Source organism: Gymnogyps californianus, chromosome 20, assembly GCF_018139145.2.
Source record: "Gymnogyps californianus isolate 813 chromosome 20, ASM1813914v2, whole genome shotgun sequence".
NCBI classification, from domain to species: Eukaryota; Metazoa; Chordata; class Aves; order Accipitriformes; family Cathartidae; genus Gymnogyps; species Gymnogyps californianus.
The window spans coordinates 11,120,767-11,697,482 of NC_059490.1; the positions used below are offsets into that span (position 1 = coordinate 11,120,767).

A 576,716-nucleotide genomic window follows, 5' to 3' on the forward strand; every position below is an offset into this window, starting at 1 on the left:
AACAGCAGCAGTAAAGCACCTTCTCTTATTAATTCACCTCCTTGCTCTCCCGTGTGTCCGGGGGGTGTGGGCACAGCAGTGACACCCAGGCACCCCCGGAGCAGGGCTGCTGCTCCACACGAAGGGAGATTTGGCCACTTCATTGTATCAACACAAACCCTCCCCGTCAGGCACTGTCTGCTGCAGCCGGAGCGCGAACATCGCAGCCGGGGCGGCTGCGGGTACTCTTCCTCGTCTAGTGACATTGCAATCGCCGATAATCATCCTCCTGTGGCTGATGCATCGAGCGAAGAGCCGGCAGCTCCCGATCTCCCTGCAGAGACACACTGCAAAGCGATCGCACAGAAACGAGATGCTGGCATGAGATGCGTTCAGCTTCTGCCGGGGGGAAAGCCTTGCGGAGTCTGACTCCTTGCAAAACGCATTGTTCTCCCCGGCAAGTGACAGCCCGTCTGTGAAGCACCCATGGGGTGGCAAACGCTGCCTGGGGAGACGGGTCCGCATGCGGCCAGGCACCCTAATGACCTGCCGTCCTGGCACCCACATCATCCTGGGGCAGGATCCGGCCAGCGGCTCCTCCCGGACGCTCACACCTCAATACCAAAGCCTGGCGCCTGCCTCGGGCGAGGGGGAGCCGGATCTGGCCATTGCTCATCGCTGCAGTCCCCAGCCATCAGCTTTCCGGCTGCTGGAGCCGGGTCCCTCACCGGCCGCAGCCCCCCGAGGCTGCCCAACGAGTTATTTTTTACCAGGAGTCAATTGTTTTGGCAAGTGTTTTGCAAACTGCATTATGGAGGGTTTGCTGTCAGTCCCGGGCTGCTTTGATCAATCTTGTTTGCGAAGCAGTTTTCAGCACCCTGGTTAATGTACGTTATTATCTCCCTGAATCCCTGCTATAGAACCTGAATAAATCCCGTGGAAAAAGAAAATGCCCTATAAAAGGAAATGCTCTATAAAACTCCAGCGGGGAGCTGCCACCGCTGATGCTGAGGGTTTGATCACTGTAACCAGTCCGTTAACATCAGTATCAGACCCCAAGTCCCCCAGTTTATTGTTCATAAATTTGAGGCGATAAAGCATTTTCACTACCTGCCACCCTCTTCACTGCACAGATCCAGTCTGGGCGCATTTGTCTCCCACGGGTTACTCTCACATCCCCCGGGGAATGGGAACCAGGTTCTCCCTGTGCCTGGCGCTCTGAGCACCCCATCGCCACACCTGATCTGCAAAGGCTTTCACTCCAGACTAGGACTGGAGTGCACAAATACCGGACCTGGGACTGTCCCCCAGGTTCCCCAGCCAGGACAGGGATCATCGCTACCCTGTTATTGCTGCCGGAGAGCAGCGGGGTAGCAGGCGCAGGGGGTCGAGGTGTTCCAAGAACCTCCCAGGACTGGGTCAAACACTTCCCATCGGCGTCACGCACCGGGGCTCTGGAACCCCCAAACACAGCCTCTGGCCATGCAATGCCCTGTCCCCAAAGCCAGCACGGCCCTTTTGTGGCTCTGGTGTGCACGGAGCTATCACTCCTTGTCTCCCGGGGTCTGTCCCGGAGCAGAGGCAGCTGCAGCGTGGCACCACGGCAGGGCAGCCTGGGCTTATCTCCAAGGCAAACGGGCTTAAAAATGTGACGAGCTATAGACGGCTTTTTGTCTAAACATTGCTTTCCACGAGGTAGTGCGTTCCTTGCCATCCCGCAAGCGTGATAGAAAAAACTAATACTAAACGACTTGTGAGCCTTATTAATATGTATTCAGGTCATCTGCTCTCTGCAAGTTTTTGCAAGTGACTTGCGATGTGCAGTTCATGCAGGATCCATAAATAAAAATATCTCTCTGAAATCTCGGCGGGGTCATATTAGCACAGGAACATAACATCTGCCTTTGTGCATGCGGAGCGACGAGGGGTGATGCAGCCCAGCTGGGCTGAGCCATCCAGCCCGCTGCTCGCAGCTCCCAGCACCCCAGCCCAGGCTCGCAGACCAGCTGGATGCACTGAAAGCTGGGAACTCCCTTTAATCTGATCTCTCCCAAAGTGAAAGACGGGTTTAGAGACAACATAAACACCAAAGGAAAAGTCACTTCAAAGCCACATGCTGTATGACCGTGCCTTGTGGCTTCGCTCCCGCAGCGGGCTTTGCAGGGGTCCCAGTCTGACTGCAAGGCAGAGGGCTTTCAGGACACAGACTCGGTGTGTTTGCAGGGCCAGGTCAAGCATGAGTGTTAATTTTACTTCTTCCCTTGAGTTTCTCCATTTTTTCTTTTCTGTCTTCCCTCCCATTATAGCATTTGAGCTGGGTGCTCCGGCACAAGCCCTAAACCCAACGTGGTTTATCTGCAAAGGGCCCTGCCTGCACATCAAAGGCTTCCTAAATTTTTAAGGCTGGAAGGGCTGTTGTGATCATCTACTCCACCCTCCTGTGAGCCACCGCACTCGCCAGGGTTGGTTTTTTGTGGTGGAGCAGAGCACTGCGCTGCCCTCAGATGAGCTCGGGGCTGCCAAGGCATGCGAGGTTGCTTTGGGCTGGCTGCAGGGTGGGGGTTTCCCCCTGCACCGCTGCAGCAATCCACAGCAGCCGTGTCCCCACACCGCTGTCTGCGTTTCCTCCGCCCCACCGTGCTCCTTCCTTCCTTACAGGCTGCAGTCCCCAGGGGTGTCCCAGTTCCGGGAACACACTGGACGCTCATGGGTGAACCAACTGGGAAAGCTCATGTAAATCACTTGGTGCTCATGCATGAAATAATTGAGCAGTCATGCACACGCTAATTGGGCATTCATATGCAAAATAACTGGGCGCTCATGCGTGAACTACTTGGGTGCTCATGCATGCACTAATTGGGGGCTCATGTGTACAGTAATTAGGCATTCATGCATGCACTAACTGGGCATTCATGCGCGGACTAATCCTGCACTCGTGCGTGAACTTATTGTGAATCTGTGTGCAGGTTCACTGCGTGCTCATGCAGGATCTTTTTGGTTGCTCATGCGTGCCCTGGTCGGACACTCATGCACCTCCTGGGCACTCATGCGGGAACTAACTGGGTGCTGATGCATGCACTAATTGGGTGCTCATGCATGAACTCGTTGGGTGCTCAAATATAAATTAACTGGGCACTTGTGCATTCACTGATTAGGCACTTATGCATGAATTAATCAGGCACTCATGCATGACCCGACTGGGTGCTCATGCAGGGACAAGCAGAGCCCGGCAGAGCAACAGCCCGGCACCGGGCAAGGAAACCTGCCGGCACCAAGCACGGGATGGTGCAGCACCAAAAATACCCGCTGGTTCCCCTGGCATGCGTGAGCTGGCGGTTTTGTCTCCCCAGCAGCCTTGCTGCCACACGCGAGCAGATCTCACACCTTCCCCCGAGCTCCCCGGGGCGTAGGAAGCAGCTACTGCCACACAGACAACTTAAACTCTGTTCTGGCACAGCGTAAATACGAGAAGCTCCAAAAGCAGGAGACAAGGTCTCCACTGTGTAAAATGATTTAGGTCAGTCTCACTTCTGCAGTGATTTATTTAAGCTCTAGCAGTTCCTGGCCTGAGTGAGGGAAAAAATGAGGGGAAAAAATAGAATCCCCCATATTTACACTATTTTTCTGTAATGTTTACGTTGTGGAAGTTACAGCATCATCTGCCAGCGCCGTTTTAATCCAGGCCTGCAGACAATTCCACTACACACTCACATTTCTTGGGGTTCAGATTGTGGTGGAACAACTTGCTAAGCACAAAATCTCAGCCTGCAAAAGCTTTCGAGTGGTTGTTTCCCCCTGAAAAGCACGTCCCGCGAACACCACCGAGCCTTTACCAGAAATGATCTTGCATTCCCGCAATCGAAAAAAACGGCCATTGCAAGCGGACGCAGAAGCAAAGCGGCCAGAAACAACCCACTGTGGGTGCAACTCCGCAAACCCACAGCCAGCGAACGGGCGGTGGTGGGAGCCCAGCGCCGGGCAGCATGTCCCGCACCACGGCCAGCACCAGCCCGGCAAAGCAGGACCCGAAACAAGGGGCTCCCAGGGCGAGCGCTGGAGGTGATGCCTAGCTAAGTAGCTATGTATATAAATGTATATATATGTATACCAGGCAGGTATTCACGGGGTCACCGTGACACAGGTGCCTGGGCCAGGAGCCCAGGGAGCTGGCATCAGTGAAAGCACCGGCCAAACCCCGCTTCCCTGCCCTCCTCGCCAGCCCGGTCAGTCGTCTATTAATGCTCTCACTGAACTCCATGGAAGGAGCTGCAACAGTTGATCCAATCAATAAATATACATTTTATACATCCCTTAAGTCTGTAATATCTCTCTGTATATAAGAGGCCACGAGGGATTTTGTTTTAATTAGAGGAATGCTTAAGGCTGCTCTGCCTACCGCTTAATCTGCCTTGGAAATATAGCGGGGGAAAGGTTGTCCTCACGCAGAGCGCTGCTCACAGCCCAGCTTCTCGCCAGCAGCAACCCAAAGGCTCAGCGAGAGCACGAGGGCAGGACCAGGGAGACAGAGCGGAGCACAGCCCGTATCCACCTCCCTCTGGCACCTCCAGCATGAGCTGGGAAAATAAGCGATGCTAAACCGGAACGGCTCTGACCCCACCACCCTTTGGACTCGGCTCATCTCCTGCCACAAGCCTGACAGTACGGAAAGTGGCAGTGCCTTCTCCAGGCACAAGGGACTTACTCATAAACAGTTGGCTGAGACCCTGCTTGCATCTCCGGCGTGAGTGCAAGGCGGCTCTTCTGTTGGGATGCAGGGAATAATCTCGTTTTCCTGCCAGTGATGGGGCTCTTCCTCCTGGCAGTGATGTCCTGCATAAGAAGGGTTGAGTATCTGAACATCACCCACCGCAATAGATCCACGTTGGGGAGATATCCTGAAACAGCCACAGCACCTACCCAAAAAGCGCAGAGCTCCAGTGCTGGCTGCGTGTTGTGCAGAGGCAGGAAGAAAAGTCAGCTTTTGGTATTTTACTGCTTATAAAATCTCGTGGTGTCCTTCCAGCACACAACCCGGGCCCCGGAGAAGCCCCTCGCAGCGGGACAGCCCCCCCAAGCAGCCTGGTGCAGGCTGGCCTCGGGGCCGGGGGTGCGTGGCCAGGCATTGCTGCGCTGGGGTTTTCCTCTCAATTCCTTTCCTGCACGCAGCGAAACATGCCCAGACTTGATTTATTGGGGTGTAACTCATGCCTGGGGCTGTGAACAAACCCTGTCCCCTGCCCGGCACCCCCCGGGGTGGGAATTACTGAGCAGGGTCCAGCCACATCCCCGGTCTGAGGGGTGCGAGTTATTCATGGCGATACGGGGAGGAGGTGTCAGGAACGTATTTCATGGCAAGGAAAGAGTAGAGGTTTCTAGCGAACAAAATACACATTGCCAAAGTTTGCAAAGGTGGTGGGCTTTTTAAGGGAATGTAACAGCTGCTTTGGTCCCACGGCAAGGAAATATCCATGGGAGGAGAGCAAACCTCTGCACAGATGGCACGTGGCCTCGGAAACAGCCCTCGGTGGCCTCAGACAGCTCTGCCTCTGTGCTGGACTCCACGCGAGCCCGTGTGTCAGTCGCCGTCGACATGTCTGTCTCTGCCTTGTCGTGTTTAACCCCAGCCGCAGCTAACACCACGCACCGCTCGCTCACTCCCCCCCCCCTGGGATGGGGAGAGAATCAGGAAAAAAAACTCGTGAGTGAGATAAAGACAGTTAATAACAGAAAGAATGAAAACAATGATAAATAAAATAAAAATACAATAGCAATAAAAAAAAAACTATACAAAGCAAGTGGTGCACAATGCAATGCTCACCACTCGTTGACGATGCCCAGTAGTTCCGAGCGCGATCGCGCCGCTCGGCAACTCCACCTGTTTATACTGGCATGACGTTCCATGTATGGAATACCCTTTGGCTATTCAAGTCAGCTGCCCCGCTCTGCTGCCTCCCACTTCTTGCACACCTGCTTACTGCAGAGCACGGGAACTGGTCCTTGGCTGAAGATAAGCGCTACTTAGCAACAACTAAAAATCGAGTGTTATCAACATCATTCCACACTAAATCCAAAACACAGCACTGTAGCAGCTAAAGAAAAAATAACTGTCCCAGCAAACAGACAGCCATGGAGCACCAAGAAGCCAGCGGATTTCCCCGGGCTCCCGTGCTGCTGCCAGAGCTGCACTCAACCTGTGCCCTTGGTGTAAACCACCAGCGCGGGTGTCTGGAAGGTGCATTTCCAGTTCAGCCCAGTCCCACCAGTGTTCAGGGGGCACTTCAGCCCCAGTCCATCACAGCGCTCAGCTCGTGTTTAACTCCAAACAGGCAAGCAATCGGTTAGGGAGCAAAGCTGCCCTCTGCCTGGGAGGATGAGGAGGAATAAAAAGGGGAACAATAAACAAAAAAAAAGCCCTAGAGGAAAAAAAATGCTCGCTGATGTCTTTGGTGCTCTCGGAGCAAACAAAACTATGCGGAGGCACCGCTTTATGTTCGCCCCTAGCAGCACACATTTATTGTTCTCTCCTCCTCTGCTGTTAACAGCAAAAAAGCCTCGCAGGGGATGGCCCTGGGCAGAGCGAGCTGCGGCCACGTGGGCCGTAATGGAAATCTGACAGACCTTGAAGCAGCGTGCGTGTGTGTGTGTGTGCGTGTGTGTGTGTGCGTGTGCGTGTGCGTGCACAGCCCGGCGACGTGTCACCGCCGCTTCCAACAGCACGCAGATTCCAGCTGCAGCCCCGTGCACGGGGACGAGGGGAGGCAGTGCCGGGAGACCGCGGCCGGTGCCTCGTGCGTGGGATCATGTCGGTGGAGAACACCCGTGCAAGGTGGTGGCAGCGCCGGGGGCCAGCCAAGCCCCCCCGAAAGGCAACGCGAACGCGTGCTGGGCTTGAAACCGGCCTGCCGTATGGGGAGAAAGGAGGGCTGGCGCGGGAAGGAGCTCAGCACGGCGTGTCTCACTGGTTTGCTCCGGAAAGGCTTCGCCCCGTTCTGTCCCACCTTGCCACCGGCTTCTGTCTCAGTTCACAGCAGCGCTGCAGAGGATAAACTCGGCAAATCCAGTTCCCATTGCAAAACACCCACTGCGTCTCTTTAAACACCAAGTGGTGCACGTCTAATGGAAGCCTCTGTTACGGAAAGGCAAATGAAGGAAGCAGTACAGTCCTCTGATACGCCACAGCACTATCCAAAGCGTTGCGTTTACAGTTAACTGGTTCCCATGGAGGAAACGCGGCTTTTACTGGTGCTGCGGCTCCCCGCCCTCACCAGCCCAGCTCTCCCAGGCCTCCTCATCCCAGGAAGCTCGCTGCTCCTTTGATCCTTTCTTTCTCATGTGTGGTATTTCAGAGGATAAAAATGTTAATATGCTTCCTGGGAAACTATCAAAATAATACCTGACGTTCATGCTCGGGTGCTGCCTCTAAATTACAATGATCTGCTATTCTTATTTACTATCCTCAAGCAACAGCACCCAAAAGGCGTATTAGGAAAAAGAAAAACATCAGGTTTCTTCTATTTCACATTTTAGTTGGGCTGTCGTGGTACCAGTGAGTTCGATACCATACAAGAAATGAAAATTGTCTCATTTTTGCTTTGCCCCGCACAGCAGAGTGAAGGACAGCCGCTGCCGGTAGAAGATAGCCGGGGTGTTTCCACTCCTCATTTCTGACTACGTATTTTAACTTGCTAATTCAGACGCAGTTGATTTTGCATCTTTCACCTTCTTTAAGAATGATTGGGATATGAACTGTGAGGTTTCCTAACCGGGGAACTTCTGGATAATAAAATGCTGTGAAACAGGATTTCCAGTGGGAACAGCACCAGGCCTTTCAGCAGCACCTCTCAGCCGGGGCGCTGGGCTCGGCAAACTGCTCAGGAACTTGGCAACTGCTCCCACCCCGCGCCTTTTGTAAAGGTCCAGTTTATTTTTCCTCGTTTGTTTGCCTTTCATTGAGCTCGGACAGTAATAATACACGGCTCGGTGTCACTCCTACCTTGGTCTGCGTAACTTTTCATATTCAAGCGGTTATCGCAATCCCTCGCCTTTCTCAAGTGTTTACATAAACACTTACACATGTCAACAAAACAGTTCCTAAAACTTTATTTGTATTTAAAAATATTCTGCTTGAAACAAATTTTAATGCATTTCTCGCTCATTCTATTTCCTTGTACTAAAAAAAATCAGCAAACCCACATTGATGCCACGGGGGCCGCTTCCCGTCGTCTCTTTTCAGAGGGAGCGGGGATGTCGGCAGCGCTGCCAGCGGCTCTCTGATGGAAAGCTAATGGAAAATCTCCTTTTAAAAACCACCGAGGCCTAGCAAATCAGGGTTATTTCTGGAGAACAAAAGGATTCAGCTCTACCCACGCTCCTGAGGCTCGGCGGCACGGCCACCACGCCGCCTAAACGCAGAGCTCTCGCTGCCCGTAGCGGGGCAGCTGACGGCGGTGCCACGGCACCGCGGTTTCCTGGTGGGGAAGGTGACGGATGCCACGCGCCCGATAAGAAGCTATCGATACCTCTGACGGACACGGACAAAATGCCGCCTGTTTAATAAGCCCCGCAGCACGGGGCTCTTGCTGCAAGGGCTGCCTCGCTCGGTGTTGCCTCCCCGGTGTTTTGTCACCGCTGTTTCAGTTCCCTGTATCAGGACGGCATCGTTCGCTCCGAGCCGAAGCCCAAGTGGCGGGGAAGGAGGCGCCGAGCAGGGTCGGCGCTGGTGCCGTGCCACCGGCGCGCGCTACGGCAGCGGCTCCTCGGCAGATCCCGGCGCAGACGGCTCAGCCGGCCGTACGCCGCAGGCCTGGGGCGTGGGAAGGCGTTGGGGGGAAAGGAGGCAATTCCGGGAAACGCAGAGAGAAATAAAAATAGCAAAAGAAAAAGGAGCGAAGGAGCGGTTGCAAGGGAAACCCTCGCCGGCCAGTCTCCGCCTAACCACAAGGTCCTTTCTGAAATGAGCAACCCCAACGGATACGGTCCTTTTCGTTTATTTATCCCTTAGCAGGAAGAAGCCTTAGCAGGTTTATCTTCGTTAACAGTTTGCATTCATTCTCCTCCGTCCATGTCAGGCTCTGGAGGCTGCCACAGGCAGGGAGAGGGAAGAGCACGAGAGCGGCTGCTGCGATGTTCAGTGACAGCGGGAGGCAGGGAGCAAGGGAGAGCGGGCAGAAGGAGCCCGCACAGCCCTGTGTGAGCAGAAACGTTTTCCCAGGGAAAGAAATCAATTAAAACAGGTTTGGGGGGCTCATTTAAACTTTTCAGTCTGCGCTAACCGCTGCCTCTTCCCCTCCCCGCCCCCAGACGCCATGCGCTGGCACGTGGGAATCAAAGGTGAAACCAGGCGCTGAAAATCAGAGTAACACAAAAACAAGACAGCAGAAATCACACGGAAACCCCGATTATTTTTTTTTTTTTTTAATTAACCTTTAACTGCTACTAGCAAGACAAATAACCACACACGATTTAACTTGATTCTGCTTCCCTGCGCCCCTGCAGCCGGCCCAGCCCCGGGGGGAGACGCGGCCGCTCGTGGTCCTGCGCTGCCGCGGCTGCAGGAGCAGGCTGCGCCCGGGGGTCCCGTGAAGACGTCAGCAGTCTGCTCCGGGGACCTGGCGATCACGGCTCTGCCGAGCACATCGCGCTCAGCAGCTGGAACGGTGTAGCTGTTCTAATGAAGAAAAGAGAGCCGTGTTTCAGAATTTCTAAGAATGAGCATTTTCACAATGCCTTCCAGGCGTGATGCAAATTCAGGTGGTGTTATGTATGGAAAACGCCCGTTGACGCAGCCTGCTCTTCTGGGTGGTTTTTCTTCCTTAAATCTCTACCTCTGTGTGTGTCCTTTCAGGAAAAATTCCAACTGTCAAAGTGTGTTGTGTTTTTCGTTTCCATCAAGACATGCTACACCATGTGCATATGAAATCTTGTTGCTTACATATACATCTACATAAATAAAACGAGCTCTGCCACCATCCACTTTTATGGGAAAGATTTTCAAACTTACACTCCCCTTGTCTTATCAATGTACTCCGAGTTTCTCTGAAAAAAAATCACAGACTGTATTTTTGCATCTTTTTTCTACATGCAAATTAATAACTTTGATAACATTGATGCACGATTTAAAATCGAGGGCCCCCAAAATATCAGCTTTATATTTCAGGCTCCAAAGAACACGGTCTGTGCAGTTTCATGTTACTGTTGAAATGCCAAAAGGAACCACCCAAGCAGCATATGCAGAACAACTCTTCTGGGCGGGAAACAGCAAGTTTGGACAATTCAAAGCTTAGTTCTCCAAAAAAACGTTACAACTTAGGACGCCGTTTTAAAAACGACCCTTTTCTTCCACACAATCTGAGCTTTCACGAATTGTTATTTTGCAACCAAGTAAGATTAGTCAAGGCTAATCCCAGCCGGATCGTACCGTACTAAGGATTAGGAAAACCAGGTTCTCGCTGACAGAGCCAGGCGAGCGGTAAAGGTGATGAAAGCCAGCACGCAGAACTGCGACCCAACCCACCCAGCTCCCGGCTCTGCCCCCGACCCCGCCAGCTCGCCTTGGGAAAACCTCTTGCTTCCAATGCCTCCGTTTCGTCATAAATAAAAACGAGCAGTGACCCCCCATGAGAAAGCATTTTAGTCTCTTTTGTCTAAAAAAGACCCGCCTGCGGCATCGGGACGGTTATTTGCAAAGAGCGAGAGTGGATTTTAACACCGTGGGAAGAGGTCTGGGAAGGACGGGGAGAGGAAGGCAGGCTGTGCAAATGCCAGAAAGGGCCAAACCCAAGGCGCTGGTTTTCTTTCTGTGCGCGAGGAGGCCTACAGCAGACGGAGGAGCGGCTGTAACAAAGTGTTCGCCGGCATATCCCCACCTGGGTAAGTTCAGCACGCTCAGACACCTCCCGTACTGGCTCACACGGTTAACATTTCCCTTATTCTCAGTTGGAAAGCCCTGTTTTTCATTACTCTCATTTTGAGCACGAAAACTTGTCATTTTACAGTAGTTGTCTTCTTTTTTTGAGCAAGATTATTTGCCATTTCCTTCCCAGTAATTTATTTTCTACATAATTAATGTTTAATGATTCTCCACCTATACATTTTGCCAGAAAGCCAAAAGCGACTTTGACAAAGCAAATAAATGTTCTGCAGCTTATCGAACTGTTTTAAGCGCTCCGCTGATAACACAGAGCTAAAAAAGGTAATGAGGAAGAAAACATTCAATATTTCTGTAAAAAGACACTTCATTAAGGTAATTAAGGCAATCATTTAAAGCAGTTATGAGGATTATTAACACACAAAAGAAATTATGCAATAGGGTTTTCGCAAACCGGGCAGACTTATTTTATGATAACCAGGCCCATTATTTTATGATGTCTTTAAGAATAACTTTCAGCAGTTTAATAAGCTTTTGAAAATAAAGACTCATTTCTTGGCAAAGGATGGAGCCTTCCCTACACCTGGGAAGAGCATATTCGGGGTCTGCAAGATCTGTTTTTTTGTGGGGAGGGGAAGTTGTTCTTTTTTTTAATATACAACAAGTATTTCTACTGAGCTGGCAAATGACTGAATTAGCTTGTTAAATTGTGCTGGTTCAAAAAAAATGTATTTACCCAAAAGCACCCACTGAAGTCATGTCGATCAACGCTGGAACCACAGCGGCACAGCAGTCACCGTCTCGCCAGTTCGTATTCCGCTGCAAACAGAATTGTGAAACCATAATACTCTTTTAAAGATGTAGAAAATCCCTAGATACTCGGTAGTTTATACTTTGCCAACCACCACTTCTGAAGATGGGCTTTCTCATAACATCTTTCAGTGATTAATAGCAGTCTTTATTTAAACCACTAGCAATCTAACATAGATATTACCAATGTTCAAAATCACTAGAGCAGAGCACATTACTGTACTTTAACCTACACGAGAGAAAAATGAAAGGCATTTATAACAGTCAAACATGTTATGACGTTATACTGAAAATATTTTTCTAACTGTAAGTCATCAGGATTGCCGTTTTTCTAGAGGAATATGCATTTTTAATTAACACATGAAAAATGAAAGTATGCATGACAGACTCTACTAAAGAGGCATGACACATTTTTCAAAATCCCTTAATTAACTTAGGAGCCTAAAGGGTTTTTCTACATACTCACGATACTGCTTTAACCCCATCACGGTGGTTACAGTCAACCTTTTCCGGCACCGCGTGGACTTGCTTGTGCCGATACGAAAGATACCAAGCGATAAATGAGAGACAAGCCAGATTGCAAAAGTACAACTATTTAAAACATTTTTAGAAGTATCGCTCCCACATCTGTTGTATCTTGTGGATCATGCAAAAAAAGTCTCACTTCAAAAGCTATTTGCGACCTGAACTCCAAGCAGTGAAGGGTTTGGGGCACACTAAAGCAGTTTGTCTATCTAAAGCTACATTTACTGCCTTAACGCATCTTTTAGGGCTTTGTGACAAACCACGCTACTACAGTGGCGTTCTAAAGTGACTTCATTTCAGTTATAATCTCGTGAATGTAACATAGTTACATTCGCTTGGTTCTTCCCCAGGAAATCCTTTTCTGCCCACTTTTGCACGCATTTCTCCTGCAACTCTACGTTAGACCTCCAAAGATGCACCCTACAGCGTGCACTTCTCCAGGAGCACATAGCCCTCAGGAAACGACGTTTTCATAAACTCGCCCACTTGAGATGTGACTTTGCCTCAATCTCAAATGCTTTTTTGTTCCTCCACTTTTATTAACTTACGTAGACACAAAACAAAGTCAAGTACGTTCTTAAGGTTTGTTCTGTCCACAGACATTGTGCTCAGACTGCAAAGTAGATTTGAGGGTCCTTCCAGAGCAGACCATGAGATCAATCTGATATAAGAGCCCTTAGGAACCACGATAGAGCATTCAGGAAGAGCACAGTGTTAGGAGGGGGAAAAAAAAAAAACCAACAAAAATCAACAGCCCTAAAACTTAACTTTAATGCTCTGCTGAAAGGAATACACAAGCAGGATGCTCGCACGGCCGAGCAGTGGACCCAGGCCTGGATTCAGCTCCCTATGCCCTCAGGGCAGCCATTTTACCTCAGCGTGGCCGAGCCGGTCCCAGCTCGCCTCCGTCCTACCCTCGCCCCTCCCGCCCGCCTGGGGAAACGGGCAGAGCCCTTTCTCCCCACGCCCCCTGGGCACGCCACAACGTGACGGAGCCGTGACTGCGGCCCGGGTGCGGCCGTAGCCCTTCTGCCCACAGCACAGAGCAGCCCGCTCCACGCCACCATCCCCGTACCCCCCCGCCGCCGCCACCACCTCTCCACAGCCGCTGCACACGGCCCAACCGCCTCCCCCCGCAGTGCATTGTGGGACACGCCCCGCGCCTTGGCGCCAAGCGCCCCCGCCGCCGCGATGCATTGTGGGATACACCCTCCCCCCTGCCCCGGCCGGGCCTTCTTGGCGCGGACGCCGCACAGGACGTGACGCCGTACGGCCTGCCGCCGTAAAAACCGCGGCCGGGGATTGCGTTCTTCCCCCACGGCGGGCAGCGGGGGTTTTCCGAGGGAGAACGGAGCTCGCTGCACCCTGGCACGCCGGAGCCGCACCGCTAGCACGGGTTCGGCTTCTTAGGTGGAGCTGCCACGGGGTGAGAAAGGAGGAACTACTTTCCTCCGAAGCCGCGCATGCGCAGGACGGAGCAGTGAGGGCGCGGCGGGAGACGCGGGCGCCGCCTCGTTCTCCCGTTAGCGCGGGCGGTGCTGCGTCCCGGGGTGAAATCGCTGCGCGCAGTAGGACCGCGAGGGGAGCCGCGGTCGCCATTTTGAAGCGGTTGTTGGGGGAGGCGGCGTGTGCGCTCCCGTGTGCCCGGCCCGGCCCCGCGCCCGCTCGCCCGCCCGCTCTCCGCGCTCCGGCCCTCCACCGCCGCAGCCATTGCTGACCTTGCCATGTCCGGAGGGGGCGTGATCCGCGGCCCAGCCGGCAACAACGACTGCCGCATCTACGTGGGGAACCTGCCCCCCGACATCCGCACCAAGGACATCGAGGACGTCTTCTACAAGTACGGGGCCATCCGCGACATCGACCTCAAGAACCGCCGCGGGGGCCCGCCCTTCGCCTTTGTCGAGTTTGAGGACCCCAGGTGAGACCCCCCACCACCACCACCCCCCCTGGGAGAGGGGGGGACTCGGGCCCCGCCGCGGCCTGTGCCGCGTCCGTGTCCCCCCCCCAGCCCCGGGCCTGAGGCGGGAGCAGCCGCCCCGCCGCTGCTTCTCCCCGCCCGTGCAGCATCGGCCCCCTCCTTCCTCGGGCCGCCCTAACGGGTCCCCCGCAGCCTTGCGGGTGGCGGCCCCGCTGCCGGGGGCCCGGGGAGGGGGGCGGCGGGCGGGCGGCGCGGGGTGGGGCCGGCGGGAAGCGGGAACAAAGGCGGGGGGGCGGTGCGTGGGCAGGGCGCGGCGCGGGGGGCGGGCGGCCGCGCTCACCGCCCCGTCCCGTCCCGCAGGGACGCGGAGGACGCCGTCTACGGGCGGGACGGCTACGATTACGATGGGTATCGCCTCCGCGTGGAGTTCCCTCGGAGCGGCCGGGGCACCGGCAGAGGCGGCGGCGGTGGCGGAGGGGGAGGAGCCCCCCGGGGCAGGTACGGCCCCCCGTCCCGGCGCTCGGAGTACAGAGTGATCGTCTCGGGTGAGTCAGTCCTCTCTCTTTCTTAGCCCAAGTGCTCCCCCGGGGTCCTGCAGGCAAGCTTCCCAGCGAGGGGTGATGCAGCTCCAAGTTGTTTCTTAAAAAGCATCGCCTCGCGTAGCCTGGGAGGAATGCTGTCCGTACGATGCTAACAGCTCCTCGAGGCAGCCCGTCTGCTTGCCGAATAGTCTCTCTCGTTTGCTGCGAGCTGACGCTGTAACTACAGGAGGTGAGAATATAATCCGGTTTTAAAGTAACGTCTTGCTTTTTATATAGGGCTGCCTCCGAGTGGGAGTTGGCAGGATTTAAAGGATCACATGCGTGAAGCAGGTGATGTATGTTATGCTGATGTTTTCCGAGATGGCACTGGTGTCGTGGAGTTTGTACGGAAGGAAGATATGACCTACGCTGTGCGAAAACTGGATAACACTAAATTTAGATCTCATGAGGTAGGTTTCATACTTACTTTCTTTGGCCAGAATTGGATACAAGGGGCTTAACAGTAGGATTTGAAGGTAAGGAACGTGTGGTGTTCATTGTTCATATACAAAGCAGCTAAATAAGTCTGTGGTCAGTTTGTCAGGAGATAGACTTTAAAGCTTTGATGTCTATTTCCGTGTTGTAGTAAACGGTATCTTCAGTCTGTCAGCATGCCTAAAAAGATGGCCCTAAAGCCTAGACTTTTCAATCGAAAGTTCTGTCTATTCAATAGGGAGAAACTGCCTACATCCGTGTTAAAGTTGATGGCCCAAGAAGTCCAAGCTATGGAAGATCTCGGTCACGCAGCCGTAGTCGTAGCAGAAGCCGTAGTCGAAGCAACAGCAGAAGCCGCAGTTATTCCCCAAGAAGAAGCAGAGGATCTCCACGCTACTCTCCCCGCCACAGCAGATCCCGATCTCGTACATAAATGATCACTAGCTCTGATCTTTTTGTAGAACCCATGTTGTACACAGTTTTCCTTTACTTAGTACAGTCTTTCATTTTTTTTTAATTCAAACTGTTTTATTCAAATTGGCTGAAGTGTTGAATTGCATTCTTGTGTAAAATCCCTAGTGAGTATTTGCTCCTTAACATCAACATTCCCCTCATGTCTTTGATAAATTGTATTTTAATTGATGTCAGTCAGGATTGTTTCAATTTAGTTCTAGTTAAATACCAACATTCTTCGAACTGTGGTATTGCTGTGTAAATGTCTCAGTGTTCAGCTATGGTTTATACGAGCTGGGGATGTTGGGATGTTTGTGGCTAACTTGTCTCTTCTGGGGGATCTTATATTTTATCTTGCCTTTTCGTGTGTCTTTCTGTAGACATATCTGAAGAGATGGATTAAGAATGCTTTGGATTAAAGGATTGTGGAGCACATGTCAATCATTTTAGGATTGTCAAAAGGAGGATTGAGGAGGATCAGATCAATAATGGAGGCAATGGTATGACTCCAAGTGCTATTGTCACAGATGAACTTGGCAGTATTGACCTTATACTGAGAGACAGGTTAATTGAGTACGTGCACCTACGTGTCACTTCAGGCATGTTCTAGTTACCGCAGACTACAATTGCTCTTTTCTTTAAAACTTTTTTTTGGGGGGCAATTGTGGCTAAATACTTGCTTTTGTAATTCTCTCTTCCATTCTAGTTTTTTAAAGGAATAAACTGGGACGGGGGCGGGAGTATTGGTTTACTTTGTCACGCAGCATTTGGTTACAAGTGTTAATGTTATGTGGTATTCGTACACTTGTAGTAGATCAAGGGTATCTTTAAATCAGAGTATAATATCAATACTGCTAAAATCTGCATGTCCTCTGTGTGACTGATACAGCGTTGCTATTTCATTTTTTTAAGTATCAGAATGAGAGCAAAAATAGAAAACCTAGTTGGGAATAATTTCTTAAGTCTCAGCCCTGCCCCCTCAGACTAATTGACTCACCGATATGTTTGAAAACTCCAGTTAGTTAATTTTGTTACCTTCCAGCTGGGAGTGCTAGCTATAGTTTAGACATACAGTAGGTGGATAGCTTTAGCCGTAAGCTTTTCCAGTTTCATAAACATTTTTTGCAACCACAAAACCTGTAGCACACCACCGTACGAGCAATGAGTATGTTGGCATTTTCAGTTGACATATTGTAAATATGACAATGTTTCCTCCGAATAGTAATTAACATTTCTAAAAATTATCTGAGCATCACCATTCAAAAGTTTGTTTTGGGGAATTGATAGTTATTAATGTACATCTGTATTAATTGATGGCAAACATAACTGATCATTCCCCAGAATCCTATTTTTTCATTACAGTATCTAACTTTTTGCCTCCTCTTTTTTGGTTTTGCTGGTTATAAAGGTTTGGATTGGAGAGGGCTCACTGGATCCCAATCCTTGGAGCTGGATCATTGGATTCAAATCATAATGTGGATAGGATAGGGAGGCTGAATTACAAGGATTCATGGAGCGGGATCAAATTACCAGGAACATAGGAGTGGATTCCTGCCCCAACCAAACCGCATTCGTGTGGATTTTTTTATTCAACTCAATTGGCTATTCCAAAGATATTTTTTTTCCTATTTTTGACGATTGGAGCCCTTAAGATGCACGATGGAGTTTTTCATTTTTTTGGTAAAAGGAGCAAAGCGAGGACCTGGAGAGGTACGCTGGAGCAATCTCCTTGGAAGGATTCAGCACGAGTAGATGGTAAACGTTAAAGGGGAAAAAGGGGGGTTTGTTTAAAAAAAAAAAAGTAAATAAGTCATTTCTCTAAATTTAAAGACAAAAATTGGAGTTAAAGATTAAGTAGGTTTTCAATTGGCTATTGCCTTTTTTCTTTGACAAATAAAATTTTTAAAAAAAAACATGCACGGTTGTCATCATTTGTTGCTAAGAGTCTTAGTCTTTGCTTGCCACTGTAGCATTGTTAAATCGCAGAGTTTTCAGACAAAAGGCTTTTGTGTTCAACAGAGATGTAGTGTTTCACAGGAAGCGGTGATGTTTGAGCTTCTCCTAAATAAAGGATCAGTTCCCTGGGAAATGGGTGGAATTTAGTATACGAGTAGGTGAAAAGGGGGAAAGAAAGGATGCTTTAATATTAATGTTGTTACTAACGATTCTCTTCTGAAGAGATCACAGAGGGAAAACGTGAGATTAATTGGGCTCGGCACTCCCCCCGCAATCCTCTGGAAAATAAAATAGGGGCAGAACCAGTGTGTCTAAACCTTCCCGGTGCCTGCGGTCTGAAGTGTTGGGGGGCTGGAGGCAGCGCGGAGGCGGCGAGTAGCGATGCCGGGTTGTGGAGGAGCCGGGTTATTAGCGGCAGGTCACCGAGCGTGATCGCTGAGCCGTTGCCACAGGCGCGGGGTAATCGCACCCTTGCGGTGCGTGCAGCTTGCGGCCAGGCTGGAAACGCGGCACCTTCCCTAGGTTGAATATTCTTGTCACTTAATAGGAAGTACGTGAATGTTCCTTTGGTTGTCTGACGAAATGACGTTGCTTACGTTTGGATATGTCTGCTTTACAGTGAATTAAAGAGCGAAGTGTTGGCGCGGAGCAGAAAGGCATTTCTTTCTGCGCAGTGTAACTGCCAGCTTGTAGGACTGTCCTGGGGAGTGCAGAGCGGGTGGTGATCAGGTTAACGTTTAAGTAGGTGTCTTGGGTTTGCGTGGCAGGGTTTTGGTAGCGGGGGGGCTACAGGGGCGGCTTCTGTGAGTCGCTGCCAGAAGCTTCCCCTATGTCTGACAGAGCCGATGCCAGCCGGCTCCGAGACGGACCTGCCGCTTGACAAACTGCCCATCAGCAATGGTGGTGGCGCGTCTGGCATAACAGATTTAAGAAGGGGGAAAAACCCTGCAGTCAGAAGAGAGGAGTGTGAATACGTGAGAGAGAACTCTGCAGACACCAAGGTCAGGGAAGAAGGAGGGGGAGGAGGTGCTCCAGGCGCCGGAGCAGAGATTCCCCTGCAGCCCGAGGTGAAGACCATGGTGAGGCAGGCTGTCCCCCGGCAGCCCGTGGAGGTCCATGGGGAGCAGATATCCACCTGCAGCCCGTGGAGGACCCCACGCTGGAGCAGATGGATGCCCAAAGGAGGCTGTGACCCTGTGGGAAGCCTGCGCTGGAGCAGGCTCCTGGCAGGACCTGCGGACCCGTGGAGAGAGGAGCCCAGGCTGGAGCAGGTTTGCTGGCAGGGCTTGTGACCCCGCGGGGGATCCATGCTGGAGCAGTCTGTTCCTGAAGGACTGCACCCCGTGGAAGGGACCCATGTTGGAGCAGTTCGTGAAGAGCTGCAGCCCGTGGGAAGGACTCACGTTGGAGAATTCCGTGGAGGACTGTCTCCCGTGGGAGGGACCCCACGCTGGAGCAGGGGCAGAGTGTGAGGAGCCCTCCCCCTGAGGAGGAAGGAGCGGCAGGGACAACGTGTGATGAACTGACCCAAACCCCCATTCCCCGTTCCCCTGTGCCGCTGGAGGGGAGGAGGTAGAGAAAATCGGGAGTAAAGTTAAGCCCGGGAAGAAGGGAGGGGTGGGGGGAAGGTGTTTGTAAGATTCAGTTTTATTTCTCATTACCGGTCTCTGATTTGATTGGTAATAAATTAAATTAATTTTCCCCAAGTCGAGTCTGTTTTGCCCGTGACGGTAATTGGTGAGTGATCTCCCTGTCCTTATCTCGACCCACGAGCCTTTCGTTATGTTTTCTTTCCCCTGTCCGGCTGAGGAGGGGAGCGATAGAGCGGCTTTGGTGGGCACCCGGCCTCCAGCCAGCGTCACCCCACCACAGCAGGATACTTGAGTAAATAATGTAAACTTGGATTTTCAGAAATGGATGACTGCAGGTTGCTGCTGTATGGTAGGGAAATGTAGCATCCTGTATGGAGCAGGGCAGGAAGATCGTGGTGTTGTAAGATGGGATTTGCGTTTGGGGCAGGATTAGCAGATTTGGGTTTTAAGCGTGGCGCGCGGGCAGGCATAAAACCGTGAAGGACGCCGTGTGTGGTGACAGAGGTGGTGGTTTCTTACAGAACGTTGTTTCCCTGCAGAATACTGTATTGCCAAAGGTGTGTGTATGAGATGTACTTTTTTTTGCAAAAAACGATGAAATCCTGATGGCAAAGCGCTGTATTTAGAGGGGAGGTAAAAGCCATGTTATGCACAGAACAGACTTAGGTGCTCGAGTGGCTGTGGGACGATGCCGGGTGGGAAGAAAAGGGGAAGAGCTGTAGGGATGAGCGGGGTGAGTCGGGGGAGTGCGAAGGCTGGAGAAGTTTGCCGGAGAAGTTTGTTCGTCAGGGCGTGGGAAACAAGGGAGTGGAGCGGGCAGCACGTACTTGACGGCACGTAGGTATGTGCTGTTGAAGCAAGGGGAAGTTTGGCCCGAAAACCCCCAAACCCTTCCAGGCATCGATGAGTTCCGTCACCTGTGTTCGAGAGAGGTGAAATGGGAGCAGTTCTAAAGCGAAGGTTAGGAGTGTGCGCAGGGAAGCAAAACATTTTCTGTCACAAAAGGAAACCTGAGGAGTTTGGTTTGACTGAAGTGGTATTTGGAGAGGCTCTCTGGCTGCGTAGGGTTTGGAAGGAAAGTGAACTTCACGGGGGAGGAAGAGCGAAGGAGGCCGGGACCCCGGTAGACGAAGGGGTCACAGTCCCCTCTTTGAAATACGAGAGTCTGGGTTCTGACCCAGGGAGTCCAGGCAGAGCCAGTGGTTCTAAGCGAGTTCGTAAGGAGCTAATTAATGTGCCAGAGCACTAATTTAAGGGGTGGTTCAGCTGACTGATACAGAAGTACCTGTACAAGCTGTACTGTTAGAGGTGCAGGAAGGCTTTAAAAATGTCGAGCTCGGTCCTGGTGCTGGAGAGCTGGCAGGCGAGGGGTGTGTGCGGGGGGGGGTCGATGCTTGAGCTCTCCGTTCTGTTGTGTGCAGCTGAACTATGCGAGCGGGAAATACTTGACGATTGTTTGCTTCAGAGATTATCTCGAAGTGGTTTGCGGCGTAGTAAACATCACCCCGCGGAAAGGCCGTTCCTCCCCGGGGGGGAGCGCAGGAGGGCGCTGAACTCTGCCGGGGAGGAGGCGGCAACGCCAGCATTTCTCCGCGTCGGGATCTGCGGACCGTGTCACCTTCGTGCAAAGCTCCTGACATTGAGTTCTTAAAGACCTGGTGGGCATCGTACCTCTGCCAGGAGGCTGCTCATCCTCCCTGTTAAGTGGAAACCTGGCGTTTTCGTTTCGCTTGGAAAATGGAAGGGAATGGAGCAGTCCTGAAGTTCTTTCTCTCATTTTGGCTTTCCACGCCGAGGGGAGAGAGGTCGGGTCGCTATGGCAGTCGACCTGCTGGTCCGCGTTCCTGCTGCTGTGCATCTGCCCCAGCATCGCCCGTGCTGCAACCAGCCCGTTCCCTTTGTTCTCCCGTGTGTACCGGCCGGTGTGTACCTCATGACGCTGCTCAGCGCTGGTGTTTGTAAAGCGCTTTGAGATCCTGTAATAAAACTGTTCACAGTGCGGAGCCCTGGTGCATTTCATGCCTCTAGACCTTTTTTGCCGTAAAATCTCTTCTGTTGTCGTACTGTTAACAGCCAGACGTGCAGTTGATGGAGCAGGAAAGCCTGCTTCACTGGGTGAACCAAGGCTTTCCCCATGTGCCTTTTTTAATTTCTGGTTCTGATCCGCAGCAGCCAGCATGGCTCACTGTCTTCAAGGGGAGTATCATGTTCTCTGATTGACATAATGGGCTTTACAAATAGGGGAATTCATTTAATATCTCAGAAACGTGCTACAAACCCGTTTTGATAGTACTAGGAAAAGTGAAGTGGAGGAGTCTGTGCTTTCTGACGCACTCTCAGTTTTTAATTCCACCACGTCCCTGTAAGTTCATTAACTTTATTACTGAGATGGTTAGGAGTCAGCTGGGTGTCGGGAGCAGTCGCTCCTGCCAGGCACGGCCCGGGGAGCCCTGCGCCGCCTCTTCCCCCCCTTCGGCTTCTCGGGCTGAGGATGAAAATGAACCTGAGCCAGCGTCGGCTGAACGTCCCTCGGAGGGAATGCTGGCTTCCAGGCACGGACCGTGCGAGTCGTCCGCTCGCCCAGCTGTGGCTGTTGGGTAAAACTTACTTCAATTTATTTTAATGTCTTGCATACATTAGTGGAAACAGGTTCCGCTGGCAGGCGGGCAGGCAGACCACGTTAGCTGTTCTGCCGGCGCTTGTTCCGGGAATGTATTTTCTAGGATTTTAACAGATCAAAACCAAGGCACCAAGGGTCTTTTTTTTATGAACGTGTTCTTCCCACACCTCGCTGTTTTCAAGAGTCCATTGGCTCCGAAGAAGATGGAAAGGGGTAGTAATGGGAAGATGGAAATGCCTTTGTCAAAGTGGAGGGGGCAACCAAACTTAACCCCTTCTCCTAAATCATTTAGTTCTCCATCGCAAGGACAGAAGCAGGTGGGTTCTCGGCAGGTTGCACATCCCCGGTGGAAGCGGGCAGGTAGCCGCCCTCGGCTGCCGCAGCATTACCTCCCCGGTGCCACCCCGGTGCCACCGGCGCTTTGAACCCGGCAGCGCTGGAGCAGCTCTCCGCCGTTCGTGCACGGGGAATCTGCCTTTTCAGATGGTCCTGCGCTTCCGATAGTGCCGCTTTGTTGGTACAACTGAGGGCAATTGTCTGCCCCGGGGCTGTGTGGCCCCTCTGTCCTGCCCTCGGCCGGCGCAGCTGCCCGTTGGCAGCGGAGCGTGATACTGCCTTCATTGTGCAAACTGTTTGGGAAGTGCAGCGGGGAGGGAGGGAATCTGTCCTCCTTAATTGCACATCGTACTGATAGCGGAGTACTTAATAAACCTAACATTAGCGCTGCAATAGAAATGGTTAGAAAACTTGTGGTTTCTCCTCGAAACCACAGTTTGGGGTGGGTTTTTTTTTTGTTGTTGTTTGTTTTGGTTTTTTTGAACAGAAACTTCTGCTTTAAAACAGCAGACTCATTCATTGATCTGTTCGTGTTAGTCGTGGCTCGAGTTTCTTACTCCTGATAACAGCAGATAGTTTTTAGCTGTACAGCAAAATTACAGTAATTTCTAGATTGGCTAAAAATAGCTACAGCTTTGGTACAAGTCCACTACGCCGAGTGCAAAATAATCCTCGCTGCACCTGCACGGTGAAGAGCGGTTTATCTTGAATGGCAGCTATTTCAAAGAGAAAGCTGAATTTTTAGGAAAAGAAAAAAAAATCAAGATTCCAGGAAGTTCCCTGTGTAACCAACGTTCCCTAAAATCCCTCTCCCGCACGCCTGAAGAAGGCGAGCGTGTCAGACTGCAGAGCCTGACGTGCCCACCCGCGCCGTGTGCTCCTCGCGGCGCTTTGTCTCGCCCCGGCAGAGCCGCGGGACGGGCACGGAGCCCGGCAGAGCCGCGGGAGGGGCTGCAGCCTCGCCTGGCCCTCCCTCACCTCGGTCCCGGGCGGTGAGAGGGTCCTGGCTCGGTGTGCTGCTCATCCCCTCCCAACTGGAGGCCTGCGTGTATATGCAACAGTTGTAGGGCTATTAACATAATTTTATGCACTAATTTGTGTAATCATTAAAGAGTTGAGAAGGGCATTGTTCGCATGAGTAATTACCTCTGTATTCTAATAGCTTTAATTCATCCCTTAAGTGAGTTTCATATTTCTATGAGTCAGCTAACGATTCACGCTTCGGGTATAATATTTATTTTTTTTTAAATACCCGTTTCTCGCATGACTCGGTTGCACTCTGCGTAGCTGGTGACGTGACGGATCCTGACGAGCTTCGACCACGCGGATGTCTACCTGGGAAGATTTGCCAGCGTGGACCTGGGGCTCCGGTGCTGGGCTGGCTCCTGCGGCGGGGATGGTGCAGAGTGTTTTAGTCGCTGGGATGCCGAGAGGCTGCAGAAAGCAGCTGCCTCCAGCACGCCAGCGGAAATTTAAAAATGAAAAAACTTGGCAGTTTGCTGAACTCTGGGTATTTTCCTTCCGACAAAGGGCAGGTCTGTATTTTTCTAGTGATTTTTGATACCGTTTTAAACTTGGGGAAAAACTTCCTCTGCGCAGCTCTGGCTTGGATTTAACTCTGCCTCCTTTGAACGCGTTGCCTCTCCATCCCCGCACACGTACGTATCTTTAAAGTGCACGTTGAGAAGCTGCAGGCGGGAAGGGGAAGGCACAGGGAGCATCATCCCCTGCCTGACTTGTGGGATGATGCGGGACCTTTTCCCGAAATTCATTTGAGCCGGAGCTGCCCGGGTGCCTGCGTCCTAGCTCGGCAACGGTCGGTGGGTATCGCCGAAGATTTTGTTCGCTCCTTGGAAACGTGGTACAGTGTTGATTCCTTGGCTGGCGGGAGCCTCGGGCAGAGCATCCTCGCTCCGGCGAGGCGGTGAGAAAGCGGGCGGCCGCCCGCTTTCTCACCGCCTCGCCGGAGCGAGGATGCTCTGCCCGAGGCTCCCGCCGATGCTGGATACTCATCCCCACGGGATCAGCTGAGCGATGCAGACGAACGCACGAACATTGATTATTTTGGAGACGATCCATAGCTGCCAAACGAGATTAAACAACACCCAGGTCCCGGAAAAAAGTAAATAGCAAAGAATAAAGAAAATGGAGCACGGTGTTGGCGGAGGCACGAGTGGGTCCTGGGGGACCACGGCCATCTAGCCGGGTATTAATCCCTGCCATCTCCATTCCCTTCCCTGAAGGATTTCCGAGCTCTTTGCCGCTATTAATCGCAGCAGCCCTGTGGGGAAGGTAATGCAGCATTATCCGCATTTTCCAGCTGTGACTGGGGAGGAGGGAGGCAGCCGGCTCGCCCGAGCTTTGCCGTGTGTCAGTGAAAGATCAAGGATTAGCGCTAGGATTTCCTCCCCGGCTCGGCTGCTCTAATTCAGTGGCCGTGTTTTTTCCCTAAATGCACTGACCTTATGTGCCTGCTGCCGTACATCCCGCGCCCAGGAGGAGCCGGGGCAGATGGTGGGAAGGGGAGCAAGGCAGGAGCGGATGTTTCCCTGCAGTTCTTGGCCCCGCAGGAATTATTACTAAAAATGGTCACTGGTGATTAACCGGAGGAGCGCGCCGCTAAGTAATTCGTACACGCTCTGTCTCATGAAGTTTTCAAATCAAACTGTGGCTGCTTTTCTGGAGAGCAGCGGTTGCTCGAAGGCAAAGTGCCAAGGGCGGCGCGGGGCGGACGGTGCGCTCGGGCAGGGCTCGGTGAGCGCCCGCCAGCAGGTCTCTGAAACGTCCTCGTACGAAACGGAAAGCGCTGTGTATCTGCATGTCTTTGTGTAAATCAGATGTAAATCATATATGTATATGCGTAGAACCGAGTATTTGACGTTAAGCGTGAGCAATCCACACTGCATGGCATCGGTGCCCTGGCACTGTGCACCCCTCCGGGTGCCGGCTGCCCCGGGGCATCCCCCACGCGTGCACCCACAGCGGGGAGCAGCAGAGACAGGCAGCCCCGCTTTTGGGGCACGGGCAGTAATTTTGCACGTGCCTGAGGACGGTGGCAAAGCCAGCAGCCTGCCGACCGTCCCCAGGGCCAGCATGGCGAGCGGCAGGGAGGGCAGCTCTTCTGCTCTTCCGCAGCTGCTTTGTGGGAAAAAGTTGTGACGGAGATAACCAAAATAATAACAAAAGGACACCGGGTGCTCGCAGCGCGGGGCAGCTCCACCGCTCAAGGTGCCAAGCAGAGATTAGCTCCGGCACAGCTGAGGACAAGGAGGTGGGAAGAGATAACGCCACTTTCCCGGCGCGCTGCCCGCCGGCGGCAGGGCTAAAGATAGCCGCGCTTGCTCCTCCTCGGCCGTGGCTCGCTGGCTGCCGTCCCGTGGGCCGCGCTGGCCGGAAGCACCGAGCATCTCCCGTGCCGCCGTGGCCTGCGCCGGGCTGAGAGGGAAGCGGCGGAGCCGTGGAGAAAGGGAGCCGGCCCCCGGCTGTGCTGCATGCCCGGGGAAAGCAAAGCTCAGGCTGCGGGAAAGCGGGAATCCGCCTGCCACGGCACCGCGGGGAGAGGGGACGGTGCCAGATTCACGGGGACGGCAAAGATGAGGGAGGATGATGAAAGCCGCGGGAAGGCAGGGAGGGTTTCCCATAGCAGGTGCGGCAGCGTGGCCGAGGGGGGACAGTGGGTGCACCAGACGCAGCGGGGAGGGAAGAGTTCAGGAGAACTGCACGGAGGGGAGCGACCATTGCAGGGCTGTTTGGCGTGGGAACGCTTTCACCAGTGAATGCTTGAAAGCACAGAGTAGCCGTATCGCTTTTCCTGCCTGGCAGGCGGCATGGGCATCACTCGGCTCTCAGGGAGCCCTGGGCCGGCGAGTGCGCGGTGGGAGCTGGCACCCGGCTCTGTACAGACCCAGAGGTGTCCCTGCTGCTGGGACAGCGTGCGGCTCTTGTGGCACCACGACTCCACCGCCACGGGCATCGCGCTGGCTTTTCCAGTTTCTCTCCCTACCTCCTTATATATTGCTGCTTTGACGCACCTCGAAGTTTGGTGCTAAAAACATGAAAATGGAGAGTCGAGCAGCGTGCCGCCATCCCTGTTGAGTCCTGCTAACGAGGCTCCCTCCCTTTGAGTAGCTTCTCGCTGCTTCCCCATTGATTGTCGTAGTGCCTTTCTGCGGTGATTCAGCCAAGCTGGCTGGTCGTTTCCCGCATCCTATTTTCCTCTTTTGAGAAGTGGAGCGATCTTTCAGGTGCGCTAATGATGAGAAGGCAACGGTGCTCTCTGCAGCAGCAGTGCTCCCACCGAGCCCGCGGGGCAGGCGTGCGTGGTGGCCCCGGCACGGTGCGGGCCGGGCATCGCTGCCACCGCTGCCCGAGGGCGCGGGATGCAGGGAGGGATGGATGGCAGCAGGCTCGCGTGGTAGCAGAGACGACGACTGCGGGCAGCCGTCTGGCAAGAGCTTTCCCTTTCCCTCTGCCTAGCAAACGGGTCGTCTGCCCCCGCAGCACCTTCCACCCGCGTTTTGCTGCAGGTCAGGGACGCGCTTGTCCGGCGGGCACTGGGCAGAGGGATGCGGTGGGATGCTCTTCGGAGGATGCTGAATCATCCCACGGCGTGAGCCGGCACGGGATGGCCGTGCTGCCGGGGAGGCTGTCCTGCCGGCGGCTGAGCCTTCGCAGCGGGTGCATGCTCTGCTTCAACCTGTGCTTCCCGCTGATGTATTTTACTGTCTCTTTTTAGCTTCCCTGATCAGTTTGAGAGGGAAGTCAAGGCTGCGAAGAGAGAAACCAGAGAAGACACGAAGTTGGGAAGCAGCTGAAGGGAAACTGCCCGCGGGGAGCGCATTCTCAGTAACGTCGTTGCAGCTTATTTACACACTCGAGGGCTCTTCAGCCCCACGGAGCTGTGAAATTCAAAGCCCGCCACGTCGCTTGGGGAGCAGAGCACAAACAGAAAGGGGCTCCTCTAAAGCTGAAATATTTGACAGCATTTTCTATTCTTAGCGATGCAAGCCATGCTCGCCAAGCGAAACCAGAGCACGGCGTGTCAGCAGGCAGGCAGGGGCTGGGGGAAAGCGCTGCGGCTCTGAAGGTCCCGGGTGAGGAGGGTGCATGGGTGCACACCCAGCCCAGCTCGCCCGCTCTATAACCCTGGGAGATGCGCAGACAGCGCAGAAAAGCAAACTGTGATTTTTATCGCTCATGTCCCACTACGGGTCCTAACGCACAGGGGGCTTCTGCAAGGATAATGGGATAAAATGGGTAGAGTTTAGATGGTCCTTCCAGGGCTCCCGGGTTCACGGAGGGGGACTGCATCCCCCTGCCCTGCCTGAGCACACAGGACAGCTAATGGTGCCGGTGCCAACAGGCATTTTATTAACTATTTCGTGGCTGAGCACGGTGGAGGAAACAGCTCCTCTCTGAACCGGTTGTGCCGCGAGGTGGGTTTGACAAATTAACCACGGGTATTGCTTCTTCTGGAGGCGAACATCCCCAGGGAGCTGCGTGCTGGGTGGCAGGAGGGCACACGAGTGGCCAAGGGCTGCGCGGGGCGTTTTGGCAGTGCCGGCATCGGGCAGAGCACGGCTGTGGCACCGAGGGGCAGCCCCGGTGCTGCCCTGGTCCTTGGGAGGGTCCCCAAAACTGGCCTCGGCACGGGTGCTGGAGGCGGGGGACACCCCGGCAGCCCTGGCAGCATTCCCATCCTCCCCAACAACATGGGAAGTGCTGAGGAAGAAAGGAGGGAAGATTTTCATTTGAAAAGGCAGAAAAGAGCAGCCTCGGGACAGCGGTAAATAGGCCACACGGTTCCCGGTGCCCTCGAAATTCCCTTTGCACGCTCGCCACGGGTACCAGAGCGGCAGCAGGGTGGCTGCTGATGCTATCGCTGTCCCAGCTCGATGACTAAGGGAGCTGGAAGGTATAAATTAAATAACACAACACTTCAAGCCACCTGTTATGTGGGTTTGTCCAAAGCAGTGCTGCTTTAATTAAGATGGAGAGTTTACAAATCTAACCTTTGTTTATTCTGCTTTGGGGCATATATAATGTAAATATGTGTTTTCAAACACTGTGGCTTTTTATATTTCCAGTTATAATTCTGGGTAAAGGAAAGTTCGTCAGGTTTGGCATAGACTTGCCCTTTATAAATACAGCTCCTGCGAACTCTTTCTCCCCCCGGGGATTCTCTGCAGCGCCTCGGCTTGCTTTGCTCCCAACGCAGCTTTTCTCTCGGCGATCGCTGCCCCGCTGCGGGATGTGTCAGGGGTGCGAGGGGCTGGGAGGGCTCGGCCGGAGGCCGTCGAGAGGAAAGTGGGCTCCGGCTCTGTTTCCCTCTCCTCCGACTTAGTAAGAAGGCTTTGAGTCTTCTAGGTTTTGTTCCTGTATCCCCTCTTGGTTCTTTACTTGTAAAAACAAGAAGAACGTGGAGTTTAGCCTCCTACGTGCTCATCGGGATTTCTTCGATGACTCAGTGATACGCTTGGGTAGTTTTCTTAGCCTTTAATTGAAGTGAGTGTGAGCCGTTAACAAAGAGAGCTCTCCCAAGTCTTCATTAATAAGCGTTAACAAAAATAACTGACCGACCGGGAGAAAAAAAAAACCAGGAGCGGCAGCGGTGTCCCCCTCTCTACACACGCGGGTTTCCTCTCTTGGCTCTCCTGCAGCCCCTGCTCTGCCGGTGGCAGTGCCGGGGACGGAATAAAGGGCAGGAGAGGGAAACCCTGCGGCGGTGGCATGCGGGGCGGAGGGGGGGGCGATGCTGCGGCTGCCCCTGTGCCACGGCTGGGCAGAGCATCTCTGCTGAGCAGAACAAACCCTCTACAGGAGAGCTGGGCCGGCGCGATGCCGGCAGGGCTGAGAGCGCATGTTGCACGTGCACTAGCAAACCCCTTTGACTCCTTTTTTTGGTTTGTTTTTCTTAATTCAGAGCTTCTGCAGAGCAAGGGCGCTATTTTGCACGTTTCCAGCGCTGCCCGCCGGATGCATCAGCACAGAGGTCTACCGTGGTGCAGACGGGGGTGGTCAAAAACAAGCGGGCTCCAAATTCCCCAAGGCAGACGGACTCTCAGAGCCACGGGTGCCCTCGAGCGGGTCAGGCCACTCCAGGCAGCCGAGCCCCCCCGGGGCACATATCCACAAACTTTCCTCTGGGGTCACAAGGCCGAGAAACATTATTTTTTTTTTAATGCAAGCAGATTTTGCCGTCATCACTCGACTCCGGCGCTGGGGTTTCAAGGAAAAAAAGCTAGCAGATCGCCTGAGAGGCGTGAAACAACCGCCAAGCGTCACTCTGAACAGAACGACTTCTGTTTTGCAACGCTCTTGGAAAGTGAAGAAACGCTCGGGGAGGGCCGAGGACCAGCGGTGCAGGAGCCAGGTGACTCACCCAAGATTGCACAAAGCGACGGCCAAGCCGGTGAGCTGGGACCCCCGACACGTCCTCTGCCAACAGGCTGCTCGGTCCCCACCGTCCCTCCTCCCCGCCGCAGCAGCGCGGCACCGGCGTTAGGCTGAGCTGGGACTTCAGGACCGGCCTTTGCATTATCTGTAACAGGAGACAAGAAAAACCACCCTGCTCTCCCGTGAGGGAGGAAGTAGTATGGGAAACTTCATTGACGTGAGCCATATTTAGCCCTGCTTACTGAGGTCAAGCTGCGCGGAAGCCAGCGGCGACACGGCTGTATTTCTTCACACGCCCGACCTGCCGGGTGTTTTTGGTGAAGCGGGTGCCGCAGCGGCCGAGGCCTCAGATGCGCAGCATGGCTCAGCGCGGATCTGAGCCTGAGCAAAGGGGATTGAACGGAGCCGGGGGGAAAAAGAAATAATAAAGTCCTTATAAGCCTGCTCTCATCTCCCCCAGCCCCAGGGAAGACGGCCCTTGTCTGTGAGCAGAGGCCTGGTTTTAAAACACCCATCCTGTCACAGCGTTTAACCCGCCGCACTCGTGTTTTTCCTGTGCTTGCCGAAGAAATGCCAGACACCCCTAAGGTGCCACCCGAGGCGGAGGCGCGGGTGCCCCCTGCACCCACCCTGTGCCCCCACATCCTTCCCTGTCCCCCGAGATCGCTGGGGCAGCAGGGAGGCGCGAGGAGCCCTCCCTGCGCGGGGAGCTCGGGGCCCCATCCCGCCGCCTGTCAGGGATGTGCGTGATGTGTGTAAACACGTAATTAACGGTAAGTATATACTTAATTGCTTGTGGCTTTGATTTGCATTCAGGTGCTGCGCTGAAGATGCCTTAGATACAAGCAAACCCGGTCAGTTTTGCAACTTTGCCGTGTGTAGGGAAAGCCTGCGGGGAGGGGGGGGGGGGGGGGGGGAGCCGTGGAAGCCCCCCGGGGTCGCCAGAACCAGGCCAGAGGCCACGCAGGCAGCGGCAGCGGGGCTGCACAGCCCCGGGTGGGAGCACGTCCCTGCCCGCGGGAAAGCTGGCGTGAGCACCGGGCTGCAGGGATGGCGTTGCCCCCACGGTGTGTGCTGATGAAGGGCTTTGCACCCCAGGAACCCCGGACCGCGGTCCGGTTGGGTGGGAGGCCCGGACCAGCCCGGTAAAGGGGACAGCGGCCCGCTCGGGCCGCGGCAACCCGGGTGGGCTGAGGTCGATCCCCGGGTGGGCCGGGAACGGCGCGGCGCCGGGCGACCCCGGGGCGGCCCCGCGCTCCCCCCCCCCCCCCGCCCCGCGGGTCCCGGCGCTGCCGCCGGCGGGCGGGGCGGCACGTGCGGGGCCTCCGCCCGCCGCCGGCCCGCACCCGCGGGCGAAGCCGCCCCCGCCGCCGCCGCCGCCCCCGCGGCTCCCTCCCCGCGCGGCGGGCGGGGGCGGCGGGCGGGGAGGGGAGAAGGGGAGGGCGGGCGGCGCGGGCGGCCCCCGCGGAGCCGGGCCGGGCCGGGGCGCGGCGAGGCGGGCGGCGGCGGCCCTGGACACCTCGCCCGCTCCTCCATCTTCTCTCGCCACAGCTCGCCTCGGCTTCCCCAGCCCGGGACCGGCCCATTGCCAGCCCCGCGGGGGGGGCGGCCGGCCCGCCGCGCCGCCCCGGCCCCGCCGCCCGCCCGTCGCCCCGCCGCGCCGCCCCGGGTCCGCCGCCCGCCCCGAGGCGAGGGGAGCGGCGGGGGCGGCGCCGCGGCGGCCCGGGCCCGCGCCGCCCCGCCGGGCCGCCGCGCCGCCGCCTCCCCCCTCTGGGCCGCAGTGGTGCAGCCCGGAGGTTAGCGGAAGCGGCCGCTCGGCGCTGCCATGTTGAGCCGCCGCCGCCGCCGCCGCTTTGTTGTCGGCTCCATGTAGCTGGGGCCCGGGGAGGGAGGGGGGGACCGCGCCGCCGGAGCCGCCGCCGCCGCCCGCCGAGGGCCGGGACGCCCCCGCCATGGAGGCCAACTGGACCGCGTTCCTCTTTCAGGTGAGGCCCCGCGGCGGCCGGCGCTGCCCGCGCCCCCCCTCCCCTCAGCGGCCGCGGGCGGGCGGCCGCCCGCCGGGCTCCCCGCTAGGCCGGGGCTGTCAGTCAGCGCCGCCGCCCGGCCTCCCGCCCGCCTCCCCCGGCCCGGCCCGCGGCGGCGGCGGCGGCGGCGGGGCCCGGCTCGGCCCGGACCGCCCGGGCAGCGGCTGACCCGGCCCCGCGCCCGCCGGCAGCTCTTTTCCCTCCTTTCCCTCCTGCACTTTCTCCCCGCCCGCCTCCCCCGAGCTGATCGCGCACGGCGCTCCGCCGCCGCCGCCCCGGAACGTTTTTCCTTTATTTTTTTTTTTAAGAAAAAAAGAAGGGCAATGTTTCTATTTTAATTTTTTTTTTCCTCTCTCCCCCCCCCCCCCCCCAACCCGAGATAGCTTCTTTTTTTGTTTGTTTGTTTTTCTCTCCCCCCGCCAAAAAGAAAAACAACAACAACAAAAAAACCCCCAACCTTCCACCGGGCTCTAACAAAACCCCGATGCAACAAACACCGTGTCTGGGAGAATAAATTAATCCCTCTTTAAACAGCCTGACTCAGGGGCCGGGTGACGAGGGAGCTTGTTTTCTTTTAAAATAGGACGCGAGCGGGCCGGATTTCTGTAAAAACTGGCGAAATGCTAACGGTAATAGGGAGGAATAGGGACGGTGGAGCGTGCAACCCCTCCCTTTGCCAACTGAGTCACAATTTTCCCCCCTTCTGTCTGCGAAGGACTGACTTAAAAACACCGCTGTTTATGTAATTCTGAAGAAAATCCAGTGTACCAAAAAAAAAAATTAAAAAAAAAAAATCCTCCCCTGGCTTTTGTGAGCCGAGCCCTTTCACGCCGGATTGTTTTCTGATGCCTCCTGCTCTTTTTGAGCTTGAAAACATAAAATGTGTAATTGCAGCGGCAGCAAAAGAAAAAAAGCAAGCCCCACACATCACCTTTCTCAAGGTAAAATAATCCTCTTTGCACATTCCCAGCGGTGGTCACTCGCTTACTCACTGTCCTCCTCAGAATTAAACCCAAACCCAACCCGTGACACGAGTTTGAAAACCTGAGTTGAATGAATAAATCCGCCAAGAGCGAGCACCATTCCTTTAGAGAGGAAAAATTATTCCCTTGCAAGTATCGAGGGATGAGTCACTCGCTCGGGTGCTCTGCCTCCAAAAACATGCTGGGAATGTTCCGGGGAGCTGGTACCGGGAGCTGGGCGCTGGGTTTTCCGCCTTTTTGTGATGAATGCGAGTGATGCCATCGAGTTTGGCTGAGGTCTTGTGAATTATTTCTCACTCTAGTGGGCAGTTGTGATTCGCACATAGGAAACTTCATGCTAAGAAGTTAATCTCCTTACTTTAGGGCCATCTCCATCTGAGTTGGGGCTGTTTTATCACTTTTCTGCCTCCCAGGCTCACAGATGAGAGCTTTCGAGGGGAAATTATTCGTAGACTGGCAATATGGTATTGCAGCAACCTCTGTAAGAAATGCCAAGTAATACTTTCAAGTACGTGTCTAGCTTCTTGCTGCTTGTCTTTATTTTTTTGAAGGGTACTGTATTTTGAAATAGCAATGCCACACTTTGATTTAGGAGTAGACTTTGCTGCTTTTAGTTAAGGAGTCAGCGGTTCACTTTCCTAATGTACTTAGCTATGTGCGACTTGGAAGCATCTTCATAAAACCGTGACGTGGAAGTTTTCCTCTGATTTTTTTTTTTGCCCCAAATAATAAAGCTTAAAGACCTCATAATAAATGCTGAATATTGTTTCTTGAGTCATTTTGTTAAAACCAACGATTTAGGGTGCAAGCATCCTAATGCACCCAGCAGAAAGCACTGTTAAGATACTCCTGATGTGACTTTAGTTCTTCTTCTTCCCATTCTCACCAACAGCCTGTCAGCCGAGATCCAACTGATTAGTTAAAACTAGTAACAAAAAGTGGATTTAAAAGCCCCTCCCGGCCCCCCTGCCCAGTATCACTTAAATAACAAATGCAAGTGACTGAATATACATGCTTATTCTTCATGGGGAGAGTTTTACCAAGTGTCTGTTTCAGCTGTGGCAGGATTTCAAAGGGACAGTTTAATACGCGGTGTGTAAAGTTGTAATTTTTAGCGAAATGTTTTTGGAGGAGGTTTAAATGTCTTAATTTTAGTCTTGCTAGCAATGGGATATGTGACTGTAAATTGCTCGTTCCAAATAAAGTTCTTTGATTGTGTTTAGGTGGCATTTTGATGAATTGTATCTCTTTTTAAAGAAACAATTGTGATACTGAATAAGCAGTTCTTGGTTGGATCTTATTAGTCCCTGAAATGCGTATTTTGAAAACCACTTTTAGTATCTGCTCGGGAAGTGAAAGTTGTATCTGTTAATGTGAGGAGGAATCATCCATCAAACAGAGCGTTCAAGATATGACTCATGCTAATTTGTTGCTCTCACATTAAGGCTGGAGCGCAAAAATATTTTAGCCTCTGGCATTGGAAGTTCACAATGCCACATCCAACCACTCCGGGTCACGAATTAGGGTTTTTTTTGTTTTGTTTACTGCCCCCCAGGAAAGAAAAAATTAGTGATAGAACGAGGGTATTTTGCACGAGAGCCTGTCCCAGGCGATCAAAATACCGCAAAAATGTTGACTTGACATTAATGCTAGGTCAAGTAAAACTGTGGTCTGTGCCTGAATAAAAATGACTTGCGAGAGGCGTGCAGCAGGTGCTGTCTTCCCTTCTCGAACAGCGAGTTAAAAAAAAATACTGCCTGATCCTTTTTTAAAAGGCTTTAATGCAGGCAGCCCTTGGAAACTGAGGAATACTGCTTGTTGCAAAGAGGGGTTGTTAGAAAGACAGTGCTGCTAATAACACTGGCTATCTGGGAACCAAGATAAGCAGACTTACATAAGCAGTGGCTTCATAGCCTGTAGCCTTATGAATATACATTGTTTTATGTCCACCGTCTCTGTCGGTTTCGTAGAAATAAGTGCATCATTACCTTGAAGTGCTGACAATTCTTTAAGGCTTAAAAATATCCATAAACTGCATAAGTTTGAACCTTGTCCAAAGGATTTGGGCTCTCTATTATCCGATCTGCTAGCTCTGCCTTTGAAACTGTATCTCTGGAGCTATCCTTAGGTGCTCTTAAGTGTCTTCTGATGCAGTTTAACAACATTGTTTAATGCTTATTTAAAGTTGGCTGTAAAACATTTCAGAATTTTTTAAAAATTAAAATTGTATTTAAGTACACAACTTGCTTAATATTGTACTTTCAATGTGTATTGTACATACTCTATTCTTTTTATGCAATGTAGATGTCTCAATTGCTTTTTAAAAACACGGAAAATAAATGGTTGAAAATCCACAATTGTCACTGAAGTCAGGCAAAAGTTTAATGGAGAAGCTGGAACTTGTGCCGTGCCCTGATTTAGCAGCGTAGCCTCCAGGAAAGTTCTGCATTCGACTCTTCAGCAATCGCTTCTGCAAACCAGCCCCTTAGGCTGTTGTTTGAGGTGGCTGCTGTGGCGAGGTGTGGTGTGGTAACGTTCAGCTTACCTGTTGCATCCCAAACTTTGGCACAGATGGGACGTAAAATGCGGATAAAAACGGACAGGTTGGCCTGGCTCCTAATGATTCCCGCAAGATTTGTCTCCTGTTACCATACCGAATCCGGGCTTTCTCCTGTGAACTGTTTTCCTGTCAGATAGGCTTGCAGTGTTAGGGAGCACGTATTCGTACCCACGTGGGTTAGTGTTTGTGTCCACCGGTGGCTTTTATCCAAAGATCACCGGCATCACGCTCCTGAAAAACTAGTGGCTGAAGTGATGCAGGGCTTGTGCGGTCGCAGGAGGAGGCGGGAGCCCCCCTGCAGCCGAGTGAGAGTTGCACCGAGGTGGCTGTAGTCGCTTCTGCGATCGGGAGAGTCAAAGCGGCCGGAGCTTGGATGCGACTAAGAGAAAGTGCCAAAGTGAGCTTCTAGAAATACTGACTTCTCCAAAGGATGTGATGAAATGGATTCACGTAGGAAGAGTATTAGCCTGAGCGCGCTTCGTAACGCAGTCCATCCTCAACCGACGTAAAAGTAGACAGTTGGGGGTCGTGAGCCAGCACAGCGTTTTATTCAGCTCTCGCAGCCTTGAGTCATGTTATTTTGTGAAGGAAACCGTAGGGAAGAAGTCCTGGAAGGCTGCAGTGCTGATCTAATGGGAATGCAAGTTTCCCCAAACTCAGCTTCAGACCTGGCGTGCTGCGTTAATAACAAGACTGATTTAAAACTGGTCTGATGAGACTGAGGCACATCTTGAATACAGATGCACTTAAACTGGCTTACGGTGCTACAGTGATTTATTTTAATGCTCCATTAGGCTGAATTGGTCTGTGTGGTTTCTAAACCACTTGAAAATTGTATCTGCTAGGGTTTTGTCCCAGTCTGACTGGATGAGTTTTAATAACGGTGTTTTCTGCCTTAGAATAAACAGCGCCTAATACAAGCATGGTGTAGAACAGCCCGTGGCAGCGCAGGCTGCAGCTCGGCTGAGCGGTGCTTGCTGCGGCACGCTCGTGGGGGGTCCCCCTCTGTCTCTTCCCTTTAGCTTCTTCCACTGACTCTGTAGTTCAGAGTCAGTTGGTATTGGCTGTTTTGAAACAGCTTTCAGGTCTTTTTTTCAACCCCCCACCCCAAACTGTGTTCTCCAGCATCTCTAGATGTCTGCCAGTGCTTATCGATTAGCTTCTCTTCCTATCACAAAGTAGCTGCTGCTGAAGAGAAAAAGAACATGTCGCTATTATTAGTAGTTTCCAGACGCAAAGAGCACAGTGGTCAGTGTATAAATGCGGCGGGAACCTGCTAAATGTAGAAATGTGGCTTTAGACAGCTCTCGATTCAAGTTGCTTTGGTTTCAGTGCTAACACACTGGTATGAACACGTTGTTTAAACAAGCTGCCTTATCGCATCCTGGCTCTCTCTGGCTGCAGTTTAATTCTCAATGTGCGCTAAGCTTGGCTTAAAGGTGGGGCGTTACTTTGCAGCTCCCATCAGTACATACATATGCTCCAAAGATAGTCCCAAGGTGGCATCCGATATGATCGTTAGCAAAACAAGTTATCTGTTATGTAAAGATCAAACGCTGTGTTAGTAAAAGATCTGACAAGCACCTAGTTGTTTTCCATAAGAAGCGTTGCCCTCCGGAAACTTAATAATTATTTGATTGTTTTGATGTGTACCTTCCTACACTTACCACAGAATGTGCACAGCGAATGCATTTAAAGCGCGAGCGGTTTATCCTGTCCAAAACAATATTATGTAACCTTTTCCAGTTGTTACTTCAATGGCTTTTGGTCTAGAATGTGCTTTCCTATACTTTGTGAATGTTCTCACCGTGTCAGAGTGAGCACCCATCAATAGAATTTAAGTGTGAATGTTTGGTTTTAGGCACACGAAGCCTCACATCACCAACAGCAGGCAGCACAGAACAGTTTGTTGCCTCTCCTGAGCTCTGCTGTTGAGCCACCCGATCAGAAGCCGATTCTGCCCTTACCAATAACGCAGAAACCTCAGCCTGCACCAGAAACATTAAAGGATGCTATTGTTGGGATTAAAAAGGAAAAACCTAAAACCTCCTTTGTGTGCACTTACTGCAGCAAAGCTTTCAGGGACAGCTACCATTTGAGGCGTCACGAGTCCTGCCACACAGGGATAAAGTTAGTGTCACGGCCAAAGAAAACTCCCACCACAATGGTGCCCCTTATCTCGACCATCGCTGGTGACAACAGCCGAAGTTCATTGGTTTCGACTATCGCGGGCATCCTGTCCACAGTCACTACGTCTTCCTCTGCTACCAACCCCAGCAGTAGTGCCGGCGCAACGGCTATGGCAGTGACTCAGACGGTGAAGAAGCCCAGCAAGCCCGTTAAGAAGAACCATGCTTGTGAGATGTGCGGAAAGGCCTTCAGGGATGTCTACCACCTCAACAGGCACAAGCTGTCCCACTCAGATGAAAAACCCTTTGAATGTCCAATTTGCAATCAGCGCTTCAAGAGAAAGGATCGCATGACCTACCACGTGAGGTCTCACGAAGGTGGCATCACGAAACCATACACCTGTGGTGTTTGTGGAAAAGGCTTCTCGAGGTACCATGTAGAAAACCCCAGGCGAGCTCAAGTATTGGCTTTTCATAACCAAGAAGGGTTAAGCTATCATAGCGAGGGGCTAGGAGAACCAGACATCTTAGAAGATTGGTGAGGGGATAAAGAGCCTTGTTTACCTCTAGGGCGTGGGTCTCGGTCTGAGCCAGATTGGCAGTGGCCAAAAGCGGTCGCTTTTTTATAAGGGTGTTGTGAAATGATTTCGTGACCTCATCCGGGTCCTGTAGGACACGTGTCTGTGTCGCTGGTGGTGACCACGGAGCCCCGTTACCAGCCTTTGCAAAGGTCAATGACCGAATGGGGCACGGCAGGCAAACTGTCTCCTTGTCTCGTAGCAAGGCTGGGGCGTACTGACAGAGCATTGTGGGGGAGCTTGCATTGCTGCTGGCTGTATTTATATCTGTGCTTGCAACAGAGAAACTTCAACCTTTAGAGCTGTTGATTTGTCACCTTTACACAAGGTACGACCAAACGTACCATTTTGAGGTGTGTAAGAGGAACGCGGTTAAGTTTTAAACTGCAGTTGGGTCTCAGCGTAACTATGTGTTACTCTAGCTGAAAGCCACTGCGTAGTTAAGGGGAATGTATTTATTCTTGCCGTGCAGAGGGATGTGGGCTGCAAGGGGTCATCAGTGCAGTGTTCAGCACCGCTAGCCAAGGTGTTGTTACTATGTATTTGTAACAGTATGCATTTTCTTTTCTCTTCCTCTCTTTTTTGCAGGCCTGATCATTTAAGCTGTCATGTTAAACATGTTCACTCAACAGAGAGACCCTTCAAATGCCAAGTAAGGGCTAAAATGATTTATTAAGAACAATACATAATTGTATCATTAGAATCTCAGATGAATAATCTTTCCAGAACTGTATTTGCTCCTGGACTTTTCTTTGAAAAGGAAGTTTAGGAATAAAGTCGCATCTGCCTTACCAGCAGCACTGTAGTTCTGATATAAGTGTAGAGGCAGTTTAAAAGGATGCTGTGGCTACTTTTTTAGGAAGATTAGAGGCTTTTTGCTTTCTTGGAGAACAATGTGGGTGCCCTGTTTTACGATATGCTTAACTTAGTAGCAGGATTGTAACAGCGTCCTCAGCTCAGTGCTGATTACCGGAGTAATGTGTGCAATGTGTTTCTCAGCATGTTTAAATTAAATGTGTTTCTCAGTATATTCATTTAAAATGGATTGGAATAGTTGACTCTGGATCCATTATTTTGCTGGAGGGTGAAAGCAAGTTGTCGTAAGTTGATGACTGACTGTAAGAGAAATAACTTGACTGCCCTTGAACAATTAACTGTTTTGCTTGGAATATCCATGCTTATTCCAACCTGTGTTTTAGTGACTCATCATATTAAATAAAAGTCTTGTGTAAAAAGAGTAGCGTTAGAAAAAGGTTTTGTTTCCTTGTTCTGATTTGGATGGGAACAGAAGTAATTGAGCAATTTAAGATATCAGGTTCATATTTGTACAGTAAAATTGTATCAAAAAACAACTTTGCCTGTTCTAGGCTTTTTTTATAAGCTACCTCTTGCTTTGGTAGGTAAGGCAACCAGCTATTTTAAGAAAGTTCGAGTAGTATAGAGTATGATTTTTGTCCTAATTGTCTGAGAAGCCAACTTCCATTTTCAGTCTCTGTTTAGTAGTTTGATTTTGGTTTCTCTATAAATACAGGTAAAACTTAAGGTTGTCAATATACTTAGGATACTGTTTGCACCTACAAGGTAAAATAGGCTTACAGTGGGCATGTAATTCATACTGTAATGATGCTGTCTGCACTTCAAGTGTAACTGTTGTCCTTCATATAGACGTGCACTGCTGCCTTTGCCACCAAAGACAGACTGCGGACACACATGGTGCGCCATGAAGGAAAGGTATCGTGTAATATCTGTGGTAAACTTCTGAGTGCAGCATATATCACCAGCCACTTAAAGACACACGGGCAGAGCCAAAGTATCAACTGTAATACCTGTAAACAAGGCATCAATAAAAGTAGGTGAACGTTTTAAAAACATTTCTAATACCAATGTGTTTGCAAAGGGAATTGCCTTTGATTACGTTAAAATGCAAAAACATACCCATCAGTCTGGGTAGTCACACCTATTAAAAATAGGTATTTGATAACAGAATCTCCTTCAGCTCAAGAATTGGCATATGTGGAATTGGTTTGCTGCTAGACTGTGCTCTTATCCCTTAGGAATGCCCTGCAGTTTGTGAGAATAACCCATCTCTTGAAGAAAAGAGTTCCCAAGTTTTCTCATCTTCTCAGTACAATGCTACTTCCTGAACTGTACAGGCCTAAAAGTCCAACAGATAATTGTGGAGATTTTAGAATATTTAAGAGCTGCTAAGATCTGCCAAGTTTCAGGTTTGAAGCCTCATCTAAAGCTCATCAAAATTAGGAAAAAGATTTCTCCACTTTCTCTGAGCTTTGACCCTGGGGCTCAGTGATTCTTCCCTCTGGCAGTAGCTGACAAGAAAAGCATTTAAATCCAGCCCTGATGTGTTTTGGGCATTAATGGCATTTGACTGGTGTTGTGCAGGAGTTCAAATGAGATGTTTGTAATAGTTCCTTCTAGTCTTAAACTCTGTGGAAGTGCTGAAGCCTGAACCTGGGAGTGCCTAGTAAGACTTGCCTTTAAAATATTCCCTATTAAAATACTTGTAACTTAAGTTAACCCACATGGTTAGTGATATAAAAGGGGTTTTCAGAGGAATCAAGAGGGAGAAGTAAGGAATGTCTTTGGAAACTTTGTCCTTGAAGCCTTTTAAACAGTATTAATTTACAAAATCTTTTCAGTTCCTGTTACTCCTGGATAATTTGAAGGTGCCGGGAATGTCTAAAATGCCTGATTGTTGAGCTTAATACGAAATTTGGATGCGAAGTATTTTTCAAGGTATAGGGTTACAGCTCTGGCTTCCCCAGCCAGTTTGGCGGTGCTAAGCCAGTTCACATGAGGCATTTACAGCAGTTGTTAGAGGTGGAAATGATGAGCTGTAATGTGGCCAGAGAGTAGTAACATGCTGTTCTGTGATGTAAAGGTAAACTGAAAATTTTAAGTCATACTTGCAATAAAAAGTAAAAAGGCTTTTTTTTTTTTTTTTAAACTGGAGCTCAGGTTTAGAAAAAGTGGAATCAGCTAACCAGCTTGAATTCTAGAGACTTATTGTAGTCTTTTATTTCATTCTTCCTAAAACACAAACAAAATAATCAGAAAGGAAGTTCATTTTTGGCAGTGAAAGCAGATGTTCCTGACTTACATTTTGTTTTTTAGCTCTTGGAAAAGTAGTTTTATAAAGCACAGAATTAATTATATGGTTTTAAACACCTCTGTGATTTTTGCTCATGGAATCCTGTGAGATTCCACACGCTCTTTATGGAAGAAGCCTTTGTGATCTCGGCAGAAAACAGAGTAACTTTTCAAGGTGAATTTGTGTTCTTACTTAATTGGCATAGCATGCATGAGTGAAGAGACCAGCAACCAGAAGCAGCAACAGCAGCAGCAGCAACAGCAGCAGCAGCAACAGCAACAACAACAACAGCAACAACAACAGCAGCAGCAACAACAACAGCAGCAGCAACAGCAGCAGCAGCAGCAACATGTAACAAGTTGGCCTGGAAAGCAGGTAGAGACCTTGAGATTATGGGAAGAGGCCGTCAAAGCAAGGAAGAAAGGTAAAACAAAACAATACTTACCGTCTTGGTTTTATAAGATACTGGTGTATACAGTTATATAGGGAATTTAAGATGTCAGAAAAGGATGTCTTACATGAAATTTCATTCTTGATGTTAGAAGTAATAGCTAAAAACTAGCTGGAGAATAACATGACCAAAATTACGCTGTTGTAAATGAACTCTTATTACTTGCTTCCCTTTGGTCTCTGTGCTTGAATGTGTACGTAGCAGTCATCAATTATAAAGGGATGTTTGTGTCTGCTCCAAGGCAAGAGTGTGTTTTGTTGACTTGCATGTGGTTTTTAGCTGTGTTTATGCATATTTACCAGTTGTTAACTTGTGTGCATATATATATGTATATATACACACACATACAACACCCTCTGTCATTGCATCATCAGTTTGCATGTGGGTGCTTTCTGTGTCCCTTTCATCTTTTCTCTCCCAATTTATTCCATTCGCTTTATCATCACGTAACTGTCTTTGCATAAAGTTTTCTAGAACTCATAGAACTTACTCTTCTCTGTTGGTTTTTTTTTCATTACAAAATTAACTAATAAGTGATCGTGTTTTTCATTATTGCTAGCTCACAGCTTACATATACCTATGCTACTGTAATTGAAGTTGAATAGCTTCCTATTGTTGGTCAGTGTATCAGTTTTGTAAAGAACAGATTGCTTCAATTTAGTGTCGTTAGGAGTATAGTAGTTTAAAGTCTCCCGTTACTGCTAGCTTATTCTTTTACAACAGTTTGATTTCTAATGCCTATCATGTGACTCTCATGGATTACATGTTTTAGAAGATATTCTTAGTGACCGCTTGCTGTTTTTCACTAGCTGTTTTTAGTAATAAATGTTTTTGACTGACCTTATTTTTTTTCTTTTCTCCTAAACTTCCTTTCAGTTTCTTCAATCTTTTTTTCTTTTCTAGGTCTTGTTTGTGTATTAGGCTGCTAGCTCCTTTCGCCTTGCTTGTTATTCCAGTTGAATTCTGTGATCAGACAGTACAGAAACAGCTTATTCATGTTAAAATGTAGTGATAACAGAAACATTAAATACCATCAGGCCACTAAATAGATAAAGCAAATGGGTGTCAGATTTAGAAAATCTCTGAGAATTTTTTTTCTGCTTGTTCCTTCCTATGTCTTGTTCCCTCTTCCCTTCCTTTCTTATTGAGATTATTGAATATGCTTTAACAGAAACAGTGGTTTTGGAGAGAATGGTGGGCAAGGGAGGTGGGCGGGTAGAAGTGTTGTCAGATTGATGATATTAGCTTAACTTAATTGGGGAAGGGGCATGGGGTGGGATGTGTCTTTGCGTATTACTGTGCTTGGAAGGTGAAGCTAGACCAGTCAGTGCCATGCCTACGTGCTGCTCTTTCCATGCTGGTTCTCCTGTGCTAGTGCCACCTGTTGTGTTGGCTTTACAACACTATATGGGATTTTTTTAGTCTAATACGATTTATTTTCACAATTTTGTGGTTTTTTTTTTTTTTTTTTACTCTTTCCCTTCCTTTCCATCCCTCCTAGATATGGACTTTGAAGAACCAACAGTAACCCTTGAATGGGGCTAATGTTGCTTTCAAAGTTAACTCTGTCTTGGTACATTTGTATTGCCCGAGTGGCAAGAGTGGACTCTTTGCTCCTGGCTTACCTCCTGAAACGTGGGTGTAGACTGAGCTTGGTGTCCTACCCTACAAATGTGGAATAAGACACGACTTAGAAGTGCCGTAACGTTGATCTAGAATATATTTTTGTCGGTTTCTCTAGCAGTCGTCCCTTCCCTTTACCCGCGTCCACCGACCCGCTTCTGTTTTTGGAGCCTTCTAGTATGGGTAGCCGGCAGGTGGTGCTGATGGATGCCTAGTGATCCCTCCGCCGTCCCGGACCGCCGGTGCCCGCTCCCCCAGTGCCCAGCCCTGCTAGAGCCCACCGGCAGCAGGGCCGGGCACTGGCCTCCTGGGTCTTCCTTGTTCGGCACTTAATTCCCGCTTACTGCAAAACAAAGTAAAAAAAAAAGAAAAAAAAAGAAAAAAAAAGAGAAAAAAACCAACCCAAAAACCCACAAAACAAACCAACTTGGTGTGGAGCTGTAGCTTATGTGAAAGCTGAGGAGATAATGGGGGTTGAAAGATGTACTGACTGGGTAGCCTTGAAAATTGCTAAGTAGAAGTACTGTGATCAGTGGAACAATTTAGTAGCAATAATTAAGACTGAAATAAGCAGGTAAATATTGAAACGAGCTTTGCTTATCAGTCCCTAATAATGACTTTTTAAAACCTTCACAGAATGTCAGTTCACCTTTGAGAAGGCTATAGAGTACGTACCATTCGGTATGTACACTCTCTCCTCTATTTATAATGTTCCTCTTGGGAGGATTTTTTTGATTGTACGATACTGTTTTTATGAACATCGAAACCCTCTTTATAAGACAACCTCGCTTGACTTCTCAGGAAAAAAATATTGAATTGAAATGAACTGCATGAGAGTTTGTATTTCTTGTAGGCTATAGAATGTTAACAGTTTTAACTTACTAATAATTCCTAAAGAAAATTATTCCAGAATTTGTACCTGTTCTTGTTTGGGTTTTGTTTCTGTTTTTTTTTTTTTTTTTTAAATCTTGTCCATGGTTTTTTATGTGTTAAAAACTTTTTGTCTTTTTATGTCTCATTTTTAGAAGCTGCTAACTTGTGCCAAACCTCCACTGCTGCTACTACGCCTGTGACTCTTACTACTCCATTCAATATAACGTCCTCTGTGGCTTCTGGGACTATCACAAACCCAGTCACAGTGGCAGCTGCAATGAGCATGAGAAGTCCAGTAAATGTATCAAGTGCAGTTAATATATCCAGTCCGATGAACCTAGGGCATCCTGTAACTATAACAAGTCCATTATCCATGACATCTCCATTAACGCTCACCACACCAGTCAATTTACCTACCCCAGTAACCGCTCCAGTGAATATAGCGCATCCAGTCACTATAACATCTCCCATGAACCTCCCCACACCAATGACGTTAGCTGGTCCGTTAAATATAGCAATGAGACCAGTAGAGAGCATGCCTTTCCTGCCCCAGGCCTTGCCCACGTCTCCTCCCTGGTAAAGAATTTCTAAACAGTATTAAAAAGGATTAAAATGGAATCCTTACCAGCAGTTCTTTTTTGGGTTTTGTTTGGTTGGGGTTTTTTTTTTGTTGGTTTTTTTTTTGTTTTGTTTTTTTGTTTTGTTTTAGTTAATAATAAATTCAGACTGAGACACTGGGGCAACATGCACCATCAGAGACCATAGTAGCATCTTCCCCTGTTCATTTGGCTCATAGGGTTCAAACTTGAGTTTCACTGGAGCACTTCATTTAAAGTTTTACCTTTTAGCTGACTGATGCTGAATTAGAGCAGATACTTATTTGCCAGAGTTTTTAAAAAAAAAAAAAAAAGTCATTAAAAAACAGTTTTATGTTTTATCCCCCAAATTATAACTTAGAAAATTATTTTAATCCAAACACTAGCAAAGACTCCTCTGTATCTTTAACAGGGTGGATGGCTAATTTTAACTTGCCAGTCGTGAAGTCCACTGTTTCTGAGCTAGTGTAGAATCTTTGTCTGTGTTGATGTTTTTTTTTTTTTTTTAATGAGTAAATGCATTACAATGTTGTCATTTTAAAAAAAAAAATGCATTTTGGAGAAAATATGCATTTTACCTTTGGGAATATGATAATTTCAGGCAGCATTCCCTATGGGAAGGGTGATACCAGCTCTGATATGCAAAGCATATGATAACTTATCATTCTAACTTCAACATATAATAGGGATTGTGACCTGATATTTGGAGATGTAAATATTACCCAACATATTACCCTAAGGGAATATAGCATTGTAGTCAACATTTTTTTTAAAAAAACTGTTATTGTTTGGTGAGAAACAGCCATGGCTGACAGAAGAGGAGTCGAAATGTATGTAAACATGGTCTCTGAACAGTCAGACCCCTATGGGACTCTTATCTAGGAGCAAAAGGAGTGCTTTGAAACTTAAGAAATATTGCTTTAAGCTGGAAGATTCTGGAGGCACTGGGTATGATTTTTATGCCCTCTGCCTCCCAATCAGAGCCTGCTGGTGTTACAGCAGGGGACAGACGTGTTAGTTGTTCACTAGAAGTTTTGTCTTATATTAAATTGTATACAGTTTTTATTCTAACCACTAACTAGGTAGGATGCCCCTCCAGGACAAGCAGAGAGCGTCTTTTAATTTTTCCCCTATTTCTTAATCAAGTGTTGTGCAAATCTGTTCAACTTTGTAAATATTTGCAAACATCATCATTTTTACGTTATTCTTCTATTGTGTTAACACATTTCTATCAATTTGTGGGAGTTCTGGGGTGATGGTTTGAACTATCCAGCCCAGAACTTCTCCATAAATGGTCACACATGTTTAAGCTACATGTGCTTTTTATTTCTTAACCTGTTTATCTGTACATAAAGTAGAAAGCAAAATCTAGGGAAACAGATATACTTTTTAGACTATCATGTCACATATTCACGTTTTTAAAACTTTGTTTAAAAAAAAAAACACCCTAAACCCAAGACTCTACATTAAAAAAAAAAAAAAATAAAATTACAGTTGAGATGTTTTTATCTTAATGAAGTTGAAAGCTATGGAGATTAGCGTGTGCGCATTTTCACAGAGTGCTAGCAGGACTGACTAGTCAAAATGGACTGCTTCCGTTTCTACCCTGCCGTGTCAGTACAAGCAGAGATTGCCAGGCTGCTGGCTCAGGTGACAGGTATCTGTGTCATTACGTGAAACTGTTCTAGGGGCTTGGACTACATAGTAAAACAAAAACAAAAACAAAAAAAAATAGAGCTTAGTGTAAAATAATTTTATAAATGATCTTTTGTACTTTAGGACATCAAATTGTACAACTTTTGTATATATAAAAGCTTAGGAACTTTCTGTTTAGCAGAAAGGAAACACATTCCTACACTTTTAATGTATATGTTTGTTATAATGTCCATGTAAACATATGCCCTATGTTTGTGCCTTTTAATTAGTTTGTCTCAATAAACAAAAATGTAGAGAAGAATATGTAGCTATGACTTTGTTACCACTGTTCTTACTCCAGATGTGTAGAGGTCTTCGTTTTTGCACTGTGTAGAGCATTGCGTGCAGACAGCTGCATGACTTAGGCCGATACGGCCGAAACGAGGCACGTGAGGCGAATGCACCCCAGCAAAACTCCTTCCTCCCGTAGCATAGAGCAGCCCGCGCTGGTGGGGCCTTGCATGTTGGGATGTGTAGTTTCCAAGCCATCTCTGTTACCCGTGGCAATGACACCACCTTGCACCAGTGTTACATAGTAGGTGTAGCGTTCTGGATCTGGGTAAATTGCAGAGATGACCCTTAGATGAAGTGTGGGCGTCCCTGAGCTTAAAAAAACCAAAAGCATTAAAAGCCGATATGAAAATGTGTACTAGAAGTGGTTATCTATGAATTACTTACAATAAACAGGTGTGAGACTTAATTGTATGTTGTCAATTACTGTAGTATTGACAGTGGGTCCTCCGTACAGCTAGCGTGCCCTGCTGACGTTATTTTTATCCCAGCAGTGTAGCAGTAGAATAAACACATTAAACACCGGCAAGGAAATTTTTCAACGTGACAGAGGCTTCCCAAACCACTAACCATGGTGCTCTTAGCACGGGATAGGAAAAGGGCTGTTTCCTTTTTATTTTATGTTGGTTCTGCTCAAATGTACCTGGTTTATGTCCACAAAGCTACATTAGCTAATTGTCAACCTGTTTCATTTGTACTTGGGTAAACATTTGCTTTGTACTGTGTATAAATGGTTCCGAGGTGTGCTCCTCAGCTGTCTCAATACAGACATTAATTTCACTTTGTAATGCCATCATACGAAATACATTAAGCTGTTTTTTGACAAAGGAAAGCTACCTGGTGAAGTAGTTTATACGGCATGCATGCTACCTTATAATCGATGGTTCATCCGCAGTATGAGGGGGCAGTAAGGCCAGCTGCTGTCGGGAGCCGACGTATAGTTGCACGACAGCGATGAGTGATTTGTACGGCAACTCGTGTCACTGCAGCACTGGGGAGTTAAGACTATAAGAAAATGGTGGATGTGAAGAACAGATGCTCCTGTTACACCGAGTTAGTTTCTATGCAGCTGATGCGCTTAGCCTAGTTTATTTCATGGAAACTTTTAAGCTGGATCTAGTCCAACATCCAGGGAAGCCTATTGCTGCCGCTGATTTGAGTGGGTTTTATATCGAGCCCATTCAGGTCTCCGATTGCAAGTAGTTCAATAGGGGTTTTATTTTTTTCTTCTTAAGTTTCCATAAGCATTCAGCGTGAGGTTAATGGCTTAGCACCGACTGAAAGTTTTAAAGCTGAATTTTGCCTTGGAAGGATTTCTGCCGTGGAAAGTCAGAACAGTCAGATCAATGGCACGAAAACTCGTCCTCCGGGCAAGGAGAGCCTCCGGGTGCCTGGCTCTGTGCTGGCGAGGCACTGCGGGGAAGCGGGCCGCAGGGAAGTAAGTATGATGGCACAGCCACCCACGCTGCCAGGAAATTGTATAAAGGGTTTACCTTGGGCACGTGTTTTTCTTTATTTGGAACACTCCGCCACTTCCAGAGCGTGTTTGGGGTGAGGAGAAATTTGGGATTCGACCTTTTATGTCGTACCACTGGAGAGTTATACCCGAGTGTTGTAAATTGGGAAGATTTCTGTTCAGTCAAGATCACGGATGAGAGAGAGAAACACGTGTTATTCCCAGCACACGAGTTAAATTCTATTTGCCGTTGTTCACGAATAAAAGATTTTTTCCCCCTCTTACAATAACTTTTTCTTTAGAATGGCCGAAGAAGAAAGTATTTAATGTGTTTGCATTTGTCCACGAGAGGTTTAAAGAAAAACACCAAAAGCCCAATAAGCTGTTTGAGCTGCAGCAATCCCAGGTTACATAAAGGGGCCGGGGTTGCCGAGGGATTAGTCGGTGGCATTACTGGTGGTGATAAGCCCTCCCAGTTCTGCTCGCTCTTCGCTCACTTTTATTTTAGAAACAGTCACTTGGAGCCGTATTTTGAAAAGTGCTTGGGCTTAATTTTCAAGGCTGTCAGGGTTAGATTCCCACCAAAGAAAGAAGGAAGGAAAATTTGGATTTAAAGAACGCTCGGGTCTTTAAAAGCATCCAATACTCTGATTTTTTTTTCCCTCTTGGGGTCCCTGTATGGGAGCTGAGTTGCTGAGAAGTGGACTACAGTTTTTCACTGCTGGGTCCTTCTGAAAACTCCTGCCTTGGTTTATTGGTGGCTTAGTTTATCCATCTCAAAAATAGATTTAACAGTATTTTCAAAAGGCAGCTATTAAAAGCACTTCAAGTTTTTAAATGCCATTGAGGTCTGTCTCGGTGCTTAAGTGGACCTTTTGACCGGCGCTTTTTAGGATAAATAGTAAGTGTAAAAATAAATCTTTTCCTCTCCTAATTGTCAGGCAGAATAAAACTTAAAACTTGATCCCCTTCTACCTATTTGTTTAATTCAGCATGTTTATACTTATCTTTGGATCATTCACTCACAGCTTCCAGAGCAGCAATTGAAGGATGACAGAGGAACTACGTGCTAATTTTTATGTCAAAAATAGCTTTCACCTTTAAACACGCAAGGCTCAATGACTGTTTTCTAATGAGAAAAAGAACGCCTGAGCTTCTATTGCGAATCCATTTTACAGCTGTGTTCAGATTTGACTGTCAGCCCCTGGTTAAAATTTAGTACCGAGGTCTTGACCTAGAAACAAACCTTTTTTGGTATTGGTTTGGAAAAAGTATTTCAGTGCTAAGAGAAACTGAGCCAGGCTGTCCAGCTAGCTCCCTCATCACGGGCTGGCGAGAGCGTTAACGTCACACCATTTCGTTGTACGTTGCATCTCCCTGAAGCCCAAGTAAAGGGAAAGCCGGGCTTACAATTTTTTAAAAATAATAATGGATTTTTTTGGTTCTTCAGGTTTCTGGGCTAATTTGAATCATTTTTAAAAGTCCTGGGTTTTCCTTTAAGGAAGCATAAACGCTTTTTGAAAACCAGACATTTGTAAAACCTTTCAACGTGGGCATCTGAAATTACTGCTTGTATCAGAGTATAGATCTCTGCTTTCCTTGCAAAGCCTTCCCAGTAGCTACCTCCAAAATCAACCCATTTAGTAAAAAAACAAGGGGCATTTTCAGAATGTATGGCACCTTTTGTTTTTCAGAGAAGGCAGAAATCCTCCATTCACCTTTTCACTTAGTTGTTCTCGCCAGCTGTCAAGACAAAAACATTTGTGTTCTGTGTTTTCTGTGCAAGGTTTGTTTTTCAGGGAATTACCAATTTAGTTGGAACTGGCTGAATTAAATTCACTGTTTTAATTCTTCATAGTTGTGTATTTCTATTCCCATTTCTTTTTACTTCCTAGCGTCATTAGCAGCTAAGACCCATATCAAAGGACAGTAAAGAAATGTGATAAAATCGCCCGTTTCCCCCGAAACAAGCCTGGATTAGGAAAAGAAATTGCAGTCAACAAAGCTCACTGCAAGGCGCTGTGTCACAGAAGAGATGCTGATCTGCGTTTAACTTCGGGAAAGCAAATGTTGTGGCACATGTATGCACTGAAAGCCGAAGGTTTGCCTCTAATGTTCTCACTCTTACTGATGTCTGTGTTCCTTGTCAAAGCCTTACAGATTTTTACCCAGGCTAAGGATCGCTTAGCTGCCAGACACGGATGAAACGATTGAGCGGGGAAAAACCTCTGCACGGAGGGCCGTCCTGCGAGAGCTCCGGACCATCCCAAACGCGTGCTTGGGGTCCGGCACCCACAGATGTGCTTCCGAGCCGGTCTCGCTGTATGCGGCAGGGTGCTGTGGCAGGCCGGCCGTGGGGTGCCCGGAGGTGCGGTATTCCTCCCGCAGCGTGTCCGGAAGGGTTTGGAGAGCTACGAGGGAAGCGGAGGCCCTGACCCGCTGCTGTTTGCGGTCTCGCTCTGGTTTCTGCAAAATGGGAAGCGTTTGCCCTGTGTAAATTGGCTCCTGTAATTTGTAAGAGGAGATCACTTCCCGTCCTGAGCTGTTACGTGGTACGGCTGCAAGCTGTCAGACGCTGTAGCGCTGGATACCGGAGACGGCTGCTTTCTATCTGTGGTCGAAGTGATGCTTTGTTATAATCCGTCTCTCGTGTTCAGCCCTTGGGGCAGGAGTGGTGCGTCCTCTTCCTTACCCCAGGCGTGCACGGGGCTGGTGGTCCGAAATCCAGGAGCCTGGGATGCTCAAAAGGTGCGGAGGAGACCGAAAACCAGCTCCAGAAAGCAGCTCTCCTCGGGACGCTGCTCCGCACGTTGGCACTGGGGCCGGCCAGGGCCCGAGGTGCCCGACCCCGCAGCCGCAGCCGGGGGTGCTGGGGAAGCCTGGGGGCAGCGTGGGGGCTCCTGAGCCCCCCCAGGCCCCAGTCAGGGGCTGTCTCACCCCCAGGGCCGGGCAGACCCTGGGTGGCAGCGGCTCAGGCCTCCACGGGGGGCAGAGGGGACCGGGCGGTGCCGGCCTCTCGACGCCTCCGGCCGGATCGTAACGGGCGGCCACGCTCCCCCGAGGGGGGGGACGCCCCGGCCCGGGTGGGACCCGTCCAGACCCGGGGGATCGGTGTCACCCAGGCCCCGGGGCGGGGGGGGGGAGCCCCAAGCGACCCCCGTTCACGTTGCATTTCGGTCCGGCCGCCGCTAGGCCCCGCTCCCAGCGCGCCCCCCCCCCCCGCCCCGGGCCGCCCCGGCCCCGGCCCCGCCGCGCCGCCCCCAGCTGCCGGGCACGGCAGCCGCCCCCGCCCCCGCCCGCCCGCCACGTACGTCTCCCGTCCCGGCTCCTTTCCATGGTTCCCGGCGTGACTGGTGCCTGCCGCCGCCGCCCCCGCAGCGCGGCGCCGACCGCCGGTAAGGGGGGGGCGGGACGGGGCTCTTTGTGCGCGGCGCCGGGCCGGGCCGGGCCGGGCCGGGGAGGGGAGGGCGGGCGGCGCCTCTCGGCCTGCGCGGAGCCGCGGCCCGGAGCCTCGCGGGCCCCGCCGGGGCCGGGCGGGTAAACGGGGGGGGGAGACGGCCCGGGGGCTGCGTTACCGAGCCGGGGGGCTGCGCCCGGCCGAGCCCGGGGCTGCGCGGCGCGGCGGGGCCGGCGGCCGCTCCCGAGCTCCGGCGGGGCGGGGGGTGCCGCCGGTTTGGCTTCCGCCGGGGCCCGGGCAGAACGGCCCCCCCGGCGGCTGCGGCCGGGCCCGGTGCCCGGCGCGGGGCCGCGCCTGTTGCGGCTGCCCGGCCGCCCTCCTCCGGAGCCGGGCTGTGTGGGAGCCCGGCGGTCGGGGCCGCAGCCGAGCGGCCTGGCCCTGCCGTTTCTCCCGGCTCCTCAACTTCCCGGTGGATCCCTTCAGCCGTGCCTGGAGCCCCGCTCTCGCCGGGCACCGGGAGGGTCCCGCGGGGGCCGTCCCGCGTGGGGACAGCCCTTAGGGAGGCATGGGTGTGCCTGTGCCCACCGCCACGGCGTGGATAGGGGGCACAGGGTGAAGCGTCTCCATCCCCGGCGTGGGGCCGGGAGCGGGATGGCAGAGCCCGGCGGTGGGGCAGGACCGGGCTGCCAACAGCACCCGCATCCCCCTCTGCCCCTGGAGCATCGCCGCTCCCCGAGCGTAACCCCTCCGGAGCACAGGGTGCGCGGGCAGGGTTTGGGGTTTGGTGGCTTCCCGCTGCGGGATGTCACCCCCTTCCTCTGCGCCTGGTTCGTGGAGTGATGCGCTTTACACCCCTGACACCTCTGCCGGGGTGGGTCACAGCTCAGCGTAGGAACCGCAGCAGGGACCTGGCGTGCCAAGGCGTAGGTGGTCACCTCCTGGGCTCGGGGTTATTTGTGGACCCCCGGCCAGGTGCCCAGCCACATCTCCCAGTAAGGATGGAGGACACCGTCCTGCCGGGCTGCTCCTCGCCCGGGGTTCCCGGCCAGCGCTGAAATTGCCACTGATGGGTTGTGGGCAAATGGCGATGGAGAAGGGTTTGAGAGCTGCCTTGCCTGTGGAAGTCACCGTTCAAAGCAGCGCTCTCGTGCACTGTCTGTCTTGTCAGGCTGGTTGGAAAGGCTCCTTTTTATTATTTTTTTTAAAAAGCAGCAGAGTCGCACCTCCTCCTCACGCCTCCTCCTGCTGCTACCACTGACAACAGACGTGGGGGACGGAGCGGTAAGGATATCCGCGCGGGAAAGCTGCCATCCCGGGCTGACCTCTGAGGCTGCCACTGGGGCTTTGCTGGCAGGGCTGCCCTGTGGCCGGGGAAGCTGTGGCTCTCCTCGGCTCTTCCTCCTCCTCGTTCGTCTCTTAACGACACCGGCTGAAGCGGCATCTGCTCCGCTGCGAAGCTTTTTGTGATTTTCACGAAGATTTTCCCATGGAAGCGCCTGGCTGGAGCCTGGCACCGGGGCATTGAGACCGCAGGGGAGCCATGCACCTCTGGGAGGGGAGATCGGCCGGTGCCGGCGGTGAGGCTAGAAGAAAGCTTTCGGCAGTCCTCGCAGCAGAGGAGACCCAGCCCGTCATCTGCTCGCTGTGCCTTTCTTGTCGCTCCCTGTTGTTGTGCACCCCGCTCCTGTGGCCTTCCCCGCCATGACGTCTGACCATCCCGGCAGTGCCTGTCTCCGCCGCGGTGAGGATGTGCCTGATGCCGGCAGAGCCTTACACGCCAATCCCCGCGTGCCCGCAGCCCCTTCCCGATGCTGGAGCCTCTGATTGCCAGAAGTGTTTCCTTCAAAGACGAGTCAAAGGTGCCCGTCCTCTTCCCAGCCGCAAAGTTCCCAGGAAAGTTTTGACTTTTTCAGCATTTTATTAAAAAAGAGCGTTCAAATTAAAAAACCCTAACAAAATAGCGTCTAACCTGCACACCGACACCTAACCTTTTCCCCCGACCGGATCCGCGGCATGGCTGAGCAGGCTTTGCCGTCGCAGCGGCGTGGGTGCTGTGGTCCCCTTCCGCCCGGGGCTGATAAGAGCGCGCGGGGAGCGAGCAGGGTTTCCCAGCGCGATAGCGAGCGCTCGGTACTTATCTGCCTGCACAAACACCCTCTGCGGGGGCGAAGATAACGGGGGATGCTGCGTGGTGCGGATGGTGGCATTCGGAGGGGAACAGCCGGGAGAGGAGCCGAAGGGTCATTCGTGCCCGGTGTCTGTGCCGTCAGGGTAAAATCCCGGGGTAGGACCCGCGGGGAGGGGGCTGCTGCCGTAACCCTCTGGGTGCGCTCGCCGGCCAGCATCGCAGGGTGCTCGTGGTCAGAGCTGGGAAGCTTTTGGGCGGCACGAGTTAATGATGGTGATGATAATTGTATACTGTAAAATAAGAAGAATGCTTGAAGTAATAACACGGAGCCCCTCGCAGGTGTGTGAGGCGGTAGTGGGTCCCGCTCTTGTGGCATGGCCGGGGCGGCAGCATCTCCATCACCGTGGCCGGGGTGCAGAGGGACGTTGGCCGGAGCCTCGCCTCTGCTGGGTGGCACTGGGCTTGCAGCAACGGTTCAGGGACCAGCTTTTCCCAGGCCTCGGTCCCGGTTTTGGCTGGTCTGCCGGTTCCCTGGGGTCAGCGCAGGAGCCGAGCGGGCACAGCAGTGTGCGAGGTGAGCCGGGGCAGGGAGCCTTGCCGGCAAGACAGTCCCTAAATGGAATAGGGAAGTTGGAAGGGGAAAGAAACCCACCCCAGCTGGATAGAAAGCCGGCTGAAAATAACGGGAAACGAGAACAGGGGGAACATCTGGGTCCGGCTCTTGCACCACTTCCGACGGGCACGGGGCGGCTGCCACCTCCAGGCGATGGCGGTTGAGACTTGGCTCCTCCGTCGAGCAGCCCCACCAGCATCGTGTCCCCACCGCTGCTCCAGCAGTGCCGAAACCACCAGTGTCCTGAGAGTGTCGGCCACCGACCAGCCTCTTCCCCTGCCTGGGGGGCTCCCTGCGTCCGCCCCGGTGTTGGTGGTGCTGGGGGGGGAAGGCTGCGGTGCCCCCGGCTGCGGTGCCCCGTCCCGCCCAGCCGGCCGCCTTTGATGCGGGTGAGTGGCAGGTCCATTGTGGCCCCTTTGTGCCTCCCTCGGTTCTCGGGGTCCGCACAAAACCTGCCATGGAAACCAAAGCCTGCCGCTGCCCCAGGAAACCCGCAGGCGCAATTAGGAAATGCAAATATAAATGCAAATTCCTGCGCCGCTTTCCAGGGCCCGGAAAGTTGTCCCTGGGCCGCCGATGTCCCCGGGCCACTGGTGTCCCCAGCTGCGGGGATGGGGAAGGTGTCAAGGCAGGACCAGGCAGGCAGCAAGAGCCGGGGTGAGCTGCTTTTGGGGTGCCTTGGGCTCTTCCCCGGCTGCCCCGTGCTCGGCGGCGGGAGGAATGGGGCATCTCAGCCCGTGCTGAGCAGTGACTCATAGGTGACAATATGACATTGATATTTTTTTCCATCCTCTCGGTTGCCCAGTGACAAACAAACAAACAAACAAGTGTCTTAAAACCCAGACTAACTGCCTTGCAGGAACTGTCCCCTCCTGCCACGGTTGTGCGTGGCTGGGCTCTGGCATGTCCCCGTCGCTGGCGGTTCTGCCTGTATCTTCTGGGGTTTGGTTTGGGGAGATAACTGTCTTTCTCACATCCTCTGCAGCCGCGGTGTGTGAGCCCGGCAGAGGGAAGGCAGGCTGCCGGCTTGCCGGTAAGGACACTCATCACCAAAGCGCACCAAGAATAGATGGAAAAGGAGATAAGATCCACCCACAAATAGCTCCGGGAAGCACAAACACTTCAGGTCTTCATTTCTAGGTGGCATTTATGAGCAATGGATACTCTGGCCCTTCCTCGGGTCCCCAGAGCAGCGTGTGTGGGTGGAGTGGGGATGATGGGGCTGAAGAGGATGGAGAGGAGAGTGGGGAGGTTAAGGGAGGATGCTGATCTGAGCAATTCCCCTCCCTGGGAGGAAGCAATAACGTTTTCTTTTCCCGTCTGCTGGAGCTGTAGCTAGGAGCCGGGGAGACGAGGTTGGCACGTGGAGGGCATCGTCCACAGCAATAACGCGTGTTGGGAAAGGCAGATCCTTTACGCACCGATCTGAGCCCAATCTAGGGCTATACTGCTTAAAACCAAGCATTTGTTGATGGCTGTTATTTTTCCAAGCTGCAGCCCCTAGGTCCTTTCCTATCAGCAGCTGAAGCGGTGCGGGATGTGCGTCCCCATTAGTGGTGCTTTCCCCCAGCCCCAGTCTGCTTTTATTGCTGGGAAATGAGCTCTGACTCCTGGAAGTGGTGTTTCTTCCTTCTGCCTGACAGCTTGTCGATCCCTGCCCTCGCTCGCTTCCCCGGGGAAGGCGCACGCAGCTGGGCACGCCAGCACGCCGGCGATGGAGCCTTGCCGCTGTCCTTGGCGTAGGAAAGCAGGGCTTGAACAGGGGGAAAATAGGCAGATCGTCTCCAGAAAATGGAGCGTGGCACGCTGCTAGATGGGTTACAGTGACATTCAGGCTCGAAGCTGTTTTTAATACTTGCCTCGGTTACGGAGTCAGTTGTAACGGTGGGTTTTTTCTTTGCCACCACGCTTTCAGGCAGCGGTTGAACGCACACGAGTGCAACCTTTGCAGCAGCCGGGGAGCTCCGGGGAGCACAGGGAGGTACCGCGGGCTGCACCGGCACCGTCCTCCGTCGGGCACAGCCCTGCCTTCGTCTCCAGGTGCCATCTGCGAGGGGACGGGGGGAAGACGGGGGGACCAGGAGCCTGGGCACAGCTCCCTGCCGGTGCTCCCCCTCGCGCCTCTGTGGAGCCGGGCTGGGCATGGCGGGGGGGGGACACGGTGGCCAGAGCCCCGGCCGATGGAGTCGGGTCGCGTGAGAGCACATGCCGGGGCCACAAGGTAGCGGTGGGGACGGGGGACGGCCTTTGGGGAGGATTCCCAGGCTCCTGAAGCCTAAACTGTTGCTTATAAAATCCTTGTGGCTTTTAACTTCCTTGGCTGGCAATTGCCACGGTCAGGCCAGTGCAAAGCAACTGGGACGGGACAGTGACGGGGTTGTACGTGAAGTAATTACGCAAACTTAAAAATAACAAAACAGAAGCAAGATGGGATATTGAAGAAGAACGTGACCTAGTTTGGTGGCCGGGCACAGCAAGTGGCCAGCGGGCGAAGGGGGCAGCGAGCAGAGCCGCTGCTTGGGGGCTCTGGGTTTCCCTCGCCACCGAGAAACAGGGCTGTGCTGGCGTGGGAGCAGACTCTGCTGCTGAGCTTGAAAGGAGACTGAGAGCTTATCCGAGCATTGGTCTGGCTTCAAATCCAGGTTAGCATCCTGTATAATTTCTGTATAAAACTGTGATGTGCTGTGGTGGAGCAGAAGGAACGGAGCAAACTCAATATTTTGGCTTTTGAGGGCTTTTCTCTCCCCCGCGAGCCCCGTCGTGCCAGCGATGGAGGAGCCTGTTCTTGAGGCTAGCAGGAGGGGCCTGAGGTATTGGCGTTAATTAAATATCTGTCCCTGGCGAGGTATAGCATTTCAAGCAGGTTCTCCTCTGCTGAGCAATGTCACCCGGCGCGAGGGAGGACAAAAGACCGGCGCAATTACAGTGTGACGCCGTGTCCCAGGACAACGAGGATACGGCAGCGCCCGAATTGTCGGCTCGGCACTTTTGCGGGATAGCTTGCATCAGCCATATGGCTTAGTGACTCATAAAAAAAAAAAAAAAAGAGAGCTCCTCCATTTGCAACTTAATTAGTCCCTTTCTTCCCCTCGGTCTTGGCTCGCAGTGATCCCGACTTGAAAGTGCGGTGCTGAGAGGCAGTGCTGGCTGAGCGGGGCTGTGGCCGGCTCCTGCCTTCGGCGCGGCGGCAGCGCAGGCTCATCCTGGGTGCCGAGGGACGGGCGACTGCACGGGGTGGCCGGTGTGCGGCCGGCGGGCATCGGGCAGGAGCCTTTTCACTGGGTTTATGCCATGCATCGCTGCCGTGCCACGGAGCAAGGCGCTGGGGAGGAGGGAGAAGCGAGGGGTCCTGCTTAGGAGGGCAGACTGGTGTCCTGCTTTACCTCTGCACCCAAAATACCCGCAGGACGGCCCTGGGGCTCCCTCGGCTTCCCTGGAGAGGCTCTGCTGGGATGTCTGCACCCGCTCGCCTTCCCGGAAGGCAGGGTAGGAGCCGACCGATGAGCAGCCCGGCAGAATCCCTGCACTTGCATGCCTGCTCGTCGGTACGGTCACATTGTCATAAAAAAGCAAAACCACAGGAAGGTGATGGCTTCGGATGCCTGCGACTCTCCTCTTTCATGCCAGCTTATTCCTGTCTGCTCATCACAATCTCCCTGTTGCTGCATCTCCCGGTCATCCCCCGTGCCGCCCTCGTCCCCTCCCCAGGGACACCTGAAGCTGCAGACACGGTGATGGAGGTGCAGGACCTTCCCGTGCGGGTCCCCCAGCATCCCCGGTGGGTTTCACCGCGTACGTGGCGTGGAAACCCAGGGGCTTTCCTCCTCCTCGGCTGTGGTTTAGTGCCCGGAGGGAAGGGGTTGCCAGCAGCCTGCACAGTGATCACCTTTAAATCTTTTTACCAGACCCTGATGGCCAGGGGCCTGTCCTGGTAAATAATTCACCGTGCCGTCAGTGAGAGTTTTACTCGACTAATTTTGTTTCCATAGAAACTCGTGCGGTCTCACTGCTCCACGGAGCCTCGGGCGAATCAATACAGGTTTTTTTTTTTCTTTTCCTTTGCACGTTAAGCGATGGCCCTTAAACCCTGACAGCAGGAGAGCAGCAGCCGGAGATGCTGGTGGCTGGGCGGCACCTCGGTGCTGCCTTCGCCTGCACCGCCTCCTGCGCTGGCCTTGGTCCGCGCTGCCTGTCCCTGCCCGTCCCTGCCCGTCCCTGCCGGGCTGCCTGGCTTCGTGGGATGCCCAGGGCTGGATCCTGCAGAGATGCTCTGCACCACCGGGCTGGGGCAGGGTAAGCCCAGTCTAATCCCAGTCCATTCCAGTCCATTTCCAGTATGTCCCTGCTACACAAAGAGCTGTAGGGGAAGGGGCTGCCTCTGCTCAAGCTCTGTCTCCATTTTTTCCCCTCCCGCCCTTTAATTTCTTTGACCCTTGACCTAAAATGGCAAATTAGCATTTGTGAATCAGCCGCGCTAATTAGCTGGGGAACGGGGCCGGCCCTGCCCCCAGCCTGAGTTCGCTTTGCCCGCTCCCCATTAGGTGCTCGCTGACCAAATCTAACCCGAAAATTGCCCGGACGTGGCTCCTCCGCGTGCCCCGACCTGGGTCCGGCCCTGGGGAGAGCCGCGCACCTTTGTCTCCGCAGGAATTTTTATTTTCTTTCACTCCCCGCTGCTTCCCGGCACTTTTGCGCCGAGCCGGGAGCACAAAGGGAGAAGAAGGGATAAGCAGTTAAAGATGGGTTCGTGTGACATATGGCGCGAGGGCTTTGCATGACAGCTGCAGCCGGCGCCGGGGGGGACGCGGCCGGGCACGGGGGTGCCTGGGCTTCCCTCCTGCGAGGCTTGAGATGGATGGGTAAACTGAGGCAGGGAGTTTGGTGATGGGCACAGGGTTTTCCCGTGGGATGGAGGCAGCGCTGGCACCCGGACCTTGCTGCTGTCCCATGCGGCTTTGCACCGGGCAGCGCTTGCTCCTCGTAGCCATTTCAAACAAGCTCTAAGCTGATTTTTCAGCTGGGACGAGCGCGTTTTGATGTTGGCGGTGAAAGCCGGAGGAGGAAAGGTTGCCGATGTTCAGCCGCCTCACAGAATAATCTTATATCAGCCTCTCTGCTTTAGGCAGCCTCTTGCATCTAATTTATTACACGTTGATACAAGATAGATTTGAATAGAGACGCAGTTAAACCATACAAAGGGATGCTGGGTTACTTTAATCGCTCACACTTGCTTGACCTATTTTTTTTTTTAAATCCCTTCCTGGAAACCTTATTTCATGTTTGAATTCCCTCAACTATTTTAGGAATGTCGTCCTACCAAGATCAAATTACCTTCAATGAAACCAGTGCAAGGCAGCCTCGCAAGGCAGGCGACTTTTTTGATTAAGATCTAGTGCTACCTCATTAATATGGGCTTAGTTTGGGGCAGGGTGGGGCTGTAAATCTGGCATGGCAAATGGGTGAAAGCCGGGGATTGGCGTGGCACACATTTGGGTGGCTCTGCCCTCGCTTGGCAGAGAGGGCTGGGGGCATCCCGGCGTGGCCGGCAGTGCCGGGACCCCCGGTGCTGGGCAGCCCCCTTGCAGGATCACGTTGCATCCCAGCACTGGCTGGGGAAAGGTGGGTGCTGCTCCGGGGGGGCGAGGGGTCCCTGGCAGAGCCCTGCCTGGCTTTCCTGTCCCAGCTGAGTGCAGCCCCCCAAGTTTGAGCTGGGTGCTGTTGGTTTGTGAGCTGGCTGGGTGCTGTGGAGGGCTGACATCTGGTCGGCTCACAAAGGGCCCTCATAAATCTGTCCGGGAGGATGGCATGGCTGGCCGCGGCCGGGCGAGCAATGGGTGCCCCAAGGCAGCAGCAGCCACCGCTTCTTCTCTTGAAATGTGGTTATCGTGCATTTCGGTGTGCAGGTCTGGCCGCAGGCTCCCCGGTAGAACCGTCAGGTGAGAGCGCTGGAGTGGTAACGCTGACGATGCCGGGCGTCGGGACCAGAATCGCTCCATGGCTCTCCCTGGTCCCCTCTCGGCAGCTCCTCTGGCTTTGAACGCTGCTCTCGGAGCCGGGAGGGGAATTTCGTTTTGCAGAGAGGTACGTGCTGTACAGGTTCTCAAACAGGGCTTGCTTCTGCTCTCCTCCCTGATTGCTTTTTACTTTGAAAAGGGCTTAAACCCAGCCGTTTTAATACATGGTAGAACAAGTATTAAAGGGGATCCTCAGGTGCTTATTTGTTTCTATGAAAAAGGATTTGCTTGCAAGCAGTTTTCCCAGGCTGCAGGCCCGGGAGGTGTGCGCGCACATCCCCTGAGGTGGACAGAAAGGTGACGGAGGGGATTTTGGAGAGACTGATAAGGCCCCATCCTGCACAACCTCAGCGTGTGCTCTGCCTTTCAGTTTGCTGGTAGACACTACTGTAATTTTTGTTCCCGAACATTTACTTTTCATCCCAATTTCAATCCTATTATAGTCACACCTGCAGCTGCCAAGCAGTCACGTTCCCGGACTTCTTGTGCCGGTATCGAGCAATCCCTTTGCAGGGGCCTGGCTGCAGGCAGCGCTTGGCAAATCTACTCCGGCCAAAGCCATTATTTCTGGTTTAACATCCCTAATTTTGAGACTTCCTCTGAGAGTCCTCCCTCCAGAAGCCGGGGCGCTGGCAGCCCTTGTCTCTAGATAATCCCGTGCATGGAAATGCCTTCTGCACTTCTGCTTCGCGCCCCGCAGCCGAGTCATTACAGGCCTGGGCTTGCAGCCGCCGCCGAGCAATGGGTGCCCTCGGCGGAGCGCTGGGCTGGGGGGAACAAGCACTCGATGGTGTCACCCCCGTCCTGGCTGCGAACTGGGGGTGGTGGCTCCGGCGTGTTTGCAGGGATGATCTACAAACACAGCGTGGCAATAGCAGGAGAAAAAGGGCTGGGCTGGTTCAGCGGTGTTTGAGCAATCCCATCTGTTGTGTGAGCTGCAGCAAACACTGGGGAAGGGAATATTCGTGTTTGCACTTGGTGCCAAGGCTCTTCCCTGAGCTGCGAGGGCTGCGAGCGATCAGTCCCAGTGCTTTTACAGCTGTTCGCTCCTCCGTTCGGGCTGCGTTCCTCGCAAAGCTGAGCAACTGTTGTTTCCAGCATGACATTAGCAGTTCGACCAACCCCCGGGATTATCCAGCTGCTCGTCTGTGCCGTTCCCGGATAGCTGACGGCTAGCTACAGGCAGCCTCCTCCGTGCCTTGCACCGTGCTTGCTCCTGGCTGGAGCTGACCCGAAGCGCCTGCAGCCTCTCGGGCTGTCCCTCAACGTGAAAAGCCCATTTCTGCGAGGTAGCGAGTGCCCTGCTACTAGGGCTGGGTGAAAACCAGCTTTGTAGAGGCAGGATGCCAGCCGGCACAGGAGGACGTGCTCCCCCAAGCTGTGCGCGCCTTATCTGCTCCCCGATGAGCGTAATTAAGGGTTTCTCCCGCGGCTGCCGAGGTCTTGTTCTTGGCTCTGGTTCAGGATAGGGCAGATCTGAATTGTGCAAGCCGTTAATGGCTCAGGCGGGAGAAAAGGCAGGGTGAACCCATGGGCTCGCAGGGGTGAGCCTCCTCCCCGAGGGCCAGCTTTTGTTTGGTCGTATGTTGTTTAAGTGGTGAGCTAACGGCAGGAGCTGGACCCAAAGGTGTGCCGGTGCCTGAGCGGAGCGTGCAGTGAGAAAGCAGCCATGGAGGTGTGCGGGAGAGCATCCTGTGCCATCCTGGCTAGGCGGTGATGGCAAAACCTGCGTGGGCATTTTCTGTGCTAGCCCCCATCCTGGAGCGTGGAGCCGCTCGGATAAAAGCTGGTGTGGAAGTGGCAACGTGGGAGCTTTTCCTGCGGGTTTGGTGGTACAGCGGCACAGCAGAAGGGCCGGCGCTGGCTCTGCGCCTGGCCCCCAGCCTGGCGTTGCGATGTCACCTGGCACTTTCTCCACTGCACAGGTCAGCACTGGGACAGCCACGACTACTGGGTGCGGAGGCGGCTCAGCCGGGAGCTGCCACCGTGTCCCCAGGGCAAGCCATGACCGGACGCTGCCCGCGCCCTGCGACTGCCGACCCTGCCGGGATGGGAGGTTTTATCCCATGCTGCTGGGGCTGGTGGGGGGCACAGGGGCAGTGCCAGCCCCACCAGGGTCCCTGCTGTCACCTCGCTGCGACCTGCGGGACGGGGACATGCGCACCCAGAGCTTGCAAAGCCTTTAAGCTCCTCCTGTGATGGGCGCAGCAGAAGGGCAAAGGATTACGCCTGTGCCCGGGTTTGGATGAATGAATAACAGCATTCAGGGTCCTTTTTCCATGATAGCAGAGCAAGAACTATTTTAAGGCAGGAAGAAAGTTGATCAGGCAACAGCTAAACGAGTCATCACAGCCTAATTTTGCAAACAGGGAGCATGAGGCAAAGAGAAGCCCAGCCCGCACGCCACCGTGCCCCGAGCGCGCCCATCCTCGCGCCTGGGCTGGCAGTAGGACACCAGCTTTCTTCTTTCCTTTTTGGGAAATCCAAAGGATTTTGCTTTTCCTGGCGTCTTCCCAGCCCCTCACTGACATCACAGAAATAAGGGCCAGAGACGTGCCGAGCCCCGTCCCCACGCTGGCGGCTGGGGGTCCCGCTGCCCTCCCTGCTGCTCACCTGAAGATGCTGATGCAGACAAGCAGGAATTGGGGAGCAGCCTGCAAATACAACTACCGTTTTATGCTTTAAATTAACTCCTGCCGATGTCGTGACTTGCTTTTCTCTGGATTTTAGCTCATGCCGGTGTAGTGGTTTGCATTTCTGTGGATTAGCAGCAGGACTTTTCAAAATGGGTTTAAAAGCCTGCATTTGCAGTGTTTTCACCGCGGTCAGCTCTGCCCGCGGCGCTGTTTGCCCACGGGGCATGCAGAGCAGCCCCGGTCTGTGCCGGGGGAACCGGCTGCACCTCGTTTTGCCGAGCACGCCCTTCACGGCAGCCTCTTGCAAGCCCTGCAGCCTCCAGGCGTATCTTAGAGGCTGGAAAGGTCCCAGCAGCGCGATCCCTCGGCGTTGTTTGAAGCCAGATGTGCAGCAGAGCCTTTTTGGCATATAAATATCTTGTCCCCGTCCCTAATTTAGTTCATCTTCTGACCGGCAGCTTTCAGTTACTCGGCGCGTTGCTGCGCTCAGTCACGCTATCCAGCGTGGGCTGCGATTTCAATGAGTTGTCCCAAACTCTCGTGTCGCGTTGACTAACGCCTTCCCCAGAACAGAGGCGTTTGCAGCAGGAGGAGCCGGTCCCTCCCCGGCAGGGCAGAGGGATTGCAGGGGGATTGCCAGCGCGTGGTGGGCTGGGGGCTTTGGCTCTGGTAAATGGGATTTCCCAGCCTTCGTGGTTACAGAGAAGACGTTAAATAGACACTCAAAGGTCAAACGCTGGGAGACAAAGACCCCCAACCACAGGCGCTTCTTGTTTTAGGATTTTTAACTAGATCTGGGGATTTCCAAGCGCATTTCCTGATTTTGGGGGCTGATTTTACTATTTGAGGTTTATGGGCTAGCATGGCATTGCTGAGCCAGTGGTTCTCTGCAGAAGCTCTCATCTTCACGTTTGGATCATGTGTGTGTTTGCAGTATATCCTATGTAACCTGTTTTTCCCCTTGATGTCCAGGCTCTTTCCCCATCCTCTTGGAGTAGCCAAATCTTTTAGGGAGTGTGTGTACCCTGTGAATGTGTTATAACTCAATTTAATATGTGACTAAACCAGCCATGCAATATTGCAATTAAAGTATAATACCAGAGGTGTGAACAATGCCGGCTTTTTGCTATGAATGAGTCATGATAGCAGAGGAGGCACCAAGAAGCAGTATTTTATTAATTGACTCCAGCAGATTTATTTGTCCTCAGTGAATAGAGCCGGGCAGGGCTGTCGGAATTGTTCCTGCTCCACTCACACAACGCTGCTCCGCGCCTGGCTGCTGGCGAGCAGGAGCCGATCCTGGGAACAGAGAGCGACTGCAGGGATGGAGACAGTTCTCGGCTGAGTGATGTGTTAAATGCTTTTTGTTAGTGAGCGTGGAACGAACTGGGGATTCCCGGTGCTGTTTGGAAATGGCCCCACGTGCCTGGCAGTGAACCTCCTGCTGCTTTTCCACGGGTCCTGTCCCGCGGGCAAAGCGAATGCCATGGGGAAGGTGGGATCCCTGCGGGTCTGTTGGTGCGTGCCTGGGGTCTCCAGCCGCCTTTCCCGCACGGAGAGGTCTGTTTGCAGCATGGGCACCCCGTGTCCCTCAGGAGCATCGGCTGGAAGGCCCCGTGGCACTGTGTTCATTCAGCCTGGGGGCTCCTGCCCTGAGCCGGGGTGCAGGGTCTGGCCAGGCGCCAGTGCCGGTGTTTGCACGGGGCTGCCGTTTGGGCTCGCTCACGGGGCTCAGCGGCATGCTAAGTCCATCTGAATACAAATGCATCCAGGATTACAAAAAAGCCAGGGAGGGAGAGCAGAGCATGCCCGCCAAGCAGGAATCATCCCCCCCCGTCTTCCGGAGGCGTCAGCAATTCCTCTGGGTACTGAGCCAGAGCAGGGCTGTCCCTGGGGATAAAAACAGGGGTTAACCAGCATTGCCAAAATGAACCTTCTTCCAGAGTTCGTGCCAAGTTTCCCAGGTTTTGCAAGTGGGTTTCACTCTCGGCAGCCTGTGGAAGCCCCTTGGAGCAGCTCGGGGCTGCGAGCCAGCATGGCAGCCGAGGCCGGGCGAGCGCTGGGGACGTGGCTGTCATGCACAGCCCCGCTACGGGCAGGGGAGAGCCCGGGTGACCTTCAGAGGTGACTGCTCCACTTAATGGCTTTGAATCTGATTATACCCTGTTTCACTAAGAAATGTACTTGGCACGTTCTTCTGAATTAAATACCATTTTAGGGACAGTTATCTTGAACTCTCTGCCTGCCGCTTAGGAACAAGCCTTTGAAAATGATATTATGGATCAAAAGTGTTCCTGGGGTAATTCTGTTTCAACAGTGGAGTTAATCCAGAACTGAATTTGGCCCTGCATTTCCAAATGAGAAGCAGTAGCTGTATAATCTGTTTATGGTTTTAAAGTGAATGTTAATCTTGGATTTGGTGGCTTTTCCCAAGGGTCGATTTGCCGTGCTGCAGAGTATTTTAGCCCCCTGCTCTGAAACTCTCTGAGCTGACTCCATTTTTTATTTAAAGAGAGATTTTACTGTGTTTATAAATACATGTCAAACCTGGAAGTGTTAAATCTGGGGAGCCCTTGGCAGTGGAAGTAATGCCATTTTTCTTACCTTGCATTTTGTTTGTGCAGCACCTGGCACAGCGCATCCGAGCTCCGGCATGCCGGCCGTGCTGCGGGGATGGGACGGTCCCACGAGGATGCGGTTGGATGGGTCGCATTGAATCAAAAGGGGGATCTCGTGGTGTCTCTGCGTGTTCTGTCCCACAGGTGACTTTCTCCCTTCTCCCCTCCGCAGGTGGGAGGATGCTGCAGCGCGCCGGGGGCTGACGCGTGGTGCCGCCGGCTGCGGGGAGCAGGACCCCCGCCGCCCGCCCATGCTCCCCACCGGCTGCCGGGGCAGTGCCCCGTGACGAGTGGCGGCAGGCGCCCACCTTGCCGCAGACGGGATCGCAGCCGCCGTGCCCCCGCGCCAGCCCGCCCCGCCATGACGAGCCTCTTCCGTCGGAGCAGCAGCAACGGCAGCTCGCGCGGCGGCTCCTCCGCCCAGGAGCTCAACAACAGCCGCCCCGCCAGGCAGGTCCGCCGGCTGGAGTTCAACCAGGCCATGGAGGACTTCAAGACCATGTTCCCCAACATGGACTACGACATCATCGAGTGCGTCTTGAGGGCCAACAACGGCGCCGTGGACGCCACCATCGACCAGCTCCTGCAGATGAACCTGGACAGCAGCGGCTGCGACGACAGCTCGGACTCGGAGGACAGCATCCCCCCCGAGGTAACCCCCGCCGGCGGCCCCCGGCACGTGGCTATGGGTAGGGGTCCCCTGCCTGCACTCCTGGCCGCCACGGCTGGCTCATCACGAGCGAGCAGCTCAGTCTCATCCTGCCTCATTTCTGCCTGGGCACGCTGCTACTTGGCTGCTGCGGGCGGGCAGAGATGTGAGTGCCCGATTCAGCTGATCTGGAGCATGCAGCCTGGCTGGTTTGTCTTGGACAGTGCTTGAGGCTTGAGCCAAAGCGCTCTCCTCCCTCCCTCCCCAAAACCCAAGAGACCCTTTTGCTGCTGTCAGAGGGTCCCCGAGGGCTGTGTGCACCCAGGGACAGGCTCACCCACCCACCTGAAATGCGGTGCCTTGAGAGCAGCACCTCCAAACCCCACCAAAAGCCCTCCCGGTGCAGGGGGACCAGTGCCGGGAGGTTGCCCCCATCCTCTCTGCAGTGGCCTTCAGCCTGTCCCGTCCCTGCTTTGCTGCCGTGCCCAGGCCGGGAGCATTTCCCCGGCTCGCCCTCACCCCGTCCTCTCGCCTTGCAGATCTTGGAGCGGACCCTGGAGCCGGACAGCTCGGATGAGGAGCCCCCTCCCGTCTACTCCCCTCCCGCCTACGAGAGCCAGGAGTTCGGCAGCCGCTACCCCCGCGCGCCGCCTACCCCGCCGCCCAGGTGAGCCCCCAGCCCTGCGCCGCGGCTGCACCGCGCCTTCTGCCCATGGTGGCTGGCAAAGCACCCTGTGCCGGCGCCCGGGGGGTCTTGCTGCGTGTCAGCTAGCCCCGGCAAGGGGCATCTGGCATCAGTTCGTTAGGGTCGGGTGAGACGAAGCCAAGGGAGATGAATGAAGCTCACAGCTGGCTAAAAAATCCCTGCGAGGCCCTAAAAAGTGAACAGCTGAGGGGCCCGGAAAGCCGCTCCGGCAGCGCGTGGAATGGCAAAAATCAGCTACCGGGGGCGGGGAACACTCGCCTCCGCTCGAAAACACCAGGTGCTGGGCGGCTGGGGCCCCGCACATCGTGGCTCTCGGCACCGGAGACCTCGGGTCGGTTTGACTTGCCGGATCGCTGAGCCCCTGGGGGTCTCTGGCCCCGCGCGGTGCGGGCTCTCCCCCGGCAGCACCGCCTCGGCCGTAGGCTTGGGGCTTGCGGGAAAGCAAGCGCCGGTGCCCTGGCCGCCTCTGTGCCAGACCCCGGGACGAAGGCGCTGCTGGCGGCGCAGGCTGGGTGTGACGTCTGGTGAGAGACGTTCATCAGCTTCGTAAGCACAATCCTGCCGTGCTGGGGCTCCCACAGGGCTGTTTGCTGGGGCTCTGAGCAAAACAGGGAGGAGAAGGGAAATCCAGCCTGCGCAGTTGTGGGGCAAGGCTTGCAAAGCAGCTCCCAAAGATTTCAGACTGGCTAGGAAAGCCTTTTGCTCTCCAGAGCTAACGCTAACACCGTGGGTTTGGGAGGCGTGCTGTGGTTTCTCGGTTCCCAGGACCGCCAGTGGAGCGGGGCAGGGGGCTGCCGGGCCGGGCTCTGTGCCCCGCTGCTGCGGCAGACGTCGGGGGGTTTCTCCCTCGCCGAAGGTGCTGTCTGTGCTTGCTCTGCAGGACGGACGTGCCGGGGCCCGGCAGCACCCCGGCACCTGGGCGCTACAGGAACTGGAACCCACCGCTCCTGGGCAACCTCCCCGAGGACTTCCTCCGCATCCTGCCCCAGCAGACCGCCGGCACACAGGTAAGGCTCGCCGCCCCTTCCAGCCTGCACCCTGACTCCACGGTGCAGCATGGAGCAGCAAACCCGGTCCTCAGCCACCCTGAGCTTGCAGCGTCAGCGCTCTGAAAGCATCTGGGTACCGGGTGTGGACTAAACCGAAAGTCGTGGAGCACTTGTTGTTGTTCAGTCTTGGCTGAAGTGAGCAAGGTGTGAAAGAGGAATCTTCCAGCAAGGCTTTGATGTTTTTCCTGCCGTTAGCCTAGCAGTTAGTGCCAGAAATGCCACTTGCAATAAGCACCTAATATTTTCAATTATTTGAAAAATCTTACCTGCTACCCTGGTGAGGAGCAGCAGGACCAGCATACGCTCTCGGGGAGAGCGGCACTGCCAGGGCACTCGGGGGCTGGTGCAGTGGAACTTGGGTGGAAAATCTAGTGCAAACCAGAGGATTTGCCCCTGGGAAATCAGAGTCCCCATGTGCTTCGTGGTGGTTTCAGAGCCACAAGGCTCGGGGTTGCGGGTGCCTTTCTGCCAACAGCGGGGCAGGCAGCGGGCAGCACCCCGTGGGGAACAAGCAGCCCCAGCACAGACAGTGCTGGGCACCCAGCTCGGCTCCGGGCACGCCACATCCCCGGGGTGTCCCTCGGCCCCTTTGCCAACACAGGAGCCAGGCCACAAATGGGGCCAGCGCCCTCCTGGCATGGCGAGGGGCTGGGGGGGTGCTGCAGGCACCCTGCCTTCCCCATGCATCAGCTTCTCCCTCTCTTTTTGGCTCCAAAGGCAGCCTGCCACGTTTTCATAAATGATTGCCCTGGAAGTTGAGCTTCGTGGGCTGTATTACCTTTCTGGGAATAGGAACAGGCCAATTCATTTGGGCTCAGGGGGAGGAGAGGAGCAGCTGCCCTTTTCTTTCCCCGGTAATTGTGTGCTTTTGCTTTTTATGGCTCTCTGAGAGCAGCTACAAATCAGACAAATATTGTAGGCGAGGATGAGGTTGCGGCTGTAGAGCGTGGCTCTGCTGCTCCCCAGGTGCGACCGCACCAGGAGGCGGGGGGAGAGCATGAGGTGCCTCGCGCAAGGACGTTTGTCAGCGGGAAATTGCAGTCTCTGCTTTTTAGAGAGGGGGAAGTAAAAGCAGCGACGCTGGCTGAGACCCTTCTCCCTCGCCTCCACACCAGGTTCTGTCTTGGCTCAACCCCACGGTTTAAAGTTAAAAATCTTTGCAAGTCTGCGCTCTGCAAAGGAGCTCTTCCGGAGGCACCGGTTCCTGCCCGTGCCACGCTGACCCCAGACCGAGAGGTCCCCGTTCCCGCATGGGATGTCCATCCCCTCCTGCCTCCTCCTCGTCCCCCTTCCCGCCGAGCAGAGGCGGTGGTTCCCTGTCCCCCTTTGTCCCCTTTGCAGCAGCACCGGCCGGGGCGCAGCCTGGCCGGGGGGGACGGTGCCCTGGGCTGTTGGGCACTGGGCGTAGGAGGGAAAGACCCCGCTGGGGAGCAGCAGTCGATGGCTGTCAGGGCTGGGGGTGCAGCGGCGTTAATGGAGGAGGAAAAGGCCGAGCTCAGCCTGAGGCGCTGCTGCAGGGAGCCTCCTACACGCGCCGGCGCAGGCACCGAGACCACCGACTGACCTCTGCCGTCTTTGCCTCCTGTCCAGGGCTCCCACGGCTGCCGGCAGGCTGTGCCGCAGGGGCTCGCCCCGCGAGGCCAGGGCTCCCTGGAGCAGGAGCGGCGGTGGAAGCAGTACCTGGAGGACGAGCGGATCGCGCTCTTCCTGCAGAACGAAGAGTTCATGAAGGAGCTCCAGAGGAACCGGGATTTCCTCCTTGCCCTGGAGAGAGGTGAGAAGCGCCTTCAGAAACCTCTGCCTCCGCTTTTCAGGTGCGTGCCCCGCCGTGACACTGGCTGCCGGCAGCATTGCCCTGCCCGTGGCATCGTGGCTCGTGCCAAAGCAGAGCCAGCACAGGATGCAGCCAGGCTGGTGGCAGGTAGTCCGGCCTGCTGACACCGGGCAGTGGGCTGCTCCCCGGGCTCCTGCTCCTGGTGCTCAGCTGCCTGCCACGAGCCTCTCCTCCCCCTGCCCACCTCTCTGCGGTGTCTCTGGCAAAGCCCAGCAAAATCCATAGCAAGGAGCCTTGGAAATGCTCTCTGAGCCCAGCCCGGCCAGTGTGCCCTCCCTGGCTGTGTGCCCTCCCCAGGTGCTGGCAGGGCCTGAACTGGAGAGCAGTTTTGCCATGATTGCTCCTTCCCTGTCACCATGCTCCTTCCCGGCGAGCCGGCAGCCGGCTGCTCACCCGGCGCCATGGGGAGGACTTGAGGGTGTCGAAGGTTTTGCTGCCGCTGAGCAAAGAGCTACCCTTCCCCTCCCTCACGCTGCCGCCGGCTCCGAGCCCCCCAGCCGAGGGGCCATCTCCCTCAGAGGTCTCGCTGGTGATTTGCAGGGTCCTGGCAGCACCTTCACTGCAGGGCTTGCCCCCGGCCGCCGCCGCGGCTGGAAAACCACCGGTGTGCTCACTTGCGTGCTTGCAGCGGGCAGGCGGTTCCTCTGCTGTGGTGAGAGGAGCGCTCCCGCCTGCTGTTGTGGGCTCCCACCGGAGTGCTTGTGGTCACCGTGCTGAAGCGAAGGCTGAGCTCCCTCCCTTGCCATCAGCCCGTCCCTCTGCAGCCGTGGTGGCCGTGAGGGGAGAGCGGAGCAGAGCCGTGTGCGCTGCCTCGAGGGTCTGATCGAGCCGGGCACCGGGCTTTTTGTTTTTCAGATCGATTGAAATACGAATCAAAAAAATCCAAGTCAACCAGTGTTGCTGTCAGCAACGACTTTGGTTTCTCCTCCGTAATATCAGGTAACTTTCAAGATGCACGTGAGCATCGCCTCTCAGCAGTGGGATGTCCCGCAGCTCCGGTGTTCCCAGCCCTCTGCCCAGCTGCCTCCGAAGTGGCTGCGGGGGGAGGAAGCTCCCTGCTGCCCCCCCCCCCAGCACAGGAGAGGAGCTGGTGGGTGATGGGGATGGGTGCTGCTGCCCTCCCTGCCCTCCTCACGTGGAGGATTGTGCCTGGGAGACATAATGACTGTTCCCGGGTAATCCTGATTAACCTCTGGGAGCAGAGCAGCTGCCCAGGGTCAGAATTAGAGCTGGTGTCTGTCGATGGCCCCGTGCGGGGGCAGGCGAGACGCAGCGGCTGGGTGGCATGGCAGAGCTCCGGCTGGGTGCACGGCGCTTCGAAGGCACCCAGACCTGGGGAAGGGGCACGGGTGCAGGCGGGCACGAGGATACGGCTGTTGGGGTCTGTGGTCCACCTGACCGAGTCGCTGCGCTGCCTGAACTTCTGCTCCTGATCTGGTGGCCCTGCCGTCCCGGGTACTGAGCAAGGGCACGATCTAATGCCCAGAGTGCAATTAGTGCCCCGGGGTAATTTGGGGCTGCTGTCCCTGGAGCAGCACAGAGGGAGGCCTCCTGCTCTGCAGCGGTGCTGGTGGTGGGACTGAGCCGCCGCTCACCCCACGTCCGCTCGCAGGCGGCTCAAGGTGAGCAGCCCCGCAGGGCTGAGGGTGTGCTGCAAGCCGACGTCTCTGCACCCACGCTCTCAGGGGTTATATCCGCAGAGAGTCCCCGTCCGGAGCCAGCCTCGGTGTGCCAGTGTCCTCATCCTGCCTGCTCTTGTTCAGCTCTGCTTGTGGCAGGGCTGCGTTTCGCTAGCGCTGGAATTGGGTCATGGAAATGATTTGTCTCGAGCCTCCCCTCGCCGCGCACGCACTCCCGGTGACCAGATGTTTGCCTTCCAGGTGACGTAGCCCCCTCTGTAACCAGCGAGGCCGGCAGTGCCGTGTCTGACGATGCCTTATTCAGAGACAAATTGAAACACATGGGAAAATGTGAGTCGGTTTGCAGGCTCCGTGTTGGCAGTGGGATGCCTGCAAGGGCTGGAGGGGAGGTGGGAGCGGGGCAGGCCGGGGAAGAGCCGGCAGCATTGTGTCCGCTCTGCTCCTGTGCCGCACGCCGGGGCTGGGCACCGGCACAATGGACGGGAGACGGAGACCTGGGTTTTGATGCCCCAGCTCTGCACTGCCCGTCTGTCCCCGGTGCACGTGTGGGTTGTGGCGTGAGTCAAGGATGCAGCTGGTGTTGGGGAGTAGAGGAATTTCTGGGCAGGGTTTGTGTGGATCGTAGAAAAGCAAGCCGAGGGTTTGCTGTAACTCTCCCTTTTCCAATCCTTTCCTCTTAGCAAGTCACAGCCTGCTTCTCCCGTTGCAAAATAGAGCAAGGTCTTTGGGCAGCTTGAGTCGGGCTGCAGCCAGCTGAGACACTGGGGGGAACGTGGGTCAGTCGTGGGTAGGGAAGTTCAGGAAAATCCCAGTGAAAGGGTAAAAACATCAGCACCTCCCGCCAGGGACCAACGTGTCCCTGTTGGTTGCAGGACCCGGCTCTCCGAGCCTGGCAGCCTTGTGTGGCCCTGGTGTTTCCAGGCAAACCCAGGGTATTGCCGTGGGGCATCGGGGCGTGGGTGACTCTCGCACCGCTGGCCCTGGCTGTCTCCTCCCCATCGCCCGTGGAAGCTTTGGGAAGGGTTTTGGGGTGCGACTCTCACCCAGCTGCTTCCTTTCAGCCACGCGCAAGAAGCTGTTTGAACTCGCCAGAGCCTTCTCCGAGAAGACAAAGATGAGGAAATCAAAAAGAAAACACTTGTTGAAGCACCAGGTGTATCCTAAAAGGGGCTGGGGAGCTGCGGGAGGGTGCGGGGCTGTTGGAGCAGCCTTGCTCTGGTGCTCCCAGGGACTCCCCAAGGCTGTGGTCTGGCCGGAGCCTCCCGGCTGCCTCTCGCGGCTGGGCCGTGGGCTGGGAAGGGCGATTGTGGTACCGTGGCCACATCCCGGCCCCACGACTGGTTTTCCTTAGCAGAGGGTGCAGGCTGGGGACGGCGGCTTCCACGGCAAATCTTCTCGATGACGTCGAAGGACATTCATGCGGTAAGAAATGGCGTGCCGTGCCATGCTGTGCTGTGTGCGCTGTGCTCAGCATGGCTAGCTGGGGTCCTGCGGTGCCTGGCCCCGTCCTGCCCCACGCCATCGCTCTGCTGGAGATGGCTCCCATCGGGTCCGTGCCAGGGCATGGCCATCCATGCTACGGGCTCGCCCCTGGTCCCATGCGGCTCTCCTGTGAGCGTGCGCTTGCTGGGGTGACCGGGGATGGGATCTCTTTTGGGGAGCCTCGAGGGTTTGCAGCTGGGCTGTGCAGCCCTGCAGGATGCGTAGCCCGGGGTTGGGGCACAGTCCTGGCAAATCTGTTGTCAGCCGGATTTGCACAGCAGCAGGTCTTGGCAGTGGGTTTTGTGCCAGCCCAGACCACCTCGGGGCTGGCTCAGGCACGACTGCATGGCAGAAATGCCCCTGTGGGCCAAAACCTGCTTCCAGTGTTCTCAGGAGTGTTCTGGCAGAGAGTCCCCGTGTCCCAGTCCCTGGGAATTATCTGTCTGGGCGAGGAAATCCCTGCCCCGGGGCAGGGGCCGGGCTGCCTCCCCACTGGGGCACCTTGGTGGGGCAGGGACCATGGCACGGTGGCCAGCATCCCGGCGCGGAAGTGGCTGCAGCCCCCGACAGCCCCCGCCTGCCTCTGCCTTTCAGATGAAGACTTCCAAGCGCGGAGGCAGCAGCTCCGTGAGGAGGAGGAGACGCTGAAGGAAGGGCAGTAAATGGTGAGAGGCTCCTGGGGATGAACGCTTCCCGGTGAGCACGCGAACGGCCCTGCCCATCCGTCCATCCTGGCTGGAGGAGGGAGCTGGGTGCTCTGGGTCAGGTCCAGAGCGTGTCCGGGTAGGGACAAGCCCTGTCAGCAGCTGTGGGTGCTGCAGCCAGTAACAGCCCTGGGTGCCGCGATGGGCCAGTGCCGGCGACAGCCACGGTGCGGCTCAAGCTGAGCATGCACCGTTCTCTTTCCCTCCCATTCTCCTCCCCTCCAGGTCCCAGCACTGGGGTTTATTGCTGGCACAGAATGTGCACAAGGCTTCATAAGAAGATGGCTGAAAAAGGAAAAAAAAAAAACCACCCAACAAATAACCCAGTTTTTTGGCTGTTCCCCCTCTGCTGTTGTACTCCTCTGAAGTACAAGTGTTGAAGTGAGGCACAATGTTTTCTTACCAGCGGTTTGAAAACAACTTCTCCTATCTAGCAAATCAGCCAAAAAGGAAAAAAAAAAAGGAAAAAAAAGTCGGCAGCTGATGTGAGCTGCTGTGGAGGAGCCAGTGGAGCTCAGACTTGGGAGGAGCAGCATCCCGCCTGCTCTCTCGGTCCAAGTGGCGTCGCAGGAGGAATGAAAATCAGTTGTACTAACGAGGATGCATTCACATGTGGGATCTGCTTGGCTGGAGCACTCCTGAACATATCTCTGTAGCAATCTGATGTAACTTTACTCTGCGCACACAGGAAAAAAAAAAACACCACGTGAGAAAGAACCTAACAGCCGTTGTCTACTACTGCTAGTAGTAATGAGCAGAGATTCAGATCAGGTAATAGTCAAATAATATAAATTGTTTATAAAAGGAAAGGCCTTCTTTTCCTAGGCGTTTCACTTTGAATTAAACCTTTGCCTTCGGCATTGCTAAAACTGCCTTGAAGTATGGACGCTTTGTGCCGCCGCAGGGCAGGACGGCGGGGCAGCACCAAGGGCTGGATTTCGCATCGGTTTAACCCTCACTGCCGAAGCAGGACATGTCCCGCCGGGTGCGGTGTGCCGGTGGTGGTCCCGGCTGCCGAGCAGGGCGCTCGGCGGCTCCAGGGATGCCTCCCGCCGTAGGTAAGGTGCAAAGCCCGAGCCGGGAGGTTTGCAGCTGAGGCTGGCGGAGGTGTTTTTGGCACAGAGAGTTTGCACAAGGGCTTGCGAGCGCTGCCAGGTTTGGTGCGGGGCCGGGGCTGGCCCGGTGGCAGGAGCAGAGCACCCTTCCTTGTGCCCACCCCGGGGGCTCGTTTTGCCGGGGAGCACGGCAGAGGGCTGGGGGGCTGGCAGGCAGCGCTTGAATCATTGCAGCTTTCAGAGATGCTGTCAGGCTAAAAATAATTACGTAAACAAATTCCTTGTCTGTGTAAGTAATGAGTGATGAGCGTAAAGTCAGAAATCGCTCCCGCCAGCACATTTTCTTCTCCTTTATCGGCATAATCTGTTTACTGCTAAATGCAGGAGGTGGCTATAGACATGCCTGTTTCACTTTCTGGCTCCTGCGAACCAGCACAAATGTTGCAAGATTGGAGCTGCGAAGGTGGCAGACGCAGAAACCCCAGCCATCAAACACACACACGCAACTGTTTTCCCTGCCTCTCCGCGGGGTTTGGTAACAAAAGCCCACATTGCAGGCGCTGGCTCCCGACAGGCTCCTTTTCAAACCCGCCCGGAGCCCGCATGCCTTTGAAGTGGACGCCAAGATTTCTTTCCCCGCGAGCGGCGCAGCCGGTGCACCTGTTGAGCGCCGCTGCCGTCACCCTCGCAGCCGCGGTGGGGATCGGTGGGGACCCATGTGCTTCACCCTGGTCCCTGGCCAGGGCCGGGGCTGCTTTGAACTCTGTGGGGCTGCAGGGTCTGGGTAACGTCCCATTAGCACAAACGAAGCGCTCCCAGCAGCACCGGGGCTCGGCCAAAGCCCGGGGTGGCGAGGGAGAGGGCAGGATGCACTGGGCTGGAAGCGTCCCGAGACGCGTGAGCTTTGGGTTCCTAAAATCAAAGCAGCAGAAGATCCACCCCACTGAGCCGATCCCGGTTTTGGTGTCTGCTCCTTTCCTGTTGAAGGAAGGATTGAGGAGCATCGCTTGAGTCGTGGCAGCCCGACCGACGGGTTAGAGCTGTCCCAAGCCACGCTGGCCTTGCCTCGACACGTGCAGGCTCCAAGCTCGCCCTGTTCCCTGCCATGCCTGGCTGTCGGGTGGAGGGAGGTGCTGGAGAGGCACAGCGTGCTTTGCACCGGGCTGCTCTGCACCGCGTGGGGTACGATGGGTGACTGGAGGGGTGTGTGTCGCCGCCTGGCTCGGGGTGCAAGCGTGGCTGCGGGTGCAAGGGGCTAAGTGTGAAGCTGGGGCTTTGTTGTTGGGAACAGAAGGTCCTTTAGTCCCTGGGTGGGACTTTCATTCCCAGCCTGAGACTGGTGGAGAGAGAGGAGGGGCTCCTTTCCTATCCTCTGCTGGCTCTGGGGTCCGTAGGAGGCTGCCGTTACTCCCTCCCAGTCCAAAGCAGCTCTCTGCATATTTGGAAGAAAATCAAGCTTGGAACTGGATCAGCTTGTCAATGTTCCAGCGCCTCTTAGCTACCGAGGGCTTAACTTTCAGTGAAGTTTCCATGAACGCAGGAAGCACCAACAGGCAGTTGGGCAGGAGCTCAAGCTCTTGCAGGAAGGAAATTCTGCTTCTCCCAGCCAAGGAGGTTGTTACAGGAGAGCTGGTCTGGTGCGCGGGGAGGAGAGGCAGCGAAGCACGCAATCGTGCCCAGGCGCTTGCAGCATGTCTTCCCGCTGCTGAGCCCTTGGAGGGTTTGCTGTGCTCCTCGTCCTTGCTGGAGGACGGGCTGCGTTGCGCCGTGGCTGCGGAGGATCGCGTTGAGCTCTCTTTGGCAGTCTAGTGCTGGGCAAGCCACGTTTCGCATCACGTCACAGGTCAGTCCTGCTGGAACCGCTGGCTTTAACAGCAGCAAGTGGCGTAGTGGTAAATGCCGCTGTTCTTCCTCTCCCGTCTGCTCAGCCTGCACATTAGTTGACACGTTGCCTCCGAGTTGTCTTTGTAACCCAGCCGTAGTTTGCTGGTGGAGAGGAGCCCAGAGGCAGCAGGCTGCCTCTGCTTTTGCTTCGGGATGGTCTGGCAGAGCACGTCCCTGAGGCATCTGGCATCCTCGGCTCCCTGAGATGCTAGCCGGGACCCGCTGGAGCCCGCGCAGGGCTACCTGCCAGGGAGCAGGGCTGCAGTCCTGTGAGAAAATGGGGAGAGGAAGGGCAGCTTGGGGGGTGCGAGCTGGAGCGCGGGGACGGCGGGGAGGGGACGGGTGTCACTGTGCAACCTCCGCTCGCTGCACGTGGTGGGTGCGAAGCCCCCGGCCTCGCTGGCTCTACCCTGCCAGCAAAGGTTTTGTGTTGGGTGGGTCCGGCACCATGCGCTAACCACGAAGGGTCCTGCACCGAAAGCGGGCACCGTACCCCTGAGCGCACAGGGTTGGCAGCGGGCTGGCAGCGTACGCTTCGCAGGGGCTTGGGGATGTCTTTGCTAACACGGTCTAACAACTTGCCCTTAAATATCCTAGGCTATCCAAAGCCTCTCTGAATGATGTCACTCTGTAGCCATTTCAAAATATCTTGGAGACACAAAGCATCATTTTAATGGATGATGAAGAGTGATTATTTTTATGTCCTTTAAAAAAAATAAATCAGGTCTAATGAGTAGAAAGGCCACTAAAACTGGCTTGGAAGCCAAAATGCATTTCTTACATAAAAAGGTACAATTCTCAGTGAGGTTTGTATCACTTCTATACAAAATGGTTTAAAAAGAACAAAACAAAAAGATCTGTGACGTTTGTGAGTGTTGCTATTTTAGAATTTATTTCCATAAGTGATTTTTTTTCTTAAAGATGTTTAATAGCAATTCATATAATAAAGTCCTGTTGTACTCTTAACACTCAGGTGTATTTTGCTTTTTTTGCTCCCATTTCTTTGCAGGGGGAAAAAGAAAGAAATCGGGGTGGGGAGGGAAATGCCAGCTCTAGCCCAGCTCTAGCTGTGCCCCTCACGGCTGCAGATGCCCAAAAGCCGCCCTGGCTCATTGCCACTCTGGCTCGTTGCCTCCCTGCTCATGTTGGTGCAGAATTTGCATCCGACAATCTTCTCGAGAAAGCCTGCGCTGTGGGAGACCCATCGCTGGTGAGCTGCTGTCTCCATCCAGGAGCAATTCCTGCTTCCACCCGGCAGGACGTTTGGTTCAGGTGCAGGTCCCCTCCGGTGCTTGTTGTGGGAGAGTGTGAGAAGAGCACTGGGAGCTCACGGCAAGCGAGCGGCAGCGAGAGCCCAGGATTCGGGGAAAGCCCTGGCACAGCTGAGGATGCTCTGGGGATACCCCATCCCCGTTCCTCCCCGCTTCACCTCGGCAGGCGAAGCAACGCCACCCCGAAGCACGGTGGGCGCGTGGGGCACCCACCGCTCCCCTCTGCCGTCCCCACACTGGGGTTTCAGCCGGGGTCCCAACACAAAGGGCTCCACCGGGGTCAGAGGCTGCGAGGGTGGGCTCTGCACCGGGGAAACCGTCCTGGCACCCAGCGTGCTGGGGAGCAGAACTGCCGAGCCCATGCTGGCGGGGGGGCTGTGCCGGCGGGTCCCTATGGAAGCTGCCAGCATGCCCGTGGCCAGCTACGCGTGCGGGGACTTGTCTTTCAGGAAAGAGCGGAAAAAGAAAAATGCTGTGGCTTACCCGCTTCATTCTGAAAATAACAAGTCTCTCGGGGATGGGGCATGTGAGTTTTCTTTAAACTGTTTCATTAGCTATCGCACAGCAACTCCTCCGCGTCTGTCAAGGAGGCAGTCTGGCTCCTTCGCGTTGTCTCCTGGCGGAATGGAAATACGTTATTATAATGAATTATTTCTGAAATACATGTTATTCATCTCCAGCCCTGCACATTTCCGCACCGTGCCGAGCTGGCAGCATCGCCGGGTCTGCAAAGTTGGAGAGCGCGGAGCTGGACGGTGTTGGTCGCATTGCTCCCACATGGGCTGGTCCCAGCATCACTCCCGTAGGGAATTGCCTGCTCAACGCTGGGCTTGGCTTCCCCTTCCTTTCGTGTTCCCTGCAACAGGCTGGAGGAGGAAAACTTTTGGTGAGAAACTCCTCGGAGGCTCAAAAAGCAGCACATGGACCCAAAGACGAGGGGGGTCTATGCCAGGCGTGAGGGAAGGGCAGGTGCCTGTCAAGCCCCACTTACAGGAGCTGGCCTGCTGCGTCCCCAGCCAGCAACCAAAACCTCGGTCTCAAGCCCTTCATTTTGGGGAGGAGTAGGACTTTTGGCCTGTCCAAGCTGTCCTGTCCTTGAGAAATACCCCCCCGGGCAGCCTTAGCAAGGCAGCGTCTCGCCGGAGGGGCCGTGAACCACGGGGACTGCTCCCCTTGCCGTGGGCAGCCCGTGACTCGCAGGAGGAGGGTTATTTCCCGAGGCTGTGGGGCATGGCGCTTTGTGATCAGCCCCGGGTGGCAGCGGCAGGGGCGGGGGGCATGTGGAGCATCCCCCTCGCTTGCAGGGACAGGGCCGTGCGCCTGCAAGGGACGGGGCCGGAGTCTGCTTGCCCTGAGCCAGCTGTCCGGGAGCAGCTTTCAGTTGCTGGCAGGATTAGAGCTTCCCAGCCTCACGTGTGGCTTGGAAACCTTCCCTGTGAAAGAAGATGCTGGAAAAAGTCAAGGCATTCTTGCCTTAAATGTCAAAAGCATCGAAATGCTGGAGAAACCCTGGATGTTGCCTTCCTGCGGCAGCCAAGCAAGCTGTCGCGAGCCCGTGGGGGAGCCAGGGCTTTTTCAAAGAGCTGAAAAGACGGGGGCCTGCCCAGTCCTTTGAGCAGCTCAGATGCAGCCCTGGAGCAGTCCCAGCAACTCCCTTTTGAATTCTTCTGCTCTACGGGGGCAAGGGTTTTTCTTTCAAAACCGTGTTTTAAGAAAACCAGCAGCTGAGAAAAGCCCAGGACTGAAACCCGTGGTCAGATGACGATGAATGCTAGAGGTGTTTTAGACTGGCATCGAGTACCTGCTGGCAGTCAGTCTGTGGTGGAAATTTACTGCCCCCTTCCTTCCCAAGGCTGGAAGATGGAAGGAGGAATGTATTTTTTTTCCCCATCAGCTCATTCCCAAGCTAAGGGCTGCACCTAGTGACCAGGCACCGCTCGCTGCCACGCACTTCTCCCAAGTCGGGCTGGTGGAAACACTGACTGGGGGAAGGCTGTTTACACAGGGCAGAGAGCCTGGGCGTAGCTGCTGGATTTTATAAATCAAGGTAAAAAATACAGACTGGAGCTGTGTGCTGGGCAGCCAGGCACCATCTGCTGCCACCTCCTGGGCCCAGCAAGCAGTGCTGGGGCTGGCCAAGGCAGGATCAGGCCATGGTGCAACCCCTGGACAGGGCTTGTGCAAACCATGGCGGCAAATCCCACCGTTTGCTCTCCATCTGGGTGAGAGACCCAACACCAAAACACAACCGGGGCGAGACCGATCCTCCCTGCATCCTGCTGCCGGTGATGGTTTGCAGCCCAGTGTCACCATCGGTCCCCAAGCTCCTTGGCTGCCATGGGGACATAGCGGTGCTTAGCTTGAGGGACAGCAGACAAGGGAGGTGTAAAGCGTGACGGGTGGAGAAGACAAGCCCCAGCCTCTGGGGACGTCACTCCCGCCGTACGGAGAGAAACGACTTCACTGAGGAGGCGCAGGCGCAGCATGCAACGGCAACCTCCGACATGTCCCCTCCTCGTGGGACCGGCCAGCGTGGGTGACAGCAGCTCCTCCTTTCCTTGGGACCGTGTCCCTCGTCCGGGACAGCTGTCCTCCCCCGTCACCCGCAGCAGCCAGCCGAGGCTGGCAGCGGGGCAGCCCCGACGGCTCCGTCCGAAACCGGAGACAGCAGCCAGGCCGCCCTGCCGGGGTCCGCACGTGTTCGGCGAGCGTAATGGGGTGACAACTGCTGCCTTCGGCGGCTGGGCTTTATCCGCCTTCTTGGTTTGCTGGCGCTCACAGCCCTAAGGCCCGGGGCGGGGGGCTTTAGGGAAGCACAACTGGTGTCATCTTATTCCAGGGCTGGTGCTAAGGAGAACCCTGGTATTTTTGGACGTGGCCTTTCCTTTTGGCCTGTCCACAGCACCTCCTGGAGGGCTGCGACCCCAAACCCTGCTGCTGCACCCCCTCACACCTTCCCCCCTCCACCAGGCCCCCGGAGCTGCGCTCTGGCCCGGAGGAGCGGGTGTTATTTGGCAGCAGAGGATGGATGCTCGGAGCTGCTGGTGGTGCGAGTGTGTCCGAAGGCTGGGCTGGGGGTGAAGGCGAGGGATTTAGTGGTGGGTGCCGGGGTCAGGCCCCGTGCTCCCCGGCCCTTGCTCTCCCCTGGCATTTAATGCGGCAGCGGCGGCTGGTTTTGTGAGGGGAGCTGCTTCTGTCCTAACGCAAGGGCACCGGCTTCCCCAGCTGCTCGGGGACAGACCCGAGCCCTCGGTGGGGGCAAGGCCCGGGCTGGGGGGGGGGTGTCCCCGTGCTGCCGCCGCCTTCATCTCTTCAGGTGCACGACATGGTGGCAGAGGCCTCCTGAGGAGATGTGGCTTTCCACAGGCCTCGGGACTCCTGGTCCTCACCGTGCTGGGGCTGAGGCGGGTGAGGGCGGCCGCCCTGCCCGGACAGACCCGGCCCCGCCGGGAGCCCCGTCCTCGGGCCTGGCACCGTTGTCTCCTGAGGGGAGACCAGCCCCATGGAAAAGGCTCCCATCTCGGTGTCCCTCAGCCTCCCCAGGACACACGGCCGGGCTGCGAGGGAGGCGGGAAGGCTGCGCTGCTCAGCCGGGGCGGCGGGCCACGGCCCCGCGTGTTCGCGTTAGGGCAGGGGGTGGCCGTGGGGGATGGCGGCGCTGGCCCTTTAAATCGAGGCGGGGGGGGACACGCGATCCGACTGAGCCCCTGCTCGGCCATCGGCTGGCACCGCCTGGGCGCCACCTTCCGCCGCCGACCTTCGGCTGTTGGCTGCGTGCCCTGGCAGCGGCCCCGGCGGCGGCGGCGGAGAGGGCGCGCGTTTCCGCTTCCGGGTGGAAGGGCAGGCCGTTGCTAGGGTGGCGGCGTTGCTAGGGGAGGCCTGGCCGGCGGCGGCGGGATGGCGGGCAACCGCATGCAGAAGATAGGGAGCGTGTTCAGCCGGTGCGGAGGGCGGGCGGGCGTGCGCGGGGTTCCCTGCTGCCTGGAGGGCGCTGGGAGGGCGAGCCGGGAGGCCCGGGGTCCCCCGGGGAGGGAGGCACAAGGCCGGGGCGGTGCGGGTGTCCCCTGAGCTCCCCCCGCCGCTTCTCTCCCCCGGCAGGACCCGGAACCTGCTCCGCATCGGGGTGATCGAGAAGCCGCTGTGGTTCGACGTCTACGCTGCCTTCCCCCCGCTGAGGGAGCCCGTCTACCGGCTGCCGCGGCCGCGCTACGGCAAGGTGAAGGATGTCATCCCTCCCATCTTCTACCAGGAGGACGAAGTGCGAGCGTGAGTTACCGCTTCCCCTCCCTGGACGGCCGCCGAGGGGTGCCTGAGCTCCGCCGTTCACCGGAGACATTCCTCTGCCCCTTGTCACTAGTCCTGTGGGGGGAATGCAGGTGCCCTTATTGTCACTGGTCCCCCAAGCAGAGTTTTGTCTCCTTGTTTATAGCATAGAGAAACTGCGTTACGCGTTTCTACCGTGTTATCTCCCCCGTCTTTATAATCTCTGGCGGCGGTGCAAAAGGCATCGCTGCAGGTGGAGGCTCATCGCAATGGAAAAGGCAGACGCCTGTGCGGCGCAGAGCTTCTGTCAGCCGCGTTGGGTGGCCAGGGTGGGCTGACTTAAACCCTCACAGTGCTCCTCTGGCTCACCGGTGGTGGTGGAGGTGAACTAGAATTTATTAAAGCAATTAAAAATGCTGGAAAGAACATCTCTGTATAACGTAATAGCTAATGGGAAAAGGAAAGCTAGTTATGTGAATGCTTTTTGTTGCAGCCTAAATTAACTGACTCTGATGTGGTTTATTTACTCCAAGACGTATCCCTTTTTGATGGTTTGAAAAAACTAAACTGTTTTCTGGTTTGAATAGGAAATTTTACAGCGTTTATGGCAGTGGTCCAAGAGCTTTCGACCTGTCGCAACCAAACTACAAATCTACTTGCCAGAGGTAAGATTGATTTGTAATTAAACTAGAAATATTTCTGAAACTTGTCCCTTTCTCCTCTTAAGTCAGTGAACCAAAACGTTATATGTGAGAGTAAAAATACATGTTTCTATCTAGCTTTGTTGAGAAATTCAATGAACTGAAGGAAGAAGGAAAAATTGAAGAGGAAAAATTGTTTGAAGAAACGGGAAAAGCCCTTTTAGCTAGTGGGATAATTTTACAGAGAAGAGGAACAGATAAAGTAAGTATTAAATATTCACAGAGTTACTTGGCCAGTGGATTCAGAAAACGTCACTTCCAGGCCCTTAACGTTCAGTTAGTCCGAATTAAATGCTCAGCAAAACAGTCACGCACCGGATGGTTGTAATGAAATGTCTTCGCTGTGCAGAGTAAACTTTTCTTAGTTGTGAACGTCACTGGCCAAGGTTAAGGTACTTCTTGTGGGACAGAAAAGAGAAGTACTTGTTCTGGTGATGAGAGATTTAAGTCTTCAGTGCTTTCGAATCATCCATTGATGTGTCTTTATAAAGTATTTGGAAATAAGTATACGTATTACCGTATACATGTTATCTCTATAGGGAAGCAGGAAGTAAATGAGAATCTCTTGTGGTTTGAAGGTAGCTAACACATTTTTCCATCCCTTTTTAATAGTTAAGTAGTCTGATGCACTCTCTCTCTTGTTCCTCAATCTTGATCCTGAACTGGAATTTTTTGCATAAAGCTTGCAGTTTGGGTTGTTGAGTTTTTTTTTTTTTTAAAGTATTGAAAATTTTTTTTAATATTCCCTTATTAATATTACCTATTTTTAAAAGGTATTGAAGGTTTGTAGTCTGGGGGTTGTTTACTTATATTTTAGCAAGAAAGTAATTGTCCAAAGTGTTTTGCTACTGCTTTCTGTTTTCTCTAATGTACAAGAGAGGAAATGGCTCCTGGGAACGTAGAGTCTAGTTCCTCGTTACTTCAGGCAGTTGTCATGTAACTCTTAACATAAAATGGGGTAAAAAACCAAACTGAAGATGCTTCTAGAACAGCACGTCAGGTAGAGTAGAACCTGGCTGCTCTATGATGGTTAGAAATCTTTTACCTTGTTCATGACTACTGGTTACCATTTCTTCTGAGAATGGTCCTTGTAGTTGAACACCCTCAAAAAGAAGGGAGGAGAGCTGTTTATAAAAGCTGCAGTTTTAAACTCTGTTAGCTAAATTCATTTATTATTCTCTTTTGTAATACGCTGTCCGTTCTCTGCATTATCCAATGATCTCTGGGCCGAGTGTCCGTAGTGCTTTCCCCGATAAAAGAGGCTGAAGAGGAACAGAAATTGGTTCTGCCTAAAGTGCACTGTGCAATGAGCATGGGAAAAGATGAAATCACTGACTTACTTTCATCTTTTAGCTTGAGGTCAGCAGTCTCATTTTAAATTTCTTGCCCTGGTGATGCCTTGACGCTGTATTGTACCTTAAAAATAGTCTAAGCATGAATTAGAACTTTTCTCTCAGCTTTTTTTGGACATACAAACTGGGGCTGTTGCTTTCTATTGCTCTCTTCAGTGATGCTTCGACAGAAACTTTTTACGACCCTTGTTTTTATGGTGATCATCTGTCTTTAACTGCAGGTAGCACAACAGGATCATCAGGATGTTGAAAGCAGGGATTCTGTATTGCAGCTGCAGCTTCAAACTGTGTTGGAAGAGATGCAGGAAGAGAAGAAAGATCAGAAGGAGCAGACACCAGAGCTGGCAGAAACGCGGAAGGAAAATCCCTTACCCTCCTAACAGCCGTGCTGTTGTCCTGCGACGCTCAGCTGCAGAATGTGCCCTGGCTGTGGCAGTCACCTGCTCAGGAGCCAGCATTTCTGCCTCCACAACCTGGTGATTATGAGACGTTTTCTTAGGGGGAATATACCTCAGTTATCCGGCTCTAGTGCCTTCCGTGATTGTGTATGTGGCACGCATTCTTGTTCTTCCATCTCCCCATTTGTAAAATTGGAGGTGATAATTTTTCTTTGAGGTTCAAGAATGTTGTCTCAAATTGTGAGTTGGAAAACATGAGCATAAAAGTGGAAAATTAAACATTTTCTTTAAAAATTGGAAGCTCTACCTCTTCAGGTGTCTTATTTGCAGTAGTAAAGATGTTTCTTAACTTTGTGCACTTGACGGTACAGGCCTGGTGATGGTGCTGCTGTTGAAATGGCAGATACCGCTTGCCTGATGCATTGTAACAGCTGTCTGAAGTGCCATCTTTTTATAGCTAATTGAGGAGAGTTGCTATTTATATAAAAGTAATAATATGCTCTTCCTATTCCATCATTTCCTTAAATTCAGAACAGGATAAAGCATAACAGTACCAGATAATTTGGACCTTTGCAGCTTTTTAGTGACTCTTAATGAAGTTGGTCACCTCGGAAGTGTGAGAGATGTGATGTTCCAGCTGTTTGCTGGAGAGAAAGTTGAGCGCTGCTACAGAAATAGGTATGGAAACTTCGGCATAGAACAACGTAAGGAAGTAACAATCAATCTCACTAGGATTCGGAGCCGATTAGAATGTCATTCTTCCCATGCCTGCAAACTCCAGTGCCCGGCTTATCTTTTATTAAAGATTTGGGCTTTGGGCTATGTGAAAAACAATTACTGCTTGTGGTTTTTTTCCTTTTTTGTTTGTTTGGTTTTTTCTTTTTTGTTTGTGTTTTTTTTTTCCTTTTTTGTTTGCTTTTCTTTTTTTGTTTTTTCTTTTAAAAAAGGACAAACTACCACCCACCACCACAAACGAACAGGTGTAAATCATGTAAAACAAATCTCTTCTCTCCCTCCTTGTCCTGCTCTCCCCTATAAGGAAAAGGGGGAGATTGCCTTTTGGTTTCATACCTACCTCTCAGACACGTTCTCCGCGACGCAATTTTGTGACGCTGCTGCCGTACGTGATGCAAAAACCCCTCTCTTACGAATCTGTATTGTATGGCAGTGAAAAGGAGGATTCAAAAATGCCCGTGGTGTGTTTTTGTGTGGCTTGATTCACTTCCTGCTAGCAGTGTAACGACAGTAGAGTTACTCAGTTATCTTTGGAAGGTCAAACTTTTATTCCTAATTCTGTTCTGTAATTCTAGAGGAGCGCAAGGTTTTATTACAAAGAGCAAAGCCCCTCTGTCGTAGCCCTGCTGTAGCTGTAAGCTCGGGAGGATCTGTTTCCAGAGCCGACCTTGGTGGCACGTACGCCTGCCTGAGCAAGGTTCTTCCACGTGGAGCAGGAGTTCCTGCCTGAATCACGAAATCCATACGTAGCAGCCCCTTAGAGGCGAATATAATGGATGCACCCACCTCCGGTATCCAAGTTTCAGAGCCACTGTGCTGGGTCAGGGGGAGGAGAAATTTTAACGTAAACAGATGACAAAAATGCGTTAAAATGGGATTCAGTCTGAAGCAGCGCTGGAGAGGAGACGGGTGCTGAGAGTAAATCGTAGCAAGCCCTTCGCTCCTCGGCAGGCAGCCTTTGGATGGGGGTTTCCCTCAGTTGCAGCAGTCTCCCGTTCGGCTGAGGACCAAGGCGAGCTGCCCTCCCTAGGACATCTTCAGCAGCCGGGATGTGGGTTTCCCTCCTTGTGCCCGGTTTTCTTGCTTGGGCCAAACGATTGTCGCCAGCCCAAGGGAAGAGAGACCAACAGCTCCCTGTCTCCTACGCTGCAGCTTTGTGTCTCTGCCTTTCGTGGATTTTTACAGAGGTAAAAATTTTGAGCATCCTGTTTTGCATTTTTAACTGTTGATGATGCTCTTAGCTTGCCAAAAATCGCAAATGGAAGTACTTTAAAAGGAGAAGTGCTATGAAGTTGAATGCGGTAACACATGAGAGATTTCCCACTCGCTTCATTCACAGCTTGGTGGTCTGTTTGTTGGCACCTCTCTAAAAAATTGCCGACGTTACTTAAAGAGCTTTTCCCTCTATCATCTGCTGTAACTAGCTTCAGCCTTGCATCTTTACTTGAGCTTGGCTGTGTCTTCCTGTAGTCATCTGAAGCGTATTGAGCAATAACAAATTCAGAACACAGACTAGAGCAGCAGCCGTGCGCTGTGCCCTGAGCCAGTTCCTGCACAGAGCAGGCAAGAAGAAAGTTGGAATTAATTTTCTCTTTTATTTTGTGTTGGAAAAAGTCACTGGGGCAGCTCGCGCGGGCAGAGCCCTCCCAGCCGGACCAGCCGTCCTGCGGTGGGCTTGGCTGGGGAGCGGTGGGATTTACCCTCAGCTATGGCCTGAGGGGTGGGAGTAAAAGATGCCTCAGGGCGGTTTCTTCCCCTTCCACATCTGAAACGATGGCGACTGTCCAGCTTCTTAACCATTCGTTCTCAGGACCACGTGTGAGCGGTTTATTGCAACTTTTCTTTCTGCTCGTAGCCCAACCCTGGTATGCCTGGTAAGCCAAACCGTGACTTAGAAACTACAAAGAAACTTGGATTCGGGCAGCAGCGGCGTAACCTGGCTGTCAGATGGGAGGGTGTCGTTGCGCTCCACGCTTTGCCAAACCCCCGTATAAAGCAGTTGCGTACTTCACTGACGTGTGCCTGCTGTTATTCTGAAGCAGGTACGTGGCCAAATTAGCGGGAAAACCTGGGAATATGTAAGGGAGCAGATGCTTTCAGTGGGGCGGTGGGGAGGGTGGGAGTCCTCGCGTGGTGTAAATCAGGAAATTATTTCTTGGAAGCTCGCAGGGCAGAGCCAGCCTTGGGAGCTCGGGCAGGTTGTTGGCTGGCTGCGGCGGTGGGGACGCTTCCAGGCGAGCGGCTCTGGATGGAGAAGCGGTTAGAGATGTTCTTCTGCGCTGCGGGTTTGTTAGGGCTGGTGGGTAACGGGGAACCTGTCGGGTAAAGGACGTGAGCGTAAGTATTTGGTGCCATTGGGAGAAGATGCAATTAAGACCAGAGTTCTGTGGGTTTTTGATAGAGTTTGTTTGATGGATGCGTTTGCTGGGCTGGGACTGAAATGCCAATCGCCGTGACCTTAGAGTAACTCCACTGCTTTAATTAACAAGTTCTGGGCAAGAGCCTGGGGTGAGCGATTTATTATTTATCAAGCATTGACCCTCCAACCGCCAGCAAAAGGTCAGCAGCTTCACGGGAGGAGCTCAGACGAGAAGAACCCGGGACCCGTCAGCCCTCCCTCGGCCCCGGCCGTGGGGCCGCGTCCCCCGGGGCTCCCCCCGCGGCACCGGGCGGCCGTGGCCGGGCTCCCCGCTAGGTGGGAGCCGCGCTCCGCCGCCGGCCCGGCGGGTGGGTGGGAGGGAAGGGCTCCCGGGGCCGGAGGTGGTCGGTCGGTCGGTCCCCTGTCCCGTTCCCCCCCCCCCCCCCCGCCCCCCTCCCCGCCCGGTCCTGCCGCACACCCCGGGATGGAGGGGGGGGACGGGACGAGCGGTGATGGGGACCCTCCCGTGCCGCGGGGGGGGTGTTTGCTCCCACCCTGCGCTGCCTGGCCGGAGGGGGTAGCTGGCACCAAGCAGCATGAAAAATGCATGCGATGGTAATGTCAGCCTTGCCTCGCTCCTGCAGGCTCATTGATGGGAGCGTGGGGAGAAGTCCGAGTTTTCACCAAAAATACGTGAAAAGAAATCTCAGTTTCCCCTGGGAGCAAGCGGGATGTGCGGCTGGTGGGATACAGGACGCACCAAGGGAACTGGGGCGTGGGGAGAAGTCCGAGTTTTCACCAAAAATATGTGAAAAGAAATCTCAGTTTCCCCTGGGAGCAAGCGGGATGCACGGCTGGTGGGATGCGGGATGCGCGGCTGGTGGGATACAGGACGCACCAAGGGAACTGGGGTGCGGGGAGAGCCCCAGGGTACGGTGAAACCCAGCGCCAATCTTCGGTCCTGCCCGCTGCCTGTGCTGGGGAAGGCAAAGGTTGCTCCTGGGGTTTGTAGGCGAAGGACACAGATACGACCTTGTCGCTTGCCCTTTGCCTTCGTGGGGCAGCTCGGGCAGTCAAGTAATTTCCTTATGCCTGGGCAAACCCGTCCTCTGCCATTGCAACACTTGTTAATGACTGGAGCGAAGCTTTCGCTCTCTCGCAATCCTATACCCCATTATGGAGCAGCCGTATGACCTTTTCTGGGCTAAATTGCTGACCTCCTTCCTTCTGCAAGATGAGTGGTGTGTGTAGCGGTTCCTCTCTCTGATTGCCAGGCTATTTTAAGTGACAATAAATGCCAAAGTATCGGTTACAAGGTTCCTTACTCCTTGAGGCATCAAAAAGACAAGACAATCGCAGGCAGTCGGCAACCCCTTCTACAGCTCTGAAAGTCAGGCTGAAGGTTTTCCAAGGTCAATTCCTGAAACTGTGGGCCTCGCCTGAAAATTTTAGGATGAACTCTGCCTGCTCTCTAGCGGGTCCCATCGTAGGATCTAGAAGTCTTGATTGCAAAGTCTGCTGCTTTTGCGATTAGCCCGCTTGCGCGCTGATGCCCAGGTTAGCTTGCCCCAGTAGCGTTAGCCATAAAACCGGCAAGGCAGCTGTGCTGCAGCCGCGGGGTTTGTCCAAAGCGCTGGGAGGGGGAACCCCTGCCCTCTGCCCGGTGGGAAATTCAGGGGGGCTGTCACGCAGGGCTGCTTCTGACCCGGGGCAACGGCATCTCGTGTAGCAGTGTGTTGCAAACAGGTCCTGAACCGATGGTAAATCACTAACGAGGCAGCGAATGATGCAGGTATGTTGGTGCAATGAATGATTGGAAAGAAGGTTCCTAGGGATGCCATAGCATTACTCAGACTGGTGCTTTACCGCACAGTGTCAGTGCTTGTGTGCAGGATGTGTCCCACTGGAGTGAACACCTCTGGTCCCACAGTTCAGGGCTGTAGGACCGGGCCCTGAGCTTGGGCACCGTTTTAATCCGAAGGCAGCTGCCCCCCGCAGCAATGCACAGCCCCTTCGGCAGGTCGCCCGCGCCGCAGAGCCGGGCACGTGTTACTGCGCGGTGACACATCTCTGACCGCACTGTTGGTCACGCGTGGGCAGATTATCCGCTGTTACGTGTTGAGGGCAGGGGAACTAAGGATTTAATAGGATCAGGTCTTACGTCTGGAGCAGCCAAAATAATTCATCAGCTTTGCTGGAAAACCAGGTAATCTCACCTTGCCAATGCCAAGCTTCATCGAGGCAGGTAATAAAGCATTTAGTGTTTTAAGAATGTGGCTCCAAGTAAGATATAAAAATGTTGGCATTGCCGCACTGTGGTGGTATTCTCTGATTTACCTCTGCCCACCCTTGCCTGCACACACACACATGTATTTGGTCTTCAAATCTGCACCATTTTGAGCTTTGGAATATTCCAGAAATCTGTATCTGTTAGGATCTTAGCTTGAATTTATTGTGGTTTTATACTTGCCTTGTTATACAACACCTGATAAAAGATATGCTGCGATCTACCAAGGAGTATGATGGCCTTTGTAACCCAGGGACGAGGCAGTCCCATCGCTTGGCACTTGAATCGAGGCAATAGCCGCCTTTGCATCACCTGAATTTAGAAAGCTTTTACTTGGGTAAATTGCTCGCTCTCCTGAAGGAGCAGGGCTTGGTGCTGCTTTCCGGGGGCAGCCCGCCGCGGTGGGGCTCTGCAGCTGCCGTTCCCTCGGGCTCGTGGGGCGGCCAGACAGATGAGCCAGGCATTTTACACTCATTTGTCAGGAAAATGTACGTCGCATCGGAGCAAGGTGCTGTCTGCTCGGGGAGCGCTGCAGGTTGCGGCGTGTTGAATTTCCACACCGGGAGAGGGGATGGCACACAGGCGGCTTCTGCTTTCGGGGGGGGTGGTATGCAAAACCTCGGCAGCATCGGTTCCTGCCATCTGCCTAGTTTTGTTTTTTAAATTAACGCTTTTTTAACAAATTGGGATTGGTGCTCTTTGCTTCTGCAGCACCAGAAATACCCATGTAATAGTAATTCCCGGCCCAACAGTTCTGGGATGAATAAGATGCAGGACAACAACCCTGGGCAGGGCAGGAGGAAGGAACAGCGGGAGGGTCGGAGCATCCCCACGAGAACAGCAGGTTGAGCTCAGCGGTGGCTCGGGGTGAAGAAGCTGGCTGCTGTTTTACCAGTAAATTTTAAGTACTTGCAGGACCTGACCCACTCCTTGGTCAGTTTTTCGATCAGTTGATGCAAGCCACCGACAGTTTGGCTAACCAGCTTGCTTGTGGCCGGGTCAGCTGGAAGGGCTGAGCCCCAGAGGGACCCCGGCTGCAGGGCGAGTGCGCTGTTGGGCGCTGCAGTACATTTTCTTTTAACGAACGTTTTAATAATCATTCAAGGAAGGACAGGCTGTATCGTGTCCCATGGCTCAGTCCGGGGCACCGCTCGGGAGCACGAGGGCTTTGCTGGCAGAGACCGATGTGCAGTGTTGGTGCAGCCGCAAGAAACCCCTGCAGCCCCGTCCCGGCAAGCTCTCGCCCCGGTGCCGGCAGCGGGCTGCTCCCTTGGGGCCAGTCACTCCCCTGCCTGCTCCCCCAGGCCGGGGATTTGAAATCTTCCCAGGACATGGCAGTGATTCGGGATGTCCCCCGCTGCTTTGAAACCCGGAGCATCCGAGACGCTCGGGAGGGTCCCCCCAGGAGCCCCGGCGGCTCAGCTGTCCTTGGCTCTGTCTGTCTCCCTGTGCTGCTGCTGCCTGTATGCATATTGCAAGCTCATTCTGATGTGCGCTAATGCTATTATCCTCCAGAAATTGAAATCAAGTCTGAACCTATAATGTTTCACTGGGAGGGAATTGGGGTTATATATTCCTGTGTACAGCAGCATTCTATTTCAGTCATAGCATTTAATTATGATTGGTGTGTTAGTGCCCACCAGAGCATAACAAATTGTCATTATGTTATTCTGCTGAGTCTAATTTAATTGGCAAGTTGTCACAAAAGCAATTATCCATCATTTATTTTGTTGCCATAACCACATCTTGGAGAGCACCTGCTGTCTGAAGTGGAAAGGCTCTGCAGTCTCTTGGTCCTGGATTTCTTCCACTTGCCTGACACAAAGACACTGTTTCCTCCTCTTATTTAGAAATATGTTCCTCATTTCCCAGCGTGGGCTCGTGCGCGAGGCTGGAAATGCCGGAGGAAATGCGCTGTGCAGGTAGCCACCCGTTTGAGCATCCCAGGGCTGGTGCGAGTTACGGAGGCTTGTTCCCCCCGGAGACCTCGGAGTCAGCCCGGCGCGGTGGCTGTGAGTTGTGGTCAGATGAATAAGTCATGGACCCTGTCTGCCTCCTCACTTCTGGAAAGTCAGGATGAAATAAGGAGAGAAAGGGAAGTTTCAAGATGGGAAATTCTCTGCCTGCAGTAAATAAAACACTCGGCTTCTTGCAAATCGTTTTTGGGCAAGAAGGGGGGGAAAAGCAGCCCCCAAACTGCTGATGGTTTATTTTGGTGTCTAAATATACGAGGGTGGGTAGGAGTGTGCACAGAGACGTTCAGAGGAGCAGAAGGGACGCGTGGGCTCTGCCCCGGGACCCTGAGCCCAGCTGGACCCTCTCATTCTGGAGCTGCTCAGCCCAGACGCAGCCGAGATAAAGAGCAAACATCCGACGTTTGACGTCTGTGTTGGCCTTCACCAAACTGCTCCCACGCCGGCGGATTTGTTCCCGCCGGCAGCGCCGCTGGCTGGCACGGCACGGGGCACCCTGCGCTGGCTGCGGCACGGCGGCATGGCCGGGTGCCCAAACCCACCTCCGCTCCCCACCTGCCGTTCCCCAGGTCCGAGAGCCGCTGCAAACCATCGCCCAAGCTACTGCCACGCAAGCTGGGGTGCTTTTCAATAAGCAAGTTGCAGATAAGGTATCTGGGTTCCCACACAGATCAGGAGGCTGGCGAGGGAAGATTAGTGTTTTCGTATAATCTAGCAGGCAAAGCAATATCAGACTTCCTGAGACCAACCCGAAACTACAGATTTTCTCCTTCCTGAGATGGTGCGTGGCTGTGACCTATTAACTTTTTAGATTTTGGAGATGGCATCCCCAAATTCTGCAAGGCTAACGCAGACTTGAATGAACTCGAAGCCTGTGACTCACTGTGATAAATGAGTAAATAAATGAAAATCTGTTTTGATGTCTGTATTTCTTTCAGTTACTCCCCTCTCCGCCCTGTCTGTAATCTCTTCCCCTCTGGTAGTTCTGATTAGCTGCTAATGAGGAAAGATGATTTTGTAGTTAAAGCGCAGAGAGAGGGTTTTGTTCCTGGTTCTGCTTTTTTTTCCCTTCCATGCCTTGATTTCCCCATCTGTAAGCCAAGATACTGTTTGTTTAAGATGAATGTTGTGAAGTTAAATTAATCAGTATTTGCAAAGCAATTTGCTTCAAAGGTAGAGTACAGCGACTTGAAAAGGAAGGTTAAATCTGAGGAATCATAACTTTTCCCTCCTGGTGTCCCCGCTGGGACTGAAGCCGAGCGCCAGCCATCTCTCATTTCCCAGCGATGAAAATCTGCCGTTTGCCAAGCTCTTCGCCTCGCGTTCACCGGGAGAAGGAGGTCTGGAGGTTCCTACGGTGTCCGGCTGTAACACATGTGCATCACCGGCCACTTACCAGGTTTTCCTCCAGTGATGGAAGTTATAATCAAAAGCCGAGGCTTGCGGGGGGATGTGCATCCCACCAGCCGGATCCCTGCTCGTGGGGCGTTCGTGCAAACCCCTGCATGCGAGGCTCGCTCTCGTTTAGGGCTGGAGCCAAGCAAGGGGATAATCCACAGCAATGCTGCATGAGCATCGGGGCGGGTATTGGGGCTGGGGTGGGACACGGCTGTTCGGGGGGGCTGGGGCTCCTGCAAAAGGCCGTGCCCGTCTGCGGGGCGAGCAGGGACCCCTGGGGCCAGAGCCCCGGCTTGGGGCTGCTGCTCCATGAGAGCAGGTCGCATCCCTCTCTGCGGGGATCTGTGTGGCGTGGGAAGGCAATGGCTCAAAGAAAAGGTTTCCAAAGTATTTTGAGCATCTTGGGTGGTAAAATGGTGTGAGAATGTATGATTTGAGTTAAAACCTTGGTTTCTTCTTTCTTCCCCTTTTCTGGGTTGCGGGGAGACAGGAGCAGCTTTTGTCTGATGAAAATCCCTGCGCTGCTGCGGGATGCACCGGTGCCGACGGGACAGCCTCGTGCTTCTCCGGTGCTTGTACGTGAGACGTCAGGATGCGAAGGCGAGTGCTCTGGGTTTGCTGGTGCTCTGGGTTTGCTGGTGCTCTGCGGCAGCAGTTTTGAACAGTTTGTGTCCGAGTCCGGTTTGCTCGGCTGTGGAGGGGGCTGGGGGTGCGGTGGGGGCAGAGCCCGGCTGCTGCAGAGGGTAATGTGTCCTGACAGGCCAGTTCCACTGCTGCTGAGCTGGAAAAATTTGATTATAGAAGATGCACTCTCGCCATCCCCAAATTGCATTTCCTTTTTATATCAGAAGAGCTCATAATAATAATAGGTCAAGAATTGCCAGGCGCTGACTAGACAGCGCTTGGTGCAGCAGGGCTGAGCTCTGAACCGGGGCCTGTGCTCATTATTGGAATGTAAATGGTGTTTTAACGGCACCACTTGTCCCGTTACCCAAACGCTGCTGTTGTTGCCCAGGAGCACCAGGAGATATTGGTAAATAAATAAGCGGAGCCTGTGAGAGTTTTCCCCTTTTCCCTGGGCTGGGTGTCAGTTCGGAGGGGGGATTAGGAGCACCCATCTGCTCGCTCCTCTCCTTGCTATAGGTGATATGTGTGTGGGCTCTTACTCATCCTTTGCTGTGTCCTGAGGGCACCTGGGCAGAGGGTCGGTGCCGCATCGCTTTGCAAGGCAAAGGGAGAAAGAAGAGTTCTCCTCTTGTACGAGTTTGGGGGAGGGAGTAACACTAATTTGAATAAACCGATTTCTTTTTCCTCCTGCGTGACTCAGGCTGGAATTCCCCAGCCAGCCACTCTGGAAAACTACCAGCTCCCTGCGTGCCGTGGATCCCTCTGCAACCCTTACACAACCCGCCGCAGGAGCTGAGTGCCGAAAAGCTGTCGAGGTGCCGCCCTCGCCCACCATCCTGCGTTGCTGTGACAGTCACTCGGTGACACCTGCACGCAGGAGGGCAGGTGACAGTACCTGGCTCTGTAAATGGCCACGTTTGCCTGGCCCAGCGTGGCTCTTGGGGCGGCACCGCAGCGATGCTCCGACCGCTTCTGGCCAGCCGGTTCATTTGCAAACACTTCAATTTTCCGGCGTCGGCTCCGCCTCGGCGCCAAGTTCCCATTCCCTGCGTTACTTTTCTCTCTTCCTGGCTCTCTGTCAGGTCTGCATCCCTTCATGTCGTGCCTGCCGTCGTGCCAGCCATCTCCTGGATCCCAGCCGCCTGTCCCGTAGATGGGCAAACCTGCTTGGGCGCTGGCACAGCCCTCGTGCCGGCCGGATCTGCCGCCGCGTGCTCAAATCTTCCATCCTGCGTTCCCTTCACTCGTTCCTGGGACTCCTGCCAGCCGATGGTGCAGGTTCAAAGGTGAATGCTCAAGGAGTTAACGGACGCGATCAGATTCACTGGAACGCGTGGCTGGGAGCTGTTGGAGTCCTGCCCTGCTGCAGGAGAGCTGCAGTCCCGCACCAGCAGAATGCTTCCTCTGGATGCAGCATCCTGGCAAATGCAACTCCTCTTCCTCACGCGCGCGGGTGATGAGCGGCACCAGCAGACACCAGGCTCAGCTGCTGTACCGACTTCGGCCCGGCCCCGCTCGGAGGGCGGCAGGGCCGGGAGGGCCGTGCCAGCAGGAGCCTGAAGCGCAGCCCAAAGCACCCGGATTATTTTTCCCTTGTGGCTTCTCCACCCTGTGAAGTGGGCGCTTCCAAGGTGCTCAGGCTGGAGGTCCTGCAGCTTGAAAATCAAAGAAGAGTAAGCCAGCAGCCCCTTTGCTCCTCCCTCTTTAGGAGCATTTAAAGTATTTACATATTTACAGCTGTCTAGGATTTTTCTCCATTGGTATGTGCCTGGCAAACGAGTGCCAACGCCTGTGAGCTTTGCAGCACTACAACAAAACGATCAGGTCTCAGCCCATTTATCAGCTACCTGGCATGACCAGGAACAATTAGGCTCGTGTCCTACTCACAGCGCTGGCCTCTCCATTCCTATAGTTGCCATCTGCAAAATGAAGCAAAAAGTGAGGCGTAAGGACGGGTGCACATCGGGTCTGGTGGCACGCGGGGTGAGAAGGTCTCTGACGGGACCATTCTGTCTGGGTCACCGGTTCGGATGCGGTGTGGATGGTGCCTGGAGGTCAGCAGAAGTTTTGGCTCGTGCAGAGATGTGCTCGGTGGCCGCCGCGCAGCCCCGCGGTGCAGAGGTCTGTACGGCCAAAGCTGCTGGCGTGAGCTGCCTGCCTGGTTAGTGCAGGGGCGGAGGAGCAGCCCCCGCACGGCACCTTCCCGACGGCTGGTCCCAGAGAGCCGGGACGGAGCGCGTTTTGCGGGACGTGTGTGTATACCAGCATATACGGCTGACAGAGGCGTTACAGCGGCCCTTCCCGAGTTAAACGAGACGAGCGGGTAACTGTGCCGCATTAACCGAGGGCTCAGCTCAGGCTGGTGGCTCCTGGCCATCGGTGCTGCCTTGCCCAGGGCAGCTCTGGTCTTGCCTGGCCTCACTGGGAAAGTGAATCCTCTGAATCCCCGCATATGCTGTGTGATCTCCTGGAGGAGCCCCACACTCGAGGGCCAGAAATATCCAGCCTCCCTCCCAGGGTCCCTTTACATCCCTGGAGCACGCACTTACTTCAATGAATTTCACTCTCGTTTACCTCTTGGTGCCACTTTTGCTTCTCCCACCAATACAGTCCCAACAACAGGAGCGGGAGAAACGGAGCTCCCAGCAAAGCTTCCTCCTCCGCTTTCTTTATCTGCTGGGTTTGTGTCTTTTATTATTTCTGTTCCCCCTTTGCCCTTTGGCTGGTGTCCAGAGGAGGACCACAAGGAGAGGAGCGACAGAGAGAGAGAGAGACGGCCATCCTGGGGCAAAGAAATGCTGTTTAATTCAGGTGACGGCTCTCAGCAGAGCCCGGGAGCCGGCTGGGGCAGGCGCTGGCGCGCGAGGGGAAAAGGCGCTCGGCGCTGCGGCAATGCCAGCGGATATTTGTGCGACTGATTTATGGGCGAAATTCCTCCGGATGGAGGGGGGATCACGAAGCTGCCGAGTGTGATGAATAACTCATTGTAATGTATTATTTAGCAAATTATAATGAAAAGCAGAAAATATATGGAGGGGAGCAGACAAATACATTCCCCAGTTGGCAAGTTATTGACTGTTTAGAGCCAGGAAGCGGATGTTTAAGAGGGTTTGGGAATTTCCATGGCTTCCCCTACAGATAAATCACCCCTCTGCAGATGTATTTATTGGGTGCCCTGCTGCTGCGTTTGATCCCAGGGGACAAAATCACTCCGAGAGCTGGAAAGAGGCTAGCGAGCCCCTCACTTCTAGGCTGCTGGTTTGAGTGTAGCCTGCCTAAAAGTTGCATTTGGTTGCTGGCTGGTGTGCAAGGAGTTTTTGGTCCCGGTCCTGTATTCCTGAGAGTCCATGAGGACTCACTCACGTCACCCCCAAAGCTCGCGCCGGTGGACAGGCTGGGCAGAAGGCTGCCTTTATGAGATGCAAGAGGGTCGAACAAAGTCTAGAGCAGGGGCTGGGATACAGACCTCCTCTCTTTCTCTCAGCTTCTCTTTTATTGTGAGTATTAAAGGTTGTGCATTGCATTGTCTGCAAGATTAGAGGGTTATTTTTCAAAAAGCTTTTTTCTTAGCAAAAGTGAGTATGCAGAAGCACTTGCAGTTCCTTGGGCAAGCGAGGCAGGAACCCTTTCGTTAGCCTTCTCCTGGGGCAGCTTTGGCGTGCTGCAGCCCCGGCTGGCACGAGACCAAACGCTCCTTCTTATGGAGTCCAAAGGCAGAGACTAACAAGCCAGAGAGACAGGAGTTTGGTGGTTACAGCTCCCTACTCGGAGTCAGGGCGGGTTTCTTCCCTTACTAATTCTTAGTTAGCATCAGTTGATTAGGATGAGGTCGGTTTTTCTCTCCACATTTCTGCCGTGCTGGGGCTGGGAAGCCACTAGCAGACTGAAAGTGAAGTCCGCTTGCCTCTTCCCACTGTGACAAACATCTCCTTGAAGTGTGCAGAAACCCTGCACAGCAAACACAGGAACAGTTTCTTTTTCTATAACCACAGTCGGATTCCAGCATGCTCTTTGCAGACTCGCCCCGTGCAGCTCTGTGACACTGTAAGAGGATGTGTGAGCATCCCTTTTTTTTTTTAATCCGGATAAAAGACCCAGTGTTATTGCACGGGTTGCTGATGACCACAGCGGCACAGTGAGGACAGGACCCCAGCTCCTTGTCTTGCTGTAACCAGCAAGGTGGGAGCTGGCACCACTGGAGCTGTAACCCACTCCTTCCCCAGGAAGGAAACCACCTAGATCTCCTGGATCCTGGCCGTCGGGATGGGTACGGTCCCAAACCAGTGTGTTTTGTGCTCGGAGTTGGGCAGGCAAGATTTGCCTGCCTGCCTCATCCCACTCATCAGTTTGCACCTCTCTGAAGCGTTCAGCCGGGCGTACGGCGGTGCGTGAGAAACCAGAAGGTTTCATTCCTCTCCCGGCTCGCTGAGGTTTCGCCGGGCGGTTTGCCGGCTTGCTGTCCCCCACCCCAGCCTGCTCCAGCTCCTCTCCCCGCGGCGTGGGGTGCCCCACGGGCAGAGCCCGGGCGGCGGCGGTGGCAGCAGGGGGTGCTGCCTGATCGCGGCTGGGCGCTGCCGGCGGCACCGCGGGCGCTGCCGGTGCCGAGGTGGGAACAGCGAGAAGGTGACTTTCTTTTGCCTGTTCGTTGGGGTTTTTTTTTTTATTCTTATTCTTATTCTTATTTTTATTTGATTGCTCCCAGCTCCTACCCCGGGGGTGGTGAAGATGCTGGTAGGAGGGGGTTTCCCACGGCACTGCAGGATGCTCTCTCTGCTCCTTGCTGTCGAGATATTTAAACTTCTGCGGTCTTGTGGGGGAAAAATACGTCCTTGTGTTCGTGACCTCTGCCTGCCAGCCCGGGGCCTCGGCAGGGCTGCTGGCTGGCGCATTCCCCTCTGCTGGGAGCAGCCCAGTCGGAGCTGCTCCGTTGAGGGCATCCCAAATGGCCCCAGCTGGGCTTTCCCTTGCGGCTGCTGCCCCGTGGGGCTGCAGGGACGTAGGTGATGCCGAACCCCTCGGGGCATCAGCAGGGAGGGGAAGGCTTAGCGTTGGAGTCCCCAGCACTGTGTCCTCCTTTTTTGGTCCCTTTGCACGGAGCTGCCCGTGGGACCTTCCAGGCCAGGGGAGGGAGGCAAGGGCTGGGCAGAGGGAGCACAAAGAGGCCACATGTCTCGGGATTTTTCTATACTCTCCGATGTCATCTGTGACGTGGGGGCTTCTGCACAGCTGTCCCTGCCGCGCAATGCTCCGTGTTGGCAGGGCTGCCACCGGCACAGCCGCAGAGCTGGCAGCCTGCGCCACGGGAGAAGCTGCCTTAACCCTTTCCCCCGCGTGGGCAGCCCCGGTGCTGTGGTGCTGCTCTTCCAGGGCGTCCCGGCGTTCAGAGCCCTGTGCTTGGACTCCCCTGAGCACACTGAAACCAGACCCTCCTGGTCTGCCCTGCGTGCACAGCCGCTGCGCTGCTCTTGTCAGCCCCGGCGCCGGTTTCTGCAGCCGGTGGCTTGCTGGGGTCTCCCAGGAGCCCCTCCCAGGGCCTGATCCAGTTCTGCCAAGCCCAAGGGAAGCTCTGGTGTTGCTTCTGGTCATACAAATAGACAGTAAAATCAGGAGGTGGTTGTGCAGGTTTATGATACACTTAAAAACTGAGGCCAGTATTTACTTTCGGAATGATTGGGATGAGGAATGAGGCATTGCAGCCGTTCCTGAGCAGAGGTCGGGGAGACTGGGGAGACGGCAGGAGCCGGTGAGCATCAGGAGGAGGACATAGCTCGGCCTCTTCGGCCACGCCTGGGACAGAGACCAGCGTCCCTTGGACTGCAGCCCCAGGGAGCGGCTGCCCTTGCCCCCACCATCCCTCGGGTGTGCGGGCAGCCCCAGGCGCTTCTCCTCCGGCCGAGCAGGAGACGCCTTTCACCTTGGCAGGAGCCGGTGCCAGGTTTGAGCGATGAACTTCCAGCTGGTGACGAGTGCGGGGCTTCCAAGGTCTTCTTTCGGCTGGGCCGCCGCCCGATCGGCGCGATCTGTGGATTGCCACAGCCGGCTTTATCGGCAGCACAGATAATGTAGGTGCTTTCAGTTGTACAGAGGAGGAGAAGATAAGGGGCTTGGAGAGAACTTGACTGGGTGACTAAGATAAATTTACTGTACTACAGGAAATCGAAATGTGAAATAAAGATCTCAAACAACTGAAATATTTAAAAAGATACAGAAGTTGGGCGCGTGAGAGCCATTCTGAGCGAGCCGGCTCCCGCCGGGACCGTCCCTTATCAATCCATCACCCGGCCTGGCTGAATTTTATAAAAGATAATAGGGTGGAGGGAGAATTGAAATAGAAACTATCCATTACAGGAGGCTGAATGACAGGTTCTCTGTGCAAAATAAGATCATAATTAACAGGAGAGAGACAGAAAGTTTTCCGCTTTCTGCTGCTGTTTGTTTTCCTTTCTGGCTCTGCAGGGCAGGGTGGGCGCACGAGGGGGTCCCGGGGGGCTCAGGGCGCGGGCAGGGGCAGACGCCCAGCATCCACCAGCACCCACCAGTCTTCAGGTGTTAGCAAGCGGTGTTGGAAGGAAACCAAACCTACCCAACATGAATACCTTCATCAAACAGCTGTACTGTCTAAGAAATATCTAAGAAAGAGGTGCCTTCACACGTGCATGAATTCCCCTGGGTGAGCTGGAGAAGGCGGAGGTGTTCCTGCCGCTGCGTGCCGCAGTCTGGGTTTCATACTCGGCTGACCATCGGGTGTTCGCAAACTCTTTTGTTCAGCATCTCCTTTTTTTTTTTTTTTTGCTGCCTCACAGTCCCACTCTGTTCACGTGGCTTCCACAGCCTGTGACACCCCTGGAAGTCTGCGGAAAGGAAATCCAGACTCTCGTCTGTCACCTCCTGGGAGCGAAGAAAAGTTTGGTGTCCAGGCTGAGATCCAGTTTGCCCTCCCATGCCTGCGGTGTCCTTCCCACCACGGGTCCAGTGGCATTTTTGCTCCTTATTTTGGGAATGTCTCCTTAGTGCCGCAGGTGCTGCTGGAGGTACTTCATGTGTGGCTTTATGGTGGGGCCCTCCAAAACAGCAGCTTTTGAAAAATGTACGTGCTTTTGCAATTTCTTGGTATAAGCCAGGTTACACGGTCTCCATCTTCTACTGCTGACGGCTCTTTATTTTCTCAACACAGGACCTCCAAAAGTACAGCCAAGACCGCCGGCCTGCCCTGCTCCATGGGACATCTAGGGTGACTGGAAAAGTAAGTTGCATCTTCTTAATGTCGTATCAGACTTCGTCTCCTTTCCTTGCTGCACTCCAACACCCGCTTGTTATTCCTCATTCAAGTAAATGATGAAACCCTCATGAACATCAGCAGGAGCCAGGTTATGTTCTCCGTCTTTAAAATGTCCTTCAAAATATAAACGCCCAAGTGAAAACATTTCAGAATGTTTTTTCTTCTGGCTCATTTAATTTTGAAGCAGCGTTAGGAGCACTGCTACTACTATTAAACCCAGTATTTAGGAATGTGAAATTGTAATACAAGTAAAGGAGTTTGTGAAGCACTTTGAGTTGCAATGAGAAAAGATTGGGTAGATTTAAATGCTGGGAGCTGGGAAACTGTGCTCATACATGGGAAGCCTGACAGGGAAATCGTCTAGGAAGGCTAATGAAACTCCTGAGTGAAAGGGAAGAGCAAACCACAGGCTTGCGATGCTGGGAAGGAAATCATCCTAATTTGCTCGTGTTTAGTAACCCGAGACATATAATTAATAACATGAGTAGGGACATTTGGAAAAATATATATTATGCCTGTTTTGAAACTGCCCATCTCTGCATGTGCTGCACATAATGTTAACCGTACAGCTAGGGACTGCGGTCGGGCTCCTGAATCTGCTGCTGATTTATTCAGTAACCCAGAGCAAATTCAATGCTCCATCTTCCTGGGGCTCTGCCTCCCCTGTTGAAACGCAGGAGTTTGGAGGGCTTCAGGCAGATTAGCTAGAGAAGGCCGGGTCAATCCGTGAATTTAAAATAGAGCAGTCATTGGGGTACCAGCCTGCCTAACGATATAAGAGGTATTGTGTGAATACAAACCCGACCATCTGCCTGTCACTGAGCGAGAGTCCAACAGGTCATCATGCAAAACGCTCAAATTGGTTCATTTCTGAGATGAGACAATCTAAAAATGCCCAAGGTAGAGGAAATGGATACATCATTATTTCGTGTTATCTTCATCACTGCAATCACCCTGTGTGCTGGAATGCGGTTTAGGACTGAAGTATCAGTACAAATGCACGGGAGGAACTGGAGCCTTTCAAGCCATGCTGTTGAGCTGCCCGGTAGCCTTTAGACTTTGGAAATTAGGCAAACAGAGCTAGCGTGCTGATCCAACACGTTAATTGTGTGGTAACCTTTGCATAACCTTTAGAAAATCTTTGGACGTGTGAATCCAAAGCCCAGAGCACGCATACTCCCGGGATGCGCAGCAGCATCACTTGGGGTTAAGGTCCTTGGACCGGGGGAGACGCGGGAGTCCATCCCAACCCGGCCTTTGAGTTATGCCTAAATGGGTGCTTCCCTGTAACGGTTCGGTTCACTTCTCCCTCCCACGCAGAGCCAGGGGCTGGGCAGGGTGGCCCCCAGCTCTCCTGCCGCGCCTGGCTTGGGTCTGAGCTTTCTGGTTTGTAGAGGACTAAGGGGAGTTGGCAAAACTGGGGCTGCCAGCGCTTGCACGCCCTTGAAACGTCGGTGCGGCAGGAGCCTTGCACCCGCACGTCACCCACTCCGGTTGATGGTGCCCCGTGCCGGTGACCGGCTCCGTCCTGCCTCCGCAGCAGGCAGCCCTTGGGAGGGATGGAGCCCACCGCCCGCGCCCCTCCATCGCGCTGGAAGCAATCAAAGCGCCGCGCTGCCGCCAGATTGCCTTGTCCGTTCCAATGATCTTTAACTCCGTTTTTCCCCGAGCAATCAGAAGCACTTTCTCTTCGTCCAGGTGGTCTTTTCCCATTTTGCTCTTTCCAGTCCCAGGACCCAGGGCAGTCACATCTCATCACGCCTCTTCTCAAGCCATTTGTCCGTCCTGCTTTTTCTGTTGCCATCAATTTAGCCGCAGCCTCCCCTCCCTGCTCCGCTCCCTCCCGTGCTAACCACAGCTTATTTGGGAATGAAACTCGGCCTTCAGAGCCCCGGCAGATGCAAATGCAAATCCCCTGCCCCTGCAGCCGGGCTTTCCAAGCCTGTGCCGCCAGCTTTTCATGCAGACAGGAGGGTGGCTCTCCCAGTTTTTTTGGAGGAGGGTCAATCCTGTTAAAAACTTTCCCCTAGAGAGACTGTTACAAAGCAGATACAAATGTGGATTTTTAGGAGTGACCTATTGGCTGCTGAAAAGATGCAGTAACACTGCTTTCCCAGAGGCTGAATAATAATAATAACAATAACAACAATAATAATAATAATAATAACAGGCAGCATCCTTTGGCCATCCGGGCTTTGAACCTTTCCAATTCACCGTGCTCTGTGCCTGCACGTTCCCTCCTGCTCTCCTCTGCGCGAGGTGTCCCTGCTCACCCCCCTGCGCTGAAGGTCGTCTCTGCCCAGGGGGGTCTGTCCTGGTGCTCCCCCGAGCCACGTCCGTCCCCAGGGAGATGCAGCCCAGAGCCCTCCTCGCTCCCGGCCCTCCCCGCGGGCTGTCCTGTTCTGAAGTGCTGAGGTCCATGCTAATTAAAACAACAGCCTTTTTTGTCCTTAGCTTGCCCAGGCTTCAACCTAGAGTAGAAATCGTTCAGCAGCAGATTGCAAAACGCAGGATCATCTGCACTGTGTATCAATAAAAAAGAAAAATACAAGGATATGGAAATAAAAGATCACTTAATAGGAAGTCCATCCCGTCTCCAGTGCACCAAGCATCAACTCAGCAAAACACTTTACTGTGTGATTAAATATAAGCTTGCTCTGAAGTCCTTCGCTGTTCAGCAAAGCAGTTTAGCGAGTGCTGAAGTACTTTGCTGAACAGGGGTTTTGCTATCTTTCTGTTTTTCCTTGGGCAGAAGAATTAAACTCGCGTTGGTATTGCCTATTAATAAGGCAGCAAGTAGCCGAGGCAGTACTTGTGCAGTGCAACAGAGCTCATCATTTTTCTATATATGAGCAATTAAGCTGCACCAGGAGGCCTATGTCTTTATATCATCACCTAATGACAGTGCAAAAGTATTCAGGGGAAGGAGAGGGAAAAAAAAATCACATCCATATTTAATTGGCAAAGTTATCACCTTCACTTCAGAGCCCTAACTTACAGCCCTTCTGGCTGATTTCCAAGTCAGATCTATTTCCCCAGACTGGAAAGCGAGTAAAGTGTCCTTACATTGTAATTCTGCAACAAAATACCATTTGAAAGCTCGCGAACATGCTCCCAACTGCAGTAAGTAACAGATAGTCTCGTTTCTTTGCAGCAAATGAAGATATCTTTGAGCTGTTAGATTCCTTTCTTTTTTTTTAAGGAAATTATTTGTGTTGTTATTATTATCCAGCCCCACACTTGCCTGTCAGATTAAATTTTTTATTGCACTAAAACAAAAAGCCATCTGGAGCTCCTCGCATCCTGCTCTCGGTACTGGAGAGTGGCAGCGATGGCCCTTCTCTAGGCAGCGTTTTGATTCCTCCCAAGGTCTTTTTGTTTTTTAGTAAATTCTCCAGTTCGTTGTTTTCATCCGTGTGTCCCCTAAGTCTCTCTGGTTCTTGATTGTGTTCCTTGGGGCTCAGCATCTTCATGCCCCGGCCCTCGGCTGTGCGTTTCTCGGGGTGGCGGCGTAGCTAGAAAGCAAAGAGCAACAGGGGCTGTCCGCTTTCATTACGCGTGTGAGGAAACCCATCGCTGTTCCAGGGGACTGTATCCGTTCAGCCAAACACCTCATTTACCAGCTTCTTCATTTTGTTTTGCAAGCCCTGAGGTCCTCCTGTCGGTTTGCAATGCTTTGCTCAGGTCCCGGGGTTGAACTGAAGCTATTTATCTTTTTCTCCCCTTCTCTCCTCCCTCCTCAGATGGAGCTGAGCCCTGGCTGGTGATGGAGGCAGCTGGACCCTCAGGTTTCATAACACCCCTCGGGACTCCCCAACTGCCTTTAACTGTCTGTGTCAGCGGGGGCTGATGGCTCCTTGCGAGGGTTGTCCCTGTGGCTGTGGCAGAGGAGAGCTCCGGCACCCGCCGGCAGTGATGGTGACGGACCCGAAACTGCGGTGGGAGAGCAGGTCTGGCCCCCGTTGGCTGACATTGGGAATGACCGCAGAAAAATCTCACCAGGAAAGAGTGGCCCTGACCACCTACCCTTCTTGGCTTGAACACCCAGCCCTTCTTGGCTTGAACACCCAGCCCTTCTTGGCTTGAACACCCAACTCTTCTTGGTTTGAACACCCAACTCTTCTTGGTTTGAACACCCAGCCCTTCTTGGTTTGAACACCCAACTCTTCTTGGCTTGCACACCCAACTCTTCTTGGCTTTGCAGTGCCCCGTCGCAGGGGATATTGCCTTACCATGTTCTGAAGAGACAGAGAAAGAAGCAAAGAGAGAAAAAGGAGAGGAGAAATATCGATAACTTCCATCTCCTCAAGCCCAGTAACTAGCCTTTGACACTTCTCTGCCACTTCAGCTTCACAAAGCCCCAGCTCTCTGAAGATTAATTGATGTAGGCCACTCAACCTATTATCAAATCCCTTTCAGTTACCATTTAAAACCTTCTGATTTATTTTTTTTTTATAAAGTCACCGAGGCTTTTTATGGATTCTCAAATGATTGTCCAGCTTGACAAATTGGATTCTTAAAGCTGGTTCTTTAAAGAAAAGGATGTGGTTTGACAAGACAAGAAACAGCTCATCTTTGAGACAGGGGAATAAATAAAAAAAAAAGAATCCCATTCTTTGAGTCGGGTGTTACTCAATGGGTGTCTCGCTCGTCACTGATAATCTTATCTGTCTGTGATGGGAAGGGACCCGCACAAAGGGGCCCCGACCGGGCTGGAGGGCTGATATGCCTCTGATTAATAGGACTGTCCAGCGTGTGCAGAGCCTCAGGAAAGGTGATTAATGCCGTTTGATATGAACTCCGACCCCCTCCCCTCACCGACACCGCGCTGCGGGCACGTCCTGCTGCCGGTGATGGATTGACTCCTGCCTCCTGGTCCGCACACACGGTGCAGCTGGCAGGGTGGTGGCAGCTGGGTTGTCACCCCGACTTGTGCTGAGGTTTGTAAGGTCATGTCGCTCCCCGGTGCTGCAGTTGATGTTTCTGATGGAGTTTTTATTGTCCGTGCTCAAACTTTGCTTTCCACTGGAGTCCAGGTACCCATCGTGTCACCCCAGGCTTTGCAAACAGCAAAACCGCATTCACATCTAGCATAGGGATGGGGCAGAGTAGCTATGGAGCTTAAGCAATGCATTTCTGATCTTTATGAACCCAAACAGGGATGCTCCCATAAGATCTCCTCCATACCTGCTGGCAATCAATGCAAATGTCTTTTTGGATGTGCCTGAATAAAACCCATGGGTGGAAACGTGGCCAAGGTAGTTGCACCTCCAAGAGCAGTTGTACTAAAGCAAGGACCACCGGGAGAAGAGCCGTCTGAAAGCCCTGTCTGCAAGCGCCTGTCTGCCCTCTGAAGATCAGGCCCTCTGAGATGTGCTCAGGCAGTGCCCGGGGTGAGGCACCTCGGAAAATCAGCATTGCCGGGAGCTCTGTGATGACCCGGGCGATGGGGCTGCTCTGATGTGCTTTGTCAGAGCACCCGTGGGCTGGCATCACTGCTCCCCTGCCTGAAGGTCAAGCTCGGAGCAACCTGAAGCTGCCAGCTCAGGCTGGTACCGAGGAGATGCTCAGCTCTGGCCACGCAGCAGTCGTGAGACGGGTCCTGTGGGGCCACCGTGGGCTTTGGTGGCGGGCTGCACGGCATCACGCTGCTGGCGGTTCGGCTCGGGCTGAGGAAGAGAGGTGAGGAGAAGGGACCTTGGGAGAAGGAGAGAGGTGAGGAGAGGGACCTCTGTGCATTGCAGCCTCAGGGCTGCAGTCCGGCCAGGAGCCAGAGCCTTCGGTCCTCCCAGGCAAGACAAGACATAATCTTTTTCTGTTTAAGTAATATTTTAATTGCAGGCTTTTCATTTTTTAATTGACTACCTTCACTTTGAAAATTTCACACCTAGCAGTTACTCTGAGTAATGGAAATGCATAACTCCTACCTGTTCTCTGTATTGAATGACTCCAGGTGATACTTTATATCTTATTATGATTATTTATTATGATGTCCAGTTTAGTTCTGTAGCAGAGGGAGATCATTAACCTCTCCTGCAGTAAAAAGAACTCTCCGTGTTGTTTTCAAAGCCATTAAAGCTTTGAAAACTCCTCGGATTTTTTTTTTTTTTTTAACTAAAAAACCTACAAGGCTGCAGAATAAAATGCTGACACAGGTCGGCTAATGCAGGAGGAGCACCAACCCTCCTGCTGTGTCTCACTGAATTGCAAACGGAGCTCCAGAGTAAGGAAGAAGTTATTTGCTTGTTAGAAAACACACGTGTGGTGCTGGGAACCCGGAGGCAGATTTCGATGGTGCTGAGAGAAGAGGAGGTGGCTCGGTCTCAGGAGGGCTGGGAGATGCCGCCGGGGGTCTCCCAGGACAAGTGTCCCCGGGCTGTGCGTGGGCAGAGGGAGGTGGGGGTGCGGGCTCCACCGCGTGCCCCTCTGCAGGGCTCAGCGGCTGTTTGGGCTGGTCCATGTGCACCACAGCAGATTCCCTCGCTCCTCCAAGAAAGCCCGTAGAAGCCCCCCATGGTCTAGTGTCATCTCGGGATGCTACTATTAGCTGCGCTGGTTTTGGGTGCTTTTTCCCGCGGGTTTACGTGGCGCTGTGCCTGCCTTGGTGGGAGCGAGGAGGGTCTGCTATAGATTACTGCTTTCAGCAGCTGCATATGGTCACTGAACATCTATGGATGGCCACCTAATGCTGTCCGCAGATGCTGCTTCTGGTTGCTGGGCCTGCATGTAGTGGGAATGGGGAAAAGGTCTCGGTTTTCCATGGCTGGCTGAGGTTTCAGCTCAGATATGGCTAATTGCTGGACACGCAGTTCAGCCCGCTGGGAGGTTTAATTAGTCATATGGGGAATTTATCTGGAGAGAGATGGAAGCAGATGCTGTGTCTCCCACCTGGGCAGCTGGCTCCTGGAGATGTGTATCCACTCTGGAGACTGTGTTTTCTCAGGACCAAGAGGTGATCCCAATTAAAATCCTGTCTGTGGTCAGAGGGATGCTCCTGTCCTACAAAGTCACCTTGCCTCCCGGTCCGTGTTGTGTTCCTTCACACCCAAAAGATCCTGAAATAAGATGTTCCCCATCTCCATATAACCACAGGCTACTTTAACATGATGGCTGATGGTAATAAAGCCTTTGTAGATGTCCCCATTTTTTGGAAGCATATCGTGCTGACCATATGGCTGGGGAATACGGAGGCTACATTCATGATGGGATGCTAATGAATTGGTAGCTTTATCTGGCCTGTCTGTGCCTCTCAAAACCAAGAAAATGCTGTTCATTAAGCTCTTGTTAAAGGGCCATCATGAAGAGAAAAGCATCTCTATATAAAAAAATGCTGTAATTCCTTGTTGTTCTCTTCCCAAGTCTTCCAGATGAAATTTGATCCATTTGAAACCCAGGAAATGATTTTCCTGATGGCTGTGACTACATTTCTCATGTTCTGGCTGCACAAACTTGCTCCTATAGCTGAGGTGCATCTCAGGGGAGGAGAGTATTTGCTTTTCTACTAAGCAAACACCGTGACTTGAGGGAACATTGAGAATTAGATGCTGTTTTCACAAGGCCACCTCCCCCAAGCAGCTGTGGCTCCACATACCTGCTTGCAGCACCTCCATCCCTGCGTCCTGGGGAGCTCTCTCCCATGTCGAATGCTGCCTGAGAATGAGTCTTCATTGCACATGGAAACATTATTAATGCCATTTAAAAGATTGAGATGTTGAGGCCCAAAAGAAGTTGAAGGATGTGGCTACCTGGGAATGGAGCCCCAATCTCCAGACACCTACCTGGGGCTTTAGGCACCAGAGCAGAGCATCCAGCACCCCAAGGCTAAGTGGACAGGGACCCCTTGGCAGTCTGAGCCTGGTGTAGGCAGATGAATAATAATTACAGAATATTAATATTATCCAGAGAGGATCTGTAAGTCTTCCAGCGGATTGTGTGGTGTAACCTTGCTGCCTGACCAGGAATCCCTGCTGGCTCCTGACTCATCACAGGAGCTTTCAGCATCCCATGTCACCCAGGTGAGCTGGATGGAGACGCCTGGGCCTGCGAAACACGAATTGCTGTAAGCAGTGATCTGCTGTGCTGCCAGCCGAGCACTTGTAGAAGTTGTGCTCGATGTATGGAGAGCAGTGTGCATCCCACCGTGGGCAACGATGTACAGAGGGCAGCGTGCATCCCACTGCGGGCAGCAATGTACAGAGGGCAGCGTGCATCCCACTGCGGGCAGCGATGTACGGAGAGCAGCGTGCGTCCCACCGTGGGCAGCGAGCACTCAGGTGCCCCAGAGGCATCCTGCATGCTGCAGTTAAAACGCAGGAGCGTGTTTGTGGCTGATGCACTACATTAATCTGAGTTTGCAAAGATGCCGTGCTGAGCAGTGCAGAAGCTGAGTGACCCCTTACCATTTCCCAAGCGCCTTTAAGCCCTGGGTGCTGGAGGAGCGTCGGAGGTCTGGGGCAGGCTGGGGTGGTGCATGCCGGTGCGGGGGCTCATGGAGGGAAAGAACAGGAGTTGGAGATTGGAAAGGAAACTAGGCCAGAAAATGCGGCAGATAGTTTGCAAAAGGATGATCCAAGCAGCTTTGATATGGATATGTTCCCTTGCAAAGACACAGCACTGGAGAAGCTCTTTATCAGTGTCAGGAGATGACAAACGACAGCGGGGGAAAGTCACGGGGCTGCAGCGCGTTGTCGCAGCTGCAGCACCTTGGAAATGATACAGGTATCGCCGCTGCTCCGCGCCTCGGGGTCCCGCTTCGGCCTTAATTAATCACGGAGAAAAAGGATTGTCTTTTCTTCTGTTCTTTTTATAGCACGATAAATGAGGGAGGGAAGATAAGGAAGAGGAAAATTGCATGTAGGCACATTTGGGGAAGATCATACCCCATCCCTGGCTTGTACACAAAGACATTACTGCCTGGCTGGCAGAAGTCGTTAGGAAACGCAGGACCTGCCCCTGTGTCAGGTAGGGAGGGGGGGGAGGAAGAGGAGGGGAGGCAGCAGCAGTCAAACGGGCACTGAGAGCTGGGACCTTTCCTGCAGGGTGCAGAGGTCCTGGAGGCCAAGGATGGCACAAACCAGCAGGGCTGATTAAACAAGAAATTTAAAAAAGAGGGGAAAAATCAAGCCAGAGTTTCTTACCGTTACCTCCAGCCCTTTTTTTTTTAAGAGTTCCCTTGAAGCCTTGTCTATATAAATGTTGAATTATATGGTTCTTTGACTCTTTACTAGAAATTGCTCTGAATTACTTTTTTTATATGATCTGTTTCATTTCCAGTCCTCTGCCGTATCTCGCAGAGGAATATCTGTAGCTGTCGACTGGCTCATTCTCCTGCTGCCAGGCTGCTGTGCTGTGTCTTCTAATAAAGTTGCCCTCTGTTCCACTACAGGGCAGTAATCTGTAATGAAAATTTTATATGAGTGGTTGGGAAATGGAGTTTGAATCTGGGTTTCAAGTACGATTTTCATAATAGTCCAGGCATATATATATATATACACACACACACGTGATGTTTGGGGATTCAGAAATAAAAGGGATCATTTCCCAACAATCGTGTTTTCCTTAAACTCCTTCTCGATGGGCTCATTGGAAGTGTTTGCGGCTCAGACCTCACCCTTGTGAGCCCCTCGGTTACGGTGTGAATTGGGGAACCTGGTGGGATGGAGCATCTCCAAGACGTGGCATCACCGTCATCCACCCTCACGGAGATGGCAACATCCCCACGTAACCTGCAGGAAAACGGGGCTGTTTGGTGGCCCTGCTGTCCCTCCGGCGCTGTGCTTGGGGCTGCAGCAACCCTCGCCAGAACAACCCAGCCAGCGAGAGACACAGGTCCTGATGGTGGGCTTGGTGATAGGTGGTATCTGAAGAGGTGAAAGGAAAAATGACGCTGTTTCTCTTTCTAGAGGCTTCAGACAAGATGGGGAATTTTATACGGGTGTCATCTCTGTCCTGCTGGGATCAGTGGAAGTCTCTTCATTGCCCTCACTGAATTGGGCTTGTCCTCGGTAAGTCCCACTTCTGGACTAGACAGGCTGTGGGTTCAGTCCAGCACAGCGTTTCTGATGTTCTCATTGCCCATGAAGACAGCCTCGATGGCTGGGCTCACTGACTTACTAATGTTCACACACAGTGTCTGTGTGCACATATATTAATATCTGTATTTCCATTGTGGCGATATTTTCGGTGGCTGTGGGTGCCGGTTACGAAGAAGGTAAGAAAATCCTCAAAAATGTAGGGGAAATGAAGTCTCTTACATTCAGAGGTGGCTGAAACCTTCCCTGGTCTTCTAATGCCGGGCTGACCTTAAGGATGCGGTCTGGGAGAACAGAGCCAGCGTGCTCCTGAACGTGGGAACGATGCGATAGAACCCCAGCGCCCGCGGGGGTTTGGCAGGAGTTCTCCACACTGCCAACACTTCCCGGAGGGTCCTGGGGGTCCCGTGCAGCCCCGACCCCAAGAGGAAAAACCAGGAGCAATGTCAAAGCTGCCGATCCTGTCCTCTGGTTACAGCACCTTGCTCCGGGGTGACGGCTGAGTGCCGAGCAGCGTGGCCTCCCATCGGGACGGGGTCCGTGGGTGCTCCCGGTCGGCAGCCTGAGAGGTTTCTGCTCTTGTCTGGCAGTGTGATGAACACGTCGGTAATTTCTTCTCTGCTTGCCTGTGATGATCCCTGTCTTTTCCACCTCCCATACTGTATTTTTCTTGTTGTTATTGCTATTATTGTAATTATTCTATGAAAACCAATTAAATGCAGAGCTGCTGGGCCAGGACTGGGGTCCCACCTGTGCTGTGAAGCACCGTCGAGACCCCTCTCTGTCCCCACTCACTACCTCCCTGGTGCGGAGCGATTGCTGTGACGGTCACCGTGGCCTGGGATGGGATGCAGGCAAACATTCAGGCTCAGCCACTGCTGTTTGAATTTGGCACATCTATGCTAAACACGCGGTATTAGCCCTCTCTGGGGTTGATCAATATTTAATGTTGAATTTACAAAGATTGACTTGAGGATGCATTTAAAATTGGAGCATTAGCCGTAGGTGGCAATTTCCGAGTCACAGCAGTAGAGTTTGATTATTTAGAGAGATGGCATTTCGTACATTTAAAATAATCCTTAGGACTGCGGGGCCTGCTGCAGCCCTCTCTTCCCCTAAACTGTTGACTTTTCAATTGTTTTGTTTGTTTATGTTCAATATTAATCACCCTGCCTGCTCGTTCAGCGCCGAGCTGGGCTGACGGGGCTCAGGCAGCCGGTGCTGGCAGTGGCGGGGATGCAGCTCAGCTCCCTTTTGGGATTTGTGCTTTTACCGGGTCCAAGAGCCAAAGCCGTTTCGGGAAGCGGAGTCTCGTGGTGTGCCTGGTGCATGCTGGCCGTGCCGGGGTGCTCCGGGCTGGTGGGATGGCACCCTGCGCATACCCCTGCAGCACAGGCATCGATGCACACCTATTTAGGGGGGTTAATATTTGTCTCCAGGTGAGACTCCACGACCTACACCAGGCTCGGGTGCTCTGCAGAACCCCCCGGTGCTGTGCGGCTTGCCTGCTCAGGGATGCTGCCGTCCCAGCCCTTGGGAACCAGGCTGGGTTCTCTCCCTCACCCCCAAATTCTCGCTGTGATCTATTAATCTCCCAACGCAACGAGGCCGGGTGGGACATTATGCATGCGCACAATACGCACGCACATAGAGACTAATGAAATTGCTATTTTATCTTGGTTTGTTCGTGCTGCGAGCTACATTAATAAGAGCTGACAGGTTTCAAATAGCTGATCTGCGTTGATTCAGGTTGCAAATGCAGCAATCACGAGAGCGACTGGGCCATGGGATTGAGTGCGGGGACTTTTCGGTTTATGGGCTGGAGCTGTAGAGGATGGCTCCACCGAAACCAAAGTGTCCAGGGGCGCGTATACAGCCAGAGCTCCCCGTGCACTTGTCTACGTAAAATCGATTCAGGCTTAAATGAGAAAAAGAAACTGCACAGCCTGGATCGTTAAGGGCCAGAAGCAGGACGAGGCGGTGGTTCCCGCCTTGCTGATGTCCCTGGGCTGTACCCGCAGGCACCCGCCGCCTCCTGGCTCCCTCAGGTTTGGTACCAAGTCCCTGGGAGGAGAGCTTGCCCCTGCGCCGGTGCTCGAGGGAAGCCAAGGAGCTGGTGCCGTGCTGCCTGCCTCTCTGCCCCCCTGCCATGGGGTCGGCCCCGAATGCCACGGGGTGGTGCTGGGATTGGGGCTGTTGGGATCCGCCATCGGCAGGGGCCGGCGGGGTCTGTGCTGGTGGGATGCGGGGTCTGATTTGCTGCGGCAGGTCCCTGCTTTCATACCAAATAGCATGTGCAAAAAAATAAGGACTTATTTCCCCTTCTCCTGCCCCCTCAAATTGAAGCACAAATATGACAAGTGTTATGATTAAGGCTGAGCCGCGGCCCCGAACATCTCTCCCCTTGCAGATTACTATGTAAATCAGCCACTTAATATTGCCGCTTCCCTCTGCCGCGCGGTGTGTGCGAGGGTGGGGGGCGCTGGGGATGCTCTGGGTGACAACCCCAGCCCGTGGCAGGTCACACGCCGCCGGGCTGGCAGGCTGGGGGACACGTGTGCCGCGACGGAGCAGTTCACGTGGTGCGTGTAAGACCTGGCTAACGTGAACCTGGACAAACAAGTCACTTCATCGGCCTTTTTAATGGTAACTTGTGTTTTTTTCCCAGCACCTCTTCTCTGAAAAGCTAAGACAGTTTCCAGTGCTGGGTAACGAAAGCGGCGTCCCTGGGATGCTGGGGAGAGGAGCTGTGACATCTCAATAAGCTTACACCACCCCTAAGTGCCGAAGAGCTGCCTTCAGCATGCGCTGCCTGCAATAAGCAGCGCTTGCAACGCGTCGCTGCTGCCCTGGAAGAGGAGGTGCTTTTCCTGCTGCCCTCGCTCTGTAAAATTCAAGTTTCCCCAGTAAGAGGTGGTGGTGACAGCTCTGGGTGGCAGCAGGGGCCGTGCACCGTGCTGGGAAGAGGCTGGGCTTCGTCCCTGCCCAACGGGCACCTATGCTCTCCGTGCACAAATACTTTCCATCCACAGATCTGGAGATGGAAAAGGAGGCAGGGTTTGATGGACGAGCGGAGTGAAACGCAGATTTGTTACGTGTCTGATCTTGTTTCCTCTGGAGCCGGGGCTGGGGCTGCAGCAGAAGCTGCTGGGGCCGGGGGGTGCAGCGCCGTGGGGTTCGGGTTTGGGATGCTCCTGGCAGCCCCTCCCTGCGCTCGGCATGGTCCCATCAGACCGACGGGTCTCCAGCCCCTCCAGCGGGCACCTGCCTCAGGTTGCTCGTGTTATTTAATGTCACGCCTCTAATGACCGCCACACGCAAGGCCATCAGACCTGGCGGGTCCCCGGAGGTGCTGGGGTGCCTGTGGGGCCGGCGGTGCCTCTGCTGCCTTCCCATCGCAGCCTGCTTGCATCCCCTCCTGCCTCCTCTCTGCCTGGGATCTTAGTGTTTAACATGTGCTTTAATAACTCCCCCCCCCAAAAAACTGAAGGCTGTTCATTTCTGTTGGTGTTTAATCGCACTTATTTTGCTGCTTATTCTGTAGGAAGATTGAAATAGCAGCAGGATGCGGTGCGCTGCGTTGTGGCGTATATTGCAAAGCTGCGATGATGGAAATATAGTTTCAGAGTAAAGACATTATTAATGAAGACTATAACCAGGGAAGGTACGCCAAGCTCATGTACCTGATCTCGCCCGGGTTGTACTTGACCAGCACATCCATCTATTGATTGTATTCATCCATTTTTTAAAATGCCTTCACTGTTGATGTCAGCCTGCCTGGGAGTTTTGTGCCATTTAAAAGAATCAAAACAAATTAACTCCAAAAAGTTCACGTCTGAAATGCTGCTGCTTCCCAGCTGCCGGCCTGTGAGCGAGGGGGGGGGCCCCAAGGGGACGGCACCCCTGGACAGCCCCAGACCCTAGGAATCCTTATAGACATATTCCTGATGGCTTAGCTGTGGTAGGACGGAGCTGAGCTCCCGCTGCCATCCCAGGGCGCAGAGCGCAGGAGCGGGGCTCGGGCTGGGGAGCACGGCCCCCTGCCCGCTGGGGGGGGGGCTGGCAGGGTGGGAGCTCGGCGGAGCTGCTTGTCCAAGAGAAATGCAAATACGGGACAATCAGCCTCCGCGGCAGCAAAGTAAGATGTGATGAAACCCAATCAGTTAATAACACTTCAAGGCAGTGGAAGAATTGCAGATGAATGTGTTTTTAAATAACTTTTTTTTTTTTCCTCACCAGAACTATTCCTCTGGATTTTTACTGAACCCCCGCCCCCCCTCATTTTGGTTTTTATTTTGCACAAAGGGCTGCTGGTTTCAAAGCCCAGAGCCAGGGAGTCTTGGCTGAGCTCTACCATTGCATCCTCCTGCACCATTTCGGTTCCTGGAAAGGCACCTCCGTCCTTGCGGGTGGCCCCGGTGAGCCTCCAGCTGCTGGAGGAGGGTCCCACGGGAGCACCGTGGGGACCCCCCGCCTGGGACCCCAGCGGTGGTCCCCCCACGGGATGCTGCACCGAGCTCCAGCTGCCCGGTGCGGGAATAAACACTGCAGGAGCAAAATGGTTCGACAGATACAGCTGACGAGCATGAGAAAAAGAAGGTTTTTGAGACCCGGATAGTAATCAAGGCTAATTTGTTGATTTGCCATCCGGAATCATTTTCTTGCATTATTTTTTTTCCCCCTACACAATTTGCTGCCTGCCCTCGGGGAGGGTGGGGGGAAGCGCGAGCCCTCCATCCTCTGCCGAGCCTCTGAGCAAGCTCCTTCTGCCTGATTAAGGGCTGTCAGGATGATTGATGTGTTCTTGCCGGAGAAGGTGAGTCCCTTTGCCGTGACAGCCGGATTTGACAGCCAGGCAGAGACGGGCCCTCACCGACACCCTCCTCTACAAATACCTGTATTTTCCCAGCCCGGACCATACCGGGCTGTGGCTCTGGCGGCGAGGGCTGTGCTCTCCACCACGTGACAGCACGTGTCCTGCAAAGGTCAAAAGCCTCCGAAGCCCAGGCATCCTCCCCGGCACGGCCCCTTTGATCCCTGGATAAGGACCGGAGGAGGAGGGGGCTGGCGAGGAGGCAGCTGGAGGGTGGGCAGCTCCCCGGTAAGGTCAGGGATTGCCCCTTGCAGCAGGTCGCTGCGGCTCTGCGGGGCGAGGGCTCCATCCATCCTCTGGCTGAGGATGAAGGGGTTTGGTTCAGACACGGAAGACGCGAAGGTGATGTGGTTTTTTCTGAGGCCAAACAGCAAGCCCGTGGCAGGCGGGAGAGCTGCGACTCCTCGCTCTTCCAGCTGCCGCAAAATCAAATTCGTTGACATTTGGTGGGCAGGGTGTGGTGAAACCCATGCTTGGGCATCTTCTGCTTGGGTGGTGAGCTCCTCAGGGCTGGGACAGCTCTGGCATGATGAGATGCCCAGCCCCAAGTGCTGGATCCTCTGTTACTACAATGCAAAACACACGGGATGCTCCGAGACGTGTGTCTTGACACAGGGCTGGTGTGAGTGCAGCCACCGTCCCCGAGGAGCTGGGCAGGTCCCTGGGCTGGGGGTCGACACAACCAACCCCTGTTAGAGGCACTTTGGGAAGGGCACGTGGGGCTGCATCACCTGAGCCCGCTTGAACGAGGGTGTCTGAAGCACCCCCAAAGGCAGGAGCTGATGGAGCCAGACTGCAGCGGATCCAGTGCTCTTAGTAAAGAGAGGACTTCAGATGCCAGAGCTGATATGGAAATAAAATAATTGGTCTTTGACATGCAGTAAATGAATAATTTTTGTTGCTCAGCATGTAGCTCCTGAAGACATTTCCCCCCCTTGTGCAAGAGTGTGCATTGTGCCGCAGGGTTGGGTCTGTGGATCTGATGCTGCCGCTGGACGGGGGTCCTCAACATCGGGAGAGCGCTGGAGCAGCAAGGTCAGCCCTGCACTTGGCCTTCAGAGGGCAGAGCCAAGGTAAAACCCTTCAGTGACGGCTTGTTTGACTTCCCTGCATCTTCCTGGGCAAAGGCTGAGCTTTCCTGCCGCAATATTTATAGTAGATGCTTTTCTTCACTTTACCAGGTAAGCCCTTCCAGCGTCCCCGCGGCTGAGCCCTGGGGCAAGGCGAGCATTTAACACGGCTCTGCATCCCAGTCCCTCTCTCTCTGAAGAACGTAAACCTCTGGCTGCCAAGACGCTGAGCCTTCCTGAGGTGCACTGGAACGTTTCCATTTCAGGTTGAGGGGTGATGAAGCGGAGGGCAGGTCGGGCTGCGGGCCAGCCTCTGCCGGGGCTGGGGGCAGCGGTCTTGCAAATAGACATTGAAACGTCCCGGTGGTATATTTAAGTTCTGGGTGGAAAAGGGTGTCAGTGGGGTCACAAAAGCAAGTGTCAGAGGGAAAGAAATGTGCGACCGGAGGTAGTTTTCATAACAAATTCATGGTTTTTTTTCCAACTGTTGAATGCTCAGCGTTCCCTGCCTGGGAGGTTTCTGAGTGTTGCAGCAACGTGGTAGTGTGCTTGGAGAGGAGGTGACTGTTCAGGCTGCTTTCCATGGGAAGAAAGGAGAGTGCGGGCTGGGTGTGGGCATGCTGGCAGGGAGGAACACCCCGCCTGGGTCTCCCTGGGACCCCAGAGCCACCCGGGTGCCGGCTGTGCAGGGGGGCTCCCGTTGCTCCAATGGGACCTGCTGTGTCGGGGAGGGCAGCAGCCCAGCTGAAGGCTGCCGTGGGTTTTGCGAAGAGGAGCGAAACCTGCATCCAATGTCTGTGGCATCTGGCTGATGAAACCTCCTGACGCGTGGTGGGGCAGGAGGAGGGCACATGGCCCTGGTGCCTCCCCGGCCTCGGCGGCTCTGCAGAAGCTCGTAAGTGTTATTTTTGGGTGGGCAGTGCCCTGCTCCTCGGAGGGGTGGGTGCCGACCCAGGCTTCTGCTGCGGGGAAGCGGGTGGGGAGTGTCGAGCTATGGAGAAGTGCAAAAGGCACGAAGCTCCTCGAGTTGATGCTGGAGACCTTCCCCTGGGTAAGACCGATACTTGGCGGGGAAAGGGGAATTCAGTGCTGCTTGAAACTCATATGGTGTTTGGGAAGGGGCATCTGTCCTGGAGAATGCAATGAACACGTGCTCCAGTGCTTATTATTTTAAAAGCTATGAATTTAAGATGAGTTAATTAGGAGGAGTGAGGAGAAACATCAGCAATTCCAACTGATGATCCACAGGAGCCTTGTACAGGAAAATACACGATAGAGTGCAAAAATATAGCCTGAAATCACTGGGTAGACGATGGGCTTTGCTCCCTGCAGGACCACGGCCAGCTGATCTGGAGGGGATCTTTTCCAAGACCTGAAAAGTAGGGAAATCTGCCTGGAATGCGTATTTATTTCAAACCTGAGGCAATCTATGAACGTGTGGATGGGGCAGGCAAGGTTTGGCGAAGTGGATGTGAGAATTTCGTGTGCTTATTTCATATACCGTCAGACACCGCTTGTCTAGCTGGAGAGTTGTGTAGGAAAGCCAGGACAAGCCCAGTTAGAGCAGCCTCCTCCAAAAACCCAGTACAGCTTACTGGGAAACTGCTGCCCACTAGCATCTCCTCGGCACGTGGTGCTCCTGCGCGGTGCCCGTGGGTTTGTGCAGAGGTGCCGGCTGCTCTGCTGCCGTGCAAGCGTTGGCGAGCCGTGGCACTGCCAGGAGAGAATACCGTATACTGGAAAAAAATCTTACATAAGTCTTTGCAAAGCCACAGATAATGCACTGCGAGAGTGAACAACCAGGATGAAAAATAATTGCACTCCTATTTTTCTCCAGCTTTTCTTATCAACGACTTTATCACCTTTGGTTTTATTTTACACCTTATTTAGACTTTACTGTAATCCCAGCTATTTCAAAATTGACACCTCCTTAATACCTTGTTTAACACCTCTGACACCTCTGGCTAATGCCCAGGCCCTTCTCCAGCACAGAACAGCTTTAGCAGAAATGGAAAAGAGCTAAAATGGAGAGAGAAAAAAATTATTTACTGCCCAGGCACTGTGAATAATAACCTTTGAGGAGAAAAGGTGGGGGCCAACCTTCCCTGTGCAGATGAACTTTGATATCTACCCACATTAGTCTACATCTGCCCATTTCTTATTATTGAAAAATTGTGCAGCGAGTGTTACACAGGAAGAAGAAGCGAGAGGATTTATTGTTTGAGGGAAACTGCAACCTATAAAGGCTCAACTTAGTGAACTGAAGCAAATTAATTCCTCTTACTTAGACACGCTGCGCCAAGTTCAGCCCGATTCAAAACATTCCACGTCCCTGTGTCCTGCTGGCGTTAGCGGGTTTGGTGCCAAGCCAGCACCCGCTGCCGCTCCATCAGGTCTTTGCACGGAGGGTGCTGCGGCCAGGGCTTTGCCCCTCGCTGCCAGCCCCGAGGGTGCCTTTTCGGAGGCTAATTCTCCTTTTGCGGCTGGGGAAGGTACCTGCCTATTTGCAGGGGACCCCTCCTTTGCAATATTGAGAGAGTTGCTAAATAGCTCTCAAATATTCCTGGTTTTCTGGTTGAGAGGAGACTAAACGGGATGCTGGGACGCCCGGCTGGGTTTGCAGCGTCACTGAGCTCCGTTTCTCTGGGGGTCGCTGGTGGGGTCCAGCAGCTTCTTCTGCAGGCGTCCAGGAAGCATCCGGGGATGCGGGCTGGAGCGGTGCTGCCTCCGTGCCAAAGCCAGGAATTCCCACTAGGAAAACTCTCCCCCCTTGTCCCTCCGGTGGTCTCTAACAAGGCTGACTTTTCCTGGCAGCCTGACCTGGAAGAAATCCCATTGCAACCCCAGCACTGGCGATAAGACAGCAATACACGTCTTTTTTCCTTTCCTCTGCTCTCTGAGCCTAAAGACTATTGCTACATTACCTAGATTTAACTACCCATTACACAAACTATATCTCTAAAGCAAGGGGTATGGCAGCTTTATTATAAGTTTATTACATGCTAATTCAAGCAAATAAATTTGCTCCAGCTGTGGAGCAAAGGAGATTAATAACCTCGAAGATCACTTCGCTGCTTTGATGAGTTTCTTGAACAGAGTAGAGTATATTTAGGAAGAGTAACTAGATTAGTCAAAAACCCCCTTTAATTATTAGTGACACTGTGCAAACTGCTTCATATGAGTGGAATACCAACTACTTAACTCTCTGACCTTATTATTCAAATAAACACTTCTTATTATAGCAACATGACTTGCTCGTCAACACATCAAATCAGCTGCCTGGGTGGTGGTTTGGGTGTCCCCGCTGTGTCAGCAGCCGGGCTGCAGGAGGGGTATAAGGGCCTTAAAGGTGCAGGGGCTCCCGCACGGAGAATTTAAAGACCTTTACGTGCCACACAGTGAGCAGAGAAACGCGCTTTGCCGGGATGGTCTCAGTGCTTGCCCCTTCCCCTGCCCAGGGGGTTTGATACTGGTTTTTATTCTGCAGTTAATTTAGATTTTTCGGAAAGCACTTAAGACTGGATGCTCTGAACTGCCTTGGCGTTGCTGAGGTTTTAACGCCTTCTCCAAGACGTGTGCGTGTGTTTTGTACGGGCACAACCTTGGGTAGGGGATGGTGGGGGTTGTTCTTGTCGCTGGAGCTCTCCAAGTGGTCATTGCCATCCCGTTTGCTGGAATCCAGGGCAATTTTGCACTTGCTGGTTGATCTTCATTGTAATCGGGGTGCAGGTGGGATGCTGGAGCAGGACGCGGTTTTTTCTGCCCCTTTTCATTGATAAAAAGCAAGGGAAAGGGGCTTCCAAAAAAGATTTCAGATGCCATGAAAACATATTTGGGTGTTTGCCAAAAAGTAGGTAATTGTCACAGATACTTCCCAGCGCAAAGAGTTTAACTCTGAAAGTTTTTCCAGGGAGCAATGAGTGGCGTGCCATGCTCCCGTGGGGATGCTGCAGGATCCCGGGCAGGACCCATCCCGTCCCTCCTGGGCAGAGAGGTGCTTGCAGCTCCTTCATCTGGGCGTGGGGGCACACGCCTGCTCCTCTTGTGTTAAATGAAGCCTGGTTTGGCCCAGTGTAAGGCTCGTCACTTCTTCACGGCGCTGGGTGATGGCTGCTGCCATCAGGGGAGGTGGTGGTTTGGGAGGGGAGCAGAAAATGGGTGCCGGCGTGGTGCTGCAGCACCCACGGACCTGCCAGGGAGCTGAAGCCCGCACTGAGAATAACAGCATCCTCACCCGTTTGGGTAGGAATCGTGCATTTTTGCTTGTTGCCACTTGATTGTGGAGGAAGGTTTGTGACCCCGTGCCAGGGCCTGCATACGGGAGGCATCAAAAGGCTCCTTCTGCCTTCTCGCAAGGGGAAATGTCCCCGGCGCCGCGTCCTGCGCCCTTAAACCGCAGCGGCTGCCCTTGAGCTGATGGATGGAGGCGGCGGCAGCTCCGGTGAAGCAGAGAGGACATGGAGCACCGATCCGCATCACTAGTTGCTTCCCTTCAATTTTTTCTGGTCCCGTTTTACCCACCGGCCCAGCCGGACTCGGCAGACGCCGGCACCGGGGGATGCTCGGGGGGGCTCGGAGCCCGCGGGTGTCACTGCGTGGGGAGGGTCCCCAGGGTTTGTCAGCAGTCTGCGGGGACGGCGTGGGTTCAGCCACTCTTCGAAAAGCAGCAAATCGAGAACATTCTCCTGCCCTCGTGCTTCCTGCTCTCCCCTGTCTCTCCGCTGCAGAGGGCAGCCCTTCTGCCTTCAAACAGTTTCTATTATATGTAGAGCAAGCAAAAGTGATGTGTCAAATACAGCCCGGGCTGAAGCTCTGAATCAAATCAATTCTTTTTTGATTCCCCGAGCTTTTGAATTTTCAGCCCTGCTGAAGAATTGTTAGCACAAGAATAGGGCTGAAGGAGCAATCCTTTCGTATCACTATTGACTCAATTATTTTGCCTCTTGATTTTCTATGAAGCGGGCCGCGATGCCGCGCCGATATGCTGATTGCTAATGGCAGAGCATTGTTCAGCACCGTCTCCGAAGGCTCGGGGTGGAATACCTTCATCGCCCCACTCGCTGCGGGCTGCATTTGGGACCTAGTTTTATTTTGATTGATGCAAACTGCAATGCACAGGGGGATGTGTAGAGCAAAGCTTTTCACCGTGAGCTGCCAGGAGGACCCTTGGTTGGGCTCCAGGCTGCCGGTGCAGCAAAGGGTTACGGTTCTTGCCGGGGCTGGGCTGTGTCGGTGACTTTCCTCTGTCTGACCTACTAACATCCCCGCTCCTGGGATGTTCCCGACGCTGCCGCACGCGTGGATCGATAGGGCCAGCGCAGCATAAAGCGGAGAGGTTGCATTTACACAGTGTCATGACTATCAATATTGACAGCTCGGACGCGTGTCCTTCGGGCCGGCGTGTGCTGTCAGCACCGGGTTATTAATGCCCTGGGGGTCGCCCATGCTCTGATCCTCGCGGTGCTGCGGGGGGGTCACCGGCGGCTCGAGCCCGGTGCCCAGGCAGTGATGCTGAGCCCGGCCCTGGGTGCTGCATCCCTCCAGGGTGCTCACCTCCCTTTAGCATCTCAGCTCAGGCACCCTTCGAATGGGTGCTGTGTTACCCAGACACCGTTGGGACGGAGAGGGACAGGGGACAGGGATGTGGCCCTGGCTCTGCCGCGGGCGGTTGGGGGAGTTTGGAGCCCGCAGCCCCGATCCAGCTCGCTCTTTCAAGATAAAAGAGAGGAGTTCCCCACCCATCAAAAGGTGGTGAAAGAACGGTAGGAAGTGCTTTGGATCTTTGGATGAAAGGGGCTGAGGAAGAACAAAATACTGCCTTGCTTTGAAGATGCAAAGCCCTGTATAAATCCTAAGCAGTTTTATTAGTGCTTCAAATGCACCGCAGGCTTAAAAAAGCCAGAAGTACTTACTTTCTCGTGCTTATTATTCTTGCTGATGTTTATGTTGCATCAGTGCCCACAAGTGCTAGGTGCTCTTTAGACGCAGGAGGTGACACAGCCCTGCTGGGTCCCAGCAAGCAGACGAGGGCTGTGGGGTCAATGCGGGGCTTTAGGGCTGGGGAAGGGGCACCGGTGCCCCAGCCGGGCCGGGGGGGACAGCCCGTGCCACACTGGAGGGACGGGGGGTGAGGGAAGCCCTGGGGCCGGCCCTGCAACGGGCACCTCTGCAAGATGGGGCTGGGGTCTCCCCTGTACCCTGGCTCTGGAGGGAGGTGGGCGAGCCAGCCTGCGATGCACGCTAAATATTTTTGATTCAAACTTGCTTGCTCCAAGGCACGGTCAAACAGACAGCGGCTTAAACACACGCAAGCAGAAAACTTTTGCTTTTGTGCCAAGTGGGCTTGAAAAAGTTGGGCGCAAAGGAGCAGGGGGAGCCTGGGGAGGAGCATCCCCACGGTGCAGCCCCGGCAAGGCGGGCGGGCAGGCTGGGTTGCTGCGGGAGGAATTAAAGCTGGTGGACCTGAGGTGGTGGGTAAGCCCCCGGTCCCACCGCCACGGCTGCTGGGACACCCAGGAAAGATGGGGAGGAGGGAGCAGCCTGCCGCGGGGCTTTGCAGGGTGAGTGTGGCCTTTCCCTCAGCAGCACTTGGAAACACCCTCGGTGCAAAGCTGCCAGGGCAGGGAAGAAAAACCTCAAATCAATATGAAATTATGAGTTCAATTGGGCCCCTTTTCAAAGCTGTCAGGAGCTGCGAGTGAAGTGCAGTAACCGGGAAGGAAAAACGATTTTAATTCAGACTCTTTTTGGAAAGCAGGACCCGGTAAGGGGCAGCTCCTGGTGCCATTTCCCGAGCAGAACAGAGTTTCACCTCTGAGCGAAGGGACTGGCAGGGGGGCTCTCCCTCCCTTCATCCCCCCGCCACGTTCTCTGTTTGCTGCAGGAACAGCTCTTCCCCACAACTGGTCCCTGCGCCAGGGCGGCTGGCACGGCCGCGGCGCACGAGGTGCTGATGGATGAGCCGGAGAAGAAAGTAGGCTCATTTTGTCCAATTTGCCAAACCACACAGTAGACTTTTTTAAATTACAGCGTAAGAAATAACGGCAACTGCCTCTCTCTTTATTTTCCCATTGAGGGGCAGGCGGCAGCACCCTGCCCACCTTGCTTATCCTCCTGAATCCCCGGCCAATGCCACCTTGGTTTCATGGCAGCCTGGAGCTGGGGATGAAGCTGTTATCACCTGTTGAAGTGCACAGTCGAGTTGGTTTATCACTACAGGGCTTCGCCTCCCTCCCTGCCCTGGGACACGGCCGGGACAGGAGGAGGGAACCCGGGCATCGCTGCCCTGGGCACGGGGATTTCCAGGACCACGTGCGCATCCCATGAAGCGCCAAGGAGGCGGCGAGGACCAGAGCCCTCCTTTGGCCGTGCACCCCCCCAGGTTTATTTAAACTCCATCCGATTGCACGCTTGCCATGTGAGAGCTCTTTAGCTCTTGGTCACTGCTGTGCTTCAAATTAGTGGAAAATAAAAGACTGAACGCTGGTGAGAAGCAAGGCCCCAAGGTGCCCCGAAGCGGCTGTGGGGGTAATCGCCCCGAACCAGCCGGCAGTACCCACACAGGCACCCCAGCCCCCGGCTTGGGGCGGGGGGAGCAGCGGTGAGACCCTGAGCTGTAACAAGCCCCCCCGCCCCGGGTGCAGGCAGCAGGGCGCGCAGCCTGCTCTGGCCCAGGCAAATGATTAATACAGCTCACCGTGGCCTTGCCGGCTTAGAAAAGAAAGAAGTGAAGGGTTTAATGGCACAGGTTAAAAGCAGATGGACTCCCCGGCTCTGCGGCCCCAGTTCCTAGCACGATGCCCCGGCATGGCTGAGCACGGCTGGCAGGATAGCCGCGGTGCGGCCGAGCCTCCCGGCATCACCATAAATCCTGGGGAAATTCAAGCCACTGTTAGTGTTTGGAGATGCTGCAAGTGACGATTTCGTAATCGCTCCCATCTCTCCGCAGCTGGCTCGAGACGGGGGTCATTCGGTTAATGCACATTTCAGTCTTCATTGCCTTTTTAACTAGTTTTTAATCAGTAATTATCAGCGAGCGGGAGCAGTGCACCGGCTCCTCTTGCCCGCTCCCCGGGCGAGTGCCACTCAATATGTCACAGCAATTAGCACCCAGTGGTGGCAGCGGGGCACGGGCTGGACACCGTCACCGCCACCGGCACCGCACCGGGACCTCAGCTGGTCCCCAGGCTCTGTGGCTGCGGGGCCGCACCGGCTGCTCCTGCAGAAAATGCAGCAGTGGGTGGGAACGCGCCCGAGCATCGCCAGCCCCGACCCCGTCGTGGTTTAGTTATTAACGTTGGTAAGGTCAAGCTGGGGTTTGGTGACCTGTGCTCGCTGCCACCCTCGGATAAAGTGGCTTCGAGGACCGGCCTCTTCCACTCATACCAAAAAGAAACTTTAATTTTCTTTGTTTGCCCTGCAGACAAGAAATTACCGAGCAGCGGATGCAAGCGGCAGACGCCAGCCCGGCCCGTGGGAGCCTGCGCTGCCGCTAATTACAGCCGCTGCCATGGAAGTAAATAGCAGGGAAATCAGCCTTCGACTGATTCAGAAATGAAGTCAAGTATCGGTGCCCTTTGCAAACAGCTAATGAATTACAAGTATCTCTCTATACACAGGAGCTGCCATCACCTCGTGACCAACTGAAAACCGCAGCCAGGCACCCTTGAAATATGGAGCCTGCTGTAATTGTTCATGTGTTATGATATTTAAAATAATTGAATGCAGAATGGTATAAAGGGTTTTTTTTGGGGTGGGGTGTCATTATAATCAAGGTTTCAGTGCTCGGTGCTCTCGGGCCGCACGCCGGGTGGCATCCGGGCTCGCACCCACTGCAGGGATCAGTACTCTGCGGAACAAATGAGCTTTAAAAACCCTCTATTTTATTATTCTTTATTAATAATGAGGAGGCTTTTGTAAATAGCCATGAAAGGAAGTGCTTAAGCCCATAATTAATAAACGCTGGCTTGGTTTCTGCTGCCGAACTCCAGCCTCGAGATGCCTGCTGGGGGATATACAGCTCTGCCGAAACGGCGGAGGGTGCTCGTGTCTGCGCCGCAGGTTAATAAACCTGGGAAATATCGCCTGTGTCCCCGGGACAGCCAGGACAGCCTCCTCTGTAGTGGGGTACCGCACAGCCCTGCCCCCGTGGTGCAGGGTTGGGGGGGCCCCGGGGCGGGGGCACAGGATGGGGACGGGGTGCAGGGATGCGGGGGCTCGCCTGTCCCCAGTGGGTGCCGCGGCGTGGGCTCCCCTGGGCTTGGCTTCCCAGCGCCCGCCGCGTGGGTTACACTGCAAAACCCCAAAGAGCCCCGGCTGCCTCCTGAAACCCATCGTTACGGCTCGGTCATAAATGTTTATGACAGGAGGGAAAAGAAGTAAATCACATTTATAGCCCTTGTTTTCTTTATCGGGGCACTAATTTGACAGGGAAGGGAAATTTTTGCTTATTTTACAACTCTGATTTTGGCTGCAATTTGATTTCAGTAGCTGGGAGGCGAACACAAAATCTTATTTTTATTCCGGAGTCGGTATAAAAATTTACATTTTGACACAGACCCCCGCTAACATTTTAGTGCAGATATAGCGGGCCTCCAGGCTTTTCACAAAACACATAACCCAACGTATAATACACTCATAATTCACTAATGTTTGCTGAATGACAGGGTTAAGTGGCTGCTATTCCCGGCCTCCCACCACACTAATGTACTCCAGACCTGCGCTCCTTTTCTTCTGGATTGCAGTCAAATCGTTTCCTGCAGCCCTCGCCGTGGAAGCTCCTTCCACCCCGAATAAACACTACTTCCGAAATTATTTTCATTTGTTTTTCTAATCTAATTTTCCCCTCGGTGCTCCACTAATCATCAATCCCATTAAGGGCTTGATGTGTTGACTGCTTTCCAAAGAGGAGCCCGTCCTGCATCCCGCCATGTGCTGACCTTCACCGGCACGATCCCGGCTGAGCCCCCGCGCTGCCGCCACCCCCCGGGACCCTGCAGCGGGGCCGGACCCGGAGGCGATGCCCGTGGCGGGGGCTGTCAGGGTGGAGAGGTTTGTGGGTGCTTGTAAGGCTGGACCGTCCCCTCCATCCCAGCCCAAACCTGCATCCCGATCTCCCGGCCGTGCCCCAGCCTGCGGGAACTTGTGTCATCCCGGGCGAAATAATGTGAATATTTAAGACATAAAGGAGGAGGGGGGAAAGTTGGCTCCGCTCCACTCCGTGTGCCAAAGGAAAACATCCTCTGGTGAAATATCTGAGCTGCGAAGAGGGTGTGAAGCCAGACAACGCGTGTCGCCCCTAATGAGTAAAATAAACAGCGAGCGTGGGCGCGGGGCTGAGGAATTTATCTAACCGGATTGGGAACACATTGCCACCCGCTGCCCTTCCTGGGAACGGGATTAGTGCCGCCACGGAAAGGACGAGCTCCCATCCCAAATCGGCTGCCTTTTGTCACAGGGTCTGGAGCTCAGCCCGGGACGGGGAGGCTGGGGCTGGTTCTCCTTCTCTCCCGTGTGAGGTTTTTGCTTTCCTCTCTCGGCAGGGCCCCGAGCTGGGCATCCCAGGGGTGGCCGGGTCCAGCCTTCCCGGGCAGTAAGGGTTGCTCAGAAATCTTGAATCTAGGGAGGGACGAGGACGAATCAGCCTGGGAAACCCTCCTGCCCTTCATCGCGGCATCTTGCCAGCCGGCACAGCCTAAAACCAGCTCTGTAGAGCAAACCAATGCAAACCATCTGGACTCATCTTCCTCCTCCTGCAGCCGCCCCCCCCCGAAGGCTGCTCTGGAAGGCACATGGATGGGTTTGCTGCTGTTTACGGGAAATTCGATGGTTTTTTACCCTCCGAAAACATGCTGCTCTGTGTCCCCCAGCCAGCCACCCCTTCCCCTCTGAGGCAAGGTAAGCCGGCCCCCCAAAGGGAAGGGAAGGACAAAGCAGGCATGCTTTCCCCCCCGCCTCAAGTATCTCTGTAAATTGAGATTGAGAAATAGATACACCGATAGATGCCCAGATAGAAATATTTCTAAACCACAGAGTAAAGCTCTTCCCCTCCGTCAGGGCTTGCAGAGCACCACTCGGACACGTGTTAGGAACGTGGGGTTGAGTGAAAGCCATTAAAAATGGTGACACTTGTCACTGATGTCCTTTACCTCATGTTTCCTGTGCCGGGTTATTGTAACGACAATTTGATGCATCTGCGGGGGGGCTGGCAGCATCGGCGGCAGCAGTACAGCAACGCTGCCAAGTCCCCCTTATTCACGCTTTCCCCAGGGAAGGACACGGTCCCTGGGGCAGGGATGCGATGCCAAAAAAGGTGCCTGGTGGTGCACAGCACGAGGGACTAGACTCGGAGCACTGCGCAGGGGGACGGGGACGGGGACGGGGACGGGGACGAGGTCAGGGATGCGCTGGTCCAGCCCCGCCACACGGGAACAAGAAGGGCGATGGGGCTGCACGCTGGCCTCCCGCCCCAGGAATCAACACTTCACCCCCCCCGAATGAAAGGGACTCCACGGATCTGTTCAAAACAGTTTATTGTATTTTTTCATCAGACAAACACATTGATTTCTGGACCACAGTAGAGGATGGAAACCTTTCACAAACTTATTTATTTGAAAATACAAATATAAAATTATACTTTCCACATCTGTGATGTGAGAGACCCCCATCCACATAGTATTTTACAACAGGGCTTTAGAAAGCCATACACAGAGACCTGAAAGATGCTTGATATATATAGATACATATATATATGTATATATATAAAAAAAAAGTCACTACCAAAGTTCTCATCAGTTCATACTAAAGTATAAAAGGAAGGGCTAGGCCTGCCACTGTGCCATAGTTTATTTAGGTACATTTATGACCACCTGAAATGCTTAGACTTGCATCCTAGTACTGATGGAGTTCAGACCTCGTACAACAGAGAATGACGGGGATTTGCTACCTACGACGGTCGACGCGACACACGAGCCCACGCGTGGTGTTACGAGTATGTACAGAACAGAGAGCCGGGCGCACGGGCGAGTCCTGCTTCCCCCCAGGCTGCCGGGGCTTCACCCTGCTCGGACACGGAGCTCTCTCGAGACAACACAGTCGGACTGTTTGGGAACCGAGAACCGATCACGAGGATTTACTTTCTCAAACTAATTTTTTTTTTTTTTTTTGGTAATTTTTATTACAGTATTAAAGTATTGCTTAGCTTACAGAATCTCCTCACGTAGTGTTCGCACACGGCAATGGGTTTGACTTGGATTCTGTACGTATGAAACTCTACAGTGTCTGTGCGCAGACCGGGATCTGCCGGTGTGTCTTCGATGCATCCTGTCTCTTCACCTTACACTAACTTCAGTTTTCTGTTTGAACTATTTCGCTTAAAAAAACAAACCAAACCACTAAAAAAAATAATTCAGAAAATTCCACCCAAGAGACATTTCCATAGCATAAAAGACAGCTATGAGTTAGTGTTGTTTTTTTTTTTTTGTAAACAGTTTCATATGCAATATCATACATAACCATGGCTGGCCTTCAGTAAAAATGTAGTAAACTATATTGCTTTATTATTGATTATGTTGCATTGAGTGAATGGCAGAAACGAAACAGGAAGGTAACTGTGGCTGGAGTCGCTAGCCCTCATTCACACTACAGATGAAAACAGCATCCTAGGCTTCAGAGCAGGGAAGAAAAGAAATCCGAACACCTTTCAGGTCGTTATTACCAACAATTACCCAATGGTTTAACTAGCCTAGCAAGATGTGTAACATTCACCAGCGGTACGCTGCTGTACAATGGAAAAAAAAAACAAACTTACAGCAAAGAGAGCCATGCTACCTTAAAGTCCAAGCTACAAATTCAACTTAAAATGAACATTTATGAAGAAAAAAAAAAACAAAACCAGGACAGATCAGGCTTCGTTTTAATCAAGCCAATCACAAAGGACTTTTTTCTTTTGAAGGGGGGAGGGTACCCGAGCTCTTGTGGCTTGCTACAACTCCTCTCAAGATGTCCCTCGTGTTTGGGATACAGCCCGTCCCACGGCACGGTCGGCGCGGTGCCAGGCGCTCCGGGCAGGGGATGAACCCGCCGGCGGCGCTGCCCGCGCCGGGGAGGCGCTTTGGGTGCCCATTTCACACAACAGGATGGAAATCTCTTCTCTTTTTGGTCACTCCGGGGGTAGCAGGTCCGTATGAGAGATTTGGAAAGAAAAGGGCAATCTCCCTCGTAACGATCCTTCACTCCCTGTGCTTGACTAAAACAAAAGTGGAGCTGCACCTCTGTGCTGAAAAATTTACAAAAAACCCCCAAACAAACGAACAAAGAAGAAAAAAAAACCCTTCGAAATGGACTTCTAGATGAGTGGGGGACTAACGTGAACCTTAGTCTAGGTAGCCACATCAAAACATATCGGATTCCACGACATTTGTGCTATGGGCCACTGGGACTTCTCAAAAGGTATATAAACATCTAAAACATATTCACACAGATTAGCAATTTCTTCTGAGCATTCTTAAAAAAATATTTTTTTTTTCTCTTAGTAAAATCGTTTTAATATACCGTGCCTCCCTCTTTTAAAAAATAAATTAAAAAAATCCAGTTTTGCATATCTAGCATTAGCATTTAAGGTAGTATGGCACATCCCCTTTTCAAAGTCAAGGGTGGGGATCTACAAATGCCTTAGGAGTTTGCCAGCATTTTTAACATTGTGAGACCTTTGGTTAGTTGAAACCGCATCAGATCAGCAAAAGAAAAAAAAAAAACCAAGAGAAGAAAACCAAAGAAAAGAGGAAAGAAAAAAAAAAAGGAAAACCTTCCCAAAATTATTAGCATTTTTTTCTTAAATAAGAGAAAGTTCTATCCTTACTGGTCCTAAATCTGAATAACTACATCTAAATTTTTAACCTTAATTACGATACACCTACCAATATGTACTAGAAGAGGAAGAGAGAAAGAGGGGGGGAAAAATTCACTACACTAGCATCAGGACAGCACTCTTACAAGATAGCCATTTTATACACTATTAACATACAACAATGATCAACAAAGAATATTCTATGAGGTGACAGGGAATGGAGAGGAAAACCAACTGGTAGTACAGTACATCATCAACATTGACAAAATATCAATAAAAAATTCCCCGACGGTACATTGAATTTCAGGGAATTTGGTTTGTTGTTTTTTTTTCATTTTTATTTTTTAAAGAATTGTTTTATTTATTTTATTACTTGATCAAGTCTCAATATTTAAAAAGCGTCCAGCATTTTGCTTAAACCTGGTTGTTCTGAAATAAGAAAAAAACCTAAAATATTACATAAAAAGCATGATTCTTCTTTAAAAACAAGAAAAACAAGGTTTTCTCCTTTCGGTTAGCAGTATGGTGCCTTGTTTTTGTTAAAGATGCCTTGCTCTACCTTGTCTATTGAATGTCTACATTAGTCTACTTGTTAGTAAAATTTACAAAAATAGGAGTGCAGCAGCTCTTTTTAACAAATGTCGCATTCAGTGTCTTATACTGGCTGTACCTAAAGTACCAAATTTATAAACGTAACAATTTAAAAAAATATTAATAAAACTTGTCAATATTACGTTAAAAAAAGAAGAAATATATCCACACTACAGTATGTTCTTAATGCCACCTACCATGTTGTACTTCTAGTTTGCTGTTGCAGGCCTATTTACCAATATTAAAAAAATTAAATTAAAAAATATCCTTCATAAGTTTCCTCCCCCAACAGAGGACCATATATATAACAGCCAAATATTAAACATGTGCAAATAGGAAACTGTCAGTTTTTCCCCTACCAGTCACAGTGCAATGATGTTTTATACTTTATTTTTTTTTTTAAAATTCTGTTTACAACTACAATAAATTAAAATCTTCCGTTGCTTCTAGGGTGAAACTTGTAGCACTGAGGTATTCCCAAAAAAAAAAAAAAACCAAAAACCAAAAACCAAAGTTGCTTTCCTAATTTGTTAATACAGAGAGTAATGGATAAAACAGGTAACCATGCAAGCTTTAAAGCCGCTCTGCCTGCAGCAGGCGAGCGCGGAGGAGCGACCTCGCCTCCGCCCGGGCTGCGCAGGGTGCCCAGAGCAGCTGAAATGACTGGACAGCAAGTTGATCTAGTTTAAAACAACGACTAAAAAAAACACAAAGGTGTGCTTTGAACCGTAAATGCGTTAAATAGGAAAATCGTAGCTTCTTTTTCAGTCGTGGGAAAAGCAGGTTTTAAATTAAAAAAATACCACTAGACTGTTCCTTTGTAAGCTGTGCACGTCTGATAGCGAAGATGCTGGTATGACGCTAGGAGAGCTGGAAGGTCTACCACGCCTACGGAGCAAGCCGAACAGTGTGTGCATCACCTAACTCCCGCGGGCCAGCTCCGGCAGTTGGTCACAAAGTCTAAAACTTTCTTTTTTTTTTTCTTCCGTTTTCATAGAGAAACTGCCTTAGGCTGACTCCATCACAAAAATAGGTTTGTATTTCTCTTTCTTAATAGTTTATATGTAGTTAATGGAATTGTATTTACAGTATTTTTTTTTTTTTTTTTCAGAATTCACAATTTCAAAAAACCTTATATCACCTCTTTCAACAAAAAAAAGCACTTATAGAAAAAGGACGCACAAAAAGTTTGTAGTCCTTGCCTTATTGCCGAAAATAGATAGAATTAGGTTAACGAAGACGCCACAAACGAAAAGAAGGGCTAGAGAACCTGCTGCTCACCCGCGCCCCCCGCGCCCTGCAAGGCCACCCCGAAACCGTGCCCGCCGCCGGCTCTGCTCCCCCCGCCACCCTCGGCGGCTGCAGAGCCGGTACCAGCGGCTGAGACTCCTGTCACCATCTCAGCATCCTTTAAGCAACAACGACTACGTAAAACAGAAGGGAGAAGGAGGGGAGGTGGGAAAGAAAAACGAAAGAAACCCCTTAATATAAACAGTTACACTATGGTTAGGCTCTTGCTAGATACACAAAGAATTAGAACTACGTGGCTACGAGACTATGTCAAAATGCTACGAAAAAATGTGGTTTGGAGAGATTTAAAAAGAGGGGGGGAACCCATCAAGAAAATAAAACGAACAAGAAATGGATTTTATATACATACTTTTAAAAGCTGTTGTTTTTATAGTACAGCAGATTCATGAGATGATGAGAGAGATTTTAAACAACCTAAGTCCGTCGAGTGCCACCTCCAGTTTGTTTGCGTTATCGGTGATGATGTAGTGCTCAAAGTCTGATGAGATCACCCAAACATGGGCCCGTTCAGAAACTTCGCCCCGTCTTGCCCGGACATCCAGAGAGACTCTGCGGGGAGGAGAAGGCAGACACAGGACACGGAGGAGAGGGAGAGTTAACTGAGGTCCACTGGGATTTTTAACAAAAACCCCCAAGTGTTTGCAAACGCTTTGCAAAGCCGCGGCGTGCTCTGATCCACACCAAGGGTGAATCCGGAGCGAGCCGGCTGAAACGCAGAGGCGTTCCTGGGACTGCCGCCGCGGGAGAGTCTATTTAATGTATTTACTGCTCGTACTTTCCAGCTCCATCCCTGTGGAAAGCAGCCTGCCAGCTAAGCCTGAACTTCAGGCAGGCAGCGCCTTCCCAGGCAGGCTGGGGTTTGCTGTGTGCTAGTCTGGTTTAGGAACAATAAAACGCGACTTGATATATCGGAAGGACAAAAACTGTTCCTCGGGCATCTGTTACGCCAGGAATTTACGCGGCTTCGGTAAAATGATTTTTTTCTAAAGGCACGGCTAAAGTACTTGAAAGGTAACAACTTCTACACGGGCACACTGCAGCGGTGATGATTTATTTTACAACGGAGGCTTCAGCTTCTAATGCTCTGTTCCTGCCGGTGCTTAATGTTGAGACAGAAATAAATATTAGGGGACTGGTTCTGCAGGCAGCTGCTCGCAGGGCTGGCTGCGGCGAGGAATGCACCCTGGTCACGCATTTTTGGGAATGACCTCCAAAACCCATCCCCAAACGGCCGTGCCCAGGGTGAGGTCCCACCAGCACCCCGCAGGTCTGCGGGCACGGCCGGTCCCTGCCCCGGGGACCCGCAGCTCCGCCAAATTCATCCTCTGCGGCCGCATCCTGCCCCGGGGAGCGGGGGCAGCCGGGGCGGGCGAGGGACCAGACGCCTCGGGATGCACCGCCGCAATAAAAATTTCAAACTCAGTGGTCCTTGAGGAATTAATAATAAAGCTCATTTCCTCCTCTCAAAATCTATTTTAATTAGTAATGAGCAACATTAAAAGCACTTTCTGTTTTTAAGTCATTAATGGTTTGAGTCTTAATACTGGCCAGTAAATGATGGTTACAGTTTGATGTGTTGTGGTAAGTGTAAAATGATTACAACACATTAATCTGATGAGCACTGTCTTCATTGCAGCGTTATGAGCGTGAATTACGATGTTCTGCTTAGGTCTCCAGCCGGTGCTGTGTACCACCTTGTTATTACAAAGGCTGGCGGCCCAGAAAACGTGAAGGATTCTGACAAAGTGATCCGTGAACATATCCTGATACGTGCAAATAATAACTGGGATTAAAGCAAGAGTGCTGATGCCACGTTTTTCTTTCCCATAAAAAATACTACTTGGTGGAGCAAATTAATTGACGGAACAATTTCAGGTAATCTTGGGTGTTTGTGGGTAGATGAAGAGTAAATAGAAACCCCCTTTATCCACTAGTATTTAGGTATAAATCTATTTTTATATAATTTAAAGCCTCCAAACATTTTCCACAGTTCCCAGCCCCTTGACTAACTGTAATTCTAATTTCATACACTGATTTTGAACGTAAAACATGTGACATTGATCAGGCAGTGCTGGGCAAAAGACAGAGAAATAAAATCTGTCACATCCATTACATTTGTCTGTAGGGACTAAGAGTTCTAGAGGTAAACCTGTGCCATTTAATGGGTAACTTCTGTTTTTCATTGACTGACTTTTCAAATCTATTCTGTTCTCAGTATAAGAATATTTGTTTGCGCAGATGAATATGCCAAAGGCCAAAAAATAAAAAAAATAAATTAAACATTTAATTAACTTGAGCTTAGTTCAAAGGGTAGGAAACTGGCAGCGATCCAAGGATGCATTACTCAGGTAATGTCTTTAATTTAATTTGCTTAGGTTTAATTTTTTTTTAATCTTGATAATTGCTCTATGGTTACTAGTTACAATGTTATCTTTAAGCTGTAATATTTGGTAGAGCACTTAATTAAGAATGATGGTTTCTCTGTAATAAAGCAGTGGGGCTCATCTATTTTTAGACCACTGCATTGGTAGCAGATCTGTAATCCCCATCGGGATGCTGTCAGCTGGCCCTTGGCCGCTTCCCCACAGGTTTCTGGGATCGCTGGTTCTTCTGCAGGGTTTTTGGCTCTCCAAATTATTGCACTAAGTGCCATGAATATGAAAACATGACTTTGGGGGGTTTAGCTCCCGATCTGCCTTCCAGTTTCCGACCCGCGAGATTGATTTGAATAACACAAATCACAGAAAGGAATGATTAAAGGCCAAGGAAAGACGAAATGAAGATAAAAAATTGTTCACTTAAAGTAAATATAGGGGAGATGGTAGTTTAGCACAAAGTACAAATGGTATATACTGTAATACCTCCAAGTGAGATGGCAACCAACCATGTGTAACGTTTCAATGGTATCCATTTGTAAAAGCCGTTGCAATCAAAGGTCCCTAAAATTGTACAATTGTTAAGTTCATCAGTGCTCTATACATGGGAACAGATGATTATTAATTTTGGCAAGAAATTATCAAAGGACTTGAAAGACTGTGTTGCCAGCATGAATAGGTATTTCCGAGAGCTGCTCTGGTCACCGGTGACTCGGTGTGCTGAACCCTACGGTTACCTTTCCAAGACCATAATCTTCTCATTCCCCCAGTTGCAAAAATAAGCTTGGGGTTTTCCCTTCTTTATTTTTAAACCAGGGTTAGTAAATGGAGAGTGTTAAATAAATATATATGTAAAAAAAGCTACGGGATTCTTTGCAGTTATTGGGGGAAATTAAGAGGCTGCCAATCTGCAAGTCAAATACAAAATTGTTCTTTGGAGAAGTGTTAGTGCAGACAAATCCGGATACCCAGGCTTGTACCTCGTATCCTAATACTTGAAAAATCGAGATGTTGCTGAGGCCAAAGTGCCCACGTTTTCAAGAACAAACAGGTCTTTTTCTTTAGGTGAAAAATGGAAATAAGAGGTGTTGTAAGTGGTGAGAGATGGCAGTTTAAATTGATGTAGCTCTTAGCAGAGCAATAATATTCCACGCTTGGTACTAGAATTGATCCGAAGGGATTGTCAAGTCCCTGGCGTGACCACGGGAGGGGCAGGACCGGGACGGGAATTGAGCACAAGGGCACAAACGGAGGCAGCAGGGTTTTTTGTCTTTTTGGGTACTGGTTGCTTCTGCAATAAAAATAACAATTTCAGGAACTTTGTCTGCACTACGCTCCCGCTCCCCCCACTCATCCCATTCGGTCAGAGAGTGAAATTCTCCGCTCAGTTTGAGGGATCCTGGGGGAGCCCTCTGTACTTTGCCATGTTTATCGTACAAGAGGAAAAAAAAATCACATCGTTTTACCACAAAAAGGGAAACAACTTCAGTTGCAGTTTTGCTGTTTGGGAGACTGACAGCCACCAAAGAGGTCCAACCACATTCATGCTAACACACACAGGTAAAACAGTGCGATCTGAAAAACAGCATGCAGCTTTGTTAAGCAAATCTCCGTTGCCCGTCATTAGTGAGATTGCAGACCCACGCGGCATTAAAGAGGTACTGTTCCAACGACTTGACAACAAAACGGAAGCGACTTACTTGTAACCTGCAGATTTTAAGGACTGTTAGCGATGCCGTAACGGGCTGGAAGTGACCCAGGAGGTCAGCAAATGCCAGCATCCACCCCTGGTTCACAGGGATGCTGCAGCTACAGGGACGGGCGAAGGGGAGCGGGACAGCCCCACGGCCAGCGGCAGGACGGCCGTCCCCTCGCCGAGGTGGCTGTGGGCAACCCTGGGGTCCCACCGGCCAAATTAATGAGCCGCTTTTTGCTCGTTTAGGTGGGAGCAGGTACTGGTGCGTTGTCTGCAAATGGGTGCATCAGCTGGGATGGGTGGTTGGGCTGATATAAAGCCCGTATAGATAAGCAGAAACTTTAAAGCCCATAATTATTAAATATTTCCTTTTGAAACGCGTCAAGTCTGGACTGCAGAAGGCGCCAGACGAGCGTTTCCAGCCCAGCTGGTAACTGGAGCGGCGCAGCCCCTTGGCAGCTCCAGCGGGTTGGGGCACAGCTCTAGCAGGCTACGGCAGCAAGGCGCTACGCTCGCCGTCACGTCGTAATTAACAAAAACCCCAGCATAACCCCCCACCCCCAACGTCAATAAACAAGGAACACCCCCCCCGACCGACCGAGAAGCGGGGGCGGCGGCCCTGGCGCCGGCGCGCGCGGTACTTACGGCGATCCCGTGGCCGAAGCCGGAGCCCGGCTGCGGGCTGGCGGCGCTTATGTAGTTACCCACGCCGGAGTCCTGGCTGGCCGTGCCGTAGAGGTCCGCGACGGGCCCTGGGCTGTTGGCCCCGGGGAAGCCTCCGGGTCGGGCTGGGTTGGAGCCTGCCGGGGAAGCGGGTGCGCCAAAATTCGGTTGAGCACTGTAGCTATTCAAGACTGGTGTGCAGAGAATAAAGCTGGGTATGAGGCCAGACGCCGGGCATGCACCGTTATTACAAAGCCAAACACCAGAATAAACAGCCTAGGCCCAACTTCTAACACTTAACCAAGGCCATGCGATAGGAGAGCAAGTACTGGATAAGAGTCAGCCCGTACTACTACGAAGCTTAGAGCTCCAAAAATATATATATGGATATATATAAAAAAAAAAGAACAATCATTCAACACACTACTGCAACCAGAGACTGGAGGTGCTCATTTTCACCAAATTATCACAAAATATAATAGGTATTTTTCAACATCTGACTTGATGCTCATGCAGTAGTAACAAGTTCTCTAGGTCTGGGCACGCCGAGACAGCATTCACATCCCATGCAAACTACAAAGGAACTAGTTTGAGACTACACATTGTGGTAATATTGATATTAAAATGTTGACAGCAAATAACTTCAATCACGTCTAGGAAAATCATTTTTGGATCCATTCGATACTTTTGAAAAAAACCCGCCCTCTTAAATCAGTAAGCTGTAGAAATAGTTCAATAGTTTATTTTTTTTTTTCCTTTAAATGGTATGGAATGGAACAGTTTGGAAATCTTTTTTTTTAGTAAGACCAAGGAGAGTGTTGTTTTATTTAATTTTTTTCCTTTTGATTTGGAGAGCGAAGACCTACCTTCGTCTCCAAAACCATGCTTGGGACATCAACCAAAATTAAACAAATAAATAAAGATCAAAAGCAAAAAAGAATTCCAGAGGGTGTATGACAACTCACCTCCTAACGTGGAAGTAAAAGAAAATTTTATTTTTTTCCTCCCCCTTTTTTTTTTGAGACAGAAAAACAATGTAAATAAGAATGATACTAAAGAATAAATTTAGGTATTAAAGCATGTTAGATGATCAGGCTTCTGGCATTTCTCACAGTTGCTCTTGGATGTAAAATTTATGAGTAAGAAGTTTCAATGCAAAAGAAAAGTTAGCGGACTAGGAGGAGCTGGATGGAAATGGCTTGCGGGAAGCTGGAGCTACACCTGAGTGGTACTTGCAAGGTCCTTCGGGAGCACACGGAGACTTGCCTGCCCGCACCAACTAGTGTCTCACCGCATCCGCGCCACGTGCAGGTACCGGCAGCGCCGAGGCGCACGCTGCAAACGGCTAACGGCTGGCCGTGAGCCTCCCGGTTACTCGGGCTGAGCACGCTGTTGCACACACGCTCGGGGACGGGACAAGTCCAGCGGCGGTGATGAACACCGCAGCCTTCCCTGGGAGCCCCAGCCGGGCGCCGCAGGTATCAGTACAACCAAGCACCCGACCCGCGGCAGATCCCATCACCTTCATGTTTGAGGCTGCGCCAAGATTTCTTCAGCCTTTTTCCTCTGGCTGCAACTTCCCGCGTATCTTCATTAAGCACTAAAAAGGGTTTATAAAATTTGATAGCCCGCAGTAACCCTCGGTCGCTAGCCCGCAGGTCAGAGCTGCGCTGACCGACTGCAGGGTTTTACTGGGGATGGAAACCAGCCTGGGAGAAAGCCCTGCTCACTCGACAAGGGCAGCCCGAGGGAAGGCTTTGGCAGCACCTTAGGTGGGCTGCAGTGGGCTCAGCCTGGATTTGCTGCTGGGCCACCACCTCTCCTGCCCTGGCCCCTTCCCCCTGCACTGCCCTCCCAAGAGGTCCCCATTTTTCAAATGAATGAATGAACTGGTCAAAAAAAGTCAACCCGGCAGCTGTTGGCTCTGCAATGACAGGAGAGTAAATTTTACAAAATAAATGATTTAATGCAGCTCTGAACTGGTAGCAGGGGAAAGTAAGTAGGACATCTAAGCTAGCAAGTTAAAAGAAATAAGGCATGAGAGAGTAAACAGATTTTGGAATTCACTGGCAAACGAAGTGTCTTTTTTTATTATTAAAGATTAAATGTCAAGATAACATTTGGCCTTCTCACTCATAAAGAAAAATATCCAGCTGAGATGTTCAAAAGCCCTTTATTACTATAAGCTAGCACTTCTTTTTTCCTTTTCCTCCTTCTGGTTCAATAAAATGGATGCGAGTTTTACTGCCAAGTCACACAGAAAACCCAGTTGGCCGGTCTGAGCAAAGGCAGGAGAGTGGCAGAGGGACGCGGCAAGGCAAGGGGGGATCCTGTTAGTAAAATACTCCTGCAAACCCCTGCGGCAGCACCAGGAGAGCCCATCGCACCACCACCGCCTCGGGGCCAGGAGCAGGGACCGGCCTCGGCCCCAAGCGACTGCCCACGCGATGCCCGCCGTGGCGATGCCGTGGCTAACAGGACAGACAGACATACACTGTGGCACCCAGAGGGAGAGTTCTGCATCATTAACCTGCAACCACAGAACCGTGCACGGGTGACAAGGGGACACGCTTTGCCGCGTCCTGAAACCTTGCAAAGAGAACAGCAAATGGAGACTGAGGAGCCAGAGAGAGATGCTCTGTCCCCCCAAACATCCCACCCCGGCCACTGTCATTTACATCTCTAAGAAGACTGGGAATACCGGCTTTCATACATGCAGACAGAGCTGGCAACTGGTTATTCAAAAGTCCTTCTGATTGCATGTATGTAATGTAAGAAAAAGGTAATTTTCTGTCTACTGAACATCAGCTGAATATTCCACACTGCTCACAGGAGTGCCTGCGGAAAAATGGGCACGCCAAAAGCACGCCCGCCGCTCCGTCGCCCAGGAACTGCCGCGGGGAGGCTGGGGATGCCCCGGCACCGCTCCACGCCACCGGCTGAACAGCTGCCCGGAAAACTATATAGAAAGGGCTGGAAGCTTTTACAGAGCTGACACTTTGCTCCAGACGCAATAAATGAAACAGTAAAGCTCTCATAATTGCTAGGAGGCTAAGCACTCCGCAGAAAGCCGTATTTTAATGATTCACTCAGCCATGGTGAGTTGCTAAATATTTGTCTTCTTACAATAGCTGCATGTAAGCTCACCTGGAGCCAGAGGCACTTTTACCATCGCTTTGAAACAACAGCAAAGGAACCTTGAACAACTTCCCCAACATGCAAAACGTGACGCGTTCTGGTAAGAAATACCTGGAAACAGATTTGTTTTACACAAACCTAGAATAATCTGAGACTAAAATGAAGAAGAAAAAACCCCCCAAATCCTCCAGACTCCAGCTACTGTTTCAGTCCTCAAAGAAAATTTAAGACTCTTTGGAGACATGCATCTTTATGACAAAGTTCCCGATGTCAGCTCAGTCGCCGGAGGAGGCAGAAGCTGTCCAAGAACCACGGCTGCTGTGAGCAGCGACAATCGCAGAGCATTAAGATTAATGCCTTGCAGGCTGGAAGGAATCTGAGACTTTCCCCCCGGCCACCGACATCCTGCGGTCAGAATGGGAAATAATTAAGGGCAGAAGTTTGGAAGCACGTTGCTGAAAAACCGTCAGGGGATTGCGCTCTCCCAGGAGAGGGGAGGGAACCACTGACCGTGTCTTGATGCCAGTCAATGGAGACCAGGAGCAAAGCCCGACCTGTTGCCTGGACCGGACAGAGGTACTGGCTGAGCTGACCAAGTATCTCCTGACTTTGGTCTGCCGGGAGGACCCATCAGACTGATTCAGCATTCCCTGGGGGTTGGCAGGGCCATCTCCTCCCCTTCCAAGGACTGCCAGCACTCAGGAAGTCCTGGTAGTCAAAGTACCCATTTCCAACATGCTCTGAAAGGTTCAGGTCCAATTTACCAACCAATTGCACAGGAAACCATCCCGCACCGGACGTTTTCACAGCTCCGAGACTGTGGCTAAGTGCCTCCAACTCAGGGGTTTCCTCTACGCATAATTTGCAATCCCAAGTGTCACCAGGAAGCCTGGTGATAGATCGAGGTCAGGAGAGATATGGAAAAGATTAGATATGTCTGTAAGTCACAGCTAACCAAGTTTTATCTTCTTCTGCCCCAATGATCCCCCATCCTCTGGGTTACAGAACCTCCTTCCTATGCCTATGGAGATCAAGAGACAGAAGCCAAGAGATGTGGCAGTGATGGGAACAAGGAAGTTTAATGTGCTGTGGTTATTCTTACAGAAAAGGCTCTGAGTCTGTGAATTTTGATCAGTAAGTGAATGTTTGCCTGCAGGCCAGAGGGACAGGCTCTGGGGAGCCTCGAGCTCTACCCTGCCCAGCACCGTGGTGGCTTGGGGAGCGCTAGGAAAGCGAGATGGGGCATGATACATTGAAGCAAATGTGGGTTCATAAAGCAGCCCCAGAACAGGCTTTTTTTAAATGCAAAGTGTTGGCGATGGTGGAGTTGGGATCTGCTACACACGGCTGGCACAGCAAGAGCCAGACCTTGTCTGAAGGAGCTGGGTGGGAGAGCCATGACAAACATCGGTACTGTCTCCATCTTCCAGAGCCACTGGGAAGAGACAGAGAAATGCTATCGCTGACAAGGCTGGCAACAGATACAAGGACCTTAGACTCGGTGCCTTGCCACAAACCATTGCCAGCGTTTAGTATTTACAGCGGTCAGGTTTTGCTACGGCAAAAGCCAGGGTTTGCTGTACTTCCCCGCTGCAGTACGCGCCCGCACGTGGGTCTCGTCTCGGGGATGTGTTTGGTGCAACAATGCACGTTCACTGCACCCTCTCCTCTGCCCAAGCTGCATCTCCTCAAAGGAGAATAACTGAAAGTCTTTTTGCTAAAATAAATATGAATTTGGAGACAATTTAAAAATGCATCCATAACCTCAAGACAGTGCTTCAGCGAGCAAGGCTATTTTATTACTAACTCATCTTGGCATCCTTTAGCAGAGCCGTCTTTATCCACATTTAACATGCGCGTAAGATGCTTCTCAACGCCATGTTCACACAACAACTGATTTATGTCAAGGAGCGGGGAGCTGGAGCCCGAAACGCACCTGGCAGCCCAGGTTCACGCAGAGGCAGGAGGCTCGGTGCTACGAAATGCTCTGCTGGGAGCAGGGACGGAGCTCGCTGGAGCTCGCTTATCAAGTGCCTTCTCCTGCAAACCGCCATGTTAACACAGACCCTGCTCATACATTAATCCCCGTTCAACAAGAAAGGTCACCCTTGAAAGATAAACTCTCTTTCGATGAACTCTTGAGAAATTTCTAAGTCAGGATTCGTTATGACATTTGCCTTAGCGAACGGCGTATTACACTAACGAGGATCCAAACGCCTCGCTGCGGGGGTGGAGAGGGCAGCTGGGTAAAGCACAACAAGTCGGATGCTGGAATCCCACCCAAATAAACTCAATTCAGCCATGAATGATGAAGGGAAAGAGGGATGGAAAGGGAGAAGAACTGTAAGGATTTTGACATTACTGTCCTACAAGGAGAACTTGCACGGTACCCGGCTGATGGTAAGTCCCTTAGGGCCTAGTAAATTAGACATGATGACAAAGCAATGCTTTTAAGCATCACTGAAGTATGTTGTATTCAAAGGAAACGAACCAGACAAAATACGTACAGAGGTGTAAGACAGGCACGGCACAAGGATCGCTGTCCCCCGCACAGCCCACACGGAGCCTTCGGTGACAACACTTTTCCCTCTCCTAAAGCACCAAAACCCAAACACTTAAACACCATTGCAGGGGGAGGGCTGCCTCCTACAGCAGTCTCTTCACCGTTAACTACTGTGGCTTTGCTTTTTTATTAACACATAACAAATACGAATATTTCAAAAGTAAAAAAAAAGAAAGGTGAAGAACAGTGCAAAACGTGGTTAGAGAAACTCATGGCTGCCTTCCCAGCCACAGTGCACAGGCAAGAAAAACCTCAAGTCTGAAAGAAACCACCACATGATTTACTGGATTTCCTCTTTGAGAAGAGGCAGGATACTTCAGGATGAGATATAGTACCCCGTTATCACAGCCAGAAATACATTTTGCACTTGAGAGAGCAGCTGAGAGCACAATGGAGCCGGCTGGAGCCGCCCCAGCTTCTCCCCACGCGCAGGCACCCACGTCCCCTGCCTGCACCCCGCAGAGACACGTCTGCGGGGAATGCTGGGGCCCCACGGCTGCATGTGCTCGCCCCAAAGTGTGCGTTGGTCAGCACTAAACCAACGTCCCCAGAGACCCGTCGAATGGCACTCCATCGCTGCCTGTGCCTCCCGGAGAGGGCTCCTTATCCCTGGGCAACGATTCACACGGGCGAGCGGCTCCGCAGTTACTTCTGGCACGGCTGGAGGCAGAATCCAGCCACAGACAGCCCACCTTGTGATGGAGATGCTCCCCAGAAAGCAGATCCCATTATCTAACGCCACACGGGGAACACAGCGACATGCATCGACAAAAAGAAAAGAATGAAATATCCCCCTGTAAACATGCATGTTTTATGCATCAGGTTATCGTTTATTTTTTCAAGTGGAACAAATGGAAGAGGCCGCCAGGACAGAGGCAGAGGCAGAGGCAGGGCGCAGGCGGGCAGCAGGGGCTTGCACTGCACGGCCACCAGCACGAGGGCTGGGGAAGAACAGCCGAGTGCTCTGCCTGGGAGGGGACTGCCCTCCCTCTGTACTCCTCAACTTCTTCTAAAGCAGCTCCTTCTCACCAGAAACCCGCTTTTAATCTCACGTCTAGCATTTTCTACACCCAGTGCCGGTCATCTCCAGCACTTCTTTCCCCCAAGGCCCTCCTCGCTCCTGCCTTGTCCCACCGGCCCCGGGGTGGCTTTCTGTACAAACAGGCTTCTCGACAACTTGTTGATCCAGTGCTCTAATTTCTGGATGACTCTCTCATCTACCATAAAGAGCCACGCACAATTTGGCAGGCATTTCTACCATCAATGTTTATGATAATAACTACACGTGCTTGAAAGCAGCAGGAAATTTTCAATATAACTATCATTAAGACAAAATGCTTTAAATCAAAGCCATTACCCACTACCAAGACTCAAAGCTCACAAGATTAGGCTGTTTTTCTGTCTTTATGAAAAATTCATATAACGTGCTGCAAACATCATCTTCCAGCTCGAAGGAGTAAATGATATAATAACACTGAATGCTGCTGACAGGGATGGAAACAGGCAGGGGACGGGGGACATGGGGCAGGGAGGTGCCGTTTGGAGCAGCCTGGTGGGGTGAGCCGACGGAGAGCAGGCACCCCAGTCCCGTCAGCAGCCGCGAGCAGACGGTATTTATCTGCACACACTGCAGCCCGTCCCTCTGCCCACGATGGGTTCAGCAGAGCTGCGAAGCAGGGTCCCAAGCAGCCCAGCTGGGACAGGGAACTACACCACAGTCTGGGGGCATTTAATTTGAGTCACTTGGGATTTACCGCTGGATTTTAAGAGAAGATTTTCACAGAAGGAATATCACCTGTTACCCCAGGATTCCAGCCTGCTGTACTGCCTTCGCAACAACCCAAGCACAAACGCTGCAGAGGACATTACAGTAAAACCATGGTGACTGGCGCAGGGGAGATCTCGCCCTTCCTTGGGGACCCCATGTGTCCTGAAGCATAAGCACTAATGGCCACGTTGCAGCGTGCATGACTAACAGACCAGCAGTCACAGTGTGATGCTGATACTTTAAATAATCAGCCATGGTATGGACTGCGGGAAAACTTCAGCACCGCATGCAAATCTTACATCATTAGTGCTTAGAGCCTTATAAATATCATTAGCTAGCACTGCACCCATGTTACAGATAGCTTGGCCAAAGCTAATTCTTTGTGCATTCACGGCTGAAGCTAATGGGAGCTTGTATCTTGCTTTTCAGAGATGCTAACAACCAAGATGTGATTTACCCCAGACTGGATGTACAAATTAATGCCAGTCTGAAATAAGACATCGGTGCTCCTGGTTCTCGGTTGCCTATTCAGGCTGCAAGAGCGCACAGGCACAGCACTGACAATTAAATGCTCACATTCAGGCTCTTTTTTCCTATACCGATCACCACATACAGCTCCAGCTAGAGGCACAAACACGTTCGTTTGTGGTCAGGCTGAACTATCATCGGAAGCATCGCTTTCTTGTATCTGCGCTTTTACATACAGTGTTGTTTTATGTCTGAGACAGCACGCGGCACACCTCAAATTCAGATCAATGCTCAGACTCAAAAATGTCTCAGAAATAATGAGCTGGAAACACACAGATATTCTGGAGAGCAGCAACGTACAAACAGCTCCCAACTAGCTGAAACAGAAAGTGGGAGACAAACCAGAAAAACAAATAACCCCAGTGTTACAATTAGAGGTGCCATTTAGTACATCTCTCGCAGGGATCTGCAAGGCAAAGCACTTCGCTCCAGGTCTTCCCAAGCAGACTTGAAAAGCAAACACCTCTCTGTAAGAAGCCTGTGGCAGAGAGAGCTCCTCTGCAAGTATTAGGAACTGTAGATATTTTGTTTATGACAGCCGGTTCAGTCCTGACTCTGGAAAATCAAACCGCGAGCTTTGTGCCTTCCCGGTCGCCCCTGACATGGCTCTGTAATGGGGAGCAGCCAGGCAGCCCCGGGTTAGTGGCAGCAGTTGTCCCTCCCCTGCAGCTATATTGGCCCTGCAGGGAAAAAAATAAAATAAAACAACTGTCGGGCTCATCAGTAAAATAAGTGGTGATGAGGCCAAGAGACACTGAAAGCAGCTATCTGCCGTAACAAGGTACTATTTGTACGTTATTTTCTATCTGCAGTCACACTTTAAAAGGTTGTTCTGCCTCTGCAGCCCCTTTGGAAATGGCTTCACACATCAAAATATCGCAGGGATAACGACAGAAAGCAGTGGGTGGTGAGCAGGTTCCCGGCTCAGCAATTACCGCTGGAAGTGAACAGAGCACGGGGAGGGAGTGCTGCCCAGCCCCGTCCTCGCTGCTGCAGGCACCCAGCCCCAGCGCGGGGCTGCTGACAATTATTCACACCCCTCAGACCCGCACCTCGCAGCAGCCCGAGCTGTTAGGAACCGAGCTGGACACGTCGGTGTGATAATGGCAACTGGGATCTTGTGGCAACTGCTCCTGACGCGGCCCCAGCGTCCTCCCTCCGCGGTGCACCACGGGGACTTCTGCTCCGGCACCAGCACGGATGCTGAGCAGGCAGCATGGACACAAAAAGCAACTGCTAAGCTGCCTTAGATGAGCAGAGAGCAAGAGCTGGGCGGTTTCTACAAGCTTGGGTAAGCTAAAAATTCAACCGGTGCAAGTGTTTTAAAAACCCACCGCTGTCCCTCTTGTGCATGCTGCAGGCACGTCAGCAGCACCTGCTTCTGCTAAATACTGCGATTAATGCACCCGAAGCATCAGCCACGGCTGGAAGCTGTTGATGTGCACCAGTTTGCAGAAGACAAGACACAAAATTCAACGTATTCAAGCCCAGCTTTTCTAAGTTCTGCAGTTATGTAGCAGGACAAATAAATGCACTTTCCAGCTTGGCTGTAATTTTTTGCGAACGATCAATATTTACTGCCTAATCACATTTTCCATATTGCAAGTTAGCGGTGTCACTCTCGCGCCGGGGCGAGTGCTACACGGAGGCCACACAAAGCTTTGCTTGTAGAAGCTGCAATCAGGGAGCCAGCTCTTGTCACAGCCTTACAAAAGGATTTCCTCTTGAGCGGCTCATCTTTAATCATTATAAAAGCACAGAAGTTTAATCCATTTTTGATGTAAGCGCTAATAGCTTTGTGTCCTTGAAGTTCAAAGTGGTCTTCGTGCATGTCGCTAATTAGCCGAGCAAGCAGCCATTCAGCTCCCTCTCATGTTTCTAATTAGATCCTTAACAACAAACAAATGTCGACCTTACAAAGGCTGTGCTACGTTTCCCTCCATTAGTTAAACAGTTTGGGAGGGATGCGGTTCCCATTTGTCTGCAACCCGCCCCCCAGCACAGCACTCGAGGGTTTCGGGCCGGGGGCACTCGGGTGCCTCCGCTGCCCGTTGGAGAGGTTCCCCCTTACTGATGGCGTTTTCCAGGGGTGCCGAGCACCCCAGGGCCGTGGGGAGGGGGGTGACCACCCCACAGCCCCCCGCGCTCACCAGGCCGGCCACGGCCCAGCTCTGCGCTGCTCCGCTGTCCCTCCCTGCCAACAAGGGATGCTCACAGACAAGCAAATAAAACAGAGCGGTAAATAAACTCTGTCCCGTTAGTCATCTTTCTAACAGGTTTCTCCATCAATTTAACTGGTTTTACAGTTAATTTAAAATCTGGTGTGCTTTAACGTTTACATACTTCCCATCAAATGCTTGGGACTGTTTTCTTCCACTCTTTTTTGGCACTCGATGTTTGTAACGTGCTGCACCGGAGCCATTTCAGCAGCACCACACCCGTGCTTTCACGTGCTCGGGTTTTCGGGCAAGCTCTTTGCTCAAGCCCTGGCTCTGCAGTGGAGCAGCCCCTTCACCGGGGCATCCCGCAGCCAGTGCTGCTCACCGGAGAGGGCACTGGCAGTGGCACGGCCCTGCGCCCTCCCTCGGGCAACGCTGGGCTGGGGGGGATAAAGGAAGAGATTTCTGCATCAGGGAACTGCTGCCATTGTGCTTCTCCCGCACACAACTCGGAGGGCTGCGGATGCTCGCTGTTTCGCAGGATCTGACCCCAGCGCGCTGTACCTGCTGTCTGTGTCTGCACATTGAGCTTTAACACTTATTACCATCCATCCAACTGGCAAATAAGGGCTAAAGCTCGTGATGCTGTGCTAATGCAGACCTCTCTCTAATAATTTTTCTATTTAAAATGAAGGAAAGAGCTGAGCCAGGCAACGCCGGCGCTTTCACCTCGCGCTGGGTAACACGAAAGCTGTTGCTACTTTTACCGTGGGCAACCACATCTGCATTAATTGTTTACCACAGCCCGGACAGGTCTTTTATTAATATTAATGAGTAACAGGGAACAAAAGGCCCCTTTATTTTTAGCCTACTCTAATTGCGTAGTAATTACTCATCTACAAAACAAATGAGCCGATCTCCATTGCCATAGCAACAGAAACTCCGGCCTCCCACTGTACCACATTAACTGGCTATCACTCCTGTTAATGTTAAATTGAAGCCTTTTGTACAATAACAGACAATACAGGAGGAAAATTAAAACAAAAACGGGTCTTTGTTTCGCTGCATATTTTAAGTCGCCGTAGTGGGTGGGCATTGCCCAGGGGACACCTTCCCTCTGCCAATGGATCCCTGTGGGCTGGATGGATGCTCGGGAGCACAGCGGGGTTATCCAGGTAACAGAAAAGAAATCCAGCCCACAAAACCCCGGTGCTTTCTGTGCAACGATCCTCTCCTGCGGGAGAATCTGCACCAGGCGCCTGCACAGAGAGAGGTGCTGGGCACTTTGAGCCGACCTGCCCGGCCGGACAGGCGCCAAGGCCACGTCCGAGCAAGGCAGAGCGAGGGGTCCTCCACGGCACGCGCGGCCGGTAGTAACACCCCTCCAAAGGAAAACCGGAGCTCATCGATGAGCAAACACTGAGAGAAGCTGCTGCCCACCACGCGGTGTCGGGGGGAGAGCTGGTGGCACCGGCCTCGCTGGCGGCAGCTAACACCCCAGCCCCTCGGCATGGGAGGGTTTGGGCACAGACAGCTGAGAGTCCTCATGGCACAAAGCTCTGGTCTCTGGTCTCTTGTTTTAACTATCAAGAAACACCCTTAAAAAGACCCAGCTGTGTGAGTTTATTATTTTTAAATAGCTCAAGTTTATATACCTGCAGACCAATTTTGCATTCTCTGGCAAGTACTAATCCACCACGCCCCTCAAGCTAATGCAGAGCCAGATGCATGCTAACATCTGCTGCAAGGAAAAGCTCCACGGCTTCTTTTTCAGTTTTCTCTTTCAGAAAGGAGAGAGAGAAAAAAAAATAACTGTAATTATGTATTTACTTTTAAAGCATTTGGGGAGAGAATCAGCATGAAAATACTCACAATAGTATGTCAGTAAAATGTGCGCTGTGTCCCATTTAGTATTTGTTCCACTAATGGGTAACAGCCTGCGACTGCTGCCAGACAGGCAAGTTACCCCTCAGCTCAGTGAGTACTTTACATGTTTAGTGATTAAAATGCATGAGACGAGCTCATGTGCTCAAGTATCTCATTGCACCGGAGAGCTCACGCTGAAGGCCCCATTTCAAACTTTACAATGACTCGTCTGCATCTTGCGTGGAACAAAGTCTAATTACAACGGCCAAGAGCTCTGTCCCTCCGCTTCTGCTGGGACAAAGGAAACCAAACACCGATAATGGGCTGTTGCAGGGCTTTGCAGGGCTGGAGCACGGCTGCCTGGTGAGGGTGGCGTGGTCCTGTGGACCAGCGAGCCGGTCCCTGCACAGGCCATCAGCCTGCCCGTGACACTGGGATGAGCTCTGCCAAGGAGTGTTTTCCCATTGAAAATAATCCTCCTGATTGAAAAGACTATTAAAAGTTAGCTGCTAAATTCATTCAAGATTAACTTCTACTGTACTTAAGTCTGCACTTCAGAGGTGGTCACTAATTGCACTGGAGATGATTTATCAAGTGCACAAGATTTCCTATTACAAAATTGTTGATTAAAGCTGATGTATTTTAACCACAATAGACTTCAGCCAGGAGCCCTGTAAAATGACTGCCGCTGTGGTCAAGGCCCAACAGCAGCAGCACCGAATTGTTTTAGATCTACTGAATTTTCTACTCGGCACTGCAGGAAGCTCAGTCCGTCGCGGCTCAACAAAATCAAAAAGTGGCATCCTACAGTAAAATAAGACAAACCGGTTTTGTGTGTAGCCTGCGTTCTGGAAAGGACCTGCGTGATTCCCACCCTGGACCAGCACAGCACTTCTGAACCGAAACAGAAATGACTCCCTTTTCATTATTATTTTTTTTTTTTAATTTGGGGTAGCAGTCAGAAAAGTAACTGTAGTGCTCACAAAAGAGTAAGAGGATATTGCCGGTACCGAGGCCAAAACCACCCGCAGAAATGCAGAGTGGCCTCCTCTAGAGCCGCGCTACACTAACTAGAGGCGCAGGACACATTCACCACTCAGGCAGGCGCTCCGTGCAGAGCTTGGCTGCCGTTATTTCTCTTTAGCACGTGACATTTGTCTTTGTGTCCACTCCTCACCGAAGCCCCACACGGTCTGGGGTCCCTCCGCCTCACCCTCCCTGCCGGCCCGCCTGCAATGCTCTCCAGCGCAGACTGCCTCTGCTATGAAGATAAGCAAAAGATAAAATCTGATGCAGCCATTAATTTTCCGATGCATCAGCCGCCAGGCTCTGTCACATAATTACCGGCGGTTCCAGCGGAGTGAGAAATTTCAGCCCGCTTGCTGCTCCCAAGTGGTCCACTTGTTAGGTTCTGGCTTTTGAGATTACATAGCTCGGATTAAACTTTATGTACTTTTATATAGTAGAATAAAAGAGGGAGAACAGTTCCATCAGAGCCGCCGTGCCACAAGGGAGTCCTCTCAATGGGCCGTATAAATCCCAAATTGGTTCATCGCTGGATCTTTGAAACGCTCCTCCTTACAACATTTCCGTGAGCCGATGGCGGCTTCTCTCCCTCCGCACACACAGACCAACCGTTGTCCCACTTTTTATGGCCGTAATTTGCTAACACTATGGGTGCCTAATGACAAGATTAAATTTTTAGAGCACCTTCTTTAAGTGTAAGACAAGGCTTCCTAAACCCCATGCAATTTGTCGCTCTGCTGACTTTTAGATACACTCCTCACTTCATCATATGCCTGGCGCATTAAACAGTGGGTCCCCCCCGTCCCTGGCAGATTGAGATCTAAGGGGGAAATTATTCTTCCCCTTGATGTACAAGTGTTTCAGCTCCCCCGTAGCAATAAGGAAAGTAATAGGGGTGGCTCAGATTGCCTTGCGCAGGCTTGCATTGCGTCAGCCCCATCCAAGCGATTGTTTGGTTGATTTACTTTATGTTCTATTAGAGGTAAGGAGCGGATACAAATCCTTAATTACATTTTGAAAGCCCATTCTGGATATTTTATTTCCTTTGAAAGCGCTTGCTGGAATAAGTGCACTAAAGACTGCCTTGGCTATCCCCAGCGGAGCAGGAAGATGCTCCAACTCAGCACATCTGGTTTGTGGGGACGGCTGGGGGGGCGCGGGGAGGAGGGAAGGTGTGACCATGCCATACAGTATCTTTTCTACTCCCAGCAGGATGTTTTCTGACAAGCAACAAACGAAACAAATGAACAAAAGTCTAATTCGGGATCTCAATTACCATCTGTTAAATTTACTGACTGCAGCTTCATCTGTGAAAGCATTTTAAAAGTTTAGCACAGAAACCTGGGCACAAGAAGCAAAGACACTTGCTGCCTCAACGGCAAAGACGATGAACTTGCCTCGAACTCCTCATGTTGATATTTATGAGACGTTAAATCTTCATTTAAAGATGTTCCCTTAAGCTGGGTGACATGGCAATGAGTACGACCCACCACTAGCTCAGAGTCTCTGTTGCATAACAAGATTTAAGGTTTATGTCCTAAAAACAATTGCTTCGTGTCTCAGGACAGTCCGCGGGAAGCTGCTTCACACAGACGGCATTATTTAGATACCCAAATGGAGTGATTTGCATTAGGCACATCTGGTCTACGACTGCCAACGAATGATTCTATGGGCTAATATGGACGAGTAACAGGCTGATGAAGAAACCATGATTGTAAAATGATTTTAAAAATATCTTAAGTTCTTTTTAATACAAAATAAAAATAAGAGAATATAGTTATAGTCAGCATTTTAATTCCTAGGGGGTTTAATTTGAAAAAAAAAAAAGAAAAAAGGCAAATTTACTATCAACATAACAGCATGTGCGGGTTCTTGTACAGAGGGTGTAGGTTGCCTACAGCTGGCTTCAATTTAAACTTCCAGATAATGGGATTTAACAAATACGGTACTATGGATCCAAGCCGTTAGCAGCTCTCTGCTGTATTGATAGCCCTACGCTTTCAATCAGACCAAGGCTATGCTTTTAACTGCCACGCTAGTTCACGTTGATGATACCTATAATATCAACTCAACAATGCATGTTCTACAACTACATCTACTGCTACCAGTACGACTACTACAGTGCATGCATTTAGTTCAGTCCCACAGATACATACACTCTAAGAACAGGCAAGGGGAGATGTGAAATGTTTTACGGGACGACAGGTGTTTTGTTTTTTAAGTAAGGGAAATTAATAAAAACATCAAAAGAAAGAAAGTGTACAAAAAAATAGAGACATTTCTCAAGAGTTGATATGAGTCGTTTCTTGAACCGTTTCGTCCGAACAAGCAAAAAACATGCAACCAGCTGCTACTAACAAGAAGCTGGACACTGAGAGAGGATTAATAGGTGTGGACAAACCTTCCCGCTGAGAGCGCTCAGAAGAGTGTTTGAGAGGAGGTGTGCACGTCCGAGTGTAAGAGAGGCCGGAAAGTATGCCTCAGAGACACCCTCTCTCACAGCAGCCCCAACCAAGCAAGAGAGAAAACAACAAAACATAACTGCTCACACTCACCATCAAGGTCAGTAGCTCACGTTACGAGATTTGTTATAGCTGGCAAGTATAAAGTACAGTAAGGGGTTGTCGGGGCGCAGGGCTCAAAGGCAGCACTGGCAAGCCGGGACTGGCGCCCAAAATCCAGATGTGCCGGGGGTCGGGGCGGGGGGGAGCAGCTCCTGGCGCCGCGGCACCGGGCTCTCCCACCGCGCTGTCCTGCCGCCGGCCGTCTCGGCGGGCAAAGCGTGCCCGTGGGAGCCTGCGCCGCTCACCTGGGACAGGCGCGCACGGCTCCTCCCGGTGCCGAGCAGCGGGAATCGGGCTGGATTACGGATGGCCTTATTGGGTTTTGTCTCCAGTCCTCAGGGAGGAATAGTTGGTGGCAACAGGTTGGGAACTGGAAAAATCTCAGACTTGTCAATGAACCAAAGAGGAAGGAACGAAAACCCTCTCCTGCCAAATTTTCCTTGTCTCGCTCTCCTGCCAAATGAATCCCTCCCATGTCAAATGCAAGATAAAAATGTGCCCCCCCATGACTGTATTTTAAAAAAAGCATTTACACGACAGAAATGTTTTACACGTAAAATATGTCAGGTGAATTCAAAAGAAACGTGACATTGATAGTGAAGTTGTCTAGGAGGAGTCTGCAGCATTCAGACTTTTAAGTTTCCTCGTTTTCTGTGGCTCAGGTCCCAATTCATTAAAAAAAATACAAGAATGGATGAGGTTGTCAAAACCAGCTGAGGGATTCGGCAGCACAGTCCCACCCGGTGTGAATGGATGTGGCCAAACCCCTCTGTCTGCTCGAGGGACCTCAGCTATCGCCTCGCCACTGGGATGTCGATTGGGCACATGATTTATAAAGAGAAGCATCGCTGCGTTCACCCTGCCGGCACGTGACCGGCTAAGCTAGATGTGAATTTATGAGTGGCACTGAGCACGAGCAGGGGGAAATGTCCCTTTCTGCTGTGACAGAGAAGAGAACTTGTTTATCTAGCAAGGTAAACCGGTGACTGCATCCTCACACGCTGCAACAGAAAAAGAAGGGGCGAGGGCAGGGAAGACCAGGCAGTGCAGAACCAGGGCTGGGCGCTGCCCCCGTGCAGGGCTTCTTTCGCTGGCTGTTAAGCAAACATGCAGGTTTACTAAGAGGAGGAAGATCACCCCGGGGAGAAACCGAGGTGGCCAGTGCCCACGCACCGCAGCCCAGGGGGTTGGAGCGAAAGGGCTGCAGCTTCCTTGGAAGACCAAGATGCACGCCCGGAGGCGGACGCTCTCCATCGGCGCTCAGCCCCATCGGCAGGCACCGGCGCCCGGGCCGAGCTCCGGTGCTGCAGAGCCACCGCGCCGGCAGCAACGCCAGGAAGGTGGGGAAGAGCCGGCAGGACGGGGCCAGAGAGCAGAGGAGGTCAATTTGGAGTGAGCTGGTGGGGCCGGAGCACTGCAGAAGGGGCAGCAGCGATGGGGACGTCTCCGGCAGCCTCTGGGCAAAGCACTCCCCAGCGAGCGGAGGGGCGGTGGGACGTGCCCGCCCGGGCGTTTTCCAGCTCTCTTCCATTTACTGGCAGAAAGGGGCCAGTGAGGGCCAACTGTGCTGCGCTCTGTGCTTTTGGATTAGGCACGCGTGAAGGAGGGCTGTGCAAATTTGCAAAGGAAAAAGAAAAACCCAACCGAAAAGAAGAAAAAAAAAAACCCCAACCATTTTTCTTGTAATGAATCGGGCCCATACACTGTAGCGCAAGATCGATCGTACTCTACTGCTCCTGAATACAATTCACTACCATTGCTGGATGGAAGTGGCAAACCCAGGATGTCCTTTCCGAAAACCGTCTTTGGATGGAAATGACTCTACGTAAAACACCACTGTTCCCAGAGCACATTTCGCTGCAAATGTGAGCGGCCGTCGGGCCGGGTGGGTGACAAACCCATCTTCCTCCTTGAGATCTCGGGGCTGGGGAGGGGGGTGTCTCTTTTGATTCAGTTTTGGGGTTTTGCCAGTTTTGTGCACACAGGCAATTTTGAGGCTTGAAAGACATTTCCAAACACCATACTGCTCTTTAAACTTGCCAGAAAGGGTGTTGTTAATTTAGGGTTAGATTTAGTTTCGTATTGCAAGTTCAAATAAAAAACAAAAACGAAAAAACAAAACAAAACAGAAAACCCAACAAAAGAAAAACCAAAAAACACTCAAATTAAAGACGAATGATTTTCAGGCACAGAATTGATCAATGCTCAGTTCAGTTGTAATGGGCACCAAAAGCACTCCGATTAAAAAAAAATAATAATAATCAGGGAAGCAACGTTAATCCAGCCAAACCCTCTGTGCCTTGCTAAGGGGCAACTCACCAGGTCTGTTTGCACGTAAAACAAAACCTGAAGGGCAAAACATGAGGAAGAGGCAGAAACAATGAAGTCTGTTTTCCTGAAATCATATGCAAAATCAATCTCTTTTTTTTTTTTTTTTTCTTTTCTCTTTGGGTTTGTTTTTCCCCCTCCATGAAGGGGCAGCAGGAAAAGCCGGGAGATGGGGAATCCCCACAACCAGTCTGGCAAGTCACCCCTTAGGCGCTCTCTACATGCCACAAGATGAAACTGGTACAGATAATCCTTTGTAGCCTGCAAGCAGTGCCAGTTTGCATGGAACGGAGTTCTCCTGGTGTCTTTCTTTGGCCTCCATGGCATCAGGCTCGCACTCGAGACACACCTGGGCCTGCGCCCTCCTCGTAACCCCTCACGCAGAGGTTTAGTCGGGTCTTTTCGGGAAGAGCCCGGTTAACCCACCGGCACTGCCAGAAAAGCCACCGAGAAACCCCCACTTCAGGACTGCGCCATGAGTGAGCTGGAAAGCCGCTGCCACCGCCACGTCCTCCGCTCCGGCACCTCTGCCGTGCACGCCAGTGAGCCGGGGCCCGGCGAGGGGCTGGCAGCCGGGGGGCCATGCAGGAGGCGCGGGGCCGGCAGCGGCTCCATCCCGGCTTGATGTGGGCAGGCCGGGGAGCCAAGGCGACGGCGGGCGCTGCCGAGCCAACAGCTCACTGATGGCTGTACTGAACGCTTAATTACCTGAGCAGAGCACTAATTCACGTGTTTAGCTAAATTTAAAACCTAAGGTAATAACGGTAATTGGCAGCGATTTATTTATTTCCCTTAAGGGGAAAAAAATAAAAGTTTTCAGAAGGACAGGAAGAAAAGCTTTGACGTTCCTCATGGAAGCAGGCCGGGGTTCGAAGCGGGCAGGGCCGGCGAACCACCAGCCGCGCTTCGGTGCCGACAGCACGAGCGGCGGCGTTCGCCTCGCAGGGGCAGAAGACGCTGTCCCCAAGGGGACGCGGCCCCCTCAGCACGGGGGTGCCCCGCGAAGGCCAACCCTCGCGCTGGCCACGGCGGAGGAGGCGAGAGCGGCTCCGGGCACGGCGGGAGCACCCGGGGCCGCCGCTGCCGCCTCAACCTAACACCAGCTTTCCATGAGAAACGGAAAGCTTTTTTTCAAAAACACAAATTAATTTCTTTGGGGTGTCCTTTATAACCTCGAATTTAAACCAAAGAAACAAAGAAACCAACATAATAAAGGAATAAATAAAGAAACAAATCAGAATATCTACCCTGGTTTTGGCAGTTCTTACGCCAATTTCCTGCAAGGTGCTCCAGGCCCCGTGGCCTCTGCTTGTAGTTTGGGTTTGGTTTGGGATTGATTATTTATTTTTTATATAATTTTTTTTTTTTTTGATCGTTTGTTTTTCAGGTCCCCAGGATAAGTGTGAGGAAAATCAGAGAAATGATGGAGAGCTGCAGCCACACAGAATACCGACAGAGCTTTTACCTGACCCTGCACTCTGAGGGTTTGCTCTTCCACGGGCCCCCCTACCTGATCCTCTTGCTGCCGCCACGGCTGCCGCTGCTACTGGTCCATAAGCCGCTGCCGGAAAACCTGGCCGTGGAGAAAAGGAGAAGGGTAAAGAAAGAAGCCAGCGGGTACCGCGAGTCTCTGCGGGGCGGCCGCCGAGGGCACGGCGTTTCCAGAGGTCGCCGTCCCGGCTCTCCGTGCCATCAACAAGCACCGTTTTTAGAAAGAGCCGAGCCCTCGCCAGGTGCCCACTGCCGGTGGTCTCTGCCGGCACAAAGGTGGCCCAAATCCCCTTGGCAGAAGAGGAACGTGGCGGCGCGTGCCGCTGATGGCGTGCCTGGCCACGGCACGCCGCGAAAGCCAAGGTGCCGGGGCGGATAGACTGGCGGCAGAGCCTGCAGCGCTCAGCTTACGTCTCCATACTCTCAAACGGCTAGGGTCAGACCGCTTCGCAAAACAACGAGGGAATTCTCTTCTTTGCTTATTTGCAAGTGATAATAACGTGCCGATCTACAAACATAGCAGTAATGGAAAATATGAGGAGGTCCTCATGTCAAGATCACAGATTTGCTGGGATCAAGCAAAAAAAATTCACTGGAATGTAATTTAAAAAAGAAAGAAAGAAAGAAAGAAAGAAAAAAAGCTCTTGAAAGCAAAACAGCCGCAGATCAAGGAGCTCTGAGACATACACCCTGCTACAGAGGGATCGAGCCCTTACAGATGAATGAAATGCTGCTAGCAAGATTGCAGATTTACTTTCTTTACTTAATTAATATTCAAAAGATCTGCCAGAGGCTCTGACTTTAAATATATGTATTTTAAGAGGGCAATGGCGAGGTCCAGGTGATCAGCAAGAACCCCAAACCCCCTTGCTGCAAAGTCAACAAAACCCTCGGAGGTTCCTGGTCTCTGGGGAGCTCCGACCGCTCCTGGCGCCCGACAGGACAACCCTGGGGGTAGTCACCACCATGGGACCTGCCCCTCGAGCGGGCTCCACGACTTTGATCACAGCTGCTTTGCAATGCTGAAGAACCACAGAAAAACAACTGAGGCAACAGAAAAAAGAGAACAGCGAGCTAGAGGAACGGAGAGAGCGAGACCCAGCGAAATCAGCAGACTACAAGCCCGCTAACTCTAGCACTATCGTCTCAGCTACAGGTAATCTACCAGGGGGAAAGGAGCAGAGAACAACTAGGCTAGAGTGACTTGAAGCTACTTAAAACATCGATTTAAAAAAAAGACATACTTGCATTTAAATATGGTAATAGGGCTGTTGGGGGAAAAAAAAATAGTATAGGTAAATGTATGCACAGCTACCCCAGGCTGCTGCCTGCTGCTGCTCCCCATGCGCAGAGCTCACGCACCGCACAGCAAATCATGGTTCTTAATGCCGATGTGAATCTGTTTGTTTTTATTATGTTGAAGAACTGCTACAATCTCTGTGGAGTGGGATGCAGGAGGAAGCACATCCAGACTGGGGGATATTATAACCAAATACCCAAGCGCTAAATTCCCTCTTGTTGGTGATGGAGCCATCGACCCTTGTCGGGTCCCCCAACATACGTTTAGGGCTGGAGCTGCGATACGCTGGAGTGAGAAGACCTCGGTGTTAAGAGTCAAATCAACCTTCAAACAGCAGGGAAAGCATCTGCAGGACAACGGCTGAGGCTCTGGGGCTTAGTTTTCATGCAGAGCCATGCCTAGGCCAAGCCCCGAGCCCTCCTGCTGTGGGTTAGGCAGGAGCAGAGCTGGCACCGTCCCCACAGCCTCTCCTCCTCCGCTCCCTGCCCACCACGGCGCACGTCCCAAGAGCAGTGTCCTCAGCGTTCCCATGGCACGTCCAGGACCAGCTGGCCACCAGCAAATCTCTCATTTGGAGGCTCCAGCGGCTCCCTAAGCCATCCGTAAGGGATCAGAGGAGCTATGGATTTTCCACGGAATAAAACGCCTCTGCCAAAACCAATCAAATACCCTTCAAATCACCAAGCACTCCCTGAAAACAGCATAAAAAACAGGGCTGGAAAGTTTGTTTCTCTTGTTCAGCTGCCAGGGACGCTCAGGATCTATTTGAAATGCAGGACAAAAAGTTTTGCCACGCAAAAGAAGAATGAAATAACAAGGGTGGAGAAGGCACTCCACAGAAGGAGCCTGAACAAAGGATCTGTTACTGCATTCCAGTGGACAGATGTGTGAAAAATTAATCCCTCCACCCCCAAAGAAAGCTATTATCCCAATTCTGAGATGAAAGCATCTACGCAACATGGCACTCCAAACAACTCAAGTGTGATCGGCTGCTCATGCTCTGCCCGGGAACGCTGCGGTCGGCCGGCCGGGCGGAGGCGGAGCGGCAGCGGCACGGCTGCATGGCCCTTACGGCTGCAGAAGCAGGAGATGGAAACAGGGATTGATTATCAAGATTGGCAAAAACCCGCTTACCAATACAGACTCGTAGGCTGGCTCCATCACTGGAGGATCCCCAAATCAACCCAACGTACTGAAAGCAATCAGTCCCCCACACTGAAATTACATTTGCCAGGCACTGCATTAACCAGCTCATTCGGCTGAAAGCAAATTTCCCCGTCATCACACTGCTGAGCGCATTAATGCTGTGCGATGTCTCACAACTGGGCTAACTTACTTTTGTACTTATGTGGTTGGTTGCTCCCGAACCTCTCAGCAGTGATCGGCAGCTGACGCTGTCCCCATGTCACAGATGGGATAAAACGAGGCACAATGAAGCAAAATGACTTGAGAAAGTCATTTGCAGACAGCCAAGGGTGCAGCCGCGCTCTCGCAGGTTCTGGTCTCAAGCTCCACCACTAATCTCTGTAATTCCCCTCGCACCAACCCTATAGCATTATTTAAGCACTTTGGTCACACTGTATTATTCCCTCCCATTGTTTATAAACTTCTACACCAATGAAGACTTCAAAGAATAGCACTACAGTGACAGTATAATTAATACTGAACCTATTTGGTGTACTGCAAGAAACTTCTGCCTCTATCACCCTTCTGCCTGTGTTGTCACACCATTTTATTAAAATTTGAGAGCTGAGGTATCTGCAGCTCTGTAGTGAAGAGGAAAGCATTAGCAGGCACTTTTGCTGGTTTCCAGGCCCCCAGAAGGAACCTGCTTGTCCACGGAGCCTCTTGCTGGCCCCCCAGAACACACTGATGCTTTGGTGAGGATGTGTGCCTGCACACATTCCCCTCCCCTGGCATCAGGGTTTAAAACAGGGTGACATGCAGCTGCCGAGTCGCAGCAGCACCTTCCCAGGTGCTGCTCCCCAGGCAGCGCCAGAGGTGGATGCGATCCATCCCGCTCTGACTGATGGCGACGCCGGCACAGGGCACCGGGGACACCTCTGAGGGCTGGAGCAGGAGGCAAGGCGAAGCATTAGCCGGCAAAGCCCAGAGTGTGACGTGCCAGCGCCACCGTTTTCCCTTAGCGATGCCTGGGAAGCGCAGGCTTCTCCGGGAGACAGAGCCGTGGCTTTGGGGATGCAGGACTGCTGGGCATGGAGGGATCCCAGGGCCATGGAAGGCTGTGGGGTATCAGCAGGCTCTTTGCACCCTGTAGCCAGCTGCCGAGGGGCTTGCACGCTCCCGGTTCATTTTTAACAGGCGACTTGGAGGTAGTTCGGTGCCAGGAATGGGCGCCTGGACCAGAGCGCCTTGAAGTCAACGGGAGCATCGACCGCAGCGGGCTCTGGATCCCACCCCCAGCGACGATCCCACCGCCAGCCAGGCAGGGAGCACAGCCGGCGCCAGCCCGGCTCCCTCCGAGCCCTCCGCTCTCTGAAGTCAACTGGAAAATCAAAAGGGGTGGAGGGAGAGATCAACTCATTCATCGTGTTTGTTTAAGGCACTCCGATGCCAGCCGAAACGATCCCTGTCCTTCTTTGTGCATCCGCTGCTTATAACTGCCTAGAGAAAACAAGATACCAAAGCTGTTCAAAAGGACAAAAGTGCCCACTTTAGGCATTGCAATTAGAAGATATTTTACAATAAATGTTTTGCAATGGGCTTGCACACTGTCCAGGAAAGCCCTGAGGATTCACATCAATTTCATGCTCTCTTATTGCTCTGAACGAGCTAAAGCCAGTATTTGGAGTTCAATTTTTCACAGATAAATTTTTCTGCTTCCTGCATCAATAGTTTCACTTTAAATACTGAGGTAGCCTCGTGCGAGGGAAGATGGACACATCTGTTTTTAAATGTTTTGCCCTAAGGTCACAGATTTAGTCAATGGCTGGCTGCAAGCAACTGCCTTCTCCAAGCACAGAAAGTTTGGGAGAAGGAGGGGATCAGGGGGAGCGCAGGCCCAGGAGCAGCAGGGCTGGATGTGGGCAGGCAGCATATGGCCCCACCATCTTGCACTCAGCATTACCGAGCGGAGAACGCCGAGAGCCCAGGATTTAGCGGCTCTTCCAGAGGCTTTGTGAACAAATCTGGCGAGAGCTACGCTGCCTGAGCAGGGCCAGTCCTTACGGGGGACTCGAGGGGCTCAAGGGCTCCCAGCAAAGGGCACGCTCCCTCCACAGGTCTCTGCCCTGCTCCATCTCCCGCTCCAGTGGGATCATTCCCTTCTCAAACCACCGATTTCTCCTTTACCCCAGCCTGAAGCTGGCTACAAGGCAACCAGGAGCAAGTCAAAACCACAAGAACCATTTAACACCCCCTTCCTCCGTGTGTGCTGCCAGGACTCTGTCGCGTGCAGCCCCGGCTTCTCATTGACTTCTTCAGACCTGCTCTGCTCTGTTCAGCCCCTGAAGACCCCAAATATCCTGCATCCCCAAAGGACACAAGACCCTGTCCTCTACAAACAGCCAGACAATAGGAATCAAACCAAAAACAAGTCACAAAGATCATGAAATTAGTTCTCACATCAAAAAATATCATGCAAAGAATTTTCGCTGCTTCTAATGGCTAAAGCACCTGGGGCACACAAGGTCATATGTTTAGACTTTAGCAATAAGCACAGGGATTTAAAACAAGAATAAAAACGGAAGCTGAGATGCTCAAATCATCACCTGACTCCAGCACAGGACTTCAGAAAATAACCAAAATTATGGGACACGTGTGGAGAATAAAATAAAAGCCACCATAAAACTGCACCTAGCAAGCAAAATCCTTCCTCTCTGTTTACGGATTGTTTGGAGCATTTGCACACATCGGCAGAAGAGCTGAACACTGCGGCTCAGTCTTGCAAAGTCACCGCGTCTCTGTGCAGGGCGTTTCGGAGGGCCCTACGGACAGGGGGGATGGAGCTCGGAGGCTATATCCCCCCAAAACACTTTGCCTCTTACGCCGATGGTGCTCCCCAGCGCGCTGATCTGAACACCGCTCATTTAGGAGGTTCACTTGATCTCCCAGGAAAAAAGTGCAAAGTCTGGAATATAAAATCATCTGCAGGTTGAATGGGAAAAGGAGAGGGGGAAACTGATATCCTCTTTTCAAACAACGTTACCAGCAGCTTTGATCAGCACAGAAAAGCTTCGCGAGGCTCGCAGCTGTCATTTCAAATGGGTTCTCGCTTGCATTATTCTTTCCATTAGGCAGTGTTATCCTCTTTGTAGGATCTTTAGGCTTCATTTCAAAAGTATCAGAGACTCAAAACCATGAAGCAGAAGAGCCTGGTAGCTTTTTTTTTTTTTTTTGAAGGCAGGCAGGCGTGGGTCCAATTTACTGGACAAAAATGTAGTCTTTAATGGTGAGCACGCACAAGGGAAAGCTCCATCCCAAAACAATCCCTTTACGTTTTAAAACCTTCATCTTTCAGGCCTCTCTGTCTCAGACTCCCCCTCCCTTTCTATAAGGAAACAAGAATGAGAAAGAAAAAAACCTGCTGCCATTTCAAGCTTTAGATTAACAACTAAATGCTCAATATTTAGAGAAGAATATAAGCCCAGAGAAATCAAATCTTATCTAGAATTCATGAAAGATCGGGATTCTACCAAATCATTCACAACTTGTTATCACAGTTTAGTAGCAATTAACTCTTTGGGATTTGATTGAAGACTCTACCGAAGCTCTCCCAAAGTCCGTAGGAAGCGAACGCGGAGGCAGCTACAAGCCCTGCTTGAAATGTCTCGTGTTTGCCACCAGTGACCCTGGTTTGTCTTTAAAGAAATGGGATAGTGCCGTCCATGCAACAGCGAACAGAAAGGACGGAGCGAGGCGCAGGGCAGACCTCCACGGAAATGGAGAATTCCTTTCCTAAGCCTTTGATCAATTCTATTAACACTTCTAGCATCTCCAAGCCCGCTCAGAGTCCTTTATTGTGACAGCCCCATTAAGTGTTTCCCTTTGTCTTTATATGCTGTGTTACATCAAGCTTATTAAAATCTATTTCACCAGGTCAGAAAATTAGGGAACTTCAGATACAGCACATCGTGCATAACGGCAACCTCATTAAGCAGCCCACTGCGTTATTCAAGGCACAGTCATCTGCGGCTTAAAATGTATGGCGCGTGGCAAGATTTTGTAGAATTCTCAACATCAGACGCCCGTAATGCGCTTCACACCGGATGCGTGTTTGCAGATGGATGTTATTGTGAACAAATATTTCTGCTTTGGAATTTCAACAAAACAATAAAACCCAAATACAGTTAATTTAAAATTTGGCACTTCCACTTTATGTACAGTAAACGACCCGTTTTTCAGCTGTTTACCACTCTTAGGCCACGGTTTTAAAAATGAGAATGATGCACTTTTGGCCAGTAATTACTTTATGCCTCAGTGAGACAGAGCCTTGTTTGTCTCCAAATTATCATTCTGTGTCGTTTCAAGTGTAATAACCTTTTTGCAGTTATTTCACCGTACAGAAAACTGGGAAACTTCTCAAAGGCATAGTTTATTCTAAGAAAACTATTTATTAAAAGAAACGCAAACCAAAAAGCAAAAGCTGGTAGCTGATTTAGTTTATTTACTCTACTTAAAAACTGTTCCTATCCTATAGCAGCTTCAAGGCATCCGCTATACTTCTCAAATGTGTCCTATGAAAACGATACCCTCCCACCATCCAACACTCGAACTCAGTATGTAATTTGGATTCTCCCTAATTTAGTAACTGGTGAAACACAGAGAATTATGAGCTTCAAGTGAACGCAGCTGATGTGGATGAAAGAGAATCTCAACAAAATCGCTTCCTAAAAGCAAGTAATTCTGTTTAATACTAAGTTGATCGCTCCGATGAAAGCGTTTCTCATTTTAAAGCCCAAAGCTAAACATTTACTATCGACTTTTAATAAACAAGGTAAGTATAAATGACACGACCACTGCAGGGGGAGGAATACCTGTGAATTCACTGTACCCAAGCTGTCGCGCAGCACAGAAGCTCTGAATTTCAGTCACCTGCTGCTGAATGAACAAGGGCAGGTTAGATGGAACCGCATTAAGGTGCATATTTCAAGTTCAGCAAAGTGGCACTGATTTGCTTCAAGCCTCATTTCAGTTGCTTCGATGGTATAGAAAATGAGCTATTTGGTTAAACGGCTTGCTTAAATTTTTATGAATGATCTAAACTATCTGGATAAGTATTATTAAAAGACAGATCCTTGATGATGAACAAAGGCATAAAAGGAACTCAAGTCTGGAGGCTGAAGCTGGAAAAATTCAACACAGGCAAGAGGCAACTATGTAAAAGAGAAGATAATTAATCAGAGGACAAGGTTATCAGAGGGTAGGAAATTCTTCACAACCTACGTGTGTCGAAGTCGCGAGTGAATGCCCCTCTCGGAGAGACACTGCAGCTCACCGAGCGCAACAGCCGTCGCTGGCAGAGACGGGGAACTTCCCACCGCCTTGCTGGAGGAACTGCCACTGGGTATTTCATAATCCGCGTTATAAAAAAGGTCAGAGGAGAGGATAGTGATGCTGAGCCCAGAAACCTTTAGGGCATCCCTGCAGCGACTACATATTACCGCTTCTGGGCAAAGGAGAACTTGGAAGCTACTTAATTACCAGCTTGAAATCCTACTACTAAATGTGACTGAAAAACATTCACATTTTAATGTTTTTGTGCTATAAGGAGACTAATCTCCTCAAGTTCTTTGCAGCCCCCAGCTCCCAATTTTTAACAGCTTTACAGTTAAAAATTGTATCTACAGAGGCATAAGGCATAAGCGGGCTAGCCATCGTGCTCCGGCTAACTCGGGCACATAGCATTCCTTCCAGCAGCACCGGCGTTACCAGACCACGGTCTTCTTTCTATAGGGTTATCCATGTTTTCTTCCATACACGTGTGTGTGCGTTATGCCTCTTTACTCTTGTGAATAATTATTCTCATTCCACTTCCCGGTTGCTGCAGCTGTGGCCTGTTCGCAGCAGGAACGATCGCTCAGGAGCTCTGCTGCTGCAGTATCACCCCGAAACACAAAGAGCTCCTGAGAGACCGGGAGGTTTGGGGTTTTCTTCCTTTTCTTTCCTCCCCGTCCCTTTACGATCACTCATTTTCAGGGTAATGACCCTGAAGTTTTAAAGCCCGTCTCAAACTCCATGCATGGATCAGTGAGCAGCTGAGAATAGGACAATCAGCGTTTAAGTTCAATGTTCAAGATGTTCTTATTGCTCAAGCAGTTATTCAAGGTATCAGTAGAGAAAAACCTAATGAAGGATCTGGGCAGTTTTGGTCCTTAGCCAGACACGCTGTTTGGGGAAACCTTACGAGCAGCCTCGCTCGCACAGAGGTGACGGGGCAGGGAAAGGGGAACAGGCAGCATTTTTACTGGCCCCACTCAGCTGCCGTTGAAATTGGTGGAAGCTGGACCACCGACTCAGATCAACAGCTTCTCTCTTGAAAACCTCACCTTAAATTTAACACCCAGGAGATTATTTTAAGGGGTGGGGGAAACGGGAGGTGAAAAAGGCATTTCACGCAATTCTCTGCAACATTAAAAAACCGCAACTCTTCTCAGAAGAAATGCGCCAAAGAGGCAAAGGTGCTTAAGCTCTGCTCAGACTCAGGGCACAGCTCTAGATACCATTTTTTCCTGCGTCAAAACAAAAGCTACTGTCATCTAAGCAGAACTTGAAGGAGTACCTTCTGGCTGGAAATTTATGGGCTTTGCTATATTCTCAGTTTGCTGTCTGCAGTTCCAGCTGCTCCTCACTCCAGGGATGCACCTGCAATGTGAAGGGTCCCTCTTCAGCCTGCCCTCCGCCAGCAAAAGAAACCCAAAATCTTAATTTTAAAACAGGTCCAGTCTATAGTCTTTGTTTTCACTGATGGAGGCTGAAACGGAGAGGTTTGAAGAGTGGTAATTAAGGTGGTTCTAGCAGATTTCAAATGCACTTTGTAAACCATTTTATGCCATGCAGATGCAGTAATGTGTTTTAGGTGAAAAAACGCATGCAGTGCAGGGATGATTAGAGCAGATTTTAAGCAGTTAAGAAAGGGTTAGACAAAGGAGTGAGAAACATTTCCAGCTTCGTTCCGCATCTCTTACTGTTACAAGGCTTAACTAACTGAATAGACAATTTAAAACATTTTGTGTTTCCTCCTCCTGTTTTGCAGCTGCAGCAATTTTTCCTTCTTTCTTAAGTTTGATCATTAAAGTATCATGACCAGCAAACTTTGCCCCCATTACTAAATGTTATACAAGTCTTAGACTTGTGTAACAGTGCTTTAAAAGAGCGTTTTACAGAGTTGACTCTTATTAATACTAATTTCATTACTCCCTACCGGTAAAGAAGCCATGTGTAGGCAGCATCTCCACTTTAAAATCGCTTTACATCACCAGAGTAAATAGTTGGGTGCTCGTGTACACGGGAACGTGGCTCGGGGTCGTTGAAGCACCATGCACATCACGGTGGGAGCCAGACCTTGGCTGATACCAACTGGCAGAATTACGGCTAAGTCCTTTGCGGGGATTTGGTTTCTGCTGAACGTACCAAGTCCCAAACCTTGCCAGACCGCACTCAACACGGTGAAGCTGCACCTCCCGAGTACGGCCGTTGCTTTGCACCAGCACACCTTGCTACAGATGAAACGGTCAGCTTTGCAGCATGTTGAAGCTACAAACACGCTCTTTTCCTCCCATTCCCACTGCACTCCCCTGAAGAGGTTATTAACCACGAGCGAGACCCGCAGGAGCAACGTAACTTGCAGCTTCCTAATATTCCTGGGTGTCCTAAATAACAGATACAGGAACTTCCTTACCTCACCTCCTTCTCTCAGACACTATGAAAAAGAAGCCTTAAGCGTGTCATTATTATAATAATTATCCTTGTCTTTGGTACCAGCTCCTTTTCCTGACCCAGAAAATAACTATTAGACCTACTAGGCAAGCATCACAAATAACTTTTACACAAGAATACCTTCCTGCCCAGCACTGACGGCTCACAAGTGAACAGTTTGTGACTGGTATCAGGAAGGAAACTAAATGAAGCTCTACAGATTAACAGAAAGTTGGTTTTAAATGCTCTCATAATAATGAAAAACATCAGTTTAGACTTTGAACTGATCTTGCGTTGCATTTTCACAGCACCAGGCACTGCAGGAGCGTGACCCAAGGCTGGGCTTCGCAGACTATGGAGTACCATTCTTAGTAAGCAAGTGTATTTCCCTGAGCTCTGAAAAGTTTGTGAAAATATTTGTTCTTCCCACCTCTCCCCATATACAAAGGTTTTAATAAGCTTTAACAAACGTACAAGCAAACAAACCCTTAATTAAAAAAAAAAAAAAATTAAATTCCTGAGCTGAAGGCTTCTAAGTAACTTTGACAATCCCCAAACATCCAGGTGATGATGGAAGGAAGTATAACTGAGATAAACGCGGTGATGGCAACGTCCCCGCCCTGCAGGCAAGGCCGGCGGCACCCGTCCCACCGCGGGGCCTGCGCCAAGAACACCGGCTGCCGTCCCAGCCAGGGACCTCCTCACAGCGACACCAGTTACCTGATTTTCCTCTCAACTTCCAAACGGCAGAAACAGATTGCTGCACGTTAGCGCTGGAGAGTTTGCAACAAGGGTTTCTAATACGCTTATGGGTTTGATGCTTCAACCCACCGCGGTCGCTGGCACGGACTGCACTGACCGCAGTGGTGGAAGATCACACTGCTGGGAACACTGCAATTTTAACATGGAGTCACTCCTCTCCCCTCAATTACAAGCGCAGTGTCGTCTTTTTTGGTTTTAATTTTTGCTGTAAACACACCTCGTATGTAACCGTTCATCTGCAGATTCTTCAAACACTGGGTCACACACTTTGAGTGATGGTTGTTTTATTCTTTTATTAAATTGTCATTGGTACTGGTTATTTGGTGCGTCCAAACCAAAATATTAAAACTGCAAGCTAAGAGAGCAGCAACACAGCATATCCGTTGTAAACAATTTATTATTATTTTCTACCTCAGTTACTTACAGGAAAAAAGTCATAAAAAAGAAAAAAAGAAAAGCACAGATGGACTATTTACAAAAAATGAGAAAATTCACAATAGCCGAAATGTTTGCAAATCATGCACACTAAGACAAGTTCACAAAAGCAAAGCAATTCATAGCAAAAAAACCCAAACAAAATAATAAGAAGCCATACAGATTAAAAAAAGCTATTGCCTGCAGAAAAGTAAAAAGAAAACTAACCAATTATTACATCAAGCATCTTTAATGAAATGAACAGCATAGCCGTGTATTGTAGAGCCTTTGACACTGACATTTTAAACAAGTGGATTAACAAACATTAAAATGCATTACAGTTCTACTGTAAGCATGCAATTTACTTCTCACAAACTTATAAAATGGGTAGAAACACTTAAAGAAAAACAGAATTTAAATACGATGCGTGTTTTCTACCCAGAAGTCCAGAATCTGGTCTTGTTAAAAATAAAGCCAATGGATGGAGGCATTATCACGTAGCTTTGCGATTTGGGTGGAGATTAAGAGGCGCGATACAGCTTAAGCTAGCAGGGGAAAGCTCGTCCCTCTTGCCAAAATTTAAGTAATTTGCCCATGATTTGCAAGCAAAGTCTGGAAGTAGAAGCGACTGCACGGAGTATGCGAGAGCATCGCTGGCTGCAAGACGAGGGGGTGGTTAGTGGCTCGGAGCTGGGGCAGGGATCGCTGCCGGAGGTGCAGTAACTGTCTCAGCCCTTTTTTTGGTGGCTTCTAGCCACGGCCCTTGCACGATTACGGCAGCTCCAGGAAGAGCCACCAACCCAACGGGAACGGAACAGGAGAAAATATGCGTGGGTCTGCTACGCCCGCAGCCGCCAGTGCCACAGGGTCACGCTTGCGGATGCAGGGCACTCGTTTTGCATAATTAAACCCTGCATTGCTCATGATCCTAGTGACAGGAGATGCTAGTCTCACTCCACCCTCATTATGATTTGTGCTCCTGCTGAACGTCTCTGTGTTGAAAAGCGCCAACATCTCTCTTTGGGGCTGCTTGTGAGACCCAATCATCATTTTTGCTTCCTTGACAAAATTATTTCTAAAAAGTTTGTGAGAAGTCATGCCTTCATAACGCCCCTAACCCCAATCCTTGTGAGTTACATTCCAAGGGCATTAAAAACTCATAACAAAGCAGAGGAAAAAAAAAAATAAAAAAAATAAAAAAATAAAAAGCAAACTCAAAGCAGTGAGGATATGGAGCCTTTAAAAAAATAAAAATAAAATAAAAAGTCCAGTCAATCAAACCAGTCAGTAAGAGCAGCAATTTTTCAGTGGACATTGATATTAAACATGGACCACCCAGGCTTTTTCTGTCTCTCTCTCTCTCTCATTAGCACTGTAGTAAACCCCGATTAATTTGTTATGCATCTTTAAGAACTAGTTGATAAAAATTATGTCTTGTGAAATCGGCAAATAGTCTGCAAAGTGAAATAAGAACAGAAATTAATAGATTAAACTGAAAAGATAAGTCCCAGAAATTAAAAAAAAAAAGACACAGAAAGGGAGTGATTGCAATTAAAAAAAAAAAAAGGCTATGTACTGAGTTATAAAGGCCTAGAGGAAAAAAATAACGTGATGGGAGAAGATAGAGCAGTCGCCAAAGTGATTGCGTGTGTCTCGCCCATGGAGCAAGGGGCTGTCCCCGTGCTGACAGCAAACAGCGGAGGATGCGGGAGAGGGCCCGTCCGGGGGACCCTGCCAGCAGCTCCGGCAGCCGGCGCGCCCCGGCACGGAAATGGAAATGCAAACAGGTGGATCGTGACATCTGTAGCCTCGTTTCACTTGGACAACAGTAAATACCAACAGGACAGTTCAATTCGGATGGGCATTCAATTTTTTTTTTTTTTTAATTAAAAAAGTAAATGGGTAGCGTAACCTGAGGAGGAACCGGAATAACGCCCGCTGGCAGGCGACGAGGCACGGCAGCGCAGAGCCCTGTGGGATGGTGACCGCTAACAGCCCAGCTCTGCAATGACACCCTCCGGGGACGGCCCCGGCGCCAGCCCGCCCTGCCAGGCCGATTTACTGCAGCACAGGCACCCGTGCAGGAGAACAGGTTTCACGACACAACTGTACTGTAGTAAAAAGCGCTGCCAGGTCTCCTCTATAACGAACCACAGGCATACAGCTGTATATTTATATGTATTGTATTTATATGTATACTTATACATACACATCGGTGCGGTTGCAACACCACCGCTGTTTAGGTACCGCGGAGCCAGGAGGCAGACGAAGCTCTCAGGCGCACTGCCTGGGATGCTCCTGCAGAAACGGCCAAGTATTTTTTCTTTTCGAATCATGACCCTGAGCATTCGGGCATGACAACTGACTAAAAAAGCACATCTCAGATTTCTCTCCATCAGGTCTGCACGTGCTCCTACCTCACGCTCCAAGCCACAGTCGTGCCATGGGCCTCACGGGCACTTCTGCAAGCGTCAGAACACGCGAAAGGAAGGGTTGGGGGATTCGGGCTCTTTTGAAGAGGAGGACTATGTGCTGGAACCATGCTTATGCTATTCATCCTGTGGCACTAAACACCTTTCCCCACGGCTGGTTGGGCAGGCTGCCTACTCGATTCCTTCCCAGGGGTGTCTGGAGGAGGAGCGAGCGCTGGGCAAGCCCTGTGCCGCAGGACACGGCTCCCTCCGGCAGAGAGGGGCGAAAGGAGAGCGGGGAGAGCCACGTAGGCAGCTGAGACACGGCACGACACAACCGTGTGAGTGGCACTTACTTCCACCGCTGTTCCCGCGGCAGGAGCGAGCAGCGGATGCTGGCACACCCCCGTCCTCAAATCCTGACCTGCTCCCAAAACGCTCCCTCGCACCCTGAGCTTTGCTCCCGTGCTACAGGGCTCTCTGCCCCCAACACTCCTCCCTCCAAACGCCTGGCTCTAGCGAGAGGGACACCCTGTCCTGCTGATGGGCACCAAACCCCTTGTGCCGTGCCTCCCGGCAGGGAGGGTTCCCGTGCCCCACGCCGCTCTGACAGGTTGTGTTTCTGGAGACCAGAGTCCCAAGTCATCTGAGAAAAACTGCCTCCTAACTCTATTAACGGTTCTGATTGCTGTTAAGGAATAAAGTAGCTGAGCGGGAGTGGAGCAAACAACACGGGCAGAGCTTTAGGGCAGGGAAATCCAAGCAAGGCGATGGAGGACTCTGAGCATCTCCCCTTCGCTGCCCTGCTCCCGAAGGCACAACTGGTGCCCGCAGTGAGGTGCACCTGCTTTTTAGTGGTGACAATCCACTTTGATTTTCCTTTGCGTATTCAATCTCTGCAAGAGACTGAAAATAGCTAGCAAATAACCGGAAGGCCTGTTTTGAAAAACCAGGCCCTTAATAAAAATATATGTAATGAGGGCCACAGTCAAACGGTACCTCTGCTGTCAGCTGCAGACACACTCATTTTAGACATGTTTATAATTAAAGTCATCTAAGCTCTGCCAATTTTCATCATTTAACTTATCAAAGGTGTCTCTCATTTAGCTGTCTTCATACGAATCAGCTGGTACAAGGAATCCTGAGGACACGGGAGGAAAGTGTGAGACAACATGCAAATGCTTTCTGAAGCCTCCTCCTCATATTCAACTTCCAGCTGCCATCCTGCCAGCCTGGACCTCTGCCCACCGGCTCCAGCGGCGCAGCCGGGGCCGGCGGCGGTGCCACCCGCAGGGGCAGCTGCCTGGTCACCACCGGCAGCCGTGTCACCCGCCGCTGCCGACCCTCCCTGCCCGGCATGCCGCCCTGGCAGCTCTGCCGTCAGCCCTGACACCCTGGTTGTTTCGGACCTGGCTCGCTTTGGGAGGGCGTAGCACGGGTGGGAAAGAGGCAGATGAGCTTTAAGTAGAGCCCAAGCATTTGTGAATTGAAATTGAAAAACAAACCCCTAACAGCACTGTCTCCCTTGGTGTTATTAGTCCTGCAAAAACCAGCTGCACAGAAACTACTGTCCCAAGGACATTGTTCGTCTTATAGATGTTAATAATACATATGCTTCCCATGCAATGTTTCATCCTAATGACCTAGTGCCGAACACAAGGCTGTATCTTCGCCCCAGCGTGCCGCAGGTAGAGCCGAGCATCCCTCCACATCCTCGCCCATCCTAAAGGACCTTCCCGTGAGGGTGTCTGGTTTTCCTCCCCGCGGAGCTGCTGCCCCTCCCGCACCCGCCGTTGCTCACTACGGGGGGTTCACTCGCTTTCTCAATTACCCCGAGCAGAGCTCTGCTCCCGCCTCTCCCTTTCTGAGCCGCTGCGGAGCGTGGCAGCGGGCGGTGGGACCGCTTGCCCGTGACCCCCGCAACAAGCGCACCCATGAATTTAACGCACAGCACACCGAGGTTTCCTCGCCGCGGTGGCCGGGTGGCCTTCAGCTGTTAGTAAGCCATAAACACAGCAGCGTCGCTTTGCTTGTTAGAGCTGCCCGGGAAACCCCAGGGTGAAAGGAAAGGAAACTCTCTGTCCTGCGTGGTTTCAGCCCCACCTGCGGAACGTGCTGGAATGGGAAAGGGCTCTTCATGATCCCCGCTGTGCCCCGCAGCCAGCCCGCGGCGCGGTGCAGCCGCCCCGACCCGGTCCCACCGCCGCGGCGGTTGGCAGCCACGCCAAGGAAAGGGGGGAAACCAAACCGAAGCCAAACCGAACCATCAACACACGGCTAGAAACTATTTCTGTGAAGGACACCAGAGATATCGATAAAGAGCACAGGAAGGTTGGACTTTTCACTCCAAGACTGCACTTGTAATGAATATACACTTACCGCAGGATAGTGTGGGAACGTGTGTGCGAGTCTCTGTGTGCCTGTGTGTGTCTGTGTATACCTCTATAATATATATGAAAGGAAAAACCCATCAAAGGGAGGATAATAGTTCTTAAATTATCTTTGTTGCCTTATGTTTTAATTTAAGAAGTTTGTTTTCAAATAACCAGTACCAATTTACACGTTAGTAAAAACGTATTTAAAATATGTATATATAATATCTATTTTAAAATAGTAAAAAAATTTGTTGGTGTGTGAGATGCTCCCTGCAGACTTGCCTGTCTCAGCTTGCAGCTATGGATTTAAAAAAAACGGAAAAAAAAAGAAAGAAGGAAAGAGGGGGAAAAAAGTAAATCTGCAAATGAAATGTACGTACCTGGGAACTGATAGCTGTAACTTGGGGCAAATCCAGGATATCCTCGGCCATACGTTGCAACAAAATTCGGGTAACCTTGATCACAGAAACGTTAAAAAAAAAAAAAGAGAGAGAGACAGAGAGAGAAAGAGAAGTTTGAAGATTAATAAAGGCTTTTTGTTTTTAAATACAATGCAAAATGACATGGAGGATGGGTGAGACTTGATTTTACAGGAGGTATTAAAAACCAAGATTTATTCCGCTCATGCAAAACTGCAAAAAGGTTTCATTATTATCTTGAATAGAAGCATCTAGAGCTGGCCGGCTTTCCTGCTCGCTTCCCTGCCTGGCTTTGTGCATAAGACCTGTCACTCAGGTAATTAACATGCACTTTGGTATCTGAAGTCCAAGGACTGTGCATACTTGTTAGCTGGAAGAGTAAATGCCAAATGCTAAGGCTAAACACATAACACAGGTTTGCTCTGACATTTGGAGAGCTTACAATGAATGTACTTTGCTTCAGAGCTATTGACAGTTGGAGATTAAGGTAGTAGTAATTCTTTATCCCGGGAGTGTGAAGGACAACAGTTAACACATCAAAGAGTTAGAGGCAGCCACAGCAATGAGCCACAGAGTCAAAGAGGTTTTAATTTTTCAGGAAAGTAAGACCCAGCTATGAGAACCGCTTCCTAAGGCAATTTCTGAGATATGCGCAGAAACGCATCCACCCTCAGGTAGCTTTTGAAGTTTTATTACGAGAAAAATACCACTCGCGATCATTTTGTTAATAAAGATGCCTAAGTAAATGCATTAAGTGGCAACTCTGCCCACTCCAACACAGCAGCCAGGAGTGAAAGGTAGTGTTGGCAAGAGGGCAGAGCCCTCGGAGGGCGGTGGGTGCGGGAGGTCCACCCGCGGGTGCCTGATGGACGGAGGTACCACCCTCGGCCGTCAGCCCCGTGGGTGCTCGGCCAAGGGTCTCACCATGGGGGCATGCCTTGCCGGCACCACAGGCGGTTAACTCCGACAGCCAGGCCAGGGGAGAGGGCTTTCACCCTCCAGGCAGCAGGAAGGTTTGCGTACGTGCTGGAGGTCACACTCGTCCCTAAACCTGCCTGGGCTGGCAGCAGCCAAGGGGTCGCACGCTGTGACCCCCCCAGGTTTTAACTTCCCAGCCCTGATGCGAAACAGCTCTCTGGTCCCACTGCGGCTGCTTGCTACGACCGGTACGGCCGATGCCACAAGCTGGCCTGTACACTAAGCAGACTTCCTAAAATTGTAACCTCGCTTCTGATTCCCAGTATTTCTTTGCTTGGTTTTCTTAAGAACAGGAATTACCCTTTGCAATTCCAGTGCAATAAATGCTGCGTAACGTTCCCGCTGACTGTCAGTGTCAGCCCAGACTCCTCCAGTCTCCAGGAAAGACCTCTCCAGACCAAGAAACCATCACGAAAAGTTTGCTCTCGCTCCCTCTGAAGTGAGTGAAAATCTCGGCAGTGATGGCAGCAGCAGCTGGGCTGGCCCCGAGAAGATGTTTAGCAGCCGAATGGTTCTTCTGGGGGTCTCCTAGCTCTGCTTTTATTTATTCTTTAATATACTCACACATCGTACAGCTATTTTCCTGCCGCCGCAAGTCCCTCCATTTCTGATTAGATTTATATATACATATAACGTACTATTAATCATAATCTAAAACTGGAAGATAAAAATGCTTGGATGAATTTTGATTATGGGATTAAGCAGTGCCAGGGGAAAGCAGCCCTGCGATCCCCGGACAGCACGCTGTGGCTTTCAGCGATATGTACACACCGCTTAGCCCTTGCATATTTATTTCACAGCTCAACAGCTGGATTCCCTTAGAAATTAATCACCTCTGTCATTAAATCAGATCTTTCAGAGTTAAGCTTTACAAACCTTTTTTTGTTTTTTTTTTTTGAAACAACAATATTGATAAATGGATTGTTTGCTAAGTAAGTAGCGCCATTAACACCACTGCGAGCTCCACCATGAAAAATCACTCTGCGCTGTCCGACCGCAGCCCCTCTCCTCGCCAAGTGGAAAAAATTAAGTTTTATTCTGATTCGAACGACTCCGAAACAGATCCGTCAGCTCCCGACTGTCGGGGCCACGGGGGACCGGTGTGCCGGGCAGCACCTGAGGTCTGCCCTGGGGAGCAGGGGCTGCAGATGCGGTCCCCATGGCCCCGGCCGGACCGGCATGGCGGTGGATGGCAGCTGCCCGCGTGCCCACGGTGGTTTTTGGAGCTGGCAGTGCGGTGCAGGATGCCATCTTTTCCGCTGCCCTGCCCCGGGATGCTCTGAGGGGCCAGGGATGCTCCTGCCCCGGTGCATTTGCCTCCAAACCCAGGGCAGCGTGCAGCACCGCAGCAGCCCCGCTCTCCTCGGCCAAACCCAGCCGTGCCTGACGGCAGCGGCACCGGCGGAGCTGCCTGGGGGGCTCTCGCCTGCATCACCAGTGCTCAACGCTCTCCAGGTCAGGCAGATGAAATCATAAATTTATAATACAACATTACTTCAATTTTCCTCTTCATTTACTGCTGCAGTGCCCAGCTCTGCTCTAACGAGTCAAAGCCCGATCCGTGCAGGGGAAATTGCCTGGCTGAATATCAATAGCGCATTAACACCATGCCCATCATGGCTTCGTGCATGATGCTTCATCAAGCCAAATTATGGCCATGCTGACCTACCCACCATTTCCATTAGATGCCATTCTCATCCTGCATTGGGCACTGAACAGTTTGTTTGCTTCAGTAGTCCTGGGGAATGATCAATCTCTCTAATTATCCCTTGTTGCTAAACCAAAAATCCAAGTTTTGCCTGGATTACCTCCTCTGAAGCGAGACCCTCCTGTCCCAGGAAGCAAAACTCAAACCAACCACCAAAACTGCTTTCGCCCCACCACTTCCCTGCAGCTCCCGTCTCTGACATCAACAGCAGGTCCGATGCACCCACCCTGCAGGTTGGTTGAACTTCCAGCCCATGTGCTGGAGTCTTGCAGAGCCTCATCTCGCAGAGGACCAGATCCTGCCCTGCGCTGGATGCTCTCTGGGCAGTGCTGGCATGCAAGGTGAGGGCGATGGCTGCTGGAAGCACCACGCTGACCACCCGACGGTCACGTTCAACCGGCTGTCACGCTCTTGGTGGAGGCAACACCCAATGCGGTCACGGAGTTCGTTACCACCGCAGCGTGTGAGCAACCGCTCGGTGCAGGGACGGTCTCCCAGGGTAAAGCAAAGGCTCTGCTTTCAGGATGAAAACAAGAGCAAACGGGTAACACTGACCTTTTTCCTTACAGTGTACCTGAGTACACACAGCATTCCTGGTGCTAAAGCCCATCCTGGTGGGCCCATGGTAAAGCCCAAGCATTGCAGGCATTCTACAAAAGCAGAAGGTGGGCAAACTGCCCTACCTTCCATTCTGCACAGGAGAACTGTGGCCCTGGAGACCGAGCAGCTTGCCACGGTGCACGCACAAGGTCACTGGAAAGGCAGGAGACCCAAGGCAGACTCCCGACTCCCCTCCGTCCCACCAGCACCTCCAGAGGGAGAAAGGGCTTCTCTGCTTCAAGCGGGGAGGTGTCCACAACCACTGAACCAGGCTATGGAAATGTCTTTTCTTTTTTAAATTTGGTGATCTGAGATGGACAAAGGTCACGGTTACTACGTGGGAACACTGAGCACATTGGGGCCTGGGGACCTCTGCTTTCAAAATTAATTCAAATGTTCCAGTAAATGCAAGAAAATTATTGTCTCCCAATGCTGCTCAGAGCAAAGAACGCCAGGTCCTTTGCAAAAAAAGGCATGGTCCTTCTGCCAAAGCATAGCCCCATGCTGCAACAAAAACGCTCGGGGTTTTTCTCAAAAGAAACGTGCTGTGACCTGGACGTAAGCACCTGTGGCACCAGGGAATGCAAACCAAAAAGCATCTCCTACAGCCACAGGGGGTGGTCACATACTAGGGAGCAGCTATGGAGAAGAAACACATCTGCTGTAGAAGTTTCTCCCTTGGTCCAACGAAGCTGACCTGTCTCCTACTTCAAGGGAATTAAAGAGCTAAGCTCAAGCCGGCCGCAGCTGCGTTCACCACTGATGGCTACAGCGGGTGCTGCTGCAGGAGCCCGGGGGGTTCCGGGAAGTTGTACCAGCTTCCCGGGAAGCCTGTGCTAATGAAGGGCTCCCCTTCCTCAATCCTGCCTCAAAGGCAGCTGCTACTTTATTAAACAGAGTCTGATGGAAAAAAGGAATGACTTTCTTTGAAGGACACAAGCTTCTTTTATGCATGAGTTCAGCCTACCTAGATTGAACGTGTGCAGTAATGCAGAGCCCCGCTCTGCCTTGTGCAGTGATACACGCAGCCTGTTAGAGACCTTCTGAAACCTGGCGTTCATATCAGACATCATTTCACCAGCCTGGGGGTGTAAGCTTTACGGGCCGAGCGCTCCTGTCTCTGGAGGGGTTTGCAAGTTAAAAAGAGCCCAACTTTAATATTAAACACCAGCAAGTCTAAGATGCCCGTCGCCAGAAGAAATGAGTGCTGCGGGACCCCAGCTCAGACCAAGCAGCGCAGCAGTCACCTCCAGAGCCGGGCGTCACTGCCGGGACCACCGCAACGGCAGCTGCGACGTCCCACACACACAGAGCTGCTTCAGATGGGAGGGCAGACAGAGACGACCTGCTATTAATGCTGCTCCTCAGTTGCTTTCTTCTTTCCTCTCTTTTTTTTCAAGTTTTCAGGTAGAGACCTGAATGGAGGGCAAAAAGCCGTGGGGCAATGCAGTGACGCCGACAGGTCCTCGGGTGACGGGGCTCCTGGTTCGCACACCAGGACCAGGTGACGGAGGTGAGGCTTCTGGGCGCATGGCAAGCTTCTCGGCCATCGAACCGCTCCTGCTCCTGCTAGGGGGGACACGGTGTCTGTTCACAAGCATCCACGGGGCTGGGGAGCAGCTCCTCCTGCCAGGTGGGCTGCCAGGGAGACAGAGATCACTGGAACTGAAACCACTCCAGCCCACTCTTTATGCGAGTTGCTAATTAATGTTCCTGATCTCGCCCAAGATCGCGCGTGTCCCATCAGCAGACCAAGCCCGAGACAGCCCAGAAGCAGTCCTGGCAAAAGGCTCAGCCTGCCCACGCTCTCAGAGTCAAAAAATCCTTTCAGAAGAACACTTTAATTTTGTTCCAATCAACCAAATCAGCACAGAAGCGGCTGCCTACGCACCTTTAGACCCCGGCTGCTGCAGGCTCCTTGGGGAGGCTGTGATTAATGAAAAAGACCAACTTCCTTAATAGCTTTGGAGGGAGTTGCTCCCCACTCTTTCCTTTGGGTTGTCTCATGCGTTCGTTCCTCTGATTCCCTCCTCTGCCCATGAACAGCATCTGGAGAAGGTGACCTTGAACAAGGGCTTCTGGAAACAGGTATAAAAATCCTTCAAGAGCAGCCCCAGTCGCTCTGTTTCAGTCCAGCTAGGCATCTAAAAGGAGGAACGGGGTAGGGCTGACACCGGCCTCCCGGGATCTCAGCAAAACCCTCGGCTACTGCACACGCTGCCTCCGGCAGTACGTTACTTTGTGCGCCTCGTCGTTTGATGGGTTAATTATGCCCCTCTCCCTGCGGGGACGGGGCCCCACTGTGAGCGAGCAGCTGCCGGGGCTTGGGAAGGAGAGATTCAGGCTGCCTGCTGAGCCGCTGCCCATCGGCCCCCTTCCCAGCCTTGAAGCCAATATTTACAGGCAGCCTTTGAAAACAGGGATTTATAATGTCCATCCAGACAGCTTTGCTCTCGTGTGTTGCAATTTCCTTGTTTAGCACTTAATTATTTAACACTGTGCCCCTGTAGCAAGCAGGAACTTGGAAGATGAAAAAACCAGCTAGAGCAGATAATGAAGCATCTGGCCTTCAACATGAATCAATCATTAATTCTGAGCAAGTCACCCTGATTTGAAATCTAATAAGAGCACGTTGCGAGACCGGCCAGAGCAGAGCCGGTCAGGGTGACCCGACCCAGCCCACCGCAGCAGGACGGGGATTTGCCAACGGGCGCCCGCGGCACTCGCTCTGTGCAGAAGCAGATCCGCTGGCTGAGGGCTTCTTCCCTTACTTGTTGCGACTTGAAACGATCTTTTTCCAGAGAAGCAGCCCCAGTGGCAATGACTCACGCCGTACCTGAGGGCTGAACTTTCCCTTCAGGTCACTGGGGTGGACCCCGGCTCCATTCACTCCTTGCCCGGCTGCGAGGAGAAGGGTTGAGGCAACTCTGCCCGTGGTGAGCAGAAGAGGGACGCTGCCCTGGGTCTTTCTGCCTACTCAGGGTGACCCGGGCTCTCTCCTCCAGCAGCCGGGGGGACCGGCCAGCAAGGCGGCACGCACCACCTCCACCACCCCAAACCTCAGGCACCACAAGCGGAAAAGAGAGAGAAACAACAGAAATAACGTACATATGCTCAAGCACGCTGGGAACATACAGGTAACGAAATCACAGGCTGACTAGAAGAAGATAAATATTTTAACCATAAAATGTAATTTCCAAACACCATGGGGCAGGGTGGCGGTGGAGCGTGGGGACAGAAAAATAGATGATCAGCTGAAATAACCGAATTACACATCCCAGAAATGGATTGTTCCAGCCACACGAACAGAAGTACTATTAATTCAGAGATAAAGCAAACATGGCAGGAAAGTTTTCCCTATCAAATCAAGCGGTGCCTGAAGTCAGACATCTCAGCATAACAGCCTGATACTCATAGGAACCGAGTCCTCTGACCTGACGCCCACTCCAGGAGCCTTGGGGTCCTCCAGCATCTCAGACAGCCCGCGGACCTGCTTGGCAGAGCTCAGGACTACCGAGCATCAGCTTTCAAGGCTGGTTTTTGTGCTCAGTTTCTGGGATCATCTAAACCCAGGACAGAAAATTCAAAGCATCCCAGAGAGGCCACGTACCAGGGACGCTAGCCCGGGAAAGGCTCATTTCTGCCTGGGAGCACCTCCAGACGCCCTCTCGTTCATGCACGCTTTATGGACACAGCAGGTGACAACCGAGGGAAAGTCCAGTGATACAAAGGGAGCAGAAAGTTGAAAATATATGGGGTTTTACAAAAATATGTTGGCAATGGATTAGCAGCATTTTGGCTTAGTAAATCTGAGGACAGAGTATCAAGAAATTGTCACGTTGTATAGAAAGAAGAACTATCTAGGCAGAAACAAATGAGAACCAATTATCACTAAATAGACCTCATGCACAAATAGAATTTTGCCATTAAATATCATTTATCCCATTTAATTAGTATTTTCTGGACACAATACTCTGGACTAAAATACCGTTCCATCTCCTTGAAACTTGTAATTATTGTTGTGACCTATACTGTTACACATCTCTCTGCTTTCTCCATCTTGCATGCCATTTAAGAACCGGCAAGATTTTCAATTATCTATGCTGAACTGTCAAAGATACCTTTAAAAGAAGGGGAATAATGTGTGACTCAATTCCTCTAAAAAAGGGGAGAGATCATTTTTAGTCAGAATGAACACACTGCATCTTTCATCATTCTATTTTTGCGAGTAAAAGTAAAACAGGCTATTTAAAACATCCATTTAAATGCAAATTTTTATATTCCAGGAAGGGGGGGGGGAGTTAATCATTTACCACAGACAGGATTAGTTTCCCCACTCCACCCCTGCTGAAGTTTCAGACTCGCACCCACACAGGTGCAGGGATTTGCTCACCCCTACGGCTTAAGCGTTCAGAAATCAGGGAGACAACACGGGAGCCGCTGGCTCCGGGAGACGTGTGGTGGCTACGGCACTTACCCAACATTCCCATCCCTAGCATAAAAGCGTCCATGGTATACGGTAATCCACGTGCCCTTCCTCTCGTCCCTGGTGGAAACATCACTTCTTTAGGTTGTGCTTTCTTACATTCTACCTATTGAGCAGAAACATGTACAAATGAGATGCAAATGAATTCCATGTAAATGTCAAATGCAGAACTGATCTACTTAAGGGGGGAGTTTTATTTTTAGCATTTGCCTCCCCACACCGCCTCCCCCTCAAAGGTGAACTTTAAGAATAGTGTAAACGGATTTAAAAGAGCAAACGTGTACGTCTCTTTAAACACACATAGCAAAACCCCACTGGAAAGATGATAGAAATGCTGATTGAAGAAGTTGCTGTGTTCCTGAAAGGAAAACCTGTGCTGCGTTCCCTCTCAATGGTACTCGCGGGCGTGGAATGAATGGAGGGAGGTCTCCAGCACAGCTCTATTGCAATCGATAACAGAAAATGACTCTCAGTGATCATTACAAAAAGCTCCTTTTAAAATAGGAATAAAGAATCAATATTTCTACCCAGCAGAAAATTTCTGTAAACCCTATTAATAAACGATCTGCATTCTTTCACTTCCAGTTACTCCAGCTGCCTTTTGAAGTTGCTTAATGCCACTTGAACCACATTGCGAGTCTCCACCAACGCCTTGTGAGAGGCGGCGACCCAGCCCAGCCGGCAGCAGGGCATCCAGGACCCCAGGACCCCCAGCCACACTGCCGGGTGCTGGTTCTCAGCCTCTTTTTGCATGGGAAAAGGGAGAAATAAAGCACTTTTCCAGGTACTCCAGCTCCAGCACTGCCGACTTGCCCCCCCAGCAGACTGCCCCCGCGCCCCCCTCAGCACTGGCCCTACAGCCACGCCGGTAAGCCGATTTGGAGCTAACCAGAGTTATCCCAACCCATTTCTATGGCTCTACACCTTAGTCCATGCTCCGAGCAAAAGGAAAATGTGCAGACACGTGGTGCAGCCCTGCACAGGGGAAGCCCTGAGCTGTGCCACCGTCTGCCCCACCTGTACAGTTTGCACGATGAGAATCGCTGGTCTAAGGGTAAAGGTCTCGGGCTGAATCTAGAGGCTTGAGCTTTGTGCCTCTAACTTTGTTCTTCAACCAGTTCCTCATCCTCTTTGCACATTTACATTCCTCCCAGCCCTTGCCCGGCCAGACCAGAGTGGGAGCAGGGGTGCCGCAAGCTGGGGCCGTGCTCAGGGCAGGCGTGGTGGCGTGGCCACATGCAGCCCTAAACCCTCAGCCCTCCCGTCCCGGCCGTGGCACCGCCAGCCTGCGGGCAGGGGCTCGGGAATGGGGCTGCTTGTCGTGGAGGATGAGGAGGGTCGGCTCCAAGCAGGGTCGCGTCTGCCGCGTCACCTCCATCGCTCGCACAAGCAGGTGAAGGTGGGCGTGCGCCCCGCGCGCAAGCAGGCAGCTACCCCAGGCAAACCCGGGGATGTAGGATAATACGGCTAAACGTCTCGATGCCTAATAGCCCGATCAGTGACTGTGTATTCATTGTCTTATGAAAACCAACCGCCTGTTCCTAGGCAACCCGATCAGCGAAAATTTCAGGTTTATACAATTTTCATTTAGGTAACATAAAGGTTAACTGACTGTAATGGGAGTATTTTAAACAAAACCACCTACTCCTCCCCTTTCTGCTGCAAACCTCCACAGACTGTATTTACTTTGCTTGCTTGCAACACTTCCCGAAGCTACAATGCTCAGACACTGCCAGCGCTGTCAAAACACGCACTTCTTGCAAACAAGCTGCCCCAACCCAGTGAAGTTTGGAGCGAAATTCTTCTGGAGTTCATCTTTTGCTACTTTTCTGCCAAGAAGTGTTTGGGTCCTTGCAGGAGGCAGCGGGAGAAGGGCAGAGAGGGACCGGGGATGGCTGGAGCGGGGAGGTGTGTGTGCACAGCCCGGACACCGCTGCGCAAGGGAAACCAGGGAAAACGGGTGAGCAGGAGCAAGAGCAAGAGAGGTGTTGAAGAGACCCACTCTCCCGACATCCCAAAATGCGGGCGCAGCCACAACAGGGCCAGCGACTGATTCCCTCTGTCTCATCTTCAGTGCTGTTAGGGCAGCAAGTCCTCCGGGAGAGAAACATCCCACTGAGAGCTGCGGCGAGGACCGGTGTGTCCTCCAGCCGGGGCCACCAACCTCCACACGCCCTATCCCCTGCACACCCACCCACACACGCTCACACACTCCCATGCACACGCACAGACTCCCGCAGGCACGTGACGGTGCAGACACACTACTGAGTGTGCAATGGTGAGCCCCATGGTGCCCTACAGGGTTCCGGGCCCTGATATTAAGACAAAAAGAGAAAAAAAAGGAAACATAAAACTTTCCAGCAATGAATTCTTTGGGCAGCTGCTCGCACGCTGAGGTGCTGCTGTCAGAGCAGGGCTGGGGACGAGGACAGCGCAGGATATGTGTGCCCGGCGCCCAGCCCCATCACTGCCCCACGGGGACGAAGCCTTCAGAGCTTCCCAGGGAGGTTTAAGCCTGAGCCTTGATGGTGGGTTTCAGTCTAATTGGGCTGTGTGCCCCCCCGAAACCTCGGTGCCCCCAGAAAGCCCCACAGCCCAAAGCCGGCAGCCTGCCGCTACCTCCCCTCTCCATCAGCTGCCCAGGGACACAGCGAGCTCGAAACGCCGAGCACCAGCACCAGCCTCCCTCCCCGCCGCCCCGCACGCTGGCACAACAGCTCCGCAATATCCTCTGAAACTGTCCTTTGCTTATTTTTAATCAGAGGGGCATTTAACAGGAGTATGCCAATCTAATTTCTCCAGCCAAATGACCGGGGCTGAGCACCAGAAGTGTGTCATTTCATTTCGCAACCACATTTTTCGGGTTCGCCTCCACTCCAAATGTCACGGCGGCATTGGTTACACCTCGCGGCCGCTTGCGCTGCAAACAGTCAGGATGATAAAAGCAATCTAGCCTGGCTCGATGGACAATTAACAGGAAAATGAAATTTGGATTAGCACCGTTAGAAACAATAACCCAGTAATTAGCTTTTGCAACCACAAAACAGCCTACTGCTGCTCTCTGAAAGACTAGCGTAATTTATGATTTTCACAGCACACGAGGATATAAAGGGAATGGCAGTGAGCTGCAAAGAAGTTTTAACTGGGATTTAAAGGGGAAGAAAAAGTCACCAGTAGGAAAGAAAAATAATTCCTAAGCCTTTGTAAACAAATATACCCCATATCGGGGGCAAAAATATTCTCCGTTATCCAGCAGAGACTCTTTACCCCTAGGAGGGATGACATGCAAGACACAGGACCAGGAGCCCAGCCCTGCTCTGCCATCCCTCGGGAAGGGGCTGTGTGACCCCGGCCCCAGCAGCACGCCTCGGGTGGATTTTTACACTCCCCGTTCAGCAACGTCAGGCCTTGAGGTGCTCTGCAGAAGCTGCCCACGTACCATCCCCTCGGCAAACGGGGAAAATGCAGCAAGAGGAGGCGAAGCACCATGTTAGCGGACCAGCGGTGGGCTTGGATGGTGCCTCTTCACCAACAGAGGCAGCAGAAGCGGAAAAAAAGGGGTCAGACTGCTTTTCTGCAAGAAGCCAGCCCTCTCCTCCATGGGGAACGGGATGGAGACGGCCGTAACCATCCCGCAGCCATGGTTACTGCGAGGGTAAAACCCTGGAGGCAGCAGAGACGTCACACGCGTGCTGGCAAAGCGGGATGTGCAATGGAGCTTCTCCAAGAGGGAATGTATCTGGATTTACGAGTCAGTGCTCAGCTCTGCACCGAATCACCCCCAAGAGCCCGCGTGATGTGGGTACTTTGTACATAAATCTGGATCTTGCACAAACTTTCAGTTCAGCATTTCTGTACATCTTAATAATTTCCAGATTTTTTCCACCTCCCCTGTATGAGGGATGTGCTTCACTTTCAGCAGCCTAACAAAGAAAGTTTTAACTCTAAGGCAAAAAAAAAAAGAAGGCAGGGAAACTAAAATTCACTATTTTTGTTTAGTCTAGTTTGGAGAATTAACATTACACTGGGGTACTCTTGGGTCAAGCCGAGCAGTCAAAGCCACTAGAACCCAGGACGGCTGAGATGGGGAGTGAAAAGCCTCTTATATCCAACGCAACAAAACAGGCTGTCAGCACCAGGATGTCTCAAAAACCCCATAGCTAACAGCTTTCCAGGGAAACCAGGGTTATTTTGAGGAAAGCAGAATGTGCACATATTCACAATGCACAAAAACCCATTTTACCACCCAAAGACAAGGCAACTTTGTCTTGCCAGCAACGTGCGATTCACAGTTAGTTGAGATTCGATTACCTTGGAGACGCCATGTCGTTCATGCCATGGCAAGCCAAAACTATCGCTCCTCTAACAGAGAAATCTGTATTCACCCCGTCCTGCCGCACAGGCAGGGCTACACCAGGCAACAGAAGAAAGGTTATAAGCATATTTAAAAAAATGCATTAGGTCATTGACAAAGGTGGGGTGGGGACAATGGGGTGTCATGTCCTCAGACTTAAGAGAAGTCAGCAGCTACGGGTGAGCAGAGGAGTCTGCCAGAGTTTCTTGCGGTTCATCAATTCATTTGGTTCCCAAAACCCCTGGTAACACCCAGCGTTGGGCAGCTCCTTCTTGTGCTGTGCGGGCTGGAGAACCCGGCCACCCTTGGAGAACCTGGCAAGGGCGGCATCACTGTACAGCTCACAAGCGACATCATTTAAAGCACACTGAAGATAACACTATAGGAATGCATCCAACCTGCAAGCGGTCTGCAGTGTCCTTCAGCTGACAGATGGGGTTTCCAAAGCTACCGCACCTTCAGCCTCTCCCTAGCACCACAAACGCCAGTGACACCTTGCGTACCTGCCTGCCCAGCACCGTCCTGCACGGAGTCCTATCGCCTTCCCTGCAACGAGCCCCTGCAGAGAACCTGTCACCATGACCACTGGCCTCTTCACACGACATTTCACAGCAGTGCTCATACACGCTCTCCCACAACAACCCGCCACGCGTCAGGCTCCAGCTTTACAAGCTGGCAGCGATCCTACAGTAGGAAACAACGAGCAGCAACACTTTCCTGTGACCTGCTGACAACCAGACCCCCCCAGACAGGCACACTTTTAGCCTCGGTGCCCATATGCCCCATTTACGATGACAACTCACTTTTGGTAGGTCCTACAGATGTGTCAAATGAAGGGACAACCCCAAGTCCAAAGAGTTTCCCAGGGATTGCAGTAGGGTACTTGAACTGGAGCTGCCACATTTAATTTTTGGCCACTGGAGGTTGTTTCTTAACCCTCTGGTTATTTGCTTTGAGTGTAAAACAAGGGTTAATGCCCCCGCGGAGGGCTGGGAGGAGTGAGGGAGTGGCAAGGTATGATGAGCTCGTGTGCTTTGCAGATTTGGGACAAAAGCATCAAAACATGTTGACAGCACTACAACAGTTCGCTCACAAGGGAGAAGGGTGATTTCTGGACTCAGATTAAGCACATGCCCACAAGCAAATCTCTCATGTCCTGTAACTTTCCCCTTTGTCCCTTGACATGCCTTCTGGGCAAGCCAATGCCACATCGCATTTTCAGCCCTACAGCCACTCCCTGACCCAGATGCTCTGTATGCAGAGATGGCAGGGTCATTTGGTCAAGCCTCCCCCAAAGACATCTGCTCCAGAACCAGCTACCTATGACACCCCAAACGCCTGCAGGCCAGGGTCATGCCTGTAAACAGCCGAGCAGCACGACATGCATCACCCCTACACTATGCTCCATGTATCCCCCCCAACACAGCCAGCAAACCCGCTGCCACCACCAGTAAGACACCAACTGGAGAGGCAGCAGGATCATGCACGAGGCCCAACACCACATCTGGGGGTTGACCTCTGCCTTCCATGGCTTCCAGCTGGCAAAGGACCCAGTGGCTTCCCAAAACGCCTGTGCAAGGTTGGAGGTGCTTTGGTGGCTGCACGTCGTGTTTCCACCACTCCCGGTTACTGCAGGGACCTTGGACACCGGTGGGTCTCATGCTCCCTCCTGCCTTCTGCATGTAGTGCACAGTTTAGTCTTTCCAGGGGTGGAGGTGCCTTAGACTACAAAGTATTTGGATGAAAACCCAAAGGCACGTGGCGTGCGATATACACATCTAAAACATAACCACACAGCGAAGGCTGCCAGGCTGGGGAGAAGCCTGAAGAGTGCTGATACATTAAAAAAACCCACAACAAAAAACCCACAAAACCCACAAAATCCCACCATGAGAGAGAGAAAGAGCCACAGGTGCTATGCAGTGTCCAAGCCTATTTTAAAACAGCCTAACATTTTTGTCAGCTGCTCCAGAGTCTGACTTGAGATCCTGACTTCAGCGCAAAGCGCCCGGGCCAGGCTTGGCTCATTGCACTGCTCGCCAGTGCTTGTCCCACCATACCTGTGATGTGCATGACTCTATCACAGTGGGATCTAAAGGAAAATAAATGAATCCCATCACGTTTCTTGTCCAGCTACTTTTGCACCCGCTCAGAAAACCGGGTTTCACTTTGCAAAGCAGCCTGCTCGTGTCAAAAGAAGGATATTCTGGGGATAGCTTGTTTGGGTTTTATTTGTTTGGAGAGCATCTTTGGCCTCCCACGTAAATTCCAAGTTTCATTTATTAAATACCTCCCTGGCATTTTCTTTTCACTTTCACACTGCTCGTTTAATATTACATTTGACATTCTAAGCTTTACGGATGGCAACAGAAGCAGAATGGGTGGGCTAAAAATAGCCTGCCAGGGAGACGGGAGGCTAGAAATAGGCTCGTGAACAACAGCAGCCCCGCTACCCTTTGCTTGCCCTCGCGTTTTGGGAAATGACAGCATTCAGGAGATGAGAAAGAGCGAGCTCAGGGCGAGTCGGTGCCCGCGGAGCCGTGGATGCCCCAGCCGAGCAGCACAGGGATGGGGCCAGGGATGGGGCCGGGGATGGGGCGTCCCTGTCCCAGCTCACCGAGCGGCTGCAAACCCCATTGCCTCGAGGTGAGGCTGCGAGAACCCATCCCCTTCGCAGCTCAACGCTAGAGGGGGACATGTTAAAAACGAAGCAGGAGCGGTCAGTCTCCGAGGGCGCTGCGGAAAATACGTCTGCGCCTAACTCTGACCCCCGGCCAGCTGTGTGTCACCTCCGGCCATCTGCACCAGCTCACTGTCACACACGCGTGCACAAGCTCTCCTGCCCCTGCACGGGTTTGGTAATTAATCTGCAGACACATCAGCAATACGATGAGTCAGTCCCAAGACAGGATCATGTCTCATCTCCTCCCTCGTGGGCTGCTTTTAAAATTAGGGCTGTAGAAGTGGTGACAGGAAGAGAAAGCTCAAAGCATTGTGGCACTTCGATCGTGCACCAAGCAGGCACAGAGAGCCAGGAAGAATATCTTTTAATTATCCGCAACAACACCAACAGCCTACACTGTTTCTTTTGCTCTTTGGGATGTTCCTCAAGTGTTTTCGCCCTGTCCCATCCTCCACGTTCCCTGCACTGCTGTTACGTTCCCGTGCAGCCTTTCAGCTGGGAAGAAACCCTCCCAACAAGTCTCCCCTAGCAGGGGTGTGCCAACAGCTGGGTAAGATTTTTACAGCGCAGGAGTGCAGATCCCGCTACGAAGCGTCAAACAACGCGCTCTGCCCCGCTGCTGGCACCGGTTTTGCCGGGACACACCAGCACCCTGCTGCTCCTTCCAGCCTACATCCAGCACCTCACCAGGGCAATACTTGGCAGCGCTGATCTGCACCAGGCGAAGGCTGAGCCTTGCTCCAGAGAAAAAACTGTTGTGTGAAATAACTAAACCTACAGAGTATGACATGACATGCACCCACCCGCGATGAAGCGGCAGGAAAATCCTGGAGTGTGGCACTGTAGCTCTTCCCTCCCAACCGACAATCTTACCTACATTTACATTCCAAGCGTTTCTAATTTGTTGCTGGGTCTGTCGTCTGGATGCTGGGGTGGGAGTGATGGGGGTTCGTTCTTTTTGTTTCGTTTTAAGGCAGATTAATCAGCATTTAGTAATCATATAGAGGGGAATGAGCCTCCCCCACAACCCACACGTATCTCAGGTGAGGCATCGCTGGTGGCAGGCAGGAGACCCCAGAAGCAGGAGGAGGCTGGGGAAGCAGCGAGATGCTTGGACAGGGCAGAGGCAAAGCCCACGGCACCCATCTGAGATGGAGCGAGAGGCTTCCCGCAGGGCAAGCGGAACTGCCCGAGCCCTGCCCTGCCCTGCCCTCCCACCACTCAGTTTGCCACGGGGACCCTTACTTTTATTTCAGATACATATTGCAGTGAGGAACAATATGAGGAATATTATTTCGGTGCCCTGGGAAAAATTAGCAAGTCAAATATTGAATCAGGCCTCCAGCATATGCCAAGGAGATTGCTTTGATCTTATCCACACTAAAAGCTCTATTATTGAATTTAAAGTCTGTGAACACATATCAGGCCAATATACAATGCATATCTGAATACACATTTGAGAAGCAAAGGATGTTTTGACAAAGGGAAAAATAATATTTTAGCTGAAAATATCAAAGTTACTGCATCAATTGAAATACAAACGCCCTTTTTCATCTGGCTCAGTGGCTTTACTGACAGGGCAACCCGCAACCTGGGACCTGACTGTCATTTAGGAGAAACTTCACCCAGGTCTGGCTCCTGGGTTGGGGCTGGGTGGAAAGCGATTGCGGCTCGATGGCAGAGAGCCATGACCTCCCGGGGGACACGGTCCAGCAGGCAGCAAGCAACGTCAGAGCAGCATCAGGACTCGGGAGCTCAACCAGAACGGCTATTTTGGGAGCACACGGTGTTTAACAGCTACTCCAGTCCACTTCCCTCCTGAAAACCCCTAATGTAGCCATTCAGCGGCTGCCATGGCTCTTCCCAAGAGCAGGGGAGGAGGAGGAGGGCTTCTCCAAGGCTGGTCAAGAAGCTGAGCAGGTTGATTCACACCATCATCAGCCCTTTGGCTTCCCACAGCAAAATCTGCTCCGGGGCGGCTGCCTGAGCCTGCAGACAACGCCTGCGGCTCGTGGGGGGACAGACACCCGTCCTGCTGGCAGGGGGACAGGAGCAGGGTCCAAGCAAGCCGCGGTCAAGGCTCAGCATCCTGTGCCCATGACACCTCCGCCAGGCACGGCGTGCCCAGCACCCAGTTAACCTCACGGAGAAGGTTGTCCCAAAGGGCCACCACCCAGGCACAGCACACGTCCGTGACAAAGGGCGAGAGATCGCTGCCACCGACACGCGCTGCGGAACAAAAACAACTTACCATTTTATTATTGATTTCGTGGAAATGAATTTCACAGACTTTTTCCACCACGTCTTCATTTTCAAAAGTTACAAAGCCAAATCCTATTTAATAAAGAAACACAAAGGGGAGGGGGAAAGGAAAATATTAGTTAAATTAAACAATTTCATTTTAATAAAGCATTACTTAGCCATTGGGACTTTGGAAAACTTTCATAAAAATATGCACGTGTAAATACACCTGCTGTCTGCGGAGCTGTTGCTGAACTTATTACACACTAACGGAGGGAAGAAGCATTGTCTTGGGGAAAATTAATATGGTTCTGTTCCAGCTCTTCCATAGGATTTAATGGAGAATTAAAACCTCCTTATGGATTTTTTGATCCATCCTGCAGAATTTAATGGATAGTTACACCCCAGTTACATGATGGCTCAGAAACTACAGTAAGGCTGTATTTTCTTTTACACCTTATAGGTTTTTAAGAGCAATCTCTACAAAACCCAATTATATTTCTACGGAACCATATTGATTTTATCTCTTGTTTAATTCCACAGGACTTCTCCATTAGAGCTGACTCATTACACGACCCAAAAAAATAAAAATCCGGGAAGACAGAAGATGATTCCTCATTTACCCTGGCGAGGAAAAAAATACCAATGCTTCCCCAAACATGCAGCAACACTTTTTGTTTGCATTCGCTTTGAGCAAACACCAAACGTCCCTGCTGCTGTGTGCCGGGGCCAGCGGCACAGCCACCGCAGCTCCGTCCCACGCGGATGCAGCCGGCCCCACGGGTCAGCCGGGCTCCGGAGGTGGTTATTTGTCCCTTTCTTCCTGAATTACTTCCTCTAATACCTCATCAGGACATCCTGAGGCCTCCAAGAAACCATTACGTTTAAGGCCTCTGATCTAATCATTCCTCTCTTCTCTGCTGCTGCTTCAAAGGAGCCGTGGATTTGGGCTGGTTTAGGGTCGTTTGATGCCTGCTGCCTGCCTGTAGCTGTACACTGTATTTGCTCTGCTGGGGCCACACTAAAGAAATCTGGCAGCCCATCACAGCTATACACAGTCATGTTCCCTGTTCCTTCCTTAAAAAAAAAAAAAAGCTAACAAACAAAAAACAATCTAATGTGCTACATTTCTGGCAAAGGCTTGACGAGTCAACACTGACACCAATTAAGCAAATGAAATCTTAAAAATGTAATGACAGGATGAACTTCATCCCTCAGACTGCACTGAAAACTCCGCTGGACTCAACGCTGGTGAAACGGCATGTGACATCTTCATTGCACCAGGCTCTGAGCCAAACGAGCTGGAGCTGGGGCATCCCCAGCAGCAGCCTTCACCCCCGGCTGGGGCGACGGAGGAAGGAAGAGGGAGGGAAACCAACGCTGCCTGGTGTTATTTTCCGTGAATAGTTTTGCGCAGTGAGCATCCCCCCACTCAGCTACCCGTGGCATTAAAGCAGTTTTGTCTTTGCTGACTCCGAAGGACCTGGCTCCCGTCTGCCACCGGCTGCGTGTCTGTCCATCCCGTGCTGCCCATCCCAACCCCCCGGCTGTTTGGGAATACAACAGTGAAGCCTCATCTCAAGCCTGCTTTGCTACTGACACTTCCCATCTGCAATTAGCACCCTCCAGTACTGGGCCTGCTCCCCCCCAGCAACAGTGAGTGTCAGCCCCGACCTGTTCCCCCTGCCAGACCCGGCGCTCCCAGCAAGCGCCCAGCAGCAGGCAGTTTCTGTGCTGGGGTCCCAAAGCAATACTTCATCATTTTAAACACACACTAGATTTGCTTTGATGGGGCACAGCAGAAAATATTAGAACTATACGGGGGTTTTGGCAACTTACAGGCAGAAGATACATTTTTCAGGCTACAGTATTTGAAGCTGTAAAGTGCATTTCAAGGTGAGGTCCGAGCAGCTCCCAGACGGCTTGTTCAGGAATGCACAGTACGTGTAGCAATGGGGAATGCTCCCATCCCTCTTTGGACCCTCTTATTGGGGGAAAAACCACCAGAAATGGTTTCTAGATCTCCTCCAAGGCATAATACATCATCCAACAGCACATCAGGCTCAAACCCAGCGCTCAGAACACTATTTTACTTTGCACTTAAAGCATGTAGCAGCTTGAAGTATTTTACTTAACTCAAGTCTTTCATTTGCCTTCTAAATTACTCCATTTAAATCTACCTTAAACAGACCTGTAGTTAAAACTAAAATTTTTGTGGTTAACTGGCTGAATACGGCATCCCAGGAATCCTGGAGCACGCTGCGTTGGGCAATTACCGGAGCTGGGAGCAGCGCGCCGCCGGGGACCAGCTTTGCCCAGCGCAATGAGACGGCCAGTCCGGGTCTACAAGTCATTAATTGTTTGAGCACCAGCAACATCTTCATCATTAGTAACTCATTAGCGAGTACTGCAGTTGAGGATTTCTCTTTCAACTTTTGTCAGGTCTCACTGCCAGGATGGAGGAGGGAGAGGGAATTTAGAGGAGATTAGCCTTAATATGCATAACACCGCGAGAAAGCCCACTGCAGTCATTACACATTTGGACTCGGAAACAAGTTTCCCATTCTCATCCCACTCCATATGGCTTAAACACAGGTTTATCAAGAAATTATTTGTCTGATTAAATCAGATAGCCACCCAGCTTTCTGCATTTACAGATTTTATAACAAGAATAAAATAACAATCCATAGGTGTCAACACTCATTTGCAGGTTTTTAAAAGATCTATGCCACTTCGCACAGGCCAGTCTAGCTGGCTTGGCAAGAAAAAACAGACATGATTGGGTCTGTAAGAAAACCCAACACCATCTTTTACTCCTTCCTCTCTGGAGCCGGCAGACGGGCAGGGCAGGCAGCGCCAGTGGGCAGCGGGCTCGCAGGTTCAGGCCCGGAGCCCACGCAGGGCACTCGATCCATACCTGAAGGCTCACAATATTTTACCTTTACGATTACTGACATCTTTACAACCAGGGGATTTTAATCTACACGCATACAGGCACTTAAAATCCATAGGATGCTGCTCAAGAGATGTTATTGCTCCTTAAATGAACAATCCCCAAGAGATCATATGCCCCAGAATTAAAAACTTCATAAAAGTGACGGGTAATGGGTCCTTTTTTTGTTTCACTTTTTGAATATCAGATCCCAACTTTTAATAATTGCACACACACAAAAATATTACTGCATGCATGCCTTATTAGTTAGCATAATGAATACATGCTCATTTTTAAATTACCAAAACTCTCAGGAACCTTCCTGGACTAAATAGACAATTATTTCTTCCGAGAGGTACTAAGAGTCAACAAAAAAACGGTTCTCGGAAAGTGTATGAAACAGATTAACACAAAACAAAGAAGGTTGTTTAAAATGGTGACATAAATAGGATTCCGGTTGTCAAGGAGCACACATTTAAAAATGAAATTATACCACATCCTTCTGAATGAAGCTATTATTGGAAGCTAACAAGCTCTATTTAAGAGATAAGCATTTAACAGAGTCAAACGGTTGGGTTTTTTATTCAAATGAATAAAACTGAATATTCATTTGAATAATCTTTTCTGTAAAAGAAAAGACAAAGAAGAGGGAAAAAATAAAGTAAGAGGCAAACAGATGCCCCCAAACGAGAGGCTCTGAGCCAAGCGCGATCACTAAAGGAAGCTGAGACATGTATTCACGACCTTCAGGTGAAAAACCCCTCCTTTAGCATCTGCTCAGAAAAAAGAGTCATTTCACTCTATTCATCTGCCGGTTAATGGGCGCTGACAGGCACCGAAACGATGTGCGAGGATCTCCCCGAGTCCCGGCGGCTGGGAGCAAGCCTGCGCCTGGAAGGGAGAGGGTTTGCTCTGCTTGTGGGAAGGGCAGGCTTCCGCACGTGCGCGGCGGAGCTCCGGCTAATTACCAGGAACAATCTGGGCAAAGGCAGGAGATGAAGGGGGCTGTCCAGCGGAAAAGCTGCTTTGCAGTTACTGTGTAAGAAGGCCCAGCAATTCAACTTGAACAAGTCCTCGCAGCTGGCGTGCGGGCGGCCCGTCGGCACGGGGCGGCGAGTGCTACCTCTGCTCAGGGTCTCTCTTCCTCCAGATGCCAAACAGTCTCAGGGCGGCAGCTCTGCTCTTTGCCGAGTTCACCCACTCCCCCCCCAGCCCGGCAGCCCTCCTGCATCCGACGAGGGGCTGGGCTTTTCCCTTGGGCCTGCAATTTCAGAAGTGGCTGAAGATTTCTCACCCCATCACCCCCAAATCACCTTCCTTCCTACCTCCCCAAATGCACGTCAACACGGAGACACTCAGGACATCTAGCAAACCCCCCTGTTTTATCTTCTGCTCCCCACGACTGCGCTCACAGCTGCTTTGCAGCTTCCAGTCATCCTGTCCACGAAGACGTGGAGATGCCAAAGCCTCATTGCGGAGGGGTGAGGATGAAGGCTGGGGCTCGCAGGCTCTCAAGGAGGACAGCAGAAGCATCACCCAGGCAGGCGCTGGGGAGGTCCCCTCCGGTCTGTCCTCGCTGCCTCCCGTGGCAGCAGGTTTCGGTGAGAGGACGGCTCACCTCCAGCATCCCGTGCTCCAGCCTGGTCCAGCTGTGTGACTGCTCCTGCCTACAGCAACACGCGGTGGGCACTGAACAGGAGTCCACGTCTTCAGGCAACTTATTTTACTCGCTGGGACTTTCTGCATCTGCTCATTAGAAGCTAAAATGTTTGGGGGTCAATTACCAGAGGATGCAGCTGCCTTCAGCTGAAGTAAAAGAAGTTGACGGTACTCAGTACCCCCGCAGACCAGATCCCTTTCGGGATGGCTGGCTGACAGAACGGTGCTTTTTTAACAGTGACTCACAAAGGGGGATTTTTTCACTAGGAAACAGATACAAGTGTATTATTCACAGACAAGGGAAAATCTGGCGAAATACATTTCTTAGTGCAAGGCAAGATAGTCTCAAGTATCCAAATAACCCTGAGTTCCCCTGGAAACGTTTCCAATGAGCTTGCAGATGCCAGCCCAGATGCTTGACATCCAACGGCACAGGATGCATCCTCCGACGCACCTTTGTTACATCGAAAAGCCTCCTTTGATCCAGAGCCTTGTTCAGCCAAGAAAGCTGCCCAGGCCTGCGGGTGGATGGCTCCGTGCAGCAAAGCAGAGCTCAGTTGCAGCACTTTCTACCACGGTATTCCAGAAATAAGACAAACATTGTTCAGAGAAAGTGACTGAAACCATAAAAAGATTAAAATAATTTAAAAAAAATCAGTAGAAACCGTAAATATTAAGAAGCCATATTGAAGATACCAAATGTCAGTGCTCCTGTGTTCTGCATTTTGTTTTTTTCACACTCAAACCAACTATATTTCACACCTTTGTCGTCACTTGAGAGGTTTTATGTCAACCTCGGTAAAATATAGCTGAGCTGACGACACCATTGCTATGAAATATATCTGCTTTCTCTTGCTAGTTGGCAGCAACTTTTCCACAGCCTGGGTTTTATCTGTGTGTACAGTGATATATATTGCAGCTGCGTTTGCACACACAGAGGACGTCACTCGTCAGCAGAATTACACGAAAGCAGCTTACTGGGTTAAAGGTCTCGCTCTTTCAAGCCCACGCACACATTAAAACAAGGAAAACAAGGTGATCGCATCCCGCGCCAGAAAGGTTAAACCTAGGCTAATGCTGGGATTAGCCCCCGAAGGGCTCTGACAGGCAAACCGGGACCCCCGCCGCAGCGGGGTGCCTACCACCCCCAGCAGCCAGGGCAGCGCCAGAGGTGCCGGCACCTCCATCACCAGCTCGCAGCCCGGCACCTGAGCCAAAACCGCCTTCACCGGAGGCACGCACACCACTGCCTACCGTGCGGGCACCGCTGCTCTGTGAAGAGGCTCTTCAGCCACCAGGAAAGATGCTCTGGTGGATGAAGGCAGTGGAAGGAGAGCTGGGGGAGCCTGTTTCAACTCCCAGGCTGTCTCAGGGCCGCCAGATGATGTGGAGCAAGTCACTTCATCTCATCTGCATCTGCAGCGCTCCTCTTCACCCAAGCTGTGTCTGTATTGTCTGGTTAGACTGTAGGGTCTTTGCAGCTGGCACTGCCTCTTACTGCATTTATAGCACGCCGAAGCACCAGAGAGCTTCTTAAAGGGTTCTGGGAAGTCAGTAATCACCAAGGCTCTTTTGTGCCTGCACAATAATCCCAAAGACCAAGGACAGGAGACAAGAGCACGGAGAAGAGAAGGGAAGAGATTTACATGGTCCACATCATACCAATAAGCGATGCAGGCTCTGCTTAAATCTCACTCCTGCTGCTAGGCAAGAATAACCCGACAGTCGCCTGCTGGTGCTCTCGTTAATGCAGGATCAGTCTCCTCTTACACATGTAATGCGCTCCCGCGGCACCGTCCTGCTCCAGATTCCCAACCCAGCCGGCACAGTGTGAGCGCGGAGCGTGGCCCCGGGTCCCCGGGCGTCTGCGGTCCCACCGGCCCCCGGCGCGGGCGCTGCCTGACGAACGGCTGTGCTGACGGATGGGAATATCCAGCCTGACACCCGCTGCAGCACACAGCATCATAATGAGGAAATATTAGTTCAGGCTGCATTCCCCTTTTGTGTTAGGTCTCAGTACCTGAGCTGCTCATTTGTGTTTGCTTCATGCCTCTTCTCTTCTCCCCATATTTAAGTTACTTAAGCTTTGAAACAGAGAAAGGTCCAGTCCTGCTGTGGCATTATTTATGCACCTGCTTTCTTGTTTATATCAATAGTTTTGGCAGCTGGTTCTGTAAGCTGTAATAAAATGCCTTTCAAAAAGTAAAAAAAATTAAAAATGAAGAAATGTGACCAGACAAGCCAGGCATAATAACATTAAAGTCCGTGTCAATTAATTTTTCCTCTTCTTGATAAACGAGCCCCATTCCATCCATTAATAATGAGGGAAGAAACAAGAAAAGTTGACACTAGTTTAATTTATTTTCTCAACTTGCCTGGTCATATTTCTCCCTGTTGCAAAGCTTTCTGGTGCTGCTGGGAATTGCAAGTGGCTCCCACACAGTCGATGCATAGATTGGTGTGAATCAATACCATTCTACTTTATTCACACATCCCTTGTAATCAGAGGGGAAAAAGTTACTTAGTAAGCTACCACGCATCCCAGACTGCCAAGCCACCTAATAATAATAATAATAATAACAACAACAATAATAATAATAATAACAACAACAACAACCACCACCACCACCACCACCACCTGCAGAGGACGGGCAGAGAGGGAGACATGAAACCAAGTCCTGTAATCACTGTCACCGAATCTCGTCTTTACAGACAAACAGAATGAACCGAGCGGAGGGGCTGGCACATTTTAATTGCTCAGACAGTGAACCACGGATGTTTCTAACTTCTCGCTGTCTGCGAAGGTAATTCAAGTCATTACCCTAAGAGTCTGGGAGCGGGGACCTGTGGGTTTAATCCTGCCTCTGGGAAAACCCATTCATTTGTTAGCACCAGAACCCAGCAGCCAGGACTCGAAAACTCAGCCCCGACTTTGCCGCCTTCTTACGTTGTGTCTTTGGAGAAGTCGCTTAAATCTTCCTTGTGGTCCAGGTCCCACATTTCTCCCCCCCCACTTTCTAGTCCCTTCCTCAAAGTTTTCATCTGGCATACTGCAACTCAGCTCATTAAAGCTCAAGACCATCTAGGATAAAAGCTGTCAATTCTAACTTGTTATTTCCTGTTATTCCAATTTCCTGTGCTGCAAACACACGAAAGGAGAGGTTTCGGTTTCCAGAGAAGTAACTCTCTCCAGATTCACAGAATACGGCCTTAGTCTGAGACGCACACTTCTCAGATTTGACCTCCTTAGCTCTAAGGAGGGGTTTGCCGGGAAGAGCGATGACCATACCTGAAGGTACCGCCTGAAGGTACCTCCTGCTCCACGGAGAACAAAGTCTCACCCCACCCTTGTGATAACCAGACCGGGAGAGGGATACACCAGGAGATGGAAGGGGAAAGAGAAGGTTAACATCTATGGTCTAGGATAGAAAATATCATCCTCATTTAACTGTAAAGTGTGCTCTCTAGCAGTGCTTCTGTGAACGACGCTCATCAAGACAGATGATTAGCCTGCACATCCATTTACTGTTTATGTGCATTTTGGGTGGGTAGGGAAAATAGTCAGGTTCTCCTGGCAGACACAGGCAGGTACTACCGCTGCTTAAAGTGTCAATATATACTCCATGACATGAGAGTAAATTCTCAAAATTAAATCAGCAGACAACTGCCTTAGATCAAAAACCTCTATACAAGGTGCTAGCGTTTCAATACCAGCACGGCAGGAGAGCAAAGAGCTGAGGTCAGCCGCGCAGCTGGATAAAGGGCACCAGCAAGATACTCCTTTGCTTTTGTTCTGGAAAGCTGCAAGGCTCAGGCTCCTTGCTCCGTCCTCCCACGACTGCGTGGCATTTGCAAAGAGAGCATTGCTCAAAAAGAAAAAAAAAAAAAAAAAGGCACCTCAGGATGAGCCGCCGCTGTGCCACGTAGCAGCCTGCCCTTCTGAACAGGCGAAAATCCACCCAAACTGCTTTTGGGGAGCAATTTTCCCTGACGGGAGGATGAAGGGTACAGAGACTCGTCCCTCTCTCAAATAACCCATTTTGACGAAAGATTTCCAGGCTGGGGGGCACGTGTGCCTCCCCTTGCAGGGGCCACACAACCGGAGCCAGGACACCGGTTCTGGCCAAAGCCCTCGCGGTCGCACAGAGCACCGGCTCCGGGCTGCGCGGCTGCGGAAGGGGAACCCCACCGCGTGTCACGGACCGCGCTAATGTAAGTGGTACCTGAACTTTTAGTCATAAATTTTTTGTAACAACAAATCTTCATTAAAATTTTATTCTATTAACGTTCTGAAATCAAACCAAAGCGCTGAGTACATAATGACTGAAACGCACGCTACACAGCAACTTACTAAATGCCAGTTTTATCATATTGTTAATTAACAGAAACCATTAATGCATTCACAGATCATTTAGAAGCATTAGCGGTGACTTAAGAAAAATTGCATGTACGTGTGATACACTTACGTCTGCATTTTTTGCATGTGAATTTTCTACACAGGAGGCCCCAAAGTTTGTTCCCGACTCAGCTTCTCTCCATTGGAGACATCATGTCTCAACGGGCGCATTTTTGTCAGCGGCTCGAGAATTAAAGCATCGGGCTGAAATATGAGATACTGAAGGAGAAAGTTATCTCGGGCAGCGTTTGCTTTGTCGTCAGCATTTAACTCCAGCTGCTCTAGCTGGAGTTTGGGAGCAGAGCCACCCTTGCTCCTCACAGCTTTTCACTGCTCCTTTCAGTTCAGGTACGGATTTCCCAGCTCTCTAACGAGTTGGTGGCGCAAAAACGATGGGAGTGCAGCTGGGTGGGGGAAGCATGGCGTAATCTGACAGATTTCTTTTTGCTATCAAAGAAGAAAACCCCAAATGCTTGTAAAATCCAATTAGAGTCTACAACCAAAATGGGAACCTCGTGCTTCAAGCGAACGCTTCTGTCTGTTCGTTAGCGAGACCTGCGGCACACAGAGCCAGCGACAAACCTGAATGCTGATGTCCATCCCCAAAAGGAGCGCCCTGCAGCCCCTCACCGTGCCACGAGGCAAGCCAAGGAGACCGCCATCACCACTCCGACACCACTCGCCACCTCTCCTGCAGCCAAGGGGTGCAGACCTGCCCGCGGGGAGCCAGCGGTGGACCCCGCTCCCCTGCCCCTGCGAGGCAGAGGACAAGGACAAAGTGGAGCAGCAGCAAGTGGCCGCGAGAAGGCAGGTCTCGGCAGCAAAGGCAGGGACGAAGGCCATCGCTCCCCGGGTGCCAGCTAACCCGGTTATGCTCCCCCGTCAGAAAAGAAAGCTGCTCCTAATGCGACCGCAGTAGCTGCTGCCCGCCGAGCACAAAGTCCTGCCATCTTTATCTGTTTGCCTACAGGCATCAAATACTCTCTGCCTGTCAATTCTTCCACAGTTTATTACCAAATTTCTAAAATATTACATTTTTTTATTATATCCAAATTCAGTTTATTGCATTTGACAATACAGATAATCACATACCATATGCTTTAATGTTTTGAAACCAATGCATGTTGACAGCAGTTTTTATTCATGATGCATAATTCTATCCGGGGCTGACAAAGGCAGCGCGGCACCGAGCCTGGTGTTACGGTTTTGTGGTTGGGGGGATCCTTTTTTCCATTTCCTTTTCTTCATTTTAACAACAGATTTACAATACTGGGAGGAAAGATGCTTTGCTTTCAGTAGCAATAGGAAATTGGCTGAAAAGATGGGCTTATCAAAGAGATGTCTTCAAAATATTAATAACGGGTGGGGGTTGGTTATTGTAATTACTTGCATTTGAAACTTGCTGCTAATGGGGTTAGGGAAGCATGACGGCTCACCCGCGACCGAGCAGAGGCTGGGGCGGCACGGCGGGCGCAAGGCTGGACCCCCCGCTCCTGCACACCTTCCTGCCTGGCTGCGGTCGCTCGTCTCTGAATCCAGCTCCTCTTCCCGAGGAAGACGGTGGGAAGGGAAATGTGTGCACGCCTGGCGCGTCCTGGGATGGCCAGGGGAGGGTCCCCACATGAAGGAGATGCCTGGCCGAGCGCTACCTAAAAGACTTTGAAAGCCACACGTTCTCTGAAACAACACATCAACAGGGCAAAGCCCTACAGCCTTCGTTTAAACCCCATTGATTTGAAAAAGATATGAAATTAAACACATGTTTAAGAGCTTTCCTGAACAGGGTCGTCTGTTCCCATCACTTCTTCCTGCCCTTCCTTCAATCAACGCTCATGAAAGCCACGAGCTGTAAGCAGAGCAGAAGTGATGAGCTGGAGAAGTCCCTCGTCCTCTCCCCTGCCCGTGCGCATCCCCACCTCCACGAGCGGCCGAGCCGAAGGGCCACCAAGACTGAGCAAACGCTCAGTTCCTTGTTAAGCTGCTGGGAGAGGAAAAACCCAAGCAAACCCCAACTCCCAACCACGGCGTTCAGGCAACAGATTCAACAACTTGAAAGATGGCAACGCTGTGCAAACCAAACAGGATGCTATGTCTAAATTAAGTTGTAATGACCTGCTCTGAGGTCTTTATTAGCCAGGTAATGATCATTTAAAAGGAGGTTACTATCTTGAGCCAAGGGCACCTAATACCATTACTGAACTTGTTAAAACCTGCCAAGCAAGTCATTATTTCTAACATTATTTCTTTTTCTCTTAACACAGCTTTCTACCTTTCCCCTTGTGGTGCTCAGCTGTAAATCACAGGAGGTGGCGATCACGCAGACTCGGTTGCCCTTCCCCAGGAGGCTGAATTTAGCTCCCACTCACTGCGAGCAGCCTGAATACAAGACAAATACCCCACAAGCATAAAAAGCATGCTTTGAAAAACTCTGCCCTTAAAAGGCCTGCGGAGACAGGCCACAGGCCAGCAGAAGCAGGTAGCAGGTAGTGGTCTTCACAGCCTGGTGGCCTCAAAGAGCCGGTGGGCCTTTGGAAATCGTTTGCAGCCGGCATCCGATGAGATGCCACTTGGCGCTGCATGCGCTTCACGTGCTGCACGGACCACTGGCATTGTGGCTGTGAAGAGAGGAGCTTAAACAACACCCCAACCCTTACGGATTTTGCGACTGGTGAGAAAAACAGCAACTTCAGAGCCCACGTGGGAGCTTGGGGCGAGCTTACCTGGGGACAACCTGCCCAGTGAGAGGATACTGCTCGGACCTACCGCTTCCCCGAGCCAAGAGCTATCCGGTAGCGAGGCTGCAGTGAGGCCAAGGGCAGATCTACCGCTGACTTTGAGAAGGACAAGACGTTGAGATGTTTTTCTACTTGCCCCAGTTATGCCGCCCAGGAAAATAATACTTAATCCCCTCCATCCCCCTTGCCCATCCTTCAGTCCTACAGAGGCTCACCTAAGGAAGAGAAAAAAAGAAAAAAAAAAGAAAAAACCCAAAGCAAGCACGCAGCTGCTCTACGACTTCGCAAAAAACTTCACCGCGCGCTTACACACATCTCGATCGGCTCGCCAAGCGCAAAGCAAGGTCCTGCGGGCTGATCTCTGCCGCCCGCAGACGTGGTGGATCTGCCCCAGGAATTGTCCCCAGCGCTGCGGTCTCTGCAGGGTGAGGGAGAGGATCCGGCGCCCGGATCCCGGCGACCCTGGCTGGAAAGGAGTTGAGGCGGCTGCATTTTACAGTAACCCAGCGTGGACAATATTATGAATGACACCAGCAAGCTGCCAGCTCAGGAACTCATTACTGTCAAGGTACAACATGGCTGGCTGCCAGGCCCCCAGCTTTCACACTCGCTATGCCAGAACATCCACACACAATTTAATTGCATTATAATTTCAAAAGTGCTTTTCAAACTGGAAAAAGGCATTCACTGATTAACCAGCGAAGAGCAAAATTGTTTATGAAATTGAATACAAAAAGCTACAGAAATGTAATTGGGTTGTTCTAGCACCTAATTTTCAAGCCATTTTCCCACTTATTTAATCACGAGATACAAAAGGAACTAGTGAATTGACTTCATACTAATTAGATTACTCCCCGCGATACTCCAGGCCTATATTCCAACTGGTTGATAGTGCTGCTTTAAAATGAAACAAAAAATGTAGCAACAGCTTGTCTGGGGCCATAACGCATTTGTTTCCCATCAACCCTCTCTTACTGGAGGGCCATAAAATCCAGGCCAAACTCCCCCTAACCTGCCATAGCTAGCCACCCAGAAATTGCTAACTTTCCCAGAAAGGAATGAGAAACGTTTGCCAAACGATCGTGGCTGCTCCCTGGTGCACGACCGAGGCGGGGGTGACAGCCTGGGGCTCCCCGCCACACCGAGCATCACGAGCCGCCCCGGGCGGGCGAGCCAGCATCCCGGGGCTAACCCTGCGAGCAGAGAGTGCTTGCAGGCTGAAATCAGAAGCAAGCGGAGATGCCGCAGATGATGGAGTAGGAAAGGCTGCCCAAGCTGGCTGGGGTGCACTGTCCTCCCCAGGAACAGACACTCAGGTTCCCTGAGCGGGGAAGAGCCGGTGAAGGGTGGCTCTGCTCTCGCTGTTAGGTTGCTCCCGCTGATGGGTGCAGGAAAACCCCAATACGCAGAGCTGAACTCTGGGTCTGGCCAAGGGGGAGAACGTCCCTTCCAAAGCTGCCACAGAATTACTGCCAAGAATATCTAAGCTGTTTTAAAAATGCGGTGCAAGGTCATCTCTTGATAGAAAACATTAGTAAATTTGCCGGCAGCAAACCTAGGGAGCGATGGGGGAAGTTGTGCACGAAGACTTTTTTTTGCACCCTATTTCCTCTCCCCCCCAACCACGCAACAAGCACCCGGCGCAGGAGGAGCCCAGCCCGACGGCACCATGCTGCCCAGCCCTGCCTGCTGCTCTCCAGAAGCCGGGGAGAAACCGGCTCTGGCAAAAGGAGTCAGGGGAGAGGTGGGGGCTGACAGACTCATGCATGAACTGTACTGAGCACCGACTTCACGGTCACCTCTGCAGGGCGGCCACCCCCCGTCCCCCGAGTTTCAGCAAGGCTAGTAGGAGCTGTAGACACTTTATTTTATTTTAAGTCAAGTCACTAAATTAACAGGAACATTTTACTGAGTCTCTGGTTTACTAAATACCAGTATTTTGAAGATACGTACATGTACGTGCACACTCCTTCACAGCGTACGCTTGCAGAAGTTTCTTTAAAGCTGCCCAAGACCCACTCTGCATCTGATACAATCTGCTCACAGCTTTTTCACTAATTTTAAATTTTATTAGGTGCAACGTAATTGATTATATAATCAAATGTAGAATGTACATTATCAAGATATTGTAGCACTTCACAGGCCATTTAATCAGCATATCTGGGACTGTGCCAAAATGAATTAGCTTGCATTAAATTTCAAGTACATATTATTGGTGGTATTTGTCTCCATGTTTAAGCAGGCACTTGCTCTTACAAAAGAAATCTGAAATCCTTCAATTATAGAAATAGATTATTAAAAAAATGGAAGTACGCTTTCCCAGAGTTGTTTCTTCTGCGACAAAGAGCCCAGAAAAGCTCACTCCCTTCCAAAAAATCACTGCGATTGACCACGGGAGCCCAAGTTTTTAGTATTTATCAACTTTGCAAAAGTAGAGCATAAAACTGTGAAGTACCTTTGTATTTTAAGGATGCAGTTAGCAAATACAGAAGAAACAGAGACTGGTAACAGCACGAGGAATGGGATGGTTTCTATGTCAGTACAGCAGTAGCTCTGCTTGTGGTGAAAGAAGAGAAAACCAGAGCATCCACAGTGCTGCACGCTTGCTGTGACCTTGCAAAGGGCTTTGCACCCCTATCCATCCCGCATACCCAGCGAGACACACCGGAGCCCTGCTACCCTCAGCGCGCCTTTGAGCAAGCAAGATGCTGTCATCCCCTTCCTCACCCCTGAGAAACGGAGCTGAAGGCAGAGCTCGCGCAGATGGAGATGTCCCATCCTTGTGTGTCCCCCCGAGACCCTTCGGTCGGGCTCTGCACAGCACCGGGTCCGACCATCCTCAACAGCGTGCACGAGCCACATGCCTCCACGTGTCCCGCAGCACCCGAAAGTGTGCACAGCAGCTCCTCTTCTTCCTCCCAGCCGTGCCGCAGCTGAGTGTGCCGAGGAGATGTACCTGGGGTCCCTGGGATGGCCCCGAGCAAGGAGAGCCCTTCCCACCATGCCTGCCCTTGCTCCAGCTGTGGTGGGAAGGGCCTCTCCTGGGCTCGGGCGGAGGGAGGACGATGGGTGCCCGCCTGCGATGGAGGCATTTGCCGGTGCCTTGTGGGGAGGCCAGGAGGGGCAGACCCCCAGCTTGCCCCCATCGAGGCCCATTTGTGCCCCATGTCAGCAATGGTCTGATTTCAGGGTCTTTCATAAGATAACCTGCCACCAGAAGGCACCGGTAAATTAGTGTCCCCTGGCGTGGATACACCCTGGGTTTGGTGATGGGGCTATGGTTCACCACCGCTCTGGTAAGCCAGTGCCTGCCGAGCCTGGCAGCCCCTGCTCAGTTCCCATGTCCTCGGCGCCGACCAGTCCCTCCAGACAAAAAGGGGGATTTGCAAAGACAGGGATTTCTGCTTGATTTCAGCAAGCGGAGGAGAAGCGTGAGGCAGCTCCGTGGTGGAGGAACGAAGCCAAAACCTGCCACCGCCACTACTCCTCTCCAACGCACCAGCCAAACCCAGAACCTTCTCCTTGTTCCTGCCTCCGAAATTTAATTACCACCGCCGGAGAGTTCAGGGGCGCAGCAGCTGCCAGAGGCGCCCCGAGAGAAATGACGTGTCTACAGAATTGACTTCGCAGGGGGAAAATTTTTCAAGCGGCTGAGAGGCTGCGCTCAAGGTGACTCCTGCCTACCTGGTTACTGCAGCAGCGTCGTGACAGCTCAGGGCTGGGAGGGACAGACCCACCGCGCCGGGCGGGCACCCCCTCCCCAGAACACATGCCGGCCCCGGGCTAACCGGCTGCCCGCGGAGGTTACAAAGTCCTCCCTCCGAAACTACAGAGGATGTAACGCAAAGCAAAGGACACTTTACTGTGAACATGCAGGCGTCTTTCCTCTCATTAACACACAGGCATCAACTAAGATAAATGGGAAGGCGAAAGGCTACGCGTTACCACGGGCAGGCTCCAAAAGCGGGCTACGGCGATGCTGCTGGCAGCTATCGCTGCAATCCCCAGGCAGAGCACCCAGCCAGGGCTGCGCGCCGGCAGAGACGTCCCCCTCCCCACGGGTCCTGCACTGGGGAGGGGACAGGAGAGCCAACGTGAAACTGGTACAGCCCCAGTATTACAGCCTGTAACAGCTCGGCGCTCCTCCAAACCGCCACGGGAACTGCCAACACAAAGCTCACGTGAACGAGCATGCGAGGGCACGTTTCTACAGGCTGTGCCTCCGTGGAGGGACTGCAAAAAGTCCCCAATCTTCATCAATCTGTTTTTCACAGCTGTGGTTTACCTGCTGTATTCACATCTCACCTCCAGGTCAAATGTTGCTGCATGCAAAAACCAATGAAATACTCGACGGCACACTTTCTTACAGGTCTGCAGTCTGCATGGACGTTTTACCCACCCTGGGTTGCATCCCAAAGTGCTGCAAGCCCTGGCTGGGAAGGAGAGCGTGGACTTTCCGTTGCCCTGCTGACTCTATATATCATAATGCGAAGGAATAAAGAATTAGGCACCAAACAACAAAAAACTATTCAAGGAATCGAAATAAATACTGACTGGGGTCAAAGGAAATACCAGCAAAAATGAGCAGCTTAGCCTCAGGTTAAAATAATACCTTTGAGCTGTGTAGTATGACCCCTCCAGGCTATAGCTTCAGGCAGCACACAACATTCTTGGACATTATTAATACCCTTGGCCAGGACTCCATCCCTGCTGCTCATGCACTGTATCAGTATTTGCCTAAGCAACCAACATATACTACTGTGAGAAAGAGTGTCTGGCTACGACAGATGCTTTGAATATATGCACCATTTGTTCCTCTGGATACACATGTAAAGAGCAAAGTATTTGCTGAGCTATTCCTGGAAGCCAGCTCCCACCACCGAGGAGAGGTCAGCACGCTGCAGTCTGGCTGAGGGGTGCAAGATACAGCCTCAAACGTCCCTGCAAATGCTGAAATACCCAAGTTTTTTCCCTGTGTGCATGAGTTAAGAACAATAAAAAAGTTCAAACCCCTCTGGCGTGCCGTTCCCAGGAAAGCTCTGATCAGAAGAAATAGAGGAGAGGGGGGAAATCGCCCTTTTTTAATACAAGCTCAAAGCCTGCTTTTTTGTTCAAGACCACAGGCAAAGAGAGATAACATCAAATCCTTCAGTACATAAATGCTTATCAGAGCGAACAGGTTCAGGTTTAGCATGCACTTCAAGCAAATGATGAATTACATTAAGGTAATCACTTTCTTACATATATATTTAGAGTTGGTATATGGGGGAAAGCCCTCATCAATTACATTAACGCCATTTAGAAATTCATGTCAGCTTTTACTTGACAACTTGAGAATCGCCTGTAGATCTAACCGATAGGGACTTGTCCCAAAGGCACCTTTAATGTATATGAAAGCGCCGGGCAGCTGTGCAGAGGGTGGCTTTCCTCCCCGGCTGTCAGCGAGCACACCGAGTGACGTTTCATTACTCCGCCGCGCCGAAAGCACAGGCATCTCTGTGGGGCGACAATCTGTTGAGAGCCGAGACGCACGTAAATACGATTGAATCGACGGCATTAGCAGTGTCTGCAGAGCAGGCAGGTTGCTCCTCGGGACTCACATGAACAATGCTCACCTGTTTACTCCTCCGAGCACTGGCAACCTTATTTTTCCCTTTTCTTTTCCCCGGCAACGTCTGTATCAAAAGGAGACAGACTTCTCTGAAAGACCCTGCGGTCAATTTGCAGGACCCTTTATTGCAGAAAGCCAGGCTTTGATTTCAATGGCACTACACTTTTTTTTTTTAAGGCACTATATAAAGAAGAAATCTTCAATCACTGTATATAGACTCTTTTCTTTCCCAGTAAGCCAGATGCAACCTGCTGTGGAAATGCACAGTTTAGAAGTGGAAGGCAGGCGAGCAAAGGGTTGTAACAAGCACCTTACATCTGAACGAAAACAAAGGCCACATAATAACACTCTCCAAAAGAACTGACAAATAAATGAAAATATTACATAGCACATACACTCACAGAATTAAAACCCTGTATGCTCCCCGCGGCTGGAAAACGTACTCTTCTGCCAAGTCAATGCAGCCTAAACACAACTTCGCTCTCAAGTTTGGGGGGTTTTGTTGGTTCTGTTTGTTTTTAAGAATGCTACAAACCAAAGGATACTTCTGGAAGCATCTGCTGCCGCACGCTCCTGAGACTCCTCTCGGGCTCCCCTAACCAGAGGCAGAGCACTGCACGAGTCTTTATACTCATCAAAACCTGTGGATGTGATGCCTTCGCCAGCGCCTGCTCCCACCTCCCCGCGGGGCCTCCCCTCCCCAGGCCAGCAGCCCTCCGGGCCCTTCCAGCCCCTCCGGCGGTCCCCCAGCTCCGCAGCCTCTCGGCCTCGCAGGACCCTTCCCGCACACCCCCAAAGGGGTCTGCAGAAGAGCTCACGCTCTCTGCCCCCTCCCGGCTGGCCTGGCAGGTATTTCTGCAAGCTCTCTACGCACCGGACCCACTTCTCAGCCCTTCCTGCTGCTGGAGGAGGGTATATAACGTCTTGCAAGGAGGTTCCCTTAATTAGCGTTATCTAACGCAGCACAGGATCCCAGCCACATAGTGCTGGTGGCCATCGCAGCGTCTCCTCATTAACCCCACGGACACTCTCAGCCCCAGCATCCATCCAAAGCCCCACACTCCTCTTCTGAAACAGGGCAAACAGCTTTGTTTTTACAATAATAGTTCCAGATAGTCAGCAGTCATCAGATTTTACGTATGTCCAGGGGGCAAAGGTTGACAGTGGACATTAAATATATATATATTTACACAAATTTTTAATACGGCATGTATATTTTTTTTATATGGCAGACAGACTTACCCTGACATTTGTTCACGTGGAAAACCCAAAGCCAGTACCAAGACACTAAGGAAAGCCCAGTTCACACACAGAGCAGAACTGGTTTTATGTCTCTGCTCATCCTCTTCTGTCTTCCCCGCTCCCTGTCTCCGCACGGACGGGAAATTGCATCTCGGAGGAACCGAGCGTGAGGCTTCAGGCCACGGCGGGTGCAGTCACCGTATGAGCAGCGACCACGCATGTCTGACCAGCTTGGAATCACACTCCAGTGACCTGACACAAGCCCAATGCCATCATCTTTGCCTAACCCAATCTGCGCTCTATTAAATTGTGGATGCTTTTGCTTTTTCAGCTGTCTGTCTCGCAGAAAGAGCACGGACAGGGCAAGTACACATCGCTTCAGCCTTGCTGGAGAAGAGGAGCTAATCCATTTACTGGAATTGTTTGTTGGTATTACCAATCTCCTGTTGAAGTGACCAGAGTAAACCTAACATATCTTAATCATTTTTTCCACTGTTGGAAGCCAGGCATAAAAAAAAGCCAAGAGTGTATTTTGGGAGCACTGTTGGAAAGCTCCCATTGTTCTTTGCCGCATCAATAAAAGCAGTTTTGCTGTTTGATAGTCTAAAGTGTTCAAGAACCAGATGCAACAAAGGAGCAGAATCACCCTGGGAAAGAAAACTTTTAATAGGGACCACATAGAGCCGAACAGCTCTATAAAACGGATCTGCTGGTAATGAAAAAGGAAAACAAGACTCAGACAGGCACATCGCAGGCACAAAATCCAGAGCTCTTTACTAACAATCACGTCTATAATTTCAGTATGCTTTCTAACGTTCTTCAGATACAGTAGATGCTTTCCTTCCTCTGCAGCTGCTTTTCAAGACCACGCACGGACAGATGAGGCAAAAGAGAGGTACTTTCTTTGCTGAGCATCGGACCTCAAATAACCACGCTTCTGTCATCACTGGGTGCCTTAATGCCATCTTCTAACCTCCCCTGATGGCCCGCTCAGCGTAGCTACAGCCAAGTCATTCCCTGCTGCGGCTGGTTCCCTTGAAGTTTGCTCCCCTCCATCTCCCCCCTGCCCCGATTCAAGCGCAAGCACCTTCCTGAGGATGGCTGCTCTGCTGAGCCCCGGGATGCCGGGGAATCGCACGCCGGAGGACAGGCCAACCGCACACCTACGGACTGATGGGTTTCTGCCAAAGCTCCCCTGAGAAGAGCGGGCCATGCTGCTTTTTCATCTGCCACCTTCAGAGGTGACCTTCTCCAGCAGCCTCCCTCCTGTTCGAATTCATCCAAGCCCAGTTCCCAGGTGCATACACCCAGCAGTGCTTTATTAAAAGCTTTCTTCTCCTCGCATTTTTGGTGACATTGTTTTATGGATTTCCCCACGCGCTCAACCTTTGTTCAAACCATTTGGGAAAACGCTGAAATCTTTATGCTTAAAAACAAAAGCGCCACGAACAGCAGTCACAGGCAAAGGAAAAGGTGAACTAATTATACACACCAGAGCGTTCCTTGAAGTGTTTTCACAGCCTAGGTGCTACCGGCCCAGACCTCAAGCTACCGCCTGCTGCATTTCCCCCCACCTTCGCTCATACCCAGCCCACCAGACTCCATTCTCGCCCGCAGCGGGACCAAACACATGCCGCCTATTAGCAGCCAAAACCCCGCAGATCGAGTGTGCTTCTCCAGCACGGGCAAGGCTCTTGACCTGAAGATGTGCCTGAAACCAGAAAGGTGTGGGGGGAGGCACTCCCGGTACTGTCACACCGGCACAGCAGTTCAAATTAGAATACCCTTTGCTTCCTGGCTTTCAAAACAGACAAAGAAATTGCCTTCGGAGAAGCGGTGTTTATGCGATGACCTTTTCCTATTGTGTCTGCAGGCACTTGAGAACAAAGCTGTGGCAGAATCTCACCGCAACTTCTGGGCGATGGGAAACATGGCCATTTAATCGCTGCTGTGGAAGTTGGGGAGTCGGTTCAGGGTTTGACGTTTTTTTTTGTTGGTGTTATTTTTCTGGGATATTCAACCAGTGCTGAGGACTAGAAACCCACTGCAACAGCTCAGCCTGACATCCCGTCCGAGTCTCACACGCTGCTTCCAGCAACCGGCTCAGAGTGTTTGCGGCACTCAGAGCTTTTAAGTGCTGCTCTCGGACTTCTTGGCTAGTTCAAATCACATTTTGTAAAGGGTAAAGCAATCTACAGGGATCTGTGTGCACTCACAGGGAATACTAACTGCTCATGATGCAGCTCAAGCACAGAGAAACGCACTGGCCAGGTTTCACGCAGACAGTTCTCCTCTGCAGATTTACACTTGCTCAAGGATTTACTGTGTCAGAGCAGGGCACTGCCAGGACAAGGGCTTCTTTGGACCAAGTCCTTGTTGATTCCAACTCTTGGGCTGCAGCTGAAAAGCGCAGCTCTGGCTGCTGTCTCAGCAGTACGCAGCCACCGAGCTCAGAAAGCCCCGTCTCCAAACTCTCCTCCACGAACCTACAATCGTATTTCAACCTGAGAGACAACAAGGAAACTTTTGGGGCACAGCATATACAAAAGCCGCCTGTCTTGCTAGCAAAGTAAGGGCTGGCCGTTCCCAGAAGACTATCCAGAGGCATGGGAGAGGTAGGGAGCCACAGAGGAGCCCGTCCCCATCCCGGTCCCTGGGGGAGAACGAGAGTCGAACGACCAGAGGACGGAGCTGCCAGTCCCCCACCTTGTTCATCCACTAACCCCCCCGACACGACCTTGAGCAAATTCCTGCTCTGCAGGACCTTCACTTCCCGACCCACAAAGGGAGGGGTGCTATTTGTAAAGCAATCGGGATGAAAGGACCTACAGTATCTACGGAGTGAAAAAAAGAAAACCCAACAAACTAAGAAAAGCCTTGCAGCTCTGCGAGGCACAGTACAAAAGCCTTATTGCCAGTCAATGGGAACAGACTATTTATAGCTGAGGATCGTTAACTGTATTAAAAAAGTTTGATGTTCTCTAACAATCTATGTCATTTTAAAACGCTGGCCTTCCCCCTGACGGCCGGCTGATAACTGGAGCGGCAGTGCTGAATAGAGGTAATTATACGCTAGTTCAATAGGCTGAGCCCGCAACTGCGCCGAGCCCCGCTCTGAATGCAAGCGTGTCCTTTCCCCAGGGCTCTTATTTAAATATTATGCCAGCTCCCACAGCCTACCACGGGAAGAATACTGCTATGTATACTCTCACAGAACTGCATAATTATGAATAATGCCTTAGTTTTTAACAAAATAAATCACCACACACCAAAAAAGTGCTTACTCCAACCTAGCGCTGGAAGAGATTAAAATGCCAAGTGAAGTGAAGCATCCCTCTTCCGAAACACCAACGCTCACTGTTATTTATTTATTTATTTATTTCTGTTGGCCACACCAGATACCTGGCTGTGGAGTATGGGCAGGGCTGGCAGGACCACCGAAACGCCTGGAGCCCACCACCGTTAGAGGGAGGACCTGGACCAGAAGTGCTGAGCATCATCCAGAACAGCGGTTCCTGGGCTCCTCTGGTATCAACCCCTAGACATGCTATTCCAGCCCTGATCAAGACATTAACGAGGCACGCTTGATTCTCATCCAGCTCAAAGTTGATCAGCTTGTAAGAAACGTACAAGCGAGAAACCACAGATAATGTGTTGCTGATTGTTATCACCAAGAATATAAAGCTCTTGTGATATGACACATCGAACATATGGTTTTAAAGACTTGATGTTTTGATCCACTACATGATGCCACTGTCATTTCAGCTTGGTAAGACCGACATCCGCCTGACACCATGTTTCATCCATCCTAGGATGCACACTTCATCCTTTGCCAGAAAGCGCAGGACTCAGAAATAACGCAGCCACCATGGAGGTTTCTGCACGGCTACCGCTCCAGCCAGGCGCACTCAAGGCAAGCTGTGAAAATCATCTCCTTCAATGGGCTGCCCGACCGAGGGAACCGCTATGAAAAAAAAAGCAAGCTATTGATTGTTTTGATTATTTCAACATCTACCAAGCCCAGCTGATGCTATCTCCGTTCAGCCAGACCCCACCTAATCCCATGAGCCGTCCCCAGCCTCGTCAATCCAAACGCCCGGCGAGGCTGCAGGAACGCACCGCCCCGGCACAGCTGGCAGCACTGACTCCCTGCCAGCCCTCGCCACGGCGCTCCCTCACTAGAAAAGGGAACGTTTCACCATCGCCAGCCCGAATCTGGCCTGATCCACCGGCAATCGGAAGCAGTTACCATCCGAACGCTGGCTGGCAGCTGGTGCGAAATACAGGCCACGAAGCTGGGTTTTAAAAGGGTGTCACACACATGACACACAGGGAAGTAATTGGCAACCTTGCCAGAAGCTGGAGGAGAGGAGCCGGAGACTGAATGGGCTGGAAGGCTGTCTAATGAAAGCACACGGATTCCTTACAGCCGAGTTACCCTCTCCTCCGCAGGGAGGGCAGGTCATGGCGGAGGCGGGACGTTGCTGGAGGCTCGCTGCCTGGCTGCACTCTGTCTGTGAGGAAGATGAAAAGAGGTCTTTGGTCTTTTGGCTGTCAGTCTAGCATCCTTCACCGGCACTAATTTCACTGCACCATTTTGGAAGATGAAAGGCAGAGGCCAATGGTCCTTTGCTTTCGATGGAAATCACCTCTTCCACCTGAGCATCACATTGCTTCTCCTCATTTAACACAGCCTGGCACCTGCACACTGTTAAAATCCTTTAAGGAGCTCCAGGCAGTTGACAAAAGGCATGTGCCTCGCTACCAGTCACGTAGCACAGATGGGCAAACTGAGGCACGGAGCTGTGAGGAGGTTTGCCACGGGCACCAAGTGAACCAGCAGCAAAGCTGAAGCCAGACCCTCGCACGAGCTCCCTTTTGGCTGGCTGATGCAGGAAAGCAGCTCAGCAGAGATGAGGGCACGAGGGACTGGGCACGAGCCATCACACAGTAACTCCTTAACTGGCTGCATTTTGACTTAAAAATGTCTGACCTTGGCCACCAGGAACTTGCAGCTCGTGTACAGGTGGGCCACAAAAAAATTTGGAAACCACCAGCAATGCTGAGCTCAGAAGCAAACTCCCAGCAAACTAAGCCCAGGACCTGGTACATAATGATGCTCCCTGCCCCAGGGCCCGGGTGCAAGTTTTAGGCTTTGACCTGTACTGCATCTTTGGCCAAGAAAAACTGAGATTTCCCCCTGAGAGCAGCAGAGATGGTGTCTACAGACACACCAGGAGACCAGCTGACGGCAGCAGGCAGACCACTAGCGCAGGGGGCTGATAAAGTCAGAGCTTCACGGCAGAAAACCCACTGGCATCGGCACCATCCCAGCCCGGGGTCTGATGGGCTCTTTGCTGAGTGGTTCTGTATTTTCTTAGCGAGAGGCCAGACGCACCAGTAATGCTCCGTGAAGCCATACATTTACTCTGAGAGCAGTAAGTCTAATTACCCTGCCAAGCCTCTCCGCGTTTTTAAGCACCTTCCCTTTAAACTCTCGATAATAAGGGCTCTCCTTCCAAATGCTCTGTGCAGCTCTTGTTTCTCAAGTTGCCATCGCTACAGAGCACTGTTTACGGGTCCCTCCAGCCTGGTACAGCTTCACTAGTGCCCGGCTCGCCGAGGAGGAGGAGGGAGCAGGGGTCTGGAGAGCTCAGATCCCGGAGGAGAAGGAGCATGCTGGCTTTTGCTGCCCTGCCCGGGTTGTGAAAGCGCCTTCAACACCGGCCGAGGACTTCGCCAAGCCCCACGCCTGCTCTGAGGGGTTTTTCGTAACACGTTTCACGGCAGATCCTCCCATCTTTGCTCCCCGTGCAGAGAAAGTTTCCGATCCATCATCGCGGCTGGCCTGGGGCTCCTGCCTCACCACGCTGCTCTCTCCAGATAAACATGGTGCTTTTTAAAATTATCTTTTGCCCACAAGCGAGACACACACAAAAGCAGCCTTTCTGCTAGTCAATAATGGAAACTTTCAATAGATCAGGAACAGAGATATTTTCAGCATGTTTCGAATCAAGTTCAGACAGGCAGCTGGGGAAAGAGGGGAAAACATTCAGACATTTGGAGGTTTTCTGGCATTTTGGTAATTTTTCCATCTTCAGTGCAAGAATAAAAGGTTTGGGTTATTTTTTTTTAAAATAAATTGCAGCTTTAAGTTCTGTATTTTTTCCCTCCCCAAAAAACTTTCCCCCAAAGGAGAATTAAGTCTGACTAGAAAATGTAGGGAAGTTGCTGTTACCTGTTATTTGGAGGTCAGTACTTTCTTCATTTCCACACACGTACCAAACACATCTACCCTGGCTATCTAAGTCCTCTAACTGGAAAGAACTCAAAACTCTCAGGAAAAAAAAAGAAAAAAATAATGTAAATGAATGCAAAAATGTAAAGTGAATTAAACAAACAGGCAGCCAGGGTGTGCAAATGCTGCTGCCACCTACTCGCAGTGAGCAGAACGGCTCTGTACTGCACAGGCCTCCCGGAATCGGGCACGTGTGCTCCCGCCAGTGCCGAGCAGGGCTGGGACCAGTGGCAGCTCAGGAGACAGGCAGCAAAATAAGAAAATGGAGGGCCTTGCTCTGCCGGGCGGCTCCGTCCTGTCCCCGCAGCCGTATCATCCTCTCCGGGTTCCCGATCCGGCTGTGCAGGGAACACGGGAGTCAGGGAAAACCCTGTCCTCTTGTTCGCTTGCAACAACACCCCGTGCCCCACCAAAGCCTCCCGCTCGGTGCTACAAGTCTAAGACTTTGCAGGAGATAATTTGACGCTCAAGGCCAACATTAGCAATGACTGTCTCTCAACTAATCAGCAGGCAATTAGCTGGAAGAATTCAGCACGAAGCTTCAGACGAAGAGTAAACCTTCAGCCACTAAATTCCATCCTCAAATAATGAGACTTTATTGTAATTTCACAGTGATAATACTGCACAGCATCCCCTCCCCTTATTTACCTCCAGGAAGTAACATTAGCATTAAAAGAATAAAAAAAAAATAGCTAGCAACCAGCTTTCACCTATTCCTATATATCATTCATCATTTAATTTGAGAATTAAGCTCTGTTAATGGACGCAAACTATCATTTTGAGCATGCAGGCAGTGTTAATATTTGAATAAGCTAACAACAACAACAAAACATAGAGGACTAATACATGCATGGTCATTCTTTCTAACAGGAAGGATTCAGTTTTAATTTTCACAGAATATTAAAACAAATTTTAATTAGATTATACTAGTGCCTCCCTAATAAGTGTTTGCAAGGGGAACTCCATTGTGCAGAAATACTCTCCGCAGTAGAAGAGAAAAACTTGCCAAGTAGCTTAATCATTGAAGAGCTTTGAGGTGGCTCCTTTTTTTTTTTTCATTGTAGCCTTCTCACACTTTGCAAAGAGGTTGTCAGAGATGTTTAGTCATAATCATTTCTCTGGAAAATGAAAAGTGAGCTTGACAAACAGGAGTGAGATCAGAAAAGAAAAGAGAAGGAAAAAACCTGTCAATATGTGAAAGACATCCTGTTCCTTCCCAGTGACCCAAAACGCCAAGGTTTGCTACTTTAAAAAATAAAAAAGGGAACAATCTCCAAGGAACAGCTTGTATGCGGCGGAGACCAGCGCTGCCTCCGTTGTGTTTTTCTTTAATAGCTAATGAAACCGCTCGTGCACTTTTGCTACGGAGGAGACTTTAAAAACAAAACAAGAACAGCAAAGAAGGTTAAATATGTAGATATAGGATCACCCTTACGTAAGCCCACATCTGTCATGAAGGTCAGAGCTCCAACAGCAGTGATGCTCAACGCTGCGCAAGACGGATCAGCTCAGCTGCACAGAACATCGCTCCAAGACATCTCCTCCTTGTTTTATCCTGACAAACTTCTGGATATGACTTGCTCATCCCTCTCTCCCAGCGTGTCTTGCAGCTTTTACTAAAGTCAAAGGCAAGCAGGCAACTCAGCACATCCAAAAACCAGAACCCACCATAACCATTTTATTTCTCGCCTTGACAGAGCCTGCAGTCCTGAATTAAGCCCATGCGGGTACTGCCCCGCTGAGCTCTGCCTGCTGCCCTGCAGGGTCTGAACCTCTTCTGATGCAAGGAGAAGCCCATCCGAGAGGCAGGGATGCCTCGAGGGAGTCAGGCCCTGTACCGGGCAGAGCGTTCCTTTCCTGCACCTGGGAAAACTGAGATCCCATCCAACCTTCTTTCTACATCATACAGGAGAATCGGGAAAACATTTTTAAAATATTCTCTATTTTTAAGTGTTCTAATTCTAATTAACAAAATCTCACCAGGACTAGGGGGGAGGAAAGCAATTATACAAAACGCTGTGTTGACACAGTCCTGTGATTACAGGTGTAGTTATCAAACACACGCAGTGACTAGAAATCTCTCCTCTCCTGTGCATCCCCTTCCAAAGCAAGACCTTCAAGCTATATAACAATGGGGAGTTAGGGCAAAAAACCAAACATTATTTTGCCAACTACACTCGCACAGCTGCTCCTCTAATATTGCTTCTGCTGACCGAAGCTGCCGAAGGACAACCCGAGCAGCACGAGGCACTGCCCCCTCCAAACCCAGCCTGCGCAGTTGCCCGTTCCCTTCCCAGGCCTGGGCAGGCAATGGGCGACGTCCCGCACGCTGCAGAGCACAGAGGCGAAGGAAGCGAGAGGCTGGTCCTGTGCTGAACAACGGGATACAGAATATATCGACATGCACCAAGGAGGATGGAAATCCAGGATGCAGAGCTTCAGCTCCAAAGAGCAGTTTTTGAGACACTGCGGTGGGGTGACGCTGGCTGGAGGCCGGGTGCCCACCAAAGCCGCTCTATCGCTCCCCTCCTCAGCCGGACAGGGGAAAGAAAACATAACGAAAGGCTCGTGGGTCGAGATAAGGACAGGGAGATCACTCACCAATTACCGTCACGGGCAAAACAGACTCGACTTGGGGAAAATTAATTTAATTTATTACCAATCAAATCAGAGACTGGTAATGAGAAACAAAACTGAATCTTAAAAACACCCTCCCCCCACCCCTCCCTTCTTCCCGGGCTTAACTTTACTCCCGATTTTCTCTACCTCCTCCCCTCCAGCGGCGCAGGGGGACGGGGAATGGGGGTTTGGGTCAGTTCATCACACGCTGTCTCTGCCGCTCCTTCCTCCTCAGGGGGAGGACTGCTCACACTCTTCCCCTGCTCCAGCGTGGGGTCCCTCCCACGGGAGACAGTCCTCCACGGAATTCTCCAACATGAGTCCTTCCCACGGGCTGCAGCTCTTCACAAACTGCTCCAGCGTGGGTCCCATCCACGGTCTTCACCACGGGCTGCAGGGGAATCTCTGCTCCGGCGCCTGGAGCACCTCCTCCCCCTCCTTCTTCCCTGACCTTGGTGTCTGCAGAGTTGTTTCTCTCACGTATTCGCACTCCTCTCTTCTGACTGCAGGGTTTTTCCCCCTTCTTAAATACGCTATCCCAGAGGCGCTGCCACCATTGCTGGTTGGCTCGGCCTTGGCCAGCGGCGGGTCCAACTTGGAGCCGGCTGGCATCGGCTCTAGGGGAAGCTTCTGGCAGCTTCTCACAGAAGCCACCCCTGTAGCCCCCCCGCTACCAAAACCCTGCCACGCAAACCCAATACAGATACATGGCATAAGAGGGTCTTTTCTCCCCTCTGCAAGCCGGCCACAAGGCACAGCGTTGCACACTCACCCAGGGTAGGAGCAGGGACTTCACTCCTGTCGCTGCTGCACATCTCCATCCTGGTATTGTGCAGGTCTCGGTATGTATCCTAGCCTCTCAGGCTCTGTACAGGATGTAAGATTACTTAATCCTTGCAGTTCTTCTGAGAATGAAGATGTCTTCACACATAAGCGTCCTAAGTTTAACACTTAAGTTTTCAAATGCAATTAAGGAAAGCTACGAAAACTGCCGACCAACTTGGCAAACAGACCGAAGTGATGAGAAGAAGGACCCAGCCCTTGGCCTGCTGAAAAACAGGTCCCTCTCCAGCGCCTCAAGTTGAGCATCCTAAAAATCGCACGCAACTTCTGCAAACCCTTGGCCGCCAGCTGCTCCGAGGCGGGAGCTGCCTGCGCAGCGGCTGCCTGCGTTAGAGAGGGCTGTTCCCCCTGCCTGCAGCCATGCCAGCCGACGTGGCGTGGAGGCGGCAGACCGCCTGCAGCAGAGACAACAGGTCAAAACCACGAGACAGCCCCAAACCTCCGTGTTTAACTCTGGTTAAAATAAAATAACGCTGCGGCCCGCCTGACACGCTGGTCTTTCGGCGGCAGAACCAGCTGTGGCAGCACCGGCCCCAGTGCCGGTTTCTCTCCCTGACGCTGGCACGAGGGAGCTGCGCGCTGGACCACAGGCGACCTGCGCCACGGTCAGAGGGACCCGGCCAGAACCAGGACCCGATTTCGGCATGTGCCGAAGTTGGCCGTGGGTGACACAGCAGAACAGCAGGTCCAGTTCTACGGTCGGGTACAGGCTGCCCTAAATAAATGCATCCCCCGCTCCATCATATGTACTTGTGACCAGTGGCCTTTTTAATATATTTTTCTTGCCCCCTTTTTTTTTTCTTTCCACTTTTTACTCAGTTGGCCCCCGTGTTTACAGCTCACTACACCACAAATCCTTATTTCATGTCACCCACTAGCCCAAGCTGTCCCCACTCACTGTTTCTCCTAGACAAGTTAATAAGATGGAAGGCTCCCCGGAGGCCTCGAGCCAGTGAACATTATCACTTGGAAGCAAGGCAGAAATACTGACACATCGGAAATGACTTCAAGCCTATTAATTACCCTTTCTTCTCTGGCAGATCTTTGAGAGAGCGCTTGACAAATTGAAAGGCAGGAGAGATCATCCTTCCCTGGCCCAGAAAGAACCCCCACCCACATCAACAAAAGCAAACCACCACCATCCCCCTCAAAAAAACCCCCCTTCTTTGTTTTATTATCAATTAATTCATCAAAAATTAGCTGAAACGGAGGCTGCCTGTTAGTGACAGATCTGCCCATTCTCTTTGTGTTCCCATTTCCTAGGGGCCAGAGCAGGCAGGATGCCGTGTGCCGGCACGCAGCCCCACGGAGAGCGGGAGAGGCTCTGATGGGGACGGTGCTGGCCGGGGAGCCCCGCGGGCGCCACGGGAGCATCGGCACGGCTCTCCCATCCATCGGAGGACACGGAAAATCAGCTGCTGCTGCTGCACCGGGAAAGTGGGTCTTAGTTTGGAGCTTCCCATCACTGAATGTCGATAATCTCCATTAATATGATCAAACCTGGTAACCCCACATACGCTTTAAAACCTTAGTGAATACCCCTCAGTCCATTCTTCCCCTCCCTCAAAATGTACTTTAAAATCCTTGCTGGCATAATTGATCCTAATTATTATAAGCATTAGATATTAAATGCATTCCTACATGCAATGTGGCTTCAACTATGGGCTTTCAGCAAAGTCTATTGTATAAATAAATGACTGGATTTCTTATTCGAGAGCTCCAGATTTGACAGTATTAATTTTGATGCAAAGTAGCCACGCAAGTCTAGATAAAGTCACTACCTTCCACTACAGCTTCATTTTTAAGGTGATTTTCATAATTTCTGGTTTAAAAAAAACCCTACAAAATAACTTGAACAAAAATCTTCAAGCCATTAGCTAGAAAACTATCATTAAATCATTTGTTCATTTTTTATTAGTATCATTGTAATTAAAGAGAATCATATTTCAAAAATATATCTTCAACAGCACTTATCAAAACCCATCCCTGCAGCCTATCAATTAGTATTACAATAACCTCGCTCCCTTGTTGCCTTCGCTATTAGCATTTTGATTGAATGTCTGTTGAAAAGTGACTGGTAACAGAAGATTGTGTTCAGAAAGTAATGTTTCTTTATTCGCTTTCATTGAAGCTTGTCTAGTTGTCTCCAGTTCCTACTCAAAAGAGACAAGACAGTTCCAAAAGCAGTAATTTTGATGCAGGATTATTTTTTTTCTTCTCTGCGAGGTGAGATAGATTGGGTTAGGCTGGACACAAATGCTATTAAATCACTTGACAGCAGATTTGGGGTCTGCTATCGGCTCTGACCTAAACACACTCGAACACGCACAAACTACCGGAGAGGTGTCATGGCAATAACAGCCAATAAACGTGCCCCCAATAAGCTGGGAAAACACATACCACAGGTCTCGGCAAATGACCTTTCAAGAGATTCAATAATAATAATAATTAATAATGCATGAACTACTCAGGGAAGTTTTTGGCTACGTTTATTCCTAATAGTATTGAATATAAAAGGCAACAACTTATTAGATAACCCTTTGCACTTTGGGGACGTATCACTGCAACTCGGAGAGAGTTAAGTTCACCAGCCATAATAAAGCCTTTAACGAAGGACAGATCTGTAACTAACGTCATTACGGAGGGGAAATGGATGCATTCCGCAAGTACCATGAATTATAAAGACAAGAGTTCATTAAATCTACTATATTAAAATAAAAATGACCTGCCATGTCAGACAGTTCTATTTACTGATATTCCCACTGCTGATGCCTTCCCCTGATAAATCACATTCAGCAGGCACAACCAACAGTTATCCAAAAACATTTCAATTACTTGGACGCGCTGGAAACTCGCAAGCAACGTTGGGTCGCCCTATAAAACCACCACGATGCCAAGGTTTGCTGTTACAGCTTTGAGGGGAAAACAAACCAACTCCAGCGCCGAGTCACCCTCCCGCCTCTCCCCTGATGCGCTCCCTCCGCTTCCAGCGCGGCGGCGATGACAGTCGGTTAGACTAATAAGCAATTTAGCAGGGAGGAAAGAGAGGGAAGCATTCAGCGACCGTTGGCATTGCTAGGACGGGGCTGGTACCGACCCTTGCTAAAATACCCACCCCTGCAAAAGCACGGCGTTCACCACGCCACGACGAACGCAACGGGGCTGGGGAGGTCTCTGCTGCGGGGGCTGCCGTGGCCAGGGGGGTTCAAAGGCAATGGCCGGGCTGCGGGAGGAGAGGACCTGGCTGCAGAAGGCAGAGGCCGGTCGTGCCGTGCTTCCTCCCCTTCCTCAGCCTCCTCCATCCCACCTGCAACCCAGCCCAGCTCCTGCGCTCTTCACGCTGCTCGGGAAGGCTTGTCAAAGCCTCTCTCCTCGCCTCTCTCCTCCTCAGCAGCTCCCCTCTTCGCTGGCAGTCAGCCAGGAGTGTATAATGGTGTCAGGTAGCAATTTCATTTTTAAAATGCTCTTATCAAAGATTTAAGGTGAAAGATAAGAGGAGCATACTAAATCATCATAAAGGAAACATTGTATAAGGCATAGTATTTTACAAATCAAAACAGTTATCAAAATGAAAAGGTATGAATATAAAAACAAATGGAGCCAGCGCTGAGGAGAGGAGGGGAGGGAGCGCGCCAGATTCGGGAGACATTGATCAGATTTCAGGTTTTCTTGGCAAGTCTCAAAGCCTGCGAAGAACGGGAGCAGCGACACTTTCACTGTCATTTTAATACAGAAATAAAATGCCAGGTACATTTATACGTGAGCATGTACACACACACATCCATACACAAACACGCGCTTATTTATATGCCTTTTCATATAGACAGATCTATAAATATAGATACATATTTTTCATACCATTACCCACGGCTGTTGGGTGCTTTTATCAAAGTCATCTGACCTGGAAAGCATCTGTTGTTAATACCACTGTTTTATTATTTATCAAATCCATTTCTTCATAGAATGACTAATTTCATACCCACAGCTGCTCCCATCTTCCCTCCGCAGCTGCTCCTTCCCCGAGCAGCCAGGCAGGTTATCAGCCCACCTCCATCTCCCACCACCCTCGTGCTGCGTCTGAACCCTCCTGAACCCCAGGGCCGGGTACAGAACCAGCGCTCTGTGCTCCTGCCCTGCGAGGGACAAAGTGAAATCAAGCCAAACGGCCAGGAGAAAACCCGTGCGGCACCGCCGGGAGGGGGGGAATGGGCTGCTGATTTGCGAGAAAAAAAATCCCATACTTCTGTCATCTGATTTTTTTTGTTGTTGTTTTCCTGCAACTGCAGGGAACTTCCAGAGACTGGAGGAAAACAAATGCTTTTACTTCTTTGTGCCCGCAGGACAGAGCTTGCCAACAGCAGGGAAGCAAGCTCTCTGCTCCAGGGACAGGGTGGCATTGAGAGCAGAGATCTAAATGGAGGGAAACGGGCTTGCAGAAACAGAGAAATCGGCAAAAGCCAAACCCACCTCCAGTACCTTTGAGTGATTTTAGCTCATCCAAACCTCCTGAGAGCTGACGGGGGAATATTTGTTGCTACAATGATGCTTAAAGTATATTCTCTTGCCAGGCTTCTCCCTACGGATCCTGCCCTAATTTTGAGTGCGCTGTTGAACGCGTGTGTTCACGTGTGACTCGTGCAATGGATGAAGAGAGTGGTTTCCATCGCCAGAGCCTTGCTGCGACTGAAGCCAACCACATAACTCTCAGATGAGTTACACCGGGGCCAGCGACAGTCCCACTAAGAGTAAATGCGGAGATATTGCTGTGGCCAAAGACCTGGCCCTGTGCTCAGCATCGACAAGGAGCCGCAGGCAAGTCAGTTCAACGCCCCGCACCCCCGATCCCCACACCTTACCAGCTTCACTGGGATGGCAGGGCTTAATTCACTACATGCCTGCAAAGAGCTTTGAAATCACTCACGGGAGGGCTGTGTAAGGGTAGTAGTATTGTATCTGTTCGCTCCTGGTCTTCTTCCAAAGTGGAGGAATGAGGAAGCTGTTAGCACAGATAGGCATTCTAAAATGGAGAACAACCTGCGAATTATTACGCTAGTTGAAGGTACTCTTTCCGGTCCAGAAAACACTCAATAAATTAAAAAGAAAAAAAACCACAACCCAAATCCGCCAACCTGCAGTTTTCTGAAAGAAGCTGTTTTTCAACTTACTTATTCTATCGGATCCAGCGAAAGAAGTGCCAGATGTTCTTACTTCAGCTTATATATACAAAAAACATACAGAATAAGCAAAATCTCTCCTTGCCAGTACATATTAATCAACCTAATTAAAGAAATCTTCAGTCAAAACTGAACGTTTTGGGAAAACCGCTACCGAGCATAGGTAAGAGGGCATTGATGCGAAACAGCGCAGACCCTGTGCGAGCTCTGTGCGACACAGCCTGCCCGGCATCACTCCACACGCCCCGCGTGCCCCGGGAGGCTGTGCCCGCCACCACAAACTCTGGATCTCGAGATATTTGGGGAAGCGAGCTCAAAGGGTTTCATTTGAAGGGAGGAAAGAAGGGGAAGATGAAATAGTGGAAGAATCACTCTTTTTAGAAACGTTTTGTTCTTCCCTGGCTGCTGGTGGGGAGGTTAAGACAGTTACAGCAATCAATCCTTGCCCTTTCAGCCAAGAAGTGGGAAGCAGCCAGTAAAGCAAAGGACAAAGCCAAGCTCAGGTACAGCCCAGCCATCAGCGCTTTGCCTTACTAACAAAGCGGGAGCCGAACACAACACCGTCACCTCGTACCATCAGTGCGAGTTCAGGGCTCTCTGTCCTTCGCTTGCAGCTATTTGCCACGGGCTCATCAAAGCCAACAGATACACGACGATTTACAGCAGCAAACTGTTTGCCCTTGCAGCTCCTATTTGTTCAATTCCCAGGGCAGGAACTTGGCTCTAACTGCGGTTCAGGGCTTCCAATTTTCTCGGTCTCTTTGGTGGAAAAGCCCCTGAAATGCAGGATACACAGACGCAGCCAAGCCTTCAGGTAAGAGCTGCTGACTGCTGCAGGGCTCTGTGCAAGGAGCGGCAGGACCCAAACCCTCCGTGTGTCTCCGGTCACCACCTGTAAACCACCACGGTGACACAGGGCAGGGACACGGTGTTCCCACTGGCCGGAGAGCCGGCAGATATGCTGGGGCTGCAGAGAACTGCAATGACCTGTACCTTCTCCCACTCACAGAAGTCAGCAGGCTCTCCGGGAGCACCGAACACCCGCAGAGCCCCGCTCCGGCACAGCAGAAAACCAGAGCTGTGTCAGAGGAAACCAGAGAAAAGCAATGGGCTTTCTCGGCCTGCTCTCCAAGCATGTTCTCAGCTGTGAAATCCTGGACAGCCTCCCATGCAAAAACACTGCCCGCACCGAGGGCTGCCTCTTCCCACATGCCCCACCAGCCCTGCGAGTGTGAGATGGCTCCCACAGGACGCCGGGCTCATGGGGGCACCGAGACCCCCCCCCCGGGCTGGAGCCGCGATGCTGCCGGCTCTGCGGCCACCGGAATCAGGCAGAAGATGATCATGGGTGTGCAGTGGATCGAGCTGCCAACGCTCCGGGGAGTGAGACAGCAAAGGGGCAGAGGCAACCCGCCTGCCTTTACCTGCCCAGACAAACCAGCCGGCAGGCGAGGGTGTGCAGGAGGGGAAAGGGGTAAAACAGCGGCTGGTGAAAGCTGGAGCAGGAGGCGAGGAAGGCTCTGCGGGACCTGCCCCGAGACCAGACACAGTGTTACTGCAGCGCACATTTTACATATCTAAGCTAGTAATTTTAACAGCTTCTGATTTGCTAATACAAAAGGATTGATTAGGTGGAATGTATCCATGCAAGAGCTGTAAACCGTTAATTGCAGGGTAGCAATGTTTCCATTTACACACCCCATTGCCAAGCCCTCCTTCAGCAGCAGAGTCACTCGAAGCTTTTGCCTCGCAAAAATGACGCCGGGAGCAATTTCTGCTCCCCAGGCGCAGAGCAGGGCCTGGGTCAGCCACACGCTCGCACGCACCCACCCTGGGCAGCAAGGCAGGAGCACGTGTTCACGTACCTGCGCAGATGCACCCTACAGCTCGGACCAGCATCCCCCACCTGAATTACCAACACTTAAAAATAAATGCCCAGAAAAGCAGAATCGCAGCCGGGGAGGCGAGGAGAGCAGAGAGAGATGGCACAGCAGAGCCCGCTCGAACAGGAGGTTCAGGGGTAAAAGCCTTCCCTTGTGCCACCAGCATTATTTGTGTAACCCACATTTCTGCTGAATCTCAAGATTTTTGGGATAGGGGATGTGTTATCTGTTTGTTTAAACAGATCACCAGGAGGCTTTGCATATGGCAACGACCTTGTAAAATTAAAGGCTTCAGCAGCATCCGGGTCCCGGGCACGAGCGAGGTGGCAGCTGCAGGAGGTGATTTACTCCGGGGACTGCACCGGGCACAGGGAGGCAAACCTTTCCCAGGACACCAAACGGCTTCGGCTCACCGTCTCCTCTCAGCCTCTTCAGGCTGCTGGGAACGTCCTGCTCACCTTCAGTAAAAGCTTTATTGTCAAAACCAGCAGATATTAAAAAAAAAAAAAAAAAAAAAAGCAACCCCCCCCCCCCCCCCCTTATTTGAGAGGACTCACCCACTCTGCTTTCAGCCGTCCACTGGGAGAAGAAAACAACACACCAGGGAGCAAAAGCTGCACAGTGTGTCTCAATATTTTCGTATCACATTTTTGGGCACGGGCATGCTGCGAGTAGCTGCCTATTTTCTCAAGGTCACCACGCTGATTCTAATTCTGCTCATTGTATTAAGACTGCCCGTCTATGTAAATGTTGCATTTTGTTCTCCTCCTGTTTCTGGCCTTTCCTCAATTAACATTTTCAAATAGTCCCACAAGACTTGAAGCACTACCTGCTAATAACTTTGCTCCTGCATTCTGGGAAGCAAAAGGGTTTTGGTTTCATCAGCTGAGTAGAATCATAAGCAAGAACTTACTCACGGCATTTAGGGTTTCTTTCCATTCACAGATCATCAGGATTTTTGCTAATTTATCTGTCACTCAAACTGGCTGCTCAGCAGTGACAATAAAGATGGCAAACTGAAGTCGTATTAAAATGACCTCATCGTCTTCTCAACACAGTTTCAGCTGGGCAGATTACGTTGCCTGTTTCTAACACAAGCACTCATCCCGGCAGAGCTCACGCATACCGACTTTCTGCAAGTGCAACTGAGCCATTATCATAATTTAAAAAAAGTTCTTAAATATTTGCACAACTCTTGCTTTACGTTTCCTGAAGAACCTTTCAAAGATGAGGAAGGCTCTACTGATTTACTTTGCACTCTCCAATACGACTGTAGTCTAATTGCATTAAGTTATTGATACTGTTCAGTACTAAGTGAACGGGAAGATTTTTCTTTTTAAGCCAGTGACTGTTAACCGCATGCCCAGTTTTCTGCTCCCGGTCCTGCCTACGTCTAGCCCTGGATGCCACGCAGATACCTTCTGCGAGACCAACACTGCCATCTCCCAACATTTTGCGTCTCTGCTTTCCCATCCGAGGCATTTGGATATCAGCCTCTGGTGATCTGCAAAATCATCGTTTATTGCATCCCAGTAATTTCAGAAAGCTTAACTGATATTTGAAAAGCTACTTAATATCTTCTGTATACAGGTGCCACAGAAAATGCTGAATTTCCTCCTGCACGCCTCTTCCTTCCTGCAGGTTTTACGCTCTGGCTCTGACCTTTTTTCCTGCAGTCGTTGCCATCAGGGGAATGAGAGCAGGACGTTGCCTCCTGCATTTGTTAGCGCCTGACACCCACTTTGCAGAGCTGTCAGGGACCCAGCGCCAGCCATCAGGGACGCCTGCCTTCACCTCGCCTCCCGTGTCAGAGAGGGTGCGGAGGGAGAGCGCCCAGGACTGAGCCTTTCAGTCAACGTCTCCTCTTGTTACTACCTGTATTAGGGCTAATCGAAAGGAGGCTGGATAAATTAAGAAGGTCAAAAAGGTCTGGCTGTGTAGGGCTCTCCCTCTGGGGAGAGGGAGCTAAATAATTTGTTTACATGTTAGCTATGAAGACAAGATACAAATGAGTTTTACAAACCTACTGTCCTTTACAATATACTTTAAAGTTGATATTCACCTTAAAGTCTGCTTATGTAACTGCAGACTTCCAAACTAATTGCTGGCCTGTGTTTGCAACCTTTACTGGAGGCTGGCGGGATTTTTTTTTTTCTTATTATTATTGCATTTGTTTGTTAAACAAGAAAATAAAAATGTCAAGCCATCTCCCGAGTGCTGCTGGCAAGCCGAGTCTCTTCCCTTCTTTAGAGAAAGCATTTGCACACATCTATTCCTTTGGTGCGTCCCGGCCAGTGCAGCTGTTCGCTCTTTCTCCTCCTCTGGATGTAATTTTCATTACTGGTATAAAATTAAGCAATAAGGTATGACAGACAGTACATAGCTGGGCAATTATTCCAAGCCTCAGGTGGCGTTATCCAGCATGAGGCTGGGGGCAGAATGACTGTAACCACCCGAGACGTTCAATAATCGCCTTGAAAAGCGTGGCCAGGAGCCTTATTTGCTATTCTGAAACAGAGTCTACTGGGACGCAGGGCTCATACTGGCTTGAATGCGTTTATTTTTACACTTCACGTAAGGTGCCCTGATGCAGCAGCAATAGGCGCTGGCCAGGAAATTAAAAGACAAGGGAGATGGATCCAAGAATCGGCAGCTTTTCCTTTTTGTTTTGTGTTTAACACCAAAGTAGGGAGCAGCACCAGGCCTGTCGAGCCTGGGGCCACTGGCATGCCACTGTGCGAAAGCCACCACCCCAGCAGTGGCTGTCACCCTGGCCGGGGGAGGGGGATAATGATCACGGTCCCCACCACCCGATGCAGAGGCTAAGGGGGATAAACTGGTGCCAAATGGGAAACTGGTGGGCCATGGCCACCCGGCCCCAAGAGCGGGGCTGAAACAACGAGCCCCTTCCCCGTGCTCCATCTCACCAGCCGCAGTCACCCCAACTCCTACCTTGCTTCCACCCGGGATGCTTCATGACACGAAGCAGGGAGATGTGAATACTGCTCTTCAGCATTGCAGCCGTTAATGTGTTTTATGACATGAATATTTATAAGTGAGGATGTAATATTAAAAACATACACACATAAAATATTAATATGGCACATGTCATAGCTGCAATCTAAACAGATAGGTATGACTGACAGTATTATCGCTCAGCCATCACCACTTTCACTGATAGGTCTGTAAACGGTAAATAATATGAACTAATGAATCTGCACAGCCCTCATGAAGTTTTGAAGCAAATATTTGCTTAAAAATCACTCTAAAAACCCCTGTCTGCAGCTACTCCTCCCTCCGATCCTCTGTGCCTTTGGCAGAAGATGAACACTCTGCATCTCTATGCATTAAGGGTTAAAGTCTCTCCGTGTTGCAAACCCCAGGTCCCTGGGATGAATTTCACCAGCTAGGGAGCGGTGAGGCCCAGCCGAGCGAGCGCTTCCCTCAAAACAACCGCACTCTCTGGAGTCCCATTTATGAAGTGATACAACTGACAAGGGAATAAAAGCCCGTCTCATCTAGGAAAGCAATAACAATAATACTGCCTCCATTTATATCTTATGTCACACTTCTCATCCAAAGCCCTTAAAGCACTTCATGCTCTAAGAAAATACCACCACCGTGTTTGTGGATGCTTTTCCAAAATCCTATGGGTCAAATCTGGCCAAACAGCAGCTCTCCCTTCAGCCCCATCCTTCTAAAAGCAAAACTGTGTGAGCAGATGAAAGGTTCCCTCTGAGCCGTCCTCAAAACGCTCGGTACTATGGCCAGACTGTTGCCAAGAAAAGCTACGCTGAAAATGACCAAATTAGGCAATTATTTCTATATATTTTAAATACTCTCTACTCAAAACTGCCTGGGGATGTATTTTTAAATGCACATGACCTTGCCTTATTTGAGGGAGATGGCGATAAACAAATAATTGCAGTGACTCTTAATTATAGTTATAGCTCATCTATAAAAATGTCAATTATAACTTCAGAGGTCAACTATAAAACTGAGGTTTTGGCAGCCGGACAGAACACAAAAGGCTATTTTTCTCTTAAGAAAAGCATCATCCTTTGCCGAGGCACAGACGATATCTCACTAACAACATCACTCCTGTCTCTTCCAATAAATACAACCATTACGCCAACTGCTTCCACCTGGACAATTACTTTTATGCACTGAAATCTGCTAGATGGGGATAGCGCAAACATGAAGCACGACCCTCACGTTCCTCCTTGAGAGCGGAGACCGTGGGAAGGACGTAGTAGACCCCGCGCTCCTGCGTGCGGTCTCGGTGGTACGAGGTGCTCAAATCTTTCAGTCCGAATTCTGCCATTTTAGATCAAACCCAAACCTTGGCCACATCAGTCTCTGCAGGGCTGCAAACCTCCTGTGTCTCCACGAGAAGGCTGCTCCGATGCCACGCGAGGGTGCCGGGAGTCTCCATGTGCCCCGCTCGAGGGCACGGTGAGCAGCTCCCGGGCACTGCAGGGGCTCGGGAGAGCCTGGTCGGAGAGCACCCCGGGGAGCTGCCGGCTCAGCCCTGCTTCACACGCTGAGCCGAATGGATGCTCACCCACAATCCAGCCCCTCACACACGCACGGAGCTGCCACCCAGCCCCTGCCCGAGGCACCCTCCTCGCACGCACGGAAACAACGGGAGGTTTGCAACAACTGCAAAAATCCAAGTAATTTTAAAGCTCTGCCACAATCAATGCCTGTCTTTTGGAGATGTTTTAACCCCTAACACATAGGATATTGTTTGTATCACGCAGACAGCCTGCCTTTCTTTAATTTTGTTTAGTTTTAAGATTAAAGTCGTCCAAATCACATGCTGTCACTTCGCTCCTCTCTCCCCTGCCATTCCTAACTGTGTGAGAGAGTTAATTGATATGAAAGTAACTCTGGGGGCTGTATGGCTTTGGAAAACATATAGTATTACGTTCAATACCAGCAATTACAGCTTGGGGGATTCAATCACTCAAAATCTTTATTTGTCTTTTTGCAAGTTCAAGACGTGGGGCTGTCGTGATGCACGCCATGGACAGCTTCTGGAGCAGTCGATGGCTACAGGCAAGCACGAAACAAGTACATGCCGGTGGAGAGCATTTAAGGCTGCGATCAAAAGCATCCCATTACAGTAACTAACCAATACGCCACCTTCTCTTGACTCATCTCTACTTCCATGCTTAACAGTCGCAGAAAGAAAGGGGAGAAAGGGGAGTTGCCAAACAGATTTATCAGGAGACGCTCCACTCCACTGCATTTTCCTTTCCACAAAAACGTACACAGCCTGGGAAGGGCTGAGCCTGCGCCCGCACCCCTCGGTTCAGACGCTTTCATCTAACCCTTCCTTCCTCCTCCTCCTCAGCAGCCCGCCGCGTACGGCGTTTTTTCTCAGCTTTGCTGGATACAACAAACAAGCCTCCTGCTGCCGGGGTTTGGGGATCGCCCAGCACGGGCAAAGCACAAGGGCAAGGCAGCCGCCCCGTCCGGCTCCGGCTGTTCGACGTACTCGGCAGCAAATCGGTATGCTTTCTAGAGCTCCCTGCCGTAATGAAGTTAGAAGGACATCATCAGCTTGCCAGGCTCCCTCCAACCCCAAAGATCAATAACTAATGCTGAACTCCAGATTTTATCTGCACTTTGCAAGGGTAACAAAATAACACCACCCTCTCTTTTTTTTTTTTCTTTCCAATTACTAAATCCTTTCAAGATTGACCCAGTAATTTTCAGCTCTATGAAATTTTCGGCAGTGAAGAAAGCGATGGAAGTGATCTTCCAGAGTGTTTGGAGAACTTTTGTGTGTGGTTTTGCTCCCTGGACAGAAGTGCAAAAGTACAGCACAGGGTACAGAAATAGAGGATTACCAACACTTTCTTTCTAAAAAGAAATGGCATCTTAACTAAGCTGACCCAGAGATATTTGCCTTCTAAGTGCTAGTTCATTGCGTGCCCACTATCACAACTAAGTGGCCAAGCTAGAAGGAGAACCCTTGCAAGAAGACACGGCATACCAGTGAAGCTAGGGGTTGTTTTACCTACAATACTCCAAAAATTATCCACATTTTTGGATATTTTTGATTAAATATTCGATTAAATACTCACAGATTTTGTAGCCTGCTATTAATACGGCTAGACAGATACGCATGAAATGCAATAGCTCTGAGTCTTATTTTCCTTAGAGAACATCCAGGAATAGTTGGACATTAAAAAAGAAAAAGACACCAGCAGGGCAACAACATGGTTAGCTTGATGACATTTTTAATGTTATAAAAGTTATGTGCTCCATTGGCAAGGCATTAAGTTTTATTTTGGGTGGGGTTTTCAAGCCTTCCCAAGGTATTAATAAAACCATTCAACGATGAGCAGCTTTGAAAATCCCTCTTACTGTGTCTGGTTAAATCTGTGCATTTCCACTAACTAACTGATGTTGGTCCAGTGCCGGGCGTGCAGGCGAGTTACACGCTACCAGAATACGCACACACGAGCAATGCACACGTGCCAGAATTATGTCAACAAATATTCTCAATTTGCTTGCAAGGAAATTTATCTCGCCTCCTAGCAGTAGGGAGTGAATTTTAATTCTTTTCCTTTCCCTTGCCTACGTTGATTATTCTAGGCATAGACTAACTACAGTAAACCACAACGGATATTTTATCTGCCATTTCTCTTTCCCTTGGCTAATTTGAAGATACAGATTGCAACTCGCAAGTGGCTTTAAGAATTGCCATTAACACTGTTGCTGCACGCTACTGCATTTTAAACATGTTTCCAACACAATCAGAATGTCACAATTTGTAAAATCTGGGGTGATTTTATAAACGATCGATGCAGCAGAACTTGCTTCATCACAACAGCCCTCTAGCCAGTTTATTAGCCTGATTAGTGGTAGCTACCTGTACAGAGAAGGAAAAAACATCAGAAAAGACTGGATAAATTCAAGCATGAAGATGAAGATGACTCTTTACTCTGCCTTTTACACTTGTTTCTTCCTTCCACCTGTACTGGGCAGAGGTAAAGACCCAGAGCTCAGACTTTCATGCCTCCCTGGCAGCTGCTCCAGCCGCAGCAGCACAGCCCCTTGCACCAGCCGGGCTTCACTCGCTCACAGGAATTTTGGCTAATCCTAGCGAATAAGCAGCATTGTCCTTCACCCAGCAAAAGGGTAAGCCTGTTCCCTGGGAAACAGCCTCACAAACAGAGCTGACCCTCCCAGGTGCCAGAGAACTCCCTTATTTGCCAGGAGCGGGGAGGGGGGGCTCCAGCCCACCCTGCCCCCTGGACAGCACAAGCAAGCGGGACAGACCGGGGTCCAGAGCCTGACGCCAATGGAGCATACGGGAGGTGCGGGTAGCATCACTGCCACCCCACGGCATTTGGAGTCTGCTTTTGGTCCTTTTGGACTCTTAGTTCCTTCCCCCTTAGATCTCATCTAGGAGCTTACACAAGGATGCTAACGCGAAGAGAAATGTTACGGCTTGCATGTGGAAGAAACAGGCTATAAAAAATAATTCACCAACAAAATAAATTCACAGAATTCCTGGGGGGAAAAAGGAAGACCTGTTGCCTCTTGTCTTCAACACACATCGTGGGGAAAAAGCCCTTTGTGGAAAAAACAAAAGGTTTCATGGCAGCTAAGGTGTCCCCTACATCTGCAGCCCTCAACTTCAGCAGTTATGGACCATCTCTCCAGACAAGACAGTGGAAAGATGCTTTTGAAAGAGGAATCCATCCTCTGGGGCTTATCGCCCAGGTTCACACCTGATAGCAGGGCTCCCCAGCGCACTATTCCAGCTTCCCCTAAGAGCACAGAAAAGCTGAACCAGAGCTGTTAGAGCAGCGCTCAGCACCAGCAGAGCACAAACACCAATGCTTCACGGTGCCCTCATGCCTTGGAAAGTGCTTACAGCAGCACAGTGCCACCGGCGGGGGACAAAGGAGGGATCACCTTGAGGTACGCGGGGAAGAGATGAGCGTCTTGCTTGCAGGAAGCAAAGGAAGGACTAACACACTCTATTTTTAATGTCCCTGCAGAGTCTCCTGCCCTCCCTGGCAGCAGAGCCCAGTCAGGGCAGGCACAAGCTGTTGAAGAGACCACCAGTGAGTTCGGTGGGCAGGAACAGAGCTCGCTGCAGGCACAGTCAAGAGCCTCAGTGGGAACAAAACTCCAGGATTTGGGACATTGCAGCAAATGGAGACTTTCTCCCCCCGTCTCTGGAGCAGAGCCCTTATCTGGGGACGAGGCAGCTGCTGGGGCCACCCAGCCCTGCCGACGGGCTGCCGTTGTGCTGCAGGACAGGCTGACGTCCCCAGGACAAGCCGACCACGTGAAGCCCCCTGTGCCTCCTGCACCCTTGGAGAGGGATGGCGGAGACCTGCTCTGCGGGGTGACAGGGTCAGAGACAAGAAACCACAGGTCAGGGCCTTGCAAATCGGGCTGCAAAAGCCTCAAAAGGACAGGGCATGGAGATGAACGCCAGGATGCACTGCCAGCCTATCTGATGCACACTGCATAAACTTGCCAGGTTAAGAAACAGTTTAAGAGAAGAAAACAAGGAATACAAACAGAACCAGGCAGAAAACTTGCTGAAACACATTCACAGGGGCCAAATCTGCTGAGTACGTGCCTTGCTGGGACCAGAGCCCCCTGGTACTCCTTAAGCCCAGCTGCCAGCAGACCACTTCAGAGCAGGGATGTGGGGCCCTTGTGCCTAGCACAAAAGCACCACATAACGCAGCTCTTAAATGCAACAAACAACGTGCCAAGATCCTGAATGGAGAAGGGTATTTATGGCCCATTTAAGGGTGGCTGCAAAGAGAAGGGTGGAAAATTCCCTGGATATAACAGGAAGTTGTCAGGGGTTGAACTTTCCAAACTATGTAAGAGTTTTGAACACTTGGTTCCTGTTACAAAACTGATGGGCACTGGTTGTTCACATGCCTTCCCTGGCTCTGAAGAGCTTATCTTTCCAAGCAAGTCTTTTGCTCGCTGCTGCTGAATTTTCCAGGGTACTATGATCCTTGACTTCAGAGAAGGATCAGTGCCTGGGAGGGAACTGCTGGAGGGAGGGAATGCTATCCTGGAGGTTTGCCTGACTCACCCAGCCATCCGCACGCACTAAGTTGCTTGTTAAGGCAAATATCAGAGCACTGAATAATTCAGACAGCGCTGGGAGGTCAGGTCTTCTGACCCTGCCATGGAGATGAAGACGAGGCGAGGCGGCAGCGGCCGGGCACTCTGGGCTGCTCCTCGCTCCCGTTCCCAGGGCTCCCATCGCTGCCCGGCCGGGCGCAGGCTCCTTTACACCTTCTGGCAGCCTCCCTAAACAAACGGGCTACATACACCGCTCCGAGTCGCTGACACATTCGTGGCTGAGACAATAACGGTATCAATCAAGAGAGCCCCCACAAAGAGGCCGGAGTGCGAAGGGCAAACGATGAACCTCGGGGCTACACGTCCACGCCGTCGCACGGGGGCAGAAGCCACAAGCTGCGCTGGCTTCCCGCGCTGCCTCCAAACACGCGCCGTGTTAAAGCTGGGAGACTGGTGGCATAAAATCAATCTCGTACGGAGAAAAGGGAAAAGGGTCTCGGAGCCTGTCCCCAGTGCAGTTTCTGGTGCTACTGTGAGAGCCCAGGTACGTTTACCCCCTCGCAGCTGAACGGAGCGGCTGCCAGGCTGCTCTCTGCCTGGAGCTCGGCGTCTCTGCTGCAGCGATAACGTGAACTGCTCGCCGAGAGACAGAGGAGCATCATTTCTTTCCACTGAAAGGAATGGCCATAACACTGAAAATAATCCCCAGCTCATTTTCACAGAACTGTACAAGCGGTGATGAAACCTCGTCTCTCTTGTGAAATATGTGGAGTGAAATTCCTCTTCTGGAGACCCTGCTTATTCTGAGCTACCATCACTGGAGGACGAGCACTCCTCAGCTTCAAAACTCCAGCACACTTGAGACCTCAGCTGAGGGGTTTAGCACCTTAATTTCCTGGTGTCTCAGCTTAACTGGCCTTATGCCCAGCTTAACCTAATGCTAGCCACCTTGGTACCAACCCTCTGCTTCCCTGCAGCCTCACCACACCCAGCTCCCTGGGCTTTACTGTCTCCAGGGACGCCACGGAGCCTGACAATGGTCCTCCCAAAGGTAAGTCATTAGACTGACCAGAAAAGTCAACTCTAATAAGAAAATCCACATGACATGTAGCATTACATGCCAAACAGCCCTTCCTCTGCAACACCTGCAGGACAGAGGGATTTAGCACCACTGGATTTAGCCACCGGGTCACCATGTTGACACTGATTTTTGGCTGTGCTCACCATGCAGAAGCTGTCACAAAACGTGATGTCTGAGCTCCCGTTCTCTCTTACCTCTATGCCTGTTGGTCGTCTTGTCAAACATAAGCATGGCGTCCTCTACCTGCAAGACAGAAGAGGGGAGATGCATGCTTTAACACATCGGCTGCACGGTTCGCAAAGACACAACAGACAAACTGGGAAGGGGAGACAAAGGCAGGAGCAGCCTCAGCTCGGGTACAAACGATGCATCAGATCTCCTTGGTTTTGCTCAGAGTCAGCTCTTCCTTTTGGAAACCTGCTGCTTTCAACCCCCGTCCTAGCTGGCGTTTGATCCTAAGTGGAAAAGCGAACATTAAAAGTTGTGTTGCCCTCAAAAGCCAAATATCTAAGCAGCTCTTCCACCTCTCGTCGGTCCCTGGCTGTGTCTCATCTCAGCCTTTTTCCCTTTTGTAGGGAGATAAGGAAGGGCCAAGAGAGGAATCGTGGATGCAAATCAAGCCCATGACTTCTCCAAATTAGAGTCACTGTCTTGGCTGAGAATTAGGAGGTTACAAGAAGTATGAGCAGGGTAAAATCTGGTCAGCCAAGAAAGGTATTCAGAGGTTTTCAAAAGGCCTTTTGAGAAGCTAGAGGAAAGAGGGGAGAGGGAGGAGGGAGAAAGTTTAATTCGCATCAGGCTTGGCATTTCCACTTCAGAAGAGAGATGACTGATGAAACGTATTGAAGTGCAACCAAATTGCTTTCAACTTGCATTACTATTTGCATGATTTATTCCACCTCCATTTAATCGGTGCAGCCACACCTAAAATTTTACACTTATTTTAGAAGGATGTTGTGCTGGGGTTTATTTTCCAGCATTATCACATTTTAAACTGTTGCTCAGAGGCTGCAGAAGCTGGGGCAGGTCAGTCCTGCATGCTGCAGGAAACGTCCTGGGCAATCTTTCTGAAAAGAAATTACAGACTTGCTATTCCCCGTTGTAAACTAGGAGCTGATGAAAACCTGTGTCACCGCTAAATTGCAGAAGATGTTGGGGGAAGGGAGAAGATCTTTAAAGAAAAGCTTTTATTCTTTAAAGGACTCCACTGCTTGCCTGTGGGGATGGGTTTTGGGGTGGGTTTTTTTTTTGTTTGTTTGGGGGTTTTTTTAGTTTTTTTCCCCAGTAATTTTTATACTTCCATGTTCTTATATTCTGGCTTCCTATAAATCATTTATTTTAGGAAAAGTGATTTACAATGCAGTTACATGCTCTCTTCACCTTACACAGTGCCACCAAAGGGTCTACCTTTCACCCCAGCTGCCCATGCCCGCTTCTGTGCTGACCTCTTCCTTTCTGCCAACACGTCTGCGTAGCAGATCAAGCCAGGGAACCGCTCCAGGTTAAAATGAACCACACTTTCTCTTCCAGGTTAGTCTTAAGCCAGATCAGCTTCCTGGCATGGCTAAACCAACGCTTGTGCTGACGCAAGGGACAGGCTGCTGCAGAAGGCAGAGAAGCAGCACCTTATGGGAAGGTGGGACCACTTTCGGTAGCTGTGCCAGCTTCTGCTGCCTTAACGTGATCCTGGAATTACAGCAGGATTTCAAAGCTCCCGCCTGGATAAAATTCATGGTTCAGAGAGTACAGTTTGACTGTAGTCCTCTTATGCAGGGGAGCACACATCAAGCCTACTTCTGTACAGAATTACAATCTCAGCCTTGGCTGGGCAGAGACATATTTTGGGAAGCTGGTAAAAACACAGTTTGAACCTCTCTTAACTATGGGACTGAAATATGTTCCAGGGTATAGTAAAAAAATACAATGCAGCAAAACCTTACACTGTGACTGAACTCATCGAAAAACCTGTCTCTGGTTCACTTGTTCTTAACTTTTTCAAAGTGGTTTGCAAAATGTGTTAGCAATGGCCTGAGATGGAGGAGAACAGCATGCCTCCTTGATACCCATCTTCAATGAGACCTAAAGATGCTGATGCACTGAAAAATCCAAACCACATTAAGCACAGAGCCATTTGTCCTGCTGTCCTTCTTCACTCCAAGGAAGAAAATTCACAAGTATGAGTAATATCAGAAGGCAGATAAGGACAGAGCTCCCCTTCACCCTACCACCACCGCTTATCTCTGCTCTGGGGTTACATTTGCACAGCAATCTTTATTTTTCATTCTCACAGGTCTTGGCCTCACTGGAACCAAAAATTACATGTCGCACCCAATGCTGTTTCCTAGAGCATCGCTGCTTCCTCCGCCTCAGTCCATGCGAGCGTGCTGACCACCCTTTTGTCCCCACGCCAATCGCTGTTGCAGAAGTTTTAACGTGCAACTCTTCCAGTGTAACCTTTCTGCCTCAAATCCCATACCAGAGCCCAGGGAGGTCTTGGACGCACTACAGCACAGATCCCACCAGCCCAGGGATCAGGACCAGGGACGTCCTCTGTCCCCTGACCCGGAGGCTGCTGCTGTGTGCAGGCTCTCCCGGCTGGATCTGCACTGAAAGGGCTGTCATTTCAAAATGACACCTCCTCCTGCAAGGACATTGCTGGGGACTTTAAAAAGGCTGCCTGTATTGCTGTTAGGGGGAGAAGAGACAGAAGATGAGGCACAACATGACTCTAACCTCACTTTAGCATGGCCATGTCTCAGCCTGAAGTCTCCCAGCAGGCTCAAGCTTGAGCTGCGGGGTGCAAAACCCTCTCTTGGGCTCAGCTGTGGCCGGCAGCAGCACCACCACGGGTCTGAACCTCTTGTGCAGCCTCATCCTGCTCCTCCAAGCGCTGCCATGGCAGAGGAGGGACAGGTCCTGGCACGGGACCAGGCGCTGGAGGGGGTGAGGGGGCTCTGGGTCTAGTTCCTGGTCACGCTGGGGATCTGCTGTCTTGGTCACCTCTCCCACCTGTACAACGTGACATGTCGTCTCACCCACCAGATACACATCCTCTGGGCAAACAACGTTTTGTGCCATGTGTGCTAAGGCCCCGCTTCGCTGGAATGATGATCTTGGCAGAGGTCTTTTTTATGCAAATAAATCCTTATTAGCAGTAACAAACGCAGCCTGCATGGGCGAATCCAGGAGATTCCCAGCATGCTGGCTGGGACCCCAAAGAGCGCAGATACCCTGGAGGTGGGTGCTTCATCCCTCCAAGCAGCGGTACCTACTTCTGGGATCAGAACCGGGCGTGCAGCTACCTACAAAAGGGTCAGCCCTGCCAGTTCAAATCTGAAAACCTGCAAGCGGGGAAGCGGCTCTGCAGCTGAGTTTCAGATGTGGACCAAGCACGCCTTTAAGAAAAAATAATCAGTGGGGTGTTCTTTAAGCCAGCTGGTGCCCTTTCAACAATGTCTAATTGGTTATCTTTTCTGTTTCCTAAGGTCAGAACATTTTATCTCCGTCTCTGCCCTTTCTGAGTTTACCCCACCCTGCGTTATTTTTTAGGGCAGCCATTGTAACAGAAGAATAGCCTCTTTCCTCCATAGTCCGGTGACACAATGAGACTTCTTGAAACCTCCTGAATAGATAAAGTGCAATAGCAAAAGGAAAATTCTATTAACGCTTTGCAAAATAAAACATCTAAGGCTGGTTAGACAAGCAAGAGAAGAAAATCAGTATGGAGAGGGCAGCGCGCTTAGAAAAACTTTTCACCAGTTGCAAAAAGGTGGCGAGGGTATGGGAGGGAGGGGGAGAAAGAAGCTTATTAATTCAGAAAACCCATCAATGGTATGGAAATCTGGCAGAACAGCAAGAACTGAAACTAGAAGAATTTGAATATACAAAGGGCTGAATAGAATGAGAAAACCACACTGCCTCACACACACAGCCCGTTTCTCACGGTTCTCTGTGAATCAAACACAAGCGGCTTGTTCAAGTTTTCATCAAGGAGAAATAAGGGACACAGTCAAGGTAACCGGCAGTAAACCCTGTAGTAAGCAAATTGATCCCTATTTCAGGGGAAGGAAAAAAAAAAACCAAAAACAAACCAACCCACAGACAAAACTCAAGTACATACAGGAGCTGTGACTGTCCAAAAGTTAACCCCCTCCTCCAACCCAAGGCTCTCTTGCTCGCCCAATATTTTAAAGATGCTTGAACTGCAAGTTTTCCAGGTCTCAACTCAAAACATGCAACTAGCACCTTGCTTACAAAAGAGAAGGAAGTTTTTTCCAGGGTTAGAAACAGGATTGGAAGATGTAGTTGCCACCTGCAAGGCTTGGCTGATCACCCACCACACACTGCCAGCTGAACCCTGCTACCAGCGACGAAAGCGGCCTCCTGTAAGCGTGTCCTCTGGGCGCGGCGAAAAGCAACGCACCAGCAAAGAGCGGGATTTCCCCCCAACAGGCGTGAGCCGCTGAGCCGCCAAGCAGAGAGCCACCTCCCACCCAGCGCACTCAGAAAGCAGCTGGCAACCCCAAAATTTATCTCTCTTTTCAGATGTAGTATGGCTCAATATGGAGGCTTAAAGGAGCTGATTAATCTGAACTAATTCTGGGCATCAAATGAGAGTGTATTACAAAATGAACAGTCTTAGCACTTAAGGTAAATAAAAGAAGAAAAAAAGACTTGCCAGATAATACCAGTTACAAACGGACACTTAAGCCCAACAGACTTCTCTCTGTCCCAGCATACCCCATACATATATCCAATTTAGACCCAGTTTCTTATATAAAGCCTAACTAATGGGCTTTAGTTTATTTAACTTCTTTTTTTTCAATCCGCTTGGGGCTCTGAGAAAAGGAAGGGCTATACCACTTCATTACTCACTGCCTGGAAGGAGGAATAGGGGAGAATAGGAGGAAAGAAAAAAACTGGAGGAGCCAAAGGCTTTAATAATCCTAACAGTTCCCAGGGTTATTTAAAATATGCCCAACCAGTTCACAAAAGGCTCCACAGAGATAAATGTATTTGATTTTCTTCCACTTTAACAGAGGCATACATTTAAAGCAACAAAACCAGGGTGACCTAAATAAAATGACTATTAATTGTACTCAGAAAGGTTCTGAATTTAATGCAACTGATCTAGCCCGGCACAAGAACACACAATATTCTTCTCCATTCATTCCTCCCACCTTCCTCTTCAGGATTTTCAGCTCCTCTCTCTTCCACGAGGCAGGCCCGAGCAGTCAGAGATGATCAAACCTGGTGCCAGCCCATCGCCACTCGCAGCGTAACGAACAGGCTGAGTCCTCTGCAAAGCCCAGCGGCGATTCAGCAAGCTTCTGGAGGACAGTGCTCCAGACATGGGAGCACGGTGCTGCCACCGAAAGCTGAGATGACCAAACCAGGATGTTTTCTGGAAGACATCACATCTGGTCGTGTATTTCTACAACCACACGATGTCTGCACGGATTGGCAAACCCAAGAGGCGCTCCACGTACGCGCAGCTTGTAAAGCTGACGTTTATTTACAGGGTGCCTGCGTGTGCACCCAGCAGTAACAACAGCCACTATTTCACATCTCCAAGTTCTTTTTTTTTTTTTTTTTTTCTATTTGAATCAAGTTTGCTCATTGAGTAAAACCTCCATGGGGAAACTACTGACTTCCATAACTATACCAAATGGACACACAGCAGTCTTTATGCCTCATACTCCTCCTTGTCCAGCTCAGGAAAGTTTTTCCTGATCCAAAACCTGAGTTTCCGACACATCCAGAGCAGGTCGAGATGTTCCTGCATTCCCCCCAAGTGTCCCCCCAGGGATGGAGGGGCTGTTTGCTTCCAACACTCCTGAGCAGACTTGGTGCTACATTCTCCATCCCTTCAAGGTAAAGGAGAATTAGGGCAGACAAATGAAATAATGCACTGTAATCGAACACTGTGGCAATTCAGATTGGGTCCTGGGAGAAAAGAAATTACAGAAGGATGACATTCAGCTACACACAGCTGGGTTGTGTTTCTACCCCCTCTGATACCTGACTCGTAAACTTAACAGGTCTATCACTTCTTCTGCTCTCCCAAGAAAAGTGTGCTGGATATTCTGGTCTAATTCCTCAAATTATTTATACACACTGCACAACTCCTCCAATATTTTGCTTTCTGAAGCAGAAAAACCTCTTAGCTGCTAGTAAACTGTCAGGTGCTATTATTTTAAATGCGCATGTGAAATCTAAGCGCCAGCAACGTGCTTCTGCAGATTTACAACCTCCCCCCACGTAAATTAAGACAAATGCATATCGCACGCCAGACAGTTAGAAAAAATGGTTCCCCCGCACCAGGCCTCTGGGTTTGATTACAATGGAATTAAACAAAGAACCAAATACTTTAACCTTTTCCCCTCTTTCTGTCGAGCACGCTCCCCTCCTCCTGGCGCGGCTCCTTCCCCCGTCCAAAGGCACCCTCAGCACCCTCGCTCATCGCCCAGGCGCCTTCGCTGCGAGGCTGGGTCCCTCCTCGCCCCAGCCAGCCGGACTGTGGCGTTTGCAGCACCGTGTCCCAGCACAGATGAACACATCAGACCACCGGCTCCTGACCCAGAGCGTGGCTGGTCCCCGTTCCACCACCCCACCACGCTCAAGGGCTCCAACTCCTGCGCTCACCCTGATGGCTGCTGTCTTGGCCAATGCACCAAGGAGCAAACCGGAGACCTCCAGGGCTGGAAGCACAAACCGCTACAGCTTCACTAGGTAGCCCCGGCTCCCGGCTGCGTGGCGAGAGATTCATATCCTCTGCGGATCAGGCACAATTTGTGCAGCGCTCCCCGGGGGACTGGAGACACACGGTGAGGTCCCTCGCTGAGCGCTTCCCAGTGTTTCGCAGTTGACGACTTACCAACCGAGGACTGACATATTATGCACCATGATAATAATCAATGCCATACTGTGCAAGAACAAATTCCAGTGCTAGCAATTTTTCCCCCCAGCAGTCAAGTCTTTAAAAAGTCTTCTTCAGCAATTATAGCTAATAAAACTACAATTTTATTCAACACACACATATCATTGTAACTAATTTTGCTCCATCAGGGCTGAAATTAAAACAGTCATTCAATCACGTTAATCTCAGGGCTTGCTCACCAGCCGTGACATGGCAAAGAGCATCCCAAATGCTTGCCAAAAAGCACAGTGGCTACTCTTGGACTTCAAAATGCTCCTGCAAAACACCAACACGTTACTCAACGCTTACTCTACCAAGGGGGATGTAAGAATGACTAATGCTCTCCAGAAAAAACAGCTTTCCACAGCAGGACAAATTAAAGATGACTCCACAGACAACTTCTCATTAATTCCTTCTCTGGCATTAATAATATGAAGTATTGATGAAAGCAAGGCTCTTTGCCACGCTCAGATCAAGTTATAAACTCTACGAGGACTCTTGGAGTTTTCTTTTGACCTGCTGTCTTGGCTGAGAACTTCCCTTGTCCCCATCAGATTTCCAGCACACATTAGCTAACACCACTGACTGGGAAGACAAGGTTCTTGCAAAAAAAAAAAACCAACAAACAAACCCAAAACCAAACCCAACCAACAAACAACTCAGAAACCTAAAGACAGTTCTTTCTTTGGCATCAGGGGCTGCTGTGCCACTACAGGATCAGCAGCAGAGAAGGCAGTGAAAACAGGAAGGAAAAGCAGCAAGGCCAGTGCCCGTAAGATGGTGTAACGTCAGCTTGGGTCGGTAACAACCTCCACCCAGCAGAATGGCTGGCATTGTATAAACTCCCAGGGACACTTCTCCAAAAGGTACGATATAGCTATGCAGCCAGGACCGCCACCAGAGAGAGGCACAGGGGTCCCCGCAAGAAAAAGGGATGCAGAACAAACCACTCTCAGAGGCAGCATTAACAACTCATCGTTCATCCGGGCACTGGCAGCTACTCTCTCCCGACGAGGCGGCCCTCGTCTCCCAGTCACCTGTAACACCAAGTACCTCAGGGATGCCTCTCTCAATGGAAATCAAGCTGAAGACAATAGTGACACAGAGAGCCAAGCAAGACCATCGTAGTGTTACCCTCTCCTTGGCCGCAGGGCACGTATATGTTTGCTGTGCTTTTACGGAGACAGAATAGCCTGCCTCGTCAGAGCAAAGCAAGCCTTGGGCTGGATCCGATCTCCGCAATCAAGTCCTGCAGCCAGGTCTAATTGCCCAGAACAGTTTATGCCCGCCAGCGCACAGGCAGCTGTCCCCTGGGTCTCCTTAGCTTGATGGGAATATAGGTTCCAGCGCTGCATTTCTGAAACGGAATAACAGAGTCAGAGGAGCTGACACCGAGACTGCTTGGAGAGCTCGCAGGAGCCAGCAAGACATCCCTGATCCTCCTGCCCTTCTCCCAGGCCAGCAGCATTGCAGCGAACAGACATCCAGCTGCAGTTCAGTGCTCGAGATCCCTGCAGAAAAGGGTACAGAGGGTACACATGACCACCCTGCAGCAAGAACCCGAGACTCGACTCCACGTGCTCACTAGCAACACACACAAACCCCAAAAGACGGGCTAAGAACAACTTACTAGATGCTGTGCTACTTACAGCCCTGCATCGATGGAGATTTGCACCAACAAACTTAAAATTTCACCGCAGAAGAGGAGTGTCTTTTGCTGAGAATGGGCAGAGACGTGGCACTGCCCAGTGCCCAAACGCTCACGGTCTCGGTGGTCTCTGGGGACAGCCGCAGGTCCGAGAGTGCCACCGTTCAGGAACTGCTACGTGCCTGAAATATCTCTGGATGGCAACAGGGATGACAAATGCCATATAAGTAAAGCAAGAGCTGCCATGATGACCCTTTTTGTATCCACCAGCATAACACACACACTGACCTGGCCACAAATGGCTGTATCTGAGCACCACGGCATTTTTATGTTCGTTATCCTCAGGACAGCCCAGCGAGGCAGGGACACACCACTACCTCCGCTGCTGGACAGGGAGACAAACACATCTTTGCCGCAGCATTAAATCACCTGCAGCCAAGCAGGTCCCGTGGTGGCCGGCACCACCGAGAACGGCTACTCTGCGCCGATAGAGGCCATTGCCCACGTTTGGCCCAGTGGATGCGCCACACCAGCTAAAACCAGTCCTGCACTGGTGGGTTTTTGCCCATGGATGGGATTCCAGGTAAGGGCAACCCAAGTTGCAGTTGCAGCCAGCTCTGCAGCCTGGGGCATCCCTGGAGAGCTGCTGCAGAGGATGGGGATGCGGGGGACAGCAGTGGGAGGACCCCACGCTCCTCGGGGCACGTCTCTTGTGGCAGAACTGCTCCCCTCTTTCCTCTCCAGCGTTTCAGATGTCTGCTGCCACACACACAATCATATCCCCTGTCCTAGACAAGCCGCTTTCTTTAAAAAAAGCACAAGCTAACCTAACAAAGGACAGAAAGCAGACATCCATACTTGTTTCCGGAAGCAGACTGATCTAATGCCGCACGATACACATGTTTACACGAAGCTGTAGCATTTGGTTAACAAAATGTATTTGTGAATTAGAGCAGTGCCTCCATCACTGCTCCAATCTACATTTCTGCCAGAAATCGGTGCCACAGAAATTTCTTCTGTGATCAAAGTTGGTCCATGCTACAGTATGAGACAGGGAACGATTGATAACTTTAAAATATATGTCAACAGCTAAAAGCACTTCAGTATGCGTTAAAAAGCAAGAGAAGGAGCATATTCTGATCTCATTCAATCTGAAGCCAGTGTTAAATCATAGAGCTCCTGCTGCTGCCCTTTGCCGGAGAGGCAAGAACAGAATCTAGTTCAAAACATCTGCTGGAGAGCCTCCAAACTCTCTTACAAACATTTAATTCACCCTGCCTCAAAACATCTTTGTGTTTTACCCTTCTAATAGACAAGGAAGAGGGTGGGACTAGAAGGGAAATTAAGCTCCAGGCATTTTAAGTGACCCGTATGTGGCCCCAAACCAACCACAATCCTGGAAATCTTTGCCTTCGGTTCCCTGCCGGCATCAGGAGATCTCTCCCCCCCACACACATCCTTGTCTATCTATTTATTCAAGACGTCCTGTCTCCCTGTACACGTGCGCATGCATATGCACATATCATGCATTATCTTCTACAAATTTCCCCAACAACTGAGTAACTTTTGATAAGTGTTTCCTTGTGAGATCCACAAACAAATGAAGAACCCGAGCTCCATCTGTCCCGCTCCAGCCCTGTCCCCTCACTAGCTGCCTGAAGGAGTTATCACCAGATAAAAACATAAGACAAACACACACAACCTGTACTTTTTAAATGCACGCACAATAATTCTAAAATATTCTTTTTGGCACTCACACAGGAGCCATTAGTGTTTACAAGTTTAACCTTCTACTGCTGAAACGCAGGAGAACTTTTGCTCTTTTGAAAGCAAATGGTGAGAGCTCCACGTGACCACATCACTCGAACTGAAGCTTAAATATATCAAATATCGCAAGAGTCACGGCACAATCACAAGAGCCAACAACACTAGAGTTCATCTCAGCTCCTTTACTCCACCAGGCGCTCTCAGGCCGAGTCTTCCCATCCAGTTAAATGCCCCAAAAGGTGCTGCAGGGCAGGGAAAGGGCCGCTCTCCTCCACGCTGGCAGCGCAGAGGCAATGCCACCACGGAGGCACTGGAGGAACATTGCTCCTTCAGCATTTCAGCAAACCAGGTGCAAGGCGGTTTGTGATTTTACTTTCACGGAACATTAGCTGCCGTCAGCAGAAATAATTCTTCCTCCCTTCACAGTGCTCGTTTGCATATTAGCACTGCAAAGTTGCAATCTGTTTTCTTTTCCAAACAATACTTAAGAGGTGCTGCCCATTAGCCCTGGCTGGTGCAGATTTTGGAAACCACAAGACTGTTAAAACTCCATCCAGAGGCGAGGTAGCTCCTGGTGAACGCATGTGTCCACACACGGACAGGTGACATGTATCCCCCTTTCTCTCCTGATGGGCTTTAGCCATACAGAGCAATACTACCACCTGAAAAACCAACAAATTTAAACATCTGTCCTCCTTTCTGGGCTGCAGCAAGAGGGACTTTGTCATGTAATGTAATTACAGCATCGGTTCAAACTCTGGCTATCTCTGTTTGCTTTGCTGCAGCCACAGGATGCAGCTCCCAGGCTGGGAGGGCGCACGGCATTTTCCGCACAAGAAACTCAGGTTTTACAGCTATGGAGCCAGTTAAAGCCCAAGCTGGCTTGGACCTGGACCCCTCTGAGAGGGCCACCCTCCTGCTCGAGCCACCCAGCAGCCCCCCTACCCACCCCACCACCTCGCCGTGACGCTCCAGGCAGGCAGGCAGAGGATGTCTGAATTAGTGCTTTTCCTGGGGGCGGGGGGGAAGGTGTCAAAGCGCACAGTGACAACCCACCAAAATTATGCAAGGGACTGTTTTGGGCCACCAACAAACCGTGCAGCAAATACCCCTGGCCAGAAGCCTTCGCCTGCTCCTCCTGAAGCCTGGGAGCTTGAATCCGACTCTCCGGACGTGACACCGGGCATTTAGGCTGTCGGCCACTGCCAGAGCTGCTCTCGCCTGCGGCATGCAACAATAAGCTTACGCTACCGAGAGAGCAGGCTCCAGCAGCCCCAGCCAGGGCTGCTGCCTCCAGCTCCCCCACCAGCCCTCGGGGTTTGGGCAGGGTCCAGCCTCCTCTGGGGCTCCACATGGGAGCTGGACCCAGCAACATCCAGAACAAATAAGGCTACAACCCCTCTCAGCAGAGAAGGAGCTTCAAATATTTGTGGAGCACTTGTAGGTCCTTGGATGAAGTGTGCTACATACAGGGTAAAGTCTTTTCTTTCCAAACGCAGCATTTTCCCTATTGACGCAACACTAAAATACAAGCAGCTGGTTTGTTTACTACAAACAAACATGCCAAATAACGAGATGCAGAGAGACCATTAAAAGCCACATGCCAGAAAGAGCATCAGAAACTATCTCTCTGAACACCAAAGTACAACACATTGGACTCCAAATCACGCATTTACTATTTCAGGAACAACTCCTAATAAATGGAAACTACTATTAAGTGTGGCTCAATTTCAAGCACACGGTTAAGTCCAATTAAGTCCTTCCAAGATGTGGTTTCTGAAGACAACAATGGCATTTGCACATTTTCCTTTTAAGTACTTTCTGGAATCAAGACCTAAGGGACCCACTGGTCAGCACATCATGATTCACTGCATCCCTGCGCTATCACATTACTCTGAGCAGAAAAGAAGTTCCTGTTCACCCAGTGACAAAGCCTACAGACAAATAACCTAATCACACATGTCTCTATCACATCTGAGAGCACAAACACATAGCGTTTAAAGCATAGGTCTTTCTTACCCACTAAACGGACCATAATAACCTATGGGTTTTCATTCAGTGCCCTTAAGACGTACAGTAAAATTTAGCTCAGAGCCTTGCCTGTTACAGAGTATATTGAGAAAAACTCTATTCACAAGAAACCAAGGGGTTTTTTTTTACAGATGCCTTTGCAGTACAATTCCAGTGTAGGACGGACACAGGTAAACAGATCTGATTAAGAGACATCCTGAGCAAAGTAACAGGATCGAGTTTAAAGAGCTTCCTGCTGCCCTTTTGTAAATACCTGCTGAATAAGTGTGAAGATAAGACAAGTATTGCATTACTGTGTTTCCTGATGCATGAAGGGCTTTTTTATTGCCCAGAGTTCAAAAAAAAAAAAAAAAAAAAAAGTATGAACAATTGCCACAGTCAGCTTCAGCAAAAGGCTCAGCTGCAAAATGAAAGAGTGTAGTTTATTAGCAAAGAAAAACTCATCTAAGTTTCCCTTGACTGTAATGAAAAAAAGTTTCATTTTATTTCCTGCTAGATCCTTTTTCCTTTTATTGTTCTTTTCATATACTGACTTGCATATTTCAGAATATTTTTCCAGGGCTATTTCTTCTAAACATAACTCTCTTCTCCCTTGTCCTTCAACCCCAAATCAAACATAGCTTTTATCTCTACATTTAGGGATTTTTAATTTATGGAAAAAAAACACTCGCAACCCAGCCTCTTGCTGTAACAAGTGTTGCATGTTGCTGGACTCAAAAAAGGTGCCGAATTGCTGGCTCAGTGGTCCAAGTCCGCTCTCCACCCCCAGGCTTCGCAGCAGACAGAGGAAGGCAGCTGGGCGAGCTCTGCCAGCGCAGCTCGCTCCCAAGTCCTTGACTCCTGCGCAGGCTGCTGACAAGGTGGGGATTCAGAGAACTGTACTCAGACCACACTCATTACACTGATGATTTATGACTTTTTTTTTTTTTTTAGGCTGTTGGATCAGAGCCCCACCACTCCTCGCACACACACAGAGACACGCTGCCTGCTCCAGCAGCTCACAGCACCGATGCACAGAAAACCAAAGTGATTTTCCCATTGTCACAAATTAGTGATAAAAATGGGAGAAGACAAGTCCCTGGCTTTGCTTTCACAATCCACTTGAAAAGACAAGAGCTCTGCCCTGGCACTGAAACAGCCAGAGCTGGGAGCACAGATTTCCCTGGACTTACAGCCCCGTTCACATCCCTGCATCACTCGCACTACAGCACGTCGCCCACCTTCAAGAGAGGCGAAATAACATAAATGGAGCACAAGCTCTGATTTCTGTTGTTCGTGGGTTTAGACTTTTCCTTTATCTCTTTTAAAATATGCCAGCAAGTCTTGATGAGAAGACAGAAGCCCAAAGCCGTTTGTGGGAATGTGCCTTTTAACTCTGTTCACCGCAGAAAAGCATTGTTACCAGTAACCTTTGGGGGTAATCACTGCCGCCAATCGCCCGTCGATAACCTGCCACCCAGCCTGCTTGCTGTCCTGAGGGTTTTACAAAATGAGGAACGCTGGACATGAAATGCCGTTTTGATCACTCAAGACCTTGGGATGCTCGCTGCAGCCTGGCCCCCTTTAATTTGAGCTCAATCAGGGAGCTCAGACAGGAACATTAGTTTGGGCTGTCGGGATGGATTTTTAAAGTACCACCTTGATTTTATTCCCTTCAGCTCCACCTCTTCCCACTCTCCGGTCAGGCTCCTAAGCATACTGTAATAAATGCTGGGAAAAGCAATCCACCAGGAGAACAGGCTATTAAGGCTGAATACAATATTAAAAAGAAAGCAATTAGCGGCACTGGCTGCGGCTCGGCACAGCTCCTCTCACACCTCAGCCCCTCTCTGAGCCCCTCGAAGGCGAGCGCGTCCCGCTGTGCCCCAGTGTCACGTTGTTTGGAGAGAGATTTAATGCCCACGAACTGCAGTTATTGGTGGGTAAATTGAGTTTTACACGTGTCAACAACGCAAGCTCTCATCAGTTTGACAGAGCCTCACCCAGTCATTTGAAACCAAGGTTCAGCTGCAATTTTTAATTACCCCTGGACAGCACGGGGATTACAGGCATAATCACCAGACCCAGATTTCTGGAACTACGTTACTACTCTTTTAAAACCTAGTGCAGAAAAACCAATGTTTTCTGTTGTGGGTTTTTTTTGTTTGTTTAAAACCACGTTGAAGCCATTCAACCTCCCACAGCTACTTAAATCATCAAAATGATTTCTGTGAAAAAGAAATAAATTTCTTCAGTTTATAAATGAAAATTAAAAAAGGGATCCTCCTCCACCCTTATTATCCGTACAATGGGGATTCAAGGCACAGGCAGAGAGTTAACTTTCAGTACAAATGCAAGATGGTTGAATAATGCCTTACACGTGAAAACGGCCAAAAAGCCACCGAGCAAAGGCTCCCCGGCCGGGCAGGCAGCACGGCGGGGCTGCGGGCAGGGTCAGGAACAGGCAGAGACAGGCACAAGCGGAGCAGGAGCACCCCATCATCAGGGAAAGACAATTTCAGCCATTAAAACAGCATCTGGCCACAGATGCCATCCTCTCTCATCACAAACTGATATAATCGTTACAATAAGGTGCACCTCCGTGGCATGTTTGCCCAGGGGACATCGAGCTGCTCTGCAGTCCCGTCCTTAATGCACCGCATCTTTCCCGGGTATGGGGAGATGGATCACATTCAGGTGAAGCTGCCTCAACCCGTCACGCTGACCAGGGGTAAAACCAGACAGATAACCCAAACACCTTAACTGAAACCCCCTGTTCTACCCACAAAACAAGGCACGCTCTTTACTGAAATAGTATTACACGTGGGTTTAATGCAAAACACACCGCTCACTTTTTACACTTTGGTCTGATTTATTTTTTTTAAAAAGGATGGCTTATTTTTGCTGTTGACCGAAACAATGCATATTTGCAAGAGTTTTCCAAAACGACGCGTATTTGCAAGAGTTTTCCAAAACGACACGTATTTGCAAGAGTTTTCCAAAACGACATGTATTTGCAAGAGTTTTCCAAAACAATGTGTATTTGCAAGAGTTTTCCAAAGCTGCCGTTTCCACCTGCCTCGTACCTGCGCGTGGGCACATGCACACACGCGTGCACACATGTGCACACACGCGTGGGACATCTGCCCTTTCTCCTCGCTTCCCCAGAGCCCCCCCGGCCCTCAGGGCCCCCCCAGCACACCCTTCCCCAGGGAAGGGCCCGGGAGCGGAGGGCGTGCGTCACACCTCGCTGCAGAGACCTGCGTGCGCTCACCCACGGCCGGGAAAACAGGATTCAAAAGGAAGCTCCCACCTTTTCACTCCTTTTTCTCCCCTAAGCCCTGGAGGACAATAAAGCCCTCCCTCCTCTTCCTCTACAGGGCCCAACAGCTGCCTTTGAATGTTTTGTTTGAAACCTCTTGGCTTCAAACACTTTTTATTTCTTGCCCAAAAGCTATTTGAATGGATTATGTCCCAGTGATGAATCTCTCCTAGAAACGTTACAAGAGACTCTTGAATCACGGCAAACAGGCTCGGTAAATCAAACAAATGGCAAAAACGGGCAAAGAGAGGATTTTGGTGTTAAGAATAAGGTGACAGGACCACACATCAATCCTGCATGACTGACAAGATGTCCTTCCAAGATGTGTATATATATATTTTTTTTTTTTAAACTTTGCTTCAGTGACTACACTTTATTATGCCAAAATAACACAAGATACAATAATTAAGCTGCGATCTCAGTGGATTGTTCACAATGATAATTCCACCTTTGTAATTCAGCTTCAAATAAACCCCCTTTGTTCTGTCTTATTACACAGATTTTGGTATCATTCAAGTATATTAACTGTAGCCTATTACTGTCACACAAAAATGCTCCCTGAGCCATAGCAAAAGGCTCCCCAGACAAAACTTTATGTCATGTTAATCCAAGCTTTAATAACTATGAGGATATATAACTGTATTCTAATTGTGCTTTGTGTTTCTGCATACAAAAAACAGAAGATATCAAAAGTGACAGAGGCAGCCTTCTTCAAACCAAGCACCAGCTCCTCGCCCTGGATGTCTCTGGCTGTCTGCAGCACAGAAATGCATTTCCATTCGGAGCAGCGGGGCTAAAAACGGTGGTGGGCAACTCAGGCCAAATCCTGGCTCACGCCAAACCCGAGTCTCAGGAGCAGAGGGAAAACTGGGCTGGTGGTGCTAAGTGCTGCGGCTGTTACTGCAACAGAAATTAATACCCTCTAAAATAGCACTTAAACAGGGATAATCACTATTATGGAAATTGTACATATTTAATTCTTGAGTGTCTGCTGAAAACATTACATGATAAAGGACTGTACTAAGCGCAGCATTCATTTTGTAGCCAACGCTTAAAATAGGCAAAGGAAAAAAAGGAAAAGGAAAAGAAAGAAAAATAACCTGGAAACAAGCAATGACAAGATTCACAAATTTATACTAGTGCATTTTCAAGTGCCGGCTGCAAGCTGGGAGATGTTTTTAAGAAAAAGTAGAAGGATCTGTCCCACCCCCACGAGGTTGAGGCAGAAGTGTTCTCTATCGTGTTTTGCTTGTGCTTTTGCTAACCCATTTTTAAGTGCCTCGAGAAACGAGATTTATACCCCCTCCGTAAGTAAGGTTACAGTGCTGATCTCGCAACTAAATCCACAGCGGGCTAAAAGTGGCCAGATTTTAACCTTTCCAGCTGTAGGACACAGGCCCTTTCAACTTCTCCTTATTCTCATACTCTGCCCATTTTCTACTGCAATCTTCCCCATTTTATTCCTGTAAAATTTGCTTCAATGCAGCAAATTCAAAGCTAACCCAACAAGCGGAAAAAAAAAAAAATGATAGGACCAAAAAAAGTAGGGAGGAGGAAAGTGCGAGCAGTGACTTGTTCCAGGTCAGAAGGCAAATCAGGGCCAGAAGTAAAACTGTCCCTGATGTACAGACCTTGTGCAGGACTGGGTATTTCCTTCTCCCAGAGGTGCCCGTTTGTTTGGCCTTTTCTGTAACACTCAGCAACAGCTCCCCTCGTCACTCCCTTCCTCCAGCCCCATTTAGCAAGAGTTTGGGAGACTCTTCAGAGGAACTTCTATAATGATTAGCCAAAACGCTACCGAAACTCAAGGAAACATGACTGTTTTCCTTCCTGTGCACTCACCGTCACACCCCGAGGGCCTTCCCAGCACTTTAATGCCAGGAGAATATGGGTAACGGAATTAAGTATTTTACATTATTTACTTGTTACTGACTTACAACACTTAACTACCATAAATGGTCATTTTGTAACGTCATAAAAATAGACCCCATATTTTACATTAAGCTTACTGACAACCTGAGTGAGAGATTTTACATTTCTCTGCATAAGGAGCTCTGCAAAACACCGTGTTAAAGTAACCAAAGCTGCTGTCCGTCAGGATACAGCCCTTTCAGCTTCTCCCAACTTTGCATCACCGAAACCTATGGAAACATTATTTTCTATTATTTTTTAAATTATTCTGGATTGAGTTTCTCTCCAGCAAATCGTTGCCAAAAAGCTGATTTCAGGGACCGATGTATAGAGTTATTACGAATGGCTCCATCTTTTCAGGTTTGGTGCTGGCACTCCCCAGTCCTAGACGCAGCAGTTTGTTTTAAAGAGTCAGGCTCGTTTCATCACTCCGAAGGTCAAATTAAACCAGGAGGGTCAGAGTTTAAAATTACTGAATGACTCTGATCATGTCTTTCGGCAGCCGGCTTTCTAAGACCTTTCCTTAGTAAAGCAGAAGTGAAGCTTTCTCATCTGCACCCCTCTCTGCAGGCACCCTCCCACCCCCCGTTTGTCACTGACCTCCTCTTGTTTGATACAGGATTTGCAGACTTTCTAGATCTACACGTTGGGCCCCTAGGGAGATCATAAGGATCAAAACCACAGCTGTCTCGAGTGTCAGAAATGCAAAAACAGCTCCTTCAGCTCCCCAGACTCTAATTAGGTGGCATCTTCCAAATGTTTCCCGGAGTAAGCCCAAAAGGTATAAAATGGTGTATATTTTAGTTATAGGAGGTTCTGTTTATTGGTGTGAATTAACCTTAGACAAACCTGGAACACTTCACTGGACATGTTAAAAAATAAAGATGAGTTCAAACGAGACTAAAGGAAACCATGAGAAAATTTGGGGTTTACTCCTGAAGACACAGCGTCCACCACCACCGAGCAGGGAAGGGTCACGACGGGCTGGGGCTTAGGCAGAGCTGGGCGCGGAAGGGAAATCCGCTCATTTCTCAAACTCTGGCATTTTAATTTGTCCTACCTTAAAAGAAATGAGCGTTGAAGACCGATGGGAAGTACGGAGTTGGGACTGAGGCTCTTTGAGGACAACAGCGAACTTTCATCTGTCCAGAGCACCAACGCAGACACAAAGGGCTGCAGAGATGCAGCAACTTGGTTTTGTTTGGCCAAAAGTAACAGAGAAAACCACCAACTCTCCTCCTGTACTTCCACGGGACCCTCGGGGGAACACCAGTGCACACCTACGCGCACAGCCGTCCCCGTGTGTCCCTGCCCCCAGCACCCGCACAGCTCATTAACTGCTTTTATTGGGAAATCAGAAGCAGCATGTGAAAGCAGTGAAGCTCAAAGAGAACGGGAGAACAAGTCAGACTGATTTACCTTGGAAATGATCAAAATTAAAAAAATATACCTAATACTCCTGAGAAGTTACCCTTCTCCCGGTTCCTGTTTCACATGGACTCTGACGTTCCACAACTCCCCATCTCCAAATCAGGAGATGCGCTTAAAAAGCCACCAGATTTAAAATATAATACAGTTGAGGATTTTATTAACCTGCTGACACTAGAGCTTCCTGGTTCCATATTTTGAGGCTGTTTCCTACAACATATTTTAAAAATGAAAATGAACAGTCTTGTATAAATCACAAGACTCCAGAAACTGGAGTATTCAGAAGAAAAAAAAAATATCACTGAACAGCCTGAAATTCTTGATAAATCGTGAAATTTGGCAGCACCCATCTGACAATGTTTATTTTTTTTCCCCCCAAAGTTGTACTATGCTGAACATTAGATCAAAACAGTTTTCTTTGGCAGACACAGGTTCTGCTCTGCATTCCCCTTCTCCCTGACACACCATATGGACCATTCTTAATGAAATATATTTAAAGAAGGATACTAAACTAGCTCAGCACTGGTGTAAGCACTGCTTCTCTGGAAGTCAGAGACTGAAAAACAAGCATTTTTTGAACTATCACTTTTGATTTGAAAGTCCTTAAAAGTGCAGTCAGTAAACCCAGATTAAAATACCAAATAAAGCTTCAGTGATATAAAACACACATACATATATAAAGTAAAATTACTGCTATTTTTACAAAATGCCTTTAAGTAGCATGCTATAAAAAGAGCCCAGTGAAATGAGAAAAACTGGCTTGGACAGCTTCAATACAGAAGAGATAACAAGACAAGCAGAAATTTATTAAAAAGTGAGAGGTATTTTCTTCTGCAGCAAGATAGGAAGGGTATTTCCAAGATTTCTAATATGCTCAGAATATAGGTACAATGCAAACGTATACCAAGCTTCAAAGGAAAGCTATACAGTCACAGACAGGTTGTTCAGGGAGCTAACGGATGGTTCATTTACTTGTGGATGGTCAATAACCTGTAGGTGCTATAGCTGCCCATGGCAAGCACAGACCCTGGCCGGCTGTGGCACCCATGACAGGGAGCCCCTGCAGCGCTCACGCACCAGCGGCAAAGCCCGACGTGATGGCAGACACAACCTCCCCGCGGGATGCCCCGAGTCCAGCAGGACCCCAGAGCACACCGGGGCTCGCAGGGCTTCCGATGAAAGGATACTGGCCAAGATGCCGCACTCCTCGTCAGCTCTTTAGGCATGATCCGCGGTGGGTGTAAACCAGCACCGCTCCGCAAATGCCAACCAGCCGAGACTCTTAAATCACGGGAGCTCTGAGCCCTAATTCATACCTGCGGGGCCATGCCCAGGCAGCAGTGTGGGGTCTCCAACGGGAACGGGGGCCAAAGCCCAAGGCAGTTCGGCACAGCCTCCCTCCAACCCGTGGGCTGGAGGGGCCGCATCTGTCTCCGGGAAGGCACTGTGCACCCAAACACAAAAGGCTAAAGGAGAGTCTTTTTTTAGAATGACCAAATTATCTACCCACGAGCCCAGCAACTCCCTCGGGATTTCTGCCGACTTAAAGGAAATCTGCCAGTAATCCAATCAGCAGCAACAAGGCAGGAGTCTTTGCAGCAGAACAAATCTTTTAAGGAGCAAAGTGCTTTTATTTTGGGGAAAAGATCTGTGTCAAGTTGCTTTTAGTTCTGCATTTCCTCCCTCCCTCTTCTTTCCTCCTCCTCGAGCAAGAGGCAGGATGGACAGGCATTATCTAAAAAAATCTTGCAGCGTAATGTCAAGATCGATATGTTGACCTAACAAGTAATGCCAGCTTTAGTAGTGTCTTAATGATGTGATCATTATCTTCTTACCTGAAGTGCAGCAGCAGTTAGCACGTGTGCCAGCAGGAAGACTTAAGACCATTCAGTGCAAAAGACGACAAATACTTCCCCATTTGCACACAGATACTCTCTGCTTTTGGTGTCTTGGGGAAAAAAAATTAGCTACCCATGCTCCCGGACATTCACAGTGGGCTCAATTAACCAAGCACAGCGGAAAAGATACCACTGTCGTGCAACAGTTGTTGTTTCCCTCTGGGTAATGCAGCCTTACAGGCTTCTGGTCATTTGTACCAAAGTCTCACAGATTTGCTTCAGCACGCTCAGAGATGGCTGCAAACTTGTACGGTGGGCAGAGGCAGCAGGGAAAGGGAAGATGCCAGTCTGCAGTCCTACCTCTCTGACTGAATATAACTGGATTTTATGACCCTGGTGGATTCGCTCTGTCCTACATCCCATTTGTCTAGAAAACACTCAGTATTTTTGTTAAGACACAATCTCTCTATAAAACTCGTTTTGCCTGGCTGCTGTACCCAAGATAGCTCAAAAGACTCACACTTTCCACAAACATTGGTTTTGCGATGAAACGGAGACTCAGTCACATTTTAAAGTTTTTGACTTTGCCCTCACAAACATTACAGACCAGTTTTGTACCTGCCCTTTCCGCCTACCCGCTCAGGGTGCCAGCCCGCTCCCAGCGTGGCTCAGCTGCCCGAGCACTGCATTACTGCCCACTGGACACGGGCACGATCAGTCTGATCGCCTTGGAAATGCCCTAGCAGTGAAGATGCAAGTGTCCAACAATGCAAGAATTAAACGGAGAACACTGAGAATGGATCCTTGCAAAAAGGATCTGCAAAAAGCAAACAGACAAAAGAGCCCAACCAACATCTGTTAAAGAAAACACTAAGATCCAAGCTATCCCCTGACCACAGGAGCATCTTCCGGTGGCAAATGCCTCCAGTAACAGCTGTCAAACACAAAACAAAAGATACAATCAACATTAGAAGAGATCCCTTCCTATTACCACCCTACAACCCCCCACCAGTCCTGCTGTTTTGCCTGCAAGTTTAATGTGCTTGAAAGGCTAAAATTTGTATCCGACACTTAAGCATCCATCCCACCCTCCGAACAAGCAAGCCATTGCCACCAGCACTGCCGTACACAATGAGGGTAATAAAGCAATGTAGGCAAACATCTACAGATTAGCAGGAACACAGCATTTTTTCTGTCCATTAATAAATTATTCCAAAACACCCCCAAACCCGAGAGAAAACAATGCCCCCTTCTTGAAAATAGTAGCTGGAAGAAAGTCCATTTTCCACAAGTAGCTTTCGCTGGCCACCAGAAATAGCAGAGAGCAGTAACACATAAGCATGAAAGCAGCCCCAAAAGTTAGCTTTCAGACTGTTGTGATTTGTCTATCTCCAGAGACAGACCGAGAAGAGATGCCACTAAGACAATGCATACTTAAACAGATTTCAAGACTGAAATGTGTGATTTTTGGTCTAATTCCAAAAAACGTTAGCTAGTGTGAAACATCTCTTTCAGTTGTCTGCCTTGGATCTCCCCGGACAACGCTAGATAAAGAGGCAATTTATCATTCAGCTGAAGGTTGTGTGCAATGCGTTATCTGTCTTCCACAAAGATCCGCGCGTTTTGTGCGAGCCCTGTGTTTTGCAGACTGACCTCCCTCCTCCATTTTGAGATACCATAGCAACATGAAATTAACACGCACGGAACTGTTAAATGAATAATTTACTGATTTCATAAGAACCTGTCTTGCAATTTATAGTTCTATTATCTTTTATATCCATGTCTTAACTCCTTTTGTAAAAAGGCTGCAATCAAGCTAAATAACATTTGAAAATCTAATAAGCACACACAGACTCCCCGCTCCGGGGCGAGGGACGTGCAGCCCGATTTGCCAGTTCCCGTGTTCACCGTGGGTCGGTCCCCCCAGCTGCCTGGAACAGGGGCACGGGGAGGTGGCCTCCGAGGAGCGGGTGCCGGCACCCCTTCCCCTCCCTTGCAGGGAGATGTTTTTCCCTTCCCGGCTATTCAGGCCCAATCAAGGAAGCACCAAGCAGCATTCAGAAGTATCTCCATCTTCAATCTACCAATTGTCATTTTAAAACCTGCAGCCAGTGAAGGGCAACGCAGGCGGCTAGGGTACGTATGGCTGCAATGACAATTGGGGTATAAAATATATCTGGAAAGGCTTCTCCAACACTATCAGAGATGCTCTTCTAGTGACTCAACCACATCTTGTCACTCATACTCAATTTAAAAGATATTTATAAAGACAGTACGACGAGAGATTTATTTTCAGACTGATTTATTTGGGTGGAATAGGTTAGATTATTTTTGTTATATGCTCTTCAGCAGAACGGATATCTCCATTCGATATACATTACAAGCCACAGATGAGTTTGAGATGCTGCGGGCTGCAACTTCGCAGCCTTTCACACCATGGAGAGGCATCGGTTTAAAGAACTAGATTCAGCATCCCCCTGAGATGCCGCTAACCAAACATGCCCAGAGAGTAGGACAGCTTTCCTTTGATTGCTTTGTTTTTCAGTTTCTATTCCTACCGGAGAGCTACTCTTGGGGTTTAAAAATTAAGAACAGCGCAGCTATTAAAAACAGTGTTTCTGCAGTAGGTGGAGATTTTCAAAGGGAGATTCAGATAACTTCCCATGAGGAGGGGTGGGTATGAAGCCCAGAGGGGGAGGCATACGCACCCGCCTCAGAGCCTGGCCTCACCCGCACCTCCTTAAAACTCGTCCTAAGTGCCCGGTACCCAACAGCACAGCACGGCCAAAGCAGGGCCCTCCCGTACGGCACTGCCGGCGAGGCTCGGTGCTGGCACAGCCCGCCGCGAACCCAGTCATAAACACCATCTCCCACGAGTCCGCGGTCATCTAACAGGCAAATCACTTGGAGATTAAATTTAAAAAAAAAGATGAAAGAAAGGGATAGCACAATATTACTTACTTGGTATTTATGATCCGAAAGAAAAACAGTGAGGAAATTTTCTTTTATTACACAGGAATCTTTTTAATGCAAGATGGAGCAAACGGGGCAAGAACCAGTGGCTGCAATCCCTGGCCTCCCTCGCACCTGGGGATGCTCACGAGTGCTCGGCAGAGCAAAACAAGAGACTAAAGCTTACATGGAGAAGGGTTTCAGTGGGAAAGATTTACCTCAGTGTGCAATATGTAAAAGACTAAAAGCTGGCTCATGTAACAAAACTGGCCAAACAATGCTGCTCTCTGCCACGTTCCTTCATGTTCTGATCAACAGTGTAAATCAGTCACACTGCTACGGGGACAAGAAAGGGGCCGGAGCAGGGACTGAGAAAACAGCCCACAAAAATATGAGAGATCAAATGATAAAAACTAGGGGGAAAAATTCAAAATGGTGGCCTGAGACAGTGAAGTCTTCTTGCAGACATCCTTACAAATAACATTAAACCAACATGCAAACCTTTCACATCAGGGTCTGAACACAGGTTTAACTGGTGGCAAGTAGAAAAAAGTGAAGACTTTGGCATTTGCTGTATGACTTGGAGATAGGATTTTCAAAGAAGCCTCAGACAGGAAGGTGTCCAGCTTCCCACAGAGCTGCAAGCGAACAAAGTGGGTATAAAACAGCCACGAATAAATTTAGGCGATAAATTTGGTGAGCTTCTAGCCATCATAGCAGCAAGGTGTCAAACAAGCTCTCAACAGTACTAGAGAGGGTACGAAAAGCCAACACCTTCTAGGGCAGTACTCCAGCAGTTTTGGAAAGGCCGCACGATGAGGCTGCCTAAGATGGCAAGAAACTTAGCTCTGCAGCCCCTTCCAGCATGGTGCTCCCAAAAGCCCAGGCTAAACCACCGTGGCCCAAGGGACCACAGGGGATTATGTGGTAAATACATCGACATGAGGAGGGTTAGTCATTAAATATAATTACTTCTTTTTCAGCACCTTCAGAACATACAGACACCCCCCATAAACACACATACACATAGATGGAGATATGCATAAAAAAAATTAAGCAACAGCCAAAATCACAACTGCTCTGAGCTGTACTGACTGCACCTTGCCTTGTTATTTTTACTAATATAGTTGGGACTAAAAAGCAAAATGTGTCAGATTCCAGGAACACCGGAATAGGAAGAAAAGAAACAGTTCTGTTTAAAATTTCTACTTCCTTTCACTGTTTATTGTTCCCCATCTCTGTTGCTGTCTCAAGCACAGCTGGACAATAGCAAACAAAGGCCTGTTAAACCCTGCTCCTAGCGTTTTATTCCCCAAATACCCATCACCTACAAGAGAGCAAAGATAAAAGTGAGGAGTTTGACCTGACCACACTCACAATGTAACTGCTTCCCCATCTTCCGAACAACATAAAAAGGATGTCAGGAGAGCAGATGGATTGGAAGGGAATTTGGAAAAAAACAGTAACAACAACAAAATGAAACCCAAGACCTAAAAGCTGTCTGCATCCAAATAAAGCTCCTCGCTCCGTTCCGATCCCCCCGGATTGCGCGGCGGGCATCACAGCGCTCTTGCTGGCATCGGGAACCAGGGCTCAGGCTGTCAGAGACACCCTGCTGCTGGCAAAAAAAACAGTCAAAGGAATTCAGCGGTGTAAGGGGACCAGAGCATTCGCCACAGACACTTCTGAGCACTTCACAAACATTAATCACATTACCCATACTCCTGCAATGTTGGCAGCTTGCCTTGATGTTTTACGGCTGGGAGACTGGCACTAAAATGCTCAGTGCTCCCCTTGCCCCCAGCCCAGCTCTACCAGCCCCTGATCCCCCCGGCATTAACCATTGCCCAGAAAGGTCCATGGTTATTCAGGACAGAAGCAGTTCCTTTAGGAAAGGTTTCACATCTTCCTAAGACCATAAAATAAAATGGATCTTAGCTTAATTATTTTTCTAAGAAAATAACACAGGAATAACAAACATTGCCCACTCCCACTGTTTAGCTCAAATCTGAACTAACGGTTTGCTCTCAGCACAGGACACACTGATGGTCAATCACCCAGAGGAGCCCCACGTCGACAAGCCTGGAGCCCACTGAGCACCGCCATCGTAACACAACCATCGAGAGCTTTCACAAAATCACTTCCCTTCAGGTTTTTCAAGCAAAATTCTCAACCACTGGTATTAAAACACCTGCCTCCTTTAAAGAGGGGTAATTTTTGCTGATGACTTCAGTGAGTGTTTAATACAGCTTTCACCAGGAGACAGCAGAAAGCGCAGAGAGAGGCTCAGTGGTCAGGACTAAGGTGCTGCTCCCCTGCCGAGCCTTCCCCACGACCCTGCCCTGCAGCCCACGGAGCACCCACCCGGCACAGGGATGTCCTGGGAGGACAGCAACGCCTGGGGACACACACTCAAGCCGTGGGCATGGCAGTGGAGAGGGCTTAGGTCGAACCCTTCATTATTCTGCCAGGAAGTTTTAATTCTGTGCTATAAAGCAGCAGAAGCTGAACTCACAGTGGGTGCCCCCTTCCCCCCGAATCAATAAGCGGCGTCAGACACCCGCTCTGGAAGAGTCGCTGCAGCTCCTCTGCTGCTAAAAGGTTGCTGCGCACTTCAATGAAACCAAAAGGACAGATCTCTGCTGTTACCAGCTAACCTAAAGGTTAAGACATGCTGGTGCATTGTTTGCAGTAAATGGCCAACTGTTCAGGTTTTACAGCTTCTTCCAGGAGCTGCTAACTGCCAGCCTTCGCCCTGCTTAGTGCCACACTGGAGGACATAGGTAGGGACACGGGGTGGCTAGCGCCGTACTGCAAATGAAACACGCAACGCTTGCGAAAGGCCAGGCAGGCTGCAGAAGAGACTGCCCGCGAGATCTGCGCGGTGCCAATTACCAAACGCAGACCCGTGCTGACAGCATTGCTCTAATTAGGCTCCCGTAGCCCGGCCTGCAGTACGCCCTGCATTCTACTGACCAAAACGGAAAAGAAATCCCTGGGAAAATGGAGAAGTCTTGGCAATTATTCTGAAACGTACTAGCGTGCACATTCAACGTGGAGGAAAGCAGACCGCCACGGAGTGGCCACTTAACCACAGCCCCTCTTCACCTCCCCAGTGCTCTCCTCCGCAGACATGCCGTGTCCCCACTCGACTCTGCCACCAGCACGCTCTGCCATTCCTCTCCAGCATTCTCGGCTTTTCCCTCCTATGCAACAGTGGCAACGCTGGTCCTGACCTGTAAAGAATAACAGCACTCCCCTCTCTTCTTGGGCTTTTACTAAATCATCAGTGCAACAAAAGGGATTAGAACAAAAGGTTAAATTAACAACTTGGTGGAGAAGACTGCCTCGGTTTCTGATGGGTTTTAGCCAGCATTTACACTGAACACTTCAGGCTGGGCAAGACTTACGCAATCACCCACAGGCCTAGGTTGGTATTTGTACTATCACCCATGACAGTGCTGTTCAGCCTGCAGAGCTTCCCCAGTACACTCTCTTCTCTTTGGGGAGAGGGACAGGACAGCCCATTTCATGGCTCCTTCTGCCCCTCCGAAAGCTTAGTCCATTCGTGGAGGAGAAACCTCCTATTGTCGCAGCACAAGGCTTCTTATTAGCGTTCTTTTCTCTTAACAAATAAATAGAATTTTAAAAAGGGTTTCCAGTTTAATTACTTGTGTATTTGATCACAGCCTATTTTCAAAGCAGAGGCACAAAGCAAACCACACATTAAAAGAAGACCCATTTCTGACGAGCAGTGTCAAGGCCCGCAGAGCAGAGGCTCTCTGCAGAGCATCCACGGACCCTCCAGGCTCTACAGCCACGAGCAGTCACTTGCATCTGGAAGAAGTTACACACCACCAGTAAATCTAGGGCTGCCTGTATGCATCCCTTACCATGCAAACACCACACTTACCCTTCCCGAACATCCACTGAACCATGCAAGTGTCTGCAGCGTGGGATGGTATCAGCTCTCCAACCAGGAGAAAGAACCCCAGAAAACCCTCAAGAAGTAGAAAACAATTTTAATGAAATATACTTCAGTAATAGTCCAAAATACTATGCTATACAAGAGATACACAGAATTTAAAGGAATTACTGTGAATTACTGCATGGATTTAAAAAAAAATAAATTACATAATGGAATTCTTTCATTTAAGAAGCTTCTTTGCAAAAATGAATTTCTTGCTGCTTTGATTCAATTCAAGATGCTCCAGAACATCGACATGCTGATCAAAACAAGATCTGGGGGTTTCTAATCTTCAGAGATGCAGGGGATGGGGAAAGGGAATGACATGCCACAGGCCTGGGCTGTATTTAATATGGAGCACGTTACAGTCTGGCTCATTACGTCCTTGCTCCATGGAGCACCTACCTGCCAAAGTCAGCTGCTTCACCCGGCACCTAAATGCAGACACAACACACGGGGTATTAAATCTGCCATCTCCAGCCCAGGAATCAGATTTCTGTTAAGAACTCTATTTCTTGCAGGGATAGCATCAGAGATGGAAAAGTGTCCTCATTAGATGCTCTTTTCATGCCAATGAAGTAACTTGCTGCACTATGTAATGGCTGAAAAGAAGATGCAAATCACAGCATATAGCTCTGTGTGTTTCTGAGTAGCAAACAATTCCAGCTTGTTTGACAACTCTTCCTTAAGATGAAGCTAAACTGCCCTTTTGTGCCAATTAAAGACTCACCAGAACAGAGTCTGAACCTACACTATTGTTTAATAAAAAAGGGAAGAAACAATTTTGCTTCCCTTTTTAAAAAAAATAAACATCTTGCTGAGGATTCTTCTGACAGCATGTTTTTTAGTTCATTAATACTCTCAAACAATAACCATGACAAAAACAGTTGCTTCTCTAGGCAGTTCAGAAAATGATCCTCCTTTCAAGGGCCCAAAATCCACACTGTAAACATCTCCTAACAAACAAGGTTTTCCAAAAACAGCATTGCTGCCAGGTGAGGTGCTAATATACTGGAAATCAAAGCAAGACGACGCAACCTACGCAGCCCAATTCTTCCAACCATTTAGTGAAGGAAAAAATCTACCAAAAGCAAGGTGGGAGGTTTGTGTGGGGTTTGGGTTTTTAATTATTATTCCTTTTCACACAACTCTGTTTAAGATGCCATATCAAAAGCTCGGCAGATTTGAAACAATCATAAAATCATAACCAGAACAACCCTGGAAGAAAACAAAACAAAACAAAACAAACACACAACCCAAGACCCCGGATCATCCCAGCCTCTTTGTACGACACCAGAAGCGGATGCATTGCAGTGTTGCCTCCACACAGGGGTTCTCAGATGAAGCAAATTTAAGTGTCTTTGACGCACTGAAATAGTGTATGCCTTGTCACAAGCACAGCTGATGATGCTGATAGTGTTTTTTTTCTGCCACTTCATATGAGGTTATTTCCATTCCTTTTATTTTTTTTAAATTGTTTCATTATGTTTGTCTAAAACATGTTCACGGCTTTGGAAAAACAAAAGCAAGAACAAAAACAAATCAAAACTCTCAATATGTTGTTCTGGAATTAAAAAAAAGGAGGGGAGGGAAGAGAGAAGCAGCCGAGAGAAGCTGTCCAGCACTGAGCTTTTTGGGAGATCTGCAATTCACAAACCAGAGGAGATTCTCCTCGGCCTTCCCTTACTTCTTGTCACCCCTCGGACACCCCAGTCCTGCCCGCAGGATCACCTCCTCTCCCTGGAGGCCACCGCTCCGCACCCGGCCGTGGCTGGGAGGCAGCATCCTCTCTCCAGGGCCGTCACACAGCCTGCGGTGCTGCAAGGGGACAGATTTGTCCTGGTCTCTTCCCCTGGAGCGCCTGCTTTGTTCAAGACCAGTGAGAGCAGAAACCAACATCTGGTAGATTAAATAAGGACTTCTTCAGTTCTTCCCCCTTCTCTGGTACAAGGTGCTGTTTAGCAAAAGCAGTGATTGCAGGCACTGCCTGGTTATGCGCAGGGAGGAGTGTGAAAGGGACACTGGAGCGAGCTCTTGCCATGCCCAAAGGGAGGGGAAAAAAAGAGGAAAACAGGTTTGCGAGAGGAGGACACAACTACCCATGAGATTCCAGTTTGATCTGTGCTCCCTTGAGCTAAGACAGTTGAAGAAACAAACAAACAAAAAAAACCCACCAGCCCACATCACCAAAACACTAACAAAAAACGCTTCCCCGAACCGCTCAGCCCCTCAAAGCTTGGCTGGCTCTGCAGCTTCCCTGATCAAACCATACCAGCACCGGCAGAAACGGGACGGGCAGGGCCCTCCGTGCAGTCACAGCAGCTCACAGCCGGCTATCAAAAGAGAGAGGCAGTCCTCCCCTTCCATAACTGCAAACCACAGCTGCCAAAAACCTATTTTCCCATTTCCAAACAAATGCACTTCCCCAGTTCCCTGCAGCCAGCGGGGCTTTACACAACCTCCCCACGGCAGTGCCCTGCCCACGCGGCCACACAGCCACGGCCCTGCGCCTGCAACAGGGGCTCGGCTCGGAGCCTCGGCTGCCCGCCGGCTCAGGGCAAGCCCGGAGGCTGTTTTTGAACATCTATGTGTGCGTGTATACATACATCTATTACATATATATATAAAATATATAAATATTACTTTCCTTTAAAGAAAGTAGTTCCCACTGGCCCACAGACAAAAGCGCCCCATCTCAGGGAATGTTTGTTTTTAATGTTTTTGCTGTCAATGAATTTTGCTCATGGCAATGGTTTAAAGCTGGACACATTCCATACAGAAGCTAACCAGAAGCATTTGTTTCTCAAATGAAAGCCTCAATTGGGAACAGGCTATAGAAAACATATTTTTTTAAAAAGAGGAAAAAAAAGAGAGGAAAAAAAAAAAAGTCCTTTCTTAGTCATGCAAGTCAAACACTGTAAAAGAGGAATGAAATGTAAGTGCGAAAGTCATGGGAACTCAGCACTGGAAGGGACATCCTGTATCCTGCAGTCCTTCACTGTCTTAAGCAACAGTATGTGTTATTCCTTTCACTTACTGATAGTTTGAAGCTTAATTTCAACCTCCAGGCTAAATCTATTAATCTTACTTCCTTTGGTTCTTTTGTTGACTCTGCTCCTCGGTCAAATAATCCTCTGCAGGGTGCGTAACCCCTGATACACCTAGGGAGAGGCATCACCCCCACTCTGTTTTGCTAGACTAAACAACTCTTCTAGCTTCCTCCCTTTTTCTTCAATCATCTTAATAGCCCTTTGCTGTAACTTCCCAATTAGGATTCATTTCTCTTAATGATGGGTGATCAAGTTGAGGTCTTGTGTAAAGGCATCAGCACTTCCCTTTCTTTACCAGAAATACCTGGGCATTTGGCAGAGCTGGTTCCCCTTCATACTCGAAACCTCCTCACATGTTTCTCCTAAAGCTATTTTTTTTAATGAGTCCCTTACGGTGTTTTATTCCATTAATTTATCACACTTTACTATTTCAGTCTTCACTGTCATTTCTAGCTGGTCCTGTGAGATAGTCGGATCCTCCTCTGCAACAAGGATGCTCTACAGCTTCCAGTCACCAGAGCCTCCTGCACCAGTACCCTGCCGGTGGCCCAGCAAGCGCTCCACCGGCACACAGCGAGCGCCACAGACACTGACAGTTACTGCCCGGCCCCGCAGAGCTGCCAAAAATATTGCTTTCATTAAAATGCATTTTAAAAAAATTTTTCATAAAATAAAAATAAGCTTTTGGATTTGGACTGCTCCCCGCCCCCGCTTTAGAAAACTTGCAACGCAAACACTGCTCCCCAGTAGTGAAGCCTGAGCTGGAAAGCAAAATCTAACAGTGAAATGTGAATGAAATGCAAAATGTAAACAAACAGACTCAATGACATAAAATAAAATATCAAGTTTTTGGATATAATCCAAACTTAATAGCACAGAAGGAAGTGAACGTTGAACTTGTGGATTTTTAACCTCAAGTGTCTGTTTAATTTTAAAAAACAGCTGCTGGCTACATATTTGCACGCTACACTTTCACACAACACGCACATCGCCTGCAAGAGTCTCCTGCATTTAAATAAAAGTCAGACATAGCCAACTATCAGGAGAATGAAAAATAATCTTCCTGAGTCCTCACTGCTCCCCAGCCAGCCAGGGAAATCCTCCCAAGGGACGCCTGCACCTTGCGCACCCTGCTCACCCCTGCCTGCATCGCCTCTAGAAAGCGTTTTGACCCCGGACAGTGAAGAGGGTGCAGGCAGCAGCCTCTGCCTGCGGCAGCTCCCACCCGATGGAGACAACGTCGGAAGACAACCAGCCACGGTGACGGCTCCCCGTGGACGTCCAGCTCTTCACCACAAGCCGTCTTCGGGCTCGGGGGGTGTGGGTGCAATTACTGCACCGCTGTTAACTCCCCAAGTTTGCCTTCACAGAAGGGCTCAAAAGGATCTGGACCTGCCGGCTGCAGGCAGCTGCTCCTGCCAGACCGCAGGCAGCAGGAACAGCCCTGCGTGGCCCGTGGAGGATCTGCCACCCCGGCTCCAGGACAGCAGTACCCTGGGGACCACCCTCACCCTCCCTGCAGCCCCTGCCACTGGGCACAAGCCAGGGCGAGTGAGGAGGAGCACGGCCATGCAAAGCCCGGGCAATGCCTTAACCCTTCCTCACCCTCCTCTGGGGACGCGGGCACGCAGAGCGCCGCATGGAGAAAAATATGCTCCAAAACAGGTCATCTATTCTGTACCCTTGTTATTTGCAGCTAAGTATAATGGAAAAAATTGACTGTTTGCTTGGTGCAATAGGGCATGACTCTGTTTACACAGAAATAATAGCTAAACAGTGATGGATTCTAAATCTCCATTACAGTGAAAGATTTGAAGGAGTAAAGCAGTTAGAAAAATAATTGGTTTTCTTGTTTAGCTTTAAAAAGCCTTTACACACTGCCAAATTGAGAAGACTTCTCACTTTATTTTGTTTTTTCCTTTGGGGGGGTGTTATATTAACAAAAGGAATAAAAACAACCCCAAGCTACTTAGGGAAAAAGGAAGGCCTTTGACCTTCACTGTTAATCCAGAAGGTCAAGGGTTGGGAAGCCCAGGAGATGCAGGACCATAGCCCGCAGTCCCATCCCAGACGTGCGAGGCACAAGATGATAAACATGGCTTAGCACTCAGGCTTGGGCTTTTGTTGTTCTGGGGTTTTTTTGGATGAAGCAAGTAATTATTACAGCAAACTGGAAACTTCTTAAGTTTTCAAGGAAAAGAGAAGAGAGAGATTTAACTTAAGCACTCTCAACCAAGCACCAAACCTGGACAGGGAAGCAAGTGTGTCTCTGTCCTGGTGGAAGAGGTACCGTCAGAAACCTTAGGAGACAGAATAGGAAGACTTACACAGTCAGGTCCAACTTAAAAATGAAGCCTTCCCAGCACCTTTCATTTTAAAGCCAGGCTGGAAAACAAGCACCGGCTAACTGGAAATAGCGTAATAACAACAGTAACAAAACGACACAGGACTTCTCTATAATGGAAAAAAGGCAGACACGTAAGAGTTCAGAGCCCTCCAGGATGCTTCTGAATATTTCAAACACTAAAACGAGAGACTTCATGTCTTCTGAAGGCAGAGACCTTTCCCCTGCCCCCAACTCCTCTGAGGCAGCTCTTTCAATTATTTAGCAGCACGGTGATTACGTTTGGTGCTGGAGGAGACGGTGGCACCCACAGAGCAGGATGGGGATACAGCTGCCGGTGACATTTGCGGCATCTCGGTGGAGTGTCTCAGAGACCTGAAGCACGCCGGTCTGAAGCCACGCTATCGGGGTGACAGTGGCCAAGGGGCTCCCCACACCGCTTTAGGTCATATTTACATACAAAAGAGCAGCTGCTGTGCAGCTATTATGCTGCAAACTTTTCAGCGGCAACCCGTGGTGGGTGCAGGAGAGGGGGGAGCCACGGATGCAAAGCACCTATTGAGGCCCCATTAATTTTTCAGGAATTCTCAGGCTTTGGCCTTTACAAAACGCGGCAGGAGGAGGGAAGAGGAGAAAGAGACTCCAGCCAGGAGGAGAGTCTCCCCCCAGCAACTCTCTCCCCATCAAACAGCTTTGTCAAAACAGAGAAATGAATAGAAGCTGATCTGAACTCCTCGCATTCCCTAATTAGAAGGGAAAAATCCCGGGCAGTGATTGAAGCGAGAAGCAGCCCCTCGCAGGGGCGCGGGCTCACCAGCACGCTGCACACACACAGAGAAAAAAGTTTCTCTCCGCGGTCCAATTTCCGGAAATTTATTCCAGTTGTAAACCATTAGGTGCCAATTTTTCAAATCAACCTTACGATTCAATAGCACTGGCTGCCTAATAGACTCTGAAAAAATCTTTTGCCGGCTCGCAGCTGAGCAAACGTTATCTAAAAACATCTTAATAAGGCTCTTGCTATTCTTTCACCTTGCTGCTTACAAAAGGGGAGACAGTTAAAGGCAGCTCAGCGCAGGTGGCGGAGGGGAGCAGTAACGCTGGGCAGAGGTGATGCTCCACACCAGCCAGGTCCGAAGGGATGCGATCACCCCTCAGCATCACCCCGTAGGACCGTAGGCTAACGACAGCCAGACGAGGGAAAGGTCCACAGCCCTCCCCATGCAGCCCTGCCTCCCACGGTCTCCTGCTCTCTAGTCTTTACTACAGGGTTGGGGGAAAAAACCCCACAGTTTCTTTGTGGTGTGGAGAAAGAGGTCTGGAGAGGCACCCACCTCTCATCCCCACTGTCACCCTGTATCGCTCAAAAGCAGGAACGTTTTTCTCTGCAGGTTCCTTGCACTGGGAGGCATCATGATGCTGGTGGGTTATACGTCTTATTTATCAACGAGCCTGAACGCAGAGCACTTATGGACCCTGCAACCTCTCCGGCACTTGTGGCCACGACCCTGGTGTGCGGTGGGACACGTTTTGCAGAGGATGAAGGCTCTGGCCCAGGGGAGCACGGCGGCTCCTCGGGGCTGGCTGCGAGCAGCCTCCTCACCCCCGCCGTCCCCCACATTTGGCTGCCAGCAGACTCACATGGCCGCCGCTCAGCTGCGAGTTACAGCCATAAATTACAGCCTAGTGAATTACAGAAAACGAAAATCAGCATCGGTTCTAATCTTAATATTCCTGGCTGTGGATTTCAGCACTTCGGCAGCTCAAGGTCACGCTGGGAGGGAGCAGACCAGGACCGTGAACCTCAGCCCCCAGCCACGGGACGTCCCTCTCCCCAGCCCTCTCCTCCTCTGAGGGGGAGTTCGGCCAAAAGGTCCCCAAAGTTTTCCCTTGGGCTGTTGTTTAGGGAAATTTAAGAATGGCTATATAAAAAAAAGTCATGTTATGCAGGCTGGAAAGCTGGTCAGCAATGACCTTGGCTAACTCAAAGGCCTGTACTCAGGATGGAGGAAAAAGATCTAATATCCTATCTCCAGCTATCTAAAAATTCAGATTATACATCTAATTCACCTTATGATTTTTCTGGCTATCCTGGCTATCCCTCAGGCAATCTGATAGCATGCATCTTCCCAATACTTTTACGTTTAAATAAAAACAAATATTCTTGCTGGATTCCTTTACAAATTTCTGCACATAACTTAAGGAAATAAACGTCTCATTCGAAAACCCACCCCCAGGCTCAACCTATCCTCCCTACTTTGCATGCCGTTTATATTTAATTGCCTCTGAAAACAATGCCAGGTGGGTCAGAGAAGGGGTTCGCCTTCTTTTGTAGCAAGTTCTCATGGCTTCACAGAACAGCACACACGCACAAAGCTGTAAAATCAGAGCAGCCAGAAGTTCCCAAATTTGTTCTTGAATAAATGCCACGGTTGAATGCTTTTTGAAGAATGCACGGAGAGAAGAAAGCACACCCGCCATGCTTTAAGCTCTGAACCAAGTTTTATAACCAGGATCCAAAGCCCCAAAAGGGGGGTGGGGGGGTGGGGAAATTAGGCTTATAATGTTAATGCCGACAGATTTACCTTTCGTGTTAATAGAACAGCTCTGTACTTAGGAAGAGACAGAGCCGCACACTATAATCAACACTTGCACAATATCCACTTGACTGTGTGAATATCCCAACTCTGCTCGTATGAGCAGCTTATAGGAATTACAAAGGCTGAGCCAGCGAGGAGAGAAAGGATTACTGAGGGCCACAGTTCATTCTACTTCTGCATAAACAAAGTATGACCTTGATTAAATTAATAATCAAACTTAACATTCCCATTAAACTGTTGCTGGAGAGCAGCGCAGGCCAGAGAGATAACCACCCACACTTCTCCAGCCCCAGTGGACAAATGGACATGCTCAGGCTTTCCATCTCCAAAAAGCCTAAACAACCGCTTAGCAGGATTAATTTTTAATAACTCAGCACTTTGTTTTTATGTACTTATTAAAATTTAAGACACCGAGTCATTGACCCCTGTAATTTTTCAATTGTTCAAACCATGAAGTCTGGGTTGGCTAATTACGCCTCAACAGCTGTTGGAGACGACCTTGCGATCAGTGGGGAAAAGTGACGCAATACTATCAGTTTACTAAGCTCCACAATGGTTCCTCTCCTCCTCCCTACCCAGTTATCATTTTAAATAAGTTCATGAGTTAATTACAGAGAATAATTCAGAGGGTTATTTGGGAAAACAAACCCTCTTGATAGTCTAATAAATGACAGCCGCAGCTACACGCATATGGGGTACTTGCAAACTTCACCTTCACCGACACCATGAAAAATTCAGTATTCATGTGCTAGCCCTCCTCTCCAATAAAGCTGGAGCAGAAGCGAGGAGTCAGTGGTACCCAGATCCAAATCTTTCCACAAGGAAACACAGCAGCATCATGGCTATTGCTCCCGGCGCTGGGGGAGAGTCTGGCAGAATTTTGTCAGGGTAAAAATAAAAGCCGGGCCTCTGCAGATGACCCAGCAGAAACTGAAGAACTCTGTACAACAACTGCTGTAGTGACTGAAGTGTCTGGTAAACAGTCACAAGTTCTCTAGAGGTACCGGTCTCCAGCAGTTTCTGGACTGACTTTCATGAAGAGGGAGAAAACAATTCCTAGAAAAACAACTAAGAGGAATTCTCATCTCCAGGCAAAGGGGACAAATCATTGAAACAAAGTAAAAGCCAGAAGACGGAGGGGCAAAAAGAAGGTAATTATCAAATGCATAAATAACATGCTGTGTGTCTATTTACCGTGGTTGCCTGGGGACAAAGGAACAGCGACATGAGAACCCTTGATGGAAACTGCTCTGACCCAGCCCTGGCCAGCCAGGTCAGAAGCCCTTTCTCCGCCTGCCAGCCTAACTCCAGCCACCACCACCAACGCTCGCCTATGCTCAAAAAAGAGATTTAGGCACGTTTTCCTTTTATATCAGAAGACCCTTCTACTGCACGCACTGAGGGCTTAGACACCTTACGGAGGAGTCGCTGGGTTTTAAGATGCCACTTTAAACTGTTCACCTTGCTGCTGAGCCTGACAAAGAGATTCCCTTTCCCAGTGTGTCCTACCATCCTCACCCCCACCAGTCCAACACTCGCAGCCCCGCCAAGGGTTGCTGGGTACCAAGCCAAGTAAAAATTATTTGGTCTAAAAAAAGATCTATTTCATTATCAGGTTTTGGTCAATACAGCTGCAGCGGCTAAGAGCACATCACCCTTGTTCTCCTCCCACAGCTGCACCCACAAAACGTCCCCACCGGCACACATCAGACCTCACTGGCTCACGGTTTAAACTACCGTGACCAGAAAAAGAATGAGATATACATCCTCAGGCCCACAGCAACAACCATTAGGATTCTTCATGCTCCTGGGAGAGGCAAAAATGCCTTTGAATCTGCAAAGACCACTGAGAAAGATGCTGCAAATGCAGGAGGCGATTGAAACAGGCAGCTATAGGCACCTGAGACCAAACAGGAGCACTAAGCAATGCCCAGCACCCGGCACTAAAGCGCTCCAATTGCATGAAAGTTTCTTGCTATCCACAAACAAGCCACATAAAAACCACAAATCCCCCACCAAGAGCTTGAAAGTGATGATTTCTAAAGCAATTAACAGCCAAGTATTAAGCAAGCTAGCGCTGGGGACCAACCACGTGGGAAAGCGTCGGGAGAAGGCAGACAGCTCTTGCTCCGACTTAGGACATGTAACACAAACAGCCTGCCGCATTCCTCACAAACGCTCGCTGCCTGCGCGGCTTCCCAGCAAGGGCAGCAACCGACAAGAAAATAAACTGCATCTGTTGGAAATATGCACAAAACAATTAAAGGTAAATTGGACTTCCTTCTGAAAGACCAAACAAAACACTGTACTTACAAGACTGAGCGCATTCCTGTATACATTCTGAGACCATTATTTCACAGCAAAACTTTTGCTGGAGCAAGCATACAAAAAGCAGGGGGGTTCTCTGTTTAAATTCCTCCCAATCCCCGGTATCTGTGCACTTAGTAGCTAAATGCATTTAAAAGATGAGAAGACCAAAAGGGAACTTAATAGACAACTGCTGCAATCAGTAGTCCAAACAATTGACTTTGAAGTTTTCCATTAAATCAGAGAGAAAAATTACTTACTGCATTGAGATGCTGAAAAACACATTTCCTCTTTTGCAGACAGCAGCGTTTATAAACACACAGAAGCACTGCAAAGGCCTTAGGGTTTGCTTCCACCAAAAATAGCAATTGTCAACAGAGACGCCATATTTCAGTGTCATGAGCTGTTACAGATTTCTATTAAAAATTAATATGCATTTGCTATTATTACATACTATTTATAACTGCAAATAAACCCAAACATGCAGTGCCACAAACACACATCAGGGTGTGACCAAGAGCGCTCTCAAAAGTCTGACCGCAGGGTAGCTCGGATGCCCTTTTGTGAACTTTTCACTGAGTTCAGCTGCAGTGAAGCGAGTGGGCTTTCCTTTGCAGCCTTTTTTTTAAGCTATGCATTAGCAGATGTTCGGGTTTTTTTCTTTTTTTCCTTTTCTTTTTTTTTGGGGGGGGGGGTGGTAGGGGTGGTAATACAGCAGAACTAAGTACTTCCAACATGCGTGCACACAGCAGCTCTGCTCCGTTCATCACGCTGCCCTCGCTGCACACGTGCGTGTTGCTTCAGACCCACAGCCTCCACATCTGCCACTGATGAGCATGTGTGTTTATACTGGAACAAATGTACGCAAATTTTATTGTATTTTTTTCAAATGTGCCTTGTTTAAAAAATGATATCCTTCCAGGAGGGTGGATTCTTCTATTCTTCGTTGTCTTGCATACAAATACACAAGGCAGAAAAACCGCCGCATTCATCTGCTTTGCCTGGGTTTCTCACAACCAGCGCAGAAGCGGGGAGCAGTACACGTGTCTTCAAATCGCCCCACATCTCCTGGGCTGTGGTTTCAGATCCTGCCGCAAGCCGAGAGCTGCTGGCGGTTGGCAGGGGCGGGCAGGCACCGCTCCCCGGGCCAGTGCACGGGTCTCCTCTGTACCTCCATACGCCTCTGAGACAACGGATGAGCCCGTCTGTCAGGTCCCCACTGTGTCCTCACCAGAAGTTAGGTTTGAATCACAGTTCATACGATGCTGAGCACACAACATACATCAGTGCTACTTATGGTCCTGGGGTCCCTCAAGAACTTACAGATATATGGCATGCATTTAGATTTTAGGGTGCTGAACATAAGAGCGAGGTTGTGTGAGGTGCGGGGGGCGGAGGGGAGCTGAGGTGAAGCTACAGTCAGAAAAAATTATTTTGTTGAAACAGAACTGATCAGTTATTTTCAAGCACTTCCAAAAAAATATGGGCTACTTTTCTTTATCTCCCATAGTTATGAGAAATTGCAGGTGTCCTGCAGAAGCCCTTCTGATCACTCTTGGCCACTTTCTCCTCCACTATAATCCCTTTTTTCTATCCAGGTGTGGCAAAGGAGCCTCAGTTATTCCCTCTCTGCTCAGCCCATGACTCCTTTGGGTGCAAGTCTGTGACTGTTGAGAGAAATCGCCAGCTCTTGCCATTCCCCTGAAACAAAACACAAGCTGTCACCTGGATCACTGACCCGTTCGTTGACTTCTTACGGAGATCCCCCTCCTTCCCTGGTATGGAAGCCACCTGGCCACAGAGCAGCTGCTGGGAATACTCTTCCCCTTTTGCAGTCTTCATCACCACAGGACGGTCACTGGTCTGGAAATGTTAACCATTTTCCAGGAACCAACCAAGTGGAGCAATGGTGCTTCTTCTGCACAGGTTGAGCTGATGGGATTGCAGTTGCAGGAGAGAGGGATTTCTCTCAGAGACACTGGGACCACGCACATAAAACACCCCAGGCAAGGAGAGCAGACAGCGGCACACGTACAGCCCTGAGGCACAAGGAGGACCAGCCCAGCAAACCTAACCCGAGGGTCTGCTACAAGTCAAACTGTGAACTCAGATCTTTAGAGACCACCAGCTGCAACCCCAGTGACACCACGTGCTGGAAAAAAGCCTTGGATAAAGACCAAACTACCTGTGCGCAACTTCACATCCCGCACTGGGTCACTGCCCCCGAGACCGTAACTCTTCTGCAGTTTGCAGAGGGACGCGTGTTTAGTGGAGCTGCCCGAGAGGCCAGAAATTGCTGCAGACTCCACAGTCACCAGTAAACATGTACTCAGTGTCACCCACAGCTCAAGTGGCTGTTAAAGAGGAGATGAGAGAGAACAAAGTTATTAGTCTCCTTTTGAAAATGAAGCTGTAAAATCCAAAGCAGACAAGCTGAAGTTTAAACTCCAAGCAAATCAGGCTGATCCCAGAGCAGCAAGGGGAGCACCTCCATCGCACACAGCAACCAACACTGACCCAAGAGCTCCATGTCCTGCTCTCGCCCCGTGCTACAGTGGCCAGAGGAGAGGTCCGGGCAGGGCCAAAGCTCCTCTCCAAAACCTGGGTACATTACAGCAGTGACACCAGAGGAAGTGTGTACGGCCCTGGTCACCTCTGCTGTCTCTCAGTCACGTCAGTGCTGTCAGACAAAGGGCTCAGGCTGCAGCGAAGCTCTGACTGCTGACGAACGAGACAAAATGCAAGCTACAAGATAAGCAAAAAGCACCTAAAGGCACTTAAATCCAGTCTCCAACAACTGGCTGAGTGACAGTGGAGTACAGGGCGGAGACTGAACGACAATCACACTGCTAGATGCAAGGACAGAATCAGGAATTCATTTAAGTACACTAAATAGGCAATTATCATTTCAAATATAGCTCTAATGAGGAGGAAGGTCCATATTTAAGAGGTCTCGCCATGTCCCACCCTGCATCGTGGTTTTCCCACATAAAAATTGATTGAAGGCAGGATACTGTTCGCAACCTTTAGGTTTTTTCTCCCAAGCATCCACCACTTACCTGGCACACATTATTTAAGCTCTTGGCTAGCGCTGCTACCAGGCACAGGTCTGACCACAGCAGCTAGAGCGAAGCAGGGAGCAGACCTGAACACAGCTCTTGGCTCTGCAGCACCAAAAGCAGGAAAGCTTTTCTGTTTGCTTTAGGAAGACTAGACAGATGTGACTCAGAGGAAACAGTAGCCAAATTTTGGCTGGTGGCTCACCCCACACACGCCAGCAAACCTGCAGCCAACAGCAGGAGCAGTGAGCAGCAAACGCAGCCCGCCCAGCCGCTGGCTGCCCTCCAGTGAAATTCATGAAAAGACAGCTTTGCAGAGCTGCGCAGACAGGGGACACTTGAGCACAAGTCCTTGGAACAGGAAAAAAAGGTCCACGCCCTTCACATACCTGCATTACCCAGGCAAGGCAGATCGTTTAGGCTATTATAAGGGCTAATTTGCTGGTCTGCTTCAAGTTGGGCCAAATTGCTAACCGTGCTGTAATGCGAGAGCACTGTGCAAAGGTGTGCTGACCTCACCCAGCCTTCGCACCCCTGCTTGTCTGAGCACAAGCCACCTTTGAAGATACTGCACTTGTTAAAAAAGAGGACAGGAAAGAGCAGGGAAAGCCGGAAAGCATCACTTATCCCCTCTGCCGACTCAAAGCAGTTTAGCACGAGATGAAAAGCCCTCTTCTCAGCAAATACGCAAATAACAAAGGATGCTCAGGTGACAGAGAGAAAAAACACTATCCAGAAAAAGGCCTAGGATGTCATTGCCTGGGAATCCTGAATGCCTATTCCAAGCTTGCAAATCCCAAACCCTTGAGATCCATTTTAAAACAATATTTTACAAGAAAACTGACATTTTTAACAAAAGCAATTTATTTGGGGAGCTTTTCAGACACCTCTAGGCTGAAATTTGTTGGTATATTCAAGATGCTACTTGGAACCCTCTGTAATGGGGCCTGAATGCAGCTGTCGGGAAGAGGAGACATCACTACCTGCCCTCTGGGAATCGGGGCTTCACCAGTGACACTCACTACCTCTAAGTCTCAAAATACATTGCAAGACACTGTCTATCCATAGTTAATATTCAATCCTGCTCGTACCTAAATACTTCATAATCTCTAATGCACGTACCTCCAATACTTTGCTACAACAAAGGCAGTGACGCTTCAACCAGATTTTACAGATGGGAAACCAAGGCAGAGAAGAAATAAGTGACTTGCTCCAAGTCCCAAAGAAAAACTGTAACAGTGCTGAGACTTGAATCCAAATATTTTTTCTAACTCCCAGGCACTTCCAAGCTTTCAGTGAGCCCTCGGGACCATTCCTCTTACCATCTGCACAAGTGAGGACAAACAAGCAAGTACCCTTTTTTTCTTTGAGGCCATCTAACAATGATGCATTACTCCCCAAAGAACGCTTCCCAACCTTGAAATGACCAAAAAGCTCCTTACCAGCTGCCTCACATACTTGTTCTTGCCTCCATTTATTCAGCAAAAAAAGCTGTATTTAAAAGACTTTTTTTTAAAATGCACTTGAAGACGACAGCTTAACTGTCAAAGGGATCAAGAGCAAAAGCTCCTGTACCTCCATTAAACTCTAACTGCTCAACAATTCTGGCAATCTGCTCTGAGGACTCCTGACAAGGGGGCACACATAAAACACTCGATCCCATATGCTTTTAAATCACCCAGAAGAAGCATGGTTCTGTGACACTACTCCTCCTCCTCTACTAACCAGATTTAAGTGGTAATTCCATAGGATGGGGTGATTATCACTAAAGTTTTAATGAGTTGCCATCTGTACCCTGCACTTCATAAATGGAGAGCGTTCCACTACCATGCTGTCCAGGAACATAAAATGTGGCAACAAAGCATTACAAGGTGATCTAAAATAATACTTCCCTTCTCTCAAAATTAATGGCTTTAACTTGGCAAAGAGATACGCAGCAGAGAAGAAAATGAGGACTGCATTTGGAATCCTAGGAAACGTACGAGAAGGCTTTATTTAGCATCATCAAGACTCATGGCTCTTATTTGGCTGGATCTAAACTTCAAAATAAAATTATTAAGCATTAAGAAACATGATAAAGCTCATATGCCATCTGAGATGGAAACTGTGTACTGAGTTACCAAAATATGTTCAGCAAACTGGCTACAGAAAATGTAATAATTACATGGATAAGAGCCTCTCTCGGTTTTACGGCCAACAAAAGCCTACCCTTTTGTCCCTTGAAAGTTCACAAAGTCATACATCACCCAGGCTGGCATGTTTGCTCCTGAAGTATCTAAACTGTTGCAGCTGTCTCAAAGGATTTAGAGAACTAGGAGCCAACAAGGAATTTTTCATTAACAACGTGGAGAGCAGAAATCAATGGTCCCCCGGTGTCATGTCATTTCAATGGGGAAGGGGAGGAGATGGAGGGAGAAGAAATTCTAACAATACACATACTGCAGGCAGGCTGCCAAGCCGCGGCGCACACCATCTTCTCCTGCTCATTTCAGCTCACAAATGATGTGCAGAGTAATCGTTCCCGATAAATTACCTACCTGCATATGGAACATCACAATAGCTTTGTAGGTTTATTTGTACTTTCGCACATGCACGCTGTTAACCGGAGGACGCTAGTGAAAAAAAGACCAGTGGTGACATTATCTTTTCAAGAGACCTGGCCCAGAACTCAGCCTGGAAAGAGCCCAGGAAGCTTTAAACCACCTTGTGTGCATCCCACTGCCCAATCCTTCGAGCTGGAAATCATCTGGACTGTCCTAAGGGCATGTCCATCTGAATGACGGCAGGCTCCCCACCAGCCACCGGGCACCAGCGAGAGGAGCAGGAGAGCACAAGGCAGTGGAGCAGCCAAAGTCAAATCTCTTCACAGGCTTTTAAAGCCCAACTGATACAAAATTGCCAATTAGTATTTGCCATGTAAGTAATTCCTGCTTTCAAGGAAAAGTGAAAAGCAATTTTGATTTTGTTTACTATTTCCATAAAAGAGAACTCCAAGCCAGAGCTGCATCTTTTAGTCGATTTCAAAAATGCAGCAAGAGCAGGAGTTTTGGAAGCTTATCAGTGACGAGGAGCGGAGCTCCAGAGCATTCGGCATTGCACCACACCTGCTATTTAATTTAATGGACTAAACCTTGCATAACATTCAGGTCTCCAAGTCATCCCCATGGCATTGCAATAAACCAGAGACAGGATTGTTTCCACTTCCGTGCCAGGAGGAAAGGCGGAGGACGAGAAGGAGGAGAGCAGAGGACTAAGCTTGTAGAAGAAATACTGGAGCAGCCCAAACTCATCCAAGTGAGCAAGAGTCAATCCTCTGTTAGGATTAGATAAAACTTCTTGAATGTTAATATGTGCTGCCTCCATTCTCCAAACAGTTTATGAACACTATAATTTTCTTTACTAAAACACTGTCTAATAGCACCAATCCCCCCTTCTAATTATAGACATCTCTTATGCATGATAATCTTTATATAATTAAGCCCACTTAAAAGAATAACTGATTAAATAAAAAAAGTGTTTAAATAACACATAAGGTTGTGATAAAAAGATGACAAAAGCTCAAGAGATTGAAACCTAAAGCAGAAAATCTACCTTTAAGTGTATACTAGTGAGTGAAACTGCAGCCCCAACTTTCAAACCTGAATTGGCAATCCAAAGTTGAAACATTAATATAAAATCACTCTTCCATTTAAAAACAAACAAACAAAAAATCCCAAAAAACCACCAACAAAAAGAACCCACAACTGCCCTTATATGAATTGTGTATGGAAAGACATTAATCTCCCCTCAATATGCTCTTTGGAATAAAACCAGTTGGTTTCATTTCAAGTGCAAAAAGCTCCCTCACAAAATATTACTGAAACTTCATGTCTAATTTAGGTAAAGAGTCCTCTAGGTAAAATATATTTAGGCAGAGACTCAACATTTGCTGGAAAGGCTAGAGTGCTACTGCTTTGCAAGCAAACCTGTATTCTGTGACTGCACTGGTCCAAACGCACCAGTCCCACAAAAGCGACAGGAGTTCACCCTCTGATACAGGAGGAACACAGCTTCTCCTGCCCTCTCTGTACACAATCTCCCGTCCTGTCCGCTTTGCAATAGGAAAACTCAAGCTTAGCCCAGGTACTGGATCATCCTCTCTATTCGAATCCCTCCTAAAAACCACTTTTATTCTCATGGGTGCTAGCTTTCATGACTGAAAGTGCCATCCACCAAAATCCTGTACTATTCTGCTGATTACTTCCATTGCAGAAGTACGAGTTATAGGTCAGAACTGAATATGCAAGTGGCTGTACAAATAAAAACCAAAAACATCACCCCTGTCTGACAGGTCCTAGAATTAAACTGATTATAAACATCCAGATAATGAACAGAATATTCCTCAGTGCTGGACAGAATCTCAAAGGAAACAGTCCCTAGACACATTTTTTCCTCCTTTTTCTTTTTTAAATGTATATTAAAAAAATCACAACCTTGTCCTAGGGCCCATATAATTAAGATTTAATTAGATTAAGTTTCAACTAGGAGCAGATATTTTTATAAGCAGGGGTTTGTAATGGAAGCAGTGGCACAGGTTTCCTTTTAGGAATGCAAAAGCTCATGAGAATAAACTCTCCCAAATACCCTCTAATTTGGAGTGGGAAGCTGAAAATAAATCAGAGGAAAAAAACCCTCACAATTAAGAACAGACTGTATGTGAAATGAATTGATGTCTCTGCCCTGGTCTGTATCCATGCTAGCAAAGAGGCGATCTGGCTTCCCTGCCAAAGAAAAGGACAGGAGAACCATAGTTTTATTACGGCAAACGAGCGCAGTTCGCAATCCCCGGCACGTTAACACGGGCGCTCGCACTGACAACCAGATCACCCACGGCGGACAGCTTTTATTTGCTCTCCAAAGCAGGGAGGCTCACCAGAGCACCAGCCTCCTCGCAGGGGCTCTTCTCTCCGTCCCATCGCGCTTGTCTGGGCGATGCGCTGAGCGTGCAACAAAAAGAGCAGCTCCCCAAGGTCCAGCGACTCGCCAGGCCCAGGGAAAGAGCACGGTATCATCCCAGCAGCACCGCAGCAACAGCAGCTGGAGACACCCACGCAGCTTCCCGGCACTGCCAGCCCTCGCACTGAGGGGTCCCCACGCCACTGGGATGGGCAGCAGCAGGAGAGAAAAAACAGACAGCAAAATATGCAAGTCAACACTGCGCTTTAAAGCCAAAGCAAACTCTCCCTCTGATCCCGAGCCGTGGGTTTCCCGCTTCACCTGCCAGCACGAGCCATCTTAAGGGCCTCTCCCCACTCAGCCACCATCTTCGCTCTTCCCAGCTAGGTCAAAAACATCTCAGTTTTCCACTTACATTCAAAAAAACCAAAGTCAGCTCAGAAAATATCAATGACAACAAAAATACCTGTGTAGGAACAAAAGGAAGGAAGGGATGAATTAGGAACACAAACAACACCCGGTTCACAGCACCGGGGCTGGGGGCACGGGGGCAGCGCTGGGGGAGCAGGAGGGCGAGCAGCCTGCCCAGCCTTGGCACACCAAGCCGTTGCATTGGATTTTCGCCCAGTCCTGGCCCGCTGCTAGGCCAAACTCCTCCTGGCCACGAGGAAACAACTGCAGTTCAGGGAGGGACGTGGCTCTGCCCCACTGGAAAGAAAGGCAGCCGTGAGGGCACACATGGTAACTTGCGTGGCCTCCCTGCGTAGCATGTAATCCCCGTTCCTGCTCTCCTTCCTCTCCGGGGCTGGTTAATTGCAACTGAACCAACGCCGGTCTCTGGTGTTGCCTCCGTCTATAAACTGGAAGACTTGCCTGTGATCGACATGTGGCAATTAAACGGGTGTTTACATTACACCTCCTTCCTAGCCGGCAGCAACAGAGCACGAGGCCACCCACACATTAGCTGGGCATTTCACAGCACAGGCATAAAGGAAAAAGACACCCAAACTGCTCGCACTAGGGAGGTAGTGCTGCTAACCTCCATGCCGTCCTCAGGTTCCAGGTGCTCTACAGCGTGCCCCATGCACACAGGCCCTGGAGTGGCCTTGTGCTGGCCCCAGGGCAGGCAGGAGGGTCCCACCGGTACCCAAACGCACGACGCACCGGCTGGTGAGGCGCCTGGATGAGGCAGAAGTCACTGCAAAGAGCTTGTGCTCGAGAGGAACAAGCAAGGGGCTGGGAGAAGAGTGATGGAGCAACAGCCCCCAGCGTCACACCACTCTGGCACCACCATCCCGCAGGGAGTGCTGCCTGCCCTGCAGCAAAGGAGTGTGTTTAAGCACACACATCGTCTTCTCTGCCCAGCCTTCGCCCACAAATGTGTGCATATATATAAGGTGCAATTGCAGACAGGCTGTACCACTCACTGGGGGGGCAGCAGCGTGCTGCCAATGCTATAAATAGATGGGTCTATTTTTAAGCTGACCATCACTTAGCGCAGTCAAACTTCCTCCCCTTCTGCTCCCACTGACATTGCTATGGTTTACGTCCTTGCTCAGCTGTGCACGCAGTACCAGGCTCCAGGACCAGAGCAGACCAGGCAGGCAAACACCTCTGCGTTAACTGTCTGGATATTGAGTTTGCTTTGCCTTTGGTAACTAATGCCGCGTCCTTGTGCAGCTCCCCTCAGCTGCAAGCTTTTCACTGAACACCAGCCTGCAAAAGCCCCAGCACAGGGCAGTGCTGGGCCTGTTTCTGGAGGTACCACAGCCTTGCACAGCGGCAGAGAGGCTGCAACGAACATGACAGCTCCCTCCTCTGTAACAGCGTCTCTGCCCTGCTGTGCATCTACTCAACAAGAGAGAGGTTCAGATTTATTTTTTAAGTAGAACTACTCATAAAAGGGATTCCCCCCTCCATTCCATATTGTAACAAATATTATATAAAACTTGAAAGAAATTCAACTACAGCTTTTATTTACCATTGTGCATATGGGCCGATGGCTGTGGCAGGCTACCAAGTTTGGCATCAAGCTGGCCAAGTTTGCTTTTATTACTTCACTACTACTGTGTGTCTCGCTTAAGAACAACGGCTACTCCTAATGCCAGCCCCCGGGCGACTGCAGCAGTTGGAGGGAGGGCTGTGCTGCTTTGCCCAGTCCAGCTGGATGGCATCTCCGGAGGCCCTGGGAGGGAGGTGGTTTCCCCGCGAAGGACGGCACAGCATCGCTGCTAAGTTATTAATCCCCACCGAAGAAGTGACAGTCTCACCCATGCCCCGCAGCACCCACCCTGGGTAAAAGCTGTGTGAGAAATTGTTAAAGATCCTTCTGAAATGCCACCCAGGGCTGGCACTCAGGCTGATGCACCTGAGGTTTCTCTTGGGAGGACTGGATGCTTGTAAAAGAGGAATCCAACATCAACAGCTTACCTCAGTGAATCCTGGGGACTCTTTCTTCACATGAGTTTCATCTCCTGGGATCACTGAAATTGCAATGGTGTCTGAAAGCACCACGCACAGAAAAGGCCGTATCCCAAGCATTGGGCTGGACAGACACCCGCACAGCCCATGCTCCGCAGAGTCACCACCCTTGGAAAAGGCGCTACAAGATTGCTGCCAACAAACCCTTAGCTTTGGACTTCGTATGAAACGGGTACGCTATAATTGCAACAGATACTAGGAAAAGCAGGGCCTTATTTTGGAAAACTCACAGACTGCTCCATTTCCAATTAAATCCTTCTATTCTTTGAGCAAGACTGTGCCGCAGCAGGTAACTGAAGTCTCCCAAAGAGATCTGGCACCATCCGAGAACCCTGCAGCTCAGCACTCGCGCCTCGGCAGAGATGCTCTGAGGCAAACACACACGACACCGAAACGCTCAGATACCACGCACCATTTCAGACATTTACAGCTCAATGATAAGACGCCTTTTCCAGCAGCTCCCTCAAAAAAAAGAGGGGGTAGCATCAACTTCATTTCCTGACGGGAGGTGATCCTACAGCTCTGTAGCAGCCTCAGCGTTTCAGACCTCACACTCACACCAATAAATGACCTCTCCCCACCTTGCAGAGCGCAGTGTTTCCCACTTCCTACGGTTGCCATATTTCTTGGCCTGGGCAGGTTTAAAAAAAAAAACCGAAGACTGACCTATTGGTTACATTTTTAAGCCAAGTTGTTGCTTGCTAAATTATTATGACCTTCCTCCTCCCCTCTCTCCCCTCCCAGTCGTGAGCAATAGGAATTAAATTGATTCAGTCTATCAGTGTTCTGCATCTAAGTGATTAAATTCAGCCACTAGAAAAATCTGTTTTGTGCTGCATCTGAGGGAAAGCAGCGCTGTCATTGGATCCAGCCCCCGGCTCCGAGGGAGGGAGGCAGCAGCGTAAAGGCACAGAAGGTAAAATACAGACTTGGTCGTTGTGCTGGTATCATAAGCATAATCTTTCTTTCCCCCCCCCCCCCCCTTTTTAAGCTGGATCAGTTATTAGATGTACCATTAAAAGTAGCTTCACAGTCAGAGATTCCTGGGGCAGACCAAAGAGGAGGAAGCGCTGCTAGGGCAGCGGTGCAGGCAGCAGCACCTCCACAGCATTAGCACATCAATGTTTTAGACCTGCGATGTCCACGATCAGTGAATTATCGATTCCCAGACAGATGTTAGAGGACTGGAGCAAGCCAGTCTCACTGACGTTTAGGGCAGCTCCCCATCCTCAGTACAGCCTGTCTCTCGCACACACACAGACCAGTACTAGTCCTGATTTATCCGGCCTGATGACCAGGCAGCATTCCTGGGAGACAGATGCCATGCCCTCCGGGCTAGTTCCGGCCCTCACAACCAGCTGACCATCTATTTTAAGCTGCTCAGCTGGGATTTTACTTTGGGACATCCAAGCTGAGAGGAGCATTCTTCCTCCTTCCCTTTCTTCCACATGGCAATTAGAGAAATTAAAAAGGCTGGAGGATCTAACACATCTGCATAGCCCCCTTCTTCGGAAAACAAGCTGTAAGGAAGGAGGCAGACCCGATGGGTCTGGGAAGGAGGAGTTGGGGAGGCAGGGTTGCAATTTGTATGCATCTGCGTAAGCGCTGAGTGATCTGCCGAACAGGGTATCGGAGCCAGAGAGCATCCAGCTCCGGCGCTGCTGTCTGCTGCCGTGTCCTCACCCCCTGCCCTTTCCGTCCTCCCACCGCTGTCTGTGGGGACTCTTCAGCCGCCTCCGAAACGCAGAGGCATTATGGCTGTTCCCTGCACTGCAGACGATCCGGCCCTCTCTGTTTCAGGAATTTAGTCAGAGAACAAATGCACACACAGAGAAAGAACATACTGAAATAACTGCCTGTTCAACCCGCATCCTCCAGAAGTTCCTCGCTTCCTGCATCTGTGGGATTTCTGGCACGGCCAGTGCTCTGACCTCACCTGACCTCCCCAACTGCATCAAAGGGCCTCATCTAAATAGGTCACTCCTCGCAGAGGGAGTAAAGTTCAGAGGAAGCTAAGAGACTTACCGGCTGCCTTAATCATCACACCCCCCCTCCACCACCTCTGCTGGGAGAAAAGAGAAAAAAGAAGCAGAAAAAAAAAAAAAAAAAAAAAAAAAGATATCCACAGTGGCAGAGACAAAACGCTACAGAAAAGAAAATTCAGATCTACGTACTGTGGTAGCTGAATTTTAAGCAGTACAAAGTCTAAGAATACATCTGGAAACACACATGCAAATTCTTCACAGCTAAAAATAAATGTCTCTGCTGTATATTACTCTCCAGAGTAAAAGAGAAGTGCTAATATTAATTGAAGGGTTTTGTTTCATTTGTTTTATTTTTATTCAACATCAGAGCTGATAAATTATTTCTTTAAAATCACATAGATTAAATTATCCAGATAATTTAAAGCACTATACACTTAAATTAATATTACTTACAGCAAACTACCAATTTGCCCCAGGCAAACTACATCACCAACAGTTTCACTCTGTTTTTGAAGTCAATATCCTTTGCTTTGGAATCAAGTGTCCTTCATGTCACCTCTGCGAAATGCCACATCCTCTTTCCCCGTGTTTTTTCAAGGTTTAGGACTAGCACATATGAAATAAACCAGACTCACAAGCTAGAGCTCTTCAGCAATGGACTCGATGCTGATTTACATCAACAGAAGCTGTTGCCGTATTTTCCCCATCAGTTCCTTAGAGGAAAGCTTACAAACTTAATTCCCTCTTTACATTTGCTTATTCAAGTTCCAGCTGCATCTCCCCCTAACGTCCCATTAGGGCTTTCCTTTTAATTACTTTTTCATGTCATCTGCGCATTCCTTGCAAGGTCCTCTTTCTAGGAACTTGGCTCGCTCTCCCCCGGCCCCTTTCATTAAGGATGTTTTCTTCCTTCCTCCACCCTTCCCACAAGCCATCACCTAGCACCCGTGCCTCCACACTCCATTTCTCGCCCATGCCAGCCCTCGCACTGCTCAGTTTTGACATCCTGGGCTCACGCCTGCAAGAGGCAGGGAGCAGGAGCACAGGAGACCCCAAGAAAATGGGAAGTAGGGCTGGCTACGGAGCATTTCATTCATGAGCATTATGCACTTGGCTTAACAACAATTTTGTATTACACAGACTGTCCTTGCGACTCTCACAAAAGATTAAGGAGCATAAAACCAAACTACTTAATTGCAAGCAAGTGTACAAACCTATTCCCGCTGCCTGCACCTAATGCTCTTTGGAAATACCTTTAAAGAAAGGAAAACCCTTGGAGAGGTTACGTAGAGAGATGCATGGCAGAGCCACAACAGCTGTCCACGGCCACGCAGAGACAGGCAACCAGGGCACCGAGCAACAACGTCCGGGCTCCTCGGGAGCCAAGAGGACCCTGTTCTGACCCATCCCGTCCCCGCACCGACAAGGCGCAGGCCATCAGTAGCAGTGAATGCCTCTGCCGCCACCGCCTCAAGAACTCGTGGCGTGCTGCCTGTCCCTGCCCTGCCCCTGTCCCCAAACGAAGGAAACACAGAAAACGGTTTTGCTGACAGAGTCCAGGTTTAAGGCAATGAACCATCCCACGGCTCCAGAAGTCTGGCGGGCAGAACAAGGCTGAGTTTCACCCCAACTAGAAGGAAACACCAAACACTGTAACTGCCGTTAGCTGCACCCGAGTACGCGAAGCACATACTGAGCTGGTGTGTGGCTAAGAGTTAGGGAGGTCATTCCACAGGAAAAAAGCACGCTCCTTTTAAGAAGGTCTAAGTTCACTTATACGTTATATATGCTGAAAAAAAGAACATCCTTTTTCTGTAAAGCTGTGCTCATCTTTTTTGTAGTGCAATAGGCAGAAAATTAATCTTTCTCCTCCATTCTGCTTAGAGATCATCTTCTTCACTACCAAGATGAAAGACTGGAATCAATGTCAAGATACACAGGAGAAATCAGTTTACTCACATAGTATGAAGCAGCAGAAAAGTAAATTCGCCCACACATGTGGCTGATGAACTGCTACAAATTCAGGCCAATATCCTTCAAGTTTAACTACACATCGCTGCAAAAGACAAGACAGATCAGCTACTTGGACAGCACTTTGAAAATGTAAAGTGCCATGTAAGTATTATTATTACTAGCAGGCTGCTGAGGATGTCTCCTATATTTACCATCTGGGAAAAATAACTACTTTAAACAGTCTGTCTGAAAAAGCCCCAAGAGCAGTTAACATTTTCCAAATATCCTCCCAATCAGCCACAGATGATGTAAAATAGCGAAGCTCCTTTTCCCATCTCACCTTAGCTCCTAGGAACCCGGGGAAGGGTTAAAGACCGAACCTTTCACCACGTAGACACCCCAGTGACTAAAGATCCTTCTGCCCACCCAACATAGGGCACCCAGCCAGGAGGATTCAGTCGCAGCGGAGGCACATTTCCCCTCACAAACCACAGAGAGCATCACACACCATTTCTCTCTCCTCGGTCTGATGTTCGGTTTAAACCGGATGATTTGTTCTGCATTAATATTTCAGTTGCACTATAAGCAAATGAACGGATTTCTTCCTGGGCTGTAAGCAAACAAGCACACGCGCTCGGGAGGCACCACGTGTGGCTGCTGCCGTGTCTGCGTGTGCCGACACCGATGCTTCACTATCAACTCCTGCTTGTGGAGGCCATAAGCGCAGAGAAGAATGAGACATGGCAGAGCGCAGGCAGATCCTTCGTTCAATGGGAATGTTTTTTCCAGCTGCACACCGTTCAAAAGAAAGCGTCCAATTCGCAGCTCGTGTAAACCAGCGCAGCCCATGGGGCTGCTGCCGTCTGGATCACATTCATTCACGCCCCGTGGTTGTAAATCAGCGTAGCTCCTCTCATCTCAAGGAGTTTTGCCAGTTCACATCCACAACCAGTCTGGCTGAAATCATCAATTACCTCTAATTCTTTTATTTTTAGAGCACATCCCTGATCACCAAAGGCCGTGGCAAAACCGTACTACGCATTAGCATTTTTACACAGCATTATTACTGTGATAAGGCCGAACAGCCCCTGATGCAAGAGCTGGCCTGTCCTATTTCCGCAACTCTACTCCAGTTTGATTTATTTCATGTAAATAGAGGTCAAAAGCAAGCCTCCAGTCCCAAAAAATGCATTATCTCAGACTGCACTTTCTGTACATTTTATGGAGCAAATTTTTAGGTCAAGGCATAGTATATAAACCTATCCACTTAAACAGAAAAGCAGGAATGGAAAATATGACCTATGAGTCAACCAAGCACAAAGCTTACTTTCCACCAGGAACCCGTATCCTAATTACTGATGAACAAGGCACAGTTCTGGCATTACAGAGGTTTTCATTTATCCTCCTCAGCCGTTTTGGGGGTGGGGAACAGCCAACGTTTACTACTTATTTACTTCAGAAATGCGACCACAAACTGCAAACTGCTAAAGATGCATCTGCTGATGCCACTAAGGTATTTAAGTCCGTGGCACTCAAGAGGCTTGTTTGCCAACTAACCCAAGCCACGAAGCCTCATGCCTTGTATCAGCCAGCTGCCAGCAGCTGTGGTGTCAGAAGAAGAGAGCCTGAAGCCACCCAAACTGACTCCAGCAATCCAAGCGCTCCCACGTACGACCCAGTTAGTCAGCAGTGTCACAGCCGCTCACGTGCATATTCTTGAGCTCCATTTTCAGCAAAGGGAACGTTGAGGTTATAATTCACGCTCTGGCCACTGCCACCAGGAAGCCTCGCGAGGCAATGTTAGCCTCCCCGATTCCCCAAAGGGAAGTAAAATGTGCTACGTGGTGTGCTTTGAAACATTGAACAGCAGCAAAGGAGAGGACATCTTTCCTTCAGCTATGATCCTAATTGCTCATTCTTGCTTTACTAGTAAAAATCCAGCACTCCAACACACATCCTTAGTCAATTTGCAGGAAAAAGCAGCTGAACTCTTCACCAAAAGAAACTCCTGAACCCCATTCTCTCTCCCCAGAAAGCTCCTCCTGCAGACACAGACCCCCGGCCCCAGGACAGGCAGCTTTCAGCAAGCGGTGACACAAGGTCGTGGCAGCAGTGGGACGCTCTTCCCTGCACACCCGCCACGGCTGGCACTGGGGACCCTGCAGCATCGACAGACAAGGTCACATTCCAAGGAGGCAGAGCGCGAAGACGGAGCGATGTTTATGTTGATTCACTTGCTTTCGCTATCGCTGGGTATTTAATCTCTGCAGTTCTTTTCTTTTGACACGATGGGCTCCTCTGGAGTCATCACAGCCTAAGGAGTCCATCAAGTAAATGAATCCAGATTTCATAAACAGCCAGCACAGCTCACTCCCACGTCGCCGACTACTGAGAGCTCACTTCCATTTTGACAGGCAGGCTTTCCAAGCTCCAAACAGCAATAAGACATTTCAAGGGGCCAGTAAGTAAATAAATACAACAAAAGCTCGATGAACTTAGCAGCACACCCAAAGTGCAGCATGTGGAGCTGGCAGGGGCACGAGCATGGCGTGCAGGGGAGCCCCAGCCCCATGGGGTGGGCCGCTACGGCTCTACGGATCCCTCAGGCAGCAGGCAAGGGTTTTCTCTCTTTCTCACTCCTTTCCTTTCTCCCAGTTCAAGAATCTGCTGCTGGGCTTGGAAGTAATGCAACCTGGTCTTAACCAGATATTTTTACTTAAAATCAAAATACAGTCAGAAGGTCAAATGAAATACAGCTTTTCCCTAGCACCTAACTGACTTTGTGAACTTCAGAGCATATATCTAACTGAAGGGTGGGGGGGGAGGGGGACGGGACACAAAAGAATCAATAGATGTTACTTCTAGAATTTTACTGCAGTTCTCTTTTTTGATTGTTTTCAGAAAGTACAGGAGGGAAAGGAGGAGAGTTTCAAACCATCCAAAAATGGTAGAATTTGTGTTACGCTTAAACAAACCTCTGGTTCAAGTTGCCTTGAACTCAAGATCAGTATCTGCTCTGTATTATCAGACAACGTCTGATTTTTGTTCCTTCTCTTTTGTTTTCCTTTCTAGAGGTTTATTTTTGAAAGAGGACTATGTAACAGGGCCTCTTCCATTTCAGGAAAAGTAAACAAAATCCTTCGCAGGGAGGATCAGGGATGAAGGAACAAAGCCAGCTAGACTAAACTGTATGAAGGTGAATTTATTTGTCATCATTTGGTATCACAGCAGCACTATGACTTTGATCAAGGTCACGGCAAGGTGCTGCACACAGACACGCTCACTCCCCCTCAGAAAAGCCTGCAGTTACGGCAGCAATAGGAAAGCCACCCTATTAGTCCCAGATTTTGGGTGGGGACCTGAATGAGACCAAAATAACACAGCAAATCAGTGCCACGTCTGCAAAGCTAAGTTCCTAAACCATGGTCCCAGCACAGCCATAACTCTATCTTTCTCCTCTTTACTCCTGGACTCATCTGGCAGACCACACTAACTCAAAACATCATCTTTCCTCGGTACTAACTTATTTAAACTCAGCTAAAACTCTCACCGTCAGCAGTGCAAAGCGCTGAAAGACGTCTTTTTCCAGGGCAAAAAGCAACTAAGTCACCACGGAGCATCCATCAAGTCCTGAGCAGTTTTAGCACTAATACCCAAGCGCAAAGAAACCATAGGTACAAAAGATTTGGTGGCATCTCCAGGACTTCTTGGGATAACTTGGCTTTCTTACTCGGGATAGCTAAGGGCTATGTGCTGCTGCTAAGACTGAGGTCCCTGCAAGAGTTTGTGCGCTACACCAAGGCTAATTCTCTGGGTGCAGACATGCTCTTAAACACAAGAAATACAGGGGTGGACTCTTAAAACCAGAGTAGGAGAACCCTAGGAAAGTCCTCTCAGCAAGAACACTGGACTCTGCCAGAGCTGGATTTTGTCCAGAGCATTCAGGAATAGGAAATTAAATGGACATGAGAGAGGCCAACAACTTCTTTAGCCCGATGGGGACAGGAGGCAAGCATGATAAATATTTAAGTTCCTGCTTATTAGGAAATGCTTGGCAAATAATGTGAAGCCTGAAGGGGGTGTTAAAGAGAAGTATATTCAGTGTTACGGGAAAGTTAATGAGAAGCTGTAACTGTTATGTATGTATCATATATGGAAAACTAGGTGAGGCCCCTATGGACCATTATATACTGCATGAAACTTTATAGACGCTGTAATGCATTATTTTTAATGATCCCCTTGCCTACTTCAGGCCCTGGAAACCAAGAGCAGCTTGCCTAGCTTCCTGGTGGTGTTTTAGCAATGACACCTTGCTTGTTGCTAGATTTCTGGATTATTTTAATGAGAAATAATTGAGTTACTTTCCAAGATTCCACAAAGCCGATACGCAGGGAACAAAAACTCTGAGAAAGTTGCTGCTGTGTTGCAGTGCTCTCCACATCCTCTACCTTCCAGAGGGTTACCTCCCCTGGTAAACCATTTATCTACAAATATGCCCACAAAAACATTAGCACTTCTGCTAGTTCAAGTTTGCATTGTCATCATCCATCTCTAGGGAGAGCCAGGCCACAGAAATAACCAGCTGCAACATCGCAACGATTGCCCCTGCAGGAGATGTATATAATGAAAATTGAAAGCTGCAGGATGAACTTCTTACATACTTGTCCTTTTGGTTTATTCATCAGAAATAATTATCTGTGCTCGCATTCACAGGAGCACATACTTTATGATGTACATTAAAATTTAATGGATTTTTAATAATACTGTAACTACAGCAGAAGCAGAAAAAAAGACAGACATTAAACCATATGTGCTGTGTTGGTGGCTAAATGGTGTTGAGCAAACATCAACAACATGTAACCAGTTCAGCATCAGTGACGGGAAGAAGGAACTGTTACTTCCAGTATTTCAAAATCGTAGTGATCTCTGATCCTGAACGTTTAGCTTAAAATCTCCCTCAGCAACAGACATTAGTTTATGCGTGAAATGACCAAACATGAATTTCTGAATTTCGGGACCCTGCAGGTGATACCCTTGGCCTTTGACAGGCACCCAAACTCCCCAACTCACTTCCTCCACCCCTGCAATGAAGGGAAGCAATACGAGTATACCCCATGACAGCGGCATGGTAATGTGCCTGAATTCCGATTTCCGTTGTGCCAATTAAAGTACTCCCAGTATTTTACGAAGCTATTGATGTCTATTCCTTAAGCATCAGCAGAAATTATTGCTCCAGCAGGAGAGACTGACACTCTAAACACTTTCCTCAGAAGCCACTCTGCAGCTAACGAGTCAGTGCAAAGCATCACCATGTCACCAATACTTGGACAGACATCTATTTATAGACTAAGAAATTATATACGTGGTGTCCCCACCAACAGTGACACATCTTCATTCAGGCATGAGTCACCTATTCACAAGCATGTTTCCAAAAATAAAACCTATTTACCAGAATTAAATTCCACACGCTCAGGAGAAAATGTCTCCTTACAAACAAAACAACAACAACAAAAAGGTATGTTAGAAAACCAAATAATGGCAGACAAGCACTGAAGTCTTCAGCCTGCACGTCTCCATGCTTCGTACGATCACGCTGAGGCTGGAAATGTTCAAGATATAACAATGAAGACGGTCGTACATCGTCATTACAAACGCCTGCCAAGGTCACCAGAGTGCTACCGTCCAAACGGAAGTATCCAGAATATTCTTGGCGACTCACGCTTTGCAGAAATAGTAAGTATATTGCAGTTATTAGACAGAACAGACAGAGCGAGCGCCAAGTAATCCCAGAAAATGTAGTGTTAAATAGAGGGTTCAAACCACAAAGCTGTTGATGGGGAATGTTAAAAATGTCAGCGTGGCTGAAAGACATTCGCCAGTGGTGAATGTCAAGTAGCGAGCTACTGTTCAGCACATGCAATAAAAAAACGTAAGGGTACTTGGGTAATGGGACCAACATTACAGTTGTTGATACAAATTATATCCAGAAAGCAAAGAAATAAATGGATAAATAAATAAATAATGCAAAAGTGGAACAAGTTCAAACTTCTTTTATAGTAATAGTCTCCAGTTGAGCATAATCACCAAAGCTATAGTGATAAGATTGCCAAAACTAGACAAACATCTGTGAGATGAATTCATCTCAGAGGGGAAGCCAACAGCTTGTTATCATTAAAGAGGCAATGCTCTCCCTGCGTTTGAACTGCAGGCCGCCTTGTTACTGCGTTTGCTGAGGCAATTGCACCAGATGTTGGCAGCTATCTTCAGATGGATGACAAGCACCTGCTGTTGGGGAAATTAAATGCTCGTCGGCCTCCTATCCTTCAGGGGAGGGTGGGCTGGGAGGGGAAGAGGGGGAGTGGTGACGGCTGACCCTCTGAAATAAACCTATTTATGCAAAGTGACAGTAAGTGCTGGTTTGCCAAGCAGGGAAACAGAGTGGAAATTCATTGGATCTCTTCCATTGCCCCCGGTGAAATCTGCTCCCACCCTCCCAGTCCTGACAATTAACATGGCACCAATCTGAACTCGCTAAACCACTCATCAGAGTAATAGAGTCAACAGAGGGACCGTCTCCTGAGAAGTCACCACTTGCACGGCGACTTCCCCAGAAACGAAGCATCGCCACAGCGGGGTCTGCTGCACACCCTCTTTCCCAATAAACACCACTAGACCAAGCCTACAGCCCAGCACCTTCAGGCGAACAGACCCAAAACGCTTCGTAATGCCAGTGTTAAAATAAATAGATGCTCAAAGTGGAATCCTGCACACGCTTGTATTTGCTCAGATTTAAAATCGATGTCCTGGAACAGGGGTGCAAATGTAATCTCGCTTTCACTACCCGCCGGTGGTACGTGAACATGCCTCACCGGTTCATTTCAGACCAGCCTTTCCCAGTATTAGGAGCAGCAGTAAAGGTCACGATGGGCACTGCAACTCATTTTAAAAAAGAAAACACATAGCGGCTTCTTCTCTGACAGACTTGCTAGTGTTTTCAACTTTCTGTGAAAAGAACTGCTAAATGTGAACTCCTTTTATATGAGCAATCATTCTTTATGATATATCAAATACTCTTACTTCTTCAAACCTCCACAGTGATGACATTGCAGCAGAGAAATATATTCTGTGATATATTCTGCCAGCAGGACCCATCAGAGCCCAGATCACTATTTCAACAACATTTTGCCCTGGACAGTAAGTTGAATTGTTAATTCCTATTCACCCCAAACCCCTTGCAATGTCCCTGACAGAGACAACGTTTGTTTGATCTAAACTGGCCGCATGCATTTTAGGTATCCTTCAGATTAAGAGGCAGTTAATCCTCATTCTGCTTAGATTATCTTAATTGGCTCTTCATTTGAGCTACTTTGCCCTTGTCCCCATTTCTGAAGTTATATTTATAAATACATATGCTGTACCACACACACAAGAGTACAACTACACCCATCTCTCCCTCTCAGGGCTGGCTCATATTACCCAGTACTGGATGATTATTGATAGGACTGACGTTGACCAACCTGCCACACTTGGCTACCACTCCACTCCTACCAAAAGATGCTCACGGGCATTTTTTCCCCAGAAAATAAAATACTAAGTTCTCCTAAGAGGGATGTATACATGTAAGACGGACGTCAAATTAATTTCATATTCTACCTCTGCAGAATTAGCATAAGTTTAATTAAACTGGTCGTACCTCAACATTGCATGTCTGAACAAAGTTTGGTTATTTCACCTCTAGGACTGACTGAAAATCGTCTCATGGATTTTTAGCACCCTGATGGAAAATCATAGGAATAAATAAAAAGAACAAGCACACAAACAAAACAAGAACCACCAGGCTCTGCACAGAACCCTCCAGTTTAAAAACAAATTTTCCATCAGAAAAATGTAATTTTTTAAAAATCCAGCTGCAGATCAAACCAGGCATTTCCTTAACACCGTACAGCAGGGTGAAAGACAGACACGGCTGGAACAATTGCTTGAAGGTGTGCTGATGAGTGCATGGCTTTATTCCCGGGAGCACAGCGAGCTCCGCAGGCGCGGGGCTGGGCATGGGGTCGCCGACTCCCGGGGACAGAGGGGCGGGAGTGCCTGGCACCCCTCTGCTCACCAGCACCGGGCCCTGTGCGGTGCCAGCTGAACGGGTCACGAGTGACCGAGTATGGCCATTCATTTCCATGTGGAAAAAACGTTATTACACCTCCTTCCAGTAACGTGTGCTCTTTTTCCACATTTGGAACAATTTATATGAAGTTCCTCATGGATACTTTTAAAAGCCCTTTTCTTAAGGGCCCAGACTCAGAGCTGCACTTAAAAAATCCTCACATTTCACATCCTATCACTGAATACTGGTGTATTTATTATGTAGTATGCTGACAATGATCAAACGCTTACTCTCCAATCAATTATGTTTTAACTAGCTCACTTTAGCTGATAAGCCTACCCCAAATTTGTGAGCAGTATAGTGCCAGCTTCAATTATACCATACAAAGTTTTAAATAACTGCTGCTATTTTTTCATTAAAGAACCAAAGTTAAAACATGAGTTTTCCCAAGGCAAAGCTTTGGCACCCTCAGTTGTAGCTACTCAAAGAACAGAAGTAATGTTCTGGACGCAGGTCATCACTTCGACGGATGTCAGGAGCAGTGCCTACATTTATAAATAACTTCCTGGAAAGTCCAGGAGGCTGCACTTCAAGACAAGTGCCAAAGTGGAATCTGATGCAATTTCGCGGCATATATTGGAAATATCTGTCAGAAAATTTTACCTGACTCCCTATTGCTGTGGTTTAACACCACTATCTTTTGCTTTTGAGGCAGCTTGCTGGGGCAGAGTTCATCTTGCTGTTGTTTTTCTGCATAGCAGCCAGCCCTATGGGCCCTGCTCCGAAACAGGAGCTCTGAGATGCTACCACAGCACAACAAAAACAAATCATTTCCTTCCAGAGAAGTTCTACATCTACAACCCCACTCATCCACGCTGGGGCTGACTCCAAGAACACTCCAGGGATAATTTAAAGATGTTACCAAACATGATTAACTAAATTCGTTAGGTATTTTATATAGCCGATCCCATTTGTATAAAATAAAAGCGGGGGTGAAAAACAAAATTGACTTTCCTCAGGTCTCAGAAAAGATACAGGTCATTTTCATGGGTTTGGCTCAGTTGCAAAACTGATACAAAGACACTACAAACATTCACGCACACACTGGAGGAGGAAACTTGAATATTTTCTTACAACTTTTTTCTCCCCAAACATGGGCCCTGATTAATTTCTGATTTCAATTTGGGCTCTTGATATGATTCTGAGTCACCAATGGTGTATCATACTCTGCAAGCTCAGGATCAACACTGTTCCCCTCCTACTACTAAAGTATGAGACAGAATATAGGGCACTAGCCATAACTTTATGCTAAGGGAAAAAAAAAAAAAAAAAATCAAAGGATATAGCAGAGCTGTCTTGAAATAAATACATTTTAAACAAAGGATGCAGGCCCTGCCCTTACGTCTCCTTGGAGCTGGGATGCTACAGCCGTACCTACGGCAGAGCCGCACCGCCCGCTCTGCAGCCGCTGCCAAGCACAGACACCTGAACCAGCTCAGGTGCTGCTGGCACGGACTGGGCCTCAGCCCACTTACACTGCTACCAGGGGGATTTCTTCAGTCTGCATCGAGTCTGCACCGATGAAGGCTGCGAGTGACATGAGTGTTGGCATATTTACATTTCCCATGCCCTTCAGAGCTTACTAAGTAAGAAAGGCAAGGAAATGTAAGGCGAGATAAAACAGCTTGCCCAAAGTCAGACAGCAAGTGGGTGGCACAGTGGGAAGCAGAAGACAGATGCTCGGGGCCCTGACTCTCCACCACAATTACCTGATCTCACACGGGTTACGGTGCTACAGCACAAAAGCTTCCTTGCCATTTCATTTAACCAAACTAGAAAAGGAAATAGAATTGTTATTTCAAACTTCTGCTGAGTTCTGATACAGCCTTCTTGCCCGCAAATCCTGCTGTAACATTTCCTCTTTTCATAAAATCCAGGTAGAAACCAACATCTAATTTATAACAAAACCACTTCCACAAAGCATGTGTCTTATTACAGACCACCTAAAAATTTACTTCCTGTGTACAACTTTTCATTGACAGAATGAACACACTGACTTCTTTTTAAGCAATGATCAAGTTTCTCAGTTTGTTTAAAAAAGAAAAGAAAAGAAAAGAAAAGAAAAGAAAAGAGCATGCGTGGGAAGGAGAAGAAATAATAAAAAGTGCTTTAGGCCATGAGGGACCACTATATCCCAGATCCCTTTGTCACATGCCAAAGCAAAAATTTAAAGGAACATTCATTATCCTTTGGAATATCATGGACATAACATTCAAATAAGGAAATCCAGAAATACTGGAACTTTAAAGCACAAGGAAAGGGCAGAGGCAGCAGTGTGAACAGGGCTGAACGCTGTTCCATGTTACTGTAACAGAATAGCCCCCACAAATTGTGTTTTTCACTGTCCCAAACTTATCAGAAGCTGCAAACAATGACGTATTTGTCTATTGCTCGTTCTGTTTTAAGGAGGTGCAATGATTCAAGTTCAGCAACTTCTCCCAAGGTACACCCAGGTAACTTAGAAAGAATAATATAATGAGCTACAAGCTCTTTCACACCAGCTGTAGAGCTCAGAATCGCTTTGGAAGGGAACAGTGAGGCTAGCAGCAGTTAAACAAATGCCAACACATTCTCTATTTTACTGCATATTACAAATGTTTCGGGACCTCCGGCTATTACAGACTAGAATGTAAATAAGAATCCAAATCTGTCCCTTCATTTCATAAAATGTAACCAATGCACAAATATTGAATCTGGAAATACAGTGCTGAAAAACGTGAAAGGCTAACAACTTGTAAAACCAAAAAATGACTTTTCTGCAAAGCAAATACTTTAAGAATAGACCATCCATGTATCCTATTGACCATTAAATCTACATATCAATGTCCAACAGATGTAACAATACAATTCAAACTGTATGCCAAGTCTAAATTAACTAAGCTTTCACTTTCATACAAGCAAAATTCCTTGCACCTCCTGACTCTGGCCTTAGCCCCAGCTCCACACAGACTTCCAAATCCCCCCCAAATGAACCCATGGCGAGAAAACCACCTTTTCTCATGCTAAGAACTCTATTGTAATAACATCTTCAGAGGCCATACTCAAGGTCTCAGGGAAAAGTAAACCACTGGAGTGCTTAATACTACAACAGCGCATTAACTCGTTCACACCCAGACAGCCTTGCCAAACAAGGAGGAGTTTTCTCTCATGTTTTCTTGATTTATATTTTCACAGCTGTCAGAAAGGAAAGTATGTAGGAAGCAAGTTATGTAAACCACCCGATAAGGCTGAAATCCTTGGTGTGGATCACACCTCCTTCCCTCTCCCACCCTCAGCACACTTACACAGAGAAAGTAGAGGGACTTTATTACAAAAGCTTATTTTTTCAAAGGTTAAACTGGTCATTATTTGCATTGCTGTCCGTGTTATAATGCATGACATTGTACAACCAAAGAAGGATGTTCTCATTCTCACATTTTGCTGTCCGCAGCCTCGCTGCTTTCAGCTTTAGTTTTCTTGCAAGACTGCACTATGGCTCTGCTAAGGTGTGCCTGGAGCAAAGACAGGGTTTGAGAAGTTACTCTCACTTGCTGAACTGCCACTAGACAGTAAGTCATGGCTACAGAAGGAAGAGATGAGAAAATTACAAGCTTTCAAAAGCTCAACAGTTTCACAGGAAAAAAAACATCAGAAGTAGATATTATTATTCCACTCGTCTGTTTTGCGTCTCACAGGAAATAACAAGTGACTGTACAAAACGTTTCGGATCCAGAGAGGTAATTCAGAAATCCTGTCTTGTTTCAAAATTTCCAAATCTTAAAAGTCATTCTTGAGGAAACAACATATTCCAAGCAAAGTTGAAACATGCCTATGATTTGTCTAAGGGACCTCGTAGCAAGCCAGAACAGAAAACAAAATTAATGCATACTGGTCTGTTCCAATTTCATCTGAAAATTTAAAATAAAAAGCAAATGCCATAGCCCCCTTCCCCAAAAGTCATTTTAGGATTGCTGTGAAAGAAAAAACGTAGAGCCAATGCTCCTGCTTCGAAATTTTTAGAAGTAAAACAGCTGAGGCCACCAAGACCAGCACTGCTTTTCTAGCAGTTTGAAATAACAGTATGTAAAAATATTGTTTGTCCACAAAACTATTTCACACATCTCCTTTAAAAATCATGATTCTTCTTCAAAAAAGTATAAATTTAATTGTAATCTCTCCCACACAAGAAAACATGATTTTTTTACAATAACAGTCATATATGGGCTGATCTAATCGCTCAAGACAACTGAAACGTACCTTTAACATAACTGTGTTCCCATCGTGCTGGAAACACGGGCTGGAAGGACACAGTAGCCTTTTCATTCAAAGGACTGTTCCCACCAAGACTGATTACAGTATTCCAGTAAGAACATTTTTACTCAGAATTCTGTTTCGATAATTGGGTCAAAAAGCGTACCTGGAGCCCAACCACATTAACGTATCAATTAATGACCGCATGCAATCGTTTGGATTCATAGGCTCATCAGGCGGGCCCTCCAACCCACATCTCGAGCCTGGCTTTGCACCACACCAAGGCAGCCTCAACGCAAAGGGGGGGACTAGCAGCTGGGGCACCGAAAGGGTTAAAATTCCATGTCAAACAGCAAGTCCTGGCTCCAGACCAGAAGGGACATGGGAACCAGGGCAGCTGAGTTATAAAGGCCTTATTGTAGCAGCCCACTGGATTGGAAATGACTTGTAGGCCTAATGAAACAAAACTTTGGCAGTAAAACAGAATGAAAGGAATGAGACAATAAAAGAGAGGAACAAAGGGAGCAGAGTTGTTTCAGCTTAGGAAAATAAGCTCACTTTGTTGTTGGGAAAAGCCAAAGCCGATTAGGATAAACCAATGACTAGGCATAAGTCTTCCAAACTAATTACACAGTTCGCCATGTGAAGTATAATTGCAAGTGGCAAAATAAGGACTACACTACTTTCACAGGAGCTCTATAAAGGGAGCATTACGTAGTAAAAAACGAACCCTAAGAAGTTCCTTATCATCAGTCACTTGCAGCTTAAAAGGTGCAGAACATGCACGTCCTGAGAGAAGTGCAATTCGTTAGTGTTGGGGGCTTTCTTCTGCTGGTCACAGTCCTCTGGGTGAGGCTCTAAGAGGCTGTTGCTTTTTTTTCCTTTTTTTAAATGATACCAGAAGCCTTAAACACCCCAACATGTCCTGATCTCGGACAGCGCCATTTTGTTTACACTTTCAGAAAGCCATAAAACAGGTAGATCTGCAGCCGCAGCCCTGCTGATGGCTCAGGGCAGCACTTGTGGCCTCTCCAGATGGGAGCAACATGGGGGGCAGAAAGCGCAGCCCCACCGAGCTTCCCTTTGGATCTCCTCACTTGTAACACTTTCTCATTTAAGTTCTTTTAAAATTTGGTCTTAACAGCCAGCTTTTGACACGTCAGCACAAGGGCAATGCCGCAGACTCTGGATGGGTTAACACGGCCGGTGAATTTATTTTGTTTGCAAGAATGTTTGAAACATCTTGGACTGAAATAACAGAGGATCACTGAAACAACTGCATTAGACTATCAGGATTAGGTAGTAAAACAATGGTTTTATTTTTTGCTTCTGATTGTAAACTGTTATGGCTTAGTTTGGAGTTTTGTTTTCCTGGCTTAGCCTCCTCATGTCCTCCCGTGGATCCTGCTCCCTGAAACCACTGAAAAGAGAAGCCTCAACCCCAGATCCACCTCCCACCGGCTGCCGGCCTTGGGCCCTCGCTGCCCTTATCAGAGGCACCGGGCTGCGCTCCCTGCCGTCGGCACCGCGAGCCGTGCCGGGCCGTGCCGCATCCCACCAGGGCCTGCAGGCCCCCCAGCACCTCCTCGGCACCCAGGCTCCCGCCAGGCCTCTCCAGGGAGCCCCACAACAACTGTCTGTGCAGGGGTTCAGCATCACCAGCTCTAAGCATTCAGCAATCACGAGGCTGTTAATTACTCTGCTTCGTGCTCGTTCTGTTAAGCCTTTTGGCTTCACTCAGGTAATTTTTCCCAGTCTTCCTGCGCAGCTTACAGCAGCTAGGGATGCCTGTCTTCACAAAATGAAAGCTGAGACTCCTACAAATCCCGGGCTTTACAGAAAGAAAAAATAATCACTATCAGAAATTTCATGATCAAAGTCTCAGGAGTTATCATTACCACGTATTTTGGTGCTCTAACAGGCAGGCATTTTCACTGGTGAAGTCACAGAAGAGGGTTTATTAAAGCAGTCTTCTTTTTATTGGAGAAAAAGGTTCCGGCATTTACTTTTCAAAAAGCTGCAGTTTCAAATTCAACACTTTAAGCCCTTTCCTGCCAACTCCAGTTAAATGAGCGAGTCTGCCTGGCCCCAAAGCTGGTAGCTGTTCTAACCACATCGTGTATTTTGAGAGCTACCTCCAGTTACCAAAACAACCTCCCCTGGTTGCAAAGCTCTTCTCTGCAGCAAGTACAAACAGGATTTCAAGAATCACAGCAGTAGGTAAGCAATTTTTTCCACACCAATAAATAAGCTCAGCATTTCAAAGAGCAAGTCACCTGAGATGCTCTTATCAAATATAGGCGGCTCCTCTACACGTTAATTATGTAATGCAATTTTCTTTATTTTAAGAAAGTGCTAAGCAAATGCAAACCTTGCCAATCGATCATGATGCATTGTTTGCATTGTAATGGCTTGACTGGAGAGTGAGGCTTGTGTGCTAAGCAGTGCACAGACATACCACCAGTCCCTACCACAAAGAGCTTGCAATCTTTGCAAGCAAGTCAAGGAAAGGTGCGGAAGAAGAATGGAGAAGGAAGCAGCTCCTGTAAGGTCCCACAAGACCAAACCTCGGTCATTATATCTGAATGCAGCATCCCACCGTCTGCAGCATATTAACGACTCTTCTTATTTGGCTGGACCACAAGTCCCCATTTCCTAGGGTCATTAACTAGCTCTACATCTTCTGACAACCAGAGCCATGGGGAGAATCACCTCAAAACACCCCACAAACCAAACTGTCTCAGCTGATAAACAGAAAAGTGCAGTAGAGAGAACCTGAGCGCCTGCACACAAGGTCGAGTCATGGTGACACAGCCAAGAAGCCTCTCCTCCAAAACGCCACCGACTTCACCAAACTCATCTCCTTTTCACAAGCTAGAATAGGGAAGCGTGAACAGGGATGCAACTGGAAAAGGCCACCTGGTATCACAGGGACCAAGCCCTGTGAGCCCGAGTCCTACAGAAGCTGAGCTCTAACGACTGGACCACGCAGCCTCAGCAGGACATACCCCAGCTTTACTGCCAGAGGAATGGGTTCCAGCCTTGATCGCAACTTGTGCGATTATTTTCAGCGCCTTAATTTTTTAGCCTTCAAATTAAGACACTTGAAAAAATATTTTATTTTCCAAAAGTATTGCCTTTGGAAAGCCAGATCTCTTTTAAGCTATCTCAAAAAAGGCAGAGCATGAAAGCAGAACTGAAGCGTCCCGAATCACTAGTCACTACTGAAAAACGCAGCCTAGTTGTCTGCATTCTCAGGGACTGTAAAATTGCAAGCATGAAACTACCAGATGGTGAAATTAAAAAGACTATATTAAGACAGCATCCAGACAATATGCAAAGCACTTATATTGAAACTATTATTAACTTCAAAAATACAGGTTAGAGGAGTTCTGCAATTAGAAGTAACTACAGAAAAAACATCCAAAAGCTCATGTAATCCTTTAATAAAAGGCTCAGCAGGCTGTAAACATCCTGCCGGAATCGAAGATTATTATTGAAAATAAAATGAATGGTTTGCAAAACAACTATCAATCCAGCACAGGAACAATTTATAAACTCCCCTCCTCAGCCCTCAACAAAATACTGCCTGGCCAAGGCTTTTCAGGGCAGATAAAGGAAACAAACTGCAAGGAATGGGAGCTGCTTTGCTTTGGGATATCCTGCTGCGTCCTCATGCAATCATGCATCTAAATCATCAATTGATGCACTCCAGAAGACAGGAATCGAGCTGTATGGAGCCCTGCGGACAGTGGGGCTGACAGGAGTCTCCATGGAAGGTGGTACCACAAACTGCTCTCAAAGCAGACGGCTCTGCAAGCTCTTCACCTCGTCAGACTCCTGACCAAGCATCCAGAAGCCTTGGGGACCCAGGAAGCTCCATGGAAGTCAGTGGCACTAAGCTCCAGCCAGAACCTGGGCTGTGGGGTTTCAGCTGTTCCATCATGGAAAAGAATGTTCTGGCAAGGTTCAGGTTTCCTTCTGTGCATAAACTTGTTTGGGTTTGTTTTTTTTTTTAATGAGGTCAGGATTCTATGTATATTTCCACAGGATCTTGCATAAGGATTTTTTAATAAGAAATCAAATGGATATTCCAGTGACTTCCATATTACTCTTGCTATTCATGTGGTCCCTTCAGGCATTTTTACAACTTAATGAGCTCTCTCAAATACGTCTATCTGCTCCTTTTGCCACTGGAATCAGGGGTAAACAGAAGGCTGATTTTATGGAGAAGACAACTGTGTAATCATTCAGCTAAGGGTCAAATTCTTCCTGAACATACACAAATTCACCTCCCAATGATTCTTTTTTCTTTAATGAAAGTAAACAGTGTTGGCAATGTTGTACACATACACATGCAACAAACAGAAAAGGAATTCCAGAGGCTTCAAGAAATTACACCGAAAGGCAAAAAATGTGGCCCTCCATTGAGCACAGGCCTCATTGCACTTTTGTTTTTCAAAACACACTTTAAAAGAATTCAAAATATGTAGTGCTCACTTGGGCAGGAACTTACCTTGCCAAACTGTTCAAAGTATTGCTTTACGTCTTCCACTACTGTATTAGCCGATAATCCACCTACAAATATTTTCTTTGTTCTTGTGACCATCTGTAAGAAATTACAAGACAAGCATACGGTTTAACCAGATTATTTCAAACAATATGTGGAAAAAAGAAGTATTCTTCAGATGCCATCTCTAACCCAGTTAATGAGAATATTTCTTTACAAAAGCAATTCAGATTCTATTTGATTAGATACTTCTTTTTTTTATTTGTCTTGTTTTGTTTTTATTTGAGAAATGGCTGAGTAAAGGCACTCAATAACAACTCTAGCCCTCGGATATTTTTTTTTAATAAATGATTTTTATTGTGCTTCTCAATGCAAATGTAAGTGAAAAAAGAGTTCAAGTATCGTATCCTTATAGCTACTGTCTCAAAAAGACATGCCATTTCCCCCCTCTTCTTTCCTAAAGACAGAGTGCATGCTCTTTGGCAGGCAAAAGGTAATTACATCCAATCGAAGAGATGTGTTATTAAGTTTCCATGGGTCAGTTTAAAAGGAACTTGCACAGCTACTTTAAAAATAATCAAATGACGAAAGACAACAAGAGCTACCGATGCAGTCCTCTAGCTGCCGCAATCCACGTTTCAGCTGAAATGCTCACGGTATCACTGTCCATCAGGGGCTGGATCAGGCCCTTCAGAAACCCTTCCTGTTCCCCAAGACCCCAGCTGAGCACCCAGCTCTTCTTGCTGACCCACATGCACCTGAGTTTGGTCCATACAAGACGAAGGGATGATGCTGGGCTCCCTACAAAGAACATACTATCAGATAACGCATTATTATGTTATTATTATAACGCACTTGACCTTTGTGGGCCACCTTAAATCAAGGCAGATCCAGGACAACATTGTCAGCATGCTCCGAAGGGGCAGGCATCATCCCGTATGCTTGGACAGAGGGGAAACGCCCCAGCTTACAGCAGGCAATGTCCTTACAACTGGAGACAACTAATTAGCAGCCTACCCACACATAGAGATGTTTTAAATTCAACACGGCATGTTAACTCAAGAAACCAACAAACATGTCAATAAGAAATTCATGCATTAAAATGCTTGAGTTTGTTTTCTGTATGATGGAAACTGGTTGAAGCAGCCAACTTACAAAGATTGAAGGGAAAAGTGTCCCATAACTCCAGAACCAGGACTTGCCTGGTTAAATAACGGCCAGCAAATGCTGAAGCAATGCGAAGGAAACAACACTGGGCAGTCGCTGGAGACATAACTGCTGCAGCTGCTCAGTGCAGAGCCTGGATTTTTCTCACTGTTTTATTTTTCCTCTAAAGACGAGATGCATTTGATGATAGCTACTGAAGGTCGCAAGGTGCAGCCCAGCACCTTCTCTGCACCGAGGCGCTGGGGGCTGCCTCGAGGGTCACCACGCTCCCGCGGCAGTACGGCCACCCCATCGCACCAGGGGCTCCCGCATGGCTCTGCCCCCGCGCCATGAGACCCCGTCCTGCACATCAGACCCACCGAGAGCAACGGTGCTCCCAAAACGAGCGCCGGCCCAGCCGGGCTTTGCTACGCGAGTGGAGCTGCAGTGACAAGCCGTGCTGTGCGGCTGCGGGCAAAGCCTTCGCAGAACTGAGACACTGAACAAAAAGCTTGGAGTAGCCCCAAATTCTCTCAGCACAGAACAAATTAAACATCACTCCTGTCTCCACTGCCATTCAAATTGACCAGGGCAGATATTTCCCTCAATCAGTCCCTAACCATGCTTTACAGTGCTTCACTTTTTTTTATTATTTTTTTAAGTTAGGAAGAAAAGAGAAAAAAAAAAAAACCAGTGTAAAAATTCAATTATTTTTTCCTGGCTGCAATCTAGGACTCCGAAATTGAAGCCCAAGCATATATTTTTCTGTAGAAAATTGTCATTTACAAATAAAGAATTGGCTAAAGCCGACTTGTAACTAAAGGATTTTGCAGGGCTGTCAAGAGCCCTCTGCCTGCCAGCATCTGATTTAAGATCAGGCCAAGCTTCTGTTGTCATACAAAAGAGGGAGGAAAGCAATTATTCTAAAGCAATATTTGAAATTATCATCATTTTTATATTTGACCAAGAAAGAAAGAAAAAGAGAGCTACTTCTTCTAGAAGCAAGATTGAAGGTTAAAGAGGAGGGAAGGAAAAAAAAAAAAAAAGACTACTTTGTTTCAATAGCTTCAGTCAAAGAAAATATTGGTCATGACAAGCAAATTCACAACATTTTAATGCCTAGAGATGTGTTGCGAGCTGGGAAATGGTTTCAGAAATCAGCTCTTTGGTACAAAAGTGAAACACAAAATTAAGTCTGCTTTTACAATCTACATTTTCCTGAAAAGATGGTTCAATTGCTTTGTTATATATATTCCCCTCAGCAAAAGAGCAGAAGTAGCGTGTAGCCTTAGCAATTCCTCCTATCCTGACGTGCATCAACAGGAGATTTCATTGCCTTCCTTTCACCCGTGGCACGAGGTACCAACGTGCCCCCAGACTTGCCACGGGCTCAGCCAGGAGTCTTCTCACCCCCATCTCCCCCGACCCAGCGATCACCAGCAGCCCAGGAGACGTGGTCAGGACAGAGGTGCCAGTTTGGAAACCAGCCTCTTCCCCGTAAAGATCTGGACACGCGCAGCAGAGGTGAACGAATGAAGCCCGCTCACCACGGTGCCACGACGGGCTTCGCACAGCCGGCAACGAGGTGAGCACCGTACTCAGCTCGGATTTAGCCTGGGGCGCCCAGGAGAGCCCCAGCAGATGAGAAGAGTTGCCGTTTGTGCTGAAGCACCCATTTCTTTCTCAAACATTAATGCCAGGTAAACTGCTGTACACAGTTAACTTGTCTGTGCTGGTACAGCCTCACCAATTTTCAATTATTAGATAACTGTGGCAGGACACGGACCAACTGGAAACAAAGCCTCCAACTCCTGCTCTAACCTGCAAATCCTCTCTCATCAGCCAAGCAGACGAGTTACGAGGCAAGGCTTCATCAGGGTAAAAACCGCAGAGCACCGTGGTCCTGCTCTACCCGGGCCTCCCAGGCTCCCACGGAGTGAAGCAGAGCCCAGCTTTGCACAGGACCCACAGCCCGGAGACTCAGAGTGCACACCGTTAGCCTAACAGCTAATAGCCAAAGGTTTGCAAACGTGTTAGTCAAACATGACGGAGCATTCGAAAGACCAGAAAAAAAAAAAAAAAAAAGTATTCACTAACTCAGGGATTTTACTACACCAGGGACACCTTCTGTATAGGTCAGCCACTGAATCACCAATAAAAAAGATTTTAAAGCACATCAAATTGCCAGGACCAGGCACATTCACACACAAGTTCTGAGAAAACTGACGTTAACTAGAAAGTCCCAAAAACTCTCATTGCTAATGGCTGTGAGGGCACAGGAGGAGACCGCCTTACTTCTCACCAAGTACCCTCAGCAGGAGACAGGGCACTGACACCGATGGGCTTCTGGTTCATCCCAGTGAGTGATGTTCTTACTCTCTGATATGATATTCTCCACCATTACCTCCCCAGATCTGTGCTTGTTTCAGGGAGGAAAAACAAAGGGTTAAAAAGTATTTAATGAAGTACACTTAGTGCTGTTTAGTAAACATTAAAGATGACAAATGATCAGAGGCACAAGGAACTGAGCCAACTGAAGAGTTTCTCTCTTAAAAATTAAAGGTTTTTTAAATCAAAATTTCTCATTTGGCTCAGAAAATAAATCAGCATCTCTTTAAACAAAAAAAAAATTCTACAATTTAATAAAAACATTTATGTATATATCTAAGAAAAACACTCATTATAAAAAAAAAATTTTTTATTATAACAAAAAGCCCAAAACCTAAGAGTCCCCAGCCTGAAGTCCCTCCAATGACAGTCACTGAGGATCTTTATCTTTTCCCGCGAGTAAATTTAGAATCTGCTTTCTGGAGATTGCTTACAATGGGGGCGCTCCCACAAACAGCGAACGGGAGTCGCCTGTAGTGATTCTGGGTTCGGTCCCTCAGACAGCAGCTCCATCTGCTCTGTGCCTGGGGTGGGAGCGGCAGTGCTCAGGCAAGAGGAAGTGATTTGTGTGAATCAATCACAAATCCATGTTTTATGAATGACTCCAAGAGGTCTAGGTCACTCAGAAACCACAATACTTCCAGCTTCATGTCTTTGTTTTTAATTTGCAGTAGAATATATCTATCATTCACTATTGCAGGGCTCTGCAAAATGTAGATATTAAATGTTTTTGGAGCTTTTGTATACTGAAGGTGTCTCTCTTGCTGCAGAAGGAATCGACAGGGGAGAGTTAGATCTAACGCTGGTTATAAAGTCCGTTAATTGTAAGTACCTGCAGAATTGCTTTGTTTGTATACTGTGTTAGTGTGGCAGTTAATCAAAACACATGTGACTACTACTGTGAAGAGTCATTCAAGGTTACAATCTCTTTATTGGCTTGGCTTTTGAAAAATACATTCGCCTTTGTGTTCTGAAACCGAGCAAACTCTTCAGGTGGTGCAGAAGCAGGAAAAACCCACCCTGCTTTAGCAAGACAAGTCTTCTGATGTTATGCAATTTTTCGCAAGGTTAAGGTTGTAATTAGATCAGTTTGGGTCATATCAGGTAAATCATCTCTAAACAACAGGCTGAAGATGCAGTCTCTAGAAACAAAAATCCTGTCCCACTCAAACCACGTCAATACACGACGTAAGCTAAAACCAACTGACTCAGGTAAAATGAAGGAACTGCAGTTTTGCAAAGTTAGAGCCTCCAGTTCAGTGTCCGTTCATATCCTTGCATACTCACGTACCAACTCTGTTCTTCGTTTTCTTGGTGGGTTTTTTCCCCCCCACTGAAACTGTTTTATCCTCATGACTGTTAAAAATGAACAAAGGGGATTTTAAACTCATGAAATATTTTGCAGAATTCCCAGAATTTCAAAATCTCAAGCAACAAGTATCCACTACTCTTTTCAGATGAGCCAAGGCCCAGTCTATGTTTAACACAGGAGTTACATATTTGACTTCAGGGTAATGGTTTTAAGTGTCATTTCCCTACCGTTCTTCACACAGCCTTTTTTTGCTGTTCCGCCCTCCCAGTTTTAGTGAAGAGCTCCTGGCTTAGGAGGCACAGATGATGAGGTTGGAAAGGATGAGTGCTTACGTCCAGCCAGCACAGAGAGGAGACGGAGTGTGTCACTGGCAGGTTTCATTGCAAAGTAAAATGCATGTGCTTTGAAACGGGGTTATCCAAAGGTGCAGGTGCAGTTAAAAATGACCTGGGCAAATGTAGATGGCAGCAGTGTCAGAAATGCCGGGATATTCTGCATGCCATCACATCTTTGCTTGAAACAGGACGACCTTCTAAATGAGCTGGCGCTCCCTAAAAGCAAGGGGCAGAGACAGGCACTGACGCAAACCAACGCACAGGAGGCTCAAAGAACACCCTGGAAACCAGTACATGAACTCAGCTCTGGTGCACGCCTGTGTGGAATTCATTAAGGCTTTGCATCCTCAACTTCTCAATATTGTGGAAGTGGACTAGAGCACTAATGGTGAATCTGCATCACAAATTGCTGAAATTAGCATTAATTTCAGATTAAACTAATTATGCATATATAACTGTTTTCCAGAGCACTTTCCTTTCTTGTACGATAGCATGTGTGCGTGGGTGCATGCGTATTCCAGCTTGCTCACCTAATCTGCAGTTTGACATTTCATCATTTCTAATGTATCCGCCTTCTAAATAGGTTTATAATTGGAAAAATCATCTTTGGTATATACGCTGAACTGCATTTTATACCCCATTGTGTTGTACATTCAAACTACAGCATTACTTCTAATTAAAAACAACAATAACTCATGTAATAGGGGAAGTGATCTTGTTAACTAAATTGCTAGGCTTCTTTGGCAGAGCACAAACCCTAAGCAAGAATTCTCCAGGTTTTTTTTTTGCCTCTGGGATCCTCACAGCAAGTTCCAAAAAGCTATTAAAAACCAAACTGAAACATGACGCAAAGCCCACGATGAAAAAGGCAACATTTATTGAAAGCTGCCAACCTTTCTCCATTCACCAAGTAAAAGAACACTCCAGGAACCATCCCCTTCCCCAATACTACTGTACGGTTGACAAACGATGGACTTGTTTTGCTCAGCACTGTGTACCATCGGCTAGCAAGAATTAGACTCTCAAGCTCTGCAACAGCAAGAGGAACTCAATCCTGTGCAAAGGCAGCACGGCTTTACGTGCCACGTACAACATGCTTAAGTATTCAAAATAGGATTTCAGCAAGACTTAAACAGGGCAAATACCTTGTGCCTGACCCCTGTGTAAGCTAATGTCATCCTGTGAGAACCGACTCAAGCTATAGAAAGGTATGCAGGAATGAAAGAGCTCTTTAATCCAACCAAGCGGCACAGATTCCCAGTGGGGTAAATCAGTTCCCCCGATTTCTGTGGAAAATACAGATGTGTTGTATTCTCCCAATCCATTCATAAATGGAACTGTTAACTTAGTCCCTGCTGTATTCCTAGTTTTTGGCTGTCTTTGGTTTTGCTGCTAACTTTGGGAGGGTCAGGTTTTGGCTGGTGTTTTATTTTTCTCCCTCGATGACTATGGTATCAGCAGGAGGCAGAACACACAAAGTGATTTTCATATGACAGATTGAATTGGCAGCAAATCACCAAAGCCATCCGTGGAGTTTCACAAGCAAATCTGGCCTGAGTCCAGCAGAGCCCTTCCTGGTCATCTTCCTGACGACGACCCAATTTAACTCTCTCGTTTGCCCCCCTGGGAGGACCAGCCCCTTATTCACCCACAGGTACAGTTAAGCAACAGCAGCACATCATGGACTGCAGCCATCCCCCCAGGAAGGGGCCCTCCCTAGAAGAAGGGCTTGCTGTCCGGACAGGAGCATCCCGTACCCTCCCCTAAGCACCCTGCAAACCACCCCCAGCTCTCCAGGCACAGCAACGTGTTTACGTGCACCACCGCGAAGAGCTCCCTTCGTGGGAGATCCGATCTCCGGAGAATTAGCCCCAGCTGCGAGAGCTCAGCGGTTTTTTGAGCAAAATGTGGCTTCAAGCTTCGTATGAAAAGATACAGTAAAATTCACCAGAGCCAGACTTCACACCCTCCAGAGAACAGGAACAGATCAGAGCCCCACAGCCTCGCTATAACCAGTTATATCATATCCCTTAGGGCTGCTCCCTTCTACTGTGCTCTAGTTAACTCTTTTATGGGTTACAGAAGCAAGGTACAGAGGCAGGAAGAGGGGAGCAGAAAGAAAATCTATTTAAATTCCCCTGGTTGCTTTAGCTTCTCATGCACAGTATAGTAAGGAAGGTAACTCTAAATATTCGCTGAGTGCAGACAACTTATCTAACATGCCTGCCTGATTACTGTTCAGCAGTGCTTAAACACTGCATTAATAAGTTTAAATGAAGATAATTATTTTTAAAGGAATACATCTCAGGACCACAAATGGAGATCACTGCCCAATGTGACTACGTACTGGGGGCGGGATTTTTGCAACGCCCATGTAATGTAGGGACAAAGGTCCCAGTGGGAAGCAATTAAGACTGCTCCTAAATCTACAGGCTACTGGCAAAACTTCACCTTGCACAGGCAAAAAGAGAGAGAGATGGCATTCTGCCCGGGGACCTCTCATTCAAAGACATGGCAGCAATATTTGATGGAAACACAGCATTAACTGGCCATTACAACGTTCAAGTCCTCTATTTATATTATACTGTCTTCTGGAAAGAAACATCACGTGCCATATCCAAAATACAACCAGAAAACTTGTGTCCTCCAACAGGACGTACAATTGTGAAAGAGCATGTTTACAAGGGCATGTTCCAAGTCAATTTGGAGTAAGGCTCTACAGGTGAAGCAGGGTGGACTGAAGTGGGTCAAAGTGGGAAACCAAGCTAAGCAGCTTCCCAAAACATACCCAAGTCCTCATTTTTTAATCTGGAACAGTACAAGGAGAAGGCAACCAGCTGCCCCTGCTTTCCCAAACCCGGGAGGGGCATGCAGCAAAACAGACACCGCACGGAGGCTGGATATAGCAGCGAGCGGCATTGTCTTCTGCCGAAGAGCGAGCTGCCTCCCCTGTACAGGCTGCACTGCTGCAGATCTGCTGAAAGCAGAGATTTGTGTGGGGCTTCCACACTTAAGAGCGGCTGAGGGCCTGCCCCAGAGGACAGCTGATCACAAAGGCCAACAACTTCAAAAGCCATGTGCCTGGAGTTGGATGCCAAAATCCATACTGAGGCACTGAAGTGGCCTAATTTTTCCAGGTCCTGCAGCTCCCATTGACTCAAAACCCTCATCCAAGAGTCCTCACAATATTTTTGTGATTTGAGTCATATCAACCCAATTAAAATCTATTAATCTGTTAGAGCAAAAGCAGTAGGCAAAATTGAGTAAGTACCTTCGATTGTTGCCATATTTGCATACAGCTGCAGTTGCTGCCTGCGGCGTCGCCAGCTCCCGGGCGCTGCAGGCACAAGGGGAGATGTTCCCACTGGCCAACCTCAAGCCAAACGGCTCGTGGAAGCTCAGGCAGAGTCATGTTCAACCAAGAGCTGCTGCCTACTAACCAGGTGGGTTGCCCAAGCCCATGAAGTCACATTGCCACATCACGGCTGTCAGCTAGGAGCCAAAACACGGCTCCTGCACAGGCCTCTTCCATCGGCAGGCATTGCTGCTGTACAAACTGTCACAGGGCAAGGCATTGACCGATTTGCAGGGGACGTGCTCTCATCCTATGGGCAAAAACTCACTTTGCCTTCTTTGGCTGCTCCACACTTACCTCTAAAGTTAGGAGAGCATGCACCGGTGGTTACATTTTCAGCCAGCCACACCTTTTAGCATGCAAGCAGCTTGCTCTGTCAATATGCCCAAAACACGTGGTTCTGCAGCTAGAATGGCTTTTACGGTGCTGTCAATGAACCTTTCTTTAAGCATGCACTTACAAAAAGGAGAAGGAAGAAATGTATTTGGAGGTTTAACACAGTATTTAACAAAATCCAATAGAGCAGTCCAATTCAGAGAGTAAGGAAAGTGCACATTCTGTAAGTTTATAAATTCTTCCAGCTCCTGAGGTCACTCCAAAAAAAAGTTTATTGCCTCTACAGTGCAGAAAGCACGACATAATTTAAATACTTCTAAGTTAGTATCAACTAATTTTTCATGATAACCCTGTCAAATCAGTGATGAGAGCTCTCTGTTAAGATTCTAGATAATGTTCCGCTAAAACAAGAAAAATTCACAGGAAGGGAAAAGAAATGCATAAAGCAATTTACCTCCCTCCCAACATACTCCAGATGATTTCTCTGAAAAGAACAAATGGAAAACTTTAACCCTTAGCCTTGATTAATTTCATCTACATAATACAGATGCACATGGCAATCAGTTACTGATGAGCAAGTTTTACTTCATCTGCTGAGTCAAGCTAATGTCTATGCAAGACGCTGCTTGGCTTTTTCACAAGGGTGATCTTCTCCTCTGATGCGAGACCACTGAAACCTTGCAAAATGTCCAGATTTGCCTATTACTGCTGTTGAAATACTTTCACAATTTTATGAAATGCCGCATTTTCTTTTATCCTCTTCCCCCCACACAAATGGGTTGGTGAATTGCAAGAATTACAGTACTCCCACCTTCATCTCACAAAAGAAAGATGTTTCCCTTGCGAGGGAGGGAACCCACCAGCCATTATGAAAGCAACATAGTTGTCGCTCTAAAGCGCATCAAATAACCCTTGACTAGGAATAAAAGGGCCCCTGAGGAGCGGCATCGAGAATGAAGAGTGGAAGCAAGACAAGAAAACATTCATACTTTTTCCAAAGGAAGGCAGCACCTCGCAGCTACAAGAGCTTGTCTCTCTTGTGTGATGTTTACTCACTTACTGACCACGGGGCAAGTCATTTTAGTCTCCATAGGGCTGATGTATCAAAGAGTCTTGGGAGAAACTCAGCTGGAGACTGCAGGGCTCAGCATTTAAGCATACTTTTTAACTCGCAGCATTTGTGGAAGCCTCATTAGGTTGAGTACGTTGCACAATCGAGTGCTATGTGCCTTGATTTCGACGAAAAGAAGAACAAAAATATATCCCCACAGCTCAATGGAGCCTGTGAGGCGTCACTCATTAAATGTCTAACCCGCTGAAAGTCTGATTTGAAGATGCTGGAATAGTGCAAGACATTGTTACTGACATTATTGTTATTAAAGGAAGAATAAAAAAATATTATTCCTAGCTAAGAAGGTCATACCAAACTACCAAGCAAGAGATAAATCAGCCAAGGTCTCCAAAAAAAGACATTATTTCTCCTTTACTCCAACATCTTAATGTGCATGACTTTTTTTGTGCTGGAAATATATTTCTATAAATCCTCCTCCACAGAAAGCTTTGCTTTCAGAAGGGGAAAAGTAGCAGATAAAATACTACCCATCAAAATGAACTCAAGTCTCTAGTAACATAACTAAATGTGTAATGTTACAGATGTTTTATAGCCAGGATGTCGGATCCATTTAGATCATTTTTACAAACCCAGCAAGAAATATCTCCCCAACACTGGAAACCATGCTAACAGGTCTTGGACCAATTGTTTATCCAAACAAAGATGCCATCAGGGAACAACAATAACTACCGACCAAAACTTGGAGGGCTCATTTCTCAGCCGTGTACCATCAAGACTGAGAGCCAGAAAAGGATGCCAGGCTGAAAGAGGAGCTAGCATTAAGACAGAGGGGCAGGAAAGGGGGTAAGTGTGAGAAAAAGTGGCAAAGGAGTAGGGGAGGATTACCAGTAAAAACAAAATGAAAGCAGTAAGGACCGAGGCAATTGCTACGCCCCTGAGAGCACAGGAGAAAGAGCACGTATCTGCAGTCAGTTATCCCCTGCCTCCACTCACAGTGCATAGCCGCTTCCTTTTCCAGGCTCCGAGTCCCCCAAGAGCACCACTGAGCAACTGTTCCGTAGCTGACAGAAGACCAAATAGATGGCAACCACCTTGTTTTCAGAGAGTGCTCCTCTTCCAAGGCAGGTCATTATCACCGCCCTGCACAGCAGGGCCGGGAGCCGGAGCACCGGTGGTGTGAACGACCCGGGAGTAAGAGCGAGGCTCCAGCTCTCGCAGTACCAGTCAGACACGCTTTTTCTTAAGACCACCCTGCAACACTCCGAAGGCTTTCAGGTGCCAACCACACCTCATCTGATGGCAAACACAGTATCACCAGTGTGTTTAAACGGCCTCATCTGGCACCAGTGCAAACTCTGCCTGCAAAGGGCTTTCATTTCCGTAAGTTCAGCGGCTCCTGCTGCTCCCCCTCAGCAGGACCCAGACCTCCTCCACACAGATGGACCCCACAGCCAGCACACCCCAAAGCCTCTGAAGAACTAGGTGCAAAAAGTAGTCCTTTTCCAGGAGTAAATAAGTAGATCCAACTCCAGCTGCTGCCAAGGAAAACCAAAGAAAAACGAGGGACAGCTTGATCTGCCTCAAACTTTATGTAGCCATTGTTGTACAACAGCAGCAGAATCAAAATGGCTCATTTATCCACAGCACATTGAACCCCAGAGCTAACATACTTCTTCCGTTCATTAGAGTAAGGAAGCCGATGACCCGCTGCCCTTCTACTACTATCACCCCTAAAGCAAAGAGATCACTGGTTTCTACAACTCTAAGCCCTGCTGAGACCAAGGCGTGCAGACACGCTGTGAAACCACTACACGCAGCACAGCCCAACGTGCCGCCAGCGTGCCCGCAAACACCAGCACCGGAGCAAGGAAGGACTTCGGCACGGCTGCAAGCGGTTGCACCACACAGCTGCCTCTTGCCAAACACAAACCCATCACCCACCTCCAACACATGCCTGGGAAATCATTAGTGCACCACATTAATAACTATTACATTACATGCACACACATCGCCTGCGCACACGCTGCCTGCCCAGGCTGAAGGCACGCTTTGACTGACATATAGTTTTACTATACGTGGTACCCAACACTGAAAGATTTATCACCCAGAATGATAACTGCCTCATGCTGCTTTGTTTGTTAATTGTGACTAGCTTTGCCTTCAGAAGGGTAGAAGCCTAATAAATCAGTTATCTCCAGGAAGAATTTATTTAAAGCTGTTAACATTGTAAACCCGAGTACTTGGCAAGAGATTCTGTGAAAACGGATGTGTTTATACATTGGCATTTGGATGGCAGAACACACAGTGTGACTCAGCACCCAGACTTTAACGAGACCATCTCTAAGCAAGACCTTGATCGGTTCAGGCAGACTTTTGTCCACCAGAACAGGCCAACTCTCGTGCTCATTTCTCACCTCCCACACGGGGCTGTGCCGGGACAACTAGAACTGTGCACCACCGGGCTTGGGCTTACAGCACACCAACTCCCCACAGCGGCTCAGGGGACTTACAAAAGCAAGAGGGAACTAAGCCCATCCCAACTTCAGGCACATGTAACTAAGCTCGGGCTCACCCTCAGCCCTCCAGCAGACACAGCAAGGCACGCTGCCAAGCTCTGTGCTACTAACCAGGTTGCGACCATGGTACAATTGATCCTCAGGACGGCCCCATCACAGCTCCCTGTCCAAAGTGAGGATTTGGCGGAAAGAAATGCATGACATGGAAGTGGAGGCTCTGGGACAGGAGGCAGAGAGCCAGCAAACCACACCAGAGCTCACAAAGACTCCCTGCTCCCTCTCGGCCAAGCGTGCAAACGATCTGAACATCTCACCGGGCTCAACGCCTCCAGCTCTGAGCCTGCCTGACCCCGGGGGGTCTCACTTCAGAGACACGTTCGCCCACTCTCCGGTAAGATCAGCAAGAATGAACTCCCTGCAAATCATGACATCAAAACCACACGTATTTTTGCACTGCGCCTCTCTCTGTTCTCAAACTTGAGGCTCCCCTTGTTCCAGCACTCACAAAATTTGGCACAGATAGTGGATTAAAAGAAAATTGTTGTCATGCTGACAGTCCTGTCATTTCTTTTTCTCCCTAGGGCTGCAAGACCTGCAGAGCTCAAAGAAATCACTGAATTGTGACATTTCGGTCACTAGCTTAGCCTCCTACCTACTTGAAGGATCAGAAGAGGGTTTCTTCCTTCCCCACCAAGGCTCAGAAGCACAGTGCTGTGCTGTACAGGTGCCTCACTGGCTCCCAAAGCAACGCCTGCTACGATGAAGGGACTCATTCTTACCCGATCTACAATATCAACAGGTCTCTAATAATAATTACGTTACTGAAAATAAGCATTTAGCTGGAAAGACACTCCTTCCTTGTCTTCCCTAGTACAAGAACTCTGCCAATATCAAAGACTATCACAGCTCAATACACTTACAGACTTCAAAGTACCTAGATCATTACAACACTGCCAAAAATCTCACATAAAAAGGCCAAGTCACAGAGATGACTGGATTTCCAGGTCTGGCGGGACATGAAAAGCTGGGACAACTTCCCGTGAACAGCCACTTGTGTAGTTTGACTCAAGCCAAATCTGAACGCCATTAACATCTGCCTCCTGCCTGACACATGGGGATTGAGCTGAAGACCTCTAGAGCTAGCTCCTGCAATTTGAGCTTAAGCTCTGTCGGAGGAGAAGAGATACTCAGAGGATACAGTACTGGGAGGAGAGCAGCAACACCCTTGCCAGCAGGTCACCTGTCAAGAGGCAGATGTGCTGTTGGCACTGGAGAAACCCGCTTCAGCTTGAAGTCCCAAACTGCACACAAACTGAATGCCACTGCCTGGCTATCTGCAGGGTGGTGGGAGATTTCATTCCTCCGAAGGAATCGCAAGGTCTGTAACTACACTGGAAAATTTAACATAAGACTAGAAGCTCTGTGCCCCGACTTGCATAGCCAGACATAGGGCTAAAGACCACTCCAATATTTGTAAGAAATAACCTATGGACCATGTGAGCATCTATAAGCTACACACATGGTGCCGTATATCAAAATAGTTCATACAGGCTGACAACAAAATCTTTCACAGAGGTTTACATCCCACCTCTCCAGCCTCGTATCTTTAAAGTGATATAAAGTATGTAAATGAGCCGTCCAGACTGAATTAATGCATGGGAAATGTTTTCCTTTTACATAAAGGCTAACATCATCAAAATAAGGAGGTCACCACAAGCTGCACCCACAGCCACATGAAGACAGCAGTAAGTCAGGACCAATTCCCTCCTGTTCTCCGAGAGAACTTAAAGCCCTAATGCAACACCCAAGAACTGTATGGCAGCCAGACACCTTTCTTGCCTCTTTTTGATAGTGATTCGCTATCCATTTTTATGAACCACGGTCTGCCAGTCTTTCCAGCTCCAAAGTTCTGCCCTGAAGGCAGATACGCTGCCAGCTGTGGCAAGGTTTTGATGGATCTTCTCCAGGAGAAGGGGAGAGGAGAAAGCAAAGGGCTTGCAGGTTTGAAAATTTCAGGTTATACATTCAGCTCAAGTTCAGCAATCCTTCATCCATTGTTAAATCACAGACCACAAGCTGAGAGTTAAAGACTTATATAGGACTCCAGGGACTAATCGAGGAATGATTTCAGCTTCTAACTGTGCTCTAACCAGGCACTTAGGATGCAAAGCACAAGTTTGTGATACTATTGTACACTGCATCAAAATGACTTTTTGATACATTTTTGCAAATAACTAATAAGGAAAAAAAACATCACCCTAGCATTTAACATAATTCTTCCCCTCCGTCCCCCATTCTTATATTCACATTTGTGACAAACAGCCTCTGTCTTCAATTAGATCTACTTTATACATACATGAAGCCCCCAAAATATGAAGGAGCTTTTATGCAACACCAGATTATCTAATGTGCACATATTTTGCAAAAGACCACTTTTAAAATACCTAGTCGGGGGCGGGGGGGGGAAGGGCATTCCATTCAGGAAGAGAGAAAGGGGGGAAAAAAAAAAAACACATAAAAGCTGCAAAAAAGAAACTGAATGCATTTTTATATTAAGCAATCAAGTGCTGTCACACATTGAAAACACAAAGCATTGGAAGTTTAAGTGGGCATACACTAAGGGCCTTACCATGGGACACACTTTTTCAGCAATACAGAAAGCACTCCCTTATCAACGTAGCACAGTAAGAAGCAGGATCTCTGCCTATTTAAAAAAAACCCAGAGAAATAACTTCTCTTGACAGCCTGACAGCTGACATTCTTAACTGAAAAAGCTATGTGCCAAGAATTATCAGGCCTGGCTTTTCTCTCCCTGATAGATGACAGAGCAAAAAACAACAACGGCCACACACATCTCATAAATCACAACTTTTATTGAATGCCTCGCCACATAATAGCAACAGTCAAACTGAATAAAGACGCTTTTCAGTGCTCATCTGTAAAATACTGGGGGAGAATAGAGATCATTTCTAGCACTAACAGCCTATCCCAGATAGAACAAGTATTAATATCAGTGTTGCCGTATTTCTTATGGAGTTACCTGAAGAGTTCGGAGGTTTTCTTAATCTTTCATTGTTTTTTTAAGAAGCACAAAAGAAAAGAATGCAGAGAAGAAAAACAGAAACTAAGTCCATGAGGGACAGAGGTAGAAGGAAAGACCAAAAGCTCTGAATAGGTAAACAGAGGAAGTCCTACTGCTGACAGTAATGTCTGTACTGAGAAATAAAATCTGGCCTTCAGGATAAAGTCAGTCCACAGAGACACAACCACTTGTTGCAGAAACTGCTACCACATGCCCGGGTTTTTCTCTCTGAAGCACAAGGAATCTGCCTACAGACTTTTAGGAACTGAAGAGACAGGTGAACAGAGAATATGTGCATGCTAGATTAGGAGAAAGCAAAGGTGGCAACCCCAGTCAAGAAAAATTAGCATGATCTCCCAAGTCAATTAACTGGAAGACTGAAATGACAGTAAAAGGAGTGGGACTGCAGATGAATACTAGATGGACCAGGAAAGGGGAGGGGGGAAGCAAAGGATAATTTCCTAAAATAGAAACTTGTATCTGACAGGTTCTGATTTAAGAGCGCAGCCCCCTGACTACAGCACCAGCCTGAAAAAGCAAAGTCCTTCTGACATTATCTGTCAGGGCATCTCCCAAGTGAAAAAGCTCTCCAGGACCAGTGCTGCACCTCATAAAGCATCAAAGAAAACACATCTCCCAATCCCAAAAGGGAATTTCTGGGCACTCTGGAAGACAAGAAGCTTAATTAATGGCCCTTTATAGAAAGATATGGACTAGAACAGGTCAAATCTCTTTCTGGCAAAGCCCTGTGGGCTTGGAGGTTTTTGGGGTTTTGATGTTTTCTTTTTTCCAAGAAAAAATGTCATTCTTTACAAGAAATTTTGTGGGAAAGTAACAAAAAGAGAAAATCCCATAATGTTTTGAAGAAGTAGAAAGGGAAGAGTTCTGCAACCAGCTGCAGGTTAAATACGTTTCAGCTTTGGGATCTTCCGTGCAGACAACAGCTGAGCAGCATCTCGCCGGGCGCCATCCGAAGGAGGACAACTCACCAAACAAGATGGAGGAGATAGTTAAAGCTAACTCCTCTTAAAGAGCGAGGTACATTGGCTACAGTAGCCCTTTACAACACACACAAAATAGTTCCAGGTTTAAAGATATGAAATACTGGTGGTGGGGTTTTTTTATTATGTTTTCAGCTATGAAACGTCTCTTCCCGGAGCAGTTCAATTTTGTTCTTTGACAACAGTCTGATTTTTAAAAGTTTCCACATTTGATAGTGAAAGTACCTTATCAGAAACCACAAAGACTAACTTTATTACCCAGTGCACTGCCCCTCTAGGGACACCGAGTGTAAAACCTAGTAAATATATTAACTACCAGCAAAACCACCCAGCAACATATGACCATAGTGACACTAGCACAGTCTGATCATTCTGGATATACCTCAGATGATACATTATTGACAGCACTAATACCTACTTTGTTCACTCTTCAGCAGTCACTCTAGACATCACCAGGAGAGCTGTGCTCCTGCTTTGGTCTCAGGCGCGGGGAACGACTGTGACATTAACATCAGGCTGCATTTCACAAACAGGATGCTACATCCATGAATTCCTATTGCATGCAGAAAACGAAAACGCTTTATATCCCTCTCTAATAAAACACATGCTGTAACTTTCATGGCAAGGGCATTGTGCTTCGCGACTGGCTGAACCAAAGAGCACGTGGATTTGTTCAGTCACCTCCAACTGCATAAATTCCACCACCAGTGACTGGTTCCATTAAGCTAATAATAATAATATCATCTATTTTTATCTGAAATAGTGAAATATCAATAGTAACTTTCATCTAAATAGGTTAGAGGCACTTAACTTTTTGATTTCAAGAAAATCCTAAAAAAGCATTTAAATCTCCCTTGTAATAGAAAATTTCTAATACAATCTTTCCAGCACATAAACCAAAGAAAGCAGAGGGGCATTTGTATATTAAATCAATTACCAGAACTTCCCTTCCCTTCACCCAAGCTAATTAAAATTTCATGTGATCCATACCAATAATAGTATAGAGGATCACAGCTGGTGTTTTCAAAGTCAAATAACAAAATAAAAATACAAGAGGATCTCGGTCTGCAACCCTACTGCTACAAGACAAAAATAGACACCCAGCTCCTACTGAAATTCAAGTCAGTGCAAGTTTGACACCTAACTCCTTTGAAACCTTAAACTTGAGCGTAATTTCAGAGTGTCTCAACCCACTAGACCAGAGTCTACAATTCCCACCACAACAAGGAGCCTCCGAGGACCCATGGCCAGGTTTACGCAAGTAATCTGGGCTCCAGGACTCTCCAAGTCTTCTTTCTTTCTTGTATCAGCATGTAAGTGGCTGTAACACACACAAGCACAAAATATTCTCCAGTAAGTGAAAGTCTGACAGCAGAGTCTTCTCAAGGCTTTGCAGGAACAACAAGAATCAGCTCAGGCAGAAGATCACTGAGGTTTACCTGGCTTCTCCTCAATGGTAAGTCCACAGAGGCACACCCCTTTGACATTTGCAAGGGTCTGGCACGCTTGCTGAAACCCGATGACTTGTATTACGGTACCACGAGATCAATCAGGCTTATAAAGAAGTGACAAGGTTACTTCGACGGGAGGAGGAAATGCAAGGTCAGAGGTGGCCATGACAAAGGACCGGCGCTCGCAGGTCAGCAACGGGACGGATGCTGCACCCTCGGTGCTCAGCCTTCACTCCATCACCAGGCAGGTATTTCTCTGATGCATTAGCACTGTCATGCAACTCAGGAAGGAATACGCTGAGCACCGAGTGACACTAGCAACGCGGTATCTGTTATCCACAGCTTACCAGTGGTCACCAGTAAGGAGAAATCCTTAAGCTTGACAGAGTCAGCTGTCTTCCAGTCTGTATGAAAATGTTTACAAAGAAAGCAACCACAAACCATTTGCCAAGTCCACAGGGTTTGAGGGTATGGAAAAACATGAGCTGAACCTGCAGTACAGCAGATGCAACTTAGATATGAGGGAAAACTTGTTAAGTTATAAGCTTAATCGGAGAGACTGGGAGACCACTTCAAGTCCCTCAGATCAAGCCGTACAAATACCTATCGGTTTGATGTTGTTTTAACTGATCTTACCTTTTCTGTGACTTCCAAAACAAACTTCCAGCACAAAATGAGACAGAACATAGGTGCGTCCCCCACTGGGGAGACAGCAGCAGGAGCTATGAGAAGGCTGTGCACCCAGCGGGTGCTCTGCAGCTCCAGCCGTGGCTTCCCACCACCCCCGACTTCGGCTCAGGAATCCTGGTTAGTGCAAAGCAGGTCCCCACGGGCTGCACGTCCCTGCTGCCCTCGCTGGAGCCCCTGCACCGTGCTAGCCCACGGGCAAGTGGGGGCAATCACTCCCAGGAAAGAGCAAACCTTCTGCACAAAACACAGACCACTCTCCCTCACAGTCTGCAAGGCTTTCAGCGCAGGATGTCCCAACACGTTATTACAGCTCCTCACCACCTGACTCGTACAACCTGGTGGATAAGCAAACGGCGGACATCTGGCTTCACTCCTCATGTATTTGTCAGGCTTCAACAGGGAGCACAAAGAACAACTTGTTTGGTTTTCTCCTGCACCCCAGCTTTATTTGGTGCGTGTCCATCCCACGGTGACTTCTGCAAGCTGTCCGGACTCTTCAACTGGGACACTGAATCAATTCTGTGTTTTTCAAACCAGAGGCCCTGACCTCAAATATTATTAAGTGCAAAACCCTTTCTGCATCTGTTTCCAATATTATCTTTTTTGAGAAAACAGACTGAGCATATGTTCCTGAGGCTTTTGCCCACACAGTGGGTGGGTGTTACGATAAACTTCTATGCAAGATGGCTACCAAATGTGTCTAAATACCTAAGGTGAGGGTTTGTTTGTTCGTTTTGTTAAGTTCAGGATTAACAGAATTAGGCCACTACCAAAGTTAATGAAACAACGTCCAGGCTAAATCTGAGCCCAAAACCCGAAGTGAGCTCATTTTCTCTACTTCAGTCCCGAAGTTACAAAAAGCCACAGCATTCCTCTCCGTGCCTTGTTCCAGCACCCTGACATTGTCAAGGCAGTGCTGCCACAAACACGGTGACCATGCTGCACCCCAGCATTTGCTGCTTTTCAACTGCACAGCAGAAACAATTCATGGAAGATTTGCGAAGAGAGACATTGTGAGAAGTGCTTTTATTTCTTTCGGAGGAAGTGTAAGAAAGCAAAGGGAGGGGGTGGGGATTTTGTTTCCAATATCCATCTGCTCCTGCTGCTGTTCTGCATGTAAAATCGCACTTCTGAATTTGTGACATCCTGCCTGGTTGCTGTGGAAATAGCTATGCCGTCACCAGCAAAGGCCAGTTCCTTCAGTTTGGGAAGGAGCAGCAACAAAGATAATGTGTTCACTTAAGTGTCGCTCTTAAACAACCAACCGGCCAAGAAGCCTAGATAAGGGGAAAAAATTTAAGAGAGAAGATGACGACCAGAGCAGATCTGCCTCTAAACCAAACATTTTCTAAGTTTCCCAGGACAGCGTTAGCATTTCTTTAGTTTCCAGTGTTTCTTCTTTGTTCCATTAAAAACTACAAAATCCACCATTAATGAAAATTCAAAAAAGTCTCTGTTCACTAAGTGTGTAGCCATAAACATCAGCACGTATTGTATTATTTCTAATCTGCTTCATGGGAAGGAGACATATATTTGTCTAAAGTGCTGCATCATTCTTTCTATACAAGGGCCCCATTACCAGACTGTACTTATTTGCAAGTCAAATTATGATGCCACTATTTGAATACATTTTCAAGCCCCCAAAAAACAAGCCAGCAGTTTAGGCTATCCACAGCTAACTCAACCCGACAGCCATAGCATTGATGCCTGCCAGTGCTGATTGACTGGTTGGATATATTTAGGCACAGGAGGGGAGAAAGGGGGAAGGGAGCAGTCGAGTTACTGAATTCAAGTATACTGTTAGTAACCAAAAATAACAAGCACTGATTCAGCTACATCACTCAGAACGGATTCAGCCTATCACACAGAATCCGGCTAATGGAGAATTTACTACCACAAGGGCAATGCCAAAAAAGACACATAACACATTCAGAAGAGCAATTAGGGAATCTGCGCCCTGGGTTTACAACATATACAATGAAATGGTCATTTCCCTCTTGCATCCATCTTCTAAAATTGCCTAAATAAAGAAGAAAGTATGAAATTGGAAGGTCAAAAATTTTCTTCTTTTTTTAGCAAGGGACAAATGAATATTGTGTATACAGGTGTGTATATACATAGAAACTATATATATATCTATTATGTAGTCTGATGCCCTTTCTCTCTCAACTCCCATCCTTGTTCGAAACACTTACTTTGAGAGGGAAAGTGCCACTAGCTTAGAGAAAAGACTCTCTCTCCGGCACTAAAGGACAACATGCAAAGTGTATTTGAAGAGCTGGATTCAATCTTTTCTGCTCCCTTCTCTGAAGTGCTATGCTAAACCTTGGAAAGTGAACTGTATTTACACATGGAAATCAAAAACATACAGAGACAAAATATCCCTGATATATCTTCAGTTTAAAAAGGGGGAAAACAGGGCCCGTTTGTTTGTTTTACAAAACTCTACAGGCATCCAGAGTGTCGCATGAAGCTTTTCTCAGGTCTGCTGCAGGACCCCTGGAGACGCGCTCTGGGTTCCCTCACACCAACACAAAGTGGTGGGGAGCTCTCAGCAACACCCAAGCAAGGGGGCAAACATAAAAGCAGCCCAGAACCCCCTAAAAAAAAAGATACGCAATGTGTGCAAGTGACCACGGCAATGAGATGTTAGTCACTGTCCTTCCAGCCTTGGTCCCTTAGGCTGACCAGTCTAGTACTAGAAAGGGCTTGCAAAGCAGGATATCAAGCTCTGAAGGATTTGCATTTGCTGATAATGAGGTCCAAAAGTCGACAGACAGCTTTAAGGTATAGACAGGCAAGCTGAAAAGCTTTTAAAAGCTGTGAGAGATTATTTGACTACCTGCCCCAGCACATACGGGAGGTTCACAGGAGCTGAGCTCTAAATACCTGAGATTCCAGTTAAGTGCCTTACCAACAACATACCACATCTTTTCCAGAATGAAAGACGGACAAGGAAAATATAAAACAAACACCTTCTCCATTTAACACGAAAAGTGTGCATTTCGCAATCCAAAGAACACAGGGCAGCTTGTTATGTTTTCAGAACAGTGATGCAGCCTTAAAATTTTAAGGTTTTGTTTAAGAAAAGAGAACCTTTAAATGTAAGCGGAATCAGGCACCAGAACCTTAATTTATCAATTAGACGCCATCTGTGGATTGTGTTCCTTGAAATAATTGTTGAATTTGACAATGCACTGCTGCTTTACAAAGTTTCTGCCAGCCTTGCTACCATTTAATTAAATTTCTGCACTTAACTTTGATTGCACTGAAAGCACTGCTGGTTTCTGCCGATTGAGTCCCTTAGCCACCTGCTGTGTTAGAACTAACCATGTTTCCACAGCTATATCAAAAATTATGTTTTTTATTTTTAGTCTTTGTCTTTTTTCAGTCTTCACCAAAAGGAAAAATAATAATAATAAAAACCCCAATGATTCTAGCGTGCTAAAGCCATAATACCCAATATGTAAAGCAGCAGCAACTTTCATGTCTCCCAACAAAAGCTAGATGCTTCCCTTTTTGTTTTCCACTATAAAACAAGTGTCAGGGCATGACGGCTTAATGTGCTGCATTTTGCTTAAACAAAACAAGCTTCCTGTGCCTCCTCATTATATTTGTATACATCTCTTGTATTTATATCTAGAGATAAAGGCAAACATACTAGTAATTTACATATATAAATATTGCACACACAAATAAAGATCAAGCTGTCATTCTCTCTTTAACCCACAGCACAGTTTGGGAAATAGAACTTCAATAATGTCAAATTAGCAGAATGAAGAGCCCTAAAAGCCTACAAATACCATCAAGCATACGACTTGCTGCTGTGAGTAACCCCACCATAAAGAGGAGCCAGGCTGTCAGATCTGCCCTCGCTGAGTAGTAAGTACCTCACCCAACACATAGGACGAGAGCTCCCAAGCAATCACAGCTCAGCTCATCACAAAATGCACTCATTTCTGGATCTGTGCTTGAATACTGTAATAAACAAATGACTTCTGCAACTGCTCTGCTCTAGGGGGTTCAATCCTACAGACATCCTAGGCAGCCTTGCCATGGTACAGCAATGTAAAGCAGCCCTCAGGGGCACTGCCTCTTCCAGAGGTAAAAGGTGATTTAAGTGTATTTAATTGGTGTAGGTTCACTCTGGGAAAAAAATTAAAAAATGTAGGAAATTAATGGTATGCTTGCCCATTTTCTCAGCTATGATGATTGCTCTGTCAGCCTCTCTCTCTCCCCCTTCTAATTTCTTACTTGTTGTATCAACGGGAGGGATACAACACAACACAAGAATTGAGGCAGGTGGAAACTCGGGTTCTCCTCCCACCCTTCTGACTGTTAAAATGGGAAAAGCATTTCCTCAACCCTGATGAAGGATTTCATGCTAAATTAATGCATGCTAGATATTTTTAAATCCTTCACTGTACATGTTGTGAAAGTACAAAAATATATTTTACCTACTAGTGTTAAAAAAAAAAATAAATCAGATTTAATGGCAGAAGAAACTCAAAGCCAGTAAGAACAAGTCAGTGTTTATGTAGGGTCTGCAATTTAGGGCATTCTAATGGCACGCCAAGAGTGGTCACAGAAATGAACCAAGCCTGCTTCTGGGCTTTGCCTGGGCCAAGGAGAGCCAGTCATTTAGATATTTAAATTATTTTAATAATCCTTCATAGAATGTTATGAAATATTTATTAGCAATCTGTGGGGCTGACTAGCACTGCTCCAAGAAAAATACAGATTTAGGCAATTTCCTAAAGTGTGTATTCTACAACTGGAGAGGCTGGAATAACTCTTTCAAAGCAATATAAGGCATGAATAGGTTTTATGATGCATTTTATAGAAAATTACAATTGCATAATTAAGTCTCAGTAGCAACCCTCCAGTTGCTACCTCTGATTAAGACCACACAGCTAATTTAGTGCTGAGGGACGCAGCCGGACTGCCTTCTCCATAGCCTTGGCTCTAACTTGGAGGGACTGCTCGGAGGGATGGAGGATGCCTATGACTCCTTCGGCCCAGGGCTTGCAAAAAGACTTTGGAGAGAGGTTCCAGTTAATGCTACTAGGGGAGGAAGGGAACCATGAGGAATATGGCAAAGTTGTATTTTCTCTCCCACAAGGCTGAGACCATCCTGGATCTCTCCTCCTTATATATTTATACAAACCTATTCTTCTCTCCAGCTTCATGGTATCAAAAGCTTTTATCAATCTCAGCAGTGACAAGAGCTGTCCTAGGGAAGAATCTTGTTTCCATGACCACAATCTGAATTTGTCATTTTTAATAGTCTGCTACGTCCAACATCAGCACGAGACCAAAGTATTCCTTTAAGAGACGAGGACACAAACCAACTCAGGGCTAAGACTTGGCACTGGCACGAGTTATGCCTTTCAAATCACACCTCATCCTATGTGGCCAAGGGGGACTGGCACGGCCGGGCCATAGCAGTTTTTTATAGCTCCCAGTAATAAAGAACGTGGTTTGCATTCAGGCCCAGTGGCCTAGAGGTTCTTCTAGTCCTCAAGAGATACCTTCCAGTACCTGCCAGGTACCCATTTACATCAAGACTAACCAGGGACAGGCTTGGAATCTGGTTCCGGGCTGGTGCTGAACTCGCCCCTCTAGACCCATGCAAAGCAGCCTGCACGCCTTTTCTGCTCTGCCCTCCCAAGTAACCTACATCATCTCACTCGCTGCTCAAATCTGGTACCACAAGCTTTGCTTTAGACAAGAACATGCTTTAACAGACCTGCTTTAAAACCCTTGAATATAGCAAGTTTTATTCCAGTTGGGCAAATTCCTTCAGTTGTGTTAGCACTGTGCCCCTGGGCAGTTAGTTTCCACTGCCCGAGTGCCAGAGCTTACAGAGGTATTAGGGGTCAATTACATTACAAGGAGGTATAGGAAAAGAAAAGACTTTTCTTGGTCTGCAGTTCTGCCCTAAATTAACTTTTAATATGGAACAGAATGTCACATTTGCTTCTCCCCATAACCTAAAAATTTCTCCTTATGCAGCAGCAATAAGGAGGGCTTTTAAAAATTAAAAAGACCTGAAAACCACACAAGGGTATATTTCATGGCTATAAAAAAGCATTTAAAACGTAGAGTTAAAAAGGTATTTCAAGTGTTTTCATCAAAGGAGGGTGAAAATGGAAGGAAAATAGGAATAAAAAAAATGCCCATTTTCTTTAAAATCAGCTTCATTAGTCAGAGCATGCAGAAGCCTTTTTGCTGCTATGAGGATCCTGTATTCAAATCCAGCCAGCATTGCATCCAGTTTGTTTGTTGAGACTAACATGGCAATTATCAGCGATGCACTGCTCCTACGGCACAGTCTCTTCTGCTATATTTGCCGGCTCTCCCCCTCTCGGAGGCAGGCGTTCCCTGCTAAAAGCAAGCACGCAGACCTGGTCAAGGCCCTTCAACACTCATAGCAAACAAGACACAGATGCAAAACCAAAACCCTAAAATGAGCTGGAAAGCTCAATCCAGTTATCAAGCACATGTTCACCTCATCGTAAGCACCCTCCTAAAGCAAGCCATTGGGTTTTGGATACATCACAGCAGTGGTTTTGACCATGTAATAGCTGCGTGGAGCCTTGCATTCAACTTGCCACTTTCACATGCACCAAGGCCTGCGGGCAAGAAACTTGCTCCTTGCATTGTGAGCAGACAGAGGTCAGCCTCCGTGTAGCACCTGTCTGGAACTTTTCACTCACCAGCACTGCAAATAATAACAATAACAACAATAACAATAATAATAACCAAACTAAGCATTTTGGTAAGGGAATCGCTCCAGAGCTTTCAGGGAGGGGAGAATTAACAAGGACCCAACACGCTGCTCTGCGCCGTCACCATCTGCAGCCCTCGCTGCACAGTCAAAGTTTAATCTGACGTCTCTTTGCAGTCCCATTTTATTTTTATGTCCATTTCCTAACAGCACAAATTAAGAGTGTTTCAAAACACAGTGTATTTGCTGTTACCAAAATTAGAACACCGCCATGTAAAAGCCACCGAGCGCACATGGGAAGGATGCTGTGGGCAGCACCCAGAGCCACTTTAGGATTGTTTAGAGGTTTGCTTTGTTCCAGCATGAGGTTCTTTTCTGTCATTAAGCCACACTGTAGCTACAAAACACAGGGAGAACAGCAACCAGGATACCCCACCAGCTCTGGAAAGGAAAGCCCAAATTCAAAAAGGAATCAGGGAACACTTTTTCAGGGGAGGCTTCAGAAACTTTTGCATCTAATGCAACCACGGGTCAGGAGTGGAAACCTCGTACCTGGGCTGGCTCATCTGGGCAGGCCCCAATTTGACAAATTCCAAGAACCTTCCAGCAGCTGCAAAACTAGTGCAAAGCAAAAAAGCTTTATACTGGTACTGCCTGGACACTGCCTCGGTGGGTTCCCCTGCTTGCGTGCGTTTTTTATGCCCACTGGCCCACAACAAGATGCAGTCGCATCAATGCGGCTCTGCTGCAAAAATGACAAAAAATCCTCCAAGTTTAGACAGGACTCCGCTGTCTGCCAACTAGTGGCTGGGAAATGCAGACTGGAATTTATTAATCTCCCCTCCCAATGTCTTTCCCCCTCCAATCTTGATTTTGTTAAAAAAACCAGAAGACTAATCAGCATGATCTGACACCTGGAAACTTGTATATTTTCAGCAAAAGAAACCTCTGGGATCTGATGTGAAACCTTTACAGCTAGCTATCGCAGGTACTGGCTGCCATGCAGTGGAGTTCTAGAGATGTCGTAGTGTTTGCTAAAGGCTGAAACATCAAATGACACCTCATGCTGCTACTCAACAGTGCCCTGTAGTGTTTCTTCCCTTCCTTTATTATTTTCAGTTAGCAAACCACAAAGTTTATTTTCCTAAGTTTTAGCAACAACTCTTAAAGTAATACCCTTCAGCTCACCATTTTTTGATCACATCCTCCAAGCATCTCAGATCTTTACCACCAAACCTCAGACCAAGATTCCAACTGTAAATCAAGCAGAGCAAGCTCCGATTTACCTCTCACCTTAAACCAACCGGATATTACAACAAAAATATCCTGGTTTGGTTGCCTGAAGGAAGCAAAGCATCCACATTACAATTAGCTAGTACTAGCAACATATGTAAATCAGCATACGCTACCACATGGACCTTCCTTCCCTTAAACTGAGCAAAGTGCAACTGAGCAGCGCTGAAATGCAAATTACCCATAAGAGAGTTCGGGGACATGAAGGAAACATAAGGACTTGGCGTCTGGATGCATTCCAATTTGAATAGTTGCAAACTAAAACAACACTCAAGAATACGTATGAGGAAGCTTTTATTAAAAAAAAAAATCTGTTCTCTTTAGTTAATAGTGGGAATGATGCAATTATAAGAGGGAGCCAGGATACCCTCAGGCCCCAAATTCTATTCTAACTACAGAGAAGGGAGAATGGAGGAAGCAGAATTGTTCTGATCATTCCTGGAGCACCGCGTGGACCAAGTCCAGCAGCTGCTTGGCCTTTCGGCGCAGAAGTGAAATGACACTAACACACACTGAAGGTATGCTGCAAACAGAAAAGCTCAGTTGTGCTCTTTGATCACAAAGAAACTCCACCAGACGACAGCAATCAGACCCCATAAATCCATGCAGCGCAGCCCAACGCCACACGGATGTTCAGAGCTCAGACACACTAATTAATTCCAAATGTCTCCACTACCAGATAATTGATTAAACGGAGAGTTATCTATGGATTCAATAGGTTCCACGGCCCAGATCTCTTCATCAGGAAGTGGCTACCAAACTATCACGTAGGGACGGATTAAGAACAGGAGAGACTATGATGAACTCTCCATTGCTTTTGAAAGCTTTCAAAAGGAATCAGATAAAATTTGCAGCAGAAGGGCTGTCCAAGGAAATGGTGAATCAGGAATACTTCATGCATTAAATATAATGGTAACCGTAATTTCTGACCTACACTGAAATGAATTTGCAAATGACTAGTAACACACAAAATGGAAAGATAGGGCCTCAATTGACTGCTAATCTTCACTAAATAATTACATTTACATATAAATGTAAACATACATACAAATCTACATCAATAAAAAGCTTTTAACAAACACAACTCTAAAGCTCTGTCATTCCTTTTAAAAAATGAAGTCAAATTCCTTGTTAAAGGAAAGACTGAATACTGTATCATATCTAATACAAACAGTGCAAAGTGACTTCAGCACGGAGCATCACTCACTGGAGATTAACACATACTTTTTTTCCCCTTTATAAATCATTTGTGTATCGAGACATGCAGCTAAATCAGCTAAAGCACAGATCTAATTAAAGAACCTGGAAACTGATTACTGAACTATGTAACACATCAAGCAGTTTTTCTTCCTTTTTCTTTTTTTTTTAAAGAAAGCGATCTGGCCTGAAATCTTATCAGTCCCACACATGCCAGAATTAGTCCCTGCCTTTGTGTCAGATGGAAACTATATCTACAAATCGTCAAGTAGAACTCATGCTTGAGATGAACAAAATGCAGCTGTCTTAATCTGTTAGATTATATTCTGTGCTTTCCACTATCAGGAGACAAACTGCAGGTGTAGTGCTCTTCAAAGCCAGACACTAAGAACTAAAATAGAAATACAAGTGGTTAAACTGAAAAAAGTTACATGCCTGTTTCTCTAAGCCAGGTGTGAAGATGTGGGAGCCTCTCTGATGGGGTGGCAGGAGCACAGAATGAGATCACGGCTGTAAAACATCAGAGGTAGCTCGCTCTGCCTCCCTACTCTTCTGACTCTCCAGGTCTCACAAAGCTGCAGCAGAGCAGAGGTCTTTTGCCCATGTGCTGCCCCGTCCTTGGGTCTAGCCTTTGACAGCTCCTACCCTGGGGGAAGCGCTAAATAAAGTTCCATTCACACTTGCCTCACCTTAAAAGACAAGACTTATTTTTTGACCTTAACTGCCCAAACTGCCCAACTTCGAGGACCACTGATCCCCCACCAATAAATGCCTGGGGAGGGATTTCAGCTGTAACTTTTACTGTGGGCAGCAGGAATGAAGATGCAATTGGACCAACGGCTGGGCTTATGGATGGGGGCCAATGCCAGCAGAGCAGATGCTGGCAGAGGGGGGGAGCGGGGGCACAGAGATAGGAGCTGACGCGCAGGAGGTTTGCACTTCTGCTGCAGCCGTCAACAACTTATTAAAAAGGTAATCAGGAAGATGATCCCTTCACCACGCATCCTCCCTGCATCGTCACTGCAGATTTCTTTACGTGTAAGGCGTTTTCCCTCCGGTTCCCAAGGTGCTCAAACTGGGCCACGCCGCCTCGCTGGAGGGGGGGCAGCGGATGCGCAGAGACCGGAGCCCACGTCCCGCTTTCACCCACTTTGCAGGGTGAATCACCAAGCGCTGTTAACTTTTCAGCATCTTCGCACAGCTCCCAGCCTGTACCAAGACAGGCAATTTTCTGTCTCATTCCCAGGAGCCGAAGAGCATCTCAGCCTCTTGCACGGCACATGAGGAGTGGTGGGATATGCCTGCAAGAAGCCTCAGCAACTCCCCCCAGAAGCCCAGCAGCGCTGCAGGCTTTGTTATTTCAGTCAGTGCAGTGTCAGTTCATCCCACGAAGACTTGCCTTACCTGGGTACCAACCACCCAATCTACCTCTCCAGCAAAGACACATTCCCAAGGGGGAAATTCACAGAACTGCTGTAGATGCTCAAAGCATCACCAACAAGGACTCAAGTGAAAGGCACCAGGACATTTTTGCTTTAGAGTATTAACTACTGAATAATAAATATATTTGCCATAGCATCAAATTGTTCTGAAGGACTGGAAACAAATATTAAAGAAATGTGTTTTTCATAGCTACATGCAGTTTGTTTCCACTTTCCCCTGTGCTGGAACCACCCACTGGTGACAGACGAGGTTTAGCAGCAGCATGTGCAAGGCCAGCACCAGAGATCAATAGGATGCAAAGCCCTGCCGGATAAAACCCCTCCTTCATCCTGCCACTGCTCTTAACCACAGAATCTGTTCGCTTCTGATCAGGGGAAAAAATGAATGGGTTTATGGCCTCTCTTTTGCTCAATTAGATACTTCTGATTCATCTATTCTAGACTGGCTTAGCACAGAAGCTGATGATGATGGCCATTAGGTCAGACACACTTTAACACCATACATTGCTATTTTAAAACATGTTGATGCTGCTCTGAAATAACATTTTACACTTACACCCTAATCATCGTTATGGCTTCTGACAGGTTTTAAATACAATAGTATTAACTACAACTAATTCATTTGAAATTAATGCGGATATTGCAAGCACTTCAGCAAGATCTCCACTGCAATTCACCATTCATTATTGCACCATTATTTTTTAAGTGTTATCCATAAAGCAGGCTGCCAGTGCATTTGCATTTAGGTGACAGAAGTAGGAATATAGAGGAGCAATAAATTAGCACAAAAATTAAGCAGAAGGAGGCAGGAGAATTAACACAGCCCATTGTCTGAAGTTTTAATATTCCTAATGACTTTATGATTCACAGTATCACAGACCTACAAGAGCAGACAGTGGGCTGCGCACCCCTTCTCTCTGCAGCCGGGCACACACACCGAGCCCAAAGCCATTACATGCTCATACTACTGCTTCAGCGCACTGCATACTTCACATCGCTCACTCCAGCTGGCTGGAAGATCAGTCATTAGAAGACAGAAAATAAACAGTTTTTTTCCAACACAGCCATTAAAAAAGGCCAGCACATCCGGAAGGTAAGGCAGAAATAAAACGTATTAGACCATTAAATATGGTGCACAGCAGCATTCCTCCTGGGGGGGGGGGGGAAGTCTTTGGTGCAGTTAACAGCCATTTTTAGAGCATTAATGACCTCAGGTGAAAACAAACTGGTCATTAAAAACACGTTTTAGGGGGATTAGCTATCATCAGAACATACAAGTTACTTAAACTGAAGTAGTTCCATATGGTTAATTTATAATTTCCAAGGTATTAATCAGCGAACAAATTCTGATGGTTCTAGATAAAGTGTAAAAGGGGGAGATTCACACAGCTTCCTTGGAGCAATCCTAACTGGAAGTAGCGCTGGCAGAACAGTTTCATTTGTCAATTTGCTGGCTAAACTGAAAACAAAATAGAACCAAAAAACCAGGAGGATAAATTTGCCTATGATTAAACAAACATGTTTTCAGTTTGTTGGCAAAACTTAAAAGAAAAAAAAATGAAAAATTTCATTTTGAGTCAATCCACAACATCTTGTTTTAACTCTGAACGGAAATACACTGCGGTTTTTTTCAGTTTATTTAACCCCTTTTAAACCTTTTGTCTTTTAGGCCCACTTTTAAATAAGGAGAACCCGTAAGAAAAAAAAAAATATGGAAGTTTGTTTTAGAACATATCAACATTGTGGCCTCCAATTTATGCCTGGTCTTTCAAGTTTCTCTTCCTACCCTTCTCCTCCAAGCTCCATCTTATGGAGATGCTATTTATGGAAAAAATTCACCCAAGCGTACTTGCAGGTGTTGCTGGGTGCCCCAGTCCCCAGGAGCAGGATTTTGGTGCCACTGTGGATATCCAGACTTCAGCCAACAAGGAATGGCATGCCTACGCAGCAAACCACACTGAGCCACCAATGTATTGTAAAAATGCAAAATATAAGAGCGTTTACGTACAACCCAGCTAAATAAAATACTCCACCTTCTCTGGGTTAGTATTGAATGCTGAACATCCAGCACACAACTGGAGCAAATGCCCAGGACTAGCACTGCCTGCACCCAGCGTGGAAAGTGCACTACAGCTGACTACGGCTAACTAAGTCTCTGGATCCATCAGTCTTCGACTGCAGCCTGAAAAGCCCCGGCTGACAGTCCAGAAGGGAATGATTTACTAAACAAGCAATAAAGGGAGACATGGAGCTGGGAAGGATCTTACCCTGACAGCGCTTCAGCCCAAACAAGCCTCAGTATCTGTTGCTGCCCAGCTGGCAGATGCCTGACATACTGATGTGCACAGATGGAGGAGGAAACAGAGGTTGGTGCTGCAGAAGCAGTTTGCAGCCAGCATTCATGTGTCTGTGTTAGGAAAATTATACTAATAGATAGCTCCCATCCAGACGGATCCCTGAGCAGGGGTTAGCTATACGGACAGACGGAAACGCTGAACAGCAGAGGTCCAAGGGACACCAGTAAAATATTACTCAAAAAAAATGCCTTGCAATGGACCTCACTGGGACACAGATGCGGTCAGGCCTCAGAGGCCATCAGTCCTAACCCAGTATTTTAAGACTTGCAACACAGTTTAGTGTCACCTAGTCATATCTAAAGATAAGATATCTAAGACATCTAGATACCTACGGTATCTAAAGACAAAGTCTTAAGACACTAAAGGGCATTGAAGTTGTAGTACAATAAACACACAAACAAATCTTAAGGCAGGATCACAACTTTAATATTGACTTGACATACACTTGTAAGCAGCCAAAGAAAAACATTGAGAAAAGGCACATGCCTACCCACCACCAGAAGGGAGAAAAGACATACCTGAAAAGTAAAGAAAAGCAAACTTTTGTTCATTGCAAGACTGAATCCATTTAAGTAACAAATACACTGCTAAATACATACTCCCCAGAACCTAAAGTCATTTTAAAAAGTGTTCTTTTTATCACTGAAACCTTGGGGGAAATTTTAGAAGTTCACTTCATCCTCATAAAATGACAACTCCACCACACTGTAATACTCTATTAAGATGATCATATAGGGCTCTGCAGAGAACCAACAACAGGTTTGAGACTTCAATTTGTACCACAAAACAATAGCATTATCAAATAAAACACACTTAAATTCTGTATATATCGGAATCTTTACTGTTAAGTTTATCCCTCGGTCTAAGAAATGCATCTTCCTTCTCTGAATTTCCGAGTACCTCCACTCACCCTAAATCCATTGTACGCATATGGGATACTAATCAAAAGGCCATCCAGTGGGCTTGTCCAAAGCAAAGACTCCCTCAGCAATTCAAGAGATCCAAAAATGTTTCTGAAGTTTCAAAGTTTTCAGATTAAAGTGATCCCATTTCAGAATCCAAGGGAAGGATCCATGGAGGCAATCAACATCTCCCTAATGTCTTCACCATCGGAGACGGGACTGAAGAAGATGAGTACAAACACTGACCAAAGAAAGCCTCCTGCACGTTTCTAGACCTGTCTTTCATTCCAGTCTGCTCAAGAACTACATTTGTTTTAATCCTTTTCTCAAAACAAAAACAAAACAAAAAAAACAACCAAACAAGCAACAACAACAAAACCTTTCCAAGAATGCAGAAAGGCAGAAATCCAAATCCAGTTTAGCTGAAATCTCTGCTTTACTAAGGTCTGAACTAAGTACTTATTTGGGAAAAGAGGGGCTAATCTCTTTCCAAGGTCATTTCAAGGTTTTCATACCAGTGAGAGATTTATTTACATGTGGCAATGCATCCTGTGGATTCAATTGGGAAGGTAAATATGGGTTTAATAAATAAAAAACCCAAAAAGACAAATCCCTGCCTCAAAGTGCCTATTTCTGCAGTTAAATGGGAGTACAGGATGTCCATGTCCCAAAGAAGGTGTTGTGCCAACATCCCTTAGAGCTACATCAAATATAATTTTCAAACCAATTAGCTCAAAAAGCATCAACACCAAAGCAATGCCTTCCACATTCTAATTACTAGGCCATCCTATTCAATTCTTAATGAGAGAAGAGACAAAGGCAGTATATGTATTAGGGTCTACTTCAAGAATTCTTTTTCTTTTAGCAAACAGATCCTCTTTTGTTCTGGTTAAACACCAATTACTCCGTTCTCTCTAACATGCAAATCAGCTGAAAATAGGGCATGATGTATCTCGATCCTGCACCACTACAAGTTTGAATGAAGGGGGAAAATAAAGCAACCCTCTAGGGGCTTTCAATTCCAAGTACTTTGTACTCTGATAAAGCTCTTTTCAAAGAGCTTTTTGTATTATCTACGGCAGTTCCCATAAGCAGCGATTTTGCCATTATGCCAAAAGAAATAGCACATTTAAGGTGTACAATATAAGCAAGGAAAGTAAAAGTAGCCAACAAAGCTGTTTACATGTAGCTTTTAGCTGTTATGTCCCCACTGCAAACAGCAAAACTCGGAAGCATTATGAGCGTTACCACACCTAGGGAAAGAGTTATAGCAGAAAGGAAAATAAATGTAAAGAGTTGGAGCCCAGCTTTACAATGCATTGCTTTGTACAACTCGGAGCATCATGGAAGAAGCCGCACTGACAGCCCTGAAAAGGGGAGTCCTTTTTGGTCAGGCTGTAGGCTCAACCACAGCCTTTGCTCCACCATCCCCTGGTCATAGCACCCGGCCTCGCCGGTATTAACCCCTCTGACTACACTCTACCATAAAAGTTTTAAGGTAAGTCTCTGCTATTTTGGAGTCCGTTCATTTACCACACTCTTTGGCTTCAGCAGAGTTTGCACTGAGCTGCTGATACCTTAAAGCCTCTGCTGGCAGCAGATGGAAGGCTTCGTATTCTCCAGAGCTGTCACTTCCAAACCCAACAGCCATGCCCGGACGCTCAGCCTAAAGAATTATTTTGGAAACCAAACCAATAACTGTTTTCACATCTTTTGTCATTGCTCTAGTAATTTCTAATTGATAGTTTTGAAGTGTCACCCTCTCTTTGTAAACACTTTAAGCAGTGTCAGTAACAATTTAGGAACTGTTATATACACAGACACACAAGCATTTCTATATGGAAAGATATATTTTTTAAAATGGAAATCTGTAGATCTCTGTAAGACAACCGGAGCCCTAAGTCTGCAGTTGAGTTTAGGAGTGCAAACTGTGCCAGACAGCATCACTGAAGTGACCAGGGTATAAGGGTTCAAATCTCTTCCCCTGCAAAACTTCACAGTCTCCATTTAGGGAGAAAATGGGGAAAAGGGTATCCATTTTGTATAACGCATGTATCACGGGGCAGTGATCGTACCAGATTCCCAGCCTAGGAGGAAGGCCTATAGAAACTTTTGACTTGAAACAACCTCCTTAGATTAAAAGTAAACTAGCACAGTCTAGAGGGTGACTGCCCTTGCTTAAAATGTCAGAAACATCCTAGAAATCAGAGGCAGAAGGCCAAAGCATCGGAGGAGGAAGCAGCGGCTTCAACTGATTATCCCACACTACGTCCTTTGTGGTGTGACTTGGTTACACAGAACACAACCACATAACTAAATTTAAAAATGCATTAAAAGGGGAAGAAACATGTCATAAAAAAGTTTACTGAAGAGCAAACACACACAAAGCCAACTCATTCTGATCCACTTGGCCTGATTACTTCCATCCGGCTGCTACGAGACAAGGCAAGCCTCAAAAACTCCTGGCTTTCCTCACAAGTCCCTGGTGCACCTTCCCGAATACTGGATGGTGCAGTTTATTGGAAAAAGGCTGAGCACATACATACAGTAACATACTTGTTATAAAGTGTATCTACAGATACATGTATCAGAGAGAAATGAATCTACACGAAAAGTTATGTACTACCAGCCCTGTAGTCAACAAGAGGACACAGAATTTGTTGGCTAAGATCAAGATATCTAGTGAGTGTTTGCATTACAAAAATAATTTTGTAATTGAATATTCTATATAAAATTGTAATTGAATTTATATAATGTAGTATATATACTTAACATAAATTGCACACACACTAATACATACATTATATACACACACACGTCACCTCTGCTGCTGTTTTAATATATAGATAGATAAAATACATAAAAATAGCTCATTTCAAGGAGATGGACCCTAGAGTATTTCACATGATAAATTCAGCCAAAAACCACAGCACATTAGTCTCTTCTGCCAAACATTATAGACAATCTTCCAAAAAAGTTTTCATCTGTTTTGTTGGCCTTTAATATATTTTTGATTTATGTCATTTTGAAATATTTTCCCTTCTGTAGCTTAAGAGAAAAAAAAGCATTCTTCTGATTCCAGATTCAGGATTTCTTTAAAGAGAAACCAGAAGTAATAAATCTGAAATGTCATGCTGCTACTGTATCACACAAGCAAGAAGTATTACAGCATGTGTTGACTATAGCTTCCAAGCAAAAAATGTATTAAGTAACAGTGTTTTCTTACATTACACATTCTCTTTCTTGCCTGAAGAGTATACTTCTTCAAGTTTTCACACAGATGTTCTTCATACACCAGTATTATACATGTGCAGCAAGTTGCTAAAGCTCAGGCTCTCTCCCATCTCCTTCTTTCCACGCAAACAAGCGGTAAAGCTTAGGGGCAAGACATGGTAACCCTGACTTCGGAAGCACCAACAGCTATGCTCTTATCTGTTTTGTGGTTGCCACAACAAAAACAAGCTCCCCAGCGTGCTATTCCTTGTACGGTTTCTGCCCCAAACTTACTGCAAGTTAGAGAGTCCAAGACAAGGCATGGGAGAGCAAGAGGGTACAACTAGTACCTTTTCAATGGGAAACAAACTAAACCAGTGTTAATGCTTTTACTTCTTAACAAGAAGTGCAAAGAAAGTCAGTTTCTTACTGAAAATTATTATGCCAGTCCAAACCTGAACATGTATGTAATAATATTATAGAGCTACCGTATCTTTCTGAATGGGGCACAGTGTGCTGCTATAAACAGATTTATTCATACAGTCGATCAAGTGGGACAACTTCCTCGTTGAGAAAAGGACTTGGGACATAGTGAGATGAAGACTTGGCCAGGCGCATGAGCAGCTCCAACAAAGTTAGTAGAACTACCCTGAGCTTAAAGCAAGGCATGCACTTAGACACTTCTGAGTCAGTGAATTCTCTGCAAACCACACCTTTTCCCTCTTCCCCCCGCCAAGGGAACAGGCTCTCTTAGCCACCTCCAATCCTGGCAGCAAAGTAATATGGTCAAATGTTGAGTTGTACAGACTGTGTACAAGTATCAGAACTCAACTGCGTCAAAAATCAGCTCCACTAACTATAACATTCTTCTTTGGGGGTCACTATGAAAGGAGAAGGAGAGTAGCCTGAGAGAAGCCCGAAAATGGAAGAAAAATGAGCAATAAACCATGTAATGTAATAAAAATGGCAGTTAGTCTAGTGACTACGTAGATACCAGGCTTATTTCAGTTTACCACTGAGAACTAAGGATAACTGCAGGGCACTGTAAAATGTTCATTCCTTTGCGTTAATTGCTGTTAGAGTCATGGTTTAGTATATTATACCAGCCTCAGCTTGCTGTAATTCCTTATCCTATTTGCTTTGGCCAGGATACTTAAAAAAAAAAAAAAAAAAAAAAAAAAAAAAAGGAGAAAATGCTTTTAATGATTATTCAAGGGGGTATGTGAACAGGTATTACTAAGATGCTCTGCAAGACACAAGGACACTCCTAAAGGTATCTTGCTTTCACTCTGTAAGACATACAACCGACAACACAGCTTTCACATGCACACAGCAAAGTCGAGAAGAGCCATCTCCCACGCACCACAGCTAAAGACGTTTTCACTGTCGGGCAAAAGATCCGCAAACTAGCTCTCATGGAAGCACAAGCAAGCACACGTTCAAAAGCAGTGCCAGAAGAGCAGAGCACTGTGCCTGTGCCCCGTGGGACACACTTCTACATCGACCGTTTCCACTACCCTTGAAAATGTGCACAAGCTTGTACACGCATACCTACAAACAAGCAAAATGGCCAAGTTCACCCATGACCCCAGGGGCTGAGCACCACTGAAGGCAGCAGAGGGTTTGCCTCCCTGCCAGGAGGAAGGCTGCAGCTCCCCAGAAACAGCGTAAGCTGCAGCCCTCGGTGCCTCACCATCCCTGCTGCTCCCTGGGGGCTCGTGAGACGAGCACTCCTGCTCTCAGAAACGGCTTTGCAGAGCTACCAGCAAACTCTGTGACACAGATCCAGAATACAGAAAGAAACAATGGCAATTAGGCCCCAAAATGAGTGTTTGAGTTTAAAAACAACAAACAAACAAACCCACACAACAACAAACCACACACACAGACACAAAAAAACATCCGGAAAATCGGATATAGACAGAGCTGATCATATCATCCCTGGCTTCAGAAGTGATTGACACCAATCGAGTCTCTCCGTGTTCCTGGAGAGGAAACACATGACCTCCATGACTCAGAAGAGAAAACCTAGACACACAAATGCTAAGTAACCTGCTTTAAAAAAGAAAAAAGAAAAAGAAAGCAGAGGCAAAAGCCAGCTACATTTCATCATGAGTTATGAATACCCAATACAATACATAAGAGCTGGCATCGCTGCTTCAAGCCTGTGTTGCCAAACTCCAGCAAGATTCTCATTACCAAATAATTGAAAAACAAAGCTTTGCCATCTTCTCCTCTTTCTCTGAGGTTAGCCCCTTGGCACTAGCACACCTGCCTCCCCGAGGGTACGGGTTTGGTGTGTGGTTTTATTTGCATCAGTTTTCAGCAGATCAGGAACCCTCTGACCACAGGTCAGGGCATACACATGGAATTGTGCCAGCGTGTAGCAATCCAGTTCAGCACATTGCCTACTGCTGAACTCATGGAAAGAAAAATAATTGACATTTTTAATACAACTTCATACCTATATTAATGTACATAATTATACAGATTACTTAGTAATTGCATTATAAATATATTTACCTACACACAAATCATTAAGAATCAATAAAGCACTAAAAAAAAAGTAAAAGCGTCTACAAAGCCATAAAGTTAAGTCACAACTCCACATAGAAGTTTGCTACCTCAAGACTAGAATTACAATGCACATTCATTTTGTATCCTTTTACATGAATGATATCTCTAAACGCTTTATGATGTTAAATAACACACAGCTGCACAATTTAATGAGCTACAGCAACAGCAAAAAGCTGTATAAGGAAGTAAAAAGAAAAGATAGGGAAGCATCTGATTTTCAAGTGAAAGTGAAATGAAACAGCAGTGAAGCAAGCATTATACAGGGATATTGTTCAAGATGGCAGGGTCTTCCAAGGTAAAAGCTCTGGGAAAACAGAGCAACAAAGGAAGCAGATTCACTCACTGGGTGGTTAAAACCAAGAGGGTTTTTGAACTTCCAGTAAAGGATGACATCTTGGTTAAAGGACTGGATTCTGAAAAACAAGAGTTTCAGACCCCGGCTTCATCGCACACCTCCTGGGTGACCTCAGGCAAATTTCTCCACCTTTCCCTAGATTTCGTCTCTCCCTCTTCTAGGGAAAGATGATCTTGTTGATTCCTTTCCCCAAAACACTTCCTGCCCATTCTGTTTACCTTCAAAATCTCTTCAGCTCTACAAGCAGACATACGGACAGCGAGGTCCCATGCCTGGCAGCTGATACATACCAGGCAAAAAGGGAATGAAAAGGCAACATCTCCTAAGGGCAAAAACGAGCCTCAGGTTTCATCTTAGGGAGCTTTTTGTGACAAACAGACTTTCAACAGAACATTCTACAAATAAATCAACAAGTAAATTGTGTCAGTGGTCAGCGGTATTACTGGACTGAACACTCATTAATGGTCTCATTTACAGTATATAACTCCTGCACTGCTTACGCCCTGCAAGGAGCTGGAAACTCTAGCATCCACCCTCTAAAGTCATCATTCAACAACAAACGAGTACTATATTTAGAACTTTTTCCATGAAGTAGCAGTATCCAAAGGCCATTGAGCCAAGAGGCATTCAAAGGTTAAACAAGTCTACCAGGCTCTCCCCCCAAGTTTCTCTATGCAGGTTACACTGCAGTTACCTCTTACACATGCATCTCAGTTTTATAAAGTATCTTCGATCCAAGGAGTGAGATACTGCACCAAAAATTATCCTCTCTGGTGCCTGTATCTGGGTAGTGACCTTACAATTACAGGAGCACATATACACAATTACTTTGACTTAATTTAAAAGGCTTTGCTAGCAAAGATTAATTTAACACATTAAACATCTAGAGAAAACCCATAAAACCCCCATAAAAACCCCTCTCAGCTACTTCAGTCAATATTTCAGCTTCTCAAGCTGCTCTGAACAACACACATTCTTCATTCTTTGATTTTGTTCATATTTTAGGAAACAACTGTTAGATCATGTAGAGATTTAGATTTCATTCTCTGCAAGGAAGTGTGGCCTAGCTACAGAAACAAGCAGAGAACAACTCTTAGCTCCACTGGAGTTATATGTAGTCTTCAGGAAATTAAAACTACCTCCAGCACCAGTCATCAGCAGGGTTTGAAAACCGGGACTCGCAGCTCCTTAACACAATACCCCATCACTTGAGCTAAAAGAGCAGCATGACTACATCGCTGTAGGAGTACGCTGCCGTCCATGTACAGAAGCCATGTGGGAGGAAGGGGCATAATGCAACACATTTCACAAGTGTGTTACAAGGACAATTTATCTGTGCACCATTCCTCTACCTCCCCCTGCCTTCAAAGGATAAGGCTTTGTTACTTTTCTTCCAGAGATGACACATGGCTTGAACTATGTTTGTAAAGCTCTTTTGCGTCCTGCAATAACCAACGTAAAGACATCTAAAAGCTCAAGACAAACGCATGAAAGTGCAACAGCAGCTGTGGTCTGCTAAACTGAACTAACAGATAAACCAGACTGATCGCGTTAATAAAAAAATATCCACCTTGCTAAGGAGACCAAGCTAGAAAAGCAGTCTTGACCAACCAGTAACATCAGTGCCTTAAATTGTTGATTGTGTTTCCTCCCAAGCTCTTACGAAACACGACCAGCAGGGCTGGAAGACTCAGCATCCAAGGACAAAGAATCAGCAGGCATGTAAGCACCAATATTTATGTAATGTATGTCATGTTCACAGCCACAATGAAATCATTGTCTTCCAAGGGGGTTGGTATGTTTGGAGCATTTGTTTGTTATTTCTAAAGATGCAGGAGGCAAAGCAGTTAAAAATAAAGAGGTCACTGCATGCAAAATTAATCTTTAACTGCCTACACTGCTTTAGACGACTTTTAAGGATTATAGTGCACTCCCCAAGCTGAGAGTACCTTTGTTAACGAACAACTCCTCAAGAGGTGGTAGAGGGTAGACCACTAAGAAAAGTCAGCTGGCAAGTTTTATCAGCTTTCTTTACTCCCGGTGGCTACTCTTTCACTGGTTTCATTTGGCGGGAGCTTTGCCCCCATACACTGCAGAGAGCACAAGGATGGGTACACCGTAGGAGACCTTCTAAATGCTGGCACAAGTGGTGTTGCTTGAGAAGCAGACAAGGCAAAGTCTTACCCGGTCTCACAGCCTTGCCTAAGCTCATGCTTAAAATGGAAGAACAGAGTTTTAAATTAATCTCATTCCTCCTGTGAGGAGACAGCAAAGGATTCCTTTAAAACGCAACCTGTGGCAATGAGAGTTGTTAAATGCTTAACGTGATGTTATGTGCAACACAGCTTTAATGCTCCACACATAATCCAGCCCTCAAGAAGAGCAAGAGGCACACAGCAGAGATGTAGTTTTTTCCCCCTGTAGCAAGGGATGGTTGGTTAGCACTTGGCTATCAGCAAAGAAGAAACTTCAGCATTAGTTAGCAAGGTGCATCATAAAAATCTAACTTAAAAGAAGAATTGAAAAACTAACCCTACATTTGGCATCTCCAAAGAGGAGTCGCCCAGCTCAGATTCATGACCTGCAGTATAAATGCACAGTGGACGGTCTGGAGAACCCTCTTAAAGGGAGGTATTATAAATATATGTTAATATAAACACAGAAGCCTGTTTTTAGTCTAAGAGACGATCCCTGGATGGCCTCTGGCAGTTTTGCACAAGTCACAATGCCACATCTCAGTTTACCTATCTGAGAAACAGGAACAGCACCTTCCTATCTCCCAGCGTCTTCTGAAGATTGTTTCCAAAAGCACTTCTAAATCAGGACAACCCTCTTCATGTCACCTTTTTGAGCAGAAAAGAGACAAAGCACACAACTGCTGCAAAATTCACCAATTCAAAGCAGCCTCATCACAGATGCAACAGTAGGAAACTGATTTTTCTGAGACAAGGACTAAGGATACAGCTACCCATTTTATTCGCTAAAAAGCGTCTAAACCATGTCAGCTGTATGTGAAGTGCCTTGCTGCACTCCAGACAACTGGCAGGGTAACAAACTGTCACCTAGGTGACAAAATAATGACCCTTCTGTGAAGCTCTTGCAGCGTCTCCTGGCCATAATTGGACACTGCTGTTCAAAATGCTAAGTGTGGGAGGGAACGAGATGGTACGATCATTGATTCGGAAAGGCTGCAAGCTAACCTTTGGCTCAGCAGGCTAAAACGGACTGCCGTACGATGCTGTACTCAAGAGATCATGATGAGGGCGGCGGAGAGTCTCGCTGCACCGGCAGGTCTGCAAGGCGCTGGGCAGAATCAGATGGCACAAACAGGGCAGCTCTTGCCTCTATCAATTCTCAGTCATCGGCTCAGCCTCCTTCTACACCGATGCTACCCATTGACACACCTGCTACGATTGTCATTAAAAGACAACGAAAGCATTAAATATGAGACACCACTAAGTATTTTTCCCACTCTGTAAAACACTCTTCATGCATTTAGCATTTGGTAAGCGTTACATCCATCTAGGAATGGCCTACACGAGCTCCACAACAACAGGAATGTTGTTCTGCAAGATCTCAGAAGCTATACAGGACTATCTCTAAACATAAAAGCATGAAGGAGGGGGCTAGAGAATTTGAAGAAAGCAACAGAAGCCTTTGATCTCCACAAATTTTTAATTTTCCAGCATACAGTCCTCTAAAAACAGCATAGCTTTAGCTGGCATGACATTAACTACATTGATTTCCATCTAAAGATGAAGGGCTTTGCCAGTCCAGCAACAGCCTGAAGCTGCCATTGCAAGGAATAAGAGAGTAAGTGTTCCCCAAATGCTCCTGCCTAGGGCAAGTAGGGGTATATCCGGTATCACCAGGTTGAATAAAATTAAGAACTTGGAGGAAAAGTATTCAAGAAAGCAGACAGATACAGCTGACATATCCACACTCAAAGATCAATGTACGTGAAACATAAGTTAAAGCCCACTCTGTGGTGGCACAGAGTCTCACACCTCTGGCCCCAAAGGCAAGCAATCAACAAGACAAAAGAAAGCTGGCTCAAGTTAACGGATTCTAATTCACTGTAAAAACAAACAGCAGTAAGACTTCACGGTTTTTGTTACCAAATGAGCCTTACACACACACACACAGTTTTCCTCAGGAAAACGGCCACGAAGGCAAGGCGACGGACCGGAGGCCACGGACCGCCAAAGCCAAGGAACGAGGCCACCAGGTCTTGCACAGATAACCATTTGCAGATGAAAAGTCATTCCAAACAGGTCTGGCCTGGAAAGGGTTACAAACCACCTTGCTGCTGTTTGTGAGGCTGCACAGAATCTGCTTACCAGCTACCTACGACTTCCCTGATGCAATGAGAGGAGGAAAACACAGTATACAATTCATCTATTTGAAAGAATCAGGTTTAGTTACAGGTTTGCTGTACCAGCAGGCTTGCTACAACTTCATGTCAAGTACTTCTTCAGGTCAGGTCCATCAGATAGGTTGTAATATTTTAAAGCGTTGAAATACATTTGCTAAAGCCATGTAACGCACATGCTTGAACCCCTACTTTGTACAGGACCAGCTCCCTTCCAGTAGCCAGTGCCTGAACTCGTCAGGCTGTCACACTTCATTAGAGTTAACTTAACAAGATAAGCAACCTGGCTGTAATGACGACAGCCTGGTCAAGTGGGCTAGGCATGCTATCCTCATTCGAGGAAGAGCAAGCTTTGGATGAGACACAAAATGAAAGCCTGAGAATACAAGTTTAGGCTCATTAACCTGGAATGCAGTGGAGCAACCAGCGCACCGGACACAGCCTGCCCCAGAGCATGCAGGAAAGCCAAGTTTCCACCTGACCCTGAAGCACACGCTGGCCTCGAGCCAGCAGTGGTAAATAGCCATGTCAGGTAAGGAGGAAAGTGAAAAGTAATAAAATACTAGATGATAAAATAATTCAGAATAAAAATGTCACTTTCCATGCCTCCACTGAAGTAGCACTTCACAAGAAGTAGGGCCATTGCGTTTCACAACCCTTTGTTGCACATCACGAATCCATAGTAAACATTAGACATATGCAAAGAAAAAGCACTTGCTTAGTGGAAACACACTGCAGTTCAGGACCAGGAAAGGCCCAGGAGAAGTCCGACTTAAGAAGAAAAAGTGAACTGAGTACACTCATTTCTGTTCCTCTTGGCTTACTCCTGTACATCAGCTTCTGAACAGCCAGGAATAGTTTCCATTGTATTTCCCCATAAATTCTGCTTTGATCATTCAGATAAACGTTTGTTGCCTTCTCCCTGAAACAAGCATAAACTTTTCCGTTCCTGCTCATATCAAACCCAAACGTCTGACAAATGCAGGCAAAGAATAGAAAATATTTATATACCCAGGAGTAGGTATGGCTCCCGCAGCCACTGGGGTAATGCAGTAATAGGGGTTACATCAGAAGTTTAAAGAGGCAAGCTATAGCTTGAAATGAGCCATGGAAGCCCAATGTAGCTCAAGATGAAATGGAAATCACCCTCTGACTAAGACGTTTAACCAAGATTAAAATGGCATAATAGAAAAAAAAAAAAGCATTGCTCAGCTAATCTTGCAACTCTCTTCAAGTCCTATCACATCTGCACTGGCACATTTGCACATAGCACTAGACAGGCTCAAGCCAGGTGAGCTAAGGCAAGATAAAAGCAGATGCAGGAGAAAAGAAGTCCATGTGTATAAAGACTTCCTGTGTTCAGGTCAAGTGCAGATTAGACACACAATGCTGGGAGGACTACACTTCTTTCTGTAAAAGGGATATTTCCATAACTAACATTTGAGAAGAGTGTTTTGCTTGTTAGGAGATGACAAAAGGTTGGCTCCTTTTGATCTTTCCCTTCATCCTCCTCAACAGAATTTAAGTCATTTTCTTTGGTGAGCTACAGATCTAGCTGTCAACTACATTCCTAGGCGTTAGCATATGAACTCATATCCTCAACAGGACTACAGAAGATCCCAGGTGGGTACGGAGGAGAAAGACACTGTATGATGCATAGCATTTCTAATCAAGGTTGTAGGTAAAAATCATAACAGATGCCTCGTACTTCCTGTTTCCTTCAAGCAACATTTCCTATGGCTATTGGCAAGTTCAATTGTTGTTTTGTTCTGTGATTACCCAGAAGGTCCTCCCTCCAAAAGGCAGAGCTGGAGACTCTAATCACTAACATCTAATCCAACAGCCAGTCTAATGAGAGATAATGGAAAAAATGTACTAAAAGGCGGCAGGTAAAAAGACGACAGCATAGGACTCCGACAGCATTTCTGTCAGTGTTACTAGCTGGCAAAAGAACAGCCTTCAAAGTAATATTGTCTATTCTCCCATTGCTGTCATGGACGTTCACACACCTAAAACTTCACTTTAGCCAGTAGGAAAACAGCAGTACGACAGCAGGACACTTCTAACTGCTCGCACAGGACTGTCCCACCGGGTCCCGCCACCCACGACTGTCCCACCGGGTCCCGCAGCACGAGTCGGCAGTACAAGGGCTGCTGTCACCAACAGGAGTGCAGGAGAGGGGAAGTCTCCAAAACATTTGCTCAAAAAAGCTCCAGAGTAAACTATGTACAACATGAACAAATGGGTTATCACCAGGTACCTCTAATGCATGACATGCTACTAAATGAAGGATGAGAGACACGTTTATACAGATTTCCTGCCTACCTCCTGTGACAATTCAGTAAACATTAGAAAATCTACATTTAACAAATCAGCATTTAAATTTTAACCGGAACAGGTGTTCCAGCCTGTAAGCACCCTCTTGAAAGCCCTACTGAAGCCTTAATCCTTCGTGTCGAGCTCTCTTGAGGTGATGAGACAGAAGTTTGTGGATTTGGTATTTAGAAGGTGTGGCGGCAGATGGGGTTAGTTAAACAACCCCTGCAACAGCAGCAGTGATGTGTGTGCACATGTACGCCACAGAACGGGTGATCTTCTGCACCAGGTTCAAGGCATCTCCTTACTGCCAGTAATTTATTCACATGCCCAAGCTCTTAATTTCTAAAGAGGCATCTTTCAAAAAAATTTAGCAACGCCTCAGTTATTCTGAGGCTCCAAAAAGGAGATTCACTAAAGCAGATAAGCCTATTTTGTTTATTTTTAAAAAAGCTGTTTTCTTAAACTTGGATTTGAATGGAAGATTTGACTCCCAGGAAGTCTATGAAACGAACGAACACACAAACACACACACACCACCACCCCAATGTTACAACCAACTTCGGAGAGCAATAGCTACAATCAGGCCACCTTCAGATGGAAAGCCACAGCTTCTGAATCACTTGTTCTTGCAAACCCCTGCAGTTAACTACTGAAATACAGACACCATTGTTGTCTCTGGATTCCTCATGGCATCAAAGACTGGGCTCTGTCAGAGCCCAACTGGCAGAGTTAGCCAAGTCCTCTGAGCCCCAGAAATCTAATCAGATAGACTAAAAATCACAAAAGCCTCAAAATACTCCAGCAAAGGAATTTTAGAAGAACTGCAGTGAAATAAATGCTGTACAACCTTTTGGAGCGAAATTTTATATCCAAAACTGGGTTTATTCTTTCTTCTTAACGATCACCAATTAGAAAGCCAACATCCAAGGGTAGGTAGCAGAAAACATTTTGAGAATGTTGCAAAAGTAAAAACTTTTATTGCACATCTAACGGAGAACCTTCAAATTATGAGTATGTCAAAAGTCTGAAGGACACATCTCTCTAAAATCCCATTTACGTGCAACATTCACAGCAAGCTGCAGACTTGATCAAAATTTTTCTACTCTGTTTTTTGGACAAACACTCAGGTTCTAGAACCACAGAGGGACAATTCCATCTCCAGTCTTTACCAAGGGCTTGGCGGTCAGAGGGTGAGATTTCCCAGAAACTGTTCTGCCAGCCAACTGCCCAGCCAAGGTCACCTTGCCATCCAGACACCCCTTGTGAGTTTTTCTTAACTTCTGCCCCCAAGTTTTCTGCTCTTGTCCCGGGGAGGGAAACACAGGGGATGAGAATCCCATATGCCTGGGGACACAGAGCAGAGGGATCAACGTCTGCTTCTTCTGCGGGCTGTTTTGTTCCTCCACAGCTACTGAAGAATTGAGCCTTGCCCCAAACCCATTCCTGTCACAAACTATTGAACAGGAGCCACATCAGGGCTAACTGGTAATGGAAACAAGATGGTGGCAGTGCCTAAAGATACTAGTTTAAAAGGTTTCGTTATCTTTCAAATTAAGTTTACATAGGAAACCTGACTTTCAATTTCTTTGGAGACCCCCACTACCCTCTTTAAGAGACAGAAAACAATTCTCTACACCTACTGACCCACCCTTCATTCATTTACGCAAACGTGGATTTTATCTCCCCTGCACTTTGGAGAGGAACCAAGCCAACAGGGTTTTCATGCACTCCCTCCCCGTGTGGCAGAACCTCCCAAGGCGCGCAGAAGAGAGCGCTGAGCACACAGCAGGGCTGCTCAGAGGGTGTCTGGGGTTTGTCTTCGCAGGGGGGTTATTATTGCCGATCACAGCTAACATAGGTTTCCTTGCTGGCAAAGGACTGGCTCAGATGTTCGTTACTTTACAGACAATTAATGAACCAGGATTTACAGGAACATAAAAATTCACAAGGAAACTTAACAAATCTCAGATAGTGTGTAAATTTACATCCAATATGTTTGGAACATGTCAATAAAATATTTATCATTACATTGTGCTTCTCCCAACTGTTGTGTTTTCCTCTTGGCAGAGGTTAAAATGACTCCCCCTCACCATCCTGTGTGTATGTTATAGATACGCTTCAAAACTGACTGCCAGTGGGGAACAGCAAATTTGGTTCAGGAGCATACTCTTTAAAATTAAGCTTTCACAGAACAATTCAGATTGGGAGAGCAAGACTAAATGTTTAATCTTCCCCTGCAATTCTTGACAATGTTCCTTTAGGGGGAAGAGAAATGCACGGCAAATCACTTTTTCTAGTAAGCATTTCCTATCACCAAAACCAATTCAGGACATGAAAACCTGACCGCTGAAATCAGAATCCAGCTTAAGAGTAATGGAAATATGTATCAATACAAACCACCTGCACCTCTGTGCAGCATTCCGGGTTTGGTTAGTAACACTCATCCACAACAGTTGCTACCTGAATGCTAAAAACCACTCAGAGAAGAAAGAGGGCATACACACCAGCATCACACTCCCAACACCGACCTCATTCTGTAAAATGCCCCTTAAAAAAAGCTTGAAATCATAATGTATGCATTTGTTTAAAAAAAAAAAAAAGAGTAGAAGTAGACACAGACTTACACACACATGCTCAAGAACAGAAAATCCCATTCATTCACACAGACTTTTAATCCTAAAGGATTCCACTTGCTTTCCAAAGTGAATAAACTTATCAGCTGCAGCACGGTCAGATCTACACAATCATCTCCAGAGCAAAACACAACCACTGCTTTAATGATAAACCAAACAACCAGAAACAAAGAAAGAAAAGATGACGACAGCGAATTTCAGGTAGGCAGATTATTTTATTGAAAAAGTAAAATGAAAGAAGGCCTGAGTTTTAAGTTCCAGGGAACCCTTGGCAGCTGGTAGCTTACATCTTAACCTCGCACTTCAGTAGCACGAAGTTCACCAGAATTAATAGTCTTCACTTATCTCCTCTGGCTAATGTCATCAGAAGATGTGCAAAAGAAAAAGGAGGGCAAGTATCAGCCTCTTTCACCATCACATTCGCCAGCCTCTGCTGGCCGTAGGAGGAGACAGATGTCCTGAGTTACTTCTCTTTTAAATAAGGCTTATGCCTCTCCTCCTTCCCCACAAGTGCCCCGTTCAAAAGGAATTCCCCTTATGGGCTTAAAAAAAAAATCTGCCTGATACAACTTGAACTTAATTTTCTTTGGGCAATTTTCCTGAAAGAAAATAATAATAATAATATGGGAGTGTCCTGCTGAGGTTAACCACTAATGCAGTAAAATAAGACGGAAGGCAAATGGTGTAAACCTACTTTGAATTCCGATCAGAAGCTGGGGGAGTATTAGCTGTCAAACAGCCCGTGGCACTTACATTGCTCCCTCCCTTTTTTAACTGCTACCATAAGAGAGCTACAAGCTTTTACTATTCTACATATGGCTTCAAATACATATGTAACAAAGCCTGAAAAATGAGAGGCAGATGAGCTCTTAGCCTAGAGGTAGGAGGTTAAAATGACCTCAAATCATAAAGTCTAGTACAACATTTAATCTTTGAAACTAGAAATGTTTAAAAAAAAACAGTATCGATCAGTTCTTCATGCCAGCCGCCCTCCTGCTGCAATGGGGTGCTTGCTCCAAAGCAAAACCAATGATCAAAGGCTTATCTATGGAAGAGGAGGAGACCGCTGCTTATGGAGACATAATTTATAAAAGTCAACAGAAGAGAAACATCATCCAAGTTTTCATGACAGAAAAGAAAATATTAGTTTTATGGGGTAGGTAGGAAAATTTACTTCAATCTCTTCCATTTCATGCTGGTTAGACTTGGATCTCCACTTCGTTAACAAATGTGTGCAGTAAGCCATATCCTGGCAGCGCACGATCGCTGTTGCTGAGACTTTGGTGCTGTGCAAAGCTGAAGCAAGAAGAGTACAATCATGCACTATTAAGGTAGCTAAAGATGGGAAGGAACAAGAGACAGGAGACTCTTTGCACTAAGGCCTTAAAATATGTTCTCACTGGTCCTGCCACCAAGCTCTCGTATTTTCACTAGCTAGCCTATGTAAAGAAAGCGTTAAAATTGCCCCTCACATTTCATTAAAAGAAGCTCAAGAGATTCCTTCCAGTAAGAACTTCCCTTCAAATTTCATTAATGAGAGATGGCCTTTATGCTGCAACATGTTTAACAGTATTCCCCTCCTGATCCAGGAAGCAAACTTTTCCTCTTTTGGACAACAGAGCTTGTGCATCAAGGAACATCCTTAAAAAGTTCAGCAGGATCCTAAAGCTCGTGCTACAAAGAGCTCTGACAGCGCTTGCCTACTGCACACTTTGCTATGCACAGCCACAGTCAACATCTCAGCAGAGACCTTGTCCTTCCTGGCTCCTTGAATAAGGGCTCCGAATCCCAAGGTCACTGATGTTTGTATTTTGGCAAATATTCAGATCTCCCAGCAAACCAGGATTTCAGTAAACATGTAGTTCAAGCATCCACTCTTAAACAAGGGAAAAGCCAGCAAGCAGAAGAGAAGTTATTTGCTTAACATCATACATACAAAATGGCAAATCTCAGCATCAATGCGGGCTTTCCTTCTCCTGACAGCTCACCCCCCAGCACTGCCGAGCTAAGCTCGCAGGTCTGGGAGTTGCTTCTTGGGTTTTTTTGTGTGCTCCAAACCTGAAATTCTCTTCGGGTTCAGACTGTTACGGGACAGAGTCTCTGAACTTTCTAAACATCAGGGCACATGTGAAACTTCACCAGGTTGAGCTTCCAAAATTACAGCCACTTGAAAAAATCCGCCCACAATCTTTAGCAACTCTGAAATGGGGGACTACAAGCTACCGCCAGCCCAGACAGCAGCCAGGCAAGTCCCCTTACCTTGCATTACCAGCATTTGGCATGACTTCAGGGGACTCCTCCATGAAGTCAAAATGCATCTTCCCCCTCACTGAGGGACTTGGTGTTTGCCCTTTTTCTGGAGATTGCTCTTAATAGTAAGCACTTGCCCCTACTCTTCCCAAGACATGACTCTTACATGAAATACTCAGCCGTGCCACCAGCACTACACAAATGCAAGCAGAACGGGCCCCGTAACCACAATCACCGCCTCGCAGGGTACCCAAAGCGTCCTTGGACCTCACCCACAGGGAAAGAGGAATTCTCAGTGCCTAGAAAAGGGAACGCATCATATTTTCCACCAGCAGTCCTGCTGGCTCAGGAAACAAGTTTTTATCTGTAGGATGGCAGCTGCAAGCAACATTTCAAGATGCAAAGGAATGACAGTGATGGCATTAAAGCTACTTTGCCCCACAAACTTTAAACTCTGTCAGGGAGGAGACTGGAAGGACAGAAAACAACATTAACATGTGCTTCACATTCATTTTTCAGGGAAAGCGAGCTTCCTCTCCCCTCAATATCACCCAAATATATCAAAGTGATGGAAATCGTATTATGATAGATAGATCAGTCACTATGATATATATGTTTATCATGTAAGTAGCTAATTGCAAACATTCCCTTCTCTACCCTTAACTTCCACTCCTGGATCAAGAAGACTCTTGCTAAACCTGAAATGATATCAGCAGGTGACCTAAACAAAACCCCGAAAACAACCAAACAAAAATCAAACAAACAGAGATGATGTGAATCAAACTACATACAACTTATCTCAATCCCAACATTTCCATACATCTAGAACCAGTGGCTCTTTACTGCAATATTCTTAAAACTCCCTGCCTTTTTCCTGCATTACGGATTAAATTGCCTACAATATTTTCCTTTGGCATAAGTGGAATTTGAGTTGCATGCATGTCAAATGACATTTAAGGACACTTTCATCAGCACTGTTATTCTCCTCATGTTATGCCAGCACCCACGGAGGTCCAGAGGAGACCAGGGCCCTACCCTGTTCAGGCACTGCACGTAGACAGAGCAAGACTCCCTGCTCCAGAAAGCTCAAAACGAGAGCAGACAAGATAAACAGAGACAGGAGAGAACTGGAGGCACCGAGAGGACACATGACAAGCTCCAACTAATGCAAAGGAAGGAGCTGAGCACAGGTTAGATATCCAGTACAGCAGGCTGGCCACCGACCCTGGCTGCTTTTTATTGTTTAAGCTCATCTTTGATAGCCGAGTCTTCTTTGCAAAGTAGTCTGAAATTCCCGGAATCTGAGGCGCTGTACACAGGAAAGGAAAAACTCAAAAGTGAAAAGACATGAATATTAATACACACAAAAAACTACAGCAGCTATTCAGTGTGAGAGGGAGAGCACGCCATGTGTTTTTTTTTCTCTATCAGAAAGTTTCAGCACACCCCAAAGCACGTCAATATACTGTATTACCTCACGCGGTTGTCACAGCGAAGTTTTCCCAAGGATTTAAAAATACCTACAAAAAATACAGAATTGCACAAACATACTCCCATGTCCAATTTTTTCCTCTTGTATGGTAACTTGCATACAGATGATATAAAATCTTGAATCTGGACAACTGAAGGGAACAGGCAGCAGAACACAAGTATTTTTTATTGTCTAAAATCCCACTTTGGTCAGTAGAAGCTTAAAATAACCGCTGCCTTCTACCCTGCTCAGTGCCCTTGCAAATAGAGTCTGAATGACCTAATGTTTTCTCCCAAGGGATGGGTGAGGCCAGCCAGAAACACCAGCTGGAACCTTCAAAGACACCAAAGACAAAATAATCTGCAAAACAAAATTTCTGCATCGACTTCAAGGCTCAGCCATTCCCTCAGCTATCAAGCAGCCAGAAAAGTAAGGTCAAACTGGGGATGCCCAAGTTATCCCCATCCTGTCAATAAAATAAAAGGTCTTTGGAAAAGGAGACCGCCTCTCAGTTCTGTGTGTGTTCCTCCTCTAGTGCTGAGTCTGTAACAGCAGCTCCTCACCACTACTGCAGTACGAGTAAGTGAGATAAAACTTCCTTCCAGATTCTCACCCTACTAACCAGTGCACTCAGCATTCGTTTCCATGACCGATTTTACACGGCTTCCTGTGCACAACGGAGCCCAATATCTTCTGACCCCATGAAAGCATGAAAAGGAACATGGAAAAAAGAAAAAAAGAACTGAAACGTCAGGTGTTGGGAAGCATGCCGTTCCTGCAGTTCTCCGAGAGGAGACAATGGGAAAAGGGCTATAGTATGCTTAATTAGCATAGTAAGACATCTGAATCATCTACCCCTTACTTTTTTACCTTCAGCTCTGACCAAAAATTCCTTGCTTCAAAAAAGGCAACTAAAGTTTCATATTATGCACCTATACAACACCCATTGATCCATTTCTGCAAGAAACTCTTCCTGTTTTCTATTGTGGATTAGTACGTTTCAGCTTCAACTATCCAGGCTGAATTCTTCGCAAATAATGTTACAGAACATGAACTTATATGTTAGGAGGAGAGAGAGAGAAGGTAGTTTGTTTGAACTCGCCATAGCACTGGTCTCAAGCTCCCACGGCAATAACTTCCAGCCTGTCCCTCTTTGAGCAGAGAGCAGGTCTTTGGTTTCAATGTGACTATTCTTGAACTTTAAAGTATTGTCCTGCTGTCATACTCAGTTACAGATCTGAAAAGAAAACAAGAGACCCCTGACTAGTTTTCAGTAGGCCTACCATAGTTTTGATTAGCTCAAGTCAGCACTCATGATGAAGTCTAGTTAACACAACTTGGGTTTCAAGACCAGGCATTCATTTAAATACGGCTCCGGCACCGACTGTGAGGCTCTGTCACCCATCTATCAGCTTCCGTGCCTTAGTTTTCTACATCTGTGGAACGGGTAGTGATATTTCCCAATGGAGGATTAAACGATTGCATGTTGCTTTGGAAATTTAAGACACTAAATGTGCACCCACCATCTTTTAATCCGACCCCCTCCGATTATTCTAGTCTTCACAGCATCCCTGCACACAGCACCCACCTCAGCAACAATCACAACTCTGACTTTCCAATCTATGCTGTACCTCTGCAGCAAGACAGGCACATTCGTTGTCTCATAAGATAAAGCTTCTGACTCCAAACGTTTTTTTTTCCTCATGCTTTTGTAATGACTACGGGAGGGCGAGGCAGGGACCATCAGTGTACCAACATCCCTGTGTTCCAGGGCACTTACTCTTCAGCAGCTTAATCAACACTGTCATATGTAAATGGCTGCAACTCTGGCCTAGCAACTTCTTGTCAAAGCTGCCTTCCTTCATAGTCCTCAATGAGCAAATGGCTTATCTAGATAAAAAGTTGCAGCAGACACCTTGCATCAGGGAGCACCAACCTCTGAAATTGGAACAGATACCTGAAGTTAAAACAAATATGCTCACACACCGCCAATTATTTCCCCTGACTGAGGTGACTTCAGACAGGCTACAGGGATGCCAGAAGAACCTGACCACATTTGCCTAGCAGGACATCTCCCGAGAGATTAATTTACCAAATACTCCAGGTGACTCCTTAGAGAGGTCTGAAACCACCTCCAGGTGAGCATGTTGCTATGGAAAACCACACAGCATCTTTATTTACCTAACAATAAGCGTTATTCATGCCTTTCCCACAAAAGCTAGTAACAGTCCAAAAACGAGAAAGTACGACTACAGCATTCCTCAGACATGAAAGGCAACACTGAGAGCAGGAGTGGAAAGAGAGAGCAAGAGTGCAAGCTTAAAGCACGCAAAAATCTCACAGTAGCAACTGGATAATACAAAAAAAACAAACCTCGTTGAAACTTTCACATACATTTTTAGAAGCAGAATTGGTTCAGTCAAGTAAAGATTAAAAAAAACCAAAACCCATGAGACCAAATCTTTTCTATTTCCAAGACCCCCTAAAAGAAATTTTACTTTGCAGATAATCAGTCATTACTCAGACCTGTAACAAGTAAACTCCTTTTTAAACAGAAAAACAGCGAGAACAAAAAATATGTGGATTATTTGTATAGTTTTCTCCCTTTTTCAACCATAGTCTTCCTCTCTCTTGTCCCCTATCCTTCCAAATCAGCTGAAAAAAAATTAAAATAATGGCTCTGCATAACACTGCTCCCTCACTAAGCAGAGCTGGCAGCGCTTCCCTCCGGAGCTTGCAAAGAAAATTCAGGTTGAACAGAGCACTGTTCACTGCGTGTCCCTGCCACACGCCCTCCGAAAAAACAAAACCTCAAAGCACGCTCAAAGAAAAAGCCCCCACCCCCTTCGGCAGACCAGCCATCCCCACGTCACCAGCATGACAGCGGCGCTGGCACGAGCGAGCGACGCGGTGCCCACTGAGCCCAGCGCGATCTATGAGCAGGAGCCGGCTGGCCCCCGCGGCGGGGCCGGATCCGGCTCTCTGGCTCCCTCTCCCCACCAGCCCAGCCTGCCTGCCCACCCCACTGGTGACGGCCCAGGGAGCGTGGCCAGCGTCAGGGAGGCTGCCCAAACCCACAGAGGAGACCGCGGGCTCTCGGCTCCCAGCAGAAAGGCTCCAAGGAGGTGACCGGCACGGAGCCAGCTGCCAGCCAGCTCCACGGAGCCCTCCGGCACAACCCCACACTTTTTTTGCTTTTCTTAATTTTTATTTTAAGAGGAAACATCTATGGTAAGTACATTGCTCTCAGTCACAATGGGAAAAGACTCCAGCTGGCAGGAAACCAAGAGCTGCGACATTAAAAAACACCACCACCACTAGTTCTGGCAGCTAAGTACACCCACATCATGGGCTAGAGGATGAGAACATTTGACTGGGACTCAGGATCCCTCCCTCAGCTGATGAGCTATGGCAGCCTTGGGAGAGCCACTTTGCTTTCCATGCCCTCACCTGCAGAGTGGCGAAACGGGCAGCACAGGACAGGCTCCAGTAGCACACAAGGACAGCGAGAGCTCCCGCACCTCCGCAGGCACATGCAGCTGTGCACCAGGACCTCAGCACCCCAGCGGACCAGGCCTGTCCACCGCCGGGAAAGCTGCCTGCCCACCACCACGCATGTGAAACAACACTGCCTGGGTTCACACGCCTGTGCTGCTTGCAGCTGAAAAGCCACCCCTTCTCTAGACAACGGTCTGACACAAACTGAGATTAATGGAACAGCTGTCCAACAAAGTCTGCTTTAAATAATCCAGATGGAAGCTTGTGCAGATGATAAATTAAGAATAATAATCTATCCCTCTGTGGTGTGCACAGAAAACGTGTGCGCACCTTTCCTTCGCACTCCTCTGCGTGTCTGTGCACATACTCACAGCTCAGTTCCCAGCAACAGGCCCTTACTTGACAGGAAGCATTAAAATCCGACTCTTGATAGTCAGGATTCAATAGGTAGCCTTGAAAGAAAGCCACGTTATTCAGGTGGATCTGCCCCAAATGCCCATTTTTAAGCTGTGGAAATAAAGAGACATCTAAAAGAGCTGGTAATTGTCCCCAGAACTCAAAACACCACTACAGTTGAAAGAAATTCAACCACTGCAACAGAATAATCACCAGCCCCAAGTCAAACTGTTATTCTCCTCCCCCACAACATACATGCTAACTGCCCCCACAAGAGCATTTACCAGAGGCTTGTATTTGGCAAGTCAGCAAGCAGCCTTGCTACAGTTCGTTAGCTTTCCTCTCCAGATGCGTTTGGAAAGGTTCTCTTACTCATTTTGGTGCATGTGGCCATCCTGTCCAAACCCAGATCTTCAGCAAAAAGAAGTCCTCTCTTTCATGGTATGCTTCGCTACCTTAACTTCATCATCACATCGTCTTGAAAAAGAATTTGCAGAATTTGCAAACAGCCATTTCGCAGGTTGTTTTCCCCTTGGAGGAAAAGCAAGAATTGGAAAGGGTGGGAAGAGAGTGGATCCTCATTACAAATTACTATAATTCTGTTTAAAACTCTGCCATCACCTCCCCCGGGACATACAGAGCACCTCTGTATTGCGGTTTCATCCCGAAGAGGGGTGCGCACACCTAGCACCTTCCAGGGTAAGGCTTCCACCTCACCATGTGAAAACCCTCTTTGATTTCAGGTCACAAGCAGTATAGCTAGGACTGTAATAATCCTGGCAGCAGTTGAACCAACCTCTGTCACTGATGGCTTTGGACAAAAGACAGACAAATATAGCAGAAAATTTCTGTGATGAAGGTCCCAATCCATCAGAGCAACAGAAGTTTAAGCACACGGTTGGACCGACTTCACTGGAACAGCTCAAGTGCTTGAATTCTGCACACACAAACCTTGGCAAAAATGGGAATTGCTTTATATTTGGGGGGTGGGAGGGCGTTAACAGCAGCTCCCATCTCGCTTCTAACAGAATTTTTGTTATTTCCGTCAATGTCATCAGAATCGAGTCAAATATCCAAAAGGCATATTTACATGAAATGAATGGACTGAAAGAAGAATAATTCAAACGCTATTTTAAATAAGCTCGAGAAGTACCTATGTAAAGATTTCAAGACTCCATCACGACACTATCCAACAGAGACAAGGGAACAAATGTTAATCTAACACAAGATGTATGCACAGCATAAATCTCCACATTCATTGTGCAGAGACAATAACATCTTCCCACAGCTTATAACTGTATTTAAAATTCATTTATGTAAATTACAATAGCACACATATGATAAAATTGTTAAAGCAGAATGTGCCCTTTGCTCAAAACAAAAGGACTGACAAAAAGATATTTTTAATAGTAATAAAAAAATATCTATTCCTAGTTCAACTTAAAGTATATGCTCTCAATCATGCACTGTTAATTTCCCCAATTTATTATGAAGCCAAAGGCAACAAATTGCTGTTATAGAAGCAATGACAAAAATCACCATGTCAGAAAAAAAAAAAAAAAGAAAAAAGAAAAAAGGCATTAAGCAGGCAGTCAAGTTTGATGAACAACGAGCATGAAGGAAAAGCCTGTGATTATGTGAACTGGGAAGTGAGAGTTACAGCGCTAAAGAAAGACAGCAGAAAAAGCATTTAAAGCCTTCCCATAAGAACAGGCATTGTAAGAGAGTGTCTGGGCTTCGGGAAAAGATAATTTTAAAACTAATGTATTGCCCACCTTGTGGTTAGAGCACAGGAAAGCAGAACCCTTACATGAACCAGAGAGGAAAGAATGGACTTCATTGTGGGAGATTTCATTCAATGGTGTTTAAAAATGAAAATGCACAAAGCTCTGGAGATAATGCCAAGTTGTATCTGGTTCCAATGAATCTCTGACTCTGAACTCTAAAGCAAGATATTAACTTACACCACACTCACCCACAACATCAAAATAGAAGCATTACATAATTAGAACATGGTCACATTGGCTAACTATGTCCAAACGCAGGCAGGACACTGATTCCAGCCACTTTAGCAATTAACTCTTCCTTCAGAGCCATGAAACTGAGCAGAGCCACTCATGGTATGTGCGTTTACCAGCATGCAGTGGCTTTGTAAGAGAGACCGACAGGCTTATACGAGAACTAAGCAGCTTTTAGGAAAACCCAGTGGGATCCAGTAAACCTCATCACAGTTTCTGAAGAGACAGCATGCATGTGCAACTGCTCACACCAAAATTTGCCCACTGCAGTCCAAATCAGCAAGAGTTAAAACAACTCTTACAATATTTCATCCACATGGAGCTACTTCCCTTCAGAATCTTCTTTCAATTATTCTGCATACAGTCATGCCCTAAACGCAATTTAAAAACGTCAAATCAACAATGTCCATCAAGCACTAACTGCTTATTTCTGATGGTACTGGAGGCAGTGACGGGAAGTGAAAGAACATCAGCCAAGGCCAGGCTTCTCGCTAACCTTTTCTCAAAAGTCACATCTCTCTGTAGAACAAGGCACAGGGATGTACATCCAGTCATGCAACACCTTCCCTTCCTCCCACCGCTACTCTGAAGACAGATTGGCATGGGGCAGATTAATAATGACAATTACGCTCACCAGATGCTAAGGAGACGCGTCTCTGAGTCACCAGACATGCTCAAAGACGAACACGTTTCCTGAAGTACCAGCTGAGGGAACATAATCAGAACTACAAGTACAAGAAGAATTAGTACAGCACAGAAGGGCAAATACTGGACCTAGTTAGAACACAGTGTTAATTTTTCCATGGCAAATTAAAACAAAGTTTGTATTTTCACTCTCAGGGAAATTTTCAGACAATTCTCCCCCCTCTGCCCAAACCATAAAAGTAACTGTACAGGTTTCAAAAAGTCAAAAAATTCTTCAGTTTTGGCTCCAAGTTCTCAGCTCCCTTCCACACCCTCACACAAAAAGTGAGCACAGAGAAGAGCAAAAGACAGAGGGAAGCAATACATTTTGTAGTATTTTATCATCAAACATAATTTGGATTAAAAGTAGTTTTTATGGAAGCTCTCAAGCAGCCTTATCAAATGTGACATTTCAGCCCAGATTTCTCAAAAGCACTTCACAACAGAATCCTTGCGAAGTGAGATTAATTGTTACTCTATCCATTAAACAGATAAGAAACTGAGGCATGGAGATCCTCATCCAGAAAGCACACAGAAAGACAGGACTAGACAGAAAAAGAATTAAAAAAAAAAGGAAATCAGAAATTTTCCTTCCGATAGAACCATCACATCAACCAACAAAGCAGTTGATTTCATACAGCCAGGCCGTCGGACTTGGTACTTGCCATCAGCTGATGCTGAAGGTTTGACAACCATGTGAAAATACATAATTTCTAGCCTTTTAAAATAAAAAAATCTGTTTGCATTTACACATCTTTCCCCATGCAAGCACTATGCAAATACCACCAGAGATACAAGACTAGGGCAATTTTCTGTGACACATCCTGGAAAACACACAGCAGATAGTTTTTGTTTCCCTTTGCTTACGAATTCCACTTACTTTGGAAAAGTATTTAAAATAGCACATTTTGCCAATTTGCAAAACAGGTATCTCTGGGGCTTTTCTTCCTCCTGCACCTTAATTCACACTACCTGGGTCGCTTCCACTACTCGACTCTGGAAGCACAGCCATGCGTAACTCGCTCTCTACCACCACCGAGCACTGCCACTGCTCTCCCCTCTAGCAGGTGGCTGCAGGTACTCAGGGTTATATGGAACCACGACCCGTTCCTCTCTCAACCTCAGCACACGCGTTGGTGATCCTGTATCACTCCGCACTTCCCCCACCAGCTTCTGACAACAAATATCTGTTTAAACCTAAAACCGGAAGCCTTAACTGTGACTAACTGAAATGTTGGACCAAAGCAAAGGGACTGGAAAGATTTATGACGAAGAGTTGCTGGACTTCTTCCCAGTGGTGAGGGATAAAAAGGTCAAGTAGATATTTGATTTGTGCTAGGAGATACCACGCTTTGCATGCACCCCCCTCCAGTCGTGCCCATGGGCACTCCTCATACTCCCCGAGTAGCTTGAACAGCAACTGCTTCAGAACAGAGAAACTATAGTATTGAAGAAGAAAAACACACCAAACGCACTCATCTGTCTCCAGCAAGTGCTGGAAGAGATTTGTTTAGCACAGCATGCATCAGGATACATGTGCCCACATGAATGCCTGAATTAGAAAAAATTAAGCATTCATATGCATACCCATCTATTCTTAATACATTTTCCTTCACTGATTACATATTCCAAATGAAGGCAACAGAGGGAAGAAAAACTTAGAGAAAAATTAATCAATCAGCTACTTGAGCCTTTTACGCTTTCACAAATAATCAAGTAATGGTGGCAAAGTATCGTAGAGCATCTTCCCCATTATATGCAGGGAAAAGTATTCAACGCCGCATCATGATGAGCTGAGAAAGGTTGCATTGCAGGGCAAGCTCACCATCCCCTGCTCATGCAAAAATTACAACAGCAGGGAGCAGAGGGAACAGCTTAAAGCCAGGCTAAAGTTGTATTTTTATGCATACACACACACAGATACCCACTTCAACTTTTTTTACTTTTTTAGTTTGAAAAAAGGAGAAGGGGATTTAAGAAAAAAAAAAAAAAAACCAAAAAAGCAAACTTGCAGACAAGCTAACCCAGAGCGTTGCCTGTGTACACCCATGTACGGGCTCTTCCACGAGAGAGTTTAACACAGTCCCCTTTTTCAGTCTCGGATGAGGGATGAATAGAAGACAACCCACTAGCAAGTGGAGAGGCTCCAGGGAACTATGACTTCTTGTTTGTTATTTGTTCACATCCCCAGGGTAAGAGCCCACACCATCAGAGCTCCAACCCTCCTCCCCTGCAAGTCAAGCCATCCCCTGCACAGCACCGTTAAGTTAGCCAAGAAAATAACAAGCTACATATGCTGTTTTATGGAAGCTGCTGTTACATGATGAAGCAGAGATGGGATAAGTTGCATCAGTATATTAAATTAGACTTTGTTACGGCGTAAGTTGACTTAAAGTGGCATTAATGGTTATGGAAGAATACTCCCTCCCCCAAATACATGAGAGGCTGATCAGACCAACTAGAGCTCTGCTTGTAATGCTGCTTATTTCACTTAAAGTCTTATTACAGTACCACAGTGCTGTTTCACTTTGAGAGAGGGATGTCTTTACAGCATTAAAAAGGTCTTGTGCTTAATTAAATTAGCTGCACCTGTATATATTATGTGCAATAAATCAACTATAATTTGCTACCATAGGCGGCTATTAATCTTCCCTGTGTTATTTATTGCTCAGCATCATTAGTACGAAGGGTCTTCCAGGATACAGTAAGAAATAGCAGTTTAGGGACCAAAAGCTATAACTCATTTCACTTTTCCTCTCTCCCTTTTTCAGCGGTGTCAATCACATTTCTTATACACTTGAACAAACACAAATATGTAAGAGATTCTGGCATCCATTATGTGTGTGTTCATACATTTATACACAAAATAAAATTAATGTCCCGCGCACATCTCGGTCTTGACTTCTATTTGCACGTATCTACTAGCAAAATGACACAGCCCAAAATGTTAAGCCCATAAATTAAAAAAAAAAAAAAAAAACAAACAAAATAAAACAAGTCCTGGATTCTTGCTCCTTCATGTTACACAGTGAAATAACACTGTAGTACTCCACCTATGCCATATACCATCTCTGAATACAATTTAGAGACTTACTCACCTAGGGATCATAGACTGCAATCCACCACTTTAGCAAAAAGCAACAGCTGACTGTATTACCAGCACTTTGTGATTTATTTTGGTTTTTTTAGACATACAGACACACTACTGGATTTTGCACAATTTGTCTCACAGTCAAGATCACAATGGCATTATCAGTTTTGCTTCATAATTTACTCACAATCAGAGTTTAGGAAGTACTAGCTGCTGGCGTAAAGGTGGCAAGGGCAATACTTGCTTATGTTTGCAAAAGAAACCAAACATACCTGTCCTGCCCACCTCCCTACCTTTTTTCTCCCCTCACCTAGCTCCTGCCTCCCTCCTAGCTAAGCCATCATTTAAAGTAGCAAAAATAAATCAAGGACCCAGAAGATTAAAAACACCAAGAGCTCAGGATCCTCTACCTTGGTTCAGCATGCTACCAGTGTGTTTGCAGAAAGCAGTCCATGTACTGCTCTCTGCTCTTCGTGGTTTTATTATTATTTTTTTAAACAGCTGCTACAATGCACTGATGTTCACAATGCATTAAATACTTTCCCTGCAATATTTTTCAACTGCTTTAACTGACACGAGAATGTTATACAACAGCTAATATAAGAGAAGCTGTCTCAGTGAATGCAGAAGTATTTTGAGTGCTTGAGGTTGCTGCTAAATCACAAGTTCACTCTAAACACACATATTTTGCGGTTTCTATTTGATTCCTAGACTTGGATCTGAAATAACATCTCAGTTCCTCCTCCTCTCTGCAAACGTATGTATATATGTATGCATATATTTTTTAAAATATGTTATTCCTTTAAATAAAAATAATGGTTGACATTGACATAATTAGTGCTAGGGCTTTCAGAAAAATGCCAGCCATCAGGACACATACAAGAAATTAGTGACAATCCTAGCAGGAGTGGAGAATAACTGCAGAGGCACCTACTTATGGAGTTAGGGATGAGGCAAAAAGCACTGGCATCCTGAATCACACAACCCTTTAGCATCCAAAACCACTGCTGCTCTGTCTCCACAGAATTGCTGATTTTTACTACATCCAAGTGATCAGAGAAAAACAGTGAAGAGCCTGAACTTTATTTACAAAAATTAAAAACTCAATACAGAAACAAAATAGCCCTTTTAGAAGTGAGCAAGCTAAATTTCAAAAAAATTTAGTCCAGCTGATAGATCTGTGGTTGCAAAGAGCAGGACTCCATCCAGGTGGAGCCAGAGCTGGCCAGCTGTGGTCTCTCCTATCTCACCTTCACCATCAGCTTCATCACTTTACCACCACTGCACTGGTCTTCTCTAACCCGGCCTCCGTTCTCCCACACAGCCTCATGAGCTTCATTCATGAATGAAAACAGCCAACTCATCGTGCAAGCTCTGTCCCTGGTCAGCCCTCCCGCTTCCCTCCCCACATTTTTTCAAAAACATCTCTGGAACTAGCAAAGAAAACACATGTGAAAAGCTCCGGGCTGGTGGAGGAGCAGGAAGCACAGGCGGTGGAGACCCCGGAGAGCAGAGGAATGAACTCCAAGGCACGCATACCACACAAAGCCAGGGAGAGAGCACACTACAGTAAAAGAACTATTAATAAAGAGAAAAATTAAAAGGACATTCAGGAGTATTACGAGCCAGATTGGAAGCTGGCACTGGATGGGGCTCAGGGAGGCCTGACATTAAACCCAAAAGAGATTATGTAACCTAAGCTGTCCAGTGATCATCTGTTCCTCTGGTTTGGCTTTAAAGCGGCAGTGTGGCTGACAACTGGCTCCAGCAGGGACCTGGGCTGGGGACCACTCGCTCAGCGTCCCTGTGCACTCCCGAGACTCATGCAACTGTCGTCTTCTTTGTGCACCACAAACACATGCTGCATTATTCCCTTCTCCACTGCACGATCTGCTAACACACGTTTTATGCAGCAAGTGACCAAAGAGCACACGTGCAGGGCTGAAGTTGGTTCTGCTCTGCCATTTAAACACTATATCCTGCTTGTAAATCCCTGCAGTAAGTACTGGAAAAAGCAAAGCTGTTTCTCCACCTCTGAGGCATGCACTGCCCTGCACACAGCGTCAGCTCCCATCCAGATGGACAAAATGAAAAACCCTCATTATTTTTGCAAAATGCTTCAGCCAAGGCAATATGCTCAGTTTCTCCACCTGCAAAGCAAAGCAAGGGGAGTTTAAGAGGATTTGCCCTGCTCTCCTTGACCCAGAAGACCAACACCTACAAAAAGAAGGCACACTCGCTAGCTAACGGAGTCTTCCTCAGAAAGGCTCTTATTTCCTCCTGTTTTTTCATGGTCTGGGATCAACTGCTGTTCTACATAAAGTCATCAGAAAAGCTTGCCCCCCATTATCACCTCTTGCCCCTCTTTCCACATCTTTCGGCGAGACTCAGTCCAGCTAGGGAATGAAAAAAAGGCCCGATGCACGCAGGGTGGTTTGCTGAAGTGGACATGTAGAGAGGACAGAGCAGAGCATCCATGCACAACCTGCCATGCCAATGGGACAGGACAATTCGGAGAAGCCACCGCAGAGCAGCAGCCTCCTCTCTTCACCTCTCTTGACTGAGCTAACTGCAGGACACAGACATTTTCATCAGCCCCTGCTTCATTTTAAACATAATCTGCAAAATCTACAGCACACAGAAACACCCTCCCCAACTGAACCCAGAAGTGGAAAAAAGCACATCTTAAAAAAAATAAAATAATTAGCAACTACCGCATGTGTTCAGAATAATTTCCGCAGGCTGGCACAGCCAGACAACTGTTTAGGACCGCACTAACTTGAGGCAAGTGCTGCGAAAGTCTGTGCCGCCGCAGCTCTCCAAGCACTCCCTTTTCCCCCAACTCAACCGGTAAGCCTTGACCTTCGCATCTCGTTTTGGCGGGAAAGGTCAGTGGCATAATAGCTCCTTGTTTATCAAGCCTGAATACCAATAACTTCGTCACCTCCGAGAATTCACAACATGAGAGCTCAAAACCCACTTTATTCGTTACGTCAAAGGCTGGAAGACGCTGCCCGAATCCTGGTGGAATGGCAGAAAACAAAAGTGGTCTCAGCGTGAGCAGGGACTTGATTATCTGCAATTAGCGAATCGATGATTCTCCAAGACACTGATTTAGGCCAGCACTTATTAGCAAGTCAAGGAAAGCACAAGGGCAAATTGCATCAGAGCCGAGCCCAGCTCCCAAATACTGTCTCATTTAAAAATTAGTATATAATTTTGCAAGGACTCAAATACATATGCACAACAGTATCACTTAGATCAGCCTGCCTGGTACAAGCTGAACCTAACCATCAGACAGGTGGCCCTAGTCACTACCACCACGGAAACAAGTCATTTTATTATTTTGCTCCGAATACATTGGTATCTCGGCTAGTCCAATGTTAGCAGCCCACTCCTAAGGGCACATGCACATTTAAGTAACTTTGCTGGTGTTACAGGTCCGCACCCGCACTGTGGGGTGGAAAAGGCTGAACACGAAGCTTAGTGAAGTCCCTGGGAAGACCTCCGCTGGTTTTGGATGAGGCCCTTCTGTTTTTAAATACTTTGATCTAATTTTGTCTTGTAACATTACACAGGAACACAGCTGTATATTTAATCTCAGAGTTAAACCATTAATTTGCAAATTACAATTTAGTAATACTCCCTATTAATAATGCCATTACATGGGTTATGTTCATTTTCTATCTGGAAGTTTAAACACAACAGGTCTCGCTCAAACAGCTTAAAATTAAACCATTACGTCCATTTGAGATCAGGCACAAAGACAGGTATGGTGTAAAATATACAACAGCAGACAGCTTGAATACACATTTTACTTTCATTTGCCTGAGATGTTTATGCCAAGAATCCACTTGAGCCTGCTCTTCATTCTCTTTTAATACAATTAGGGAGAAAAATTTGTTTTTAAAATGATTAAAAGCATAACACTGCCCAGTGTCATGTACCCTCCAATAATCTTCAATTTGTGTGACTGTCTTTGAAACTGTATCAGAGCAGTTTTATCACTCACAGCGTGCATTTTTGGTTTACTAATCCCTACACTTCCAGAGGGGTTACTGGAAGAAAAGGAAAAAACCTTAACCCATTTATTTTAAAATAAAAACAAAAAAGCCCCAACATTTAGATATTTTAAGTAAGAATCAGACAGGCTTCAACCCTGCTACAGAGCAGCAAGAGAAGTTCTGATTTATACAGTAATGTGATAAAACTAAAAAGGCCGAGTTGGATTTCAACACCCATTATTTAACCAGCTTTCTGCATAAACACCTCAAGAACAATGCAGTGATTTACAGATCGCTCCGAACAGCTCTGGTGCAGACCCAACAGGCCACGCCGTGCAGAAAGTTGCTTAGTTATGCTTTTATCGAGACAAAAGGACGGGCGCCTTCGTTCTTTCCCTTCGCAAGCCCAGATAAATTCCAGCCCTGAAGTACAGGAAATTAAAACAGAATAATAAACTAAGAAGAAATGCTTCCACCGAGGAAGGAAATCCCGATCCAGTGCTCGTGCCCTGCAAAGAGTTAAAGCCTGCAGCCCCAGCCATGCCTCCCCAGTCCTCCCGGCCCTTTTAGAGCAGCTGCTACCTGCAACCACCTCCCCTGGTAGCAACGCACAAGGGGAAAGTGCAATTTTGAGCTTCTCTTTTCATCTCTATGGTGACAAAAAGCTCCGCGGAGGGAAATCAGGGTGCCTTCCACTCAAAAGGTTTCTCATTTTCAATGACTGCCTTTCACAATATTTTAATTAAATCTCTGGTGGGGAAGCTTTAAAGAAAAAGATTTTTTTTTTGCAGATTGTGGGGCTCATTTACAACAACAGTTATAGTAAAAATGGGGGGAAAGGGTACTTTAAGCGTTTTTAAAATAGAAAGATCCTCTGGTTGAAGACGTAAGAATAAATCTACCAGCTGCAAAGTTTTACAAAACCAGCATGTGGAGGGGCCAAAAAGTCTTTCGATAATAAAAACGTTCTGTTGCATGTAACATGTCTCTGGAATTTTAGCAGAGGTTGAAGGACCACACAGGAAAGTGCCCTTTCCCAAGGGGGCCGAGCACAGGCCAGGCACGAGAGAGGCATCAATGGGAGGGCAGATTCTGGAGAAGCCTCTTTGTTCCCCTGAAGCAGTACCACCATCGCACTGCGCTTGGCAAGTCAGAAGATACAGTAGCACATTGAACTGATGGCGTTTGAAGACTGCGGTATAAAAGCAAGGTCGTGGCATTTATCTTTGTTTTTAAAAGTCTCAGTTCACTGCTACCAACAAAACACAGACACCCACAACCTCAAAGGAAGGGGCAAGTCCCTTCTGCAAACCTGTGCATACCACCGCCGAAGGACAGCATGCACAAAGCGCTTTCAGTTTTTCCCAACAAAACATGTTTATCATCAGTATCTCCTCCCAGCAGGACACCCTAGAGAAAGCAGCATGCCCACCATCCCTAGGCTCAGACCCATCCTTTCTGCAACTGCCCTACTCTCCACTCTGTCCCATAGTGCCTAACCTCAGCCCACGTGAGCTGAGGACACCAGCAGAGCTCGGTGCCCTCCCGCCGTACCACCCCCAGAGATGGCAGGGCTAGCACGGGCACTGCAACGGGCCAGCAGCCCTTCCTCCCTCCTGGCACCAAGACGTGTGCCAGACACACGCCACCACTGCTAGAAGCCCAGGCCACCGAGCAGGCAGTGCTCTCTCTGCAGAGCAGCCCTGCAGCCCCTGCCACGAGGAGCCTGCACTCAAAAGCAAAAGCAGGTGAGTGCTCCTCAGGTCTGGAGTAACAGCTTTCTGACACAGCCTGTGGAAAAGCCCATCTAATGTAAAAGGGATGGAACCACTAGAAAGTTTGGATAAAAATAAACTGAACACATCCGGAAAAATCAGAAAGTGGTAGAACGCAGGAAGATCAGTTTGGGAGACCGTGGTTCTGGAGGACAGCCCTAACAAAGGTCACTAAAAGCCTCACAGACCAAAATACTTTCTCTAGGATGCCTGTTTCAGTAGCAAGGCAGAAGCAGTTTAGCGTGCTAAAGAGGCATAGTGTAGAAAAACGGATGACTCCGCAATTAAAGCCTACAAACGGCGCCAAGAGATCCAAGTGTGTTAATGAACGTAAAGCTCTGGACAAAGTACTTTAACTCTCATCCAAGCTCTCTTGTATAATGTGGCAATAATACCACCTCTTTATCTAATATAATTGCTAAAAGAACATATTCATACTGCAAGGCATAGTGAACTGCTTAGAAAGCAGGCTCTGTGAAAGTGCAAAGTTTTAAAGTAAGGCACAAACCAGGACAAGCGTGTCGCTAATTTTTTTTTTTTTTTTTAAAGTTTAACAGTCTACTGAAGTAAAAAGCAAAGTCTAACTAGACATGGGAAAAGAAATATTCTCTTCCTCTTTTTAAAATAAAAAATTAGGTGCAGGGAGATGCAATGACACAACAGCCTGTAACAGACCAGCCCAGATCCCCTGAATCCCAGATCGGTGCCTTTGTCACCACGCTCAATAGAAAATACAAGTTATTCAGCCAGGCTGGCCACTTATCCAGCATTCCCGCTTGTTCGCTGGAAATTGCTATTCTAGGAGCTATCCAGTCTTTAACGACTTCTGGACTAGTCTGCATTTGATTTCAGGGCAAAGGCCAAGCCAAGAGGGAGACCCCGCAAGGAACTCCTCCCTCCAGCTCTCAGTTCATTTTTAAGGCCGTCTCAAAGATGAAAACAAAATGTTTTAGTGCTCACAGGGGCTAAATATCTAGAGCTCTAAAATGAAATACAACCTCCTTTCAAAGCCACTGATAGGCAAAGAGTACGTTCTTTAAAATAAAACACTGGGGCAGGGGTGGGAGTCATTTAGGACCAAAGGTTTCTTTTAAACTGACACAAACAGAACTGCCTATTTTTCATGTAAATTTTTTTTTTTTAAATCATAATCACTGCTGCAAGTCCAGCTACCCCTGTACGTAAAACCCTTTCCACATACATATTTTCCTGGGGGAAAAAAGGCTTATCCCCACAAAGGAGTATGAAATAAATTGCTTTACTGAAGGTTAATAATATCCTGTCGCCGTGGTAAAAGACTCAATTACAAAACCTTCAGAAGAGCTCCCAAGGAACTCATCTGCCTGCAGTGACAGAGGCTTAAATAGCCAAAATACACAGAAAGGCTAAGCACTTCCCAAAAGAGAGGAAAAGGGGAAAAAGATGGGGAGGGTTAAGTAAAAAACCTGGAAATTGGACACTCAAGGTTATTAAAAAAAAAAACCAAACACACACACACAACCACAATTCCTCTCTGCACACACAATTCTCTATAATCTCAGCAAGAATTATGGCCTAGGGAGACCAGCACTAATTTTAGTATCAGATTTATTATGCAGCAGGGAGCAGAAATCAGTCAGGCCCGTCTCTCTCTCCTAATGGGCAGAACTAGATCACGCTCCGGGAAGGCTCTACTGAAGAATAGCTCAGGCCTGGTGAAAAACAAAGCCCCTGGGGCTCCCCGAAGCACAAACACACTGCGTTCTTAGAAGCCACAATAAAACACAATGATACTCCTCATTTCTACAGCACTGCCTGCCAGAGGATCCCAAAGCACATGAATTAAAGCTTCCAGCATGCCTGGCAGAGGAGCCTGCAGCAGCGTGGGAGGACAGCAAGGTCTTCAGGGTAGTCAGCTCGGGACCTAGAAGCCCAGGCGGCAATTTTTCCTCCTCTACAGACATGCCATACAGGCAAGTCCTTTGCGTGCGGAAGGGCAGCACTGTTCCACAGGCAGAGGGCTGCTGAGCGCGTGCAGGGTGCTCAGAGCTACAGCAGCAGCGGTGGCCGTAAAAGCAGCATTTCACAGCAATGGAAGCAGACGGAGAGGTTAAGCGCTGCTCAGAAACAAGCACGGAGCACTCACTCCCGCCGGCTCCAGCTGCCTCCCGCACGGCCTTCCCTTACCGCACAGACGGCAAGACTCCTCATCACCCAAGTCCACCAGCACACTTCGTGCGTAGAGCCCTGGCTTTCAGCACTGCTTTGTGCTGCTGCGTATTCACACACACACAGAGCTTCCCTCAGAAATTAATCAAACCCTGGCAGGGAGCAGCTCTGTACTCCTTGCTTCCCTTTCTTGCCCCATACTACTGGAGCTGACTACAGGTTTTGAAGCACCAGGCAGACGTCAGATGGGCGTGCTGCATTCAGTCTGTTCTTCTGGGCGCTCACCCCTCCATCTTAAACATTTTAGAGCCTACCCCGGCATCTGCTTGTGCCCCGCTCAGACTCTGAGCACCACTAGCATCATTCTTAAGATGCTTCAAATGCCCAGGGAAACCAGGCCTATTCTCAGCAACTGTTTCTAATAAGCCAGTATTAGCTACAAAAGCCTTTTGCAGAGGGTTTTCATGACTGACTCATGCCTGTCTCCAATGATGCAACACTAGGGCAATCTTCGCACATAGCTTCGTCACCTTGTGGGGACTGAAGAAAATGCAGAGTTACACGGCACCGACCGTGGCACAACTGGGACGTCAGCTTCTCAAACCCCGCGTCTCCTCTCTTCACCAACACCTGGAAACACGTGGCACTGTGGGTGCAGCCCCAGCACCGCGTCAGGTTCAGAATAACCCTCTCCTAAGGCACCAGCGATTCCCACTGTGTTTCGAGTACTGCAGAACACGTGAGCAGCACTTCTGTGTTCCACATCCATAAAACAAGGGTGATGACAATCACTTACCTCATCTCCATATGATAAGAATAAGGGTCAGATTTAAACTAGTTTAAGTCATTTCAGCACGTAAGTCTTTCGCGTAAGTAGGATGCTGATGTCTCCAGGAACGTATGTCCCAGACTATCAACTACATTTTGAATAGAACTTTTCCAAGAACCAGTTTTTCACTGGCAGCTCACTAAGATGAAGACCAGAAACTTTCAAAACATCACTATGTCATTTTGATTTCAATTAGAGCACAGGCAGGCACACATCTCCAAAAACTGCCTTACCTCCTTCTTTGTGTATCTAGGCTCTTTCTTAGTAGTTTTCTGGTTTTGTTTTTAAAATGGCCTTGAGTGTATTAGGCAATTTAGGAGCTTTGCTTTGACCTGCTCTAACAGAAGTTAGTGGTTAACTCCTGCTAACGTCAATGAAAGCAAAGACAATCATCACTGAGAAATTCAGGAAAGTCCACCAAAAACATATATGGTCAGTTGTGGTTTTTACCTGGTCCTAATTCAGTGCTAGGTAAATAAAATAAGATTTAGACATTTTGGATTCCTCTGCATCTATCTTCCTCCTTCAAAATAGGTGCCTTTTTGCCTCCAAATTTCAGAAAAAAAGGAACTAGTCTCCTGTCCAACAAGTGCCTCCCCTACCCAAAAATCGTCAACAAAAAAGTTACCTTCTTAAGGCCCAAACTTAGGCCTGGACCATTCATGTACTGTTCGTTAAGAGATCACTGGACTTCTGGCTCGTCTCTCATCTCTTCCCCTGACTCCCCACATCACCCTGAGCAGGTGACTGCAATGAAAACTACGAGACGGAGAGACTGACTTCAGGCTATGAACACACCTGCCTGAAAGGCACCAACAGCAGAAGAGCGAGGGGCAGAAAAGATAGCAAGCAGACTCCAGTAACACTGGCCTGGATCAAGTAAACTCAAACCATCTAAGCCTGTGCCTGTCTTGAGATTACTAACCTCAATGCAAAATGCCGGAGCTCTGCATATACTGCTCCTTCTACCACTTTGGCTGCCAAGCAGCAGAAAGTCTCTCACTCAACGTTTCTTAGGCCAGTGGAGACATAAAAGCCTCTTTACAAAATGGGCACCAGATTACAGTTCAGGAATGCCACGTTAGATTTAGTCGCTTGATTGCACCAGCAGTGCAAGCTCCCCATCTGCAGAGGAACACCATGTCATGTACGCAGTCCTCTGAAGCGCCCAGCAAGTTCACCAAAAACTACCAAGTAGTTAATACTGAGAATTTCAGATCTTTAGGCCTGCCAAGCAGCAGGAAAAGAATCTTGCATACAACCACCAAATTACCTCTTTACAGCCCAGAGCACATTTTCACCTGCGTAACCAGCACCAATAATCAGGCCAAGCAATTCAGGACTTGCTCTCTGATCTCTGTTCCACCTCAAGAAGCGCTTGGCAGCATCCATTTGTCTGCCTTGATCCAATGATCTCCAGTTCTCAGGAACGCAAGACAAACAGGTGCTGTTGTCCTTCTCTCAGCTGGAGGAAATTCAGAACATTTCAAGGTAACAAAGGGAGGCACCCTCCAAAGATGAAGGACTGCACCTGCTGAAGACCTCTAAGAACATTAAGAAACAGCAAAATTTCTTTTGACCATGTCCATACGAGATGCTTACCCTGTCAACTGCATTCCTTCAGCTGCAAGCTGGATGAAATAAGGTTATGTTTTCTGCAAGGACATTTGTCCTCTCCCCTCCTTTTCTTTTGCCATCATTTTCAAATGAATTGACACTTTATTTTACTTTCCACATATTGCAAGAGATCAGGATTACACAGCATCAGCTGAATAACGTTCTGCACACACTCTCATCAGCTTCATGTGTTCAGATGACAGTGATGGGGACTATAAAAGCATGAAGACAGATAATCACTGCTTATGTCTGCAATTATAGTTCCAATAAAGTTTCTTCATGGCTCTTTAGCATTAAAGCCTTCGGACTGGTAACTAAATTGCTTTGATTTTTTTTCTATTCTATATTTTGTTCTTTTCCTATTGCATACACATACTTGTTTGAGAGAGAAGAGAAATGTCCCTACTAAAATATCCACTGGAGATACCTACAAAATAGAGGTGCAGAAATCTAAACTGACTTCTAATAACTACAACAAAATCAAAGCCGTGCTCACAAAACTTTGGGGGAATCATAACTATGGAGGACTTTCAACTATCATTTTATTTGATCTGGAAGATTAATGACACAGAGGATGTGACCAGATGAAAAAGGGGCGGGGGGAAATCACACAAGATGATCACAACTCCCTCTTCGTACATAAATTGCCAGGCACATCGCATGCATAACCTGCTGCTTTGATCACAGTTCACGGGATTAGGTGAGTCAGGAATTTAAAGTACAAAGGTACTGTGGCAGGAAACTCTCTCCAGGTGCTTTTCACCACCATTCATCCACCCCCAGGATCCCAGGCTGGCTAGGGCAGGAAATCCCCACTCAGCAGGCAGAGGGGGAGCAGAGGCACACAATTACGGTGCAGCCTGTCTCCGGTGCAGTGCAAGCACGTCAGGACACACTCCTCATCTGCATAAGACGGAGAAGCCACCGCAGCCATCCCTCCAAGCTCCAACAGGGAGGAACGACGGCCACACAGAGAGGAACGGGTACGGTCCTGCAGCACAAAGGAGAAAGCCAGCTTCCAAGAGCTGGACCACGGGGGTGGAGGAGCGTCCGGCATGGCTGAGCGCGCAGCTCTGCAGGGAAGAGAGGAGCCAACGCTCGTCTGGAGGCAAAGGGACTCCAGGACACCTGCAGCTTAGCATGCTTCTTCCTCTCCTCTCGTTACTGAGGGCACCAGGATCGACCCTGCATTGCAACGCACCGCTGAGCCCATTTAAATCCACTGCCAGTCTCCCCCTTGCCTCCCAGTGCACAAGCACTGCATCCCAGGCCCCATGCTAGTTTGTAACCACCATGTGACCGGCATTAGCCATAATTCATACCACAAACTACCTTTCACATGCTGTGGCCTGGCGTCCTTATCTCACTTCCCCCTCCCCGAAGCCTCGCCTCTACTGTTCGGAAGCCCCAGCGTACAGCAGGAACCTCAGGACTCAGCAGTTACAACCTCCACCATGCACCAAAGCGCTGGCACTCCAGTCACGGCCTCCCTTATAAATTTTCCAATCAAAAGTCGTTAAAAACAAAAAAACCTCAGTTTAACCCCTCAAAGACAAGTTGCATAAAGAGCCGGCAGCGTACAGTACTGCTTCGCTTCACACACTTCCTTCCCAACGTCCAGGGACGCTGCCAACGTCTCTTTCAGACAGAGGCGGCCGTTTACCGTGTGGTACCGAACCTGGGCGTCAGGAAATGGCTGTGTTCTCTGCCACGCTGAGATGCTTTGGATAATCCCCTGTTCTCCTTTTTTCCTCCAACCCTTGCCTCTCCAGGCTCAATGGCAGCGTCAGTACCAGGGGCCATCAGGGCCTTATTTGGGTTCCCACATGCTATGCCAAGAAAGACCAAAAACTCTTACCGACAGCAATACTGTGCTTCCTCAGTGGTCAAACCCAGCTAACAGTGGTCCTGGGACATTATCACAGTAGGTTTTACAAGGGGCTTTTTCACCAAGTAATATTTGAACAGGGCAGAGTTCAAATGTTAGGTATGCTGAATATTCAGCAGGCCACCCATCCAGGGCTGGAATTATAGAATTGACCCTACAGAAAGCAACTGGGGAGGAAGGTGAGCTGTCTAGTACAAATACGTCAGTCAAAAAAACCCAAACACCTTATACTAGAGACTTTTTGAAGGAGAGGGAGCCCCAGCCGCAAGAAGCCAACATCTTTTACCGTAGTTGGCTCAGCAGGGCTCATTTGGGACTCACGTGAGAGATCTCCCAGGGATCCTCAGGACATGGCAGAGAGCAACGGCCTGACACCATCCAACACAACAGTCGGTAGCAGCCCTGGACTAAAAGGTGGGGCGATAGCCCTGTGTCCTCAGAAAATTCCTATCATATTTCACATCTCAGCATTAACTTCAGATTTCTTTTCAATGTTTTCTGTTCCCTTCCACAATTCACTGAGCACACAGCACTGCTATAGGCTTTGTAGGTCTGCCAAATACAACACCAGAAGTAGACGAATTTCACCAGCAAATGAACATCTTTATACTCATTTACAACACTTTGCAAACCTTTGGCAAAAGCATAAATGCTCAGTGTATGTATCAGGCTCTGTGCACAGCTCGGGCTCAGAGCAGGGAATAGCACTGACACATCTCTGAACATACATGATTGATAACGTGGCCAAATGGAAAACTATACAGAAGTTTCACTCCTTCAGCAAGCGCTGCAGAAAAATCACTAGCAATGTCCCCTTCAGTAACACCTTTTTCCAGCAGTGCAACAAACAGCAAACCTTCTGCCAGTGCTGAGGGTTTGCAGCTGACAAGCTCTTGCCACAAACCAAGCCTCCGACTTGAGCGATACCTCTCAGTCCAGTGGGATTTACGGATAGTTGGGACAAACGCTCAGCTCCTTCCAACCTCTTTACACACCACACCAAATTACCCTTCTGCAAGATTCCTGAACAACGTTTATTCAGCAATGGTTATACAAACCTTTACTGACTCTCTATCCAGCAGGCATTCTGTTTCCACCAGCATTCAAGAAGCTGAAAGTCTTGCCGGCACTTCACAGTCCCTATTTTAAATAAATCAAATTTTCAAAACACTTCTTCACCCTGTGCTCATCACCTCCTCTTTGATGCAAAATTGACCCACAGAACAACATAAAGATGAGCTCAGAGTCAGGAATACTAAAGCACAAATTAAAACAGCACAGTGCAGGTTTGGGGACATCACAGAAGAATTCCGTATCCTCTGGGCAACACCAGCATTCCCAGCGACCCAGCCCTGAACCACAAGGGCTGGAGCTGCACCAGGACCCTGCCCACGTTCTCAGCCAAGGAGGCCTTGCTCCAGCCACATCTCATAGTTGTATGGCACACAGAGGAAAATAAAACCAAGAGGACTTAACAACTTCAAACCCTGGGAACTACTTAATTCACTAGATATTAGTTTCTTTCCCCCACCCCACCGTTTTCCCTCCCACCTGCCAGGCCACCTCATTACTGTCACTCTGCATCAGTTCTTGCTACAGTAGTTTTCTTGGACCTTTGCCCCTTCAGTCAGCTTGAAACCTCTTCCCTATTGTACATCAGAGTCAATGGGAAATTAATGCAAGTCTTTGCTGGGGGAGGGAAGGGCAGAGGGAACAACGCTTTCTGCTGCTGTCAATACTTCTTTTCCTTCACCCTTCTTGCCACGTACACTTCACCAACATATTAAGAAGCCTTGTCCACATTTAACTGTGCTTGCTGAGGTCTCTGGAACTATTCCTCATGTGTAGAATTGCATAAGTCTTAGCAGGGTATGGCTTTATAATACAAAGTTCCCGAACTACAATCTTAATACTTAATCTAAGCCTACTCAGTCACAACAATACACCCAGCTGCAGATGTCCCAGCACAAGGAATGACTGAGCAGGGGAGAAGAACTTCCTAACATTCTTCAGATTTTCTCTGCACTCAAAAAATAAAGGAAATTTTTTCAACAGGAGAGCAGCAAAGTGCCAAAGTTTAGAAGTAACTTATTAATACCGCATGCTGATCTGAATACAGAGATTCACATTAACTTTCAAATTACCCAGCAAACCACAATTTCTACAGCAATAATATCTTCGAAACCTAAGCCACGTTGAACACTACTCACTTAGTTTACAGAATTATTCCAGTGACTAAGGCAAATAGAATGTGTGATTGCAGGGCTAGAGACTAAACTAAGCTTAGACAATGATTTTTTTATTTTTTTTTTTAAAGTCTGATGCTACACTGACCTTACAATCACTTTTTTGAGGAAACAGCAGATTAATATTTTCTTGTGAGTGAAATCCTCTGGTGAAGGGGGAAAATGAGAGAGAGATGAAAATGGCGCTCTCTGAAAGAGAAGTGATGGGACTGACCATATACAAACTACCGTCAAATACACAAAGTAATCTTTTAATCTTTTTCTGCTACAGGCTCCACAGTTCAACAAAGCATTTAATAATGTGCTTTTAGTCCATCCTGATTCAGCAAAGCACTTACCCACATGCTTATGCCAACTTAAGTATATGCTTAAGTGCTTTCGCACAATAGGGACAGAGAAGATTCAGGCCCTGCAGATGAACCATTTTCTGAAACAAGCCATTTTTTCCTAAGATGACTGGCTCTATTTACAGCTTCTCCTCCCTTTATAGCATGACCCAAAATGTGTTTAAAGAGAACACTAAAATAAAATTGAAAAGTCAAATAACTATTAGGAACAGCAAAGACATCTATGTATGGCTTAATGGAATAAAGGAGTTCTTTTTCCTTCTCAACACAACATATACCTTGATCTACACACACCACATTACCCTGTTTCAACAGCTCTCCTCTAAAAATAAGTTACAAGTTCCGTTAATGCTTTGGATTTCACAACATTTATGAGACTATCACAAGAGTCAACAGGCTAAAAAAAGAATCCATTAGCAATAACTGGCCTGTCACTGGCAGTGACAAATAAATGAATTTGATGGTTTTAGATCAGTCATTAGTAGACCTACCCCCAGGCTGATAAAGGCTCAGCACTTTGCAGACGAGATGTACTCAATCTGGAAGCAGAGAGGAACGCGCAAGGGTGTTAGCATGCTGCTCTTCTTCCATTTCCCTGACCTCCCTCATTTCGGACCCTTTCCTGGAATATCCAAGCAGCAAGGTCTCGGTGCAGAAAAGTTACCTGGTAGACGCCATTAAAAATAATCCAACAATACAGAAAAGCACGGGGAATGTAGAATCCTCTTTAAAAAAAAAAAAAAAAAAATCCCAAGTTAGATGATGTTCAATTTTAATTTTTAGTTAGCAGTAAGTCAAAGGGAAGGAAAGTACATTAGGACTATTCTTAACATGAAAGACGTCCTTAGGCAATGGTAATGGAAATACATACATTTTATACAAGTACAAGACAGTCTGTGGGGATTAAGGACAATGCGAGCAATCTACCTGACTGGTTGGGGAGAAGAAATAAATGTTTACATCTCCAAAAACAACAAAATTACAAAAATCCAGCTCAGCTCTTGCCTCTGACAAAACTCACTGCACTCCACAGAAGGCCTTGCCCAGCCACTTTTTCCTCTGGCTGCCAGCATCCAAGAACAGAGATCACGCTCTGCCTCAAACAGATTGCAGAGAGCAAGAATCTGAGCCCAAGAATAATGGGTTTCAAAACCCTGATCCTCTACTACCTGAGAAGGCCTGGGTTGATTAGCCAAGACTCGGACTCATCAACTTTTCCATTTGACCATCCAATGCCAGAGGGAGACAAATTCTAGGAGCAGCTTACCCTGGACAAGGCATCTGCATCAAGGTTGGTTGAACAAGATGCCCAAACACTGGCCACTGACCATAAAAAGAAATCCCTCATACCGTCTGAAAGGAGTTCATATTACTCTGTAAGCAGAAGACACAGCGATATTATCAAGGTACACATCTATGCCCAATTCCAAGAGCAGGAAATACTTCCTCTCTTACTCCATCCAGACCTGCAAATGCAGGGGAATTTAAAAAGAAAAAAAAAAAAGAAAAAAAATCATAGGGAAAAGGTCTGACCTTGCTGCTCTTTACAGCCTGGCGGGGAAGGAAGGGTGGCAGGAAAGGAAGAATCCTGAGTTCTGCTAGTGTGTTCAGTTCACATTCTTTTGAAAAAGACTTCAAAGTCTACCCAATACTTAAAATATGGTGGGAAGTTGTGGGACTAACCTGGAGGAGTTTACAGGCAGAAGCAGGGGAGGAAACAAACAACAGAACTCTTGATTTTCAAGGTCCATCGTTTGCTTTGGAATAAAATCTCTCCCTGCTACTCTGGCTTATGCTTATCAGGCAGCCAAGGGACACAGACATCCCACTCACAGTTAACTTAATTGGAATCAGACATCCAAATCCACTGGTTAGCTTTAAAAAAAAAAATCCCAGGTTAGCCTGGGTGTTATTCCAAAAGGGCATGCCCTCCATTTGCTGCTCTGGAATAGCCAGCTTCACATGGGTTTAACCAGCAGTGACTCAAATGAAAGGAGAGTTGTTGACGTTCTGTTTTTTGCCCAAGAAGAAGGAACAGATGTGCACAACTGCACCTCTTGCACTCCATGTGCCCGGCCAGACAGGAAACCAGCTAGTCCACAGACAAGATACGCAGTTTGCAGATACACTGACTGACTGGAGCACAGAGATGCCAGAACCAGTTACCGGTTCTGCACTGTCCTCTGTTAGAATAAAGTACATTTAATAAAAAACATTGGTATTCAGCATCACCATCTGATTATCAGACAAAAGGTTCCCTCACTGAATAAAGCCCTTTTGGTATTTTGTGACCAAATGGTCACCAGAATACTGTACCCAACCCACATAGACTAGATCCCAAATTAAAATATGCAATCTTGACAACAACCACCTCTACTCTAGGTCATCAGCAGACAGGATGCTGGACATCCAGCACCCAGTGCACAGCCCACACCAGCGAGCTACAGGAGCAGCTCCAGTAGCCAGCAGCAGTAGTTGGCTTGCCCTTTTTATTTAACAGCCGCTGAAGAGCAAGGATACAGACTATAGTCAGCAGGTCACATACACAATGCTAATGAATGCCGCCGAATGCTACAAGTAGCTCCAGCTTGTTGACTTGCCGGAGCAATTCCCAACCACACGCACTATGCCCCTGTAGTAAGTGCCATGAAGAACAGGCACCTCGGTCCCATCCTGGAGGAACCTGAGCACAAAATACAACTCAGTGGGTAGCCTCACTAACTGTAAACTTTGACTGAAGTTTTATCTGCCTCTGTTTCATACATGGCTTTGCACAACAAAGCATCCAAATTTCTATACCAGTAAGTCACATGAAGGTATTTTCATGGCCAAGGAGCTTCTTCATGGACTGAGGCTGCTGTCCTTTTGCTCTTCAGGTTTGTTTTGTTTTTTAAATAAATCCCTAAGGCGGGGGGTAGAGAGAGGAAATTGCTTACATTTGAAAATATCTAATGAACATGCTAAATTTGATAAGGCTTCTCCAACCTAATATAGCAGGTAATGTCAGAACTGACAGGCTATGTATATTAGAAAGTCAAATTATTGTAGTCTTCAGTATTCAAAGGGGGGTACAAAACTACTACACCCCCCGTCACTGCTGCTTTTTAAGAATTTTTAAGTCAGCAGAGTTATAAATGATCAACTGTTACAGAGCGCCTTCCAGCACTTGGAAGCAAGACAGATTTGTACCAAGGAACAGCAGCCGCAAGAAAGCCATACATATATTCTTTTCATCTCACTGTTAGCCATATACTAGAACCTCAACAAGTTAAACCCCTGCAGCAAATTTCCTAAAACAATGGCTTCAAGTCGTCCTGGACTTCACAAGGAGAGCAGGATTACACATCATGGCGTAATCCACTGGAGGCAATCACCGAGGATTTTCTGCGAGGGTCATTCTAAGAAAATCAGGGAAGAATGCTCTGCTGTTACAACCTGCCACTTCTTGCTCAGTAACCAATTTGCATCACCAGAGAGGTGTCAAATCATGGAGATGCAGTTTACAAAGCCGAAAAGAAAGCATTTTACTGGGCTATGGTTTGAAAGGGGAAGACTAGCCAATTAAAGTGAATCAGAAGTGGGGAAGGAACGAGCACAAATTATTGTGTGCACACAAATAAGTGAGCGTGACCCCGCAGACCACAGCAAGCATGTGATCTGGCAAAGGAGGCAAAATCAGCCCGAGAACCAGCGCAGCCGCTGCCCACTGAAGAGTTAATCGTGCTGAGGCAGGTCAAAAGGGCTCCCGAAGGGACGGATGGAGGGAAGCGCTGCCAGAAGGTCTGCCTGCACAAGAAGGGGGAACGCACCCGCAGCCTTGCTTCCACCTCAGCACCAGCCACTGCCAGGAAAATCACAGAAAAAAGCCCAGTCTCCATTTTGCTAAACATACCAGGAAGGAAGACTACGGGGGGGGTGTGGGGGGGGAGGAATCTCCCCTCACACCTAGAGAGAGACAGAGACATTTCATTAAATGCCATTAATCTCCACAGACCCAAGCATTACCTAGTTAATTAGACTAAAGTACCATCACATTTTAACGCTAAGCATTCGCTATTCAACTGGGATAAATGAACAGCTAAAGTCCAAAACCTTCATTCAGTATCTAATTAAAAAACAGAAAATAAAAAAATCCAGATTATGAAATGCTGTCCAGAATAATACGTCATAATTGATGTAAAAATCTGTTCTTTATTGCATCTGATTTTCTCCAATTTCCTAATAAGGCTCCTTTCAATCTTAAGAATTTTTCCAAGTGCTCTGAAGAAATCCCAACACTTTAGGAAGGACAAGTGTGTAAAAAGGCAGAAACAGACACTGCTGACCTCTCCAGAGAGAGCGAGTTCCTGCTCAGAGTGGAATCCAGCGTACAATCCAGGATTTGCCCCACACTTGAAAGATGTCTGTTACCAAAACCAAAACAAAAAACAAAAAAACCACACCAAAAAAACCCGAAAACACCTATGTGGAGAAAAACAAAATCCCCTTTGTAAAAATGACCTGATTTTGCATTCTTTAACATGAAAATTTAACTCGCTAATATCCTCGGCATAAGACATGCCCTGGTTTTTTTAATTGTTATAGAAGAAATCACATGGGCCAGCTTAACAGCTCTGTTGTAAGCGTTATAAACTTTTACAAATAACACTGTAGAAACAGCTAACTGGTAATTGAAGACAGTTTAAAATGTAAATAAGCCTTTAAAAGGTATTGGGAAGGGGGAAAGGAACATCAGTCACAGTGCAAGATCATCTTCATACTTTAATTGTGAAACCCTTCAAAATTCTGATAACCTTAAATTGTATCTTAGAGACAACATTAATCCAACAACATAATCCAGAAGCCACAAATCCTACAAACTATAAACTCTTTGCTTAGCGCAGAAGCAAGCCAGGCACACCATTATTCACTAATTAGTTATTAGATATGTCCTATGAAGAAAAGAACCTCTAAATATTTGACCACATGAGTTTGGTTTAAAATTCTGCAAGTAGGCTGTTGAGTTTTGTTCTTTTTTTTTTTCTTTTAAAGAAATCACTAGCACCTCTCCTGCTATATGCCTAGGGTTTTTAAATTACACATCATTTTTCCTAGATGCATGTTTTGTATAATATTTAACATCATGGTTCCACATGCTATTAAACTGCTTGCTTTCATGAGGAGCTATATGCAATAAAATTGTTAGGTTGAACTTGTTCAGGTAGTCTCCTGCCACCAACTTTAAACCACTTTTCCTTATTGACTTGCATCCACAACTTTGCAGCCTTGTCTTTCCATTTTTTAACAGAATACTGAAGTAACCCAAGATGATTAGAGTGTATACAAGTGGCATACACCAGCTAAATTAAGTTCTTCCAATAGACTCTCAAAAACAAATAAAAAAAGAAAAAGTCAATTACAAAAGTTTTCTTTCAGCCTCTGGCTTTCAAAATTCAAACACAACTGACTGCACATTTGGATTTCAAACTGATCTGCTGTTTTCGTTAGGCACAGCCTAAAGAGCAGCAACTACTGCTATTCCATAAGCAACTCCTCCAGAAGAAATGGCTCCCAGCAATATTTCAGAGTAAGCATGCAGACAGAAGTTTCTCTGCACATCACTACACCGTCTCTGTCCCAACGTGGAAACTGGCCGGACTATAGCAAGAGTGCCCTGGAAGAAGAAGGTCACTTCTCCAGCCAGCCTGATCGGCTAAGAGACTTAAAAGCTCATTGTTTCACTGTTCTTGCAAAAGAATACCCCGTGGCCTGAAGAGTTCAGAGCTTCATCAGAAACTTGCTATCCAATGCTTATTAGTCTCCAAACACATCTCTGAAGTTATACAAAAGAAAATTTGCAAACAATGAAGGCAGAGATATATTCCCATCCATCACAACCACAGAACTGAAAGCTCAGCTCAAAACAAGCCTGAAGTCTGCACTTAATCCAAATGCTCTTCATAAACACCATGCAAAACATATTGCGTAAAATACCATAACAAACGCAAGTAACGCAGCAACACTCTCCCACTAGAACTAGAGAAGTCTCTGCTTTTCAGCCAGCCACAACTGACCGGGACTCTGCAAGGAGACGGTTAAACTGGAGACACGTAATATCGCACAAAGCAGCTCTCCTGTAGTTTCACAGCCATACGCTGATACCCTTAAGACGCCATGCACTCCGGCTTTAAAAGCTTTCATTGCCAATTCCCTGTTTGAAACCTGAACTGCCTGGCAACAATGATTCTCTGTGTGCCTAAAATCCTATTATCGATCCTCCTACTTACCTTAGGCTGTGCTCGTCGGGGAAATGCAACTTTAGGGTCAATCTGAGGAAAAAGAAAGGGGAAATCAACAAGATAGCTTTTGTTGTCAATTTATATTATTTTGTTTTTAAATCACTGAATTATTAATCCCTCATTTCTCAGGCTTATAATTCAGCACACTGGGTCATCTAGAACTACTCTGGAACTGATGGATCACAGTCCGGGTTCGTCTGCGGGGTTTTTGGCAGGGGGAGAGAGACAGGAAGAGAGGAAGAAAACATCTCCTCTGTACACCTCCTACATCATCTTCTGGGCAACAATCTCCGCTGGTGCTCAGGGAGCTCTGTATTAGTCTCTGGGTGCTGCCTCTACAACCAAAACTGCGTGTTAAACGTTATCTGCATACTCTGGAGGCTGCACAGAAAGACGGCCAAGCATTCCTGATCAAGATCTTAAGCTGTTCTTTTTGACACCTGCACCTTCCTTCAGTTGGGTTTGGGGTTACTTTTTCTTTTATTTTTCTGCTTTGTTTTGTCAACTCACTAGCAACACCACACAAAAAAGAAATGCAAAACACAAAGTCAAATTATTCACATTTCAATTATTAAACCTAAAACATTAGAAGGACTACAAGATTATCCTTCGTAACAATGTGCCAAATCGATCCGGTTTGCTCACCCTCAAAGAATATATGTGAGCAATAAAAGACTACGAAGGGGCATTTATGGGAAGGGGTGGGAAAAGAGGAGAGCAAGACACAAATGAAACATACAGGCATTTTAAACCAGAAGAAACCAAGTTCTTAAAAAAGATTTTCCATGAAGGAGCTACCTAAAGTATTTTTGAATAAAGCATGCCACCACAGAGACAAAAAGGAAGAAAAAAAAAAAAAAAAAATCTTTGTTTTACCCCATGCTCCCTTACTTTAAGATGCAGCATTGACTCCCATTGCGCTGCATAAATTAGAAAGCATGTCCACTCTGCAATTTCAAAATGCTAATTCTGCAATTTTAAAAACAACTTCCACATGGGTCATCTTTAAAAAGCGACTCTTCTCTACCATTCAAAAAATCACTTAAAAACAAAAAGACACCACCACAGATGCATGGCTGGATGTAAATAAAAATCATACCTTTTAAACAACCGCCCAGCTTGAATTGTCATCTTTCAAAATGATTGCAATAAAATGTCTACGTGCTGCTGATTTCACCTCTGTTTTTTAGCAGCATCTCCACGCAGACACATTCTAAATAAAGAGTCCGGAAAAGGATTTTTTAAAGGACTAAATCCTACCTTAACTGTGCAACTTGTGACTGCTTTCAGTGTCGTCTCTGACTATATATAACAAACTGATGAAACTAATACTGATTGTGTTAAGGCATATTTAGAAGTAGAGGCTTTCTTCAATAGTTTGGGGTTTGTTTGTTTTTTTCCCCCCTCAAGCTAACCCTGATTAGGAAAAGGAGATGTTTCCATTTGGTATTGTTATTCCTGTGGTGATAAATATTCCTGTCACTGATAAATAACCACGGGCCTCTCCTAAAAAGCAGTTCTACTCAATTAATTTGTCAAAATTCGAAATATCACAAATATTTGATGTGCAACTGATAAACTGATTTGTCTACATCAGATACAAATGTAGTATCTTTTTTAGGACATACCTGAGAAATGAGCGATTACATGCCACTTTATTGTTCAAAAAGCATAAAAAGTAAAATTATTTATCTAGAAAGCTAACCTTTTCATAGAGATTAACATTATCTACAAATATATTCAGCACTGACTAGGCATTTGTCTACTGGGGAAATACAACAGGTACGGATTTTCCACAGCGATATCCAAAGGTGGAGGCAAATATGCACGTTTCTACATTTGCTTCAAAAGTGAAAGTTTTCCCAATGAAGAACACCAGTCCCACCAGAAGGACATCACTGCTAAGTAAGTCCCACTGGTAAAAAGTTGGAAGAGCCATTAAACTCTAAAGCAACACAGTCATTTTTGAAGGTCAGTTCAAAGAGCATGGAGTTCTTTGCACCACAGCGACAGCCCTTCTTAAATAACTGAATTTTCCGTCACAAAACCTTTTGGATAAACACCATCGGCGTTTGAAGATGAACACTAGCAATCAACATGGCAAACCCATACCTTTTGCATATCCCTGTCAACTATTTAAACAACAACAAAACAAAACAAAACAAAAAAAAACTTCTACCAAAAAAAAATTAGTTAGTTAGGTACAATTCTACTTACTGTATCTACAAGTCCTCTAGGAAATGACTATAATACTATTTCTGATATGAATGGCCATTACCTAAACAAAGCTTTTAACGTAACTGTAAACAAGAGCGACGTTTCCATGCCAATACCCAACCGATCTGCCTCCTGTGCTGAACGTTGAAACAGAGTCAAATGCTATGTTATACTAAAGAACAGTTACTACAATACGTCTACAAATAAACGGCTGGAAGGGAACCTGGCCAGTTTTATGTTTTACTTTTAAGCTGCATTACTGAGTCTAAGGTCGGTTTCTTATTTAGATTGATTCAATCATTATCACACAATCAAAATTGAGGCAAATTTGTCCTGGTCAAGCTTTTCACCCCTCCCCCAGAGAAGAGCAAATGAATACATTGCAGGGACTAGACTGTGATACAGGAAAAAAGCTGGGGGAGGACCTAATTATAGTCAGAAATATGACAGGGTGTCCTCCCATGATTTTTTTTTTTTTTTTTTAAAATCCTTGTTCAAGATACTATTTGCCTTTGTTCTTCTTATCTAAATTTATCTTTAAAAACATATAGAGAATATAGCTGTACATGAAAAGTCCAGTGAGTTTAATCTCAGGAGCACAGTTGAATCAGTTATCTTACCATATCTGATTAAACCTAAAATCAAATTATTAAGGCATGTGAAAGCATGGGCTATGTACGTGTTCAGACAAGCCCAGCAGAATTTGTAGGTCGAATTAAAACACTAGATTCCACCTGCTTCTATGAGAGCTTTGGGCTTTTTGTTTTCATATAAATCACATTTTTTAAAAATCATACACTCATGTTTGCTCCCTGCTTCTTCTATTCTTCATTTAACTACAATCTCATACACACAGGCACACACAAGATGTTCCAGCACCGAGACAGGATTCCTCCTAACACCATGCTCATGTTAAAATAAAACCTTTAAGATCCAGAATACATCCTATAAAAGACAGTTACAGCAACGAACACATTCGATTCATCCAGCAGAAGCTCTCTGCCAGACAGTTAAACCAACACGATCCTTCCCTTCCCAAAACACAACCCCCTTCAGATCGATCAGTACCAAAGCAATAATGACCTCTACCAGTGTCCTTCCCCGCTCCCCTTCCAGGTTTGCTGAGGCTTAAAATTGCAACAAAGTAAGAGGCACAAAACTTCATCCTTTTGCATGGCCTTGACCGCAGGGAGAAAAACAGGGCCTAAAGCTACACACACTTGATACCTTTTGTTTGACCCGATACTGAAAATGCCGTATCAGGTCAAGGGGCAAACTTACATGTGGATTTTTTATTTTAAAAAAAGCAGCAAATGTAATGTTTATGAAAAAAAAAAAAAACAGATCAGCTGAATCTCATGAGCATTTTCCTTATGTTATCCACTGGAGACTGAGTGTAGCAAAAAGCTCTGGAGAAACAACAACAAATTAGGACTCGTGCTTCTCTACCACATCTACTCTCGAGCTCTCGCATAGCTTTCCATAAATTAATGTGTACGTTTCATAAGGGCCCTGACATCACAGGTGAGGGGGATCTCTCCAAAAAATGACTTTGGGAAATGACACTAGAAGCAGCTTTTACGATTTGACAGTAAGTCACTCCCACCTTGAAACACGCGCACCGATAAATAAATAATCAATCAAAAGAAGAAGGAAGTTCCCCGCAGAAAGCATTCTGCAGCACAACACCAAAAAAAGTTGGGATTTTACTCTACAGTTTTCTCAATGTCACCGCTCAATAAAATATAAGGCTGGGGGAGGAGCCATCGGTCGGTATGGGTAAATTCGGATTTAAAAAAAAGAAAGTTACCGCTTTTCGTAAGTTAAAGGCGGACTCGAGGAAAAAAAAAAAGGAAAAACCCAAGCATGCAAAGTCCCGGTTCAATGACAGCTTGACACCGCCCCGCAAAAAAACCAGCCGAAGTCGCAGCTGCGGCCGAGCGCGGGGCGAGGGCACGGTCCCTGTAACATCGCCTGTCACCACCGTGCCACCGCAGCAGACGAAGGGCAGCCGGGCAGCCCCACGCACGACCTACCGTCTTGGAGTCCAGCTCGTGGTGGGGCTGAGCCAGGACTTTGTCTACACTCGCCGGATCCGCGAACGTAACGAACCCGAAGCCTCTGCGAGAGACAAAGAGCGAGAGGAATGGGGGGGGGGGGGGGGGAAATGATGAGAACTAGAGACAAGGAGAGAAGTCATAAAAATAAATCGTTGTTTCCTCCCCCTCCCCTTGCCCAAAGCCTCCGGTTCCGAAGGAGGGAGGGCGGACGGACAGCCCCGACCCGGCCGCCCCTGCACCTCTCCGCCTCCACCGGCCGCTTTGTTTCCTCCTCCCGGCTGGAGGGATGCGGCGCAGGGACCGAGGAGAAACCTCCCCAACAGCCCCACCGGTCACGCGTGGGATGAGATGGGGGGGGGGGGGGGTGGGAGGGGGGGAGTGCGGGGCCGGGATGGGGGGGGGGGGGGGGAGGGGGGGGTCCACCCGCCCCGGCGGCAACTCGCGAAGTTTGTCAACCCGACTCGGGTGGGCGGCGGTTTTACCTGGAGCGCTTGGTGGTGGGGTCCCGCATGACCATACACTCTCTAATTTCTCCGAATTTGCTAAAATAGTCTCTAAGGCTGTCTGCGGAGAGAGAGAGAGAGAGAAGCAAAGAGGCAGAGGAGGGGAAGGGGGGGTGGGGGGGGGAGGGGGCGCGGGCAGGCCCCGGCGCGGCGGGACGCGGCCCACGCGGGGCGGGACGCGTGGGGAGGGGGGGTGTGGGGGGTGTGGGTGGGCGGCGGTCCTTACCTGGTGAGGTTTGCCAGCTGAGGCCGCCGATGAACATCTTGCTGGAGGGAGAGAAGAGAGCGGAGTTGAACGCCGGTGCGGGATCGGCCATTTTGACGGGGCACCTCACGGCGGCGCGGAGGGGCGCGGAGCGGAGCGGCGAGGAGCGGGGCGGGGGGGGCCGGCCGGTCGGCCGGCCCCCCCCGCCCCGCTCCTCGCCGCTCCGCTCCGCGCCCCGCCGCCCGCCGACTTACCCGGGGTCGTGCTGCGCCTCGCCGGGGCTCCCCGAGGTAGCCTGGCTCCCGTCCGCCTCCATGGCCGCGCGGAGCCCGCAGCGATCCGCGCCGCGCCGAACGAGAGCCCCTGAGAGAAACCCCCCCCGCCCGCCCGCCCGCCCAACCCGCCCCCCCCGGCCCGGCTACGGCTCGGTTCGCTCCGGTTTGCTTTTCCCCTTCCCTTCCCCCCTCCTCCTCCTCCTCCTCCTCCTCCTCCTCCTCCTCCCTCCGCTACCGGAGGATCTCACTGGAGAGGCGCTGGGGAAGCAGCCAGATCCGTCACACGTGGGATCGGCTTAGCTCAGCGCCGCGCCGCGCCGTCCCTCCCTCCCCCCGCCACCATCCTCTCCTCCCTCCATCCCGCGCCGCCTCTCTTCCCCCCCCCCCCCCCCTTCCCCCGCGCCACGGGGCGGGGCCCGCCGCCGTCGCGTGGCCCTGACGTGACGTCACCGCCGCGCGCGCGCCCGCCGCCGCCGCTGCCGAGCGCGCGCCCCGGGGCAACCAGAGCACCAAACAGGGCGAGCAGCGACCAGCACCGCCCTGCCCGTGCGGCACCCGGTATCAGCGGGAGCCTCCGGCTGATAACACACCGCTCTGATAACGGCTCCGCTAGCCGCCGCCGCAGGCCCGCTGTGGGCGTCCACGCGTGTCCGTGGGCCGGTCCGCAACGGCAAAGTAGACCCCCGAGGTGTGTGTGTGTGGCGGGGGGAGGTTTCTTACGGTGAAGGTGGCGTGAGATGTGGGCTTTCCCGCCATCACCCCTGCCCTGCTTCCCCCTCGGCACAGCCGGACTGGTGTGAAATAAATCATGCCCGGGTCTGGGAAGAGGCTGTTGGAAGGGGAAGGTGGGCGTCCAGCAAAGGGAACTTAAATTTAAGTTGTAGGGACTAGTGAAAAATTCGGGCGTGACGGTGAGGTGTCATGTGTCCCGTCACCAAGCCTGGATGTCGGCACCCACTCCGCGCTTCGCCTGGGTGCCGCGCACAGCCTGGACCCTGCGAACACTCTGGGTTTAAGCTACAACTTTCTAGGGCTGCTCAAAGAGAGTGGCTGGTGCCTGGTACCCCCATGTCCCGGGGCTCCCGCATCCCCGTGCCCCCATGTCCTGGGGCTCCCGCATCCCGGTGCCACCACGTCCCAGGGCTCCGGCAGCGCCGCTGCAGCCTTCGGCCCCAGAAGGGCACTGCCCAGCGCGAGTGACAGCGTTTACCCTCAGCTCCTACGTTTTACACTCGGCGTTTGAACAGCACTTCGCAGCGTCAGACGGGAGCGGCGATGGGGCTGCCAAGTATTGTCGTAATTATATAAGGTGAAAGCAACCAGTTTCACCTAAATTAAGAAGTGCTGAGCGGGAGCGCAGGCCGCCCGCCCAATGGGACTGAGCCACGTTGCCCTACATTTTCGGAAACATCCATTGATTTTGAGTACCTCAGCTCCCCTGAGACCGAGTGCCTCCTAACTGAAGCCCTCCCAGCTCAGCGGCCATGCCTGCAAGAGTTATTTTGGGGTCGCCAACTATTTCAAGCTCAGGAATTATAATTTTTTTTATTTGGGGGGGGTGGGGGCAGTGTGTAAATGTACTTTCCAGCGGTGACTAATGAACAAGGCGTAAATTAGAGGACGTGCACAGGTCTGGTAGGTCAGGCCTACCAGAGAAACAGTCATCTTCATGTTTTGATGCCGCCGACCACTGTAAAATCTGATAAAATTCCCTTTATTGGGTTTGTTTTGTCACGAAGTGCTGAATTTTGGTTCAGCAGCATGGCAGGCGCCCGCACGGGTCTCCAGCGGGCAGGGGCCAGGCAGGCAGGGAAGACCCCGGCTGCTCCAGCCGGGACAGGAGCTGACCTGGCCCTGCCCCAGCGGGGTGAGCGGCACCAGTGTGCAGAGTAGATGGATGGGGGGGATTAAAGAACAGTCTTTTTCTCCCCCCTCTGAGCCTCCTTTAGATCTTAGCTATTTCTTGTAATAATCACCGGGAAATTACTAGTCAGGAGTGTGGTTCCTGGGGTTATATTACCCCTTTAATCTCTCTGACAGCGGTGCAGAATTTTAAAGGGGTTCCAGAAAGAACAAGCACGAGACAGATTTTGCTGATGGACAGAGGGAACTTCAGTGCAGCTGATTACAGCTCAAGAAAAAAATTCTGATTTCTATATATTAAAATGAAATATCCACTGTTATCCCTTACATCAGTGAACATTACAGGTCAAATGGCTTTTTAAAGACTTTATCGGTACTTTCTCTTTTCCGCCTTTCCCAGAGCTGTGGCCAGGTTCAGGCAGGTGACCAGTTCCAATCTATTCAGTCATTTTTGCTATTTCCCCGGCACACGCTGCTGAGATTTACAAATTCAGCTCATTTTCAGCCAGCCTTCCATTACTGTGTTTGTTTTTGCCCTCGGTGAGGTTTACAAACCTGAGCAGTTAATGTATGTACATTAAGCTGGAAACCCCCCCGGGTCCTTACTCCGGGTGTATATGCAATGGCCATTTGATGGTGCTTGCCAGAGGAAAATCCCGCTAATGACTGATTTTGAGAAAGCCCGGGGCAGCGCAGCCAGGAAAGCGGGTGCAGGGCTTTCCCCTCTCTTCGAGGCTGCCCTCGCACCGCTCCACAAGCCCAGAAACCAGTTCTGCTGCCCCCAGAGCAGAGCCCACTCCCCAAGAACATGACGTGCCCAAGGGAAGCGGTAGATGCTGCAGCATTAGAAAACAGCCCAATGCAAACCGCTGCCCGAGTGCATCTGCAGAACACACCCAGTTCAGCCTCTGTAACGTCACCAAAAACCAGTGAGGCCATTTACAGTACCTGCCACCTCCACTTACATCCCGGCCAGCACACACCCATGACATGTAATTACACCACAGCTTTCTGAGGAAAAAATTATTCTAACATTACCTAGGGCAGAATTTGGCCCAGGGAGTTAGTAAAATTAGTAAAATGTTTGGGCTATGCCCAGAGGAAACAAGTTTCCCTGCTGTCTGGTCCGAGTACAGAGGACGCAGGCACCTCACTTTGCTGCCCTGGAGGCAGACGTAGAGAGAGAGGGAAGGCTCAGAAGAGGCATCAGCACTGCTGTGTTTCTGTCCCCAAACCCTCCGCAGTCAGCATAGCCCTAAAACAGGGACTGACCACTTCACTGCCCCGTGTTCCAGAGAACAAAGCCATAACGGCTTCACCAAGGATGCTCTGGGGGTGCGTTCGGTGCCTGAAGCCCACGGGTGACAAAGCAGGACCTGCTGTCCTGCTGCTTGGGCAGCAGACAGCTCCCGTCTCTAACGGTGCTGTTCCAGCCCCAATCCCCAGCCTTTTCTCCAAACCGGGGAGAGTTTGCAGGCTTGCCCTTTGCTCTCCGTGCTAAAAATCTGAACTCCCAGCAGACTTTCGGAAGTAGCTAATGAACTGCGAAGCTGACATCTGTAACTGCTGGTCGGTGGTGACATTGTCCCTAGCTGCACAATTAAAAATTGGAGCATTTACTCTGATAACAAGGTAAGTTACTGCTATTGATACAAACCAACCCAAATTCTAGACGGTAGCTCTGTGGACAGCCGAATTCAGGAAGACCACATCTGTCCATGTACTCGTATAGCACCTATTTCTCATTAACGGGTTTTAGCCTCACTGACTTCCTTTCGCTGTATGGCAACTCTGTTTCAGATCAGAGATTGAGATGCAGAGTTTGTTAAGATAAGCATTTATAAGGCCTAAGTGGCGTACGACTCCAAATCTCATTGAAGATGCATGGGTCCTGAGAGCCTGATTTCTGAAATAAATAGATCTTGGGCTCCTAAACCAGCCAGGGGCTTTTGGAAATACTATGCCAAGTAAGGAAGCTGGCAGCTGAGCTAGGGGTAGCTCCTAATCGCCCACGTTGCAGTCGTGTGCCCCAGCCGTTTGGACATCTTGTCTATGCCGTGCAGTGATGCTGAATGGCTGCATCTAACTCACGCTGCCTGGAGAATGAGTTCATCTATCTGGTGCTGGAGAAATCTGCATTTATGTTTTGTATGCTCAATAAATTCAGTGTCATAATAAAAAGGATCTAAATCTTTACTGAATAATTCATTTTCATGCATAGGGAAGAAATAATGACCTATATTATATTCCATCTATCATTTAGTAAGTTCTTGAGATTGATCGGCCGGTGGGTTTCGGAAATCCCCGATGACTAACGGTGCGCTGCGGACTGGCCTGCCTGTTACCCAGATGTGGCTTCACCTGACAAACATTATTTAGACAGCGTTACAGAGGGGCGACACACTGGGGAGCTGCCAGGAAATCAAAGATCGTTTAAAATGCAGAATATGTCATTGCAAACAATTGGTCTTCTTGATGCATCTCTGCCTTTGGCGTTACCCCCCGTGTCTACAGCAAGCTACAGAAACACACTGGGAGATAAGCTTTGCCAACCCTGTCTCAGAGAAGATACGGCACGGAGGAAGGAAGCGACGTCTTTGGGGGCCGTGGTTGCAGACCGGTCGGGGGGGGTCAGGGAGGGCTGGCCAGATGCAGGCCACGTCTCCAAAGAGCTGGGAGAAGGCTTTCTATGTGTCCTCGGCATTCGTAACGGAGGACAGGCTTTCAAGTGCACAGCACCCAGCAGCTTTGTTGTGATATTTGTAGGCAAAATTTCAACAGAGCGCAGACTTAGTGGGTTAGATATTTTTTTATCCTATTTTAGGCTGTCCATGCTTTAATATCCACCTGCATTTCCTAGTGGTGAGCGCTACACGTGGGTTGCCAGTCCCTCTCTGTGTTACCAGCTGCTGAATCACGTGAAATCAAACCACAAAACCCAACACCCGAACGCTGCCCGTCCTCGGGATTTGCCGGTACCTGCGACCAGGCGCTGCCCCTGCTCCAGCAGCTTGCCAGGGAAAAACTAACAAAAGCCGCCTGAGTTTGGCTATGTGTAAAGGAGTGACTTAAAAACAGGGCGGCCAGTCCCTAAACTGAAATAGGTTATCCCAGAACCAGTAATTTTAGGGAAGCAATACCGGTTCACACCTAGTGCAAATGTGGCTCCAGACTTTTTGGGTAGACACTGAAGTTTTTCCCGGTGGAAGTTCCAGATCTGCATCGAGTTATTTCAGCATCTTGCTAATGAAGACATTACACTGACCTTATTAAAAACATTGGGATTTTTATCTTAATTGAGAAAACAGCATTTTTCAACTGTTTCAGAAGAAGAATAAAACCCAAATATTATCAGGCCCATCTTTTAGATGATAAGGGAGGAGGGGGAAAGTTCTGTGAGGAAAGATTTCAAAGCCTGCTTTGTTTTCATCAGCTTTGAAATCAACAGACAGCCCTGAGAATTTTGTTTTTCAGAACTAGTGTGTTTAATTCTATTTACTACTTCCAGGCAATTCTATGTATATACACCGAAAAACCCAACCAGACCACTTTAAACAAATCCTCCTGCTTTTTTCAGATGTGTCATTTCTCCTGCGGGTGGGATTGCAGGATACAGATCAATTAAGTTAAAAACAAAAACAAAATGGGGAGGAGAGGCAGGGGAAGAAGAGGTTTTGGTTTGTCTCTTTGCAGCTCTCCCTGCTTGATCTGGCTCAGGTGACCATCTTGCAGACACCTTTACTTCATCTTAAGGAGAGGTTTAGTGCGGATTTTTTCAAGGACCTTTCCTCAGCTGCGTCGGCTGATAGCAGCTGGGTATCCAGCCACCCATTTCTGTGCTTAGAAATATTTGAGCAACCTGAGTTATCCCTTGCATTGCCTCCCACTGTGGGACAGTTTGGCAGCAGTTTCCAGCAGCCTCACGCTCGCTTTGCTCCGCCGTACGTGGCCGTGCCGGGGCAGAGGCCAAGAGCAGCAGCAGGACGGGAGCTCCAGCAACGCCACCGGCGTTCAGCCAGCACCGTGCCCCGGTGCAAGCAACAGGCAGCAGGAGGACATTCTTGTGCTGCTTCTATGGCCCTGGTCCAAGAAAGCACCTAAGAGCCCGGGCAATGCCACCGCCTCTTGCTGGTGTTGCACCCTGGGGAGACGCACTTTTTGGGCCACAAATACTTGTGGCTAGAGTTATGCCAGGAATCTCATTTCCTTCCCTCTCCCAAAATGAGGCTGTCTACCTTATTTTTCTGCCTGATTAATTGTTACCAAAGGCCTTTAAGATCCTCTGATAAACTGTTCCCGAAGTCCAAACTAGTATTATTAACTATGAATCTTTTCCTATAAATAATTCCCAGAAGTAGATCAATGCTACAACTGAGTCAATGGATTCACTGGAATAATTCCTTCCTGTTACTCCTGGATTTTTTTCCCCTGTCGCCACTAATCAATTATGATGATAAAACTACCCTGGAACACCCCCAAAATAAAGATAAACAGTGTGTATTATCAGAGGCTGGGAATGTGTGCAGCATCGAAGATGCGTTACCTTCTCTGTGGCACATTTGTTTTCCCCTACAGACAGTTAAGGGAAAAAAAAAGGAGGCACAGTAAATGAATGGTCTGGATGTAACACGGCATTAATTCCCTGACCTTCTGCATCGAGTGACTAAGAATCTCAATCTCAATTATTCCTTTCATGATGGAATCTAAAATAGACACAGCAAGTCCTCACATTCTTGCTCAAAACCAGGAGAGGTGGAATGAGACGAGCCAGCCTGATCATTTGGTACTGAAACCACATTCATTATCAGTTTCTTGTCATTCAAAAAAATTGACTGCAGGAGAAAGCAAGAGCATCCAAGGAGAATTACTGCAAAACGTGCACTGGCAGTATCTGTATAAATACAGACACACAGTTATATATGCATATGCACTTAAAATTCACAAGTCTGAAGCTGAGTCGGGGGTAGGAAAAACAAGTCACTCCCTAGAGGGCATCATCGCTATAAATTTCCAACAGACAGATCAAAATTGATGAAAACACCCTGAAAGGTTGGTAAGCAAAGCTCACTCTCTGTAGATGGTGGGGATCCCCACAATTACGTGGGTTCACCCCCACTAACAGGGATGATCTGGGGAGCCCATTACGAGATCTGGACACACCACACAACCTGGCGAGGCTCAAGGATGGGAGACCGTATGTGATGAGGCCCAAGGAGAAGGTAAAGGGAACCATTAATTCTGCAGGGTTAATTGCTCCGCAGATCATCTCTGTTGCACAATTATGTCCCAAAGCATCTGCATTTAGTGGCTGATCTAATGGTGAGAACAAGGAATTTTTCAGATTTGCCTGGCTGCCGGGAGCGTGGGGAGGACACGTCCCACCACGTCCCCTCGCCCAGACAAGAGGCACCGCGGTGGCCGCTGCTCTCCCTCTGGAGTATTTTGTCCCTTTAGCTGTCTGAGCCATACGCTCCTCTGGCTAATGGTCACATTTTGAAGTTTTGGCATTCCTGCACCTCTGGCACACTGGAAATGGCAAAACCACCAGTTTCTGGTGTTTCCTGTCTGACTTCAGAGAGTTAACTAGTTTATTTACTTCTCTCCAGTTAATCAAATAATTCTTATTGCTGATACAGCAAATTCCATGACTATTAAGTTCACATCAAAGGAGACACGAGCAAGAAAGTTTCCATGAAGCTTCAGACTATCTCAGCACAGATCTTCAATGGGTATAAAATTGTTGTAGTTACACTAGCGATTCATATTGGCTAAAGATCAACCGCTCATGCATGCACCTTTGAAGGTATTTTCCTGCAGCTGAAAAGCAGGGATAAAAAGGCCCCAGATCCAACTGTGCGAACCTCTCCATGCAAGCAGCTGTATTCTCAGCTACAGTCGGCCCCGTTACAGCGTCACGATACAGCAGCGTGCAGGGCAGGAGCCTCGCTCGTTGAACGCAGTGGCTATTACCAAGGCTTCTTGGTCCTCCCGTCCTGGATTTACCTTGTAATTCACTGGCTTTCCAGCAGCAGATGTGAATTGGACTCCTAAGTTTGCCGTTCTGGCCAGGGCCTGGTGTAGCACGTGGGAAGGCTGCAACAAGCCTGGGAGACAAGAAGTCATATGCAGCCTCCGGCCATATCTTAAATTCCAGCATTGTATGCCAGGAAGAAATGTGCCTGGTAAATGTAGCAGTAACTACATTAAAACACCGTAATTTAATTCTAACCACATCATTACGGAGGCGCAGATCAGATAAGCACGGAGAGCTCAGGAGAGATGAAGCCGGTGTTTGCCCGCCGCGCTGGGCTCGCGGGAGCCGTGCCTCGCCGACACCCGGCCCAACCCTGCACACTGCCGCACCCACGAGACTGAGCACGTTTCAGGCTTGGAGAGCATCACGCTTCCTCCTCGTGGGATGTCGCACACATTTAAACTGCAAGCCCACCTCTGCAGAGGGCATCCTCCGCTCCCTCCCTCTGCTGCGACCTGCCGCTCGGTGAAACCACTGCACCCAAAACGGGCAGATCTCTGCACCCCCTCACCTGGGAGGGTATTTTGATCCACATTGACCTTTACCAATCACACGCAGTCCTCCTCACATCCAAGAGCCTTCGTCAGCGCATTCGTGCCGGGGGTGGATGACGGCAGTGCTTGCTGAGCAGGGAGAGCGCTGGCAGCCCATCGCTGAGCTGCTGCCCCGACACCCCACCACGCTCTCCAGCCCTCCACCACACTGTGCAGAGATCTCCAGCGTCCCAGCCCGGAGCCTGGCGAGGGGATGCGAGTGAGGAGGAGTTGCTGGGCCCCCGTGGCAGCCTCCTCTGGACTCATCCATCCACACACGCTGCCGCCCAAATGTCGTCTTCCCTCAGGGCATCAGTGCCTTGGCCAAAATCATGCCAGACTACCACGTCTGGCCATGGACCAAAAACAATCTTTGAGTTATTACTGAGAAATGTCCTCATACGAGGGAGCATTCTTTTCCCATATTTAAGAAATTCCTCATCTTTGAGCATCCTCTCCCCTTAGATTTAAAACACTGATGCACCGACTGTCAAGGTCCTGGATTCCTGGTCTGAATTTTGGGCAGCCATGAGATTAACTCTTTTGTTCCAAATCATCTTAAGCAGAGGTTAATGCTGAACTTGTGCTTGTGCCTTTGCTGAATCAGGGCTTTGCTGACTTCCTGCTTTATTTATTTGGCTTTCTGTGATTGCTGAGCCGAGATGGCAAGGATCCTACCTTGAACCTCCCTTGGGACTTCTTGTGATAAAAAGCAAAGGCTGCAAACACTGTGGAGTCTCTCCTGCATTAGGAGAGTAGTTTCATGAAGATTCATGTCTTTCATATTGTTCTATGAAATTAAAGAACAGAGGAAAATCACTTTTGAGGAAGTGAAGATCTACTGCAGCAATTTAGATGTAAACATAATTAAGCAACTGGTCCTGACGTACCTGTCCCTTCTTGGCCAAAGTTCAGCTGGAGTTTTCATCGATGTTAAGATCAAGCTATGCAAAGAATTTGAACAGGCTTCATCAGGAAAGTAAGACCCAAAAGAGATTTTGGGTGACAAGATCTATAATAATGCTCTCCTCGGTCCTTCTGAGCCGGATCCAGATCTTTGGGTCCTTCATTTCTCTTCCTGCATCATCCACCGCCACGTGGCGGCTTAATATTCGCACTTAAGCATGTATAAAAGCCTGTGCAAGCCCCAGCTGACAACACAGCAAACCTGGTTTTCAGACCCCAGATACCAAATGAAGAAATGCTGCGATCACATGTGGAGCGCTGCCCTGTAATAAAGTCACTCTGCCACTTCATACTTATTCAAATTGCTTTGATGGGTTAATTTCGTACTGAAGGCTCTCGGCTGGATCGGGCATCGTCTCTCTCCCCTCTAACTTGGTGCCAGGTTAGGTATCGTGCGTCCTCCCGGAGGTGGCACGCAGCCAGCTTGAACTGGCGTGGATGCCCTGCTGTGTGTTCTGGCTGAAGGCGACAGCCCTGGCATTACGTCCCTCCATCCCACCCGCAGCGGTGATGATGGGCTGGTGCAGAGCCTGGAGCTGGGGCGAGCCGGGACCCCGGCTACTGCGCCCCGGGAGAGGGAGATTTTTAAAACTTGTCTTAAATCAGTTCAGCCACAATTGTGGGAGCCAGGCTGAGAGCTCCCAGCGTTGGATCAGAAACGCTACAGCCCCGTGCCTCAAAAAAACAAACCGTACAAAATCCACTCTGCCCAGTTAAAGTTAGTTCAAAGCACTGTGTACACATGGCTGTGTCTTGGCAGATGTTGTGCCAGATTGGGTGCGACCTTTTTTTTCCGCTGCCTGGGCACGATTAACGCACACCCTAACTAATCCAACTGAAACAGGAGTGTGTATTTACCCCCGATGCAGATCATGTCCATCCTGTCCGCCAGCCCAGCAGCACGCAGACCCCGCGCGAGGAGCTGGAGGATCAGCTACAGGGCAGGTCTGCAGAGTTCCACTTACTGAAGCAAAAGCAATTCAAACCCAGGTCAGCCACGGGATTTTCTGTGCAAGCTTTTCTGAATTAGTTTAAACCTGGCTGGCACAGGGTTAGTGGTACATTTAACTAACTGAAATAAGAACTGGGGAGTTAACACTTGGTTTTGGTAACTTGTTTTTGAACAGGCACAACTACAAATATGCAATTTATAAGTGTAAATACACTTATGAACCGGTTATAGCTAAGCAAAATCAAGCTGCTCTTAAGCTGAGCTGGGAGCATCAAGCTTTGGCAGTGATATTTAGAGCTTTCCGAGTCCCTGGGTGTGGAGTGGTTTTCTACAATTGCTGGGTTTTTTCTTTTCTTTTTGTTTAAAGTAAATGTATAGTCTTTGAAGCTCCAAGGGAAGAACTTGAAAAATGTGACCTTTAGAGCTTTGATACTAGATGACAAATAAAAAGAATCCAAAGGACAATCCCTTTAAAAATATACGTGGCTATTACTTAGCGAGCAGAGAAAGGAAATAAGAATGACATGTTTTGCTTGGAGGCCAAGATTGACTGCAGCCTCTTATGTTATCCTTAAAACGTTGGTGGGATAACATGGTACTGGCAAACACCTCCTGTATGCGTCATTGCCTGCCCGATTTTGCAGGACCGGGTGCTGTCTGGGTTCCGGGCTCGCTGGGCTGAGCCACCAGCCGCGCACAGACCCGAGGCGTCGGCGTTTCCAGCAGAGCTGGTGCAGGGTTGCTTGAGGAGGCTGAGGCTAAACGCGCAGCGCTGCTCTAGAAGGTGACATTTGCTTAGGTGGTGCTTGAGAGCATTTCAGCTTCGCCTTTCCAAATCAAAATCTCCGCACCGTTTGGGAACCATGCCTGGAAGCCCACCAGGACCCTCAGTGGCTAGTCTTCACGCTATTTCTTATCAGGATGCTCTTTCAAGGAAAAGAAAAAACTTGGAAAATTTGCACAATACTTAGCTGGCGTGGACAGAATCTCCTGGACTTGTTCTTCCTGACTGAAGCCATTTTGGGGTAATACATCATTAAAGCTCTGTCGCTCTCATGATATATTAGCGTAATGCATCATCAGAGCAGCATTGCTCCAGCGATGCATTACTCATCACATAACGCTAGCCTCTCAGCACCCGAACGTCCACCAGCAAGAACGTGTTCAGGACAGCCAGTACATTTTAATTTATTATTTTCAAAAACTTTTGGAAGCTTGCACTGTTTATTTTGAAACTCGGTTTTATTTCCTTTTGGGTACCCAGCTGGGACCAGCAGTACTGTTTTCAGGTCTCTGGAGAAGAGCTGCCATTCCTGGAGAATACCCCACAGGCTTTACCATGGCACACTACTTAGAAGGTGAAAAAAATTTTAGGAACAAACTGAAGCCAGTGCAAACCCCCTAGGGTTTCTTCACATTTTACGTTGCGTATGCTGGCAGCCCAGATGAGTTATGTCTGCAGTTTATCCGAAGAACAAGTATTGCAGGGATCGCAGCCCCACAAACGTCCTCAGACCCCCCAGCTGCCAAAAGTAGGTTGAAGCCAAGATTTAGAAAAACTTAGAAGCCTAGGGTTAATTCATGCCCAGATTCCCCACCCAGACGCCAAACTCCTTGTGCCGTGTTTCCCACAGACCATCTCAAAGCCTTCAGTGGTACTTAGCCGGTGGGAAACGCTGCGCACGAAGGACCGAGGAGGAGTTCCGTTTGCATCGTCTGAGCCCACGTGCCTCAGTCTCCGTGTCTAAGCCAGCAGGCTTTCGCTCAAGATTCCCAGCATTGTTATCTGGAATAACCCAGCAACCTGAGCTCGGATACAGCGGGATATTTAAACCGACGACTGCCTGTGCGTATAGGACAGAGGAACGAGAGAGACCAGTGTCGTGTCTGACTGTCACCTCTTCCACATGAGCGGGTCTGCCCCGAGGTGGGAGCTCCCGCCAGCCACCACCGACATCTGCCCAGCCTGAGCCTCCCTCACCCCCGGAGCAGCCCTGAGCAGGCAGCACAGGCAGGAGAGCCCGGGCCCGGGCAGAGGGGACACTGCAGACGGGAAGGGTGAGCATCACCCCAATGCCTCCTCCCTTGCCAGGGCTTTGCTCCTCTCCCCTCTTCCCCCGGTGCAGAGAAGTCGCTGGAGCTCGCACCGAGCGGTGGTGGGGCTGGTCCAGGGACAGCCCCGCAGTGCTGCTCCCTGTTCTGCATCTGCTTTGACAGACACCAAATAAACACAAGCTGCACGGGACAGACCTCATTCCTGCTGCTGGTCTCTCTCTGGGGGCAAACCCCGGCATGACTCTGTCTCGCTGGAAACGTCTTCCTCGCCTGTGCGGAGGAAGCATTGCAACCACCGAGGGCTCTCCGCACGCTTCCAGGTGTCTGTGGGATTTCTCATAACACCATCATCCAGGTAAACAGGCAACAACAAAGCTACTCAGCAGACTACTTTAAATATAATCTGATGAAGAAATCCGACTGAAAGTTTAGTCACAGCAGCCCATCACACTATTTTGGAGACAAATTTCTGAACCTTTCCCTTCAAACGCACTCCTCCTGCGGTGTGTATCACTCCTCAGTGTAGCTATCGGATCAGCAAAGCGCACAAAGCTTTTTGCCATGAAAGTGAGGGGTGGCTGACTGCATTTGAGTCACCTCCTTGGTGGCCAGAGGGATAAATACGGCAAGACTAAATGTCTCCGAAAGCTAAAGAAAAAGTTGTTTCCCAAGTTCTTTGATTTTTAATCCATTTTGCTTTCATTTTAGTACAGAGCATGTCTAAGACCCATTGCAGACAGTGTCGCCCATCGCACAGGGGGACGGACCAGAGGGAAATGCTCCGCACGCAGGGCTCGCTGTCCTGCATGGGGGAGGTTCAGCAGGCAGCAGTGGAGTAATGCTGTCCGTAGAGGCACAAAATTCCTTACCTTAGGGGAGAAAGCCCTGAAGCCTTGGTGCTCGTGTCCCTTTCAGATCTCTGCCTTTGTTTTTTAACCCTGGTTGCAACTGTCCAAATATCCCATGTTTCCCCTGAGGGTTTCTCATCCTCCTCTGAATTTCCAGCCCAGCACAGGGAGTTACTGGAGGCTGAAAAAGAGCAGGGATTTTGGCAGGTCTGTGCCAATCCATTTCTCTTCGCATCGATTTTCCCGTGGTCGGAGCACACCACACACACACAGTTAGAGCAGCACAGGGATGGATGGTACCCAGCCTGACATAAAACAGAAAGCCATCTGATACATAATGGACCCTTCAAAATATTTTGAATACATGGTGGCTCAGGATGATGAGTTTATATCTGAGCACTTTCCATCCAGATTTACTGTATTGTCACATCAGGGCTGGAGAAAAGAGTCCTGGAAATGCCACGTGAAGGAGAGGAACAATAGTCTAGAGGCTGAAGTCCTCAATTCTGTTTCAGGTGCTGCCTTTTAAATGCTGAGAGGCATCAGGGAAGCCACATTTTACCTTGCTGACTCCCCTCCTTCCCGTCTCAAGCGTTATTCCTCCACTTTCCTGCACCGGGGCTACCTCTCACCACGCAGCCGAGAGGCTCTGGGCAGCAAAGGGCTTCTGCACCGGCACGAGGACTGCGGCATGTCCCTTCCCTGTTTGGCATCGCCGTGTGACAGCCCCATGCATCTGTTTGACACAAGTATGATTACAATCCCACTGTTAATACAAGTCACTCAAAGGAGCAAGTGATGGGCAGTAACAATTATCAAAGCTTTCTCTCTTTTAAAGTCTTTTCTTTTTTTAAAATGCATGGAAGTTTTAAAAACTTTTTACAGTTACTCCTCTCTCCCCTTTTTGCTCACCTCCTTGTATTGCTGCGGTTTACCATAGATATAACACTGCTGGTTTGAATCAATACAGGGACACTATTTAGCTGTTCCATATCAACAACAACAAAAAAATAAAATTAAAACCAACACAAACTTAGCTGAGAAAGTAATAAGAAGGCAAACTCAATTACTGTTTCATCTGGCATTATTGTAGGTTTGCTGCTCTTTGTCAGGGACTTCTTCCAGGCAAAACTGGAGAGATTATCTTGTCTGGATGTTATGAAGTAGCTAATCCCTTCTGCAAGTGGAGGAGAGCCAAATGCTTCATGTTGGGCCAGTGGAAGAGTAAATATGGTAACAAAGTGCTGCCCCCGGCTCCCTGGCTGACCCTGCCCTCGCCTCCAAAGGCAACCTTTTGCCAGGGCTTTGCACGGTCCGCATCTTTGCAAGATACCAAGATTTCTCCAAGATCGCCCAAATAGATTTCCCCTTTCCTGGCTCAGAAGCCCATCGGAGCTCGCAGCTCTCCCCGCAGCCCCGGCACAGCCCTCGACGGTGAGCCCCAGCCGCACACCCTGCCTGCTTCACCGCCCCGGCAGACAAGCCCCGAGCACTGCCGGCAAGTCAGAGCGCACACGCAACAGCTCTGGTCACACCAACAATTAATTGGTTTAACAAGACCAGCATAGCTAGCATTAAGACAGCAACCGGCACTGCAACGTGCAGAGGTGCCGGGGCCGGCAGCAAGCGGGGAAGAGCTCACCCAGCCCCGAAAAGGCAACTCGGGGTGAGGGGTGCAGGGCAGGAGCCACTCGTGTGTCCCAGCGCTGTTAACCACAGCACGAATGGCTCCGGCAAGCATGGCCCAGCGCAGAGAGGGACGGCGAGGTGTTTGGGAACTGAGAGCCACGGGCACGGACGGGGCTTTGGCAGCGGGTGAGTAAATCCCCCCTGGAGCCGGCGGATTCAGCTCACTGTCTCCTCTGCTGCTTGTGGGGAACAGGAGGGAAAAGGTATTTTTAGAAAAGAGAAAGGCCGCTGTTTAATGTCACTGTGCTAAGTGAGTTAGCTCCATTGCAGCTCTGCCGGCGGCAGACATCCCCGCCGGGCAGCGAGCGTGGCTGCTGCAAGGAAACTGCTCGTGGGAGGCAGGGACTTCCCTCCACAGGCACCCCGGGAAAGTCACCAGGACTGGAGCAACACCGCTCTTCAGGCAAATCTTCCCGGTGAAGAGCAGAGGTTTGATCCTGCTGCGATGGAAAGGGAGGCAGAAGCCCTGTCGTTCCTGCACCACATTGCCGACCCCCAGCAAAGCCGACCTGGCAGACCCGTCCCTGCCAGAGGTGTGCCGTCGCCTTCCCCACGGCATTGCCCTCCTCCCAGCCTGGACCACGCCACCGCAACCAGCTCTTCCCCCGCGTTACCATCGGTCTGCCCGAGGAAGACGGCAGCGTGAAAGGACGAGGTGTGCCCGAGAGCTCCGCTATCTGCCCCAGCAGACTGCAGTGGCTCCCTCTCCCTGCAAAGCTCCTTGAGCAGAGGTGAGGATGAGGATGTTCCTGCCTTCCTTCATCTAAGCAGCTACAGGACACTGTGGCAGGGCATGGAGCAGAGACCTCCGAAAGCCACATCAGGAGAAGAACTACCCACCTATGTTGTATTCACTAGATTTTATATGGCATATATAAAAAAACTCCAGCACCATTATTTCCAGTAAAGACAAAGTCTTATTTTCATGTAAGAATGGCTATTTTTTTGTCACTTCATACTTAAATGTAACCAGGGTAAGGTTGCCTTAAACAGAAATTCATAAAGGTCTAATCTTTCATCGCACTGTACATTAACCCAGAGCAACATATTTACGTAAACAGCACTGACACAACTAACACCTTTCGGCTCAGTGAGAGATCTCTATTACAGCCCTGAGAAAAAGAAAATCACGAGCCCTCATATATCACCATCTCCGGGAAGAAGCCCGCTTGCCCTCCCTCTTCCATAATGATAGCAGAGACACAAAACAATATCTCACCTGCCCATCCACCCCCGACTCCCCTCCGAAACCCAGAAGCTCAGGTAAAACATATTTGCAAAGCTGGGGAAATGCAAAGGGTTGCTCAGCTGGAAAAACTGACCAGCGACTCAGCCCGGTATGTATGGATGTGTCTGCATATATACACACATGTATATATTTAATGATAATTACTTCTTTTCAGCAGCAAGCAATGCGCCAGTTACAACCAAAAATGATTTTGCTATTTCGACATTGGGAAATCTGCAAGTCAAAGGTGAGGGAACGACTGCACAGAGCAGCCAATATTAAAAAATCACAATCTGGCAGCCAGCAGCAGCCTGCGATTTCTGGGAGAGCTGGATTGCCAATCATTTTTATACCTCTGCGCTTTAAATAGCAATAATGTGTTGAATGTGAAATTGCCTGTGCTGATGTGGTTTGCTTCACGCTATTAAAATACAAGCGTTGGGACACATATTACACATTTGTGATTCTTCAGAGATGTTGTGGGGGGAAAAACACAAACTCCAGTAGAAATCTGGGGGAGGGGGGACCCAAGAGGCAAAGGGGGAGGGAGAAGTGGACAATCAGGTCTCTGAAAGATCACAAGTATACGAAAGGAAGCAGGGAGAGCACTGTTTAGCTCATCTGGATATGCCCAGGAAATAGCCAATTATTTCAAAGTCACTGGAGTACATTAAGTGACAGAGATTATTTCCTATAACGTTTATCCCCTGTTCGGTTTCCATTTGTTTTGCTCTGGTTTGGCCCATTCCAGATCAACACTTGGCCCAACACCTGAGCCCCCGTTTTGGAGCGAGGCTGCTGCTGTGCTTTCCTGCAGCATTTTTCCCTTTACGGAGACAAAAGCACCAGCAAAAGGTGCCTGCTATCATTGCACCCGTTTAACAGAGGCACAGAGCGGCTAAGCGATTTGCGTAAGAAACAGATAGCACAGCCGTGGCGGAGGTGAGGGCAGAAACCAGCTCCAGCACTTTCTTTGTGGAAGATACCTGGTTTTGCCAGCAAGCCGACCAGCGTCCCGTGTCACACGCTGGCTGGTGTTAACCAGCCGAAGGACCGGAGGTGCCACCCGCACCGCAGCATCCCTCCGTCCAAAGGCTCTTGCAGCTCCGCCTGCTTACAGGTAATTCCAGCCGGGTCCGTGCGAGCACAGCCGTCCTGCCACGCAGGCGCCCGCTTCCACGGGAGCCGTTTAGCTGGTTCAAGAGCAAAACCGAAGGTAGGATGAAGCATCGGACACTGCACAGGTAACCTGGCTCCCAACTGAATGTGGGATTTGTAGGACTTGTCCTACCTGTGCCTAACCCAGTACCTTGCATGAGAGAAAGGAGCAAAGACTCCTGCAGGACGTTGGGCAGCTGGTTAAACTGCCCTCTCAGCATTTGGGCTGACCACCCAAATCCCACCCTTAAGTCATATAACTGTTCCCGTTACACACTTTCCTACGAGCAGCCGGTCAGTTTTGCCAGGACTTGCTAAGACCGTCGGTAACGCTCTGGCAGCTTTGCCTGGGCAAGGACGCAGAGTGCTGAATCCTTACCAAACACGTTGCTTCGCATCTTCATAGGAGCGTTTTTCCTCCCGAATCAGGTAGTCCTGATGCACTCTGACAGCCACATAACTCTTTGGATGAACAGATCCCTTAATCTATGATTTCACAGCCTTACTTATATACAAGTAGCCACATATAACGCATATCTGTATAAAAAAGTACGCAAGCCATCTCTGCATAAACAGCTATACTCCTGGAAGAGGAAAAAACTATGATGTATGCACAGCGTTGTTTCTGTCCATCTAAGAACTTATTGCATGATTCATTAATCTCCACCCTGCTTTCTGCTCTCTACCAACACCCCTCTTCTCTGTCAACGTGTCAAGAGCCATTTCTCAGTCGCACCTTCAGGTGCCAAACTTCTGCAAAGCCTTTCAAGAATAGGACGTTCCTACCGCGGATGTATAAGGACCATGGGTTGAGGGTGAATAAAATAAATAAAAAACCATGCGCCTTTAATATTCTCAGGATTAGTTTTGCTACAGCATCATCTAGTGCCCTGGGCCAGGCCGGGTGGCTGCTGTGCCGGGAGCCGTACGGAGGAGCAGCGGGATGGGGGGTCCTGCCGTCGGGAGCACGGCAGGCAGGCAGGCGAGACACAGGAGCGGGAGGCGGAGAACTGGGATGCACGTTTTACAGATGGGGAACAAAGCAAAGAGATTTAAGGTCCTGTCATACTCGAGAGTTTTATTAGTCCATCTGCAGCAGATATAGGACTGATTTTTTTATTGATGTTTTTTAAGAGAATAGGCATACCGGTAAAGTCCTAGTAATAAAAGGTGCCAGAATGGAATAAAAACTGAAGTATCTCTGTTCATCGTCCTCGTGGACCCCATGCTCTTTAAACAAGGTCACACAAAACCAGCACTCGAACCCATATTTCTCCAGGCCCTTCACTGCCTCTGCTGAGCGGTACCGGCCCCGCTCGCAGCACAGCTCCTCTCCTCGCCACGCTCGAACTTTGCTGTAGTTTGTCACTAGCAGCCAGCAGCAACTTCACCTTGAATGGCAACATCCTCCATCCATCCTGCGGCACATCGCTGCCCGCCCGCTCGGGAGGAGCGGCGGCGCGGACGGACCTCAAACCCAGACAGCCAGAGAGTACAACATAATCAAAACAAAAAGGCTGAGAAAATTAACTTTAAAACGTTAAATGAGAAGAACAAAGACTTTAGATGCGAGCTGGAAGGTGAATTGCGCTCAGAGGAGAAAACAGCCCGGGCGGTTAGGTGCAAAGGTACTGTGTTTACAGCGGTTGCGACGCAGGGGAGATATTGATTTGATAAGCAGATGAGCTGAAATTCTGAATGCATTGGAGATGCTGATAGGAAAACAAGAGGTAGATGGAGAGACAGGGGAACGCAAGAGAAACAGCTGTGTACGCCGAGATGCACGAGATGTTATGGAAAATAGAAGGTCATCATGATCCATGAAATTCTCAAAAGAAATAGGAGAAGTGGAGATTGCAGGGAGACAGCAGATGTTTTCATGCCAAGACAATGATGGAACCATAATTACAGCGAGATAGAGCATCCTGCATAGTCACAGCAACAAAGAAACAAAACAAAACCCCAAACCAGACACTTTTGATTGGTAACTGGAAAAGGCTACAAAGAAGTAATAAGCATTTAGCCCTTCTATTACACAGGAGTCAGGCAAGTGGAAGAAAGAGGGCACCTCTTCAGTGCAGAGCAAGAACACTGCCCAAGAGGTCAAGCTGCTAACAAAAATCCATGTATTTATATGGGTCCCCCACACGATAGAGCTGGGGCTCAGAAGTAGGTTTTTTCTCCCCGTTTCCAATAAGGGGGGGGTCCAGGGACATACGGCCCGAGGCTGGGATGTTCAGCAGACAATGGGGCAAGTGCTTCCTCACGCTTCCCGGGCAAACCCATCCCAGGCGCCTTGCGCGAGGGCAAAACCCGAGCGAGCGGCAGAGCCGGGCACAGACCGGGGTACGCGGCAGGGGTCTCGCCCCATCTCAGCTGCCGCCGGCAAGTCTCCCAAGGGTCCAGAGGAGGATGAGCGTGGTCTGAATCTGCGGTTGGGGCTTGTGTGCTGGAAAGCTCAGCTGGCCTTGCAAACCGCCAGCCCTGCGGTGTGGTGGCAGCCCTGCAAGTGGCAACAACAGCACCGGGAGGCTGAGGGGACCGTCCCCTGCGGGACCGAGAGGAGCCAGGGGACCTCCGTGCATGCCCAGCGCACACCGTGAGCCCCCATCCCAGAGGCTTCAAAAGCATCACTGGGAACACAACAGCTCAGGTATCGAGTTTACATTAGGCAAAGGCAACTAAGGGAGGAAAAAAAGAAACTCATGGGGAGTGGAGCAGCATAGAGCACTACGGGAGGTAAAAAGAGCCCTCAAATACACGTGTCTGCACGAACATCACCACAGGTTCCCAACTTCTGACTCCGATCTGCGCAAGGGCCAGACTTCTTATTTTGCAAGATGGTTTATCCACCAGTTTGCCACACTCTGCGCCTGTTAACACAAAGCTCACAAGGTCTGTCCAGGCAGATCTACGCAGCGCTCGCTGCCTTCGGGAGGAGGAAGAAAAGGAAAAGGAGAGGGCCCTGGGATCACACTGTTTTTATCAGGTGCCAAGATATACTTCCAAATACAAAAAAGACCACAGTTACAGTCAATATGCAACATGCATTTAAAATCCTGGGCTGAGGCAGCAGCTGGGACAAGCCAGCACAGCACCGCTGACTTCATTTGCTCCACAGGACGTTATACCGGCCACGTCTGAGCCTTCGTTTGTATGACGGGGCTCTAAGGACAACTTTCCCTCTGCTTACCTGGGGCAGCACCGTGCTGCTCGACTCACAGGCAGCATTGCCCGTGGCAGGCAGCAGTCCTGCCCGGCTTGCGGTGCCCGAGCACGGGGCTCCTCAGGAAAACCAGGAGAGGCAGAACTTGGCTCCTATGAGTCCTTCCTTCCTTCTCCCTCAGTGGTGAGAACAGGTTTGAATTATTTTTGTCGGGTCTTAAAAAACAAAGTAAGATTACAGTCGTGATATACAGCATCCTTCGCGTACCAAAAGGGTCCTCAAAGTGCCGGGTTTGTCTCTGTCAGAGGAATGATATACGTTCAGGTTGCGATCTGTCTCTAAAATACAAATGGGCTCAGAAATATGAAAATAAGGCTTGAATTGTCTGCTAATTAAACAAAATAAAAACACCTTCATGTACTATCTTTGCAGCATCTCAACAGGAACATTTTTTCCTGACTCATTTGTACTTGTCCGGCTGTTGTCTCTTTGTAAAAGGCACACCGAACTGTGTTTTTCAGTATCCACATCTACAAGTCCATTTTTCAGTGCGAGCACAATGCGCTCGCTTCATTTTGGCTAGGAGGAAGAAAAATTATCTGATATGAAAAAAAAAAATCTTGCTTCTGTGCAGTGGGGTAGCTCTGTGTGGAAAGGCACGCCACAATCATAGAAAAAAAAAAATCCAGGCAAATTAGGGGTCAGTCTCTGCAAGTGAAAAGTAACACTTTTTCTTTATCAACTCAAGTCCAGACACTGCGTAAGGACAAATCTGCACAAGCAGAGATACAATCTGGACCTGCGAGCAGAGAGGAACATCCAAAGCATGTAAATCAAGGTCCTATAGATGCATCTTATGGCTCAAGATTATACGTCTTCCTTCAAGGACTGAGAGCCTGAACAGCTACCCTTCTCTTGCACTGTTCAGGCAAAAATAATTCAGACTTGCTGATCGGCTGTCGGCGGCGCGATGCTCCGCTAATGCTCGAGTGCCATCTGCTGCTCTCCCCTCGCTCCCAGCACCTCGAAGACGGGACGGGCACCGAGCGACATGCTTCGCTGGCTCCAGCTTTGCTTGGGAGCTGAGCGGTCCCTACTTTCATGCTCGATATTGGCACCAAACGCTGGTGGCCTCCTGGGAAAGGAACGGGACCTGGGGGATGCGTAAAGGGGACAGGGCAGGCACAAAAAAAAAAAAAACCCCAACCCAAACCAACTTTTCTCTGCTATGACTCTTTCCTCACTCATTTGTGGTTGTTTTTCTGGCCTCAGCAAGTGTCTGGGGGCAGGACTGGACACCTGCAGCACTTCATGCTGCCGTTCCTCACCACGTACCTGCATATGACACACTGGTTTATGCCACAGAAGCGCAGCCCCATTGCCTGCCCTGGAAGCAGAGAGGTTGTATTTTAACATTCAGAAACATAGCAAAAGAATTAGAGCTATGGACTTGACAAGGCAGCCAAACATTTCTTTCCTGCTCCTGCTCGGTGGAGAACACGTGTCTCTTGAGGAAGGGCTGGGTTCCCCGATGTCCCTCCCAAGCGTCCCCTCCTCACCGGGGACAGGAAAGCTGAGGAAGAACGGGAGGCTGCAACGCGGGCTGGAGGCAGCAGGAAGCACCAGCAGACACGTCGGGCGATCGTGGGGCCTCTGCTCTCCTGTGAATGATAACGTCCCTCTGGTACCCACCCATCGCTTCACCCCACGTGCTGCCTCACGGCAGGAAAAGGGGAGCAGCGCGTGGGTCACTGGCAGAGGCTGCAAGTCAGCAGAGCTCTGGACACCGTCAGACCCTGTGCTGTCTGGCAAGGACTGTATGGCAGCGATAAGCGAAGGAAAGGTAGCAGGCAGAGAGAAAACCAGCTCCTGGAGAGGAGTCCATGCAGGAGGGCAGAGTCCAAGCGCAGGAGCCAGCTGGCCCGAGCTCAGCCCAGCTCCTTGCCCTCTGCGTGTGCGTGGGGACTTGCGAGCATGCAGGAAATGTGGGAAAGATCCGACATATTTCCTGATGGGATCATCTTCTCTCGGCACTAACTTCCAGCAAGTGTCTCGATGTCTATAGCAAACCTTAGGGTCAGCTGCTGCTGCAGTCCTATGCAGAGCTTAGTAGGGGAACGCGATATAACCAAGAGATGCTTATGTTGCTATCTGTCGCTACAAGTGAAAGAGCATTTCTTGAGGGGGCCACAAAAGCGGTTTAGGTGCACTCAGAGAGAGACACAGACACTCTAGACCCAGACAACACACAGGAGAGAAACCCAGATCCACAAATTACTTGGAAAGTGCTGTTTTCCAGAAATGAGGGCACCTCACTTGAAACAGCATGAAACGTCTCATCAGCGTTCTTGAATTCAAGCTGCGGAGTTCAGGTACAAAAAAAGACCATCACACACACAATGCACAGAGTTTTGAAGCTGGGACGTGAACTGCACAAACCAGTGAGTCCCTTTGATCCCACCTCCCCTCTCCCAGGGGAAACCTCAGTGCAGTCACAGCGACAGCACTACGCCTGTCATCTCCTCCCGTGAGGATGGAGAATACAGTCATAAACATCCAACGCTGTTTTTAGACACCAAAACACACACCTGGGAATCTGCAGCAGCTCTTTTATGTTCTTGATTCAGCAAAAGGAAGAAAGCTTCTGGCACACATTCACCTCAGAAAAGGCACTATAGGGCTAGAAAAGGTCCAGGGCTGAGTGTCAGGGAGGATGTATGGTACCCACCAGCTCCCACGTAAGGAGCTAAATAGACCTCGGATGCTTCAGCCCGGAACAGAGACAGGTGACAGAAGAGAAGTCTATAAACTCGCAGGCAGTATAGACAAGCCAAAGCAAGGGCCATTACTCACCTTTCCGCGGTATCAGGATGATGGATTAGCCAGGGATGCTTTCAGGCAATTTAGAAAGCAAACAGGAAGCACTTTTTTCACCCACACATAATTAAGTTGTGGGACATATTGCCACAGGATGTCGTGAAGGTCAGAAGGACAAATGGACTCAAAACACCATTACACAAATTCACCAGAGGTAGTTTATATGTGTCTACGAAGTGCAACACTGCGTGCAGCATTTGGCTCAGAAGTCCCTGCACTGCTCGCAGCTTGAAACTGGGAGCGTGTTGGGGCAAAACCGCTCTGCAGGGGATCCCTCTTTTGTACCTTTTGCCCGAATTACCTGGACTGCCAGAGTGGGTACGGGCCAGGCAGACCTTCAGTCCGATCACTGCGGTGACCAGTCTCAAATGGCAGAGCCCCATCACTGTGCACTTCTGTCTTACAAGAACTGTTCACATTTCCCCCAGCAAAAAGCCCGAGCCCTGAGACTCCCCGCCAGGTGCCATCATCCCCCCTGTCGCCCAATGCAGCCAGAATTTTTTCCTCTTTTGGAAAGGTGGGGAAGGAAGGGGAGAGGAAGCAGAGGTGACTGAAGCCAAAACACAGCCCCTGAGGCAATAAACTAAATGCAGGACGTTTGCTCTTTAATTCTAGCTCAGCAGCCTCCAACACACAGGCTTCCTAGGGACAGCATCGAGACAGGACCTGATAGATTTGTGTGACACAGTAGAATGAAAGTAAAAATAAAGTTCACATCGGATTTTTTTTGTTTGTTTTTTGTTTGTTTTTTTGTTTGTTTGGGTTTTTTTTTTTTTTTTTTTTTTTTTTTTTTTTTAGGAAAAACCCACTGCCAATGAAGTTTCCACCATGGAACGAACCGCAGAGCCAGGTTCCCTGCCGTGCGCTGCATACGTGGCTGTGCGAGGTAAGGAGCTGAACCGCTCCCTGTGTCAGTGCTCCGAGTGCCGGTATCAGACAGGGGCACCATTATTCTCCATCTGCTCCAAAAACACGCTCTTCGCTCCTCCCCTCCTCCCTCACTAAGGAGCCTTTGAGCCGAGGTGCCAAAGGAAAATCACCTCAGGGCTTCGCCTAAGGACCAGCCCTGGTGCTCAAGAGGGTCTGGCAGGAAGGTGCCGCTTGCCCCAGCTGCCCAGGGCAGGAGGATGAGGGGCAGAGGCCGCCAGGCGAGGAAGCCTCGCAGGAGGCACCCCTCGTCCTAGGGAAGAGCCCGAAGAGGGGAGGTCTGGGCTTCCAGGGGCTGCTCGGCGGGGGAACGCCGGAGCGTGCCTCGCAGCCGGCGGGAAGCTCTCCAGGCGGAAGTTATAAATTAGGCATCTCCAGAGACCTCATTCATTTTACCCGTAATAAAATTACCACTTTTCAAAGGGGAAAGCCCCTTTGAATGGCTTCAGTCAAACTAACCCTGTGGGATGGCTTCGCTCAGATGCACATACGCTCAAGCTGAGGTTTGCAGCCAAGAATTACACAGCCGCTTTGGGGACGTGGATGGTATTCCGAGCAGCGCAACCCCTTCAAAACCCACCCCAGCTATGTTCCTGAGGTCTGACAGGGCACAAAGCACCGCCACTGCATCTCGGAAAGGAAGATGCAAATACAACTAACTTGTCTCAACCTCCCCTGTTCCTTTTTTGACCTGTGCCTTTTCCCCTGCTCTTTAACAAGCAGTCCATATTCAACTCCCCCCATCTCAGCAAAGCCATTCACCCTTGTCCATAATGTAAAAAAAAAAAACCCCAAAACCCCAAACAAAACCCCCCATGCCCCTGGGGTACTACTGAAGCTATTAATGTATCTATACAGACAGAGACTTTTGATTTTAAAGAAAGGAGGGATGCCTATTTGTTACTTGCCAACACCTCCTTATTTTGGTTAATCTCACCCTACAACGTTCTATTTACTACAGCTTAAAAAAAGTAGGCAGCTTACAACACAAGCAGGGAACAGGATGTTCTGCCGTATTGCAGAGCCAGAGGAAACCAAGGGACACAGAGCAGACACCGGGAGAGCTCCCCACGCCAGCTGCCAGCAGTCGCTGCGGATTCCTGCCTTCGACACACCCCTCAAAGCGAGGGAAAGCACCAACGTTAAGATGAGTTAAACTTTGTCATGAACAATAAGTAACACATTCATCCCCATGGGTGCAGACTAAGTCGTCCAGGGCTACTCTAAGCTCCTAAGGAAAAAAACCCACCACTTCCAAACTAACACGCGTTTGTTTGGATCTGATGACTATGGACTGCATCTTGGAAAGCTCTCTGGGATATGGGAGTAGAGCTGAGGGAGATCCATTTGCTTCCAAACCCTTAAACTGCGTCTGCATTCCCTTGGGATGGTGCTACCACCTTGGGACTGTCATTCTGAACTATATTCTTCCTCTTCTACCTTGACGTTTGGTAAGCAAGCCTCCTGGATCGCAGCTACCCTGCTCCTACATCCCACAGAGATGACAACAGCTCCGTTTCACCCGTTCAGCAAGACTCCAGCGTTGGGCCCAGCTTCAGAGAAAAAAAGTCTGTATACAATGAGTCAGAAGAGCACTGGTGTGAGGTGGAGAAGGGTTCAGACAGTACCTGCACGGTACCATGCTCATGAGGGACTACCACCTCCCCAAGAGGGAGAGCTGCATTACCCACCTCATGCGGAGCTGCACCTTCTCTGGAAGCAGCTCACCACAGCAAAGCCCCGGCCCAGCCGCTTCCATGCTTTTGTTATTTTACACTCCCACGTTCTGGGCAAGGTTGCAGCTAGAGAAAGCAGCAACAATTCTCTCCTCCTCACACAACCACCGACAGTTTGTAGTTCTCTGTCCCAGCGTGAATCTAGCCCCAGGGCGTAAAGCTTCCCTGAGCAAAGAAAAAAACCCGGAGACAAATTCAGAAGAAATGCAAGTGAACTCCTCTGGGCACGGCACGCACCTGCATCAGACTGACACCGGAGCGCAGGGCTCTTCATTTTCTCTTGACCTTTCATCTCCAGCCTGTCCACCATGCCAGACACTGGCAGGAGAGAGCTGTAAGGTCACCGCCTTAAGGCTGAAGTGCAAACCCTCCACAAGAAGTTGGCTCCTGCCCAACAGAACTGGTTTAATTAGGGAAGACCTCCCCTAGCAGGGAAGGTACCCAGTAAGGCACTGCTGAACCACTCGTTACAGAGCTGAAGGACGGACAACCTCCTTCACAGCTACACGGCAGCTTTTTCCTCCCCTTAGCCAGAAACTCTGGCCAGGGAAAGACAACTGGCAGGCAATTTGAGACAGCAAATTCACACAGACTGCCTGCAACAGCAGCAGAGAGCTCAGCACACCACGCACTGCACTCAGGTGCTCAGGGTATCAGTAACATCTCAACCACCCACCACGCAAGAAGCCAGCTACCAAATTTCTACCTGGGAGATCATGCCTGATGGTGAAAGCCATCCCTCAGCAGACACTGGAGGCTAGCAAGGATTGAGAAACCCTGTGAAGTGAAACCCTCTTCTTCAGCAAGAAGAAAGGACATTCTCAAACTTTGCTAACTTCCAACCCCGCTACTCCCCCACCAAAATTCCCAATGTTTTATTCTTCAACTATCACTTGCCTAAGCAGCACTGAGTTGTAGTCCAGAGCATCTACAGGTTGTGTGTGTACTCTGCAGTGAACCCAATGGACTGGTTTTTAATCCTTGCGATCAGGAAGGATATCAGGTTGGTATCTGCAACTCTGAACAACTGTGTGTGCATGTGTACACATCTACAGACCACAAAGGCAGTACTTTGAGCTTAACACACTTTGCTCTGTGCAGCCCTAGCACAGCCCGTCCAGCCCACGCCTCCGCTTCTTTTCCACGCAGAGAGTGTGAATACATCCTACTGCAGGAACAGACTTTCCCAGTTGCAAGGTGCTCCAATACCAGGGTAAGGACCAACTGTTCACTGGGACACCAATTCACATCATTGCACTGCTTGGCTCGAACAAGAAACCTGTCAACACTTTAAAGAGAGGATTTCATAGCCTGCACAACAGAAACAGACTCCCAAGTTTCACTTTTCAACACACAAGTGTGACAAAAGGGACATCCTGAGTCCAGAGTAAATTAATTCCACAAATATATAACAGTTTCAACAGCCTTGAGCACCAGTGCTCAGACTAAGGCTTTCTAATAAGTAATTCATCATAAAAAATAAACCCAGTTTTCAACTGGAAGTAAAAGGAACCCCAGGAGATTTGAAGCTTGACCGTTCTGCATCTGTTGAAGAGTCATCAGGATCTTATCTCACCTGCTTATCCCATTGAGCTCCCTTCCCAACCCTACATCGCAAGAGGTCAGGAAATGAAGGCTCTTAGTCATCACAGTTTGATTAAGACGGCTTAAAATTCGAGCTTTAATTGAAATGGAAAGAAACATTCCAAGAGGATATATGTTTTATAGATTTAACTGAGTTACCAAATTTAGTTTTCATTGGATGTTATTGCAAACATGAACATTAAATCATAAGTGCCAAATCGGAGAGAACTCAAAAAAAAAAGGATATAACCATACCATATCAGAAGGGATTGGACCAAATGCTTTTGTAGGCAACTATCAAAATGTGTGACGCACTGACATGTTAGCTCATAGGATGTAAGGACATCCTTGAATCCACCTGAAAAAACTTCTGAGGATTGACTACATCAACATTTTCCTGGCAAGTATCTTCTCTGCCAGCAATAAATCCCAGCTCAATACATATCTAAAATGATATACATTAGAGGGCATGTGTTTAAGAGTATTAAGTCAGCTTAAATTACTTGAGCAAAATTTTAAATATGTAATAGAAATCTAAAAAGGAGCAAAAAAAATTGAGAGAGAACACCACTGCAATATTAATGCCAACTTGTTACTTTTTTTTTTTTTTAAACAGATCTGTACAGCAACATAGCAAAGAATGCAGTGATCACAATTCAAACCAGACAGCAATCTAAGGGAATACTACTCCTGTATACAGCAGAGCTGGAACACTCCCAACATTCAGACGCTCCAAATATGCTGGCTACCCTAATGCACTCCAAACCAGTTCTACCTACATAGGACATTTTGGTGTGAAAAAGTTTCTGTAAAGTTCCCTTTGTTTCCAGTGTTTTTCTTGTACAAAATATTACAATGTTTTTTTTATATATATTTACAGACTTGCACAGCTAGAAAAATATAAACTACAATTGGGCTTGGCAATCAGTTCTTTTCTTTAAATACATGACATTTCAGAGCAAAAATTGTAGTGGTAACATATCCTGCACTTCAAGTACCTGCACAGAGCAGCTTTCTTCCTTAAGCATATCAAGCCAAAAAACCATGACTGCAGCCAGACATGTGCCACAGTGAGTGCAACGAATGCAATTCATCTACCTCCTGGCACAAGGAAGACACAAGATGAATGTTGTTTGTGCAGGTTAGTGGCACAATATAGAAAAATCCATAACTGAACATTAAATTCCTTAATAACATTCATTAATTTCATAGGCAGAGCCTGTTAAAAAAGGACAACCAATGTAACTTTTAGGAAAAGTAGACACTAAGTTCATGGGGCATTATACATCTTGAACAAAAATGCAACCACAGTTAAGGTTTCAGGGGCATTCGCTAGCTTCAAGCAAGCCCCAAGGTTTTAAGGTTTTTTCCATTCCGCTTTTGAGTAGAGGGCAGGGAGGATTTTTTGCTTTAAAGCTACAGTATCTGTCATTATGGCTTTTAACACCCCGCCTTTCACTGAGATGAGGTATGTGTTTCTAGTGAAATGGTAACAGTCGAGCAAAACGCGTTTCAATGGACCACAGAACTCAGCACGCAGGTGTAAAGAGATCTTCTCATGAGAGGTTGCCAAACCAAATTGTAACAGTGCAGAACTAGATTTCTTCTTTTGTGTTTCTCTGCAGAAAGTTGTCGAGGCGTCAAGGACATTGCTAGTAGTCAAGCCACTGAGCAAGTCCTCTTTCCACCAGAGTTCTGTTTATTGACACCACCTAAAGGGAAGTGGAAAAAAAAAAAGTAAAGGTGAACAAACCACTAGCAAGAAACATCACCAAGTTCCTAATCAACAATAAAAAGTCTGCATAATCATAAACTCTAACAGTGTTGAAAAAATAGGTATGTCAACATACACACCTCATCTCCCATCAAGTTCCACAGCTGTATCAGTGGCAGACCTGTTGCACTGTCATAATTTGTGACCTGGAAACACAGAAAAGCATCAGCGTGCAGCAATTCTGGTCTGAGCCACGGAGGATGCAAGGCTAGCATCATTCACTGCATATCAGATACTCAATACTTAAACTTATGTGTAGGCTAGAGGAAATGTAGCTACTGCCACCAGGCAGCTGGGACACTCTGCTGGCAAGTTCGCTCAGCCACTCAAATCCATGCCCTTGCTAGAAGTAGTGATGCATTTGAGCACTGCGTTAAACCAAAGGAAGCTATGAGATTGCGCGTCACAAATACCACCAGCTTCCCACTCGTCCCAATTAACTTACGTGGATAGCTACAGTCACTATTAAGAAGCACTTCAAAAGAGGTAAGCGCCTCTTCATTGAGACCAGACACTGCATGCAGAGGCCTTTAGGACACTGCCAGAAGCCTTACTTCTCCCTCTGGCCAGCCAGAGGCCAGATCCCAGATGTCAGTGTTGCAAAGACAGCTGAGCCTGGCAAAGCAGCGCAGACCCAGGTGAATACTTGATCCGCTGGACAACAGGCCACTTGGTGCTCTGCAAACCCATTCAGGTGCCCTTCCTCCCTGCCCGCATCAGTAACAAGAGGGAATACTCATCCCTTCCCAGCCACGCAGTCCTGAGCGGTGCTGATGCTACACAAGGAAGTTCTCAGCACCACGATTTCTCAAAAAGGACCTCGCCCAGCAGCCAGGCTTACAGGCTCCGGCTTTGGTTTTGATTTTAACACACACGGTATGCTAGGGGGCAGAGAGGATAACAGCAGCAGTCAAATCAGCAACAAGACTTTTCCAGACAGCTCTCATGTACCTGTGCCACTAGGACTGCGCCTCTGGTCATCTCACTGACAGCCGCGTCAGCTTCAGATGAAAAGTGATCCTCATCTATGGAAAGAGTAGAGCAGGAGAAAACAAATGAGCTATTCACAGGCTTTAAAGGCCAGAAGGGACTATTAAACTAATCTTCTCTGACCTCCTACATAAGTTAGGCCAGGGAATCCTCACCTACTGTTGCTGTACGCATTTGCTGAAACTAGTCTATTAAGCTGCAGATCGCACAAGTATTACGCCTGCTGTGTTGCTGAAGGGAAAGGATGAAGTGCTTTCTAAAGCCACTAGCTAAGTTAATGTGAACATAAGTGGCTGATGAATTAGGCAGCTTTAAAGACAGAAAAGTATACTTCTGCAGTACCTTTAAGCTGCCATTAGTATTTTGATCTGTAATAAACTAAGCTCAGGGGCCTCAGGACTTTACTGACCCTGCACAGAGTGCAACACTGTAAACGGGAACTCAAAAGCGTTTGTACCGCAGGCTGGCTGGCACCTCAGCAGTGCCAAACGTGCCCTTTGCAAGCACTAGCAGCTCAAACCTCTCAGCCTGCACAGCTTACGTGGGTACTGTTGCTAACCCCACACCTGTAATACAGCAGGAAACCCTTGTGTCCCAGGCAACACAGTTACAACCTACGCTCTAGACCGGACATAACTGTTTTTGTTTTGGAGGAAAGTTGCTTATTTCTACCAAATTGCTGCAAAATAAAATTTCCCCTTTGTGCTCCCCACCCTGAGACCATCTCCAGCAGCAAGGGAACTCCTTACAACCCCACAGATACCGAAGGAGGTCAATTACCTCAGGGAACATGCAAAACACTGACTTCTGCTAGCAGCAGCTTAAACCTTGCCATCCATCTACAGGGGTGGCAGGGCCTGTACCTCCTGGAGTCCTGCCAGCCACAAACCCCAGCGGTGAAACCTGGCCTGACCCCTAGCTCCTACAGCCACCCCTTCCGCACCCAGGGGGGCAGCTCTTTCAACACCAGTACAGCATGCATCTCTAACACTACTAGGAAAGAAAGAAAACAAAAAGCAAAACAGAAAGCACTTCTAGGCAGTGACTGACATTCTTCCAGCACTTGGAGGGTAGTCTTTTGAACACAGAACTATACACATCAGTCATTTTAGTAGGAAAATGTCAGATATTTGTCTAGCAGATTAAAAACTAAGTTTGCATTTACAGCTACTCTATGACAGAAGAAGGCAGAGTAGTTACAGCTATTTCACCTATACCCTGCCAGTCCTGCCAACTTGCTGTTTAGGAGAGTAATTCATTCTCTCCGCCACGCAGTAAAAAGCCTGGACATTTATCATCTTTCCCCTGGAGTCTGACAGGTTATGCTCTGCTAGCACATTAAGAATAAAATACAATTTTTCCAATCCTTGCTCTAGTCACATCAGAAGCTGCGCTTGCAAGAGGAGGGAGAAAGTTTAGACAGAATCATCGCTTCTACACAGTCAGCATCCATTTAAACCTGCAGGAGGAGCGCCAACGGTATGTCTTGAGAGCTCCATTACCTGGAAGTGGCACCACGTTGTCTAGTAAAACTTCTGCTCCTTGGAAAGGTAGTGATAAAAAATCAGACCTTAAAGAAAAGAGAATCAATCAGAATAAGAACATAGCTTCAAGTTACTCTTGTATTCTTTAAGGTGACATTGATTATTCAATTGCTCTAACAGGAATTCAGTTTAAAATTGATGACAGTCAAAAAAAAAAAAATCAGACTATTCTCCCAGCAATCTAAGCAGCAGCAATAAATTGTCTTATTAGCATGCCGAGTTGGACTGGGCTCCAAGCAAAAACCACCTCCGTAATGGAGGCTGTACTGCTTTGCTCCCACCTCTGGGGCACAATCAAGTATTTAATGGGCTTGTGTAAGAAAACCCTCATCCAAATGGCTCTCCCAGCCAATGGGGCTGGGACAGAGAATCTGAATCTTATTCCCAGCTCATCAATTAACTACGCTTTGGGGCCTCCTGAAGGCATCCTTCTGCTCAGCTTCCACACTGAAGTGGCAGAAGTTGCCATTTCCTCTGCCCTCCCCTTCAAAAAAGCCTTGCAAGAGCTTGCTGTGCTCCCAAGGAATCCACACCCACTGCTGAGAGAAACCTTTCTACCATTCCCACTTCAGCTGTGGAAAAACCTGTAAGCAATTCAAACAATATGGATGCCTCTGATGAAGATTCAAGCCAGATATGGCCTCAGGCCACGGAAGAGGAGCTAGAGACCTGATTTGTCTGAGTGTGTCGATCTTCACTTTGTCATATCCTCCATAGTCCACGTATCTGAGCTCCACTTCACTGGTCTCTTCGAAGTAGCTAATAACTTGAGCCCGTAACCATGCTCCATCCAGGCCTGGAGCCGCACAGATAATACCAACTGCAAAACATAAGAGTACAGAGAAGAAAGGTTCAGTATGAGGGGATTTCCAGAAATCAGCACTTCAGGCATTAGTAGTGCTGCAGAGTTATCTACTGAGAATCAACAGCATTTCTTATACTGCTTCCATCTTCTTTCAACACCACCCACACCCCCACCAGACAAGGCCTGCAGCTGGGACACAGGAGCGGTGGGTTTCACTCTCAAGTCTCTGTCTGCCACCACCATGCTGTCCTACCCAGGTATCCAGTTCCCTCCCAGCCTTTGGTCACTAACAGTGAGGTCTGTCTCCAAAAAGGAAAGTAAGCGCTAATAACCTGCTTCCATGTGATGCACCCTCCGCTTTACACGATGTGCAGACAGTGACACTATGAAGATTTGGGAGTAGTTCCACACCTTGTCAGCAAAAAATACACCAGATGCCAAGTTGATCAGAAATAACCTGAGACGGACTTTATCTCATTCTGAATTTCAACACACACAACCAAGTGGCTGGGGAGGTATTCCAGGGACGAGCAGGGTAAGGAAGAGGAGAGCAACATCTGTGCTTTGGCAGCGGCTTAAAAAAAGATGAAATGAGAAGTGAAATATCACATTCTCATCCACTGGGAAACTTCCCAAGCCTAACTCAGGGGCATCAGGCTTTCGCATGACCCTAGAAGCTTCTCAGCTGAGCAATTTGTGAGCAACCAAGTGACTTGCCTTCTACTGGAGTTGGCAGGGTAGGAATTTCAGGCTGAGAATAGCAGGCATACATCTGCTGGTCAAGGCTACGCAGGACATGGAAAGTGGGGTGTGTATGCTGCTGTAGAAACATGTGCCCTGCATCGACTTGGTTTGCCACGACCACCTCTACAGTGACTCCGTCTGGGAGAAACAGCTGTCATGTGGAGGAAAGAAATTCTCATTAGTGTTCATTGCAACCCAAGCTTCATTCACAGCAACTCCATGTTCCACCAGCAACTCCTGAGGCTTACAGCCATGGGTGGAAAAGCCCTGGCACTTCCAAAGGCTGCTTTGGATCAGGAGCAGAAAGCTACTCACTGTCACTCCATGCTGTTCTAAAGGAAATCAGACTTGGGGTGGGGCCCATCTTGTACGCAAGACGACTATCAGCACAGAGCAGCTGTAAGACCTACTTACCCAAGAGATCAGTGAGCAGAGTCAGAAATGATGCAGGTCAAGTCATGCTGCACTATCAACACAGTGCAACTTGCAAGGATTCCCTGCCCACAGGGTTTTTAAACATCAAGGTAATCTTTGCAGGGATTGTCCAAGATTTGTCACAGAGGCCTCATTTTTTAAAGTAATTTGCCCTGGCTGCTAGAGAGCCACTGTGTTGGGCAGCTTCCGAGCATTACTGTGCTCGGAATACATCTAAAATGCCTTTAATTTCCCCAGCATAGATTTCACTTCTCCAGAACAAAGCCTGTCTTCACATCCATGGAGACAGTTATGTGCACAGTTACTTTATAGATTCTAGATGCCCAACGTAAGCAAATAAATGTTTTTAAGTATCCATATAACAAAAGAAGCATGAAAACTCTTCTGGGAAACACTGACATGAAAACCTCCTTTAAGTGTAATTAAATACCATAGGGAAGTAAAATATTTTGAGAAGATCAGCTTCAGGATTTAGGGACAATACCAGTAATGGCAATGGATCAGTGTGGCACTTTTGACCTCACAGCAAGTGGCCCTTAAGCAGAGGGGCCAGACAATCAACTTGGCTCGAGACTGAAGTGTTATTTCCTTAGGCAAACATCTAGTCTGTAGGTAAAAGCCTACCAGGCCTGTTGTGCTGGACAACAGATAGCCACACAAAATCAAACTGGTTTTGAAGGCATCTGTGAACCAGCCACATGGATATAGCATACTAAGACAGCAGTGACCAGCAACAGCCTTCCACCCTGACATCAGCATAGCCACCAAGCTGGGACTTACCCAGGCAGTCATAAGGAGGGAATGAAGTGTCAATGGTGTTGGTGGAGGTAGAGCGTAGATGTTGGTGAGACACAGCTCTTTGAACTTCTTGCCAATCAGGCTCAGTACTTTTTCTACTTGATGTGGGGAGCCTGGAAGACAAAAATCCCACAGAAAGTCTGTAGCACAGATATGCTGAGGACACCCCCAACCCGTGAAGCAATATAGCTACTAGAAGCCACCTGCACTACATCAACAATTTAAGTTTTAACAGATTGGCCATGTAACCTGGTGTCAGACCAACATGAGCAACTGAGACCACCAGGCCCCAGTTTCAACAGCTGTAGCCTCCAGTATGAACCCAATTCACTGGCAGATATTTTTCAGCCACAATTAATCTAACATCCTTCACAGTCAAGACTGCATTTGCTGACACACATCCCATAGCTCCTCCTTCAAGCCTGAAGTGATCCTGCAAAAGGTGTTGGTTAAACTACAGCAGCCGAAGATGTTAAAATGCATTCTTACCTCTAGAATAGAGGGTTCACATGCCAAGGCACCGGCGACTTGGTATATACCTCTACTGTAACAGCACTGAGCAGAAAAGTTTTGTAAAGCACTGGACTCACGAAGCCACTAGATCTGTTTAAACTCCTTGCCCATCTAATTAAAGCCCCCAAGCTACATATTAGACCGTGAATAACGAGACGTTCCACTCACCTTCGATGTGACAGACTTGGGAGTCACGGAAATAAGGTAGTGTTGAGACATAAATTTTAGCACCAGACGCTTGCCTCAAGAAGCTCATGTATCTTCCTTGTTTGCCGATCAAGCGGCCAACTAATTCCTTTATGAAAGGGACAAGAAAGCAACAGTTAGGAAGAGAAACTTAGATCTAACAACACTGTTCTCTTGGCTTATTTCACCCACATTCCCAGTTCCTGTAGCATAGGGCCACGCAGGATAAATATAAGGCAATGCTGGACCAGTACAGAGTTCAGCTAGTCTGTGATAAGTCAAGGTAGATACAGATCAGTAAGCACAGCTCATTTTGATAGATCCATCTTCATATCTTGTAGAACGACACAAAGACACGACAGGACAAAACCAGGCCTGGTAAAGGCTACTGTCTTCCTACAGTCAAGTAAAGTCACATCCTCTCCCAATCTCCCACCACTTTTTTTTTTTTAAAAAGCATGCTACATGCATTTTTCATTCAAATATGAAATACTAAGTTTTAGCAATTTTTAAACAAGCCGATTAGATTAGAAAGGGAGTAGACAAATTCACAGGAGAGTAAACCACGCTATCATGCCTGTTAGACTACAGAGTCCCTGGACAGCTGTGCAGGGTGAAGAAGAGATGTCCGTGCAAGCCCTGACACTTCTACTCTTCCACTGTCACCTGCCACCACTTACTGTCAGAGACCAGATACCAGAGCAGCAGTGTGGATAATCCTATACAATGTAAAGTTAGCTACTTTAAGAAAAGTGACAGCCTGTCTTCACTAACGACTGAAATGTATTTTTCTGCTGTAGAACTGCTTCCTTAGCCTGTGTTTTACTGATCCATTAAAATGCGTGTTACATGTCTTCACTGGGCTCACAGCATTCAAGCATTCAAGGCAGCATGCTTATCCTGCTGGGAGTCGCTGTCTCACATTACTGGCTGTCAGTATTCGGGTCTGCTGAGAAGCAGAACTGCAAGAGCAATGCTGTGCAGGACAGCCACAGGTGATTTTGCATATACAAAGCATGGAAGAAGGTATGAACATAGTCCTAAAAAACACAATCTCTCTCTCAACCCAAAAGAAAGCTCATTATAAAGACAGAGACACAGCAGCTCCACAGAATAGCTCAGATGAGCATTCAGCTTGTGAGGAAGGGTTTGGACAGGCAGTTGAAACATAACCTTCCTACAGAGTGGAAAGAAAAAAATTCATCACCTGCCCTTAATAACTGTGTACCCTGAAAGCCTTCTGAATGCTTTCAAAGCATCAGACTAACAGATTGGGGTGGAAGATAATGGGGAATAATGAGTCCAACAACCAACGTTACCCTGGGCGTAGCCCTGACATGCCTCTTGTTTACAGTTGTGTACTGGCTCTTCACTCCTGTTGAGTCCTAATGCGAGCTAAATGCTTAAATCCTCGTTGATTTGTTGTTGATCTCCCTGGGATGGCACTGACCCAGTACCAGACTGGAAGAACCAGAAGATGGCTATGCAGGGCAGGGCAGGATGCGCGAGCAGGCCAGCGGCTGGTTACCTTTGGGACCTCTATTTCCCAGATAACGAAGTCAGACTTGCTGGATTCTCCTCCTAGCTTAGAGTTCTGGCGACTCACTGTCTTCCTCATGGCACAGCCACTGTCCACAAAATCCATGCTATTTACATCCGAACCTACAAGATATGCACACATGTCAGCATTCAGACAACCCACCCAATCCAGCTACCAGACACAAGGCCATGAAAATACATCATTTCACAGAGAGATTACATGCATTCAGTTGGAATGTTCCTGTATCAGGTTCTCCAGTATTTCAGAAAGGTTAAAGTCCCATCACACATAGCCTACTGAAAGTTTCCTTTTATTCCTGGAGAAAAACCTGCACACCTCTGGGAATGCAACAGAAGGAGGCCTGAGTTCAGCAGGAATCCTTCAAACATGGCGACACCTTACACAGCAGCAGAGACAAGACACTACACAAAGTTACCAGCTGAATGCGAGCTATGCTAACATCAACACCGAGCTGCTGCTGCAGCAAGGTATTTTGCATTTTCCCCATGGCTGAAACAGGGCTCTTCGCAGGGAGTTCAGCGTGCAGGGAGGGACGTGCATCCTATTCATCTGCTCTTTGCACCGACATTACGTTCCCGCCCCAACAGGGGTTGCACAGTGGCCTGAGTGCCAGGTGTGCCCACTACCAGCTGTGGTAGGGGATTGCCTCCTGCCCAAATTTGTCATATGCTTGAAGAAACAAGGTGCCAGAGCTGAGCTATGTTTTGTTCCCAAACCATCAGCCGATACCAGGAACATTTCTACTTGGGAAGGGGACAAACTCAAACAGCTTCCTCCTGGTCAGATCCCAGATACAGTCAGTGTAACACCAACTTGATCCTTCCTCCAGATTAACAAGCAGTATCGTGAAGATCCTCACTTGCTCGCAGTATTCAGACCATCCAGTGCAAGACCAAAGAGAAAAATAAACCCAACAGCTGCTTCACATTTGCCACATTTTAACTAGTAACACCATACAGATGCCTCGAAAGTCAAAGGCAAACAGTGCAGCTGTTTGCCGTGGACTTCCTAGACAAGGATGAGGATTTAAGTCTCACAGCCTGGGTGTAAAGGTCAGCTGTAGGACCTCTTATCCAACATAGCCACATTATCAACTTTACCTACTATATCCCCTCCCCCTACCATTCAGCTGTCTCAGTGCAGAGCTTTCAGCCCTTGTCATCACCAGCATCACCAAGAAGTTGTACCTTCTTGTCACACCAGCATTCACAAGGCAAAACCATTTTCTTCCTATGGTTACTCTCACTAGTGAAAATGGTTTGTGGGTTTAATCCTTAATTGTTGGTAAACTTAACTCCCATGTCTTGCAACAAGCAGCATTCCAACTACTTTGTAGCAATTACGAAAGACATCCTGTCATTAAGGACTGTTGGCACCACAGGGTCCCATAAAGGGTTTTAACATCCATCCCCAAGGTCACACGGGTTAACATTTGCTCAGACAGTTTTGTATTCTGCCAGGCACACATCATCCAGGATCTAGAAGGCAAAATCAACACAGAGACAGATGGGGGAACTCCATGAACACTGCTCCCTGTTGGGATTTCTTGGCACGCACCTACCCTTCCAAGCAAAAACGCTTCAGGGTAATTGGTCTGCAACCAACTGATTTTATCACAATTCATCAGAGCACTTCCCTGGTTCATCCAGCAGCACCTCAGAAACCTGCCCTACAGCTTCCTTTCAGCAGCAGCCCATAAACACAGATAAGAACCCAGTGCTTACCAGAGGCTGCCTGAACTGAAGCAGAAACCATTTGTATTAACAGGTCTCAAACCAGCAAGGTGTTCAACAGCCTGGCCTACATCCAGACACGGTCCGTTTCACTGGGCCACTCAAGAACATGCTTAACTTTAGACAATAAACTTGGTGCTGAAAGCGGACCAGCCTGTTCAACCCTTTGCAGTATACCCTGAAGATCACCCAGCTAACACTGGATCCTGCACAGATGGGAATTCTGAGAGCAAGTGCATACCCACCTGCACGAGGGCTAAATATTCATCTACTGGGGAAGTTAAACATGAAGAGGATTTATCTGAACATGTTCTGAAGCAGAAGGGTTACAGCACATAAAATGCTTGTTCGCCATGTTTTTGTAGGAGGATTTTCAAATCCCTTACCTCCTGAATGATCTCCATCCATCCCTGCTGCCCTGCTACACTCATGATGCAAGCCTGGACCACCCTCTTTCAGTATCCCATTACTGTAGGGCACTTTGATGTCTTCAGGTAGCTTCAGAGTAGCAGGTTTTTCACCTAGTACTGAGCTCTGCTCAGCAGACATGTCTTGGGTTGCAGATATGCTCAGTGAGTCCGAATGCTGGCCTGATGCGACAGACAGCGTTGTGTTCTGCAATGGGTCCTCCACACTTGCCCCACCTTCAGATGCGTATGTGCTGCACCCAGAGTCCTCCATAACCAAAGGTGACTTTTCCAGTGACCCTCCATGGTTTTCCACAGGAGTCCGATCAACACCTTGGGATTCACTGCACACACGGTTCTTCATCCAACAGTCTTTTCTGTCTCCCCGAACAGGGCCGGATAAATAGCTGTGTGTTAAACAGCTGGAATCTGTCACACTCTGATCCTGTTCCTCTGCCTGCGGGGATGTCAGTACCGCAGCATCACCCTTCGCAGCAACATTCGCATCGGCTACTGTAGTTTCCTCTGCAAGCATCTGATCAGAGGAAACAACACTTGCCATCTCCAGAGGTCTCTCAACTCGGCTGGCAGCGGCCTGGCAGATCCAAGTGGACACACCACTTGCAGCACCAGACAGCACTTCCTCACCGCACACACGGTTCTTCACCCAACGGTCTTTTGCATCTCCCTGAACAGGGCCGGATAAACGGCCGTGTGTTAAACAGCTGGAATCTGTCACACTCTGATCCTGTTCCTCTGCCTGCGGGGATGTCAGTACCGCAGCATCACCCTTTGCAGCAATGTTCTCATCAGCTACCGTAGTTTCCTCTGCAAGCATCTGATCAGAGGAAACAACACTTGCCATCTCCAGAGGTGTCTCAACTCGGCTGGCAGCAGTCTGGCAGATCCAAGTGGACACACCACTTGCAGCACCAGACAGCACTTCCTCACTGCACACACGGTTCTTCATCCAACAGTCTTTTCTGTCTCCCTGAACAGGGCCGGATAAACGGCCGTGTGTTAAACAGCTGGAATCTGTCACACTCTGATCCTGTTCCTCTGCCTGCGGGGATGTCAGTACCGCAGCATCACCCTTTGCAGCAATGTTCTCATCAGCTACTGTAGTTTCCTCTGCAAGCATCTGATCAGAGGAAACAACACTTGCCATCTCCAGAGGTGTCTCAACTCGGCTGGCAGCAGTCTGGCAGATCCAAGTGGACACACCACTTGCAGCACCAGACAGCACTTCCTCACTGCACACACGGTTCTTCATCCAACAGTCTTTTCTGTCTCCCTGAACAGGGCCGGATAAACGGCCGTGTGTTAAACAGCTGGAATCTGTCACACTCTGATCCTGTTCCTCTGCCTGTGGGGATGTCAGTACCGCAGCATCACCCTTTCGCAGCAATGTTCTCATCAGCTACCGTAGTTTCCTCTGCAAGCATCTGATCAGAGGAAACAACACTTGCCATCTCCAGAGGTGTCTCAACTTGGCTGGCAGCAGCCTGGCAGATCCAAGTGGACACACCACTTGCAGAACCAGACAGCACTTCCTCAGTTGCTGCCAAAATGACCTTGGAAATGATCTGTATTGCTACTTGCTCAATTTTCTCAGCTTCTTCCTTGTCCAAACTCACTCCTCCAGTCTTCTCTCTTTCCAATTCATCTCCTTTTGGCTGTGTGTCCTCCTCCTGACACACAGGTACAGTATTGGCAATTGACTCAGACATCTCTTCTTCCCTGGACTGCTCCAAACAGGCAGACTCCAAAGTATCTGGTAACACGCTCACTGCAGAATCCTTGTGACTTGATACAACTTCAACTTCATTATTGAGAAAGGCTTGTGGGGTATTGGCTTCCTTCTCCAATCCCAAGCAAAGGGCTGTCACAGAGCCAGTATCCGATAGCACAATTTCTGACATCTGGCTTTCCTTAGGGGGCTTAAATGAAGAATCATCTGGCTGCTCTGCATTTCTGATCTCGTCCGTGATTCCCAAAGGCTCTTGTGTCAGTGTCATTGATGCTGCTGGCCACTGATCTTGATTTGCACTAGCGCTTGAATCCTGTATAAGGCTCACTGTAGCACTGCCGTGACACTCCGTGCTCTTTGAGGTCAGAGAGAGAGAAACACAGGCAGGGACACTGCTTTCATCTTGAGATCCTATTGTTTCTAGTTTTTCACTGTCGTCCTCAAGGGTGCTGGGCTGAATTGTCGTTACTGGCAGGTCTGGAAGGTTCTGTGAGAGATCTAGCCTCTCATGAGTCTGACACAGAAGAGAGGGCGTCGTCGACCCTGCTGACAGCAGGGAGGTTGAGGTTTCATTCTCTGGGCATTCCTCTTCCGACGAGAGAGGCAGTCTTTGAGGAACACATGCTTCTGTTTTGGGTGATGAATCATTCTCTGGCACTTCTTCCTGCTGCTCTTCTTCAATGGCTATTGCTTGTTTGTTGTGATAGCTTGCATGCTTTTTTCTATGGGAATAGATCCACCAGCAGCCAAGAAGTGCCAGCACTCCAGGTATGGCATACGGGATAACATTGCGGAAGCGTAAAGCCATTTTACAGAGCCTCAGCAATTATATCTAGAAGGAGAAACAGAAACCATGTTAAAATAGTCACAGGGAAGGTAACAGGGAGGCTAAAGTTTCACAAATGCATTGAGGTATTTCTATTAGCACGAACAGGCTTGTTTTCCAGCCTCTCTTTAAATTCACATCTCTGTCCTACCAGCAGACCACAGAACAAGATCCTTACCTAAGACTAGGGATATCTGGACATTTCTCGCCATTATGCTCATCAATTTCACCCTACCTCACCTTTACACTTAAACCAATGTTACCCTCTTTCTCCTGCCTCACCTCTGTAGGTCAGTACTACATACCAGGACAGCATCCAGCACTGCAAGTTGCTCCAGCATCAGGTTGGGTTCACAACACAGCTGTACCACAAGCATTCCAAGACACAGACTTGATACACTGCAGGTCTCCCCAGTTCCCCGCTTGAAAGGCAGCATCACATTCCTGAGAGTTTCACAGGTTGAAAACGCACACTTCTCTAAAACATAACAACTCACTGAAGGTGAAGTGCTTTGCAAACGTTCTCATCCACAGCAGCGCAAGAGGCTGGTGTGCGGGCACATGACAGAAGCCTGCAGGTAAGCAGGAGCTAAACAGCAACACGCAGCTACTCCATTTACTTCTACACGCACAGTGTAGGAATTCCTAAACAAAGAGCAACTACAGCCTGATGAAGCAAGTGTCTCCCAACAACCAGAAGTCCCTCTAAAAGATTTTGCAGTAGTGAAGATGGGAAATATGCTATAATACCCTTATAATAGCAGTATTTGTCTAGCAAAAGCAGCCCAGATAAAGACACTACTACTTCGGAACCCAGCTCCAAAGTTTGTTCTACATCTAAATTTACTATGTTGACAGCTGCTACTCCTCTGACTTTCTAGAGTTGAAAGCTGTCTCTTTTACCCTAGAAAGTGTGTGAACCCTTCCACCCTGGATACCACTGAGACTCATGTCCCAGTCATGCTCCTCCATCTACAAGCCTCACCTGGGTTACATGAGGCAGGGCTGACATGCCTTTCCTTTTCCTTAAGGAAAGTCTACAGCTGGAACACAAAGCTAAACAGTTACCCACATCCCCAAAACAGCCTTGCTGCAAAGCACTTACAGTTTATATTTCCACTGAGCAGGAATTAAAGCAAAACACCACGTGTCTGACAACGCTTACACACGACAGACTTTTCTGCAAACAGACCTCAAGACTTTTGCCAATGAGCAACAAAAATAAAGATTGTTTTCAGGAGATAGCATAGTCCTAGAAATGGGAACCACCCACTGGAAAAGAGTATTATCTAGTTCCTCTTTAGAAGCATAATATTTCTGAGACAAGAGAAGACAATCAAGTCAGTCAACTATGCTTAGTCTGTCTCAACTGGGAAAAAAAAAAACTTTGTTATCAGAGCAAGTGTTCTGACCACAGCTTCCAAATAAAACTCTCCTTCGGGGCCTCGATTTTCACGAGGAGCTGATTACATTCTAGCTGAGGGACAAAAGACATGTCTCCCTCAGGCTCAAACCGAGCATCCAAGCCTCAGATAATTTAATATTCACTCCAGATTTCTCACCTCCTCCAGCCACACCCTCCCATCCCACAGGAGCAAACATACAACTTCATCCAAGCTAGCTCGCACGCCAGCCTTGCTTCCGTACTGTTTACTGCAGAGTCCTAATGACTGAGGCAAGTAAATAAATGAATGGCAAAAACAGGGACTAGAAAATTTCTTGCTCAATCCCAAATCAAAGGTCAGCTGCAGACATGATTTAAGAAATCCAGTAACATCTCCAGTATATCACAAATGAAGTATTTATGTTGTTATACACAGGAAACTTGAGTCTGTGTTCATTGGACATTCATATCTGATATCTCCTAAATCCAAGCTACTTCCAGCTGGCTTTATACAGTCAGGTAGCAGAGCTCACTGCTGAGGATGAACTTTCAGTTAACGGCAACATCTGAGATTTGGAATTAAAAAAACCCCAACAAACCTATGCAAACCTATGTTTGGTTTTTGGAACTTGGTAAACTTGGCCTGTACATTCCTAAGACAAAAAGTTCACATTTATGCTCTCCAGCACAATGGCACATTGTGAGCCACTGCGAGTGCTCATCTGCTGTCTGCTTAAGTTGTTATAATTAATGCAGAACCACCCTACAAGCTGTCTCACAGGCGTACCACAAACTCAAATTAAAGTAGCTCACATACGTCTGTTCCCAGCAAGCTTTCCTGATTAAACAGACAGTCCTATTATTATCCGATTCCCTATTAAGTTGCACCAACTGTACAAACAATAGTCCCACACAATTCTGCAGCGCAGGAAGACAGTAGCAGGATGCCCCACAGAGGGACAGGCCTGTCCCAAAGCCTGGCAGACAAAAGAGTTCTAAGAGTCATTTTAAACATTAATATCATTTAAGATAAAGATCTTCACTCTTCTGTGATATTTAGATCAGTGGGGACTGGTGGATTAGCTGACTGCTCCTTGAAAAGCTCATTTAATTTCATGTTTTTAATTTGACTAGTTTTAGCAAGAGCTGCATTATACTATCAGTGATCGTGTTAAATGGGAATTCCACATCCTTCCATCAACTAGAAAGGGATAAAAGGCAGTGGCTCTGCACAAGATGCCAGCAGACGTCCTAAAGCACTGGGTTGGCTAGGGGACAGTTAACACCAACAAACATCTCCTTACATAAACATGATAGGAAGACTTCAGAGGCCTGATTTTGATATGCTGGTCACAATGTCGCTTTTTATGTGATGCCTAGAAGACAGCTGATTTTTAACCTGCTCAACCAAACAGTTGTAAGATGCAGCATGTACTTCTCTCTCGTTTCCTCCACAGGAGAGCTCCTAAAGCCCACATCCATTTTCCAACGTGTTTAAAAGCAACAAAACCCTCTCCCCATTGCCAATTTGACAGCCAGTTCAGGACTGCAGGGGCAATGGGATCATTTAAACACATGGAGGGAAGAAAGCCTGCGATTTTCCTGCCAGCAGCAGAACAGAAAATGGCAACTTGTCAAATCACACGGCTTTGAACACTGCCAGACTGGGGGGAGCCTGGCCCGACAGTCCTTGCACTCTCCAGGCAGGAGGAGCCAGCTGGGGAAGCGCAGCAGCTCCAGAGGCTTTGGACCAGAGACGAGCAGCTTCTAAAAGCCAGAACCGGTGTGAAGCACTGGATGCCCCAGTGCCGTTTCCCAACACGCAGGGCCCCATGCAGTCCCGCACCAAAAATAGTGCAGAGCTCTCACACTGTATGCGCTCGCCCCGCGCCACCAGCCACTTCCACTTCCTTCTGGCATGTCAGGAATCCCGTCTAAATGTCACACCTTATATCAAGGCATGGCCGGAGAGCTGCAGCTAGGACATGAGACTTTTCCAACTTGCTAAATAATCCCCATAGTAGGCCAGGATGGGATTAAGACACCAACGGGAGAGTAGGGGTCAGTCAGCTCTCCAAACCTGTACCCTGACTTGATTTATGGAAAACTCCTGGTAAAGATCAGGGAGATGAGGACAAGAATGAATGCACACACTCGCCTACCTTAAAGAAAAAAGCCAAGGACAGTCAACTTACTCTACTTGTTTGCATTAGGGTCCCAGAGCAGTTTCAAGCCACCTTGTTTCTCTAGCCAGGACAAACAACCCTTCAGTATATACATCCTTATAAGGTTAGAAATGTTTGCAGCACGAGGTTCACAGAGAAGCCAGATAATTCATTCTCAAGGTCTGAGAGGAGAGTTCAGCAAGCTCCAGATTTTCAGGGCTTTCTACACACAAGAAAGTCTGTTCTGGGGGCAAGCTGCTTCAGGTCTCTACAAGGAGAGAGACAAGGACAACTGCCAAGTGACTGAGCCCCCATGCTCTGCAGGAACATACGCTACAGTGCTGCCGGTCCCCATCTCCTCTGCTTCCCTTCGGCCCCAGCACTTGAGAGGTTACGCTTCCAAACCCCAAAAGCAGTGGAAATCAAGGCTGGAATTAAAGACCATCCTGAAGGATCACAGAGCAAACAAGCAGGCAGCTAAATTGGAAACATCGCTTCAACAGCAAGGCCAGGATGCCTCCCTACAAACCCTATAGTTAGTGATACAGCACTCAGGAAATAAATACTATCTGGGTGAAGGAGAACTGGACAAGGCTGGCACAGTTAAAACTAAATGGGACCACGTGGGCTCTTAAAATTTTCCATGCTAAAAATAACCAGTAGCACATGGTTATAATGCTCTGCCTTATAGTAGGCATAAGAACAGGAGTTGACAAAAACCTAAAGAACTGGAGGCCCTACCATTAAGATTAAAATAAGAGGAATTACTGCAGAGAAACAGATACAGAAAGACTCACTTGACCTACCCGTAGCATTAGGCATTTTCAGTCAAAAGCTGAATTGGCACATGGCATTGAATGATCTAAACTGCCACGTGTCTGTTTTTTGTACAAAGATAAAGGAGGTAGAGAGTCCACAACAGAAGGACCACCTGCTTCTACCAGGTCCTGCTGGAAAGCCTCTCCAGAGTATGGTTCAAACTGGAGAGCAAAGAGGTTTTCTATCCACACAGGTTAGCACCACAGAGGCTGACCTTACGGGATGGATCTGTGAGGTCACAGGGGCCTGCCACGTCACTGGGCTGCAAACCCTTGCATCACATGCTCCTGATCACCACGGTGTCAATCGGCCACAAGACTTTGCAGCCTTTCCCACACTCTTCTCCCAGGCCAGCCTGGTGTACCACCATCAAAACCAACATCACCCAGAGCTGAAAGCTCAGAAAACATGACTCAGTAGCTACAAACATCCAAAGACAGGTAGGAGCCAGGCAAGCAAGATCTCAAACTGGATGGCGCTTATTTTAAAAAGAAGTGAACAGGTAAGTTTCTCTATACTTAAATAACTAAAGGTAAGTGTTCTGCAGCAATTTCTGCTTCAAACACCAGTACTGAAAGACAAGAACGGCATGAGATACCCCTTAAGCAATACCACCTTTTCACAGCCCAGTTAACATGGGCTACAGAGCTCAAGAAACAGGCTCCTCTGAATGAAAACTACTAATGAAGCCACTCCACAACCTTAAAATATTTAAGAACCAACAGTCCTATTTGCAGAGGGATAAATTATGACATAAGTAAAAGGCTGACAAAGCTGGTTGTTGTAGAGCTAAACTAGAGCTGTGGAACAAGAAACACCACCAACACCAGGCTGTCTTTTATCTCTAAGATAAAAACTGCTTTCAGTGTAATCAGCTTCACTGATGTTCCTACAACAGCTCACTCCCCTCCTGGGCAGCTGAAGCTGCTACACTGATGGCCCAGGCTTTATTAGTATTTCATTTTACAGTTGCTGCTTCTGCGTATTTTCTCCCACTCAGGAGCCAAACAGCGGCCCAGCAGAGCTCCACAGCTCCAGCAGTATCGCTTCTAGGCCAATGCAGGACTCGAAACAGCTTCTATTTACACACCTGAAAGCAGAGGTTTACAATGAAAGTATCAGCCTAGCCAAACTGTAGGGGTTTTTTTACAGATGTTTTGGAAATCACCAAGAAACTCATACATATGCAAACACCAGCCACCAGCAACCATCACCACCTGCACTGCCTAATGGATTAATGCAAGGCCCTGAGCTGATCACTCCTGCTATGCAATAAGTCACAGGTTACACTTTGTAATTAACATTAACCCTATCAGATTATCAAGCTCCTTATTGCACTTTATATCTTATTACCTTCCCGCTCCAATCATTTCATTATTTATAGTTTCCTCAACAAAGCTAGTGTATCCCTGTGAATCCTCTATTACAGAGGAAGGCAAGATCAATTTTTCACCACTTTGCCAGAAAGGTCTCTCAGATACAGTAGGAAACTTCAGAAACCACTTCTGCACCACTTTACCAATACCACCTTTATCCTTCTTGGCTATTCCTCAAAATTTGGTGGAGGGTTTTTGGTTTTTTGTTTGGTTGGTTTTTTTGCCAGTTTTGGAGTCCGCTCCAGAAACAGAGCCAGACCAAATGTTCTGCTTCTTCAAGCTAGCCAAAAGAGTTTAGCACATAAGACAGAGGCCACAGGGCCCTTCTATTATCACCCGGCTTTAAACTGCAGAGGAAGTCCTCTGATTCAGACTAACCCACTCGGTGCACAGGTATCCCTGACCGGGGAATGAACACCACTTTTACAGCCAAGAGGCTAAGACATCTGTTGTTGGCATTCTTTCTAAACAGCTTCCTCCTCAACACACCTACCAGTCCAGATTAAATTCTTTTAAAAGCATTTTTCATAGAAAACTAAAGAGAATCAGTCCGCCATGATACAGGCAAAGCAGCTTTTATTACCTTTATAAGCTACCAACATATTACAAAATTTTTCCCCAAATCCAGATTTTATCATCTTTCATTCTTTCTGCATTTTCACCCAGGTTGGAGAATAAAACAAATTATTTTCCAGAATTTCAGAAAACACACATCCAATACTTAGCATTTTGTGTTTGCTTCTACACCAATGAAGCTTATGCAGCCCTTGCTATGGGCAACATAGTGTAGTGTCCACTACAGGTGCACCTTATAAATTAAAATTTAAAAGCAACCAGTTAAGTCAAATGCCTGGCATCAGTATCAATTTCCACAAAGCAGGCATGCATGACACTCAGGAGCAGAGACTAAACTAACCAAAGGCTTCCAATATACTCTGCACACAAGACAAAAAAAAACAGACTTGAATTTTCAAGGAGACAGAATGGTGAGGTTTACATCACAACACACTGATACCGCTGTAAGAGACAGCAAGAAAAGAGGCAGCACTGAGACCAAACAGGTATCTGGAGAACAGCACCAAGACCTGCTCACTAGGTGGTTTACTGTGCACAGCAACAAGACCTTGATAAACAGCTTCTCAAAACAAAAGCTGGACTAGACTTAAACAGAAAAGCAAAAACCAGTGTTGTTCAGTTGGAAGCCTTGTGCCTGGGGCTTGGCTTGCCGAGAACAAGCCGCAGAAGCACACTGAGAGGAAGAATATCAAACTTTTGTGAAAAAGGCACTCTACATTCATCTGCACTAGGAAGGAACAGCAAAGGTTTCACTAAGAGTCACTTAGACTGAACAAGCAGGAAGGTAACTTGTATGCATTAACAAGCTTGCTACAAGAAGTTACACAACATACTTGAGACCTAATCAGAGACAGACATGTTTCACTTTGATCCATATTACAGTAGCACCTACAAGCCCTCGCCCAAATTATGCTAGGGGCTGTTCTCATACACAGAAAGGCTTCCCCCAAAGATTGCAGGCTGCCTCCTTTCCTCAGCTTTGGCAGCCGTTTTTTAAAAAGCAAAGCCAAGACACAGATTAAGTGACCTTCCTACAGTCACATTGAGTTGGAGAAAACACAAGGAATAGAAAATAGGTACTCCAACTTGAAAGACAGGAGCCCATCCTCTTTACCAGGCAGCAAACAGAGCACTATAGTCCATTCAACTTGAAATACTTCAGGGAAGTGATGTGCAAATTTCTTTCCTGCACCCCTGAACACCAAAAAATTCTTCCTAACCCTGCATTTCAACAAGAAATGGAATACAAGTCCAAGCTCATAACAAAAGAGGCTGCTCTTTAAGGAAGGGGAAACTGCAGGGTCACAGCCTTAAGCTTTATGGGGATACACACTCCAATCCTTGTTCTGGAGACTTCAAGTTTCCAATTCACAGATTTATTCCTATGCAAAGCTAATGCCCCCGATACAAGAGGCACATGCAGATCATGAGCTTTTGCCAGGAACTGCTGCTATTTATACACAGGGAGTCAAAATCAGCTATAGCACATGGCAAGTTTCTCATCCTCATTGCCAGGTGGCAGCCGAGGTCAAAGGCAATCAGGACCTCTTCAGGTCTGCAAGCAGTGATTTGTTTGCTGAAGAATGATTTTAGATGATCTTTTATGAAATATTCAACTCTGCTGTCCTGGTAATGTACAGGGCCCATAAATTCAGAGTCAGCTTCCAGCCAGGGAACAAAATGCAGGAGCAAAGTTAAAGAGAATCCATGTAGTGGACAATAAAAAAGCCACAGTAAAACAGCTGAAGACAGATCATTTGCAAAAGCAGCAAGTGACATGCAAACATATCACCTTCAGCAATCCCCATGAGAAGCAAACTCAACAGCCTTAATTTCCAGGAAATATTAAGCACCTGCTGAATAAAATAGCTTCTTCCAAATATCTGAAAGTGGCTGCCTGAAGTTAATCATCACTTCATGAAGTTTAACCAGCCATTTGCATTAAGAGTTCCACAGAAGCGCTGTAGTTAGAAATCAGGATTTAAAAAAGGCTAGTCATTAGATCTGAAACATTAAACAATTAAAAGTAATTAATGTTTTAATTAATGTTTTTTATTACTTCTAGATGTTGCTAAGGGCACCTAGGATACCAGCCCTGATCTTATTACAGTCTCCCTGGACACTAGAAATACCTTAAATAATTTTTTCACATCAGTTAAGTGCACATGAAAGATGAGAGCCACAGATAAGTGGGACATGTTGCTTTTAAAGCATTATGCTCTTCAGATAACTGTACTACTGCAAAAGTATACTTGCTCTCAAATACCCCTGAAGTCAGCCTGCAATGTTTTCAAAACGAACACAAGAGTCTCAACATAGCAAATCAACTGCTTCTGGCTCTGAACAGCTTTGGCTGCAATCCTCAAACAAACTTCTGTCACAGTTAACTCCCAAGAGAACCTGCAGGAACTGGGAACCTACCTACCGTGGTGGATCTGAACTGCAAGTACCTTCATCTCACACCCTGGGTGGTGAGGGGAATTCCTGTTGTCTCATTTCAGGCATTGTGGAACATCTAGGTTAAAGCCAAGGCTTTCTAGGCAGCTGATGATTTTCAGTATCAGTGTCTCCAGAGATGTTTAAGAAGGAATCTGGTTCCTAGGACGAGTATCTAAACTCGGTGTGACTAAGGAGAGCACACCTAAGTAAGAAGCAGCTACCAGAACACACAACAACTAGGTTCCAGCAGCACCACCCATGCAGACCCTCCAAACCTAACAATAACATTTGTTTCATGTCTGAGAGCAAACAGCCTGTAGCCCAGTTGTACAAGATACTGTTACAGTCATGGAGAGATTCACCTGCCTCAATCCCCCAGCACTGGCGTCCCACAAGAGCTTTTAGAAGTCCTTCGAGAGCTCAATGAAACACTGAAACAGAAGCTGAGGGACTCTCAGATGAGTGGTACCAGGACAGCAAGCGATGCAATAAGAAGGTGGATTCTAGCAAGCTTCAAGAACAGCTCAAGTTCTACAGGCTTCTTGCTCCTTTTAACTTACTAAAAAGTTGTAATTTCCTTCAGTGCCCTAGGCAGCACATGCAAGCAAACCAATTAATCAAGAACTAAACTGTGCCATCAAGATACATGTAGTGAAGCTGTACTATCCCTTTTCAGAATCACAGGTACATTGAGATTACTAGATGACAGGTACTGTAGCTCGGTGGATGCCCGCACAGTATTCCACCCTTTACACAGGAAGCCCATTAAAGAATGAAGAGGTTAAGTGACTTGAACCGGGTCACACAGTGACCCCTCGGCAGAGGAGCCAGCTCAGCTCAGGGGCTCTGACAGCTCTGGTTCATGTGCTAGCAAGAAAGAGCCATACTTCCCTCGTGAGCAGTCGTGCCGCACTCCTGCACGCCACGCGCTCTTCCTTGGCTGTACCGCGCACACACCTAGGGCTGTAACTCAGTAGATCATTCACAGGCACAAAGCAAACAGGAGAAAAGTAAAGTTACCATCTCCTGCTACTACTTTCCCCAGCAACAAGCCATTTCCTTTCACCTGAGACAAAGTCCACAGAGGCTCTGATAACGCTCAGCAGGTGCTAGCACAACCACCGACCTGACCAAGGCAGCACACGACCCTGGAAACACAGAAAGTCAGAATTACTTCCATTCTGCAGCTCCTTACCTTTCCGTAACAGACGGGCTGTGGCCAAACGCAGCTTTTGTTGCCGTTTCCTACTATTACAGATAACTTTCATGAAAAGGATGCCCTTACAGAGATGCCTATTCATTTTGTGTTCCTTGCTTCACGGTATAACTTACTGGACTGCGATAAAGAACTTAGCCAGACACAGATCAAGTTGCCCAATTCTAGAAAGCGAGTAACTTAGATCTTACTTGTTTCAAGGAGGGGGAAGAAGAAGAAAAAAGAAAAAAAAAAAAAAAAAAGTCAAACAACAAGGATTCTTCCAGGAAAGCAAGGCTACCAAAACATTATTTCCTCAGTAGCAATATAACTTAATTCCTTTGCTCCTGACTATATTCCATGCTGGCTTACAAACAAATAGAAGTCACTGTAATATATGAAAAGTTTGCTAATAACAGTTTTTATCAGCTATTACCATAACATAAGCAAGCCTTGCCATACCAGACATACAAGAGACAACACAAGGCATCCTTAATCTTTACCACCAAGTCTGCAACACTTGTGTCATCTCTCGCTTTCATTTCTACGTAGCTACAGCACGGTTTGCAGCGGGAATGAATCATATTCAATACCAACTCAAACAATTCCTCTGGCCTGCACAGCTGTTTCTCTCATGAATGTACTAATTGACTTGGCTATTGCCGAGTGGGAAATAAATAGTAAAACACACATAAAGACACTGAAAGCCTCAGAGCTGCCACTTACTTCGCCGAGAGAGCCTTCGCGCCCCGCTGCCAGGCTACGGCGGCCGCTGCAGCCCTCACCTGCAGCTGCCCGCCAGCCACCGGGGCCACACGGCGGCTGCAGCCCGCTCCGCTCCCCGGCGGGCACCGGCACAGCCCGGCCCGCTGCACTCGGGCCCCGAGCGGCGATGCCGGCGGAGCCACCGCCGTGCCTGCGGGCAGCCCCGCGCCCCGGCCAGGGCGGCAGCATGAGCCGCCCCACGGCCCCGCCGAGGGCCGGGGGTGACCTCCGGGCCGGGCCGGGGACCCAGCGCGGCGGCGCTGACCTTGGGCGCAGCGGCGCGGCCGGGCTTTACGGGACCGCTCCCGCTACAGCCACAGCCCTAACGAGCAGCAGCCCGCGGGGAGGACGGCGCGGCCAGCGCCCCCCGCCCCGCCGCCCCCCCGGCCGGGAGCGGCGGCCCCGCCAGACCCGCGGCGCTGCGCTGAGGGGAGCTGGCCGGCTGACAGCCCGGGGCGGCGGGCCCCGCCGCTCCCCGAGGGGGTCGGGCGACGGCGCGCGGCAGTACTTACAGACGGTCCAGCGCGGCGCCGCCCTCCCCGCGCCGGTGCCCGGAGCAGGTCCCGGTGCCGGTGCCGGTGCCGGTCCCGCCCGCCGCGGCCGCGCCAAGCCCACGTGCAGCCCGGCCGGGCCGCCGGGCTGGGACATGCAGCGGCTCCCGCCGCCCCGCCCGCCCTAGCCCGCCACGCCCCTCTCGCGAGAGCGCCGCGTCCCGCGAGACCCGTCCTCCCCAGGCGCTGCGCCTGCGCACTTCCCGCCCTCTTCCCCGCCGCCGTTACCTGAGGGGAGCGGCTCGGCGGCCGTTGCGGTTTGTGTTCGTTCTGGTTGCCGCGGCCCGGGGAGGGAGTTCGGTCCGCTCCCGCCGCCCCCCCGCTTCCCTCCCTCCTTCCCTCCCTCCTTCCGCGCTCGGTACTCGCGGGGATTCGGCGCAGAGGGGGCCCCGCTCTGCCTGAGGCGAGCGGAGAGGAGAGGTGCCGCCGAGGCCCAGTCAGCCCTGGTCGCAGCGGCGGTTGGGCCGGCTCCTGAGGTGTCCCTCATCCCCAGGCGGGGAGCAGCCCAGCGCCTCGCCGGGCGGCAGGCTGGGCCTCTTGTCAGCAGCCCGGGAGGTGCTGTAATGGAGGGTTTCCCACTTGCCGGCGTGGCGCAGCCCCGCGGGGTCCGCCTCCAGCCCGGCAGCGTGGCGAGCTCCTGCCCTGTCCCAGCCGCCCGGCCCGTCTGGTCGCGGCGCTTTGCCCCGAGGCTCCTGCGAGGTGGCGAGCTGCCTCCTCTCTTACTGGCAGGACCTGCTGTGTCTTCTGCTTCGGCCAGTCCTTGGGTATCTGATTCACCTCTTCAAAGGGCTAGGAATGGCTCTTTGCCTCTCTTTCCTCTCATAGTCCTTAAAGGCTGCATCTGAGCACCCTCATCCGCTCCAACTGCTCAACCGCGTTCTCTGCTGGGATCGTCAGGCTCATCTCAGCCCCGGAGCCAAAGCACTTGATTGTCTCCTAACGCAGCCAGACACTGCCAGCTTCCACCATGCAGTTCAAACGAGTAAACAGAGATGAACCTGTGCTTTGTACAAAGTTTTAGACAAATGCTGCAAATGCTTAGCTGATGACGAAACGTTAGACAGTAAGCAAATGTATTCGCTAGCAGCTACAGCACTGCGGGATTGGAGCTGCTGTCTGCCAAGGCTGAACCAGAATGAGAAATGAAAATCTGTGTTTGGCCAAGGTTACTGCTTGGCTGCAGTAGCACAAAGTTGGAATTAGTGGAGACTTTTGTTTTCATTTTATCGTTAAATACTTGCGACGTTTCCCCCCAGAGCTTTTTGCATCCTTAAAGAAAATACGGTGTGTAAATGATTTCTGTGTCCCAAGGAATCTCTGAGGCTTTGGCGGGGGGGATACACAGTAGAAAAGCGTGGCTTGTCGTTGCTGGCGCTGGAGCGCTCTGGGGCGTAGGGGCTTGTTTGACAGTAGCTTTCAGGACAGCTCTGGGCAAGTCACTTGGAGGAGGCTGTGGGAAATAGTTGTAGTTATTCTAAGGAGCTTGGGAGTTTGCACAGCAGACTGGTATGAAAGAGGAAAAGGATACGGAGTGTGGCTGGAGCAATCTGAGAAGCAGCCGTGCCTTGGGAAAAGTTCTGCGCTGACCTTTATGGGGGATCGTTGTTAATTTCTGTGTTAATAACACTGTAACACCCGGGAGGGGAGGAGTTTGGCTTCCACTGTGGGTCTGTGTGGGAAGAGCAGTTCGGGAGTGGTGTATCCTCTCTCCAAATAATCCAGCACAGTTGCACGGAGAGGCACGGCCTCACAGGAGTCAGCTTTTTCTGGGTGCTTCTCCTTCCTGTGCAGCCTGGCACTGTATTGGCCTCTGCTGCAAATCAGAGGGCACCTGCTGCGTCTGGGCGCTGGGCTGGCCCCGGGACACTGCTGTACCCGCACTTTTTCAGGATTTGGTTCTGCGTTGTGTGCAACAAAGAGGAAACTGTTCTTGGTTTGTCACTGGACCTGTCTTTGTGGTAACAGATGGCTCTGGATTTCCCAGTGGAACAACTTAGGCTGCTTTTTTATCTTTTGGAAACTCAGAAGCAAAGTCAGAGGGAAGAAATAGGCCAGGGAGAGATGGCTGATGCAAGCGTGCTTTGGGGCAAGAAAAGGCAGCAGGGAACAGCACAGCAAGAAGTGAGACTACAGACCAGAGTAATTCCTGGTGGTAACCAGCGGGAGCTGTAGAAGTGTAGGAAAGCATCAGTCTCCTCGCTCCTGTGAAAGCCTGATCTTCCTTTTCATCTAGGTGTAACAGATTACTCCAAAATTAGCCTCCTTCCTTTTTCTGGTAACCAAGCCTGTCTTTCTGCAGAGCCTTTTCTGTTCCTATGAGCTTGCTGGGCTGTAACCAGCATGCTCTATGCTGTGTAATGATGCAGGAAATCTTCTGTTGTAAACACCTTACCAGCGGGACACCAGGGTAGCTTTATTGGCCTAACTAACCAGGCTAGCTGGAGTTAAACCTGCTCAGTTGTTTATTTACACATGTATGCAGCAAGCAGTTAGTACATTAGAGAGTGTAAATGAGTAACTTAGAAAAATCACAGAATTGTGTTTGAGCAGGATTGTCCTTCCTAAACTGCTAATTTGTTTAAGTATTTTTCTGTGAACAGTTCTTGATTTGCCTCAGTCTTTTTGTTTAGAGCAGTCAGAAATTAGTAATAAATATCTGCTTAAAGACTACAAATCGCGCCACACATGAAGCGGAAAAAATACAACAATGCTCAGACTTTGCTCCTTTAATGTCTTTAGTCTGAAGATCTCAGAAGTTTGTCTATTAAGAATTCCACCAGCTGATGGCCATCCTTGACTGTTACAGTTGGGCAATTCAGGCGTTTATGATGCCTGATTGTAAGATGTTGAAGAGGTTTGTCCGAGGTCACAAGGACAGCCTATGTCAGACACACATGGTGACCATAAACATTTTCAGCTCTCAGGACAAAACCGGTATCTTGTTCTGTGTGCAGTGCATAGCTGAGCTCTTATAGCAGTCAAAGTCCATAAGCTTTGCTATGGTGAAAAGAAAAATGTATTCTATTGAGTAATAATAAAATTATACTGATGTCAAATAAAACAAACACTGCTAACAGAACGATTAACTGCTTCCGTGTCTGACAAGTCACGTTCTTCTTACAGAAACAGTTCATGTCTCTGAATTTTTCATGAGCGGGAAACAGCTTTCTAGCCTGCTAGTTTAATTGTCATGATGATTTAAAAAGCAAACAAATGTTCCCGGCAACAAAAATTGGCGCCATACAAAGTAAAAGGATTACTGAAAACGAGAAAAGAACAGGTAAGGCATGTCAGCATCCTCGAGGCCAATTTATTCTTCTTTGTTGTAAATTAGAGGTGTACCCATTAACATCTCAAACAGAACTGGAAAATGAAGGCCAGCAGAGATGTACTTGCTGAATGGCTTTGCAGGGTATCTGACCCAGCCCGCAGAGTGCTGCAGCAGGTTCCTTGCGCTCAGCGCGAGCCTGGTTTCATCTGTCTGTAACTGCTCTCTTCTGTCACTTTTGTCAGCAGCAAGGGGCGCGTCGTTGTGCCAAGCGCTGCCGTGCTTCTGGCGTCCCGCTCCGCAGCCGCGGCGGAGCCCTCCTCTCCCAACAGCAAGTAGAGAGCTGCGCTGGGCGAGAGGCTGCGTCGCTCCTGAGAGCCGTGCCTGCCTCCGTGCGGGGCTTCCTCAGAGCAGCGCAGCTATGTCTGCACTGCAGCTGATGCAGGGAGTAGCAGTAATTTTTCCCTCTTTCAGGAACTGCGTGAGACCAGGAGTTAAAAACAAGGACGGGCCTGGCTGGAGGGAGAGCGGAGGAGGATCAGCCTGGGAGAACAAGATCCAGTGCAGCCTTCAGAAGGACAGAGTACACAGAGCTGGCGATGGCCTCTTCTCCCCTTTCCGCGAGCATCTCTTCATGTGAGTAATTCAGCATAGAGCAGGATGCAGCAGCACAGAGGCAGCCTTTGCTCTTTGATCCCTACTGCATGGAGACTTAGATGCTACGTGTTTTGGGCAAATGCAGAAATTCCTTCCCTTGTTTTGTTGTGCTGCCTCAACCACCCCAGTGGCCTCGCTTGTGTTTGTACTGCGGGGCCTTTAAGCCTTTGTATGTTTTGCACTGCTCTGAACCAGCCTCTCTGGCTCAGAGCCGCCGTTTCTGCACTGTCGCTGGCCCATGTTCAGTCATGCCTCTTCATAGGCAGTTGGGTGGGTCTCTCTCACGCTACGCAGAACTTTTCATTGCACCCTCTTTGCATGTGCTACCACCGCAAGGAGAGCTGAAAGCCTCCTCTCTTACTTGCCTGATGCTGCACTAAATGCGCTCCAGGCCTCTCAAATGAGCACGGCTGTCTGGCAGCGAGCTCCAGGAGGGGCAGGGGGCAGTTAGCACAGGGAAAGGGAATCACCAAGAAAGGGGGAAAAAACCGTGGCTGATACTGCAAGGAGCTGGGGAGCACAGCCAGCACGTGGAGGAACTTCATAGAAAGCAAGTAAGGGCAAAGGGAATGGGGCCCAGAACAGGTGAGGCTGAGGCACCCGCTGCCCCCCCGCCTGGCGTCGTATAACTTAAACCTAAGTAGCCTCAGGAAGCAGAGTTGATAAGCTAGAGCTTGGAAAACTCACTCCCAGTCAGGCCTGTCCCTGATCCACCTCTTGGGGACCCGGCCATTTCATTTTCCTGTGTCTTCACAGGCTGTGGAGGAGGTCTGGATGGCCAGTTCTTCTTCAGGTTGTGCAATGTGTTCTATTGAGCGCCCGGATCTCCTGGGCAGACCTCGTTCTCCAAGTACGCTAACTGGGGGTAGAAGCCGCGGAACAGATATTTCTAGTTTTTCTGAAGGACAGTATACTATGAGAAAAAAAAATTAAAATACAATTTACTAGTTCAGTGGGATTTTCTTGAACATATAGTTAGTTACTCATCGCTATTTATAGCACTATCATTTGAATATCCCTACAGATGCAGTCATCAGACTTTTTTTTCATTACTGCTTTGAAGAACAAACCCGTACTTGTTTTAACAAGTCCCATCACGGAAGATGTTATTCTACGCTCTCCACCCACACAGCCCTGGGATTTATTTTCATTTGAGAGCTTGTTAAACATAGCAGCAGTCAGCTGAAGAAACCAGTGTTCCAGGACACAAAGGATTCACACCTATAAATCAGGAACTTTAGCAGTGGGAAAGGACCATCGTTGCTTTGAAATGGAACGGTCAGTAGCACTCTTCATAGCTACAAGAGGTTGGCTTTAGTTTTTGGTTGTGTGTTCTCTGTTCACACCCAGTGACTAATCACATTGTATCTATTTAGGTTCATGTGTTCTCTGTCCACCTTTCCTATAGATAGGCCTAGGGGGAGGGTAGAAAAATAAAAAGCATTTGACAATGGCTGAAGTGACCAACTTGCAGTAGAATTCAATCCTGTGGTAGGATGCAAGGGACCAGATTTCACCCCATCTCATCCATGTGGGTGTTTGTGTCGCTGCAGCAGCACTTAACCCATGACCGCGTGCGGTCACCTTCACAGATGGCCCCAAGCCATGCCGGGGTCAGCCAGCTGCAGCAAAGAGCAGGACATGCTTCTCTCCCCTCGCCCTCGCAGCGGCTCGCTGCTGCACACAGGACAGCTATTTCCCTTAGCACCTGATGCATTTTCTTAAGCCAGTGGCTCACAGCTGTGAAGCAGGCCGAGATGAGGCTCAGCCTAGCAGTGACGTTGACATTCAGAGGCACCGAATTCATCACGAGGTTCGCACCACGGTTTCCCCCCGAGGCAGCGTCCCACCAGCCTCGGGAAAGGGCTTTTAATTTTAATGTTTGTGCACGTTTCTTTGCAGTTTTTCAGTGTGCTTAAGAAAGTGTCTATTAAGGGAGACATTACAAGTTTAGTATGAAACTTCTGGGATATCTGAAACGTGAATATTGTGAAGACTTGTTATTCCAGTCAGAGGTATTTGGAAATATTTATGCCAGTCAGAGAGACAGCTTAATATTTAGGAATTAGCCACTCACATTCTGGGTCAGCCCGTGAATAACAACTTCCTTTCTCTTCTGCCTTGTACAGTTTTGCCCTACTGGACTCTAGAACAGAATTTATACCCCTGCATCAAGAAAGTTCTGAATTTTTTACTTTGCTTATTTTTTGCCTTTGTAAAATATTTTAGCAGCATCAGCTGGGCAGGGATGTTGAAGCTATTTCCTGAGACAGAACTGCTTGCTCCAAGGGTGCATTTTTTTTCCCTAAATATAGTTTTTCCAACTGCATAAAGACATAACTAAAATAAAATTCTTTCTCCTTTCATTCCCTCACTGTGGCTACAGTGTATTTTGTGATCTCAAGTAGCAGGGAAGCTCAACTGTCCAAAAGAGGAACTTCAAAAATGTTTTTAGCAGCAGTGATTGAGTCTGTGGTGTTCAGGAAACATCTCCTGCGCGGCTCCCCGCTCCAGCCAGTGCTGCTATTTCTGATTTAGGATTAATCAGCGTTTCCTCTAAGGTAAAGAAAACGTGCTCCTGCAATTTAACAATTCAGAAACTGCGGCTCTTCCATTCATGCAATCCCTACTGGCAAGAGGAGCAGGGCAGTGAGTCACCTGGTCCATAGGCCCGCACGTCCGTCTGTCTGTCTGCAACTGAGCCGGCCTCATGGTATGTTTAGTATATGTACTTATTAGTACAATAAGATGTCTCAGAAGAAGTCAACGCAGTCACGCTTTAATGTGTTTTTACATCCTTTTACGATTCACAAAGCCAGAATATAAGTACTTATACATTTTTAATAGGAAAGTAATATATTCCCCTAAAAGAAAAATAGATTTGATTAATTATTTGTCATAAAAGTTGCCTGACAGTTGAAACTTCAAGCTTCTAAGCTAGAAAAGCTCAAATAGACAAATTATACTGAAATGTTCTTTAAAGACCAAGCAGCTGTTTTATTAAAATATTAAATTTACATTTTAAAAAGAAATATTCTGATTTATTATTCAATTATGATAATCTTATTGAAGTGACACGAAATTCATGACAATGGGCTTTATTCTGTCCTCAGTTATCCACCGGCAATCAGTTTTGCCATTATTTAGAACTGTGCAAGATCACACACGCAGAGAAGCACCGTTCTGGAAAGACAAATCCGAGACACTGGATTTCGACTCGATTCTAAGTTTCCCCAGAGCAAGCGGGTGTTCAGGTCTGGGACCAGGGCTGGATCCAGCGCCCGCTGCGATGCCGCCCTCCGTTCAGACCCAGAGAACCCATCCACATCTCACTGTCATGAGAAACAGAGAAAGGATGTCGGAATCCACCAACCTCGTCCCGCAGCACAAGTGAATGACCTTCGAACAACGTGAAGCAGGTTGAATTTACATTTTACTTCAAAAAAAACAAAAAAAAAAAAGAAAAGAAAAAGGGAAAGTACATACATGAGGGGAAAATGGGGTGAACAACACTTATCTGAAACCAGGTTTCTACCATTTTTACCTACAGTTACCAACTGCGCTTGAATCGGCAGGGCTCTTGCCAGCTGTCGCACACTTGCTTACAATACGGACAGGACTGTGGGTCAAGGAAACATTTTCAAAGTTGAGGCCCAAATGGAAATAGTAAGATATCATACACAGTGTAAGTTTATAGTACACAGCATTTTTTTTTTTAAATGACGTAACGCAACAGCAGGAAGGAGTAGTAGTAGTTAACAGTTACTAACACTAGAATAATCAAATTTGTATGTTATACATATACAGCAACTAACTGCTTTACAAAAAAAGCAAAATAATACAATATATTGTCACATGTATTTACAGTGTAGTAAATATACTTTTCTGTCAAATTTTACACAAAAACTATTTACAGGTGAATATACTGCATTAAAAAAAAAATTGTGGGACCAACACTAAAAGTGACTTTCTGTGGTAGGTTTGTTGCATAACAATAAGACGTGCTTCATTACACTTGAAAAAAACTAACCTTAGAATGAAACAGAAAAAGCCCTAAAACCTACAACCCAGTTAGGAATAGAGCACTGGAACGCGCCCAGGTGCTCAGTCCACGATACTTATTGGAAATGTTTCCTGTTCCTGGAAACCTCATGCACATTAAAGCAGAAACATTGGCATAATTAACAGGTAGGTTATGCACTATCCAAATACTACCGAGTTATCTTTAAGTCAGGGAAAATACAAACACAAACAAAATGTTGATCGTCTTTACAGTACTGAACTGTAGTTAGTGCGTAATGGATAACATGTTCTAAAACAGGGGTGTCAAACATACAGTCCCCAGGACGTAGTTACATGGTCCGCATGTTAAAATCGGATTTTTCTCAATCTTAAGTTTTCACTTCGAAGTACACAGACTCCACGGCTGCAGCACCAGCCCTCAGGGAGCGACTCGAGCAGCCCTCGCAGCAGCGACTGCCCGGTCGCCGGCAGCCTGCCCGCCCCAGCCACTGGCAGGTCGGAGCTCCCAGACCTCTCTCCCGCTAATTAGGTCAGGTTTCAGGCCCACAGCGTCACCAGCAACGACCTGCTGATCGCTAGGAGCGTAAGCGCGGTAACGGGGTGAGGAGAGAACGGAAGCAGGCCGGACTGGGAACGGAGAGCGGCGCTCACGGGGACGAAACGGAGCAGGATGGAGAATATTCCAAACGGGAAAAGAGAACAAATAAAGGAGGATGTGAGAAAGAAAACAAAAAGGCAAAGTAACAGCAGCAGCTGTTACAGGGAGCAGGCTCCGTGACGAAAGTGACAGTAAGGCACTGAACAACGAATTACTAATAGAAGTTCAAGCGTTCCAGAAAGGCCGTGGTTTCCCCCCTGATCTAAGCGCAAGCTTCCCAACTGCTGGTACCGGGAGAGAACGTTCCTGTGTGTCGGGCACACGTGATCCTGAATTAAACCTTGGCCGCCAACTGTCACGACTCCCAGCTTCAGCCCCCACTACCTAACGTGTTTGACACCCCTGCTCTAAGAAAGTTCAGGTCCTCTCACTGAACCACGCAGTGAAAACATTAAATGACTCCCCCTCTTTCCAGGAAATAGAATAAATTTAATTTGGTTGTCTTACTTTAAGACGACACCCGTTTTTTTCAGCTGGGACTGAGAGCCTGGAGTAGTTCTAGGTCTCACACGAAAGGTAGTTTTAATCACTGTCCACTTTGATTTCACACTATATGTATTTCAAAGAATGCGCTAATTCTAATTTAGGGACACTTTTTTTTATATAGGCAACGCAAACTATTGAGAGAGTTGCTCTCCAGTGCACCCAGTCCAAACAAGACGGATTTGGTAGTTCATCTGGAATTACTCGTTCTGTTTAAAGAAAATCTGCTCCTAGGAAAACCAACTGAAAACGACGTCTTTCTAACAGCAGATTGCCTTTACAGGAGATTCTTTTTTCCTCCTAGCTACAAATCTTCAGGCTTCTACAATTCATTGTCGTCAGCGAAACGGAAAGGGCGGGAATGAGCTTGATTCAGTATGAGCAAGTGCAAACCGGCAGCGATGCGGAAGGTGGCTCTTAGCGATCTGCTGTATGAGATGAGAACGGTTTTTACATCGGCGACTCCCGACGTTTCACACGCACAGCAGCGCAGGGCCTGGCACCAGTCACTGCTCTATTCCTACGTTCAGTCCTAGCCTCACAATCCCTTTCATAGTTCTGTATCGGTTCCGTAACCACATTTCTACTGCAGCTCCTACGCGACCAAGAATAAAAAAGTTTGGTTAATTGCATGAGTCGTCGTCTTTTCCAACGTGTCTATTTCGAGACTGCTAATTCTAAGTTTTCCTCTTGTTTTGGCAAACTATTTGCATATTAAGTTTGTGTTCATAGTTTTTCCAGGACTGTAAACAAATTAAAGAAATTAAATTGTTATTTTATGAATCAATACAATAAAGGTATTTTTATTTACATAAATGTTACATTGTTACTGTGTGGATACATGTGAATTATGTGCTATATCAATAAAATCTGAACACTTAATTGTACCATTCTCTAATAATTTAGCTGTGGAGTTTGATTTACTGAAAGCCACTAACAAAATTGCACTAGAGGATTTTATTTTATATAGTGGATATACGTTTTTTCCCTTTAAAGCCACTTACAGGTTGTTAATTTCTAACGTACAACAGGGATCTGAAACCGGGAAGTTTAACTGTTCTTCAGCAGGAGACACACGTGGCCCTCCAGTGAGCACCCAGGTGACAGGCCCTTTTGTCAGAATTTCTGCTCGCCTCCGAGATCGAACGCCCTGCACGTTTGCAGTCCGTGCAGGCAGCGCCTGCAGCACCCAGCGCCTGCAGCACCCAGCGCCTGCAGCACCCAGCGCCTGCAGCACCCAGCGCCGCACCTTTACACGTCATCAACATAGCAGCACGTTATCACAGTCGTCCATCGCTGAGACACGACTGTAGCTGACCAGTCTTTCACAGTGACAGCAGCTTCAGTTTTGTGGAACCCCCACGTACGAACCCTCACAAACTAAAACCCCTCGAAGGTTCCGCACGGCAGGTTTGACTGCAGATGTCTGTACTGATCCCAGGAATTGCACTGCAAACATTCAAACGTAACCTGGATTTGACACAGTGTCAGTTATTTTTCAATTCGTGTACCTTAAGCAAACATTGCTGTTTTTCTACCGCTGCTTGGGCAGCACAAAAGCAGCTTTGCCAAACGCAATCTCCCAGAGCTGGAAGCTAATTCATCAAATTTTCCCCTCCATACCCCACTGGTTATTCTGCCAGGAATTTCTCGAAGGTGCATATTGTTGGGAAGGGCAAAACTAAAGTGAATGCTAAATGGAAGAAAGAAGCAATAAATTTTCAACACCGCTACAATGACAGCACAAGAGTCAGTTCTCGATGATTTTCTTTCCACTATACAACCTTTTTAGTGCAGTTAAAGTACAGCAAAAAAAAAAAAACCCTTTTGCTTTGGAAAAAAGCCAGTTTGTCCAGTCTGGTCCATATACAGTCCAAGTATGTGAAGCTACGGTCTGGGGAATGAAAGAGACTTGGGCAGCCTCCTTGTCCTCTCAAATTTATTGCTAATCACTAGAAATTTAATCTAATTAACCACTTCTGGTTAAGCTCATTGTACTGCGGCTATCGTAAGTTTCCTTTAAGTATGGTAAAAAAAAGTCCACAGCTAAAAATCTTACAGGTTTGAATTAAAACCAGGATTACAGTAACTTCCCCCGGCTCACAAAGCCACTACCTTGAAAAGTGTGCAAACAGGATTACGGATCAACACTTTCCTTTAGAGACGAAACAAACAAGGCAGGTAACAGAAGCAAGGTGGAACTGTCTATGGGAAATGGCTTTCGTATTTGGACAAGATACGGCTCTGCAGTGTTAGAGAACTCCACACCTCCTTCGGCTACACAGTCCGTCAGGATCTGTATGAGCGGTTCTGAAACACTGGCTTAAATCAGAAACAGAGGGAAAGAAATGAAGGCATTAAAATTCAGGCAATGTTTCAAGAGTTGATCATCTGGCAACACGGCTGACAGCATGGGAACTTTAAAAATTAAGTGCAGCATCACAACGGGTGGAGGGCCCTTTGCGAGAGGCCCGCGGGTGTCAGTCAGTTTCCAAAAGAAAAAAAAAAAGAAAAAAAAAGGGAAAAAAAGAAATAATCACACAATCTTTTTGATGCTGTGACGTTTGAAACTGCCAGCACTTCGCTGCTTTTGCACTTGGCTTGCGGAGCCGTGGCGCATCCTCCCGCTGTTGGAGTGTCCGGCGGTGGGCGAGAGCTCCACGTTCTCCTTGTCGATCCCTGGGGAAACACAAGGACCGAGGTTAACCTCGCCGCTTTGGCCGTCCTGTAACCTCAGGCTTTACGGGCGGCTGCCGCTGCAGACGCCGGGCCCGACGCGGGACAACGGCGGCAAAAAATCCACGGCGCTCCTCGGGCTGGGGCCGGGGCCAGGCGGCGAGCGAGGACTTAACCGAAGTCTAGTTCGGTGAGGGATTTGTGGCAGAAGAAAGGAAGCAAAAGAAAACAAGCGATGCAAAGGCAATCGCTCAGCATCCCCCCCGGGGGCAGACCCAGCCCCAAGATGGCTAACCGCCCCAAGGCCTCCCTCTCCCCATCGCCGAGCAGCACGCTGTCTGGCACGGAATCGCCCTTTGGAGAGCCGGGGTCACCTGCCCGCCCGGGCCCCCTCCAGCCTGCCGCCCGTCCCCGCCGATTCAGCGGGGGGCTGCGGGCGGAGGAGAGCAGGCCCTGCCCTGCGCAAGCGCTGCTCAGCCCTGCTCTGGTCACAAACCTAAACACAGCCCCATGCCAGCCGCTGTGACGGAAATCGACTGTACCCCAGCCAGGCCCGGAACGCTATTTTAGCCAGCTGTAACACAATCTTACTGTCGATGATGTCTCTCTCAAACGACGAATCTGATACAGCTATTTCATTGCAGTACTGTAGTATGAAAAATAATTTTGTCCGGATCAGAGGTATGACCCCGTGTTCGGTGAGAGCCCGGACTTTGACCAGATAAAACACCTCCACACGCTAACGCGCGATGCCTGCTCACACAGACCTACGCACTCACCTACACACAGCTTATCACACTTCAACGTGACTCGTTCAAATAATTCCCCCCCCCCTTAAAGCTGCAGACTGAATTTGCTGTTAGTTTAATCTGTCTCCAACAATAAAAGACAAAACACCTTGGCCTGGGGGCACTGCCTGATCCGTTTCTATCTATGCTGCTTCCCTACAACAACATGAAAATTGACAGGGGTACGAACTGTTCACTGAGTTCACCTAGTCAGCTCTTACAACAGAAATAGGAATTTTATTCAATATGGGAAATAGCATACATAAACGTTCCCACGGCAGATGAAGGGTTCCCCTACATCCTCAAAGCATTCGTACCAGCACCCGTACCCACTAAAGTCTTCCAAGGCCGCAAAGCCCTTTCTGGCTCTAGTTTTGAGACGACTGAGCAAATGGAAGAGTTTGACTCAAGTCTCTTCTGGCTTTTGCATTCTCTAGGAGGAAGGACTGACAGACTGTCAAATCTATGGGCTGCTTCCAGCCGCAAATCAGCGACTGCTACTGAAGAGGGAACGGCGGAGTGAGGAAGGTTCATTTCTGAACCTGCAGAATTCTGCTGCAATGGCAGAGGCTGATCCTTGCTACCAGAGAAGGTTCGCGTGTATTCAAGGACCCACCATTCCCCTCAACGCTGAATCTTGGCTCACAAATAAAGATAAAAGTACGTAACGTACAAGTCAACGTTTGGAGGACTCTGTCTCACTGCCAGGAGGAATGAAAGGCTTAGCTGGCTTATTTTGCATACAGCAGAAATAGAACTGATGCAGGCATTCACTTGAAGAGTTACGTGTCAAAGTGTAGACATCAATTATAAGGATTTAAACCCTGGCAAATTGAGAGGGGGAAAAAAAAAAAAAAATCAACAATTAACTTTTAACAAGGACAAGTAAAGAAACAGCTCAAGCAGGGTATTAGCAGGAAAGAGAACAGGTGAGTCTGGAAATCCTTACAAGAACTGCTACTGCCTAAGTTCAGCTCCACCAAAGGCAGGAGGAGGCTTATGGAGTACAAGACGAGGGCGAAACCAGACAGGCTTTATACCCAAGTGCATATATGTTTCTGAGCAGCTTTGGGTGATCCCTGCAGGACAAGGTAACTCTATCATGTTTTGCTAAAAGAATCACATCAAACCAACCTCGAAAATGAACTGCTTTAGTGTAAAATTCATGCTGACGTGCTGACCACACATGAAAGCCCTGGGTTATGAGCTGTTACTCTTAGCAGCTTTGGACACAGTAAGCTGAAGATACAAAAGCTGAGACTTCTGTTTAATGCAGACATGCTCCCAATCAATTATTACTTTTACACTGTCGCTACTATGAGTTAATCATTCCTGTAGCAATATCTCAGTGTAGCTGTCACATTATTTCTGCAACAAAATGACTATGTTCGATGCGTGTTTAGCAACACTCAACACTTACGGCACATGTGCAGCGTTGGAATGAATAGCAGGAAGGGTGTTTTTATGCAAGAGGCTAAAAGTACGCTCAGCAGCAAAAATTAGGATGTTTGACAGTGAATAAAAAGGTTAGAACAAAATCCTATTACTATAAATGACATCTCCCACAGTTATGTTTCATTCCTCTAAGAAACTGATTCTCATTAGCATTAGCAAGAATAAAGAATACACTCCACATGTCACACACGTATAGGGACAATTTCAGAACTCCAGCCAGAAGCCGGCTGCAGGCTACATCATCCTTCCTCTCCTTGTGTGGGTGTGAGCTTACAAAAACCACAAACTACGATGAGAATAGGAAGCAACCCACGGGTGTGAGCAAAAAAACCTCTTCTCCAGCTTTTTTACTTCTCCATATAGAAACAGAAATCAAAGGGTGTCGAGTACCCATTTTATTGAGCTTCTGTCTGCTGCAGTTTAGTCCAAAGAACTCCTGTCTCTTTTCTGGTGGTGTCTGAAGTTAAAGCTGACTTCCAGTGAATCTAAAGAGCTCACATGAAATAGTTCTTCATTTTAGCTTACTACCTGCAGCAGAGTAATTTCACATACCAAGCATCCACTTCTCTATTATCAAATTTACCTTGTTCTTAAGGATGTGACTTTCTTTGCCTGCTCTCTCATCATTAGCATCACACAAGAAATGCAACAGCTTAGCACTTACACTGAAGCCATTCCCGTGTCAAAAGGATCAGTAAACCACTTCTCATGCCACAAGCCCAACCCTGAAGCAGATCAAGCAGTATTTCGTGCAAATATGATGAAAGTAGAGTGTACCTTGATGAGGAAGCTGCATGAAAACTGCAGATTTAGAGCAAGGCAGAGAAGCTTCACAGACACAGAATGAAAGAAAAAACGTAAGTGAATAATGTCCATGACAAGGGGAAGGGGAGGGAAATGAGAAGAGATGACGCAGACAAAACATTTATAAACAATGATCTCGCCTAGTTGTTTCCAGGTGCAAGAAAAGAAATGTTATGTATCTCCAACTTAATATATTTGTAACCATAATAAAAAACGCACTTGGCTGAAACTGTTTCTTTGTGTGATAAAGTAACTCAGCACTGCTAAATACTTGGTTTTCTTGTTCAGTAGTTCTCAAATCAGAGTGAGTGGATGACAGATCTGCATCCCTTACTGGTCCCACAGTTGCCTTGCTGTTTCAAGAAATCCTGTGGCCCACCTTCATATTCTATAATTCTTTCACCAGTGATTTTTATCTTGGCAAACGTTAGGTCTTTCACTGCTTACTCCCTCACTCTCGTCTCTACAGTGTAAACGTGTACAGCAATGACAACGCCATCACACACCTCTAGGCACAGTTCATGAGAATGCAAAATTCACGTATGCAGCTATGGAGCTGCATAAAGTGCCAGAAGCCCAATTAAATTTTTAATACAATTAAACAGCTTAAAAAGCAAAGCATGTTTTATGCAAAGTTGCACTGGTTAACATACCAGTTTAAACTAGTGAAATTGTACGTTCATTGAAGTGGAGCAATGTAATAAACGTGGGATGAAGGAGCAAAACGGAAAGCTCCATGTTGTGACCTGGTCCACAGCTTGAGCAAGCCGGGGATCCCCTGATCAAACCCCAAGTCTTTGTATTCAAATTGCTAGAATGAAGCTGGAAACACCTATAAAGGCTGATTCTCTATAAAGATGCCTCCAGCCTGGTTACACAAAAACCATTAGTAATTGCCTGGCCTTCATATCGGTCTTTTAAAATTTAATTTCCATGCAAACCATGCACAGAGCATCACAAGTGCATTATTACAGACTCACTAGTATCCTGAATCATGTAACAAGTTCGCTAGTTCCTAACTCCATTTGTGGAGATGGGCTCTTAACCCGCGTTTGATAGAAGCCATCTGTTTGTAGAACACTTGAAAGAAATTTCTGAAGAGCTGGATTAATTCCTTCCTCTTAGCTAACAAAGGTAGAAGGAGTAGAAAGTGAGGTGGAAGGAAGGAAGACATTTACACAGCAAAATGCTTTTTTCGCTAGTAGAGGGCCTAATCCTGCATCATCACTTCGTCCTTGCAAAGAGAACTGCTGGAGTTGCTACCAATTCTACCTTCTAGATGGAAAGATGCTGCCCATAACGTACTTATTTTCACACTGACAGCAAGGTCTATTTTTTTCCCCTTTAATTTTATCCTTATCCCTGTTCTAATATCACAGATAATTCTTAGCTGTATGTTAAATAAAAAAGTTTCTATTGAATCACTTTCCTTTTCCATAATCTTGGTTGTTATCTGTACCTGCAGTCTATTAGGAGTTTTTATACAGAAATATTTCTATACACAGGATGAATTGCACGATAATATAATACAGGGGCTGCATTATATATTCATAACGTATCATGGGCACTGTAAAATGTTAAGTAAAACAGCACTCCCTAAAACTTCTTCAAACGCAACTTTTACTGGTTCTTATTACCCAAATCAAACGGGATTCCAGGACGGCACCAGTGAGTCCCTTTCAGGCCAACGCTCTGCTACGCGTTCTCAGGCAGGAATACAAAACAAGGAAACAATAGCAACAACTGTCTCCTTTAGGCTAAAAAACATGCCTAGCCTCCGTCAGCAAACTGATAATCTGGAAGACCAGATTTCTTGAACAGAGCTACGTACAGCTAAGCAGAGCTTATTTCAGGGCTAGCAGAAACCACTGAACAAGAGAGTGAGAAACAGCAGAACACCTCTGTAAACATTATACCTAAATACCAGTGGCTTCTAGCCTTCCATCAAGGTTAGAAACAAAGCAGAAATAAAAGGCTGATTGACTTCAGGGTTCAGAACTGCAATAGTTAAATCATCATTTAAGAAATATCACAGAGTATAATTTTTATGACAAAGAAGAGTAAAGAATTTCCTCAATATATGAGACACTAATCCAAAATCACTTCAGGAAGAGTCTTCATGCAGATTTCTTTGACATAAATTCCATTTTCTTCCTATATTTAATTTCCTCTAGCTTATGCTTCATCTGCTATACTGAATAATTTTTACTCCCTTTTTTCATTTTTCACCCTGAAAATCTACGCTGTTAAATTTAACCTCTGCATTTCCCTGTAATTCCCTTCTCCCCAAGCCAGGAGGAATTTAGTGTGTTTATCCATTTACCGCCTTTGATGACTGCTCTGTTCTTGAACGTCTTCATTTTATCATCAGCATATTTCTGGCAATACAATAGTCTGAACTGACCCAGTAATTCCATATGTATCTGCAGGAATACTTTTTTTCCTTCAAGGGAGAGTATGCCCTCCGTATGATGCTGCCTATATGAGCATTGGCCTTAAATCACATAGTCAACTGAAACCGAGTCAGCCCAGACACACTCTTCCCCGGCACAGTTCTGGATTATTTTTCCTAATATGTGCTACCTTGTAGTGCCCAGATAGGTATTATTCTCCCTGCAAAATATCATGATTATCTATTTATTAATTTTCAAGGCTCCACTGCTGCATATGTTCCATATCAAGATGCAGCTGTTACTCGTTCTGATGCACTTAAATGCTGTTTCCTTCATGTACAACGACTTGGAAGACAGTTTTTGTGCTGGACAAAATCCAGCAGCTGAATACCAGTGTAATAGCTTAGTAAACAGTTCAATATTCATTTGACTCAAGAATGCAACAATGTTTGATGCATAGACACATCCGAAGAGACAACGAGGCTGAGTGTTTGGCTACAAAAACAGTGAATTCAACACATTTCCCTTACCTCTGTAGTACCAGAACAGCTACTGACCTGGGGAGTGCTGGGAAGTTGCAAGCGAGGTCATGGAATTGGAAAGGTTAAGGTTAGCAGTAATGCTAAGCTGGCTCTGCACTGCGGGAGGATATGGAGATGTGGGTGTCAGGAGAGATTCTTCACTGGTTTCCTCATCAATTCCAGGCAAATATGTGTCAATCAAGGCATCAAGAAACTTCACTATGAGCTCAGCATAGTCTGGGATTTGTGTTTGCTGTGGGTGATGGGGGAGGGAAAAAAAAAAAAAACAAACCAAAACCACAGATTGGTTCTTTTCTTTCGACTTTTCTGTCAGTATGAGCTTTGCCCCAGAACTCACTCTAATATCACACTGGCTTTGCCTGAAAATTTTAAAAAGCATTTGATGTATCTGTAAAAACTGGTTTGTGGTCTTTTCCAGATTAATCTAAATGCACACATTGAAGACCACTTGTAGGCGTAATTTCAGTAGTGCGTGGAAGCACGAGGTCAGAAAAGAGGGGCCGTTTCATCCATGAGGTGAACTGCCACAGCTACCTGCACCTAACGTCATTAAAAGCATTGCCTATGCCCCCAAAGCCGAACATCCAAACGCTGCCAGCTCTGCTCATCCAGTTCTTGTTACGATGACTAGAGGGAACAAATGGCAGTACGGATGGTCAGTGCTCGATTTACTTGTTCTGTTGTAACATAAATTTTAACCTTATGGAATTACCATTCTTACCAAATTAATCCCTTACGCTGTAAGATACATGTAACGAACTAAAGACCTTCTGAATGATACTGTACATCCAAGGCCCCTTAGTGAACCTGGGAGCAGTAAAAAAGTGCATTTACACACCTGACTGCTTTTACCCAACCTTGGTAATTTGACCTTACTGAGTCTATCAAAGTATCTGATGCAGGCTCGAAAACTGTTTTAGCTATACAAGTGAGCCTTATATTACTAACTTGCTCATATAAATTCTATGACTTGTCATTTATCTGCATCTTACCTGGAGCACCAACGTGCTTTATACAGAAAATGAAGGCAAAACACTCATGAACTTATATCTAGTGTACTGCTCTTACCTTAGAAAATGGGCCAGCAAACCTCCATAACCCATTAAATCCAAAACCTGTAACGACAAATTGAATGTTACCACAAAAACACAGTTCTGAACTGACAGAAAACAACTAGAAAGTACACATAGTACATCACTTGGATTTACTTAGGCATGGAAATGAAATATTTTGATTTGGAGATGCAACGCTAAATTTTGTCCAAACCACATATAACAAAATTAAGGCATTTTAACTTGTATATGAAATACATACATTGTAAAACCATCAAAATCTCAGAACCGTCATACAAGAAATTCTTGATGATATTTTAAAAGGTGAATTTAACATGTGAATACACATCTCATTTTAAAAATTATGTCAACATTGACTTTTTCTCAACTGTCAGCTGTTTCTTATGGAGCTTCCTGGAAAGTTTTTGATTAAGGACCATAAAAAAATATTTAGGTTTTACATGTTTAAGTGTCACATGAAAGTGAGCTTGGGCACTGAAAAACAAACGTTATTCTATGGAATTTACCAATAATTAAATCAACCCCTAACTAACAAGGTTAACTTAAAACTCATCATTTATCACCACCATTCATGTTTTGTATTTCTTTAAATTGGTTAGTGGAAACAGAATACTGAGTTTCAACTTCTTTTTACACACAGATGGTGTAATACTTTTAATATTTGGTGCACAACTGCAGCAAGCAGTTTTAATATTCATGTCAGTAGAGGGTTTTTTAATATGCAAACTCTTATTTTTACTAGGATATATGAAGTTGGAGAGATGCCACACAAGACTGACTGACACTTCTATTAGGGCTGCAATTCTGAAACATTTTCAGTAGTAAATCTAACTTAAAATACAGTAGTTTTTAAAAAAAAGGAAAAATATTTACTCTGTAGATAAGAAGTTTGGTACTGGGGTGGAGACTCTTCATGGTAGACAACACTCTGAACAATCCCATGAATTGGATTCAACAAATTTGGATCCTGGCACAGCGATAAAAGGGTATTGATCTTGGAATCCAATAAATTATGCCTGAAGAAAAGAGAAGTGGCTTATTTTTTGTTCATTAAATAAAATAAATCTGCAGTTCCCAACTGACTTCAGCAAACAGCAGTTATGGTGGGATTTTCAAAATGTCAGTGATTTTAGAAGTGGAACACAATTCCTATATATGTTCAGTGAGGACTCTTATGATGTGTAATACTTTCAAAAAATTGTATTAACAATACAACCCATTAAAGCATTTACCTAGCACTTTAAATTGCAAATATTCTAATTATTTTCAACCAAAAAATTGTTCACTGGATTTGTGTACATGTCAGAGCTGGAATTTCAAAGCAGCTTTCTGAACCTGTGGGAGTACTGTCTCATTGGAGCTCCCCTGCAGTTCTCATGCTTTTTGGTTTTTTTAATGCAAATGCCAGTTACTTACAATTTAGGTTTCAATAACTCACAGAACTTGTATGTACTTTGACTATTACTTTATAAAGCCAGAAAAAGGTAGCATTATTTTTAAATCATGCTCAGGTCAGTTTTAAAAGCCTACTCATCTTAATTTCTGATAATTGGGTTTCCCTTACATATAGTGACTTCAGTGAATACTACTTTTAACAGATCTCTAGAGAAATACACCCAAAGAGTATCTTGAACTCTGCTTTAAATCAGTTTTGATATGCACTTGGGGTACTAATTAGAAAACCTGAGTCTGACTGGGGTGAAAATAATATTTAAGAGACAGTATATATTGACTTGTATAGAAAGGTACGTGAATTGCAATATTAAACTGCAATTTGATTCTCCACAGTACCAAATAAGCGATAAAGCCACGCTAAGTCACTAGAGCAGAGTAATGAGGCTGGAAGCTTTTGGAAGAAACTGATGGCTGTACAGACAGGCTCCCTAGCAACGGCGGTACAGAGTTCTCCCACGCTCTGCCAACCTGCCTGAAAATCTGATGCTGAAGAGTGCTTTTGAGGACCATCTGTAGCAGTGGTATCTAAGGATGCCTATTCTAGCAAGAACATGGTATTCATTTAACACAGGGAGAAAGGACGATTCTCAAATGGCTATGGACGTTTGTCTCGACAAGCCATGGACAGATCGCAGCTAGTAACCTACAAATGAGTAAGTACCTTGTACACACTTGTCCTGGTCCAGAGACCTTTTAAAGGAAGGGCCAAGTACAGAGTCAACATAAACAGCGTTTTAGATACTTACACAACAGGAAAGACCTTTGGGAAGACAACACTGGCTTCTGCTAAATACTCATACAGAATCCGCTGGTCAAACTCATCAGTAGTGTACTTCACTAATGTTGCCTGTCATAACGTAAAGGATTAAATTAGCATGCTTCTTATTTGAGTAGTTATAGGCTTTTGCCGTTGTTGTAGTTTAAGGTTTTAAGATTTCTGATTAGCAGAAAGCAGCATTACAAAAGATTAATTTGTGTCCTCTTTGGACATGGAATCGTTATTTTATGTGTATGTGGGAAACAATAAAACCAGTTGGTAATAGCTTCTATTTTGGCAAAAAATTTAGCTAGTCAGTTTTTCACAAGAGTGGGCAACTGAGTCTTTCTGAATTATATCAGGAATGGTAACTGTATTGGTACATCTGAAGAAAGCACTATCATATTGTACCTATATTACTAGTTAATAATTTATAAACTGAAATATGCTGGGATTCCAACAGTTTTCACTTCTTAACATTTTAAGTATAATATATTAATATCCTTTTACTATATAAAATTAGTTTGTGATAAAAATCTGCCAGGAAAAAGGGCCAATTGTTGGACATATTCTACAAAACAATACAGAAAAATGAAAATTCAGTATTTGCTCTCAAAGAGCATTTAAATACATTTATAAAAGTGATTCCTAGAAAGTTGGAAGAACGGCAACAAAAGAATAGACTTGCACATCACAGTGATTCTGATCCATATGAATTTAGAAACTGCAAGGAGCACGTATGCTTCTTTGGAAGATAAGAGAGTATCAGAAAATAACAGACAATACACAGAAAGAAAGCTTACAAGAACTGTAAGCAGCAGTGCTTGAATTTTTGGGTCAGTCAGAACTTCTTCATCTAGGAGGACATTTGACTCAGAAACAGAAACTTTTCGAAGATGTGGGTGTTGCTGCGGTGATATTCTCTGGGTTTCTGCCAGATAAAAAAGACCAACTCATCCAAAGCAAACCAAACCCAAACCAAAACAGAATTAGCTCTTGCACAACAAGTTCAAGTCATATGCAAACTTCAGAGTTCACCAGCCTTTTCATAAAGTATAAAAGCAACAACTATGCTGTAATACTAGCAGCGCTAGACCACTACATGGGATGTATTATCAAATGGTAAACAACAACCCCAATTTCCTAGTCAGTGAAATACAGGCCCAGGGGTGGTAAGTACCATATTCAGGGTCAGGCAGCAGGCTGACATCAGATACAACAGAAGAACCCTGGTCTTGCATTGCAATTGGGGATGGGGGCACAGGAAGCAGATGTGGGAGAAGATGAAGAGAGGCATTCTAGGCATTAGGTCACATTCCATCTCCTGCAGGAATTTGCAGCTAGGGCTTATTAACTTAGAAAAAGCCAAATTTTATTTATTTCATTTCACTCCTGTACGAAGTACTTTATAGCTGCCCCTTATTCTGCATCTGCAAACTGAGCAACTCTAATTCAAGCCTCAGTTGCCAGTGATATGGAAAACTGTACTCTCCAGAAGCCACTGTTAAGAAAGATATTTCTCCCTTACCTTGTAGTAACCTAGGCAAATAAACATTGAATTTAGAAATAATCCTTTGTATATATATACAAAGCATTTATAATTAGTATTATTCTTAAAATGTTAGTCCTGTTTCTCACCCATTTCATAATCATTTTCGGCTACTCTCCTCATTTTGGGAGGCGTTGTGATTCCAGATTCCATGTCTTGCCTTTTAGGAGCCTTTGTGTCCGATATCAAATGGTCAAAACTTTTCCTTGTACCTAAAAACAATTTATCAGGCAATTAAAAACATTAAACCTAAATCCATATTCTAACTTTTTCTGATCTTCTGGCCAAGCTACTCTCCTATCTACAACGTATTGATAGGAATCTGGGGACATTTTCACCATTTTCAGGGATGGTAGAGAAAATACGATCACACCATGCCGCTCTCCATCACAGTTTCCAAAATGCTTCACAATACATATGAGGAAAGCATGCAATTTATTCAAATATGTGAGCTGTGGGCATGCTATGGTTTCCTGGTCAACACATCACATCGAATAAACATGCCAAAATGTGATTACTGAAAAGGAAGCAGTAATAGGACTGTAATGAAAGAAATGCCCCTCTTCTTCCACATATACCGTAGAACGCAAAAGGGTACCCACAAGTTATGCAAAGCAACTCATCTTGTTTCTCTGATATTAAGACTTTGCTTGTAAACATGATGCACTGAAAAGCCATGAATAAAAATCAGATTGCTTACAAAACATCTAAAATGTTTTGGGACCATCTCTTCTAGCATAAGAGTATTCAATATAGTAGCTAAGCTAAGGTATTCAGCTTCTTGGTTTTGTTGAAAGAGGGCTGGTGGCAGAAAATTGGCACTATGAATCTTTAGTATCTGGATTATCTTTTTTTCTTCCTTTTTTTCCCCTTTTTTCTCCACTTCAACACGCGCATTTTGAGTGTCACTCTTGCTTCCCTCCCTTTGTGATCAAAAGAACTGAGTTAGTCCTCTAACTGCACAGTGTTCTGTAATTTCTATTTTGTAGAAACTGCATATATTCCTCTGAATCAGGAATAAGCACTTAAAGTCAGAACAAATACAAGTATAATTTTTCTCCAGTAACACTTCCTGGGGTATTCTGTAGACAAATTAGTAAATGAGTTATCTTAATAACCTAGAAGCTTTTTAGTGTTCGCTTGTGAAGGCTGCCCCATATCCAAACTCATGGATTTTCGTGTTCGAGGGCTTATCTGTCCCACTGTCGGGTAACTGGCAGCCAGATGTCTGTCTGACCCCTTTGGTGATGACCATGGTTGATTTTCCTTTAGTGTCCTGAAAGTGCAGAGAAATTAAATTAAGAAAATCTTTAAAACTGTGCACATTTAGGCATAAATTTTTCAGCTAGCCAAACTATCCTTTATTAAACTCATCCTTCCTAACAGGTTAATCTCCCAAAAACACATATTAAGAAATAGTAATTACTTTGCTTGCAAAAATGTCTGAGCTAGTGAAAACTAACAATCTGATATAAATGTAATGCTGAAGAGATAAAAAGTAAAGCAATGAAAAGAACACAAGCAAATCAGCCTATGAGGCAAGATGAAAGATACTTAATAATCAGCTGCTCCATACTGGATGCTAAAAAGAGAGAGATTGAGTAAAGTGCTCCCTCTTGAGAGAAACTGGCTCTCCATGTCACTTCTAGGTTGATTTCTTAGCTTATCTCTGTGGCTGCTTATAGACAGGCTATAAGGTGTCAAGATTTTCCAATGACACGGACCAAGTGATTACTTAGTACGTGCCCTGAAGCTCTTAAAAGGACAAACAAAATTTTCTTCTAAAATGTAAATGAAAAATGAGATGAAATTAGGTCTTGTAGAAAGATGTTAGCAAGAAGTTTAACAACCTCCTGAAATAGCTTTACGGATCTCAAAATTAAATCCATACGAATTCAATACCCAAATTTCTCTGTGACTCTTGATCACAGTATAAGTTGCATACTGGTCTGGAACCAACACAGAACATTAACTTAGCTTTATGAATGTGGGTTCAGTTTTCAATATACCACAGGTTACCTTTAGATAACTTACTAAAGGAAAGAGACATTGAAATTTGGATAACTTATCTAAAAGTTAGACAACCAACCTATAACTAGTGTCACTGTGATGTATGGGATATGTATCCATAGGAACATTTTCCATTGCAACGTCTGTCAACAAGAGAGACTTCCTATGTTTTAGGCTGCAGCGACTTCGAACTTCCTCAGATACTGTCAGCAAAGCTAAAAATTCAAAGAAAGCTAACGTAAGTTTTCCACAGTAGAAATACATTGAAGAATGTAAGCAATATTCCATCAATTTAAATTTTTTACTTAGTACAAAGACGACCATTGAGATGTAATTACACCTTACTGAAATGTACAGATTAAAAGTAGGTCATTTAAAAGAATTATATTCCCCATCCAGTTACAATTACATGATTTAAACATTTGCCCTCACAGGGTCACAATTTCTATCTCTAGACCACTAGAAATTTGAATGTTCTAAGGCACACACTTCAGTATTTAAACCAAGACACCTTCAGCCTCCCTGAAGTATTTTCAAAGTTGCACAGCAGGTCCTGTGCTGGCAAGCCTTCAGTCCACAAAAAGCTTTCACTGATGTACCCCAGCCTAGCCCAGGCTCTTGTCCGTCTCCAGTTATAAGTTTCCTTTATGTTGGTACAATTTTGTCAACCTAAAACCATAAGAATTCCCACAATAATCCATTCCTTTTCAGTTAGCACAAATTTAAAAGAATGTTTATTTGTTTAATTTTACCTGCTAGGTAAGCCACGCTCTGGGTGTTCACCTCAAACTTGTCACAGTTCCTATGTTTGTTAACCAGAGCTAGTAGTGTATGTAAAATCCTTACTGTTCTTGCTACAGTGGTAGGAGAAGGATGCCTGTACCCTAAGAAATGAGGTTAAGAAACCAAATATTGTATTTAATTTTTAATGCGTATTTATGAAGCATTAATATTTTGAAGATATTTATAAATATTTTTCAGCATGTTCTCAGGACACTTCATATAAAGGGTAAGGAAGCACAATGCTAACAGAAATGGCACATTCAAGACTAGTTCTTTCTGTCCCTCCGCCCAAAATCACATCATTTCAAATGTCTGTGCATATATCTATTATCTCACAAATCAGTCTTCTAAAAGAAACAGTGAGCCTAAACACAGGCAAACACACAGAGGAAGACAGCATTCTTGGAGGAAGAAGTAAAGAACTGCAGCAAATGAACCCACACATCCTGTGACAGTTAAGAATTTATATCATTAGCACAAAAGACCTTCACAGGACATGTATAAAGGAAACCCAGCAAAGTCCTTTAGTCAAAGAGCATTTAATTCTCTATCTACTCTGTAATCCAAGTTACTTCAAATCCACCACCCACTTTTTCCCCTTTATCCTTGGACTTGTTTTTATTTCTGAATTAAGAGTGTTCGTCTAAAATGAACAGCAATATGTATTCTTACCTTTCAGGAGGTGTCCCACTAGTGCAAAGTTAAAGTTGGAGTTGAAATTTAGCCCAACAAAATGATCCATCTGCTTGCAGTGCCATTCGAGGGGTCTCCTGATCTCCATGAACACCTCTTCTGGGCTCTGACCCAGAAAAAATAAAATACAAAAGTACCTCATCGAAAGTTACTCATCATATCTCAAGTTTTTTTTTAAAAAGTGACAAAACAGTAATTTTAAGAGCTACATGAAAGTATCAAACACCCTCTTGAATAGAACACATCTGTACATTTCTGTTCCAGTTTAGAACAGAATAATAAGAGCTTCACCTCTACATCTTCGTTTTACTGTTGATATTACCCAAGTGAAAAGATTTCTAATGCAAATTTCAGTTTTAGTTGCTTAACTAGTGTCCATGAGGGCAAGGAATTTTTTTTTCTTTTTTAACAGATCTAACTGCTTACATAAACTACGGGTTAGTCACAGCTGATTGCAAACAGCTTACCTTATCATTGAACACTCGAAGGCTATCCAAGGTATGCAGATTCTGTTCAAGTAGCGCTGTACCTGCCGAGTACAAGTTCACTTCATCTAGCTGCAGTACTGCCATAGCTACCCAAAAGAGGGCCTTGTGCATAGGAGAGTCCTAGAAGGAAAAAGAAAAAGCCACGATTTCACTTTCAAGTCCTTTCAAGGAAATGAAAGACAAACAGGACTGACACGTGGCTTTGTATATGCGTTACTATCCTTCTTGTAGCAGGTTCTGTCCCCAGCCACGTCCATTCCGACAAAACAGATGTTCACATGAACCCGTAGGCTTAATGCACTTAACAGGTGAACAGTAGAAAGTAAATTAGTTTCAAGCCTTTCCCCCCCCCCAAGCCATTCCTTCTCTCTTACATTCCTTCCCTTGCTCACAAAAATGTCAGATGCATATTGCCCTACACCAGACTGAACAGAAACGTGTCTTTTGTTATCAGTTTGAGAGCACACGTTGAAAATGGATTGCAACTCTGCACATATAACTGGCCAGGCAATTTCTTCTCCAAATCAAAAAAGCATGCAGGAGGAATTGGCATTCAACAAATCCTGGGTCTCTTAAGCAGCAGATTTTTCTAGGAACAAGTTTCATTTACTAACAGTAGATACATAAGGCTCTTCATTACTGGCGTACCTATTGGTATGCTGCTCAAATAATGAACTTGAAAGTAACGTACAGATGGCTAAATTAAGAGCAAATCAGGTAAGACTAACGTTTATTACAAGCCATGACCTGAAAGGCATACGTTAGCAATCATACATTTGAAAGCCAAGACTGAAAATCTTTTGGAAAGAATTAAGGCAGCCTGCGGTACGGCCTTTGCCTATACTGTTATGGCCTAGTTTGATGAAGCAGAACAGTACATTCTAAAGCATTTTTAAAGCCTTTGCACAGGTCCCACATACAAACATCTGACATATTTCCCATATGTAGTACTTTCGAGCATGAGTCATAGCAGTGAAGTGTGAACTTCAGATACCACAACACTCGCATTTTTGAGATTATACCCATAATTATAATTTTCATTTACGCAATAGGTTCTGTTTACTCTAAAAATCCAGTTGTTTACCTTATTAAGAAGAGGCTGCAGCTTGGTGAGTGCTATAACTGTAGCTTCTATTAGAACTTGGCTATTGTAATTATCAGGGCCTTTTAAACAGCTCTCAAGTCCCTTTTTGTAGGGGGAAAAAAAAAAGAGTAATTAAAAACATAACCATAATTAGATTTTGCTTTTTACAAAGAAGATCAAAGCTCTAAACAATAATTGTTGCTCTGAATTAGTTTACAAAGCTTGAGCTCATTTGAAACCAATTCTCAAGGACTTTTACAAATGGAGATTTACACAGAAGTGATATATGTATTGCTGAAAGCAATTGCACAATGTGTATTAAAAAAGTAAGGGTGCAGGACAGGGTGCAAGAATTAGAGAATAGCTCTTTTATGATTCAGATGCTGTTCAATTAAAGTTTATGTCCATAAAACTCTAATAAAATGCTTAAAGGAAACATATTCAGCACATTGTTTACTTGCAATGGAATGCAACATTCTCTAGAAAATCTGGAACCTCATTACCAAGCTAGGCAGCCTGTTTCAAAGTTTTCTTATGTGAATGTCCTGCTCTTTATTGTATTTAGTTATAACACATTAGATTATTAAGTTCCTTTAAAAAAAGGAAGTTGTGAATCATGTGCATGCAGCTAAATGCCTTAACAGAAAATTTCTCATTTATTTAAATACTGACTTCCGGATCAATCTGAGTGTCTCAAATTTTAAACTCAATATTGAAAACTATTGTTACTCTAGAAGTCGCAGCAGTGATGAAACTTATTGCCACCAAATCGATTTAAAATAAAAAGCTTGGCCTACAAAAAGTATACGTCCAATCAGTTAGTCCTATACAAGAATATGCCTGAAAAAAATATTTATCCTCAAATTATGCTGAGTTCTATATTTGATGGGAAGATAAAGCTAAAAATAGCTAAAATAGCTATTTTATGAGTCACAAAGGAAAACAGACATAGACCCATATACCTTGCTAAGAATTCGGATTATTTGTTTTATTTGTCCATGAGACACACGTTTACTTATACAGCCAAAGACAACAAGTGCTCTTGGCTGCAGGGATGGGTTATATTGGAATGCAAACCTGTGAAGAAACAGAGTACACTACATTAAACAAATATACAACAAACAGGCTGTATAATGAAAAGCTGAGAATTCTAAGTGTACTACGCAGGCAGGCAGGCAGGGGTTATGTTTTGAGATCTATGACATACTTTTGAGCTAGTTCAGTCCACTGGTCCAGCCACTTGCACGTCGGAATATCCCTCATACAAGCCTAAAAAGAATTATATTGTTTGAGTACATGTAACACTAAGAAAAAGTATTTTTAAAGTTCAGAACGTGCAGTTAGTTTAGTTCTCAGAAGTCAGCTACTTAACTACTTGTTACCACATCACGGGAAGTACATCTCACTACGCTGCTTGCCTGTAGAAAGTGTAAGCAGCGCCATTTTCCCTTACGGATAATTTCTTTTGCTTTGAACCACGTACCTCCATGATCTCCAACAAAGCTTCAGTAACAGTTTCCAACGAAGTCAGTGCAAAAGTCTCCCTTTCATAGGAACCAGGTGAAAAGGACCTGTCTCGATAGCTGGATCGGAACGCTATGACTGCGGCTGATTTCACTTTGCTGATTCCAAACAGCAAATAAAATTTGGGCAGAGAGAACTCAGTCAAGCTCAGCCTTAAAACTTGCTTGGTCTCCTCTGTTGAATAAATTTTTACATGTTAGATTTAAACGACTGAAATTCAATCCATATTTTAAACACTCTGAGGCTCCCCCTCCCATGAATACAAAAGTAGAGATAATCATCCTATATGTCATTTTGCACATTCCAACACTGTTTTCTTTGCTACTTCTCCCAGAGTATGCCACAGCAACTGTGGTCTGTTGCACAGATTGTTGAAACCAGTCACCAGGAGGATGTATTCTAAAAACAGGTAGAAAGAAACTTGTTTAAAGATGTGGTGCTGTGAGACTTCTCCTCACACTGATTCAGAAACCAATGGAGAGTTCCTGCTTTGAAATACTAACAGTACTGTAAGTTCAAAACTGCAATCAAATTCTGCTTTTGGCTCTGGCACTAAAATGAAGAAAGCCACTTAAACCAGAAGAAAACGACGGCCCTGTTACTAGCACTGAACATTTTTACAATTCTGAACTTTCAGTTCATTTCAGTGTACTTCAAATTCATTGTTTAAACAGGAAGGCTTGCCTTTCTCTCTGTGTGTCAAAGCAAAGCTTTTCTTTATACACGTGTGTGTGTGTGTATTCACACACTCACTCTGTCGATATATATAGATATAAAATGAGTTTCAGATACTTTAAAAAAAGACAAGATTACATAAACTTAATTTTTTTCTGCACAAAATCTAGCTTGGTTTTGTACTAATCTAGTTGGGTACACTGTACTTTTGTGGTAAGAAGTGACAGCTACATATTTGCTAATACCAATTATTTTAGGACTGCTAAATTACAGCAGTATGCAAAATACCTGTTTTAACAGTATAGTTTCACAATTCCCTTATGTAACTGATATTTTTGTTACCACATTATGCAACCATTCAAAAGATGCACATCAGCCAGTTTTAGCACAGACGTACTTTCTCCTTTCTCTGCATTACAAGAACTTACTGGTACTTCCTTCTCTTTTTCTAAAACCTGTTATACAAACAATTTACATTATGCACCTGCTTTAAACCAGTCATTTTTTAATTCCATACGTATTTGTTGTAGATCATATCCTCATTCTGATTTGTATGCAAGCTGAATTACAACATGGTATTTTCAAACTCTCAGAATAGTTAAAAGAGAGAAAGATAACTCATATTTCTTAAACAAACTAAGGAGCAATCAGCTTAATTGAAAATCTGAAAAAAACTTACCACTGAAGTGAAGCTGTGAACAAGTGCAAAGAGAATGAATGATGTTGATGACAAGACCATGAGTGGAAGCTCGGAGAGAAAGAGGACCAGTGGCCACCAATAAAGTAACTACGTGAAAGAGGTAGGGGAGATGTGCTGCCACATCCAGAGAATTGTTAAAGGAGAGCATCAGCATGTAACGTGCTAGAATAGCAATATCATCCCACATCAGGTGCTGTTCCAGTGTAGGAGTTGGAGACAGACAAGTCTTGTCAATTATTTTACACATCCTTCCAATCACCTGAAAAGAGAGCAACCATTTTGTTTTACTCAAACGAAGAGCACAGCTCAAAATTTCAGTAAAACCCATTACAATTTAACATTGGAATTATTCTATTGCTTGGAATCTATTTTATCATGGGTTTTGCATTATTGCCTGTACTGAGTTATCAGAAAGCATCTCAGTGTCACACTACTACATAAGTTGGAGTTATTATATAAAAGTAAATTAAGGCTAAGAGGGAACTCACTTTGCTTGAAACCAATTTTACATTTCCAGAAGCAAGCGCTACAGCTGTGTCTGCCATAACCTCAGCTTTTATGGATCCTAAGCCCCCTGTGGCACTAGTTTTGATGAAACTGTCCAGCACTACATCAAGGAGATCTGTTATCTGTTAAAGAAAAAAAAAAAAAAAATCTTTATCAGTCACATTAACTTCATTTTTCCCACAGTAAACTGCCTTTTAAATCAGCAGTCATTCTTTTTTTTTTTTAGTTGAAGATGCATAACTACCATAAATTGAAGCATCAGTTTTAGTGATTTGTTATCCTTTTGGAAAAAAAGCTTAATGTAAATTTTAGAAGTGTAAAGCTGAATTCCATCAGGTTTTACTCCAGATCAAAGTGCTTCAGAACTGTGGAGAAACTGTAATTTAGTTTGTATTATTTTTATTTTATTTTCCATTTTGAAGTAAAACTATTCATATAATGCTGAACCTAATAAGAAGAAACTGGATTTGAAGTGGAGGAAAAAACATACTTCCAAAAAAATAAGCAAGATCTCATCTGTCAAAGATTTTGCTTAGAGCACCAGCCATATGTGAATACAGCTACCAGTAAAACAAGTTTCTTCTCATGTTAAAAAAAAAAAAAAAAAAAAAAAAAAAAGACAGACATATAATATATGCAGGTAAGAATCACATCTGTCCAAGTGCACAGAGAACTAAATGTTACATGCAGGCTAAGATTAATGCTATTTCAGTAATGGTTCAAATTCAGCTCTCATTACATTATGAAAATTGGTTGCAAATCTGGGTCAACTAAGTCAATGATAAAATTTCCTCTGACTGCTGTGGAATATTTAATCTTTTAATTTTGTGTTCTCCATATTTACCTGTTAACAGACTTTCATACTGGACATAACAGTCATATTGCTCTCAATGTGATTTAAGCTTTCAGAACACATTGGGTTTTGTTTTGGGGGTTTTTTTGGCCAATTGGACCAAGCAAGAAAATGCACTCACACATCCATTTGGCAGTTCTCCCACATTCTCCAAGAGTAGCTTTGTGATGCTGGGCTGCATCAGTTTGGATGACAGTTAAAAAAAAATAAAAATAGTATGACAATGAGGAAGCTGATACAAAGCTTGTGAGCAAGCCTGGTCACGGCAAGTAAAGTTGGTCTCGTTTGTCTAGACACCTCCTTCATGAATGGCAGATATGACATCAGCTTTATTTTTTTCATTTTCTTTACTTTGCAGGGAGGATGAGGACAGAATTTGGCTAAGTGTTAAGTTAATGATCAACAGGAGGACTGATATTCTATTAATTGTAATCAATGTGCATCTGTTTCAAAAGTGCAAACACAAAAAAAAAGTTCTTTAAATGCCATGTGCCTAATACACCTCTGAATGCTAGTACTTTATTCTTTCCATTCAGTAGCCGTACATTCAGAGGTTTTGATGAAATAATTACTACTACTACCAAAGACTTTTAATTTTCAATTCTCAGTGAGGGCCAGGAACACATTCCTAGAAGCCAGAGTTCATTAATGATTTTATGAAGTACTTTACAGAATGGAAACTTCAGAAGAACTTGCACACTACTCTCCACACAGCTAATACACTTAGGTCATGTCAAGATCCATGTTATTTTTCTGCATTAACATTAAAGTGGTTAAAAACTCTATATTGCTTATAAACAAATTGCAATAAATTATGCATAATTTGTACCTGTCCAAGACTTCCCCATATCTTAGCTTGGATGGAGGGGTACATCTGTTTTTCATTTATTGTCATTGTTATAAGCTTATCAAGAATAGCAGTGACTCGCTGGCGCTTAGCATCATCATTGTGTTTACAGAATCGGACCAGATTGGACAGCCAGGGAGTCATATACTCCAGACAAAGATGTTTCAGTTCAATACCTGAAATAAAAATTCACCTTGTAACACAAAATCAGCACTGGTCTCTATTTATAAGCAAATAACTATTTGTGAGCACTCTTCCTTTCAGTTTTATTGTCTAAAATATTTACTATCAGAGCTGAGCAAATAATACTGGGCAAACAGACAAGCTTCAACAAGAAACATACTCTAATAATGACATCCTGGAAACATCTGTACGACTCTGGCAAGGAGATGTTGACATTTTAATATCTTATTAAGAGATGTGACAGAGAGATGTGTACATTAGTATTAGGTGGGACTACTTAAGATAATTTCTTTTTAATCTTGAGAATGTATTCTAAACAGCTTCCAACAGTAAAGTCAGAGCTGTATTATGCCTGGAAAAAAAGGATGACAAAAGTAGTGCAACAGAACCAGATGTACAATTGAGAGATGTAATCAATCTGAAAAGATTAATTTTGATATGACTAAAGAACCCTGTAACTCTTCTGTGTACATGTGTTCTAGAGTTCAAACCTTCACTAACACGGACCTCAAATTTTGATTTTTGTTCTGCAATATTCTCTACTTCCGGTGAATTAATAACAGCCTGATAGAGATCTATCTAAAGTACTCACTGTACAAAACTATCAACAGTGATATGAAACAAATAATTTGTGTTGTGATCTCTCTGAACGAACTTCATCCTCTAAACAAATGAGATATCTAGTAAAACTTGTTTTAACGTTAATTTCAAATTTTAAAAGGCAGTTGCCCCTTGTTTGTTTGGTTGGTTTTTTTACATCTACTTGATGAGAAAGGAAAGGGCACGTTCAAATGTGAAAGGTAATGCTTTTGTTCCAACAGATGCCATTCCAGCTTGTGAAACTGCCTGGCTTCAGAGTATTATATAAATGGATAATCTTGAAAACAGCTAAAACAGCTCTAAGAAGCATTTGCAATTTAAACTTATTGTGACTCAGTAACATGAGGAAGCTTAATTGACTAAGCTAGACAGCTACCAACCTAAATCTTTTCAAATTCATGGTTAGCATTAAGGAATATTATTGTTACTTACTAGATTTGCTAAATCCAGAAATACACTCTTCCAAGAACTCTAAGGTAAGGTGTGGTTCGTTAGCTGCAAGAGTCTTACTAATAGATACAATAAATAGCGTGTTGTTGGCAGGAATACACAGACCTGAAGTTTCCAATAACTGGCCCTCAATCTTTAAATTAAAGGTACAGGTTAAGGCACATAGAAGATTATAGGCAGCAGACCTGTAACAAAGCAAGCAACGCGATTTGTAATAGTTTTCTTGTACATTTTAAAATATATGCATTACACCAAGGCATCACAGTAGCAGTACTGGCATTTTAAAAATCAAATCAATACTGCCATATAAGAGATTACATTTAAATCCTGAACTTTTTCCCTGCACCAGTTAAGATTCAGAGACAAAACATTTGCCCTGGAGAAATGAAAGAAATTACTCCTCCACTTGCTTTAAACAATTTCTGATGAGGTTAAAGAGTATGCTTGAAGGACTTTGTACTCGACTTCTCGGAACGGCTTTCAGTTCCAGGAAATTCTGAATATTTCCACACGCACCTGAGCTGCTGGGACAGAGACTGCCAAGGGTCCCAGCGGCTGCCACTGAGCCAGCACCCAGTCTGAGGTAGTCCTTTCTGACAGCAGTCAAGAGCCTGCTCTACAAGGTACAGCTCCCATGTTATTAAACAAGAAGTTCAGCACCATGAAAATCAAATGTACCTAATAAACATACATTGCAAAGCAGAAGTATTTCTCCTTATAAAGAGAAATTAAGCTTTCTACATGCCTTCGGTTACTCTGACAGTATGTATGCCTTTCTTTGCCAACAGAAAACCCAATCTTTCTTTATATTAAGAATTACATTTTATGGAGCTGTGGTGAAAGAAAAATTTTGTTCAAGAGACATTTGCTAACACTAAGAAAACCTTTCAAAGAATTCACGTTTTGATCAAAGTTGATATTAATTTAAAAGATCTGTACCGCAAACTGGGGTCTGAGCTTCCCAGGTTGAGCAGCGCTATGTTCAGTAGTGTTCCAGGGACATCCTTAGGACGAATTTTAGTATGCTGTGGGATGGAGTCTGGTTGTGACAGCTCCCACCGTGTCCGTATATGAATGATGGACCTAACGATGGCTTCACACTCCTGATGCATGAAGGTGAGTGGTGTGCCTTGGTTGGCAATGGTTAAGGTAAACTGGTTCTCATCAACAAGACATATTTCCTCAATTTCAGAGGCATAGTATATATCATTTAAAAACACTGTTTGTCCCAGGACTCTTGTTCGTTCTGCTGACGTCACCTGCACAGCTGTTGACCCAACCTTAGAAAGAGAATAGAAAAATGGTTCAGCACCTATTGTTAACAATACAAAGAGAGAAAAGTTTGACACTTCTAATTTTATAAAGATAAATGTATGAAATTTTATACTTCCTAAAGAAACATACTAATAAGTTGTGATTTCTCCTCAAGACAGGAGAGAATTAAGAGACAGTACAATCATAATCAAATCCTTATAAAAATGTAACAATTCACTAGGAACAGCATTAAAAGGACTTACTTTAATAGAAACTTTGGTGTCTTTATGAGCCAGTTTGAGAGCATTGTGGAACACTTTCAAGTCCTCCTCCAAAGCCAAGGTAGCTGCTGGGAGTTTCTGCTGGTCGTGCTCGATGTGCTCTGCCAGTTTCCCTGGAGAGTCTATGAAAATAAGCCTTTTGCTTCCTTTCAAACCTGTCAAGAGCCTTTCATGGTATTTGGTGTATTCTCTGACCCAAGAGTTACAGTTATAAATAAAAACTGCTGAGACGTTTTCATAAGCAAAGCCTGGAAAAACTACAAACCATTTAGAAAGAAAGTCTGTTTTAAAGCGATTACTGGGGCCAGCGTGTGTGAGGTCCACTACAATTTCATATGGCTTTGCATAGTATGGCTTCAGAGTTAGCAGTACGTGGTATATCAATAAATCTCCGTTGATCTGACCAGTCTTGAATCTGTAAGAAAACAAGACAGGCACTGTTGGGTTTGCATTTTCGATCCACATTACGAACATTTGAGTGGTGTATTATACATACTACTACTACACTAAACCAGGCTGATCTTTCACACAGTTCTAAAAATACCATCGATCCAAAGCAATGACACTGGACCGGCAGCTACAGCCTAAAGGCATCTGTTACTATTCTGTCGTGGCTCACACTCCAGCCAAGTTGAGGGCCCAGTATGATGAAGCTTGACTTGGGATTAAACTCAACTTCATTTTGAAGTGCCACACAACCTACCACAGCCAAGCAACCTCCAGACAGACAGGAGGTTTATTCAACTAAAAGAGAAAATAAAATCCATGCTGGAGAGCAACAGTGCATCAATTGGATCAAAACTGGATTACATGAAAAGAGCTCAGAGTTTCTTTAAAAATAAAAGTAAAGTATAAGTCCCTCTAACTTTTTAACCTCCTTAGAGATTCAAATTATATCTACTCTTATATGTGGAAAAATACATTTATTTCAGAAGTCTTAATTAAGGCTAATTAAGCATCCACATACCAACTTTTTCAAAGGGTCTCAAACTCATTTCATTTGCTATATACTGCAGCACACTCTAACGCTTGGTGGAGTGTTTCTAAGAATGGTCAGTCCTCTGAGTAGTACAGAGGATTTGTCTACAAAATAACTCTTTCCAGAAAAACATTCAGATAATATATAAATATTAAGAACCTTCTGTTCTCATTTAACGATTCTCTGAATTTTAAGAGACCGGACAGCGCATCTGCCTAAACCAAGTCTCCAGAGTTAGCACAGCAGACAAAATTCTACCAGGAAGAATTAATTAAAAAACAAACTCAATAGTAGCTCATGAACACCTAAGGTACTTTCAAATACCTATCACTGTTTCAAGCTAGCATTAACTCAACTCTTTCAAGGCAAACCAACAGGCTACAGAAAGAGCTAAAATACTGTAAGCACGTACGTAGTTTTAAGTGTATTGGGGCACTGCTCTTGATAACATCTGAGGTAAGCCACCTGAGCGCAGGATAACTGAGGAGATAAATATTCTATGTTCATGAAATTTGTCTGCTGAAGACACTTTTTTTTCCCCTGTGTTACTTCCTGTTGTTCTGAGAGCTAATTTGGGCAAGTTGGTGTTTTTCCCCCTCTAACATGTCATGGTATAGTTGTTACAAAAAGGAAGTGTGTCATCTCTGTGGTTTTAGTTCTCCACTTAGAGTAAACGACATATAATTTCAGTTACAGATTTGCTTAAAAAATACCAGCATTGTCTAAATCTACTTGCTCTACGTTAATGGTCGTTTGCATCCTAAGAGCAAATATATGCACAAAGAAATTTTATTGTTAAAGAACTAAAAATCTGAAACACCAATTTTCTTTTGACTACATCTTGGCAAGGTAAGTACACATTTTCCTTCTCCTATTTTAAGTTCCTTAGTTTCTTAGATTTTGTAGAAAATTATACACAAAAGTATTTTTAAAGAAGTTCTAGTAACTCAAAAATAGTAACAATCTGTACAAATATTTTCTCCAACTGAATTAAGGAAGATGATATAACTGTATTTTTAGTAATGTTAAATTGTTATTCACAATCAGACTCCAAAGAATTAACAGTAACAGTCACTACTTAGCTCCGTTGTTCCTATGTATTGCAGATCTTGCTGCGTACTGATAGAAGACCCTATCAATACCTAGTCACAGAGAGTTCAACTAAAAAGAAAAAACCAGCTCTTTAATGATCAGTTCCTTTGCTCTCATGATTTTAAGCGAAGCCCTTAACAACATCAGTTTGTTTATTTTTAAAAAAAGCACATCTGGTCTAGAACACTACAATTAACACTGGACTTATTGTACTCTTGGAGGGAGCAGGCAGAAAGAGAGTTGCAACTCTCAGACAGTAACATTAAATGTTGGAGTATATCTGTACCGGCAAATGTATCTCAGTTCTGCATGTTATGCAGAAACTGTACGTGAAATGTTGTTTTGTTTCAAAAAAAAACCCCAAACAAACAAACAAACAAACGGCTTTGCTGTTTTTGCTCTTTTTTCTTTTTAAAGTATGCTACAAGGCATCCTCCAGGCAACGTTTACCATATAAAGATAAAAATTCTACCTGAGCTGTAGATGATTACTAAGATGGTTTCTAGTTCAAACTTAACAATAAGGATTCATCTCAGAAAGGAGTCTAATTTTATGTTATGGGTGAACTGCAAAGTAAAAGATACTTATATCTTTTGCTGCTCCTTTGTCATGTAAGGAGAGACACCCATAGTTTGTTCCCTGGTTACATACCAGGCATATCACTTCTTTCATTTTCCTGCAGGACTTCAGCAATTCGAAGTACTGTCATTTGGATTTTGCAAGATGGGCAAGTTCACCCCTCTGATTTTTGGGAGTGAATATATTAAGTTCTTTGCTAGGCACGCTAACTTTTGACTATGATAAAAGTAAACATTGGCTGGAATATTTCAAAATTACCTAATCTTACAAACATACAGATATGCCTTGATACCTTTAAAGTAATAGCGTCAAGAACAAATGTGTTTATAAAAATAGCACTGTTACTTTTGGTCATTCTCTGTAGTATTTATATTTGAACCAAACGTAGTCTGTAACAGAACGAAGTGTTTCCTTTGAATGTTAAGACAGACAGGTGAAAGAGAGACATTGGATGGGACAATAAGCCTTAAACTCTGAACATGTCTCACACATGCAAACCGGACGAAGCAGCAGCAGGGAAGTGGTTCACTGCTTGTCTGATTTGTCACTATTACTCTGAGGTTATTAGCTTAGTATCAGACTGACCTAAAGATCAGTTTCCTGCCCTCCAGACAAATTCAACAGGTACAAATTTGAATACAACACAAATGTGAAACAGAACATACTAATGGTAATACCATTTGCATAATTATCTCAGGCATTTTAAAGAAAATGTCACAATCTGTAGCATGTTTGTGAGAAAAATTTGAGAAGTACATTTGTGATAAATAGCTTTTTGTACAATAAAGCAGAAAAATTAGAGAACAAAGATTTTCCTAGGCATTTATGAAATACTCCAGACAGCTTTGCTAAGAAATATAAACAAAGTTACTGCTGTCACTTACAGGAACATTTTAGATTAAAGTTTTCTACTTGACCATCTTTATAAGCATGGTTACATTTCCCACTCGGGGGAACACAGGAAAGTAAGAAGCAGTAATCTGTTAACTTTACATGGGTTTCTCCTTTCACTGTGTAAAAGCAGAAGTGATGAACCTAAAGTTGTAATATGGCCATCTTTAAAGAGGAGGAACTACCAAAGAAGAGGAACTACCACACAGTTTGCCTCTACATCACTGAGTAGTTAGTAGGAAACACTTTCCTTTCTCTCTTTGCTCTATGTTCTTTTTTAATCTTCATATATTTTCTTGTCGTGGCAACTTGCCAACTCTAGCTGGCAACTAAGCACCACGCAGCCATTCGCTCACTCCCCTCACCCAGTGGGACAGGGGAGAGAATCGGAAAAAATCCCAAACCTCATGGGTTGAGATAAAGACAGTTTAAGAGGACAGAAAGGAAGAAAAATAATAATAATAATGATAATAAAATGACAATAATACTACTAAAAGAATTAGAATATACAAAACAAGTGATGCACAATGCAATTGCTCACCACTCGCCAACTGATGCCCAGTCAGTTCCCGAGCAGTGATCCGCCCCTCCCAGCCAGCTCCCCCAGTTTATATACTGGGCATGATGTCATATGGTATGGAACATTTTGGCCAGTTTGGGTCAGCTGTCCTGGCTGTGTCCCCTCCCAACTTCTTGTGCCCCTCCAGCCTTCTTGCTGGCTGGCCATGAGAAGCTGAAAAATCCCTGACTTAGTATAAACACTACTTAGCTACAACTAAAACCATCAGTGTGTTATCAACGTTATTTTCCTACTAGATCCAAAACACTGCACTATACTAGCTACCAGGAAGAAAATTAATTCTATCTCAGTCAAAACCAGGACATTTCTATAAATCTAAAACTGTCAGAAGCTCGAGACAACCTATTCTTTCAGAATACCAAGTACTTGAACTCGTCCTCCTACATCCACTAAAAATGAGTTCAAGTTACATATTTTTTTCAGCAAAAAGGCTGCTGCCTACTATTCCCTGAGAAGTCCGATTCAAGCCTCTAAGAACTAGCATTTGCTAAACTAATACCATAATTTGTATTTTTGCAGGTAACTAAATAGGAAGATGAAGACAAAGAGACATAGTAAACCACACCTCGCCTTCCCTGTCATGATAATCTTTTCTTTGTGTTTGCAAACAAGTGCAAACTATACCAGTTACCCTAGGGTTATAAATGAAACCTGGAATCCTATCAGCCAAAACTTAAGTGGAAGTCAGAACATAACAGAAGCCAATACAAATTCTCCTCTCAGCATCAATTTCAGCAGCAAAATGACTACCTTTGAAATGCATACAAGTACCCTGCAATCCTTATCCTCCACAATGGCCCAAAATTCAACATCTTCCCCTGCCAGAAGTGCTGTTTCTGCCACTGGAGGACCTAGGAATACCAGCAAACCCAAGAGTACAATGACAAAAGAAACATGTGAAGACAATAAGTCTCTTATACTTATTTGCTTCATTATAATAGCAGTACTTGTGCTTATTTGCACCTTCTTGTTTCTGTCGACAGTCGTAATAGCAAACAAAATGTCGTATCTCAAAAAAACTCAGCAAGGAAAACGTAGGCCCAGGAGCAACGGTGACATTCTGGCGACTAACAGTTTATGGCCAACTGCTGCAGGAACATGGCAGAGGATGCCTAAGGAGACAACTGGAAGTGACTTGATAATGCAAGACTTGATATCAGGGAGAGATACTGCAATCCAAAGGAAAACCGAAGATGAAACTGCTGAGAAACTCACTAAAGAAATAGATAATGAACAGGAAAACGAAGAACCATCAAAGTCACACAAACCCATTTTAACCAATTTTGTAGTTGAGATTTAATTCATACTCAGGTAAAAACTCATCTTTTACCTTTTTTACGTCACGAATATAAGGCAAAAACTTAGCTTTCAAGTAACAACATGAATTTTAACACAGGGAAGCTAAATTTAGATCTTAGGGTTTTTCCTTTTATGATAGTGGGAACGCTGTAGCAACTTGTAGATCTAGAAGGGAATAGGATTGTGTTAAATAGCTTTCTATAAATAGCATCAAGACTGGTTTTACTTCTTTGACCAGAAATCACGGTGATAGGAGCTGAACGGGATAAAACAAAAGGACTGCCCATTCTCAAAGATCATTAGGGAAAAAAAGGAAAGGATTGTTAGTCTAATAAATATACCAAACCATAAGGTGCTACACAGGTATAACCAAGTTGCTTTTTAAGAAAACCATAATTCAGTTAGCCACAACTTTGATGCAATTACTGAATCAGGAACTAGTCCCTCTCAAAATGCCCTTTCAGGTTTTCCATCAAGAACTCCTTAAACCAACTCAATTGCTTTTGAACCAGATTGAGATTTGAATCGTATTTATTGTGTTTCGACTTTGTGTATGAATATATGAAGTTTGTATTATGTGTCAGAATATGAGAACTGTTTCAATTTGTTATCTCCAATAAACTAGCAACATCAGTTTTTAAATAACTCTACTTATGTGATACTGTTTCTCTAAGTCAAAATATTACAAAAAATATTACACAAGGCATTTTGGAATATTACATTCCTATAACATTTGCTGAAGATCAGTAAAGGTCTTCTCTGATGACTAGCTGTTATTTCTTGCATCACGGAAACACACTCCACTGTGTCCTAATACAATCAATTAGAACACGCCAAAAATTTCTTCAAAACCACCACAATTTTTTGTTTCTTTATTCTCATAGAGACCTGATTTTCCCATACTTCTGGGGAGGTGTCTGTGTCTGGTCTCAGTACAGCAGAGCTCTGTTATTTTAAGGAAACATGAGAAGCTTTTCACAGGCTACTTCTTGGGTTAAAGAAGATCTGTTGCACCATGGTTACAAGTGCTAAAACTCCATAATGACAAAGCTCTAAACATCCTGTGCATCTGTAATAAACATTTTTGATACAAGAGATGGTTGTAGGAGTTTGAAAGAATCAGGACGTAAGACTGAATCCCCAATTCATATTCCATTACATCACCCATACACTTAGCTGAAAGGGCAAGTAAAGAAGCAACAGAGAAGCAAGAACACAGTATCATGGAAGCCAAGAGCATGCAAGATCTCAAAAAAATGCAACTGCCTGTGTCAAAGGCGGTTTGTATAGTAAGGAAGATCAAGCTGGAAGGAGTTTGCAAGCTTAGCCCAGAACTGGGAGACATTAGAAAAAAAGTTAATTGGAGATGGCAAAAAAAACCCCCAAACAACTACGGGGCAAATACCAACGAAATCTGCCATAAACCACATACTCAGACCTTAAAGCTCAAAGGGAGGAGGCGCAACACAACACACAAGTAGAATGGGAGGACAGGGGATTATGTCAGGCATTTCTAAACATGAGGAGAAAGGCCAGGAGAAGAATAAGGGCAAACCGTGACAGATCAGGGATGACAACCTAGTACTTAGAGGAGATGAACTGAGAACATCTCACACTGGTGACAGAAAGAGAGCCAAAGGGCAGGGTTGGGGGATGCTGCATTGCAGTTTTCTTCTCCTTCCCCAAAACGACCACATGCACAGGAGGAAACAGCAGAGGCTGTGCAAGTACTAAGAAAAGAATCTGAGACAGCAAACGTAAGAATCTAACCTGGTGTAAAACTGCTCACAGCTAGGAAGGTAACAGAACTAAAACAGGAGAACGAATCTGTAAGAGAGTTAGCCAGTCTGCATACAGGAACACAGTAGGTTGTTAGTAGGCAGCAGATTGAAGGGGTAAACCAGCAGTGTCATGAAAAAAGCAGGCAAAAAAAGGAAAGAATCACCATCTTATCAGTGGAAGGCAGGAAAAACAGGAAGGAAAAAGAACTGTCAATGAGGTGGCAACTGTGGCAAAAGATAGGTGGAGACTATGAGGGTTGAAGAGAACAGGGATGAGATGAAGGAATCGGACAAGGAATTCTGAGTTATGATGTGAGTATGGGATCAGGATTTGCGTTTGCTGCAGGAGCAGGGAGAGTCTAAAAAGGAGAACTCATGCAATCAGAAGAGAGGCACAACAGGAAAAGCAGGAGGAGATGAAGAAGCTGCAGAAGGATCTGGCAGTAGCTACTTGGCACTGGCAGAATACACTTGCAAAATGCCGCGAGGACATATTTGTGCGAGTTTCTTTTTGCCAGGCAGCCTTTCTAGGCAAAAATGCTCAAGGAGACAAAATAAAGTAGTTTGGGTTACACTAAATGGTATGGACAAAGACAGACAGTGGGAAAACAGCTGCTCAGAGAGCATGGCCCTCCATTAATGATGGCAGCAGGCACCAAAGTTGTCCAGACAGAAAAATAACATGGAGAGCAGGGGGCAGGAGAAGGGTGAAATCTGTAGTCATCTGCCTTTTAATGCAGCTACACAAATGAAGACGCGTAAGCAAGCCAGCATCCTATGATCAGATAGCTTTCTATGACTCACTGTAATGAACCTAAGGTTGCTTTTCCACTAATAATGACAGCACACCAAACCCACCACTGAAATTAAATCAGTAAGATTCAAATCCAATCCAAATTTGCATAATTTTTGACTCACACAAGTAACTATAACTATTTTCAACAGACAGGCAAACAAGTATTTATGAATTTCTACATAATAGGCACATACTAGACAAAAGCCACAAACATTTAAATATTTGAGATTTATAAAAACAGAGCTGAAAAGTTTGCTCATGAGGCATGCAAACTCTGAGATAAGGCTCTTAGTAATCTCCCCACTCTTGACACTTCCTGCAGCAAGTGTTGGTAAACTTCCTCTTTAGCTGCAGAAACCTACTTCAACATGAAACGAGCCATTTTAAGCTGCTTGAGTTTCAGCACACCGTCGGTCTTCCTAAGGCTTCAAACAAAAAAGACGATGCATGCTTGATAGACGATAAATGTGCAGGTAAGAATGAACTTCAAGATGGAAAGGCTTAATATTTGTATTATTTGGTTTGACATGGAACTGTGCTGTGTACAGCACTGTGCATGTCCTGACTTCAGGGTGTATTCAAAGCTCTCGTTGAATGTCTGTATCTTAAAAGTATTAGGGTTTCAAACACATGTTGTTTGATGATGTTACTATGAACTATTACGAACTCTACATGTAAGTATTATTTGACTATATTTTGAAAAGAGGGGAGCAGAATAAAAATTAAATTGAATCATTTTTACCTGTTATAAACCTTATAGAGTTTAGATCATAATGTTCTCAAGAAGCATTGATTTACTACTCATATGTGTTTGCACTGTTGCATCTGAAATTTAATTTTCCTTATTTGTAAACGCACAAAGATTTATGCATATTAATTTCCCAGAAACAGCTTCACATGACTAGCATTATAGTAACTAATAAAATGGCTCAAATTGCATGAAAGTAACTTCACATAGAAAAACGCTATGTAGTGGATGTATTTGATATAATTTATTTCATATGGAGACATTCAGAGACCTGAACTCTAAACAGTTCAGGAAAAAAAAGAAATCTGTTTCATGCCAACTTAAAATTAACACAATCTCCTCCATTTCAAAGTGTTCTACATGCAGGAATTTATTTATAAAAACAGTTTAACACTAGAATGCTGTTCCATTACAGCGTCAGTATTTGGAAACTTTTTAAAAATACTACCCTTAACTGCTGAAGAGAGGCAAGAACAGGAAATAAAAGTTTCAGAGAACTGTAAAGAGCCTTCTCCTTAGGTCTCGGCTTATATCCACCGAAACAAGACCATTTTCTTTACTCATGACAATCCTGTTTGTTAATACTGCTGCGAGTGCTTCATATTTTGTTCCAGGTCCATAACCATTTACATGGTTGATAAATGTTGTTATTCTGAAACACTGTTAGGACTTCTCTGCTGATGCCTTTGTCTGATAAGGTGAAAAAAGGTCATAACAATCAAGACATTCTCTTCAAAAGAGTCACTTAATTAGAATGTTCAATAATGTTGAAAATCTGCTTGTTGTTTGTAAAGTCGGTGACAAACCTGCTGACTATGCAAACAGGAACAGGCATGAAATTTTAAACACTGGGTGTAATACTATTTTCACTACTATAGTATTAACAGAAAATTGCCTGGTGTCAGTAAAGTGTAACAATACAACAAACGCAGTTTTCAAGTTAGTATGTTCTATTTCATTCCTGCTATAGGAGAGGACGTATTTAAAGAGGCTGCAGGAAAATGGCCAGCAACCAAGTAATACTGGTTCTCTTCTATGGAGAAATCTGGAAATCACTTTCTACAGCAATACCTCAAAACGTTTCCATGAATAAAAGAAATGCATACCCCAGTATCAGGAGTCCAATAGAAGACAAAGCTCCTCTATATCAATTGCAAGCAACTAGTCCCACTTTACACAAATCTGGAAGAGCACTGACTGTTACAATACCACCTCAGTTCCCCAAAGCATACGCAGGACCTAGCGATGGAAGCTGGATAGCAGCACTGATAATTGGCATCATTTTGACTAGTATGATAATGGCTATTATTATAATTCTTCTGTGGAAATGCTGCAGGAGGCCAGTTCTAGTTGATTCAAACTGGGCAGGTCGTTCTCCATTCGCAGATGGAGACACACCAGATATCTTTATGGACTCTGACCAGGCTACCAAACGTTCATCAGTTTTATTTATGTTGCCGTGGAAATTGAAACAAGACACAACCTTACAGCACGATCCCACTGCATCAGAGAAACCATCCCACTGCACTACCAGCACTGAAAACAGCCAGTTGCCTCCACCAGCCGAAGACTGCTCTGTAGCCAGTATTTCAGTTTCCAACACGGATGCATCTCCAGATCCCACCTCAGAAGCAGCAAGCTGTGCACGCGACTCCTGTCCTCACCCAGCGGCTCTACCCGAATCCCCAGATCTGCCACCTCCACCTGACTGGCTCAGGGAACCAACCGAGGATCACAGTTCAGATCTCAGCAAGCACCAGGAATTTCACTCAGAAACAGAGGAACAATTGCCCCCACCACCAGAGTTACTTATTCAAGAGATTCACGAACCACTGCCCCAGCTGCCACAGCCAGAACACCCTTTGTAGACTGCCAAAATTGACTTCCAGCAGACTTCACATTTTTCTTAAATGAAGTATTCTTCAAATAACTGAAAAAAGGAGAAGTTGACGCAGGCAAGAACAGTGAGACCACAGCATGGGCATTTCCCCAGTGTTTCTTAACTTCAGCTTTCACAAAAGGGAACAACCTGCTTCTGCCTGAAGCAAATAATTTCAAAATACAATACAGATTGTGCCCACTAGTTATCTGTAACTAGTGATTCCAGATTTTGGAGACTACAGAAAATAGAGTATGCACACCTTTGTGTGCCAGTATACACATATATGTAACATACACATAGGCATGGAGCTTTCAAGAAACAGTACAGCTTTAGAGGTACTCAGAGCTTCTAAAAATTGTTTGTTCTACTAGGCTGTATAAGTGAATGCAATCAACTCAAGTTAATTTTAATAAAGCTTTCTAATTCAAAGATGTTTTGGTCACTTAAAGCACAACTGAATATTTGCTTAGATACAAAGCTTTGAATTCAAAACAAAGTCGAAATGCCTCGATATGCATACATACTGTCTTTCATACAAAGGCCCATTTTCTGCATGTGACTGGGTAACAACTTGGTAACAACGGATTACAGGTATCTGAAACAAATCCTCCTAACAGCCATCAGTTGTTCTTTACTAATAGCAATGAGATTTCCTCTAGATCAAATATTGCCAAAAAGTTTCCTGGTGTAAAACCTCCAGTCACTTCACACTATTGTTTGGTAAAGCAGAGAACAGTGCAAGTAAACTCTTGATATAGTGGTCACTAAAAAGCTGAAATGGCTCCAAACACTTGAAGAACAGGTACAAAAAGGCTTTCTTTTACCTAGATACTTCTGGTTCTTATGGATAAAATAGAAACAGTTTGCAGAACACCCAGGCAAATGATTAGCGGAATTAGTTGTGCTCATTCACTAATTTCTTCCTCTGAAGCAGTATTTTCAGAATGCACTCAATATTATTAATATAAACTTTAAAAAATAATGTTGCGTGGATGCCAGATTCCTTTTAACTCAAGGTGTCTAAGTGTTTTACATGTTCCTTTCTGGGCCCTGAGTACAAGCGAAGCTCACCATCCTGTCTAAAACCATGCATTTTGATAAACTAACTTTTTCATCGGAAGTAGGAGGGTGGTCTCAGAGGTAAATTAATTTTTTTTTTTTTTAACCAGTATTGAATGCTTAGATTTATAGAAAGAAGCTGCTAGATGCTGAAGCTAGCTTTCCATGACATCTCTGCAAAATGGCAAAGAGTTTGTAGCTTTGAGTTTGGTTGGGGAGGAAATATATTTGCGGATGCAAAATATACATCTGGTTGCACAGAGCACATGTTTGCACATATTATAACACTAAACTTCAAAATCTTTAAATTACCACTAAAAATTAAAGTTATAAGTTATGCAAATGCAATTCTAGGCTGCTGTGCATACAATGGACATAGGAAAAGATATTTACAATTTTTTCTTACCATTTATATAAGCTGTATGATTGTGTATGTCTAAAGAATAGCATTCTAATTACGCAAAGATTTTTTTAAGGCTTGTTGCATTATACCATGTCAAAATTAACAGCATTATAAACTATATCCATTCTTACCATGTAGTTTTGAGAAATTGAGATAAAGATTTCCTACAGGAATCTGTAAAATCCTACAAGCTGACCTGTATTATACCTGACAATACAGTGACAGCCTGATCTGAGGAGTAGGAAACTGAGTATTTTAAAATTATGAAAAGATATTCTGGCAGTGTAGCTTAAAAAAGCTTAAGATAGGAAGCCTAAATTAACATTAACCTTTATTACAGGAGGAGAGATTAATCGAAGGTAAAAAAGAACACAACTTAACATGACTTTTTAAATAGGAACATTTAAATGGAATCATAGCTTAAGCTAGAATAGCCTACAGAAATTTCATTCAGTACTGTTTCGGTAGGCAATCTTACATCTTCTGTTTTGAGGCACTAACATAGCATAAAATATAGATATGGAGAAGTTAACTAATTCAAATTGTAAAAACCAACTATTTTATTGAATATGCTGGCTTTGCAATAAATTTGAGTCAGCACCAACGACAGCTCTGCAGTCCTCCAATGTAGTGCAGATCAGGTGGTTGCAGAGCCCCAGCTAGCAGCAATACGATGCAGCTGAAGAGGCAAGCACAATCCACAGACAGCAACTGTAGCTACTCTCTAGAACAAGACGACCTCTAAGCTTAAATCTTTCACAGAAATGATGTGCTGATATTGCAGAAGAGATTACGGTAAGTTTGTGTTTTTTGTTTTTAATCACAAAAACCTACTACAAAATTAGAGACAAATAAGAACGAAATTACTAGTTGATGACAGATGCTTGCACCAGAAATTTGCTGCAGTGTCAGAGATTTCTTACTAACATTAATTCAGCTTTCAAACATGTGTTACCAGCTTTGAGAATGTAACTAACACTATAATAAGGAGAAATAATAATGTGCATGTTAGCATGAACATGGAATTTGGGTTTCAAACTAAATTCCCAACAATTTGAGATGTATTTTAACCAATTCTACTTAAGCAAATAGCATGCATGTATGGGGGGGACTGCTACATTACTGCAGAGATTTGTAAAGCAGATCCAGTTGACAGCCATTTTTTCATCCTGTATAAAAGAACACATTATTCCAAACATAATATAGGCTTGAAATCACTAAAAACAAGAAGCAGACATTGTATAACATTTGGAAGAGACTTGCATTTTCGGAAGAAAGCCCTCATTTGAGCTTGAGGGGGAAAGGGAGATGAAAAAACAAGTCTCATTCTGCCAGACAACATGACAGTCTATGAAGGGATGCTTTGTAAAGTCTCTCTTGAACAATTCTAAAAAGGACCATGCCACAAAGGGGTTTATTGATATTTTTACTTAATTTCTCCTGCAAGTGGTCATTGCAAAGACAACCCTTATAAAGAAATAAAATATATTACATGGATTTAAAGGGTGTCATTTTGGTATATTTATTTTCAGGCAACAATGGAATACCAGATATTGAATACATCTACCTGTCTGCTGGTCCTTCTGTTTTTCATACCCACTGTTTTGGGTGTCTGTCCTTCTAACTGTACATGCTCAGGAAACGACAGGAATGTGGACTGTTCAGGCAGAAACTTAACTATACTGCCACATGGACTTCAAGACAACATTACGTATTTAAATCTGTCCTTTAACCAGTTTGTAGATCTCGATCATCAGCTAACGAGATTCACCAACTTGAGGACCCTTGATATTTCGAATAATTGGCTCAAGAATGTTCCTGCTCATCTGCCCAAGTCCTTATGGGAATTATATGCCACAAACAACAACATTAAAGTTCTTCAGAAACTTGATACAGCTTACCAGTGGAATCTTAAAGTGCTCGATGTTTCCAGGAACATGGTGGAAAGAGCTGTTCTGATCAACAACACACTGAGCAGTCTCAAGTTTCTCAATCTCAGTAGCAACAAACTTTGGACAGTTCCAACCAATATGCCCTACAACATAGAGACGGTGGATCTATCCAATAACTTCTTGTCCCAGATACTTCCAGGAACACTGGTGAGACTACAACACCTTACAAGCCTCTACCTGCACAACAACAAGTTCACATACATTCCTGACAAAGCTTTTGACCAGCTCTTTCAGCTGCAAGCAGTAACGCTATACAACAACCCGTGGTCCTGCAGCGACAAACAAAATATCCCTTATTTGCTTAAATGGGTGCAGGGAACAGCTGCCAGTGTTATAGGGGCTCCCTGTGCTAATCAATCTGTGCTTTGGATGAATGCCACACCAACTTCAGCGGCTCCCACAGCTATAGACTCCAGCCTCATGATTAAAGGAATGAAGGCAGCAGACAAAGCTACTTCTCCAGTGACAACTGAACCAACCAAAATGACAAAAATGCATAAACAATTAAAAGCTAAGGAAGTTACTACCTTGGCGACCTTAAGCCAAACTGTACTGTTTACGAGCACAGACCGACCACTACTCCTCTATCCAGAAGATCTGACAACTAGGAAGGTTAGTTCTCAAGAAGCAGCAGCCACACACACAATCTACATCAAAGATTCAACCGAGGTGAACTCAAGCCTGACTCGTTCCACAGGATCGCCCACTACTCCTATGACTTTAAGTATCACCAGTGGAATGCCAACAAACTACTCCAAAATGCCTCAAAGCACAACTGCTACCTTAAGGAAAGAGGAATCCACTACAAATATTTTGAATACTCATGTGCCCTCCAAAGCAAGTATCTGTGAGATATATTTGTTTTATGTTGTAATGCTTAATGCAATGTTTATTGGCTAAGGGCTTGCATCTTGTGAAAATTGAGTTTATTCCTGTGATACATAGCTGGAGTTAAGACATCCAGTTGAAAGAATGAATCAAAATACAACAAATTCGAAGTTCTGACTCTGATCTAAAGAAAATAACAGTTCTTAATTAAAGAAGTGCACACTAATGTCTTGAAACTAAGCTGCTTATTTTAATATGTCTTAATTGAGTAAAACTAACCTATGATTTTGTTTTTTAAAATGTGCTTATTTTGTATTTAAATTTTTAATTTTACTTGCACAGAATAAAACATCAGAATTTTAAGTACTGATTTTATGTATGATTTTGTCATTAAACAACTGGAAAAAAATAGAAGGCCTGTATCATATCTGCATTGTCTTGCTTGACTTGCCAGTGAGCAATTCTTGTAATATAGCAGCACAGATTCTTTGTAAGTTATGACGACATGCAAAAGGAAGGGAAAAAATAAAGGAACTAAACCTAGCTGTTTCACTAATCAGAAGTTATTCCTGAGAAAAATCGCTAGCATGTATATCTATGTTTGCTTCATATGTATTAGGATATTTTAAATATGAAGAACAACAGTTTTGAATTTAGGAATTAAATATGACAATGCCATGATGTCTACTAAGAGGGTGTAAACTGAGAAGGCAACATGGTCCAACTTCAGCATGAGAAAAGTGGTAGGGGCTGATACCTCTTTTTGCTCTGTCTTGACTTAGAGACTGCAGGCAAGTTATTTCTCACTCTCCATACTTAGAAAAAAAGATAAAAGTAGAGGAAAACACAAGATGTTCAATGCCATGACGCTCTCCAACAACAAGGAGTTATCTACACAAATTAATGAAATGGAACTCCTTAACTGTATTTCAAGTGACATCCAAAAATCTGAAATGTTAATATATTATGCTTAAAAGAATATCGCAAATCAGCCAGAATGTATCAAACTACTACTTTTTGATCAGTAAAACGAAATATCAGCCAATTTCTAACGCAAATAGAAACAAATGTAATGAATCAATTAAGCAATTAGTTGTCAAGCTGTCATTGAAACAATCCTTGAATCTTGTGACTTAAAAAAAAAAAAAAAATTAATTCAGTTCATGGCATTGAACATGCCCAAATCCTTGCTTTATAAGGATGAGCATGAATGCTATTTTCCTTGACATCTGCACCATCAGTGAGTAGAAAGAGTTGCACGCATGGTTCTGTCCACTCTAGGAAAATAATTTAAATTATGCGGCAAAGGTACTTGATATACTACAGATGAAGTTTTGCAAACAGCATGAAATGAAAACTGAAGAACAAGTTCATTGAAAAAGTATTATTCACTTAATATTACGAATCTTTATACAATGTTTTACATTCATTTCAGGCCATTTAATTTCCAGTTATTGTAGCATGAAGGTGCTGCAAAACCCAGAAAACCTCACTACAGAGACTGGAGTCCTCTACCTATTTCTCCTAGGTGTCAATGAGGGCTGTAGACCATTTACAACCACTGGTATCAGAGAAATCACAACTTTCCAATTGTGAACAGTATTTCTATAACCAGAAATGTGTTTTAATTTCTAACAGTAAATGTTACACAATGAATTTGTACAGTTCTTTCATTGGCATTTAAGTAAAAATAAAGTTACGTTTGTATTGAACTGAATTAGTGAAAGTGCTTCTTTTCAAATAAGCATAGTAATATCACTGAACAGATATTTTATTATACAAACCCATTTCAAGCAGACATTTGGCTCAATCTTCATGTCTTATGGGGGAAAATTATGGTTAAATCAAATTATATTATTTTGATACTGATGTATCCCTGATATCGTTTATTAACAAGCTGATGAGATAATAGTAACATAGGGTCTACCCTTCCCCTTCCTACCCTTTAGAACTTGCAAACACCTAAGGCACTCTATCCACTAGAAAAAGGTAGCTCTTCCTCCTTCTCAAAAAAAGACTCTCCATGTTTAATAGGACAGAAAACTTAAAAAAACCCCCAAAACCGAAGACTGACATTTCATATACATTTTAGGTGGACAAGAACTAGTTATCCAAGTCAAAGTTTAGACAACCTAGACCACAAGCAATATGTGCATGGTACCTTCAATGGCCAGCAGAAGTGCCTCATTATATAAAGTGGCTACCAGCAGCCTGAAAGAGTTGCCCACTTGCACAAGTTCCATATATTTTCCCCAGGTTAAATAATCTGACATGAAATGATAAATTCCACTAACTGGGATCAGTATTAAAAAAATGTCACCGCCTGCCTCTCTCTTTGGACAGTCAATGTATTTGCTAAGTACTGACTGACTATAAAACAGTATCAACATACTTATGTTCAGAACTAGGTATTTCCTAGAATTATCTCATCCATATGGTTTCATCCCACACAGTTTAAAGCAGCTTAGCTTGCAAGGTAGGACAGAGATAACAAAATGAGGTGCTATGACTAAACTGCCTTGAGTTGAGGAAATTACATGAAATACTACACGTGTCTTTGCTGAACAATTCAACACAGGATGCCAAATGCTATTGCACGCAAAAAACCTACACGGAATCAACTTTAAATGCTCTCAGAATGTTTCACCCATAACGAGACTATTCAGTGAACAGCAACTCTATAAAAAAATACTGTTTTCCAGAAGTTGTTTGGGGCAAATTGCAAGTCCCCATACTGAATGACTTGCTACCCAGACTTCAAAGTCTTAAGCATGCTGATAAAAGCCTGGAAATGAAAATGGGGCTGTGGGGTTTTCCAAATACATGTACAGGATTGGGAAGCTAGGATACAAAAAAAATTGCAGATGGGTATGAAAGTAAGATGGCACTCCCAAGTTCTAGGGCTATGCTCTCTACCCAAACCTTGCCTGTGGTAGGTGCAAGCAAGAGGGCTTCTTAGTCAGACTGCTTTCAATAAAGCAGACTGAAATTTAGGTTTCCTTGTATTTTTCTGGAATACAAATGAGTTGATAACGGAGCAGTGAGTAGGCAGGCAAATGTGGGAGTCATGCACTTGTTGCTTGGCAACAGTGCAGTCAAATTGAAATAAAACTGATAGGCATGGATGTGAACACGACAGCTTTGGTTTGTGTTGTTTTAAACATGCTGGTCATTCAGTCCATGATAAATATAAAATAATCTGTTCTCAGAGAAATTCTTTTTTCCAAAATAACTATTTAGCATTTCAGGACAATATTCAAAATACCCAAAAAAGGTCTAGCACACCTTGTAATAGAAATATGCTTGCTTTTGAAAGGTTAAAATTGCTGTAGGGATAGCTGCGGTCTGAAGCAATAACTCAGAGGTTTGTATTCCTATTAATTAGTTTGGGATCAGGTTTAAAACTTAATGGCAGTACTTCAGGATCAGTATTTATTGATTTATTGATCATTTTAGTAACAGTGTAGGGATTAAAAACAGAAGAGCACTGGCTTCAGAAGTCAGGTTGTTGCCCAGGAAACAAAATGTGAAGAAAAATGACAGAAGGAATTAAATTTCACAGCACAAGAAGGATATAAACTGATCCAGATATATCAGTAAAATGACTCAACAATACCCTAGCAACAAAATCTCAAACTACCAAAAACACCCCCCCCAAACCAAAAAAAGCCGCAGCCTGCTGCAAGCCCTCAAACATCACGGCAGCTCTCATCTGTGTCTTGCCACATTTCACACCTTAAAAAAAGACATCTGGCTCAGAAACACAAGACAAACACCCCAAATAAGCACCACTTAGCCACATCCCTATTAGTAGAAAAGATGTCAGAGCATCATTCCAGAGCAAAGCCCCACCTGCTAGGTTTGAAAAGGCAGCCTCACGGAGAAAAACTGAAGAATTATATAGCTGCTGAAGAGAGAGCAAGCAATAAAAACAGAGGTAAAGGCAAGCAATACTCCACCTAGTAGCAAGGCTTATGTCAAAGTATAACAATATTTTCATTAAGTATCCTGTACCTGGATAAAATGTACAGAAATCTGCTCCTTACCACCCCTTTATGCAACGCACGAATGCGTATCTATGGTTTAGCAGTGATTTTTCATCCTCCTTTGAGGAACTCAGGTTTGTGTTCATTCAAAAATCCCTGGGACACAGTTTATAAAGCTATTTCATTGAAGACAACTTTTCAGATTGTTAAACTGCCAGGTAACTCGGTCAACAATTAAAACTTCAGAATTTCTGTAGGGTTCAGTATCACAAAACTAGGGAAATCATCTCCATTCTTATAAGACTGAAGAACAGTAGATCTGCAAGAGATCAGAGGCCATTCTGGAGCTCCCTTGTATTTATAGTCTCTTTCCACCCCAAAAGCACAATTCAACAGCAGCTAGTTTGCTGACTTTTGAACCCCCCAGCTGGGTGGGGCCCACATCATAAAGCAGCATTAGAAAAACGGCAAACGTCACAAACACTTGCCTCCAAGTGTCTCTCAGATGGCCAGTTATGAAAGAGGATTCACTTCCACTCTTGTCTCATGTTCAAGCTTTATTTTTAGTCATCCACTCCTTTCTGCTGAATTCAACAATCCTGAAGCACCAGTTACTGAATAAAAGGTCACAGCTATCCATACTACTTTGCCAAGTAAAACTTAAAATGCAGAGTTACACACAGAATAGGTATTTTAAAGTTTCATAGTGATGTAAATGGAATTACATACATAGTAGTGACATACACAGAACTAAAGAGTTCCCATGCTAGGAATTTTATACTGTCTGAACTAGTTAATACAAGAAGGTTCAGAAAGATAAAGATGACATAATTTATCTTGGGCAAGTCAGAAGATGAAATATTTGTCTATCATTTTTTTCTAAAGTTGTGTTATCTCAGTGTGTGATCAGCTACTAGTAAGCTGATAATTAAGAAGTACTTTGCAGTGCTTTCTATTTAATGTTCTCCTTCTTCAATTTTTACATCTATTGTCTCAACAGGCAGATTCTCTTGTGGACATGTTTCACAGCCAAATTTCAATATACATCCATAACAGAACAACACTGTGATTACTATAGTTACACTCAGTAGCTACTGACACGATAAACAAGTGGCATCCTCCTTTATTTTTTATATACTAGCTTTATTAGGGCCCATTACTGGCTTGTCCAGACTTGGAAAGGTTTACTCTCAAACATCTGTGTACAAACAGTCACCCACTGAGCTGGCACCTTTTTCCAAGGAATATCGCATACCCAAATCACAATCAGTATTGAATGATGCTAATGATCGTATACTTTCTCAGATAAGGAAGCAAGCAGAAAAGGTTGAATTATTTGCAAGTACAGGGCATGAAGATATCAGTCATAACATCTCATAGTTCTCATCAATAGCCCTTATGCATAATTATGAAACGCAGATTCACCTCCACTGGATTAGATACTCTGCAGAATTCAGCCCCATAATGAATAGGTATTATCACTATTCTTTAGCTTACAGTATGCTTCACTCATGACAAGTGGTAAGTAGTACATATACTTAAAAGTGAATGATAATGTAGCCTATTTCAATGTGAGATCATATATTTTTGTAAACATGTCACCAGCTTCATTCTTGGATTCTTGGATGTGTATAATCAAGTTCCAAGGAGTGGTTAATCAATTCCCCAGCCTTTCTGCCAATATCAGTGTTTGACTGTGTGAGAATTATGTATTTCCTAACTATATGTAGTCCCAACCTATCTCATCCTCAGTAAACAAGAAAATTTTGAGCAACTAAAGGCTTAAGTTCTCTTCTGCCTCCTTTTCAGGTACTCTGCTGCAAAGAATTTGAGATGCAAACCACGCAGTGCTGAAGGGACAGGATTATTACGTATCAATAACACCTCTCCAAATGCCTGTAAAGACATGCACCAATACTTACTTTCCTTCTACTCACCAACATTCTAACAGCACACTTAAAATATCACTGCACCTTGGACCAGCTAACAGTAAAATGTCAAGGTTTCAAATACTGAAATAAGCACAAAATAACCACTAAGACATTTTCATTTATGACAGATTTATATATAAACAGCTTGCAGGCCTCAGCTCAAAATACTGAGCTAGTTTGTAGCATTTAAACAACGTATTTTTGCTGAGATCACTTCCACATGAAATCATTTGTAAGTCATAACCACTGTGCCTGTTAATAGCAGTGTTATATCTGTAAGGAAGTTAAGTTAGCCAGCTGTGGATAATTTTATTTTTCTGCTTTTAAAGAAAAGGTAGGTAAGTGATCTAGGCCTAGCAAACATGTGTTGCACACTTCTGTATCAATTTATTTCCAGAAATTCTTTCTTTACAGATGAAATAACCATTTCTTGCTCTGCAAATGAAGAAAACACGCTGCATGTCAAGTCTTCACAGAATACATAAGGATGCCTTGGATCACTGCCAGACAGTAAACTTTTTGAAGATGGGTTATCACTATTCTTGGCAGTTGTATGCCTAATTCCTTGTCTGAACAGGACATGATAACAATGGAGGCATTTTATTTTACTTGACATGAAATAAGACACTGTCTAATGGAAAAAACTGGAGGAGAAAAATGTGGTAAGCAAACACAGAGAATTTTTTAAAGAGATTTCAAAAGACTACCTTCTCTTCTAACTTTGTGTGTGGAAGAGGCTTAAACATCTGGGATCTTGCTAAAAAAAAAAAAAGGGGGGGGGGGGGGGGGGGGGGGGGGGAAGGGCACAGGCTTCCCCTGGGGATACCCCTTTCTGTCAGTTAGCCCTGCAGGTTCACGACCTGTCAGCTCCACTCCAAGCAGGAGCGTATGTGTGTGCCTCTGTGATCACATTGGGCCCCCCAGTCTAACTACAGCAAAATCCTCCTTACAGGAGCAATGGCACCTTCGATGTTGACTGCCTTTTGCCCAGAGCACGAGTTCACTTTAGCACAGACGCTTCAAATAATCCTTTCCCACAAATTTTCCTAATGCTGTTGTCTAAGTGGCTTACAAAGGAAAACAATCCAGATCAGAGTGAAAAACACCAGTTTACTTCTGCAGAGAACTAGTCAACATCGCTTTTCTCATTAAACTGCAACTAAGTCCTACTGTTGAGCATGCAAAAGATACCACACTTACTGAAGCAGACACTGCAATACCATCCTCCTACCCCAACTTAAGCTATCAAGCATTCCAAATTCCCTTCAAATATCTACTTGTGTCCACCACAGATCTCACCTGAAGAAACGGAGAAGACATCTCATTAAAACAGGCTCATTCATACTAAAATTAGCCATGCAAGGATACAACAGTACTTTTAATATTAATATATGAATACTTTTGTTGTTGTATATTCAACATAACTCATGGAAGGTGTGGGGGGAATACCACCACCCCAATGTTTGCCTTAGAAAAGGATGAGGTGTCTTACAAAGTTGAAGTATTCCTGAAAGTATACAGTCTACTTTTTTTTTTATCCTAAAGAGAAGATATTTTGTCTCGTGATATATACTCACACGAGTCTCAGAAAAACAGTTGCTGAAATTATTTTGATGGAATTGATGGGAAAAAGGGAAATGCAGGTGGGAGTGGGCAGATAAAATGACTCCAGCTGATCCTTTTAATTTGCAATAGTCTGACAACTTTTCGAGCTTACTCCATTACAACAGTGAATAAACACAACAACTGGGAGAAAAATTGAGTTTCCAAACATCCATTTTTATTCCTGAATTTTCACGATCAGCCTTTTTCTCATGGCAGCAGTACTAGTTTAGAAGGGATCTGAACATAATACATTATATATTCTTCAAAAATCTACTGACATTCAACTGCATAGTTAGGTTGTCTAAAACAATCAGCATGCTTTTTAAGAAACATTTATTTAAGCTGATACATGCTGTCCGTGAATACATATCCTTTTTTAAGCCTATGCAGAAATAAAGTTCAGCAAAAATCATAATCCAATGATATGTAATTTTAAGTGTTCACAATGAGTTAGTCCCCTACACAATGCAGCATTTAAAAATGTGTCCTTAGTTAAAATTTTGAAACTTTGTGTGCAGATTTAGTGTCCGGAATCTCTAGGAAAAAATGAACTTATAAACAAATGGAAGATAGGCAAACTAATTTCAGTTTTGGCACTGTATACACTCACTTTACTATCAACTCTGTACCCCCTTGGAATCTTTAAGGCATCACTAATGTTTTTTCTAGTGCCTAGCATAAATGCAATGTTCAAACTTAAGAGTCAATAAATCTGTTCCTAGTACAGAATTACATGGAACATTCAGATATCCCAGTAAAGTCACTCTACAAGTCACGTGCTGTTCAATGTTTTCTGAAAAGCAGAAAACAGCATTAGATGCTAGATATGCAGCTACATGTTTCACTGAAAACAAAATGATTTTGGTTTTGTTTCAACAATGATCACTAATATTCCAAAAGGAAAATTTCCAGAAGCTATCCCTCTTCTCAACCATTTTGTTGTAAAATGTCAAAGATACACACGATAACCAATTTAGTTAATTACTGTTAGAAACTTATATGGCCATTTATACTGCAAACTGAAGTTTCATATAAGATTTTATAAAGGCCCACTTCAGCCAACACAATAGGCTCAAAGGTGACTCAAAGACCTTAAAGAGTGCAGAGAAGTGTGGTACGGCTTTTGAAGGCAGAAAATTAGGACAGAAGATAAGTGGTACTACTCATCTTGTTTTCTTCCACTCCATCCAAAGAGTCAAGCGTGTTGAAAATGCAGAAAAGGGGTCAAGTTAAAGGAAGGCAATTTCCCAAGCAAAAGGAAGGGAAAGCTAAAGGCTGACTTAGATAAATGTTCTCTCATATAGATTCTATTTCAGAGCTATAAATCATTGGAAAAAAGTTCAGATACATTTTTATTTCTTACCTACTTCTATGTAATGAGACTTTCTTTGTGTTATTTAGTATTCCTTTGATTAGCACGAGCTTACAGATTCATTAAGTGCAGAACTGACAAAAAGCATGGGCACTTCACTCTCATTCACACAAACGCTATCTCCAAATGGTACCAGCCATATTACACTTCCCTTTTTCTTCCACCTTTGGACTGCCTGACGCATAAAGTCTTCCTAAGAGCTAGCAGCGAAACAAGTGTTTGAGAACTTTCACAGCAACAAATTTAAGAGAATGTAAGCATTTCCTCCCTACATTACCAGCTTGAAAGCAAGTGTTTTGTGTTGTTTTTTTTAAAGCATTAAAAAACTCTTTGGCATGCCTGTACAAAGTTCCAGAAGAAGGAAACAGTTTTGAAATTTATTTTACCTTCCACATTGATACTGAACAGAAGTTTTGTTTGTTTGTTGCTCTGAAAATCAAAAACATAATAAAAGAAATGTGAACAGATATATTCATTTGTTGGATCTCTAATTGCATCCTGGCTAGGAAACCATATTTAAGTAGCAGAATTCAACTACCAAGTTAGAGGTTATATTTGGAAAGGTTTGTCAAAGCTTGCTCGTTATTTTAGCCTCCAACCTGAATTTGGAATAAGGTATGTTTATTATCCAGTGGTAAAACAATAAAATCTTCCAATCATTAGAATTGTTCCTTATTTGAAAATCTGGAAATTTTGAAAATTTCTGAAAGGAAATGACAAAAGTCACATAGTATAACAGAGCACAGATCTTCCAGGAAAGTAAGTTTGTAACTCAATCTACAGAGCAAAAAGCCCTACTAAAAACAATGAAAAACTATGAAAATTAATAAAATTAAGGATCTAAAATTTTAATTAATTGAAAAAATCTTACATGCCTGTTGGGTATGATTTTCATTAGAAATACATAAATTTGAAGAATGCCTTGTTTGCAAACGTGTATTGACTATCGATTTAAATTGTTGAATACAAACAGAAGATACTGCTAAAGAAGTGACCTCCTCTGCTTGTTCTCGTGTTCTTACATGAACTCAAAGGGTCTGCAGAAGGTTCACCACTGGTGACATCTCCTCAGATCATGACAATACTTTTTGCCGGCAGTGGCACCATCAATGAAACTGCCACCGTTGGCACCACGAATAGCAGCGCCACTACCAGCAAGGAGCACACCAGGGACAGCAACACTGGCACCACCACCAAAAGCTCTCTTCCCAGCCTTACCCCAACAAGCGGCTCAAGCAAGAGCTCCCCAGGGAGCACAACCATTCCTAACCATGCCACAGATAAGCACACCAGCAGCGAGGGTACCACAAGCAAGCACCCCACTGGCGCAGCAGCCACCCCACCGGCATCAAAACCAAGCACCCCACCAGCAACAGAAGCACCAGGAAGAGCCAAAGCAACCACATGAACTCTACCAGCACTGGTGCCACAGGCAGCTCCACCAGCATGAACTCAGCTACCACCAGCAGCACCAGCAAAAACCATACTGGCAATAGCAGCAGAAGCAAAACCAAGAGCCTCACTGGCACAAAATGCATCGGCAATAATCCGACCGTGAACATCCATACAGGATCTGCCAGCATCCATAAGTGCCACACTGACATCAGGACTCTCACTACCACAATCGGCGCTGGTGAGAACTTCACAGACCTCGGCAGCATCACCACACACCCCGCCGGTGCCAAAACCGGCAGTCCCGCTGCTGCCAGCCAACACCTCACCAGCAACACCATTACCAAAAGCAAAGGCACCTAACACAGCACAGAGAAAAGGTACAACAGCTCTAATCTTATCTTTACAGTTCTGTCTTTGATTGCACTTGCTTGTGAGCACAATGATCTTCCTTTTCTTAAAAAGACTAGGAATGACTTTTAGTAATGAGTGTAATTACTACGGAAACTGTTTTCAACATGCTGTCCTCCATGAATTTTATAGTGCAGTTACTTAATAACTAGACTGAAATATCAAGTTTCAGTTATATTCTTACTCTAGTTGCAGCTTTATGACTGCAAACATTAATTTCAATAAAACCAGTTTATTTAAATTTTTTAACTTTTTATGTTTTTTTTAAGAGAGAGAATTGTGACTTATTTGACCATAAAGTGACTAATACTGATTTTGAGATTTTCTTCCCAAATTCTTCAATACTGCAGCATATGTTACTCGTTGTTATGAATCACTATCTTCCAGAGTAGGGAAGACTTAAAACTTTCAAAATTTTGCCTTATTGGAAAAACACAGTCTTTTGCAAAGTTCACATGTCAACATCTGCTTTTCTTATTACTTCAGTGATACTTCCACAGATCTCATAATTTCCAAAGACATGGTATTATTGTCACTTAGAACATAATGGCGAAACTGAAGCAACATCATGGTCTTGACTATGTGTGAAAGTTCTAAGTACTTGTATTACTCTTTAAAATGGGATACAGGGACCATTTTGAGAAATTTTATCCCATGTTTTAGCTTGTTACTCATTTTATACTTCAGAAAATGAAGATGCTAAAATCACTGATAAAGGGTTAACAGTAATGTGGTGTAGATGTAGTTTACTTGAGACAGTGAAAATTAATAAAATGTATTTAAAATTTTAGGTATTTTTCCACAGATACTCACATACTCCTGGGTGGAAAAAATACGAGAGTTCTGATTTAGGAAACAACTCAATTGAAAAATACTGTCACCAAAATTTGACAAATAAGCTATTTTCAGATTCTTCGTTTGTTACAAAGTTTGTGTCCCTTTCTTATAGACACTTGATACTTTTGATTTTACACGTTTATTTCAGACAGGGAAGGTGAAAGATTCCTTACCGCCGAGCAATGTAGTAGAAAACAGGATTGCCAGCTTTTGATGTCCCAGCTTGGTAGAAAATATTTAATGTTTTCAGTGCTTTGAACTCCTCTTTTTCATGTACCTGATGCCTAAAAAGCAGTACATTGACATCAACTTTTCACAACTGCCTTTCAAAAAAAAAAATCCCAAACCCTCTTTATTTGCATCTTTAAACGAAAGTATTAAGTTCACACAATCACAAACGTTACTGGCGTTTCCAGTTCTCAATTTAATTTTTGAAATTAAAAACCTACTCAGAAACCCAAAAGGTATATGCAGACCCAGGTATTTGCACTCCCCTTCAAAATGAAAGCTGGAGTCTTAGTAACTATTTATATTGCCTTACATGCTAAAGTCTAGAAACCCACAATGTGTGTCCCCTCCACGATAATCTTATTACCTTGTCATAAATTCTTCAAATTTGGAACTAGTGAGATTTAAACTGGACCAATGGGTATCTGCCACGGGTTTGTGCTCAGGAGGACCCAGATAGGCAAGAAGAGTAGCCATCTTGTCAAAAGGTCGTCTTCCAACAGCCTTGTGGTCCCTAGAAACAGCATATTACTTCAAAGAAAAGTCCTCCTTTACTCAGCAATTCCTACTTTTTTTCCCCCACTACCCTTCCTTACCTTGAATAGGCTGGATTTTCTTTTTTAAAATTAAAAAAGTGTTCAAAGAAGAAATAAGAAAAATGTTTGTTACACATAGAACAATTTTTACAAAAGATAAGACAACTATACACTTCCACAAAAGGTTGGCAGCAAAGATGTTAGGCATGTTCCCAATGACGGCTTGTCAATAAAACAGGTTTCCAAATGTAAGATTTTTCAGCCATGATATTCTTCTCCGTAATAATAATGAAAGCATCTGAAAGTATTTCCAAATACTCATTTCCCATCAGCAACTCCCTTCTTCATAATATTCCTGAAGTCTTACCTGTTGCTAGAAAGGTACTGGCCAATTTTCTCCTGATTGTTCCACAGCAAGCGGTGCAAAGCAAGTACGTTGCCATCACTGATGAAGGACAGGCTGTGATTGACAGTGTCACTAGCTGGGCAATCAGATGCAATATCAAGGAAAAACCTAGAGTTCAAAACCAGTAATAACCATAAGCACGTAAGGGAAATCTGCCAAGTAGACTCAATGTAAATTAAAAGGCTACAAGAACATTCTCCGCTTACTCTTTACACACGACACAGACTCTTTGTGCAAGTTTCCAAAGGGCCTACCTTCGTGCTGCATCAAAATTGCTTTTTACAAAATCATTAAAAGGCCGCATATGTTCTTCTTTTGTAAACAGGACATGGTTGGCAATACTCTGAAGTATCTAAATAATAAAAAGATGGTAAAAACACATAAAGGTTTAATGCATTAACTGTTATGGTAGTCAGTGCAACTTCGCTGTCAGAAATATTCCTTTTAACTTGTTGTGAAACCTCAAGACAAAAAAAGGCCAATAAGCCAACCAATTAAAAATATGTTCACTTTCAAAATATTTTCTTTCACATACTTTTAAATACTAGAAAATTACTTCCTTTATTTATGAACTTTATTCGGGTTTAGACCAGGTAAATAAATCATCTCTCAAAACCACCATTTATTAAATGTTAACTATTTCTTCTGGAAATTATACAGACATGTAAAAGCAATAGCATATGCCTATTTAAAGAAAACTATAATTTCTCAACATTTAAAATGGATAATATGCACAGGTCACAGAATTTGTATGCCATCATTAAACCTTTTTTTAATTTTTACAGTAAATAATACCAAATGAGATTAAAGATAGGAAAAAATAACTTCTTCAGCGCTAGTACGAGCTTAATCAATATCTGGCTGCCATTATTCTCACTGTGCTCAAAGTAACATTGGTTTCTTTGTTTTCAGATAAGGTTAGAAGTTCAAGTGAAGAGCCAGAAGGCATTCTGTTATCTTACACATCATTTTGGCAAAGTGTTTTTTTCCATACAGACTGTTCCCCATGCTTACATTGCTGTGAGCTATAACATTAATGTCATGATGTATAAACGTAGTATGGAAAGTGCACTTTAAATAAACATGATGGTTGCTACAAAAAACTGCAAGTTTATCTAAATTTTCTCATACTAGTCAAAGAACAGAACTAAATCAGGTAGAATATACAACATAGCCAAATGAAAATATTTATTGATTCACCTTTGACATCAGTTTCAATCCCCTTTCAATTCTTGGTGGAGGCTTTTTATCTAAAATCCCTGCCTCATAAGGGGAGACGATCGCAGGATTGATGAACCGAAGGAACATCGCACTTCCAACTGCTCCAATGCTGTTCTGAGGAAATCGCTGACTAACAACCTATGAAGTTGAGAATTATAAAGAATATTTTTGCATTAAAGAAAAGGGAAAGCAAGCTGAGAAAAGCCTTGTACGGTAATCCAACTTTAAGCATTCTTTCCATACCAATCAAGCTCAATACACTTGAGTAGGACTCTCTTGCCTTGACAGGTCTTGCATCACAGGACAATCGGGAACGAGAGGGAAGCGAGTAAGGGGCGAGGGGGCTATCAGACACTAGCTAGCTTTACTTCAGCTTTCGTCCAAACTTTCTGGCTAGGGTGCAATTGCTACAATGGCTATTGGACAAAGATAAGAAGGTATTCTTCGGAGTAACTGACCACTTAATGCCAGGACCCTGCCACTGACCGTAAAGCAGACAAATGCTGTATGTTCATACTCAGGCGTGCACAGTCTTCCCATCAAATACAGGTAATTCTTTTTAAATTAGTGGGTCTTTTATTTGTGTATGTATAATTTCACTGTTGATCACAAGAGCCTCTCCAGCAATAAGACTTATGCTGAAAAGTTTCAGGAGTAATTTTAAATTTGTGGGAAGGAGATATTTGTAGAAATACTGTTCAGAACCATCACATCTCAACAGATTTGCCAAAGGAGGAAAGACAGAATGAGCCAGAGCTGAGTGGCCAGTGTACTTCTCTGTCTATACACACACTGTCCGAAATCACTTAGCAGGAATTTGCTAGAACTACGGATTTAAAATATTGTTCTTTGCTATCGAGGAGAAAAAAAAAAATTTCTGAAAATATAAGAAAAAAGAAGTCTCCTTTCTTTTTAGGAAATCAACTACGTATTACTAAGAGGATGGTCTATTCTCTAGGTATCTTTCACTTGACTTTGAAAAGTTAGTTAAAGATAAAGCTCACTGACAAAAATGAAGTTCTTAAATATGCTACATGTGGTTCTATAACGATTCAACATCTGTATGTATATTTTTCTTATGAGTAACAACGGTTAATCAAAACAAGTCACATTCTACCTTTTCACAGAATAAAATTAGCAAGCTTCATATTTTAAGTTATATTGTTTAAAATAAACAAAAGACAAACAAACCCCATTTATGAAAATACTTCAAAATATAACTAGTGCAATCTCAAATCATGCTTCTTAAAACAGATAAAGCCATTAGTACATACATATCAAGAATCACTATGGTTCAGTTAGCAACTTCATTCAGTTACCTTGTGATGCAATTACTGATAATATTTTCTTGTAAAATACTAGTTTGCACACAGATTTTGCATTTAAACACGATTACTATTCTGCTCAGTTACAGCAAAAAAAAGGGAGTATTTAACAAAAGTCTAAATTTCCATTCTGCCTCTGTTTTATTCATACTTTATATTTTGAGGTCACTGTCAAAGAAACAGGTAAGCCTTAACTTTTAATGACACCACTCTATCACAATCTACATATCTAAACTCTTTAACACAGCAAGTTACTTAAAATGGGAAATCTGCTTTTCTCAGTAAATAAATGCAAGTGCTAAATTTTATTGCTTAGTCACAAGGCAAACAAAAGAAAATATATCAGAAACAAGTCATATAAGCCTCTTTTCAGTAACCCATATATATTAATTGTTCTTCTCCCAGGATGCAAGCTGAAGTCAAGTTATCTGCCAGAGTGTTAAAACAGCTAAACAGACTCAGATTTTCCCCCAAACCAAAGAAAACATTTTTCTTCTGCATTTTGTTTAATTTGAAGATGGTGGCAAGGGTAGAAGAATCAGAGTATTAAGTACTAAGCAGTAATGTTAAAAATGTCTTTTGTTTACTCAAATAGGCACACAGAGAATATTTTAAATATAACTTAATTCCAGTGTTAATTGAAATGAAAGCTATTTTGTGCCAGAATTAGTAGAATGATTTTACAGTGAGGTCAAACAGACTGAAGTGAAGATGTTTTGAACAAACAGCAAAAGATTTCTGTTGTGCTTTGAAAGAAATGGCTAATAAAAAGGTCTCCAAACTTACTGATTTTTTGTTTTCCTTTTTTTCTTTTACGGTAGCTTTATTCAGTAGAGAGTGGCAAGTTGCCTACAGAACAGAGATGAGCACAAACAAGTCACAGCACCAACTACATACAGCAACAAAAAACCAATGTTGACTTGTACATAAATTACACAGTAAAATGTAACAAACATAACCAACAGAAAATGAAATATATAAACTAAAGACTGATGATGGAGTTTTTATTCCACAATTTTATTACATCTTATTTACAAAGCACTAAATACAAAACAAGCAAATGTTGCATTTCAATCATTTCTACTATTTCTGGCTAGATTAAAAGTCAAACCACATTAATGTGCTCGTGATATGCAATATTGGGCATTAAATGGTATATTCAGCTTTCAAATGTATTTCACCATCCCCAAATAATTTTAATAGTAAAAATAGTAAAGTGTTATACCTTTGGAATACATATTACTTTTAAAATAAATTTAGAGTTTTAAATCTTCCCAATGTTTCTCTGTGTGTCCTTCAATTTAGTTAGATCTGTGAATCATCATGGTTATTACTACTTTGATAGCTAAACACTGCCATAAAACACTCTGTGGAAAAAGGAAGAAAAAAAGCCAGTGGGTCTACATTAATTTATTATAGATTTCCAAATCAAGATATCTGACTTGATTGCGCTTATTTCTGCATTTCATTTAAATGCAAAGGGACCCACCAAGAAGCATCACATTCTCTCATAGGTCCCATTAGGATTTGAGCAGAGCTCTAGTACATCAGCCTTGTGCACGGCTCCCCTGTACAGAGGCACATTTTGGTCTTGGAGCTCAATCCTACATCCTTCATATTAGCTGCAACAGTAAATTAGCATCACTGAGAAGCCCTACAGCAAGCAACACTTGGAGCTGTATCAATAGAAAGCTAGCAATATTTAGCAGTTTGAGAGCAAGCATGCACCAACGGTTCAAATAATCTTTAGAGTATCACACAAACCGGAACTGGAAGAGAATTTCTACAACTAAATGTGACAGAGTAAAAAGAAAAAAAAAAAAAAAACAACTCAGTAAAAGCTATTCTGCTAGCCAAGCTAAATTTAATTTAAATAGTTCAAATTTGTGCAGGACCTATTAATATTTAATCAATGGTGCCTCTGCCAAATTTCTGACTTTGTGTAATTTCTACAGAGTTAGCTCCTGAAGCAGTCATATACATACTCTATTCATCAGGCTATTGCATTCAAAGCAAGTAAAATGTCCATCTCTCTTTATTAAGAAAAATCATGTATGTTTGTGTGTTTTTTATGAAATAGCCAGCACAAATTCTTTGTATGAGTTACTTTGATCAGGCTTGTTCGTGACCACATAACACTCCTGAAACATACATTACCTGAAAATGAGCAAGGGAGAATCTGTCACGGTAACTAGTTATAGGATGTTTCCAGATGAAAACACTTACTAGGGCTCTGTTCCGGTAACAGAAATGCCAGCCAGCGTAGACCCCAATATCCAACTAAATACACCGTTTCCATAATGTTGCTACATTGATTAAAATTAGCTACAAATCATTTACAGAACACACCTGATGAGTATTTTTTGCACACACATTTACTTTAAAACTCTAAGCATAAAAAGACACCGCAAAATTCAGTCTCATTTACTCTTACACTATTGCTTGGGATGGAACACATTCACACAATCCATAAAAATGGATTAATACCCCCAAAAATTCAGATTTTAATTGTACTTTCTTTCAGATAAAGGCCAGACTCTTCAAAACTCTCCGGAATTTGAAAGTACAGAATGAATTATTACACTATTTCTGATGAACAAACATTTGTACACAAATACAGGTATTACTAGAAAGTTAAAGTAGTAAACGTTGAAGCTGAGTATCAGTTAAAACCACTTGTATATTTGCCAGTAAATCATCTTTCAGAACAAATTACCCTTGTTACCAAAAAAAAGTAAAGGCAAGAATAAAGCAAATAGACTTGATATGCTTCCATAGAAGAATCTCTGGCAATGCCTACTGGTGAGTACATTTTAGTAACTCCATTTCGTGTAGGAATTAAAAATGGTTTGCACAGAAATAATTTCTAGCAATGTAGCACTGAAATGGAATTAAATCTGATGCATCCTAGTAACAGCACATAAAAGCAATTCTAGGCAAAGATGCGGGACAACGTAACGTCAAATAACAGAAGCAACAATGAAGGTTGCGTGTGACATTTTCAATAACACTCCGATACACTCCCAGTCAATGTCTGTGAGACTGTGGCCATTTGAGCTTGAAGGAAACCAACCTGCCCCCCTCATCTCCCAATTTAAAAAAACAACCAAACAAAACACACCAAAATCACCCCCCGCCAACCTGAATACAACCACTGTCAGAAACAGAAACTGATGACTTTAGAAGTTATTTATACAAGTTGTTATAGCAGAAACAAAGGCACAACATTTGCAGGCCTAATTCATTCCAACAGCTCACAGTAACAACCCAATATCCACAACAGTCACAACATACAATTCACTGTTTCTCACTTCCGAGTTCTGAGAATTGCAGCAGTTGTATTTATTAATACAGCATTCACTGTAAAAATATGACTATACTACACTGTGTAGAATTTTTTATTACTCATAATTAGTTTGCACAGCTCAGAAAATCTATTTTCCTTGCTTTATATTAGACCTGAGATACAGACTCCACGGTTGAAAGGCCAAAAGTAGCTCTTCCAGACCACGTAACTGAGACCACAGCTCAAATACTCTGCCATGCACAGCTCTACTATGACAGTCCTCCAACAGGACTAGAAATTGTCCTTCCTATGAGCCCTGGCGGCAGCAGGAGAATCTCCCACTGGAATTTTTAGCAGCAGCTAAATCCACCAGAAACACACAAAGAGCAAGAGAGAGACCTATAAGCATACTGGGCTCAGCAACCTGCTGCTGAGCTGCGACAGGGAGCAGCAGAAACAGGACAGAGCAGAGGAGTCGGGGATGGAGGCTGGGGAATGCAGGTACTTGAACAGGAGGCAGCCAGGAGGGTACCACTATAGTAGAACTTACTCTACAGAGGACAGTGCCCCACTCAGGAAGGCTTCTTCTCTTTAAGCATCATTTATAAATAGTATCAGAAACAAGCAAGAAGAGGGTGGTCCAGCTTGGTAACTTTCCAAGGTTTGTGTGACAGCACTAAAGTTTTAGCCACAAATAGAAGTCAGTCTCTGTAATTTGCCTCTTTAAAAGAACTCTATAAATACATTTGTCTGTCTCTTCCAGGTTCTCTTCCTCCTATTTACCTGCTGAATTTCTCAATACTCTGTGTTTGCAAAACGTTTGGTCAGCCACTTAATCAAAGCACAGCAGCCCTTTGCATACGATAACATACTCCAGGCCTCTGACAGGCAGCAGTACCTCCATCAGAATGTGTTGCCCATAGCAGATGGAAGATATTTTACGTCGTAGACCAAAATGTATTCCTATTGTCATTCTACCTCTCAAATACAAGAACCTATCATCCTCAAAAGTACAGAGCATCTGCAGCATCCCAGTTACACTGCTAATGTTATTTACCAAATCATATGCCAGTGGACCTCCTTTCCCAGTACAGTCAATGGCTTTCCTTACAGTTGTTCACAGCAACCTACAGACTCCTGCTTTCACAACATGATTATGAGACATGACACTGCGTGCGATCAGAATAAAGCCTTAACGATGCAGTGCCTTGACCTCACCCACAAATGACCTTCTTTAGGGAAGCACATATAACCACAAACAATTCTCTACCAAATACAGCCAACAGCATTTTATACGTCTATTTCCTTCCATTATACTCAGCTTCAATCCACAGTTTCTAAAATTTAGGACTTGTAACTACTGTGGTCCCACTGAATACCATACAGGTTTTTTCTTATGAGCATCTTACACCCTTTTTAACCTGCTTTTCTATCAAAGGCAGAAAGTATAAGATTGTGCCCACCTGTAATGGACAACTAAATATTCCTGGAGCAATGACCTGAATAACACATTTCATAGACAATTTTTGTAAAAATTTACTTCAGAGAGAAATGCTCTTGAAGAAATTGCTTCTATTTTTATGCAGAGAACAACTATCTAGAGTCAGTAACTGCACAAGTAGCTATTTTATTCACAAAGTTAAGGTTTATCAAAGGTGTGATCCATAAGACCTTTAAATAATTAATTTTATTTCTGATTTAATTGATTCTGTAGAAAAAGTAAACAAGTACACTGTTTCTATATTCAAAAAAACAGTTTTGCATTCTCAACTCACCAGTGATTTTTTTTTTTTTTATTTTCCCCTTTTGCTGCCTTCCCTATAGGTGGCCCACATGATAAACTGATAAAAGCAAGTATAACCATTACTTCCCTAATCTTTAGTCTCCCACAGAGATGCTAAAGCAGAGATTATTGCTGCCTTATTAGGTCTGAGTTCTTAGCCGTGATTCAACTCCTTAAAAAAAAATAATGTTTAGTCACCTCCTGATTGCCAACTCAAGTCTTAAAACACCATTCGGTCCCTATGTTTAGATTCCTGTTATTTAACAAACGTCTGAAAACAGTCTTTAAGAAATGCCCACTATGCACCCACTACTGGACCAAGCTCCAAATTGCTAGAATTATAAAAACGAAGCCCAAAGTTTAGGGGCAGGCAACCATTGCAGGCATACCTGGTATAAACAATGGCACACACTGCGAAGTTGTGGTGGGAACTCCGAAGAAGAATTAATGATTGCATGAAAAAATTTTTCTGTCATTTGCAAGAGACTCCGCTGGTTCTCTTCAAGGCTTTCTGTAGGCTCCAGCCTGAAACAGACCCATAAATGTACGACCAGCAATCAAATAAACGATACTAGCTGTACTTATATGTTTGGTAGTAACCTTATTTCCCAGGGTAAAAAGAAATCTTATGGAAATATTTATGATCTTTTACACAAAAGTTTCCATCAATATTTTAAACCACGTAAGTTACAAATATAAGGTCATTTAAAACGCAGTAATAAACAGACAACTGTAAGTGGGATTCTCTTACACCATTCCATACAAAGACATGCATACATAATTCCAACTGATAATTGCATTATCAGTTTGATGATGGTTTCTCTGAAAGGAATTTCTGCAATAGACACAGATATTTGAGAGTTAAACTATTAATAAGAAGGCCTATCTTTTGGTAAGCTACTCAAAAGACAAATACTTCAAGTTTTTCTAAGAGTTAGAGATAATTCAAAGCAATAAAGCAACAGCTACTTAATTCAAGTCTTGAAGTGATATAAGAGAAATTAAAGCAAAAAAATTACACACAACATGCACGCATTCCACCTTGCTTCTGTAATTAATTCAATGACCTAAAGCAGACGCTTTCTGGTACTATTGGAAATCCCCACATTAGTGGCCTACATAAAAGTATGAAGTAGCAAGTAGGAGAAGAGGTCCTGCAAGAGCTCTCTATCTTCCTTACTCTCTCAGGGCTTAGAGGACATGCAGCAAAACTCATCTCGCTGTGCTGGACAGCTCTGTACAATTCTCCCTGGGTACAAGGACTGCAGATACAATTAATGTGTCTGGTAAAGTGAGGCGTGGAAAAGTGTGAAAGTATGAGAAAAATATTTGCAACAAGGAAAAAGGAATCCTATTGTATTGACAATGACTGGGAATCATGTTTATGAATAAATACAGTTGCTCCCCGCCTTGAATCTCAAACCTTGTTGGATCGACCTCAAAGCTAACATGCTGCCATTCAGAGGATGTGATCACAGTCCTTAATAAAGGTTCCAAAAGCTTCTGCAAATACGTAGCACCATATACCTGTGTAGAAAGAAAATGAGAATAGGTGGCCAGATTAACACAGCAATTCACAGGAACACTCCAAAATTCTGTAAGTGTTAAAAGAGCCTGAAAACACTTGATTTGTTTTGGCATAAGCCAGATTCCTGTAAAATTGGTGTTTCTATAAGTCTCACTTCTGAAACATAACTGTGATCAATTTCTACAAGTATTTTAATTCATTCCAATTAAAACTACAGGTCACTTTAATAACCACAGAAAGCAGATGGGATTCTTTCTTAGAGCACACTGACTCAAAACTTCATCTCTGTTTGTAGACGACTTTTTAAACTGAAATGGAAGCATAAACAAGACCTTAAGATTTTGTCTCCCATCTTTAAAATGCCCGTTACAAAAAGACCGTCAGGAACAGTCTTCAAACTGGTACTCGCTCCATAATCACTCATATAACTAAACTAGTCAGAAGTTTAAAGACCCTACTATGACTGGAGATTACTTAGGAAAGGACTTTAAGATAACTAGAACTTTTACAAATGTTTAGCTGTTTGTATCAAATAAGTTATTTTTTCTAAATAACTAGTAATCTTTGTTGAAATCTACAAATCTTGCCAACATTTTCGTTACTGCGACCAATTTTCTTCTTTACAATGCAGAATATACAGAATAGGCAAGATGAAACATCTATTGCCTCGGAAACTTTCAAGAGAACTAACTGCAAGCTTAAGCCTAACTGGTTGAGTCATGAAGTCTTGGCAAAAGGTTAATTCCAGGAGGATTTGTACTTTTGTTGGGCCTGACCATAAGAGATCTACAAGATTTAGTTCATCAAATATTAAAATATGAAAAGCAAAACTCCCTAAACTTAACAGATGTGAGAGCTGAGACTAACTTAAACCGAGACCCAAAGGCATCTCTGTACTATTTCCATCTAATCCAGTTACTCAAGAGCTTAACACCATAGACTGGTAGTTTTGTATTTTTATATTACTAAACTTTTCCTGTTATTGATCTGTAGCAGAGAGAAAGATTAGATAATATACCTTAAAACAGAAAGTCATTATTTTACTGGCTAAGCTGTTTCCTCGGAAGAGTGTCTGCATGGAATCTGCTAGTTCAACTTCCTTTGAAAACATATTCCAGAGTAGCTGGTAGAGCAAGTGCCGGGAATCAAAGAGCGTGACCAGGACACGGGCTAGCTCATCCTTAAAAGAAGCAAATGAAATGTTAATCTGACTAGCAGTGAGCCAAAGCAAGTATGGGAAAAAAAAAAAAAGGAAAAAAACACCAAGCAGTTTGTACTAATGCTTTAAATTTGCTATGGAGTCTTGCATGTAAATATCAAATTAAGCATACACAATCTCTCTTTAAATCTCTCCTATGCTATTGCTTGTCTAAAAATCTGCCTCATGATATCCAGTTATATAAATTCATAATGGTTAGTCCAGATAGGTAAGCAGTTCTTCCCCTGTATAACAAAGCCCAATTCATCTTGCTAAAATCTAGAGGAACAAATACAGTTCTGTTTGTCTGCATTACAGCACACACAATCTGTAATAAATAACCAGCCCAAACAGATGCATTTATTACAATAACTGCATATAAAAATTATTCCTAGACATTTAACTAAAAATTTACTATAAAAATGCAGTTTATAATCAAGATCTCTGACAATTAGGTTCAGTACACTTTTCAAGAATATACTAAGAAAGGCTAGCTATCATGAATGGTAAGTCTAATCTCTCCTTAGCAGACTGTTGTTACACCCTTAATGTTTGCACTGATTTCTATTTCAAGTCTTAATATTTTCAAAAATGTAGGAAATAAAATGCATGAATCAACTTACCCACTGAGAACAAGGCACCACATTGGCTAAAGCCATAGCAATAGGAAGCTCCCCCTGATCACCCATCATTGTAACCAACTCCACCAATCTCTCAAACCGATCTGCTAGCACTGTTTCTGCTAACGTATCAAATTCTGTTCCCTGCTGCAGAATTTTGGTGAGGACTTCCATAAACGTAGCTCTTGTTTGGAGGTCTTTATGATAGCCCAAGCCTGATTAAAAAAACCCAGAACTACTAAGGAAGATGTAAAAATAAATTAAATACCAATGTCTTCATTACGTATTCATTTATGCACAGTTATCTCTAACTACTTTACCTATTGAGTGCATAAGACCACTGTCCACATTTGCATTGAGTAAATTTGACATAGCAAGAACAGTGCAGTGCCGTAGCGAAGCTAGTCTTCGAGACATTCCACGTTTCCTGCCGCCTGTTTGTGCACTTTCATCTTCAACTTCACTACAGTCATTTAGAAGGTTCATAAACAGTGTGAAATATCTGAAGAAAAAGAAAGACTTGGTTAAGTAAAACAGATTCTGCAAAGAGAACCGTCTGAAAAGATTTGCATACAGTAGCATATAGACAATAAGCCTCCCAAAAAATCTCGTAACTGCCCCAAATAATCTTTCTTGTAGCATAGTCCAAACTTTCACGTGTTGTAACAACCAGAAAGCACTGTCCTAAACTTGTATGCAAATTTTCTCAAGTCAAGCAAGTGAATTTCACCGCTGTGACTTTACAAACAGATGTCTTGAAAGAGATTTTAAGTTTCACGGATAAAAATGTAATATCAAAGCAAGCTAATCACTCCCATGAATTAAGCATACATCTGCATTAAGCAGAAACAAAGACAAATTTTATAATTATTTTCTAAATGAAAATGTTTCCATAAACCTAGCAGGCAGAGATTTGTGAAATGGGATATGTAAAAGGTAATTTCTGTTTGGATGATAAAATTATTTCTCTTAGAAGAAAAACCATAGCTTGTAATAAAAGTCATATGGTACATCTACTTAGAGTCACTGTATAGAAAAATAGTTAAAAGTCACTATTTACTTAAGAAATAACTGAGATTTCGCTTCCATCAACTCAACACCATCTCCTTCTTCAGGCTGTAGTGGAAGCCCAGCAAGAAGAGAGACCACTGCTTCCATACTCGCTTGGTCCAAATCTCTGAAAAATAAAGTTTTAAGAAGCTGTGAGTCAGTTCAGCAGAATTAGTCTTTCCTTCCCCTTGATAATTTCCCATCCAGTACCATGTCCCTTTTCCTTATATATCTAACTGCAGGTGAAAAGAATCTTTAAAAAAAAAAAGTTATTCTAGTAAAGTTCTGTCCATCAGGAATAAAGCTATTATATTCTGTGGTACAGGTTTAAGCAATATATCTACTAAGGACAACAACTGCAAATCAAATTTGTCACTAAAAAACACCAGTTAAGTATAAATTCAACACTATAATGTTTGATGATTTTATTCTTCAGAATGCATTATATGAAGATGCAGCTCTAGCAAATAAAATGTTCAGTCCTAATGTTAAATCAGAACAGGTATTAAAAGGAATTAAATAAATTCAGTAGATTTAAAAAGGAAAAAAAAAACCAAACAAACCAACAAACCACCTCAAGAGCCATGTTAGTTAAGACTATGAATTAAATATAATTCTGTTGTTGCTCACCAAAACTTAAGTTTCAGTTTTTGTCTTTTCCTTAAAATTACTACTGCTAAAGGAAGTCCACACCAGCCAGCTCCTCTGTGGGTATCAAATGCCACCTGGAACACCGCTGGCAACTTTAACAACAGTTTGATGGTATTCTTTCTTACCTTGTCAAGCATTTTACATCCTCATCTGTTGCTTGATTAGACGTTCCCATAACCCAGTCTGTCAAATATTCCACCATTTTGTTCCTGTTACATATAGATATATTGCTTTAGCTTTGTTTTTTCCTTTTTTTTTTTTAAACAACCCTTCCCCCAAACACACTTACTACTGTTGGCATCATTCTTAATTATTACAAATTCAGTGTAAGAACTATTTGAACCACCACACACCGAAGATGAACTGAACTGATTTTACTATACCAAGTACTACAGTCTGTATCACACACAAAATTGTTACATGCGTTTAGTATCCCCACAATCAAAATAAAATTTTAATGCATCACCAGGCTCTAAATTATTCTGAAGACAAAGATAGGAGTACTGTCCCTATACCAGGCATACTGGTGTGAGGCAGTTTTTGGTTTATGTTTTTAAACACGTAACCAAACAAAATTACACTTGTCCACATTACACCGTCCTAGAAGTTACATAATGCAACACTTACCTAAATTTCATTTCCTGGCAAAACGAAAGGTCATCTCTCCTCTCCATCATTACTTCTACTAACTGACATAGCTTAGTTTTTATTTGAATTGCATGTACCAAATTTCCAAGCACACGCACATACCTGAAGAAAAAAGCAAAAAGATTAATTAAATACCATACCACAAGGCCCACACATCTGACAAGTCTTTTCAGCTCCATGCTGGAACCTACACACTGGCTGACCCAGCAGACTTGTGTAACAGGTTAGCAAGTGTTTGGGCTACCTTTTTGTATTTTGCAAGGGAGCAAGCAAGCCCCTATATCAGCTGAAGATCAGCACCAAATTTCTACTGGCCAAAGAAGTTTTCTATTAGTATAAAACTGAACACAAATCTGCCCTTCAGCTGGTTTTTAACCACTAACACCATTGTACACTAAAGAAACCAGGAGTGCTTACAAGAATGGGGCCAACCTATGGAATGGTTAGTTCTTTTAAAAAACAAAAAGTCACGCTCCATCAGTGTACTTTATGCTACAGTATAAACGATCTCCACGATTACTGAAGTTGTCAGAACCGTAAGGAGGAGGATCAGAAAATCAGCTGCTTCTTCTCCACGGAAGCAAGCAGAAAAGATATAAACTAGAAGGGTCTACCTCGCTTCTTAAACATATTACTTTGTATAGGAATGTCAACAGGATTTCTTACCTAACCAGATTTAGCATCATTGTCTCAATACTAGCTTGTCCAAGATGTTCTGAGCTCCCTTCTGTATGATTGTCAAGCAAATTCTTCATTATAGCAATGGTTTGCTCTACAAACTGTGTGTTGGTCTCAGTTAACAAAACCTACAGGAAGAAAATTGGTGGTCTTAATTCTTTACACACAAAACCAAAAAAAAGGGTATTTATCAAATATACTGCAGCATTTCAAAAATCTAATGGACAAGCATTTTCCTAGTATCACCTAGCCAAAAGAATTCCAATATATGTCAAGATTAAATACGTCAATACTACCAGCCATAACGATTCTGAAAACTTTCTCACAGATTCTGTACTCAGAGTTCACTAAGAATTCAAGAATGTTTTCAATTACTTCATGTTAAATATAGCCTGGAATCACAAATACAATAATTATTAATGCATGTTGTCAAATACAATCACAATGCTTGCAGGTTTTTTTGTACAAAACACGAACAGGTATCAATTTCAATTACCTACATGGAAGACAAGACAGACGCTTTTTATTAAGACACAAACGTGAAGGAATACATCAACACTTTACCTGTCCTTGAGAATCAAAAAACTTGCTGATGGTATTCTTCAATTTGTTAAACAGCATTGGATAAAGTGCCGGACTCAACTCCAAACCCACCAGATCTTTAATATTAGTCCGTATCTGAAGTCCCACCTTCTCATGGTTACAGACCATCAGAGTCAATAATCGATCAATAAATTTGCTAACAGGAGTCTCTGCATTTCCCTCCGTGGACACCATAGATATCATGGAGCCCTTACGCTCATTGACAGGGCCCATAGGTGGACTGTAGGTTGCTAATCCTGCATTGCTACGATGCTGTAGGCACACTCCTCCAAGGGCACATAAGAACCCCGTCATGTTGATCCACTCCTGAAGAGAATCTGTGTCAGACAAGTCTATGGAGCCTCCCCCACTAACATGCGACATTCGTCTCTTAACAATTGTCTTATGAAGACTTTCAGTAACCTGAAAAAGAATGGCTGAAGATGAAATCTCTTCAAGTAAACATAACTAATGGAGAGAGATCAGAATTTTGAAGTATTCCACAACACATCCTGCCATTTACAGTTCCAGTCTCAAGAATTTTCTAAGATTTACCTTTTACAGTTTATTGTGATAGTATCAACAGAAATCTATACGCAGGCACTGTTTTTAGAGAAGTTGAAAAAGCAAGGCTAAAAAGGACTGAAGGGGGTTGCCTAGTCAATTCCCTGCTCTCCACCAGGATAAAGCATGTTTAAATCGTGATAGCCAGCAGCTTGTTTAAAAACTTCCACTGAAAGTGATTTCATAATTTCCCTAGTAGTATTCCAGAGTTTTCTCTATGCTTTTTTTCAATTTCTTTTTAAGCTCAGCTTCCATCTCCCTTACAGCAATTTAAGTCAAACTACTTCTTGGTCTCTTAGTAAGCATAGCGGACAACTGATTACCATTATTTTTCTGGAATACTTTCATGGAGCTTAAGTCTGCCTACAAAACTCATTTTCTAGATTAAAATTCAATTCCTTAAAATAAATAAGCTTAAATAGTTATTTTGAATTTCTAACGGTTGAACCTATGGAAAAATTCATAGTCACCTGCCCATCTTCCATTTTGGTCTTTGGATAGTTAAGGATTAGTTTTGTAGCTTGTTCCCATTTTGCATGTGTATCCTCCCAGGCCTAAAATAAGATATATCAAGATTTAACTTCAGAACTACTTGTAGCAACAGTATTTTCAGTTTTCAAAAAAAATATGCATGCAAAGAGCATATAAAGTCAGAAGAAAGTTTACCTCTGTGTTGCCTGCAGTTGGGTGTTCAATGCGTCTTAATAACGCCATCACTCTTTTCTGAAGAGCTGCTCTCCCTACAAAGGAGCACAGAACATTTAACCAAGTTTTTTGAAAACCCACCTACATCAAATATGAGATCTTTGAAAGTAATTACTAAATTAACAGAGGAATAGACCCCCTTAAAGTGTTTAGAAAAGGATTCTTCTTGTTACACTTTAAAATCCTTATGAACTCAGTCACCCAAATTCCCTACTCTTTTTAGCAATTCCAATGATAAAGATACTTCAGTGAAAGCAGGAGTAACAATCAAATCAAGAATCTCAACCTGTTTAAAGAACTCAAACACAAATAATAGTCTTATTATACAGGTAGAAAGGTATTTTACAGATTCATGATTCTTACCTGTTGACATCATATTGCTAACAGATGCAAACTCCATGAAAGTATTGTAGTTTGGCAAAAAATTATGCACTGAGACTTCATCTACTCCACATCTGATATCTGCTTCCTCACAGAGGTGACGGAAACAGGACATTGCAACAAGGACTGCCTCAATATCTGGGCTCCACAAAAACATGTATAAGGCGACTTCCAATTTTGTTTGGGCTTGGCGACAAATCGGTGTTCCGCTGCATCCTGCTGTACTTTCCTTGGGAAACAGAGAATTCCAAATTTGGTAATATTGCTTATGAATATGGCAATTTTATTAAAATTCAGCCTTATCCAAATTGTTCTTTAAAACTGCTTTTATTCTAGTAGGAATAAGCAATCCTAAACCAGAGCTCTTATGCTGTTGCATGAACACAGTGGCTAAGAACCTACTCCTTTCATAAGGATAACCATGTACTTAGGAAAATCTTACTGGTACTGGAGAAGTGTACATTAAAAAACAAAATGAAAGTTTTGGCTCATAAAAGATGTTCTAAATATCCTCTTCATTTCTTTCCTGCAGCTAGAACTAGTAGTAAAACTAGGCTTGAGAAACTTTTCTGTCAAAGGGTATACCTGACTAAAATGCTTGATTTTATGATCCTTCACGGTACATTCAAACTGCATGCAATACTTTAAAAAGTGAGATTTCAGATTTAGTAACAATAGACTAACGTGAGGGGATGCTATGTGCAATCCTAAGGCAAAAAAAAAATATTCACCAACATTTTAACTTGAAAAAGGTGTGACTTTTTAAGTCTGAAACATCATTATTAACCGGCATATTAGATACATACATTACGTAGGACACAGATGTCTTTTCCTCCTCAGAAATAATTAATTTTATTTTTAAAAATTACTCTCAAAGTAATTTAATTTCTACTTGCACACAAGTTTTTCTCCCCAAGTGTCAAAAAGAATTATTATCATGTATTACTTACCATGGAAGAATTCCCTTTCCCTTTCCTGAGGGTAGCTCCTGGAGCACAGCGTATCATCTCTTCATGGTCAAGAGAAATTTGACTAGTTCCACCTCCAGAGACATCATAAAGGAAGAGAAAGTGGCAGGAACTCCTATCTGATTGCTATAAAGAGAGGGAAGAAAAATAATAAATCAACTTATTTTTTAAAAAGGGCAAAAAGGATAGATTTCAGGAACATAAAAAGCTCTTCAACATTTACACAGTACTTTTCACGCTGGTGCTCTCAGGGCTTTATAAAGTTACCCATATTAATGGTACCTTAGAATGGTACTTCCCCTTAAAAAATTATCTGGAGTGTCATCTTCAAAAAACATCACCTTGAGGTAAGCACAAAATGGTGCCTTTTCCTCCCTTCCTTGGAGCCTCCTGAAAGCCCTATAGGCTTCTTGGTTTTACTCCACAGAATACATACTAACATAATTATAATTTAGATGTAATTATGTCTAAAGAAGCCAAGCTCAGGAGTACTGTAACTTTATTCTATACATTTTATATTTGATCAGAAAAGCAGGAACTGAGATTGTGAAGCAGAGCTCTAATAACAACTATTATCTTTTTCTGAGCCTGATATTAATGAACTTCCTCTAAGCACTAAAAGGAAACAGATTTTTAAAAACAACTAATTACTTCTTAACTGGAAGGAGAAGACAATACTAAGCATACTCTCTATTTGAAGGACAGTTGATTTCCACTTAGAGGCCAAATGTAAAAGTCTTCCCGAATTCATAGAAAGCCAGAATGCCTAAGGTCTTCAGCTGCAATACGTGAGATTATATTTTACAAATATATATTAAACTGGAGATACCAAAGGAAAAAGCCTACTACTCAACATCAACACAGACAAAAAGTAATGTCCATCAGTAACAGAGCTACCAAAGTTGAAGAGAAGAAAAGAAAAAAGTCATTTAAAGGTAAAAATCCTCTTGCTGAAAAACGACTTTTTAAGCATGCTATATAGTATACATAAGACAGCATCCTTCTCATGTTAGCGCAGCTACTTTCAGGTCAGTTAGAAAAAAGAGAAACTCTATTTTTTCCTAGTAGATCTTTAATTCAAAAAGTAATATAGCAAGTCTGGTTTTAATTCTAGCAAGTATAGCATTACAATGTGTGTTTGGCTTGGAAAAAGTCTCTTGAGATTATCAGAAAGAAGCAAGTCAGAATTCTAGGACTCACACGAACACGAGATCCAAAAAGAAATTTTTATTTCATCCATGAAGAAGTATATTTTATCATAACTAACCTTCTCTTTTTCTCACCTTGTGGACTATTTCCTTTTGTATTAGGCAAATAGGTATAAGGCACCAGGTTTCTGTGAAACATACATTTGCCAGGCAAGTAAAACAACCTGTGTAGCCAAAGTAAAAAAAAAAAAAAAAAAAAAAAAATCCTAAACCTAACTTCAGTTAACAATTCTAATCAAGGGTGCTTCACAAACCACCATCTCTCAGCAGAGAGGAAATCACAAAACAGAAAGTGTAGGTGTAGCTATTAAATCCCTTCCAATCATGAAAATAACCTGGTAAATAAAGGGAGTGACAAAACAGAGAGCAATTCATTTTCATGATCCTAACAGATAGATGTTAACATTTACGTACTTTGTTTTTTAGAAGAAATTTATTCCTACAGATGAGAATCTCTCGCAGCCACTTGAGGATTTCTGTACTGCTGAGCATCTGATGACTAGTTAGTTTCTTGCAGATATAAAAAAGCATTTGTGAACTGCAGCAAAATGAAATTCAGCATTAGTTTTATAATCTAGAAACAACATTTTTGAAGATATTACTACATTCTACATAGAAATAGGCAATTAGCATGAATATCCTATACATATACTAGCATCATCTTTTAAAATGTATAATGGATATAATACAGGAGTGTACTTTAAATGACAAGCTCCCCTCTGACCCTTCCCACCACCCAGCTGGCCTTTTTAGTTCCCTAGAGGAAGTTAAGCAATTTGGGTACTTGTTAGAAGTCCAGACTCCAGGGCTGTCGATTCAGAAGTCCTCCATTTATCCACAGAACAGATACAGCACAGACAGTGGCAGTACAAGTTTACCTACACTGCTCTGATAACGTGTCTCAACTCTGTTCTGGAAGGAACACATCTAGGGATGTTCCTTCTTCATATCCATTCAGGCCTCACACTCTCTGTTAAAACTGCCAAAGGGTCCAAATTAGTGTCAATTTTAATGGGTTTTTCCCCCAGCCCGAACAGACCACAAACTCATTTCCACTATTAGAAATTACAGTAATGAGTTTCAGTTATTGCCCATCTAGGTAGGGCTCAGCCCCAAACTATCCCATAACAAGCCCCTTGAGCCATATTTAGCAGTCGTGCAGGCCAATTTGTTGATGCTGGTAAGAGTGTTTCCCCTAGACTGTTGTTCCCTTTCTTCTAAAACAAACATCAGTACCAATTCAGATTAGATCACCAATTTTTTTTTTTTTTTAAATTATTTAGCTTATGCAATTCTTAGAATTCTGAGTTTACAGATTCTATTTTTTGGTTTAGCATTTTGTTTAATTTTGACTTTTTTGGAACTTCATTTCCCTTAATATTCTCCAAGAAATCAACCGCAACAGCTGCTGTGAAGTTACAAAAAGCAAGACAACTTTAATGAATTAAATTTCTTCAAATACACAGGAAAGACAAATGGAGATCACAGGGCAGGGCAAACTACTACCTTCTTTAGGTGAGGGCTTCAGAGTCATGATTAGCAAATACACACTTCTAGAGCTGCTTAGCATTACCCTCCCTCAGCCCCGAAAGGGTAAAATAGAATTTAAACAAGTAGTAAACATTTGAATGAGGGGGAAAAGTCTCTAACTTTTCAAACTAATAATCATTTCTACACCTTAACATCAGGCTGAAGAGAGTCAGTAAGAAAGCCAGAAAAATGTTTGTTACTATATTTTTGTTAAATTCGTATAAGGAAGATACAACTTTTTCATGAATACAGATAATAATTTTGACTGCAGATTCAATGTTGCATGGCTTTCCCAAAACATTCACAGCTATTTCAAAACAGAAGACAAATCAAAAAAGCTATGTCTCTAATTTACAAAAGTTAACTTACATACCTAATTTCCCAGAATGTTTCTATAGGTGCATCAGGATTCCACAAGTCAATGCTGTCTAACTGATGAAGAACTAGCAAGGCCTAAATTCAAAACAAAGTAGAGTTTCACTTAAAGGCAGAAATTTACAAAGCACATCAGCACAGGCAGAGAAATAGGCGCAATCACATATTAATTACATTGTTTTAAAAACAACGAAAGATATAAAAAGCATTTTATATAGAAGAACAAGAGTTCATTGCTAGCCCGTGTCCAAAGTATTTCTTTTTAGTCTTCATTACATATTTATAATCCAAACCTAGAGGTTTTACCTTGTATTTCCATACAAATCCATACTAGACACATAGACATAATGTTTTTAAAAGATAGGTTTTGGCTTTAATATTTACTTAATGTCCAGCTGCAAAAAAATTAATGTAACCAATCGTATTGATATAAACTTCTAGTGGCAACAACAAAATTTCTGTAGTTCAAGCTCTTTGCCAAGTCAGGACAGACAAATACTTTGCTCTTTGTAACCATTCCCTGCACAAGCCAAAACTTAGATAAGAAGAGGTTCTGACCATATCCAAGAGCATACTGGTGAACTATGACCAAAACTTTAATCTCTGCTTTTGATTTAGTCAGATTAACTACAAAAATTTCAAAAATCAACTACTTATAAATTAGTTGAAGACAATTTTCAGAAGAAATACATATCTGAAAAATTAAACTGGTCAAAGGCTATAAACAAACAGAAAATTATTGATTAGAAGCTGTTTATCCTTAATCACATCAAGCAACTATAGCAAACAAAATCTCTCCTGTCACTTATTATTTGGGGCTGTCCGATATGCAGGCAAATAAATTTTCACTTTGGTGAAAATAGAAGTTAAAGACAGAAATATGGAAAGTCTTAGCTATTTTTTCTGACAAATTTAAAAAAAAGCTTGGTGCAAAGGGATTGTTGGAATACTGTTAAAAATGGCATTTTAAAAAACCCAACCCCTACTGTTCTCCAACAATATTTAAGTAGTTATTTCAAACTGCTTCCTAGTTTAAACAAATACTCCAGAACTTATTGACTAACTTACTAGTCAAAAACAGACATGAGAGGCCAGTTAAGCCAATAATCAGGTAGATTAGGGATCCAGATCGATAAAGAATCAAGTCTGAACAGTACACCGAAATTAAATTACATAATGGCCAAAACTTTTCAATCTGTAAGTTCCTGTAAATGACCGTAAGGATGTTACTACCCAACATGAACTTCCCCAGAGACTTTCACACTGAAAAGGATTATTCTTATACAAGAATCATTCTTGAAATCTACCATTAAACTGTCAAGAAATATGTATTTCATGCATTGATAGGTAGTAGTATATTGACACTATTTGTGGCAATTCTTGTTGAGGCAAGGTTTAACAAAAAAGCCCTAGTTTACCCACTAAAATTCAACTATTTATGTAAAGCTTTAATAGCATATAGGTATATAGTTAATCCTTTTTTCAGTCTACCTGTGAAAACCTAAAACATGAAAGATGTCAATGAAGCACATATGCTACAGTGCACTTTTTAGAATGGGAATCTAAAGATGGCAGGATAATATAACTGGCGCCAGGGATTAAAAAAAAAAAAATCTTTCCGTTCCATTATGCACAAGGAGAAGCTGAAGCCTGCTTTCGTTGTATATGAAGTGCTCTGGAGACCCACCATAGTGAAAAACATACAAATGTTACAACTGTACTGGCAAAGTCACAGAATCAGCAACTTTACACAGAAAGGCTAAAAATCAGAAGTAACTCTGGTGATTTGTTAGCTTCTTCAGTCAAAGCTGGCGGGAAGAAGATTTCAGTAGCCTTAAAGTATCCTATCTACCCCTCCCACACATGCAACCTCCTCTGATTCACAACAGAATACAGGACCAGCCACTGCGTTAGGCGTTTTTCTCACAGCCATTTAGAAAACATAGAAGAGAAAGGGCAAGCTTAATGGTGCTCTCTGCAAAGACGGAACAGAGGAACTGTCAAACTGTATTTGATCAACACCAGGGATGAACAAACCATATAAAGAGGTGCAGGGCAGTCACAAGAGGCAGTATGAATTGCTTTTTTTACATTTTCTTATAGGCCTCTCCCGTAAAATTTTCAGTGCAGGACACATTTAGAAAAAGATCAATAGAGACCAAACTCTAAAACACAGAACTTCATAGCTAATCCATACTTCAGGACTTCTACAAAAGCCTTGATTTGTCTGTGTACTAACCATCTGGCATAGAGAACATTTACCCCTTACCTCCATGGCTTCTTGTGCTATATCTGGCATGCTGGATTGCGGAACGAGTTGTACAAGGCCTGTAATTAATTCAGCCGTGCTACCTTGCGTCTCAGGCCCTTGTTTCCTTGGATTCTAAATAGCAAAAAGGAAAGCAAGTTGAAGTTGTAAAACTTTTTTAATGACTGACCATATTACTGGCTGCTACAGTGGCATTCCTGTAATTAAACCAAGTGGATTTCTGGATCTTTAAGAGAGTACCTCTTTTTTTTTTAAGCTACGATACCCCTTGCATATCATATCTTTGACAGAATTGAAATATTTTAAAATTAAACAATAAAACAGGCCTGAGAAAATGGAAGATCTAAGACCCCATCTGTCTTTCTACTCATTGAAATGATGACTAATTTCCCCCCCACCTCTTATTTTCATTTTCTTCTTGTTCTACTCCCCTCTATTTTCGCCCTCCCTTCAGAGTTAGAGCTTTATGCTCCCTTTCACTGTGTTGCTCTGGTTCTGCACAATTTCTTACAGTTTCTTTTTTTTTTTTTTTTTTTGTCTTTTTCCTTTAAAAGCACAGAAGCATTATAACCACAGAAAAGAACAAGTAGGGAAGTATCCTAGATGGCAGGTTTATGTTTTTAATTTTTATTCATTTAGTAGATTCACAGGTAAATTTTACTATGAATGAATAGTATGATACACTTACACACAGCAAAAGCTTTGGATCAGCATGGATCAGTTTTACTAAGGATAACAGCAAGAACTTGTAGCTTCTGGTTTCCAAATCAGTAGGTTTTTCTTTAAATTTAAGGCTCGTCATTTTCTCCTTAAATGTAAGACTCTGATGGAAGGAAAAATCACAGTCATTGTCAGCGAGGTAGTCTACATAGTAGTTATAATTAAACATCTTATGAACTATATTGCTTTTATAATCTATAATTCATTAAAAAGTTTAAAAGTATGTAAAATTTACTCAAGTATAGTCACATAGCTTTCTACTTAAAAATCTCCTTTTACATATGCATATGCTATCACTTTATTATATCTCTAAAGTTTCCTTAAGAATTGTTTTAGTGAGCGGCACATGGACATAAGAAAAGTTTTTGCATAAGAAACTGTGGCAAAAGAAAAATGGATAAAAGGACCAAAAAAGATTTACAGGGATTTTTTCTGGTCTGAGAAAGAAATAAAAATAAATGCTTCCAAGTAAGCTTGAATACATGGGAGGGTAGGGAACTTTTTTCCAAAGGCAAAATATTCTCTTTATTTTCTGCCATAATCACAGTCCAGATGATAGCATTTTCATCTCTACAACCTCTGAAAAATTAACCTTTCAGCTTTCACAAGGTACACAGCACACCGCTTAAATTAAAAAAAAAAAATCTAGCTTCATCTGAAAAATCAGTGAAGTACTTCTGTATCAGTCAACTTCCTTACATGAAATGGAGGACATTTTAAGGTATGTATTGAGAGTTCACATAAGGTGTTTTAGTTTGACTCCAGCATGAACTATATCATATTCTAACACTGCTGTTCACACAACAGAATCCAGGTAGCAATATGACCAATATATTTAACAAATAGTCATATACAGTGCTGGCTGTGAAATAAGTCTATATGGATGCTACCGGTTGTAAGGATTTCAAAAATTGAGTTTATGCCTCAATCCTACAGTGTGCACAACCCTTCAAAGTGAACCACCCTGTTGTATGGCAATTAACTGCAGTTTCTTCATCTCAACAAAAATAATTTGGATGCATGCTAAAGTCTGTGAAAAATACTGTATATGTGTGTGTGTATACACACACATATATAAATACATACATTAAAAAACCATAAACTTGCATTAATTGGTCCCCAGTATGTCCAAAGACAAAAGATTTTCATCTCTCTCCAGTAAGTTTACAGAATCTATCTTTTCATTAATTTTAATCTTACATCAGCAGGGATTAAATTAGTATTTTTGCTTACAGCTACCAAAATCGTTACGAGACATTAACTTGGACAAAAAAATTGCCATTGTGGATATTCAACACAAGACAGCATACAACGCTCTTTAGAAACTCAGCTTTTTAAACTATTTTATCTAGTTTATTATTTGTGAAGATCTCAAACAGTAGCATAAACTTGTTTTTCATTTTCACTAAACTTGCAAGTTTTGAACAACAACAACAAACTAGCTTGAAATCATCTTCAAGGTAACTGAAGAAGAGATATGACATTGTATAATTAAATTCTACAAGAAATTAGAACCTCATGCTATTTTGCTAAATAGTTATTGTGAAAATATACAGAGTAAAATCTAACGCATAAAAAGCATCCGATCAAGAAACTGATACCACACTGGTAGAGGTAACTAATTCTGTGCTAAACCTTAGTTTGCTACAGTTAAGGGAATTCTGAGAAGAGGCACACGGCAAAAGAAGCTGATTCGTTTCTGTGAAGCAATATATTTACTTCACACAATCAAACTAAAGACTATCAATAAACAAAGACAGGGACATGACTGCTCTCTGCAAATACATCAAGGGGATAAACACCGGTTGGAAGCTAACAGACAACACTGGAACAAGAACAAATGGGGATAAGTTAGACATAAATAAGTTTAGGCTGGAAATTAGAAAACAGTTCTAACCACCAGAGCGGGGAGATTCTGGACGAGCATCGTGATGGAAAAGGAGGGGACCGAAAGAAAAGAACAGAACCAACGAAAAGCCCCTCCTTCTAGGAAGGAGCTCAACTGGTTGTGAAAGGGATCGCCTTGCAATTGCCAAGAGCGGCGCTGGAGAGGTCTCCTCCAGGCCTACATTCTCACGTAAAACATGCTACCTTCTGTATCCCAGATGAAGTGAGGTGACTGCAGTGGTAACTATGCACAGAAAAGTCAGAGCAAGGAAAGGCTTTTCTGCGGTAGTTACAATGGGTCATACTTACAGCAACAGAGGCCCACTGCCATGCAAAACAGTGACTGGTTGGCATCTGACCATGTGAGCGACAGCAGCCAATAAGAACGGAAAATAAGAAGCAGAAGACAAAGCACCACCAATCAATGTCAGAGTTGCCATTACAATACCCCTGCTATTTTCTCAACAGATGAATATATACACGTAAAAAGCAAGTTAAACACGTTGTAGCTTTCAATTAAAGGTATTTTGATCATTTGCTTTCATTTGAGAAGCCCAATAGGAATATTTTCATGTATCATTTTAGGCCTTCTAAAACAACCAAGTTCACTTGACACACTGAAAGTCCTAAATGGCAAGTTCAGAAGAAACGCAACGCAGCTGCACGTGAACTTACTAAAAAAATTTGGATGAACTACAAATTTGAATTTACTCAAGACTTTTTCCAAGACAACCAAGAATATTGACCTTATTTCATAATGCTTGAAAAGTCTTTTACTTTGTTGCTGTCACCAAGACCAAACAGTCAACTTGCTCAACAGAAAGCAAGCAAGACAAATTAAAAGAAGAGATACTCATGCCAATCATGGTAAAAGCATTGCAGTTTTCAGAAATTATCTTCACATACAGAATGCTTTTGTTTTTCAGATTAAACAAGAATGGACATATTACCTAGCTATTCACACAACAAGAAAGCTTAAAATGAACAGTTAGCCACAGAGGACAGTTACAGAAGAAATACTTCTATGTTGCCAGTTTAAAAGCAGCATGAAAACTGAGAAACACACATCACTAACTGACTAGAAACAGTTAGTCAATACACCAAAACCTGCAAGGTTTACAGAGCATGTATGGCTCTCTGTTGCTTTTTGGATTGCAATGTTCTTCCCCCCTCTAGTTTCCAGTCTAAAGTTAATGAATAAAAAAGCTGGAATGGAATGGAGACACAGGAAAAACAACAGGTTTGTGTTTTAACAGCTTCTTTAGAAGTCTTACCGGAGTCATGCGAATTGCTGGATGTGCCCCACAGCCTTGAATAGCTTTATGCAGTGTCTCACTGAACATGCTGCGAAGCTCCACGGAATGGCAGTACACAGCATCGATCTTGGGCCACCAGTCCAGTGCAGACTGGAATGAAAACAGAGAAATGCTCAAATCTTAAACTGGTAATATATGAGTTAGATTATGATTTATTTTAGACCTCTAGAAGTTACAAAAGCTGTAGTATATCTAACCTTTACACATGAGTATTTTACACAGTATTACTCATATGTTATTTCTGCATTCTCATCATAAAACTCATAATATTTAAATGAGTTGTAACAGAAGCAATACTTCCAACTTAGCTGCTTACTATATCATTCTTCTTTCTGAACAAGCACAAACTCTGAAACCATAAACGCAGGAAACCATGGCAGATTTCAGGACACCGAATGCTAGTAAGTAATACTTCAAAACAAACAATGTGCACTCAATTCATTGTGATACACTAAACAAAATGGAAAATTGGTATTTTAAGTGCTTGATAATATCTGAAAAGCTGTATTACTCCACCACAGGTACACCACCACATCTACAGTAGCATTTTCTCCCCTATTCGTCAAAGTGCCTAATACTTTTTTTTTTTTTCATTACCATGTTGGGATAAATGAAATAGAAAGTGTTACGTAAATTAAGTAAGGCTGGTTGCTCAACATTGACTGATTCTATTTTCATACTGATCAGGAAAGTATTTCTGAACAGTATAAAAATTGAAGTTGTATTTTAGTGACTTAAAATACAATAACAAACTGAAGATGAACAACTGCACAAACTTGCAAAATATTTTTGGCACTCAGCATTTACTACAATTTTACACTATTTAAATTCATACTGGATCAAATCCCTGAGCAAAACCATGAGGCCAGCTCTTCTCCTAAGTTCCCCTGTCAATATACTAGGAGTAGCAGAAGGTGGTGTAACTATGCATGTCCTGAGAGTGTTTTTCATGTATCAATAAAGCAGTACCTATTACAAAACCAGAAAAGGTAAGATTCATTTGCCATCCTACATTAGAGGGTATTCAAACATATTTGTACTGAAATTTTGTACTGGAATACAAGCTCTCAAACTGGGAATCCAACTGGTGGACAGCGTGAACCAAGGTTTTTATGTCCTTCCTTATTAGCAAGCAATTCTTGCTGCATGGATACAGACAACAAGATTTGGTCTACTATTCAAATTGTATTTAATAAGCAGATACTGATCTGAATAGAAGCCACAGATTGCTGGGCTCATTAAATACTTTCAGAACTTACATTTGTGATTATTCGGTGGAGCGAATTTACCAGTACATAATGAAACGTTGATGGGGAATTCTGTGCCAAGCAGATCTACAATAAAAATACATAAAAGCCACTTAGGAACATCTTTGTCTTTGCCATCTTTCTTATCACACTGAGTAACATACTAGAGCCTTTTTATTAAATTGACAAAGCTGTCAAATCTAAACAAGAGAAAGTCTAATCAGCTAAGAAAAGATTTATAAAAACAAGCAGGGATTTATTACTAAGGGAAATTTATACAGTTGAACTTATTTATGAGCCTCCAGCTGCTGTTAGCATATCTTTTACAACTGACAGGTCATCAACAGTATGTGGAGAATGACTTACCAGTAAGTAGTGTTCTCACCTTAAAGTGTTGGTTATTATGAGGGTTTATGCGGAAGCAGGAAACTAAGCAGTCAATCATAAGGTCTACATCTGCATTTTGATTGCCTCTTGAAAAAGGTTTGCTTGGATTAAACAGCAAATTCTATATATTTAAAAAAAATATAAATATATAAATCAGATACCAAGATTATTCTTGTCTACTTTCAATACAAAACTTTCCACTGAAAAACACTATGGTATTCAATTAAGGAGAAATTCAAAGTTTATTTCAGTATTTTAAAATTCAAATTTCTTCATTGCAATTTGGAAACAGACATTTTTACCTTAAGATCTACTACCATGGACTGCACTAGGAGGAAAATGACTGAATTATCTTCCCAGTTGATGTACGTAGATGCTTTGCACAGTTTAACACAAGCAATAGCAGCACTTTCAGTCAGCTGTCTGCTCCCACTGTGGCCTGCAAGTGCTTTCCTGAGATTGTCCAGGAACAGTTTCTGCAGAATTCAAATCAGGAATAGTTATAACCAAAGCTTTGGAAATCTGTGGTCAGGGTTTTTAGATCCTTAAATATTAAAAACAAACAACACTGCGTTTTCTGATCAGAAATCATGGATATTGGGATTGCAAAAAACAACTTGATGCAGCATGCTGGAGAAATGTTACGTTTATTAAAGACATTCATTCTGAACGATCTAGAGCAATCAGAATGGCAGAAAGATAAACGGTTGTTTACTCTTAACCATAATGTTCGCAACCACATCAAATTCAACATCTGCCACAGGTACCGTGATTATGGAACACACAGTACACACACTACAGAAGCCTAGAACAGTACAATACAGGCCAGCTAGAAGCAACGCTAAGTTTGCTACTGGTGGAGGCAGGGGAAATCACAACACTGGGATTCAAATCTCCAAGGAGATGTAAGTTCTGAAATAACATTGCCTGGGACATACTATCTGTATGAACTATTGACAGTGAAAGAACATACGTTAGGTGAGAACTTAAAAAGGGTGCATAAATTCACATATGTAATTGTAATGTGCCTTTAAGGCAGGAAAGACAAAATAAAATATACCTGAAATACAGAATAAGCAAAAACAAGCATCCTCTAGAAATCAGAACCAGAATTCAGATACTTTTTTTCTCTTACCTTGTTCATTTTAGTTTCCTCTACCACATCCTTTGCTATATCTTGGATTATCTCTGGACACAGGACCAGGAGTATGATTTGCAGTGGCCAAACCGCTGCTTTACGTTTTGTGCTTTCAGCAAAGCCATCCACTAAGTCAAACAACTTCTCTGCACAATCTGCATAAAATATAACCCCAAGTTCAATACCAATTTTAATTATGAAAAGGTAAAGAATAGGTATAAAAGAGCAGAGGGATAGCTCCACCTACACAGAAAAAAAGTTCCGTTTTGCACATTACTGGCATGCTACTGGGGATAAAATGGTCTCAACCCAGTTAAAGACATGGTTTACCTGAAAATACAAATTTTCCTCTCTTTTTGTCTAGAGACAAATACAGGTGATGTTCTCTTTTTTTCCTGTATCAAGATGAAAAATATATATTTAAAGAGTTTCCATCTTTTGGGTTTTATTTCTTTGTGTTGTGAACCACAAAATGAACCTCTTTAAAAAGTGAGTCAGGAGAGAAAAGAGATAGCAATATATCCTTGCCTGCCCTGACAAAGGTTGACAGAAATTTGTTTCTTATTTGCAGGCTGCACAAGCAGCAATGAGGGCACAAAATGCAAGTGAATGTGCGGATGTCTGAGAAACCAACTTTTGAACACTGTGTCATTTGTTATGCCTTACCAGCCATATCAGTCTGTGGTGTTTGATACAGCTTTGTGAATTCATCAGGATAGTTTTCCACCCAGTTCCAAAATGCCTGTAGATAATGCAAAAAATCTTTACATTCCAGAGCTTAAAAATATTTTTTTCTGAATTATGTATTTAAATGAAGAGAGATTTTACTCTTACTTCTAACCACTCAACATTTTTTGCAAAACATTTATGCATTGAAGGGATGCACCAACTTATATTTTGTAGTAAATTACTGAACTGCAACTATTCCTAAATTAGAGAAAGTCTGCAAATAAGCAATGAAACAGAAGTTAAATATTAAAATACTTACCTTTTCAAGACTGTTGATAACAGCTAACTGAGCTACTTTCTTAAGGGCTTTAAACTTGAATACAGTCTCTGTAAAGGTAAAACATTTCTGCATTTAGAAAAGAAACTTGATTCTAAAAAGCAACACAGATTATAAGAGACATTTGAAGTGCAAAGCAATTTTTAAACCAATGTCTTTATGCTACTTTATTTTTAAATATTTTGCTAAATATATGACTATTTGGAGTAAAACACAGCAATAAAAAGATATACGTATCAATACCATTGTGTCATCTCTAACGAGCCATACTCAGATAAAAACTTTTCAAAACACGGGCTCAAATCATACCTTGCAAGAGTCGTTTTAGTTTTGAACAATCCACACTGATGTACTGTAAAAGTTCAATATCATGAACATCAGCATTATCTTCTGAACAAACAGTCAGTTCCTGTAATCTAAAAATATGCAAAGTAAACTAACTTCTCAATCAGATTATGTCAGATAAGTATGAACACATACCTATGATTCTATACATTTGAGTAGCAGGGGAATATTACATGATCTCCTCGTATACGATCTCCTCAGATAAACTTTTCCAGGTTTAGAAATGAAAGACGGATCTTGCACAATTAAGACTTAATATTATAGTCCTATTCCATCCTCATACTGGAAATGGATCTAGAAATACCAGTGATGAGTCTTACAAGATACCAATACCATCTGGTGATAGTCTGTTTATGCCCAAGATTTGCCGAAATCCTTCTGTTATCTACCATACCGTAGCAGTAATCTTGTCATCTTTTCAACTAAATACGAAATTCATGGAATCATGACACCTTTAGACTACTGCTCCTTAACAGCAAGTCTTGCCCCAGCTAATTTCCTAAGAGTAAAGCAGTGACTGATGGTACTTAATGTCGCTGAAGTGAGCTACAATCACTCTTTGTAAGCTAAAGAAGGTCCATGTTTTTCTGGCCTAAACAAACAGGATGAAGTTCAATCACACCAGTTTAAACACAATGGCATCTTTTCACACTTCTGTATTAGATGATTTGCTAAACATCTCATCAGATACTAAGCCACTAATAACTAAATCATATGTTCTCACAAACTAAAGATTGCCATGTCTTGTTCCAAAGCTACAGATGTGTTTTAGACATGGAATGTGATTTCTAGTACTACACACAAAAGCAGTTCTTCATTTCTTCAACGCCAGGGAAACTTAACAGCCCTCGCTGGGAATGGGAAGGTCCCCACTGCTGTGCTTTTCGTGCCAAAAATCCCCCAGCTGCTGTACAAGGCCTAGAAATATGCCTAAACAGGAAGCGCAGGTCAAAAGATCAGCAATGCTAACTGTCTGCAAGCTGACCCCTGTGGAGATCAGCAACAATTGGTCAAATATTTAACTATTTATGTACAAGCCATCTTGAAGTAAAAAACAGGTTAGGGAAAAAGCACTATGTTCCAGCTCAAATGGACGGTAAGAAGGGCTTTGGAGCTTGAGAACGAAACCCTGCTACAGCCATAAGAATAAATATAGATCCGTGGACTAGATTCAAAGACTATCAAAAAATTTCAACTGAAAAATACTTCCTATAAAAGGAGCAAAAGAAATTGTTTCCATTTCCATAAGCAACAAAACATAATCAACCTATTGAGTAAAACCACATCCTCCATGCTAGCTGCCAAGTCTATGTTCTTGAAACAGAAGTTATTAAAGGCTCTGTAAAAGTTTTTAAAATACTTAAAATTTCAAATTATTAAATCATTTTAGACTGATTTCTAAAATGCAAGTATTTTTCAAAATGTTGGAACAGAACTGTTTTTACATTATAAGGAATATATAAATCTTTGTTTCAATTAAATTGGCATACTCATTGCTATGCTACCACATAAGGCTGCCTAAGCTCCACTTCTAATGAATCAAGGATGATGTTAGCTGTAACAATGTGTGACAAGAGCTAAGCTACTTCAAGCAACTTTCAAAAAACATCAAAGTCTTTCAGTAATACAAAGCTTAATACACAACTCTAGCAGACTGCCAAATGCTGAAGCATCAGAAGGATCTGGAACAGGGCAAAAAGAGCAAAGAATAGATGGAAACTTTGGGCCTATCTCTGTTCTCACTTAGCATAGCAGAAAAGACAGTTATTTTTACAGTAAATGTGCTGTGAAACTCAAGTCAGTCAGAAGACAAATGGGTCTTTTCCAACAACCAACAAACAGTCCAGCTGTTTTGTCCCCTTCAGGCATAAGACAGATTTAACATAAAAGCCTTCAAGCAGGAAAAATTAGGAAGGAAAACAGCCTTGCAGCTCCAACAGAGCTGTAGATAATCAGCAATTTTGCATTCTAAGTTCATAAGTAAATGGATACAACCCATTATCTTCAGCATCCTTTTTTTTCCAAAACACCTTGCACCCACAAGAACTCACTCAACTTATTCAGCTGAGATATCATTATTTTCACTCTACAACAGCGTTTGACTTGTACTTATGAAAGCAGATTAAAAAAGCAATAAATGCAGCTCACAGAAAATATGCTGGCAGTAATCTAGAATGGATATGAAACAGGTTCATTTTGTAACCTGAAACTCAAGTAAAATTTTGAAAGGTAGAGGGTAGTTTAAGAACTATCTTCTTAAATATCATTTAAACAGTTAACTTTTCTGAAATTAGAAAGACTACAATTCATGACAGATGTTCTAGACACCAGTATGTAGTAGATCTTCTAATACACTAAGTCAGGCTACTGAAGAACACCTACCTGGTGGAAATGCGGCTGAACACAGCATTAAAGTTATTGCAGCTAAGAGAAAAAAGAACCCCAGAGGCAGAATTACGTAGTTCAGCTGCATGCTGGTTCCCCTCACGGTAAGTGTGGATGAAGTGGCAGATTTCTGGCAGCAACTGTTTTACCAGCATAGTCTCATCTAGTCGCATGGTATCCTTTGGTTGCTAAAAATAAACATTCAGTATTTCATGAAATTCCGTTTTGTAGGTTTGGAGGCAAAAAAACGGAGCATCTGCCACTAGTAGGCACAGGACCCGAATCTAAACTTCTAATTCTGCCTGCAGGCTACCACTGACCATAGCGTAAGTAGTCTACACAGAAAAGGCTTCTTTCCATTTGAACAATAACCCATATCATTCACACCATCTTACATTTTCAGTTAAGTCTCCAGACTATGTAGGACACCAAGTTGATCAATGTCATCAAGTATCAAGCAAAATACCAAACAAGTTTTTGAAGTAAAACACATTTCTGTTTTGACAAATGCACCCTGTTGATCTGTGTAAAGTATCAGCAGCAGAGCATTAACTATCTTGGCTTTGAATGGAAGCTCAAAGGGCAAAGACCCACCCTTACTTCTCTTTTGGGTAGTATTCTAACCACTACATTTTGACAGCAAATATTTAATATAAAAAAATGAACCGAAAAGGAGGTGCTTCTCCCTTGCTCTTGCCTGGGATTGCTCTATATGAGTCAAAAATGGCTTAACTTTCCTGCAAAAGAAAAATCTAATTTTTGCCAGTTTGCACAGTATGAAACATAAGGAAACTATTTACAAAAGAATTCAAAGTGAAACTTTGCTCTACTAAGAGCAAGTTTTAACAGAAGGGTCAGCGTTAAAGCTTTCTAAAATTCTACCAATGAATTTACCATAGGGAATTGGGAAGTTTCAGAGACTCCCACTTAGTTGACCTGAGTCCTGTTGCCATGAGAACTTGATGAAACATTGAGCAAGAACAGCGAGCAAGAAATACATCTGAAGATATCACAGAACACAACGCTCTTTGTATAGAACTTTGGCTCCATCTTATTAAACATATACTGGCTCAACTTGCTCTCATTTGAATTGACAAAGCAAGAAGTATTCAGCACAATTTTAGGCTGTTGAAATGCCATCAGCTATCAGGAAAAAACCACTAACGTTTCAAACAATATGCATATAAGAAATATCTTAGAAGAATTAATTTCTGAAGTTAAAACAGGTTTTTTTGACTCACTGCATCAAAGACACAAGAAGTGCCCAAAAGAGGTATTTACCTCAGCTGTAAAAGCTGAAAATTATTCTGGAAAATGTATTTACCTGGATCTTTTGTGAATTTAGAAGAATCCACAATTATTCAGACTGTTTTAGTACTGTAATATAAGATATGCCGCTTGACAAATCTAACCATAATAAGGTCATTACCTTATAAAGAAAGAACCTTCAAAAACTGTTGCAGGGAAACAGCAAAGAGCTTAGATGATTTCATGACATTCATCCAGGAATACAGCTTTAAAAAAAAAATTCCTTTCTTGTTAAAGGAATAAACCATTGCAAATTTTGCTCACAGTGAAGTTTGGCTTTGCAATTATACAGTTTAGCACAGTAAGTTGTACAACCGTTTACATCCCAAAGGTAATAGCAAACTGCCTTGCAGCACAGCTCTGATTGGAAACCTCAGGACTGGACTCCCACTGGAAGTTTGGACATGGTTAACTAATGTAATCTAGGAAACACCTGCAAAAGTAATCTTTAGAACAGCGATAGCAAAGTTTCTGCTGTATATACAAGCACATGAAAAATTACTTCAACAAATGAAAGTTTTAAGAAATTTAAAGAAAAATCAACACTGTATGCAGAAAACTTAGTAGCATAAAACTGAAATACTTGCACTGAATTATCTGCTACTTTTAACATGATTTACTATCCCATTACTTTTTCTGTTTAAATAGTGGGATGAAAATGTTTTGATGCATCTATTAAAAAAATACCGAGCAGAGTATGCCACAAGCACTCACAGCTTATAAAAATCTAGCAAAGCTTCATAATCACATCTAATTCTTGATTCGGGTTTGTGTCTTCCCTTACTCCAGTTCACATGTCTCTGAGTACAGTCGTCCAGTTGTCTGCAATTCTTTTTAACAAATTATTAAAAGAAAATCATTATTTATAACTCCACAAATTAGTTGAGTAGTGGGAAGGGCAAATTCAAAAGTTTACTTAAATCTATTTAGCTGAAAAAAGATCACTAATTTTAGGCAAGAAAAAAGCACCCCACAAATCCTTAATTTATCAATTATATCAACTACTTGCATTTATAGGAAGTTTTAGTATTTTTTAAATGGCATTAATCCTACTTTGCTCTAAATCAGACGAGTTTTAACTTTAGTACCAGTAATAATAGATTCACAAGCATTTGACTTGTAATCTCTAACTCATTTGACTCCAACTTAGCAATTGCTTATGCAAGCCTACTCACCCCTGCCAGACATTTTTCCAGTGTATCCAAGATAATCAGCTGAGATAGATATAAATTCTTTTCAGCAGTTTCTCCAAATATTCTCTAGAAGTAGAAAGGATATGGATTCATCTGAGACACAGAAATTTGACTTGTAATGCATTAAAGTAATGTAGCAAAGTGGCACCATAAGTTATGGCTCCGTTACTGCTCTGGCTTTGAGTTTAGAAACAAAGCCAGCAAAAATTAGATTAAAATAGGAATTAAAACTTTATCGCTGAAGAAATATCTTTGTCCAGTCTGCAATGCCAAATCTAATAAGGAACAGTTACTGCAAAGTAAGACTGGAGGTACACTGCAGCCCCTTACCTTCATCAAGCCTATAATTTATTCAGAAATGAAGGTTATACCTTTTCAGAAACTATTTTGGTATCAATTACTGCTGACTTTTTTCCAATTATGTTTTTCATTGCCAACGTCTTAATAGAACTGATATTACAACAAATCCATATTGACAAGCTTATTAGAGTGTTGCAAAATTCAGCACAGACCACAGGAAGAAACAAATGAGACCCTCCAAAAAGATGCCACACTTCAGACACAGGATGAAGGCAGAACTCTATCGGGTGTTTAAGCTGCCACCCAATTTTACTGCCAACAATAGTGACTAGTTCCAGCAATATTAAGACAGCAAAATAAAGCAAAAAAGATTTAGCCAAAACTACATTGGTGCTACTGCCTACACATGGAACACAGGTAGAAGTCACCCAAAGGAAGTTATATTTTAAACCACGGGAGAGGTTAGCTCAACTAACTCTAAGTTTCAGCAGAGTGCGAACCCTCAAGACTTTTTTCTAAACTAAGACCCTTATGACAGTCTATTGGTCTGTTTTGTTTCAGCTATAGAAAACCTTCAGAAATATTGCTGATTCATACAGTAGCTCAGTCCATCAAACATAAAAAATGTTAAGTCTTGCTCCTCAGTGCAAAGCAAACGTTGACTTTTTTTATTGACATTCTTAGCTAGGTCTTTCCTCTCAAAATCTATATATCATATACAGAAACTTGTTTTAACTGCATAGTTTTCTCATTTATCAGACAATCATCTTACACATCAACACATTCTTTCATGCCTATGGAGTTTAATTAAAATAAATTCTCTCTCCAAAGGGATTACAGGCAGCTTTAAGTAGCCTAAATTCCCCAGCAGTAGGGCAACCTATTTTCTGATTTTGTCATTCCTTTGTAGCGTTTTAGCAGATGCGCATCTCTATACAACTGACATCTAAAAGAGCTCACTGCAAACTATCTTACTAAAACCATAAAAAAAAAAAAGTACTGCTAGAGTTTGGCTAGTTCTGTTACCTGTTTGTGGAGATTCCACATGATCACAAATCACACGGCTTCAAAACTCAATGAACTAAACTTTTCTCATGACAAATCCAAAACCAGACCTTCCATTTAAAAAAAAAAAAAAAAATTCAAACTGCATCTTTCTCCTCATAAAGGATTCCTAAACTTTCCATTTACCCAACTTTACGGTAATAGTTATTTTTCTAGAGTCAACACTATGGACATCCACATTCTTTTTTTTTTTTTTTCCTTGGTTTCTCTTCTCTTTGGTTCCACTGAGATCTATTTTAAATGACAGCTTTACCGATGTTGATGAGTCAAATATTTTGATGGATTTCAGGAATCATTTTATGGTTCCCTTGGAGGCAGAAGAGAAAACCAGTATGCAGAAGGAAACCATCTACTAAGACATCTGGCTCTAAAGATTTCTCTTTGGGAACTGGTAGAAAAATCACCTTGAATCTCACCCCTTCACACCAGTCTACTGCCCTCAAGTATCAACATTAAATGGTTTCATGAGAGGCTGCGATCCACATCAAACAATAAATGGAAGAGATGCGTATCGCTCCCACATATTTTTCATTCATTTTTCTTACTGACTAGTAAGGCATCCCTTTGGAGGTATGAGTCTATAGTGGCAGTATGAGACAAGAGACTGTTTTCAAAGATTTTTCTTATGAGGTTCTGACTGAAATTCATCTGGTTGTTAAAATATATATATATATTTTATATATACACACACACAAATGCTAAAACTTCCCAACAGCCTGGAAAATTCAAATAGCCTAAGTTTTAAATCCTTTTCCCTTCTTTTTCCCTTCTTCCTTTCCCAAAACGATTCCTGGCAGGTCCTGCTCTGGCAGGATAGATGAGAGGGAAAAAAAAAACCTCCTAGTGCTGCTGCTCAGCAGCTCCTTTGCCCTGCTGCATTCCTCCTCTAAAGACTTTGCTAGCACTGCTTCCCTAGATAACTGAAGCACCTTTCCATGCAATGGCAAAAATTGTCCCCCACCTCCCAACAAGCAGCACATTCTACTGGTACCTAAACATTGTTCAGAGACCCAACGTAGTATTAGGTACTTTTATGTACCCACTCCTTAGCTAGCCACATACCTTCCCAGCTACAGACCGTTCCCATGACTAACAGGATTCCCCTTAATCACCACCTTCCTTTAGATTTCTCTGACAGAACTATCTCATTGCCTTTATATGTAACACAGCTCAGTGCTGTTAATGAACTTTGGCACATGCAGATGAAAACAAAAAAATTAAGTGTAAAAGGCAAGCAACAATCTGACTAAATTTCAAGTGAGTCTCTGCACATTGTATAATATGACTAAATAACAACCATTTTGAAAAATCACCCAACAATCCAGAATTAGAAAACTTACCATGTTATTAACATTTTTTAAGATATTAGTGAGACCACTGATGACCAGGGAAAACTTGTACTTGGAAATGTTTATGAGACATTCCTTGTTGTGCTCCGTACTGACTTTGGTGTGGGTATTCTGCTGGCCAGCCTTTATGGGGAGCTACAAAAAGAGATAAGTATAAGCTTTTTTTACATTGAAATTTACATCTTTAAAGATGGGTTAAAAATTTTCGAGACACCAGAAACAACCTTGAAAAACATTCTACAAGAGACAACTACAAACACATTGATTATTTCATTTTCTCTGCATTCATCTTTCTATTAGTTATCTACAAAACAAAATACTGAAGTTCACCTATTCCTTTTCCTGAATTGAAACTAAACCTCTATTTTGTGATAATTTTTTTACAAACCAAATGTCAAAGCAATCAAAAGGAGTAGAAAAACGTGAGTAAGAGAGAATTCTGAGAAGAAAAGTTTCTTTATTTCAAAAATTGGCTTGTTAAATACCAAAAATCTTCACAAAGCCGATTCCTTCAAGAAAAAATTGCATCTTGAAACCTGAGAGGAGGTAAAATCACAGTAGCTCACAAAGCAGGTGAGTTGGAAGGTGGTAACAGTGGTTCCATGCGTGTCCTCTACTCCTTCGCAGGACAGAACCGGCCAAGAGGTAAAACCGAGTCCCAGGAGGAACCACCACCGACAGCCTCCACAGGCCCTAAGGACTTGGCTTACTTCGGGGTCCCCATACAAACACATCCCACTGCTAGCCAGGCAATGAAGTCTTAGCCTCAAACACACTTCAGGCACTTGCGAGCCAAACACAACTGTGAGCCTCGCATTACCTGCCCTTGCCCAAGATCCAGTGGTAAAAACTAGACTTGAAATGCATCTCTTCCAGGAAAGATAAGATTCAGAGTGACTGCACAAAACTGAGATGTTTCTCCTACTGTGTGAACACAAGGCACTTTGTTTCATGCCGTACCCAAATTCTTCACGGGTCACAAACGAGTCACTTCCCAAGCACGCACTCACTTCCTCTGCGCGCTCCTCACTGGAGTCGGCCCGTTACGAACCACCACGCGAAAATGCGAGACGCAATTCTTCGGAAAAATTCATTTTACTGAGGATTTATATTTGTAAAAAGCAAACAAATGTGGGAACAAAAAAGGAATCAGTATTATCACCTCTTTTTATAATTCACATGTGCCATTTGTATTTTAAAGCGTGACCTAGGAATTCACTATCTATGGCAGCTTTAATTGCTACTACAAGTTTTAACCAATTTTGACTAGAATTCTCAATAAACGTGTATTCTGAAAGACAGTGATAGCTCAAACTAAATGCCACCATGTAATATTTTTGTATTAGAAAGGGTATCTTTTAAAAAAAAAAAAAAGAGAGAGAGAATTTAAGAGAGGTTAAAAGAAGGATTCCAAGGAATTACAATCAGCTTTACAGCTGCAAAATGCTTAAAGAGCAACCTTCCAGGTTGGGGGCCTCTGCAGACTGGGTGAGGGTACTTTCCATACCATCGTCCAGTTAAACTGCTGTCGGCAGTCATGAACATCTCTGCCAACCATTTAACATTACTGTCTTTGTTAATAAAAGTTTAAAGGCCCATATTTAAAATGCTAGATGAATTGTATTAAAGAACTCCAAACTTGGAACATTTTTTTTTTCCAACAGTTTTGACTGCATCATTAAATGCAGTCTACTTAACATTGACATCTTTCATTTGTAGTGAAATGGACCTCTTTAATATACTATCTAGTTTTTATGCCCAAGTGTAATTTCCTCTCCATATAAACTGTGGTTTAGGTTAGGTTTTAAGTATCAGTTCTTCTGATACCACAGACTAGGATCACAATGGAAAGTGGGTGTTTTTTTCCTAAGAGAATGGCTGACACTTAAAATGACTGAACTGCCATGCTAGATCACACCAAAGACCCAAGAGCAGCAGAAAGGTCCATGAGGAATGTGTGCTTTTGATTCAGACAGGGGCTTAGGGATCTCTGGCACCACGTGTTGCATCCAGGGAACCACACTAAGGGACCACCCCTCCATAAGCAGGTCTGACGCTGTTCACCTGCACAACCTCCTACAGCAACAAGTTCCATAGGGCAATCAAGGTAATTTCCACTTCATTTTGTAATTCTCTTGCAAGTGTTCAGATTGTAATGCTTTAAAACAGTGCTCATTTTAAAACTGGAAAAAGCGGAACAAACAGCATTCATGACTCAAGCTTTGTTTTCATTGTTGGATGTTATTTTTATAATACATTTTCGGAAGTCATTAGTGGAAGATAGATACATTTAATTAAAAATTTCACTATTACTAGTACTTCTGGTTTGAATTTTCAAGTCTCCGTGCTGACAACAGCAGAAAAGCTCAATATCACTGAGTGATAAAACACTTCAGAAGTGCCTCTCAAAGAAATTGTGTCATAGATCTAGTTCTATATGCTTCCATGCTATAGAAACATCATATTACACACTTTTGGAGCTTCCTGCCACAACAGCCACTGCAACAAGGTCACCTAGAAGTAAAACTGCTTTTTATACTGCCACTTAAAATAGGAAACTATATAAAAAGGAAATATTAGCACTGTTGTTTTGGGTTTTTTTTCTCGGCTATTTCCTTTGTGCACTCTGACATGCTGGAGCACTGTATGTCCCCTAACAGAATGCAGTGCCAGTGTTGAGTGACCAAAAAGAAACTATTTAACTTCTATACAAATACCCATCGATCTAAACATTACAAGAAAAAAAGAAAAAATAAAAGGAAAAAGTTGAAATTTTAATTTCATTGCCTTTGATTTTATTTTAGGAAAAAGAACGACTGACACAAATGATTTCCTGTATAGCTTTTATTTGAATTAGAAACAGAAATTAAAGCACAAAGCTTAAATATAACCGGAGCTTCAAACTATGAACACATGCACCATTTTGAACTCATCCCAGCAAAGGGACAGCCCACTACTCTAATTCAGCTACTTTCACCATTGAAATAGGAAGCAATAGTCAACAACCTTATAACTACATTGGTGCACGTACAACCCACACTGAGGCACGCTGCCATACACCCTTTCTCTCTCTAATCCAGTTTGACTACGTCTCATTAAGGTGTCAAATAAGCTACAGAGGACAGGGAACAATGCCATTTTGGTCTACAGTTTGCCTTGTTTTATGCAGTGGACAAAGACAAAATAGGTAGATGAAATCTGGAATCTTTCCAACTACCAAATTTTAAATCTTGTAAGATCAATTAAAAAAGAACATTGCTGCAAAAGGAAAAGCCATTAAGTAGCTGAGTCTGACAGTTGCAATAATACAGTACAAGACCCAGTGTATCCTGAATTCAGGATACAAGCCATCTTGCGTATCAGGTATCGCTGAAACAACTAGAAAAGCAAATCTGTAAGATGAAGCATCAAAGTATTTACCAGCTTACACCAGCCATGCAAGCTCCCTAGTTGTTAAAACACATCTTTTGACCACATAGACAGTTTAAGTCAAACTTTGTTTCTAGAAATGCATTTCTGACTTCAATTTAAGAAGCCCTGCTGACCTATCTACAGCTTCTTCCAAATCCGCTGCTGATACAATGCTGAAACTGAACCGTTCTCACAAGGTTTACTAAATGCAAAGAGATAACAAAGCACTATTAGTAGGAGAAAAAGCAACACAGATCATACGAGACTATTATTTTTTTTACATTACCAAAAGGCACACAATAACAGATAAACCTTAGAAATAGAGATCTGAACCACATACCCTCAAGAAGACAGGATTGTTAAGACTAATCCAGCTAAATTAGTGGCTATTAGAAGACATTTATTTTTTTAAATCACTATTTATTACCTAAAAGATGCAAATTCCTCTCTCAACTTGCCAAAGTAAAATTAAATTCTTCTATCTTCATGAAAAATGTAAATTAAATCACTAATCACAAATATTATTAAAAAATAGTATCATTTAAGGAAAAAATGTGACTAGACCAACTCACAGATACACAGAATCATAGCACATGGTCAGCTGCTAGCATCTTAGAAAATAATATTAAATCAGCATTTCAAAAGCTTTTTCAACACACAAGTTTGGCATCTGAAAAATTATTGCCCCTAAGCATGAATATGGCATATGTTATTCACCATTCGACAATGGTGTCTGGCAGCCGCAAGTCATCTGGTCAATTTTCTGCCTACAGTGATATCCAGGAGGTCTGTAATCCTGCTGAAGAGAGAAAATGTAAAGGCTTTCCTATGCCTAGTCACTCTTACCTATCTGTTTCTGGACATATAAGTGTTTCAGTCTCTTCAGACTTGCAATACAATAACTTTGCTAATTTAAAATTTAAAAAAAAAAAAAAAAAAAAGGGCAAGTACTTGGCTATTCCAGAGGGAAAAAAGAAAAAAGATTTAATGTGCACACTTAGCAAGATCTTTAGTCAAATTATAAAAACTGGCTTTGAAACTTTAAAGTAAGTGCTACTACAGAATTGCAAAGCTGTTTAAAAAGTAGAAAGTATCGTGGTATCTGAGAGCATGCAAGACTGTCACATCTTTGGAAACGGCCTCAGTTTAGAGACTGATGTACTTTTATCCAAAAACATTCAGTTAGGGAATCCTTCTTTGATCACAGATGTTAAATTATTAAGAAAAATGGGTGTTTTCCATGTCTGTAGAAGAGATTAGCACCTGTTTCAGGTATCCTCTAGTCTGATGCAATAAGGTACAATCTTTTGCTAAATGTACATGGACATTGATTTGAAACTAACAACACTAATAGGCTTGAACATCTGTAAGATATTCCACTCAGTCTGTTGAGAAAGGCTGTCATGGATTTTGCTTTATCACCTGTAATTAATGAACACAAAGTTTAATCGTCTCTATTTAGTAAAAGACTGTATTTAATGTTCTTCTTTTCAGAGGTTATGGAGCAAGTGTAAGTACTTTATCACTTCAAACAAAGTCACTATTTCAACTTCTTTGTGCAAGATACAACTTTGCAGGACATTAAGAATCCAAAAATCTGACGGATAAACCTAGTCTGCCACAGGATTTCAGCTGTTGAAACCACTATCCTGACAAACCTCTTAATACAGACAGCAGTCGCTACCCAACCATGCACAGGTACTCCACAATTCAGCACTTTCAAGATGCAGCTTCACAGTGGTGGCAGACTGCAGAGCCCTCTCGCTGCCTCCGGTACCTCTACCTCATGAAAAGCACCGAGGTCTAAATCACCTTTGGAGAGGGGAAGGTGGGAGACCATCCCAGGGGATCCACCTCAGGGAAGGAAATTCTCCGCTTGCGTATAACGGGCTCATCACTTTCACTAAGCAGCTTGAGATGTCTGAACGCATCTGAGCCTTGTGCCTTTGATTCAGATTCAGGAGAAAGAAACAGACATAACATCTAGAAAAAAATGCCTAGTGCTATCCTTAACAGCATAGAAGTCTACCTGGCTTTTCCCTTTCAAATAATTTTTTGGAACTTTTCAGTAGACTGTAACACACAGATGTACTGGTGAGAGACAGAAAATACACACAGCATCACTCTTTCCTCAGCACCAGTACTGTCAGAACCAGATACAAATCTCTTTAAAAATCAACAGGCATCTTCCTCCCAACTACAAACATGCACAGCATCACCTTCTAAAGAGGCATTATTTAGTAAAAGAACCCCCCAACTAAGCCCTCAGAAGAACACAGAACTCTGAAAATATTTTATATAGGTTGCTCTAAAAAAAAAAATTTTCAAAAGGTTAACTAAAAGTTGGTACTGTGAACAAACATATATTTACCCATACTGTTAACACAAACTGCTGTGTTAAATAAGGAAGGATCATCAAATCATCTCAGTGCTTTTCAGCAGCTCACTAATGGACGCAGGTAACATCTGTTGCACGTGGGCCATTCCCTTATCTATTCTTTAGGACACCATCTGTGTGCAGTATAGCACTTCATTTTGAAATACATTACACACACTGTTTTAGAAAAATAAGATCAAAGCTGCTTCAGGTTTATGTTAGAGAAAGATGAAATAGCACACTTTGTGCCTAAGAGCAGTGTTATAGTCTGTCTCAGTTCTTGGCTCCTGTGGAAATTTGTTTCAGACAGAGTAGTTGTAGAAAAAAGTTCCATCTTCTGCACAGACCAGCCTTACCTTACAGCAAAAGATACCACTTCACTTGGGGAGCACAGTCAGCAGAACTCACGTGAAATACTTTAAAATACATCTTATTCCTACTAGTAACAAGCCAAGATGAAAAACAGCAATGAAAAACACAAAGCTGGTACTCGCAGCCAGTGCTTTTTCAGGTCTCTGGTTCTGTATAGATTTCAAATGCTGCAAAGAGAATCAACAGGAGGAGGGAGTATTTGCTTTAATTTAATGCTTTTTAATGAAAGTAAGAATGCAACATTCCTACTGGCTTTCAGTTTTTACAAAAGCTTTCTTAACTGAAAGCAATCATATCTCAAACTACAAATGGGGAGCCTAAACCATAATCCACATAATAAAGCGCTTCTTTCTTTAAAGCACATTATAATCACTTAACTTGCCACAAGTTTGTGCAGGATTAATACCTTTTATTACATCTGATAGTTTTAAAACACTCTAGATTTAAACAGTTTAGGCAGTGAGGCTTCTCTGACTATGCTTAGAACTATTTCACTACTGTATCAGCCTTCCCATGATTTCAGCTTGTAACACATTTAAAAATACTATAAAAATACAGTACATAAAATTGTAAGTGAACATTTCCATAGGAAAAAAGAGATAATTTTATTTTACAAAGGCCTGATTATGCGTGAAATCACAGAGAATTTTACTAAAACATAGCCTAGCCTCTTTGCGCTACTGCAGCCTAATTCTATCCCGATCACTGAAAAGTTTTGAAAAATATAGTGACTAGTACTACATGCAAAATCAGTCAAGAGATTTCATATGTGCTAGATAAGGAATGTGATCTAGCCTCACATGTACCATCAACAGCTTCTTTCTGCACCAGCTGAAACCTTCACGCAGTCTTCAAGGGTAGCTCAAAGAAGAGTGCATTGCAGCAGTTGTAGTCTCAGAAGTGAGCACAGCTGGGCAAGACTGGCAGTATATTTGAAAAATTTATTCAGTGAGCCAGTCACTGGTTAATTCATAAAACTATGCTTGCCAGTCATTTTAGGCCCACAGAACTGTACACACAAAAGCAGATTTTGGTTAAAGCAGCATTTATAACAATAAACAAGAGTAGACAAGAACAGACTGGTTTGCACTGATTTTTCTTGTTTTCAATACAGATTAGCATTCTCTCAGTTTGTTGTTTCATCTGTCTTAAAACAAATTCAAGCATTTAGCAAATGAATGAAAAGCCTGTCTACCTCTATAAATTCTGGTGAAAGATGGTTACATTTTCCTCCTTTGTAAAGGAAGGAAGAAACCTTGAAAAATTTTGTCTTCTCCCGTGCAGAAAAAAAAAAAACCCAAACTAAACAACGCACAACAAACATGAGCTCCCCTTCGTTATTCAAACATACCGATGATATATAATAAGTAGTGGCTCCCTCAGTGCTGAATCAAGAGGTCCTGCATTTAGAAGGGCAGACATAGTATGCAAAAACTCAAAAAGCATTATCACCACTAAAATAATGTGCATATATTCAGTACATTTTTATGAAGTATGAACTTGATGCTCAAATGAGCAGTCTAAAATGTAACAAGTAGATAACTTAATAACCACATGACTACCCAATAACGACACAAACGTAAGGAGTTACAAGCAGCACATAAATATCACTATTGATTGACAACGTATTTAGTAGTAGCGATGGTATCACAATAACCTGGCATTTGGGCATTCAGCTAAGAACAGTCACCTTTCCAGATCACTGTCAGACTAGGCAAGGCAGAGGAAATGATGTATTAAAAGCAAACAAACAAAATTAAGAACCCCGTGTTGAAATCAATAAATGAGAAGGAAAACTTCTCACAAAAAAGTAGAGATTAATGTCTCATCCTTGCTTCACTGCTTCATTCACTTGATGATACAATATTTAAAAAAAAAAAAAAATTGCACCAGTTAAACAAAAATATGCAATAAACTAATCAAAATTTTGTAAATAGCACCTATCACACAAACTACACTATGACTACAACAGTCAATACCGTATTTGATGTATATTAGCCCTGCAACTCCAATATTTTAGCATCTCAAAAATCAGAACAGCTTTATTCCTACCACGAGAGGATTCCTCCCATACACCTATCTGTAATTATCCCATAAAATGTATAGAAAAATAATTCTGTTTAAAAAGCTGAAGTTCTTAACTCCTAACAGATGTTGGCAAGCCCAATTCCACAATATACAAAACAAAGCAAACGACAAAGCCTAGGGCCTTTTAACACCACTACACAAAGAAACATTTTCTTGCATTATTGGGAGCATAATCAGTACCATGCTTTTTAAGCTTATGGAAAAAATGATCTATGACTCAAGATAAGGGGGGGGGGGGAAATAAGTTAACTACGCAAATATGCCTAAAATGTATTGGAAAAATCTGCATCCTTTTAATGTCAAAAGACAAAGTTTGATATTTTCCTTTTTTAAATAAACTTCATTTACAGCAGCCTTAATATAAATGTAAAAAAGAACAGCTTATTTTTATTCAACCAGGCCACAATCTTTCTGTGGGTTGTTAAAAGCCAAGCATCACTGAGAGGGACATACGATTATAATGCAGGTGAACAAAATTCAATCTATAGAACCAGCTTAATGTTTTTGATAGACGTTACACCAAACAGGGTCTCACGGAGCTGTGTCTTGTGTGACACAAAGGCTGTACTCACAGTACAGCAAAATGAGACAGACAACACAGAAACTGATCCTTCAGCCTAAACTGAGCTCACACTTGCACGTCAGGAAAGCATCTTGGGAGTAAAAATGCAGAGTCTAAGCACTAAGCTTAGCCCCACTGAGAAAGTCATGCCACCTAATCCCAGTAAGCAGTTTCTACATGTGGATCAGAGAAATACAAAGTCTAAGGCCAACAAATCCCTCTTCCTTCCATTCAGAAAATCCTTCTCCAAACTACCAGCACTGACTTCTGTAAAGAGAAGGAAATATCTATCACTATAACAACATTGGCTTGAAAACCCTCTTCATCCCATGCAACTGTGCTCCCAGTGATGCGGATGAAATTTCACTCTGACATCCACCGTTATGCTACGGGGAACAAGGTAGAATTGCCTGAGCAGTTTCATGTAGTCCTCCTTAAACTCGTTCTTGAGGCTTTACCTCCCTTCTGATAAACAAGATGATGTAAAGCGAGGAAGTAAATTTCACAGGGATGTCTACGAAAAGCAAACACACTTTTGGAAGAGGTGGGGGAGCTGAAGCGAAGAGGAACCGGGCATCTCACCCCCGCCCCGCTCCCTGTACAGAACTGATTGATACGCCACTGCACCTCGAGCAGACTGGCACAGGGGAGGCCACTCCACCACCGAGACCGGGATCCCCCCCTCCAGAAAGAGGTGGGAAGCATCAGGTTGGCTGGAAGGGATAACAGACCGGCAGGCAGCACCCGGCCCCACCCAGCCACCCTGCCCAGCACAATGGGCGCAGCGAGCCGCCGCCCCCCGGCCGGGGCTGAGCGGGGACCCGCCGCCGAGCCGGGCGCTGGGGGAGCCCAGCTCCCTCGGTCCCCCCCCCCGGCACGGCTAGGAAGCCGGCGGCGGGGGAGAAGGCAGGAGGCAGCGCTCCCACCCGCCGCCCCCGCCCCGGGGAACGGGGCAGCCTCCCCCACCGCTCGCCCCCTCCCGGCCCGCGCCTCCAGCCCCCGGCCCGCAGAGGCCCCTCACCTCCGGCAGCGGCCCGCCCCAGCCCTCCCCGCGCCGCCCCTGCTCCCCCGCCGGCCCCGGCCCAGCGCGGCGGGGGCAGCCGCGCCGCCGCCCCTCCTCACGGCCGCCCCCGCTACCTGCTCATCGAAGCGGTTCACCACGGCCTGCACCCACTCCACCGGCTTGTGGGCCGCCATGTCCCCCCGCCTGCCCGGCCAGGGAGGGGGGCGGATCCCCGCAGGGAGGGCGGCAGGACAGGCGCCGGGGCGAGGGGAGGGTCTCCGTATCCCTAGCGCGCTCCGGGGCCCTCAGCTCCCCGCAGCCATCAGCGCCCAGGGCCCGCCATGACACCACACCGGAAGCGGGAGCCCAGGCCGCCCCCGCCCGCCCGAGCAGCAGCGCCGCGGCCGCCGCGCCAGGGGGAGCGCCGAGACACAGGCGGCGGCGGGCGGCGCCTGCGCGGCGGCGGGGACGCGCGGCGCCTGCGCGGCGGCGGGGAGGGGCCGCGCTGCGCCTGCGCCCCACCCCCCACCCCTGCCCGGCCTGCGCCGCGCCTGCGCTCGCGCCTGCGCCGCAGAGGGGCCAAGCGGGAGGCGGGGAGGGGCAGCGGCGCATGCGCCGTCCGCCAGGGGCGGGGCTTCGTGAGGGCCCGGGGCGGCGGTCCTCCCCGGGCAGGGCCCTCAGCCCGGCGGCCCGGGCTCGGGGCTGCGCCTTCCCGCCCGTCCCCTCACCGGCCGGTCCTTCCCCCGAGCTTCGGCGCCGCCGGAGCGACAGCCGCTCCCCGGCCTCGGCAGCGGAAAGGATGAGCTGCCGGTGCCAAGATCTGGTTGGGGGGGGGGGAGGGGGGAAGGGTTGAGGCTGTATCCTGCGGCTGATCCTCCGGTTTCCAGATCGGTACTGGCTTGCAGAAGGAGCTGCCTGACCTGCCGGCTGCCCCGTGGGTAAAGCAAGAAAGGGCCTGACTAGGTGGTTCATCTCCTCTCACAAAGAAAAGAAAGACGTTTGCACACGAGGTGACCCGCAGGGAAGCTGGCAAGGGGCAGCTTCCCTCCGGCCCTGCCGCCTGTAAACACGGAGCGTCGCTTATCCTGCGGCGCCAGGGAAAGGAGGAGAGGCAAAAAACGCTCCCAAGTCAAAAAGTACTGAAATAGTGTAAAGTACTCTTCAAAAACAGAAGGTTTTAAAAGTCTCCCTTCAAATTACTTATTCAATAAATTACTGTGAACCAAATCTCTATCCTTTGACCACAGATTATAAGGGAATGCTTCGCTTCTCCAAACTTGAGGCGTGCGTTGGTCTAAAGTTTCAGCAGGATTTCACAGGATGATTTATGCCTTCTCTTGGCAGAAAGACAAGACAGTTGGCAGAAACTTACTTTATTCAAATTGCAGTGGCCATTTCAAAGCCACTGTGCTTGACAGAGATTATCTACAATTTCGATATTATACACAGACTGGAACGTATAGCTGTATTTTACCTTTTAAATAAAAAAAAAGGTTATTCTTTTTATAAATTAGTTTATTTCAGTTTTAACGGCTTCTGTTACATCTCAAGGCTTCACTGCAGAACTCTAGCAGTAACTAAAAATACGTAATGTAGCACACAAAAACTCTTCCCCAGCCTAGTTATGCGGTACCCAGCCAATTGCTTACTCTTTGTGACTCAGAAAAGTAGGATACACGGATAACAAGACAAATAAACATCCACTTCCAGTTTCCTTCTTGGGAATGTTAATTTGTTTTCCTTCTGGGTAGACAGAAGCACAAAATAATGTCCTTTCATGCTAGAGTCAAGTCAAAATTCTGACTATAAATAAAGATGCAACTTGAGGTAAGACCTCATGAACATAGGATTTAAAATTGTCAAAGGCATAGTGAAGAACTGGAGAATAAAATGGACTTTCTTTCTGTTACTCCACTCAGCAGGGGCCTTGATTTGACTTGGAGACTCTTGCTATTATTGTAGCACATATTAATTATTACCAGCGATAGCAATATGAAATACATTCTGAGGTAACTTTCCCTGTAAATAATGAACACTGAAATTCCTGTAATTTAGATTTACAGTATGAACAGTTCCATTGCATTCTAACAACAAATTCAGGAACTTGGTTCTTAGCAAATATTTGAAGAGGCAGATGTTTTATAAAAAGATGAAAATCGATTGCCAATATTTTATTTAAGAAAAAAACAATCGGTTGAAGAATAAATAGTAGGTTTCTGTCTGTACAACTTGTGGTACTATCTTTCAGGAAATGCAAAAAGCATTCTGATTTATAGAAATTGTGAAGTCTGATATTGGGCTGTTAAGTGCACTGAATTTTGTATTATTCATTTGCTGTGTACAATAAACTAGCTGTGGTGTAAAGGCTATTGATTCCTTTGCATTAGAGTGCATTATAATGGTCAGCATTAATATGTTTCAAAAAGGTTTTTAAAACTAAATGTTGTCTTATGTTCTAGAAAAGACTTCTAATGTATCAGTTATATATACTCATATCCAAATCAAACCTACATGATATGTGTACATATTTGCTTAATTACTAAAATCTTAACGGAGTTGGATGGCAAACGAAGCTGGTCCCTGGAACCTTTTCTAATCATATTTGTATGTCTGAGCACAAAGAAAGGCTCTGCCAATAACCACATCAGCAAAAGAGCAGTTTGCATCACCGCACCATTTTATAAGCATTTGTTACTCTCCCCAACATTCCCCTTGAATAGGTAAATGGTTCCTTTGAACTCTGGAAAATAGGATGAGGCTAGGGGTCTGTTCTCCAAGACTTCCAGCTCCTACGGGTTTTCTTCCTCGTACAGGTGCGCAGGGTATCTGGGAGCAGGGCCAACACCGAGTTCCCTGAGGTCACAGAGTCTGCTTCACTCCGCTACGCACCCAGAAAGTGTTTGGACTGACAGAAAAGGCTTTGTCACAAAGAGTATGAAAGCAGAAACGAACGCAAAACACCTAATGGACTCAGTGGAGCAAAGATCTTACCTAGAATTGTTTATTAACTTACAATTAAAAAAGCCTCTCAGGGCTAGGTCTCATCCCTTCTCATATTCAGTAACTCCTCCAACGGTCCCTTGGGCTGGCAGAGAAGCAGGAGGAGTAGCGTTTGGCAGCGGGGCCGTGACAAACAGCTGGAAATTATAACACCTGCAGCCAGCTCAGCTCTGTCTGGAAGGGGTCTCACTGTCTGAAACGTCAGCCTTAAAACCAGGCTCAAGCCGTACGGAGTGCGGCCTTACTCAGGCCACAGATGTACACTCCCTGCCAACGCTGTCTTGGCTGGAGATGGGATCGCTGCTCGTCCTTGACCAGCACCTGCACTGGGAGGGATTGCATGAACACTCCCTCCTCCACGTGCAGGCAAAGTCAACCAGCTTTATCTCATCCTCACCTTCCTCACTGGCTTCAACTAAGTTGGCTCATTTTGCTGATGGTAGATAAGAGCGCATGCCTCAGAACAATCATCCATTTTTCCCAGCAAGTCTATTGCTATGCTTACAGACAGTGCCTATACAGCATACAGACAGTGCCTATACAGCACAGCAGTGCAAGCAGAGCACTCCCTCCGCTAGCATACCTTTCAAATTCCCAGCAGACAGCAGTTCTGGGATTGCTGGAGGCAGAACCGCTCCTGCTGGGGCCCTCCTCCATCAATTTGTCAAATTTCCTTTTGCAACTGTATATATATTTGACCTCTAAGTATCCCATAGCAATCAGGCAGGAATAATATCCACTTAAGGCAATACAGCCACAATCTTCATAGGGATCTCTACGTTCTGCCAAAATCTAAACAATAATAATTCATGTAGGGGGCAGGAAAGGGCTTCAGCTTACTGATATGCTTACGAAAAACATGTCTCAAAAAGCCAGAAAGAAATCAGGGGTGATAAGATTAGCTGAGAGAAGCATCTTGGGAACACTTGACTTAGGTAGAAAAAGACGGCTATTTCTTCCCTTCAGAATTTACTAAACAAAGCAAACAGTGCTTCTTCCTGTTTCTCATAGTGTTTTTCCCAAAGCAAATCTGTTCCCTAAAAGCAAACATGACTTGCTGTAGTATTCCCAGATTTTAGACGGGGGGGAAACTTCAGAGGTTGAATGGCAACGTTGGAAATTCTCATGGTGTTTCCCCCAAACTCTTTGGAAAATTCCAGCCAGTATTTGGTCAAGATCATTCTCGGCCAATGCTCTCTGCTTCCTTTTAATTGTTTCCTCTTCTTCCTAGGTTCAATACACAGTGCCCTGAACCCACTATCCTAGAAGTGATCTGCTGTCCTAGAAAAAACACAGTATCTCTACTATTAACTTTTGTGCTAGACCCTGTCTGTCAGATACATGAAAACCCACAAGATTTTGTCCTCCAACAGGCAGACACATGACAGTTTATAACTGCTAGTTAGATATTATCTGAAGATAAATCATTCCAAGTTCCCTAGCTCAAGATAACTTCTGAGTTGTGGTACCATTTCTTTAGCAGCTCTTGACAATCTCATGCTTCTTGGTTATTTTGGTGGATTTTTTTAGGACACTTTAGCAAGAGCTTCTTAATGTGCTTCCTTAAGCTTACATGTAAACTAAAATAAGAAATTACAGCCTAAGGCATCCACAAAGTCTTGTCAGGCTTTTGTGTGAATGCCAATGGCTTCTCCTCACTAAAAATTTCCCATTGTGGCTGTCAAAGTGGCACTAGTGGTAGGAGTCACATGTAAGAGGAAAGTCCCTGCTATGTCCTCTATTCCCTCTCAGCATAGGTTTAGACCTACTAAAACCTGAAGAGCCAAGCCACTAGAAGTACGAGTTGGAAATTTATCTATGTGGGAACAGTCCCCCTCATGAAATTTCCAGACACCAATGTTTCTAGTCAAGCCAAAAAATGCCACTTGAATCACTTCCTTGGAGGTATTCTGGCACTTCTGCTTTTTGCCTGAGTAAGAGGATGGAGAACCACATGAGAAAGTCGAGGCACACAGAGAAAATGACCCGGCCAGATCTGTAGTAAAACCCACACTAATTCTCAACTCACTCGCTTTGTCCTTTGCTCCAGAGTAAAGGTGTTGATCCTATGTTGTTAGATAGCATCATCTAACAACACAACTTCCAATAAAATTCCCTTTAAAGTTAGAAGCCCTTAAGCATTTCCTTTCTTTCTGATGTGTTTTACCCTTTAAGATTCAGTTAATTTCTAGATATCAGCTACAACTTACTCAGGAGATCTGGGCCTCTTTTTTATTATGCCTGAACTCGCTCTTGGAGGTGACACTTCTCTTGGCTTCTTGCCAGAGAATATGGATTTTCCCCTCCCACATCTTTATCTTTTGCTTTTCCCTACTTTGTATTTTCAACCCAAATTATTTATTTATTAACCTATCTTTTTTTTCTCCTACTCACTGAAGTCTCTGTTTCATACTTCGATTTCTTCTCTTCATTCCTCCCATCCCACTTTCTCGTTTTCACCAGCATTTGTCAAACACCCCAGCAGTGGCTCAAATATGCTAAGTCATACTTTTTAATTTCTATTTATCAGCTTTGGTCTAGAAACCTACCATCACTTACAGAGGCATTCCTCTGTAAGGCACATGTTTGGTTTAAATTCCTGATGGATAGGGTATCATTCTGGAGGAAATGTGCCAAATCTGGGATCAGCGTCAGAAATATTTTCCTACTGAAGTGAAGCTAAACAAACAAACTTAAGTAAATGAGGAAGGAAGGGAGGAAGGAAAGGATCTGCCAAGTTTTTGGTAAGAGGTGACTTAATAGTTCTAAGCTACAAACCCCTTTAACATGGGTTTTAATCTAAGAGCTGGCAGGCTCCCAATGAAAGCTGTGCAGCCTCACTGGCAGTGCTACAGCTCTTTCTCCACTGAGATACTTGCTTGTTTCACCCCCTTTTGCGCGGTCTCCAAGAGGACATTGCTCCAACAGGTTTGTCCATTAGAGGGCATTAGAGGCCAGTAAAATCCCTGAAGTTTGAACTAACTAGAGGAGAGGAAAATAGTCCGTATTTCTTTTTGTTTGCTAAATGAGTGGTGGTTTTGTATTCTTTCCATGACATGTATCTTATTGACTTATCTGACATGTGCTGGACAGATTTCAAAATGTGAAGAAACTTTTTCTGAAAGATTAAGCCATGGATTTTCTTTCATATTCTCTGCTTCCCAATTCTTCCCTGACTGCAATAGAATGTTAAATATGAGCAGAGCAAGCAAATGATCTGACTAGATTAATAGTAATCACAGAATGATGGATTATACTTTAGAGAAATTAGAGATTCTGTACAAAGTATTCACACTGGAACTTTTATCCCAGAAAGTCTAATCAGCAATGGATAATTAAAATTGTAGCACATTGTTTCACACAATCAATTTCTAAACGCAAATATTTCTGTTCCAGTAGAAATCTCATTTGGATGCAAAACACCAGGAGTTTAATCCCTGATACTTGATCTGATACAAAGAAATAGTCCATTATCAAGACGTCATAAGAGCTCAGATAATCTAAAGGAACTTAATGGAACAGAATATTTTCTGAAACTGAGGCTTATGCCATGCCCTGGAAATGGATAAAGACATATTAAGTTAGTGTCTGCTATTTTGCCTTAGAGGTACAAACAAGCTCTTTGTCAAATCCTAGTTGAAGTTTGTGTGATCACAATCACTCCCAGTGTATGTGTTTATGTTCTAAAAACTTCAGAGGAATGAGATCATTTTGTGTATCTGCTTTTTTCTTCCCCTAGCAAGCAATGCCTTTCCCAGATACTACAGTCACTTGCAGAGGTTAAGTTACTTAAATATTATGAAGCAATATTTTAATTGTTCTGCATGACTAATCAGCTCAGCTGAGATTATCACATTGCCCCAAAGGATAATTCAAGGTTATCACTTCCTCTCCCTGAAATTCTGTTTCCTTACTCGTCAAAAAGAGGAGAGATTTCACAGGAGAGGAGGAACCAGATAGACCTTGTGACTTTTGTACTGACTGATATTTCCTGGCTTCTCTTCTGGGTGATCTCATAGAAAGGGCAGGAGTTTTAGTCACAGAAAGCAAGCTGGAGGTCTGGATTGTCACTGGAATGAGACTAGGAGAGACAAAAATGTGGTACGAGCTGCAGGCCAGTCATGAACCTGCTGTGCTCTTTCACTGTAAGCTGTTTTCATTAGATTCAGTTTTCCAGGTGAAGTGATTGTACTTTATTGCCTAATGGCACTGAAACACTTCAGTATTGTTTTTCTCCTTCATAACAAATCAAGAATATTGCAGGTATCGCAGCTCTGTTACTGGGAAGGTGCAGATTAACTCCCCATTAACCCCCTATAGTGGATGCTACTATAAATAACACAAACTTTTACCTCCTTCTCTTGGTTGTGTTGTCATTAATTGTTTTTTTATGTTTTTAATCTTTATCTGTACCTCATATTGCTGTGTGCTACTGCAATGTGGGACAGCTGCCTCTAGCCAAAGCTTTGGGTGGCTATAGCATATGGTCATCTGTGTGTAACGACCTACGATACTGGTTATCTTTGTTGTTACTGTGTCTGTGGCGTGGGACCTTTTAACTGCTTACACAAACTGCTCCCCAGGGAAAGCAGTCTTGGTTTTCCAGTCTGTGATTTCTGTTCGGGGCCCTGACTCTGTTTCATGAGGAAACACTAAATAGTACGTGTTCCTTCGTAACTGTTTTGGTTTTTTCAGCAGCCTTTTCCCTTTGCTGTTCACTGCTCTCCTGTTGTTTGTGAGTATCCTTAAGGACATCTTATGCTCCATTCCCATTTAGAGCTGAATTCTCTGAATTCTGCAGCAGTGCACTAGGTCTTATTACCTGAATGCAGTTTGTAAGATATGGTAGACCTCACGTAAAGAATTTTTCTGACCATTGCTCTTGCCAGAGCATCCAGCATCCTTCCAGCCCGTCCCAGAAACTGGATATTCCTACATGTTTAGTAAATTCACCCACTGACTCATGCAAGGCATGTTCCTATTCTCAAGCATTATGTGTGCATCCATCTAAGAACATGCCTCCTAAATCTGTCAGCATTATTGTCTGATGCCTTTTAAGCAAAATCTGCACACCTCTCTCACTGGGTAGCAAAGCCAGCTAACCTGCTAAGGGTACATCCTCCGGCAGCACAGCCCACCTGGGAACATGTAAGCTCTTCCTGTCTGTTTTTTGCTGGATGATACACATTCACTGTCCTTTCAACTTGCTTCCAGTCTCCATCTACTCCGCATTCTGCAGGGTGTAACCTGCACAGTGTTTCCACTGTAAGCAATGCTCCTTCTGGGTAATGCCTTATCCTTACTTCACCAGACAGGATTCTTTGTAAAATCATATTGTATTTGCTTGAGTGCTCGTCTTCATAAAGCTTTCTAGTGCCTCATGATCAGCTGTGTCAAAGGCTACTCACACCCAAACAAACCTACCCAACAAGTCACAGATGAACGCCCATCACTCAGATGAACTCTGAAATTAAAACCCGTCTCAACTTGCACAATAAAAGACTGGGCCTGATACTTTTTTTCCCCTGACACTATATAAAGCCCTGTGTAATTTCCATTAACTTCAGTGGAATTATTTCTCAGCGAGATCAGCTGATTTTAGATTATAATCACATAGTCTCAGAGCCAGGATTTGGATTCAGTAACATCAGCACATTGACGAAGTATGTCTTTTGTTGCAGCGTCCAAGGTCTAAGCTCTGCTGACACAATAGCATTCATGCCGCACTCCTGCTCAATTCAGTAATGACAAAATGGCTGGTATCAGAAACATATGATTTACTTCTACAGGTGTGAGTCAATGGTTTAGCAAAGATCTGCATAAATTCACAGCTGGTGTATCTGTACTGTTATTTTAACTTACTTTAAACACAGATACTTGTGCAGCATGCAGAAATGCCACTGGACCAACCCATTCACCAAAGATTGCCTTTTTTTCCTCCTCTCTCTAAGTAATCAGGTGTACAAGAGGGACTGAAGAGGGAAAGTGTCTGATGGAAAGGTAAGTCTTTAAGAACTGGGAGAATCTCAAGACAAGAATTTAGTTTTCTGCTTCTTAAACAACCTTTTTGTAAGCCTCATGTTAGCCTGTATGAATTTATGAATATAAAGACTCTTCGTTACCGAACAGTTTTTACCAACTCTATTTCCTTCCCATGAGTCACGCTATTAGCTTATGCTGCCCTATTTAATTTCAACTGCTGCTTAAGCCCACACAAGCTTTTCTAAAATAAAATGTTAAAAATGCTTATTTGAAATAGACATCAAGCGCTTTGAATAGATGGTATATGGCACTGCCCTGTGGATACAATACATGCTGGTTTGCTGGGCTTCCAAATAATGCTGAACAGCATGGAGTCCTCAGCTGCAGTGTCTTACGGCTGCTGTTAAATGGAGCTGAAAATTGAGAATGAAGCTTACCTAGGACAGAAAAGTAACAGTACTACTGTTTGAAAATCTGTAAGGAGAAACATAGGAAGGTAAATTTTAACACCATTGAAATTAATTACTCTTGAGGATCATCCTTTACCTGGGTTATAGATAGATAAATAGATAGATGGATGGATGGATACATAGATAGATAAATAGGTATTTGCTAAATTTACAGATACTTGCTAAGCAACCAGGGGTTCTATTTTTGCTACTGTCTTTGAAGCATTGCTATACTTGGCACTGCACAATGCTTTCATCAATGGCAAATCGTGACCTGACTGGCACTAATGTCAAGACCTCAGTCTAAAGTAATCATTAACTGCCTGCCTGCTACCTCATAGTAAAGTCTTACATAAACTCTAAGAAGCAACGCAGAGGCCTGTGGTATCACCTTCATCCATCTTTTAGTTTGTACAGATAAAGCCACAAAGAAAAAGGATAGTAGGAGAGATCTGTTGGACATGTTGAGGGGTGTTTCTTGTTTCTGAGAACAGTGGGCATCTAATTATTTTTAATCCTTAAAGCAACAGCATACCTGGCACTGTGAAGGACCCCAGAGCCATGGCCCTCTTGTGAACACCATGTTTACATTTGCACTTTCCTGGTGAACTCTCGGCTGGTATCCAAACATAGGTCCAGTCTTTCTTTTTTTATTTTTTTTTTTAATTATCTGGACACATGGGCAATGAAAATGTTGGAGAATCAAACTGCTGCCCACTAGTAGCTATTGTTGCCCTAAGCTTCAACCTGACCCTTTAAGGATCTGGGCACTCACTAACCCATGTTGCATTTTTGTAATCTTTTTTTCATTATGGGTGTAATCTTGCAGTACTGCAGGTCCACAGATTTCCTAAATATCATCACGCGACTTAAAAGCAGCAGTGAAACAAAGACAACACCTCTGCCTTACTTGCAGTTCTAACAGGGATTGAGAAACAGGAAGAAGGCATTCCAAAGCTGCAAAGGGCAGGGGAAAATGCCAAGCTCTTTCGAGAGCATGTAGTATAACAGGAAAAGCCAGCTCCAAAAGAAAGGTGAGAGAAGGCAAGAGGGAAAAATACTTCCTAGCTCAGTAAGAAAGGAAAGGAAAAGACAAGGTTACACCTGTGAAGCACACGAGCTTCCCCCAGCTTAATCCTGTAATGGAATTGCACTTAAAATATTTTGCTGTGTTAGACTGGCAGAATTGAAGTGGTCAATTCATCTTTTCCTTCCATATACAGAAATAGTTACACTGCTATAAAAGCCTATTTCTATTCTGAAAAACAGAAATATTATGCAGTCCTGTGCACTTTTACAGCTGTGTAGCTGTATCTTTATCAGAACTTTCACTGGCACATTGATCTAAGTTAAAAAAAAAAAATACACCCTTTCTTGACACAGTCATGGTAGTACAACCTTCAAATATAGACCAAAAGGGCATTTATTGAGCTGTCTTGTGAGATAGAAGGCTTTATCACACTAGCATGGAAGAGATTCTAATTGCAGTTTAAAGATTAGAAGCTGCACAGACATAAATTGAGCATGAGTAAGTCTGCCCAGCCTCCACGTGGCGGCTTTATCACCCTTACACCGAAGTTGTGCAACACAGCCCTTCCCTATACAACGTGCTGTTTGCATTGCAGTAGCTTGTAAGGACTCCCACTGAAACCTATATCCCTTTATATTAGGTGCTGTACAAATACAGATTAAAAAGAAATCCCTTCCTTGCAACCTTAAAAGATGAAACAGGCAGAAGTCAAGAGGGCAAACTGAAGCACAGAAAGCTGGTATGACTGACTCAGTGGTCATGCAGCAAGTCAGTGCCATAGCCATGAGTACAATGTCAGTCTCCTGGCTCCCAGATCAGTGCCTTTCCTGCTACAAAACTGTCTCTTCACCAGATCCTCAGAGAATAGTTGAATTGTCTCTAGAAGAATCTAGGCTTGGAGCTTAGCAGCATAAGTGAAGATAAACACTAAGTAGTAGCTTCTAATTTGGACACTATAGCAACAAAAAGTGAGTTTAGCCATTTTTTATTTACTACTATAGCAATGGAAGGTACGATATCATTAAGATCTACCCTCATATTGCCATATTACTTGAAAACACTACCTTGTGTATTCCTACAAACATTGCTATCAGCCTTTTAATTGCACTGTAAACTGTGTTTGGGGGCACAGGATGTTTATACTGCATGACATTGCATCGATGCCTGACAAGGCACTATCACATGATGCCACGGCATTACGTCCTGCATCGATTCTGCCACACAAGCTGTGAGACAAACTGCTCATCCGAAGCCCTGGTTTCTGTTTCCAGTGAAGCAGCAGCATATGACAGAGTCCTCTCCTCTTGCAGGGGCTGCTCTTCTGCACATCTGCAAGGGTGGTGAACTGGTTGGGTTTTTTTAAATTCCCACATGATATTTACATCAGGGGAGAGGCAGGACAGCCGTGTGATGAAAACACTGGTTCTTAGCAGAATTGAGCTGATGCTTTGCCATTTCTCGAGTGACACTGGGCATGTCACACAGCACAGGTTTTGCCTGACTAATCAGGTGCCCACGCAGTAGACAGAAAGGTCTCAGCTGAGAAGGGAAGACCTGTGGAGATGACAGCGGCTGCCCGGACAGGCCACCTCCCAAAACAGCCGCTGCCACATCCCCCCTGTCCCCACCCAGCAGGACGGCTAGGAGCCAACCTGGCTTTCAGAAACTTGGGCATTAGCAAAGAAGACAGAGGAGACACAGTCCTTTTCCATCTGCATTACCCTGGTCAACAATATGCAGCACTGATGCTTACAGCTGCCGCCATGCAGGGCTTTTTTGCAGGAACGTTACTGATGTTTGCTGCCTTCACGGTAGAGTTACTGTTTCACAAGTGCTTTTTGCTACAGCAGCGTGCCCTACACGCGGATTCTGGCCTGAAGTGAAGCACCAGCTAAGGAGATCTACTGAGAGTATCCAGAACCCATGTAATTCAGCACCCTGTGTGTGAAGCTCCTGCTGTCAGCCTCAGCAGGGATAAAAGGATAGTCCCTAGGTTGAAGTACTAGACTCTGGCTCTGGAGGAGTTTTAGTTCTTCTATAGACTATTCCATACAAACTTTGGTAAATCCTTGATCTTCAGTCTGAATTTGTGTATTCATCTATAAAACAATGCTAATAATAACAAGTAGTCAAAGCCACTGTGAGCCTTAAATCTTTAATGTAATAATTTTCTGTTTGCGGGAGTACAAAGTGTTATTACTGTCATAGCACAGGATGTCTGACTGAAAAGCAGAATTTATAGCCCAAATTTTACAACGCATATTTTTAACATACAGTGTGTTACTGAATTAGGGTATGTACTTCCTGTTCATGTCTGGATATAGGCTTAAATTTCAGGGCTTGCAAGAATACTCTCTCTTTCCTGTGTCTTTATTTAACAGCAGCCTTTTCCCGTTCAAAACTCCAGTGACCAGACCATTCACAGAGCCGAAGAGGCAGCATGCAGCTGCTGTGAGACAAAATGTTCAGCCGCAATTACATTTGTTCTACAGCCGATCAATCCGTCTGTAGGTCTGAGCACGTACATCTCATTCCCCCCTTTATGGTCATCAAAATGACATCTGACAAAAAGGTAAATTATGCTCCCCCAAAATCCTGCTTTGCTTTAGTGGGGACCCTATTGCTATTGTCAAGGCTTATTTATTACACATTTTCTGTGCAATCTGTGACTTTAAGAGAGATATAATGAGTGTATAACTAGAAATCTCATCAGTCTCTTTCAGGAAACATTTATAAACAGTACAAAATAGACCCTAGTTTAACTCAAAGTCATACCTGTGTACACACTGCCCACTACACTGCTTGCGCAAGATAGTTATTATGTACCAACTTGTGTATTTTCAGTACTAATGGCAACACTGAGCTTTTACTTTCCTGCTACAGAGGCTGCTGGAATAATGGAGCACATAATTACATCCAGCCACTCTTTAGTACTCAAATTACAAAACCGGATTTCTGTGCCAGCCCTTCAGGAAGTAAGACATGGAAGGAATCTCACAAATAACCTGCAATTACATTAACGCAGAGGGCAGGTCCTTCCCTTAAAAGCTATCAGATTCACTGGACTGACTGACCCTGTCTGGCTGATCACAGAGCCAGACATGATGCTTCACTGGAGAAAAAAGTAATGCAGGAGGTAAATTACAACAGTCACAGTTCTGGTGCCTCTGTATCCAGGTCTGTTTAGAAATAGATATAATGAAACAAGGCCTGCAGTGTGGAGGCAGTTAAACAGGATAGTTGTGTCTGTATTGCTATGGCCTATTCCTTTAATTTACAGGAATGGGCTGTGCTCACATACGGTACTTTTACATGATTACAGCTCTGCTTGCAGTATGAGTCTGCAGTGTTTTAACTATGTCTACCTCCCAGATTGTTTTACTTACCATCACAGAAAGCTGTCTGCAGACAAGCACTCAGATTTGCACAGATCTCGCTAAGCTGTCAAATGACACTGCTCAACTGCCACATTACAGAAATTTGGATAAAGCAAACAGAGATCTGGTAGGGAAGCCAGAACTGAAGATGACATTACTGAAAGGCACAACATGGCTAGCTTTTCTTAAAACTACATTACTATGTGTCTGTAGAAGTGGTATTACCACATACTGACTTTTTCTAGGCCAAGAGCTCCTTAGGTAGCCTGCAGAATGCAATGTTTGCAAGAAAGGATAAAACGTACAGTGAGAAGGAAGCTCTGTTAACCCCTTCCTATGAAAGCAACTAGATACACCTTTTCTAAACACTTTCTAAACACTGTTTCTACCGCTAGTTATTAAGGACCTTTGCTCATTTGCTTGAAATCTTTGCTGCTTATATCTCCTTCCTTCTTTTTTCTTCAGCTTTTAAACGTTACCCCAGTTCTTCAATATACCTTTCCTTATGGCTTTCTCTTCAGACTGCAAAGACACCGAGAGATTGTACTGCTGGACATTCCTGCTACTGTGAAGATGAGTAACAATCTCTTGTAAAAAAGTTACAATAAGATACCAGGGTCATGTTTGGTAATAAATTCTCCAAATCATTGCCAGATTTTATATAAAAATCTCATTTTTCTAATCTTGCCCAATTCCTGTTCTCCTAACCTGTTTTTCCTTCTTCTCCTCCTGTCATGCTTTGATTCAAGATTATAAATGTCTACCAGAAATGTGAGTTCTGAGTTAGTGATATAACCAGGATACTCACTTTCACTCAAATGTCACTAGTTACCTTTACTAACTCCACCTGTATGTTATTCTGAGTACGCCTGCCTGGAGAAATTCTGCCCTCTGAGCTTCAGATGTGTTTGTGGGAATTCTCCAAAAGCAATGAGAGGTATACATGTTTCCTAACAAAGAAATTTCGTCTTAGGGCATTACTTTTGTTTGCCTTAATATCTGTCTTTACACTACTATTTATTCAAGTTCATGTTCTAATATTTACTTTAAGACTCCTTTACACCAGTCTTACTCTGTATACACTGGGCAAACACAGGCACACATTCCCAGTGTAACGTAAAAGGCTGCATTGCAAATAAGTGAGTTCCCATTTTCTCCTCTCACTCTTATATCTATTTCCAACATTTTTACAACCCATCAAAAATGGGGGCTAGAAGAGATCTCAAGAAATTATCTTGTCCAACCTCCAGCTTCAAAGAACCTCCATTTCTCTCAAATTCTTCACCTTCTCTGTAGCCCTCTGCGTATGTTCCCTGTAACAACAGGCCTGGACACAAGCCACCCAAATATTTTCAAGCTTAGTTCCACATCAGCTCAGGACCATTTCTGATCTGTAAGCAAACACTCTTTATCTATAAGCAATGTGCTCTTTCCCAACTCAGCCGCAGCAGGAATGCAGCCTCATCTGTTTCCAGGCAGAAGCTGTCAGACACAACCCTGTAATTCCCCAACATGCTGACTTTTTCTGTTCTTATTATTTTATTGATCTGCTTTACAGAACATAGGTAGTCTATCCCTTCCATTTTTCCTATTAAACTCAACTTGCTTTTCTACAAATTGAATTTATAGACAATTTTACAATGACACCCTTCATGCAACTGATTTTCCCTCTGTTTGCATAATCCTGCTAGTCCAATGCCAAAACACAGATTTCATAAAAAGCAAAAAATATTCTTCCTATTATAAACACGTTCAGTAGTTTATTACTGACTACATCCTAGGTTAGCATAAATCACTATAGATTTCTGCCTTGGGTCAGATATTTAAAAAAAAAAAGAAGCTATTTCGTATTTACACAAAAGTGTATGGGTCTGGAATGATTCAGAATATTCTCTGATATCGTGTTATCTGTTACGCTCAGTTCTGACTTGTTACGTGACTGCTTTGACATTCCTCTGGTCTCACATCAGCTTCCCAACCCCAGCCCTTTTTGGCTAATGCATGATCGCACCAGGCAGAAGAGAGTACACATCCCCTTAGCACTTGCGGAGGCAGCACTTTTGCTTTGAAAGGTGCAGCTTGTTACCCACTGGGACATTCAGCTCTTCTAGCTTGTAGGTACGAAATGCTGCTGGGTGCTTTCCCTTCAGGACAGTGCATGCTGCTGAGGAGCCAGGACAAGAACAGTCTCTGCCTCGGAGTCGACCCCAAGCGCAAGCAAGCGCTGAAGCGAGAGCTGCAGAGACACGCTCTGCTTCCTCATCGCCTTGCCTTGCCTGTCCACCCAGCGCCTCTGCCACAGCTTCTCCTGTCCAGCAGGCTCTGGCTGGAATATTTAACTGCACTGTACGTATCAGGAGCAGGGAATGAAAAGCAGGACAGAAGAATAAGCAGTCCAAGAAAGGTTATTTTAAAGCTGGCAGACAGGGCTTGTTGCAGACCAGAACATCAGCTGGATAGATCCTCCTCCTCCATATCAAAGTGAAATGAATGTTCTCACAAGGTGGGTCTGTCTCATCCGACAGCACTGCTGTGCTGAGAGCTGTTTGATCAGCCCTGCCAGCCAGACCTCGGTGCCCTGAAGATCAAAGCCAAATTAGGAATCTGGCATCTTGGGGAAGGAAGGGGAGCAAGTTTGCAAAACGAACAAAAAATGGAAGGGACTGAAGTATAGCTCTCAGCAGCCAAACAAGAGCTAAGCCGCGTCTGCCAGGAGTCTGCAGCTGTGCTGGCAAAGGCAAGGGGGCCAAGAGGCATCATCTCTCAAACAGCTTCTGGGCTGCCTGCCTATGCTGCCTTGTCGCAGGAGGGGATGGCAGGAGAGAAGAGGCCTATGCTGAAGCTTTCAATTTTTTTTATGTGCTTTCAACTGGAAGCAGGCCAGGACTGGACCTTTGCTCAAACCCTACCAAGCATTGGCAGGACTTTGTGTCGAGGAGTGTCTCTGCATTCAGTCAAATGGCACACAGTCATTGCTGAAGGGCACTGTCCCTATCCTCACCCTGTATGAATACCAGTATGTCACCAGGCCTGATTTTCTATTGTTTAACACCTCTGCCTTAATTTATATTATTCCCTCATGGTACATTTTGCTTGGATGTAGGAGGCTTCTAAATCTACAGGGTAGAAAAGAAACTGATCCACAAAATATAATTCAGTATTCAATTGTAATATTTTGCCGTTCTCATAAGACGTAGCATCTCTGTCTCAGAACACTATGTTAGCATTCCTAAACTGAGCTGGTTGTATTTAGGTTTGGTTTAAGTCTGGGCTTAATGACTTATCCAAATTCACCTAGGAAGCAGGTAGCAAAGTTAGGAAAAGAAGCTAGCGCTTCTGATTCTACATCCTGTGCTTTGGTCACAAGGCCTTGTATCCTCTCTGATTTTAATGAACCGATTAGAATGTTTTTAACCCTGGTTATAATGAGAGACTTGGTGTTTTCCACCATTGTAAAGAATCAGATATAATTACAGAGCAGAGTGAGGGAATTGAAGCCAAAGGAATACAAAACAGCTCAGTAACATTTTTCACTGCACGGTGGAAAAGAATGTGATTTCAAATCACACGGAAACACTGCAGACTGAGTGCCTGCGCCTGCCAGGCATCATGCTCCTCCTGCAAGCAGCCTGAACGCCTTCAAACAGAGTGAAGTTATTGGCAGCTGAGTTCAGAGAAAACACAGGCTGAAGAGGAACACATAAAACTAGTATGTTTTAGAGAGGATTTTTTAAAGAAGTGAAATAGCTGTGTGGTAGAGGTCAGTGATATTTGAGATTATGCTGACATATATTAGGGTGTGCATACAGTGAACTCAAGCGAGGCTGACTTGCTTTCTCTGTAACACAGGGACCCTTTTCTACTATCCTTGTTTAGGACAGTTCAAGTTCAAAACTCTCAGCATGACCTTCAGCCATCTGAGATAACAGCTCTCGTAACTTCAGTGGGTAAATTTAGCACAGATGTTTCTGAAAGCAGCTCCCTTACAAGGTACCCATGGCTAGCTTACAAAGAAGGAATGGTTTTGAACCGAAAAGTAATAAATCCAAACCTCTGTCTCCCTTTTTCCAGTGCAGCTACTCATCACGGAAGTGCTGAATTCACCACACACACTAAGCCATCTGGTCTATTTATTATACCCAAAGATGTGGTCCAAAAATTATAAAATCCCAAAGCGACCAAAAGAATGCAGAGAAAAAATTACTGTAGTCTATCTCTGGTCTTCCATCTGTGCAACTTTGCCACAGCATACTCTTTTAGCAGACCTTCACAGATTAACCCCTTAGGTACCAGACGTGCATCAATTTATGACCATCTACAGAAAACTAATTCTAATTTTCACGATAAGCAATGGTGAATAAGCTACAGAGCAAGGGGGGAGAAGGGGACAGAGAAATGACAGCTCAGAAATCCAATACGGGACGCAGTCTCGCCTAGTGCATGAGGTGCCTGTGGGAAAATCAGAATTATGCTCCTGGCTGCTCCGTGATGACCCTGAGAAAGTGGCCTCATCTCCCTGCTTCCCCTCCCAGCCATTGTTTGTCTTGTCTACTTAGACTGCAAACTCTTCAGGGCCAGAAGTCCCATACTAAGCAGCTGAACTGTGCCAATATTACTTGTAGTCACCAGGCAAATAACAACACGTACATGAAATGAAGTAACGGCTGAAACTGTGCCAGTCACAGCAGCATTTCACAGCAAGGAATACACTATAGCAAGAGTGGCAGGGAGAGATTGAGAGGGCCAAAGACTACTCAGAGTTTTAAAAAAATATTTACAGTATATGAAATTGCAAAGCCTAGTACACAAAGTCTCATATACTCTTAACAGTTTCTTGCAGGGCTGGGGTGTTGCTTTATTTGTGTGTCAAGTTTTTTTAACCCTTCAACTTGTGAGGCTGTCACTTGGACCACCTTCAGGTTCTGCTGAACTTTAGTGCTATTTGATCACTGCTTGGAAAGTCCATTAACCCGCTATTTTGGCCTAAAGCTTTTCAAAGAGAAAAAGGAATTTTTTCATCCAATTCCCATAGTAATTTGGTAAGCAATGAGCACACAACTCTCAGTGCTTTTGAAAATATCTTTTTGATAGAGTCGGACCTTTGTAACATTCTCTCACAAGTCAATAATCCATCCTTCTTCACATTTTTTCCTCCTAAGGAAGATTACCACTAAGGCCTGCGCATGCTGAGCACAAGGCACCTTCCTCGCACAGCCACGTAAAAGCTCATTAGACCCTTCCGTCAAGATTGCAGTTGGCAGATGCAGTTCCCAGTGATATCTGTACGGGCTATACCTACCCAGCCTCTCAAGGGAAAAGTTCAAGCTTTCGCTGCTTCCCCAGGCCCCTGGAATCATCAGTCAGTCGATGCTGAGTTTTCCAGTGTGCACTCTGGCAATAACAGCAGCTAATCTATTTTGGGACTCTGATGGCAATTTCTTGTCTACCTTCTCTGCTGCTCACCATTCTTTTCACTGCAATCTCTTTTTCTCTTCAACATTCTTTGCCCTCTCTTTCTTTCTTCCATTCTGCTTTTCCCTTTCACCTTCTCTTTTGCCTCCACAAACTCATGCTGAACTTTCTCCATCCCAAGGAGGCCACTCAGAACAAACAGGAGC

The 576,716-nt window shown here is 46.6% G+C and overlaps 9 protein-coding genes and 1 long non-coding RNA gene across 21 annotated transcripts; 7 read left to right on the forward strand and 3 right to left on the reverse strand.

Annotated features, from left to right (window-relative positions):
* The first annotated feature begins 13,514 nt into the window (after positions 1 to 13,514).
* On the forward strand, positions 13,515 to 17,483 carry SRSF1 (serine and arginine rich splicing factor 1). Its single transcript, XM_050908813.1, has 5 exons — positions 13,515 to 14,099; positions 14,460 to 14,644; positions 14,918 to 15,090; positions 15,354 to 15,540; positions 15,949 to 17,483. The coding sequence occupies exons 1-5, from the start codon at positions 13,906 to 13,908 to the stop codon at positions 15,969 to 15,971; spliced, it is 762 nt and encodes a 253-aa protein (XP_050764770.1). The 5' UTR covers positions 13,515 to 13,905; the 3' UTR covers positions 15,972 to 17,483.
* Positions 17,484 to 31,382: 13,899 nt separating this feature from the next.
* VEZF1 (vascular endothelial zinc finger 1) lies at positions 31,383 to 46,356 on the forward strand. Of its 3 annotated transcripts, XM_050909221.1 has the most exons (7): positions 31,383 to 31,452; positions 36,896 to 37,593; positions 38,330 to 38,393; positions 39,407 to 39,590; positions 41,056 to 41,274; positions 43,561 to 43,605; positions 43,950 to 46,356. In XM_050909221.1, exons 1-7 carry the CDS (start codon positions 31,420 to 31,422, stop codon positions 44,375 to 44,377), a joined length of 1,671 nt encoding a protein of 556 aa, XP_050765178.1. In that variant the 5' UTR covers positions 31,383 to 31,419; the 3' UTR covers positions 44,378 to 46,356. The 3 variants fall into 3 exon arrangements, with proteins under 3 accessions (XP_050765178.1, XP_050765179.1, XP_050765180.1); XM_050909222.1 differs by lacking the exon at positions 43,561 to 43,605; XM_050909223.1 differs by lacking the exon at positions 43,950 to 46,356 and having other exon boundaries at positions 43,561 to 43,850.
* Positions 46,357 to 65,431: 19,075 nt separating this feature from the next.
* Positions 65,432 to 74,178, forward strand: CUEDC1 (CUE domain containing 1). 2 transcript variants are annotated; one of them, XR_007767554.1, is made up of 10 exons: positions 65,432 to 65,893; positions 66,430 to 66,557; positions 67,477 to 67,603; positions 69,236 to 69,419; positions 70,335 to 70,418; positions 71,360 to 71,449; positions 72,181 to 72,274; positions 72,483 to 72,541; positions 73,196 to 73,384; positions 73,531 to 74,178. XR_007767554.1 is itself a non-coding variant. In XM_050909034.1 (10 exons), the coding sequence occupies exons 1-9, from the start codon at positions 65,603 to 65,605 to the stop codon at positions 73,261 to 73,263; spliced, it is 1,125 nt and encodes a 374-aa protein (XP_050764991.1). In that variant the 5' UTR covers positions 65,432 to 65,602; the 3' UTR covers positions 73,264 to 73,266; positions 73,531 to 74,178. The 2 variants fall into 2 exon arrangements, 1 of the variants encoding a protein (XP_050764991.1); XM_050909034.1 differs by having other exon boundaries at positions 73,196 to 73,266.
* A 7,178-nt stretch (positions 74,179 to 81,356) lies between these two features.
* MRPS23 (mitochondrial ribosomal protein S23) lies at positions 81,357 to 84,544 on the forward strand. The gene is made up of 5 exons (XM_050909032.1): positions 81,357 to 81,456; positions 81,614 to 81,781; positions 82,366 to 82,443; positions 82,558 to 82,681; positions 84,053 to 84,544. The coding sequence occupies exons 1-5, from the start codon at positions 81,413 to 81,415 to the stop codon at positions 84,209 to 84,211; spliced, it is 573 nt and encodes a 190-aa protein (XP_050764989.1). The 5' UTR covers positions 81,357 to 81,412; the 3' UTR covers positions 84,212 to 84,544.
* A 48,100-nt stretch (positions 84,545 to 132,644) lies between these two features.
* Positions 132,645 to 393,234, reverse strand: MSI2 (musashi RNA binding protein 2). Of its 6 annotated transcripts, none has more exons than XM_050908823.1 (14): positions 393,173 to 393,234; positions 392,940 to 392,980; positions 392,693 to 392,774; positions 392,187 to 392,271; positions 387,922 to 387,963; positions 305,326 to 305,418; positions 236,134 to 236,182; positions 190,393 to 190,475; positions 181,096 to 181,210; positions 173,294 to 173,368; positions 156,794 to 156,856; positions 137,326 to 137,480; positions 135,471 to 135,548; positions 132,645 to 133,158 (listed from the first exon to the last, which is right to left on the reverse strand). In XM_050908823.1, exons 1-13 carry the CDS (start codon positions 393,232 to 393,234, stop codon positions 135,507 to 135,509), a joined length of 987 nt encoding a protein of 328 aa, XP_050764780.1. In that variant the 3' UTR covers positions 132,645 to 133,158; positions 135,471 to 135,506. The 6 variants fall into 6 exon arrangements, with proteins under 6 accessions (XP_050764780.1, XP_050764777.1, XP_050764781.1 ...); XM_050908820.1 differs by having other exon boundaries at positions 137,326 to 137,534; XM_050908824.1 differs by lacking the exon at positions 156,794 to 156,856.
* A 27,649-nt stretch (positions 393,235 to 420,883) lies between these two features.
* Positions 420,884 to 446,168, reverse strand: AKAP1 (A-kinase anchoring protein 1). Its single transcript, XM_050909044.1, has 12 exons — positions 446,107 to 446,168; positions 433,706 to 434,881; positions 432,279 to 433,392; positions 430,127 to 430,260; positions 428,581 to 428,707; positions 427,882 to 428,012; positions 426,640 to 426,817; positions 425,787 to 425,937; positions 425,076 to 425,143; positions 423,535 to 423,608; positions 422,664 to 422,729; positions 420,884 to 422,521 (listed from the first exon to the last, which is right to left on the reverse strand). Exons 2-12 carry the CDS (start codon positions 434,855 to 434,857, stop codon positions 422,462 to 422,464), a joined length of 3,255 nt encoding a protein of 1,084 aa, XP_050765001.1. The 5' UTR covers positions 434,858 to 434,881; positions 446,107 to 446,168; the 3' UTR covers positions 420,884 to 422,461.
* Positions 446,169 to 446,429: 261 nt separating this feature from the next.
* Positions 446,430 to 456,106, forward strand: LOC127024410 (uncharacterized). 3 transcript variants are annotated; one of them, XR_007767549.1, is made up of 4 exons: positions 446,430 to 450,049; positions 451,095 to 452,783; positions 453,184 to 453,489; positions 453,621 to 456,106. It is a non-coding gene; the product is annotated as an uncharacterized LOC127024410 (long non-coding RNA). The 3 variants fall into 3 exon arrangements; XR_007767550.1 differs by having other exon boundaries at positions 451,095 to 451,348; positions 452,200 to 452,783; positions 453,184 to 456,103; XR_007767548.1 differs by having other exon boundaries at positions 453,184 to 456,105.
* NF1 (neurofibromin 1) lies at positions 453,486 to 557,454 on the reverse strand. Of its 2 annotated transcripts, XM_050908967.1 has the most exons (58): positions 557,395 to 557,454; positions 547,439 to 547,582; positions 544,716 to 544,799; positions 542,230 to 542,420; positions 539,812 to 539,918; positions 539,485 to 539,552; positions 539,163 to 539,238; positions 538,494 to 538,651; positions 537,661 to 537,834; positions 537,357 to 537,479; positions 536,984 to 537,058; positions 535,683 to 535,814; positions 532,490 to 532,624; positions 531,802 to 531,915; positions 529,531 to 529,610; positions 528,042 to 528,165; positions 526,402 to 526,545; positions 525,434 to 525,680; positions 525,032 to 525,105; positions 524,836 to 524,919; positions 523,784 to 524,224; positions 523,208 to 523,347; positions 522,521 to 522,643; positions 522,019 to 522,102; positions 521,253 to 521,369; positions 520,513 to 520,694; positions 520,196 to 520,407; positions 519,393 to 519,554; positions 518,270 to 518,373; positions 517,236 to 517,371; positions 512,564 to 512,626; positions 510,432 to 510,590; positions 509,486 to 509,583; positions 509,193 to 509,339; positions 508,657 to 508,803; positions 508,235 to 508,345; positions 481,641 to 482,073; positions 481,063 to 481,403; positions 480,106 to 480,308; positions 478,873 to 479,066; positions 477,172 to 477,312; positions 476,663 to 476,942; positions 475,268 to 475,482; positions 474,992 to 475,053; positions 474,747 to 474,861; positions 473,785 to 473,886; positions 472,680 to 472,820; positions 472,192 to 472,318; positions 471,489 to 471,620; positions 470,816 to 470,951; positions 469,845 to 470,002; positions 468,816 to 468,938; positions 467,981 to 468,108; positions 467,167 to 467,267; positions 465,839 to 465,981; positions 464,961 to 465,007; positions 463,908 to 464,124; positions 453,486 to 457,913 (listed from the first exon to the last, which is right to left on the reverse strand). In XM_050908967.1, the coding sequence occupies exons 1-58, from the start codon at positions 557,452 to 557,454 to the stop codon at positions 457,771 to 457,773; spliced, it is 8,502 nt and encodes a 2,833-aa protein (XP_050764924.1). In that variant the 3' UTR covers positions 453,486 to 457,770. The 2 variants fall into 2 exon arrangements, with proteins under 2 accessions (XP_050764924.1, XP_050764925.1); XM_050908968.1 differs by lacking the exon at positions 512,564 to 512,626.
* EVI2A (ecotropic viral integration site 2A) lies at positions 483,438 to 487,699 on the forward strand. The gene is made up of 2 exons (XM_050908971.1): positions 483,438 to 483,486; positions 486,299 to 487,699. The coding sequence occupies exon 2, from the start codon at positions 486,315 to 486,317 to the stop codon at positions 487,077 to 487,079; it is 765 nt and encodes a 254-aa protein (XP_050764928.1). The 5' UTR covers positions 483,438 to 483,486; positions 486,299 to 486,314; the 3' UTR covers positions 487,080 to 487,699.
* Positions 495,286 to 496,599, forward strand: OMG (oligodendrocyte myelin glycoprotein). The gene has a single exon (XM_050908970.1). It carries the CDS (start codon positions 495,286 to 495,288, stop codon positions 496,597 to 496,599), a length of 1,314 nt encoding a protein of 437 aa, XP_050764927.1.
* Positions 557,455 to 576,716: the final 19,262 nt, after the last annotated feature.

Bases quoted from the DNA above. Each gene is read 5' to 3' on its own strand.
- VEZF1 (XM_050909221.1), top strand. From the start codon at position 31,420: ATGGAGGCCAACTGGACCGCGTTCCTCTTTCAG. The intron at 39,591-41,055 runs GTAGGTGAACGT...TAATTGGCATAG, and splicing joins TAAACAAGGCATCAATAAAA to CATGCATGAGTGAAGAGACC. The intron at 41,275-43,560 runs GTAAAACAAAAC...AAACCTTCACAG, and splicing joins CGTCAAAGCAAGGAAGAAAG to AATGTCAGTTCACCTTTGAG.
- SRSF1 (XM_050908813.1), top strand. From the start codon at position 13,906: ATGTCCGGAGGGGGCGTGATCCGCGGCCCAGCCGGCAACAACGACTGC. The intron at 14,100-14,459 runs GTGAGACCCCCC...CCCGTCCCGCAG, and splicing joins GTCGAGTTTGAGGACCCCAG to GGACGCGGAGGACGCCGTCT. The intron at 15,091-15,353 runs GTAGGTTTCATA...TCTATTCAATAG, and splicing joins CTAAATTTAGATCTCATGAG to GGAGAAACTGCCTACATCCG.
- OMG (XM_050908970.1), top strand. From the start codon at position 495,286: ATGGAATACCAGATATTGAATACATCTACCTGTCTGCTGGTCCTTCTG.
- MRPS23 (XM_050909032.1), top strand. From the start codon at position 81,413: ATGGCGGGCAACCGCATGCAGAAGATAGGGAGCGTGTTCAGCCG. The intron at 81,457-81,613 runs GTGCGGAGGGCG...CTCCCCCGGCAG, and splicing joins ATAGGGAGCGTGTTCAGCCG to GACCCGGAACCTGCTCCGCA. The intron at 81,782-82,365 runs GTGAGTTACCGC...TGGTTTGAATAG, and splicing joins CAGGAGGACGAAGTGCGAGC to GAAATTTTACAGCGTTTATG.
- MSI2 (XM_050908821.1), bottom strand. From the start codon at position 393,234: ATGGAGGCGGACGGGAGCCAGGCTACCTCGGGGAGCCCCGGCGAGGCG. The intron at 236,183-305,325 runs GTAAGTTCCTGC...TCTGTCTTGCAG, and splicing joins ACTTTGAACAGTTTGGCAAG to GTAGAGGACGCCATGCTTAT. The intron at 190,476-236,133 runs GTAAGAGAGAAC...TTTATTAAATAG, and splicing joins GACGACCAACAGGCATAGAG to GATTTGGCTTTGTAACTTTT.
- NF1 (XM_050908967.1), bottom strand. From the start codon at position 557,454: ATGGCGGCCCACAAGCCGGTGGAGTGGGTGCAGGCCGTGGTGAACCGC. The intron at 539,239-539,484 runs GTAAGTATTTTA...CATTATCTACAG, and splicing joins TTATCAACAGTCTTGAAAAG to GCATTTTGGAACTGGGTGGA. The intron at 508,346-508,656 runs GTAATAAGATTA...ACTGCTTTTTAG, and splicing joins TTTGAAGAATTTATGACAAG to GCATCAGGTACATGAAAAAG.
- CUEDC1 (XM_050909034.1), top strand. From the start codon at position 65,603: ATGACGAGCCTCTTCCGTCGGAGCAGCAGCAACGGCAGCTCGCGCGGC. The intron at 70,419-71,359 runs GTAACTTTCAAG...TTTGCCTTCCAG, and splicing joins TTTCTCCTCCGTAATATCAG to GTGACGTAGCCCCCTCTGTA. The intron at 72,542-73,195 runs GTAAGAAATGGC...TCTGCCTTTCAG, and splicing joins CGTCGAAGGACATTCATGCG to ATGAAGACTTCCAAGCGCGG.
- AKAP1 (XM_050909044.1), bottom strand. From the start codon at position 434,857: ATGGCTTTACGCTTCCGCAATGTTATCCCGTATGCCATACCTGGAGTG. The intron at 425,938-426,639 runs GCAAGTCACTTG...TATGTTTTGCAG, and splicing joins CCTGCCAACTCCAGTAGAAG to TTGGTATTATCTGTGCGGCT. The intron at 422,730-423,534 runs GTACATGAGAGC...CTGTGTTTCCAG, and splicing joins GCGCAGTCCTAGTGGCACAG to GTCACAAATTATGACAGTGC.
- EVI2A (XM_050908971.1), top strand. From the start codon at position 486,315: ATGAAGACAAAGAGACATAGTAAACCACACCTCGCCTTCCCTGTCATG.